The sequence below is a fragment of the Dermacentor silvarum genome, chromosome 1, assembly GCF_013339745.2.
Source record: "Dermacentor silvarum isolate Dsil-2018 chromosome 1, BIME_Dsil_1.4, whole genome shotgun sequence".
Taxonomy (NCBI): Eukaryota; Metazoa; Arthropoda; class Arachnida; order Ixodida; family Ixodidae; genus Dermacentor; species Dermacentor silvarum.
The window spans coordinates 195058993-195596289 of NC_051154.1; the positions used below are offsets into that span (position 1 = coordinate 195058993).

General features: G+C 47.7%; 3 protein-coding genes, 1 non-coding gene and 1 pseudogene across 6 annotated transcripts; 1 reads left to right on the forward strand and 4 right to left on the reverse strand.

The window, feature by feature from the left end:
* Positions 1-28401: 28401 nt before the first annotated feature.
* On the reverse strand, positions 28402-30777 carry LOC119436604 (uncharacterized). Its single transcript, XM_037703506.2, has one exon. The coding sequence runs from the start codon at positions 30589-30591 to the stop codon at positions 29029-29031; it is 1563 nt and encodes a 520-aa protein (XP_037559434.1). The 5' UTR covers positions 30592-30777; the 3' UTR covers positions 28402-29028.
* Positions 30778-187130: 156353 nt separating this feature from the next.
* Positions 187131-441419, forward strand: LOC119436605 (discoidin domain-containing receptor 2-like). 3 transcript variants are annotated; one of them, XM_049658987.1, is made up of 14 exons: positions 187131-187169; positions 320762-320967; positions 384603-384708; positions 402929-403160; positions 418512-418659; positions 425136-425315; positions 425992-426333; positions 430546-430790; positions 431732-431885; positions 432712-432875; positions 433838-433990; positions 435141-435451; positions 436387-436621; positions 437209-441419. In XM_049658987.1, the coding sequence occupies exons 2-14, from the start codon at positions 320856-320858 to the stop codon at positions 437506-437508; spliced, it is 2682 nt and encodes an 893-aa protein (XP_049514944.1). In that variant the 5' UTR covers positions 187131-187169; positions 320762-320855; the 3' UTR covers positions 437509-441419. The 3 variants fall into 3 exon arrangements, with proteins under 3 accessions (XP_049514944.1, XP_037559436.1, XP_037559437.1); XM_037703508.2 differs by lacking the exon at positions 187131-187169 and adding an exon at positions 268371-268674; XM_037703509.2 differs by lacking the exon at positions 187131-187169 and adding an exon at positions 268371-268674 and having other exon boundaries at positions 431798-431885.
* Positions 387156-387338, reverse strand: LOC119437892 (U2 spliceosomal RNA). The gene has a single exon (XR_005189575.1). It is a non-coding gene; the product is annotated as a U2 spliceosomal RNA (small nuclear RNA).
* Positions 396195-396311, reverse strand: LOC119437944 (U2 spliceosomal RNA; annotated as a pseudogene).
* A 30225-nt stretch (positions 441420-471644) lies between the features above and the next one.
* LOC119436269 (O-acyltransferase like protein-like) lies at positions 471645-520931 on the reverse strand. The gene is made up of 15 exons (XM_037703072.2): positions 520568-520931; positions 501292-501518; positions 499339-499450; positions 497192-497282; positions 496787-496881; positions 494996-495166; positions 494352-494448; positions 490492-490569; positions 486355-486520; positions 481323-481402; positions 479405-479524; positions 478089-478209; positions 475085-475268; positions 472256-472398; positions 471645-472097 (listed from the first exon to the last, which is right to left on the reverse strand). Exons 1-15 carry the CDS (start codon positions 520857-520859, stop codon positions 471645-471647), a joined length of 2430 nt encoding a protein of 809 aa, XP_037559000.1. The 5' UTR covers positions 520860-520931.
* Positions 520932-537297: the final 16366 nt, after the last annotated feature.

Consider the following 537297-nt stretch of genomic DNA (forward strand, 5'->3'; position numbering starts at 1 on the left):
TATTTTCCTTCTCAAAAATGTCGGCAAACTGTCGTTAATGCCTTGGGCAGTGCCTGAAGAACGCGCTGCTGTTCATGTATGTTTGTTCTTCTGCAAGTTTCCTTCTTATCATCCGGGTAGCGACGCAGGATATCTTTGTCTCACCGATGAGCGTATACTGCGCCTTGTCACACTATATTACTGTATGCTATAGTCGAATGGTCTGGACCATGTGTGCAATGTTAACCATAACTTCGTCTATACTACTTCCGTGATCTGCATGATCCCAGACGCGGTCACAAGCCCTCTCTATATAAGCCAAACTGCAGCACAGAAATGAGTAAATTACGCTTCTGCATTCGCAAAGAAGTCACACCCTGGCTAGAGTATTCTAGCCCACTCTTCTTTTACAAAAAACAAACGGTGGGTGGCGGTGCCACGTTCTATTGTTTACCGCGCCATATATGCGTGACGTGTGTGTTTTCGCATCGCCTGTCTGGGTCTCGCGTATTTTCGCACTGAATGCTGAACGTTTTGAGAACTTTTCATATGCTAAATACGGCTCAAATTAGGCGAAATACATCGAAATCCCTGAGACCGCGCTGCTGTATACAGGCTGTCGCCGCGAAAAAAAAGAAAGAGAAAAAAGAAAAAAGTCGGAGCACAAGCAAACTTTTTTATTAGTAATAACAGCCGCCATATGAGGGTTATAAAGTTTCGAAACACTATACTTTATCAGTCGCGATTAATTTATCTTTTCTTTTTTCTTTGGTGTCCCTTTAGAGTTTGGGCGTGTGTGACTCCCACTAACGTTAGAGGACTGCGAAGCGAATTCGGCTTGGAAATCGTCTGGCAACACTTACAAGGAACCACACGGTGGTTCCTTGTAAGCAATGAATTACAATATTCAGCGAGCACTTTTTTTTAATGATCTCATAGATAGTTTACCGCCACGGCCTTTTGTTATTAAAGGCGGTGACTTAACGTTCCTAGTTTCGTAGCCATTTTACTTAGCCACCGTCTCCAGCTTCACGCCTTTATTACGCCTAGCCGATAATCCTCTGTTTGGATCCTTTTGCTTTTTTATACTTGTTGAACCCATCGCTCGCGTCCACCTGTTTGAGCCCCTTATATTGCTTTTCGCAGCCTGACTTTGTTTCTGGTCAAGCAAGATGAGTCACGGTATTTTTGTTAATTACTAGTCTCAGTTCAACCCTCTCGCGCTCAGTTATAGTCCTTACCATAATATAATTCCCCTTCACACGCGTGTGTAAATTTGTGCATTTTTTCATATTCATAAAGTAAGCTTTAAAACTGAAAAGCAACAAAGTTTCTGGCCGAACCCCACGAAAGTCGATGATCCAAATTCAGTCAACAGCTTTCATAGCAGGCTCTATTTGGGGACATCAAATTAATCACCATTGTTGTGACGCGGTCTTACTAAAACAAAGACTGCCTTTATAGCTGCTATACTGAAGTACGACAGCGATGATTCGTATACTCTTACCTTTTTGTTTTTGCTTTTAATTTTTTTTTCAATGGTGCGTCGGCTGCGGTGCATCGTTTCGAAAGCCGCAGGAAAGCGGATTGGTTGATCATTTTTTCACTGTGGAGAGGGCTGCGCTCAACAAGAGGGCTTTTTGACTATCCTCAATGCGTGGAAGAAGAATGCACTGTCTCTCTGTCTGTGATTTAACGACATACCCCCCCCCCCCCTAAAAAAAAAAGAAATACAATGTTGCAAGCTGCTCTGACAAGAAAGTAAAACAACAAAATAAAAGAACACATGAAAAAGAAAAGAAAGCAATAAAACTGATGTCCGGGAAAGAAACGTGATGTGAACCCGGTAAAACGAAAAAATAAATAAACGCGGCATGAGAAAACGCAAAGCGAGCAGCGAAAAGTTTATGAAAACACCAGTTACGCCTGATTACTTCTGAGAGCAATCCGGGGTCACATGCTAAATGTGCTGTCGTCCTTAAGCCTATAGCGTTACGACAAATATCACGCTTATTGCGAACTTGCAAATTTGAAAGCGCCATCTACTCTGGTTTGGGCTATCTTAAAATTAGTTGATGAGGCGGGTACATGTAGCTCAAGCACCTGTCTTTCCTTCCAAGCATGATGCATCTTGGGCTTGCGGTCAAATACTTATCTTTATATTTTCGCATAGCTTCCGATTATTATAAGGATACTTCCACGCTCCTGCCAGACGACCAGGTATGGAGAAATGCTCAACATGAAATGTGCTATTTCGCACACATCTTGCCTACCTTCGCCACTCTTCCTCTCGCTGGTGATAGCATAATCGCGTTCTCCTTCATGTATCTCAGATAATGCGCTGTGGCGCGGTGATTCTGCTCAAATACTGAAACGCGAAAAAAAAAAGTAAGGAAAAAAAGGAAACCCTTCTGGATTCACTTTATATATACCAGCGCTGTATGTCACTTTAAGAACAAAAAACAATGCGCGATTGACATGTGTCCTGCAAACGCCGACATTATTAGGAGGGTGTGCTATCAGCGTCCAAACTTTAAGGGACGGGATTTCGTTGTATAACCTCAATTTCTGGTCAATCACGGCATTCGACCTCTAAATGTATAGAACACATGATGCAGACTAACTTTCAATTCATGGTGATGTGCGAAATATTCGGGGTAATTGTGTTGTTTTAGACTTTTCACACCGACTGTACCTTCAGACATCCGAGGCAGATTCTTTGTCAAGTTTTGAAGCCGCTCCGTGAGTGGCAAGAACCGTTTCCACGCCCTTTTTCAGGGGTCCTCTAGTTCTCCAGACGCTCCTCAGCTAGGGAGCGTGGGAAAACCTTATCTATCTGAACATCTGGGCTTTTCGAGTACTCAACGAAAATTCTGTGATACCTGCCCCAACGACAATTCCGTTCATACACGTACAATGGTTTCGAAGCTTTAAAAAAAAATGCGCTTTGAAACGGTGTTTATTTGGTGAGAACTACGCATCATCGCTTGTTTGTTTAAAAAATGGAATTTCAGACCTATCTAAACGTGTCTAGTTTTGTCAAGTACTAGTCTTCTTTTTTTTCCCCTTTTTGCTTTTTTTTTATCGGCTCCGGAAACAAGTAGGTTGCCTTCACTACCGATTACGATAGACGGTATGCAATAACACGAGCACTCCCGACGACAAGTTGCGCTACTGACGTCGCCAACTTTCCCCTCCACAACGTTATCTCGAGATCTGGTTCACGTTGCACTGTTCTCCGCACCAATTACTTACTTACCGCGTCCGTAATTTCCTCTCTACGGTCATCAATGACATACTGCGTTCCCGTTTCGACTAAGTACAGCTTCATCACTTCCTACCATCCTCAGACCAACGGCCTCACGGAGCGCCTAAATCGGACCCTCATTGGAATGCTGTCAAAGTGGGTTGCGGCAGACCACCATGACTGGCATCTTCACTTGTCCTATAAGTAACAATTGTTTATAATTCATCCCCCGGCACAATGCAGCCGCATATTCACCATTATATATTTTGCGCGGCCGAGAACCCGCCTTGCTGTTGTCACAATGTTGCCAGTGAATAGCATGCGCGCGACGCCATCTCCCGCGCTGACTCCGCGTGGCAGTTCGCCTGCGCTCAGCTGCATGCCTCCAAGGAGAATCAGAGACGTCTTTACGATTGCCGACACCGAACGAGCACTTTTCCCCGGGTTCACATTTGGTGACCCACACGCCGCGTAGAGAGAAGCTACTGTTACGTTACAGCGGTCCATACCGCGTGGTGCGACAAGTGAGTCACGTATGAGTTCGTCCCTGCTGATCTCCGCGTCATTGTCAACATCAAGTATAAGTGACGTTGTTCATGTACCCAGGCTAAATTCATAGCACACTCGTTCGACCACCGATGTGTAGATGATACACCGGGACGGTGTTTGTACCACTAGCGGTCATGATATGGAGCAGCCGAGAAGAAAGGTCCACTGAGCATGGCTGCAGTAAAAACGATGAGGAGGACAAAGTGGTGTCAATTGCTAGTCAATCGCCATCTTGGACGCGCTTGGACTAACGCTGTAAAAATATTTTCTAAATAGCTTTGTACCTGAGTAACACGTAACATTATGGAATGAATCGCATGCACAGGTTAAAAGGCTGACGGCTAACGGGGGACCAAAGGCTCGCTAGTTCAAATCGATGTTGCGATGGCTTATGACGTGACTTTTTTTTTCGAATACCTTGTATATCTATGCGGTATTCCCCCGTGATTGTGCAGATAAAGAAAGAACGACGCTGAATGGTTAATTTTTAAAAGGAAACATTTGGCGTTGTCTTTATAAAAATACACATGCACAAAGCAGCAGTCACGTTCGCAGGCCTCTGGCATCAGGATGCGCATAAATTTCGCCGCATTTGGGCCACGCGTCTGTATCAGCAGAATGGCGTCAAGAAGACGTATGCATTTAGCATAACCGTCTCGTCCTTTATTTTAGTGTCTTTCTAGCTCAATCCATTTGCGTAAATTTCGAGCTATAGCTTCGACGAGACAAACGACGGAAAGTGCTTTTCCTCGTTTAAAGCTGCGCAGGGCAAGTAAACAAGTGCGAAATCATGGGCGACTCATGCCTTAAATAGCGCGAAGCTGTGCAAGCAGCCGCTGGGCTGCTTGCACTGAGAGAAACCACAGCCTGATTGTCGCCAGCAGTACCGATGTGGCAGTGCGCATTCAGCTGTCGTTGAAAGCAATTAACATCAGTGGAAAGCACACCGTGCACTCAGGTTATGTAAAGGAACTAATAAGCGTCATTAAGGGCTCCAGGAGGCGTATAACGTTCGATAATAGTTGTCGAGGCAAATAAAGGCCACTGATCAATGACAAGGCGTAACGTCGCAACGATATTTGAGAAATATACTGCTCTTGCAGGCCTCTCGCTCTCGCTGTGCGGAATATATATATATATATATATATATATATATATCCCCCATTTATTGCTGTACATGCTTAACTATCCTCTTACAGTCGATTTGATTGCGGAAGGGTTGCGAAGCTAAAGACCGGCGGTCATTCCATCCTTGCTGCTGTTTTCATTGCCCCCGTTGCCTACTACGGAGAACTTAAGAGTCAAACCTATAGGGACAGAAAAAAGTTGCGTCTTTCGGTCATTGTTATGAACTTCGTCTGTCAGACTACTCCAGCTTAAGCAGCTTATTGCGATTACATATACAGCGTGTTTCCTTTTAGTTCAAACGATTTTTTTTATCGCATCGAGCATATAGCGCAATTGGGCGTGTTGAGGTAGATCACCGGAAGAGGAGGACATTACTTGCTCAACAAATCACAATGTTCGAGTAGCTAATAAAAATAGTCTCGGATTAACATTTCAATTATTTATTTTAGGGCACATGTTCTAATTTCGATATTGAAGCCGATCAGAAGTGAAGTCATGTCTGCTTAACAAGAAATCCTAGCACTGGCACGACTTTGTAGATATACGCCTCCAAAATCTGCTAAAGAAGAGCCTTGTCGTTGCAGTTAAGATGACCCCAAACTGCTTGACGCACGCTTTTGGGAAACTGTTAGCTAGAACGTCCACGTATTTTCTAGCACACTTTAAAGGCGGATATCGGTGGCTGATGCGTCAGTTCGTACCGTCAGCAACGGCAGTGCCGTAGAAACAGCGCGCTCCACCAAACAGAGCGCTTTGTTGCTGCCCACGCAATTTATATTTAGTGTAACTTCTCAGTCGCTGCGTGCACTTGCTCTTCGGCACTTCGTAACAATTTCAACTGCCATTTAGGCCCTTGAGTTGCGAAGCAAACTGCGTCGCTTGTATGCCTGTGCACCACATTCATGAACGTTTATCCTATTCCTTCGGCCAGGTACTGACATCACCGCGTGTAACAATTACAGGTGAGACGAAACTATTGGACACATCTGCTATCTCACTACCCTGGCAGCCAGTACCGTTTTCTCTCTGCTAGCCTAAACCAGTTTGACGACAGGACGTTTGGAGAACAAATTATATTGGGACACTGGCGATGATTTTCGCGCATGTGGAAAGCTGTGAGAGTTCGTGGAGGTCGCCTCTGAATGTGCGGTGAATACTGCTGTAAACGTGCCTCCCTCATTCTCTTCCGGTCGTGTACCTGTCTTTTTTCCCCTTATTATTCACTTCCTGCCTTACTGTAGGGTAGGTGGAGGAATAGCCTCGTTAACATCAACGCCTTTCTTCATCCCCTCTCTCTCTCTCTCTCTCATCGATACATACCAAAGGAAGTGATCATATTTATGGCACTCACAAATAATGAACGCCAGTTTTGTGCCTAATATGGACCTATATAACCTAATTATTCTATTCCGATAGTATTCCTTTTCGTGCTTCGTCAGTGGTCTGAGTGGCACTCCGCCAACCTTCTTACTGGGCTCCACCGGCCGGGAATGGTGGTTCATAAGACAGGAATAGAATCCAGCGAAATGAATCCTTACAACATAACTACCATGATATCTGTTTAAGTGCCCTGTCCTGAACCTCCTGATGGACGTTAATCATTTAAAAAATATTCTTTTTCTTTTTTTTTAACATCAGGTGAAGATAGTGTCCGCTGCTTAAAAGGTGCACATAGAATGCAGTGAAAACTGCCGCATGCTAACTGTAGTTGTCTGAAAGTTGTAGCGGACTTCGAGAATTAGGTATGACCAAATTAATAAATATTATCTTACATCTGAGCACTTCGTGCCTGATCGGTATGCGAGCACTGGATAACCAATATAGTCAGTGAGATTGCAGAGCGAATGAGCGAAATACACTTGGTTTGAGACGCGTACCTATATGACGTGCCCATCTGTTGGTGTTCGGGGGTCTTTCGCGGGAGCCTCGGCTGCCTGACGTTTACGACAGCCAAGGTGAGGCATCTGCGAATTATGGACCGCATTTACGTTTTTCTTCTTATGGGCCAAGATGTACTGAACGCGGTCCGGAGTCCAGAAAGGAAGTGCGCAGGCGCATCAAGTCATGACATGAGGATGTCACGAATTGTGCAGAAGACCTAATGACAAACAGACGATCTACCGGACACGTGCTGAAACTTTTGCGAATCACTCCATCTACGCAAACCATTGCGCCATTACACGTACGGAGGACGGCGCGTCTTCCGTCGACCATGAATGGCAGCTCTTATCCTTGGCTTTCCATCAAGGCCAAGCTGTTTTTTGTGGGGGATGATTTCTGCGCGAATAATGCCGGTGAGGCAGTTATATATATACCGTCAGGGACGCTGTGCTAGCTGCTGCCTTTGTAAAAAGCTGGGGCCTATAACAATGATTACTTACTCTCTTGAGGTAGCAATTGAGGTCTCTGACTGCATGTAGGCGCTCGTCACCGTCCGGCCCTATAGTGGTACGTGCCAATTAAATGCGCTACATTGTTTAGATGCGTCCGCAGTGAGCTTTCAAGCTTAAGTGATCAGTCATGGCTTGAAGGCGTAACTCATTAGTAACGGGATGCAGTCCGTCAACTGTATCGTTGGAATAATAGCATCGAATATCTCTGGTAGTTCTCATGTGTTAAGTTTTATATTAACAGCGGAGCTCATTAAGCCGGCCGCAAGTCCGTGATGCGTTGGAAAAAATTTGGGCCGATCCTGGCGGTAGTGCAGAAACGGTCCAAACGCAATGGCACACTCCCCTGTGAACTAGCAAAGCTGAGCCTTGCTAAGTCTAGCTAAGCATGGTTGGGGCTACTTAAGCTTAGTCAGTCATTGATAGCCAATCAATAGTTAATCGATAATCGATCAATAATCAATAAATTCCGGAAAATGCTGGGGATGACTTGGTAGTGCTTAGCCTAGCCTAAATACGTGATCAATATCTTGCGATAGCCAATCGATAGTCAATCAATAGCTAATCGATAACCGATCAATATTTATAAATTCCGGAAAATGCTGGAGATGACTTGGTAGTGCTTAGCCTAGCCCAAAAACCAAGACTAGCTAGATGCCCATCAGCTCCGCTGTTTCTTTAGCATTGCGCCTCCAGTGTAAGCTACGCAAATTTTTTGTAAGAAATGAAACAGCGGATATGAATGAATTTTTTTAAAGTGCGTGTGTATCATGAGGTTTTACGAACACACATATGGGACCTTAGGAGTAATAGGCGTTTTTGCTTAAAAAAATAATTCAATGACGCCTATTTCAAGTGTCTCGAAGCTTTGAAAATTTCATGTAGCGCACTTCCCTCTTTAACCCTTTACGTATGATTTTTTTCTTAAGCATAGCTGCGAGTCGGCTTAGTTGGAACAGATTCATTATTGAAAACTTTTTGCGCGCAAACAAACGAGCACGAAGAAAAGGAGCAACACAAGGACGACCGCTTTCTAACAACTACTTTTATTTTCGAAGAACCATTTCGTTAAGAACCCACAGATCTGCGCGATCCAGTCAACAGAACACATCAATAGCGCATATAACAACACTTTGTGATAAAAATGCCGCGGATCAGCGCAGCCCGGTCAATATAAAAACAGCAATGCGCATATAACAAGCACTTAAGATGAAAATTCTTTAAATATATGAAGACAGGAGCGAAATCTCTTTATCTACCAATGAAACAGAAGGATGACTGATGCATTTTTTCTTTTAGTTTGGCAATCCAGTGCCGCAATTTCTCTCGCGGTTTGATTTCGATGCATAAACAATATGCAGGTACTTCTAAGACAAGGTGTACTTCCAAGACAAGGTGAGCACGCACTTTCTTGACAATGCATGGCCGAATGCGTACTAGGGCGACCTTTGAGACTAGACAAGTGTTCCCTTAGTTTCGTGTTGATGCATCTCGCAGTCTGCCTTACGTACACATGACCACACGTCATAGGAATCTGATACATGTCATTCTTTGCGCAATCGACAAATTGGTTCTTACGCGGATGTTTAATACTTAATTCTTTCTTTGCATCATCCTTACTTTCGAACTTACTTTTTACCCTAGAACACACACTTCCTATTTTGTTTTTAGCCGAAAACACCACTTTTACTTCGTAACTCCCAGCCACCTTTTTAAGTCTTTGTGAAAGGCCATGCACATACGAAATCACTGAAACCTTGGAAGCTAATTCTTTCTGCCTTTGATTTTTGTGTTCATACTTCTTTATCTTGTTCGAGTTTTTTCATTAGTCTAGCGCATGACGCCAGCATCACACCGAGCGGGTACCCGGCCTCTTGCAACCGATCAACTTCCTCAAGAAACGCGATGTTTACAGTGTGGTAACATGACTTCAACAACGCTGACCGAAAACATAAAATGACTATGCCTTTCTTCACAAGCCTGGAATGGTTTTAGATATAGTTCATTAGCGGTTTTCCTGCTCGGGGCGAGGACCAACACACATGTTCCGGTAGAAATTCTAACTTGACATCAAGAAACTGTAGCTTGTTATCTACCGGTACTTCCGAAGTAAAAGTCAAGCCTTTGCCCAGAGAATTAAATGTTTCTACTACCCTAATCTTGAACGCATCCTTGTCTACATGACAGCCCAAAATCAAGTAATCATCTACGTATCTGTATTCCTTATATACTACACCTTCTAAATCTTTTGCCAGCTCTCTGTCTATGCTTCACAGAAGGAGGAGGAGGAGGAGAAAGAAGAAAGGAAAGGCAGTGAGGTTAAGCAGACGCACGTCCGGTTTGCTACCCTACACGGGGGAAGGGGTTTAAAGGGATGAAAAGAAAGGAGAGAGAGGGAAGAAAGTACTCTCAATATGAACACGGGCGGTTGTCCAACACTTCACAATCGGTCACTGAGGCCAGTCTACTTCATGAACTGCAACAATGCCCGCGTCGCTTTGTAAGCCTGCGACGCGTGGGGTCACGGTCAAAGAATCTTTGTCTCTGAAAATGGTCTGCTGTCTAATCGGTTTAACACACTCCGGAGAATGTCGCGTTCGATTTCATAAAAATGACAAAAACGCAACACGTGTTCCACCGTCTCCTCACAGTTGCACGAGTCACATATTGGTGTGTCGGGCAGGCCCAGAAGGAATGAGTACGCTTTCGTAAAAGCCACCCCTAACCAGAGGCGGCAAAGTAAAGTTGCATCACGGTGGGGGAAGTTCGATGGAATCTGCAGCCTCAGTGTAGGATCCAGCCGGTGGAGACGACAGTTAGAGAAAATCCGGGTGCTCCATGAAGTTTCTGTCTCGGTTTGAGCGAGTAAACGAAGACCCCTCGCAGCGTCTTTCCTTGATAAGGGTATAGGAACTGTCAGGGTTTCCTTATGGGCTGACCGGGCGGCATCATCAGCAAAGTCATTACCGACGATGCCACAGTGCCCCGGCAGCCATTGAAAGATGATGTCATGTCCGTTCATGAGGGCTTGATGGAGAACCTCTCTGGTCTCAAACAGCAGTTGTTCATGTGTCTTGCGTCGTAATGCTGACTGAAGACTTTGAAGGGCTGCCTTGGAGTCACAAAAAATCACCCACTTTCGAGGTGGTGTTTCTACGATGTAATTAACAGCAGCACGTAGGGCGGCAAGTTCTGTTGCCATAGAGGTCGTTATGTGGGACACTTTGAACTTCCTTATGACTTGTAAGGCCGGGATGACAAAAGCGCCTGTGGAGCTATTGGCTGAGACAGATCCATCGGTGTAAACCTGCGTTCTTAGTTCATATGCATCGTTTAGTAATGACAATGTCAATTGTCGTAGAGCCACCGGGAAATGACGGATCTTCTTCGTGATTCCCGGAATCGTGAGGTGTACTTGTGGCTGTCGTAGACACCACGGGGGTGACAGTGGTCTTGCTGTTGGTGTAACGCCTGACGGAAGGCAGCCCCAATGTCCCGCAACACGTTTCGAAAATGTGGCTTGAGGTCTTTGTGCCGGCAAAGCAGCAATGTGGTGACTGGGTACGCGAAACAGGTGTCGGATGTGTGCTCTGAGGTTGCCAACCGTGATGTATGTTGAAACCAAGTAGTCTCTAGCAATCATGATTGTTGCATGAGTCGAGGCGCATCGTGGAAGTCCAAGACATATCCGCAGAGCCTGGCCTTGCAAACTTTGGAGGGTACGAATATTTGTTTTGCATGTGTTCACCAAAACCGGCAAGCTGTACCGTAAAAAGCCCAGAAACAGTGTTCTGTACAGCTGGAGCATGGACCGTACCGACGTTCCCCAAGTTTTTCCCCACAGGCACTTCATTATGTGTACAATAGAAATTAGTCTCCGCTTCAGGTCGATACAGTGGGGGATCCATGAAAGGTTCCTGTCTATAATCACATCTAAGAAGCGGTGAGACTTCTGGTATGTAATAGCCTGGCCATTGAGAGAAACAGGGTATGGTTTCATGGGTTGGCGCGTAAACGCGATGAGCGCACATTTTTCGATGGACATACTAAGGCCTTGTTTTCGGAGATACGAACAAGTTAGGGTGGCTGCCCGCTGAATTCTGTGCGCGCACTTAAAGACGAGTCACCGCAGAAGACCAAAAACAAATATCGTCAGCGTAGATTGACAGGTCTATTGTCTTGGGTAATAGTTCCGCAAGGCCAATCATAGCTAGGTTAAAGAGAATAGGGCTCAATACCCCGCCCTGTGGGACGCCGCCATAGTTAAAATAGTTGGCAGAGGGACCATTTTCGGTGTGCACAAAGAAGGACCTGCTGGTCAAATAGTCTCTGATTCATTGAAACATACGGCCACCGATTCCAACAGCCTCCAATGACTCAAGGATCGCTTCATGTGCGACATTATCGTACACCCCTTTCACATCAAGAAAGAGCGCCACTGATATGCGCTTGAGGCATTTTTGTCGCTGTATGTACATTGTCAGGTAGATAACATTGTCTATTGAAGACCTGCCTCGCCGAAAGCCTGTCATTGAGTCACGGTATATATTGTGGCGTGCAAGGTACCATTCTAGGCGTGTAAGGATCATCTTTTCCATTACTTTCCCTATGCAACTTGCCAGGGTAATAGGGCGATATGATCTCAGGTCTAAAGGTGACTTTCCTGGTTTTAGTAGCGGTACAAGCCGGCTTATTTTCCTTAGCTGGGGAACAATTCCGTCATGCCATGAGCGGTTGAAGTAATTCAACAGTTCTTGCCTGGCCTCTCGTCCAAGATGGGCAAAAGCTGCATAGGTGATGCCGTCAGGCCCTGGTGAAGATAAACGCCGAGAAGCAGCCAAAGATGCGTCAAGTTCTTCCATAGTAAATGGAAGTTCTATTTCTGGGACACGAGACACAGGGACGACACTAACATCTTCGGCGTTGGGGGTGACACACACGCCAGCGATCCGCGCACAAAAATCATTTGCTACCTCAAGTTGCGTCTGGCAGTGATGTAGGGCTAAGGCCATGAAAGGATGTCGCTGTTGCGGAGATGCTTCCCAGAAAAATGCTGCTAAGGATGGGAGCTACGTTTTACCCGATGCACACACCCCCTGCCGGTATATACGTTTCATCACAGAATCCTACGTGTGTGTTTGCTAAATAAGAATGCTGAAGTTCAAGAAAGGATTCAACAGCCATCCCGCACGTGTTGCGGAATGACACCTCGTCGTTCTCCTTTGTGATGCAATCATTAACACTGCACATTATGGGCCCATGCGGCAAGGAATAACAGAGATCTTGAACATCTATGCTGAATCCCCAGCTGCAATTTGTACTATCTGATGCCACAAATTTCACAAGGCCTTCAGAGTTTTCCAATAAGTGCGGATCCTGTACTTCCAAGGAATTCAACATTTTTTGCAGGAACCCTGCGACAAGAACCTGCCAACACCCTCGCTCGGACACAATTGGCCTAAACGGACTTCCTTGCTTGTGTGTTTTTGCAGTCAAAAATATATCCAATATCATGCATTTTGCTTCGGGCATACCGGTAGATAACAAGCTAGAGTTTCTTGATGTCAAGTTAGAATTTCTACCTGAACATGTGTGTTGGTCCTTCTCGCCCCGAGCAGGAGAACCGCTAATGAACTATGCCTCAAACCATTCCAGGCTTGTGAAGAATGGCATAGTCATTTTATGTTTCCAGTCAGCATTGTTGAAGTCATGTTACCACACTGTAAAAATCGCGTTTCTTGAGCAAGTTGATCGGTTGCAAGAGGCCGGGTACCCGCTCGGTGTGATGCTGGCGTCATGCACTAGACTAATGAAAAAACTCGAACAAGATAAAGAATGTATGAACACAAAAATCAAAGGCAGAAAGAATTAGCTTCCAAGGTTTCAGTGATTTCGTATGTGCATGGCCTTTCACACAGACTTAAAAAGGTGGCTGGGAGTTACGAAGTAAAAGTGGTGTTTTCGGCTAAAAACAAAATAGGAAGTGTGTGTTCTAGGGTAAAAAGTAAGTTCGAAAGTAAGGATGATGCAAAGAAAGAATGTAGTATTAAACATCCGCGTAAGAACCAATTTGTCGATTGCTCGAAGAATGATATGTATCAGATTCCTATGATGTGTGGTCATGTGTACGTAAGGCAGACTGTGAGATCCATCAACACGAAACTAAGGGAACAGTTTTGTCTAGTCTCAAAGGTCGCCCTATAGTACGCATTCGGCCATGCATTGTCAAGAAAGTGCGTGCGTGCTCACCTTGTCTTGGAAGTACACCTTGTCTTAAAAGCACCGGCATGTTGTTTATGCGTCGAAATCAAACCGCGAGAGAAATTGCGGCAGTGGATTGCCAAACTAAACGAAAAAATGCATCAGTCATCCTTCTGTTTCATGGCTAGATAAAGAGATTTCGCTCCTGTCTTCATATATTTAAAGAATTTTCATCTTAAGTGCTTGTTATATGCGCATTGCTGTTTTTATATTGACCGGGCTGCGCTGATCCGTGGCATTTTTATCACAAAGTGTTCTTATAAGTGCTATTGATGTGTTCTGTTGAATGGATCGCGCAGATCTGTGGGTTCTTAACCAAATGGTTCTTCGAAAATAAAAGTAGTTGTTAGAAAGCGGTCGTCCTTGTGTTGCTCCTTTTCTTCGTCCTTGTTTGTTTGCGCGCAAAGAGTTTTTAATAATTCTTTCTTGTGTGTTTTTTAGAAAATCACCAAATTTTTCTGAATTGTTTGATGACTGATTCATTTTGAACATATTTCGTTATTACAATATCAGCAGTTCAGTTTTTTTTCTTTTCTTTTCTTTTCGTTTTTCAGGTGCCGATAGGCAAGGCCACAGAAACAGTCTATATGAAGCTTTTTATTTCTTGCAACAGAAGTCTTGCGTGGTTTTGTTGTCCTCAATCAATACGTTATTCCTGGCGCGATGAGGAAAAGAAACCGTAGAGGTGCCAGCGGCAATGCGCTTTCGTCGAGCCACGTCCACGATAGAGAGAGGTCACCAGGGGCTCTATATCATCCTCGCAATTGTCAGTACTAAGTTGAAGCTCCGAACTCGACTCACTAGAGTTTTCTAGATTTAATTGTTTACTTGTTTACTTGAGGTGAAGGAACATCCAAAGACACCACGATATCGGCATTGAAAAAGTCAGCTATTGTCGCAGCCGCATCACTTCGCACCGCCATTTTTTTAAAACAGAGTGGAGCCAGACTTCCGTTGCGTTTTCGTCAAACGCGCCCTTAAAAAATATGTTTTCTGGGAAGTTGGTGCCATTTAATAGAGCAGCGTTCACGTCAAAATGTTCACATGATCGTCACTTGTCTGTGACAATCGGTAGACGAAAAGAAATATCCCTGGATGAGTCAGACTCGTCATTGGCACGGAGTGTGCAAGGAAGTTATAGGAAAGCCTCGGGTGAAATCAGTCATAGCAGTCAAGCAATACAACCCAAAATAATTGTTTAATTCATGATATGAGTGCGAAAATCTTGCTGAAAGGAGTGGCTTGATGTTTTCAAGGAAAGTATAGCGGAGATTAACTATGTCTCATAGTTGAAATGCCGAAGTAGTAAGGAAATGGGAAATGAAAGCGGAAGAACTGTGACTGAGCAAATTTTGTGTGAGTATAGTTACTGGAGCAGTTAGAAATGACAAAGAGCTGTGTATTTACTGGATACGTTTTTAAACGGCCTCTCGTTGATAAAGCCTTTAAGATTATTTCACACGACTCAAGGCTTCACCACGAGTCCTTATCAGACGCTATTACGTTGGCAACCTATGTTCGATTTCTTAATTTCCAATACCTAGGGCAGGAACATCACAGCAACATCATATCTTGGCTCCGCAATAATGCCTCCGACTATCGTCGCATATCGCCTGCTGGCCCGCCCACATATAGGGGAAAGCTCGTCACCTATATATTTTGCATTTAGATGTTTTAATATGCACTTCTGTCGCCCTTAAATAGAGGTTGCGTCTGCGTCTACACATTTGCATCATCACGTTGCACTTGCTTGACCGCGTTACGTTTGGTTAAAAATTAGGTGGCCCTTGCGTCATGAACATCTTATTTGCGTAAACTAACACCTCTTATATGTCATTTTCGGCAAACATTTCGGTCAGTAGCGTTACGTTTGCATAACATTTACTTTACCCTCTGCGAAAACAGCGCATACAGCACCGAAAGCTTCCTTCAACACCATTGCCCACATAAGCGTGATATCGGCCGAGTTTCTTATATATCTATATATATTTGCATGCGGTTTCGGTACACATTATCTTATCTCTCCTGAAATGATTGTTATTGTTCTTTAGCCTTATCAGTGGCTACGTAGAACTACAGAGGACATAAATGCAATGTACAGGTGGCAGCAGTGCAGGCGGCCACGTTCACATTTAATGCAAAGCCAGCGTGTTGGCAGAGTGGCCCCATCATTCTACCTGTCCAAGTCGCTGGCTATCTGGTTGTTCATCTTTGTAATATGGCGACAACCCACTCCGGGGTATCGGCCAAGAATCACGCTAGCAAGGCTCAAGTACATACACATAATGTTGGGGAAAATAGATTGAAGTCAGGGTCGCGTTCTAAGTTCGTGGCTCCCTTTTTCGTACTCCTTGTCAGTTGCCACACTGCTCGCTGAAACAGCACTATACACCTTCTCCTTCCTTGTGAGCTGTGTCACGTATCCGTTCATAATACTGCTATATAGACTGTTACGTTTGCTCCTATCGCTTTGCTGTATGCCTATAGCGCGCGTAATTTATTTTGCGTGTCCTGAACGAGTGTCATAAGCGCGCCGTGAGTAAATATATCAAGGGCGATATACCTGTTGCGCGCATGAAAATGTTCATTCACAACCTCTATCCCCACTTAATCCTGTACTGCACCACACTTCGTTTTGTTTTAGTTTGGTAATGCCCAATTTCCAGTTAATTCCAGTCCCAGTTCCAGTTAATTTTGTGCTTCAATGCATAAAGCGGCGTTTTGTTAAGAAACCAACTGGAACGCCAATGCATTTCTCCGCAAAGTTCTGGAATTAACATCTCGAAACTGGTGTCATCCTGAGAATTTGTTCCAGCCTTGCGAACTCCACGACCACAATTTGTAAATTGCAATATGGGCCATCAGGTAATTAGTTAAAAACTTAATTAGTGAATTATTGTTGATTAGTCGATTATGCATTTCAATTTCTTGTGCAAGTAATGTCCGCCTCTTCGAGTCGACCAGCTCATGAACTAGAATTGTGTTATCCGCCACAGGCAACCTCAAATAAATTTTGAAAGTGTTCGCTGAAACACCCTGTATATTCGCAGGAATTGGGCAGAACGAACAACTAAACATGAAAGCAGGGCGCAAAGCGCATGCTCATGGTGTTCTCTGCCCGGACACTGCTCACGTGTTCTTCACTATGGACTGCGGCCAGCAGTCCACAGGCGCGCTCCCGGCAAAGCGCAAGGCCGCCACGCCCCGCTCACGGAAAACCCCCCTCTCGCGCAACGCCGAAGGCAGCGGCTATACGACGTCAACGAACGCGGCAGCTTCCACGCTAATGCGCGCTCGCGCGCCTCCACCATGCCAGGATGCGTCGCGACAGCACGTGCTGCGTGCCAGAGGCACGTGACGCCGGTGCGCCGGGCACGGGATCAGCACGCCGGCCGGAGTGAGGTCAGCGGCGCGCAGCCGGCGCTTCCGGAGGCGCGATGGCGGCTGGTCTCGCGTCACGCCGTTGCGCGGTTCTTTGTTTCCGCGACGGCTAAAGGGTCGCTGCGAGGGGAAAGCCGAAACGGGGACGGCCGCTCGTGCGCGAGACGAATCCGCTGTTGTGAGTAGTAAACAAACTGCTCGGCGCGAAAGAACGACGCTGCGGCCTCGGCGGTGACGCGACGCGCTGTACTACGGCCGTAGTACGTTGCCGGCTGCTCTAACAATGGACGCGCGCGCGTCCGCTAACGGAGACCGAACGGATAGCCCAAGTCCGAGCTGCTAGAGGCCAGCCTCTGTGCCTCTCCGTGTCTGTCTAACGTTCGTTATTTGAGCGCGAGATGCATGTTTACGGACGGCATTGAATAGTATACCGGGATAATATGTAACGGTTCGATTCCAATGCTCTTCCTTTTCGTGATTCTTCAGTGGAGCGAGCGGCGCTCCACTTTCGTTGTCAGAAGGATCGGCCGCTCTTGAACGGTGGATGGTAAGAAAGGAATGGAATCGAGCGAAAGGAATCCTAACGTTATGACGGCCCAGGTTTCGGACAAGTCCTAGCAGAGTCCCGTGGGGCCGCAGGTAGCCTTGCCGGCACTGTGGTGTATCTTTGAGTCGCGAAGAGCTCCGCTTTGTATGTAAGGGTTCGAACCTTTCACCTTGTCTGTCGAGACCCGGAGAGAGCTCCCGTTACCGGTCATAGAGAACAAAGAAAGCAGAAAATTATTGCAGCCCGCGTCCAAAAAACGATAAATGCACCGGATCCTTCCCGTCCACAGCGGGGAACTTTAGCCATGAAGCAATGACCCCTTTTCTCTCTCACAATTTCTCAAGTCACGTGTTGTCCACAAGCAACAGTTGCAGTTACAGGTGCATTAAAGTGAAGGGCGGTAAATATTTAGCAAAAGAAAATGACGTGAATATGGCTTCTCACCCACCTATACTCCATCCATAGTGTGCGAAGCTCTAGGTGTAATATAACATTTAGGCTATGGATGCCTAAGGTAATAGCGTGATTTGATGACGCAAGCACTAGACTAGTGAGTGCTTGCATGGGTCAGCATGCTAAAAATATGTCTGAATGTGCTTGAAAAAAAAATGCGTGAATCGATGAAACAAATTGAATCGATCTTTCGCTCTTTTCAATAGGGTTCTACATTAACATTGGCTTTTCCCGACGCTGCTCTTTTTCGATTTCGCTCTCTTCAACGAGCTATCAGGGCCAGTGTGTTTGCATAAAGACAACCCCTGCTTGCGAAACGCAGGGCGTGTGTCAGCCAAAAAGGGCATGTGTCAGTGCCTAAGACGAAGTAGAAACTAAAGGGCAACATTTTTTTTTAAGCACGTAAGCAACTATTTGAATATCCTCCTCGAGTTTGGCGAGTTCGTGAGTTACACCTTTATCAGGAAGCCGTTGAATAGTATGCGGTCTTAACTTAACACATCGGTGGTTTAGGGAAACCTAAGAGCCGACTATATTTATACAGATATTGTGCCATGATTTATTGATTGATTACGAATAACAAACACTCGAATACCATGCTATAGACCATTTTATCCGCTTTGTGGCAGCAGTGTGCTTAGGACCCTAGAAAACTTCCTGTCCTGCATTTTTTACTGTCAAGTTAGCGAAGAAAAAAAGTATTTTGTCGCATAGTATACTGTAGACACATATTCTTCACGTGTTCGGATTTTTTTTTTGTATTTAACAATAAAATTAACTTGTCCAACACCTCAACTCTATAGCAGAACTGGTACCAGCTGGAGAGTTCTATAAATTTATAGGCTATTGTAACTTGCGTTGTCCGAGAGGGCTTAACCGGACGTCTTCTGGAAACTCTCTTTGTAAGCACAAAAAGGGCCAGTTTGCAGCACTGCTGCACGAGCGATGCTTGCACGTAGATGTTTTCAGTTCTGTAGGCTGTGTAGTGTGTATTTCATAGTTGCGAAGCGGGCGATACACGTCCTGCCTTACGTGAAGAAGCCGGCAAAAGGCTTGCGCGTGCTCGAACTGGTGGAGCACATCTGGTTGAACTGGCATGGCGGATTATCTCATTTTTTTCTGTCATCCGCTTGCACCACCGTTTTGCCTGTTAGCTAGCAAAGCTGATCTCACCTAGCTGGACGCCGTAAAATCCGATGAAGGATCTTTGATTCTATAATGCCATTTTCCCGAGTATAGGTGGCATCATGGTTGCAAAATGACGGGGTCGGAGCTTTCATGAAAGGAGCGGAATAATATTATTTGTATATCTGTCCTGCATAAGACAGCTGCAGATATAGTTAATTTTTCATGGTGACGTAGCAGTCGGTCGACAGTATTAAATGACTAATTTTGTAAGCGCTTTTTGGCTGCCTTCCGCAAATTTTACCAATCAGGGGAAGACGATTGCAGAAACCACGGGGGGCAGCCAATGACCGATATTCTAGTGCTTCTGCGGAAGAAACACAACGCATATTTCGCTACGTTTGACGCTAGGTACAAACGCTGCAAATAGCTGACAACTACAGACGGTAAGTGTCTGCCCAGTAGATAATGTCGTATTCATGTCGACGGGGCATGTTTATTGAATAAAGGTGTCTGGAACTTTAGAACACCTATGTAAAACGCGCGCAATAAATTAATCTTGTTTCAAAAATGTGTCATTCATTCAGGTACAATAATTAGTCATGCTGAGCCTGCGAATGTGCCCGTCTACATTACATAACCGAAACTACACTGCTATGAAGCCGCCACCAACGTCTATGCCGTGTACTGACGTGGCGCCACCATATATGATCGCTTAGTCATTTGCAGCGAAGCACCCAGAGATGCGGCCGACTCTTGCTAGCTCCTTCGACTATTTCCTCACTTATCGGCCAGTTGATCTTAAGATATGTGTGTTTGTGCGCTTCCAAGGTGAATTCAAGCAACAGCAGCGACCAATGGAGGAGTCGAATGTGGTCTTGCTAGACGTAAGTACATGCCACTGCAGTTCGCGGCCAGCGGCGAGTCCGTTGGAATGCTGCATAGTCAGAAAGTGTAGTACGCAGGCGCCTATGCCATCCACATCGCAACGCGGCCCCCGTGAGCGGTGAAATATCTCCAAACGTTGGGCTTAGCAGTAGAGCATCTCCGCTGAGCCACCGCGGTCGGTTTATATACTGTAATACCTTGTGGTCTTGAGGGTATAATAAATGAAATGAAATGAATGAAATATACTGCTCACGATCAGAAAGTTTATCACACCGCACCGATAACGAGTGCGCTGTATATATAGTACACACCATGAGTGTTCCTTCGAGAAAGGAGGACGTGTGTCGTGTTTGAGGCGAACACTTGACGCGAACACTTCTGTATTAAGAGGTATAATTGAACTTGGGACATGGTAAACGGATCATCGCTTTATGCGTTATCCTCCTTACTTCAAGGCAGCTCAGTTGAACTCTTGTATAATCAATTGTTGCGTTTATGTATGATATGAAGAGACATCGCAATCGCGAGTGCGTCTTTTCTCAAGTGTTCCACCTGACTGTAACATCTGAACGGTAGGTGTGGGGAACATTATGATATGAAGCAATGCAGAGAACGGCGATCATCCATCGTTTATTTCGTCGCGCAGCTGCGCGGAGGGGACCTTTCCCACTACGCAGTAGTGCACATGCCTGTCTCGTGTCTGTCCACATGGACACCACGTGAACCGGATAAAAAAGAGAGCCAACTGCCAACTGCAAAAACGCGGGCTACAGAAACGTTGGTGAAGCAAAATAATTAGCAGCCTGCAGTCGCCTGTACTTCGGCGCTTCAAAGAAAGAAAGAAAGAAAGAAAGAAAGAAAGAAAGAAAGAAAGAAAGAAAGAAAGAAAGACAGGTGCTTTGTGAGAGAAGTGAACTTTGTAAGCAAGAACGGAAATGCAATGTCATTCGAAAAGAGGATAACAATAAAAGAATGATGAATACTAGTGTTCAGGAAGTTATAGGGTTCCAGTACCACCCCTTTTATTTGTGCGTGTTTTCTTTTTTCTTTTTGTTGATTCGCCAAGCATGCATCACAAAATCGCATTGATATTGTTCTTTCAAAATAGTCCAACTACTTATCAGTATGTTTCTAGTGACATATATGTCATCTCCAAGTGCAAGCTATTGTTTTCCTTGGTAGAAAGTACGTGGCGTCTCGAGCCGTGCTCTCAGTGGGGCAAAGGAACGACAACACCGTACTGCCCACAATCACAAGGGAATTTATTGCGCCTTTTATACACCAATCTAGCCAGGCGAATTATTACCCGTAGAACACGCCGATGGACGCGCGACTAATCGAGGGAGTCCGAATCACCGTGACAGGATAATGAGCGAATATGTTCGCCCCCATGCTGGACACCAACGCCTACTCGTTCGCGTGAACAGTTACGCCAACGGTGTCGCGTTCGAACGATCGAGTTCGTTCATCTCGGTGCCCCGCTGCGAAGCCTTTTTTTTTCTCTTTTTTTTTCTTCTTGTATGTTTTTTTTTTTTTGCCAAACAAACGATCTCATTATGAAACACGCCGTAGTGGGGGACACCGGATTAATTTTGACCACCTTGGATTTGTTAACGAGCACTCAATGCAAGGTACACGGGCGTTTCTGCATTTCGACCCTATCGAAATGCGGCATCCGCGGCCGGCATCCCGCGACCTCGTATTTGGCAGCTCAATGCCATAGCCGCTAAGCCACCACGGTGGGTACATGCTTCCGCTCCTCCACCTTCCAGAATCTCTGGGATTCAAAGCAGATTTAGCTGGCCAGCGGTCGAGATAAGCAAGCGATGTTTAGAGTATCGGTGGAAAAAAGCTTGGAAGAGATGGAGCCGGGGTCGTTAGAGGCATAGGTATGTTTATAATATAGAGATGGAGGTTTTAACGAAGGGAGAGAATATATATTGTAGAAATATATAGGCAAAATGCTAATCTACAATAGATGTAAACCTCATTAGCTCAAGCAGGCGAGGTGATTATTTCAAAGAGGATGCCAGTAGAGATGATTGTCATTCTCACTCATTGTTTTGTTTTATTTTTGCTTTGGGCCGTCGATGTTTGTTTGAAATTTCACTCAGACTCTGGCTGGCGTCTGCTGCGTCGTTATCACCACCTCCAACTAGACGAATTTCCTTCAGAGGCTAGACTTCGTATAATACTACATTACTGTGGCAAAAATCATCTATGCCTTATTTGCATATATTTTATGCTCCCGCAGACACGACCGAAAAGTTCAGCCTATAAAGCACTATTCATCGCAAATAACCTCGCTTTCTTACTCCATTGTTTTCGTATGCACGACGCTGACCATATTCATCCTCACCACTTATCTAAATGTCTCCATTGTATAAGTTTTGAAGACCTTCATTGAGCGACTATTCACGAAAAAAGAAATGGCAGAAAGACGCATCGCTTCCCTGATGGCATCGTAACATCCTATAAAGGTGTTACAAGCACTGAATGAATAGAACTCCCCGACGCATTTCTAATGGTGGATGTCTATATGTGACATTCAAGGGACTGAAAAGATATATTCGGGCATTAATGATAACTTAACACGTTAGCCCGACCGTACGCCTAGCATGTGCAAGAGCAGCGAAAAATGGCGCGGCAAACAAGCCGTATACGCACCTAAAATGTGCATAAACATGCCCCTTCTAGAACGTTTCGATAGTCTCATTGAGGTCTGCGTCACGGGGTCTTTTTTATGGCACCAACGCGGCCACATTTCGAGCTTGAAACAGGTCTGCTGCGCCGCAGTATCTGGACGCCTTGGCACACGTGATCAGCACGTGAAATTTGTTTGCGAACGTTGGGAGACACCTGCAACCTCGTGAAAGCCGTCGCTTCGTTGCTTTCATACGAATAAATGAGGCTCTTCCGTGTTCATAGCGGCCATTCTGCTCGCATCCTACTGCTTGCCCCCAATAACGGAAATATTTCCCCACTCCCAGGGGCCCGTATTGTCCGTATTTGAAACGAGGTGCTAGCGTGTGTGGTGCGAGATTATTGCGTTGCCCAGTGGCATTCGTCACCTAAAGATATGCGATTACCTGGAGAAACCGTGCATCTAGTACGTGTCAAGCGAACCACGCCATAACAGGCGCACGTGAAGGCGGTCTGACTTCTTTTTGTCGGCTGACCGGCGCCGGTCGTACGAGGTTTGATCACATGCGAGTCAGCGGTCGTTGCAGACCAGCGCGCCGAGCGGCGCTCACGGGGAAAGCGGCACTGACGCAAGGACTCGAATCACGGCGGGTGCAACATCCTTTTCAGGCGCGCCGCTGGATTGTCATCGGGGTCGGCGGACGGTAGGCGGCACATTGCCGACGGCGTGTCGTGCCGCAGCAGCCGGCGGGGCCCGCATTCAGAAAGTGTGCAGCGTCTCCTACGCGCGTATGGAGAACGAACGAAAAAAAAGAAGATGACGTTGGCGTAGTCAAATTTAATGAGACTGCATTGTAGACCAGCTGCAGACAATGGCAATATCTGCGCGCGAAAGAACCAAAGGAATGTGCAGTAACGTCACGAATACTCTAGGGCAGCGAACTATGTTCGTTTCACATGTGCGTGCATTCAGCCCTGTCTGCCGTAATTACCCACGTTGAAACAGAGAAAGTTATCTTGTGTTAACGTATCGTGTAGATATAAGGTCGATCCCGCCTCGCTACAGAGCGCAAAGAAGGCTCGCTGCAGCTATATACTGCTTCCTAGAATGCGAGGCCAGCGGCACCAAGAGACGACGTTGCCACTGAGTGAAGTCTCTGATGTGAAAATAGGCGAGAATATTTATCTATATGGCAGGACAGCTGTGCGACGAAGCTACATGCTCGTTTTGTAAGTCTGTGTTCCACTATTTGGTAACTAATCTCGCACGCAGCCATCCAAGCAAGATGTGCGCCTGTCTTTCGCTGCTTCAGCGTAGCCACCCCTCCTGTAGCGGTCGCCACTAAGCAACTAAATTACTCATGTATACAAGGGTCCTAGCCGCGGCCCTTGTTCACACTCCACCGAGTATTGCACAACTTTCACGAGCGCGTTCCAGCAGCCAAAAGGCCAAGAGGGTCCAGCAGCAAATCTCCGCAAAGCCCGCTCATGTTCCTCGGCCATGGTGCGTTGCTCCGACGACCATTAACCTCGTTGCCGCGATGTTTACGCGAGCATTCGGGAAGCGCCAGGGCAGAAGTGCAAAATAAAGAGAAGAGCTCCAATAGACCTCACCCTAAGCGTTCGCTCACTGAACGCAAAGCACCCCTCCAATATCCTGATCGGAAAGGGGGCGAGGGTACTGCGTGGCCGGAAGAAGGAGGGGGGGGGGGGGGGTTGAATTGGCTGACCCGGAGGCTTCCCTCCCGCGCATTGGAACTGGCGATAACTAAGGTCTCGTTACCGAACAGGATCAATAAAGCACTCGGCCCCCTCTGACAACGCTGTTGAGGCTCATTTCTCCAGGAGGAGCCTCAAATGTTGACACACGCCCGAGCAGCGGCAACCAGTTTCGTGGCGGCAATAAGAAAGATGGAGAAAAAAGACATCACATCTGAAGTATACGGAGCCGGGGCCGGCTGCGTATAAAACACTGAAAAGAAAAGAAGAAGAAACGAAGAAAGAAAGACTTCGCGCGATTGTTTTATTGGACGTAGCCGCGAATCCGGAGTGTTCCCGCGCTTGAGGTGGCAGTGCATAAGTTATCCTGGTAACGTTGCAGTGTGTAGTGCGCACTTTCTGCCCTGCCAGCACTGCCTCCGTCTCCACTCGCTTTCATTTTCGCCGTCTTGTTTCGAGCACATATCGTCTTGTTAGCCAGTGCGTGACTTGAAATGGAAATTGGAGATTGTCCGAGTATGCGCTGCACCAACCCAGACCGTATACCTAACGCGACCAGAACTGAATTAGTGTATAAATCGCTAATAAGATCAGCTGCAGTTTTTTTTAGTAGCAGCATAGTGAAAACGACCTGCCAGTGCGATGCAAAATGCGGGAGTGTGCAATAATTAATTGTTTTGGTTTTAGTGGTCCAGTGGCCAGCCTTTGCCAGGGTACAAGTTGCGGTCGCTGTCTAGTGAAAGTACATGACCTTGTCGTCTTGTTGACTTGATAAGAATCTCTTTATTTCTGTCAGTTCGTGAATAATGCGCGCAGAAAACTGTCAAGGCCTGTATACGACGTCCGGAAATGCGGATGGAGAATTTCTGTGAAGCGTCTCTCATTTCTATTTTTCTGCATGCGCTGAACTGTGTTCAAGGTGTTCAAGGAGAACGCTCCTTTGTTTTTTTTTTGTAAGAAAACGTAATGAACGGATTAAAGCTATTTGACAGTGAGAGAGTAGAGCTGCCGTGGGTGCAGGAATAGATTTTCGCATTGGTATCGCACGTCAATTTCCACCAACGTCTAGGGATAGAGAAACGAAACAGGAGCCCAATAATACCATTGGCGAAAGTAAAGTCACTGTGAGTATGGAGATTAGAAGTGCCCTGGGTCAGCATTACGACCAGAAACAAGATGAGTAGGTGCCGAAGCAATCATCTAGGCATTTGCAAGCACGCTGCGCACCCCTCGTTGCGTCGAACACCTGCGACGTAAAAGCAATCTTTTCGCGTTCGTTCTCACATTCAAAAATTTATGAGGCGAAGAATATGTTCAGATAGCTTGTTAGCGAGAAAATTCATTCAGGGCAGGCTACACTACCAAAAAAAAAAGATATTAAGAAAGAGGGACAACTACTGCATATGCAATACTGAATTCCTCTTGTTACCATAGCGGCTCTGGTATCCTTTTCGGTCTTGGGCGCTCTAGCGGGCTTATAGCACGCCCGAGAGCTTCAAATACCAGCGCCTGCTCGAAATGTCATGATGGCCCAAACGAAAACCGAGTTGGTGCTGTCGCTTGCGGATAACAGCGCATGAAACATCAGCTCCAGGCGAATCTCGCAGCAGCTGCTCCGCACGTACTTGGGTTTGAAACTCGTATGCATATATTGTACGTCATGTACGTGTATAAATTCCACCTGTTCGTTACGTTCGTGGTAAGCTTAAATAAACGCATGCGTTTCAGATGCATTGCACATTGTACCGAAGCATCCTGCAGTTTTTATTCTCGATTTTTTTTTAACCGTTGCTTTGTTTTCGTGGCCAGATGAAATGTGCTGAGAACATACAGCCGTGTTCACAGCTGCGCTTCCGTTGCTCTGTAATTGTTCAAAAGTTTGTTAATGAAGTTTTCTAATAAGCTTATCGGGGGCCCGATAAGTTTCTTCAACCTTTTATAATTCTTACTGTCGGCATCTGAGCAGAGGCGTTCGATGCGAAGCTCTCATAATACATTTGTGCACCCACACCGTTCCCTGGGTCTGTGTCGTGCGCCTCCTAAAGACGACACGTGGATCCTGTGTGGTCGCTGCTGCCTTGCGGTGATGCGCTTTCGGGAATATATCAAGGTTCTCATCTGCCGAAGAGTCGAGCGGAAGCAGCCCCAATATGAGCAGTCAGCTCCGAGGAACGAATGGGACGGCTCACATTCGAGCGATCAGCCCAAAGAAAGAACAATGAACGTAACCAGTACCCAGGAACACAATTATGGTCTCTTGCTAACTGAACTGTTTTCCTGCTATTACATAAAGGCCTGCTTCGAGATCACGTGAATAACCAAAATTGGTCAATTATGCGGAGTTGGGATTGGGGCCAACTCGTTATCCCGTCCGGAAGTGTGTTAAGAGAAAGTTAAACTGCTTATTGGACGTAGATAGTATCTCAATTATGTGGCTCCTCGGATAGTGACTTGTTCTGTCTGAATATTTCGATGTTGGCTCGGCTGAGCATCTGATGCATCCTCTTTCTAATCACGAAGTTGCAAGTCGGTTCCTCCAGCGACGAAGCCGAATTGCGACAGAAGAGCTCTACGATAATGGGCCCTCCGTAACTGACAGCGTACCCCGCAGCGTGATACGTTCTTAATTCAAACGCGAGTCTGCTCTTCGTTAGCGTGAAAATGCGCTCCAATATCAACGTTAGAGGAATGTGTGAGACGAAATGTGTTTCAGCGCCGAAAAATGTGACGAAACAGTGTCGGCACGAAACCAAGCAAGAGAGAGAAACAAGGATGGGCGTCGTTCCGCTGCGTCGAACAATGCTTGCCGTCCCGCATGGTGGCCTGCGCGGTCGGCTGGGAAGTAGGCCACGCGCATACATGGGCACCGAACGACGTTGCGAAACGCCAGCGGCGGTCGCGGCGCGTTCGCAGCGGTTCACATGCGAGTTCCTTCGATGCGCCGCCTCCACACAAGGAGTCATCGCTAGAGTTTATAGTGCATAAAAATATTTCTATCAGTTCGGAGTTCACTTTACGAGAGCATGTACCTTGAAAGCGAAGCTCTCGGAGCCATTCAACCTAGTACACCAAAATAGGGCCAGTCGTCGCTGATCGCCGCGGGCGTTGACATGAGTCCGAAAACGACTCTATAGTTGTTCTCGACGAATGCCGACGGTTTTAACGAAGCTGCGCTTAAGTCGGAAAAGTGATAGCTGCCGTACCAAATGGCATTGGTTGCTGGAGGCCATAGCTCAGGCGACCCATTGCGCATAAATCACGTGAGTGACCCGTGGGACTGAAACTCGTTCTGACATGTTTACGCTTTGGCAAGCGCGCTCCGATTCCCAGATTTTGTTTTCAGCTAGCGATCTGCGCATTCAAAGCCTCGCTGTAGGCGGCCATCTGCTTGTCAAGCCGTGACTAAAGGAGGCAAAAAAAACTGTGCCGCTTGGATTCCGCACGCGAAGCCGTCTGTCGGTGCCCTCTTGAGTCAAGGACCAGGCACTTGTCGATAACTCAGATATGCGATAAGCCGGTGAGGGTGCCCCGGGATTACGAGATTTCTGTAGTTCTGGCGACACGTGGGCCGATTGTGTTGCGTAGAAACTGAGATAACGGTTAAATAGACCAGCCAGGCACTAATCACTCACAATAGGCGCAGTGTGGGCGCAGATGCGTAATTTGACAACCAGAAAAAAAAAAAAAAAAAAACGAAAGTTGTACATGGCATCGGCATACTCAGGTGTGCGTGTGTGCTCGGTGTGTCTGTGGACACACAGAACATCCACAGCCCGTACAGAATCAAGAGAAATTGTGCAGGCGATGAGGCGTTTTTTTTTTTTTTTTTCATTTTTTCCCCGGCATTTTTCAGCGTTTAACAGCTTCATTCTTCCATGTAATACTCAATCACTCCGAATACGCGATTGAAGTGCTTGAGTAACCGAAGAAAACAGAATGCGCACAATCATCGCACCATATGGCCTTATTACAAATTCGTTCCCCACTTAATGCTTATTCTTTCGAAGAAGAGTACTTGATGCTGCCGAACTGGTATCCGACCACTTTTCGAGAGATTCTAGTCGCAATTCCCAAGAATGGAAACTTTGAAATAAGGTTCAAGCTCATTTATTTTCTCAGGCACGGAACAACACTCACGGTAGTAGATGTATTAGGTTCCCCGCTTGATGCGTCAGTCTGTACACGAAAGCCTTTGGAATGAAAACAGACAAAGTTTGTACATAGAGCGTTAAACAATTTGGCACGAGAAACATGTGGCCTTCATCACGCTGGCACGCTGTGCACCATTCGAAAAAAGACAAGAAAAAGCACAAATACGTGAAGCCGTGAAGCGAACGGCACACCACTGAACGAAGGAAAACAATGTACAACACTGCACGTCGCTTTCATGCTTCAGGTTTTTTGCTGCTTAGCAACAAACCTGAACCAAAGTTCTCTGATAATCGTTAAGATTGGCAGAGACTAGCAACAAAGGTTCATTGGTGAGATACGCCGCAAACTAAAAAAAAAAAAAAATTGACGATAGTGTACAGTTACACAGGACACAATCAATATTTGATCACAAACACATAAAACACGAAATGGATAATCAGACAGCAACACAAATAAAGTTACAAGGCACAAAATTGCATTGAATTTACGGCGTCGGTAGGCCTTATCACGTGGCGTTTACTCCAATGTTCTGTAATTTAAAAGCGGCATTTTATCACAGAAATACGTCACTGATCATCGGCGATGTCACCTCCCGCGTCCACGTCTTCGTCATCGTCGCTAAGAGATGATCTCCGCGTGATCTTGCCTGCATTCCAGAACTTGAGCTTGGACGCTCTGGAAAGAAAGCACTGGAGTCCATTGGCAGTCAGTCCGTGGCCGTGCCGTAGCCGCACAGTCTTGAGACTAGCGAACCCGTTGCGCTTGCACAGGACTGCGGCCAACGAGTCCGTCAGCCCGGTGCAGCTGAAGAGCTCCAAGTGGCGGATGTTTTGGCAGTGCGATAGTAGAAGCTCGCAGGCCGCTCGCGGTACGGCGCGACCAACGCGAGGCCGTAGCCTCAGCTCCCTCAGGTTCTGGAACGGCCTCGTCGCGGCCACCCTTGAGCTCACCGCAGGGCTTGTGCATCCCAGAAGGATGAACCAACGCAGTGACAAAGATTCTAGATCGGGGCACATTATGTCAGTCCTGGCAAGGTCAACAACGTCGAAGTGTTCGAGCCCAAGGCGTAGCAGTCGCTTCCCACACAAAGCCAGCAGTGGTAGCACGTCGTCGGTGTAGGAACATGGTATCGTTTGACTGTTCCTGAGTTCCAGCGAACGGAGACGCTTCAACTTGGCCAATTCCCTCACATTCATGTCCTCCTGTACGTGCAGTACGACTTCTTCCAAACCCGGAAACCATGCGACCAACCTTTCGACGCTTCCTGATCCCATGGACTGGCCACTTTGCAGCGCATGGACACGGCTGACTCTCCGTACCCACCATTCCCGACTGCCCGTGCTGGCCCTAGCATCTAGACTGTCCAGCACTGCCTCGAGGTAGACGCAGCGGATTATTTGCAGGTTAGGAAACGTTTCGATTAGACTGATCACGCCTTCGCCGTTCACGGACGACGGCAAACGCACTTCCATGAGGCTGCGTTGGACCGACAGCCCTTCGCGTTGAACGATTTGGGCCACGGAAGCAATGTCCTCGGCGTTTATCGAATGATGCATTACCTCCAGACGCTGCAGCAACGGACATGACCTCACTAAAACTTCTAAATTGTCTCTGTATATCTCCTGAATGCGCAGCACACGAAGGTTGCGGGCCGACGTGAGGAGTCGTTTGACAATTTCCTCGCTCTCCGGCGAGTACATCCAGAGGCCCGAAACGGTCAGCTGGCAGAGGGAAGAGCCGTTTTGCTGGAGCAGGCCGAGGATGAACTGCAGGTCGGCAGCGCTGCAGTCATCGAGGCAGCTGAGGTCGAATGACTCCACACCACAGACCAACAGCAACTCGGCTACACGTCGCACGGCCGGGCTGCGTGCCTCGTCGTCCAGGATGCACTCGAGCAGGTCTTGCCTGACGTGCAGCGGGCATTCGGCGAACGGGTTGTCGGTTACGGGCGTAACCGGGCTGCGGGGCTCGGACTCCTCGTCCAGGCTCTTGCTCCAGCGCCACACGCTCCGGCCCACCTCGTCCAGGCACTGTTGCCGCAAACTCCAGGGAAGCACGATACGGGGTCGACTAGACGAGGACGCCTCGTCGGCGGCGTCAGCGCCGTTTTTAGGTACCGGCGGTGCCATGGCTGCTGCGTCCGAGCGCTTTCTTTTCGCGTACTGTTTGAGCTACTCGAGGAGTCGGCGGGAGCGCTTGCTTCCATGCGGAGGCTGTTTTTCCTTTTGCGGCGCGCAGGCACCTCGACGGACGATAAAAAGCGGGAACGCGCGCGGCTGCCTCTCGCTCGGATCACGCCGCGTGCACGTGAACAGTCGTGCCGGCGACCTTCTCTTCCAGCGCCGCGCGCGCGCTCGGCGTGCCGGGGAGAGACCAACCAGCTGCTGGGAGAGGGGCGTACGCGGTCGGTTACGTCACGTCCAGAGCGTGCGACTTCCGCCGAGGTCGTCAACAACGCCGCGGCTGCCTTCGCAGAAAGCGTCGCCCGGTGTAGCCCCTTCGCGGGCCCCCGCGTGCGGTGTTGCTAAGCCAGCGGCCATTACGGTTACGAAGATATCCCCCCGCGCTCAAACGGGTTTTCGGGCCGATGTCGGTCGCGCTCGGCCCTTTCTCTGCCGAACGGGGGGTGCCGCGTGGTAGCGATCCGCCCTTGAGAAAGGCCGGAAAACATGCCGGCTCTGCATGCGGCCCACTCCGATTCTGGCACACCGGCAACAAAGGCGCCCGACGCCATGTTCGGCGCGCGCACAATGACGCGCATTTGCTCTAGCGATGACCTCTGCGGCTGATACCGTGCGATAATCGCTGGCAGGCCGACGCTTATCTTGGCTAGGCCAAAACCACCTTTGGCAGTAACTCGGGTTGCGCAGCCTCCATCCGCGCACATATTCAATCACGCTTCTGTTTCGATTAAAGCTGATTTAGGAGATATTGTAGGAGACCTGCTGGAGGGCTCTGGCTAGTCTTCTCTGGTGTGTAGAGAATTCTGCATAGTGAAATTCTCGCGAACTAAAAGAATAAGAGCAAAGGCATGAAAAGAGTTCGTGGCTTTCTTACGCCCTCCTAGGTGCCACGAGGTCATTTAGGCCGTTTGCGATGACTCACGGGCGAAAGTATCCACAATGTTTCATTGGTACTTTGTTTTTATTTTTATGCATGTATAGGTAGCGTCGGTTGGCTTGCAGTTCCCTTTTTTCCCCCCCCTTTTTTTTTTTTGAAGATTATTGGCCAGAGCGGCTAAGCCTCCCCAAGTTGTTTACAATAGCGACACCAACTTTTGCGGGCATACCAGGCAGCCGGTTTCTCTTTTCACAACTCGGCCGCTGCAAGAACGATAGCAATGTGGAAAGTTTCCTGGTGTAGATGATTACGAAAGGCTTGGCACTGATGTCGCTGGTGTTTGCTTTATATTGAACTTCGTAAAATAAAATTAGTGCGCGAATTCTTTTTCAAGAACCATGAATTCGCAAAAAAAAAAAAAAAAAAAAAAAACAGAGCGCGTACATTGAAAACCTGACGGCCATCTCATATATTTCAGCTGTTTTTTTTTTCGTTTCTTTCTTTTTTTTAATACAAAGGGACTTTACGTTTTTTAAGCACACCGTATTACTAGCCTCTGTGGCACTAGGGAACCTTCGGACGTCTGCGAGAGAACGGCGCTACAAGTTTTTGTGCGCATTACTGTGTTGAGAATCTAGGGAAGCCCGTAATAGTGGTGTGTAGACATTTAACGCTTTGACTGCGCGTTGCTTTCTGTCTATCTCGTTTCTTCATCCATGCACAAGGATGTGTTTCCATGTTTGGGCAACGTCAGTTATCGTTTCACCGTTTGCGTTGTAACTAACACTCAGCAAGGCCTGACGCGATACAAGACGCAGCTGCACTTAGCGCTCAGATGGCGCCGTTGAACGTTCACTTTTCAAATACCGAGGAACATATTCGGTGTAGCGCGTCAGCTTTGAATACTCACTTTCATAAGCATTTCTAACACGCTGATTGTCCAAAAGCACGGGCAGCATCATCTAGAGCACGCGGCACACCGCAGACATACACTATTATAGATTTCATTAACTGTGCTGTGCCACCTGTGATCGATTGTGATTGTGTATCTGTGCTCCTTTCTTTCTCTATCTCTACTTTCCTATCACTTCACCTTCCCATCCCCTCTCTCCCCAGCGTAGGGTAGCAAACCGGATCTTCCCATCTGGTTAACCTCCCTGCCTTTCCCCTTTCTTATGTCTCTCTCTCTATTAAAATATGAGGCGCTTTCATGTACTGCAAAAGAAACACAATATAGTGCTCCAAGATTTTGCAGACTTATCGCAGACTTGAGAAACCTCTTAAGCATTTACTACGCTTCATCCCAGTACACACCGTGATAAGGATACTATCATTCAATACTGCGGCCTTTTGCTCTTTTCTGAGCCATGTTAAAAAAAAATTATTTTGCTGCATCAACAATTCTCGTTTTTTCTACCGACTGTAGAAACATGTGCCTGCCTGTTTACCAGAAGTGAAATGGTTGATTGTAATAAAACCTAGAATGCCTTTCCCCATCAAATGGCGCTGAGTCATTGTAACTAGCTAGCTCATTGGAGCTAGGTTACAGCTGCCAATGCTGTTGTTCTCTCCGAGCTCTCGTTTTGACATTCCCCCCTAACCCGACGCCAGAGACACTTAATTTTGACGCAGTCGGATCGCCTGACAGCAACCGTCATGTCATTGTATCCGCGAGAAACAATAGGTAGCTGTCAGCAGTACAACAGGAGATGTCAGTACTTCTGGCGGCTTGCACGCGAGTCGGATTGCCTCTTCAGTCGTGTCTTGCACGCCAGCCACGACAGCGAGAATAGTTTTCTGACAGTCGCAAGTAGTGACGTGGGAACGAAAGCTATGCTTGGTCGGATAGACGTTTAACATTGTTCTAAAAGACCTAGGCGCTTATTCGGTAAAGGGAAGTTATGCACAGGCTTATTTCCGTAGAGGGAGGGATTTCATAAGTATTAGCAGGCGTCTCTTTGCCGAACGACTGTCTGACGGTGATTTTGGCAGCACGTACTAATGAAGCAGCTGTATCCTATTACGTTACCGCCAGGCTTGTAACCTTGACAATATTCTGCTGTATCCTCAGCGCAATTGTTCTGAGTAAGTTCACGATTAGTCAACGTGTATGATGGGAATCCTAAGGCGTTATTGTAATGACGTACCACTTCGTTGATAACGCGGACTTAATTGCCCTGTGGCGATTTCCAAGAAACGTAATTGTAGACAGTCGGTTGGACAACTACAATGCACAGCAATCTGCATATGTGGGAAGCACTTATGCATTCCCTGTTTCAATCAGCGTCCTTTGGATGTCACCTATTAATAGCGATACGGGGCACATGTCATTGTCCCGCGATGTTGCTGTGATGACGTACGACTTGCTCTTCGCGCTCACGCGTGATTGTGTGATCATTTTGTGAACAACTGCAATGTGGGCAAGCACGTAGTATATGTGCTATTGGTTTTACCAAAGTCGATCCCTCTTTATGCAACGAACTTGCCGACCTAGTTATATTAACTAACTTTACCGTTACTATGGCTTGGTATTACTAAGAGCCTAGAGGCTCTACATTGTGCTACTAACTTTATGTCTTAACTGCTTCGGGATATTAATTTTTTTTTAAGGATTTGTCCCTGTCACACTGACGCGGATCGTTTCGCATGCAGTTTCTTTTCTGCATAAAGAAAAAAAAAAAAAGAAATACAAGCATTCCGGCTTTCTGACTAAGGTGTCCGCTTCGTGTTAGGGGTGTGTTTCTTCTTGAGAAAGACACGCACTCGCAAGCTGACTTAGTGGGCACGGCGTCTTGCAAGGCAAACAATGAGCGCGACAGACGGGAGAGACAGCCCCCAGCTTGTCAACGGCATTACGTGGCAGTCGACTGCTGAGCAGCTGAAAGCAACGACAAAACTAGGCAGCTCTTTCTAGCAAGCGTCTGTATCGTCAGCATAAAGTGGCCAGGTAGCAGCTAGCAGTGATCGTTCGACGTAAACGTTAAGCGCTACACAGATAGTTGACGGCGAGGAGTATTAGAACAAGCTGATTGCGACTTCTTTTCTTTAGCAATATTGTCCGCATTGTCGAGGGTTGAGCATAATTCTATAGTACAGCTTTGTGAGCCTCATGTCGAGCTGAAGCACGACCCTTCAGAAACAAGACATCGTTTGGTGCAGTTCGGTCAAGTTTAAGTTGCTGGAACTCACACAGCAGCACACATCGACAACTGTTGAAAGTTGGGTCATTCTAACAAGTGCTCAAGTGTTTCATTGTTGTGTCCACAAACCGGACACGACTGTAGTGCTCGTACTTTGCGTGTGATGTAATGTATTGTTGTGAGCCTTCCTCTTACTTTTCTTTCTTTATCTTCTTCCTTTTTTCTCTTTCGTTCTCTCTCTTTCTCTTGTCTTCAATCGGGTCGGAGTGGTGTCCGATTTAGGAGACAGTTGCAAGCCCACCCGCTTCTACTTTACATTGTGTAGTATTTATCTGTTTGCACAATTACCAATTGTAATCTTTGAGAGATCAGCCGTTAAATCAGTCATTTAGACTAAACGCCACCCATCAGTAAGTGTGGAACATTTTTTTTTATTTCGGACAGATTTTTCAACACGTGATTAAAAATAATAACTAATTATCTTTTTAATGATTCACTTTAGGGTACATGTTGCAATTTAGAAATAGAAGCCGAGAAATAGTGAAATAATGTTTGCTTAGCAGAAGCCACAAGACTAGCTCTATCGTTTTAAATATCCGACCTTAAATTCTGCGACGAAATACATTGGCGTTCCACCGAACAGTTTCCGAAAAATCGCGCGTCGAGCACTTCGGGATCATCTTAACTTGTAACATCAATGCATTACTTTTGCATATTTTTGGGACGGATATCTCGAAAGTGGAGCTAACTTTACGATTTAAGCAAAGCAAAATCAATTAGCGAATCTTCTTATTAGCCATCTCGACATGGAGGAAAGCCGAGGAGGAAAAGGAATGAAAGACAGGGAGGTCAGCCAGGCACGCGTCCGATTTGCTACCCTACGCGAGGGGAAGGCGGATAAGGCATAAAAAAAGGAAAGGAGAGAGCGAGGAATGCACTTATTGCAATGTGAACACGTGCGGTTGTCCATCACGCCTACAATGGGTCACTGAGGCCAGTCGATTTCATAAACCGTCGGTTTGCACGCCCATGTCGCTTTGTGCGTCTGCGACGCGTCGGCCCGTCGTCGGCGCGTCGTCGATGTCATAACGATCACAAAAACACAACACGTGTTCGATCGTCTCTTCCCAGTTGCATGAGCAGGACACAATTGCCTCTTATGCCTCATACAAAAAAAAAAAAGAAGAAGAAGAAGAAGAAGAAGAAGAAATAGTATATGGCAGCTTAACAGGTAGAAGTCAGGCTGCAAAAAAAGAAACATACACCGCTGCACAATGAAGATTTGCGCTGCGAGAATCATTCACTGCGCTGACTCAAATCATCGACGGTATGTCAAAGGGCGACATACCGTATGAGGAGACGGAACAAGCTCGTGACACTGAGAACGTCGTCTGCGGAGCGGTCATTGCCCCTTGAATGAGTGTCGTTTGTAAACAACTGCACTTGTTGCTTCGACGAAACCACTCACGCCGCTTAGTCATGAGTAGCAGAGTGATATTTCTGCGCTCTCCATATGTTGGGGCATTGGTAAAGTGCGCGCTTTTCTTTTGTTTCGTGCCAGGGTAAACAAAAAGCGCTGAGTCAGCCTGAACTGTGGCCAGATCAAGCTCTACAAACACTGACGCTTCTCATTTCAGGTGTAATGTTAACTATCCACGTCTCCCGCGCAATCTTGACACAACAAATCTCGGCAGATAATTAATTTTCACTACAAATTTAGTAATTCAGTTAAAGGGAGCCTAGCAAAAAGCTAAGCGTTTTTTCACCATGAATAAAAGCAGTCCGTTACACACATGCACACGAAAGAAAAGAAAAGGAAATGAGCGCGAAACAGTGTCACTTGGGGAGTTTACGTATTTCTCGCTACTTTCAGCACCACTGATAATTGACAATACGGCCAAATTAACCATGAACATTTATTCATGTTCATTTTTCGATCTATATAAATATAGCAATAACTTTTTTTTGAGGAACGTAGGGCGATGGAGAGTGGCACGGTAGATCACCTCGACAAGCGGTGACACCATCGGGGTACCAGTGCTAATGCAATTCCTCAAATTCAGCAACTGCGGCAAACGAGAAGGAAGACGCCGTAGCACCAAGACTATTCGCACATTTGGAACGTGAACCAGGAGGTGTGTGTGTGTGTGTGGGGGGGGGGGGGGGGGGGGGGGAGAGAGAGGAGCCTTCTTAACACATAGAGTCTCCGACCAAATAAGTAAAAGAGAAAAAAGAAAAATGAATGTTGAAATGCAATGAAATGAAAAACAATTCTTAAAGGGACTCTGGCGGGAGCCCGCAAGCATGGCGGTTTCACCATCATGAGAATGATGGATAGTACTTGGAATTGCCCTCAACTTCATCCTACTGGCTTCGAATGGCTTTGTGAATTTCACATTGATCATTTTCAACAGGCGTTATAAATGTAACAATTCGGGTTGATTGTGCACGTGCGCAGAGACTAATTATCTCGCTGTGCTTAGAAAACTACTATATACGAGTGCTTGGAAATGTTGAAAGATAAAGCTAAATAAACAACGTCATTTGAAGCTGCAAGCACGAAGTTTAGACAAATATATGTATACTAACCACCATTCTCATCGTAGCTGAATGATCGGAGCGTCAAAATTCTCTCTAGTAATTTTTTGTAGGACACCTTATGTCCTAACAGCTATTCGCGGAGACGAATACACAACACCGGACAACTCATCTGTTACTGCATGTTTCGTTGTATTTAACAAGAGTGCAAACAGAGATACCTGCAGTAAACGCGCCCAGTTGACTCTTGTTCACTGAAGAAGGGTTCGATTTAGTGTGGCATCAGTGTACTTATGTGTCTGGACTTTGTGTAATTGTGATTTGGAGTTGACTTTTCGTTTTCATGCGTTGATGCACTGGTGTATTAAGAGAGGAGCTCGTTAGGCAGAGAAACTCGAAAGGTTGCCCGCAGGGCGTAAAGTTCTCAGCATTGAGGTTAGGTAATTTACGGAAGAAAATGAAAGAATGATGAGGTGATAATGATTATATGGCAGCATAATATGAGACCACTGATCCGCCCGTGCAGTTTAACACAACAGTATTGATACGCGGACAGAGAAATCACCTGCGCTTGGCGACCGAAGCTTCCCACCTGGATGTGTTGAAACTGCCACTACCACCGCGCTTAATACAAGCGCTGCCACCAATTAACTACTAAGGACGAATTATGAATTTGTGTCAGGGAGAACGAAGAGCAAACTGCAACGAGTTAGCTGTGAGTGACGGGCCCATGAGAGTGCATACCCACTCGGCTTATGGCAGCTTCTATCGCTCCTGGCGAATCCGAAGCCTCCGCACCTGTCGCATTGTGTAAACATGAGCTCCTGTCAGGAGGCGAACGCTTTAAGAGCTCGTCACGCGCGTCTGTCTATAGGAAGCGCGCCGCTTGCGAAGAATCAACGGTGGATCGCGGGCAAGCAGACGCGAGTTCTGCGAGGCGAAAGACGGGAGATTCACTCCGAAACCGAGCCGAGAAGTACAGACCTTGACGCTCACGTCGCCAGCCAAGGTCGAAAAACAGGCACGATTCTAAAGCGCCGGCCTACTGCCGCGCGTTGATGCGAAGAAGCAGTTTTGCTATCGTATACACTCTCCTTTCCTCATTTTTCTCTCGTTTTTGTTTTATTTTTCAAATAAGGAAATTCTCTTCCGCGCAGCAGGTTATGCGCGTATTGCTTTCTCTTTTAATGCTATCGGGCTAACTCGTGGGTTTAGCACTTAGCGCACAGCTGCCGTGCAAACATTTCATGCTTCTGTTCTTTAAGTTATTTATTTTTTGGTGTTGTACGCCCCTGTACATGACAACTGCTCGCTGCGAAAGAATAATTGAAGAAACGAAAGAAGAAGGAGACAGAGTGAAAGGAAACGGACATGAAATGCGCGACACCCTGACATCCGCCGATATCAGTAAAGCGAAAGGTATGGAAATCAATATCGCGGACGAAAGAAACGACGGAATGTAGCTCGATCCCAGTTTCCTTTGCCCGATATTCTTCTGAACGTCTCGACGCGTGCCACACAATTACAAGAATACGCATCAGTCACTGCGGAGGTGGCAGCGCAAATTTGGACGTGGAAATACTGTTCCGGCTTGGTTCGACGAACATCATGAATCATGAACGGAGACTCAAGCTGAAGGTAAAAAAAGAAGAAGAAGAAGAGGAAGAGTCGAACATCGAGAGCTTTCATTCTCATGAGGTTTCGGCCGGATATCGTTATCTAGAGAGCATAATGTAGACGGAGTAGGTGCGTAAATATCCCTTGCGCCGGCAGAGGGGGAAGCTGAGCTATATATATATATATATATATATATATATATATATATATATATATAGTTGGTTGTGGTTGAAGCTAAAACATTTTTCTACACATCAGAAAAAAAAGGGACAACATGGACTTTGCACGCTTTCGTTCGTACCGTTCGTACCGCTTTCGTTCGTTCGTACCAATGCTTATTGTGTCACTTGCACCGGCCATCCCGCGCGCAAGAACCGCGGGCAAGCACTCGTGAGAGGTATTCATAGAAAATGTAGAGCATGTAACTTTATGTCACAAAGCCAAAATCTGGCTGTGAAACCCTCCGGGGTTGTTTCACGATCATCCAGAAAGGAGTACTGCGATCTCATGCTCAGTAGCAAAATGATAGAGTCACTGAGCCACCGCGGATGTCTAAAAATCTGTTAAATTGTGAGCAATTTGATCTAATTTGATGGCCTTATGAATCTTCGTAAGCGCAAACAAAACAAACCGTTTATATAAAATCAAACCAAATTATGGGGCTTAAGGAGGAGGAGAGAAAAGAGAAGGCAGGGATGTTAACCATAAATGCGTCTGGTTGGCTACCCTACTCTGGGAGACGAAAAAGAGGGAATACGTCTCAAAGCAACACATGGGGGGGGGGGGGGGGGGGGGGAGGGGTCTCCGAAATAATTTAGACCACCTGGTCTTCTTTATTGGGCACTTAAATATAAGTATACGAGCGTTTTCGCTATCGATCTGCCCGTTCGCCCTCATGGGAATGCAAGCGCCGCTGGAGGGAATCGAACTCTCGATCTCGTGCTCAACAGCAAAACGCCGAGGGATCCACCGACGCGGCCGGACCCGTGTGTACAGACAAGGGCAAGAAAAGTGCGTCCCTCCCCTCCATTTAGCCGTGCACCGTGTTTCGTTCGTTGAGCGCGGTTAACGAAGGACGGGCTCTCGTCGGCTTCACGCTGCAAAGCTAACCTCGGCTGCTGTCGTAAATTTTAAGCGATAGAAGGAGAGAGTGAAGGAGAAGCTCGCTTAGTCTTTAACAACTACACTTGTACATCACCACTCGGTCTTTATACCACACACAGAAGAGCCACTTAGTTCACGCGACATAATAAATCTGCATTTTGGCTTGCGGGCTCGGCATTACATACCATCTACGTCACCGCAGAGGGCTGTTAACGCTTTCTCCTGTGGAGCAAATAAGGGCATGACATTTTAGAGCATGTTTTGAGTGACAGGCTTGGTACGATAACAGGCTCTTGAGCACGAGGTATGAAGGTGACAAAGCCAATATCTTATATGCAGAATAGTTCGGCTCGTTTTTAGTACACGTATACTGTTACAGAGTCTGCTCTTTGAAAACAACCACTCTACAAAATCTCGTCGAGTACGCTTACGAGGCTGACATTGCCAGCCTCACCACTATCTAGCCGCGGGCAGGGCGAGCGTCGGGCCGGGAACGGGTCAGGCCGCTTGCACGAGGTAGGTTGACTCAGTGTGACCAGCTTGTAAGGGCGCATGTTGCAAACTGGGTCGGGCCAGCGCTTCCTTGCTGCGAACGAAGAAACAGATACCCATTTTCGCTAGTTCTGCTTTTTCGCCTCCGACTTCATCTTGCGCTTGAATCTCAGCGCAAAAGAAACCATAGTTCATGTTAATGCTGTAGAATCGTGATCTCTATAATAGTGCACGTTGCACTTGCGCCGGATTCATGTAAGGAGGAGGAAGAAGAGAGTGGAAGACAGGGAGGGCTGGCTATACGCTGTGCAAGTGGGAGTCAGCTAGTGCAAGACCGGGGCAATTGGAGATCGTCGGAAGAGGCCTTCGTCCTGCGGTGGACATAAAAATTGGCTGATGATGGTGATGACGATACCCTGTGCTGGGGAAAGGGTGAAAGGAAATAAAAGGTGTTAGAAGGAGAGAAGGGGATAAACAAATAGAGAGAAAACAGATACGCACACTAAGGCGATGCGACTTTCACACAATCCACAAGTTATTAATTATCGGAGTAACGCGCTTAAGTGCTGAACCCGGTCCAGACCAGTGTCCTACAATTCTTTGTTCCATCAAGGGACGATCGTACAGTTCGTCAAGAATAGTTGAGAGCGCTTTTCTAGCCACACTTTAACGGGAACAGTCACTGAGGATCATCTCATCACAGCCACAGTTGCGGTTTCATGTAAGCGAACCTATAGTGGAGAGCCATCCTGATTAGCCAGCGGCATTTTAGCTGATGTATAGCGTGCGTGGTTTACTTTGTTTGTGCTCCTCTCTTTCTCTCGCCTTATGCTTTCTTCCTTTTTCGATACCCCTACCCTCTTCTTCACGAATAGGGCAGCCAACCGGACTACCTCTGGTTGAGATCCCTGCCTTTCTATACGTCTTTTCTCTTTGTCTTCTTCGCCGATGTGTATTCGTTTAGGGATATCCCGGCGATGGCGTTATACTCGCGCGTTCAGAGGAATAGTTATGCTGATAACATGAACACGTCACGTCTCAGTTCATTGAAAGACTGAAAAGCCAGACTTTAGCCCGTCACGTGAATTCAGCCTTTCTTTCCATCATCATCTGCTACGTACTGCGAGTGGAAAATCGCTGGAAATGAAACGACGTCACATATGCAAAAGACTTCCTCATTCAGTCCGTGGCTTAGTCACATGCCGATCGACGACATGGGCACTCCGCTATATGACGTTCGATAACGACGGTAAACCTTGAACGTGGTCTTCTTCGTGCATGAAGCACCTAGTTCCCACTGGCTGTCAGACAAAGTCGCTGTGCTGCTCGTATATAGCAACCGGTTTGCTTGGCGTCAGGGGACCTGGTTGCCAAATCCTTGAAATGAGTCACAGCACGCGCTTATGACGCAGGGAACATACGACACGGGTTACCCGACGCCCGTCCTGGCCAGTCCTTATAATTTAACATCTCAACAGAAGAGGACAGGAAACTCGTTCAGCAACACTGCACCCGCCGTCTGGAAGTTCACCTACTCATCACCGCAGTTCCGCGTTGAATCTCGCAAAGTTGCGCTACGACGGCGTAGTATCGGCGCAAACCTTGCTGCTCGCGTGTAACAAGGCCATTTTGCAACAACATACTGGATTCAGCTGTCTTTTTTTTTCTTCTTTTTTTTTAGTACTGTAAGCACTCTTACGAAATAGAAAATTCAACTCGACATAACATTCGCCGACGCTAAACACGCTCGAGAGCACCAGGTGCGACTTCGCACATTTTTATTCACCCTGCGCAGAACTATAGGTGGCACTAAGCACACCACTTTGGTTTATCAAGTGCTTTGAGCCTATACGCACCTCTAGGTAATCTTTTTCTCCAGACTTTCGCACGTGTAGGTCAGGAAACACGCGCGCACACGTTTGAATACACGTGAGCGCATGTCTTATATTTAATTTGCCTTTTTTCCACAAGAATCACTACTTCGAACATCTATATCAGGATATCAGTGGCAGGGCAACTAACCGATGTGTTTAAAGCTGATTCCAAAGCAGTATACTTCGCCTAATATTTATACCACTTTGCTAGTATAAATGCGACTACGTACATTAAAGACACTTGGGACGTAAGTCGCGGCCCCTTGTTTATCTTTGTCTCATCCTTGATCATTCGAATTTTGCGCAACATTGCAGGTATATAACTACGCCAACCTCTTCAGTTTACATCAAACATTCCTTCTTAGTGCGCTGCTAACTTTAGTGCCCCCGACTTTCCCCTTGTTTTCAGTAGAGTTCCATCGGCACATTCCGCCGCTTTCTTTCGTGTTTCACTGCTCGCGGCTATTGTATGACAACAGAGCGGGCCTTGTTCAAATTGACAGTAGGAAAGCTGAAGTGGATCAGCCGTATCCATTAATCAAGATCACAGCCCCCCCGTCGCGCTATCCTGCCTTGACATCACCCCCTTTCTCTCTATGTATATACCTCTGCGTGGATAAAACGAGCGGATAGAAAAAAAAAATGTATTGCCTCGAAAGCAAGCATAAAGGCCATGAAATACACCCGTAGACGAGAGAACAACGTTTTTATTGTGTGAGATATCGAAAATACAAAAGAGGGACGGCGGAAAAAGAAGAAAGTGGGCTGAGATGGGTGGGAGGGGAGCAGAAAGAGAGTTGCGGCGGGTGAGACGGCTATTGCGCAATGTGCGCGTGTACACACGCTTTTGCTTTCATATTGCGCGGCAGATGCACGCGCTGCTTGCGGCGAGGAACGCGCGAGATGGGAAAACTTTGAAGGCAGTGGAGGGGGAGAAACCACAAAACCGACACCAGGAAAGGGCGGCAATCTGGACCACGGTTTTTCGCGTGCACAGGACGCCCGAGGGGAGAGGTATAGAACGAACGCCCACCCTCGTGTGCGTTCGTTCGTACGCGCGCCCGGTGGCTCCCGGGCGACGAACACGAAACCAGTGCGCAGGTGGGGTTATTGAACTTTCGTTTGCTCAGCTGACCCCCTCCTCGCGGACGGGGAGTGCCTCCGAACCCCGGCTTGTGCCGTGCTGGCTGTTCGCGACCCCGCCTAAGACCCTTCGGCGGCAGCTCCACCAGCAGCACCATCGCTACCACCACCACCGACAGCAGCAGCCCCCGAGCCTAACCCCCGGTCTTCCTCCCTCGCTCATCGTTCGGCGCGCATACCCGCGCACACATAATGCCCATTTCCTATGCGCTGTTTGCAAATAAAGCCGACAGCGCGCTGCGCCTGCTGCCTTTCGTCCTCCTCTCGTGACAGGGCTTTGTGCGCGCGCGCACTCTTCTTGGGGACCCGTACACTCGCGAACGCTGTTCGAGACGATTTTCCGGCGTTAAAGCGAGGATTTCGACGCGGCGAAGGCAGCTGCGCATATATGTGGTGACGAGCTGCGTAGTAGTAGTGTGTGCATACTGCAGAAGTGGCGGACAAACCTTGCGGCGGTTCCCCTTATTTAAAAATAAGAAAATGCATTATTCTGTCCGCCAAAAGCGCTGCGTTTCGGCTCGATTTAGTTTTGGCGACGAGACAAGCTAGAGGGAGCTGAGTCGCTCCCATAATCCTTATGTCAAAGAAATTCTCTATACTTCAGTGTTGAGCGCCCGCTACCACGCTGTACCCTGAAATCCGTGCAACCAAGCTGCATTTCATTTGCGAGAGTTCCAGAACGCTTATGCGTGCCCCAGAACGTGTTCTCACGGTGTCATGCAGACGTGCACGCCGATTTTAAATAGACGATGGAGTGAAATGGATGGATAGGTTTTAAACTAATGTGACATGACTTCCCGTGTCAGGAAAAGGCTGTGGTTGCAACGTGGGGCAGAACATCGGTGCACAGTACGACTGCGTGCCATAACTGCAGCAAAACGTGGTCGTGGAGCAGTGTTGCTAACTTAATTGCCAAACTTTGGATCTTGTTTTGCAAAAACAGAGCTGTACGTCTGCTTCCATCAATATACGTATACCTGTACATTGCCGGGAACGTCATCTGCCTATATTTATGACAGAAGGTCACTTGAAATCTGAGAGCATTGACCTAAGACAAAGCATTATTATATTTAAGTATTACTCACATTGCGTTAACTTCTATATAGGCACATAACTCTGTACCGGCGCTAATAAAGAGCGTAGTCACAGTAAGCACCAGCAAGTGTAAGCGATGCAGAAAGCAGGGCTTGTGGACGAATAGAAGGCGTGCGGACGGTCACTATTTCTCAATTATATACTTAACCAATGTGCACGAGCAATAAACTACTCTTTCAGATTTGCTTAATGTTGAGCTCCTGTTAACTTGGTGTGCTAATGGATCTTATTCAAGAAAGAAAGTACGGGATGAAAACAAATATTCCAGGAACAAAAGTGAAACAATGTAGACTTGACTGAAATAGCCATCCCTTTTTATACCTGTTATCTCGAAACTGGCGCTAGTCTTGAGTTACCTACATAGTGGACATACCTTAGGTAACAGTTAGTAAACAGAGAATACAAGCTTGAAAGCTACCATAAGGTATTCAGTTTTTCTCCCACTCTATACAGGAATTTTAAATGATGATGCGGTATTAAAAAAACAAAAATAAAGAGATATGGCGCGCACCAAACGAACATCATATACGAGCAGATGCTAATGTTCGAAAATGAGTCACGGGTGGCTATAAGGCCTGATCAATTTAATGCGCGTGTCATATATATGACATCAGCGATCGTATACGACATGGTGTACACTTGTGTCGGGCTGGTGCGCGAAAGATACGTAATTGAGACACATAATGCGGAATTTCTCCTGTGATCAAGCACCGCAATATTACATTGAGCCTGAGCAAGTTCCACAGTTTTACAGCTATTGCGGACTGGAATGTGAAATTTATTGTAACGTGTTTTTAGATGGCTTCGACGTGCAGCATGTGAGACCTGTTTGCGTGTTTGCCTATTTAGAATCTTGCTTCGCAAGTATTTATTGCTTTGTTCTTTTTTCTTGTCTTTTTTTTAAGGCGTTGTGTTACTTTGAGTTGGTACGTAGTGGCTGCACATTTATCTCGTCTCCAAATTCGGATTGCACCAGTTGTGAGATACTTCCAGCGACATCCGTACAGTAACGAATGAGGACAGGGTACTCTCCAGTGAGCACACTACCGTGGCCAAAGCTCGTCGAGTTCGGGAATGACGGAGACAGAGCGCCGTCTTTTACGGCATCAGGCAGCGGCAAAAACAAATGACCCCGAGACCACCGCGAGAACGGTGAAGCCACTGGCCTGCACTGACGCAAGCCGCCAGAATGTAATTTAAAAAAAAAGCCAATATATAATATCTACTATTCAATTTCATATCTACAAGGTGGTCATTAAATTAATGGCACCGTCATGATCACTCACTTCTATTGAGAGCAGTGCAGCCAGGAGGGCACCATTGAGGGCGCAAAGCTGTAAAGCTTTATGCCGAATTGCGAACCGAGTATGCGAGTCTCATCGCTGGCATAGCCAACATCGAAAGCTCATCCGTTGTCCGCACATTTCTGGCGATTTGATGGTGACAGTACACACCGTGCCTCCGACCGTTGCAGCGGTGGCGCGCAACTTTTTTTGTTGGTTCTTGGCAGATCATCAACCACTAACCATACTCTTCGATCCAAAGAGAAAATTCGGCTCTGTTGCCACTGTTATAGGGTACACCGTCGGTTTGCATTCATTTCAAACTACAGCTTTAGGATGGGGCAACAGCCTGGGATGGCAGGCCATCCCAGGCATCTAGACTAATATTGGCGGATGTTGAAGAGCAAACGGAAGATGATTTAAATTTTTCTACACATCATAAGCTTTCCTTAACATCAAAAGATATTGAGAGCGAAACAATGCGACGTGCTATTAACGGTCTTCGTAATATGATATGCATGGCTGGCCAAAAGATGAGTCTCCGAAATTTCAACCTTTCTGGGTTCGACTTTTAAAGCTTCCTATTTCACTTCATTTTATTGTTTCCAACACAATACTATTGGAGCGGGTTCCATTGTTTGGGTGAACAGACAAACTTTTCCCAAGTGTTTGCAGGGGCGTTGTGCTGAATTTCCTCCAGGAAAAGCAATCTGGAACCAATTAAAGGCGACAACATCTCCTAAGTAGGACATAATAATAAAAAAAAGCACTTCGGAATCCAAAAGATGCAAATCGATGAAAATGTTTCCGACTTCAGTGGCCAGCTATTGATGAAGCGTGTGGTGTCTCGTGTACTCACATGGGCACCCCGAGTACCGCAGGCTCGGGGCGCGTCTCAGTCCCCACAAGCGCTTGAACAAATTAACACTATGGCAAAGTATAGGACATGTCAAAGTGTTCAACGCTCAACACAACCAATGCCTCCGGCTCTCTGGAAATTGGTTCGATTGTCGCCCGTGGCGGCTTAGTTCACACCTGGGTAGAACGCAGAAAAGTTCGTGTACTTAGATTGATGTCCACCTTAAAAATAGAGGTGGTCAAAATTAATACTAAGCCCTTTGCTTCGACTTGCCTCATAGCCTACTGTACATCTTCGGAACATTGAAGTGTACTACTTATTAATTAATCGAAATGTTTCGCGTTTTTTTTTTTCGTTTTTTCTTTTTCAGTTTCCGCGTGAAGCTACACCTTACGCCCGTGACTGCACAGCGTACCAACACCGTCCAGACCGGTAAGCTCATTTACTGGCGTTCAGTGTTGTGTTCTAACCAAACTTATTGACAAGCAAACTTGGTCAAGTGAAGGTAAACTATCGATGTGATGTAAGAATTTGTCCGTCTTTTGGGAGAGCAAAAGAACAAACGGAGCCAGCGTTATCATTTAATTAATCTCGAGAAGCCCGGAAAGCCGGTCAATATAGCCACGGGATCTATGCATCTGTCCTCGGTTATGTATGCGTCTCTCCTTGACACGTGCATTGGCTGTTCTGCAAAGCACGAGCATAGGTTTCTTATAACGTTAATTCCGAAACTGGTCAGAACCGGCTGAGTTAGATGCTTTCCGGATAGCTGTGCGCTTCAAGTTACGCCCCCCTCCCCTTTCTCGTCTCCCCTTTCCAGCTTCTGTTACGAACGAAATGAACCGTGATTATAGGCGTTGGCAGAGACCCGAACGCCATCAGCCATACGTGCCTAGGGCGCTTCTTTTAGCTGTGCCGATATCAATAATATGTATGGTTGGAGACGCAGGTAAATCGTTATCCTAAATAAATGAGATGCAAAAGGGCCGAATTACTTTATCAAGCAGCAGCGATAAGCGATATTACAGCGTAACTATGCATCGAATCATTATTTTGATTGTACGCCGAAGAGTGTTTTTTGACTCTGTCGCAGTTTGTTTTAGACCATTGCCATCTCTAGGAGTTACCTGGCCCATGGCTGCATGAAGGTATAGGAGCTAATATTGCTACAGCCCTGGGCCTGCAATTTTGGCGATTGGAGAAAGGCGCCTGTTATTCATAGTGCGTTTTTTGAAAGCTCAACACACGAATGCACATATTAAGCGGCAATACTCATCGGTGATGTTGACACAAAATGCGTAATCTACATTTATGAAATTTCTCACAATGCCTGAGTATATGCCGACAGTGCTGCTCGGATAGTAAAAGGAGAGCTTAGCGAGGGAGAAGAAAGGTCCAGCCAAGTAAGCTGCGCTTTAAAAATTGTGCCCGTAAACGTGATGTAGCGCGCGACAACTTCAAATTTTGTCTATCACTCATTTCGCATTTCGCCAGTCTTAACAGCCCCAGCACTTTTCTTCCTTGTCGAATGGAGTTAGAAAAAGCAGCCGGCCGGATTCATTGCATCGTGATATTATCAGGAAGCCGAGTTGTCAGTTAGTGTTATTATAGTTATAGCTTTGCAAGTATTATAAGCAGCCGCTGTTGTCGGAGTCCACTTCTCTGATGGCGAATAGGAATCGCGTCCATGGAAAATAAAACCTGAAGGTATTCGTGGAAGCTCCCTGTCCTGCTGCATCGTCTGTTTCGTTCAAATCAGTGGTAGGACAAACCAATGCAGTGATCAGAGCCATCTCTTGGTTGTTCTGAGCAATGGTGGCATGATGAACGAAAGGCTTCGTGTATATGGACGAAAATTTCCCTTTCTGAAATAAATGACGTTGCGAAGGTAAACAACGTTGCGAAAGCAAAATCTAGGCTAGGCGTGGTTAGCTTTTCATTGCAGGTACAAACTTTCTGATACTGTGCTTTATTTTAATTTATTTGCAAAAGAGAGAGAGAGAGAGAGAGAGAGAGAAAAAGGGGGGGGGGGAGGCTAACGGCGTGAAGCTTGACATAAATGTTAGACAGTTAAAGGCTCTTCACGCGAACGAAGAACCGTGGCGACGTTTGACAGCTGTTTGACGAGTATCTGGCAATACATGACCTGTCAACGGACGGCATACAAGCAACGACGAGTCGTTAGCCAGAAAACGGCCTGAAAATTCCGCATTTGCTCCTAAAAGCATTGTGTGCGATTTATGGGTTTCACTGTTACGCATCTCTCTTGACGGTATTCGCGTCCGCTTTCCGTTGTCGCACACTCATTTCCTCTCTTATCACATCCGCTTATCTCTGTTTGCTCTAGATGCTGTTCTCTTAGAATTTGACTTGTCGTAGTCGCAAAGCACGGAGTTCACCATAACAAGTGTGGAAGTTGTGTAAGCGTGTTTTAGCGTCACACTATGCCGACAAGGTCGTTGAGGCAACAACGTACTATTACCTGTCTCTTACCTTTGCCTTGTGTCCTCGTTTCTTGTGTGCGCGCTGCAGTTTCAAGATGAATGCCATTACCCCACTAACACCAACAAAAACCGACACTAAGCAGCATTCGGGAAAGTATGCATCAAGAGATTAGAGAGTGCGTATTGTCAAAGTGGTACGCACACCAAATTGATATACGCTTATGGAATAGTCTGACACAGTACAACCTGTACACATCACCCTTAGGTTGTTCTCCCAGTTTTGTTCGCGAGTCCAAGGAATGCCGCCATCCCCAAAGCGCTTGACTTGCTTTATTGCCCACAGCTTTTAGAGATACAGTGACCGCTTGTGCTGCTCCTCGCACCGAGTGTCAAAGCGGAACGATGGAATTTCAAGGCGGCCTTCGTAGGCCACAACTGGCCGCAGCCATCCATTGGGGTCACCGCACAGGAGCCGCAGCTGTCTGCTGTTGCGCTGTCGCCGCTTATCGTTCCGCTTAGCCGGCTGCTTATCGGCGCGATGAGAACGACTCGCGCGCGCTGCGGACGCCAGGGCTATGCACCGTACAGAGGATGCAAGATTGCAGATAGACTGCCCTTACGGCGGCTGCAGTATACTTCCCAAATTTCTTAATTATATTGCTGTACCTTGTGTACTGACGCGAACCAGTATAGGCATGCTGGTAATGAGAGAGAAACCATTCCATAGCGCTGCTTAGATCACAGGACCACCTTCACACGATTCATGGCACGATCCTAGGGAAGAGAAAAATCCGAGGGCACCTAAGCACGTCTTGTGAGTTGTGAATGCCGAAGCATTAATGTCCAATTTAACGCCACTGAACGGTCCTTCGAGTTATGAACTCCCCGCGGGCAAGCGAGCTCGTTGAGACGCTTGGCCAACGCCTCCTAGATAGCCCGAGACCGGTGCACTTCGATCCGTGACGTCATGATACCTGGCCTGACTGGCAAAGAATCTAATGGAGATGCTCCCAAGTAAGCCGCGGTGATTCACCGCTTTCGTCACGCCGGGCTTGGCAATGGAAATTTGGGTCCAGGTAGCATGATGTCATAAAGCAGAGTGCACAGACCTGCTATCTATAGGAGGCGATGGTTAAGCCCAGTGGGTAAAACACTCGGCTTCTGAGCATGGGGTTGTAGGTTTGGAACTCACCACTGCCAACGTTTTAATACGAATGCATTATATTCCTCATAACGCGAAAATCCGTCGGTGTGACCAAAAGACGGTAGCAAAAATGGCCGATGCCGCAAACAGTAAAAACACGTCAAAATACTCTGATTTACGTCACATTCATCATGGTGGTTCCTCCAAACAAAGTAAATTAATGACTTTGAAAAGAAAATCAGGTACATTTCGGTCTGGGAGGGAATCGAACCCGGGCCTCCGGGGGGTGAGACGAGCTCGCTTCCCCGACGCCATGGCGGCTCCATGGTTGTGGCTTACTTAAGGGTAGTGCGTGCGTGATTGCACACTTCACGTCGCAGCCATGTGGCTGACAACAGGTGTGGCCTATAGTGCGCGCGCCATTGGGCACGTGACGGCGCAGACAATGGGAGGAGGTGGCGCCACGTCATGAGTGCATAAAATTAACGCGTTCATGACGCTCCGAGGTCTACAAACGATAAATGCTTTCGCATTCCCACACGTAAGCAGTATAAAGTGTCTCTGCCCAATTTTTTCCTTTCAAATTTATTCTGTTTTAATACATTAATTTTTACAGTGATTACTGAGGAAAAGTTAGAACGCAGGTGAGAGCTTGCGTGGACAAGGAACGCGCGGATAACACAGGCTTCCGAGAGCGAGGGTGACGTGGCATTGTGGCGATACCCTCTCCCCTCACGCAACACCTGGCGCGCCAGTGCGGCAGCAGGTGTCCCCTTTCGCCCACTCTGCTCTGTTCTGCCGCGCACGTGGAACGGCGTCGCAGTCAATGGGAATTTAGGTGCCGTTTCGCTGCTACAGACGCCGGCTTTTTCGCTCAATCTCCCATTTGATTCTTTCGCATTAAAAAAATGTTTTCTTGTATGTTGCTTGTAGGCAATACACGCCCATAAAGGGCTAAATATGCGGTAAGATTATTCCCCAGCAGTACGCGACATAGGAAAACCAACGCGGGTGCATCAATATGTAAGCCAATCCTTACGACGTTCTCGTTTTTTTTTTTCCACAGCACTCTATGCATCAGGCAGGTGGATGACAAATCTTGTTTTGAAAGCCCCACTACTTTCAGGATTTCGGGAGAACACGAGGTTACGCTGAAATGCTTGAATATCTGTGGACGCCATATCGTGAGTTTTAACATGCTTAACGCAACCGTCTCATTCAAAGGCATCTTACATAAGTCATCCTCGGGAGAGAAATGTTGCGGACTTGCTGCACATTTTGTTCGTGGACGGACAAATTACTGATGCCTCTCTTCCGAGATTCGTTTTTTTTTTTTTTTGTTGTTTTCCCCTTGGAACGGTTCGCCGTTCCGTTGGCGCTCCATTCCATGCTAAAAGAAAACGGTAGTGTTTCTGTAATCAGTCAAACGCCCCAGTGGTGACTCCAGGGCCCTAGAGGCAACACCCGACCTTCTGGGATCCTTCCGCATTCGCGGCTGGCCAGATCACCGCTCCCGCCCCTCCACAGATTCTCCAAGAGCGACCGTGGCAGATAAACGCCGCGAATGAGAGGGGCGACGCAGGGAGAGAGCACAGCGTCCAACGAGGGAGAGCCACTAGGCAGCGCGAGGCAATGCGGCGTGTCTCTCTTGGATGACGTCCAAGACAAGACTTCACGCGTCTATGCGCGAGACTTGAGCCGTCCATTCACCACGTGTCCAGAAAGCGCTGGACACTGCGCCTACGTGCTCTCGGGCACGTATCCAGTTTTATCAGACTCTCTTTACCTTTCTTTTTTATGGTATATATTTTTTTACGCGCAACAGCTATTAGAGCGAAAAAATACGATAACTTGGCTGCGCATAGCAGCACGCACTTTCTGCTCATGATGACCGCTTCGTATGGGCAATTCTCTCTTACTCTTGCTAATGCGGGCCAGCGAAACAAACTTGTTCTGTGCACTAGGCGACAGTACTTGCACGCGGGCACGGCTAAGAATCGAATCGTCGGTTGCAGCATTCACCTAGATTGTCGTCCACCTGCTGTTGCAAAAACAATTTATTGAGCAACCTTGCACAGGTGGTCGGGAGCTGCTCACCCCGTATTTATTTTATCGCCCTCCATACAAACAAAAACTGCTCATAACACTGTGTTGGAAACACGACGGGAAGTCCGCGGTGCCCAATCGGCTTTCTTTTTTTCTTGCGATTCTCGATTCCGTTACGAGTTACGGTACGTACAGCATTGGTTTTACATCAAGACCAAGTCTAAGCACGGCAGCGGCTCTAAATTTTATTATAACATGCTTTGGAGGCTGTAGCAAACACAGCACGCGAGTGAGTCGATATAGCATCGGCACGATGTCATGCGACTATGCCAGGAAGAAAGGCACAGCGCAACTATCAACGTTGCGGATATTGCACGCGGATTAACTGTGGCCTGTCTGCCAATGAAGCGTCAGGAGTATACATTTAAAGCAGAAGTTCACATCGTTCTCGACCCCCCCTTTTCCCCCTCTTTCTTTTTCCTCGTAAGTTACCTATATAGGAGAAATTTTATCATCCTGCTTTTCTTAATTCTTCAAAAACACCCATACATTCCCAAAATGTAACACATATATAGTGAAGAACAGAGATATTGCTTGCCATACTGGCTATCAAAACTCGCCGTTACACAATCAAAAGATGCAGAGTCCCGGAAACGCTACACATCACAGAAAGCCTGATGTTTTTTCCACCCCAGCCTCCGTAGTCCTTACTATACCCTTTAAAAATGACATTTAGTCACAACAGTACTTCGGGATCACGGCTCCCCATTCGAGTGTTATATAGAGGGTTACGGAAGCTACCGCGCAGCTTCAATGCATGCTTTACATGCCCAAGACAAAACGTAAACTTATAAACAGTTACTGCACTTTGTTTCTGCGTTGAAGATGAATTTTCACTGTCGAAGTAGGTTTTTGCTGTCGCCAAAGGGTCATAGCATTGTTTCAGAGTTTTCCATTGCTCTGCAAAGTTTACTAGCCCCATTCACCTATACTGGAAGCTTGCGAGTTCTTCGTGCTTTGATCCGTACAAAATAAGCTATCCGTATTGAACGCCAAATGCTAGATCCACCGGCGCTGAACAACATGATGATTGATAAGCAGCGTGTCAGGCCTCACGTCTCAAACTGTCGCCTACCGGCACGCCGTCTGCGATGCAGGACACCAGGCTACAATGCTGAAACCAGGCTACAAGCTGCTTACACGATACCTAAACAGGATTCATACTTTCTAAGCACAAAAGTAACTGGGACGCCAATGCATTTCTCCGCGAAGTTCGGGAATTAATATCTCGAAAGTGGTGTCATCCTGAGAATTCGTTCCAAGTGGACCCGCCTTGCGAACTCTACGGCTAGAATTTGTGAATTGCAATATGGGCCATAATGTATTTTTGTTAGAAACTTAATTAGTGAATTTTTGTTAATTGGTAGATTATGCATTTCAAATGTTTGTGCAAGTAATGTCCGCCTCTTTGAGTTTTGGATGGATGGAAACAACTTTATTGAAATCCGGCGAAGTTTAACGACCCGGGCTCAGGTCTCCCATGAGGGGACTTCGAGGCCTTGCCTCGTCGCCGCCTCCCGGGCCCGCTGGACTGCCCACTCTTGTGTCTTGAGGTTGGAGCTGCGCAGAGCGGCGGCCCACTTCGACGCAAGAGCCTCCGGAGCTACTGCCTCTTTGAGTAGACCAGCTCATGAACTATAATTGTGCTATCTGCCACAGGCAACCTTTTGAAAATTTTTGAAAGTGCTCGCTGAAACACCCGGTATGGCATTTTGTTTCGAGGATAACACAACAAAGGAACACGCGGCCAGATCGCAAAGGTTAGACAAGACAATTAAATATAAATGACTCATGTTGGTTGAGTGCATGTGCTTAACAAGTAGATAAATTCGTCTTGCAACACCACCGAGGAGGCTTGGCTAACGCAAGCGTCTGCCAAACTCGTAACTCGAAACGATTGGTTTATATCGTGGGTCGTTTGATCTGTGCGTCTATAGACAGAGCCATGGTCAGACTGTCGGGAAGGTATCTATAAATTATGCATGAAATGACGGGCCGTCGTACTCCGAACGCGGTGGTTTGTCGTCCAAGACTGGGAATATAATAATATAATCGCAGTGGCTATGGCCGTGTCACCACTTGCAAGTTGAGGTGTGAGCTTTCATTGTAGATTAGCGGCTCTCGGTTTACAGGCTTTTAGTTTGGCGTGCCTACCGTTTAGTTTTTCACGTCACGCGTGCACCTTGAGGAGAGAAGTAGCGTTCGCTGTAGGAGCGATGTGCAATTGGCTGTTATCATTTAACGAGTGGCATTCCTGCGGAAAAAAAAAAAAACCGCTCCCACCTGGTACCTGACGGTCGTGCCTCCCTTAAGATTAGGGAAATAAAGAAATCTGAATAGGAGAAAAGAGAAAGCCGAGATAAAGACAAGAGTTGTATAGGATATTGTCGTCACGCATCGTGTAGCGCGAGCACGTGCATTTCTAGAGAACATCAAGCAGCTTCTGGCTGCCGTCCAAGCGCATCAATTTCTAGTGGTAACAGAATCGGAGACTTCTTCCGCCTCGCTGAAAGCTGAGTCCCCCACTGCGTCGCAGAATTAGATCGTGCATACAAATGCCGCATCTGCGTGTGCTGTTTCCAAGCGAAAAGCTGGCCTGTCTCTAAGGCGCCGATGGGATGAGCGCTACGCAATCAGCGTTGTATAGCATGGCCTAACGGAATGCCAAAGCTTACCCCGCCCCCTGACGTCAATTGTGCGTGCGAAAGAGTGAGCCGGGAAAGCAGGTCAACCATCACCGGGTATCCTCGAGCGCCTTGCGACATCTCACCGGTGTAGCGTGCTTTAATGACCGCTCAAAAGAACTAGCGGTCGTAATTAATACGAAAACGGAGGGGTAACTCTTTGTGGCCAAATTACGAGCAATGAAAATGGAACAGGCGCTTCTCGCCCCTTTCGCGCGCTTTCCGTGCGGAGTTGTTGTACACGCACAAACAATTCCTATAGTGTTAATGTAGCCGCACACGACGTCATTTCCTTGTGACCTTATCGCTGCTGTGGACAACGTCGCGGGTTCGATTCCCAGCCGCATTTCGATGGGGGCGAAATGCAAGAGCGCTCATATGGTGGTGATCGGTGGCGAAGATTAAACCGAAGCGCCCTCACTGCGGCACCTCTCATAGTCCCAGAGTTGCTTTAGGACATTGAACTCCGTGAATTAGTCAAGCACATCGATAATATAACCTCGAGTGAAATTTATTTAGCGTTATTGCATTCCGGCATCGGCAGAATGCGGCCGCTGCAGCGGAGTATTGAACCTGTGACGACAATCCTTCGCTTCTAAACCACAGGCTTCGAGATTACCTCGCGAGTGTAAATCACTCGGAAATTCCATTCGAGAATATCGTGATACTAGAAATGGTATGTTGGTTGCAGACGCATATACTACACGGGAGCCGTTCCGTAACCCAAATTTCCCGGCGCCTAACGCACGCGCCTTGGAATTGAAAGGCGTGGTCGGCACTGGTCTGTAGTTGTGTGCGCGGGCAGCAGCAGCGAAGTTCTGAATCCCAAGTTGCGGGCGGAGGCTGCGAAGATATCGAGTTTTCCCGCAGCTTCCGCGTTCCGCAAATATTTCACTCCGAAAACATTTTAAAACTCAGTATAGCGGGGCCCCCCTTTTCGCGCGTGCTACGTTTACCGAGTGCAACTGATCGAAAGTGGAAAGTAAATCTGCTGCTTGTATATGTGGAACGGTTGCTGGGAAACTCCACACGAAGGGGATGACCATGGTGCAGGGTTTAAAAACGAGTAATGGGTACGCGGGCGACGAGGGGCCCAGTCTTCGTATACATCAAGAGTTTTAACATGTGCGCCAAGAAGATATACCCACCAGGAGAGTCCACAGCTCGCAGTCATGGTTAACGATGGTATATGTACAAAAGATACCGTAGTATGTGCTACATTTTATGTTGAATATAGCTGTGCGCCGCACGTTCAGCCTATCCGTGGAGTTTCGTGCAATATTGGTGATAAGCAAAACTTTTTTCCGCACACCTTCCACCTTGTTTCTTTCGCTGAGCGCTTACCTGAAGCGACAATCACGACAGATTTATTCCGACACAACGATGCGCGTGGCTGCATGGTGTCAAGAGGACTAAGGACATAATATTTGTGTTCGTGTCGGCAAGTTTTTGACGGCTAAGCAGTGATTATTCGCCCGACAAGGCGTGATGCTGGGCTGGTTTGTGAGCACTGAAAGTGTAAAGAAGAAGCCACTGTATGTACTATAAATGGATATATGAATTAATTCTTTAGCTGTGCGAAAACGCTGACAGACGGAGGATGCGTGAAAGAAGTGATTATACGGACCGTTTCGGGTAAACTTCATTCATTCTTACATAGTTTGTTCACTATGTCTAATCTCAAGTTTTATATACTTGAAATGCGCTAATCCATTACAATTTCCGTCAATAAAATAGATAAATTCTGCTCGCTTTTTTATACGCGGCGCGTTAAGCGTAAGTGACACGACCGATTTCACCAGTTATGAATGTCATAACGCCCGCTGAAGTTGAGCAGCTCCAAGCCCATAATTTCACGCATGCGTGTACATCGTCTAGGTAGGCTTGGACAACGGCAACACACATTGAAGATTCTAAAGAGACAATGTTGCAAAATGTCTCCCCGTAACGCAAGCATTTTTTTTTCTCTCATGCCTCGCATTTTACTCCCAATTGGCAGATTACAATTTATACCTCGAATATGGGATGTTTATTTAGGCTTGCATGTTACGCTGGTTCCTCCAAAGCTTGAAGCCAAACCCACTGCAAATGATAGACGCAAATTTCGGTCCTGAAAATGTCGTAACTATTCAAGCACATCATTGAGTTGCGGCGAAAACAAATGTTGTAAATGGTGCTTTTTAGTTTTTACTGTGCAGTCATGAGTGCACGCTCTCGCGTACCCGAAAACTGCATATTCGAAGAGGACAAACTATCAACCACCAATGCGTCGAGAAAATGGTATGTAAACCCAGGAATTTTGTACATTGCCCCTGCAACAGTTTGTTTAATTTCGTCGCAAAACACCAGCGTAACTCATAGGGCATAACTTTAAAAAATTACCTTTTTAAATATCGATCTAATTTCCTCAAGTTTTCGTTAGCAATGTTGAGAGGGCACTTCTTTTAAGCAACATACGCATTTATGGCACTTAGCAGGCACATAGTGCTGCGTTATAGCAGTGTCTTGGTCCTGAGCAAAACGCTGGTTTAGCATAGCAGTGAGTGTCGACTAAGTGCCGTAAATGCGTATGTTATTAAATGGAAGTACCCTCTCGACGTTGCTCTTTGAAACTTGTTGAAACTCGGCCGATGTTTTTAAATGTAACTTTTTTTTAAATGTTGCCCATTGTGTTACTCGGGTGTATGGCGGTGAAGTTCAATAAACTGCCGGAGGGGCAATGTCCAAAATACCTGGACAAGAGCGTTGTTATTCTGCGATCTCAGCAGCTGCCATGCAGCTGAAGTGCAGTTGTTTTCACGTATATGTGGTAATAAATATTTTCTGCATCTACATTCACGTTCATTAGTTTCTTTCTACCTCACTTGTAGCATGAGAAAAAGCCGTTTCGAAGAGAATCGACCACGGAGAGATGCTTCCATCTAATCATGCATCTACACTTCGGTTTCATCAACAGGACGCTCCACCTGGCTAATCTCTCTCTCTCTCTCTCTATTATGGGACTATTATGAAAGACGGATAATTCAGAACGGAACGAATAGCAGGCGTAATTGGGAGCTCATTAAAGAATTTCTTAATATTACAGAGTCTAACACGGGCATAACAAATAATTTATAACAATATGGAATGCACAAACGAGGCTGACATATCAAATGCTTTTAGTGATCATTTTGCCGCTTGCCAGAATACGCTATCGCCTAGTGTTCTACGCCATCTCACACGCAGCCCTCAGTCCTTTTTCCTCCGACCAGTTTCTTCCGAAGAAGTCCTAAAGGTAATTTCTTCTCTTAAAGTTACTGGACCTGGCCTAGATTCTATCCAGCCTTCTAGAATAAAACTGGTTGCGGCAGACATATCACTTGTTTTTGCGGATATCGTTAAGAAAATCTTTAGAACAGGTATATTTCCTGATTTGCTGAAACATGGTAAAGTAATCCCTGTGTTCAAAAAGGGTTCTCGTGAAAACATTAATAACTACCGCCCAATTTGCATTTTGCCGTTTTTTAGTAAGGCCATTGAAAAACTTACTTACACTCGTCTAATGCACTATCTAAATAAATTTAACCTTCTTTCTCCATTCCAATTTGGTTTTAGGCAGGGTTATTCGACGGAATTGGCATTAATTAACTTCACGGATAACATTAAACGATTTATTGACGAAGGGTTTGTTGCAGGAGCCATATTCATCAATCTAACAAAGACATTTGACACTCTAGATCAATCTATTCTTCTGTATAAGCTCGAATCTTTCGGTATTACTGGTCCACCTTTAAATCTTATTCGTAGCTACTTGTCTAACAGGCCTCAAGTAGTGTGTCTTAATGGCCAGTTCTCTTCTACTAAATTAATTAACTGTGGCGTTCCCCAAGGCTCTATACTAGGCCCATTGTTGTTCTTATTATTTATAAATGATCTACCTAATGTACTTACCACTTGTAACTGTTTGTTATATGCTGATGACATTACCATTTACTCATCGCATAAATCGCTTACCGAGCTTCAAGACACACTTAACACCGATCTTAACAATGTGTATTCATGGTGCATAGATAATAAACTTCAAATCAATCCTTTAAAAACAACGTTTGTACTATTTCATAACCCACAAACTGCGATTTCTTCTTCCATGACTGTCTCGTTAAATACTTTTGTTATACCGACATCTGATACTGTTAAATTCCTGGGTGTTACTCTCGACAAACATCTTAAGTTCAATAGCCATGCCAACTCGTTAATAAAAAAGGTTTCATTTGGCATCCACATTATCATTAAAACGCGTGCATTCTTCCAACCTCATGTGATTAGCTCGTTGTATCATGCTTATATTAATAGTCATTTATCATACTGTTTATCTTCATGGGTAATACATATGTCATTCATCTCAAACCACTTCAACGTCTTCAAAATCAGGCAATAAAATTAATGACTTTTAGCTCATTCCGTTGCCATTCTTTACCTATCTATCAACACCTTCGCATTTTACCCATTCAGCAGCTGTTCTATCACAAGTTATCACTCATTACATTTCGTCTCTTTCATCGTGAAATATCATTAGACAGCCTTCCTTTTGATAACCTCATGAACAAAAATAATACTAGGTTTTCAGAACGCAATAATCTTCTCTTACCTAAAATCAGATCCAACTATGGAAAATTTACACTTCGCTTCTATGGTATTTCACTTTGGAATCGCATCCCTGTTAATATTAAGTCATCTCTTTCATTGCAATTTTTTAAACACAATATGAAAAGAATACTGTTAGCAGAACCATCTTTTCATTTGTCATAAATCACATTTTTCGTTACATTACTTCTATTATTGTATCGTTAGGCTTCATATTTCTGTAAAAGAATTTGTATTTGGATTGTTCATTGATATGTAGAAGAGCGAAATTTTTAGTTACGCATTACTAGATGTTCCTGCGTTTGATTATTGATTGTGATATTATTGTATAGCGCTGTTTTAATACCTATCTAATTGTTTTCTATTTATTATACCTTGTTCCCTACGAATTGTATTTTTGACGCGTTTTTTTTCCTTTTTTGTTGTGTTTGTTTGTTCGCCCTCTTCTTGCTGCTCTAATACTCTTATGTATCCACTAATGATAGGAGGTCCCCCTGGCAGTTTCTTACTCTGGGACCTCCTGATACTGTATATAATATGTAAGCCCTTTTTTTCTTGTACATGCAATAAACAATATATATATATATATATATATATATATATATATGCAAAACAAGCCAGATGTTACTATATATGTAAACATACAGACATGACGATATATGAATGACCATATACGAGTATGGCTCTATAGGGCCATATCTGAGCAATTCTTTATGTAGCGGTATCTGGATTCTTCTATATAAGGCCATATCTGCCATATTCGATCTCTCTCTCTCCCTCTCTTTTTTTGCATATAGGCCGAGGGGTGTTTGGCTTATGTAGGAGTTGCTGTGTGGATAAAGGTTCCATCATTTCCCTGGTGTGCTGCTTCGAGTGATGAGGCAGGACAACAGCTCTTTCAAATTCTACGTTCGACAATGAGCGGTTAAGTGCGAAGCAATGTTGTTTCTTTTGTTGTTTTTGTGCTCACAGAACACAGTAAAAAGAAACAACGTTAAACAACAAACTTAACGTCCTCATTTGAGTATAAAGTTACTAAAAAAAAAAGAACAATAGTTAGAAGGGGCCTCAAGGCCAGCTATGGGCGATAAATGTATTCATATCTACGACATTACTTCTTATGAAGCCAAGCAAGCTCGCGTACAGACGTTAAGACGAAGTCTTAGCCAAGTTGGTTTTGCATCTTTGAGCATACAGCGCGAACAGGGGACAGTGCAGGGACAGTATAGCACAGACAGTATAACATATACAGTATATAGAGGTTTTTCGTTCGATATCTACCGGTTTGTTATGCATTATCACTCGAATCACGGAGAGCAAGTCCCTGGTGGCCCATCTGCATCTGTTGGGGAGATGGCATAACTCGGCGATCCCTCCATACCATCCCACCTTATGTGTTTTAAATGTGGTGCGGCCTGAAGGGGCACGTCTGATGTTGTCTCGGTAGTGGCGGAATGTCTTGGTCAGCTACACTACCGCCATGTGCTTCACGCTATTCTATACGTAACTGCTGGTGTTATTGCCGAAACTTTTCTGATTTATGGTAAAGAAACTGGAAAGGTAAACGATTAGGTGGTGTTGGAGGCAGCTGTTTCTGTCGTGCCGATCTTACTTATAAGGTACTACTTATAAGATCTTACTGATAAGGTATTCCAGGCAGGCTATACGAAGTACTATACCGTACTATATAGGCGACGCACTTGGGGTGTATGCTTGCTAGAATTTTTTATGCTTCTTTAAGAAGAGAGACAAGAATAACTTACGTTCAACTTACCGAATGGGAGCATGCTATTGCCAGAAAGTAATTAGCCTCTCTTTTTTAATGAAAAAAAAAGCACATGCGCGAAAGGCACATGGCTTTCGTTTCAAGAAGTTTACAGTGCTTTTGACATGCTTATTTAACAGTCAGAAATGTAATTCATCGAGGCGACGTAATTTATTTATTCAGCTTAAGCTCGGCTTCGTCCAGATATCCCCTTCAGCTAGGAATTATGATGATTGCTAAATTACGCTAAATGCGTCGAAGTTGCATAATTTTCTTTCGAGGTGCTGCAGACTTTATTGATAGCTTTCACGTGACGTCACGCACCCACCTTATCACCGTGTCGGTGCACCAACATGGCGACTACGAGCACTGCTGTGCAATCCATCTTATTGAAAGCTTTCACGTGACATTACGGACCGAGCTTGTCACCGTGGCGGTGTACCAACATGGCGGCTACAATGACGTCAGTGCAAGCCATCTATTGAAAGAAAGTCAAGGGGGTAGGAAATGATTACAGAATAACATATATCGATTTAATATACAGTCGGAAAAGTTTTTCATAAAAGTAACTGAATTACCGGCTCAAAGAACAAGCACAATTTAAATATTGGTTACATGTATGACTATCATTTCGCCATTGCCTGACGGAACGCTGCACGTCGCAAATGCCGTCAAACAGGGTATAGTGCATTCAGCAAAGTGGTCGCTTGTAGCAATGCTCAGCATAAGGAAACGAAATGAGGACAGATTGACTAACGCAGGGGGTTCAGTTTATACCCGAAGCTTAGTGTAAGTGGTTTCTGCCTTGCCACTATACTGGTCAAAAATGGCAAAAACCAAGTCACGTATATAAATGTGCACACCGTGACTCAAGGGGGTATTTCCGCGCTTGAAAGACAATCCGCTTCGTTATATATAGTTCGCTTACTAATTTATTGAGTACCTTAATTTGTTCCCAAGACATAGTACGCGTATAATGACAGCCATGCCGTCCAAGTTTGCGCCTCCTTCATCCGCACTCAAGGACGCACCGCCGGTCCCAAGGGACTTCGTATGTGTAGGTGGTCGGGACGATAAACTTTCTGCAGGCTCGCTTCATCCTTGGTCATGTTTTGACCGAGCCGAGAAAAGCAGCTTCCGTTGCACTCGGCGGCACCCAGTTTTTCCTGTCCCCGTGTGTGCCACGTGAGCGCCTTGCCTGGAGCGCCCAAACGGGTTGACTGGATGCGTCTTTCTCGTACCATTTGACATTTATTTTGTTTTAAATTGCGCGCTCCGGTTCTTTGTGCTGGAGCGAGGTTAAAAAAATAGACTGGCGTGGACTCACAGGCTTACACGCTTGCATCATTGGTGGTGGTAAGTCAACGCAAGATCAGGACTAAGAGAAAAAAACGAAGCAGACAACAATGCGCTTGTTTGCCTCTTCTTTCTAGTCCTTCTATCGCTACGTTGAATAATTACCATTTTCGCGGAAAGCGGGCGCCTGCCTTTGGCCCTGAAATGTGCATTGTCATCACGACTTACACACCCTTAATATTTGCCTAAGCTTCTGGTATGTTTACGAGTTGACGACGAGTAAGAAATTTGATATTAAACATGACCCAGTCGGGGCTGTCCTGATGCTATGATGTGTTTACCTCGAAGTCACAAAGTTCGTTACTACCTATCATGTGTGGTACACATTTTCTAAGAGCTCATGACCAGCAGTATTAACGTTTACTGCGAAACCACTGTTTTGAATCGCCCTTGCGGGATGATTTGGGGTGGCAACCTTGTTTATGTCTGCGTGCGTGACTTAGGTGAATGCGCTGCCAGCTTGCATGAACTTCAAGCCGATGCTTACAGACAGTTGTTACACTTATTACCACCAGTTTTTGTTTTCCCACGTAATACGTACAGAAAACCTGTCAAATAACAGATCGGGTTTTACGTGCGAAAGACATATAGCTGTGTCAAGAGGAGAGATACCGTAATGGATGATTCCGGATTTCAACACCACAGGGCACGCACCGAAATTCCTACAAAGGTGTTTAGTATTACTTCTTCATCAGAATCAGAATAGCCGTCCATGCGGGTAAACGATCTCGAGAGTTTAGCGGATTTGGCACAATGCTGACGATCGTGGTTTCCACCAGCGGAGGGCTAGGATTAAGTTTCTCTCAAGAACTAAAAGTTGAATAACTAGCACGACTTCCCTTATTAACATTCATAAGGAAGCGCTACTAAGATTTATTACTTCGGGTACAGTACGCTAAAGACCAGACTAACTGTGTACCACCGAGCCCAAGCATCAGTACTATACTGCTAAAAGCCATCCTACGGCCTCCAAAGCGACTAACAGATGTCGAACAAGAGGCATTTCAAATAGAAAATTCAATGTGTAATCGTTGTTTTCCCCAAACTCAAGACGCAAGAAGAAATCGAACGAGTCACAAGTGCACGCGCTCGTATCTTCCCGGCGTTTCGCAACAGCAAAGTGTAGGGACGCCTAGCAATAACGGCCGTGTCAGCTGCCTCGCGTTACGATGCTGCGCTGTGCGCCGACGTGTTGCTTGCACGTCAGAGCACACGCGCTCGTGGACGGGGGAGACCCTTTCCAGCCGCCAGACGCCTTATCGGCGCCACGTCTGGAGTGTCAGACAGCGCTGTGACGTCACTCGAAATCTCCTGTTGACCTGCGCGCGATCCTACTCAGCAGATGTCTGTCCAGCAGGAAAAAAAAAAAAAAAGAAAGCGCAGTTCCCGCTTTCCTCGCAATCACCGCAGATGTTTGTTGCAAGAGGTTTATGTGAATAACGCTGCTACCACCGCTCTCGTTCGCAGTTGAAGGTGGGCTGACAGCGAAAAAGAGTGGCCCTATAGGCGGACGTCGAGTTTTCGAGGTTGCCGCGAAGGTCGCATGGTTGGTACGCAGCCGCCATAGGAATGCTGCATTCCTTGCTGGTATTTCCTGACCTTGTACTACAAGTGATTCCCATCTCCGCTATCGACATCGTGGATCGTGAAGTCAATGTTTTTCGTCGTTGGAATTACAACTCGCCGCCGGCAACAACTCTCTCTTTCTTTATGAAAAAAAAAAAAAAAAGAACGATGGTTTGTGCATACCGTTGCAGTTAGTATCCTGCGTTTCAGACAAATTTGTCAGTAACAGCGAAAGCGAACGGAGCACGGATGGAGAGAATGCAAAGAAGCACCGATTCGTAATAAATTTTTATTGGAAAAACGTGTGCCACGTAGAGCATTCAACTGAATGTTAAAAGGAAAAGCACGAGTCACTGAAAGCTGCGCACGTGCTACACCGCTGCATTTAAATAATAAAAAATGAAAGTATGCACTTACCTCAGATGTTGTGGATATTACGCAATGTACATGAGGAAGCCTTGCGTGACGACTGCGAAATATTATAAGTACTTGCATTTGTAATAAGACGGAAAAGAGAGAGAGAGAGAGAGGGAGAAACTAAGACAACTTAACGATACGCACGTCCCGTTTGACACCACGCATGGGGGGAAGGGGTCCAGCCAGTGAAAAAAGGTACAAAAAGAGCCAATAAAGAAAAAAAAAAAAACGCGAGCCGGATGCTTAAGCGGGGTATACAGATCACGCATTGAAAACACTAAGAAACGCATTTGTTAGGTCCCAATTTTCCACTTTTACGTGCATCAGGTCAGCACTAATTTTCCGTATTAGTGACGCACAATATATATATATATATATATATATATATATATATATATATATGAAGCGCTGACTTACAGCTCCCTGGTGTTCTTTTCTTCTTTTTTCGATTTCTTTTTATACGTTGGCAATTTTAACTATGAGGAATTACTTGTACGCAGGGACACCACGTTCAGTGAAACGAAACCTTATTGCATATTGATTTGCAAGTTAAGCGGAATGCTCAGGTCGAAAACAGCGGCTGCAGAAGCTCTAAGGCGACTGCGTCTTGAGTTAGCAGAGGTAACACTGCATATATATAGCCTGACGTAGCAGGCTACGTCAGAGCCGGCTGTCCCGAAATCCCAAATTCGTTGCCCAAGCAACAATAGAAAAAGGCAAAGAAAGCAGAAAATATCAAAAAGCACAATGCATGCACGAACTCAAGCGCACAAGGATTGCAGCACCGAAACCTCGGCTATGGCGACAACTTTAGAGCAGACGACCAGCAGATTGCAGCATTCGGCCTGCAAATACTTCAAGCAGTATTATCATCGTCGCCACCGTGGTCATCACCACCGCGGCCGAAGCGATGCGGTTATGCAGCGCTTGAGTCCACGAGATAGGGGGCTCTATTCTATACATCCCGCCATTTTCTTCGAGGCGGGAGGTAGGCGGGACGCATACAAAATGGCGCTGCATGGCCCCGTTTTGCTTTCGTAACGTGACGCAAACTTGACGTTTTACCTAAGGAACTGTAATGTAGGCACTAAACCTAATGTCCTTAATAAAGCAAAACAGTTTTCCTCATCAGTAAAAATAAAGCAGCTAGCTCAAGGCGTACGATTATTCCGTCGAAAACGCTATACTCATTCCCGTCGTCTGCTGCGTACAGGCCATCGCCTGCTTTATTAGCTAGGATGCGTGTCCCCGAGAAACGGAATGGGTCATCGTATATTGGGGCCAACGCGCTTGTTTTCTAAGTTGAGACAGCATACGCGACCAACCATGTGGTGGTGAGCGCACGTTCTAGGCCGCGTTATGAGTATCTCGTGAAACGCAAGTAGCTCAGCCCGACTCGGCTGGCTGAGAAGCGGCCGAATATCACCGATAGCGGTGCGCTCGCCAGAGGTAGTCGCGTGCGCGACGACGCAAGCGCCAGCGCTGCCATCTCTTGTTCACTTCGCTGGTTACTCGCACCGCGTGAGCGCGTGAGGAAACTTCAAAATGCCGACTTGCGTACAAATCTTTTTATAAGCAACAAAGCCGCCGTTGTCATAACCTCTGATGATGCGAAAAGTCATTAATCTTGACTACAATACAAACGCAGCAGTTAAAAGTGCAAAAAGTCATAGATGGTTTGTAATGTTCAACCAATAATATTCCAAATAGACGTGTTTTTTTTCTTTAATGATGACCCAAAACACAAACGACAACACCACCTGAGAGCGATGCGAATGCTATGAGCAAGTGTTATGAACAAAATAATTTTATGACCCTTAACGACAGGGAAAATGCGGCGATACGCATGCCCCTCGGCCGCCATTGCATATGGCAGCTCATTGGCTTGATTCGCGAGGCTCGTCGCTCGCAACCCAAATTATGGCGGAAAGTCCCGGCAATGGCGGCCCAGCGCAACGTCACGCTACGTCAAATTGACGCTTACGAAACAACCCTTCCTGTGACGCTCCTCAAGGCATATTCCTTCAGCCAATCAGCAAGCTGATATGGCAGTTATCTTGGACCGCCACCACATATTCACGAAATTGCAGATGTTTTGCACGGGCTTCTGCACGCTACCGCTTACTTTCTTTTTGAAGCGCTACCGTCGAAATATAGCTGATAAACGACCACAAAAAAGCTTTGGCCAATAAAATTTACAGTTCCACGTCATGTTTTGTGATCTTAATGAAAACGCAAAATTGCATTTTGCAACACTTCCGCTTCTCGGCACCAATTTCAAAACACATGACCTCTCGATAGCCAATCAGAGACTCAACATGGCGGATAATAGCGGCCATGCACGCGCCATGCGTGTCGAGAATAGAGCCCTTGTACTTCGAAGTACACTGCATTTGGGCTTTGCCACAGCGGAAATTAGTTCGTGCAACCCACGTGCCGCCGGTGGCTGCATCATATGTGCAGACGTTTCTCCAGTTACTGCTGAAAACAGCGCGAACTGACGTAAGGAAGCAATAGGCTACAGGGAACGATGCAGGACGTAAACTGAGCAACGTTTTTCGAAGCAGCGATGTTTTGTTTGGTACATGGCTATGTTTAATGCACTGGAGTTGTAAAAGCTTGTACAACGCATGTGACACTTGTGTCATTATAAACAATGTCCCGAAATTCGGTATATACAAGCTCACTGATTGTGATAGGGCGACCCATGCCCGACAGACGTCTTTGCAATGAACTCGAAGCTTTGAAAATGCTTTTGAAAGACAACACAATCATGCGAGGATATTAAGGTCGTCCGGTCCGAGCGCACTGTTATACATGTGTCTCGCAAGCCGAAGTTTTTTACGTGTGATTATGATATGCAGGTGTCTCTTACGCATCGGTTAAATGCAGTGACATACACTAATGAGATTGTGCTAGTGTGTGTCTACGAGAATACGCGTGACCAGTCTGTACCTCAGAAATGATATTTTTACGTACGTTCGTGCCTAATTATTGTTTCGGTTGGGTTATGTGTTAGTGTTGTGCATTGTTTTAACAGCGAAGCTGTTTAAGCCAGCTGTAATTTGTGGTTTCTAGTTCCTATCAAGAAACTATCACGAGATAAAAGAAACTACTTTCTTGCCGAGGTGGGATTCGAACCCGCGTACCCACGGTCTCAAGGTGAGCGTTGCAACCACTAGGCTATATAGCCAGTCTTGCAGAGCATGCATTTGTGCGAACCATATGATTACGTTCGAGCGTCGTCGTCTTCGTCCACAGCTGGCGCGTTCGCACGTGCTCGTGCGAATGCTCTGCGAGATGAAGAAGAGGTTTTGCGCGCTGAGCTCGGGAGAGAGATAAAGGAAATGAGAGCGAGAGAGACCGAGAGAGACGCATTCACGGAGTGGGTCTGCTGGAACGCGTTGTCGGCATTGCAACGCGGTGTCGTTATTGCTAGGTGCTCTATGCAGCGCGCAGTGACGGCCGTAAGTCCGACACGCGCGAAAAGAAATTATCATCATCATGAGCAATAAGATGAAAAGTTCGCGCGCGCACTTACGGAAAACGCTGGGCTATGATCGCCCAGCTTCGCTGTTTCAAGCGTTGCGCGGCCAAGTGCAAGGATTGTTTTTTGTGCTTTCTTTCCCGTACGTTTCTTTTGTGTTCAGGCTGCGACGAAGCGTAACAGGCGCCCACCTAAAGCCTCCAGACACTTTGAAATTCATGCATCTAAACAAAAAAGAAAGAATGAAGTAACATAGTTCGTACAGAAATAACAATGAAAATCACAGTGCAAGTACAATGATTTTGTTACGTTTATTGCTTTTGTGCACCGCGACGTTCTCAGAGAGGCAGCGCAACGCAACACGAAGCGTCGCTTTCTAAAGGTCGTTATCTCCCTAGGAGCTTTTCTTAAATATATATTTGTGTTGATGTCACAGAAGCAGTTAGCATCGTACAGGTGTAGCTTTTGTATCCCTTAAGGAGATGGCACCGATTATGTCCTCACTGTCGCGTCCAAACCTCCCACGCTCTCCTTTGAGTGTCGATCGCGCGAAACCCATGTCGTCTCACCGAGCACGCGATAGGTATAGTGGGGGCAATAACCTTGCGGCACAACTTACAACGCATCTAAGTATCGTGAGCGGCTACGGTTACAACGAAAGTTGTGACAGCTAAAGCAAATGGGCTTCTTGGCGTTCTCCTTCAAGGTGACCGTGGAAAACTTGGTCAGTGACGGAATTCTGTATGCGTCAAGTAACGCAAGCCAGTTGCTAGATTTGGTCCGCCGTGCGTCCCTCGGCGAGGTCTTGGAATGACGTGTCAGAAGGCGTCCTTCCCGCTTTGCGTTTGCGCCGTTTTAGGTCAAGCGAAGATGCACGGCTTATGAGCCTACCGTGCTGCAAGGTTTAATACGTTTACAAAAGCCGCTCGGGTTATTTCGGTATAGGCGGGTGAAACAGTATACGCGCGCTTCACCGTATTAACGCGCTTACAAGAACGTTCGCTATACCGTACTCGTAATCATCACGTGTCTTACTACCGTAGTACCAAGTTAAATGTTTTCGTCGGCGGAAAAAAAAATAAAAAAAGAAGTGCGTGATGTGGGAACAGTGTTTTAAATTACTTATATGCTCCTATAGCAACACACACACACACACGCACGCACGAAAAAAAGTTTATATCGTCCGAAACCTGTACAATGGCTCATGAGAGACGCCGTAGCGAAGGCCTCTGGATTGATTTTTGACCACCCGGATTATTTAACGTCCACCTGAATCTAAGTACAAGACGCACGTTTTTGTACTTTGTTCCCATTCCCATGCTGCCGCCGCGGTCGGAATTCGAACCCGGCCGTAACCTTGCGATCGGCGGCAGAACGCCATAGTCACTGAGACACTGCGGCGGGTTATGGTTATACATGTGGCGCGCTAAGTCAGCGCACGAGCTAAAATAATAATTTTAAAAAATCGAATACAATAAGCGCTTTTTTTTCTCCCGTCCGCCTCATGCACTGCACCGCCGAGCTGCACATAACCTACAATGATCATAAGATATTGGAGGGCACGATAGGATGCGCATATTCACTTGCTACGAAGAAGATGGTTTAACGAGCGCGAATCACAGAGTTCGCATGCATTTAACTTGCAACGTACAATGTGGCGCATGAATAATAACAAGTGAAACGTATACACAACAATTAAAGGAAAGTGAAGTTGGTATAAACTTTGTTAACAATTCAGCTGTTTTGGCACCCATGCAGATTATGTACAAAGAAGGTGTTCCTGCTTAAAGTAGAAATGACAGTTTTCTATTTAAATACCTGGAATAATGAAAGGGATGCGTTAATTGGAGCATCAACAACACGCCAGTAGAAGGCAGATTATTTAAATTCTTACCATAAAGGCCCGGTGAGCGAATTACTTAGGAGGAAACAATAATAAAAAAGGTAACTTGTTGCAGATAACTAAGCAACGGCAAAACATAAAGGCAACGAACGCGAGACATTCCGTCGTGATAACTGCATAATGCAAGAATACAGAGACGCAACGTTGCTGTCTTTCCTTCTAAATCAGCTGTAGTGAGACGGGGCTTTGTTACGAATCACTCGCTAGCCGAAACCTGGAGATTGGATACACATCACTCGGATAGCGCATTTCTAATCTCACCATAACAATTTTTTAACGAATGAACTGTTTTCACCATGCCCAATGCAAATGCAACTGCAATATTCCATTGCAGCCCATTCCACGGTAGCTAATGGTGATCACCAGGAAATTACGGCTCAATGTTTAGTTCCTAGAAACTACGTCATCGAAAGTATTTGCATGAAACCTTGGTGCTAGTCATGATTGAGTAAGCGACTAACACGAATCAGCTAGAGAAACATGCGCTTCTTCTTTGTGACGCTGTAGCGAAAGGCATTTAAAGTAACGAAGGAAACAAGCGCCGAGTCTTCAATGCAGCGGTATTCTTATTTCGCTTTCAGGCTTTGTTTGGCCACCGTCTGCACGGAAAGAAGGAACATAATACCCTTTAAAACGCAAGCGGGAAAAAAGCTGCGGCGTAATTTGATGGAATGCGACGGCTTGTGTTACACGGAACAAATGCCCGCTCGTATCTGCCGAGTACCCTTTGAAGGACCGGAGAAAGTATTTTCTCATCTAGAATCGTCTCGCTCCCTATAGCCCCAGCCGCCTGCCTTTCTTTCGCTCGCAGTCGCAGTGCTGCCTTTGTTTACCTCAAGCCGAAGCATCTGAGCGGAAACGTTTTGTTCGCGAAGGACGGAAAAGAAGGGAAAAAAAAGAAGATACAGAGATACACGAGGAAAGGAGAGGGATAAGCCCAAGAATATGCACGCTCGGCGCCGAGTACGCGTGTGCATACTATGGTATACTACAAGGTGTAGCTGCGCCGTCGGGAAAACGAAGCAACGCGCCACGCGAGAGCCATGAGCGGGAAAAAAACAAGACAGGCCAGGCGTATAGTACACTCAGCAGCCAGGTCATGCCTACACTCGCGAACAGCCAAGTGAGCAGGAGGACGAGAAGGCGGAGCACAGCGTTGGGAAAAGAGAGACCTGGAGGAACAAGATGCGATCGGCGGCCGGCAAACAAGATGCGAGGAAAGAAGTGGAAAGACGAAACGGAGAAGGGGGGAGGGGGGTACAAACGCGGGCGTTTTTCGTAGTGATGGATCGTCCTGGCGGCGAGAAAATCGAGGATCGGAAGAGGAAGAGGAAGCAGCGGAGTCATCCATTTGCGAGCGGCCAGCTACCTTCCCGATTTGGGGCCAGCACCTCGGTGGGTCAGCTGGCGCTCACCTTTGGGTAGTGCGGGGCAGCCCGCTTTTCGCGGCCTCCTCCGCTCACCCCGGGGCTCCTCGTATACCGTACACGGGGGCCCGGGCTCTTGTCTGCGTGGTGTCCCCGCTCTGGCTGCTGTGGACCGGCCCCAGTATGTCCGCGTTGGTCTGAACTCGGTGATGCGGCGTTCCGTGCTTGTCTATTTCAGAACATAATCTCGCTTTTGACGGTGTGCATTCTGGAGGTGCCGGGAAAACATCTCGCACCATTTCATGAGGTAGAAATGACCATTTGGAAACAATGCCGTGGAAAAGTGAGAAAAATAATAATAATAAAGTAAACAAAAAATACTACGCAGATCAGACTCGCATGTTGGAATCTATGCGAAGCAAATTTTTTGCGAAGCGCTTAATTAAAGGCTATAAAACTGTTCAACTTCCGTAACGCGTTTTGCACCATAGCGATTACGTGCTTGCCCGGCATATCGACAAGTCGCGCAAATCCCCACCACGCGACCAACGTGACCCGTACGACGGCGGATTGCGCTGTTTGCAGGATCAACCCAGTCTGCTGCTCTGGCTCCAGAATCAGCCTACTTTACTCGGCAAGAAGTCGTCACCTTTATAGGGTGACTACGTCTTTTCTTTCATTTTTATTTCTCTAAAAAAATAACCATAAGAAAGAAGCCATACCAGCAGACTCTCCTAATACCGGGAAAGAAGGCGCAGGAAGGTTTGCTTTAGTAAGGTAATGATGCACTTGAAGACATCTTTTTGTTGCAGTGAGGATATTTAGGTACCGCTTGTTGTTGTTTCACTGATTAATTCCATAGATACGGGCACCGGCACATCTCTCGGGGCAGTATACACTGCTACATACAAACCTATTTGTTATATAAGTGCTGTCTTGTATGCGCTGTTCAGTGAGACAGATGATCAGCAAAGTCTGGGAGAGTCCGCAAAGAAAACGTTGCTTTAAATAAAGAAAAGCTAATACGACAACGAAACTGCCAATCAACTCCATTGGCAACGTTAAATTAGACCACGTTTTCGCACAACAGGCTTTTGATCGGCAGTGCAAAATAACGTGATTTCCTTGAAATTATTTGTGAACTTCACGCCATTTATGATATTCGTCAATGTATATATAAATATTTAATGGTTACAGGCCCAAATGTATGGGCATTTCAGCCAAGTTCTGACAAAATCTTCTTAGTCCTACTCAATTAATTGTGTATGTTCGTGGCAAGTACATGACAGCATGTAGCAATATAAAAAATAGTCTACTAGGACGTCACGTCGGCACAACACGACTTCCAATAAAGATGCTAATGTGAAATTAAGCTTCTGTCTGTCCCTCATAAGCTACACGACATTATTGACGTTTAAATTTTTCTAACGGTGAGATAAAAAAAAAACAGGTGCCCTTCAGATTTGAGAGTGAAAAAGAGCCAGAGGAGAAAAGAAGGGATATTGTGTGAGAGGGATATATTATAAAGGAAAATCTGAGCGATCAGCCTCAGTGTATCTGATCGAGCCAGTTACTTAGTGTTCGGAAAAAGGGAGCACCAAACAATAGAAAAAGGGAGAAAGTGACGGTGATGACGATTGGGAGAGAAAACCTGATGCCCATCAATAACAAGAAGGAAAGAACAAAGTGAGGAACTGCTTATAGTCGCGTATGAAGTTCGCTGTCTGTCAGAAAAACCATAGTGGCCTTCATGGCCAGTCGAGCAAGGTGTTTCGGCCACTGACCCTGAAGAGCTTTCACGAAGTGGTAGGTTGTTCATACGCACCGAAGACGCAGCCACATATTGTGTATCACGCGGATAGAGCGGAATGAGAGTTAAATTGCTTTAACACCAAATAGAAAAGGCTGATCTAACGGTACTACGAAAAAAAGAAAAGCCAGGCTGGCACTGCAAAAGACTTGACGAAAAAAGAAAAAGCAGTATCTGCTCTACAGAAACCCAGCATAGCCTAATAGCAGCGAAAGAAAACGCGCATGGCATGTGGGAGTTGGAGCGGGTATAGAATACTTTCGGCCTCACACATAAGCACTGAATCCAAATATGCGGTGCGCAGCTGCTCGTGAACTGCAGATGTAGCACGACGAGTGAATGCATTTTTCATTTTACAAATGTTCTGCATAAAAACTGAGAATGAGCCAAATTTAAAGAGTCGATGGCGTGTCCTTGTTCTGTGGGAATCTTTCTCCTTTCAAGCTAACGATGCATGAAATGAACAGCCACAGCAAGACAGCCTTGCCTCGCTGCGGTGGCCTAACGCGCACCCATATTCTATGAGAGGAACAAAATGAAAACGCGCATTAAGAACGAAGGCGACCCAGAAGTTTAGTCAGAACTACACCACACGGCGGAGCCATGTGCCGGCAAGACGGATGGCGCAAAGGCGAAACGGAATGCAACGTGGCGGCGGTGCGCAGCGTTAGGCAACCAGAACCCGCTTAGCGGCGGAGACGCTAATCGGGGCCCGGCAAACGTTTTCTTTTCCTCGTCATCAATTACCCCGTGGCGAGGCCCAGGCTGCGGATAGACAATAACTCAACGTCGATCCCTCGTTGCAACGCGCGCACCACCTCGGTACACGCGCACGGCAAAATGCAGAAAAGATTTCGCGCGCGCGCGCGCTCCGGCTCGCTCGTTGTCGGCGCACACGTTAGGTGCCGAGCACAAAACGTGTGGCCCTGACCGTGCCAGAGAAAAATGGTTCCTCGCGCTCGCGGAAGCACTGGATCTCGCGCCGATCTCGGAGTGCCGGCGCGAGGAGCGCCCCCCTCTCCCCCAGATCGCTCCGTATACGTATATCGCCGAATACAATCGGGAAGGGCCGTCGCTGTGTTTTTCTTTTGGTTAAGAGCGCGCAGCCTTCGGAGCGTATTTTTCTTCCCGAGGATTTCGGCTTCTCGGCTCCATTATTTCGTCCATTTTTATTCTCCACGAAAGCTGCGCGCGTAAGGTATGGGCGAAGGATGTTTTTTTTATTCAACTATACAAACGCACGTTCGTAACGGAAATAAATCCTTTCCTCTCGCTTGATGAACAAATACATACGGTGGGCCGTGCACTCCTTATCCACGTGAATTATGCTCGGATAACTCTGAATCTGACTGCCGTAGTCGACTATTTTTCTTCGTCAACTGCTTCCGTGGTACAGGAAGTGAAAAAAAAAAAAAAATAATCGTTGGTTTCTACCAGATTGGAGCCTCGAGTTCTCCCGCTTCGCTTTCTCTTGTATGTGGGTTCCCAGGTTGTGTGGTTAGCGTTTGTTCTGCGCTGTTGAAGCTTGTAGATTGCGCGACCCACAAAGTAGAGCTTGCGGGGTCAAATGGATGTTGAGCATTGTTACTTGGTAATCAACGAAGCCGTGAGCTTGCGTCTTTTGCTATTTTTTGGGGTCATTATGGTTGTGTAATAAAACACTACGACATTTTTTTTGTATGAGTCTTGTCCCTACGAATTACCATGTAGGCATTTACACCATGGTATATATGCACGTATATTATACAAAACGTTATGTTGCATCAGACAGGCTTCTTCAAGCAGTATTGCAACTTTATGCTAGAAATGGTCGCTATCCATCCCTGAGCGTGGAGCGCTTGTTGAGCGGTGAAATGTGTTCCTCGCACCTCTGCATTTTCGTTCCAGTGGTCCTTTTACCACTCGAAGTGTTGTTTACGCGCTTCCTTTGAAGGCTGTTTGTAGCTTCACCGTGGCGGTAGACCTTATTCATTCTCGGCTTCGAAAGCATCAAGTCTTTCAAAGACGAAGTCCCGTCTGAGAAAGAGAGGGCCTGCTATTTAAGAGTATCATTGTACCTAGTCAGACAACTGTAAATAAGGCGCAGGGGATATAGAGACGCCGTACATCGTAATTCACAGGTGAGGTGCAACCGAGCAGCAGAGAGGTAGAGCAGCGGTGAGTGAGAGCAAGGAGAGGAAAGGCATCGAGTTCAACCTGACGAGAGACTTGTTTGCTACCCTACACGGCGGTTAAAAGCGAAGGGAAATAGCTAGATGAAAAAAAAAAAAGGATTCCGGCAGAACTCATCTACGATGACCAACCAAGTATGCGAACAGCCTAAACGCGTCATGTGTGAGATGTGTATACTGCAGCGGGTTTCTCTCTCGCGCTTTCCTCTGAACACGCTGCGCCTTCCTGCGGCGCCGCCGTGAAGTACACGCATACCCAGTGGCATATACCGAGTGACCAAAGTTGGTTCATTGAAGAGCGGCACATACCCACGTGAACAAGCCCACATTTTAAAGTGAACTACATTTGGGATCGGCCCACATGTTTGGTCGGATAGCTAGATAGCCGGAAAGACAACTGGTCTGAGAATGCCAGAATGATATTGGCATTAATAAGGATAGTGTGTGTACTGCGCGCACGTAAGAGGACGCACGGCAGCACTACAAACGGGACCAACAGTGGTCGAATAAGGAACCTTGCTGGAGCCACCGTTTCGACAAAGGCGATTGTCTTCCCTGAGCAGGGAACTTGGCTTCCCTGGCGAAAACAAGTCCCCTTGACGAAATGTTGGCTCCAGCAAGGCTCCTTGTTCTACCACTGTTGTACACATCAATCATTTAAGCACTTCAAGCCAGAGTCACTCAGGCGGGTACTCGTCAAAAACTGCACTATAGTGCCCGAATAGCTTTTTGCGTCGGCTTTGCCCACGGTATTGATAATTTAGATTAGGAATGCAGCCTGGAGTCCAGCCTGTTTAACGCTGTCTTGAAAGTGATGTGCTGGACGTCGTGTCGAGGAGAGGTATACAGGAGGCGCTCGATGGTTTTCTCAAATCCAGAATAAAAGTCCCACGTCATTCCAATACGAAAATTACAGATATTAGAAACGACCGTAATCTTTGACTTAGGTGCCTGCTAGTGGCACTCGCACCTCGGCGTTTGTGTACCCTGGTGTAGGCCGGGGAACCACACTCGGAGGAGCGAGCGAACGGAACTGACCCTTTTCGCGGAGCAGTTTGCTTTAGAGAAACGAGATGGCGCTTACGGCGGCGCGCCATACGTCTCCTCAGCGACCGTGCACGAATACGAAACCATTACCGCTTTTACCTTGCTTCTGTGCGATCATCTGTCGGAAATGCAACTGAGTTTTCGCTGTGCTCTAATCATGCTAGATTGAATCATGTGGATTGAAGACGTGTGCAGTAGTTGGCTGCAAAAATAGGGACTGGAATGTTGAGGAATGGAATGAATCTGTGTGGCCAAGTTCGCGGACCGCTGCTGCAACTGTCCGAACGTGTTAGCGGCACTTCGAGATGTACGGCTTTTCTCGAGGATACAGAAATTTGCTCATCCGCCAGCCTTGTATCGCTAACCTTCAAAGAAAGGGCTTCATCCCCAGAACGTCGGCAAGAATGAGTACCACCCGTTAAACAACGACAAAGCGAGTAGCGCCGCTTCCTGTCATAGTAAGCTTCGCGCACGTTATTTATACGCATCTGTCCCAAATGGCAGGAAAACTTACGCCCACTCTATCGCCAACGTATCAAGAATAAGTGAATGGGCGCACACTTGAATATATGTGCACTATATACGCACAGTAAATGACGGACTACACCGATGGCGCACGAATGGTCGAAGCTGAATGTTTCATGACGGTTCACAAGAGTTAAGCAAGTTACTAGCGGTAATATATAGTTGCTACAAGGTATTACAATGTACAAAACAGCTAAGTTCCAAGCCTTGCGCGCAGCAAGAACAAGTCCATCGGAACTGAGCACACCCGCGAGCGATTAGGCAGAAAATAATCAGATAGTGGCTGCACCGAGGAACTTCGCTGAGTCAGAAACTGACAAGCCGCTGCTTCAAAATATTTGCCAAATAAAAAACAAAGAGCAAAACACACTAATCCTGATTCAATTCATGAGCGGAATGTTTGGATAGATTGGAATACATATTTAGCCCCGCTTTTAGAACAGGCACCTTATATGCTGCTCGCGCGGTTAGGGAAAAACTTAATGAGCTTCGAAAGCGCTTTTACATGCTCTCTGAAGCTGTGATCAAAGCTTCGTGTCGTCCACGCAGCTACCGTCTACAATATCTCCCAAAACAGATGTTTTCTAAGCCGCGCCGGCGTCATACACTTCCATTGTAAATAAGGAGGCAACGGAGGCAGTTGAGGCAAGCAATGGACGCGTCACCACGTGATCAAACATGGCAACGCCCACGGGATCGCCGCGAAAAGGGTCAATACGGCTAGTGCAGCACCTGTAGCGAAGCCAGGTATCATTTTCTCCAAACTTACAGGAAAAGGACGTTGCCGAACACAGCCATGTGCTTGGCGGCTGTGCCTGATAGTTTATCTAAGTCTCTAAGTTTAGTTGGTTCATGTTCCTGAGTTCCTGAATTAGCCATGAGCGGGCACCTCTAGTTAAAATGTGACGTCACTGATGACGTCACTTCTGGTCTTGGAGCTTCACGGGAACCTTTACTGATGCGGTGGGTATCTAAAGTGTACGATTGTGTGCTTTGGTGTACCGCAAATAGACTTGCCTTAATTGTTTCAAATTATTCATGACACTTATGTAGCTCTTTACGGTACTAACCATGTGCTCTGATGTCATATATATCATCAACCATAAGTAGAACCAACAATATCTACCTGTTTTTATTTTCTTTATAATTATTTTTTTATTTCGTCCCACCTCTGTGACAAACCGGAAGTTGCTGCGCAATAAACAAGAGTGTCACTCAGTGCTCGTGCCACTAATAAGCTTTCGTAAGAGCCACTCCCAGCCATAGATGGTACAGCACTGCTGCTTCCTGCGAGAGAAGCTAGTTGGCCCTTATGGCGGTGAAGTGTCCCGGTTCCGAAGTCGACAGTGGGAGACACTCGAAAAACTCAGCAAAGCTTATGTTTTGCGAGCAATCAAACAATGGTCCCTTGCAGCGTCTGTCTTCGCCAAAGAAATTAGAAGCGTCTGGGTGCCTTCTGAGGTTTCGGACCCGCTGTATCATGGCCCGGCAGACCTAGGGACGTACGTCGCAGCGGGCATCGTCAAAGAGCTTTTTGTTACGGGGGGGGGGGGGGGGGGGGGCGTTAAGAAGAACTGGCAGGGGAGGGAAGAGGTTGGCAGTGCACTCTATCTTGACATGTAAGAGTCATTTAAAGATAGTGAATGGGCGATCCTAGTAAGACGACAGCTTCGTAGTATGTCGACTTACTTATGTCGACCTAGATGCACCTCACCCTTCCAATGGGTGAGGTGCATCTAGATAGCACAGGGCACGTACATGGAGCTTCACCCGGGGCGAATGTTAGTCGTCCATAAAAAGTTATTGATGCGAAAGCATTATATGTTCCATGAGACAGAAAAAGCCGGCGTTGTCCCCCACGAGTGGTACCAAAAATGGCCGCGGGCGCACAGAGTAAAAACACGTCAAAAAATGCTCGGAATTACGTCAAATTTTTCAGGGAGATTCCTGTAAACAAAGTAAATTAATGGCTTTGATAGGAAAACTTGGTACATTCCGGTCTGGGTCGGATTCGTACCCGAGCCTCCGGGGCGCGAGACGAGCACGCTTCCCTGACGCCTTGGCGGCTCCACGGTTCTGGTTGACTAAAGGTGTGCCTAGTGCGTGCGTCATTGCACACGTCACGTCGCAGCCACTCACAAAAGGTGTGGCCTAGTGCGTGCGTCATTGGGAACGCGACGGCGAAGCCATTAGGGAGGAGGTGGCGCACGTCATGAGTGCATATAATGCGTGTATAAAAATTTGGAGGACGCTTAAGCTTCGCCTTCAAGAGTGGAACGCGATAGCACTCAAAGATCCCTGACTGGTTGTCAGGCTTCCCGGCAACTGCAGCTTTCTTTTTTCTGCACCGTCGCCTTGGCACGCTGCTGCCGAGGAGGCGAGCGCGATCTGGATGTCGTTTTTGCAAGGATTACCGACTGGGGCGCGCCGCTGTATCGATGGTAGAAATGCTGGAAAAGCGGTTTGTGTTCGAGTTTCCGCGTGGCAGAATTACGTTTTCTCGCATATTCAAATTACCATCCGACGCGATCACGCCTGTAGGTTGTGATCAAGTCGTACTTTATGATTTTTCTGACGCATTTTATTTTGAGAAATTCAATTAGTTCAGCAGCGCCTGTGCGCCACGTGAAGGGCCTGCGTGGTCGGGTGGTTCGGCATGATTTTCTTGGCCGCGGGCGCCGCACGCCGACACCGACGCCGGATTTTCTGCGACACGGGGCCCTTAAATCTATCGCGTTAAAATACAAAGCATTATTGTCCAATTGGACGCCACTGAGTGGTCCTTCGAGTGATGAACTCCTCGCGGGCAAGCGGGCGCGTTGAGACGCTTGGCGCGTTTTGATTTGCCCTTACCGAGGCACATTTAGAACGCAGGCGAGAGTTGCCGCGGGCAAGGAACGCGCGGAAAGAAACATTTCACCAAAGGGACTATAATGCTTTGGCATTCCCACACGTAATCAGTCTTAAGTGTCTCTTTTCTCATCAATGTGAACGACAACAGCAACAATAACAACAACAACAAGCATGTTACAAAAAGACTAAGAACGCACCCCTTAATTCATGCCTGCTGAAGGGCAGGTCTCTATAGTTACGAGCCCTCTTACCCGAACGACAAAAATCTTGATTTTGCCCCTCGAGTACTTATCTTCCTGGCGCGCGTTTACACTACACTCGATGGGCTTTGGCTAAATTGAGGGCTTTCACTGTAACGAGTGTGCCTCTCTAAGTACGACGAACTCGCATCGCCGTGACATTCTGTTAATGCTGTCGCTTCTTTCTCAAGATTTTTTCCCCTTATCTTTCAAGCCTTTTTTTCCGTTCCCAAAGTACAGGTTATCAAACTGGACCTTACTTTAGTTCATCTCCGTGTCTTTTTTTTTCTTTTTATTTATAGTGGCCTCAGGAGGCTTACATTGGAGCATTATAGAGGGGAGGGGCGAATAGGTACAGATATCTATATAAAAAGGAAAACGAAAAGAAAACACTAATAATAATCAGATAATATTGCATGGTACAATGTAAATATAATGCAAGCTAGAGTGACAAAAAAGCATATCACGGTAGCAAAATATAAATACAGAAAGCTTTAAAAAACATGAAACATGAATAATAATCAAGTACAAATGAAATATAAATGCATGGTATATACGGTGCAAGTTGGAGTGAGACGATAAGCACATAACGAGAGCAAAATAAAGCATAATACAAAGCATACTATTTATGGATTAAGTAGATGGTACAATGGAAATATAACTTAATAAACAGTACTGGGCAGAAGCAAACCTAACTGCTTCGCTATACATGTACGTACATCAAGGTATACTAGATAACGTTAGTAAGCGCCTTACGGAAATCATCGGTGTTATTAATACACACTAGTTGATACGATAGGTGATTCTATTTCCAGATGGCATATTCTTGGAAGAAACGAGTGAGCATATGTAGACGTTTTGTGGAGTGGGTTGCTCAGCTTATGACGATGGTCCAAGCGTGCGGAAGTGAACGAGGCTGCTTCAGTATAACGCGACTTGAGTGTTGGATTTAAATGGTATATTTTATGGAACAAACAAAGGCGAGCGATTTTTCTGCGTTTGGTAAGGAGAGATATGTTGAGGACAAGTTTCATGCTATAGTTACGCTTGCTGTGTGCTGGTAATTCTTAAATATAAATTATTCTCGGCCTGTTTGCAATCAAGTGGAGAGAAAGAAACCTCTGTGACAGGGACTTAACACGTTCTGGGTACCCTCAAGGGCTGAGTTAATGAAGCTCGCTGCTCTTCGCGCTCCGTCGAGTAGAGCGAAGCAAAGCGATTAGCGCTTCCTGCACCAACTGACATGCTTACTCTGAAGGGCTCTAAGATACACCCATGCCCGTCGTTTCCCATTTTTTTCATCTTTCGCAGTTCGTTGTTGCCTCTTCCACGTTGTGATAGCAATTTCTTGCGTCACTGCAAATGAATTGCCACAACCGCCCGGTTTCCTTGAGTCAAGCAGGTTCATGAGCGTATCGGTGAGGAAGAACATAAATGAAGGCGCATAATGGTTAGGCACGACTGATGGTGTATTACAGTTTTTTTTTTTACCTGTTGCACCGAGCTCGCATCTGCGCCATCCAGAGCGCTTATAAATGTGGCAGCATTGGTGGAGCCTGGGAGGCGACGAAAATGCTGCATTGACGTATATATAGGAGGTTTCGGAGCAAGCCAAGGCGGCCTCGACCAGAAATCTCGGACACCTATGAAAGTCTTCGCCATTTCGGTCCGAATTTTGATCGGCGTCACTATATCCCCGTTTGTGAAAGAAACATGTTGGCAAACTTTTCGAACGAACCTCGCTTCGCATTATACAACAGTGTGCCGTAGTTGGCCGCAGTGAGGAATAAAGCAAGGGACCACCTTTAGCTCGCCGTAGCTCCCGCATGAGTTATTAGCCACATTATCACTGATATATCAATTACACGGCCAATTCGCGCCGCCTCAGTAGTCGTGCTGTCACGGTATCGACGGCGCATGCGCGGCCCGCACGTTGAGGTTTAGACAGCCGCCAGGCGACGCGACAGCTAGACGCGCAGTGCATTTGCCCAACCGGCTTCTGCAGCAAAGCCAGGGCGGCATTGCGCCTTCCGCTGCTGGCTTGAGCGTTGTGCGCACAAATAGCGTTGTTGCTGTACGGCTGTGTGCATACAGTAGTCTGAGCGGAACAGATAGTAAACTTCAAGCGACAAACGCCGATGGTTTTCCTTCGCTCTCATCTGGACCACCATCGACGTGCGACCTAACGCTATTGGCAGCGCTCTCAGTCACCTGGTAGCAGCCAGGACGCTATCCCTTCTTCGCATCATGCAGCAGCAGCGTGCACGAGTTGTCCCAATATACTGCCCTCGCGTCATCTTAGAAAAACCGTCTGAAGAGCTTCAACGAAACGCTAACCCTCGCTGTCGCTTTCAATGCTACCCCCTTCGGGCGAAATTTACAATTTTTTTTTTCAGGAACTTCGCCGAGCAGCATCAATATTTTGTCGCACACGTGTTTTTGCGCACGGCACGCACAACTACGTCAAATTACTGCTTCTCTCGCACACTTCTCGCGCACGTATTTCATAAATATCTGCGCCGTGTAACTATACGTCGAGAAATTTCAATCAACTTAAGATCTATACACACGACGCACTTGCCTACCTGCGGGATCTTCCCTGTGTATCTTGTGATACGTAGAGACGTACGGCTGACCAAAAGCTTATCGCCAAGCATTGCCCAAGAAGAAGAAAGCCCGGAAGAAACTCCCGTGTCAAGACGTGGCGCACTGCAACAAAAAAATAAAGATACGGTGTAGCCGAAGTCAATTTGCGAGCAAGAGCAGCAATGAAACACCAAAATAAAACACACAGACAAACATAATTCCAGGCTCGTAAAAGTGCGTCGCAGTTCCGCATAAGGAGCAATAATTTAACATTTGTACCATGGGAACAATAAGGAGCTTCCAAGTGCTGGGACTTTGGGAAGGAAAGATAAAGTGTCCCTAAGGGACAGTAACGGGAGATAATTACACGGACATAAAGTCAGGCAGCGTGATAATAGAAAAGAAGTTGGTGCACACTGCATCGAGGCAGGCCGCCGTTGCTGTTTCTTTTTTTCTCTCTCTCTCTCTTTTTATATATATTTTTTTATTCCGAGCGAACGCTGCAGTGCTATTAACCTGTCCGCAGAATGCAGTTTCTCTTTGGTAACGAGGCGAGCCATCACTGTGTCCTCTTCTCTCCGTCGCCTGCTGCGGTCGCGCGCTTCAGAGTAACGCCTAAGCTTTGCGAACGAAAGCAATTGCTCGTGAGAGCCACCTTGAGAGAATGACTGCTGTCAGGATGGCAGTCGATAGCGGCTAGTACCAATCAAGTCACAGACTTCTCCTTTATTTTGTCATGTCACGTGCATCTTCTGAAGCCGACTAATCTAAACAAAGGAGCAGAAAAAAAAAAGGAAAGAAAAACGTTCGTCCGCGTGTATGTGCACATACTCAATAAATGTTTAAAATAAACGTTCTTTTTTTCGGTGTTTCCAGTGTTTTCGATCTTAGCGCACCTTGCCATGGCACCAGCATTGCCGATATTACTCTTGATAATATGCACAGCTCGCTACAGTCGGTTTTGTTTTGAAGCTGTAGTCTAACACCTTTGAAATCGTGTACACTTCACTTGTAAAAAAACAAAAACAAAAATTGAATAAACGCTTCTTGCGGCGCGCACTGCATTCGTCCTTCCTGCCCAAGCGGCCAAGTTGTATAACTACCACTAGCTAGCGCGAAATTTTGTGACACAGCGCGCCGGTCTTCGATTATACATTGCCTCTTCCTCACTATACGCTACGCGGAGCCAGTTAACAAAGCTCAGCCGTACCTTCGGGGCGATTCAGTCCTGTCGGTGCTCAGAACGCAGCATCATGCACTGCGTATTTTTATGCTCCCCGAAAGGAAACGTGAGCGTTCTTGTATGTACCCATCAATGTCGATAAAAAGAGAGAAGGAGAGAGGGGGGGGGGGGCGGGAAATGCAACTGCGCGAGCGTAAAACGCAGGGTTGACGATATCGACATGCCGTGAAGGAATGGATGCATAGGTAGCGCGAATGTAAAAAAAAAAAAAAAAATAAAATAAAAAGTGCACAACGAGGGATGCTTAATGGAAAACTTTGGATAGGTTGCAGAGGAAGGTTGAAATGGAGGAAAGGAGGCTCGGGAAAAAGAAGAGGATATAAAGCGCATTTCAAAGGTGGTGGTAGTGCGCGCGGGTGCTTTGATAGGAGCGGGGTTGGTCCGGCGGCGAAACTGCGTCGCTACCGCCGATTCTCGGCTGCGCTCTCCCGACGCCCGGTTGGGAGAGAGGGGCTTAATAGAAGCGCTCAGGGCCTCCTCCCTTCCCGCCGAAATGGAAGAGCTAGACGGAGAGCGATTGAAACGCTGTGAGATGTATAAAAAAGACGGGAGAAGACCACCGGATGCCGAAGGAAAAAAGAAATGGGAATAAGAAAGAAAAAAAGACGCCTGATTCTAAACAAGGAACGCTTGGAGAGTAAGTTGAAATAGAAATAAAAATGAGCAGACGAATGCTGCGATACAGCACGTTTTGATGAGGAAGTTGAGAGACGACATAAAGATGTTGGGGGAGATTCCGTTCCCTGCTACTGCTGTTGCTGCTGCTGCTGCTACTACTGCCGTGGTTCCCTGTTGCTTCTTCGGTGCTGTATTTTTGTTTTCTATGCATGCGGGTGATTTGCCGTGGTCTTTGCTCGTGTCTGCGCTACATGAACGCCGTGGAAGGAAAAGTTGGAGCAGCTATGTTATTAACAATAATCTTATGAAAACAAGTGTTTTCTCGTCGTGCCCCGAAACAACGCTTAGCCAAGCTGCTACAGGAATGTGTGCGCCAACTCAAACTACTGTCTGTACGCGTGTCTTTCACGTTGTGCGTTTCACGTTGTTTTCAAGTTGTGCCCCCCCCCCCCCCCCCTGCATTACGAATTCGTGCAAGAAATAGCTCGCAAATGCACAGGTTCTTAGGTTCTTTAGTATCTTGACAATGCCTCGTGCGAGAAGAGAAAGAAACCCAAAAGCAAGAATGACGAATACGGGATGACGTCACATTTCTTGCGTATTTATTCGATTAGGTTTATTAAAGGTAATCGTGAAAATTTTGGAGAAGAATAGAGTCAGCTCCATAAGGGTATATTCACACTGGGCCATAAGTTCAATTCTCGCTGTCATTTCGAAGCTATGCGAATTTCGAAGCTCTGCGAACTGGCGAATTTACGCCAGTGCTGTCGCCAGCAACCCGAGAAATGCAGTGGCAGCCCCCCTGTCACATTGAACGACCAACAAATGCTGGGAAACGTGTTGTCAACGAGCACCGACGACTTGTTGGACAACAGTTGAATAAGAGTATGTCATACGAGTATGTCAAAAAAAAAAAAAAAGAGAGAGAGAGAGAGAACGTCGGACGGGACGCGCAAAAAAAAAATTCTAACGAAACTGCTATGCAAATGCGTAGCATATCACCTGGCGTTGCCTAACGTTCAATACAGCGGTTGTCTTCTCTGCACAGAGGACATTACGACTAGTGGTCGCTTGCCGGTCAGGTACTGCTCGCGAAGAAACCAAATTGTGCCGACCCAGCGACCTCTAGTACATCTAGTACATGGCTTAAGCGGTTCCTGCAGCATACTGCTCTCGCGCTTCAGGCAAGTTTGCAAGGAGATGTGTAATTGTTGGGTTTCTCCCACTGGTGTGAAAGTTTTAGGGGAAGTAAGCGAACGAAGAGGAGTGGTAGTGCTACTTGAGAACGCAAGATCGGCTGCACGTGCGTTCTACAAGTATGTCTCAGCTTAAGGTAGCATAATGTGCGTATGAACGAATATCCGAAGCGCGATTGTAAAAGAATTTATACACGTTAGTAGCCCGGGCGATGACACGCACATTTATACCAAGATTTCTACAGTAAAGTTTCGTGATAAGGTGTCATCAATTAAAGACTAGATGATAGTGTGACGTGTCATTATGCACCAATATCTCGGCTCCAATACTTCCAATCGTTTCTCCACTTGGAGGCCGTAATGCACAGCGGTATTTTGAATAGTCAGCACTCAAGATATTTGTGCTCTGCCAGAATTTTTCCCGGAGCGAAAAGTAGGATCACCATGAGAGACCATGGTCGAATGAAATGACTTTGGAATTGCTTGGAAACGCCAAGCTGCGCCAAATAAATTAATGGTGTTCTAGTGAACAGTGGTGTGTTTTGTTCCTACCAAACGAAGAGGAGACAGGAACGGAACCGAAGATCCCTGACAGAATAAAATGAAAAGCGAATGTGACGTATTTTTATGAGTCACCCAAATGAGTCATCGCTTGTAAAAGACAGCATTTCCAGCCTAGTGTCTTACATGTTAAAGGCACACCTCTGCCACCGTTGATATCAATTGAGAAAAGAAATGAAAGAATATCATGAAAGAAATCAAGACACGAATGTTCTCATTTATGGGGCTCAGGCGGATTTGCAGCATTGAGTCACGCATATGGCGCGAAAGCAAGAAAACCGCCCAGATAATCCCTGAGCGTAATCCGATTTCGACAGGATTGAAGCCAATCCACCAAAAAGCACTCGTGCGATTTCACTTGCGACCCGCAATAACGCCATCGGCCCGTGGGAACTAAAAAGCAGAGCCGCGCTTGACGAAATCGCACGGAGACAACAACTTGCCGTGGAAACAAAAGTAACGCCTTTCAGGAGAGCGGTTCATTCGTGTGTTGTTATCACGCCCGAACGTGCCACTCATAACGCTTGCTTCTGCCCCGCTTGATCCACAGCGCTTTGCGTGGCTGCGTGAACGCGTGACCAGCCACTGCATTGGCACATCGTCACGCGCGGTATAATGACTCATGCGACTTGCGTCAGTCTCATGAATAATACGAGAACGAAGTGAAAATGTCTCCGAGGCTAAGCACAGAGGCGAGGCTATAACGGTGTGGCAGTGGGAGTAATGATCTTTCCATGGCCCAGTTTTTCACCTTGCTTGTTTCTCGAGTATGCGGGAAAAAGAAGAAAATTGCTATCAGCTGCAGGTACCGCGTACATATTTTAGCTATGCCAGGCGTGCCAGAGGTTAGGGTGTGAAGGTCGCTGCCGCTGTCGTTACGTGAGCTTGACCATGCGTGAAAAATGTGCTTCTAGCAGCCAAAGATAAACGTGGTGTTTCACGAGAATTGGTTAGGTTGCAAAACGGCCGTATCGCTCAATAGTTCCCGCTCTCTTTCTCCCTCTCTCTGCGTGCGTGCGTGCGTGTGTGCGTGTGTGTGTGTACGTGTGTGTGTGTGTTGTCAGCTTAATAACAACATTGGGCTACAGCTGTCTATTCATACAAATAAAAACTGGAAATGGATATGCCTGGTTGTAATGTCTTCTCTGTGTCCCTTTGCTCTTCAATATATGTTTGTGTCACTCTATATGCTGCGTAAAAGCTGCCATAGTAGAGGATATGACACGTATTCTTGCAATATAGGTGTACCGTTGCATAGACGACCGAGTGTTCTTTGTTGGAAGCGCGCTGACTTGTCCTTAAACGACTGCTTAATGTCAATTTCATAATTACTGAATAGGCACACACAAGAACAAGCTATCTAAATGCTATTCTTGAGTTCATATCGCTGTATTGTCTTACAACTGCGTTAGAAATACAAAATATACCAGTTAAGATTTTGAATGTTCTGTCTTCAAGTCTCTAAAGGACCTACTTCAGTGTACCGCATGTTTCTGCTACGACTGTCTCAGATTATTAAAAATATAGGATCAGTGACAAAAATATAATTTCCGCTGACACATTTTAATAACACCGGCGGATATCCAAACTTGCGCATAATCGCCAATGCAATTATTAATTAAAAATTCACTGACTTCTTAATTAATGACTGTGAATGGTTTGGTCTTCATTTGGTTTGAGGAGGAGGAGGAGGAAAAAGAAGAAAGGAAATGCAGGGAGGTTAAGCAGACGCACGTCCGGTTTGCTACTCTACACGGGGGAAGGGGTTTAAAGGGATGAAAAGAAAGAAAGAGAGAGAGAGAGAGAGGGTAGAAGGTACTCCCAGTATGAACACGCGCGGTTGTCCAACACTTCACAATCGGTCACTGAGGCCAGTCGACTTCATGAACTGTAACAATGCCCGCGTCGCTTTGTAAGCCTGTGACGCGTGGGGCCATGGTCCAAAAACTTCTAAGGCAGCGGTAGGGCGTTTGCTCGAAATGCTGGTAACAAGGTGCGCCATTTGACACGAGGAGCAGCGTTTTGCTAACATCCTTCGAGCAGACTGCCGTAGAATTGTTCTTTAGCAGAATAAATTGTATAGACATTTGTCGATAATATTCTTTTACTTGCAGACTATTTCTAGGCTGTATCTGCAAACATTACACTGTCGACTTACAGCCTTGCAGTTTTAATGCATCATTGTCTAAAGAATTTTATCAGTCATGTATAGGGGGGTAAAATGAAACATCAGAATGCAGCAAAAAAATTCTCCGTACGATGTATACAGCCTTTTGATAAACTGTTCACGTCTATTTTGAATGCGATTGCTAGTGCAGAGTTTATAACTGCGCTTTCGTCTCCCAGGTTTCATCTAAAAGGTGATGTCGCGTCGTTACTGGTGACCTAAAAAGCAATTACAAAATTTTCCCGCAGTGTTATATGAGCTGCACACGCTAAGAACATCACCAAGGTATTGTAGCGCCAACCAACATTTCTTTCTTAATTCTTTCTGGCGGAGGGTTTCGGGTGCGAGTGCGGGTGATAGAACACACACGACGCAGGCTATAATAACCGAAAGGTGCACTCATGAGCCGCACTTCCTGAGATGGTAATCGCGTGTGGACAATTAACGTTGATGACCATGCTGAGAAAGAGAGAGAGAGAATTTTTAATGATATCTGCAGGGCTTAGCCTAGCGACATGCCTGGCGTGCTACTCCAGGCGAGATGGTGAGGAATAAAAGAAAGGCAGTGAGATAAAAAAAAAGAGCACCCACACAGATGCTAAAACGCAGAATCTTGTAAATGCACTAACAAAAAAGTTATTTACAGAGTCTCATTGGAGGCTTTCATCCCGCAGGAATGCTCTGAGCGCATTAGTGGGACGCAGTCGAGATTCCGGACATTGGCATTCCAGTCCAAGAACTTCCTGCATCTGAAGTCGCGTGTCTTGTCGCATGTTTAAAGCGTTCCTCAAAAGAGTTCGTGAGGTTGTGAAGCGAACACAACTGCAAATTAAATGATTTAAGTCTTAATTGAAGGCACTTTCACTCACGCGTGGCATACGAAAGTTCCACTTGGGTGCTATCGAATTAACCTGCGTCATGGGAAGGCAGTGTTTTCGTTGAGGTGACTCTGCTTAGCCAGAATAAGGTGAAGTCTGTGCAGAGACGGCCACCGATTTCTTTTATCTTGCTTCTAAGAACGCGCATAGTGCGTAAAGGTATATATGCGCTATGCGTTACTAGGACGCAGCTGAAGAGACAAGGAAGCGAGTGTATCGTGAGGAGGTGGAATGAGCGCGCCAGTATTGCAAGCGGAAGCGGAAGCGGTAACAGTGAATAATGTCAATCAGTTGCATTTCGTTTATTTTTAATAATTCGTACTTCCAGTGTTTTCGATTTTTGCCAACTAAACTGCAGTGGGCTCTGTCAGGAACGACTATAATAGGGTCGTCCAAAATCAAGACGAGGGCTACCAGATGGAGTAGCGCACTGTTGTGTTCTATGTTGAATAAATATTGTTTCGTGTTAAACGAAAGAAACTATAATATTTTGCGGGAAGCACAATTTCACAGGTGTTGCGGATTATTACAGCAAAGAGAGAAAAAAAGCCACAAAAATGGTCAGTAAAATAGTAAATTTCTCTTCTCTGTATAGCGAACGCCGGGCCACCGCAATGTCTTGTTCAGACGCATGCAATGACTGTTTTCTTGCTCTCCTTAGTTCTCTCTCTCTCACTCTTTTTAAAATTCAATAACTTCTTTTTCGTTTATACTTATGGATGCATTCTCCTCCTCTATTGGCACGGCTTCGTGTGCTACGGCTTCAGCGCTCTGCGAAACTCCGAAAAGCCGGAGCCAAGTAGCGTCACTCAAGGAATCAGCGATATGACGATTGCCGCATCAAAGCCGGCACTGAGCATGGCCTCCGCGATCACGTGCATCATGGGCAGGTTTCGGAGACCAAGCGCCGAGTGCTCCATTACAGCCGTTTAAGGGGGAGAGGGGGATGCGGGGCTGAAAATGAACTTTTGAACCGCTGCACGGATATTTATAAAAGATGATAGGTTTATGCATCTTCTTGTACATGCATATTCTGAACTTCATTAACACCGATCAAATAAAAAAAAAAAAAGTTATGGCTGTCATAGGGACGAATTAGGCATATGTCACCATACAAAAACTATCACTTTAGAGGTAAAGACGGCACACTGATTGTTTTTTATTGGAGACCTCCTGGGGGGTAATAGTGCAGGATTAGGCCAGTCGTGTGTTTGTCATTACATTTCTGTAACACTGTCATCACTTTGAGGCTAAGCTAAATTTTTTTCGTTGTCATTATATGTCAAATGTGTAATAATGTTTTGCGTTCAGAAAACTATAGAAATATAAGAAGTACCTCATCTTGTTCCTGACCGATTTGCAGCTCAGAAACTACTTTGAAAGCAAGTTTTGGCGAAGCAGTTTGGAAATGATAGTTTTCCTAAAGGTCTTGTTCGGCCGAAAAGTGCAAACTGAGAAAAATGAGCTCAAAGATTAGAGAACACGCTATTTTATTTTAAGAGCAAAAATAATTAATCAAAGTGCCCTACTCGATAAGTTTGACCCTCCTCTTCAATTCGATCTTGCTTTGCGCCAATGTCTTCAAGTGGTCTTCGCTTTTTTTTTTTTTTTCCAGCTTTAGAGCAGTCTAACGCCCTTGTCTGCGCTCGTAGACAAGGACGCCGCAGCCAGAATTATGCCTTTATTTTTTTTTTAATTTGCACTTCGCGGTCTTCTGTACCCTCGATGGAAATTCTGCCATGATTAAAACGTGCGAAAAACAAGCTTTCTAACGTGGGCATTCATTCCGTGTTCGGCTTCTTGCCCGTTCTGCGGCCGTGTCTTGAATACAGCGTTTATGGGTGCTCTCGACGACGAGCGCGTGCAACCATCGCGAGAAGAGAATTCATTTTCTTCTTGTCTACGACGCAGATTGCAACCAAACTTGGTGATGAGCTTATCTATATATCTAGGAATACAAAAAAAAAACAAGTTCGAAAATGCGTTTTTCTAGCGAATATCTCGATTTTAGCCCCACCATTCCCCCTTAATAAGTAACAAACACATTCTGCTGTCCGCGATCGCTGTAATTTCAAACCGGACCTCCATAGCCTTTTATATATCGCAGCTAAGGTTATTAATTACTTACGTAACCCGTCCGCCAGTCCTTGGACGCTCGAGTAAACACCTGCAAGTATGTCTTGCGCTGCAGAGCAAGCACCCTCGCCTGACACCAAGCCGCATATGTTTAAAACGGCTGGACAGTATTTGCGTGCCTAACTCGTCTTGCTGTGGCGTTTGACGATGCTTTATTTTTATGAATTTTTTTGGATTAACAAGATTATGGCGGTGTTTTAAGTTTCACCGGCCGTTCCTTTCTCATTCAGAGGTCGCATATGTAAATAACCAATTCGAGCGACAACGTTGCAGTTTACACTCAGAGACGCACCGTTTCAGAGTTAAGCAAAGAAGAAGTAAATGCTCCTTGGCGATACTATCAGGCACGTCTCAGGTCGCATGTTAAAGACAACAAAATGTATTACTTTGCATTAGCATTCCGTCCTTCTAATGCGAGGGTATAGAAAAGAAATGTACTACTTATAAACTCGCACGTCTGACGCCCTTTACTTGCAAGTTTGTTTCGTTCGCTTGGACAAAATAAATACAAAACGTTGTCATTCATTAGTAAAATAACAGTTCCCGCCACTGGTTAATCTTTGCCTTTCGATAAAAAACTTTCTCTGAAAGAGGTCGTGCCATATACTTTCACACGATATGTAGACGCGCAACTTGTCGAAGGGTTAATGGGAGTGTTGCTGTCATTCAAATTGGCGCGAGATAGAAATTTAGCAACCGAGTAAGCTTAGGACTGATAGCTTCTCGGGGCCCGTGTGCACGAAAAGCTGTTATAGGCTAGAATTGTACACAAGAGCGAATTGCAGCCAAACCTGGCCCGTATTAACAAAGTACACTGACGCTGGAATCGTTCGTAAGAGCGAATTTCAGCTGTTCATGATGCTGGACATTATATTATCGAAGGTGGACGACCAATGGCAAAAAACAGTTACGAACGATAAGCTTTGTGAATTCGGTCCCTGAAGCTTACGCTGTACCTAACTTCACTTTTCTATATAGCAAATGAAGCCAGAAGACAAAAAAAATGAAATTGATTGTTCAGGAAAAGCAGGTAATACTTGCTTTCTTATTTAGTTTGGTGTTACGGTTATATTGGTTAACTGCTAGTGATCAGAAGAGTGATATAGCCACGCATTACCTCTCGACATTCGTCATTCGTTGAGAGACTCGGAGAGAAACGTAAATAGGAATTGAAAAAAAAGACTAATTAGAAGACCACGTGACGTTTGCTGCCTTAAACTCGTTCGAATGATGCAAGCAAGGATAGTTGCTGTTTTTTTTTTACTTTTTTACTTGTAGTGCAAAGGAACGGGGAGACAGATTGTGGCGACAGTGTTTTTTGACTCGGCTATCTACTGTACAATACCTCTGCTCATTGATGTGTGTTCAGAATCATTCACTGAATAATAATAATAACAAAAAAAAACACCTTGGGTTCTTTAATGCGCATCTAAATCTATGGTAGACGAGAATTTTTTGCATTTCGCTCCATCGAAATGCGGCCGCCGAGTACGGCAAATGAACCCGCGACCTCGTGCTCCGCAGCAGAACGCTATATCCGCTGAGTTACCACAGCGGGTAAAAAAAGATAATAATACTAATAATAATAAAGGAAGCAACGAAATAAATAAATGAACAACGCCCACGCACGACGCTGCCCATCGGAGTTCCACCTTCCTGTATAAGGCTGCACGGGAACCGGGCAGCTGTTTGTGCATATCTCGGGGCGGTGGAGGGGAAGCTCAAGTGCGCAACAACGTGTCTCTCTCTCTCCGGTTGTTGTGCTTTTACTCATTGATGCTGCTTTTGTGTATTGTTTTTCATGTGCGCCGTATTTCGAGGAAGACCGTAATAACAGTGCCATGGAAGATTACCAGCGCTGCACAATGGATTAGCCGCGCGCCCGATAACCGTCCGTGAAAAGAGGAGGCGGCCACTGAAACGCACCATCAGCGGCAGTGCGCGAACCGATTGCACGCTCCGCGTGCAAGGCGTTCGAAGCTCGAGCGATGGCGGCAGGATGGATGTGCGCCGTCTATACGGCAAAGAATTACAAGGTGCCAGCACGCGAGCTGGAGTTCTTCAGCCGCAAAAAAAAAAAAAAAAAGAAAGAAAGAAAGAAAGAAGAAGGATCGAGCGGCGGCTGCCTTCGTGCGTGCGTATACACGGAGCCCACACTTCGGCACCGAGCACGAGGCTCCGCCAATGAAGGCGGCCTCAGAGGCGGACCCCGCGTTCCCACGCGCGGATGTCAAGTAAAAAAGGATGACTGAGAGGATTCGGTGCGTGCCGGGCTCGAAGCGGACAGCTATGAGGCGCTGCATCAATCGCGATGACTCGTGCGTGCTTCAGGATCCCGCGCGCAGATTCAAAGACGGCTACGTATGTACGCCACTTCGTGCATACCGTTCTCTCTGGCTGTGCTTTCTTTTGTGTCATGCGCGAGTTAGTATGAGCGAGGTAAATGAGGAGCACGCGCGCAAGGGTGATAAAATAAGCGTTCTCTCATCCATTATTGTCTCGTTTTCGACAACACTCCGTGCTACAAGCTTGACAGCTGGAACGCTGTAGCATTCTCGTGGCTATAGGATGCAATATTCACATTATAGGCTATAGCGCTATGCCGCGTAACGCTCTGTGCCGGTAATAACGGCCTCATCTTTGATGAGAAATAAATAGTGAACCCGGTAAAGGGTTACGCAGTTATTAGGTAATGTTCAATAGTTGCGGGTTCTCGAAGGGTTTAAAACGAACGAGAAAAAAAAAGTGGTCCGAATGTGAACGTCGCGCGCAACCACTATATATGTCATGGACCATTGAAAGAAACACTGATTTCACAAGGGCCAGTTTTGGACGCCGCAGCAGTATACTACGTTTTCAAACTGAGAAGTCGTAATGTCACGGAGAAACTCTTGCCCTTATAAGACGGGCGCTATAACATAAGGACTAGCTACTACTTTCAACTATACAGCTTATTTCAGCGAAAGCTGCAGGTACAATAGGGATAACCAGCTATCGCTAAAACACAAGCACTAGTTGAGAGTTCCGCTTGAGCTCATCCCTTCGTTTTCCTGTTCGCGCCTCACCCAGCTATGGATTCGTACCGACTAGCCCGCTCACATTGACTCTCTGCAATCTGTCCCCTGCTACTACGACCAGCCTCCTTCTATACTTTAGGTCCCGTTAGGTCGTCTAGACTGAACCGCGACCACGTGCGACGCCAGCCATGAAAAGAGGCGCGTGCATTGCTGCAATTACTGAAGTCGACTGACATAAGGCTCCGCCCGTAGTGGGAACTCCGGACGTGCCGCTGTTGTGTGACTGACCATCGTACGAAGATCAGAGGCTTTCCCTACGGACCGCTGTAAGGAAATTAGACAACATTTAAGGAAGTTACATCTTGGGGTCGTGGTTTCGTGCGTCCATGGTTTCGTGAGCCACAACGACGCTGTTGCGTTTCTTGACATGCACCAGCCTATAGTATATGGCTGCTTGTGACGGAGCGAACGGTCAACGCTTCAGCGTGTGTTCATGCATGCTGTGAACTGCTCTCTTCCCCAGCACCGTGTAACCAACCTGACTCAGCTTGTTTAACCGTTATCAGTTCTTCCATTCTTTTTCCGGATGTGCTCACAGCTAGTGTTCTCTCTTGTCTCTTTCTTTTCATTTCATTATCACCTTCTGCTTGCTTAGGGTAGCAAATAGAATGTGATTTCGGTTGCACCTCCCTGCAGGTCTTTCCGTTTCTGTTTAGTTAAAATTTACTCGATTATATTCAAATATTCGCTTTGATGATCTGAATGTCGAACATTTCTTATGTGTGAACGCTAGCCTTCTCTTCGCTAGCATGTAATAACTACATAATACACCATCATTAAGCTGGGTAGCACTGTAGGACAGTTATTACGACCTCATCTTTGACAAGAATCGAATCGGCATTTCGCGACTGAAACGAAAGGCTAGCCCCCTTGCGGCCTCGCGAGAACCAGCAGATCTATATGTTCAACCGTAGGTTCTCACATTACAGCGTGCCCTGCAACCTTGCCTCGTAGTTCCCAAATCGTCGTGATGCTGCCGCGCACAAGCCCGAAAAAGGAAAAAGCGTATGTCGAAAGAATTTCCCTGTGTACCATTATGCGTGTCATCGCGGTGGAGACAGCAATTCATCATTTCATCATTTCCGAAAGTAAGAGACGACGCGCAACGGAGAGCGACATGGATGAGAAGCTTGTGCATTGGGAAGAAGGTGACTGACACTAGGGTGGTTTGTTCTAAACACTTCATTCGGGACGACTTCTTTATTGCGGGCGAGTAGGCCATTGGTTTCTTTGTATATATTTTAAATATGTTGCTGGCGTTTCAAATCGCGGAGTGTAATTTGTTTAGGCAGGCGCTTTAATAAATAATTGATGTACGCTTTAGCTTCATTTGGTGTGGCAAGTTTATTTTCTTTTATTTGCTTGATTATGTTCAACAGCAGCAATATTCTCGCTAATGTATTGTTGTCCGCAGGCACCGGTAGTAGGAACGATAACTAGCTCGGAAGGTCTGAAGTTGATCGGGACACACGTTATGCCGTGAGGCGAGATATCTCTTTGATAGCATGCTTTGGTGTAGCGATGTTAGCAGAAGATTCTGTTATCTAATTTAGCGCGGTGAGTTGTCAAATTATTTGCTCGCACGAAACTTAGAGCAACTGCAAACAGCGCCGTTCCAGATTTGGAGCATTCGACCTGGCCACTGCGCCGCTAATTTGCTTTCCGACACTGTGCACACAGCCAAATTTCATAACGACTGTTTCTATTCGCTGCCAAGTCATGCATTTACACTAATACAAGCGACATTGCTCAAAAGGAAACGATCGCTAAGTTTAGGAAACCTATTGGAAGAAACGCAGTTTAGTCCGATTGGTTGCTATTTACTTCTCACGTTTCTCCGGGCTTTGAGAATTTGTACGAGCGACAGGCGTCTGCTGTGTTCCAAAGACCGGGCCCTACCTCGAACACTGCGTACTGCGAGCACGAACAAGCGCCAATCATCGGACGCAGACGACCTTATCACACGTATCAGCTAACTGCAATAAGAAGATGCACCTCGACTCACAAACAGAACTCTCATTTCGTTCTATCCCAAGACACACTGACTAGGTAACTTAACTGTTTTTAGCCTCGCTCTATCAGTGCACAATATCCGCATTTACTTCCCCAAAGCACGACAGTCGTCACTGCCTATGTGTATATCGTGGGAATGCTATGCCGTATACTGCAACACGAGTCACAGTGCGGAGTTGCCTATGAAGGTCGAAAACAGTCAAGTATCGTACCTGTACCAGTGAAGCAACGCCGCGAACAAGTGCTTGCGCCTTTCGGAGAGGCTCGCTACGCACAGACATTTCCCTTTTTTAACCTCCGGCTCGCTTCAAAGGCTCTTTGTCTTTCAAGCGAGTCGATGCGAGTCGATCTTTCGAGATGAGTCGAGGCGAGACTGATGCGGCTCGCTAGACGGGCCGGACTTTTGCACGCATAGCGCAACGATTTCCGCGGTTTCATCGCTGAAATCCTTGATACCGATCATAATAAGGTAATCGGTAGCAAGGGCCCTTTCGGCTTCGACGAAACACTTTGATTACACGCCACAAACGAGAAACTTAAGCACAGCACTAGGCGAAAGAGCCGCCGTGAACCTAGATGCCGAAAGCCATCTTTGTTTATTTTTACAGTGTTGCCAGCACAAGCAGCGGATTCTGGAGTTGTCAGTACAGTGCCTATTTGTTGAGTAGTTTTACGTCCTGCAAGGTTTGAAGGAAAACTAAGAGTCGGAAAAAAAAAATGTCATCGTGCATCGTCATGAAGTGATCATGCGTCCAAAAGAAGATCAAAAACTGCAGTCTATAACTTTCACCTGAGGACAATCATTATCATCACCATCATCATCATCATGATCTGTGGGTCGCGTTCAACTGTCGAGTGGGTATACACCTAAGAAAATGCAAGGCTACGCACGTTGAGCGTGCCACAGACGTGAAATTTCAATTGTATTTAGACAAATAAATGGTTTTCCTGCTTTAATCAGACACAGAGTCAATCACTGTCACTACGACTCACCGGTGAACCATTTGTTCGTGTGTAAGTTGTGACATAATTGACATAAAAAATTTTCACTAGTTGCGTCATCGCGTCATTTATCACCTGGGGTGCCATGCTAAGCGTGCCGCCAGGCAAACCTCTCCAATTTTCATTAAAGAGCCTCTCTATCGCTCTCTCAACTCACCGCACACTGCCAGATACACACTATATGCACGCTCAGCGATGTGAGCAATACGAATGTAATACGCACTGCTTCATAAATTAATTTACGATGTATTCTACTGCAATACGTACTTATTTACCCGCACTTTGGGCGCTGCTTAACGTCCCAAGGCATACAATGACAGTCCGGAAAAGGGAATATCAACAAATGTCAAAGCTTTTTTGTCACTGAAGTATAGAAAATAATGAAGAGCTAGGCGTTACAGTATTCGTGCATGCTAGCCTGCACAGAAGCGACAGAGGAAAACTTTAGAGCCTGTCAAACTAGTCGCTTTCTCTTCAGTTTTCGCACAACTTCTCGCGGTGTTCTCGCTGCACGCGAGACTCACGCGATGAGCTCACTACGCGATATCGTGCTTTAAAAAAAAAAAAAAAAAAAGAGCACTCCATTGCTTCCCCACGGCCTGGAATATCTCGTCCAAACCCTGAGGACACAAATGTTTAGACCATAGATCAAAGCGTTTTATGAATATTCATTTTATTTAGAGGCGTATTCACGTAGGACGGTTCTGGAAATTTTGGTTACGTGCTCTGTGCGCCCACCATAAAACGGCGCGGGCCGAATGAAGCACCCGCGCCATAGGTTTCTTCAATTAAGCAAGCGTTCAAATACCACACGCTGGTCACGCCCCCTGCGTGCGCATCTGTTACCGTACCGCTTCGCACGAGCCTGTGGGCAACCCTGCATGGCGGCACATTAGCCGCATGTGCGAACGGCCCCGCAAAAACGACGGCAGGTGCAGCAGCTCTCGCGGAGCGCTTCCCTTTCCGTTGTTGCGCGAGCAAGGGTCCGCGCCGCTGTTCGGCAGCAAGCAAGCACTGCGAGCTCACCGGCGACGAACAACAAGAGCCCGCTGCTGTGCAGCCGCGCCGCTTTTATGCCCGAGCGGCGCGATGGGCGCACGCAATGGCGCGCTTTCCGGATGGATTTTGATAATGGGCCCGGGCCTCGGATGTGCGTGACAAGGCTTGCTTTGCTCGGAAAGACGCTTCCTTCTCTCGAGAGGGGCGTGTTTCTATCAGGAGCGCCCGGGCGGCCCGACGGCTCTCCCGCCGCAGCGCCGGTAATTCTAGACTGCGGGATATAAAACGGCGGCGCCGCGAAATTGGTGGCGCTCTCCTTGCAGACGGGCAGTGCGGATATGCGCTTCACGTCAGGCTGCGTTGGTTTTGTTGCTTCTGTGAAGCGGTTAAGCGGCCAGGCTGTTTGCTCTTTCCGCTTGCGTGCTTTTTTTTTTTTTTTTCTTTTTGAGACTGTTTCAAGCTTCGTCATGCGAGCGCATGCATGCATGCGGGAGTGTGTGTTTGTGCATGCAAGAGAGAGGGAATGAGAGAAAGTGATGGAGAATGTATCTGTCAGGGTGTGCTTTGCTAAGGTACGCGCAGTTCTTGCCTCTGTACGTGGAGACAAATGTCCTTTTTATTTGTCTCCACGTACAATGGTCCGTTTACGAGTGCGGGCATTTGCGTTTCCCTTTGGAGAAACGAAGGGAAAATTATGTGGAGCACGGAGTTACTCTGTCTGTGGAATTCGGGCTCTTACAGGGTGCTTTAGCCCGTTGAATAGCGCGAGTAGTAAGTTTTGGCCATTACTGAGGTCATTGGAACGCCAATTCTCTTGTCGACGACGACAGGCTTCACCGTTGATTGTTTTGCGAGACGCCTATGTTCATCCGGCTCGCTAATTAATTCGACGGTGGTATTGTTCCAAAGTTAAGAAACTCAACCAGGTCAAAAACTGACAAAAATAGCGTCATCTGCGCCTGTATTACTTATTCAACTGTGCGCATTATCAAAGTGGAGTACCTTTTCCTAAAAGTATGCGAGAGGAGGAATTACTATCGATATAATTTCATAGCTTAGCTTTAAGAAAGCGGGGCCTGTATTCACAGAAACAATTCTTACGCTCCAACTCCTCAGCCTGTTGTGGTATTGAACATAATATCAACAAAGGTGAGCGGCCAGTCATTTGGAAACAACACTTGTCATTTTCGGTTGGCCCGTGATGCTGTTTCTCATTGGCCGCCTGCCTCCGCTAATAAAATGTCTGACTACGCGATTGGCTAACATTTCCTCTGGCAAACAGTTTTGGCGTAAGAACGTTGCTGCGAATGAGGCCTCACGTTCTCTATCAGCAAAATGTCGTGCTTGAAAAACCACTCCAAGAACCTCAGCGGACACGTATCGAACAAAGATGGTAAATGTATTTCTCTACGTTGCATCCTTGGAGAAGTGCCCGCATGAGTTAAGACAGCCGTTTATTTCCTTACTGATCTTTTCGCTGGGGGAAAGAATAATCGGTGGCATGGATGATAATTACCCATCGCATTTCACAAGCAAGCCGAATCATTTAGACATCTCGCTACCACAAAGAGATAATGACTCTTCAGTGCTACCTACGATGTAAAATGATGAAGAAGAGATAGATAACAGGTAAAAGTAGCGTCCCCGCTCAATAATTGCGATTATAACGTCGCGAACCCAGTGCATATACGACATTAGAAAGGTGGCTCCTTGAAAGTTACGGTGGCTGGGTGTCTTTTGATGGCTACCGTAAATGGCTAGTTTCGGTGGCGCTTCCTGGAAACGATGCGAGAGGAAAGAAACAAGGAAACAACCAACTGCAGGAGGCAGTCAGCGCTGGGTTGCTAAAACCTGCCGCTTTCGCATGACATGCGTCTGCGTAATCGCCCGCACGTCTTTACCGCCAAGGTCAGATTGCCCAAAATCAGTGGTGATACCGGCCCTTTAGACCTTCTGCTTAATGTGCTCGGCTATAGGGCTACAAATACGAGGCTCTAGCAGCTGTAGTCTTTTGTGGCGAAAATCGAGCCTCAGTTTGTTTCAATGCTTCAGATGGCGTCCGCAGCTTCGCAGTTGCGACTGAGTTCAGTGCACCGCTGGTTCTCCTTGACACCAGCGATGCCATGGGCAGTCGTCGGAGTCGATAGGACTTCTTCGTGCGTTCACTGAGCAGTGAAAGAATACACACCAGCACATAAGTAGCGATCGAGGCCGTAGAACTTCGCGTCCACCTTGTCTGGTGTGGCATAGAGGACGGGTGAACGATACGGGGCGATTCAACTGCGGCAACGCGCACAGCTATACACTATATACCGCGATGCGTCGTGTGCTGCAGCCAACCCCGCGTGCGCCCCCGCGGCCCGCTTTCGCGGCCGTTATGGGATGCTGCTCGTATACGTGGCTCATGAGCCGCAGTGACTGTCTGTCATCGTCGAGGTCTCGCTGGACCAAAGCGGTTTCTTGAGCACGTCGCTCTTAACTCGCGCTCATTTTCTTTTCCTCTCCTCGGTGCCCGTCTCCCGCGCGTTCTACCGCGAAGCGGCAGAGAAGCGCGACTAATAGCGGCAGGAGCGCCGCCGTCCAAATGGCCGCGGCGCGAGCCATAATCCACAGGGCTGGAGCGCGGTTATGATAAGGAGCCCGCGCCGTATACAGAATGCGACGCTGCGAACGGCGGCGCAGACACAGTGGTTATTTGAATTCTACGCCTGATGAGCGGGGAGGAAGAAGAGGCGTCTCTTTTTTTTTTTTTTTTTTCCTTTCACTTAGCCGTCCGCCCGCGGACTCATTACGCCTCTCCACTGGGCGCGTATCCCGCATACACGCACGTAAACGTGCGCTGGCGCGTTTCCATGGAAGCATCTGCCGCTGTTGACGCGTCGTTAGCTTTCGTTTGCTTTATCTTCGGCCGCGCCTTTCTACTCGAGCGACTCGATTGCTAAACGACCCGCGCGGGCTTTCGAAATCCGGGTTCCCCGCAAGTCATGACGTGCAGCCAGTTTTGATGGCCGGCGAAAACGGAAGGGCGCTGTTAGGCTCGTCACCGCTCTCATTAGCTCCCCTAACGCGATCGCTGCAGTTTTCTCTCGCTATCTTTTTTTTTTTTTCATTTTTGTCGCTTCAATGCCTTTTACTAGATTTGTTTCTTTCCCCGTCGACTCTGAAACACTGTCATTATGTTTTATAATTAAACCAAGTGTTTGCTCGACCGGGCAACATCCCGGTGATGTTCATGAAGAAACAGAGCGCATTTATTATGAATTTCTGACCCTTTGTTCGATGCTCGCGATAAGTATTCATTTTGTCAAGTCGCCAGTATTCAGCGCTAATAGCTCGATCGAGTGCATGAATTAAAAAGGCAGTGATCATTAAATTATATTTCTAAGTGGTGCGTTGAACATCTTTCTTACAGGTTGATATAAATTGTACATTAGCATTTAGATAAATCTTTTAATTGATGCGATATTACGTTTCTAAGCGATTTCCTAAAAAGATACTCATAAAAACCAGGGCCCGAATTCTCAAAAACGTCTTACGCTAGAATTGTTCGTAAGAAAGAACTTCAGCCAATCTGGATGCAAGACATATTATTACCTAAGGCGGTCATCCAATGCAAAGTGAACTTACCAAAGAAAAGCTTTGTGAATCTGGCCCCAAAGGCTTAATTCACGAAGGTCTTCGTTAGTAAGTGATCTTTGCCATTGGCTGACAGCCTTTGCTAATAATATGCTCAGAACCGTAATTTGCAGGAACTGGCTCTTAGGAACAATTCTTGCATAAGAGATTTTTTGTGGATGCGAGCCCAGGGGCTGAAATCATGCAGGTTTTCGTTCCTAAGTGTTCTTCGCCATTCGCTGGTCGCCTTCCCTAATGATATGTCCAGCATCAGGATTGGCTGGAATTTTGTTCTTACGTACAAATGTAGCATAAGGCTTTTTTGTGAATACGGAGCCAGTACTTGAGCGAGCGAGCCGTGCGAGCTCTCGAAGTTAACTAGTTAGAGCATTTATCCTGAAGTGTACGTGTATCATGTAACAATGCAATAAATGCAATGCCTGTTTTGGTGGATAAACCTGTGGTACGCAGGCTTATCTCTAAAGTTGTAATCTATAGCCCTCAGAGCATTGCGGATATACAGGAAACACAGAAATCAATCTTTCTTATGCTATCAGTAATGCTTTCTTATGCTTGAAATTATACTATCAATAATTGTAATTACTTTTTTCAAGTATTTAGGCTTTGAAATTATCGATGAGGAACAAGTTTTAAACGCTTTATACTACAGTATACGAGGTGGTCATTTTCAAGTTCCCCGGAATTTTTTTAAATCACCTGCCGCAGATAACATAGTTCGAGTCCTTGAACTGGATTATTCACAGAGGTGTACATTACTAACACCAGACTTCGAAACACATATTCAACTAATTAAAAATAAGCACTAGTTAACTTCTTAATTAATTACTTTATGGCACATATTGTAATTTACGAATTGTAGCCGGTGAGTTTGCAAGGTGTATCCACTTGTAATGAATTATCAGAGAGACACCAGTCGGGAGATATGCGCCATAAAACTCACCGTAAAACTGCATTGTTGCTCCACCTACTCTTTTTTTTTAAATCAAAACGCTTTTTTGTGCATTGAAGCACAAATGTAACTGGAACGCCCATGTAATTCGTCCCACACTTTGGAAAATATTATCTCGAAACTGGGGTCATCCTGGAGATCCATTTCAAGTGGATACGTCTTGCAAGTTTACTAACCGGCTACAATTAGTAAATTGCAATATGTGTCATAAAGCAAATAATTACGAAGTTAATTCGGGAATTTTTGATAATTATTTGAATATGTGCTTCGATTTATCGTGTTAGTAATGTCCGTCACTTAGAATAATCTAACTCAATGACAAGAATTACGCTATCTACCACAGGCGATTCTTGAAAATGGCGGAAAAACTTAAAAAACGATCACCCGTAATTAGCAGTAAACGCAAATACTTCGGACATAGTCTAGAGGGAATCACGATTCCGGACTCAAATAGACATAAACCGCACAACGATGTTCACTGCACAGCGTGGCATGCACATCGACCCCACCCCTTTAACTGCTCTGATCGCACCTTAAAGGCGGCGCTCGAGCCCGTCTTTGTGGCAATATTAATCACGGCTGGTGCTGCTACGCCTTCAAAGGCTGTTTCGAGAGTCGCGACGTCCTGTTGTTATAATGCGATTAGCATACTTGGGGGGAACTGCACCCACTTTGCAGTATATATGTATGTAGGGGTATACGGCCGTGGATACCCTCCTTCATGCCGCTCTTCAACAGAGAAAGAAATTCTTTAAAATTTCTCCAGTGCTGGGCGGTATCAAACCCGTGTCACACGGTCGGGTTCCTCGAGGACAGCAGCCCGACGCTTTAGCGCTGCGCCACGAATGAGCGTGGACAGCGAGGGAACGCGGTTATCAGAATTCCCAGGCAAGGGCGTACCGCGCATCTAGGAGCCCACGCACAAGCTTAGCGGCGGCACCGCTAGATGTAGCAGCCTGTCTAGATGGAAGCTCGAGAAAGGATCCCGGCTGAGGTTCTGCCGATGGATAGATGGGCGCTGCCGGAATTTTCTGCGTGTGATATGCCAGCCTGTCTAACCTGATTGACTCTTCCTTTCGCCCTTTCAAACGTCTTCGAGCAACCAGTAGGGTTTGAGTGCCTCGTTATGCTCATTCATTCGTCCTGTTGCATACTGCTTCCATGACAACTCTCAACACGCACTAAAAAAGTACGAATGTCGTCCCTTTGCCTCTTTTCAGGGTTCCAGTCCTCGTTCTCGCCTGCGCGAAGATTTTGAGGCGTATCCACATTATACTGTAAGTGTGGTTATTCTTCTCTGCCTTTGCGCACGCCTGTCTACCTGTAACACAGAATGCAAGCTGATGAAATAGTATGCATTAAAATAAATAAATAAATAAATAAATAAATAAATAAATAAATAAATAAATAAATAAATAAATAAATAAATACGTCGCAGTTTCTACCGAAGGGCGAAGCATTCACAGCCATAGTGAGGTATAGCGTTGCGTTTGGATTTATTCGTTTGCATGGGGTGCTTCTACTCTGGGATTCAGCGACAGTGATGTTTCCTCAGCAGTCGAGGAATTTCTGAGGAGTCCGACCCAACCGAATGCCCTGTTACATCCGTACAATTTCCTTTTTGTGTGTGTGTGTTTGCTTTTCAATGACTGATTATTGATTCTTCCTACTATTATTGCTTTCATTTTAACCCGCAATTTGGCCTTTCAACGTCACTTACTCTATACCAGATCTGAGAGGTTATTTCTTCTTGTAACTTGAAATAATCCACCCATTTGATGGGCGATCCCTCATAGTGGGTATCAACGATGAGCTGGATGGGCAACAACAACAACGACGATGACTTCTCGGACGGTGTTCAAGCTGTAAGCGGGTGCGACATATTGGCGCGACTCAGCAGGCAACGTAACTCTTGTTGGGGGCAAGGAACAGAGCACTGGCCGCTACGAAGCGGCGCTTGCATGCGGGAAATTCCTATACGGTGGTCCATTCCGCCTGCTTGCTGAGGAAAGTGTCCGTGACTTAACAAAATAAATTTAAACAAAAGTCCCTGGCCTAATGGTTAGGCTATTGCGCTAGACGTCGTTTGTTCGAATCGGGCCGCCGGACAATTTCATTTACGTTCATTTATATATATATATATATTTGAAACATCATGGTGGCGGTGGAAACTTGCCTGGAGTGTCCATATAATTGTCATCTCAATAATAAATCTTTAAGGTCAAACTATACGTCCGCTAGCAGTCATGCGAAAGCTCGTGCCGGCGCGCCTATACGCATGCGCACATGGTGCGGGACGGATAGTACGCGTCGAAGCGCGGCGTGCGAGCGGATATCTGCTCCAGACAGATATCGGGCTCGGGCGGCCTCGCATTTCCACGCGCCTGGCTTACAGCTACGGCGTGGTACAATGAACACTCGGTGAGGCAGATTTCTGTCATGCGAGAATGTGCTTTTTCTTTATATTTTGCGCTGATCTTACAGCTCGAAAAATATTTCAGAATTTTGAAGCACTGTCAACAAGAAAGTAAGAGGCGATGCCTGTCAAAATGGCTTTATCAGTGAGGTAAGTGGGCGCGCGTCTCTTATAGATGCACGCCGCCATACCTCGTGAGGCGCGGCAAAGGCAAGGTGCGCCATCGCGAGCTTTCGCGCGCCGGCAAGCGCACGTGTAGTTTTGCCTTCACTTACAAAAGCTGGGAGACAGAAAGCAGAACTTCGATGTTCTGCAACTGTCTCTGGGATAGTACCGGAATAGTGTATACCAAAGTCAAATATCATTCGCAGCCGTGTAAAAAATATTGATGAACTTTCAATTTTTCGTTGGCAGCTGCGGCCAGCGAACTGATCTTCGTGCTGCCTCTCGCTTCAACGCGAACTAAGCGACGAGAACACAGCGCACACGAATCTATCAGCACTCGGCGCACTGTGCCCCCATCGCAGATGGCTTTCAAGATAGGCCCGCGAGGCCGCGCCTTATGCAGCCGCCGCCGGTGTAGGACCCCCCCCCCCCCCCCTTCGTCTCCTTCCCCCGATGCTTTACGCACAACGGAAGACGGCGCGCTTCCTCCGCGCTTTCCTTCCTTGCGTGCGCCAGATTGAGCCACCGTCATCAGCTCACCCTAGCGTGCTTCATCTCGGACATACAGCATACGGTGCGGGGCGACGATGTTATCGCCCTTGGACTTAATACGGAACATCATGGCGACGGCAGAAACGCGCCTGGAGTGTCCATATAATTGCTATCGTATTAAAGAAACAACGTAAATGTGGTCCAAGAGTCCAGTTGAGCAATTCTTCTGCCGGCCGGCTGGGATGAAGACCCACGTGGCGCAGATGAAATGGGCGGATAGTTTGCAGCCCGGTGCATGTCCACAGAAGGTGGTACCGGTCTGCCTCCTGCAGTGGCACAGAATACAACGGTCAGGGTGAAGAGGCATCAGTATATACCCGCTGGCAATGTTCTCTCAGTCACCATTAGTTCTTATTGTATGCTTGGTAAAGGAAACCACAACACACTCTTACACAACACAACCACAACTCTTAGGTCCAACAAACACTTTTAACTCGAACAAGCCCAAAACGGCTGAATTTGCTTTTGTACACTTGAGGCCATCATAATATCAACAATCGAGAAAGTAGTCCAAGTATGGGCGTTGCAAAACAGGCAGATTCGATCAAATTAACTGGTCCATGACCGGCCGAGGTCACTGAGGCGCGACGAGTTCGCGTCCTCGCCGGACCTGTAATAAAAGTTATTTCACTCACTCACTCAACTGGTCCATGACCCGGTCTTTCTTCGGTTGAGCGCTGTACGAGGGAGCCTGTGTTTCTTGAGTCAGCATCGACTGAAGCAAAAACAAAAAAGTTTCTGTTAACCTATTCGTGTTCGATCCACATCCCAGCCTTTTAGCGTTAGTGCTAAAAGATCCCTCGGATGAATCATACTTCAGCGGCCGCTGTAGAAGTGCGCACGTTCACACGCAACAGGAACGTTGCGTCACTGATGACGCGACTCACGTCAGCTATAGAAGTACCGCTACTTGGGTTTTCTTATCCAGCCCTTTATAGTGAATTCTGTGGACCTAAATACATAAAGCTTATATGATTACGCATTCAGTATATTTATAAATCCCGTATAGTCAAAATTTATTTCAGAAGATCTCCAACCCACCCCCACCCCACAACTTCGTTTCTTGCCCTTCATTAAGAACATTACACAGAGACAGAAGATTACTGTGATGTGTAAACCGACATACACTTAATGTTGCTCTATACCGTCAAATGCATAATCGCCCGAGAATGCCTAAAGCGTCAAGCTGTCACTCGCAACTTCTCGCATTTTTTACCACGTGATGAAATGGTAAGGCCGCCAGCGAGTTGTTTCGACATCCAGGATGTCATGCAAACATAGCCCCCCCCCCCTCCCCCTTTCCTTCTTGCCAACTTCCGCCTATAAGACGGTGATAGAAGACAGGATTCAAGGTTGGCATCCGCTTCGTGACGGGAAGCGACAAGCAGGGTGGCCGCGCTTTTCCGCTTTCCTCCGCCGGTGGCCCTTGTCACGATTAAGCGCGCGCAGCTGCGCGACACTCGCGGACAATTTTCAATATGAAGTGTCACAATCTGTTTACCCGTCGCGAATCGCGGCGGGCCGTGATTAACGAGCGCTGCGGAGCCTCGCAGGACCGTGGGCAGCGAGCACTTAGCGACCGAAGAAGTTAACGCTTTTCTAATCACCCCGTGTGGCGCTGGCTGGCAACGGGATTAGAAGTCCTCCCCATTTTTTTTTCTCCTCCTTCTCTCGCGCTCTCTCAATTTCATCTTGTATCTCTCGTTATCTGTCCCGTATTTTTTTTCCTCTCTTCTTTCTTCAGCAATTCTTCTCTCGCAATTCCCGTAACGCCGCGCACCATCCGGGAAAATGGGATAAAAATTACTCGGTAATTGTTCCTAAACGACGAGAGCTTTATTTACGCTTTGTTGAGCATTCGCAGGAACGACTTTTTAAAAGAAAGGCTACCGGCGGCGGAACGTAATTTCAAAACGCCGCACTTAGTTGTTTTTTTATCTCTCTCTCTCGCACGAGAGAGAGAGAGAAAGCACCTCGCGGCCGTTTATTTCTTGCGCGATTTCGCTCCTTCTACAGCGCGCTCGGAGTATACCGTGCCGCACTGCGCACGTAGGGAGCGAGCATCGGGACGTGGCAATGCGATTAAAACGCTTTCACGTCGCACTGGGTCAGGGAAATGAGGAGAGCCGCGACGGGACGGCCGCCCCAGCGAGACCAGAACGACCAGCGTGGGCGAGACAAACAATCCACTTCCCCGTGCCTGCCCGCTGGAAATCCCTCGGTTTTCCGAGAATTCTACGCCGATGTGCACGCGTACAGAGACGAGAAGTGCACGTTCTGTTTCTTGATTTCCTTAGGTCGCTCTCTGTCTCTGCCCTTTTTGCCATTTGCCTTTGCGTTAACTGCATTCATTTCGAATGGACTGTCCGTAGAGAGAGACGCGGACGAAGAACTGGATCAGAAAATAAAAGAGGCCAGCCGCCAGTGCGACTTGTCAGAGTTGAAAGGGACGCGTAGAGATAAGATAAAACAAAAAACAAAAAAGATAAAATATCAAAGAGAGACTTGATCAGATGAAGGAAAGAGAAAAAGACCAAGAAAACTGGAAAAAAAAAATAGGACGAGGAAAGCTCGAGAATCTTGCTTTCCAAGTACTCGCCCTCTGGCGCTCCTAATTTCTTTTTTTTTCGGTATATTTTATGGTGTTCGCCCAGAACGAGCTTTTACGGAGGGCAGTCGTATTAAAGAAATCTCCCCAACTTTCGTACGCATGTTTTCCCATTTTCTGTGCCTGTAGCTGTTGCCTCCCCCTCCTTTTTTTTTCTGCGGTGACATTCAACGGCGCAAGTGCTTTTTAATGTCATGCATGAGTGACTTTCGAGAATGGAGTGGGATTCAGTGGGAGGACATAAAGCCACAGGACGGCAAAAGGTCGTTCTATTTCCATGTCTAAGGGCCCCTTAATTACTCCGTAATTATGTGACAGAACACCAGAGTCAGTTACATCTGCGAGAACACGCAAGCAGACGGTTACAAAGAATGCACAAGTGGAGTGGAGGGGGGGGGGGGTGGAGAAGGGAGTGCGCGCTTGTTCGAGGATGAGCTCGCGGCTGACTGTGCCTCTAAGACAAAAAAGGTACTAATTTGAATTTAGAATCAGGGTTCTTTAAATGATGAAGAAAAAAAAAGCCACATAGGATCTTGTATTCTAATTCCTTTCACTCGCAGAACAATGGTCTTTGAAAAATGAAACGTCGCAATTTCGGGTTTTTGTCTCGTGGGAAAAGGACAATAGAACCCGTCCGATGCTCTTGGCGAGGCATAAAGCACAAATGTATTTATTTTTTTCGTCAGTATAATTAAAAAAAGAATTTTTATTCTTTTTTTGCAGATACGGCACATTAGTGGGACAAATAAATACGGTGAGACGAGCTTTTAGGCACTGTATTCGTACAAAAAGCTTGCGCTTTCTTTATGAAGGAACGAACGAGCCCGTTTTTAACGTTGTCCTCGGCGCATTTGCTTGTGGGCTTTCGGTTGTAAACTGCCAGGCGCCCTGGAAAGAAGAAGGAATGCAACAGAACAAATCGATTGAGATTATGTTTGAGCTGAAAAATACGAGTGATTTGTACACATCAGTTTGGGAAAGAGACGCGCTACGCGACATGTGTCTAAAGAACAATATATATATATATATATATATAGCAGTGTTCGGCGAAAATAACTTAGCTTCTTGGATTTTTTTGGCATGTTTTCATTCACTCAGCTTAGATTGACATCTATATATTTAAAAAAAGAAGAAGAAAACAGACAGACGGTATGACTTTTTACAGCATTGATTCGTTTACCTGGAGTGTGCAGCTAACTCGAACAATTTGTTTTTACTTGCTCCGTTTCTCTCACTACTGCTGCTCATGCTTCCTCTTCACTCTTCCGTGAGATGAGAGCTATCACTCGGTCCCACGTTGATTTGGTCGTGGCGGTCAATTCACACAGCTTTACATCACCCAATATTTGACACTTAATGACGCGAATTAAGAATGTATCACGCTTTTGGGGATTCGCTATTGATATCTGCAGATATTCGGCTCTTTCCATATTAAATGTCATCTTTGTACCACTTGCCACTCGCACGTGAACCCCTACTCAATGTTGACGAAATAAGCCTAACGTTACGTGACGTTATGTATACTACGTCTCTTATTGACAAACCCGGATTCCTAAGATTCAACTGCCAATAGCAGTTAACTCCTTGAACACGCGACTGAATAATATTTACTTCAACAGCTGTTGAAAGCTCGCAGCTGTGTTTGCTGCGTCCGTCCGTCAATTCCCTCGCGCCGACGATCGTCAACGTCGAGTCTTCGTCGTCAGGCCAAGTCTTCGTCTCCGGCTTCACCCTCGCTATTTCGCAAAAAATAAAAACGAAACTTTGTCCACCATCGATGCTCAGGATCGTCGATCCCGCAGCAATATGTCGTCAGGACGGGAACGAGCTAGCTGCTGCGCTGTCGCGCAGTAATTTGTACGGGGTTTTGCGCGCCACAAATACTGAGAGTGGTGTCTACGCACCCGTTTCGGAGCCCACATCACTACAATGAACGAAGACAATTTAGTGTGCATCGCGAAGGAGTCCCCGAGAATATGGCGGCGTCCGCTGTGACAGTCTGCTGGTCTTGGGGAAAATGACCCCACAACCGGGTGAATCGTTCAAGTCTGCCGACTTCTTCAATAACGTTGCCCAAAAAGTGCGTTCTTGAATTCGCATTGGCTAAATTTGACGGAAGCATAAATTGTTGAGTCGGTGTCAGATTCTTACCGTGTTTGTGTGGCTTCTTTTTTAGTTTAATTCAAATGGCAAAGGTTTTGTTGCGGGCCTGACATCGCTTCTCAGGCTCCGAGGTAATGGGAAAGTAAAGATTGCGCCATTCGAATAGTTTTCTTTTTGTAACAATTTCTTTTTTTTTTTTTACGTATGCCGCTTTGGCACTAAATCCTGCATTGTACGTTTCGTTCACAGCCAACCACTCGAGCTGGGATTGTTGATATTAAAAAAAATAAAATAATAATAAATATCGCACGCCTTCATTGTGAGTCGTGCATTTTATCTCAAGATCTACATGAAATTTATGACTGGTAACTTAAACTCGACAATTTTAATAGCTTGCGCGTCATACACACTCTACGTTAAAAGTACGAGGCGGCGAATAATATTTTGGTAGGTGAAGCAGAGCTTTGAAGCGCTGTAACGAGGCTAAGGCACATGCATCAAACGTCATTTTGTTGCGCGAAAATTTGTTCACAAGTCGCAATGTCCGAATGCTGCTAGGTGCTTGTACTTTGAACTGTATGAGGTGCATCAACGACAGCATGAGCTAGATAGCACTGCACAATAGGCATTGTCAGCAAACCAAGGATCAGGACAACGACGCCACGGGAGAATAAAGGACACCTCGGGACACCACATACGGATTGGGCTCAATCTTGTATATCAGTGCTACACTTATAACTTGCAACTCGCGTTTGTAGCTACGGCTATAATGTTACCTGGGTCTCTTTATGGTTCTCGCTATACCGAGTTACGTCGTTAATTTTCACGTTGGCCCATATTTATAGTGTACATCTATGCAGCATTAAAGCGGCAAGTAAGCCACACGTTCATATCTGCATGGCTTCAAATCAATAGACTCATTTTTTTTCGCGATAGCAGTGTTATATTAGTCTGAACTCCTTGGCCATTTCATTGCGATTTGAGAATGCGCAATACCTGCACCACTGTGCCTATGTGGTAGTTGTTTTCTTTGCATGACACGGGAATAACGGGGCAGATGCGCACTTCTGAAACGACGTTGCGACGCTGACAAGCAACGCAGGGATCAAACTCGAGTGGGGCTGACAGGCGAGTTCTTTTGCTCTTAACATATGCGAAAAAAAAAAAAACAACAACTCCCAGCTAGCACGAGAAGCATGCCTATACGCGGTGGGAGAGAGCGCTCTGCACAACCAGTGCGGCCATCAGCCTGGTCGATCTCTCCGTATTCCTAAACCGAGAGAAGCGCGTGTTCAAAGCATGTCATTCGCATCTCACGCTCAGCGGCGGCAACGACGGCGAGCAGAGCGCTCTCGCTGCTGTTCCCAAGCCTCGCGGAAGGGCGGCCGAAGCAGTGACCCTTTCTTCCCGACCGCCTCTCGCTGCCCCTCTTTCCCGATAGCGCTGTGCGTTCAGTGGCGGCGATTATCAGTAGGACTAATGAGATTTAGGGCGGCTTTAATTTCCCGCTCACACTAAAGAAGGGATGCTGCGGGCGGCGCGTCCAGCCGTGCTGCTTCTTCTAAAGCCCCGTCCGGAGGAACACAGCTCCGCGCGAGCGAGAAGATGGGGCGCCCGGAGAGGAGCTGTCAGCCGCAGCGCGCTGCCGCGGTCTCGCTTCCGCTAGAGTTGACGCCGGCTCAAATTCGCGCGCGACGAGTGGAAAATGAGTGGAGCTTCGCCGGTTCACAGCGTGGCTGGCAGCGTGCTTTGGTCGCGACAACCGTCTTCCCGGCCACTGCGTTTTGGTCGGTTCGTGTGCGGCTTTCGTTGAAACCATCTAGTTTGGAATATAGATATACATCGTAAAATTAGACGGCGATAAGACGGTGTCCATTAATAAAAGCATAGTCACTTTGAGGATAGCGTCTACTTCAGAGACAGGTGGGGAAACAGGGAAGGAATTCTTAGATTGCCAATATTCGTTTCGTTTCTTGCTTAATCCTCTGATTCTTTTTTTTTTAAGTGATTCTTTTTGTAGTAGGTTCATTTCATGTCTTGTACGCCCGCATGGAAAGAAAGGGAGGAGGCTAGGATGCTAACCAGAGCAGCATCTGGCTTGCTACACTACACTGGTGGCGGGGAATACGAAAATATAAAATGAGGGATTTTGAGAGAGGGAAGGAGTGAAGAGACGTTGAATACGTGCATGCGAGAGAACAGCATCATGCAATCAAAGGTAATCAGCACAGGCCAGATGTTTTTTTTTTAAAGCACACAAGCACTCTTATATTGCCTATGCACCAACGAGCGGTGAGGTGTTCAGGTAGCGCCTCAACGGACAGCGCGTGATCGTCTAGTGGTTCCGATGCGCTGGAAAGGGATTATTTTCATTAGTCAAATTGTGGCAAAAAAAAGTGGTTGATGCTTGCTCTCTCCACATCCGTAGATGCCGTATACAGCACTGTCAGCCGCTCCAGTCAGATTTGAATAAACTTTCCTGAGTGTGAGCATGCAGAAACAGCGGAGAAGTACAGAACGTAAGGATGGGACAAAAAACGGCGCTGTTTCGTTTTCTGTCCCTTCCTTCCCTTCTTTTCCTTTGCGCTGTTTATGCTCAAGCCTTGAACTAACCAGCCCAAATGTGTAAGCTTCTGAAGATTTCGTGAAGTTGACTCCTAGGTTCACAGCCGTCACAAAAGAGAAATCGGAGCAGTTCAGGTGATGGTCGGAGTTGCAACTAAGGTTTCAGTGTATGCAGTGTAGTGTGCCTAATATTTAGAATAACTCATTAAAGTGAAACTAGAATGGATTGGTTTTCTTTGTGCTATGTTCCAGAAGGCTTTGTCTGCGTAATTATTGCCAGTGCTCTCTTCCTGGCGAAGTACTTTTAATGAACTTTTATAGCTGTCTTCTTTCACGTGGTGGCGACGTTGCGCGATTTTTCACATCGACTAGCCTGTCGAAGGACCGACTGCGCACATTGTAAAGCCGTATTTAAGTCTTAAAAGCGGCCCATTTTCCAGGGTTTTCTTTGTCGATGAACTGAAGAGCACCGCACATATCTGTGAAGTCTGTTGACGTAGACGTCGTTGACATGCGATGTCTTCAACCGTTGCTTTATTCCTCCTTGTCGGTATAACCACAGTGCTGCCCTATCTGGTCGATGTAGTCGAGGCGCCAATTTAAAGTAGCGTTTGATTGCTGTACTTCAAAACCAAGTGGCTTGAACGCGTGACTAAACTGCTTGACATTTTCTGAAGCCGTTGCATTGTCAGGTGCATTAGAGGACGGCTCAAACACCGTGAAAGACAACCGGCCTGTGCGACCGTCTGTGCAGTCGTATACTGTGCACCCTCTTGGACGTGGGGGCAGTGCTGACTGTTTCCCTCTTACTATTTTTCTGTCACTTTTTTCCTGACCTCCTATGTAGGGCATCAGATCAGAAGCTTGTTTGCTTTACCTTTTCATTCCTTCTCTTTTTTGCTGTCTCGCTTTCTATCTCTCGCATGGTCTCGTGCACACCATACCCGGTATATGGTACCTGCACATTTTATATACGACTGTAATGAAGAACCGCCTTCGCTTTTGCCGCGGACAAAACGAGAATTTTATGACCGAACAGCACTTCTCGTCTTTTTGAGGCTGCTTGTAAAATGGCGTTCTTTAAGCGTTGTTTTCATCCTTAATTTCCCCCCTTGCAGTAACGCTTTTTTAATGTGCCTACAAGTTCAAGCAGATGATCATCGCAGTCGCACTGGGTCCGGTTGCAAAACATTACATCATTGCTTCCCGAAAGACTGCCACCTCTCAGATATCTCACGACACAACATTTTTGAAGCCAGGCGTATTTAGTATCAGGATTCCCCGGTCAAAGACACTCCACAAAAGGACTAATTTAGTGGTAGGTCGTGCTTAAGTTTATAAACCACATCATCCTTGACGGTTCTTGTAGCGATAGCTACATTACGCCAGGTTTTCGCCTCTTCGCCGTCGCCGCACTTTGAGCCGTGGCCGCACTGTGACGTCACACCACGGCCCTCGATCCTCCAGCAAATCGGCTCGTCACGGTCGCCGCGTGGCCACCGCTCCTGCCGTTGGAGCCGTTGGGCGCTCGCCGCGCCCTCTGTGTGACGTCACACCATGGCCCTCGATTCTCCGGAAACTCGCCTCGTCGTGGTCGCCGCGCGGCCACCGCTCCTGCCGTTGGGCACTACGCAGTGGGGATGTAGTTTGGACCTGGTTCTTCAGCGGAACTTTGATGAGTCTAACTACGCCATTGACGATGTCGCCACAAAAGCCCATTACTTTAGAGATCATAGAAGCGTATTCATTGGTGCGAAAAATACAGTTTTACCCGCTGGTTGACCACAACTTCTCTCCTTTCTTAGTCTAGTGGGAAACCACTAAGTTTAAACCACTAATTTAAAAATACAGTTTTACCCGCTGGTTGACCACAACTTCTCTCTTTTCTTAGTCTAGTGGGAAACCACTAAGTTTAATAATAACATGCCTAACTACAAGCGAAGCCTAAGCGCAGCCGGGTTTATGTATATATCGCTACTCGACTAAGTTTAACCAAAGCTAAACCACAGCCAATTTTTTATAGTAATGTCAGGGTAGTTACTTCTTTACTTACAGTGAATGCTTAGTTCTCTAGAAATGGGGAAAGGAATGAGTTGCTGGGAGATAACGCAAGTGATTGACTCGCGCATTGGGCAGTTTATGCTGTACGCCCGTCGAAACACTCTTCGAATATGTGAAACACGAATTAGTTGAGCCTATAAATAAACGAACAATGTATTCAATGATTGCTTCGTCTAGAGCCTAACTTCCTATGAAACAAGCAGCGTCCATGGCATCATAAAAATACACTGCCACCACGCACACCGCACTGTACTGCTGTGTACTGCTTATATACAGCTACAAAAAATGTCGCCACTGGTACTGCAGTTCACTCTTACACCTGGGAGCCAATAATACGCAAACGAGATGCGTCTTCCTCAGAACGAAAGTGCTCTTTGTTGCAGACCTGTTTCGTAGGACTTTCGTGTAACGCTATTGCCACTCTGCATCGAGCTGCAGAAGACTGGAGCACGGCTTGAACGATGTTTGAATTTCCGATGAAAAGGTTTGTCAGCTTCTTTATCACCGATCAGAACCAAGAGGAGTGTCAAGGATCTTTTCGGGAAAGAGTACGCGGCGATGCTTACGTTAAGTGCAACATATACTACGAGGCTGCGCGAGACCGCTGGGGGTCGCACTTTCCCGCTCGACTCGTAAACAACGTAGTGAAGGCCACCTGTTGAAGCGGGTGCAATTGTTAATTTGATTGCCAGCAGCGCACATTCACTATTCACGTTTCATGGCGAAGTGCTAGCTGACGGGACGAACTCGAGCTCCAAATGGATAAAGACCAGTGTGGTCGCTATCCGGGCGAAGCCCTTGAGTAGAGCAAGCATGCATGCGAACTGTACGCAATGCGAACTGTACGCAATCTGGCGCCGGGGTGCGCTTGGAACAATGTAGAGGCTTCTAAGGCGCAATGAGGTGCAGCCATAGTGGCACTGTGAAGTATATATCTTCACCCTTATATGATATATGGTGATGGCCGTGCCATAACGGCGCAAGATAGTTGTATACTATACCACTCATACAGCTGCGATAACACTCGAGAACAGCGTGAAACGTCGGGAAAAGGTTACACAACACGAGTGCTTGTGCTTTATAATCTTGTCTCGTATTTCGGCGCTGTTACCAAGTATTCTCGCGAATATCTACCAAAAAGCTCAGTTTTCAACCCTTCTGCCTTCAGTCAAGTAGACTTCGCAGCCCACAACACAGTCCATGGTTAATACTGGCTTTGACTCTGTGAAGCGCAAAAAACTGCTGGATTTCTTTTTGTCTTCCTCTTGTTGTGGTTGATTCTATCACCACCGGAAGTGAGGAGAGGGAGGGAGATATTGTGGACAACTTCGTCATGGTGACTTGGAATTCGCATGGTCTCCAATCTCCCAGGAAAAAAATATTTCACAGTGCCTTGACGTAGCTGCGACAAGCAGCTTATCTCAGTGCGATTAGCGGTTTTTGCACTTTTGCTGCACTCTGCCAGTTTCCGGTTGCAAATAAATATTTTTGTGAGCAACGAAGCAAATTAGTACATTGCTCACAACCTGATTTTTCAATTAGTCTTTGCCATCGTGTGTAATCAAATGGAACGTTTCTAAGGACGCAAAACATCTTTATTTCACAGTACTTATGTAATTGCTCTTCTGTATTTTTTGCGAACATTACCGGATTAGTAATGGAACCTGAGCCCGTCCTGACGATCAAGTGCAGAAAACAACAACAAAAGGACCCGCACAGGCTGCATGAATTAAATCATGAACCATATTACTTTCCAAAGCACTAAGAAATGCATGGCCAAAGAGATCATGCTAGCTTGTTAATGCTTGTAATACTGAATACATGGCTTGCCAATGGATCGGCCAGGTCACCCATAGCTCTTGTAGGCTGTGTTGTGGCGACCTTATAGAAAGGCGGAAAATAGGGGCCTTCTTGCAATGCCTATAGAAAGCAACTCGTCATAGCCATGGCACTTTCTGCCGCAACATAGTAGACGCTATACTTTTTAGACGCCAGTGATTGACGCATTCACAAATGACGTCAAACAGATTCACAACTTTTTAGCGGGCTTCGAGTAGGAAGTTTCGAGGCACAAAAACACATTTTTGGTACATTCTTCCGCACATGGATGGCTGGTTGATGACACGAAATGATTGCCGCACCATTGTCGAATGCATTACGTTTCGTTTTTCTTTACTATTTTTTTTTCTTTTTACTTTTACTTAAGCATGCACGTTTTAGTCTCTCGTTGCTCCAGCCCATGGGAAGGCAAAACTCTCTACCGGAATAACTGCCTCAATGGTCATCAGGATACTGTATCGGGTCAATCATGTCCGATGAACTCCTAGCTACAGCCAAGAAACGATCGTTCGACGGGACAGATCGATGGCGACACGAATGAGCTGTTGTCACGCGAACGCTGCCACTTTGCTCGGGCTACCAGATTCAGCACGCAGTAGGGCACGACTCATGAGAGTCTGCGTCATGATTTCGATGAGTTTTTAGCGACTACTACAGAGGGCTGTGTAGACTTAAAAGCGCCGATGCGTTACCGTTCGACTCCTTGGTCCCTCACATCGAAAGCACACTCGCGACCCGTTGGGCTTCTTTGCACGTGTACAGTGCAGCGGTAATACAAGAGTGGCAATGACACATGTGTGATAGCATACCACTTGCCGAGGCTGGACTCAGCACTGCGTTGAACTGAGGGCTTTGCCTAATGTTTTGCTCTTCTTTAAGTTGGTAATAGTATCAAACACAGCGAGTAGGTATGGGCGTTCAGTTGTGCTCGAAATGTGAAAAAAAATTGAATCGGATTTCTGGGGTTTTAAGTGCCACACCACGACCTGATTATCAAGCCACGACGCAGTCGCCGGTCTTCGGATTAATTTTGACTACTTGAGGTTCTACCTGATGACCCAACTGTCATCTCAGAATCGTCGTAAAGTGGAAGGTACCCGCAGCAGCAAATGACATTGCTAAGAGGCATTCCATGTAGGCCAAATGAGGCGGTTAATTCCTTATTTGCGATCAATGATGCGAGCTTCATGCTCTGAAGAAGTATACTTGAGAATGATACGTTCAAAACATGGGCGTTTGGTGATGCAAGTTGCGACTTCTCGTTAACAACCCATAACAAAAAAAAAATAACCACAAGTTAGCTTGTTTCACGCAGCTTAACCCAGAATTTCCAATCGGCCTTGACAACCTTTACAGTGACGTTGATGTTTATAGGAATAGTCAATGAGTCAATTTAGAGATTGTGTACTTGACACATAATACAAAAGAATGATTATGGGCCTGTATTCACGAGAAACATTCTTACGATAAAACTGTTCGCAAGAGCATATGCCAGCCAATCGCGCTTTATGACATATCATAAGTGATGGCGGCCGGCCAATTGCAAATGGCACTTACGAACGAAAAGAATCGTGCATTGAGCCCCTGATTTCCCCAAGCTTAACATAGCACTTATGCAACCAACTTACGTAAGTATACGGCGTATAACCTTCTTAATTGTTCGTTCCAGTTGCGCTAAACACCTTCTGTTGGGTACATCTCACATTACGTGTTCAGGGATCCATGTGCGCAAGCATGCATGTGCCTACTTGTGTATGTATCGCACCTCTTCAGAAAACTATTTATCTGCTTTAAGGGTCGTTTTATGAGAACACTGATGAGGTTTGCTTCTCCTACCTTTGTGCATCTGCAAACTACCTTTCTTGTGAAATAACCCCTTCTCCTTTACCTAATTTCTACCAACTCCCAACATTTTTTTTCTTCGTTTTTTTTTCGTTTTTTTTTTTCTGTCACAAATAGGTGGTGAGGCGTAACTTACTGGAGCTTCTTTTTGGTCTTCACGTAGAGAAACAGCGGGGACCATAGCAATAAATTTTATTTGTAGCGCAAGAGCAAAAAAAAAAAAGAAAAAAAAGAAAAAAAAACAGACAAAACAGCATACATCTTAGGTAGCACATTAGGAGGTCCCAAAGTAGAACTGTCAGGGGGACCTCCTGTTTTACAATGCATATGATATAGTCACATAAACAGCAGCAGGATGCATCCAACAAGCGATAATGACTTTACACAAATAAGAGTGTTATATAAAAACAAAGTAACAAGATAATACTATAAAAATAAATATCATAAAAAGGTTTTTTCATTATGATAAGCTAACAAAGGCATAAAAACAGATTATGAAGATAGTTAACTTGTGAATTTAAAGCAACGCAACAGGAACGTATTTATTTAAAATCTATACGAAAAATGAGAGTGAAGAAATTTATACGTAGTAGAAATTACCCCACAAATACTAGAAAACACACGTCCGCAGAAAAGACAACAACGTAAAGGAAAATCGGCAAGAAAATAGGCAAGAAAAAAATTTTCAAGAAAATTTGCAAGAAAGGATCCATTTCAGGCTACACAAATGAATCAGGTAACATTCATTGAAAAGTGTGAGTAAATGGAGAAGTCCCGGGCTTGATACATCGCCAAGAACATATGTGGCAGAATTCTCCAAGTTTCGCCATTCATCGTCACCGCTCGTCAGCTCATGACAACTAATCAACCGCATTCAACAACTGCTTTGGGAAGTGTGGTGGATTTGGTCAAATCACCAAATCACAGGGATTAAACGCGACACAGCGAGTGATACTTGAAGCCACGGCTTACGGGATCTGCACAGATGTCATCATTTAATAACAGCAACACAAGTGTCCGTGCGTACACTCAACGTTGAATCCGAAGGCAAAACGTGCTCGGAGCGTATCTTATCGGCTCACTCATTTGTGTCACAACCTTTACTGGCCGCCGTCTGAGAACCCTCTACACAATTCAGAAGATTCCTGCAAAGCCCGTATATTAATAACAGCCGCATCTTGCTCGGTAAATTATGACAGGCATTTAGAAAAATAGTTGCTCAAACGTTTCTCTCTCTAAATAAAAAAATGTTTATTTGTATTTTTATTAGTAACTGCAATCCACGCTAAGTGCACACAAAGCAAAAAAAAAAAAAAAAAAGGCAGCAGCTTGGGCACTCAAACGGAAGTCAGAGAGTTGAAAAAGTTACAACGGTGGAAGGCAGGGTGCGCAAACCTGCCGTTTTCTGCAGTTGCGCCGTGCTAAGAAACGCATTCATGTTGCTGGGCGCCTGTACCAGTATTCGAGGTAGTCTCGCAAAATTACACAAACCATGATTCTTTCGGTTCTTTTTCGGTTCTTGTTCCGAGTGATAGCGAGCCCGAGTTGAGTTTTTAAGGTCTGAAAGGAACGTCTCCATTTCCGGCTCTCAGTGTGCACGGCACTTAAGTATAGTTTTTATTTTTGTTCTCTTCGCTTTAATGCTACTATTCATTTATGCTGGTAGATGTACTACATATCAAATGCATTCAGAAGGTTCTCTCGCGCGCACTTCAGTGCTCGTGTTTGCCGTCATCTTTCTTTTACTATTCAAAAACTTCTCTCTTTATTTCTCTTTCTCTCTCCTTCACTCGCGGGGGGTTATGCGCGCTAAAATGGGAAAGTACGCGGCGCGTTTATACGCGGAACTTTTATTCCTCTCGGGCAAAGTTGTTCCGGCAGAACGCACGCGTTGCCGCCCGGCAGACCGGCTGCAGTAATCTCTCTTCCAACGTACGGAGCGACGACCACCGAGATTTTGAGTACATTGCCGAATGCACGTGTTTCTCAAAAGTCATTCAGTGCGGAGGATCACGAATATTAAAGTAAAAATGGAAACGAAAAGGAACAATAATTATCGTCCTGAATTTTAAAAGGCAAGCAGGAGAGAAAAAAAAGTAACCAATAAAAGGAAGAAAAAAGGAAAAACTTTTGATGGGACTCTCGCAAGAGACGCTTGAGAAATAACTCGTTAAATCGCTGTTCAGTTTCGGTGGTGTAGAGTAAAGGCAGAGATAAAAAAAAGAAAGCAAAGAAAAAAAAAAGAGGAGTGTTCCGAAAGCGTACAGTTTCAGCAGTACATTCTATTTGTGTGTGTGTGTGTGTGTGTGTGTGTGTGTGTGTGTGTGTGTGTGTGTGTGTGTGTGTGTGTGTGTGTGTGCGTGTGCGTGTGTGTGTGTGTGTGTGTGTTCTTTCGTAAGCTATATTTTTTTTCTCGACTGCTGCTGCTTCGTGTCGAGGTCTAAAGTAAAATTTCTTTCGGAAGCTATAACGAGGCCAAATTTAAAGAGTTTTGTTGCTAAATATTTCTGCTGCTTTTTTTCTTCTTTACGGTGAATTACTGAAAACAGCAGTGGCAGAAATAGCCATAAATTCGGAGTTAATCGACAATAGGCAATTCATTTATACTTGTACTAAAAGAATAAACTTGCACTAAGTTCATCGCATCACCCGCATTTTAAATGTAAATAAAATCACGCGATCTCCGATTTTCTATTTGTTAAAAACTTATAACCGAATTTGCCGGAGCATATAGCACTGTATACGGCCTAATGTGACACAATGTACTAACAAAATGTCATAACTTCCGAAACCTAATGTATATATCTTAACATGTGGCAGGGAAGAAATGCAATAACGCCAGCGTGCTTGGATTTTAGGTGCAAGTTAAAGAACCTCACGTGGTCAAAATTACTCCGGAGTCCTCCACAACGGCGTCTCCCACAGCCCCAGTATACGTGTTGCTTTACTACGTGAAAACCCATGACTCAGTCAGTATCTTAGCATACAATGAGCAGTCGTCACAATGCTTCACATAAGAATGAGAAGCAATATGGCAGATAAAAGGGTGCGACACTTTTGTTTTAAAGACTGCAGAGAAAGTATGGACGCGAAGTCACCGCGATTTTACATTTCATATATTCCGGAGAACGCTCACGTTGTATCAGCGATTCGTACTGGTTAGAAGGGCGAGGCCACTGCTTATTATTTTATTATTTCGCCATTTTCAAATCTTGCATACGAAGCTAAGATAGCTGCAAGCCTCATTTACTGCAATAGTGCAACTTAATTACGCCGTGTTTGAAACGAATGAGCGCCGTTCCTTTTGGCTGAAAGCCTTTTATTATTTTAGTATGCTTCCCACATAAAAAAGGATGCCATCATGCCGCACGGGACATGATGTGCTTCAAAGTTTGAGTGGGTAGTAGGCATCCAGCGTCGTTGTCGGTATTAGTGGCGCTGTCGGCGCTAAGTTGTTTTGTGTTTTCATGGCCGCCGTATGGTGGCGACGGTTGGTTGTTCGTCGATTGCTGTGGCTATCATGCGTACTCATTCCCACAACAAATGACAGCAGCTTAGCTTTTCGGCTCATAAGCAGAACGACTGAGGTACTTTCAAAGTATAGGCGCAGTTGTGTGGTACGCAGATGGGGCATAATTGTGCGGAAGCTCGCGTACATTGCTGGACTGGGCATCCGTTGGTAATTGTTCCAAGAGCTCAAGGCGGAATAACGCCGAGCAGAAAGCGAACAGGGAATACGTAAGGTAGTACGTTCATTACGGCAGCATGCATTCTTTGAAGCGTCGAGATGCGGCTTTGATGATTTTCAAATTGACACACTGAAAATCGCTGAAATAGCAAAGAAAAAAAAAACGAAAAAAAAAACGAGAAATGCAGGTTCCATCTTAGTATGAATGGTCCACCTTCTACGAAGTAATAATGTGGGGAAAGCATGCACAGACTAATAGGCACGTTCATTATACCTACAGCGAATTAAGCGCTCTCAGCATTCAATTTCACTCGAGGCACGCGCAAAGCGCGATCAGTGAACATTCTTTCACGTTCCAAGTGTTCGCAATGCAAGAGACTATGTCTGAACGATAACATTAAAAAAAGAAGGAAAAAAAAAAAGAATTGCATTACAAGAAATGAATCGAGACCATCCAGGCAGTTACTGCTTTGTGATGCGCTTGCGGAGAAAAAAAATCGCAAAATGTCGTCAGGGAGAAATGTCATCCAAGCGCGAATATGATCGGTATTCAAAGCGTACATAGGGCGTTAATAATAAGACGGCGGACATCTAGAAATACGAGAAATTCCGATCTCTATTTAGAAAAATCATCCTCGGCGTTCTTATCGGGCTACTTATTCCTTCATTACACTCGGCGCAATATTCCTGATGAGCATTCTTGCGTCTTCATTGCTTTCGCTTCTTCGCCCGCACGGTGCGCACTGCGCCTGGAAGAATCTCATCCCGCTTTATTTTCCAGATGTGTGGGGGTGTATTTTTTTTTTACACGCTTTCCCATTCTCACCTTTCGTCGGAGCTTCCATTTCTTTTCACAGCCGCCGCCCGTGTGTATTTTTTGCTCCGACTTTCTGACGCTAACGACTGCCCGGTGCTCGCGTTCATTGCATGGCGCTGATGATGACGATGGCTTTGGAAATTCCTTTTTGTATTGCGCCGCCGTGCCGCGCCAATACGTCCTGTTATCAGTGCCTTCTTTTCCAGTGTGCGTTATATAGCCGGGACCTGGGCAATTCCTCTGCGGCACCCCCGCTTCCTCCCTTTCCCCTCGCGCGCTTCTTTCGTCTTTCTTTTCAATTTGAGCTCACTCCCACACTCTTTAATGAACGTGGTTGCCCGGGGCGAGGCTAAATGAGCCACGCGCAAAGAAAGAAAAGGAAAATTTTGAGAGAAAACAAGGTGATAGCCTCCCATTCGCCTTTGCTAAGCCTTCATCATCACCCCCCCCCCCCTTCCCTCCCCAGCAATAACGGGAAAATATGCCTAAATCGTTTAGCTTAAAGCAGCTGTTCATACGCGGCGTTCATGAAGGAACAATTTGCGGGCGGATAGGCGGAATTTCTTGGCGCGCAAAATAATGTCTGGATAAGAAACACTATTTCCGTCCGCCGATAAAAAATGGCGACGTTGTGGCGCATGCAAAAGGCGCCCTCGAGCGATCATCACCCAATAGATTCCCGAACCCACCGCTTCATGCGGCGCGCACATTGCTACCGCGGGCGCCCGAACGACGCGAGCGCTCTGCGCGGATCGTTCTGGCGCTCTCATTTGCACTACGGGAAGCACGTGGTTCTGGTGAGCTGAATGCGCAAGTCGTCGGTTCGCTACCGCAAAGGTGAAATGGCCAGTTTTCGTCTCCTTAGCGCCGCACGCCTGTAGCGTCTTCGTCGTATTAATTGCTTACCTGCTCGGTATACGAAAGCCGCTAAGTTCATGTTGGGTAATTATCACGAGTCCAAATTTACCGACATAAATACGGGACTCGTGTCAGACTTCTCGGTACGTGCTGCGCTCGAATGATAAAAGGCGATTGGCGCATCTTAAGGGCGAACGTAAAGGAGAAATTCATTTTATATATACGGAGGTTGATAACAGTCTATTTCTTTATCACCTACAAAGAGCAGTCAGCGTATAGTACGCTTTTCATTCTATATAACCTTGATCTATAATTATAGAAAGAGATGTATGAATTTTTAATGTGCATTGTAGCGTAATAGAAGTTCCACTGTATGGCCCACTTTTCAAAAGCGCTTGTAGCCGTTAATCTTGCTGGGCTTTTCGCTGGAGTGAATGCTACTGTCTCCGTATGCGGATACCGTTGCCACCACCTACAACACAAGGACCTTGGTCAAGTTGGCCTCAACACTGTACCCGCTCCGAGGTAGCATCTGAAGTGCCTGGAAGAGTTCGCGAATTCTTTCTGCGAACCACCAGGGGCTGTTTGTTTCACCGCAAAAACAAGCTTGCCGCGGAGAAACAAGCTTTACAGGAGAGAGGCCTTTTTGCAAGGAAAGCACCTGGAGGTAAAATTCTCACGCCGGACAGAAACATTGGTTGAATAATCACTGAGTGAAGATTCTGTGAATCACAGATTTGGTACAATGAATCGCTGATTCGTTCAAACTGTGAGGGCTATCCATTCTTGTGGCGTCTTTGAAAGTTTGGTGAAACCTATACGACAATATTCTCGCAGTATATGTGTAGCCATTTAAGCACTTCTCCGAAGGGGAGCTCTCCACTATAAGAAATAAAGTAATTGCACTCTTGAGCAGAAAGCACAAGATATCGCAAAACGTGACATTTACTGTGGCATTAAATGCCGATAAAATTATTATCCGATAAGAATAATAATCCGGCGTCTACATTTGAGAAAAGTGGTGTGCAGGAAACAGAAATCGCACATATTGTGTCTTGCTATTGAAAACTAAGTAACGTCACAATAACAGTGTCCGTAATATTCTAGGCTCTCTCTGATTTTAAACTTTATTACTTTCTATACCTTGTCAGTTTCTTATAATTTTTCTCTTGCTGTCATATCTTCATAACATGTCGTCAGTATTCCAACACCACTGTGTATCACTAAATGTGCTTAGGTGTACTTCTTTACTACTCTTAAATTGATGATATTTATTCCGTTTACTACTAATGTTAAAAAATACATGCATTTATACAGTCATCGTGTAAGGAGGTAAGGCGGGCAGACGCGGACACAAGAGAAGAAAACCGGACAGCACAAACGCCGACTATCAACTATCAAAGAAAGTAGACACAAAACTTATCCGCGCATGTTTAGGTATGGTAGCGCCGCCTTTTCCGCCACAGTGCGCCCTTCTGTTGATAGTCAGTGTAATTATGTTGTCTGCTTCTCTTCACTTGTGTCCGTGCGTGCACGCCTTACCTTCTTTCACGATGAATCCCTACCGACTAGGTCAAGTTTTTGTAGTTCTAAACTTATACAGTGTCTAGTTAGCACACGTTTTTTTTTTCTCTATAAGTCCTCCAAACTCAACCAAAGCTCACACAAAAAAAAGAAACAAAAGATAAATAAATCATTTTCTCTTTTATCTGCGGTGCTGCCCCTTCGGCCCATAATTACCTCCGTCGACAGATGCAGAAAATGGCTAAGCGAAAATGCGCTTTGAGACCTGATGAAAGAGTTACACATGGGAGATGTACAGCGTAATTTCGCTGGCAGAAGCGAGGTCGTTCTTCTTGCCCTAGGAGGCAACACTACTCCCTTGTTTCTTTTTTTCTTTCTTTCTCTATTGGCATCGCGGTCGCGCAAACTGTTGCGCAAAGTGTGCAGCGGCGCTATTTCATTAGCCAGTTAGCCAAACCGAGTTCAAGTGAATCCCTCGACAACAGTTCGACGCTCCCTTTGGTGGCAGTGCAGGGCCGCGCTCCCGCCGCCATCCCTATAGCAACCGCATTCGCGCTTTATTACTGCGATAGCGCACTTGCGCCCGCGACCAGGCTAGACGGAAAAAGCATCAGCAACAGCAGCCTTGTCAGCGTTGGCGGCGCAGCCACGGCTGCTGCTGCGCTGTTCTTCCATCCGGGCCCGTCTGCTCGCGGCGACGACGAGTCTTTTCCGCCCAAGCATGAGCGGGGCGAACCGAGCTGCTTCATTCATTTCGCGCATGAGCTTCTCTTTTCTCTTTTAAAGTCTGTAGATAATGGAAAGGCAGAGGCGTGCACAAAAGCGACTGGAGTGTAAACGCAAGCAATGGAATATAAAAGTTTGCAGCCAAAACGGAGCTACTAAGGTAAAACAGAACAAAACACACACACACACAAGGCTCACTGGAGATATAAAAGGAAGAAGCGAGAAAGTAAAGAGGTGGGGGCGGAGCGAGCGAGACCGCGCTGACGCCATTGTTCGCATTGGCATTGAACCGAGGCGCGCGAGTTTGCACTCTGCTTCCGTCGCCCTCCCGCCCCCCTCGGCGACGTTCTCGTTCGGAGCGCTCTCACATCGGCGCGGAAAGGTGGCGTATACAGCAGAGACAGCCTGCCTGGCACACGAAGCAAGTTGCCACGACCACAGGAGCATAAAATGCTAAAACGCGAAAGCAGAAACGACGCTTTTCTCGCCGTCAAGTCCATGAGGCAAACTCGCCGCTCTTGCACCTCGTGCCGTGACGTCACGAAAAGCGCACCTACGTGGCCCACCGCCTCCAGGCAGTCCACTGCCACGCGTTGCTTGCGTTGGTGAAGAACTGTCAAGCCGAAGCAATGCGTGGAAAGCGCAGGAGCAGGCAAAGAGGAGAGCTGGGGGCGGAGTAGGGTGTAGGCGCGGACACGTGTGCACGTAAAAGCGAACCGTGATTAGCGACGCGTGCACGCTCTCTCGACTCTCGCAGAAAAGCCATTCTTCCCGGCTGAGAATCGGGAACCTCGCGCGACGTTCTTTCCTGGCCACTCAGCGCCGAAAATGGTGAGGGCACGCGCACGCTGATGATTCGAGCACTCTATCGAGTATATATATTTCTTTCTGTCATCATTTTTCAGTTCTACCTTGTCCTGGTTCCCCACACTCGGGGTCACCGTTGTTACTATCCTCTCCCCACTCCCACCCCTCGTTTTCTTTTCGAAGGATGCGCAGTGAGCGACTCCTCGTAGTCGCGTGCCTTCGCGTAATGGCTGTGGTGGTAGAAGGCGCGTCATCCACCGGCGTGCACGTTAATACAAATTAAACAAGTCGAACGAGCCCTCGACGGGAGCTCCCGCCGCTACTCCAGACCGGTGTGATAAAGCGCGAGCTTCACCGCCGGGGATCGAACCGGACTGGCTGGGCGACTGCTTCGCACGCGACCGTATACACGCTTCACGCGGCGCGGCGCAATGCCGCCGCTCCTGTTCACTCGTGGACTCGGAGTGACTCACCCGAGGAAGCCACCTATGGTTGCGTTCCGCTCACGGGCTGCCGCCTGCTCTGAAAGCGTATGTATACATCCACTGTTATCTCGACAGGCAGAGGAGTTTCAAACAAGAATGAAAAAAAAAAAAAGACAAATAGATAGAGAAAGAGAGAAACTTACTTGGGGTGTAGAAGCGGGCGGTGATGGGTTCGAGTCGGTTGGTCGGTCCCGGCTTGTCTCTGTCGTTTTTGGCGGCGACGGCCGCAGACAACGTCGCGCACTTCAACCTATATGTACGAGATGAGGAACCAAAAGGGGGCGCAAAATAATTTACAAAATATAAAGTACCGATCAAACGGTACAACAAGCGTGCTTGTTCCCGGCATAGGCATGCAAAGATCGTGCGCGCTGGGAACGCGTGTAGGGGAACCCCGATTATTATGTACTCCTCAAACAAACCAGTAATGGGCACATACGCGAGCTAATCACGAACACGCCGGAATGCGTTGACGTCACTGCCATGTTTGTCAAGTGGTTCGGGGACCGAATCGAGTGTTCCTTTCATCTGTGCACCAAAGAATGAGTCAGGCCATTTATCGTCTGCGTTTCTTCCTTCATTATTTTTTCTTCATAATTGGGGTTGTGAAATGGGACCGGATTACAGTGCATGCTTTCTAGAGATTTACTTTTTTTTTCGTTTATATCGTTCGCCTGTTTTGTGCTCTGTTAGCTTAAGCTAATATTTGGTACGAAGCAGATGGTAGATGTCTTTTGAAACAGGCAACTTGCTCGCCCAGATGCTAGACATCTGAAAACGTAAGCAGAAAAGTGATGTTCTTGAGCTGCTGAATTATTTATATGGCCGGTGAAAGGTTGCGTTGAACTCCATCATGCCTTAAAGGCAAACTGTATACCAGTGGGTCCGCTAAGTACAATGTATGAAGAGCTAAGCTATACGAGTGTTAAGAATCCAAAGCTTCTGGGTTTGTAAAAGCTCCGCGATTGGTTTCCTTTGTTTTAACCCGACAGTTTGTACCGTCATAATTCATAACAAATGATGCTGTACTTTCATAAATATTTTGACTAAGTGATCAGTATTATTTACGGCTTGTTGTAGCCGAACAAGGACGAGAATGTGCTAGCAATTAGACAACATTAATTATCTTCTTTCACTGCCGTTCCAAGGTAGTGGAACAGATCAATGGCGGTTAAGAAGCTGCTGGCAAGACTTTCACCCCGAAGGAGGCTTGGGATAACCATCTTGGTGTTTATCTTTTGAAATCCTCTGGAGTCCGTGCTTTTGTATTCCACAAACAGGCTATATAACAAAAAAAAGAAATAAAGAAAGAAAGAAGGGAGCACATGACCATGTTGGCATCTGTTTGTAATGGACGGTGTTTCCGTATGCGATGAGGTTGCACTTAACGCGGCTCGCGCTCTCAGTAGCGCCTATGCAGTTGACTGGGAAATTGACTATAATGGAAACGCAGGCTAGACTGGTGTCACAATTCGTTCCCCTTTTGACTCCAAGCAAGAAAATTTGGTACACGAATGAAAGGCCAACGTCGCATTTTGGCTTGACACTGTCGTATTGATGGTAATAAGTAGACAGGACGTGGAATCTACAACACGTGCGCAAAACGTTAACACTGTTCGCTCGTCTGCTGTAAAATATATATGCCTGCATATATGGTCTGCCGGCCATGAAGATGGCTGACCGCTCAATTTCATCGCCGCCGCACGCGCAAAGGGCACGGATACCTTACTGGAATAACACACGTTGACACTGGTTCAGAAGACAGTCCAGGAGAGCATTCTATAACCCATTAGCAGGAAAATAATTTCGGAACGCGGCCTATCGCGGGTCAAGAGAGAAAGAAACGAAGAGGGAAAGGTATACAGGGTGGTTAACCAAGGAAGTGCCTGGTTGGCTACCCTACACTTGGGGAGGGGGAAAGGTGAAGAATTGATAAGGAGAGAAAAGGGAAAAAAAAGAGTCCGTCATTGGTAGAGACAGTCACAGAAGAATCTCCGCTATCACAAGCGTTCGTACAACCCAGTACTCTTCACGAACTGCAGAATGGCTTTTGTGGCCTTTTGCATGCAAGAATGCATAGGCCATGGCCCAAGAATCTTTTCTTCCGAGAGCGTTCTGTTATCTAACAGGTTGAGTTTAGCTTGGAGAATGCGTCGTTGAGTGTCAAAAGATGGACAGTGACACAGAAGGTGCTCGAGAGTCTCGTCGCACCCCCACAAATTGCACGCCGCACTGTTGGTCATCCCTATTAGGAACGAATAGGCGTTGGTAAATGCGACACCCAACCACATGCGACACAGTAAAGTTGTTTCACGATGGGAGACTGCGCGGGTCAAATAAGACAGCTTTAGCATAGTACTACCGCTTACGGTTACCGTAATCGCTCCCGACACCTACCTGCCTTCACACGTACTAGTTAATCGGCGCTGCCCATCCACATCACACGGATTGGACAGTGCCACGCTAAAGCCAGGTAGTTGAAGCAGTAATGGCAGAGGCAAGTGGTAGCGCTATGCCTGAAACATTCTATAGTGATGTTTTCTGATTAGCCCCATCCGAGGATATCGCTTGCCATATATGAACACCTTATAGAAGCTGTTTGAACGTGTGTAACCTACTGCATCAGAAGTAATATTCTACTGGTGTCGGTCAATAAGTACGAAGATTCGAATGAATTAGACTGTCACTGCGTATCCGGCCTCTGCTTTGGGGATAATTATAAGCACCACTCCGTTTGCAGAGACGCACGCTCAGGCGTGTCGAAATTACCGCCTTCTGGCCATAAAAGAGGAGAGTGTAGAGACACAGAGATGCAGACGTCGTGTGGTCTCCGTCGGACGAGCGGGTGGCTAGCACTGCCTCTCGCCTAATCGAGCGGAGCAGCTGTGACATAATTCAACGCCGCGGCCCTGGAAAGCCGACGCACAGATGGCATACGAGAGCGTCAGCATCACGACTCCGCTTGACCCTATAAAGTGGCGCCAACCACGCAAGCGAGAGATTTTTTTTTTTTTGTCACATTTATTTGTCCCCGTCGTCAGCGTGTTCTTGCGTCTCCCGGCTTGTCACGGAGAGCGACGGCTCTTTCTTGCGACTCGCGCGGCGACTCGGCCGAGGTGCGGGAGCGGCCTCCGAGTGACGAGCCGCGCTCCCGGAGGCCGGAGGAGGAAGCCGTAGACAGCAGCGCGCGCTCTCCTCTTCCGAGGAGCGACTCTCGGCTGCGCATTAGCATTCAGCGGGCGGCCAGGCGCGTGCAACAAAAGCGGGCCAAACGAACCGCAATCAGCGAAATCAAACGCCCCAACGCCCCGGCGACAAGACGCTGGCTCCCTCGCGGCCTGAGTGGATCACCCACGGCTAACAAACCGGACACGAATATCCCCCGTCCTGCATTAATGCGGCGACCCAGACAAAATCAATCGCTCGAAAACACTCACAGCTGGCGCCCTTGGCGTTCCTCTGCACTATACGTGCGCGTAAATAAACCCACAACAAGGCAAAAGTTTCTCCCGACTTGGCCCGCGGCAAAGTCAAGGCGCGTGCGTGAACGCTGACCGAATCGTTATGCGAGGGAGGGGAAGGGGGACGGAAGTGCCCGGACGAAACCTCGGCCTCAGCACACTTCAATCTGCAGCCAAGTCTTTGCGGCGGCGCCTGTATACGCTGGTAGCGGCGTCTCCGGCTACAATGTCGATTGGCCGTGGGACGTGAGGCGCTGATGGAGCCAAAGTTTGGCTTAATAAAAGTGCAGCGTTGCATAACGCTGGAAGCGCACCTCCCGGACGTTATTCTTGCTAGCTCACTATGCAAGTACGAAGAGAGAGGCGCGCGAATCCTAAATTAACGGGCTACCTACGGGGGAACGATCGAACTTCCGAACTTATTAATATGCCACCTGTATGCATGAAAACATATTGGCACGCTTGGATTTATGCAAATTGAAGCACGTGGTGGTGTGCTCGTCACTCGACGCGAGTTATCGTAGTGTCTACGTGATAACTACCGCATGTCGTGCCCGACTATTATAGATGAGTAGGCGCCACCCAGAACAATGCTTCTTTGCTTTCGACATTATGCTTTGCTTTATGCTGTAAAAAAGTTAATGTTTGTGTAAGTGTCCGTAATCATTTCAATTCGCTCTAAATCACGTATATATTTCTAGTGCGGTTCACTATCGGGAGCTGCCTATCCATCATGCTTGAGTCATCGTTCCCATATAGTAGATGTACACGTACGCTTCAGAAAAATGTGTTCATCGAATTGGGGGAAAGGGGGAATCTTTAACGCAAACGCTGGCTTTGTGTGTGTAGAATCGTGGTTGAGCCCGTAGTGATTGTCTTTGACATCTCGTTAAAGTATAGTAGTTAACTCTTCCCGATTTGCTTACTATTCCTGAAATAAGAAGTAAATAAACGTCAAATGTTCTCCAATAACAGCAATAGATGACTATTGCTCGCGGTAGTTGTCGGCTATCAGGCTATCTTGTAGTTAATCATGTCCAAACAACAGCGTGCAGGCAAATTCTGTGAACAATCTGTGCAGCGTCCAGTGCCTGTGTCGACAGCGCCCGCTGCGTACTGGCGGAAAAAAGGTGTAACCTAGAAAATGAACCAAAAAGACCGCAAGTTTCATTCTCGCCGATTATGCATCGAAATATTAATGAGAATATTAACTTCAGCGAGAAATACATGGTAAAAGAAGGCGTCGCACCAGTTCACGGCTTGCCCGTCAGCTTTAGCTTAGCAGCTCTTGCTCGCGCGCTGGGCTATATTACTTGGCTGGATGGATAAAGAACGTCGCACACCGCAAGCGTAGGTGTACAGAAGCTCCACCAGCAACGCTCCTTTCCTCCCCGGCCGCACGCTCCTCGCCGTTGATCCCTCTCCCCCACCCCTTGCAGGCATCGGCGTCAAAGGCGGTGCTGCCAACACAGACCCCGAGGTAATTCAATCTCGAATTGGCACGAGCCGCTAGCGGCAGCGGTACCTATACAAGAACCCGGAGAGTTGTGGACCCCAGCTTGTAGTTGACGAGGTCCAGTACTGAGCGCGAGGCTAGAAGGTGGAGGGGGGCACATCTATAGGCACCGAATTCAGTCCTGTTCCCGACCTCCCCTTCTTTCTTCTCCATTCCCGTTTCTGCTTTCCGTCCTCGTCCTACTCTTTCCTGTTGCGCGTGGGTGAAGAAAAAGAAAGAAAGAAGGGAGGAAGAAAGAAAGATGGCGGGGGAAGCGGACGCATAACGCCGCCAGGTACGCTTAGCGGCTCTCTATGGCCTCACCCACACGTGCATAGAGATGAAACAGAGGAGGAGGACGCCAAAGACCCGGGCGACGCACAATGCTTTGACGAGGAAACGCGGCCCTGTTTGTCTGAACCCAGGGGATGTTGGGGTGAAGCGGAGGGAGGGGTGGAAACCCACTGCTTGGTTCCGAGCGGCTCAGTCGGTGTGCGCGTTTCCATCCTGTTAGCGCGCCGGCACCGGCGGGCGAATCCTCCTTCGGGTCGGGGAGAAAATTTAATAAGTGCGAATTTCCAACACCCTCCGTATATAACACCGCACCGCCGCATGCTTCGAGATAGACGCACGGTTCACAAACACCGTGAGTTACCCCCTCACACCGCCAGCGACCCCCCCTCCCCCCCTCGTTCGACTTCCTCCTCGTTATTCTTCGTTTTGCTCGTTCAAACCTTGCTCACTTTTTCGTTATCCGTATTATTCGTGCATGTTTTGCGCGCGCACACACACACACACACTTCTCTTTTACTACTCTGAGAGCACTTATCTGCTCTGGAGACATTTATTTTTACTACCAACGGGTGGATATTGGATTGGTGCTCTCTCTTTTTATGCATTACTTTCAAGAACAAGCGCTCGGGGTTGTGTTAAACGCCTTCCGATTTTGGTAAGCCATGTCCATCGAATGATTTATGACACACTTGTGCCGTTTTTCTTTCGGTTTTGCATTCTCACATATCAACATGTTGTTTTTATTACAGTGCTAACACCTGACTTCGAATATAGTTGGCCTTGCACCCGCGGGTTACAAGGAGGAAAGTTTTTTTTTTCTTTTTTTCATGCACTTTTCACATGCGCACGTCCTTTTACGATTTATTATTATTATGTAGGGGGGGGGGGGGGGTTGGACGAAGACGAAGTTTCTGCGAGCCAGAACGCTACTTCTCTAGCTCTCTGTAAATCTCCGGGTAGCCGTCATGGATTGTTGCACGGATGCAAGTTGACGTCCCCGCGCCCCTGCTGGGGATGGCGACTTCAGCGGCGGCTGCGTCTAGGAAACGGACCGGCCTCCAGAGCGAGACCGACAGCGACGATACCAGTGTCTACTCGCTCAGCAGTGAGGACTTCTCCAATGACGACTTTCAGCTTGTGAGGAGCCGCAAGGCGAAACGAACGTGGACTGCAGGACCAACTCGGAATAGCGCAGTCAGTACAATTATATTTATACCAGAACTCGCTACCGACAACCTGAGGCGACTCAACAGACAATCTGTCTCGGTGCTTCTCGAAGCGGTGGCGCCAAATCAAGTCACGGATGTCAGAGTGAAGGCACGAAAAAATGTCTTGGCTATTGACGTCGTAGATGAGACGGCACGGATCACTTTGAGCAAACTTACGGAACTTGGCGGCATGAAGGTCCGCTCGTGCATTCCTCTGGACAGTGATACCACTACTGGTGTCATCAGCGACGTGGACGTCTCCATCTCCAGCGCCGACTTGCCGATTTTAATTAGGCCAGCCTTTGATGGCTGCGCCATCACTCATGTGTCTCGACTCGGCACATACCGCTGTGTGAAGGTGGGTTTCAAGGGCGAATCTCTTCCCTCGCACGTCAAGGTGGGCCACTTTAGACACACCATGCGTCCATTTATCCAAAGACCACTCCAATGCCGCAAGTGCCTGAGGCTGGGACACATGAGCGCTGTGTGCGAGAACACGAGAGTTTGCTCGCGCTGCACACACCCCCATGCTGCAGACTCCTGTGTAGCCACGGTGCTCAAATGCCCCAATTGCATTGGGTCCCATGATGCTATCTCAAAGGACTGCCCTAAAATGAGGAAATAAAGGGCGGTCTTGAAGCAGATGGCAAGAGGCCGTTCGTCTCGTCGGGAAGCTGTTGCGGCCATTAGAAAGCGACGCTCCCGACGCCGTCGGACTTCAAAGAACGAAGATTCCTCTATGAAGAGCGCGGCACATCCGACAACTCCTCCTCCTCTGCCCCCTAGGCCTGGCGGAGTCAAGTCTAACTCTGACAAAGGTCGTGCCGGTAAGCACTAATACTGAAGCCTGGCCCGCGCTACCAAAGCTACGGCCGCCGCCACAGCAGAAGCCACAACCGAAGCCACAACCGAAGCCACAGCTAGGGTGGCCCTTCTAGCCATCCCTACCACAGCGAATACCCCAGCTGAAGCCACAGCCGAAGCCACAGCCGAAGCCACAGCCATGGCCACAGACGACACCACAGCCGATGCCACAGCCGATGCCACAACCGATGCCACAGCCGGCACCACAGTCACATCAAAGGATACAGTGCACCGCGGTAGAGTCCACAATGCCGACTCCCGATAAATTGCCCGAAGAAGACCGGCAAGTGGTTGTGATGCTTCGGTCCCTTGTAAATACCCTTCGTTTACTCTTAAGCAAGCTGCATACTCCGTCAGCGTGAAGTGCAGTGCAAGTACTGGATGCTCTTAATCTAGTGCTTGCAAGTCTCGAGTAAGCCCCATGGCTCACCCGCAGCCTCCTATTCACGCAACGACCACTGGCCCTTGGTTCATGTAAGACGTCTACAACGCACATCACCAGCTATGAGACTTGACTTTGGTGTCATGGTGCTTCGCTGCACACACAATGCCCATTCTTTTCCTCTTTTACTCTTTTTATTCCCCCTTTCCCTTACCCCTTGTGTAGGGTAGCAAACCGGACGTTCGTCTGGTTGACCTCCCTGCCTTTCCTCTCTTCGCTTTCTCTCTCTCTTATTATTATGTAACTTATAAGGTCTTGGAAATCGCAGAAACTGTGTGATATAAACTGATATATATCAGTCTGATTCTTTTTTTTTTTACTTCTAGGCAGTGCTGGTTTTCTTAAGGTTCCTGAAATCACGAGTGATAGAGAGCAATAATTTATTTACAGAAAAGCAGAGAGATAGGCCTGAGCCAGACTACACGGGCTTCTCAATCTTCACTGACAAAAGGTCACGAGGAAGGAAATGAACGATGAGTAATGATTATGAAGAGAAAGTTGTATTTATAAACAAGCTAACCACGTTGCGGCATTTTGCGGCAATCGCGTTGCGGCATTAAGAGGCTAGTGTCTCTTAAAAAAAAAAAAAAACTATAGCTGTCCTTACGATGGATGTTGCGTAGTTTGTGTCGGGCCAATGGCAAAAAGGAATTCTTCTAACAGTGGACGGCTAGCGACGTGTTCAATCAAAGGGGTCAGCTTTAGCCGTTCTCGCCTGTACGTGGGCAAAGTAAAAACACGTGCACAAGCGCCTCAGATGCCAGACAGTGTTCACAATCTGAAACGATGTCACTATGACCAATCACGTGTACATAGCGTCTGGCGAACTTCACAACAGGGTGAATTCGCTGCACCATACTTGTTTGGTTGCGCTTGACCTTAGGAGGCATATAACCGAAGTTCATCTCTTGGTCACACTTATGCAGGTGCCTGTGGCATTGGTGCTGTTTGGTGCAGCGGTCACACGTATAGTTTCTCATGATGCAACACAGCGACGTGTCTTGGCTGGGAGAGCCCACGTTCTATGACGACACCATGGAATGTGCGGTAAATGACAGCAGGAAGCACAGCTCCAACAAAGAGACGTACTACCAAAAATGCGTGTTTAAAATCGTTGCCATTTTGTGAATACAAAAAAGTGAATGCATTCGGTGAAGTGTGTAATGGTCTACTGTAACGATGTCGATATCACCAGGACGAAATCGGCTTATCTTCTCGTCCCTCCCCCCTCCCCCCGGGCCCCTCCCTGACTTTAAACACTGGGCAGTCTCTACTACAAGTTCATCGCGTTGGCGCCCATTGAGTCTACTATAGGGTTACATGGTAAGCTCGTTGGTACTTCATACGTCAGTGCTTAAGCAGGCAAGCAGCACTCTAACATGCGAAGGACACACCACATAGCATGGTGCCCGCTAAAGCACGGGTGCACACGGCGCGGTCGCATAATCAAGAGGTCTGCAGTTCAATCCCGGCAAAGTGCAGCGCAGGTTTTCTTTTTTTTTTTTAACGCCAGCAACCTGCTGCCGATTGGGGTTTCTATACAATACATGAACACCTTGAGCTGAGGAACTCGCCATATTGCAGATAATACAATCGAAAGAGACGCGAGGACAAGTGCGCAACGCGGAAGAGAGGGTAATGACGAGGCGAGCAAGTGCCAATGAAATAAAAGTTGCGGTATTGCGTAGGCCTGACGCGCTCTTCTAGGCAGGAGTTACGAGCGATCATCTCCAAACGAACATGCACACGTTCACGTATACTTGCAGAAAAAAGAAGGAAAAGCAGGATAGCATAGAAATAAATGACAGGAACCTCAGCCAAAGACTACAATGTCGAGCACGTATGCGTATGTGGCCACATAGGAACTATACGAGCGCTCCGAAAAGAGAGGCAAACTTAATGAACAGGCGCCGCGTTCCCCTTTCCCCCTTATAGGCTCCTTTCCTTTTCTATGCGGCGGCTTTTCCCACGCACTCCGTTGTCTATAACGACGGCGAAAGCGCAACCAAACGCCGTTGCACAGCCTTTGCGGGCCGCAACCTCCGAAGCGCGCGGCGCGCTCTCCTCCTCAGCCAGTCTCAAGAAGTGCAGTGGCCGCGTCAGCCCCCCCCCCCCCCCCCTCCCCGCACCGGGGCCGATATGGCATCCATCACGAGCCGTGTCGTCTTCGAGAGAGGTTATTAATTGATAGCGAGGCTAGCGCGCACGCGGGCTGGGCATCGTACATCACCCGGAAAACAATCTGGCCGCGGCCGCCTCACGGCGACGTCGCCACCCACCCCTCCGCGAGTCGCTTCCTCCCCGCCACGGTCCCGGATCGCTGAGTGCCATCCTTGGAAAACAACTAGCAGATGTCCGCGCCGAATTCGGTCTCCTCCTTTCTCCGCGGCTGCGCGCATGGGCGGCTCTCTTTCCCCCGTCGCGATCGCCGGCGACGCGTCTTCGCTTTCCTTTGCGGCCGAGCCCGCTCGTCTTCTTGAGCGCGCGCGCTCTCGGAATGATGGCCCCGGCATGCGGGTGAAAAATGAACGCGCTCCCGCGATCGTCGCACTTTCTCGTCGACTGTCCGCTTCTCCAGCCTCTCAATAGATGGCTCTTCTTTCTTGTGGTCGTTTCGCGCTGCTTCTCTTTCTCGATACCCTTCATTTATTTCTTTCTGGGCAAGACAAAACTTTTTCTCAGAGTCTCGCCGCACGCCTTGACCCTTTCCCCAACAAGGCAGCGGTGGACAACTCGTAATTGCCTCCGGGATGCTGCATGGAGCGCCCATGTATACGCCTGAACAACACACCAAAAGTAGCAAAGAGCGAAAAGAGGGAGAAAGAGAGCGAGAGTATATAAAAAGCTTTTACAGATATCACAAGTATTTTTTTCCAACTGCTGGTGAAGATGCTCTTCTTTGTGTGCTATTTTCTTGTGTGCGCGGGAAAAAGTGGGTGGAGCAGCTACGTGACATAGCGCTTTGCTGTTGGGTGTGTGTCGAAGAAAAAAAGACTCGAAATTATATTATCTTATTATGAGTACTTTCCTATATTTTGTAACAAAACAGGGGTCAAGGCGCGGGCAAGTGGGGTAGTAGCTGCAACTGTATCTATGTCGGGATATATGGCGGGCTTGTACGTCGTTTCCCTTTTCTCTTCTCCTTCGTTTCCGTGCTACGAAGTCCTGAGTAAGTGTTTTGTTTCTGCGACAAAAGCCCTCAGTACGATGGCCACATACCAGAAGACTAGAAAGTGTGGCGTCGTTATCTCAAAGCAGGAAAATCATAGATTTCTACAAAAATTACTATGAGAAGCTTTCGCGCTATCCAGGGTTTCACGTGGGGAGATTCAGCCTGCAGAATGGGAATGATCAGCAGTACACGGATTTTCTTGAACTTCGTCTTAATGGCTTCAAATGCCTTTCTGACATTGCAAATCGATCATTTCCTGCAAAATGCAATCACAACAAATCACAATAATTACGCACCTGCGCTAACAAACTAATCACCTTGAAGGGTTTAGAAAACCTCATTAGCGCCCGGAAAATAAATACCGTCACAAGAACGTCTGAAGCTACAAGCAAGTACATAAGACAAATCCATGCACTATAACAATCATTCCCATATGGCTGCTGAACACAGAGCGGAGTTCCATGTAGTAACGTTGTAGGAGACTCTATACGGAAAATCGCCACGTGCAGGTTGGTCAACCATTTTCAGCGTCGAAATCAACCATGTTCAGCGTCGAAATTCCTGCGCACAACAGTGCGAGGAGCCTGGCGATTTCCAAAACGTTTTTTTTTTTTTTCGATGTCCCTTCTGTTTTCTTTCTTTTTTTTTTCAACGACCCACCTCTCCTAGATTAAAATGCACCCCACGTGCTAGCAGCCACCTCCGTAGACCCAGTTCGAGTGTGCATCTCTGGCACCCTCCGAACATCGCCTAAGCCCGCGGACTGCCTTCGCGTTTGTTCACCGGCCCTTGAGACGTCGCCGGCCTAATGAAGACCGACGGCCGGCTGAGCGCAATATCCGAGCTCCGAGGCTCAGCGGGTCGTTTTTCGCTCTTTCGCTGCATCATTTCAGGTTTTTTTTTTCTTTTTAAACTCTTTTCACTCGCTGTTGAGAACTTGCGAAACTACAGTTCAGAATTTGGCCTTTGAGCCATAGTCATGGAAGCGCACACTGGTTGCCTCATTTCAACGTGTATGCCCCGTATGGCCGCCATGGCTTATACAGACAGAAGGCAACTGCCTACACAAAGCCACTTGTACTTTCCTTACGCATATTTTTTTTCCTCTGTCTGAATCTCTCTCTTGATCTTTTCTGGCGCTTGTCGGTGCATATAATATTGAAGAATGATTGCACAGAATTTCACGCGCCAGAGCAGGGATGCAAGCGCAGCTCGTTTTTTCGCGAAAATTTTGGACGGTGTGAGGCAACGGTGGGAATATATATCGACAAACGGCGCTTTTCTGCTGCTTACACGACTCATCGGAAATTAATCACACCGGCCGGAGTGCATTGATCTACGTTTATGTAGGTTACTTATTTTAGCAATATATATTTTTGCTTTTTAAGATTAAACTTTCTAGTGGAACAGGCACTTTGAGGGATTGTATTTCGCCCTCTTACGCAAGCGTAGACTCGCAAAAGCTTTCAGCCGCACTTGCCTAACGTCTAGCTGTATACCTGAAAGGAAAATACCAGATGAAAGGTCCAGTTGTGATGGTCCACAGAGTAAGCGAGTGACAAGCGATAATACATCTTTGGTACAAGTCATTGTAAAGTGCAAAACAGATAGGTTCGAAACTTTGAGATTCGGCAATACCGCAACTGAGCACACCCGCGAGCGATTAGGCAGAAAAGAAATCATCAGATAGTGACCGCACCAAGAAACGTTACTCAGTCAGAAACATGACAAGCAGCTGCCTCAAAGTGATAAAAAAATAGTAAAGAATGAATAGCAACAGACTCTGCTTTTGATTGAATTCTGAAGCGGAAAGTTCGGACAGCTTGAAATACAGTTCTAGCCCCGCTTCTAGTACAAGCACCGTATACGCTGCTCACACCGTTTGGACAAGGCTTAATGAGGTCCGAAAGCGCTTACATTTCCACTGAAGCTGTGGGCAAAGCTTCGTGTCGTCCACCCAGTCACCATCTACGATATCCACCGAAACAGAGGTTTGAGGAGCCGCACCGGGCGTCATGAACATCCATTGTAAATACAGAGGCAACGGATGTAGCTGAGACAAGCAATGAACGCGTCACCACCTGCTCAAACATGGCGGCGCCCAAGGCATCACCGTGAAAAGGGTCTATATAAGTGAAAAGCAGTAGCAGGCATAGAACACACAACGAGGGAGCGCTAAAAAACACGGACGAAGAACGGGTACACAAGACGCAGGACGGGTACATTTCTTTCATGGTAGGTGCTTTTTTTAGCGCTGCCTCGTTACGTGTTCTAGAATGCACCAACTAGCCCAAACTAGCCCAAACGCTGCTACAGCTTTACTGTAGCAGCGGGCACGTGTTCTCAACCTCCCCAACTTATTCCCTAGCTAAATATACCTCGACCACACGTGACAGTGGGCTGTGTCATAACATAAACCAAAGCTGTGGGCTCGTTTCGTCTCTGGGATACCGTGAATGAATAACGATATTTATTGAAGCTGCAAAATGAGGTATGACCTTCTTTGTAACAACCTGTGACAGCACCGATGACCAAGTTTTTTTTATTTCTTTTTTCTTTTTTTCTAATGCATGATGGTATATAAACACCTCCCCATTTTGCACGACCTGTCTAGATGTGTAGAAACTTGGTTGGACAACCACTTTTCCGGGTGTTGCTTTGGCCGCCGTGTTCCACATTACTGGTCGCCACGCAGTTCCACTTTGACGCCATGTAGTTTTGTCTCCTTGGGGGATGGGTGAAGCACGAAGTGTATCGCACAAGCACTGTAATCTGGAAGACCTCGGAAGCGAATCGTATTGACGCCCTCACGTAAGCTTCGTCCGAGGTTCTGCGTAAATCAGCAAATGCAGTGACAACGTTTGCGTAAACTTACTGATGTAAAATATTACTAATGTCCTTTTTGTTGTTTGTTTTGTAAGCATGCAGAATTCGGTTCTTGTAAAATCGGCCTCTTCTTTGCAAACTATGTACGAAATTCTCAGCATTGACTTTCCTTGCACGATATGTAGGAATTAACTTTTGTTTTTTTTATTTGAGCACGTATAGCCGACAAAAGTATTGTTCTTTGCACTCCTTTGCACATTTCGAAGTAAAGGCTTCACAGTTCTGCCATGAAATGTATCAATGCGTGGAGCAGGAAAGTCAAATAGACAGCTTGTGGTTTAAGACGTGGCTGCCGGGAGCAGTGAGCTAGAGAAATTACCGTGTGTTCTCCTCCCTGCCATCGTCATACAGCAAAAGAACTGCCCTTATGCATCTGATACTGAGCCTTGCTTCAAGGTATACACAGTCCATAAAAATCTTGTTTGTTGCCCGTATGCGTCGGACCCATGCAGCGAATGCGGTAATCGCGTGGTTGCACGCTTCAGAGAATCCTGAATACTTTGAGGCAAGACAGAAAGAGGGATTGAGGCCCGGGAGCGGTTGCCCGCGCGGGCAGTGACTCATCCATGCCATTCTGGAACAAAGTGGATGGCGAAGAACCGGTGCGCTAACCTTATTACCGGCGCCATCGAGTCCGCCATTTCACTAAGCCGTGGCGGCGCTTTATGCACGATGGCGTTATTCTTTCGGCGGCGAACACTTGCGCCCCTTTTCTCTTTGCCTTGCTTGCTTTGGAGACCAATTAGGGCCCGCACACCGCGCCGTATTTTTTTGTTTGTTTCTGCTTTGGAGACGACGCTCACGTGATTGAGCGTTTGTTTTCTCAGATTAACGACATTAACGTACGGTGTAGCCTCAAGATTCCGGATCCGTGGCTGTGAGTGAACTAATAATACGAGATCTTGGTTGTGGCTGGCCGCTTGCACTCATTATCGACACTGCGAGCAGCGCTATGATAACGCGAATATCAATAACGTCAAACTTTGATAGTTCCCGTTTTCGATGAGATTGAGCTTTGAGTGGCCCGCTGTGGTATAGTAGCTAAGAAAACACCGCGCGCGTATTTGTGTCATTGACCACTGCTAATTTACGAATGTAGACGTCTGTATGCGCCAGGGCAATGGCCGATAGAAAAGGAGTTGTATGCAGGCGCGCGTGGATGCAGTAGGCTCCTTGCTTACTTGAAACAATGTTTAGGTTTTTTGTTTGCCTTTTATGCATCATCCTTGCGCAGTCACCGACATTGTTTGAAAATGCCATGTTTGATTGGTTTTTCAAGTTCCGTTATTCATCTTCGCGTAATTAAGGAAGTTAGAATTTGGTTGATGAAGGAATTTTTGCGTTCGAATACAACAAGTGACATAGCATTTTTATCACAACACAAGATCCGTTTTACTATAAAAAGCTTTATAATCAGCCAGAGGTGTTCCTTCTTTTGTTGAACATGTATACGATTGTTTGCCATGCATACACCGGGAGCTATACAGGGAATTGTTTATACCATGCGTTACACTCAGCTGTAAGCGGTTGTGTTATGCAGCATTTCTGTTTTTGAGTTTTGTGAAATGAACTATTTCTTTCTGCTGTTTTTATTTCCTCGTGGTGATTGTCTGACGATGTTATATCATAGCATTCCTCAGGCGTTTTGCATCCTTCATAGCATCCTTCAGGCGTTTACTTGGCTGGATAGACACAGGTCATACAAAAAACGTGATGTCCAATCTGTTTCGGATGTAGCATTTACACTATTAGAGCGCCTTGCCCCATGTTGATGTCGAAGTAAGCGGTTTTCTTTATTGCCACGTGCACGCACCCAATCTGCTCATTGTTGTCCTATAATGTCACGCACACCACGTTCTTAATCATGTGCATGCAAAGAACTCTGCAATCGTGACTGTAAACAGCGCTTGACAATTTAACATTACGTACGCCATTCAATTGTATACGTCAGCGCCGAAGTAAAGGCGATTAAGCCAGAAACTGCGTTTTTTTGGTACCTCAATTATAGGAGACTTTCAAACTCGCTCAGTCGTGTATACTGGGGTGTAACTGAGCGCTTAACAACAAACATCTACTTGTGTTGGTTTCATTCTGTCTCAGCTAAAGCGAATATTTACTGGACTGGTTGCTTGAAATGCATATGTCTACGCCGGCGCGCACATCGTGATTCGGAAGCATCGAAAGTTTTCATTAGTGTATGAGTCACGTACAGACTTCGCTGACTTTAGTCACTTCTTCGAACCATATACAGTTTCCTTATAGGGAAAGTATTTTTTTCTTGCCCCAGTACCTTCGCGGATTCCGCGAAAATTTTCTCTTCGCAGTATGCAGTACGCTAAATTACTGTAAACGAAGCGTCACGTGCCGTGTACATGTGTAATCTCTTTTTGTCGAGCAACGTGAAAACGGACCTCCACTCGCGAGCGATGTCTTCCTGCGCCCCCTCTTGAAATCACGGCAAATCTCTGTTGTTTCAGCTGGCCGTCCCCTTAAACGGTTCGCGTGCAATAAGTGCTTCTCACATAACCCACAGCCCATCCAGATCTATTTCTTTTAAGTCGACGAACGCACCGGCAAAAAAAGAAAAAAAAGTGGAAGGGAGAGACAAAAAAAAAAAAAAAAAAACAATGTTCCCAAGACAGAGAAGCACAGCTCACAGACACGCATGAACACAAAAGAAGAAGAAAAGGAGAGAGAGAGAGAGAAAAAGACAAAAGGCCAGCGCGCGCGCGCACGAGACAAATTCCGGCGTTTGCCGACGGGGGGCTCTTTTGTTGACTTTTCATTAAAAAGTTGGCCAGGACCCGGAAAGTGGTTGCCTGCACAGGCACATCGAAGGGGGGGGGGGGGGGGGGGCGCTTCTGCTGCCCCGCCCATTTCTGACACTGTCAACACGGGGATTAAGTCAAAAGGGATTTGGGCGACACGCACGCCCCACTCGGGCACGCAGCGGTTGGGACCGTCGAGGCTTAGAGACGAACGGGGTGGGGTGCCTTTGTTTTGGTAACGCGCGAGGGGACAGTGCTTCGACTTCAAACCACTGTGCTGCTCTTCTTTCTTTTTTTTTTCTTTCTTTTTTGTTCCGACTATTATTATGCTTATTTCACGGACATCACTGCATGTTTCGGGAGCGTTTTCAATCGTTCGTTCTTTCGTCCTCACACGAGTACTCCACCGGGAACCAGCGTGCGGGGCACTTACACGTTTTCCGGGTGCAACCCTCGCATATTCATGAAGTGTTCCATCACTGTTGCTGGCTACACGTTGCTATAGTATATTGATATATACAGGCAGGGCGGAATAGACAGGGGGGTGGAGGGTTGGGGGGGGGGGGAAGGGGGGGAGTTAAGAAACACTTGTGTGTGTTTGACGGCAACTGGACCTATAGTATCCGATGCTCGGTTCTATATATAAGTTCTATGCGAGGCGTTAGTGTAATGGAGGAGTAGGAGTTACTATGAAATCTGTACTTCCCTGCCGCTCCGCCTCATATACCCTAACCGAACCTCCCCCCCCCCCCCCCCCCTCTCACGTCTTTCGCGCTCGTTCAAAAGTGCGGCACAGCTGGCTTCCCGTTTCGGTTCTGAAGGCGGATTGAACCTCGGAGAAATTAAAGGGAAACCACTGTAATCCCTACTGCTTTCACAATTTTTTTTTCGCAATGGGCGCTCCCAATAATAATGAACCTTTGCGATTTAAGGAAGGCTGCGTGCTGCTGTACTAGCTGTGTTGCACTAATCCAGATAGCGGAAAGGCAGCGCTCGTCCTATATGCTATCTTGCCCCTGTCCCTGCGAGCTGTTTTTGTAAGACAGTACGAAGCAACTGTACCAGCTTTACAGCTTATTGTAATAATAAAACTAACCACCAAGAGCGGCAAAGCACCTGCGACAAGCACCCACACACACACACAACACACACACATATATATATATATATAATATATATATATATATATATATATATATATATACTGTGTGTAAGAGAGAGCGAAAATCTGAAATGCTTACACGTATGAGCAATGATGTTAGACAGTGCGAATTTCAAAGAAGGGTCGGGATAACTGACTCATCTCTTGCCTGTTAATTGGCACACTTGGTCATCTGACGCCGGCCCATTTCACAAAATGTCCAGGGCCCGTATTCACAAAGAGCTCTTACGCTAGAATTGATTGTAGGAAAGAATATCAGACAATCCGGACGCAGGACATATTATTAGCGAAGGTTACCGGCCAATGGCGAACTGCACTCACGAACGAGCATCTTTGTGAATTCGCCCACGGATTACTTAGTGTGGTTGTTTTATGTGGTGAATTCGTCTAGAACGGATATGTGCTGCCGTTTTCGCTCCGGTGTGTGTGTGTGTGTTTTTTTTTTTCTCCGCTGTTCTTTCCATCTTTGATTTCCCGTTACCCTTCCCCGAGTACAGGGTAGCAAACCAGAATCGTTGTCCGGTTAACCTTCCCTTCCTTTCTCCTCCCGTTTATATACATATATATATATATATATATATATATATATATCTGCATGGCGATGACAGAAACTGTTGGGAACTAAATTAGTAACGTTTCCAGCTTTCACAGTATCCCTTTGCTTTCTTTGGTTGACAAGCGCTCAGCCGCCGCCGGATTGGTTTTGCCTGTCAGATGAGAACAAGCGGAAAGCGGGCCTGTACTGCCAACGTGTGTTTTAGTAGCCCTAGTGGATGCGACACCGGAGAGCAACGTCCGCGGCGTTAAGAAATCACGTCCGGCCCAAATATAGCCCACGTGCCACGCGTCCGAGAACCCTGTACACGGGAGCGCCCAGTATTGCCCCTCTCGCAAGGCGTGCGTGCTGGTATCGGCGTACATGCGCGCGCGGTGGTGCTCGCGCCGGTGACAATGACATTAGGGGCCGCGCCGCATGCCAGATAAAACTGCCGAGCCCGTCTCGTCATAATTACGAACTCGGCCGGAAATAGAATTCCCTGCATGAGCCTGCGAAGCGCCTAACGGAGCGCCGACGCTACAGCGGGCCCCTTCCTCCCCGGACGTCAATTCTTGCGCCACCACCCCGAACCGCGGACGTGGGCGAACCGTCGGTGTTGCTTTGCCGGTGACGACGTCACACCAGGGCTGCGCCGACTTCCGTCGCCACTTCCTGTGGGGACACCCATAGCCCTCAGCGTCTTAAGCGTTCGATTCGCTTCGGCCCTTTCGTTAGTTCTTCTTTTGCGATTTTGTTAACTGATTTTTTTCTTCATCACTTCCCCCCACAACCTCTCTCCCTCATATCGTTACTCCTTATCGCCGCTAGATTATTTCTTGGGCAATTGCACTCTCCCTTGCATGTCTATGCATGACTGTGCAATGTTCAAATTTATTTCTTGCGTTTTCTTTCTCTCTCGTTATGTTGTTCGTTTCTTTTTCGGTCTGTCGGTCTCTCTTTCTGCCTATCTGTTTTGAAACTTTTATTTGGTTGGTTCTTGTATATGTTTTGTTCCCTTCAGCAATGTACAGAAAACACCCGTTCGACGGTGTCGCAAGACATCTCAGGCTTTCCCTACCGTATTGACGGCTCTATCGAGAAAAGATCAGGTTTGATATGCGCTGTGTAATGCTCGTGGCTACTTGTCCTTCCCTTCTTGGGCAGCGCACATAAAAACGAAACACGAGAAAGAATACAGAACAAGAAGATTTTCTTTCTCGGGTGTCGTTTTTATGTGCGCTGCCCAAGAATGGCTAGGTTCCAATTCGCCCGCTTTTCCACCCTTTTACTTGTCCTTGTCTCGCTAAATCGCATATTAAAGAATGATCAATGCAAAAATCAATTCATGTGGGAGAGGGATAGCGTTCCCATAAACTCAGCGATAACGACCCCCCTCACACCACCTTTAAAACAGGTGTAGTCATGCTGGCTTTATTGCGCGTTTATTGTCAAATTGTGCTTTTACAATATCACGCGTGTATAGCAGTAGTTATGGTAGCAATAACGATAGTTTCGCTAGTGATAACGGTAGTTACGGTATGACTGTTGTTATAACGGTATAGCTGTGCGCGAACAGCGCGTAACTATGTCGTTACAAACTGCGTGCGGTTTTGTGTTTGCGTGTTTTTCAGCAACAACCTGTTCGTTGATAGGCGCGACAAAGAATTAATTATTTCCCTAAAATGGTAATTTGGTATGGAGAGTCAGAGGCGACTTTATCCCATCGTTTGTTTAATTCTATCTCTCTCATTTTACCATTATTAATTTTTTATTCTTGCATGAATAAATCAGGGCCCAAATTCACAAAAACTTCTTACGCTTGAATTTTTTGTATAAGAAAGAGTTTTAGCCAATCCGGATGCCAGACATATCATTAGCGAAGGTAGCCAGCCAATGACAAAGCGAACTTACGACAGAAAAGCTTTACGAGTCTGGCCCCATGTCTTATGAAGAGACCGAAAGCACCGTAATCTGGCTTCTGCGCACAACCTGAACGCTGCCACTAAAATGACGTCGCTCTTGCTCCCAGTGGGTACAAAGCACGGAATGCGTTCGCAGACGCCCTACTCCGCCGCCCTCGTTCTCAGTGCGCGAGCTCCAACTTGCTCCTTGATTCGAGGGCAACAGGGACTTCTTAGTGGCGGCGTGCGTATACGAGCCTGCTTGCGAACTTCTTCATATTTAATTCATCGCAATGAAGCCTCTTTCATTTATCATTTCTGATTTCGAGATTTAATGCGATGCAGAATAATAGAGAAAAGCGCAGTAGAACCTTGCCTTACGCAAGTAAATTCTACACGTGAGTGCTTTATTATAATTCGCTATAATTAATTTGTCGCAAGTCTGCTTCCTGGGCTGCCCCTGGGATTGCTTGTCTGGCACACGAAAGTATCATATGAGGACAACCCCGTCGAGAAAGGAGTAGACGCGGCAGAGAGGCACAGATATAGGATAAAACAACTGTGGTGTCTTAGTTTCAATGGAGAGCGATTGCGATAGAACCATCGACGTTATGTCCATACCGCTGACGGTACTGCGAAAGGAATTTCTGCAGCAAGTTTCTACCTCTCGAATACAGATGAGCGTCGCATCCACATTTCTTGTTTTTACGTTATCAAGAATGAGGGCGTGGTCGTACGTGTGTTGTTTCGTTTTATATTATTTTTTCTTGCAATAGCAGTTCACAACCGGTGCTCTTTAAACACTAGCCGCCGAGTATTGCGACGAGAACAATACGTATGCCAGCTTGGACACACAAGAGGAAGCATTGAACAGGCTTCATAATCCGAGTTGTCCACGAGGCAGTGGTTGGGACTGTAACTTACGTTTCGAGGCAATCATTTGCCGTGGTAGAGCAATACTGCAATTTTTACGAGGCAATATATGTGTGATTTAGCCCGTTGTGATTGATTAATCAGTCGTCCTCACATCACGCCTCAACCCGACATCCCAAAGCAGCGTTTGACTAAAATCTCTCATACGTTCAAACGGTTTGCCTACATCGGGAGACGAAATAGCCACATACGAGCGTCTACGGCGCTACAAAAACAACAGTATGTGCGGGACATCTCAAATTGACAGCTTCGTGTGCCTCGATCTTCAGTCAAGCGTGCGCATCCTTCCACCGAGCATTTCGTCGGGTCGGACGTCGCGATCATGCAGCTGCCGTTCTATACCATAACCGGGCCCACGAAGCCGCGTAATCAGGCTAGTGCCATACCGCGGACGAGGAGCATGGCGCAAAAGGAAGGGCGTCCAACACTCCAAAACAGAGGCGTGAGAGACACGACGCGGCACAGACCCGGTTCCATATCTCCATGCGTACACGGGCTGGAACACGCTCGCACGCCGGAAATCCCTCGCCCATCGGTTCCAAAACGACTAGGGGGTTATCCCCAGGAGACAGCATAGGGCGGTGGTGGCAGCTCAGAAAGTGCCGCGGTGAGCTCGCGGCTTCTTCATGCAGCGGCGCGTCGATGCCGGAGCCCGACTCCGAAGGGAGCGACTTTCGATGCCGCGGATGAACTCATCGGCGGCGGCGTGCCAGCACCGATGTGCGTGTTCCCGGAGCCCGCCTTAAGCCCCCGGCCCGAGCCGACACATTACGCGCCTGTGCCCCGCGCCTCTTCTTCTTATCTGCTTCTTCTTCTTCTTCTTACGACGGCGCCGGAATTGTCGCACGGCGTCGGCGGCAGCAGAGATCCATAGCTCCATGGCCTTTAGCTCTCCGGTGCGAAAGTCAATCTCCTACTGCCGCCGTTTCCCGCCCCCGCGCCGCTGCAACATTGGGTCTCGATTTCTTTCTTCCTTCGTGTTTTTTTGTTTGGCGTTTGCTTCTCTCTGGAGCAATTCGGCCCCCCGTACACCGCGCTGCCCTCCTACTGCCCCCTCCCACCTTCAGCACCACCTCTTCGTACGTTCTTACTCTCGGATTACATTTGTACGAGGCGCAAATCAGTCGGTCCGCCTCTTGGCTCCCAATCTCAACACTGTATTACGCTGAAGCACCACTCAATAGCGCGTCTTCTCTTTACTCTCCGGGTGAGAGAAGCTGAGACGCGGAAATACTGCCCGGAAATATAGCATTCGGTTCCCTCGTCTATACGTGTTGTTGTTGCCGCCACCTTGGTCGTTCTTTCTATTGCTTAGTTCTTTTTTTCTTTTGTTTCATTTTCCTTTGTTGAGTTACTCATTACTTTTTCTTTCACTAAGTCCTTTCGACAAAAGGCTACTCCGATGCCACCTAGAGAGTAAGAAGTGCGCGGACCAGGGTGAATGCCTCCACTGCCGGACTGGCCTCTCGCTAGCGTCTCCCACCCGAGAGCCTTCAGAAGCCGCTGTGCGTGTTTCATGCGCATGTCACTTCTTCTATAATAGGGAGTAACCCTTACGTTCTTACATCGGTCTAACATTGCTGCAGTTTTCAGATGCGTATGCAGGCTTGGAGTCCTTCAGAATTGTAGCAATGCCTTCATCGCCTACTGCTGCGATGGCTCATAAATCAGCATTCTGAAATTCTTTGTTGTGACAATGGTCTGTGATCGACGCGAGCTAGTGAAATTGCGAGCAGTGTCCTCTGTACACTGTATCGAGGACAGTCGCACAAAAAGTGGTCAAAGGTCTCCCAGCAGACACAGTAATCGCACGTAGCAAACGGCTTTAGCCTTAATTACTGCTCATTGTGTGGATATATGCCTGTGCTCTCTCTCACTCTCTATTTTCTTTACTGCTCCTCCGCCCCCCCCCCCCCCCTCCCCGCACCACGTCCCAATGTAGAGTAGGAAACCGGACTTTATGCTTTGGTTAACCCAACTAAACCTTTCTCATTTTGCTCATCTCTCACTCTCTTCGTGTGCCTGTATGTGTCACGCCCAGCGTAATGTAGTGGCAATACGACAACGGGTGAAACAAAGAAAATTCTCGTTGAAAAGAAAGGGACCGCGAGAGAGGTATTCTGTGAATGCTATTTCCGGAGTCGTTCGGTGTTGGCGCTGAAGGGTGATGCACACTACAAGTTCTCTGATAGCCCATGCCAGCAAAGGCCTGTTCCTGTCGTCACCCTAGAAACTCATCACTTCGTTAGTGTCTGTCCAGTCAAACAGTCTTAGTCATTTTCGCTTTTCGTTTTCATATTGTCATGGTGAAGGGAAAGAAGAAGGGTACGCTAACGAGAGGAAGACGAAGACTCTGGCGGTTGGCATGGACTGCTGAGGCGTTGTCGGTTGTGTCGGTTGATCTGCCATTGTGGCGGCAGGTAGATGACATCCCCTGCGAAGTTCCGTGATTGTACCCCGCACCTTCCACCAAAATGTTGCAGGAAGGAAGCAGGCCCACGAGTGTAGAAGAACGTATATTTATAAGCGAAGTATATGGCGTTCAGGCAACGGCCAGGGTCTTCGTCTTCCTCTCGCTAGTGTCCCCTTATTCTTCTTTCCCTTAACCGTAACAATATCATACATCCTGCTGGCAAAAAAACTGCAATAGTGCCATGCAGAAAACGGCTATTCATTGCCCTGCTTTCTATGCCGTGTTGTTACATTCTTTTTTCTTAATTTACTGTTAGCGCGCCCTCAACTGCTCTTGTGCCGGCTCGAAGAGGCTGCCTGCGGTAGTGTGCGCGTTCAGCGTGATACCTCTGAGCTGGGATAGACGCGAGGGAAAAAGTAGATTTCTTAAAGTAGTGCCACAGCACACACGCACGAAAAAAAAAGGAAAAATAAAAGAGAGAGTAAATAAATGAAGAGACGTCGCCATAGGGTCTGGGTATAGAAAGAGAAGCCCTGCTGTGCGCACGCGGTTCTTGCACGGCTCGCCGAGCCTGGAGACTCAACCAGTTCTGGAAATGTTCTGCTTGGACGAGCTCGCGTTATAGCGCACGTCGCGTAGCGGGTACTTCTCAGAGTAAATTTTTTTATCGCTACTTTGCTCAGCAGCGACCTACATAAGAGTCAAACTGTGTGGTTCCATCCGTTTACTTTAGCGTTATTTGCCGTATGAGGCGTTGTTCGGCTTCACGAAGAGGCATGGCTGTCACTCCGTCACTATATAATAGCTGTATGGCAGCCTGTCTTGTTCTATAACAAGACAAACGAACAAACAAACAAACAAACAAATAAATAAATAAATAAATAAATAAATAAATAAATAAATAAATAAATAAATAAATAAATAAATAAATAAATAAATAGAGAACGAGAGATGAGAAGATGAGAGAAAGATTAATTGATAAATATACTGGATTCTTCCCGCATATGTCCGCTCACGATCTAGAGTGGGAAGTAATACGGCGTACAGTGCTTTTAAAGTTTTATGTCATCAAGGGTCAGTTTCAAACACACCTATAATCATAACCTCGTCTTTACCGTAATTTCATTTGGTGTTACGCATAGAGCACGTTATTAGGTAATTGTACAGAATAGCCTGACAGAAACTTAAATAAAAGGAAATGTCTATATATCGATCCAAAGTGTTCTTTTTTATGTAGAACCGTCTTTGCTATAAAAAAAGAAAAAAAACAAGTATGAGCACCGCATTAATGGTGGAGACTGAAATATATCACCAGCGTGTGATGTTCTATGCTCAAACAACTGAGCTAAGTTTTGTTCTGTCTTTTGTTGCCTTTGTATATATGGGGTACTTGTGTGTATGAATATAAATCACCTTCAGTCACCATTTAAATATGACTGTTAAAAAGTAATATTGCGTCTTCAGTATAATTAAAAACGTACAGCAGCAAGACATATGAATGACCTGCAATTTGTCAGTGAATTTAGCTGGATCCGCAAATATGGACTCCATGCCTTAATTGTAAAGGTACTGGTGCTGCAGGAATAACAGTTATTTCCCTTGCATTTGGCTTAGAAAACAGCGAAGCATTTGAGAAATTCATCTAGTGCACGTCGATTTCTCTGCAAAACAACAAAAGAATAGAGTCCGCTGCCGTGAGAAGAACTGGCGTTTCTGCTGGACGAAAGAAGGCAAAATCTTTGCAAGGAAAAATGAGTCGTCACGTGTGCTTCGCGTCACGAAGCTCAGTGACCTAGATAAGATAGAGTAAGCAAGCACGTGCAAATCATTTCAATAAGTGAACATAGAAAACCGCCGGTTGTCAGTTTCAGAAATTCGCAGGTTATCACGTAACAAATATTCATCCTCTGTACTGCATATTAACACCCAGTCCGCTAGAAATAAAGAGCAAGAAATACAATGCTTATTATTGCGCATGGATTTTCAATTTGATATTCTGATGTTTACCGAGACATGGTACCGTGATGCTGCAGAAGTGCTGAAAATTCCAGGATATACTTCTTTCTTTCTAAACCGTACCTTAAGAAAAGGAGGCGGTGTCATGCTGTTAGTAAAAATAGTTCTAGTTGTGTTATTGTGGAAGAATTTTCCAAAATCACTTCAGATTATGAAGTGCTCACCGTCAGAAATGACGTTAAAGTGTACACCGTGATGTATCGTCCGCCTCATGCGAGTGTTTCGAAGTTCTTTACATTTTTAGAGAGGTACCTTAGCTATTTCAATGATGATGGTGTCACTGTCATTCTGGGAGGTGACATAAACATTGACTGCTTGCAACAATCATCAAATAATCAAGAATTTTGTAGAATCTTAGATGCGAACAATTACATTAACGCAATAAGTCTACCGACACGAGTACAACCAACTTCTTCGACACTACTAGACGTCTTGATTACCAATATTCCCTCCGAGCATCTCAGTGCTGGTGTTATCAGTTCTCACGTGAGCGATCACTTACCGATTTATCTTCTATCGGAATATATGAAGCCCTCCAACACGTTACAGCACCCGTCTACCAAAACTTACAGGCAGATAAATTCTTACACTCTGGAACGTTTTCGCTCTCATTTGCGTCTCACTGACTGGAGCAAAGTATTAGAAACTGTTGAACCAGAGAAAGCCTATATTGAGTTCATAAAAGTTTTCAAGGTGGTATATGACCAATGTTTTCCACGTAAATTACGAAAGCGAGCTCGGAAAGCCCGTAAACCATGGGTCACGTGGGAACACCTAAAGAGTATGAAAGAAAAAGACAAACTGTACCAAACTTTTATGAAAACAAGAGCTCTGACAGACCTGCTTGCCTTTAAGCGTTTCCGGAATAAACTCAACAAACAGCTCCGTGGAGCAAAACAGACCTACCTCAGTAATCTTTTTTCTCCCGAGGTACTTAAAAGGCCACACCTTGTGTGGAAGCGTTTGAACAACGTGCTCCACGGTGACCCCCAAGAAAAATCCACTTTATCAATTAACATTAAAGGCGACACATTAACAGATACACGATTAGCGAACTCTTTCAACGACTATTTCACATCATTAGTAAAAGTAAGCACGATCCCAAATGCATCCAGTACTTAAGAACACCAATACAGGAAAGTGCATTCTTGTTTCCCACAACCGTGCATGAAATTGTAAGTTCTGTCATGTCACTGAGAAACAGTATGTGTACCGACGTTGATGACTTACAGATACAACCTGTAAAATATGTTATCGATACTATCGCGCCAATTCTAGAGCATGTGATTAACCTAATGTTTGTTGTTGGTATTTTCCCTAAACAACTTCAGATGTCAAAAGTAACCGTAATATACAAGGGTGGTGATATCAATAATTTATCTAACTATAGGCCTATTTCAATAATTCCCGTTTTCTCGAAATGCATTGAAAAATTGATATATAAACGCATGTCCAGTTTTACTACGAAGCATAACATTATTACGCCTTGCCAGTATGGCTTCCGGAAGGGTTCTTCAACTGAAACGGCTCTTCTGAGGCAAAAGGAATTTATCTTGCAGTCATTTGAAGATCATCTATGTACACTAGGCATTTTCATTGACTACTCAAAGCATTTGACTCAATTAATCACCATTCCTTGTTTGAGAAATTGCAACATTATGGCTTTAGGGGTACTTTCCTAAAACTTATCACTTCTTACTTTCATCACCGTCGGCAGCAAGTCACTGTTAACGACTTTGTATCCGAATTCAAGCCAGTTACTGCTGGTGTGCCTCAAGGCAGTATTTTGGGCCCTTTACTCTTCAACTTGTACATAAATGACATCGTAAATACTTGTGCTAACACTAAGTTTATCATTTACGCGGACGACACAAGTATTTTTATTACAGGCCATGACCCTTCAAAACTCGTTGAAAAAGGCAACGCAGTACTAAGAAAAATCCACACATGGAGTGTTGCCAATTCATTGAGCTTAAATGCGGCAAAGACAAATGCAGTATTATTTCGCCCTCAGAACAAAAGGCTGAATATCACCGACAACTTAAAATTAGGGTCATCAACTATAGAGCTTTCACGCGTAGCTAGAAGCCTTGGCGTCATTTTTGAAGAGCACATGACGTGGACAGATCAATTAAATGCAACCTTAAATAAACTTTCAAAAACTGTAGGCATCTTATGCAAATTTCGCTACATCCTGCCTCAGAACATAAAGTTGTTAATTTACAAATCGCTATTTTTGTCCAACCTATCATACTGTTACTTAGTTTGGGGCACGACCACCAAAACTAACACTGAAAAACTACACAAACTTCAAAAGAAAGCACTTCGAAATATCGTTAATGCTGCATACGACGCACACACGGAACCAATTTTCAAGGCTCTCAATCTATTACCAGTGAATGAGGTTTACCGTTCAATGTTACATAAACGCTATAGATTGGCTACGAAAAACAACGACACGTTTTTTACAGAATTGTCTGGGTTAAGACAGGCTGAGCATGTGCGCACCCTGAGGGTACGCGAAGTCTGGAGGGTGCCTAGAATACGAACAAATTACGGCACACAAATGTTAAAATACCAGTTGCCTGTGCTACTTAATAATTCAGACCTTCACATGTAACATGCTCGCGTGTCTTGTTTGTATTTGTATAAAGATGGCATTATCAGTTCCTTTAACATTTCCGACCTTACTAGCGCATTTATGACTATTCAGTGAAAAACCTATCTTCCTTATAATATACAGATTGGTTCCTTTGTACTTCTGTATTGTATAATCATGTGCCCTGTTTGCCAAGCCCGGGGGTACAGACCCTGTCAAGCCTGATTAATGGCTTTTTGTCTGTGCCCACCAAGTGTCATTGATTTTCATTGATGCTGAAATAAAATGATTGATTGATTGATTGATTGATGACATGCTAGATTCTCAGCAAATAACTGACTAGCTTGCAACTATTTTCTCTGTCACTTTTGTCGCATATAATTTTTGGAGTGCAGGCCCAATTAGGAGTGTGTCCAAATAAATGCGTCTTAAACAAAATTATTTTCATTTTATTGCGATAGCAATTATATGGACACCTCCACCGGATTTCTGCCGTCGGCGTCGCCGTCGTCGTCGTCGTCGCCGTCGCCGTGAGGTTCCGTATAGATAAAATCTTCGCCGCGCGCCGTATGCCCGAGCGGAACGGAGAGCTGTTCCGCTCGGGCACGGAGAGCGCTGTCACGGAGAGCGAACGCACTCAATCTTCCACACGCAAGCAAGGAAGCGGGAAGCGAGCGCCGGAGGGAGCGGGGGGGGGGGGGGGGGGAGGGGCCGCACTTTTACTCTGCCAACAACCGCGCTCGTCGCTCGCTCGCACCGTCTCCTATCTCCACACGGCTCTGACCTTTACGCGCTGTGCATTCGCCGCTCAGTTTCCGTTGAAGCGATAGACCACACGTACCTTCGCCCGCTGCTTACTGCCAGCGTTTTGACAGTCGTTTTCTGCAGTCATTCAGTGTGATCTATTCATGTTTGTTTGTGCGCGCTCACACCACAGTTAGTAATAGTCGGGCCACATTTTCCAACTCACGCTACACATGCAATGCTGCCCGGATCGGCAGTGCAGCGCTACAGGTGTGTCCCTTCGCACGCGCTGCCCACGGGCAGCGCTTCTCATCAACACCACCGTTTCACACGCGCCTTCTCGTGGTCATCGAGTCTCTCTTCATGTCGGTCTACTTACGCCGCAGCACACCTGCTTACTTAATCAGCTCATGTTTACTACAATTCATATTGCTACCAAAGCCGCTCACCTTACTTCGTATGACATTGCTGTGTTGCTATCGCATTCATTGCTTCGCCCTTAAGCGAAACTGTGACATTTTTCTGACTACGAGGCGTTCTTCATTTGGCGTGTTCAACTAACTGTACAAGCAGTACGTGCCTAGAAGGGCTATCATAGTCTTCCAGAGTATTTGGCAGCACCGCCCCTGGTTATAACGCCGGGTGTTGAACTGGCCGTGTGTGTGTGTGTGTGTGTGTGTGTGTGTGTGTGTGTGTGTGTGTGTGTGTGTGTGTGTGTGTGTGCGTGCGTGCGTGTGTGTGTGTGTGTGTGTGTGTGTGTGTGTGTGTGCGTGCGTGTGTGTGTGTGTGTGTGTGTGTGCGTGTGTGTGCGTGCGCGCGCGCGCGCGCGTGTGTGTGTGTGTGTTTGTGTGTGTGCGCGCGCGCGCGCGCGCGCGTGTGTGTGTGTGTGTGTGTGTGTGTGTGTGTGTGTTTTAATATCTTGAAGGTTTCAAACCATAGAGGGTACCGGCCACTACGTCTGCGCCTAGTTCACTGTGAGCCCTCTCGAACGTTTGCCTTTAACTATATGGCATACGTGGCTGCAATGGGCTCCTCATAGTATACTTGTAAGTATTGGCGCCATTCGACCTCAACAAAATGAGCCACCAATTTATTAAAAGAATGAATTTTTCGAAAGCCCCTCTCGGAAATTGAACCGAGGTTCGCCGTGCGTGAAACCCGAGTGCTTTACCTCAGAACCGCGCCCGCTGCAGCTGGTCCGTAGAATGCTTCATTTCGCCGTTTCTTCGATGTGCAGGTGTTCGCACTGGTTCCCTGGTAACGCGCCGGTCTTTGTACCAATGTGCAATTGAATAGTCAGAAATTACCAGAAAAGAAAAGTCATTCATTATACTTTGCCTTCTTGGATATCAGATGTGCGTACCACGATCATTTTGTGTTACATTCTTAGAGATGAAGGTAAGACGACATAAAATTTACTGAAAGACATACACTAGATATTATAGTACAGAAGAGCATCGTGAGGCCTTACTACAGCTGCAAAATGGTAGATATTTAGATAGGCTTGCGCCATAGTTGCGTGTTAACACATTTGCTCTTTGCGATGTACATGATAGGCATGAAAAGGCGACCAGAGGCAAATAAGTCAGGTTATAATGTCTCATACAACATATTCGGTTTGGTGGTGAAGCCGCGTTTTCTGCATGTAGTGAACGCAGATGACATTTCTCTCTAGCGGATAGGGGGAGAGATATTTGTCTTGAGGCGGTAATTTGGTGGAGAAATTAAAAAGAAAAGGAAGGCAAGGAAGGAAATTACTGTGGTCAGCAGCAATTCCTGTCCATTCCTTTGATTTATCTTATTTACTTTCATAAACGGCTAATTAATACTACAAGTTCAACGAGAAGAAATCAGACTTCATGCTGTATATATAATGACAGCACCGATCAGGTGTTCACAATACAGGGAAACGAACCAACAGGTGCTAGAAAGCTACAAATATATGTGGATTATAGAATGGATTAAAGAGGCAAGGAAATACATGACAACATAAACAGGTAATCAAAGCTAAAGGCGAGACAAACGCGGCCTTAATGGAACACAGATGGATAAGCCGCCGAGGCAGAGCCAGGCGACTGGAAAGAAGTCATGGATTCCGGACATACGTTTGAATACTCGGTATTGTACTTTAAATGTGAAGTTAAATCGGGAATACAGAGAAATCCAAAGGGTCTTGGAAGAGTAGTCTTACGTGCGCGCAGAGAAACTATAAAAAAAGCATCACAGGGAGACACAGCCTGGACGATCTTCGAAGTGCGGAAGGCTCAGAGCAAAATCTGCTTCGAAAAAACGACTGGAGCGCAAAGCACTGTACACGTGAGTTTCGCTTTGCGCTCGCTATGCGCCATATGCGCATCTGCCTCAGTCTTCGGATTCATCTGTTTGGACTAAACAAGTTGGAATGCAGCGATTTTTTGTAGTTTACGTTCTGTGAAATTCTCCCATTCACTTATCATGCATGTCTTGCGTATCGTTCGGAAGGCTGTCGCAATGACGCAGGCAAGCAAGCTGTCAGCATCACTGCGTTGGACATGGTGCGAACTTTTCTCTATACTTCCTTTAAATTTGTCTACGAAATTGACTGCAAAATGAGAACTCGCCCCCCCCCCCCCCCCCCAAATCTCTTTTTTTTTTCAACACACAGCTATGTATGCCCTTGGTCTTTCCCCGACTTCGATCACTATTCGCTTCATTAGTACACACAACATATTGAGATGCGTTGTGACGTGGCATCTTTCAAATTTTTATTTTCTTTTATTTTATTTCGCTCTTTGTGACATGGAGGGGGCGGAACCGCTAGATACCTCGTCCCAACCTGTGCAGGGAAACTGAGTAAATAAAATGCGTGAACAAGAATATAGCCCTGGCCCTTCTTGAATACTTTATTTTACCATGATCGTTCGTGCTAAAATGATGTTATTACCACAAATACGGACAGACAGGCTCATAAACCAGTCAGCGCGAAACGATGAGATATGTGCTGGTCACGCCCAGGAGCAGCTCGGGCCGCTGCCTGGTCGTAAATGTTCGAAAAACCCTAGGCTTGCTTCGACGGGCTCGGAAGTGCCCCCCGAGACTCGTGATGCACTTCGGACAATGGGCTCGCCATGCCTGGCGGCGAATTTTGAGTTGCGCTGGAACCTGGATTCTTTGTACGTTGCCTCGAAAAACCCACCGGCCACTCAGTTTATTGGCTTATAATATACGTTTTACTATATTTGCTTTGTGGCTGGCGAAACATGCTTTAGCATATTGAATTCAAGCAAACAAATGACGAACTGCGACGTGCACAAAGCAAGTTAGCGCCAGAAACGGTATGGTTACTGCGTTATCAACGTTACCAATTAACGGGAATATTTTTGCGCCATATGTCAATACAACACAAGCATCGACGTATGGAAGACGACCTTCATAATAACGCGGTGGTACTTTGAACTAGGCGCAACACTAAAAAAATCTCAGCACTTTACTTTGCTCCTGAGAGCACATACATTGACGATATGGACGCGTATGTTTTCACGATCTCTCGCCTACGTTATCACCTGGTCCCTTATTTGAAGGTCTCTCTTCGGCCTATATATGCTTGCTTCGATCATCGGCGAACTCGGGTTACGCGACTTTCGATAGCTTACGTCCGCACCTTACAAGAGGTTGTGTGCGAGTTAGAATGCGACCGGGACAGGAATAACGTCAAACAAGTCAGAATTTTCACGAAAGAAAAAAAAAAGAAAGAAAAGTAAAAGAGAGCACTCTCCGCCTGAGTCGCTCGAGCTGCCCCGCGGCCCTGGCAGGCCCCAAACACTCCGAAGGCATGCGGCATATTTCTTGCTTCCCTCGTTGTTCCCAAGCAGTCAAGTGTCACCCCGGGGATAAGCAGCGGGGCGAGGCAGCGTGCTCTCATAGCGCATGAGCGGGCGGCAGAAACGGAGCGCGCTCGTGGCTTTATTTACGTCCTTGGGAGGAGGGATGGAAACAGCCGAGCGCCGGCGCACGTCGACGTGCGCGGCGATGAACGGTCAGCCGGGCGCGCTGGGGTCGCTGCGGGGGCCTGCCAGGTCTCAGTGGTGGGTCCCGGCGGGCTGCGCGCTTGCCGACGACCAGGATGTGTGTGTGCGTGCGCGCGCCTCGTGTGTTTGTGGATACCTCGCCCGCTGCTGACATCGAAGCAGCGAGTGCGTGTGTGCGCCGTGGGCCTCCTTGATTTGTTGAGAAGAATGGCACGGGGCCGGCCCGTGTCGTGACTGCGCGGCCGCGCCGTTCATGAATATCGCAGCTGATGCGCGGGGACATCGGTGGCGAGCGCCTAAATCATGGCGGCGGAACTTGTTAAACATTCATCGCGCCATTCTGCCACATCGCCGTTGCCCGGTTGAGTCGTAACGATGCCTCCACCGCGTGCATGCCGCGCAGCGGACACCGTTGCGTATGTGGAGTGACGGGGACAGCGGAAAAGAAAATAGATAAGCAGGCAGAAAGGGGCTATAGAAGAAAGTGGTCATGAGTTACGCACTGCCATAAAGCAGGTTGCATGCTACGTGGGAAATCATACTTTACGTGGAACGCGTTCGGCGGTCTTCGCCGCAGACCCACATCGCGAATGCGCGTGGCCAACGACCATCTGGAACTTGCTCAAGTGGTTCCCTATGTCTGATGGGTATAGCATATATGTATATGATGCGTGCCGAAGGCAAATACCGCGCAACCGTTTGAACTTCCTGAGATGAGAACAAGAATACATGGACCGTCTCGCTGGGCGCTATGCATGATTTAGGCCGCAGAACACCGCTGGCACTGCGCGAATCACTGTGCAACTTGTTTCGATATCTCAGGAGTCATAGGGTGGGTACTCATAGCGTGATGTACCGAGAAAACCTGGCTTGCTCGCTGAATAGAAAGGACGACTGATACGACACGTGAAGTCAAATTCGAGCGCAGGTGTTATGACAGCATCCCTCAGGTGCTTTTCCTTTCGTACAATGTAGATAGAGAGGTAGGTTGGGCATACATCTGAGCGAGAAGTACGTCTGGTGTCAATTTTAGAAGGAGAATAAGGAAAATAAGAACATTATTCTGATTATTATTAATCATCTAAACAACCCAAGGAGAGAAAGAGAAGCGGGTTAGCTTTTTTTTTATTATATGTAGAAGCATGGGGGTTAGCTATTGTCCCCCAAATGTTACCTCTCCCACCAGGTCGAAAAGGAGGGAAAGAAAATTAAGAAAAAGGGACAGGACCAGCAGCCACTACCCATCGCTTCACACGCTGAGTACGAGCATTACAGACGAAACTATGGTCCCGTGGTTGACAAGAATTCGTGCAGAGTTTTGTGAGCCTATATAGTATCTAGCTCAAGCACGACCTTTCGGAAACAAGAAATCATTAAGCAAAGTTCAAGCTGGATTAAGTTTATGGAACTTGCTCAGCAGCACACAGCGATAATTGTGGAAAGTTGGGCATTCCAACTGCAAGTGATCAAGCGTTCGGCTTTAGTGTCCTCAAGCCGAGCACGAAGGGCTCGGCGAGAGTCGTTATTGGTGCGGGTGATGTGCTACATTAGCGCCATCGTCGCGTAACTTGCCGCCTTGGAAAATTATACTTCGTGGTCAATAGTCACTTTCGTGCCTGCAAGGTTCAAGAGCAAGAGAAATACACCTGGTCCAGCGGTGACATAATTTGCTCCAGAGCATGTCCACACCAGCTACAGGGCTCACCGTCATATTTACACTCCTGGCTTTGTTACGCCTACATCATCTGCCATTATTCCGTCTGCGAGTGTTACCATCTCTGCCACCCTCATCACCGCACTTCAGCTACAGCCACTGAACTAGCTGCACTGCGGGCAGCTTTTAATTGCATCATAGACCAGACAGCTCAGTCTTGGCCCATCTTCACCGACTCAAGAGTGGCCCTGCAGTCCCTGAAGTCGCCACGCACGCAAGAACAACCCGTAATAGACATCAGACGCCTATGCAACAAAGCCTGCGAACTGCATCACAGCGTTGTGCTGCAGTGGTTGCCAGCCCACTGCGGAGTACAAGGCAACGTCCAGGCTGGCCGTGCTGACAAAGCTGGACACGACACTTCGAGAGAAATGGTCCAGATACCTTTCTCGAGAAAAGACGCGGCGACACTGGTATCTGCACACGCTTGGCGTCTCCAGCGATCCCTCTGGACAGATGCAAGCCACCAGTACGGACCCCTATACGAAATTGATCCATCGTGTGACTTCTACATGCCGCGAGGCCTCAATAGACGAGACCAATCATGCCTACACCGAATCAGGCTCAACGTAGCCTACACGAACTCCTTCAAGTGCAAGATGCAACTGACGGACTGCGACGCCCCTGGTGACCTGCAACACGTGCTGTGCGACTGCTGCCGCTATGTGTCAGGAGACATTCTTTGAAGGCGGCACTACACCTTGAATGTGTCTCGAGCTTTGAAGTGCGGCACATTCTCGACCCATGGCGAAGCACGTGCTACCTGTGCGTTACGTGCCACTAAAGCGCTGCTGACGTTCTGCGGACCAAGAGTGTTAATGAAACTTTGTAAATATTTCTACAATATATATATATATATATATATATATATATATATATATATATATATATATATATTATAAAGGGGAATGTTCAAGCCTGTAGGAAAAGGAAACTCTCTGCAAAAAAGAAACACCAACTGAAAATTACTTTGCTATGGCTTGTTCAGCATGTAACGAGAAAAAAAAATCACTTAGAATGAAAGCTCTCATAGCATGCACAGTCGGAAGAAGCATTTTCCCCTCGACTTCTCAGCACATTGCTAAGGTCATATGCGTCTCTGATTTATTTTTGTTGATTGAATAATTCGGGTTGAGGATATTGGGCGAGATCTAGTGCCAGTCATCTTGTTATGATGACTTTACTAACCATTACTTCGCGCGTCTAAGACCGCCTCATCAATCATTTTAGCAGCATAGCAACTATTCCGCTCTGCCGGTTAGCGACAAGCGCCTTGCCACAATTATATTTTCCTACCTTCTATTGATTTATTTTTGCCCTTCGCTCCCTCAGGCATTCTCGCTATCCACCTTTCCATTATTTGCATGGGATGACCGGATCACGTGCCGCTGGTGCGCGCTATATAGCCACCGTCATTGCCCATGACAAAAGCAGGCGTAGCCTGACTGTGGCCAAAGCAAGCAATATTTTGACGAGATAGGACAGGGGTGCCCGTTCTGTTCTAATAAGATGTCCTGTGGCTTCACTTGCCCAAGCGCGGGTCTTAGCGTCACGATGGAGGACGGGTCCGTTGCTCGGTCGGCTGATCTGTGACATCACCGAGAGCACTTCCGAGCGGTTTGTCGCACTGGGGACTATAAGAACGTTCGCAAGTGAACAACGCACGCACTGCGCGACCCTTCGCTCTCTCCCTACCTCCTGCTTCCCTCCTCGTACGCTGTCGAGTGAAAGTTTGCGTGACACCCACCTCTTGCCTCCCACTCATCCTTCAATTACATTCTCTGAGATGGCTAAATTTATCCTCGTGCGCGACGACGCCAAGTTTTCACGACATGGAGATGTCATGTATTGACGCGTACCTGCAATGCTTTGTAATTTATTAAGAGTGCGCCGCTGGTGATCTTTCCGCAAATAGGGGCAACTTCGTAACCGCAAGCAGGCGCTCAGGGCTACAGACAGGCGTGGAAAAAAAGCGCGTCAAAAGTAAAACGACCGACGGACGCAACGAGCAGAGCGAGCTGAAGAACGACCGCGTCACAGCTGGGAGTTTTCCAGCCTGCCACAGCGGCTAGTCGCCGCGCTATGCGGGCATTGCCGTCTTCGCCCTCCTCCCGTGAGCACACACGAGACACCTGGTGCAAAGAGGAAAATATGAGTGGCCGCGGTGACTTCGTGAGCTTGAACTATGGCCGCAATTCGTCCTCCTTAGCGGGGAAACCGACGACCATGGTGCCCGCACCTTGCTGCCTCTTCTTTACTTCCTTTTTTACTTTTTTTTCTTTTTTTTGCTTGTTCTTTTTTTTTTTGTCTCGTCTCTGAACGGATACTTTGTGTGTTGACCCTGATGAGTGATGGCGAAGAGAGGCCCTATCGGCGTCCGCTTGGCCGGATCAGAGTTTAAGCGAGAAGCGCTGGCGTGTCCGGGTGAACCAGCTAAGAAAATGTAGGTTTGGTATTCCTTGTGTATTATGGATGTCGTTTTACTTACTTTTGGTGGCGCCTAACTGGAAAGGACGACACAGTTGACATTTCCTTCCGAGAGCATGCGCTTGGCTCGGCTACGTAATTGGGATTGACGATGGATGTGTCGCTCAGCGTGCTCGTTGCGGGAATTTCTGGAAACTCATTCAAACTCATTCTGTAGTTTGATTGCGTCAATATTGCAACATTAGAATTCGCACTAATGTCAGGTAAAACTTCGCTGATTGGCCATATATTTCCACGCAGAGAATACTAGAAACATGTTGTTTAGGAAACATATGCATCTGTGACTTGGCAAAGTATTCTGTCCAAGTGGAACTTTTTTTTTTTAGTCACCATTGTACTCGTAAGAAAACCACACATACATAAACTGTCTTGCTTTTTAATCGTCATGCAGGTAGTCACAGCTGCCTTTTCGCTTTCTTGCTACCTATTAACGAAGGTAGGGTCAGATGACTGCTGGAATGAAGCCGTCAATGCTGCGAAACGGGAAGTGCCCTGCAGCTGCAAGATGAAGTAAGAGTTAGGGGAAAAAGCTATCCTTTAGTTAAGCGGGAGAAAAGAAATGCGGCCGCTGAGGGCTCACTCTCGGGCTTGCGCGCAGAGCTCTCTTCTCCCCGTCCATCACGAGAGCAAGCGATAGAGAAAGCAGCAGAACTGGCATCCCAAAGAAAAAGAAAAATAATAGCAACGACAGAGGCGCGTGCCACTCGTCCAGCCGGGCGCCGAGGCCACACGAGACGTAAGTGAGAAGGGCAACAAAACGAACAAACTCGGGAGGAGGTTCTTGTCGACGCGACGACTTCTCGCTGAGAGAGGCCTTGCCTTCCCGGCGTGGCTGATGCCGTGCGCGCTAGACGTCCGGGTGCGGAGCGGCAGAGGCAGCTGTGTTTGCTTGCGTCGCTGTCCGCCGACGTCGCTGTTAGAGAGGACGACCCTGACACCCGCCGCCTTCGAGAACGGCTCTCTCTCTTCCCCTATCCGACAGCGGCTGCGTGAGCCAGCGGGAGCTGCAGGTCGCTCACTAATTCTCCCATTCGTCCTCCGCACGGTTGCGAGCCGCGACCCTTCTACAAAACCCTCGCTCCTATCGAGCCACACACGCGACGCCGCAGTTTCGCGCGTGGGAGGAATGCGGCGGAATCGACGAGCAGTCTTGCGAGCGCTCAGCACCTGTCTGCGCGTTTCAAGGAGGGTGTCAGCCGCTCTCGCTCGTCATGTTGACTGCTCTGCTGGACGCGTGAGGAAGAACGTGGCGTAGAACGCTTCATTTCATGGTGCTGTGCTGGGTACGTTCTCTGCGCGCAGAGGAAGCTTGCCACGCGCGAGCACGCATGGCATGCCCGTGGCTTGCGCCTATGACCAGAAAATCGTAGATTGGCGAGGACGGATGCGTTGAGGTCGAGAGTCGTCACCCTCCTGGCCGACGTCGGAGCGCTTTTCCTAAGGAAATTTTTTCGTTGCGGCTGCGGAAAAGGAGTAAGAAGAAACTTTATTGCCGTTTATGGGTCCAAGTCTGGACAGGCCGGCGCCATAAGCGAGCCAACGACCCCACTAGTTCTGCACGAAACATAGTGAAAAATGCGGCAAAGAGATGGTGCCGGAAAGTTTGTGGTATAAGCACGTCCTTACAATCAGCTAGCCCACACTCACGAAAATAGGACACTTTGACCTGGTTTTGCATGCGTTAAAGGCTGTATTTTTTATCTTTTTTCTTGTCCAGCAGGAACGAATTTACCTTCCCTGGTTCTACTCGCCAGTCGACTGCATGCCAAACCCAGGCGACGTTCTACAGTTTTCTGCCTCGAACGTAGAGAAGAGATTACATATTGTATTGACAGTGGGCGAAAAAAAAATACCCGAATTGAACATTTCACCGTTTTATTTTTCCGAGACACATTTTTACGATTCTCGGTCATTTCTTCTGCGTTTCAGTAAAACCGAGAGCCGACCCACAAAACAATAAAATAAACGAAAAATATGCAGCAAAGGAGACGACTAGAACGCTTGACCGCTTCAGCGTTGGCCCGCGGGCGTTAATGACTAGTGTGCTCGAGCAATAGGGTAACGAGAAAATTGAGATTGGAAATCATTCGCGCCCTCGCCAAACGTGATTAACGAAAAGGACGGCAATATTTCGCCTGAAGTCACACATCCAAACGGATGCGTGCACAATAGAACTTGACAGTAGCAGACAGAAAAAAAAAAAGAAAGACAACTCGTTCCTGTATTCGCACGAAGCTCAAGCCCGACAAAAGCGCCGCGCCGTGAGACGTCAGAAAAACGCGCCTCGGTGACCGTGCGCCGGCGGCTGGGCCAAAGGCGCCTCCGTCCGGCCGCCCGCACTTCTCACGGCTTTTGGAATAACGGAGCCTCGCGATTCTCGAACCGCTGTTCAGAAACAGACGGCGGCGCATTTGATGCCGGCGCTTTCCATTCAGGGCCCCAAGGAGCGTGCCGCCTTTTACGTCGCGCGTACTGCAGGGCGTCTGCCTGCTCTTACAACGGCCGCGTTATACGACGGCTACAAGCAGCGGCCGCCCTCCTCTCCTCTCCGTGTTTGTCCGCCTTGCCTCGCAGGTCGCTATTTCAAGCACTTATTCAGAGCCGGAGTTTACAGGTGAAGCCATTAGGTGCAGGAAGGGCTGGTCTCTCTCTCTCTCTCTCTCTGTGTGTGTGTGTGTGTGTGTGTGTGCGTGCGTGCGCGTGCGTGTGTGTGTGAAAGAAAGAAAGAAAAAAAATAAAGAAAGAAAGAAAAGACACTGCGTACCTTAGAACGCACGCGCCTTGAAAATGGGCTACATTTGAACGCGAACTCTACCTTTATGCCATCGGAAGATGTATGGTAGCTTCAATGGAGGATAGAATGAGATGTGGTATAGTACTCGGAAGCAGGTTTCATTTTGCCGAGCCATGTGGTTCAGCAAAAAGTTAGTTCAGCGTTTTCGTTTCTTTCTTTCTTTCTTTTTCATGAGAACTTGACCGGCCATGGTTGAGACAAGGTTGTTGCTGTACCCAAGCTTATATACTCTGTACTCTACCGACAAGCATGGGAACGCGTTTAGCGGGGGAAAACAAAAACGTTACTTTTGTTATGATGGCCGAAAGTAAACTAGCAACACTGTGGTAGTGATGATTATGATGATGACAATATTAATAATAAGAGCAAGTCACCAAACACCGCATTTGTCAAACAACCTCTGCAGGTCACTTACTGCAGGCACTTCGGGAAGAAGTCTATCCCAGAGCATGCGACATTCGGTCCCCCATCTGTGTTACAACCACACGCCTCAACGATAGAGTGAGCGGGGGGGGGGGGGGGGGGGGGGGGCTGTATAGCGGCACTCAGGTGCAAGCGATGAGCGGCCCCCTCTTCCTCAACCATCGCCGTCCACCTCGCCGGCTCACTGTTTCTCATTTGCGAGCGCTTTCATACTCGGCCACTGCGCCGCGCCAGGTAAAAGACACCCAAAAAAAAACGCGCGCCCGCGTCGTCGCTCGGGGACACATGGGCGACGGGGAAGAAAAAGTCGAGCTGCAATAAAGAGTGAACAGACGGCGAGCCCCAGTGCATGCGTTGCAGCTCTCATACTATACACTGCACGCGTCGCGTGCACGGCGCGGAACGAGTGCGGAAAAAAGGGGGAGCCAGAATGCAAGGGCGAGAACGCCGTGGCGCAGGCAAATGATAACTGGAAGGAGACGAGGAGAAGGGGAAGAAAAGAAGCGCGCAGCGATGCCCTCTGGAAGTGACACTTTAATTAAAAGTTGAAATATCAGGTTGGGCAAGGAAAGAAGAATAAAAAGGTATGAGAGACAAGAGAGAGAAAAATGTTTGGGAGGGTGGGAAGAAAAAAAAAATCTCTGGGCATACGTGAGGTGGAGCCTGCGAAAGGTGGAGGGGGGTACAGACAGTGCTGGCTATGCCTCGGGGGCCTACGCGCCTGGCGCCCGACCCAGCGCGGATTTGTAGCGGCTCTGTCAGAACCATTCTGCGGGACCCCGCTCAGTTGGCCGCGCATATGCGCCGCCTTCGAGGCTGCATTTTGCTTTCTTTATTTTTTTTTCTTTTCATTGCGGCTCGAGTTACGCGCTGTGCCTGTGGGACCCCCCCTTTCTTCCCCTGTGATTCTTCGCCACCTTCTCCGCATCGGCTCGTGGTATACTCTTTATTCTCTTACCTCTGCGATACGGCCCGCTTTCTGTTTTGCCCCGACTCTCTCTCTTTTCTTTCTTCGCGACGTCACAGTGGTGCCGGCGCCCTTTCCGCATTGCCTGAGTGCACCTTCGTTAGTTTTCTTAGATCTCATTCATGCGTGCACTCGAAAGGCTGCCGGAGCGTATCGTTGCACGAACAGCCTCGGTGCACGCCACCCGACGCCAAAGGCACAACTAACGTTTTCTTCCTTCCTCTACATCCTTTAGCGCGCTCCTGCAGTTTCCAGACCACCTCCTTGGGCCCCGATAAAATGATATTAAAAGCACAAAGGAATACGTCGCTCGGTGTTTTCCTTGTTAAGGATTCGGGGATTCAGCCAAACGCACACTGCTGCCGGACTGGTGTGGCTGTGTTCTCGTTTGGGTTTCGCGCAGCCGTTGAGAGAAGCGAGAATATTTTTTCACTTGTGCCTCGCTCAGTGCCGGGAGTTAGTCAAAATATGTCGTACCATGTCACGTTCTCTGTTTCCGCTATACCGAGGCGTAGCCGGGAACGCTAGCACTTAGGTGGCGCTTGGGGAAGGAGTGCAGAATTATTATTGCATTGCGACCATTGCGTAGTGTCACCTGTACCTCTCGTCGCCGAATGTGCGTGAGACACCATTGAGCCGCGCTGCGGCCGAGTGACGCGAAGCGCCTCGACAGCGACGAGGAGATGCATAGACCTTGATGCTTGCCTCTTCGCCGCAGCGGCAAAGGCGCAAACGTGTGTTGGCACGTTTGCTCGCCACGTATAATGCCGACCATCGCGATTCGTGGATTCGCATCTTGTACAACACACATGGCACACAGTGGACTTCGCCTGGGGCATTTTCTGAACTCGTATCATCCCGTACTCCTACCAACCCATATAGTAACAACAATTTCTTTTTGGTATCTATCTATCTATCTATCTATCTATCTATCTATCTATCTATCTATCTATCTATCTATCTATCTATCTATCTATCTATCTATCTATCTATCTATCTATCTATCTATCTATCTATCTACCTAAATATCTATCTATGTATCTATCTATCTATCTATCTATCTATCTGTCTATCTATCTATCTGTCATATATACGGCTCATGGATTGGTTCGTGCGGACGGAGTAGTCACATAAACGAAGGAGAGCATACGGGAACGTGTTTTGTTTTTTTTCCTCCTATTTTACAGCCTTGTGTACATAAATATATTTCGTGCAGAATGCGGCATTGACAACTATTCGCTGGTTCAATGAGTAAAAATTAAGCCCCCGAGTTGTAGTCGTCGTACTCGTGGCGTGATGGGTCTCACTGCAGCAGCCATGGTCAATTGCGTGATGACACTCGGGAAGTCGGTGCAACGTCCTTGACTTGACCAGAGTTTGGTTGCTGCACGCATCCGTCTATAGTGGGCACATGTCATTTTGCTGAATCCGCGCCATTTTTATAGCGGCTACAGAATTGTGGAGTGATTTGCATCTTTCTCTTTTTCTTTTTACGTAACCAGCGGAAAGGCGCTACGCAAGAACACATGCACAAGGTTCAAGGCTGGCATGTGTCTCGTGCCTGTATTCTTCTTCTGTTGCGTCTTTTGTGGGCTACGCCACAGTTGCACTGCGCTTCCAACTCCCAGCACGCGACTCTATAAGAACTTAAAAACTTATTGACTGTCCGCTGCTGCCGCGGCTTCCTTGCGTTTCTCTATGTCGGCACGCGTATAGCTGTGAGAACACTTGACGGGAAGTTCATCGTCGGATGGTAGCGGAAGAAAAAAAAATGGACACCATATTTACTCTTGCAACTGCTCCGGAGCCTACATATATTCTTTATGGAACGTGGCAAAAAGCACTTCTAAACTGAAAGCAATGAGTTTGCGCTTAATGTAACCAATTTCAAGAGCTCGTAACACAACAGCTTGAAACAGGACGGAAACGGAGATGATGAGCTCTGATATATAGGCCAATTCTCTATCGTAATTTAAAGTATGCATAGGAAACCGAAGTTTCAGGGGCACACATTAAGAGTTCCACCTCAGTGAACGGAGCGAATGCAGAAACTACTCACCGAGAACCTTCGCAGCATCGCGAAAAGCTATCACATAAGTCGTCAGAAAATCTGCGCTTACTTGAGATTGTACCGTAGCCCGTAGGGCATAGCGGTTTTATGTTTTCTTCCCGAAACTTCCGATGACGTAAAATAAAAGAAAAAAGATATTGGAGGGTCGTCATAATGCTTTACTTTGTGAAGAGGCTTTGAGAGCTGGAACCACACCTGAGGCCATTACCTGAACGGCGCGTTTAATTAAGAAAAGGATGTGAGCGTGTAAAGGTGATTGACCCGCAGGATACTAGGGCCGACAGCGTGGGCTAACTTCGTTTTCTCTTCTTTCAGGTTAGAGAGGGGAAGAGCCCGGTGGCTTTCGATGTGTTATCGTTCGTATGAAAAGCGAGACATTGATCCAAGCGTTGTACACTTGGATTCAGTGCTGCTTTATGTCCCTGTATTTGCTTCAGTTTTTTAATGACTTCCACTCCTGTGAGCATATATATGTTCGGGCGAGCTTTCTTTTTCATACCATTTTATTGATTTCTGTCACCAGGAATTTAAGCGAGCGAAGCTGCATAATGTTGGGGGTAATTTGAAAGTGCGTCCTTTTGAACGAAATCTTGTTAAGGACAAATTTTTATTGACTTACGCCTCAGGATAACATCTTTTCTTTTCTGGATCACCCAGGTGAGTCAACAGCTGGAAACGGTGCTACTACAGCTTTACCGGTTAAAGCTGCTGATGGATGTTTTCAATTAGTTGCTGTTATGCGAGGTTTTTCAGGATATATAAGAAACCGTTTGCACGAGTTCACTTTGTATGGGTGGTAGATATATTGCGTTAAGCACTTAAAGACTCAGATATGTGTTATCATTCTTTTCTAAAGACGGTGGGTGTGCCTTGTATACAAGATTTATTAAACTCTTATTATCATGAAGGTATCGTCACATAGGTCAAATTCAACTCTGACGCGTTGTTATTCTGTGTGATTTGATTATTGCTTGGATAAGGTCAATGGGGCGTTTGCAATAACTTACGCCATCTCTCTTTTGTTTGTTTTTTCGCCCTGTGTAGCAAAGTTTGCTTGTATGTTTTGTGGTCTGCTACGGTCACATAAAAGAAAGTCTATTTACATTGTGTATGCTGATTACTGCTGCTACTGCGCTCAGCTACAGCAATGCCCTATTAAAAACAAACAGATAAGCAAATAACTAAATTAATATATCAATAAACAAACAGAGCGACTAAGGTTTCTCTCGTACGAAAGATGTCGCGGTCATAGTCTTGTCTACCAGAGTTGCTATAGTTATTATACTTCTCACATGGTAACATGCCAAATTTTATATTTTAAGCTCACTGTTCCCCATTTTCTATCCCGTTCTTTTGGCGATTGCTGTTTCTTTTAAATGGCTTTCTTTCCCGTTATATATTATGCGTACATAAAAAAATTGCTTCCTTTTAAATAATATAATAGAACATTACTATAATAATGTCAATTATTATAATATGATAATGAGCATTCATTTATTAATTCATTCATAGCGACGCTTACTCCTGCAATGATAATGTTCGAATTTAAAATGGCACATAAATACTATCAGTAATCACTTGTAATAAGAAGAACTACACGATGGGGTCGCTCTCAATATGGCTGCTTATTTCGAAAACCACTTTCAGTGAACAATTTTTAGAGGGTACCATGCACGCAGGCACTTTGAAGATTGCGTTGGAATTCGCATATACAGGCTAAATAATATTCTTCGAGTCTCATGAACCGTGTCCATCACTGTGGTCGCAGGGAAGAGCTTTCAGGGTTGCGTCTGCATCATGTCAGCATTGTACGTGGGCGCCTGCATTGAACTCTGTACAAAATATAGCGAAATAAAAGGGTATTATTAGGGGCAATATCCTGTCGAATACTTTTGTTTCCTCTTTGGATTTTTTTTTTTTTTGCAGTTACTTTCGAATGTCTCTAATAACCACATTTACAATCCGCGTTTACGTTCCACGTTTACGTTCGTTTTGCGAAAAATAATCACGAATTTGTTCGCTTTTCATTTCGTTTCGTTTTTCATAGCCTGCAGGTGCTCGCTTGCGCCTAAGGCAGATATGTATGTCGTATCGCCAAAGCGTATTGCGAAGGTCAACTGCGCGCGCCGCACAGACAAAGAAAGACATTGCAATAAATGTTAAGTGGAACTAAGGTTTGGATGCGAGCTAGTTGGCAAGCCAACATCTTTGATGAGAACGGGGCAAAAGACGGTACAGGCGAGTATAGTGGCAAACACACACACAGAGAGAGAAGAGAGCGCTGTGTGTGTCACTATACTCGCTTGCCCCGTCTTTCGCACCCTTGCCTTCGAAGATGTTGCCTCAATGGAAAGCAACGAGAGCGCGGCTTCCTCTCGCAGCGGAGACGAGCACAACGAGGTGCATTCTGCACTGTCCGCTCACCACCTACATACTAGACAGGAAAGGGAGCGAGCCTCGCCTTCGGAGCGCGAACACGGTAGCCAAAACAGGCGCCGCGGCCACCGGGAAGTGTCGCCGCGGCTCGGAGAATTAAGACTCGTAGTCGTCCAGATGGCGGCCGCTCGCGCGCGCTCTGAAGGCGGGGAAGCGAGAGAGAAGAGCTGCGCACGGCGGCGAGGAATTTGCAATTGGTGTGAGCGGGGAAGACGGAGTGCTCTGAGTTATGGCGGCAGGCGCCAAGTGGCGACAAAAATAGCGGTGTAATTTTCAACTCATGAACACGGCCGCGATGCTCGCCAGACATAAATCTCGCGCTCGAGCCAGACAGTGATGGGCGGCCGTCACGTGGCTGCGGGCGCGCGCGCGCGCGCGCCCCTTTGCGCTTCTGCGGGCTCTATGCACCCCTCCTCATTTTCCTCCGGTCTCCTTGGGAGGCGCGAGAGTTGCGCGATGCGATACCGGCGGTGCGCCGCGCTACTGTGATCTGCGCTTCATACACCTGGCAACGTATCAAAAGGTCGCGGGAGGCCGTTAACTTCTGCTCGGGAGCGAGGCGCCTCCTCATTTGGATTGACTCTTGCCCGTCCTCATGAGCAGTGCTGTGGGAACGGTGTGAGATATGCCACGTATCTCGCGTATACTGCGCCTTTCAAGTTGCCCGCATGCGAGCGGGAGAGCGAGGGCTCTATTTCTGTGACTCATCAAACGATGCAGCGCTGGATCGCTAAATAACCGGGCTGCTTGGAAATGCTCCGTCTTCCCCTCTTCTTGAGAGTCGAATACGCAGCCTTGCAACGTGCTTTGGTCAATGTACTGAGAAACGCGCGCACGTTGTGTCTAAAGCTTTTAAACGTGAGACGTGGTAAAGATGCAAGAGTAGGGCCATAATTGTGCTCGGCATTGACCTCCTTGCCGTCGCTTGTGCGACCTTAATAGAAGAGCGAAGCGGGCATCTTACGGTGTCGTTGAGCGTATAAAATGTTGTCAACTATAACGCCCAGGTGGTGAATTTTATATTCCTGAGTGCTCTGTGCCTCTTATTCACACGATCATTCGAACGTAGTTTCAGACGGGGCAAACGAAAGGACTGTTTATGCGTGCGCGCACGCACACAATCGCACATGAGCAAACACACGCGCAAACTGACTCACGCACGAGGCAAACTCGCGTGAGAAAGGAGTGCGTTGTGCAAAATGCGCACGCCAAGAAACATATAGGAAATGGAGATACAGTACATTCCTTCGAAAGTGCGGTAAAGAGAAGAACACTCGCGAGTTTATCGCATCGAGTGAATGATGCGAGAAAACGATCGAGTGAACCCATCGAAAAAAACGCATCGAGTGAACGATGCGTTCACTCCGTCTATCAGCGGAGTGAACTAACTCCTTCGCAAGGAAAGGAAATAAAGAGAGAGAAAATACGTCTTCCTCGCCACGAGGAGTAATCAAAGTGCACGCAATTGCAGCGCATTGCACGCAATCGAACGCGCGCAGTGCAGCGGCTCACACATCACCTTCTTCTCACTTATGCGCGCACTCTGTATTAATGAACCTGGCACGGGTTACTTTAGTCCACCCAAGACTGTACTCTGCACAAAGTATATATGCATTCATGTATCCGCGACACCCAAGTCTGCGTAAGGTTTCGCCGCAGCGATATAGACGACGTCGATGCTGCATCGAAGGGAGGAGGCCCCCGCGCCACCTGTCGTATCGCTTTCTCTCGTTCGACAAGGCACGACGAGCTAGAAACTGCCGGCGCCGTATCCTATACAGCGGCGGCAGCCGTATATTATAGCGTGTCCCGATTTTTTCGCACGCGAACACGGAATGACGAACCACGGCCAAAAAATACTCGCGGCGCCCCCATAGACGTATGTATACGCCCGCATACGTATCGCGGCTCCCGTCTTGGAAGAAAAGAAAAATCGCGCGCCAACACTCCACGGTCGCTGTCACGCACGTCACTCTCGAGGAACGATGGTGCCCGAATGAGTCCCTTATCTTGGGGAGAATTTCTTCTTCTTCTTCTTCATGCCGCAGAGGAGTGAATTCGTCGTCGTCGGTGTTCGAACCGGAGGGAGAATTCCGACGTCGCTTTCATTTCCGTTGGTGCCGCCGTTTTTTAGCGAAACGGGAACGTTAATCTGGGCGGTTTCCGCGAAATTCTGCAGCATGAACTCGCGATGTCTGCGAACCACAGTGTGTCAAGAAAAGATGAAAAAAAAATAATAATGTGAGAAGAGGAAAAGCTTTTTGGAACAGAAACTCCCTGCCAGGTAGAAATTGATGCCAGAAAAAGTTTAACTGCATTAGCGAATGTGCCTGTGTGGCGTAACGGTTTCGAAACTTTCTTTCAGTGCGTTATAGATGTCATAATTGTATGCGGAAGAAAGAGAAAAAAAATGAGCAAGAGGATTATTTCTGGGACATCCGCTCCTGTTACTCGTGTCAGCTGTCTCGCGTGCTCCTGGTTGTGCGCTTTATCTTTTCAAGGAAAACCGAATTTAGCGACTATAATAAGTTTGGAGGCACTGAAACAGCACAGCTGGCCTGGTTTTGGGAATCTGCGAAAGTTACTTTTAAAATAGGAAAAAAAAATCAAGGCTTTAAAGAGCCCTTCACCAGGCCACGTAGGCAATTTTGGTTATTGGTTGGAAATTGTTACATGCCCTCTATGGGGAGCGTTCTACCGCAAGAATTTTTCAGATTGGTTGATTATTAGCAGAGTTATGAGTATGTGAAGTGTCACGAACCCATGATTTCAGGAGGCGAACGTCACCGCCGACATAGACTCTCTCTCCACTTGCCCCCGTCTAGCCTCCGCAAGCGAAATTCCTTCCCTGCGTTCTCCCTATACCGGAGCCAGAGGGTCACGTCACGTCCACGTCATCGTCCCCGCCTTCATTTTTTTTTTTTTTTTTTTTTTTCACGTGTTGTTGCTGCGCGGCGCACTTCCGGTGACGGTCTCGCGTGAGTCCGGGAGCCGTTGCGTTTGTTTCGGGCACAGAACGAATTCTGTGCGAGATTTCGCAGTGCACGCACGTTTGGAGAGGGTGGCCGCTCATAGATCCTTACCGCGATACAGCGCGTCTTTGTACCGCTGGCAGTGGTATGATAAGTCAGTGCCACATGAACACTGAGGTAGACGCGAGAGGATCAAAGAGCATGATCGCGCGCTGGAACATGGTAGAAAATGACAGTTTCGTACTCTGCGTGCGCGACTGCACGATGTGGGAACAAGCAGACGAAATGGAAGTACATATCTCTTGCTACGGTATGAAGTAGACACGCAGACATTTGGTTTGTATATTTTATTGTTTCTCTAAACTTTAATTTCTCTAGTGAAGCAACATTTCAAACAAATAACTGCTGTTGCCTTAAATACTTCTCCGTCACATGTCACTATCGGTGACGTCAGAGCACTGCGAACTACGTAGGCGCACTTCTGGGAACGCGGCGCCCGCGAGGAGAAGGGCGCACGACGTATGGTTAGGAATTTCAACTGTTTTCGCGGCGCGTAGAGATGTAATACTTTGCAGACGCGATCATTAGCGTGCATTGTTTGCACTACGCTTGTCAGCTCAAAATGGCCAGACTTTGTGAGGGGCCCTTTAAACAACCGGATAGGTTCATGTTCGCAAGCCTCTACTGTCCTGACAAGTGATTTCTTTCTTTCTTTCTCATCTGTATAAAGTATATCTCCATTAAATGAAATTAATATGTATTTACTTCATATGAGGCCTTCCCCCGCTCCTTAATTTTTGCTTCAACATAAAATGAAAGAAACGGAACGATTTAATCCAATGTTTTTAATTCCGCGTCAAAGAAGCATGAGTAAGGCACTAACTCACGGTTTCACTGTGTCATAAAGCACTCGCCTTGTAGACGTTAGCATAAATAATAAAGCCCTAATTGACACGTTAGCGTGCTTTGGAAAGAAAACTCCGCGTAAATGGACATAAGAAGTCACGGACACATCATTAAAGCTTATGACGATTTGTACTCCCACGGGCATTTATTTCGTCCAGGTGCCGTATTCTCGGTTGATCACTTTCGAGTATGCAATCACACTCCCGAGATTTAGCTCGACTCGGCATCGGACGCATCGGCATCTACGAGCAACAGCACTCCTGGCACTGTAACAAGACTGCGTGCTCGGCTGTATGCTAAGCTGTGCCCCGTAGACGCCGATGCGTCCGGTCGCGAGTGATGTGAAATCTCGAGCGAAAGTGGTCGCATCTTCGAAAGTGATTGACCCAGAACACCTCTCCAAGGCAACAGACTTGCTCTTGGCAATGACGGTTTAAACTGCACGTATTGTGTAAGGCCGCAGGTGCAACGTGAAAAGTAGTCCATGTCGATGGCATTACGCCGCCTATTGACAACAATATTTTTCGCATTCGAGCGCCACACTGTTCAATGAGCTAAACGTAAATGAGGATATTTAAAGGTCGTTTAGTAAAGTGAGCCACGTATGACAGCAGTGGTTGAGAACGGCGCAGGCGCCAGAAATTTTTACTGCGGCGCCATGTCAAGTTAAGGGCATTGCGTTTTAATTGAAATATACGTTGAAAACTAGCAGAAAAAAAAACAATGTACCACCAAGAAAATCCCTAACTCCTCCCGTCGCTTGTAGCAGTTTAGTAGCCAGTGTCGCCGTCCACTCCGTAGAACACTAAACATGGCATTCTGCGGCAGCGCATTTAGCTCCCACCGATGCGGTGCTATCATCACTCCTAATTTTTCTAAATTTACCTCTTGACAAAAATATAGGTCTATTGGCTTCAAGTTTGAACATCGCAACTCGCTGGCGCTTTCCTAATATTGATCACTATGCTGCCCTCTACGTTAATTAATTTGACTACTCGTTATTACCAAGATTCTTGTCTGCCGACTTATTGCCTGAACTTGAGAATTCGATAGTTCCCGTTATAGTAGTTCGAACAGTCGCTGGCCTTGGTCCCAATTGTAGATGGCCAACACACCGAAAGAAGTGTACTTGAGACTCGCGCATTGGCCCTGTCAACGCTCGGCCCATTAAAGCTGTAAGATAAACCAATGAACAATCAGCGCAGGCGGCGGCCGTGTGTATTTAAGCCGAATCATTCCACGTGGCCCCGGCATCCGACGCCGAATCATTCCATTGGGCACGTGAGTGAAAAAGGGCTCTCCGAGACCATGGCTTGTGCGGAGCGCAAACTGAGCCCCCAACTCCCGCCTGCAGAAGCAAAAAAATAGGGTAGATTAGCTACAGGACTATCAGGAAAAGTTGCAGCCCTGTAAGTTCGCCTCTGGTAGTTTGAACAGATCACCGTCTTCCGAGAGGCACCACTGTTTTCATTCCTTAATTATGTACGCGAGCGTAAGAACAATAAAAAAAGAGGCAGGTACTCCGCAATTAACAATGGAAGAGGGTAGCTTAAGAGAACGTCATCAAGCAAGCTGTCATGCAATTTTGTACGGACAAACTTACAACCTTGCAATCTACCAATGGTTGCCCAGAATAGCTAATCGGAAAGCGTGCCTATGGCCTCCGTATAGCAAGAATACCAACAAGCGGGAAGGTAGTTCTGCGAACGGTGGACGCGTGCGTCTAATGTATGATTTAGAAGTGGCGGAAAGCGCGTGGAGAAAGGGGTTCGGGGGTGATTGGTAACCACATCGAAACGAAAGTGAGCTCTTGTTCTGGAAACGAACGGAATCACAGAAACGATGAGTGCAGTACGTAACGGTGGCGCACCCGCAGTGCTGCCAGGGCTGCAGCAGAGCGCCACGAAAGCGGCTTGCGTACGCAAAGGATTATCGGGACGAAAAAACAAAAACAAAAACAAAACGCCAGGTAATTCGGGGAGAGCACCGGCCGTCCCGCAGCAGCGCCGCGGAGCGACTTGCATAATGGAGGAAGCCAAGGTATTACGCGCCGCAAGAAAGCTAATTACGGCGAACCGCGACTCCGCGAGTCTCGCGCGATTCTTGGGGAATCAGGAATTCCGAGCGTCCGCGGGCGCCGGCTTCATGAATCTACCACAGTGTAATTTCGCATGCTGCTATACGGTGGTACCGGCGGCTCCCGCCGCATACCCGAGCCTGCAGCTGTCCGCACACTGCCGCGGGTGCCCGATTCTATTGAGTTTTGATGACGCGAAGCCCCCGCTTCGACTGCGCCTCTCGCGGGCGCGCGCTTTTGTCGGCAGCGTCGCGAGAATTGTGCGCGCTCGCTTTATCCCGCCTTCTCCTCTTGCCAATGTTACCGTGAGCTTTCAGAGTTTGGCGTCCGGCGGATTAAAAATAAGAAAATAAACTTCGGCAAAGCTGAGAAAAAAAAAAACTTTTTTAATTAAACTTTCGGTCCCTATGTAACATAGCAGAGATTGAATCTGGTTTCTTGCCGAAGTAATACAGCTTTCTTCTTCCTTTTTTTTTTTACTGTTGGTATGTGGCACTGTTTTAAGGTGAATACTGAGCGGACTTCAGCAATTGGTTTTAATGGTATGTGGTTATTGGAAGCTTTGAAAACGTTGCAGCTACCTTAGATGGAAGCCGTGCCTTTTAATCGACACAGACGAGTGCTTTGAAGTCTAACTACAACAGTAACACCCAACCCTTCGCGACCATATGTTGCATCTGCGGTTTCTCTCTTCTCTCTCTCTCTCTTTTAATTTTTTGTCGCACGCTGTACAATGCTATCTCGATCAGCAGTGGACCTTCTTTTCTTCATCTTTTCTTCAACCACTGCCTTATATTATTTCCTTCATTTTTTTCTTGCCCATTGTCTGCCTTCTTTCTCGACTTTGGTTGCGACTGCCCGGGTCACTTAACTGGCGAATGGCAGTCGGTTTTTCATGAATGGTGTTCGCCTGCTTCTCGCCTAATGCGGTGAGATGCGTGCCCCAGTCGTTGTGTCAGCGAAAATGTGCAGACTGCACATTTCGCTTCTGCAGCGAATACAGATAGGACGAAGTGGAGACAGCAACTCGTAGTTGAGTATATTGCAGTTACTCTACATTCGTTTCTTCTATGGTACCGCCGAATTTTAAAGATCTTCTTCGCTGTCTACTTCTCAACTTCCACTGTACATGGAGGGATCTGAAACATTTGTGTAATAGAAGTTTCTGCGGGCGCGTTATTCTTATGTTGCAGCGGGAATTCGAAAGTGTTGGGGATGAAACGTAGATTTGTGTTCGCACTAACAGTGCTCGTCTGGAGTCGTTGTTCATGCAGAGTAACCATTTCTTGTGAAGTTCAACGCTGGTAAGATGGGCGTCGACTTTTCTCACCGCAGTATGGGGCGTAGCGCAACTGAGATACCACACGACCATAAGTGTGTGTAGAATTGTTTTTCTCTATTTCGTCTTATATATTACTAGGGGAAGCCAGTAAATTGGATCAAGTTCGCCGACGGGCCGCTTCGAATTTGTCGACGGCAGCTAAACGTCGAGAAGCTTCGCAAAGGCACATGAAGGCAGGAGGAGGTTGAATTTTGTCCAATCGCTTGTGAGTTAGTGCGAAGTGGAATTCCTCGCCCTGCGTATTGTTCCTAATTTTATTACTCGAAGACCTCCGAAGCAATTAGTCATATTTTGTGACAAGAAATCAATCTCGCAGTATCTACAGTTGTGACTATCAAAACAGTTGACAGTTGAAATCAGTTGACTTCATCGCCATGTGAAACAAAGAAGCCACGAAATTATCTTTTCGTGATCTGTTATTGGTTTTAGTGATTATAGCTCAATTGGTAATTATCATGCATATCGAGCTGCTCGAAAATCAGACGAAGGCAATTAGACAACTTCGTTGGCTTGTCCTTCGTTGTCATCAAAGAGGTGAAATCGTTTACGTTTCACACGCACCAGACTTCACACTCTGAGCCCGTCCCTACAATTCTAATCTCCAGCCAGTCCCTCGTCGTGATTCAACGCTTTGGCTGTGACTCGTAGTTGGGCTTACAATAGCCAACTCCACCCTCGTCGGAATGGCTGGAAGGGTGTATGCGCTCTCCGCGGTTGCGTCGAGACCATCGATCACCAATTCTGTGAATGTCCTGTGTGTGGGTTTGGGGGTACAGGGACAACCGTTCTCTATATCACTGGCACGGCTGGACGACCGGTATTCGTCTACGGTCTCGCCATCCATCGGCGTACAAGGCTCGAAGCCGTTATTACGTGTTTTTTTTTTCCTTCTCTCTGTCTTGTTTAGAGATCGATTGGCCTATGCGAACGCCATAGACCACTTGATATTTTTCTTTGCGTGCATGTATTGAGGGAACTTTCTCTTCCCCTTTCCCTATCAACTTTATATATGCTCCTTTCTCTTCCCCTGTAAATGGTATACAACCGGATGCTTTACAGGTTACAGGTGTCTCTCTCTCTCTCTCTCTCTGTGTGTGTGTGTGTGTGTGTGTGTGTGCGTGTGCGTGTGCGTGTGCGTGTGCGTGTGTGTGTGTGTGTGTGTGTGTGTGTGTGTGTGTGTGTGTGTGTGTGTGTGTGTGTGTGTGTGTGCGTGCGTGTGCGTGTGTGTATGTGTGTGTGTGTGTGTGAGAGAGAGAGAGAAAATGTCTCTAGTGATCTAGTGATCATTCGCTTCTGCGTCTGTTTTTTCCATCCATCTCGTAAAGCTAGCTTCACAAACCGCAGCAGTGTTATGCAACAAAGCCAACACTATGGGGGTGCAGAGGAGTGAAGTGGTTGACTTTACCTTTTATGCAGAAAGCGTAAAAGCGCAATAACGAGGAAAGATGAAGGACAGCCAATCAAAGAGATATGATAGAAAGCTACCCGTCTTCTTTGCGAAACAAAGCCGGACCATGTCAAGGGTAGATGGGGAAATAAGAAGCAGAGGTAACATGATCGGCCTCAAGCAATGCGAACCTACGAAGAGAAAGGTATCCCATATGATACGTTCGTAGACGCGCTGACATTTTAAGTGAACGTTTCGAGTTAACAAACAAGAGAGGCACCAACGTTTATTGGCAAGAGGGCTTACAGTGTGTCCTGTCGTCCCTCGAGCAACCTCGAGTCCTCTTGTTATCGCTGAGGCTCGTCATCCATCTTTTCCAGTTACACGACCAGTTGAAATTTGTAGACACGCGTACCACTTCCTAACACAACATAAAGGCACCCAGTAAGAAACTCCCTTAAGAAAAGAAACAAAAGCAAGAGAAAGAGAGAGAGAAACGAAGAGGGAAAGGTAGGGAGGTTAACCAAGGGCTTGCCCGGTTGGCTACCCTACACTTGGGGAGGGGGAAAGGGGAAGAATAGATAACGAGAGAAAAGGAAAAAAAATAGAGTCAGTCATTCGCAGAGACAGTCACAGAAGAATCTCCGCTGTCACAAGCGTTCGTACAATCCAATACAATCAGTGCAACAAAAGCAAAATTTGCAAAGTTTTTAAGGATCATGTAGCTTTATTACCGAGGTTTGAAATACGCAGGATGTATCGCAGTTACCTTGGATGCTGACAACACCCAAGATAGAATTATCAGTCGATGGTATCATGCGCAAGAGAAATATGTTTACGATAGCTGTGCCAGCAACTGGCACTATACCCATAAATACTCATCCACAATATATTCGTTTGTATACGGACGGGTCGCGCCAGAATAATTCGTCTACATCCGCATTCATCCTACCAGACCTGAAGCAATACCAAACGTTTAACTTATTCCGGGTGACATCATCTACCGTCACCGAACTGTTTGCCATTCCGACAGCCTTGGGCTTTATTGCGTAGTATAGATAGCACAGAAACTGGTTATTTTTAGTGATTCTCAAGCGATCCTTACGGAACTGTGTGCGTCTCATAAGTGGCAACCACATGAAGCGTATTTCCGACGTCTGCATGACGTGGTGTCGCTCAGCGACGATCTCGACGTGCACTTCACGCTAAGAGATAACCTCCGTGTTATCAAGGTCGTAATGTCTGTCTTAATTTACCCTTTTTAGCCAGTAACCACGTGACGCACACTGAGACCGTCACTACAGCGCAGTCATCGCGCAGAAGGAAACAGACGCGTCAGCGAAGGAACACGACACACCAAAAATACGTCTGAAATACGTTGCTTGTGGCTGCTGCTTTAGTAGTCGCAGCGGAATCCCAGTGGCTTTGGCGTTGCGCTGCTGAGGTCGAGGTTGCGGGTTCGACCCTGGCCGTGGCGGCTGCATCCCTATAGGAGCGGAAAGGGAAATCCCCCGTGTACCGTGCATTGAGTGCATGTTAAAGAACCTCGGGTGGGACGGGAGCCCCCCCCCCCCCCCACACACACACACACTATGACGTGCCTCATCATCAGATCGTGATTTTGGCACGTAAAACCCCAGATTCTAATTATAAGTAATTAAATATTTATGTCTTGTTACTCTCATCTGTGCCTTCCTTCACTCTTTCGTGCAACTTCGCCAACGTTCGTGTTATGTTGCTGTCTTTCCAGTGCAGTGCTTTTAGTTATGTCTTCCGGGCGAATATATAGAAGCAGCCGGCACCAATAAAGGCGCGGCCCTCTCCTCTAATTACATTTTTTTTAAACTTTGGGGGGGATATAAACTACACCTACCAGCATACACATCCAAATCTATCCCAAGTTGCAAGAGCGTCCAGTTAGGGAATGCACATTGAACTAGTCATGTTTAGAGGGCTGTCGCAAAGCAAAAGTTTAGAAAATACGAATTGTAATGGTCCCTATTTTTGTTCCATTATAAATTCCTGTCAATTTGTCATACGGCCATTGTTTTCCTTTTATTTAACATTATTTATTCAACATATTTTTGGTAAATTCGGGGCCAGGGAGAAAGAGAACATGTCAAGTTAAAAAGGGAGGAAGGTTAATCGGAAATAGTCCGGTTGGCCACCCTACAAATAAGAAAGGACGACAAAGAGAGAAGTTTCCATTAATATATACGAATGTAAAAAAAATCATGATATGATCTAAGGCAATAGCACAAACCAATCGACCGTAAAGAAAAAGAGAAAAAAAGGAAAGAAAAAAAAACGCCGCAGCACTTTTAGCGTCTTGTGAGCCATTGAACGGTGAGGATAGCAGTGCCTCTATCTTGCCTGTAGTCTGAGGCCAGTCGCCCAATCGCTCTAATGCAATGAGGAGTGGTTGTTCACGTGCACCAAACGGAGGACAGTGTCACACAACTGTAATCATACAAAGACCTAACATCCCCGCACCTCTCCTCCCCCGCGCCGATATATACATATCCTTCCCATCTCCCAGACTGTCCAATAGCCGTGAAAAAGCCTGGTGCTGGAAGACAAATGACAAGCGGGAATTGTATTATTGTCCGCAGTGGTACTATTTGCTAGCCTCCACGATCGTGCCTTTGATTGCTTCACGCCTTATTATCATGACTACAAAGGCACTGTTCCTTGGTTGTACTGAAACAAAGATATCACTGCTGTTGCGACAATAACTCGCATGTAAGACACCTCTACATAGGCCTGTAACTGAAAGCCATAGAATATCAATTAGAACTCGCCTGTCGCGGCCGCCCCTGGAGCACAAGACTTCTTTACTAATTCTGGGTGCCTATCCAATACGTTTACAGCGATCACGACGAAAACTAAATATGAACAAAAAGGAGCATGTCCCGTGAGCTTTCCTGCGCTAACTTTGATTGGAAGTGAACTAATACTGACGCCGATGGTGTCGTCGTTCAAGGACCTCCTCCTTGTCTTCGTTCTATGGTATATAGTAGAAAAAAGTTAACGCACTGTTTTCCTTTCTTCCGTCTCCTACAGCTTGAAAACTATCGCCTCCGAGACGGCGCTTTTATCTTTGATTAAAGAAGCACGGCGCTGATGCAGGGAGGGCATTCAGTTTCCAGGAGCCGTGACCCCGGTGGTGCGGCCGGGGCCGTCTTTATGGTTTCCAAACAATCGCAGACGAGTCGGCCGCGTTCGCGCATTACCACCTGTTAGACGCGCGCAACGAGCAGAAACCCGCAGGGGGGCGAGAAAGGGAGGGGCCGGGAAGGATAAATGGGAAGGAAGCAACGAAGAAAGTGTGGCGGAGCCGCACGCAAGCAAGGCGGCGCGCGGCCAGCGCGAGAATTTACGACCGGCTGCCTGGCGTGGCGCACTTCGGTGTATGCTGGCCCAGAAGGTCGCGCTGTACAAACGCGGAATAAAAGCGAACACACGGCGCAAGAAATCTTGCTGCGAAACGACGAGCGTTCCCTCGCTGGTTTTAGTTAGACGTATACGTACACGCTCGCGGGAGCACGTACTTTGTAGCCGTGGCGAGGTGGCGTGTAGGCCGCAGCCCGCTTCGCCGTCTTGCCTGAAGCCGCCGTCACCGCCGCCGCTTCGCGAACAGGCCTCGTGGCTCAGAAAATCAAAGAGCTCTTCCGTACGTACACGTAGTTAGGGCGAACAAAGAGCACGTTCTGCCGGGGGCTCGCGTATATACCTCGTAAAAACCAAGGTCATGACAAGCGTGTAAGCATGTGCCTCCCTTCCACTGAAAGTCGTCACTCTCAGCCTCCTATTTAGAAGCAAGAGAAACAAGCAGGAAGCCAGAGAAAAGGCTCGCCGCTGGCGCGTTATACGAAAACGCTCCGCGTGTTATGGGCCAAACTTTGTGGAAGAGTCGGCGCGTGTAAGAAACGCGCTGCTCCCTGCAGCTATGCTTAGTTTAGAGGCTGCGCTTTCTGCGAGGATGCGAGTGTTTACTGTCGTGTTGAGAAAAAAGAAAAAAAGAATGCAATGAAGCCGGAAGGCTCATAATATCTTTTGTTTATCTATTTCCCTCAAAAAGTTACGTGGCCCGCACGAATGCATCCGTAGGGAGCAGACGCCGACGTTTTTCTGCTGTTCCCACCGCTTTGCGAAAGGCGGCAGGCGACGGTAGTAAAATAATGCGAACTTACTGGCAATCACCTAATTCCAGCCAGGCAGGCAAAAGTAAAACTTTCCGGCTTGGCTTGTATTCTCGTCTTGAGGCTGTGCTGATACGCTTACTTGCGTATGTCCGAGAAACCGTATATCTTGCTTCTGTCACAAATCTGAAAATAATATTTAATTTACTTTGTTCCAGGTTCCCGGAAAGACCGCAGAAAGCAACTTCCCGTACGTGGTAAGTCTTTCCTTTCTTATTCTATCATTGAACTTGCTCACATCTTGCGATATTCATGGTTGGATACGACAATCAAAACGAATAACGAAATGAATAATATTGGTGTCTTGGAATTGTACCATAATGGACATCCTAAAGGAACTTGAAAAAAATTGATAACAGTTTAAAATGAGCAGTAAAAGCACGTCATTATTGACTTGCACGGGCACTTAACCGTTCAAATATTCGCGTTAACGTGCAGTTGGCTGTGTTATTTTGGTGAATAAAGGATGCATGCAGCATTTGAGAACAATTCATCAGCCTCTTTCAACCCTGGACGCAGCACGAAAACTGCATAATAGGCTTTTTTCTTCTTCTTTTTTTAAAGAAACGTGGCGTTTGAGGGCAGCCGGACGTAGATACAATCAGCACGTTCCATTTCTCAGACGTCGCGTACACATGTGCATTTTTGTGACTGAAAGCTTCGTACCAGTCATTGCGGCAGTTGTCAGCTCCCAGATATCGGTTCTTCGGCTATATTTATGGGTCTTTGAAATGTTCTGATCAAAATAAAGACGCCAGTGGTGCACATAATCGGGCTGGACACATGAAAATAACTAACTGGAAGTTCGTTGCTTGACGTTTCGGCCGAGAGGCGGCTCTTATAACGTCGCTGTATAGATGGAGGCGACAGTCTCCCTCTCAATGCGTCTGACGAAAAGCCATCGGCTCACCGGAACGGCACGGCACTAACTCCCAGTTTTCATCCTTGTACTGTTGCCGGACTGCACAATTGCTGCGTACGATTAAAGCAACAGTTCCATGGACGCTGAGACGGGTCTTATATATATATATATATATATATATATATATATATATATATATAATGTGTGTGTGTGTGTGTGTCTGTACCAGTTTAACAACAAAAAAAGATGCCTCACGGTGAGGGATTACTTCAAATTGGCGTAGTACGGTCGGTCACTACTGCGTGAGTAACGTGCGGACGGACATAGCCGCGGCTCTCCTTGCAAGAGAGACCTCGCGGCCACCTCCAAGCGCAGAGTCCAGCGCGCCGTGCCGGCAGGCAGGAAGCACCAGGCTCCAACAGATAGGAAGGAGCGCGCCGAGCACCGTGAAATATGGCGGCCCTCGCGTATCAGCCAGGTATGCCACCTGTGCTCTTCAACAGACCCGGGCGCCCCGCCGGGCGACTGATTTACGGCCCGCAAGTCCACGGCGGCAGCTCGCGCTGGCCTCCGCCGTGCTCTTAAACAAAGGCGATTCGCGAGCAGAGCAACGGCGTCCAACTGCAGTATATACGACGATGAAGAGGGAGCCAGATAAGCAGGAATGTCGCCGCCGCTGCGGGAGCCGCGACTCGAAGCAAGCGGCGACCTCCCCGCCAGGAGGTCCCGGTGGCCCCGCTCGACTTGTTTGCGGACGGCTTATGAGAAGAAGATACGCGCCGCCCTCTCTGTTCCGAGTTGCGTGCGGGCCGCTGCTGTCGCGGCGCGGCGCGTGCACGCTCGAATTGACGCTATGTGCGCGCGCGCGTCCCACCGAGAGCGCGGCTGCGCGGCCGCGGAAGAGTGATGCGCCGGCGCAGTGCCGCCGCAGCTGCGGGCGCGATGAGCGCTGCCGGAAACGCAGTCACGCGCGAGATCTCGATGCAGAGTGAGGGCCCGATTCTGCGCGAGACATCCCTTACTCTCTGCTTCCGTGGTGCTTTCTTATTGCTTCTCTCGAGATTGGGATGGGGGGAACAGCAAATTGCTGCTACTCGTCGTTTATTGATTGTACAACAAAGAAACGAAAATAAAAAAATAAAGCAAGACAGACTGCGCGTTTGGACGCAGCAAAATGAAAGAAAGAATGCCGCGGCGAGCGTGATTCCTGATGTTCCTGTTACCTTTCTGTTTTTGCTCTTTAATTTAGCGCGAAACAGGTTTTGCGACTAGAGCGAATGTTGTTTACCCGATAACTTCAGCTTGTTTGTTTTATTAAGCACATTACTGTCAAGCTTATCAAAGCACACACAGACTAGCTTAACCGGTAGCTAGCCGAAGCAATGCCTTCTTACTGTTTTACTTCTTTCTGTAACATCTCTTTCTGCTTCTTTTGGCTTACTAGCCGTGACGCTCACTTAAGGCAAAAGAAATGCTATGCTGGGGACATTTCGTGGGGAGAATTCTTTTCGCCTCTGATGGAACAGCCGAACACTGTTGCGTTTCATTGAGAACGATGGCTCCCTTCTTTGTTTAGATTTTACAGAATTAAAGAAAAAATTGCCTGTAGCAGATAGCACAATTCTAATCCGTGCACTCGATTGCTCAAGATGCGCCGCCAAAGTTGCGGTAAAATGCACAATTATAACTAGAACGCCAGTGTATTTCGTCGCACACCTTTGGAATAAATATCTCGAAATTGATGTCATCTTATTAGTTAAATATTGTTAATCAGTCGCTTATACATTTCAATTTCTTGTGCAAGTAATGCCTGTCGTTTCGAGCAATCCAGCTCAGGACCTAGAATTGTGTTATGTGCCCCAGGTGATTTCTTAAAAGTTCTGTACAGGAGTTTAAAACCAGCAACATCAATAATAAGAAACGCCCGATCTAGGGCATGTCACAGTATACCTTCAGGTGTGTCATTCTACTTATTGAACATGTGGACTGCTGAGGGACAGAGATGGACGTTATGTTCGTTTTTGCACGTAGTGCTTACACTTGAGTTTTGCTTATAATTAAGCTGTTAGAGCACCATGATAACACGATCACTGAACCTCGTTACAACAGTGTGAAATGCAGCTTATGTCAACGCATCGTTAACGAAGTGCATCAAAAGTGGTGCCATAACTTTCGTACGGGGCCTCACCAAACTGGATAAATATCTTTCTGTCAGCGTTCGCGCATTTCTCCGCGCATGGAGAAATCATGTTGATTGAAATCAATGTACTACTCAGCAGATGACAGCGCAGAAGAACCGCCTCCTGCAATTCAATCAACACTTTATTTCATTGTTTCTGCTACTGCAACTGCTTTCAAATCTAAGCTGTTGGATAATGAAACACTACTTAAAACTCGCTTTTCTTTTTCAATTATACTTCACGGAAGCGGTTAGCCACTCCAATAACTGCCTGTATAAAGCAAGGAGATTATTTTTTCCACTTCCATTGCCCGCTGCTTTCGCTCACATCCGTAAGGTAGGTAAACGATGACGACAGCAACAAAATAATAGCACAAAACAAACACATATGTGAAGCAACACGCATGAAGAGAGAGAGAGAAAGCAGACAAGAAGAGGAAGACAGCCAGATATGCCGTGGAGCAGATGAGAGAAAACAAGCAGGGAAGCCACAAAGAGGACGGACACGCCGCCAGCGGAATGTCAGCGCCGAGGACGGGGCGTGCGCGTGGCCTGGTCGCCGTCGTCTGGGAGATGAAATCGACCGCGACTCGACATGTCAGTTATCGCCCCGAAGAAAGTATCCGCCTTCCGGTCACAGTTCCCGGAGCGCACTACGAGGTGCCATCGATTGCTGCGCTCATACACGAACAGCTATCGGCTGTGGAGGGAATCGGGCTCTCCGCAGCCGAACCTCGGGCCTGATTAGCTTCCTCTCACGGCGTGCATCCTGCCCGCCCCACGGAGCTAGGCAACCGATGTAGCGGCGGTTGTTGCCCGACTGTATGTGTGCGGACCCGAAGTTTGTGTAGCTGAAACGCACGAGTTCAATTCGAACGTGCGACGACATGCTGTTTGCATCGTCACTTTCTTTCTTTCTAATTTTATTTATTTATTTATTTATTTATTTATTTATTTATTTATTTATTTATTTATTTATTTATTTATTTATTTATTTATTTATTTATTTATTTATTCCATCAGTTCCCTCGCCAGTTGCCGTAATGAAACACCGGTACAGACAAATTTGTGTACTCTTGGATGCGCGCTGTTTTTGCGACCCATGAACCTGTGTCTAGTTCTCCTCCCGCCCCCCCCCCCCCCTTTTTTTTTTCTTCCTTTTGTGAAATTTGTTCATTGTTCGATTTCAAAATAGGAAAGAAAAGAAGAAAACAAAATAAATATGGATTACTGGCACAATTGGATACAGTACGCCTCTGCTGGACATGGCCGACTGAATTCGAGACATGTGCACATGTGTATGTCCGGATCAAGTGCATCTGCAGTCGTATCAATTCTCCTCGAATATGTATAATCCAGTGCATCCCGTCCATCGCAAGTGGTTTGATTGATGCGAATGTATGCGGGGCTCTACTGTGTGTTTGGCGTGTCCGCTAAGAAAGCTTTATTTGTCCTGTGCGCCATAAGTGGAGCGTGACCAGATAGTTCTGCTGACTGCAGTGAGTGAGTGAGTGAGTGAGTGAGTGAGTGAGTGAGTGAGTGAGTGAGTGAGTGAGTGAGTGAGTGAGTGAGTGAGTGAGTGAGTGAGTGAGTGAGTGAGTGAGTGAGTGAGTGAGTGAGTGAGTGAGTGAGTGAGTGAGTGAGTGAGTGAGTGAGTGAGTGAGTGAGTGAGTACTTCTTCAATAAGCCTCATATACGTGACGGTTAAATATTGCATTCACTTACACCCCAATAAATAATTTGAGGTCCTTCAGGCGAAAGATGATGTCGCATACCTCTGGAAAGAGCACGGGAGGGCCCGTACGCACTCATTATAAAGAATGCAAGTCCACATCAATTAGGAACTTCAGCGTGACACCCTATAAGTGACCGGTGGTGCCTTCTGTGCGTGCAATAGGTTCGAGATGACATCTGTGAATATGAGTTATGAGACGGCTTGCTCCTCGCTTCTATAACAAGTGAACATCAGCAGTTACCGAACTGCAAAGTCGGCTGTCTTCGTTGACTAGCGGTAGCATTCCAGTCAGGAAGCGCAAGTAGACTGTCTCAACACAGCGCCATCCGAAATTTGATGGCGCGAAGTCACTGTGCTGCATGCTGTTTTCGCGCTCGAGACCAGTGTTTCAAGAGCTGCAAATAATCGAACTTCCTAAGTCATGGTTTTCAAGACATAGCCACAGGATCTAGCAAAACTGCTATAGAAGCAGCCACATAAATGGTGCCCGAGCGATTTGCATTACCACAGACGCAGTTTCTGGATTAAGCTAATGTGATTTCTTTACTTAGCTTTGCGGCAGTGGCGTATAAATTTTCTTCAACATCGCTGAATGTTTAGAAATCGGTTGCACGTGGTGTGACACATCGCTCGCTGTTCCAACGCCATGTGTCCTAGATTAGTGGTTATTTTGTTGTCCTTGGTGAGGTGGTATGTGTAAGCAAAGTTAACGTGATGTCCAGAACTTTATGATATGGAAGGAGCCGCTTCAATTAATGAGAAGCTAACTATTCGGCATTGATTTCGTTGGAAAATCACGCTACACTGCTTCGCTTTTGTGTAATCGGGACAATGCGATGTAAATGCGCTGTCAGAGACAAACGGGCCATTAGGACAACAACCAAAGTTGCTAAGAGTGCGCTCTCTCGCGTAGGTCGCACTGCGGGAATGTGTCACGTAATCATTGCGGGTATAGCCCGTCTTGGCTCCGGGCATGTGCCGCCGTCTTGCAAAACTCCGAACGCGCTGAGCACCCTGCGTGTGAGAGGTGTACAGCGTCACAGAGAATATGGACCTCCTCGGAGCCAGTTTCAGGGTCGCGAGTTCAAAATCTCTAACGAGCCGCACTTTCCTGGCGGGCGCGACTAATGCGAAACAGCTTTTGCCTCGACTAATGAGGACATGCTGCAGCGCAGACTTCCGTGTGCCTCGCTCGGGTGCTATAACCGCTGTTACCACGCGCTCTCACTTGCGCACAAAAGAAGCACTCACGCCTTCCTTCTCCTCTCTATCTCCGCTTTAGCGCTACTCCTGCCAAGTGCCATTCCACAAAATTAAACAAAACGACAGGAAGATCATATGATGACTCGCCCGGCATTTCTAAGAAGCGTGCATAGATAGTCTCGTCCGAGCAGGAGCCTTTAGACCAGCGCCGCATGCAGACCTCCGAATCAGAAATAAACGCACGCTCTTAATTCCGAGAGACAGTTATTTTGGTTACGCTAAGGACACACACACACACACGCACACACGCACACATGCACGCACGCACCCTTTATCAGAAGGAAGTAGCCTATCGCGCGCGTTGCGCAGCACCTTCTTTCATACTGTCGGCTCTTATCGATTGTTATAGCGAATATGATACAGAGCCAACTCGGCGCATTATATACATACCTCACTTCCATCGGCAGACACGCACATGTAATGCAAAGCAATGAGTGCAGTTGGACGCGCCACGCAAAAGCCTGCACGAGAACTTCGGGCTTTGCGAGTGCAAGCAGGGCGGGCGTTGCGCAGCGCCACTCTTCCCGCCGGCCGCCCTAAACCAGATAACGTAATGGCCGGTGGTTGAAAGGGACACCACATCCTCGCCCCCACGGACCTTTTCCCGAACTGTAGGTCCGTCGTCGTCCGTCCTGCCCTGCTTCCTGGGAAGTCCTCGAGGCCGGATATTGCCGAGATGCGTCGCACGCTCGTAACGAGTTTAGGCGCACGCGCGAGCACGCTCGCCCGGCCCAAAGATACGCTGCGCCACTCCTCCCCCCCCCCCCTCCCCCATTCTTCACCGTTTTTGTGGCGCCCGTCCTGGCTCGGCGAGCAGGAAGCATTGTTTATAAGATGACGGCCAATCCTGTTAGGCGGTCCCGGCTCGGGCTCAGCGCATTCATGAGATTGCGGGCTCACCGCGACCGAGGTGCGCTGCTCCGGAATTAGGAGCTACGAGTACACGCGTTGCCCGCTGCGTGCTTCGTAGGCTGGAGCGAGAGAGAGGGAGTGGGGCGAAGGCTGCGCTGCGCGGCTCGTCCGACACCGCCGAATCAGGAACGAGAAGCCTTATATTTCCTTCCGGGAGGAATGCCGAATCCTTAGCTTTTACGCCCCTAGCACGAAGGTCGCCGGTGCAAGGAAGGCCCGGTCTTCGTGCTTCTGCAGTCGCGTGGTAAACAATCTCAAGTCTTTGTTCTTTCTTTCTTATTTTGTACTTTTCATTATTATTTGTTGAATGAAAACTAAGTTTGTGCGACGTCGGATAAGTGCTGTGCTTACTCGTATTTCGCGCAAACGACATCAGCGCAAGAAAGACGCTGCGCTTCTGTGGAATCAGTAGAGCGAAGAACGAAGCTGGTAGAGCATCGTGATGTTTACTGCTGACTTGACAAAAAAATGATACCTCCTTAGTTTTGTAGTGCTTAGGGGACAGCGTGGGACGGTTCATGTCGGTACTTTTTTTTTTTTTATTTCTCCAGCACATATTTCGGAGTATAAACCATCTGATTATTCCGACTCTTCAGCTGAGGAAAAGATTGTAGAACATGCCGCTCACCATACTCAAGCACCGGAGTAGAGCTGACAAAAGACAAAGTGATGATCAGAAGCTGCACGAACTCGGTGGATAATATCCAGCACGTCTTAGACACATGCCGAAGAGAGGTTGTTCTTCGTAGATGCCGGGGAAACTATATTTTAAATAAGGATAACACGAGCTTCATTATTTTGTCATGTTGCGTGGGAGTTCTGCGCAGGCTGCAGGGAGCAAAAGTGTCACGAAGGCAAATGGAGTATGTTTCCTAACCAATTTCCGTGCAGCACATTGTTCGAGCATCCTGTCCCGCTGGACATGGAAACAAAACATGACACAGGAAGGGACGCACACAAGTGCAAGCGTGTGTCCCTTCCTGTGTCCACGTGAAAAAGTTTCCGCGCTACAACACTATATCAAAGATGTCGCACCAACAAGGCCAGAAGCCAAAGTGGGCCACCGCACTGGTTTAGCAAGCTACTAAAATCTCGTAGCTCTATAGCAGTGACACGAAGCACGGAATGGCCTAAAGACAACAGAGAAACATCCCGAGGAATGAAGAGCAGCGGATCGAAAACGAGGACCGATACGTAAGGTATAGGGGAAACACTATGGGCTTCCTCGCAGATCCTATGATGATCCGCCGGAAACAGGCTTTTCTCTTTCCTTTCTTCTCCACCTCCCCTCACCCTCAAACGAAAGAAGACGAACTGCCTCTGGTATTCTCCCTCTGCTCTCTTTGCCGAAGATCCTCCAAAGCTTCCCATTCGTCAGGTAGACGCACCAGCCAGTTGCCGATGTTCAATCACTCGGGGGCTTCCCGCCTCTCGGCGTGCTCACGGCCCGCACATCGGGGCGAAAACAACAAACGGCACCGAAGAGGCCAGGGGATCAATACAGCCATCTCACCAGACCACTTGGTCCCCTGATAGATCCATAAAACAAACTCCCAAATGCGTATGTGGTCGCCCCCTATACCTCTTCTTTCCTTCCCGCCTTCCTTCCCGGACCGACAGTGCTTCTTCTTTGCCTTCGGCTCTCGGCCGCCCGGAATCGGCAGCACACACGCACCTTGCCGAGCGCGCACTCCGTTTCCAGGAATGTTTGCAGTGCACGTACCGAAAGACTTGAGGCTGTAAAGCTACCGCGCGAGCCGAAAGCTCGCCCCCACAAACAAAAGCCCTCGTCGGCATCCCCTCCCCACCACTTCGAAGCCGTACTTTCAAAAATTCATGAAGCCCGCCGGCGCGGCCGCAGCTAGCTATCACCCTCGCCTCATACACTTTCTATTTTCCTTGGGAAACTACCCTCTTGGACCGGGCCACGTACCCCCTGATGCTCGGAGGACCCGCAGTCCAGACATTCAACACCGCACACTTACCTTCCAGATGGTGCCATCGAAAAAAAAAATGCTGGGGGGAAAGAATGCCAAAAAAATAAGTGTGCGTGGCCGGGGAGGGAGGGGGGGGGGGGGGGGGGGGCGGGGGTGTAGTTTGAATATAGAGATTTAGAGGAACGAGACACTTGCTCTGCGCACTGACGAGTGCGTGTAGACAGATATAGCTGCCATGACAGGCACAAACTTTCTAGGGTGGAAAGACGCAGCAGCCCTCTTGAATTAACCAACTAAAATTATATCTCTCCCACACGCTCCCCTATCACAAGCTCATGTTTTCAGCCCTCGGGCAAACTGTCCGCCCGACGCCTGCATATCGCGCACGCATCGGGGAGCCAGGTACAATTCTCGCCCGTTTTCTCTGACGTAGCTGCCGCTGGCTGAACGGGCCCCGACGCGCAGATGAAAACGCAGACACACACACACGCAAAGCTGAAAATAGCTAGTCCAAAGCGACCGATGCTGTATGCGAGGAATAAACAGCAGGCGCGACGCGTACAAATCATCGGGCTTTGTTGACACTGAGATCTGCATATCATTACGCCAGAATGGATCCCTTCCGCCGGAACGGTGCGAGTTGGCGCGTTTTGTACGACGACACCGGCAGGAAGGGAGGGATTCGATGAGAAGGTGGGGGGCAGGGAAAGCCGGCGGAACTGTTTGTCTATAGAGAGATCGTTCGGATGCCTGCCTGCGCATGTATTGGTGACTGGCGAGCTGTATTTGCCTCCCTCCTGACAGATGGTGCCCGACGATCCTCGATGCAGAGAGGCTGCGGAGAGCGAGGCCCGCAAGGCGCTCTTCACTCGCGCCAGTATTTATACGCGTTTACTGCCTCCCTTCCCCGCGCGAGTTTTCACGGGGCATTGGCGGCAGTGCCTGCGGCTGTAGAGCGCTTGAATACGCGCGCCTAACTGGAAACATGGCTTCCACAAAGAAAAATACAATAAACAAAAGCAAACTGCATGCAAGCGAGATGCTCGCTCGCTCTTTAACTGGCTCCGTTGTATATTCACCTGCACGAAAACGCACCTATACGGTATCCTTTGCGATGTATGTCTCTTCCTTCCGCTCCCCTACACTGAAAACACAGAGAACCTTAGTTGCGACAACTATCACGAACACACGATACATTCTGTGGGTCTACAGTGCGTGATAAATGACTTTCATGAGCGCGAGATAGCTGACATACACATAGACAGAGAAATTCGTGTCGAAAGCAGGCATTCCGCAACGCAGTCGTATAAATGGAAAGTTTTCCGACACAAGGCTTAACACGCTTAACATCTTTACTTCTCTTTCCACTAAGCCAGATCTCTTCATTGTGAGAATTGTCGCCACTTAGAGGACTAATATATCGTGTAAAGCAATGCACATTTCGCGTGCTTTCCTCCGGGCCCGGAGAAATGCGCCGCTTGTTTTTCGGCTCTCAGAGTTTCACAAGCAGCGCTCTTAAATGGTCCTCCTTATAGCTGTGGTCGAAACATTGCCAAATACAATCAACTGTCGAAATCGTGGGGCAGCTGTTTGCTTTTCTGACAGGGAAAATCGCATATTCCTCTACGGCCACGCCGTTCGAGGAGCCACCGTTATAAGCGGAGTTGGCATTAACGACGCAGACCGCCTTTCCCGCCCCTTTGCGTGCCGGAGAAACGAAAGTGGCGAACGACCACCGAGGCCACGAGGCAGGGAATCAAGAGAGCGGAAATGCAAGGAAACGAGCTCCGCGGGAGGAATCGGTGGGACGAAGCACCGACGCCAGGAAGAGGGAGGGGAAACAAGCGGGAAGTCTTTGTAATCAGTTTACGTCCCCCAGCAGCCAGTTTTAAGAGTTCCCTCGGCCTCGCTCCCCCCCTTTTTTTTCGCGTGTTTCGTATTTTCTTTCTGTACTTGCTTCTGAGGCCACCCGTGTGTACTCTACGCTGACCGTATGGCCCGCAATGGAATAAGGATCGACCGCACACCCCTCTTTTCGTCCCTGCCCGCCAGGGGATTTCTCTCTCTTTGTTTGCTTGCCATCGAGTTTTCTTCCCGGACGAAGTGGAGTGCAGATTAAAAAACAAACACAGAGGGAAGAAAAAGGACCCGATAGAGAAGAGGGATCGATCTCGGCGAAAACTGGTAAATAAAAACACCCGGTAACCGCTAGGAGACGGCTCACTTGGAGCGTATATGTAAGAATACCACGGTGCACTGTGCAGACGCGCGTCTGCTGCCCTGTGTAAGACGCTTTGTTGCCGGCCCATTATGCCGAACGGAGGCGTGCGATCAGCCTAAGAAGACGGCGTACGAGACTAAAACGGCGTAGGGAAAACTTGAGTGAAATGACAGCGCGCTTTGTGTATCCCGTCGCTCCAAGTTACGGCGCTGACTTGTTTTTGCGCGCAGTGCGACACTTCCTGCAGCGAAGCATCGCGACAAACGCGTTATACGTGTCGCCATAGTCAACTTCTCTTTTACCGCCCATCCTTATCTCGCTTCCTTTTTCTCTGTCGTCTTCTCCGGTACACAGAACCGGGCTAGTTTCAAAGCCTTCGCCGTTCTTTATTTCATTCTTATTGTCTTTCCTCCCTTTTTCTGGCTATTCTCGGCTAACTTTCTCCATTTTGTTTAGACATCGCTGAATGAAGGCTACGCGTCCTTGTTTTCTTCGTGAGAGACAGGCATCTCCTGTATTCTAGGTTAATTAAAATAGACAGACAGGCTGCAACTTCTATCAGCACACTGTCGCGAACTTCGATTAGAAAGAAATGACAGAAAAGAAAAGGAGGGGGGAGAGAGACCGAGCCTGAGCAAACAGGTTTGCGTGGCAAGTAAACTTAATCTTCGCTGCAGACTCAGCTAGTGCCACCATTCTTTGGACTACGTGGCTCATAGCATCGGCCCGTGTTCTGTATAACTTGAACATTGGTTGGCGTTTAAGTGAGATCCCATCCTAATTAATTAAATTCTCGGATTTGTCGTGCCTGAGCCACGATATGATTATGAGGCACGCCGCAGTGGAGGACATTGCGGTGGAGAACTTGTAGTGGGGAATTTTGACCAGCTGGGGTTCTTTAACGTGCGCCTAAATGCACTAAACGCGCGCGCGCACGCGCGCGCGCGCGTGTGTGTGTGTGCTGCCGCGCCGATTGTTATCCCAACCTCGTGCACAGAAATAATTGTGGACGGTAGGGCGTCAACTGCTTGTCTCCGGGAGCTTGCAACGGCGTGCACGGCGCGAAAATAAATAAACAACGTAACTGAAAGAAGGCAAAAACGGTGGCGCATCCCAAAAAACGTTGACGGGACAAGAAGAACAAGAAGCGGGAGATGCAGGAATGGCGCACTAACATCTGTTCCCCGGTGGATGAAGACACCCAGAGCAGCAGTGGCGGCATCGCCGAGAAGCCCGAGCGTCGCGAACGAGATTTCTCGCCCACGCACCCCAACGTGGGCCTTATAGACAAGGACAAAAGAGCGCCACTGCCTCCTTTGATGCGCCGTCGCGTGTTTCTGGGCAGATGCATCATGCGGCGGCGGCCCCTGCGCGGGCTCAGTCACGCGTGTGGGCCCGCCGACACCGAGCGCCTAATGCTGGCTCTTCGGGGAAGCCGGCTTCCTTTTTAGGCGGACTCGCGCTACAACCAAGTCAAGGCCCGCTGTTCACCTGCGCCCCTCTATGCATGCCTTTGTCGCTCGGCCGGGGTTGAGAAACGAGACGCGACAACAGAAATGACAAAGTTACCGTTATTCGGGAGCACGTTACAGACAACAGAGTAAAGTGGGCCGCGGCCAACTTGTTAATGTCATATGGGCTCTCCGAGAGGCGGCGCGCATTATCCCTTTAGGGAGTGTCCGCGCAAGCTATGCGGGACGAGCCGGTATATTTTGTGAGCGCTTGCCGAAAGGTGTCATTCGCGAAATTTGTGCTGTTATTGAACCCATCTCTTTATGACTTATATGATAGGGAACAAAAGTCGTTAGACTGTTAGTAAGCGTTTGGTGCTGCATAGTGATAATACGAATGGAATCTTTTTATTTCTTATTTTAACTTTGTGTTCGCGCTTTTTTGGTTGCTTTTTGTTGAAAATGCCGTGACTGTTTTGCGTAGCATCTCTTCGTCGCTTTATCTGTGCTCGAAATCTACATCTGGTAGCCACGCAATAAAACTGCACAGCTTACGTAAACGTATACTGACCAGACCGGTTGCACCGTTTTTCCATTCTCCTCCTTCCTTTTTACTTATTTATTTTTCAATAGAAGAACTAGTGTGTTCAAAACTAAAACTTCAAATCAAACACCTTGTTAGCAGACCAAGGCAGCTGCGTCAGACTGCATATATATGTAAGTATCAAAACATTTTCCCCCGTTATGAAATCACTCCCTACTATTACAAATTGTATCACATTGCCACTACGACCATGGGAGCAAATGGATTGATTATGCTGCGAACAAAAGCCGCAGATAGGCCTCTCGTAAACGAGTTCTATTTTCCATAGCGCACAACAAGTTAAGGCTACATGCATGAGCCCTGTAACGCAAAAATATTCAAATCTGTTTTTGTTCCAATCTCCTGACGTCAAAGTTACGTAACCGCCGACGCAAGCATCGGGCGGGGACCCGCAGCGTTGTTTGAAGAGGCCAATGAAACGCTCTCTTCATTTAGAGGAGGTCACTTTTGTTTGCTTCCAAAGCGAATAGCATTGCCTACGTTGACACCTTTTTTTAAAATCTAATTTGCTGACCAGAGACAAGGAGCACGTAGAAGTGGAACGCGTTTCAGTGGGGCCGAGCTAGTGCAGTGGAAGTATTTAACCGGATGAGGAGGGCGGTGCCGGCATCGGCGATTCGTCCTCTTCCCCGTGCTTAGTTTGCGGTGGCTGGTAGAAAATCGAGGCGGCGTGCAACGTAAGGGTAAAGGTGCTGCTAAAATGGATCCTCAGCAAAGAAGAGTTGGCATATTGATGGTGTGTACTTGCCAAAAGGGTTTGACAACGTTATCTGCCACGCAATTCTTTTTTTTTTTTGGTTATACGTAAGTAAATCCATTCTCCCCTGCAGCTCCGAGCAGCCAGTGCCACAGTGATCGGTGGGCCACCATCATCGATTCATTTCGGAACGAGGCAGTCTCCGGCTATTCGGGAAAAAAAATCAGTATTGTTCGGCATATTAATGCAGTTTTAATGCGTAATCGTGATTTTGAAGTGGAGAGCTCTCGCGGTTTTGTGATGTCGCGTGACGGGCAGGCGAAGTGAGCGCAGCCCGAAATCTTTTGACCAATAGCGGACGGCTGATATGGCGAAAAATGTGTAGAATCAGAAATGATTATTTTTCTTTTGTTACTCATGCATTATTAGTGTGTATACATCATATCAGATGAAGAGTTTTCGCGGTTTTTCTGAAGTCGTGTGACAGACAAGCGAAGGGGGGGGGGGGGGGGGCGAAAAATGTTTGACCAATCGTGGAGGGCTGATTGCAGAAATGGAATAGGAAAGTTCGGTATAGTTTTGCGTTATAGCGCACGAGCTTTTGACCGAGTGTTCAACACTTCGGCGAAGAGGCCTCATATCACTTTTCTCTTTTTCTTTCTCTTCTTCCTTTTTTAAATTCTTGTTTTATACCTTATTCGCGCAGCGTAATGCTGCCTGAGTCCGGCGTAAAGGTTTTGTTGCTCAATCTTTCTGGCACTGTGTCCTTGTTTGCCGGTATACGTCCCTTTGGGGATTCACTTTATCACGTATCGTGCTGAACAGCGCCGGCACGAGATGATCTCCGCGCCGTCGCAAATGGCCGATGTCGCACCAAGTCTTGACATTGCAGTGTCTCCGGTGAGCGGGTGAATGATCTCTAGCTGAAGCAACAAAACAAGCAGCCGCATATTTGAACGACGATACCCCGAAGCGCCAAGCTCTCTCCGTAATTGGTCGCGCTCGAAGAGAACGCCTGTACTCGGAGGTCTTTAAAAAAATAATAACTAAAGAGGAACAGCTGAATAAGGCGCGAGGCAATGAAGGAGCTTGACGCTTCGAGACGAGCAGTCGCGCGCCACCAGTTACCAGCTGAGCGCGTGTCTAAAAATATATTTTAGAGACGGCGACAAAAGAAGGCGGCTGCTGTTGCTACTAGGATGGGGAAGATGTGAAAATTGAAGCAAGCACTTTCAAAGGCAAAATAATGACGACGCTGCAGAGGCTACGCCCCTGTTGACGGCGAAGATGCCTGGGTCAAACTTGAAACGGAGTGGCCGATATCTCATAGTGAAATAGGGCGCAGCTTCTCCAAGCGTATACATGTTTCGTGCAGGTTGTTTCTGTCATACTTTCTTCCTGTATTTTATTTTCTTCCTATTTCTTATAATTTTCTAAGGAAATTAGACCACCCAAGTCGCGGGCTGATTCGTAGTATAGTTTCGTTTAAGGTTGACTGAAACCATTCTTTCACATTTTTTTTTTTTTTTTTGAAGAAAGTGCAAAGAGAACTTCTTGAAAGTTCGATGAGCTTCAAAAAATAATAATGCAAGAAGACGATCACCTTATCCTTAGTACGTTTGTTTGCGGTTACGACGAAGAAGCATATATATGTAGTTACTATTTATTTTTAATTACTTTGCGGTATGTTTGTTTATAAGACAGGCAATTATCTTATTGATTGAATAATTTATTGATTGAGAGGATGATGCTGTGCCAGGTTTGATAGAGAAACATAGCATAGAGAAACGGGTAGCCCGTGCCCACAGTAACCGACATGCGAGTGATTCAAGATAAGATTGTCAAAATACATTATAGGCTCATTTAGCTATGCATGTTGAAGGGACATTGAAGAAAATTATTCACTATATGTTGTTTGGCAGATTAAACTTCTGCAGTGCCAAATAAGCAAAACTTTATGGAGGCGGAGGCTTGGTAAGCTGGTAGTGAACACAACATTGTTTTTATTGGCGCCACAGTTTTCGTGCGAAATTTCAAATTTCAAACAGCAAAGTTTCATCTCCCTTTCTCGCCAATAATCAAACTTTTCCCAATAAAGATACGACAACAGGGACTCAACTGGGTGCTCTCTTGTTCTAATTTTTCTTTGTATGCTTCGCTTAGTGGACAGTGCTCTTTTTTTCCCCTCCAAACACGAGTCGAGCTGCTAGAAGAATGTCGGGATCGAACCCTGCCAATAAAATGTGGCAGAATGGGCAGTTAGGCTGAGAACAGGGCCTCAGCTTCGCCAACAGCTGCCAACGAGAGAAAGAGAGATAGTGCGTGCGTGTGTTTCTTGCTTTTTGTGAGAATGATAATGAGTTCCATATATAACGCACTCGTATGGAAAGGATCCGAAATTTTTTATGACGCTTTGAGGACGTTAAGCCTGGCTGAAGAGGCGATATTTTCGGGTTTTACAAAGGCTTCCGCACGCAATAGTGATTTTTTATAGAACCCAAAGTTTGGCAAGGCAATACCTGGATCCGAGAAGCAGCAGGCGTCACCGTGCAAAATAGGATAGTGGCGGTATTATTAAAATCTGCGTAGCTGGTAGATAACAGTGTGAACAGCTTCACTTACACAAGTGAGCATTTTATCAGGGATAGCACGGCCGCACCTGAAGTCCTAATCACGGTTTTTAGTCTCTTTAGCTCAGACTGCATTACAGAGCAGGAATTTGGCTCGCGGCAGGCGGAAATGGAGTGACTGAAAAGAAGACATGAATATGCAGCTAAAAAAAAAAAAAAAGACCCGCGACCCGCATGGGGCCTCTTTCACTAGTGAAGGTGTTGTGTCTAATGACAATCAAAAACAGTGCATCGTAAACTGTGAACAGTCTTCGAAGCTTCTTTGTAATCACTGGCCAAAGGGATGATTATTGACTGCACAAAAGCAGACGAGGCCAAGCTTCACCAAACCGGGATTCCGCCGCTCCACGTGCATCGTGCCCCGACGCACTGCATACACCGGCGCATCTCCGCTGCGCGCTTCTTCGGTTACTCCTCTCGGGGTTCGGGCACGCCGAAGAGTGTTGGAGCGTTCGCGAGCAGCTGACGGGCGATTTCGGAAAGCGTGAACTTGAGTCGCGGCGGGAAACGCGCAAAATAAAGAAGGCGACGGCGGGGGTTTGGCAAAATGAAGGCGACGCGAAAGGCGCTGGGGGGACGGCGTCGTATCCGAGAGAGGCTTCCCTGCGGCTTCCGACGAGACCCTCCGGCATCTGGGACGCATTCGTTCGCCCGCGCGGGCTTTTCCTGCCTTTGACGGCGGCGCGGATGGGATAAGATGCGGCGGCGTCACTTGCCTCTTTATATCAACGCGCGGCGAGCGGACGCTCACTGGGGCTGCCAAAGCGCGGCCCCGTTTATAAATACGGACGCTCGAGAGGTCCGCTCGACCTTTCCCGCCGTCTCTCGCGAACGCACGCGGCTGCTCTTGTTTATGCGATTACGCGCCCAGTGCGTGAACGCGCGGTGTGTGCTTGTGTGTGGCGAAAAGACGATGCTATAGAGAGAGAGGGATACCCGAGGCGGTGCAAGGATTCGCATGTATTTTTAGACGAAAGTTTTCCGTCCAATCATTCGTTGCGCGGTGCTCTTCCTCTCTTGGTATGTTCTACACCCCCCCCCCCCCTCCCGATCCTATTTCCCCCTCTTTTTCTTCGCGCTTATGTTTATTTATCACTTTCGCATCGGATTAGCAGCGGCGACGTTCCAAAGAATTGCGGCGTGGGTATGAAGTGGCGCTGCCAAAATGCGTCGGCTGGCGCTAGATGACGAAGGAGCTGGCGACCAAGCACGTGAAAGATTAGTAAGTATATAAAGGGTAAAAAGAACGAGAGAGACAGAGAAAAAAGCAAGGCCTCGGCGATGTCTCCCGCTAGTGCTTTCATCTTTCTTTTCATAAGCTATATCACTCAGCCGTCTTGAAGTCTCACTGGCCTGCGTGTTTTCCTAGTCGGTCAGTTAGCATAAGGCCGGAATTGGGGAAGGGGGGAGCGGGAGGGGTTGGCAGGCGTTAGGAGGAAAGAAAACTTTATTTCATAATGGGTGTTATTTTGGTCAGGCCGAAAGCGCCGTATTATTTTGCGGCAAATAATAAGAAAATGCGATACGCGCGGACGTGCCTCCTTCCCAACCGCCTTTCTTTACCTTTAAACAGCCTTTAAGATTTTTCACAGATATACACCCTCGCCCACCTCCGAACCGCGCACACATTAACACACATGTACGTACGTACGCAGGTGCACTGTACTTATTATACATATATAAGCTGAACCGCAATATGAAAGGCAGACATAGTGCTCTGATAGTTATTGGAGGGTAACATAAAGTACTTGGAGTCTAATATACTATGCTGCGTGAAATCCGACGTTGCGTAGGGGTGGTTGACCGAGAAAGACGTGGCAGAATGTGTGTCCGAACTGTAGTCAAGAGAAAGGTCAGCGTCAAGTCGTTGCCCTCTGGCGCTTTCACCCGTTCATTGCTCTCATTGTCCCGTGACGTGTGAGGTCTTGCCGAACTTCAGTCACTGGCTATGTGCCTGAATAGGCGGCTTGGGCCACTGGGTATATGTACATGTGGCACTCGGCAATGTGAAAATTCTTGGCCAACCCCCCCCCCCCCCCCCCCCCCCCAGAATGTGTATGTGTCACTGGTAGGTGCCACCGAATAGACAAGGAGAATAAGTAGAACGGTAGAAGTCGACTACAAATAGTGATTAGGTCGGGACCAAAAAACAAAAACGCTTAACCTTGCACTCGTCCGGGCAAGGCTTGAAACAGTGAAGCTGGGCGATCGTAGCCCAAGCATTTTCCGGAAGTGCGTGCGTACTTTTCATCTGATAACTCATGATGATGATAATGTCTTTTCGCGCGTCTCGGACTTACGGACGTCCCTGCGCGTTGCTTAGCGCAGCTTGCAACACCGACACCGGGTTCCAATGCCGACACCGCGTTCCACCGCGTTGCAATGCCGACAACGCGTTCCAGCAGACCCGATCCGTGAATGCGTCTCTCTCTCTCGAACTTGCGGCCATCACTGCGCGTTGCATAGCGCAGCTTGCAACACCGACACCACGTTCCAATGCCGACAACGGGTTCCAGCAGACCCGCTCAATGAATGCGTCTCTCTCTCTCTCGCTCTCATTTTCTTTATCTCTATCCCCAAACTTGGCGCGCAAAACCTCTTCTGCACCTCGCAGAGTATTGGCATGAGCGCGTGCGAACGCGCCAGCTGTGGACGAAGACGACGACGCTCAAACGCAGTCATATGGTTCGCATAAATGCATGCTCTGCAAGCGTGGCTGTATAGCCTATAGTGGTTACGACACTCGCCTTGGGACCCGTGGGTACGCGGGCTCGAATCCCGCCTCGGCAAGAAAGTTTATTTTCTTCTTGATTCATTGCTAATGATGATAGTTTCTTGATACGAACCACAAATTACGTACTGTGTAAACGAGCAGCATTAAGCTGAAACGCTTTGTTTTTTTTCTTCTATTATTTGAGTTGTCACCTAAATTGCTCTCTAAATTATATATTTTCACCTGTCACCTAAATTGTAAATACATGGTCAACGCTGTGCAGAGGCCGGACGAAAGACACAAAGGGTTTTAAGCGGGATCGGTGCTCTGTGGATAAGCGCGGATTTCATTTGGAGCTATATAGCTCTGCAGCAGCAGTACTGAACGCCGATCCAAACAAAATTGCTCCTCCACAGCAGGGGCGATCTATCATATAGGATGGCATTTCATTCGCACGATAGTCGGCGTGTCAGCCGCGAGAAAAAACGGATAGGAGAACCCGTCCCTGCAGAGGTAAAACGGAACAACGCCCGCCGTGGTGCTTGCGTGAGCGTCATTGTTGAGGTCTTCGAATGCTCGCCGCTACTGCCGACCGACCAAGGCACTTCGAGGTTAAAAACGTGCCGAAAATAAAGTTTCCAGCGGAACGCACAAAATAGATTTACTTATCAGTATTTATTCTTTAGCTGTATATACCCCATAGAAGGACCTTTCCGCAATACGCCTCTGCCAGAATAAAAATAACGGTCGCCTCAATTTTCCGTCCCCGTTTTGATCGCGCGTTGCCTTTACTGCTTTCATTTCCTGAAATTTCCACCAACGAAACATACCAGCTCTTTCTCTGAAAGAATAAATCCAGTAATGAAAAAAATACGAAGAAACAGTGCTCGTCTACTCTTAAATTATTCATTTACTTAAAAAGGCACCTTCTGGAAGACAGAAACGCAGGCACTTCTGGCTCCTGCGAACAATTTTCGGCGGTGACCTTTCTTCGCCGGTGGTTCCTTCTTTTCTCTCGAATCTCTCTCGGATTCCTGTATCTCCGCAGTTCTAGACAGCTGCCGGTGTCGCCACCATTACTACCTGCTGCTGAAGCTGCTGCTACTTTTGATACCCGGACATCCTACGGCGCGTGACCACATCCGGGACGGCTCCTCTATATATATACCCTCGCCCAACGCGGGGCGAGCGGTCGTCGACGAGAGCCATGCGGGCGGACCGGCAGAGGCGATGCCCAAAGTAACCCCTCTCCTATATCTGTCCGGCACGGGATGGATGCATGCGCTCGCCCGAGTCCGGAGAAAGGACGCTGCTGCGCACAAGAGGACGCGCGCGCGCGGGACTGCCAAAAAAGATGATGGGCCTGGCGCGTCGCAACAAGGAGACAGATGACACTGGAGCAAGTCGGCCGTGTAATGTATTCGGGCGCTTATGTACTCACCGACGAATGAACTCGGCGAAGGCGACTCACGAGAGAATGCGGAGATAGGAAAAAAAAAAGAGGGGGGGGGGGGGGACATGAGGTGGAGGGTTGGGGGGTACACGCGTGCGAATCCATCTTCTTCGGGCGGACAGCGCGCAGGTCGATTATGCCGCGCACGCGGACCACGGTTCTCCGTCGGGGCGGCCGGCCGAGGTTGGCCTCCGTCGCCGCGGTGCGTAACACGCTCACGCGAGCTGCGAGTCGATTATGCGGCATCGGCAGGCCACCGCCTATATAAACAGCCTTGTCCGCTCAGTCTGGCTATGTATACTGTTCCGCGAACTGTTTGGTCTTATCTGGCTCTATCAGCATAACAAGTTTATAACGAGCTCATTCATTTTTTTTAAAGGTCAAGAACTCTACTTTTTTTATTGACATTATATCTTGATCTTTCCCACTATACGTCGCTCAACTTCTTTTTTTTTTCTGTATATTGGTGTGTGCGGGTTTTGTGTACGTATGTATATATATACGAACGCGTGTATGTACGTACTACGTATATACATCAATTATGTATGTTCATATATACGTTTTTAAAGCGAATTTTTTTTGGGAACCCTCTCGTAATTCTCTGACCATGGCAACTGGGTATACTGGTGCTGTCTTGTCGAATAGGTCATACTTTCAAAAAGAAAAACGAAAGAAAGAAGAGAAAAAACGTGCTCGATGAGGGGGTTGAACCGTGGTTCCTCAGCATAGCACCTCGATTCTCTAAACATAAAAAAAAAAAATAGGCCCCAATCGCAGGTATAATTGTTTCGTGCCTACGCGAACTAGCTCATTCAGATGATCGCCACGTGCGCGCATGCGTGCGTGCCAGTTTCCCTTACCTTAAAATCTTAGGAATGCAATTGGCACATTCACATAGCATTAGATTAACCTCTTCACGAAAGTTTCGCTTCACATTGATTCCAAGATGTGCCTTGGAGCTGCATAACCTGTCTGTCTGTGTGGGCTTGTATGACGGTGGTCGCGAACATATAACAAGGCGTTACCGTAAGAATTTCATCAGGGTCTGAAAAACTGTCGCGTCTGCAAAAATTTATGATACACGATATTGCCATCGTTAGACCTATACATTCCTCAACGAGTACAACATTGGTATTTAGAACAAAGTTCACGCATCACACCACACTAAACTGAATAGCGCGCATATATTGAGCTCGTTGAATTTTTTACAGTCAACTACACGCATACAAACTCAATATGTATATTAAGAACAGCTATTTCATAGAAAATAATTGTGATACCTTGTCAGTTACGTTTATTCGCACAAAAATGTGTTTTAACGGGTTCTACCTGGTAAAATAAAATGGGAGCTAACAGTAAGCAAATCATCACGTATCCATGCTAGAAAAACCGACCGTGGTTGCTTAGTGGCTATGGTGTTAGGCTGCTAAGCGCAAGGTCGCGGGATCGAATGCCGGCCTCGGCGGCCGCCTTTCGATGGGGGCGAAATGCGAAAACGCCCCTGTACTTAGATTTAAGTGCACGTTAAAGAACCCCAGGTGGTCCAAATTCTTCCGGAATCCGCCACTACGGCGTGCCTCATAATCAGATCGTGGTTTTGGCACGTGAAACCCTATAATTCAATTCATTCCATGTTAGAAAACCATACTCTAAAATACCAAAACGTTACAATGTTGTTCATATCGCAGATATTTTTTGGAACCTACGCAACCCACTGCGCAAGTCTATTGTGTGTGTGCGCGTGCGAGCACGAATAAGCCAATGAGTATACATAATCGCTTGCGCGCATTACACAGCACGTATTCACAGTATTACCGTGGTCAAAGCGAAGCCCAACCTTCGTATGCCTTATAGCCGCCGCTCCTAAAAATAATAGGTATGCTTGCAGTTTTTTAACCTTCGCTCTGAGCACCACTCCGACTACTTTTATGGCCAATCACAGAAGATACTTAGGCGAGATAAGGTATGAATATACTGGCCGTGGTTAACACTGCTTGTATTCATTTCATACTTTTTACACGTGTAGCGGAGGGAAGAACAAACTCTCACTTCATTTGCCGAGTACAAAAAGTGAGGCGTTCAAGTAGCGCGCGTTTGGTCACCACGGGTGGCGCATTGTTTTCTACTTTCTTTTATCTAAGATTTCAATGAGAAATCTTTCCTTTGCCTAAAAAATTTAATTTTTCATATGGTTTCATCTACTGCAGATCGCTTCGCTGGCTGTAATCCAGGAACTCGTCATTTTTACCCCCGTGCTTTAAACTTATATTCCCCCTCATACGTGAATATTTGCGTGCAATCATAATAGGCACTCGTCACGCTATAGCTGCCGCAGTAGAACGAGCAGGTTAACGTGTAACTCTTCTTTTTCTTGGATGTAATTTAACCTTGTTAAAAACTTCATGTCGTGAATATCTTTTAGCTAAGATGCAGTAATCAGTGTACGCTGCCCCCGAGCTAACTACTTAGCTTGGCTGCGATCGTCCCGGAGGCTTTTCCGGTCCAGGAAGGTGTTACATTTGTTTACATCTCCTTGGAACATCTCCTTGGAACATCTCCTTGGGAACACTCCTTGGAACATATCCTTGGAACATCTTTCTTACATCTGTACCATTTGATATGAATTACGTTCTCACGTAATCCTTCGTCGGGGCAATTCGCTGACAAAGTCCCCCATCCCGCGCCGCCGTAATTGAACAACTTGCTCCCTGGCTGAAGACGGGCTTGGGTTCCCTCACTCCTCAAGAATATTTTGTTTTTTTTTTTTGTCCAGGGAAGAAGAACATTCATTTCCGGCTTGTAAGCCCTGGCTAAAAGCTAGGATGCTACGTTCGGAAAATTGATTTCGAGCGGCCCCAACTTTCCCGTCAATTTTTTAAAAATGTTTTTATGAGCTCCACTCCTAAACCTCACGAAATTCCAATATCTCTCATTTCCTCTTGCCCCCCTCCCCACATGTTTTTTATTCTTTTAATTCGTCCGGCAACATATTGAAAAATCTGGCTGACCTGAACAAGACACCGACGCCACAGCTCAAGCCACGTTGGGGAAGCTTGTACCGCACAAAGAGTTCGCGACAAAAGAAGGATCGAGGAAAAGAGCAATGCTGCTTCTCGGGACCACCGGTGAGTTTCGCGACAGCCTGACATGCCATGCCGTATCTAATTCCTCGCATCCCTCCCTACTCGCATCTCTAGCGCTTCTTTATCCGTTTTCTGCGCAGTATTTTCCTTCGCCATCTTGGGAGATGTCGCGCGCGACGAGGGTGCCGGGTATGCAGCGCAGCAAACAGGAAAGACAAATCTCCCCCGAGACCCGAGGCGCCTGTCTGAAAAGACCCGCACACAGTGGCGTCTTTATTTTGTCCAACCTTAGTGACTCAGCAACTCCGAACTACGACACGCAACGCCCTGGCCCCCGCTGGCCCCGGCATCGCCAACACAGCTGACCCCTCCACCTTCCCCCCTTCACCGTCGAGACCGCGGTCAGACTCGCGCAGCGCAGCCGCCAGTCAAGCTGCTCAGGTTGTTCAAAACGGGCGGAGAGAGAAACGCTGCGGGCAGGGCCTTCCGCAATCACGGGCGAAACGGCAAACTTTGGTCGCGCCGGGGTCGGGCCCCGGCAGTTCTCCCTCCCGACTTCGTGGACGGCGTGGGGCCCGGCGGCAGCAGTCGGGGCACCCTCTGCCTGGCGGGCCACTGCGTGCGTGCGTGTGTGGAGGGAGGAATGACGCGTGCCGTTTCCTAGGACTGCTCAGTCGCCGCCTGCCTTGGCCTCTCTTCATACACACTCGCGCGCGGGCGCGCTAAGGAAGGTACACAAACAGAAACCCTCTCCACCTTCGCCCTTCCGCCGCGCGCGCCCAGGCCCCGGGGCTGCGAACAAATGAAATCTCGCGTGGCCATCCCGCCTTTCTTCTGCTTACAGCCCCTCCCCTCCTCAACAACAATTCGGGAAGAGCCGCCTGAAACAAGAGGCACGACTGAGCGCTGTTCGTAAAGTGCCGACAAGCTTCTGTCCCAGCTTTGGTAACGCGGTCCGCTTTGGTACCGCTTGCTCAGGCGAAATTAGGCGGCTAAAAGTCGACACGTTTTCTCTCACTCCCTCTGACTCTAGCATTGCGTGTGTGTGTGTGTGTGTGTGTGTGTGTGCTGTGCCCACCGATATGAACTTTTCACCATCGCTTCACTTTGCAAAACGGATGAGCCACTTCGTTGTCTCTATACAGCGTGTTAGAAATCCAATCGATTTGGATTCAAATCCACATCGAATGCCGAGTCGTAATTTGCTTTCCCCTTTCGTTCTTTACCCGAGGCTGAAAAGAGGGGGAGAAACGGCTATAGGAAAGAAATAGATCTTCACAAAGAGCTTAGGCTCTACCCTTGCATGTTTTCTTGTCATCTAGCTGGAGCAGTGAAATTACAAGCCTGTTTAGTATGCGCGAAACTGTTAGCCTTTTTTTTTTCACAACAGTTACTCATTGCCATTAGATACAAACGCCCGTGGTTTTCTGCTACTGAGTGACTGCGCTGCAATCATGCTTCTCTCAGAATGTCCTGCCTTCACAAAACTAAATGCTCTGCCTTATGACAAGTAAGCGTAACAGTGAAGCCAAAACAATTTGGGAGCCTGTTAGTAATTAGGCTGTTTGCATTTACTTTTACTCACTAGTACTGTTGTAAATAATGGTTTATAAGCGATAAACCAAATATTATAATCTACAAAATGACAAAATCAGTTTAAGTCATCCGTATCTACCATCAAATAACAATCTTCCTATGATAAGCTCTTCTCTGCGCTTCATTAAGAAATATTTTTGTATGTCGGAAGGAAATATTTTGCCTGGTACAACTTGTTCCTTTTCTGAGCAAGATTATTGCGCCAAGTAACCATATTCTTGAGCTTGATAGTATTTCGTTCCGAAGCTTCAATTATGCTTTTATTTGTTTATGCAGAACATTCCTGCCCCGTTCAGTAATGCTACCTGCCGTTATAGCTCTTCTGCGTTGTTTTATTTTTTTGTTTCGAGGGGGAAAAAAAAGAAAGACAACAAGGGGGCCAAATGGCTTGCAGAAATGACGCAAAGAGAGCGACGTAAATGGGGAGTAAATGGCCACTTCAATCGAGGTAATTAAATAGGCCATACGATCAATTCCGGAGACGGCAAGTGGCGCCGCAGTCAGAGCACCCTTCAATGACACACCGAGAAGAAGCGAGAAAGCGTGCGCACAAAAAAAGCGTAAGGCCTAAGAGGGGGTGAGCAGATGAGGTAGACACGGCACGGCGGGTTTTGTGACGCCAGTGCTGGACGGACGTGAAAGCAGCGGCCAGAGCACGCGTCCGCCTCGAACGCACCGGCGGCGACTGCTCGTCTCGAAGCGGTTCACGGGCACCGACGGCGAGGAGTGTACGCGGCCGACCACACTTGTTTCAGGCGAGGAACACAGCGGCGACGCGGCGACGTTGGCGCGCAGCAGCACCAGTGTAAGCTGCAGTCGCGTCCCCCTGGCCGGCGCCCGATAAGGCTAATGGCCCCTCTCGCCTCCGCGCGATGAGCGAGCGCACGCGTAAGGCGCCGACGCCCCGAGGAGAAGCCAGCCAGCGGAACGGACACGATAAATGAGCGTCGTCGTCGTCGTGGGCTCGCACCCGCCGCCGTTGACGCCGCATGGCTGGCCGCTCGTTCCATCGGAACGACAAGGAAGGGGAGGGCACGCTTGATGACAACAGTATGGCACCAAACGACAACTTTCGCTGGCGGAGGCACCGCTGTTGTCACGGCTTCGGGCCGCTTTTTCTCTCAGGATTCAAAGAGTCACGAAGAGTCGAAATTGCACGAGGAATACTATTTGAAGGTTCGAAGGGGTCACATTTGTCGCCAGAATGAGATACTCTAGAATTTAATGAACCGAGCCCACTGTTGCAGTTATGATATAGTCAAGCTGGGGAGCCGCGTGACATTGTGCTTTCTCGCCTCTCAACGCCCACAGTGCAACTGATGAATTTAGCATTTTGGTCACCGCGCGTCACCACGTATTCAGTTTGTGAAAACCTTACATAGAGGTTGCCGCGTAGCTATGGATTTTTTGTTTATGTTTATGGCCAATATGCGTGGGAATCTGACAAGGAAAGCTTGAAATACACTAGCGCATTGTGTGGAGTTTTGTCTCCCGCCCCAGGTCTGCTGGGTTGTTTCTTAGCAAAGTCAGGATAACTCGCGATTGAATTTCACTCTTATAACATCTTGGCATGACAACTGGTGCCACTGTGCAAGTACAACCATTTTAGTGCACTGACAACACTCACAGGGGTTCCAGGTCAAGACGACCCTTAACTGAAGTCACGCTGAAATTTCTGTCTTAATTAGAAGATATAAATCGCACAGCCCGATCTTGAATACGGTAATTTGTCGATGTCAGTGACCAACCAAAGATCCTACACACGGAAACTCTGTTCTAGTACGGTTGCTACATACTACAGACAAGCTGTGCATTCAGATACATTTGTTAGTCACAGATCCGGCAAACTCTCATTGCGGGCCGTGCATGTCGCACCGCCTCTGCAAGGCACATGTGCATAGTAAATCTCTGAAGAAGTTCCCGACGCTTCCATCTTGATGTGTATAGTACTTCTGACATGGACTGCATAGATTTGAAGCATTAAATTTGTTTTGATACCATTAGGAGCTGTTTATTAGTCCATGGCGTTGGCCGTTTCTCCCATAACAGCAATGGGAGAAACGGTGCGAACCATCTTGATGCGCACCGGCGCTGCGTAACCATCATGCCGGAAGAGACGTCAATTAAGGTGCGCATTTTTAGACCGATCAAATAAGGAATTATTTCGTGCATACACCAACTTCCCAAGGTGGGATGTACCTACTTTTTTTTCGGCACTTAAGCACCTTGCTTTTCGTCGCTATATTTGCAGACGCTGTGACTTGTCGTGCACTTAGCCTCTGCCAGCATATGTCAGTCATACTTGGGACGCGGCTGGAGGAATAGCCTATACCGAGGTAGCCCGATATGTTATCTTCCGCGCTTTCCTAGACACGCTGTGGCGTCCCTGCAATGCGTGAAGTTCGTAGGTCAGAGTCAGCAGCCGAGGTGAAACTCTGGCACACGACGCGTGCTCGCTCAATATACCTCTAACTGTACGCACCCGTCTTCTTCCATCGACGTGCACGAACTATTCATCGCGCAAAAGTCACACTCATCTCCTCCAGTGAAACTTTTGCACGCCCTTGAAGACACCACTGTGGAAGAGTCATTCGGCGTACGAATAGGCGCTGGCGGCGCGTGGCATTCCGTCGCATGCAGCCCTGCTTCCCGCCGTTGCAGAGCGCCGGGCTGGATATGGATGCGGCAGCTCATACGAACCATAAAGAGCCGCACTTGCTTGCTCGACCTCGCAACCTCGTCCGATTTGCGCACTTCCTGTTTGGAAGACGGTGGCACGAACGCGTCGTCGTGCTCGCGGTTGCAGCCGCAGCCAGCCACCGTAGCGAATCAAGACAAAGCTGCTCGCCGCGGCTCAGGAGGCCCAAGAAACTCCCGAAACAGAAACACAAGGGGCGAGACATCACTAGGAGCAGAAGCGCACGCCTTTCGGGCGCCCGCGCGCGCGCGCTCGCGGTCCAGCTCAGCCGGGCATCCCTGATGAATGCTTCCGCCAAGGCGGCAGCAGCGGCAGCTTCACCTCTGACGCCCGCCGCCACCGCGCCGCGCCACTCTTAATTGAGCTGGCGTCCCAAGAATGCCCGCAACGCCGGGTGCTTCGTGGTCTTTTTGTTTTCACTTCTGTTTGGATCGTCTCTTCTCCTTGGCCTGGGTTTTACTGGCGCTTTCTTTTTCTTTTCCTCTGTGCGTAGGCGCGCACTCTCGCCGTTCTATTGGGCCATTTCCTTCCACTATCGGCCGCCGGTCTCCGGCCCAATTTTTCTTCGACGGCGCTGGCCTCCCGCTGTTTTCGTCGGTTTCGCGTCTGTTTCTTGGCTCCTTTTCTTTTTTTCTTTCCATCTGCCTCTCTCTCTTCTTGTTCTCTCCTCTTTTTCTTGTGATATATGCCGCATCTGCAAGGGTAGCGAAGGGAACTACTTCAAGGACCGCGGTGTTTGATCGCGCCAACTCCGGTGCGTCGCTACCGAGTGCAAAGGCGCCCCGCAAAAGTCGCAATGGTAAGGCCCTGCCGCAGTTCGTTCGTCTCCCGAGGCATCCGAACTTGGCCCGCCGCTGCTTCTCCAGTTCAAGACGTGTTTTGGAACGGCGGGAGGCTGGGGAAAAAAACGAGATAGAAAATATGGTACCAGCAACCGCGCAGTGTCCCGGCCGACTGCGTTCGGCGTTCATCGCGAAACGCCGTGGCGTCCTTCACTCACACAAAAGGCACCGAACTGCGCTACAATCTGCTGTGCCAACAAGAATGAAATACAGCGTAAAAGTTGAGCGTTGTATACGAAAGTCACGCCGAGGAAAGCAGGGCAGAAATGATTGCCTCAACTGTCCAACCGCTGAAGGTTTTTACGTGTTTCATCAACCGAATGACGAATGCAATCTAAAAAACAAAAAAACAAGTGTATGTAGAAAAAAAATTTAATGAAAAAAAATGAAGTTCTAAGTTTGTCGAGAGGAAGGCTTGTTAAAATATGAGTGGCGAATTGCAATGAGAAGACTCAGGAGGCTTTCTATAACCGCGTCCCATAGCGCGTCCTGAAATTGCGTCGGAAATCAACTTTGAAGGAGGATATACAGAGTGAAAAACAAACAAAAAATAATGAAGGGAGACAGGGCCATAGTGGAAATGACCACGGCGAACAGCATGTATGATGTTGCGATTGCTAAATATATCCCTAGACTGTTATATTAGCTGTGCCTTCGCATTAACGAACTTAGTCAATTGTAACATGCTGTGCGAAACGCCAAGCAAAGCAACTGAACAAGACTAGAGAAATATGAGTGGGTCAGTGTCGATTTTTACTCTCTATCAAAGTTGCTTCCATATCTCCCTCAACAATCATGAACAGCAGCTAACTTGTTTGGTACACGTCACACGTGGCTGTATCAGGGTGGTGGACTTGAAATGATCAGGAGTACATCACAGATAAAGCAGGCACGCTATTCCAACCTTTTAACAGAACTCAGTAAACAAAATGCGCAGGACTGGACTTCAGACGAGTATAGTACAGTGACTTGCGTTTTTTTTTTTTTTTTCATTAAAACAATCTTGAAAAATATCTTGCGCTTACTTCTGCTTTGCTTTTGATCAAGTATCGCAGTAATATCGCATTTAATGGTCCGTATCGTTCAATACCACACTTTTCACTGTTATTTGCATGGTTTGTGAAGATCAAATGCGAATTTGTTTTTGTCTGCGCCTTTGTTGGTGTCCACATAGCACCCCTCAGTGATCATCTCGAAGGCCCTGCCCTACCGTACTACTGACGCCAGAATTGACAGGATAACGTCATAGCCGCCATGTTTGAAACATCACTTCCTGTCAGGGGCGCAGACGAAGGCAACATTGCATTTCTTTTTTGACAAACCATGCAAGCAAGTAACACTATGAAGTCTTACCTTGAACGAGCCGGACCATATATTGAGATTTGGCCGAGAAATTTCAGCAAGAACAAAGCAGCGGTAAGCGCAAGACATTTAAAATAGTTTTCAAAAGAAAAACATAAGTCGCTGCGCAAAGGCCTTTCTGATGGCTGGTGCAGAGCGAAAGGCATTTGGTTATTTATTAAATGATAATACCGTGAGAAAACGTACCACCGAAGGGCCGGATATTGCAAAAATCAAAAATAAATTTCAACGACTAAGGAATGTATGAAAAAACAAGACAAACGAAATAAATGGTGAAGAAAACAGTAAGGAAAAATAGCGGAGGAATAGAGTATCACTTAACTTTGTTGTGTCGTCACCTTTACAATACGTATAGAGCGCACTGTATTAGCGGCGTGTGAACGTTCAGCCACAGCGAGCGTTACTCAAACAGCTTCTTCTATACAGCCACGAATTTATTATTCACTGCTAGAGACAGGCATTTGTTTCTTATGGCAACGGCACGATTAAGTGGTGAGCGATGGGACTTGTGAAAATGAACCAGTGCTTGTACATTCGCGTGAAACATTGCACACATGCGTTCATGTGGGTTATCTTCCGCAAAAGTTAACAGAACATGGAATGATTTCCCTTATATTCCACACTGAGCGTGCAGTTTCGATTCTTAAAGAAAGAGTGTGCACTTGGTGCGCTCCATCACCAAACTGCAGATGTCTGAGGCAATTACATACTGCGCGGATGGGACGACTGGGCGGGAAGAAAGACCTTAGAGTGTTTCAGCATAACACGATGGGCGCGGTGCTAAAACACCCTAACTGAGCAGATGCTAAGTTGAGCATACCAGAGGCAGTCGCTGTCAAAATCGATGACGTCACTGGTAGCTTCTGCATGAACTTCAAGGTATAATGTTGCGTATACCCGTCTTTCGTTCTTAATTGTTTCGATTTTCTCGATTTTTTTTTCTTGCTAACCAAGCCTGGTGCTCTCGATGATTGTCCTTTTGGGTATTCGAGAAGTGTAATTTACCGATCAATGTTCAACTTAGTATTCCCCCATTAGTGACCCAAAGTCGTGCGGAAGCGCATTCAAGCTCTGCCATGTATAGTGGGCTGTGTCAATGCGAAGCAGCGAAACACGGTGGCTTCTCAGTTATATTTCTTTGGCGCATAGAGTCAACGCTTGTCAATGTGAGCATTGCTAAATGATGGGAATAAATAAACATTTTGACAGCAAACCACAAGCTTGAATATACGTATATTCTTTCGCAAAACAGGTTGCAATAAACGTAAGAGCCGCCACATGGCAACTACGTTTTGGCCAGAAAAAAAAAGAAAAAAAGGAACTATTAGAGCTGAGCACAAGTTCCACTGCCTGTTCAACAAATTCTTCTATCGTAGGGTTGGTAACATTGAACGTCTTAAACAACTCCACTCATCGCAGGTTGCAAACTTCCTCTCGGCTGTGTTTTAGATTATGTTTACTCGGCGACGACAACGTGAAAAGCTTCTTTCTCTCTCTCTCTCTCTTTTCGCGGAGTAGCTGCAGCGGAACGGCAGCGCAGTATGTATGTGGTACAACAGCTGGTCGCTGATACTCAAGTAAGGCAGTATATACCACCGACACCGCCCCAGGAACGCGCTCAAGTTTAACACGGGCGAAAGCGAACTTAATACGGTGCTCATATGCACATGCCCATGGAGAGGGAGAAACTTGGAACAGAGCGATGGAAAGGAATCAGGCGCAGGGCTCGTGAGTAATACAAGGAGTTTCTCGACGAGACAGTTCTGGGAAGCCGCTGGCGCTGCAGAATCGTCACGCCGTCCGCGCCAGAAGAGCCGGCCCGCGCTGACGGGCGCTGAAGGGAGGCGCCGGCGTGCTATATAACGCTGCTGCCCCGTGAGAGATTTATGCACGCTCCAAAGGCGCACCGCGCGAGGAGCTGCGCGTGCACTGAGTGGAAACAATGCAGCAGAAAGAAGCGCCGCCGCGCGTGGGTCTATTTCGGGCCGCGGGCTCTTGGAGGGGCCCCCGCCAGGATTGTTGCGGCCGGCCGCTCGCGGCTACACGCGTTGTCTAGTTACTCTTAATGAGCTACTGTTCCCTGAAGTCGGTATGTGCAGTCAGCGGGCGTCTTGCCGCCTGCGCGGATACGTTTATTCTTTCTAGAGAGCCGGACGCGCTTTGCGTAACGCACACAGGCGACGGGGAGAACGTGATGCGCATGCCTTTCTTCCTCTTTCTTTCTTTTTGATCATCATCTTGCCTTCGCGGGGAAAAACAATAACGAGTACAACGAGACCACTTTGTTGCTTGCCGGTGGTGCTTGGAATTGCTTGCAAAGGCACCGTGCGATGTAGACACGCCCAATCACCCGCCGAGGTTGTCGAGTCTGACGCTTCGTTTTCGTCATCCAAGTATCGAAAATATGTTATATATTAGGATTAATAAAGTGCGAGGTATATCGCATTTAGGACGTTAATATAGAATGGATATACCGCCATGGAATGGTCATCCATTCCTGAACTACATACACGCATGCCACCGTATACTACTTCACAGACGAATGCCGACGAAAACGCAGCATATTACGAAAATTATTTTGCATATGCGTATTTATGATTACATGATGATCTACTTGCATGGAAGAACGCTAATTATAACACGGATTACGATCGAATGGACGTTAAACAGTCGATCAAGCAGAAAACGGCGAAAACTAGAGAGAGAGAGAGAGAGAGAGAGATAAAGCTCTGTATTAAAATACAGAGAATTCTGCCGGCGTATAAGTATATAGGCGCCTACATGCTACTCTGCATAGGGAAGGGGATCGAGGACAGAAAGACCCTAGGCACGAAGTAATAGGTAATGCACACGGTTATGTAACTTGCAGTAAGGCTTTTAGACGAACTGCCGAAAGGACTACTCCGAGTTGGCAGGTAGTCGCGGCATGGATAATGTGTCTGATTCTACTCCAATTCCGCCCTTTTAGGCGCGTCATCAGGGGTCCGAGTGGCGGGCTCCCACTGTACGTCACCAGGATCATCCACTCATGAGCGGTGGTTGATAGAAGACTATAATCGAGCAAGATGGATGCTGCGCCATTGCACCTTTCATGCACTGCCTAAAGTTCTCTACGGCCTGCTGGGTTACTACATCGTACTGCATGGTTGGCATCTCTTAACAATCCTTGCCGAATACAAGGTGCTCGCGGTGCTGCTCTTTAAGAAAGAAAACTTTAACAAAGAGAATAAAGGAAGAAGGAAATCTATAACAGCTGATGAATATTCCTTTCGGCCATTTTTATTGTTCTGTTTTAATACACCATACGTCAAAGCTTGCGGTTTATCCGCGTGGTTTAGTAATGATGCGCGCAGTCATGCTGAGGCGGCATCACGTACCCATCGACGCTGTATCGCCGTGGTTGCGATGAAATGTTCGGATGACTTTCGAATGTAAGACTTGAATAGCGTTGGTAATTAAAACAAGGAGACCACAGTCTCCTTGTTTCGGTGACAAGGAGACTGTGGTCTCCTTGTCATTCCTTGTCATTGAACTATATATGCGGTGACACATTGGCCGATGTGAGGCGGCGCATACGTTTCAGGAGACATTTGGTACAGCCCGCTGCCATTTCTCTTTCGGGCTTTGTGCGCGTTGTCTGCGTGTTTTTAACCTTCAGAAGAGCATTGTAATTGGAGAAATTAAAATGAAATGGCCAAAGGGCGAAAGATAGTGGTGAGCTCGGGCCCCTGACAGGCTACCGGCCCGTTTCGATCACGCGTGCTGCGGAGACGCCGACGATGGCGGCGGACAGCGCTCGCAAAAGAGCCCGGCGGTGCATGGTGCTCCTCAGAGAGGTGCGCAGCCGGGAAGACAATTTCCCGAGCGGCGCTCCACTGCGTTCGCCCGCGTATCGGCCGCGTGTGGCATGCCGCGGAAATTTCTAGGAGCGGGAGGGCCCCCCGACACGGGCGTGTGGGCGATGTTATCGGCCCGGCGTCGGCGGGCCGCCGCTCGCTCTCCCGCAGAGCGCGTGAAAGCAAAAATTACGCCGTAATGCGCGAGGCAGCGTAACTAGGAACACTAAAAACGTTCAGTATATAGAAACGCTCGTTGGGACGAAACATGTGAAAAAAGAAAATGTAAATAAGAATGAGAAAAGAATATGTATATAAGGAGACGGGGCAGGAAAACCTCATGATGACGATGAGGGCGTCCTGACGCGCACGTTCCGCCATCTCTTTTTCTCGGCCTCTCTTCTAGTTTTCGGAGAAAGCTTAACGGAAAGGTGGTTCATCAGGGCGTCTCTGCCTGTCAATCAAGAGTGCGCGCGTTCCGAAACGAGCGTGAAGAACCTGTCCTCCGAGGGCTAAAGCGCAGGACACGCCCGACGGCGGCGGCGGCGGCGGCGAGAAGCCGCCGGTGAAGTTGCGCGGCGCTGCGCACGAACTCACCAAAAAAAAAAAAAAAAAAAAAAAAAAAAACGAAATTGTTCGCGCTCCGGCTGTGGGACTTGGTCGGTGTCGAAAAGCATGACCTGTAAAAGGAGGCGGCGGCCGCTTGCACCCCTGACTCGCTCTTTGTTTCGCGAATCGAGACCTCGAATGCCCCCTCCCTGCTTCTGCCTTCCAACGTCCCTGTATACGGGATTTTTCGAACGCCGCCTGTTGCCCTCACCCGCAAAGCGGGTGTGAGGCCGAAGCGCGGCTAGGTAACGAGAAAAAAAGGTCGAGTCAAGGTCGCGCCGTCGGTCAACCGCGTGTTGGCAACGTCTCGTCAGCGGGAGACAGGCGCGCCGAAAGTTGATCCCGTAGGCACCTCCCCTGCATCGGAGTCGACCGGAGGGCTGTTAGCGGAGCGTTTCAAAATTGGCGCGAGATACCGCTGGGAAAGGGAAACAATGGCAGTGTTCTCTATCGGCTAAAGGTTTATAGTATGGTGAGGGACTTAGGAGAAGGTTCACTTGAGGATAATCTTGTGTACATCTTGCGAAGAAAGTGATTTCCAACGTATAAGGCAGGAAAGGTTGCCTGTTTTCCAAAGTCATCGTGACTTCATTGGCATTTATTCTACAGGCACTTTCAAGCAACTATAATTGCTTGAAAATTTACTTGAATATTGGTTAGGGCTATAGTGAAACCAGTATGTTTGAGCATGAATTTCGGCCAATTAGAGATTTCCTCGACCGACTTTGCAGTGGTTCTCATGCTTCTAAATGATCTACTTACTTGTGCAGCTGTTCTTTCGTCGTCTGAAAACCACGTGAGACCAAGTATATGTAAATATGTAAATCTGATTGATTACATTCTTCCTTGCAGCTTGCGATCAATATAAGGTAGCGCTATCTTCTCGCTGTGACTGCCTTATCCCTGGCCTGATGTGCTACATGTATGGAGACGTTGCTGGTTAATAATAATAATAATAATAATAATAATAATAATAATAATAATAATAATAATAATAATAATAATAATAATAATAATAATAATAATAATAATAATAATAATAATAATCAAACGTTTATTATAGTTCCAAGGAACAGCTACGGAGCCTTCGTAAGGGTGCACTTAGTAATTCGCTAGACAAAATGTACACAGAAGACAAAAGGGGTAGACAAAACAATGTGAGATAGGGATCGAAAGAGAAACAAATAGGCAAACAGAATACGAGGAGGTGGTCGTAAAAGGGAATTAATCATGCAACATTATTATCTACATATACACCAAACACAGGAAATGAACTCGGAAATATGTCAATACAAGCAGAATACTATACATGTTTTTTTGGAGTCGAGCCATGGGACAGTCTATAATGCAACACGGCCGCGCAGGAAACGCGGAATGTTGCCTGGTATACCCACGAAAAATGGCGCATGATCAAGAAGCTTTGGACAATATAATGTCATGGACCACGTTATAGAGGAACAGAAGGTCTGATTTCATACGTCTTTATTTTAGAGGTGCGAGAAGAGGTATACTTGAGCGGGCTGGACTATGGTCGCCATAACGTCAAAAGCGGGGCTCGGAAATCGATATTAATATATTCTGGACACGTTCAATGAGGTCACAATTAGATTTGCACGTTCCGCCCCAAACTACACATTCGTATTCCAGTAGTGGAAGGCACACAGTAGAATACAACTTCAGCACGGTAACAGGGAAGTGGAAGTCATGGAATATATGACAAACAATATCAAGAACGCGAAGGGCGCGTTGTTTCACATATTAAGCGTGTGACGAGAAACTTGAAGCTTTGTCGAAGTTCACACCAAGATCTTTCATTTCATCGACCCTGGGCAGTGGAGAGAGAGAGAAAGGATGCATAGAAAGGCAGGGAGGTTAACCAGAGGTAGTTCCGGTTGGCTATCCTGCTCGGGGGGAAGGAGTAGGGGGACAAAAAGAGGAAGAGAGTGGAAGGGCGGGGGGGGGGAGAGAGAGAGAGAAAGAGAGACGAGCACAAGCAAACCGCGTAGACTATAGAGCGGTAGGGGGGGGGGGGGCGGCGTTCTTAAAGTCTATCGTGAAGCGTTCCGAGGGGTGTATGGAGATCGCACAGGGTGTGTTTTCCGCGTATAACTTAATATGTTGGTTTTGGAAGCATTTAAAAGTACATTATTGTATCTGCCCCAGTTTGAGAGTGCAAAAATGTCTTTTTGGAGGTCAATGCAGTCCCGAACACTGTTGACAGTCTTAATCAGCTTTAAGTCGTCAACGTATAGAAGGAATGAAGCGTGTTGAATTGCTGAAGAAATGTCATTTATGAACAGTGGGAAGGGGGCCAAGAACAGATGCTCGAGGGACTCCGCTAGTGACTTCATAGCTGACAGAACTCTGTCCATTAATGCCGACGACGCACAATCTATTGCTTATTTTAGGTGATTCGATACCAGGGCAGTGAGGGAAGAAGGTATGTCCATTTGCGTGAGCTTTGTAATAAGAAGTTCATGGCACACTACATCAAATGCTCTAATTGGCCCCTACTACGAGTATGTACCACACTGGAAGCATGGGCCATAAATTTGACCAAATTCGTTGTTGTGGAGCGCGCCGCTACAAAGGCATGCTCTTCATCTATGAAAATGTTCTTAGCACAAACAGAAAGCAGGGAATGCAGTACAGATTCGAACGCTTTTGACACAGCTCAGAGAATAGATATAGGCCGGTAGTTAGCAACTATACACTTCCAGCAGCCGATTTGTGTACGGGCACTACCCGTGCTACCTTCCAAGCGCTAGGAAACGTAGTAGACTTTGGGTAACTGTTGAAGATGCTTGCGAGAACAGGGACAGTGTGGGAGGGATACCACTAGCGCCACAAGGCAGGATAGGTTTGAGGCGCTTCACACAATTGAAAACAAGGTCTTCACTGAGTAATAGCGTACACACCGTATCGGACTGAGAACGAAGGTTACTTGAGGTAGAAGCATATTTTGCACCAAATACCGAACAGAAATTTTCTGCAAAGACATCAGCAATGCTCGAGACAACAACGCCATTTTCATCAACAAGACATACACCTTCAGCGCTCTTTCTAGAAGAGTGAAAGCGTACGTAGCTACAGGAGTATTTTGAATTATATGTGTCATGCTGGCTTCCACACGTTCAATTTAGTTGTAGTGATCAATGTTATAATAAAATTTGCAAATACAACAACAACAACAACAACAACAATAATAATAATAATAATAATAATAATAATAATAATAATAATAATAATAATAATAATAATAATAATAATAATAATTTGTCAGTGTACCTAAGTGATGCCCCGCCCCTGCTGTTGCCGCGTAACCCGCTCACATTCCTGCATATAAATTCGAGGTGTATGGACTAATATAATAACTGAGTCTGATGTCATAACTTGGACCGAGTACTTCGATGTGTCGACAACGCGTGGCGAATAATCTTCCGTCTGACGTATTTCTGCTCCCATTAAAGTCAGCGGTCGTTCTTGAAGAAAGGTCTCAAAGAAGCTCTCGCCTACATAGCGAAAGCTTACCTTTTCGAAAGTGACGTTTGCGCGCAGTAGTATTTAGCTCATTATGTGCCAAGAAGGTCTGAGCCATCAGAAACAAAGAGCAAAAGAATAGAAGTACATCGGAATGACAACTCCACCGTGGGTAGCAGCAACCTGTAGTGCAATATTTCTGGAGCTCGTTATTTCTGCTCACCCGAAACCGCGCAACTTGCTCGCATTTAATGTTTGACTGCGTGCACAAATTACTGCGTGCTATTATTTGAAGAGCTGCGCGCTGCGACCTTTGTGCGTCGACTGGAGACAGGCTGTTATTACCGCACGACCCATGGGTCCCGGCATTGTTACGCGAGATGCGCGCGCACGCGCTGCGGGCATGCATGCAGGCGAAAACAGAAGAGCGAACCACGCGGACTTTTGTGCCTCGCACGTGATGACGCGCGGCTGACCATAATCGTCCGAGCCGTAATTGTACTCTCCGCAGCAGCTTTCATTTATTTTTCTTTTCTTGTTCCGCGGAGCTCGTCTTGCTTCTCGTGCAAACACAGGCACCCACACACGTGCGCTGCGCCAGCTGCGGCTTCTCAGGTAACCCTTGTTGCGGCGCCCTTTTCCGTGTGCGCAGAGCAACACGAGCCCACCACGTCCTAGTCATATTTCGAACAAGAATTGAAAGCGTGCGTGCGTGCGCGCGCGCGCGCGCGCGTTTGGTTTCGGTTGATTGCGCTGCACGAGGACTTCGCGTTTCTAAACGCAGTAATCGACAGAAATCATCGAGTCCTCGCTTTCAGTTCTCGCCCGTTCTAGGCGAGTGCCTTTGACGTTCCCCGGTACCGCATTCCATTGCTCGCCAGCTGGAGGAATCCGGTGCCGGGGAACGTCAAAGGCCCTCGCCTGCAACGGGAAGAACTGAAAGCAAGGACTCGATGATTACTGTCGACTGTAGTTCACCTTTCACTCAGTTCAGCTCAGCTCTGTATTATTATGATATACTCTGTCACTTAGCATGCTCTTTCAGTCTCGTGTCGTCCGACTTGGGCAAATCAACGCAGTGAACGTTGAGACATACTCTCTGCGCCTTACCACTGCTTTGGGCTTCCTCCCAACACATATCTATTTTGCGTATTTTACCGCCTTTCAACGAAGGTTGCCGAAAACGGGAGCTTGTCGCATTCATGACCCTCCCCATTCTCTGTATCGTTGTGGTTTCGTCGCTTTAAAGTGTGCTACTGCGACCGAGGAGCAGGACCACATTGACGCATGATTTCATCAATTTGGTCTCGAGCATCACATACGCTCAGAATACTTTGTTTTATACGAGAAATACGCTGCTTACGTATGTAAGGAATGAAAAGGGAGAAAAAGCCGACTGATTTGAGCTTTGAGTGCTCTTTAAAAGCATCCACCCTTACGCCGCGGGTGCTTTTGAAATGAGTATCACCACTTTACGTCGCACTATTATTATTTCTTTATTTCGTTCGGGGGCGGTGCAGCTCTCGCCTAGACGCGTATTCCAGACCAACCGCTTTCGTTTTGATACGTTCTTCTTTTCTCCGTACAGCGTGGCCTCCTGTATCGTAGCGCCCTAAGGGAGTGGGAGTAAAAATTTCGGCGACAGTCCACAGTAAAAGGTTTCGTTCGGGATGCCTAATGAGATCACGCGTCGGCCGGCGATAAAATAATGGAAGCCAGGGATTCGACTCACCATGGCCAAGCTCGACGCGCGAGGGAACAAGTCGCAAGGCAATGAACAAAAAAAAAAAAAAGAAAAAAGAAAGAAAGAAAGAAAGGTAACAAGGCAGACAGAAAACAAAGTGCGCACATTCTCCAAAGTGAGGGTCCTGCGAGAGAAGCTTCTGAAGCTAACCACAAACGCCGCTGCAGGAGACAAGTGCGCGCAGTTTGTGGAAACTGGGGTATCGCGTTATGCTTGCCTTACTCCCCTCTGATTGTTTGTGTTTCGTAGTATTACTTTTTTTTTCGATCTTGTTTCTTCTTCCTTGTTTTCTTTCCTTTTCTTTTTTTTTTTCGAGGCCCAGAAATTGCATTTAAGCACAATGAAATATTCACACCAATCCGCACATAGCCCGTGTGGCCACCGCGACATCGAAAATGCGGCTCTCGCGAGAAATGCTCTCACTCTCTCCCTTGTCTGCCAAGCGCGCTACGCTGGATTGCAGATGCCGGGGTCGTGTACGAGGCGAACTGTGCTCAGAAATTTCGCTGAACTGTTCTGGATCCTTTCACTGGACGCGCTTATAGATACGCTTATCTTCTCTTTCTTTCGCTGCCTCTCTCTCTCTACTCGGTTACTGTATCTCTTTTACGCTGCCTTATCAGCCTCTAGCGTCGCGTTGTTTTTGCTTTCTGTTTTTACCACATTTATAAGCTAATTCTCAAATGGGCCTTACGGTGGAGTGAGCGAGGAAGATCACCCTGTGTTGTCGGCAGAAAACGTGGCCGCCAAGGTGGTCATTCTGACTCAGAACCCACTCAGCATTTCGTACAGTATAGAGGGGTCCGTACGAAGAGGCACTGGTCAATCGCGATAGCATAACATGTTATTAGCGAACACTGCCGGCCATACAAAAAAAAATGTTCTTAGGAACGAAAAGATCCACCCTGCAGAAAGATGGCGATGCGGGCTAATCGGTCGATGTTTACGCTGAATTTGCCTGAAACGCGAACAACAGAAACAATTAGGTTAAAACGAGGACCTGTCGCCTCGTTTTAACCAACTTGTCTCTCTTGTCGTGCTTTAAACAAAATTCCGCACGACGCCGTAGGTCCATGTTGGTCACAAAAAACGCTGTCGCTCGTCCCTGGCCTAGCAGAACGAGCGCGAAATCTGTGTTCGAATCCGTCATTTCAGCTACGTCAATGCGTCACACACAGATATACGCCCGCTATGCGTAGGCGACTCGCCAGCAAGGGCGCACGAAAGGTGTTGCGCGCGCGCAACCGTAGCTCGAAACACGAATGATCCAAAGCATTAATATATATCTCGCCCTCCCAAGCGACAGCCGAACAAGTTGTAACTGGCCTTCACTATTCTTCTCAACCTCAGCGTCCTATATTTGCAGTCGGGACACAGCCCGTGGACAATGTGCGTGACAGAGAGAGAGAGAGAAGTCATAAGGGAAAGGCAGGGAGGTTAACCAGGCTGAGCCCGGTAGGCTACCCTGCTCTGGGGAAGGGGGAGAAGGGATTCAAAGAGGAGAAGGAAGAGAGAAGTTCACAGTTCACACCTTGCACATTTACAGTCAAGCGTTCATCGCTAAGTTTCGTCACAGGCGGTCATGCAGGCTTGTGCACTTCAAAAAGCGCAGCAGCGCCTTTGTAGTCCTGTACATAGAAGATGCACGAGGCCACGGGCCCAAGATCTTCTCCTCCGTAAAATGTCTGTCGTCTAAGTGCCTCAAAGCAGTCCGAAGGGCAATCCTCTCTTCTTCGTATCTAGGGCAGTCACATAAGAGATATCTGGTGGTTTCCTCAACACCACGTGTGCTGCAGTTGGCACTGTCCGCCATTCCAATAAGGAATGAATAGGAGTTCGTAAAAGAAACTCCTAATCGCAGGCGGCACAGTAAGGTTTCTTCATGTCGTTTAAAACCGGGTAAAAGTCGTAATTGCATCTGTGGGTCCATGGCATATAGGCGCCGGTTGGTAAACTCTGGTGTATGCCATTTTTTTAGAGTTATAGTATGGGCAAGACTGCTGTGCCGCGCTGCATCCGTTCTTGACAATGGTATTGGGATTCTTTCATATTCGTCATGTGCTTCACGGGCAGCTTTGTCGGCACATTCATTGCCAGTGATGTTGCAGTGCCCAGGTAGCCACTGAAATGCAATGTCGATCGTGGCCTCTGACCACCGCTTGATGGTAGCGTACTCGTATCTCTGCTACCAATTGTACCAATTGCTACCAAAGAAAGGCAAAGGAAAGACAGGGAGGTTAACCAGAGAATATCTCAATCCCGGTTGGCTACCTTGTAGCGGGGGAAGGGGAAAGGTATGCGATAAATGAGAGAAAAAAAAATTACGAGAAGAAAAAAAAAACGGTAGGTGACCCTAATCTTTGACTTGGGTGTCTCTTAGTGGCACTCGCACCTCGGCGTTTGTGTTCTGCGCATTGGTGCGCGGTAATCAGTCATTTCTAATTAATTCTAATTATTCCAAACACTTCAGTAACTTAACTTGTAACTAAAATTATGCTCTGATATCATATCTATAATGAAACTTATGAATTTTGTACTGTACTATTTAAAACATTTTTGTTTCTGGAATTTCGTCCCCGGTCGTCTCAGGAGGTGAACCAATGGTCTAAGTGCTGCGCAAGAAACAAGAGTGCCACTCGATGCTCGTGCCACTAAAAAAAAAAAAAAAAAGCACGCGCACGCACACACGCAATATATATACAGAACTATTTCTGTGGGCGCTGTCACACAGTCTGCGAAGTTGTTACATAGTGTTAAAAAGTGTCAACGTCCCACTAATACATTCTAGTGCGCAATGTGATTACTTAAAGGCGTTTACTAGCTGAAGCACACATACCGATTCCCTGTTACGAGCTTTCGTTGCGTTACTAATGGTCTCAGCCACCAGTCGTCGATTCCTCTGTATACGAATTAATAATTAGAACGTGGTCACCAGTCGCATAAAACAATAAGCGCACATGGAACAGTATAGTATCGCAAAACTGGCCAATCACGGCGACGGTTGAATGCCAACTGCCGGGCCCTTCTTCGACAAAGCTGGCATGATGGCTCCGCTGCTCTGGCCTGCGAAGTTGAGCACGATGTCATGGTTTTGACTGCGGCAGCATATGAGTCATAACGGAATGAGCACGCGCCCGCGTGCTCAGATTTGGGTGCAGGGAAAGCCGTGTGGCGGAAATTAATTCGCAGCCCTTCAATGTCGTCTTGATGGGACTCCCCGAAAAACTAAATCACATAAAGTCCCTCAATCACACAATATATGCGGATGATGTTACTATCTGGGTCTGTGATGGTAGCGACGGATCAATAGAACAACGACTCCAGACCGCAATAAACACAGTAGAGGAACACCTCTTAGGAACAGGCCTTACACGCTGCTGAGCTCAGAACTCCAAGACCTACATTGGACCGTCCAGCGAGCCATGGATGCCGTGCGGGAGCAACAGCTCCCAGTGGCCATCTAGGCGGCCCCAGGCCCGGGCCTCCCAATCGCCGGATTTCAAATAAAGTTATGTCGCTCGCTCAACTATACCGTGCGCCATGAGTGGTCACCATTGGACGAGAGAAACCGCAGTTTATTTTAAAAAATGTTTCGCGGCCTCTTCAACTTGTGTCTTGCAAATGTATCACGCTGTAACATGAATTTATTTATTTTCACGTAAGAATTACCTTGAATTGTGCTTTAGCGCTTAGTAAGGGTATACGTCAGCTGAGATATAACTAAGCGGAACCGCCGAAGACTGCCCTCCTGTGCCGGAAAGAGAGGAAGAGAGAAAGGATGCGTAGAACGGCAGGGAGATTAACCATGGGTAGCTTCGGTTGGCTACCCTGCACGGGTAAGGGAATAAAGAACGAATAGAGTGGAAGGAGAGAGAATGTTAGAGACGAAACGTAAATATCTACGAATGGGAATTTTGGCAATAACTTATGGCGCGAAAGCCGGCCAGTGTGGAAAGACGCGTACATAAAGAATGTTTCGTGAATACAGGCCCAGATGTTTTAGGCTATAAATCATCAATAGCGCGGATTTACTGACTAAAACTGCCACACATAGCGGGAACGTTACAGGAACAACTTAAAATCTAAGGTCAAATTGACAAAGCAGCTCGTATACGTATCCTCCGGTAACTTCCCTGTCTTTCCTTTGCTTTTAGCACTCTCTATTGACTAGCTGGTATCTTCAAGAACGTCCTGTTGGGCATGGGAATAAGGCTGAGCAATCAAAAGCCAGTGCTTTGGACGACTGCTTTTTCTCCCTTGAGCTGAAGGGAAATTGATCGTTAAATCTTTGGGCCTCCGTTTATCACTTCTGTGTTGTCATTCACCTGGCTGCGACAAAGTGCACTGATCGAAGTAGCTGTACCAAAGCGCTCTGGGATGGTAGCTCCGCAACGACGAGTTTCTGCCTAGCCGTTCCTATATAATAATATGCCGAACAAATGTACCATTCGCGTCGTCTGTGATATTGGTTATAAATATAACAGCATTCGGGAACCTGGCGTGGCATAAGGTAAACGAACCGTCAGCTTTATGTACACAGTATTGAGACGTATGTTTGTCGACTCTCCACGAAGCCGATCCGCCAGCACCGGCTTTCTATGTGTCGGTGTGAACATCATCCAGGTATACAAGCTGAGAGACCGTCGCCTTCATCCTGCACGGTACAAAATTTCATCTTCCCTCGAAATATCGTGCAATGTCTCGAGTAAGGAGGAAGGGGGTCTGTTCGCGCTGTTTACGTCGAAGCTTCTCTTTTTCTTTTCTCCTACTTTGTTTGTTTTATAAATTCTGAGGGCTAATTCCGAAAGCATAGCTCTTTACGACCTCCACCCATGCCTTCCAGCGACACATTCTTTCAGTTTACTTTGGCATTTTGCTTTCTGCTTATAAAAGACGGAAAAGAGAACAGTCTGCCGCGGATCTTGCGCCTATTTTGGCATACAGCTTGGCACCGAATGAAATTTGCGACATACTAACTGCGCTGAGATTCACTCAATTACCCGCCAACCTCACAGACTTGTACGACGAAATAATTTTTGGCGCGTTTTTACGCCTTCGCTCTCTTTTCGTAAGCAACTCCGAAGTTTATAAACTTCTGATACGAAGAATCATCATACTTCTGATACGAAGGCTTCTCATCAGCGCGGCTTTTCTCTTGCTTCATTATCCCACAACAGTTTCTTTTTTTTTTTCTTACATTCGCTCGTTCGCTCGTTGCCCGTTGGTTCTTCGCGGGTCCATAGCTTGTTATTTCGTTTTACCTGCGCGCATTATCGACTTCTCCGGCGGCAGCCAAAGTGAGCCCCGGAGCCACCAGAAGAATCCGCATCGATTTAACCTCGCTACTTAGATAATTAATTTCGTTTGAGGAGCGAGGTACGAAGGCAAGAGAAGCAGGCGGCTGTACATGTGGACGGACCAAAGGTTGAGGGGGTGGGGGTTATCGAGCAGCGAGGGAGCAAAGAAGAGAGCAACGGCGAGGAAATGGATTCGATTAAGGACTGCAGCCTCATTCTTCGCGCAGCCTTTCGCCCTTCACACAGAGCTGAGAGCTGCTTTGGGCCGCTCAAGACGGTAGTGGGGGGAGGGGGGGGGGGATAACCCTTACCCACCACCGCCCCCGCACTATATACCTTCTTTCCAGCTTGTGCAGATGCGCTCCTCGTACGCTGCGGAGAACTTTCCGGAGAAGGACGCACTTCCCGTGCGGCCCCTCGTATACACGGAATACCCCCCCCCCTGAATGAACGCTCTCCCCGCTATACCGTACAGAGAGGGGGCGGAGAAGACGAAAGAAAATACCCCCTTCCGTATGCCGGCCCTGTAATCGACAATGTGCTTCCCTTTGTGTGTACGGCGACGAAGGAGCTTCTTCGTACTCACGCTTAACTTCTCGCTGATTAAGCGCCGCCTGGCGAGTTTGGAAGAAAGATGCTGACATTAAGGCTAATTGTGAAGCGTTTCCGTGCGCTTCCTTTGACGTCATCTTAACTGTTTTATCTTCGTTTTCTTTTTTTTTTCTTTTTGCTTATTTTGACGCCGATTAGTGCATGGATCGATTGACCAGTTTTAGGAGTAGTCTTGGGGTGTTGAAGGAAAACAGTGAAATACGCGGAATGTCGCGCAGAGAAGGGAGTCTGGACGTCATGCTGGGCTTCTTTTAGTTCTGCCATAAAATTCAGCTTGCCACAGTTGGCCAGGCACAACAAAAGGAAGCGTATAGTTACATAGTCCGTTGGCTTCGAAATTGAAAACAGTGTTGTGTAGTATACACTAGAGCACTGCACGAGCTCGGGCTTACCCGAAAGCCCGGGCCCGGCCCGCCCCGTGGGCCGGGCCGGGCCGGGTAGAGGAGTTTTTTCACGGGCTCGGGCCGGGCTCGGGCACGGTGTGTGCTTTTTGACCCGGGTCCGGGCCGGGCTCGGGTTTTTTGACGTGGGCCCGGGCGGGGCTCGGGCTGTCTGCGAGTTATTCTCGGGCTTCTCAACTCTGAAAAACATGTATTTTTCGGTCTCGGGCTGGGTTCGGGCCGGTTTCGAGTCGGGCTCGGGCCGGGCTCGGGCTTAAGGTAAAGGGGTGGCGGGCCGGGCCGGGTGGGTAACGCATATTATTTACGGGCCCGGGCCGGGCCCGGGTCTCGCCATAAAAGTTTTGATCGGGCTCGGGCGGGCCGCCCAATGTAAAAACGGGCCCGGGCCGGGCCCGGGCCGCAAAAATCGGCCCGTGCAGTGCTCTAGTATACACTTCAGATGAGTACACGTTGTTTCGTGTATGTTTACCGAGTGCATTATTTTATTTTATTTTCCTTGTAAGACCCAGCAAATTTGATCACATGCTTTTCTTTCAAGTTTTGTGCCTCTCAGAGCCCCGAAAGATTTCGGGCTCTAAAGAAGTACGTTTCAAAAAGATAGTCATACATTGCCTTATGCACTGTCCATGTGAACTGCGGCGGTTTTTGACATAAGTATTTGTTTTACACGCACCTGTAAAAGGCAATTGCGGTATAGACGTCCACTGAAAGTGAAATAGTTACAATGCCCGCGGCCTTTCATTTTGTTCCCATTTTTATTCTTTTCTGTAAAAAATCTAAACAACAGCAACAACTGCTACTACTACTACTACTACTAATAATAATAATAATAATAATAATAATAATAATACGCCGCCGCCGACGACGACAATTAGAAAAAAATCGTAAAACAAACAAAAGCAATAAAAAGAATAAAAAATTACGGCGTGGTCACGTCTTGAGCTTTTAATATATTTCTAAGCAGATTAAAAAAATGCAGTAAACTGCCGGCACTGGCAACGCGTTAAACCACTATACAGAAGAAAGGAAACGACTGAGAGATTAATTTAACGACGCGTTGATCAATTGCACTGATTTTTTCAGACTTCTTTTTCTTCTCATTTTGCAAGGCGTTCCCTGGCGGATACATCAACAGCAGTGGACTTTTAGGTTTGTTTTATTTTTATCTCCTGTTCCACCAGCGCCCTCGGTCGTAGGATTTAGGCCGGTCTGATGTCGACAGCTTCAGCTATGCCGCAGTCACGCTTCCCAATCAGCATTATGGAGTGTCTATCAAGGCACTAGCTTGTTTACCGGCGTAACGGCAATAAAAAAAACAATTAACTGCCGTAACTTAATCTGCAGTAAATCTAATCTAAGGGTATGCGTGATGCACGTACTATTCCGGCACTCCCTACAGACACTGCAGATAAAAGGAAGCGACAAGATTGACATTTTTTTGGTACCGGGGTGGGTTTTGTATCGCACCAGCGATAGGTACGTGATGAGAGGGCAAACATGCGCTGATACGTGCACAAAAATAGCAATTATAGACGCGTTATCGAAGACGACGCTCCAGAATGTACTGCGGCTCCCTTTCTTCCTGTTTTTATTGCGATAGCCATTCTACGGACACTCGAGGCACATTTGCGCCGTCGGTGTTGTCGTGCTGTCCTGTGATCGACGGCGCATGCGCGGCCCACGCGTGAATGATTAGAAGGCCGGCCTCCAGAGACGCGTAGTGTGCTTAACTCACTACGTCATAGTCATGTCTATAGTCAGTCATAGTCAGTCTATAGTCATGCTGTGCGCTCGGCTCTGCCGGAGGTAGTACAGCGTTCTGCAGTTTCTGCTGCTGGCGTGAGCGTCGTGCGCACACAAACTATAGCGTTCCTGTTGTGTAGCTGGGTGCATACCACACCGTTGTGCATACACTGGTCTCAACAGAACCGACTGTAAAGACAGAGAGAGAGAGAAGCAGAGGAAAGACAGGGAGGTTAAACCAGAGAATATCTCCGGTTGGCTACCCTGTACTGAGGGAGGGGGAAATGAATACGATAGATGAGAGAAGAAAACGAAAAGAAAAAAAACACACACACACACACACATACAGAACTGTTTCTCTGGGCCCTGTCACACCGTCTGCGAAGGCGTTACATAGTGTTACACGCTGTCAACGTCCCACTAATACAATCTACGTCACACAGTGCACAGTCACAGCCTGTCCCAACTTGTCACATAATCCGGTGTCCTTTAAATAACGCAACAGTGCTTTTATCGTGGCTCGCGTTGATGTTCGTGTAGGCCAGTTTTCGAGAATGTTGTTTTCCGTGAGTGGGCGCTTGTCCAGTTGGTCTAGTGTGGCTTAGAGGGCTGCTCATTGCGGGCAGAATAGAGAGCGCTCACAAAGAATGTGCGCGATCGTTTCGATGTCCCCGCCGAAGTCACAAAGTGATCTATTGGCTATTCCGGTCAGAAAGAAGTACGCATTTGAAAATGCTACTCCTAGCCATATACCCAATACAAGGGTGCAGTCACGTCGTGGAAGGTCGGACGGAATACGGAGCTGTAAATTAGGGTACAGGGTGAATTTGGGTGAATTCCACTGAACCAATGTTAAGTTACGCGCAAGCGCGGAAAGTTTTTTCGCGGCGTCGGCTCTTCAATGAAGAATGGCAACGCAGTCGGCAACGCAGTCATAAATAGATCGGGCGGCAACGCCCGCTTGATCACTGCCATGTTTGCCAAAGTGACTAGGCAACCATTGATATATTATATCGTCTCCTTTGTTACCTACTTGATGGTGGACTTGTCTAATCTCTGCGACGAGCTGCTCATGTGATCCATGACGCAGTGCTGAGAGTAAACTCTGGAGGGCTGCCTTGGAATCACAGAAGATTCACCATGGATGGGGTGGCTCCTCCTGAATGAAGTAAGAGCCGCACGGAGGGCTGTCAGTAGCTGTCGTTGATGATACATCTGATGTTTTTAGCTGTATTTCTACGGATCTTGCTGGAATCTCCTCCGCGGCAGCTGAACTTGTAGGTGTGACTGAGCCATCGATGTAAACATGTACGCGGCCACTGTGCACCTCATGTTAAAGTCCTAATGTGGCCTGTTTCAGGGCAAATGACGGCATGTTAGCTTTCTTGTGATTCCTGGGATGGCGAGACGTATTTCATGTTTGTGCAGGCACCATAAAGGTAAAGATTATCTTACTGCAGGCACGTGGTTCGATGGCACCGAGGTACGATTGGCAGTAATTATACGATTGAAAGCTGTGTGTGGCCTTTCTGCTTGTAAAGAAGCAAGATGGGAAGAAGGTAGTCAGGCAACGCGCCGAATATGCACCCTGAGAACGTCGGTGGCTATGTACGTTGATATTGGGTGATCTCGCGCAATGACAATCGTTGCCGCTGTAGACGCACACTTCGGAAGACCCAGACTCGTTCTCAGGGCTTGAGCTTGTAGTTCCTGAAGTGCGCGCAGGTTTGTTTTGCGGGTTTTGCCTAACACATGAGGGCTGTACCTTGCGAAACCGAGGAACAAGGCATTATAAAGCTGCAGCATTGACCACCACCGATGTGCCCAATGACTTTCCTCCGAGAAAATTCAGGTGTGTTATTGTCGTTAACCTCTTCTTTGGGTATGAAACGTGCGGGCTCCGTCATAGGTTGCTGGTCGATACAGGTTGGTGGTCGATACACAACGATAAACCTTTCTATCGCTTTCAATGCTTCGCCTTCGTACGAAACACACGCTTTTTTTCTTCGTCAATAAAACAAAAAGTCAGAGTATGTTTCAGTACTGTTGAGTACCGACGAAGATCCCTCATTAGACGCTGCAGCGCAACAAGTTCTCCCAGAGTAAACCATGCTTACTGTAATGCAAAATGCAAGTCGGGCTTTCTTACAGATCCTTGCGTTGCTTCAGTCTAGAAGCTGCATAATTTCATGAACTGAGACGAACCGCGGGAAGTCTTATTATATGCATAATAAGACTTCGGCCTCACAGCCAGAACCGATGCATATATTCATAAATGCGTCCTGCTACTATAGAGCGCATGCACCGCAACTGTCGTCGTGCGAGTCGGGCTTGAAAAATGCAGGGCACGTGGCGAGCTAGACTATACTTCGAGCGTGGCCAAGAACTTTGCATATTGATGATTGAGGCCGCAGCTACTGCCGGATAATCACGCTATAGAACCACCCGCCTCGTGTATAGCGTGAACATGGTGGATACGACGGATGGCCCGGAAATAGTGTAGGTGAGTTCTTGAAGTGCACAGAGCTTATGTTCGTGTAAGTTTTCTCGCGTTCAGCCGCGATCGAAGCACCGACGTTGAGGCAAGGAAGTCTGTGTCGTCAGCGGGTCGACAATCATTTATTCCATTTATCCAATGCATGCTGTGTTATCTATGGCCAAATAGCGTTCACCAAACTTATATGTTATCTATGGCGGTCTATACCTATGGCCCATCTAGGCGATTTGTCCAAACATATGTCCGGGCGTCTGTGTTGGAGCCGCCTTTCTAACACGTGCATCTCCAAGTTTTGTCACACAAGGGTTTCTCTCCGCTGCGTGTGACCTTCGGTTAATTGCCTTATTTGCACGCTTACCTCGCTTGTCGCAACTCGATTCCCGCCCGCGTCCGTGAAATGTCAATGACCAGCGTCGTTTCCTTCTTCGCGTCTCGCTCCGACCGTGGCACATTTAATTTTCACTTTCTGACAAGCCGATACACGTCTCAAACTGGAGAGTCTATTAAAGTCTGTCCCTGCAACCGCATTCTCCGTTGTTCTTTTCTCTCTCACCATTCCTGCGCCGGCAGTATCGCGATTCGGCACACACGCCGCGTTTGACAGAAATAAATTATTGGCTCGCTTTGAACGCGTAAAATAAAAGATACGTACAATAAATAACCGCGCTTGGAAGGGGGAGGGGGGGGGAGGTGAAAAATAAATAAGGCGAATTCATGGGTCGTTCCGTGCTCGCGTCTCGAGTGTGCGCGCGAGGACGTATCGGAAGTACTCCGCTTAATAGGCACCCTTCTCGTCTCCGCTTATATGCGGATCGATAAGGGCCCGCGAGATAAAACGATCGATTTGGCGACCAATTAATGAGGTCGCCGTGGCAGCTGGGGCCCGTCCCGCGGCGCCGTGGGGTGTGCGCCGCACCGGGCGGAGCCATTTATGCGCACGTGAGGAGATGGGTGGACCGCAATTACGCGGCCCCGCGGAATCGAACGCGGCCCCGGGTGCGTGTCACGATCTGCGCTGCCGCCGCCGCTGTCGCCCCCCCCCCCCCTCCCCCCTCCACTACCAATCACGGCCGCGCCAAGGTATGTACTACACACGCACGCACACACACACATACTGCCTTCCCACCGAACGCGTTCTCTGTGCTGCGTTTTGAATTTACGCGGTGTCACATTTGTGACGAGCGGAAGAAGCAAGGCGGTGACGCAATTGTGTCCTTGCGCGCGTGTGTTGGGCGGCTATAGGTTGAACTCGGGGCTACTCGCATGGAAGTTGGAAGGAACACGCTTCATGCATGCTCCACCGTTCCATTCCTCACGGAGAAAAAAGCATTATACTGACACCGAGAGATTCGAAAGCCAGTATAGAGGTTTCTTGAATAATTAAATAAATAATGAAGCATTACTTATTAATTAATAATAATCCATACTATGCAACAACATACGTTGAACACTGTCGTTTCACTATCCTAAATGCTTATATGCGCGCCTGTACGGAGTTTCTTTTTTTTTTCAGTTATTGTTTACGGCACAGTATATATAGTATTGCGCGATACCTGAAAATCGTGAATCGCGCTTTGCTACTAGGTATCAGCTGTGCGAAATGACACGATCGTCGTCATTGCCGGGGTCACCGGTTTGCCACCCGCTATCGAGAAAGCATGAAAGGAGAGCCGCGTTGTTGCGCGATGGCCGAGAGGCCACGTTTGCGAAATGTTTCGCCTGTAGACGAAGCTTAACTGTCGAGAGCTGCATTCGCTGCTCCTTATTATGTGTCGGTTAACGGTACGCTATTGTCTATAGATCTCCGTCGTCACTTCATCAGCTCTTAACCTTAATGCAAGCCGGACGTGCATCTGGTTAACCTCCCTGCCTTTCCTTTCTTCTTTTCACTCCTCCTCCTATGCGATTCTCGTATATCAGAGCTGACATCTGTAATGGGCACACGTGTCATGCCCTGTAAGGAAAAAAAGCAAAAACAACAGCATTGTTTTTATTTTTACCGCACTTCGTCCGCTGTACTCGTATTACCAACCGTACTGACGTACAAAGCGAGAATGTTACGATCAGGGATCTACAGATAAAGGGAGGCGTGGAAGTTTCATTTAGCGAAAAGAACGAACGGGAAAAAAGCCAACGCTAACGTCGCGCTGCCCTCAATGTCTCATATATAAATCTCCCTCGCAAAGCTATCTAGCCGAGAAACGAAATTACTTGCGTTCTTGTTCTTCCTAACCATGCCGTCGTCTCTCCTTTTAACTCGTTCTCTTTAACCCAAGAGCTGGCCGAGCGGTTGGAGGATGGGCGCCTATACACCGCCGCGTGACTCCTCCCAGTCACGCTCCGAGGGCCGATTTAATGGCCCTAATCGCGCGCGCGCGCGCGGGAGGCTCTGTTTGCTTTTCGAGGCCTCCCAGCGCTGAGCTCGTTGAAATTGATACACCGAAGGATGGCGAGCGAGATTACGCGAGAACGGGATCTTACAGAGGAGAGGAGCTTCACGCGCCGCGGAGCTCGGCATAGCTCGTTGTCTCCACACGACGCGAGATGAGGATGATACGTGGGCCGTCGATATCGGAATCGTTCGGAGAGGAGATCACTATAATAGAGCCAAGCTTTTCACGAGTGCGCACCGGAGTGGACACGCTCACGCAACCGAGCGAATGTGCAAACAGACGCAGCGCCGCGTGTATATACACACGCGTGGCCGAGCCTCTATACATATACGAGTCTGCGTGAGAGCCTATACAGAATGTAGAGTTTGTCTGTCTGCTGCTTCCCGTCCGCGCAAGCGATTCTCCGGGCGTGTTTCTGAAGCATACACTCACTACTCCTGATGCGCGCGAACTGTTTGGCCATGTGAGCTCAGCGCGCGAGATGGCGAGATGTTTATCGGGGGCCTATTTATATCCGGCCAGAGGGACCGCGGAGGCATCGCTGAATACCGAAATGAAAATAACCGATACTATGCGGAGTTTGGAGCAGACAGCATCGTGACGGCAGGCTCGAGCGGTTTCATATCTGATACTGGCTCTTTTACGCTCCGTGGACCGTGATGAAGCAACCCGACAGAGTTAATAGTCGGGCTGGCAGCGGTTCGATGATATAGGAAACCGGAAAGCGTGCGTTTGCTAACCGAGTTTATTACAAGATTTAACCAGCTCGTGATTATGAAGCAGGTTCATAACTCAAAGGCCCACGGCAGTGCACTAAGGCGAAGCAAGATAGATAACGTAGTTAATATGCGCATTTTAGATTCAATTAGAACTGGGAGTGCTGATGGCAATGCCCAACGATGAAGCGATATCAGAGATGAAAATATATGCAGAGTGAGCTAAAAATGTCAAAGCCAAAGTTGACCAGCTGAACTATAAGGAAGAGCCGGCTGAAAGACGAGAAGCTAAAGATAGTATAGATCATATATGAGAAAGAGCAAACATGAAAAGGATGGCTTCAGATACTGCGTATAGTCTAGGAGGTCTAGCCACCTTAAACGTGCGCTGTGCAATACCTCGCTGCCCTAGTCTCACTTCTCACCAGCGTCTGATAAATTTTGATTTTGATTAAGTAAAGACATGCAGTCACAAAGGAGACGTTTGAGTGTATCGTCGCGTTCGCAGAATCTGCTGACAGAGCATACTCAGGAATTAAGGACATTAGGAGGCGCTTGTTCGCTAAACCAGCACACGTTAGAGTGGGGCTTTATGTTTGCGTTTAGGTCGTCCACTCAGACCCAAATATCCTAACAAATTTAGCAGAGCCGCTCAGTGGAAACGCTAGAGCGCGTGCACATTAATACTTATTGCAGCAGCCGGCAAAAGTGAAATTTAGGCCTCGCTGTGCTGCCGAGTCGATTGAGCCTTGGCTTATTTGTCGTTTTGCAATAAACCGACTGGACTCGAAACCGTTCTCAGGCTAAGGCAAGGACATGGCCTCAGGCTAAGGCTCTGGCTGGGACCATATGACCATGGCCCCATGCAAAGATACTGGGTCACACCCGTCACTGGCACAAAAAGCGTTTCGTGCACTGGTTGCAGTACTTTAGGCGCACCGGCCTGAGAAACAACTTATAGTGCTCCTGTGCATACTCCCACGTGCACTCAGTGCTCACTCTCTTCCTCTTTCTATTCCCCCTTTCCCTTAACCCCAGTGTAGAACAGCAAGCCGGGCGCTCGTCTGGTTGACCTCGCTGCCTTTCCTCTCCTTGCGGAACGAAGTTGACCACGCGTCACTCGCGTCTCTGGAACAAGCGCTTATCGTAAAAGCGAAATTAACGCAGTTCTCTGCAGCGTCAGAGCTAGGTTTGCCAACCGTCCCGAATTTTGCGGAACAGGCCGGACTTTTGAGTCCCGCCTTGACCCAATCGGGACCACGAAATGTCCGGACTTTAGTTTTTTTTTTTCTTCCACTGAATGACAATCAATAAACCATACTTCCTTTTCATCATGCCTCAGAGCTCGGTTGCACATTCTTCTCTTTTGTACTTTGTTGCTTTGTCACAAACATAAAGGAGGTTTCGTTTTTGCCTTGGTTCCAGTTACTGCACCTTTCTTGTTGTAAATTGCGACATAGCAGGGGTGGGGGGGGGGGGGGGGGCACCATTGGGCTATTTTGTTGCGCGTGCACACTGGCGGCTCCTGACAATGGTTGTACGTCATTGCCAGCCGACGGCGAATATGCTTCGTTTGAAAAACGTGACGGTAGAAGAACGTGAAGGTCTTCGTCTTGATAGGCAGAGGCTAAGAGGGTCCGTGCGAGACCCGGAGCTGCACAACGGTATAGGCTTGAAGCGTTGCAGGCCGCGAGGACGCAGCGAAATCAAATGGCAAAAAATGACCTTCCGTATGACCCGTTTGCTTCTGATACAAATGAATTCAATCGTCGCTTCAACTTGTCAACACTCAAAAGGTTGCTAAATTAAAGCCTATTGATGGCAGAGTTAGGGTACCTACTGTGTAAGCTATACTCTCTTTCACTGTTATTATTTCTTTTCTTTTTTTGTTTATTAGGCGCTTTGCTTGAGAGCACAAATGACATCTGTCATACCTTTGTGGGCGAACCAGAGTGTGCGGTTAGTCTCCACATTTCTTGATACCAAAGCGGTGTCTCAGAACACAAGAATGTTTATAACTTCGAAGGATTTGCTCTTAATTACCAATGACAGCCTACACAGGGTGTAGGGATTCGCCTGTTTCTGATAGCAATTACTTTTCTTTTCTCTTTCGCACGCACTCTCTCTCTCTCTTTTACCAGAATATATATCCATCGACATCGATTGTGATTATCCGCGTTCTGTTCAAGCAACGCGCACCGAAAAATACCAGGGCGACGGGAGCACTCCCACTTTGCGACTTGCCACCGCCGGAGGCAGCTTCTCGCACACGGCCACAGCTGCGCACATTTGCGCGGGCGCCGCCTCAGACCGTATACTCTTCTCAAGACAACGAGTACGCTTCAAAGTGAGTGGCGGCGAGCACCCGGCGCTTCGTCGCCCACAATTGCGACAAAGGCGGCGGAAAATTACAATGCCCGCAACTTTTCGCGCCGGGCGTGGCCTCTAATTTCCAAGGCGCGCGCATTACGTCGCCTCCCTCGATGCCTCCCTGAAGCCAAGATGCCGAGACCTACTGGCCGAATTTTGGTTGGGACCGCACCGGCCCGTATGCATACTGTCCCGGGGAGGAAGGGGAGGAGTGCCTCGTGTTCCCCGTCTCCGCAGCCATATACGAGCCGGCACACTCTGGTCGCTTCTCCAGTGCAGGTAGTGGTTTGGCTGTCAGGTGTGAGGTGATAAACCATTCCGGCAGCCGAGGGTTGCTCCTGTTCCTAATGCGGCGTGCGCGGCGGCTCTCGGCGCTCCCACCTCTCCGTACATTTCCAGACCTTGCAAGCCGCCTCGTTTTAGAGTTGTCCAAATCGAGAGAGAGGAATGCAGTCCCCTATACCTGCAGCTTGGCCGGCCACTTAAGATGCCGCCGGGCACCATTCCGCAGGGGTCTGCCCGAACAAGCGTGTCCCAAGCGCGATATGATTGCCGCGCTAATTGCTGACGTCACAGCGCTTTCTATCTATACACGCAGTCTATCGCAGACGCACATATCCCCCACATTCTCCGCTGGGGCTATCCGCTCATATTAGAATAGTAGCATTATTGCCGTATTCATGTTAACTCTTTTATGAGAAGAGGGCTGGGCTTTTCTATGAACTATGGCTCGTGCAGAAAACTTAAAAACAAGGGATTGTTCTTTAAGAAAAAATACCCCCATTTTATTTTCTTGCGCACGTACGGTTTGGTCATTCCGTCCTGCGCAGTAACTAAAGCGTCATCTGCCTGGGCGCATAAATTTTACAGAAACTCAAAACTCCAGGTACTAACTACGGTAAGTGCCTCGACCACGAGAGAGAGAAACAACTTTATTTTAGAAACAACTTTATTTGCCTCGACCACGAGAACGGGGCACTAATGTGATTTTTTTTTTCTTGTTCAAGAAACGAAGATGCAGAATTCCATCGCCTTGGTCAGCGTGGAAAGCCTTTTATAAATTCCGAGCGGCACCGGAGAAACCTTACGCACTGGTGAGCCCGTTATGAAGAGAAATCTGCGGGCACTGCGAGTGAAAAGTTGTGATACGTGAAGAGTTTCTTGTGGCAAAGAGATGCGCAGCCATGCAAGCAAGCGTGTCGCTTTAAAAAAGGGTGCAGCCTGTGTGGTATAGGCTCATCTGCAGAACCATATTTCTTTACTTTCGCTTATCTTAATTTAGTTGTGTACTGCAAAAAGAACCTTTTGGCTTCCCCATAAATCTTGCCTGGCTTCCAACATACCGGGACTGCAAAGAACGTGCGTAAAAGAGGGGTGCTTCATTTTGCTTTTCTTTTTTCCTCTCCCTTACTTGTTACGTCATCAGGGATAGAAATTAAATACGAGTCATTCAAGAGCCAAATCCTGAATTAAGTGTATACAGCTAGCCGCTGTGGACCGATTACGATTTTAAGCTACCATGTTTGCCATGTTCATATCGGGCGCTGAACCAAAAAAAGAAATAGAATGAAAGAAAAAGAAGAAAATACCAGTGCTCTTCTGCGCAGTATAGCACTAATGCTAAATGTTTATTGCTTATGCTGAAATTTCATGTTGTTTATGCCTAAATGTTATTGCTTATGTGCAATAATAAATCCGACTCATATTGGTTAACGCGGGGTAATAATTCAGAGTGGGGGGTCTCATAACGAGAGATCGGAACTTTAGGCAAAATACCTCATTTTTCTTTACTTCCTTATCGTGTCTATTTAACATAGTATATAAGCACTACCTATGGGTCTAGAAACATTTTAGTGGCGCATTTATCGTGCCTATAAATTCCTATTTCGACGTTGGTGCCTGTATTGAATTCTCAGGGCCCAAAAACGCCCTTTTCATGTTTTGCCCTAGCCTCTTGTTTAAAAATGTCATAACCCGCTGGAGAACTTGGACGAAGGCAACCGATCGTTACCGCAAACATTTTACCCGTATAAAGGCTGTTCGTTATTAAAAGCCAACGGCAACAAAAAATTTCAGTTTGTCTAGATTTGTTATGAATGAGTATAGTATTTACCACCGAACCAACCTTGGCAAAACTGCAAGGGTGATAATTTCATAGTTTTCTTCTCGGTAGCCTTTGAACGCCACTTAAGCGTACGATGCCTGACCTGGTGGCGCATGTCGTAAGCCCCAGCACTCCGCGCCTGAGATTTTTCAGCCGCGGGTGCCGGGTGTACGGGGCTGGCCACGCGCCTGAAACTACGTCGCCCACAAAGACCAATTGGAGCACGCGATTGGCCGGGCGTCCCGACTGCCTGAGGGCTCGTCGCGGCACCCCGCGGCGGCGGCGGTATCTACGCTACGCAGCAGACACAGCTACGCGCGCATGTTACGCGCAACTGGTGGAGTACGTGCTTGCGCTCGTATGCTCCGGTCTGGACGCGTGCTACGTGGTGCGGACCGGCTTTGTCCAGCACGAGCTTAACCGACGGCTGGTAGCCAAATCGAGATCTTGAAGCGCTATCAATTGCAAGCGGACGTGTATTCTGGGCTTATCTCGGAGGTCATACCGAGTCGTGCGCGTTCCAGGTCATGCGTCAGTTCCGTCCCGGCAAGCCGTAATGTCAACGTTTTTTTTTTTTTTTCGTGTTTTTTTTTTTTGCAGTTATGGTGTCGAAAACGGCTCTTTTTGCGAGCTTGACGGCGAGCACCCGCCGTCACCATGGCCGTCACAGAGGTGGTGGCAACAATAGAAGTTGCAGAAGCCACGTGGCAGGAACGCTGCTAGATCTCAGTCGCACATCCCCGCTAGTAAAGATTTACCCGGTCGAATGATGAAAGGGGGGGCACCTCCGAGCGGCATTGCGCTGGAGCACGGCACTCTGAAAGAACCAGTCGAAGGTGTTCTGAGCGCTCGATTTTGACCAGCCAAATGTAAAATGCGTCGCCAGAGCGACAGAAAAAGCTCGAAGACGACCAGCCGAATGTACCCTATCAGTTTTTATCACAATTGGAGATGAAGAGAGAGAGAGAAAGAAAAGGAGTAAGAAAAGCACACAGGTCAGCCAGACGCACGTCCGGTTTGCTTCCCTACGCAGAAGCAAGGGGGTTAAAGGGACACTAAAGAAAAACAGGAAGTTCAGCTGTAATAAAAGAGGGACCTTCAGGAATGCATGCCGTTTTTGTTGGGCGCAAAAATATGAGTTATTAGCGGAGAAATTCGTAAACAAAGACCAACTATCTCTTCCTCAATTTCTCTCACCCCAGATTTGGCGCTGAAGCAGTGTCGTCACAGATTTCATTGCTCTCAGCGAATCAGAATGCGCCATGATACGTCACCGCTTGCGTAAACGGCCGAGGCGCTGGATGCATCATGGCTGCATGCATGGTCGCTGCGTTTGCGTTCGCTGCGATGGATACCGTTGCTGCCGCTGAACCTTGCAACGAAGAGCTCGCCAGGGAAGCAGGACTGCAATTTGCATTTCAGCGATATTCAGTGAAACGGAGCGCGAAATGATCCTCCGTGCTCGAGCGGTAGGTGTTTCCGCGTACGATGGTGGTGAGCCGCCAGCCGCGCCAAGCAGAGCTTCGTTTTCGTCGACGGAAGGCGAAGCATCCGGTCCGCCAGGCGACGATGTCCCCGACAGTACAAGCGTAGAAAGTTGCACACGTACTCGGTATGGTTATTTCGTGGCTTTATTTAATGACATTCAGCACTCACCGAGCCGCCAGTTTGCTGCTGCAGGGGCACCGGTAGGGGGTTTGATGAAGGCCGCATTGAGGGAACAGCTGCTCGAGAAAGGACTGGCCTCTGGGGCACGCCAAGATACTTTCCGAGGGCAAGATTATACAAATAATCCGAGGGCGAGAAATGCAGAGAGCACACCATCGGTGTTTCTGGCTCTTTTGCCGTTTTATCATCGGCAGAGCATTGAGCCATTGCGAACGCCGGAGAGCCGTGGCTCTCCGCGCGACACCACATCAAAGGACACAATCGAGTGAACACTGACACTGTCCCTGAGCAAGCGCCTTGGGCCATTTATACAGCCCTCAACACTACACACACGAGGCATTTTCTGGCTGTTTGCCGCGAAGTCAACGTTTTTCGAGCCACGCAACACGCAACCAAACACCGTAGAGCGGAACAGGCGCGCGCAACGATGCATTGACCAAAAACGAAACTACGAAACTATCATGGCCACATGTATCACCATGCCATTTTTTCCTACTTATTTAATTTTGTGCTAAACTTGTACTTACTCGCTTGAAACGGTTTAAAAAGTTGGCAAATGCTGTTTATGTACGTTTAAGGTGTATTTCATTTTGCGTTTTATTAAGAGCGATGAATCGCTCTCGACCAATCGCGACCGGCCTGCATTTGTATCTCCGACGTCACGAACGTGTAGTGCGGGAATTTCGAAGGGGCGTCAGCACCTATCCTTCAGTTTTTCGCTATTTTCTCGCTTATTAAACATCTGTTTGCAGTAAGAATGGTATGGATGTGATCGCGAAAGGATAATCTACCATTTAAGCTCCACTTCCGGTTTCTCTTTAGTGTCCCTTTAAGGGATGAGAAAGCACAAGAGAAGGAAAACTTTGTGGCTGTCGCTTCGTCCGGAAGTGCACATCATAACTACAGTCGCTCACTGAGGTCTCTCTGTTGACTTCAGGAACTGCAGTAATGCACGTATCACTTCATGGCTTTGTGGAGCGGGTGGCCACAGTCCGAGTACTTTTGTCAACAAGAATGATATTGAATCTGGGTGATTAAATGTGGGGCGGAATAGTAGGCGCTGGTCGTCACAGCGGGGAGAGACGCGGAGGAGATGTTCGATAGACTCCTGACACTATAGCAACGGCCGCGCGAAGGTGTGTCACCCATACCAATGAGGAACGAATAGGTCTTCGTGAATGCCACACGACACAATACTGTTGCATCACAGCGGGAGAGATATTGTGGAGATGGAGCTTCATTGAAGGGTCGGGAATTTTCAGGTGACAGTTCGAGAGACGGGGTGCAGTTCAGTTACCTATAGAGTCGCACTGCGAGCTAGTGATCCGAGTTTTCTCACAGTGTACGTTTTAGACAGAGGTCAGTGTAGTGACAGACGGCGGTGTTGTGTGCAGACCGAGTGGCACCGTCAGTGAGGTCATGGCAAACGATGCCGCAATGACCCAGCGGCCACTGAAAAGCGATGTCCCTTTTCAAGAGCATGGTGGTGAACTTCCCGGATATCGGACACTAACTGGTCGTAGGTATCGAGGGCGTCAGGCGCTCATGGGCTGGCTTGTAATCATAAAACACTGTCCATTTTCTTGGTGGTTCTTCAATGACATAATTAATTACGGCACGGAGAGAGGCAAGCTCAGTCGCTGTTGATGTCGCTTGTAATGTGGGGCACCAGAAACTTGATATTTATTAATTTAACTGTGAGTATAACAGTGCCACAGCAGCTCGCGGACGGAACGGTTTCGTCGGTGTAAATGTTCGTGTAGTCACCATAGTCAAGCCATGGCGGACATATCGGCATTGTTTGAGATGCCTCGAACGGCCAAGAGTACATCAGGCTGTGCGAGCCACCACAAGGAGACAATGGTCTTGCTGCTGGCCAATAGCTTTTCAGAAGGGAATCGTGGTGATCTGTAATTAAATGGCGAAAATGGTACGTGTCGTACCTGCCCTGGTAAGGAAGCCAAATGATGGTTTGATACTGCAAAGGTAATGAACATGCACCTCAGAGAGTTGGTGGTGATATGCCTCGTGACTGGGAGTGACATTCGCATAGCAGCCGTTGACGCGCCACCAAAGGTCTGAGCCTGCATGTTTACTCTCAATCATCTTAATAGGCTATCTGAAAAGCTATACTGCACTAAAATTTCGAGGCGCTTTATCGGGTTAAACTTGCCTGTGAAACACGCTCGTGTCACCATCCCAAGTTTGCGAAACATTCCTTTCACAAACTCCTTTCGCGTGCCTTCTCATACCACTGCCACGGCCACAAAGGCATGTCGCCCATATGTGCACACTTTTCCCGCTTCCTGCCGTCACCGAAGGGGCTCGCCATTTACCAACACAAAAATTAAGAAACAAAATAAACAGCAGAGACATAAAATAAAATGGTGTATGCAAGTGCAGTAGCATGTCGCGTGCTGGAGAACGGACATCAACGTCACGCAGCCTGCAACGCCCGCAACAAAAGCAAGCGTTGCATCGATGGCGGCAGCCTCGCGGTGGCATTCATCGATAACGCTTTCGGGTGGGTGCGGCGCGGTCGTCCGTGGCCCTCCGTAGGCGACCGGTTTGTTGAACTGCCTTACCGCGTGCGACCATGGAGTCCTAGCTGGCGAGAAAATGGTTTCGCCGTCAGGCTGTACCTGCGCCATGCCTGCAGCTTGTCTTATCTCGGGCGTCATGTCAAGCACGTTGTTCCTGTCCGTCTCTCTGGCACGCTGGTGTCATCCGCGCGCTGCCACTACGTCCCTTGGCACGCTCCACTCCTGACGGCCGCGGTCGCTGCGAACGGGCCATTGAGTGGCTGCATCGCGCCTCTCTTGATGTCATGCATCCACGCGATGCGTTCCTCGAGAGAGTGTTTCGCATCGTTCCGTATATATACTTGCGCGACTCGCGGGATGGCGTTCGTGAATGCAAGCGACATGCGCAGACCTCTGAGGTTCCCATCTGCCTCGCCGCTACTGCAACTTGAACAGCTGCAGTCCGAGCACTGAGGGAACAAAAAAACAACCGCTCCGGGCCCAAAATAACCATTAGTACATGCAGTTTAGCCGGAAAAGTTCCTTTACCCAATGTCATGGCAGAATTTTTGGCGTTTTCCGGACGTACACAATCACATTGAAGCGAACTAACCATGCTCTCATGGTGAGACGGTATTTATCAAAGGTGTTTATCAACAACGTCGTCGTTGTTGTTGTTGTTTCAAATCTTGGTTACAACAACAGCATTAGCTCTTATGAAATCACGTAACAGTTTATGTTCAAACCTTTTTAGAAGACCATGTTTCTTCTTCTTCTTCTTCTTCTTCTTCTTCTTCTTGACCTGCATGCAAGTAGAGCAAAGAGCATCATCGTGCCGACAATGGTATTCTGTAAACAAAAAGGCAGTGCTTCACTGAAACGCAGATTTTCCTTTCAGCCAGTGAACTAGCTATGCTACATTAAAGGCTAGTTAAAGCAAAGGTGAAGGGGGAGCCAGAATTACTTCATTGTATCCATTATTTCATATACTGCACTATGCAGCTTTATGGATATTTCAAGGAGAATTTCACTTACTTCGTTATATCCATTACTTTGTCATATACCGTTTTGTTAAAACGAAATTTGATCACCGTATAAGCATGTATCATGGACCGCGAAAGCTTAAATTGATGCATTAGAAAGCTGGTCTTCCTTTCCGATGTAGTAGCCCTATACGTGCACTGTAAACCACTTTACACACTTAAGGAGGTTTGGAGCACTGACACAGGGCGAAAGAGGCAGAGACGCAACTACAGCAGCCTATAGGTAACAACAGCTGCAGCCGGTAGCAAATAACTACGCGTATTTTTATTTATTCTTTTTTATTCTTTCGTGTTTGTTGCTTTCAAGCTCTTGGTGTCTGATTTTTTATTTTTTTCACTTTTCCAGTTTATTAAGTACAAGTCATATATGTAAAGTACAGATAAAGAGGCCTTAATGAAGAAAACGTGGCTTTTCGCCAACATTCGCGACGCGATGAGATTGAATTGTCGCAACGAATACGTCGAAAATCTGGTAGCCAGTCGACACGCGGCACTTGTGGAAATCACTCGTCTCAGGAGCGTTCTCGAGCTGCTTTTAATTGAAGCGCATTCTCGTGGCTTGAGGGTGTGCGCCAGGGAGGAGCGATGTACGTAGCACACAAAGAGGCCTTCTTCCCATTAGGCAGTGCGTAATCAGCGCTCCATTGGACCAGCAAAGCACGGGCGAGCCGCTGTGGCCAGGAGGGAGCGAGAGGTTGACAGTCACCCTCCTGCCGCGCAATCATGCCCTATTGTTTGAATAGCCCATTGTTAACCTGTCCAAACAGTGTCGCGCAAGGATTTCTTTCACTTTCATTTAGTGTTTTCAGCAGCGCCCTGAAGCCAAGCTGCGCTGTACACTAAAGTTACGCCGTGGCACAATGGAATCTGCTTTTGGTTCGCGTATTTTTCGTAGGTCTCTCTTTTCTTAGCTCCTTTGGATTGGGTTTGGCACTTGCGGGGCTCAACCAACCGTGCACTGCAGCTTCCATGTATGTCTGTCACCATGGTGGCTGCGGTATATATGCAACTTCATGTTAAGCAATTTGTGTAATTATGTGCCATCCGCGCTAAGGAGCAGACCCGCAGGCATCGTCTCGTAAAAAGCACCTGAAATGTTACTTTCGGTGCTAATGCTTTCAGGGTCGTTATCATCTCTCGTAACGTATCTATTTTATTATTATTTTTTTTTTCATTTGACCAGTCATACTTTCTTCTGCAAAACATTTGGAGGCATTCTGGCGCCTCCCTGCCTCCCTCTCTCTTTCCATTTATTTCTAAAGACCTAAATCACGTAAATAGTATTTTGTGAGAACGACTAGTCCACTCAGGAGCGTCCGTATGTCCTCGTCCATTTTGCAGCAACTTTGCGGAATACCCAGGCCTAAGCCACAACGTGGTTCTAATCAGTCCCTCGGGAGATTCACAGCTGTAGTTAAGCGCTGTAGTTAAACTCGAACGTGGTCCGCGGCATGTTCCTGTAGCCATGTATATTACTATAGTTTATCCTGCCTTACTTTCCAAGCACACACACACATACACATACGCGCACACACGCACAAAGAAAATATTATATGAAGAAACGAAAGTTGGTGTTCTTCAGGAGAATTAGGCACATCATGACGCCATGTGACCGACTAGAGAGCGCGCGATTATGTTAAAATTAACGAGGATAGTGCTTTGCTAAGAAAACTGAGCTCTAGCTGGCTCCAAAGTGGGAATTCATGGAAACACCATTCGAGCGCCTCGTCTGTCTAATGGTAACTGCTGCGACATAAATCTTACGGCTCTTGAATTAAAGACAGAAGCAAAACTAAACACTTTGAGTCTCTTACAGTGATAATACCGGTAAGCCAAAAAAAAAATTATGGTGGCTATGAAGAGTGCGCACTGAGGGTCCGCAAAGTCTCGCGAAGGCTTACGACAGTCAACATCCAATTACGTTTCGCGTGCACAGGTGTTGTTTTCAAGCCCGCTTTGTGCCAGACGCAGCAGACCATAAAAGAACGGGTTGACGCGTCGAGACGCAATATTTCTTCCTGCGAGGGGAAACACCGTGCATACGTTTTAATATACCAAATCCCACTGCCAAGTCAAAACTTTTAAGACTGCCATAATAATTTCATGACAACGGCAGAAACGAAAAAAAAATACATAAAAAGGGACCAGAAATTAATTATAGCTGGGCGCCTCGTTGAGATGCGGAGACTCATGATGCGCTCGCCTTTTCTACGCCTCCTCTTCCCTTTTACCGCTGCGGAAACGCCGCTGCCTCGGGTGACATTTCTGGGCAGCGGAAAGCGCGGAGACAATTCGAGAAGAAAGATATTTAATCAAGCCTCCTCGAAGGCGGCTAGAAACGGCGGGAGAGAGAGAGAAAAAAAATTTCTTCCGCTTGGCAAGAGCGAAGCGATTTGTCATTCGGGGAACGTATACGTAGCAGCACTTCGCACGCCCGGCCCAGGAGCTGCAGCGAGCGCTCGCGCTCGAGAGAGAGAAAGAGACAGCTCGCGCTGTTTTGCTGCCGCCTCCAGGTGAAGATTGCATGCGGGCCAAAACGTTTTAACGCGCTTTTCGCGGTTAATTACAAGCGCTCGCAAATGGAGCAATCTTGTCTTGCTTCGAGCTGCTGGTCCATCTTTTTTTTTTTCGTTTCCTACTTTCTTTCCTTCTCGTCTTCTCTGCTTTCGTTCGCTCCTCCCTCTGTACTCAGCATCCCACTCGCTCAGCCACGTCTGTCGCTCTTTTTTGGTCGTTTTTTTTTTTTTTTTTTTCGTGCTTCCTCTCGCACGAACGGCAGGCGTCCTTTACAGCGTGTCACCGATGCTCGACACGGCCACCTATCTGGACCCGTGCCCCGCACGGCCACCTATACAGGACTGGAAGGCCGGACACGCCCGCCGACACCTACACACTGGGCGCGCGCAGGCGGGTGTCTGGCGAGCTTATCGGGCCTCGCGGAGTCACACCCGGTAGCCGGCGTCCAGAAAACAAAAGCGCGCGAGACCGCGCAACTGCGTACCCCCTCCCCACGCCGTCCTCGCTATAGAGCGTTTACCTTCGTCCATTTTTCTGAATCTTTATTTCTCTCGCTGCCTTTTCTCACATTCCTCCGGAGCTGTACACTGTGACGAATAGCGCAAATACGAGCTGGTGGAGGATAAGGGCTTCGCCGTATACGTATCCCAGGCTCATGCTGACCAAGATTAGATAAATGGCGACACTTCCTATATATAGGAGCACGAGACGTGGTGGCGGCTTGCTCCGATTCGTCACGTCGGAATTCGAATGTCTGCGTGCGTGTGTGTGCGCGTGCGTGCGTGCAGCGCAACGCTGACTGCGTTTTGTCACGCACGGGGCTGGTTTCTCTTTCAGCTCGAATGAAGCTGTCTGCCGAAGGCTTGGCACAATGAGCGCGCCCAACTTACCCTTTTTTTTTTTTTCCACGCACATGGTGGCCAAAACAGCACCTGTTTCTTGGATCTAAAAACGTTTATTATAAAGTATCTCCATAAGAGTAACAGTTGATAGAACTTTACGGTCAAAAGCTACGCCTGAGCTATCAGAGGCGCCGTTGTAGAGAGTTCTGTGGATTATCTTTGACTCTACCTGACGCTCACTATATAGTCTGCGTCGACATGCGTACGTGAGCATCTTTTTTTGCTGAAGAAGAGAGGAAATTGGAGCACACTTGGCATGGATTCATGGTATAATGCTAACAGCGCGGTGAAGACTATGGCGAGGGACACAACACAAATGCTGAACTATCAACTCAAGATTTATTCCCGATAAGGATTTCATGTATGCGTACGTAGTACTGCACATCCAACTGCAAGGCAGCGGCATGAACATGATATTATTGAATGCAGTTAGAACCAGTTTTATAAAACAAGTAAAGGGCTTATTTTTTTTTAATGAAAGGAACGAAACCTGCGAGGCACGTAACTATAACTCAATGGCGTAATCTAAACATGTTACCTCTGTCTCTGTTGATGGCTGATTGACTCAACATCGGCAAAATTATTGTGCGGGTGAATTCAGCAGTGTGTCCACAGTGGCCGCGATGTGCATGCCAAATGCATTGAACAGACTGGACCTTTCGATGTGTTTTTGTGTTCATTAAGGAGCAAGTCCAGACTGCAGCGCCCTCTTTATACCGCGTACACATGACTGCACTTAAGAGAGGTATGTTGTAGATAAAGGCAGAGGCGCAGGGTACGTACTAACTTGCAGGCGTGCTTTATAGAGCAGGCATATTTTGCCTGCAGCGCCTTGTTCAATGCTCTTGTCCACTGCCGCGTTTTAATGATTGCTGCGCAGCTCTAGAAAGAGTGCCCTTCATAATTTAGAAGGCAGTATGACTGGCGCAAACGGTAGTTCCGCGACTTACGATTCATTAATTTCACCACCAGCTTCCCGCTCTATAACAGCACGTCAAGCGTTCGCATATACTTTTCTTTAAGTCATTTTCCGCTGGAGGTGCTCAATCATGTTATAGGACGCAACACTTGTAATTTTCTTGAGCCTCTGTTCTTGCTGCTCTTATTTTTCGTCAAGGCCTGCATGGTACAGGAAACACAGAATCTATTCGTTCATCTCGGTTCCGTGCCGGCGTCATTATTGGCCGATTTCAGTCACCAGTCTACAGGCGCAGCTCTACACTTGCCAACGCGTATTATGAACAGAATTGGTTTGGAGTGAGCCTTGAGTAAAGCGTTGTACAATTTGTACTTAAATTATTAGTCCTCATCACAAGCTTCTCTTGTACGTTCAAGAGAGTAGATTCAAGACACGTTCAAGTACGTTCAAGACACGCCTCGGATAGGGAACTTCGACCTTCGCTAAAGGCGGTGGTCTTTACTTATTGGCGCGTATACCTTTCGCGAATTCGGTGTCACTTACCTCACGGAAAGAGCGTGCAGCGCCACGCGAGCGCAGGTAGAGCAGAAGAAGACCATGCCTCCGTCCGCGTGCAATAACGCTGCAGACATCATGTCTATATGCATCAACGTCTGCACTGCCGGAACCTCTTGTATGCATGCATGGTACACAAGATGAGCCAGATGGATATATGTCGTTGTTTGTCAGCGCCCAATGCAATTTGCTTGCTTGCGCAATGCGGCAGTGGTATGTCGTATTCCGATTAGACTGTTCGGTTTAAAGCCGCGTCGTCGTTTGTTCGATCCCAGGTCAGCACGTCGCGCCGTGCCTCACCCGAAGCGCGACGAACGAAGGCACGAACACACTGAGCCCATTTTCTATGTCATAAATGCTGTTTCCAGTAAAGGCTTTCTCATATGTTCCTCTCGAGTTATCATTGTGGTCATATATCGAATATTACAGCTCACGAGGCGCCGCGTCGTTCTGGACTAGTCAAACTTCACTCCTAATTTCCCCAGCTCCGTGGTTATATAGTTGACTTTTATCGCGTACATACGCAGTGTAACGTTCGGATGCTTTGGCACGCAAGACGCTGCATTCTGCTTCTTTTTTTTAATTTGTTTGCGCACCGCAGTCTTGCGCACCGCTTGTCCATACGCGTAAGAATACGACCGGTCTCAAAGTCAGGTTTCAAAGAAACATCCTCACTGAACACGACAGCCACTTTGTTTCGATTGCTCTTTCTTTTTTTCCTCCGCCAGCGGCATTTTTCTACCCGTTGCGCGTCCTTCGCTTCGGTCCGGGCAAGAGCGATCGGTCTCAACTGACCGGAAGCATGGGAACCACGGGAGTGTTTCCAGGTGGCCTATGCATCTCCATTTCGGCCTGTTTTTGAATCGAGCAAGACAGAAAGGCGGAAAGAAGAGAGAGAGAGAAAAAAGCAACAGCGCAAGCTGGTGAGACGAAGGCTGGATGGCGTTTTCGCGTTAGTGGTCCCCGACAAGTGAACTGAACGCTAATATTTGCCCCCGAGATAAAACCTCTGGCGCTCGCTTTCAGGTTTCGCTCGCTTATACGTGACTGCCGTTCGGTTCACTGAATTTGCCTCTTGCGCGGCGACTTCTCTAATATATCCGCGGAGCCTCGAAGACGGTGGCGTAAAAGCCTGTTTTGCGTTCTTTTTTTCTTTTTTTGTCTTCCTGTCGTATTAGTTATTTTCGTATCCCACTTGCGCATGCATAGATACGTACACCCGCGGCGCCTTTAAGCTCGTCAAAAATGGAGCAACTCTGCGGACATCTCGTTTTAGTTCGCCGCCGGTAAAACCGAGGTTGCGTGGCCGCCAGAGAAGTGCGGTAGGAGGGAGTAGAGCCGGGCATCTTGCGGAGAAAAAAAGGGAGCCAAAAGAAAGAAAGAAAGAAACAAGTGAAGAGGCAAACCAGAAGAGAAAGATAAATAGGAGGACTCAACGCCTGCGGTGCATCTTATCGGCTCAACATCAATTTGCTGCCTACGCGTCCGCACGACCGACTATATGCAGGCGCGGCGGCAGTCGGGCTGCGGCCGGCCAGGAGCGATTGCAATTTTGCCCCTCGTGCTGGGCACGATCTTGCATGGAGTGCTTCGCAAAACTTTGCGCGGGGATCTGCGCGCGCCGGCTTCACGCGGAGCGGAAGCTCCACCTTTTGTCTGTCGGCGGAGACGAAGCGCCGCGTGTGCTTCGATTGGTCCTCGTCCGTTTTGTAAGCCTGGCGTCAACATTTATCCGAGGGTGGCCAAATTCCGCAGAATAAGTTGTCGTATGGGTGTCGCGTTGACGCTTTGATCGCGCATATAGTTTGTGAAGTACGACTACTTTTTTTTTTCTTTTTTTTTTTTTACTTGAGTGCAGGATGTGCTGGCACACGTTAGTGACGATGGCTATCTGACTGTCTCACGAAATAAATAAATTACAAATATGCCACGACCACAGTACAAAGTTCGCGGGTCACGGAGGGTGCGTAAAATTAGTGTGGCTTTGAGCACGCCAGCGATATACGACTTACACTGCGTGAGCAAGCCTGGCGGCGTGTCTTGGTTCGAGTAGCTCACCCTTACCGTATAATTACTGAATTTTTCACATAAGTGCTCACAGAAGCTTTCAGAGCGTGGACACGCATAAAGAGCTTAATACGAGCAGCGAGTAATTAAGAGGTGCACTCGGTTTTAGCACGTGGAACTACGCATAGTATACGTATGTTATCGGCTCGACGCTTAGGCCGCGGGAAAATGCATAATCTTCACGCCTTGCGGAAACGTTTGCGACGAACTGCATGATCTATTGCGTAGCATATGATCATATCACCTCGCTTACTGTAAGTGCTGTCTTGTGCCCTCACAAGAATACGTGAGGCCCTCAGCTAGAGGAATTCATCGTTTCCTTCATAAATGCAAGGCCCCTTTTCAAGGCGCTAAGCTGCACATTTAGGCAATATGCTTACCTGTGCCGCGTCCTACTTGAGCCTTCTGAGATTTGAGCATCTCTGACGACGTTATGCTATCGGTTTGTTATAAATAGTTCGACTCCCGAAAAACAATCAATTGTAGTCACTGCAATAACAGTGCCATCGGGGTGTGTGACTAAATTGACGAGACATGAAAAGCGTATACGTACTATATAGCCTGGCGCTTTTAAAAATAGTTATCCATGCATTCCTAGCATTTTTTCTTCTTCTATTACAAGTGTCATTTTATTACGAAAATGACGAGCATACTTCAGCACCCCAAATATGTACGAGAAATGTGCGATAAATTATAGCGTACGCATAATGATCTGGTGATATCATACCCCTGCACATTCGATGTAAGCTGTACACTGCACCATCATTCAGTACAGGAGCTTTCCGAGGATGAGGAATGAATTGTCGCAAAAATAAAAATGGGAGGGGGGTGTCATTGTAGAAATACGCACTTTTTACTTTAAGCCGTTGAATACACTCACTTAAGCATGATCTTAACTGAGAAACGTGCTTAGCTCCAATAGGCGTTAATTGAATTGGCATCATCGTCTTTCTTAACTTCAGTAAGGCCCTCTTATTACTGCATTATTATTATTATTATTATTATTATTATTATTATTATTATTATTATTATTATTATTATTATTATTATTATTATTATTATTATTATTATTATTATTATTATTATTATTATTATTATTATCATCATCATCGTCGTCGTCGTCGTCGTCATTGTTGTTTTCGTGTGTAAGACAACAACAACAAACATTTAGGAAATCTGGTACTGAAATAAAAATAACGAAAAAGCAGCGTCTGCAATAAATTCGCCGAGTGATAACCTTAAACAAGCCGCCCATGCAGCCGTGACTCCACGTGCAATTTATGTTTTGCTTTACCAAGCTGGTAATCTGCCTTTCTCACTAGCTTTGGCCGTTTCTCCTTCCGCCATCCAACCTACCGTCTTCAACGACTTCTGAGAACACACCGGAGTGCAAAGAACACGAGGAGGTCGCCACCACTGCTCACAGTCCTTACTGCGTTTTCTTGTCCCCAGTATGCATTCAACCGTTTAACACATTGGATTGCCACTTTCACTTGTGGCAGGACAGTAGAATCTTGCTTTCAGTTTACTGCCTAAGGCGGAAGGTAGTCGCACGTTTGGGTATGTGGAAGTGGAGCGACGTCCCCTTCAGTCTTGGGGTGCGCAAAGCGCGCTGTGCCTAGATGGGAAATTGTGTTTGTTTGCCCTACGCGGAAAGCGGAGTGCTGAATTTTGAACTTGTCCGCTGGCAGCGCTGTGTCGATGAGCTTTCTGCCCCTGATGAGAGCGCGTCCCCTGGCGCGTAGCGGCGGCTATAGCGCGCCAACGAAAGCATGCTTTTGCTGAGGCTCATATTGAGTGAGGGTGAGAGAGAGAACCGAGCGCATGCGCGTAGAGCATAATCACGTCGCGGAGATTGAACTGCCGCTCTTGCGCAACCGGGTGAGCAGCGGCATGGGCGACTCCTGGGCGCCGCGTCCATCACCTCACGCGGGAAGTCACCGTTTAGGGCTCAATTATGCTTCGCTGTTATCGCTCTTTCAGTGGACCCGCTCTGTAGTCGCTGTGTTTACCATCTGGATGTTGCGGAACTTTCCCGGCGCGGAGATCACGCCCATTGTGCTGTAATGCGCGCGCGCACTCAGCGCGGAGGCTTGTAGGCGCTATAGACGTTTTGAGGTTGAGCGTCAGTTCGCGCGTGCGCACAACCGCGTTCATGGGGCGGTTGCATGCCCCAAAGTGGCCCATGTAAATAAAGTTGAGTTCGGGAGGTCGTGCAATGCGTGTAGCAGGCAACAGGGGGTCCATTAGAGTACCAGACTGTGTTCCAAGGGAAGGAAAACGCAACCGAGCAGGGGATTAGTTGGTAAGACGAGATTAGGAAATTTGCAGGGATCGAATGGTCTCGGTCCACACAAGAGAGCGATAAACAGAGATCGCTTGGGAAGGTCTTCGTCCTGCAGCTGACCTAAATAGGCTGAAGAGGGTGATGGTGAAATGAAGCCTACGTTTGCTCGGTATATAATATGCAACCAATGCTCACCTGATGGCGCAAATATATTTAATAGGGTGTCTCCCACTTCTGCGGCATCCTTAGCCATTGCAAGGTTGAGCTCTGGGACGTTATAAATTCAATCAATGAAACAATCGTATACGTACGTGAGCCCGCGTGCGTACAGTCACTAGAATAACGAATGAACCGTCAACCTGGGCGTTCCTGTATACACCAGCGCATGTCATAACGGCATACACAATATATGACTGATCGGTACGTGTATGTGCACTTCTCTTGTGATTTTTTTGCCTTTGTACCAAACGAATCCCATTACTTTAACGAAACCTCGTCACTAAAGTTTAACATCTCCAGTATCCAATAAAGGATGTCTCTCTTTCTGTCACTAAAGTTTGTACGCGTTCGGGAACATGTTATCTGAACAACTCGAACGAAGTAAAACTTTGTATCATGAGCGCGAAAAGATTTGCCGGTGCGCTCCGCACCCCACGTTGCAGGCCTCTTCAGCGCTTCGACTTCAGTCGCGAACAATGAGTGCTCGATAAATCAAGCGTCGTTTTTGTTGCGCACGCAATTACACGTCTCGTGCGGTTGACGCGCGGGCGCTTATCGCGCCCGAACAGCCGACGGACCATTATTTTGGCTGGACAATCACTACGCGTAAAATCGGCACCAGTGCCGACAGATAATCGCGCTCTGTGCCAACCTTACAATTACGCCCTGGAAACATGATCGTGCGGGACCGGCGGTATCAACTCGAGAGAGTCGCGATGTGCTCTCATGAAAGGCAAATTACTAGTCAGTGGGGTGGGTGCCGTCCCCGCGACGCCGCGATTGCATCTCGCGATCAGGGCGGTAGATATCGCACACACGCACCGCATCCGCTGCAGCTCGGACTACCACTATTCCCAAATGTGTACGGGCTCGTATTGGTGCGCGTGCATGGCGGCCCGCTAATATGTGCGCACGTGCACGCCTGGCTAATGTCTGCGCGCGCTCCTTTGCGGGCGCAGAATCAAGAGATATATATATCTGTGACTATTACCAGACGCAAATGTACAGTTGTTGGATCTGTTACTGGGACTTGGTTAGCGTGACAACGGCGTCTCGCCGTCCTGTTAACTACTTAAACATGTAATCACACAACCGAGGGTTTAGAGAATCTGGTTTTTCTTCAATGTTTGAGTCGATCGACAGTCATGTCATATTGCATTTGTTTGTTTGTTTGTTTGTTTGTTTGTTTGTTTGTTTGTTTGTTTCTAGCAAAGCGCAGGTGCTACTTAGGAGTTTCGCAGAGACGAAATACAATTGCGGTTCTTACAAGTTAAGTTGAAGATTCCGAGCATTGCTGCAAACATGATAAAGATCTCCGCCCCAAGCTTATATGCTGTCTTGACATAATTAATGAGCACTAAAAATAGTACACAAACACAAAGCTTCTATGCTGTTTTCTAATCATGCACGTACCAATGTGAGGCCACCCTTGGCTCTGTCCTCCCTTGGCACTCCGGAAGCCAGGATCGGAAACCGAAACTTTGATGACGTCATTTGAAGATACCTACCTTTGAGCGTCTGCTTTACCGCGACGTGTATTGACCCTGAAGTAACGTCCTTGCCATGCAAGACACATTAATATCTCCCTCGAAGAAGTGTTGGATGGCTCCGTGAAAAAAAGAAAAGAAAAGAAAAAAACATCCTCAACAATTTTTTCGCTAAAAAAAAAAAGGAAAGCCTACTTGAGTGAGGTATTGTTCAGAGGAAGCACGAGCACAAATACATTGCTCAATATGCACGCACCTTCCCGAAGCTATCGAATGGCCCCTTTCGCCGTGTATAATGGAGGCGCTTTCTCGTATACGCTCGGTGCACTAAGCCGCATTTCCCACTATTTGTTTAGCGCCGCTTTACAGCGTCGAGCGATATCTCTTTCGAGTGCATGTCGAGCACCGCCCCAGCAGCGCACCTGTAACGCCTCAGGAATAAACAGCAGGGAGAGCGCGAGGGAACAACTCGGACGATCGCGAGAGACCGGGGATGGGCGCATTCAAAACCAGACGGCGGAAAAACGCCGCACACTGCCCTCCCGGCGCGATCGCGAAAGAGGTGTGTGCGCGCGAGCTATTTTCTCCGGCAGCGCTCGGGACCAAAGCCGGGTAGCCTGTTGACCGAAGCTCCTGGGCAATCGTTCATCGCGGCTCGATGCGCCCATTCTCTGGCGCGGAGCAGAGTGGCCCGTAACGCAGCGGCGTGATGCAAGCGCCGCTTGCGCAGAATGGGAAGCGGGGGGGATGCCCCCGCCGAAGGAGAGTGGCCCCGGCGCGTATACACGCTTCGCTCCCGGCAGCGCGGATGAGAAGCGGCCGGCCAGGGAGGCCCCATACTCGCTACCGCTGATGCGACCGTAGAACTTTGGTGTGGGGAGGGGAGGCGGGGGTTTGTCTCTCCCACACGATCGCCCACCACACCCCGGACCAACGGCACAGCGGGGGAGCAGCTAGCACTGCTCGCGTCCGCCACCAGTGCTGCTGAAACAACTGCAGGACGGTGCGGCCCAGCCTTGCTACACCGCGGCGCATGCAAAACTCGTTCGAATTGCGCATCTCGAACCGTCCCACGCGCTTTGTGTCCGGCGTCGCTCGTGCGCGCGCTGCAAGGGGACGGAAGCCCGCGCTTCCGACCGATCGCTCCTCCGTTTGCTACATTTATAGCCCGACGTCCTTCCCATTCACGCAGACAGTATTTGCGACTGCTGCTCAGTGCTCTATATAGGGCTGCGTGGTGCAAGACGCTGGGGATACGGCTCCTTTAGGCCAAAAACAGTGAGATCGTAGTGACAGATGATCCCTCTTTTATAGAAAACGAGAGCAAGTAGTGAGTAGTGTTACATCATTGTTGGGGCGAGACGGCTTTCCTCTTCTGACAGGCGGATTGGCGTAAACGCTTCAATTTATTTTGGACGCTTTGCCTTGTCGCTCTGCGTAGCTTTCATCCGCCCAGCGGCTGCAGCGTAACTATAGCTTAGACAGTCGAACAAGTTGTTATTGAAATCAGGCAGAATGAATAAGTGCATTATCATCATTGTCATCATCATCATCATCATCATCAGCAGCAGCAGCAGCAGCAGCAGCAGCAGCAGCAGCAGCAGCAGCAGCAGCAGCAGCAGCAGCAGCAGCAGCAGCAGCAGCAGCAGCAGCCTATCTTTACGTCCACTGCAGGACGAAGGTCCCTCCCTCCCAGCGATCTTCATTTACCCCTGTCTTGCGCTATAGCTGATTCGAACTTGCGCCTGCAAATTTCCCAATTTCAACACCTCACCTAATTTTCCCGGCTGTGCTTTCCTTCCCCTGATGCCCATTCTGTAACTCTAATGGTCCGCCGTTTATCTACCCTACGCATAACATGGCCTGGTCAGCCCCATTTATTTTTCTCTTAATGTCAACTATAATATCGGCTATCCCCGTTGGCTCTCTGATTCACACCGCTCTCTTCCTGTCTCTTAACGTTACGTATAGCATTTATCGTTCAATCGCTGTTTACGCGGTCCTTACAACTTGTTCTCGAGCTTCGTTGTTAACCTTTATGTTTCTGCACCATATGTTAGCACCTTTAGAATCCAATGATTGCACACTTTTCAATGACAGTGTTAAGCTACTAGTCAGGATTTTGTAATGACTGCCGTTTGCACTCCAACCCATTATATTCTTCTGTAAATCTCCTTCTCTTGATCAGGGTCCCCTGCGAGCAATTGAGCTAGATAAACGTACTCGTGTACAGATTCCAGAGGCTGACTGGCGATCCTTAATTCTTGTTCCCTTGCCAGGCTATTGAGCATTACCTTTGTCTTCTGCACATTAATCTTCAACCAAACTCTTACACTTTCTCGGCTACGATCCTCAATAATTTGTTGTAATTCGTCCCCAGTGTTACTGAACAGGACAATGTCATCTGCAAACCGAAGGTTGCTGAGGTATCCGCCGTTGATCCTCACTCCTAAGCCTTCCCAATCAATAACATTTGAGAGATTCTGTCTCCTTACTACACGCGATCGCTACACTTATAATTTCAATTTGCGCGATGACTGGGCGATATATGCGTGATCATGCGCTTTGTGGCTTCAAGAGCCGCTCTAAAATGAGTGCTCAATTTACGGGTCGTATTTTAGCCACGTACACAACTACACGTACGGAGGGTTCCAACAGCTCTATACGGGAGCAGTGGTTGTTCCATCGCACGCCATCTCTGTGATGTTTAAATTTCCTCTCATTACGACGTCGACAGCAGCACAACCTGCAGCTCTTCAAAGTGCCATAAATTACGTGCTCCAGCAGCCACTGTAATTGTTCGACCATTTTCTGAGTTTTGCAGGCAACCCTATACAAACCTTGCAGTTTATCGCACACGTCATGGTTTACACGAGCAGCGCTAGCGTACTAAATAAGGCACGCTCCCCCCAAGCGCTTGAGAAGGGACTAGTAAATATACTATTTCAATGGCGACCGAGCCATTGCGGAGTTATCAGAAGCGACAATGCAGATGAAGCTGTTCATTCGACTCAACAACATCTGCGGGTGCCCATACCGCTCTCGAGAACGGTTGTTGAGCGGCAACTTCATCACTTTCTCGTCACATCACACTTCTAGAATGAAATTCACCAAGTTTCAACAACTTCTGTTTGTATTCTTGGACCCTTACTTCTGACTTCGTCTGCCACGCGGTATCTCCAGTCGCGAAACAACTTCATAGTGTCGCATGTGGTTGAGCGTCGCATTTACGAAAGCCTCTTCATTTTTAATAAGAATGGCCAGCAGTGACATGTGCAATGCTTGCGCGTGTGACGAGATAATAGAGCACCTTCTTTGCCACTGCTCCTCCTTCGAGGCTCAACGTTGTGCTCTACGAGCTATGGTCTCATCCGCTTCGATGACAGACCGCTTTCAGAGGAAAAGATCCTGGAACCTTAACCTGGCGCTCTTGCACACACAACGACACAAAAGCCATCTTGTGCTTATTGAAGGCGAAAGGACTGCATATACGAACCCTCGTAACTGTTATCGAACATTCATCGGCGGGAGCGTTCACACTAATTGCGTTTTTCATTAACTTCTACTTTTCTTATCACTCTTTCTCTCTTTCCCTCCTCATCTGTAGGGTAGCCAATCGGGCTGGCCCTTGATTAACCTGCCTACATTTGCCTCTTCGTTTCTCTCTCTCCTGAGGTACATTATGTACTTGCACGGAGCAGCCCTGGTAGTAGGCGTCATTAGTGTTCATGCTTGACACGGGGCTGGGGATTCTGAACTGACACACTGTAATTACCTGTCATTGTTTGGGCTTGTATACTTATGCTGTATTAAATGGGTTATTTGATGTATCACATTTGTCATCTGGAATAGCATGCTTCGTTGTATGGCCACACGGACATCTCCAGTATCCGTTAAAGAATCTCTCTATCTCTTTCCTTTATGTATCTAACAGGAAAAAATGCGCTTTTCTTTCCTTCCTCTTTTCTTAGAAACGAATGAGAAAAAGGGATAGGAGAAAAGAAAGGGAGAGGACAAGGAGGCTGACCAGAAAAATGACTGCTTGGCTTCACTACGCCGGGGGAAGGGAAACAAAAAAGAAAGAAGAAAGGCAGGGAGGTCAAACTAAACAGAAAATTTGGGTGTTGCCCTACACTAGGGCACGGAGTAGGAGAACGTCGAAACACAAGAACGAAATAGGTACAAAGACAGTGCATGCTGATTGCCCTTATAGGAAATGCAACTCTGCCTTTGTCACCCTCTGCTGCGGTGGCTGGCGACGTCGGCGTTCCAAAGTGGTCAGTTCCGAAAGTTTCCTGTGATGAACACCGGAAGTCTCCAATGTCTCCAAAACCCAAAATCTTCAAAAGAAAGTGAGCGTGTTCTTTTGATGACGGAAAATATTGGAGACATCCGCGGCGTTCCCCAGGTTCCACCTTTAGTGAGGAGCACCAAGTCGGCCTTCTGCGTAACTTGCATTCTGAATGCGTTTTATGCATCTGTAAAGGTACACTACTGTCAATATTCGAGTGCGGCCTCAGTCAAAGCGCGGGGTAGAGCAGAGACCGCTAGCGGAATGCTGGTTCCTCAGTATATCATTCTGGATCGGAGAGTCGTTCTGAGCTCATTTGGGCTCTTGAAAACTATAGCAAGTGAAAAAAAAAATACCCGCAACTACACTTGGCGACCACAAAGAAAGCCCGGCAATACGCATTCGTCGTGCTCCATCCAGAGGCTGCGGGTCGCACTGTTTCCTTTGCTCGTTTTAACCACGTGATCGCACATCGAGGAGCCCCATTAAGCAGTACCTTCTCTCCAAAGACAGAGGCCATACGCTGTTCTTATAGGAGGCTGCTCTAAAATGTTTGTGTCTCTCGCACGAGTGGGCATTTAATAACGAGAACGTCCAACGTTCAGAAGGCGCAGTGTATACCGTCTTCCCCGCGTGAAACTTCGTGTCACAAGTTCGTGTTTCGAGCTAAAGTTCGTATTTCGCAGTTAAAGAAAGAGAAGTAGACGAAATAGGCGCGCTCAAAAATGCCCGCTCTACTGGCCAAGACTCCCTCTTGCTTTCACTTCCACACAGACTCTTTCCTTACTTTTTATGCAACAGAAACGAAGAATGTTATTGAAGATCCCCACTTCCAGTTTGCAGTGTTACGACCCAGTGGGATGATGTTTTGTCTACGCGTCCTGCACGCCGCGTTCAATTTAGAGTCCCCGTTATATGCAGAGTCAAACGTCAAGTAAACTGCGCTTTTGCTGTGTTTGGTGACCTAACGACGTGACAGATGGCGGACTCAGCAGGGGAAAATGTTGATGCGCATGGCAAGGTAATGGTGTAAGGTCTCGTGTATTTCTTCTTTTTTTTATTTCTTTTGAACACAGAAAGACGAGGTGAATTCGGTGAAGAAAAAAATAATGATAAAGATATTCACTGATATGTACCTATAGCGACTGCAAATATGTCGTGCTGCTGAATTCCGCGTGTTCTCTGTCAACGCAGCCGAAGCGCAGTGCAATACGGTAAGGTAGAAAATGTTTCGTGCGAAGGCTTCTCGGAAAGCTAGAGTGACGTTTCGTTCGATCGCTTTCCATTTCGTGTTCCCGGCTAAGAAGCACAAGACAGCCGGTCGACTTTGGAAGAAAACACAGGCCTAAGAAGATCCGTGACTTGGATGGGATTTGGCACCTGGTGAAAGACGTCAGGTTGTATCGAGGGCACGCGTAGTAGAACCGTGGCTGCTTCGCTTTGTCAAAGCTCGCCGAGAGCGCACGTCACCTAATATTTAAGCGCAAAAGCCGGGCGCGAAAGGGGAACAAGCTACCGCGCTTGACGCGAAATTTCTATCGCGATTTCTGTTGCTGTATAGGCATGCTCGCAGACGAAGGCGCACATCTCGTGAGGCTTGTACGTGTATTGCGAATGCGACATCCCACCAGGCGATATACTGGCATTGATTCGAGGTGTATCTGTCAGCCCGACGTATAGGATACGTTAAAACGCGAATGGTTGTGGAACATGAGTAACCTTCGAGGGTAAAATGCATGCATTTCCACCCGCTCGATCACAAGTGCTTCCGATTTCGGATATTTCTACGCGCCGGACGTGAAATAAAAGGGAAAACATGAAACTGCTTTGTAACATGTGGCATTTCCTTGCTATGCACCGTAAGATCGTTCGGGACAAATTTAACTCCGTCGGCATGTGTCAGGAGGCTATGACATGCACGCACTCTCCCTTAGTATGTTTCGGCAAGCTTCAAGTTGTGTGAATGCAATAGGCGTATCCTTATAGGTCGCGAGACCGTGCATGCCGCTAAATGCGTAAAACAATAAACGTGAAGCCATTAAAGAGAAGGAAAAACTCCAACCAAGTCTCTGGGCGCCTGTCATAGCGACAAAAACGCATATATTTACCGCGCATTTCTGAAATTGTGAATTCTTATCAGCTACCGCACTGTCGATTTTGCAAACAATCAAAATCGCGCCAATAAGGTAAGCGACAAATAAAGCATCGACAAGTAAGAAAGCTTGCAAATGAGACGTTTATTCGTGTTACATAACATAAATTGATACACACAATGTTTGTATCACTTGGCTGGAAAAAAAAAGAAAGCAAGTATATAAAACCTTAGCAAGACGCAGACAAGGAAGAGATGAAACAAAACTGCAATACCAGGACTTACCACAAGCAGCAATAAAAGCAACGAGTCCTTCGACTGCGAATTGTCCTCTTTTTTCTTTCTGCTTCGGCTTCTAGCAATATTTCGCAACTGTCTACACTGAACCGTGGTTGGTTAGCCCAGATCGCTATTTCACTACCGTTCACCGTTCTATTCGCCGAATCTTCGCGCGCCCGCTCGCAGCTCGCGCAGCGGCCCGAAATGAATTGGTGAGCCGCTGCCCACCCACCGTCCTCGATTCGTGGGGGCCCCCCAAGTTTGCCGAAGCCGCGTACAGGCGGCGTACCATCCCGCGCTCGCTTTCCTCCTCTCCCTCGAAACGTTTACGCTCTCCCCTATTCAAACAGGAAAAAGGCGAGAAGAGACACAGCGCCCGGGCCCGTCTCTCTCCTCCAAACGCCTCCTCTCCCGCGCTTACGCCCGTCCCCCTCGCACCGGCCAAGGGGGAGCGCCTGGCGCGCGCCGGCGCTCGAGGTGGGCTTTCGGGCAGAACGCGCGTGGCCGAGACGGGAGTCGGGACCCCGAGCTCGCACTGTTCGCCTTGTGCCCTGCGGAGAAGGCTTCACCGCGCGACGACCGTGTTTGGCGGCGGCGGCAGCATGTGAGCGCATCTCGGCGTTGGGACGGACGCCCGGTTTGGAGCGTGCGCTTTCCGTCGCTCGGAAGGGCCGCCTGTTGTACTCGTCCCCCGCGTCGTGTGGATACCGGGCGGCGTGCCACAACCTGCTTCGACGTCGCTTGTGTCCGTCCGAGTTGTGTGGTCGCGGGTGCGGCTGGCGCCTCGGCACTGGCCTCGCTGCTGTTCTTGCCGGTGAGTCTTTGCGGTTGACAACCGCTTTGGTTTGTATCCGCGCGGTACATTTGGCGAGATGGGTCGTGCTTTTCGAGTCGCTGAACGGTGACCAGAGTCAGAAAAAAAAAAAGAAGTCTAGGAGTAGTTGTGTCAGACGTTTCAACATTTAAAAAAACATATATATTTAAAAAATAGGAGAATGCACATTTAAGTGCGGTGCATGGAGCGACGGTTTTTCTTGGCGGAAGTCGTGCTTCGGGGAAACTACAGTGAACAGTAAGCTTTAAAACCATTCATTTGATTTGTGATGACGAGCGAATATAAGTGCGGTCGTTGCCTCGATGAGCACTTTATTCGAGTGATCACTTTTTCGATATTATATGTATTTGTGGATGAATGTAAATGGCCGAAAAAAACTCCGAAAGTTAAGGTCCCTGTGAGATCGACCAGTAGAAAACGAAATAGTGAGATTGATTTTCTCTGGTCACTTTTCCCTGATTCTTAATAAGACTATAGCAGCATACAGGAACGCACCCAACAAGCGTACTTGTCGGGTGCGTTTCTCGATGCTAGCTTAGTCTATATATACCGCGTTCTTCTTATTTGTCCTCGCCTTAACAAACTTTATTCCCAAATGAGAAAAAAAAAAAGACAAGAAAGAAAGGCATGTCGCACTGCCGCTGTTCTTTGTTCGCCAATTTAGACTGAAGGCGCTTCGTCGCCTTTCAAAGGCGGTTTATTTACACTGAAGAGTAGTCACTCCAGGCAGCGCGATGTATCCTAACTTCAGCGGCAATCTTGCGTGAAGCGTTGACGCTGCTGCAGTTCTTAGTGCTCGTCAACGTCATCAAACATTTAAAGAAAATGCGGTGCCCTAGAAGGAAACCCGATCACTGGCAACGCATTTCCGAATGACCCAAGACACAAACTGGCAGTGGTGGGAAGGGGGCTGTCGGAACTCGGTTCCCTTTGATTACCGCCACCGCCTGCCAGCACTGGCAAAGGGCCACTGCTGCCGTCGGTGCACAGAGCGGGCGTTGAATAATGGCTGCAGGAAGCAATAATAATGCAAGAGAAGACCACCCCGGGCGTTCCTCACCTGATTACTAAACAAGATGGCAATCGTTACCGTTGCGCTGCCAGCTACGCGCGCACGGCAAACGCGCGATGGTGGCGATATTTGCACTGCGCGAGGCGTTAATTGCGCCATTAGCGCAATTTTCCTGGCGGAATTCCTTTCACCTGCAGTGACGGTGCTTGCGAGGGGCCCCGAGAGCGGAGAAAAAACGCACACACGCGTGTACGCACTCTATCTGACTTTTGACACGCCGTCCCTTCGCCGGCAATTTGACGGTGGACGTAATCGGGGGAACAGCCGAAGCGTCCCATTACTGCGAAAGAACGACAGAATCACGGAGACTGCCGCTGGACTCGAAACAGCGACACGGTCTGCGTGGGTTCTATAGCTGCATCAAAACAAGCATATAGGCTGATTTACTACGGATGTAGCTTCGGGGACAGCATAGATCTGGTTTGTATCTTTGCTACTAAAACACATTGACACGGTAATACTAATCTCTCGAAGTTTTTTGCTTCTGTATAGTCCTGTGCCAAGCTCCGTTAACCAACTTCTTCAAGCCGTACACTAGACATATTGTCACCGATTTATCCAAAAAAAAAAGATTTCATTCCCTGGGTTCGGTTGCTCGTATTTGCACGTTGGAAGTGCCGAGACTCCCCCTCCCCACCAAACACCCACCGGTTTATGTGAAACTTTATTCTGTTCTTAGTTATGTGTAACTGCCACTTTAGTGGTTACTCGTGCTCACACAACCATATATAGAAGTGATTTCAGTGATCTCGACTGCGAAGTGTCAGTCCTTGCGGAAGCGTGAGATTCACGCAAGAAACGCGGGCCTCGGCGCGTATATAGCGCACTTGAACGCCGAGTGGCAACACAGCGTGAGCCTGCGGAAACGTGTCGCCGGAGCTCTTGAAAAGCGCTATATAGCCGCACAGTTTGCACGAGCCGCGGCGCGCGATGAGAAAGTACACTCGACTCTTTGTCTTGTCGTCCTGTCGGGCAGCAACGCCGCGGCAATCTTATCGGCAAGCGACACGGCCCGCTCTCGATTGGGCCCCGCGAGCAGCGCGCGGTGCCCTTCGACGGGCGGCAATATTTCTTTCCAGCGCGGGGAATTTTGTCGTTTGTCAGCAACCAGAGATGAGAGGAGCCGAGCGTGCGTGTTATGCTCTGCATGAGCTCCCTTCACTCCTCCGGCATGGCGCTGAGGTCTCAGAGGTCGTGGTGGTTCGCCCCGGCTGAGTGCGCGGCCCGCAGCAAAGAAGTCGGGTTGCTCTCTATAGCGCGACCCAGGAAGCGCCTCAACAAACTACTCCATCGAAGCCGCGCCGCCGGCTCCAAGCCACGCAAACATCGACACGCACGTGCACAGACGTGCCATATACACGCATACACAACACCTCGCCCAGCCCGTATCCTTTCCTGCCGACTCTCTCATTCTCGTGCAACTAGAGAGGAATCGTCCTTTGCCCCGGAGATGTGCGGCCCACACTCATCTTACATAAAGTGCCCACCGTTTGAGCGTTGCTCGTGTATACTCTGTGAGCGGGGTATGCGGCTGTTTCCTTTTCCGTCATCTTTCATTCCTGTCATCCGGGTTATACCATTTACGCCACGCCAAGCGAGTGGCTAGGCAAACTTGTGCAGCTCTCTTAAAGCATTGTGCTCTCATTCGTATCGTATATGTCAGGCTTACATTCTGGCTATATATAGGACGTGCGGCAATTTTCGTGGTAGCCACGTCTGCCCGTTACAAAGGGTAGCCTTCGCCACCATCACGGGTGGCGCACACCGTCTATATAGCCACCGTCTTTCCGAACTTATACTTACTGACTACACCGCTGAATGTCAATTATTTCTAGCCACCAATACTTAACATTGCTCGGAATTATGACTTCAGACATTCGACTTCTGAGCAAACATCCCGGCTGTATCACAGAGTAGAGGCCCCAAACGATTGAGTCCACTCGCAACGCTAAATATTGTTATCGCTCTCAATGATTCGGTTATGTCCGCAATTTGGCGCGTAAACAAAGGTGTTGCTTCACACCCTACTAACGAAAGGTCTAACGGGAGCTATGAAGATGTAGTGTTCTCTGAAGGGCCCACAGTAATCAAGTAGGGAGTTCTACGACTCTTGGTTGCCTTTCTTCGCGGCACGGAATTGGTCAACGTTTGGTGACACACCCTTTCTAAAAGCTTATGAAATGCCCAGGCGGAATAATTGCTGACTAAGCATGCGAGGCTACGCCGCCTGCAACACCACCACCACCACCTACCTGTACGTTGCCGCATGCGGTAAGCAGCTTCATGGAAAGAAGACGTCAAATTGGGCTAGTTGATCATAGTCTTGAACGACGACGTGATTAGCGCCAGTTCATCTCAATGTGTTCAACCATTGCATGCACGCCCGCCGTTCATGCAAGTGTCTGCTCATATCTAATGGAACCCGATGATTATCCGGCGTGCCTCGCCAGACTACTAAAAACTACTTTCAATCTACACGTGCCGCTCTAAGCACCCTAATACACTGAAGTAATAACAAATAAATACAGAGTGACGTGCTTTGGGCTCTGTCTGTCCTTTGACCAACTCGTGAGCAACTCTCGACAGAAAAGCCTGAACACACTAACCGTACAGGCGATCATGTAGCAGTGTTCCAAGGCAATGCTGAGATGAAAAAAAAAAGTTAAAGAAGGGAAAAAGGTTACTTCTGACATATTTATTATTTAAGTAAGTTCGCGTATACGGGATTACACCTGACATCTCCCCATATAGGTCAGCTTATATGAAAACTTGAGTTATGATGTGCATCTGCCTGCTATGAAGGCTCGGACACAGTATTCCTGCAGTGACGAAACTGCGAAATCTTCTTTTTTATGTATGCCTTCCATAAGCGTTGATTATTCGTCGTCACCACGAATAATTAAAGCATAATTGTGCGCACGCATACGCGCAAACATACGCAACGGGCCATAGATGAGCGACAGTGACGCAGTCCGTAATAGGCTCGGTCCCCGATGACATCAGAGAATAATAATTCATATATAACGATTGCGACATGCATTTTATCTATATTGACGCTTGCGTCATGAATGATGCATGCATGAAAGCGACTTGCAGTGAGGATTGTAGAACTTGCCTTCTCTGAAGGCTATATATACGGCGCAAGCAAAGTGATCGAATCCTATCCAACGCGACTGCCGTATATAAGGTTTCTGCTCAACTTCAATGCACAAAGCAAGCGCAGGTTCAGAGAAAAAGAAAAGAAAGGGGTGGTGAATGAGGTCCATAACACACTGAACGTGCATTTCTGTGTCTTGCAAAACACTTCTATCTCCCTTTTTTTAGTGCGAACTCCGACGTCTATTAGACGAGTGAATCCTTCGGTGTGGATGAGTCAGCATTTTAATTTCTCGGGCGTATCACACCAAGTGTGTTTTCTTTTCTTTTTTATCTTTCTTTTTTTTATTTGAGAGAGAGAGGTATCGAAATGGCGGCTTACATTGGGTTAAAAATAAAAGGCGATCAAAACTGTGGGTGGCCAGTCGCACCACGGCCACCTGATATCGCTGTAGAAATGGCTCTTTTATAGGAGCCGATGTCGCGTTGCGCAGTTGCGTAGTGACGTGCGCTCTGCCAGTTGCCTCCATGCCATTTTCGAAGACCACGCATTCAGTAATGCATGTGCCGTTAAGACCTTGCGTGTGTCTTGTCCGTATGTTAACTCGCATCGGCGCAGGCCGGTGAGCGCCGACTCGAGCGCGCCCAGTTGTCCGAGCACCGATGACGCCGACGGCGCGTTGCGCGCCTCGTCGTGCAGACAGGCTGGCCCGCCCTGGCGGGGCTACCATCCCAGGGCGGTGCGGAGGGCGTCGTTTAGGGCCCGGCTGCGTAGGTGCGCAAACCTGACGCTCGTGTATTTGCCGCCGACGCCGCTGCTGTTGGGTGGGGTTGCGGAGCATGGGAAACCGCTGGTGCTCGCGCCGGGGTAGGAATGACATCAGGCGCACTCGGGGGCAGCCTGCGTGCCTGCCTTGGGGCCGTCACAGGCAGAGGGGAATAAGTGCGGAGAGACGAGCGCGGAAGAGGGGGTCGGGCGGTGGTCGGCGGTGAAAACAGGCGTGCGCCCCCCGCGGCAGCAGACACGCAGAGGGGCCAGCTGAAATGAACCTGGCCGGCTTAAAGAGCCGCGCGGCGCCGGGCGTGTCATCGGTGGCAGGGAGGAGAAGGCGGGGCGCTGTGCTGCCGCTGAGATATGGAATCGGTTTCCAGGTCGTCAGCTTCTGCACCTGGGGGTCTCGCGCGCAGCATGAGAGAACGCGCGGCCGTCGCCTCTTCGCGCGCTCCCGTTGATCACGCGGGGCGCGTGGGCCGCGTTCGCCCGTCAGCGACCGTTACGCTTCCCCTCCTGCTGGCAAATCTCGGCCTCGAGATTTTGCTTCTTCGTTTATCTTCAACTTGCTCTCTCTTCGCTCCTTTTCGCATTGGTAAACGAGAACACTTTCGGCCGTTACATGGGTGGTGAAGAATATTCCCCGTTCCATATATTTCGTGTGCCCCGCATCGTTCTTGTTGTTCATTTTTTTAACCTAAACGTCAAGGAATTCAACCCCTACTTCCCTCCCACGTTTCTGTTTTCTTTTTTTCTTACAAAATATTATTCTTCGCTTTTCTATCCCAGCAGTCTTTCGAACAAGCCTGTGGTGACTAAAGTAGCCAGACCGTAATGCATCATACACCCTTGAGCTCACTGCTCCAGAGGATGCAGTAATAAGAATGTAATATAACGAGTAATTATTCCCCTCACGCAGTGCACTGAACGTAATCAACTCATCCGTCACGCTTTGCCGCTGCGCCAATTTTCGCATTAGATCTCTCTCTCGAGACGGCGCCAGGTGAGGCCGCCGCGCAACTTCACTCTAGAAGGCGCGGGATGGTGCTTTTAGTTCAACTGATCGCTGTTCTGACGCGGTACCCCGTGGTCAGTGCACACCTGGCCGTCCGAATGACAAACCTACGTTAGCAATAATCGTATCACGTCTTGCCAAGTACGTGCTCCCCGTTCTGCTAGCGTTCGTCAAGGAGGAGAGAAATATTGGAAGGATCAAAAATAAAGAAGAAAACTGCAGATAAAGCGAATAGCCAAGCGGCGCGCCGCGCGTGAGGGCCGCTAACGACGGCCGATCGGCGGTAATCACCGCTCGCGCCACGACAACCGCGCCTCGTTTCCTTCTTGTCGGCAGCCGCGGAGCTGGGATTCGCCCGATGGCAGCCGACCACAGATTGAGCGGAACCACCGACGGAGCAAGAAAAATAAAATACTCGCCGTGGCGAGCGAAATGGCCTCCCAGACGCGAGCGCAAGCAGGCAGGCGCTCCACAGACAGGACGCGTATTTCAGCAGGTCGTCGTCAGACGCGGGACCGAAGATGACGCTGGTGCGGCTGCGGCCCCGTTACACGCGCGCTGGAGCGCCGAGAGAAAGACGTGGAGGGGACGCGAGTCATCGCCGCGCCTGTTTGTTTTACACGCTGCACCCGCCTGTGCACTGCTCGGAAAACATCTATTTTCTCGCGTTTCAACATCGCAGTTCATCGTGCGGGACTTGTGCTCGCTCCGCGCGCCTATCGCTCTTCGGGCTTCCCTTTTTTTTTTTTTTTTTAATCTTTTGAGGGGGGGGGGGGGGGGGGGCGCCTCTATTTTTTTTTTTTTTTTGGTCAACCTCCATGTCTTTCCTCTCCAATTTCTGTTTCCCTCTCTCTTTCTTGGTTCGTTTCTGTGATGGCATGGCTTCATTGCCTGTCTTCTGGCTGTTTTGCTTGTACCCCCGATGATTGGTATTCGAAATTATTTCTTCTTTCGCTGAGACTTGACAAATAGAGGCGCCTAGCTAACTCGCTGCAGCGATGATGTCACGAACCTTGCGAGGCTATACGCCGCTTGAAACGTGTTAGACCCGGCGACAAGTGGTTAAGATAAAAACATAAATTCAGAGCGAGGGGAAGAGGCAGCAAACGACGCTACCGCCTCGACTTCATCGGAAGGATGAAATGCAGCATGCATTCTGGTTGGCCGTTGTCTATAAAAGAGGCATGGGACATTAGAAATTCAGAGTCGGTTGTTTCAAACATTGGTCCGACAGACCTTAAAAAAAATGAAAGGCGAGGACTGACCCTACTCAGGTACATTGCCTTCGCCCGCCAGAACATTAGCACAATCCACTGTTGTGTGTCAGTGTGTGTGTGTGCCCACAAACTTGCTGCGCTACTGCGATGGCACATACTGTGGACATATACCGGTGCCAGGGAACAAGTATAATGTGCTGTGCGCCTGCTGTCAATTCGAAGCCCTTCTCCAGCATATAGTAAGCGTCAGCGCAAAACTCGATAGAGGCTGGAATATTCTCGTCTAGACGAAAACCCCCTGCGGTGAAGAAAGCCGGCAATATGCATCTCCACAGCCTGCTTGCCTATACCATGCACCCCGCGATGAGCACAGAAACTAAACTCTGCGCGCCCGCGCGCTCTTGGCGCTATATTTGCGCTTGCGTTTCCCGCTTCGCTGGGACTCATCATGTGCGAGCTACAAGCGCCGTTCGCATCCGTCGTTTGCGAAATCCAAGCCTTTTTCGCGCGGACGCTGATTACCTAGGCGGAAAAGAAGTAATAATGCTGCAGGAAGCGAAACCTTATTGTTTCGGAGCTTAAGCCATCGCGACGGCGGGGATTTCGAGGGATTTGGCTCGTTGCATCTCGCAGTGATTGCCCGCTTTGCAAGTTTGTTGCCCGTGTTCTTTATTCCTCGCAGCTTCGACCCCCCCCCCCCCCCCTTCTCCCGTCCCTTCCCCGCTTCTCCTTTTTTCGGATGCTTCGGTGGCAGACTTTGTTTCAAGCAGTCACGCTGCAAAAATTCTCCGCCTTCTGACGTTTCTTTATTTATTTGCTTAATGTTATGTTATCTTTTTTGTGTGCGAACTGAAGCCGTGGCTGAGATCGGCAAAAGAGGCGGCTTACGTTTTATTTCTCGCAATTTAATCGTGTTGCACCTTCTGCGTTCGTTCAAAGCTGCTTCTAAACTTTTCAGACAAAGACCCTTCCAAATGTGGGTGTTCATTATGACTTGTTATATCGTCGTCCGTGTTAGCTGAGGAGACTGAGATGATTTATTTGACAATGTAGTAAACGTTCTTTCATGTTTTGAAACTAAAGTGGCAGCAAAACCGTCTCATTAATCTTGTAAAAACCAGAATCGTGGCCGTGCAAGAAAACTTTGCTTGACGGAACAAAGGCATCTAATTATGGAGCGCGACATGATTGAGCCCCCTGGGTCAGGCAACGTTAAGAATGTTGCCTAACGATTGCACAAGAATGTTCATTTGCCGCGAGCTTGCCTCTTAATTGGTTTGCATATTGAACAGTGCACAGCCCTTGACGATAGCATACTTTTGCCCACCATCAAACAGGGAAATTCATTTGCCACATTCCCTTTTTTTTTTTTTGACACACCTACGAGTCTATATTATGATACAAAGCTTCGTCAGTGCGCCTAAAAAAATCGTTTAACGAACTTATGACGCAAGCTGCGCCAGTTAGATTTTCATAATTGGTGCATTTTCAGTACTTCATAAGAAACAGAAAAATTCAGAGAGCAAAAGAGCGCATTCTAGAATACCATATGAAACCGGTTCTATCAAGAACGTTTTTTTTTTTTTCTTTCTACAGCGTCCTTGAAGCAGACCGCATGCTAAATAGGCAACGTATTAGTTCTGAAAATCCCTTAGTCTAGGATTATTACTTAACGCCTATATTCGCACTATGTATAACAAGTTGGCTAACACTCTCTGGAACCACACCAGAAAAGTGATGTCGGAGGTCGAGCAACGCCCGAATATAAGAACAATTCTTTGGAAACAATCTGCTCATGGCCTATCAGTTGGGCAACAATAAATACGTCACAGTGACAAACACGTTCAAAACATGGCGGCTGCTTAGAGTCTAAATAGAAGCCACTTTGTTGCTTTGCTGGGTTTCACTGTCTTTTTCAAATCCGTTTAAACTCGCAGAGCATGAATGGCGCCAGTGGTTTCCTTTGTCTTAATTAACTGCACCACGAATTTTGGGCGACAAAATGTACTATTAATTATATTATGACTTTGTCGGGACTTTATGCGTTCCTAAGTCTCGTTGCGCTCGCCAGGGGGACGCCTCGCCATGGATATGCGGGACATACTTATAAGTACTCGTTGCTGATGGCAGAAGATGGTAATGTGTAGAGCAGGCACGGCACAATGTGGCGTGATGTGGTAATTGTCCCTTGACTAAAGCATGCCGAAAGCTCCCTAGTAAACGGGAATATTTCTAGGAAAGAAAAAAAAAAGAAAGTAGCGGCAGTTTTGATGCATGAACCGAGTTCGAGCCTTTCGCAAATAAAATAAAATAAAATAACGAGAAAAAAAACCGGTGTACAGCTTCACAGCACATGGCGCAATGTGTGCACGTAAAACAGAAAATCTGGGCAGAAAAATGCGGCTGCTGTATGTCAACATTTTGTGGCCCCGTTTTGTTCCCGAAAGCTGTCACAACAACGCACAAATTGGCCATCATCTCGACCAGCACGATAGGAAGCATGTTGATCAATTCTTGGGAGACATGTTCCCTATAGTGTTAATATACCCTTATAAGGCCCGATCAGCGACAGGCGAGCGCGCGCCCATCTGTCGCAAGTGTCAGTTTATTCTTTCTTGATTATTCTGGCATAGTTCTTTTAGTAATGCCAACTTTTTATAACGATGTAAGCGAGACATGATTCTTCACTCGTGTCGGTTTGATTCCTTCACACTGATTATCATCATCGTAACTATATATGTATACGCTTTCGTCGCCCCGACGTACACTGAACTCCGCGAAGCTGTCGCGTTTATGTACTGACACTGCTCGGAGGAGCGTCCGGCAAAGCCAGAGATGACGGGGTGCGCCCGCAATCCGAGAGCCGAGGCCGCGTGGCACCACATCCGGCACGGATGCAATGCCCGCGGGTACAGCGCCCCGTGCCAATCAGGGCGCCGCTCAGACAGCGCCGCAGCGCAGACCGGGCGATTCGAGCAAACAACGCGTCATGCTTGTGCGGTACATATACCTTATAGTCAAGCCCGCTCGCTCACCAGCGATTTTACCCGCTCGCACGGACGTCCGCCGCGAACCCGTTCGTGTATGAGCGCTGCAGCGCGGCCACACACACGCCCATGTGTGTGTGTGTGTGCCGGGCGTGCACACCACCGCGGAGTCATGCGTCTCCATTGCTCTTCTTTGGCGTCGCCCCTTCGGAAGCCTGCCATCGCCCTCCCGCTGACAGTTCTGCATCACACCGATGCTCGTTTTCCATCTCGCTCATAGGGGCGTTCGCGCGCGGGAGAGCGCGGACCGCCTCGTCGTCCATCGTCTCCCGACACGCTCGGGAGTCCCCGGGGGCGAGCGCCGGCCCACGCGCCGCGGGCTGGCCGCGGACCGCTACGCGGTGCCATAAACGCCGCGAGCGCGGGACGACGAGACGACGCCAGTTTGCCCAGTCGCCATGGGTACACCATGCAGCGCGCCCGCTTGCGTGTGCGGCCCTTGACAACAGCCCTGCGCATTTTCTCTCGTGTTGTAAAAGCGGAGAAGCCTTTTAGCGCCCTGCATCATGGTGTCGTCACCCCCATGCAACCCCCCCCCCCCCCACTCTCTATATATATTTTTGTTATCGTTTTGTCGTTATTGCCTGGCGGGTTGGGGAATTGGGGATGCGCTCCGCTCGCTGTTTTCCTATGGCGCCTTTGACCTTGCACTCCCCCACTATATACGCCTGACACATCAACACAAGTCCGTTGTTCTGCGCAGGATAAAGAAGACAAAGAAGATAAAAGCCGGGCTATTTAAAAAGCACCGAACGGAAGAGGCGCAACGTGTTCTTTGGGATTAATGCGCAGAGAGGGTGCTGGGGGGCGTGCGCGGTCGCAACGCGCATGCGATCTAGGGGCTATTTCTTTTTCTTTCTTTAATAGTTTTGTCAACAGCATCTGTACTATGTACGCGACACAGTATAGAAAGTGATCACATAGCATTCGAAGGCTCCTTAACAGAACATTCGGAAACGATAACAATGCCATGCAGTCAAAACACGACATAATCAAGAACCGAAAGGTTTGCCGTGGAAATGAGTAGTCCAATACAATAGTACGGCGTAAACATGGTGCCCGTTGCAGGATATATAGTAATCGAGAAGACAAAATTTAGTTTGTGTCATTTCTTGGCTGGCGGATTCAAACCACCGACGTGACAACCTCCGGCCCCGGTGGCTGCATTTCGACGTGATGAACTGGAAAAAAAAAAAAAAGAAGAAAAAAAAAAACGCTCGTGGACCGAATCGTGGCCAACGCGTGAAAGAGCCCCGGGTTTAGTCAAGTTTAACACGGAGCTCTGCATTATATACGGCGTCTCTCGTAGTCCCTGTATTGCTTTGAAGCACGAAAGTTCTATCAATCAAATCAATTGACGGTCTTTCTTTTGTCATCGGGTGTGTAAACCTGCGGCACTACATTCTCAGACCGCTAACAAAAAGAAGGAAAGATAGTCAGTCCCCGAAAAGGTATTGCAGGGCCCTTTTACGGCATATGGGTCGATTTAAGTGCACGCTCTTGCCAGCTGCTTTCCAGTGCGATAGGTGGTAATCATTAGGGCAGACAAAACGGATGCGCGTATACAAATTTGCGGAGCCGTTAAAAACCCACCAATATCGTCAGGCGTCGTTCAAAAGCTCCAACGCTACCCTTACTGCTATCGCTGGTAAGCTCCACAGCACTGTGAAAACGGTATACAGTCATTGAAGTGAAGGATACTGTTAAAGAGAACAAGAATGTTGGAGAAAGAGCGAGAGAAAAATAAGCTTTATTTTATAATGATGGAACTTAAAATAGAAGACACAACTGGGCCTTTTTTCTGTCCTCAGGTCCAATATCTCGCGCTGTCTTCCGAATTCTGGTTAAATTATTGAAGAAAATTTTCGAAGCAGGTGCGTTCGAAGCCAAACAAATTTACATTTGCGTCCGCTCATATATACAAATCCGCCAGTATACGTTAAACCACTGTTTGAACGCGCGGACTGTTGCGCCACGTTTTCGTTTTATGTAGTGATCAGTTGCGTAATTAAGAAAACCAAGATACTGGGCCACGTGCGCTTAATTCCTTCTTAATTAAGCTGCTCTTTAGCTCAAGTGCGCTTGCTCGTTTTAATTTTATTAGCTAGCGCTATTCCTTTCCGGAACGTATAGAATCAAAATCCGCAGACGCAGGAAGGCATAGACTTAAGTTCTTGCGAGCGACGAGACCGGTTCACTGACATCCAAACAAACACAGTCGCAAAAGAAAAAAAGTGAAGAGCAAAATGGAAGCACTGCTGCACTCGCTGCATCATAAGCTGTAGTCTTGAACGAGGCGAGAAAACTTAGTGCGCAATTAATTATTCCTGTCCATATTCCGTTCGTAAGAACACTACAAAAAAAAATGTAGGAGGAAAAAGTTGAAAACGCCTAAAATCTGCATGGAGGATTTGTTCCTCTCACTTTGGTGTTTCTCGCTCCAGTCTCGCTGTTTTCCTTCCTTCTTTTTTTCTTGCCGCCTTTATGCAGACTTTTCTGCGGGACATGCCGCTTCATTAGTTTTTCTATCGTCTCCGGCTCGTTTATTCCAGCAGTTCGCGGCTGCACAGCGCTGCCGGCGGCCGGCAGGCGTTGTTTCGTTTTGCTTTCTTTGTTTTAGAGCTCGAGCGAGCCCCGTAAAAGTTCCCCGTTATTATTTTCCTTAGTTCTCACGTTCACTTCCTTTTTCTTTTCTTTTTCTCCGTTTCTCGCGAGAAGTACGCGTACGCAGGAACTCGGAACTCGCACACACCCATGCATTCATGCACATATACATGATCGAGACTCGTCGACTGGCTGCGATCTCTTGAGACCGCGCCGGCCTTCGCCGCAGCATCACCAGCACCACGTGCGCGGGGGCTTTCTCGCGTCGCAGTGCCGTGTGCCCAGGCGGCGGAGTGTTTCGTTGCCACGGGCTATCGGCTGCGTTGTCGTCGTCGGCTTGCGGCGTGTGTCGGGGACGAGGAGCCGCCATAAATCAAGCGCCGCTGTAGTGCAAAAACCGGGACGCGCGCGCCGCGGAATTTCGCCCGTTTCCTTCCTCGATAGGCGAAGCCGTAATTTGTCTCGTAAAGAAGTCAAGCCGAGGAAAAAGAGTCGCCGCCGCCGCCGCCAATAATTGCAGGCGCGAGCCGCACTTCGCGCCGATTCGTCCATCGACAATCGCCATGTGTTCGGCGCGCCGCTTTCCTGGGAGGAGAAAGCTGGAGAGGGGAGGGGGGTCCGAGAAGGTGGTAGGAGGGCCGGAGGGGTAGTATTTGGAGGCTCAGAGCTCTGTGTACACGTTCGCACTGACAATTGGTTGCCTCTGTGCGAAATGCACGAGACGCTTCTTCATCGCCAGCATCCATCTGAGGCCGAAAACATTCTCACGCGGTGCGCTAAACCTAACTTCTGGGTTCTCTGTTCTTTGACCGCGAACACTAGTGTAATCTATCTCTCTCTCTCAGTGTGTGTGTGTGTGTGTGTGTGTGTGTGTGTGTGTGTGTGTGTGTGTGTGTGTGTGTGTGTGTGTGTGTGTGTGTGTGTGCGTGTGCGCGTGTGTGCGCGCGTGTGTGTGTGTGTGTGTGTGTGTGTGCGTGTGTGTGCGTGTGTGTGCGTGCGTGAGTGCGTGCGTGCGTGCGTGCGTGCGTGCGTGTGCGTGCGTGCGTGCGTGCGTGTGTGTGTGTGTCTGTGTGTGTGCGCGCGCGCGCGTGTGATAGAGAGAGAGAGCGAGAGAGTGATGCCTCTAGCCAGCGCCACCTACGGCTCAGCAGTGTATATATGTATATATAGGTGAGCACCTTGTATACGTATAAGGCTTCACATATGCGTGCAATCTAATGGTGCTTGCTTTGCTTCCTAAGCGCTTGCTATTTCCTCCGATATTGCATTGTGGCCGCGGTGTTGATCTCACGGTGCGCTCACCCTGCCATTTCTACTAAACTCTCTTCTGTTTAAAAAAGGGTGCGTAGCAAAGCTGTATGAGTGAAATGCCGAGCCGTAATTTGAGGCTGGAGCTTCCGTTGGCTGCCGGCGCTGAAGAAAAGCTAATAATAGCGCAGCATATATAATCTCAACGTTATCCGAACTTGTAGTGGGTAATGAGAATGAATGAAACGTAATATGGAGCAACGCATGGAGCCTTCCCACGGTGCATGCGTTGCTCTCTGGTGAATTGTTTGTGAGACCAGCGATGGTGTATAATGCATCCTTGTCACGTGTTTTCTTAAAATTTTCTGCGATATTAAGTATACGCGCTGTAGATTTGCGGCGCCCATTTTCATAACAGCCTGTCTTACTTTGATCGCGTTTCACGTTCTGGTGCCGCAGCGTGCATGTTAGCGAAATGAGACTTTTTTTTATTTTTTTCGGCGTTTCGGTCGCAGAGGAGACCTGCGAGGTGAAGCGTTATCATGAATTCATTATAGGAAGACATTTCTGCTAGAGAAAATGCACAGCAGTTCACGCGGAAGAAAGACCGAGACGATGCCTTTCCTAAATAAGCGCTCATTTCCTTGATTAGAAAAAAATTGAGCGTGTCCTTAGGCGGTGGTATTTGGATCCATTATAACCCGCTCTGCAGCATCAGCTCCTGCTGCTCGCAAGAAAATGAGGCGACATGCGTTTCGCTGTTCTGAAACGCGTATAGACAGTCGCCTTCTTGCGTGTCGCGCAGCTTGCCTGCGGGCGCACCGCGCGCTTCTGGCGAATTCGCTGCAAGTCGTGTTCATTATATGGGGAGTATAATGGCTACGGCGCTCTTGGTCCTTAAAAACGCATACGCGCCTTAAATTGGTGTCTGCAACGGCTCTCGAGAGCTTCCATTTTAGAGAGGGACATGCGGTGTCCCTTGACATCAGCAGCGCCGCGGACAAACTTTGTTGCGGGGACGCGGAGCACCATTGGTTGCAACGTCCGGTGGAGCACTGTCGACGGAAATGGCTGTTCACTTTGGAAGACAAATTTTACAAGGGCTGTTCCTTTGCTGTGCTTTTCTGGCCACTAATTTTTGAAGTCTCGCAGAAATAGAGACAGAAGTAAAATAGATAGACAGTGGGGCGAAAAAGGTAGTGTTCTGAGTTTTGTAACACGCCATTATCAGTAGATTCAGGGCATCTGTTTCCATAGAGCACGTAAAATTTCGACTATTGTGAACGAGACGTGTACGTCATGTTTCTTATCACTGTGACGTGGGAATATCCTTGTGATAGGAATACCGAGCACAAAGACGTCACGCGCAATTATGCGTAATCAGCATGAGAATGTTCAGTTATGGAACAACCCGTTTAGATCACATGTGCGAATTCTTTTGTTTTATTTATTTATTTCTTCCTTCTCCTTTTGTTCTTTTTTTTTGCGAAATTGAAGTGACCGAAACAGAATTCATTACGGCACTACTAATGAGCGGGAACTCAAGGTCCAATGCGCCGCACACAACTGCGTCTGACAAAAAATAAGTTCCGCCAACGGCGTCGTAATGAATTACTGTAACCGCTGTTTGATTCAACTGGTGAACGGGAATTAATATCTCCAACTTGGCGCTCTCGTAGATCCCCACGGGTACTTCATTCCCGGATGCTATATTTTATTGCATTCAACGCATTTACTTTCCAAATGAGAATTGATCAAATTAATAATAAGGAAATTCGAAATTTGACAGTAGATAGGACTTATATATGACTTGCAGCTGAGATATATGTGTACATTAGCTTCGCTGCGCCGCCTACAGGCTACTGCAGGCAAACTGAACAAGTTAGGAACCAAGCGGCAGCCAGATTATTATTATTTTTTTTTTTTTTGCCTGATCTGCTCGAGGCGACTCTTGGACTTGCACGAGAAACACACACTTCAGGAGGGCGCCCCTGGCCAGTCGCGTCACTGAACAAGTCCAGAGCTTAGGGGCGGACACGGGTGCTTAAGGAGGGGGGTGATCTAGCTGTCCCGCGAAGAGCAACGGAAGCGGCAGGAGCCCGCGTTCCGGCGATTTTTTTTCTGCGCCCACAGCCCCTCCCCAGGAATGCAGCGTCGTCGGAACCCCCTGTCGTCGTAATGGCGGCTGTCACTCGTCCCCGGTACTTCTGTGACACTACTCTCGGTCTCTCGCGGGCTAGGGCACGAGGAACCCCGCCATAAGCCTCTGGCGACCGAATACGCGCCCAAGGTCTACACACCTCTCTTGCAGCCTGTCGCCAAGTGACCGTCGCCCTGGCTTCTTTTGCCTTCTGCGCCGTTTGTTTCCGAGAGCAGATGCGCGGCGCCCGGCTTATAGGACGACAGTCGGACGAGAAGCTGCGGGGGCGTGGATACCGATTCTCAGGGCTCGCGTTTCGTCTCCGAACCGCGCGGAACTGGGTGGGATGCGACCGAGCGCGCCCTTGTCACGGGCTTGACGAGCGAGAACGAGGCTTCCTCGAGACGGAAGTGAAACGCGGGAAGAGGCCGTTGTTTCCTCCATCGGGGCGCGAAAGCTTTCTCACGTTCCGCTTCCTTTCATGCCTCACGCAGATCTCGCGCGGCTCGAGCCTAATGACGAGTTCGTGTCGTGCAGCCGTCACAGATGAAGCCGGTCGCCGATTAACGTATATAGAAGCCACTAGTGATGAACAGGCGTGCCTGTGATTAAGTGCGCGTTCGCACGTCCCTCTGCTTACTTCGCCAAATAGTAGATATACTTCGGATTGTTGGTATGTCATAATCCACTGCGCAACACAGAAAGGACACTACGAAGGCCGAGAGGACGACGCGCAGGGCTGTGTGTCATAACATCTGCCTTCGCGCTGCCTTTTCCGCGCTGTACAGGAAATTACCTTACGAGGCTCTGACAGACAGTCATGAAAGTTCGCATGAATGCGCAACTACTCGGATGTTTCTTCATACTGCACTGCACAGTCCTCATGATCTCTGCGGCGGCTGCCACAACATTTACTGCCGGAGTCGCAATCGCGTGTCCCCTGCTTCTGCGTGCGCGTAAACAATAGTATATACACATTGAGTGACAACCTGCTGTTTGTATTCGCTTTCTCTCTCTCTCTCTCTCTCTTCATTGAAACCTACGGGGCACTCAGTAAAAGAAGCAGCATGAAGTGTTTGCGTTTCTCTGTGTCATCGCTCACATCCTCAATAAAATGATTTCTACGACAGCAGCGTGCTTGACGTGTATTCCCGGAGAATGGCCGCAGGAAACGAAACGTAACGTGACGGCCATCCACCAGCAGGTAGTGGGAGGACAGAGACTCAACTGGGCACGATATACACCCGCGCTGTCCTTACCGTCACGTTTCAGTGCATCGCGTCATGCATGGCAGAGGATATCGCAACTCGCCGTCAGCGTCGCACTTGGAGCCTCTTTTTGAGGTTCATCGATTGTAGTAGTCTCAAGCACAGCCGCTGGGCTGACAAAAACAAGAGTGGCGTGACGGCTCGCAATTTCTGCTGTATGCCCAACACTATGCGCCGGCGAAGATATAGAGCTACACACTTTATTTTCCGGAGCCACACTTTTTTTTTTCTTTTCCACATCGGTGGCAGCATATCTGCTATCGGACATAGCACTAGCTGCCCCAATGCAGTCGTGGCGAAACGTCACGCTATAAACAGCTAGCCTGATTTACGGCTCAACTGTATTCCAAGGCGACCTCGTTTCGAAGGAAGCACAATGTATAATATCGACGAGGCCAGGTAGGCCTGTGACCGCTAACATAACGTCGGTATTCTGCAGCCTGTATCTTCACTCCGAGCGACGAGGGGCACCGTGGGAGTGAATAGGTATACACAACATGCAGAAAGCTGACGATGTCCTGCGCCACGCCGCTCGTGTTTGTGCAGCATGTGCTTTCCGCACATAAAGTATACAGGAGGAAATTAGACGAAACTGGCTTGAGAATCAGGAGACGCAAGACAGCGCCCCAACACGGGAAGTCACATGTACGCAAACACGTCATATCATGGACGAAGTAGCCACGATGACAGCGTGGTTAAAATACTTCAAAACACTGCTGCATGAAAAAAAAAATGAAAAAAAAAGTAACGCAGTAAAAGAAGTCACTAGCTGGCAGAATACAGGCGGCAGGCGAAAGAAACGTTTCAGGAATTCGGTGAGATGAGAAGACGGCGTTCTCCCTCGGAACCCTTGTTATGCCGAATGACCACATTGCAATAGCAAATGTTGAGTTTGTGGAGCAAATGTGTACGCCCAGCAGTGCAATATGGGACCGAAATGCATACTATGAGGAAGTCAGCCACATATGAGTTGTGAGTTGCTGAAATTAAGTTGCTGAAATGGGTATGTTGCGGGGCGATAAAGGATACCGTGTGGAGTGTGTCAACGGATAATGAATGCAACACAAAGGACGGCTAATCGCCATTTCGCTATTCTTGATGACAACGATTGAAGCTGGAAGAGGAATCAAAGGTGGTCAAACACAACGTGGCTGCACACAGTCTAGCGTTATACCTCAAAGATACGAGTGCATCAAATGATTGTTTGTGCAAATTAATGAAGAAAAAAAAAAAGGGGGGGGGGGGGTTAGAGGAAAACGCACAAACGTACGCAGATGTAACCGAAATCGGCTGCTACCGTAAACTTAAACGTATCCTTTGCAAGACAAAAATTAATGCGATATATGCGCCCCTACACAGAGAAAGATCAAATCAGATCTTGATCCGCCGATTCATTAGTCTAGACAATATAATTCCGGGCCTCTGCCTGTGTGGATACGGTATGCCGCAAGCATAACAAAAAGCGTCAGCATTATTATCACATGGCCCCGCAGTAGCAATATTTCGAGATCTCCCGACAGGACGTGTCGCGAGTCCACGCGAAACGTTACGGGCGGTATTTACACACGACCGCGCCGCAGCGATGGTATGCGCGCGCCCGATTATTTTAATGCAACGCGCCGGGACTTCGCGCGCCCCCGGCGGGTGGCGCCATATCGCGTCGCTCGGGGGCGAAGCCCCTTCCAGGTGCCCCGGCGTCGCCTCCTCCCGAGACGGGGCCGCCCCACTGCAGCGCGACCTGCGAGCACAGGAAACGACGCGCGCGCTCGCGATCGCTTTCCGCGCCAGTGTTTGCACCCATTGTGTGCTGGCCCGAGCGGGGCAGCGCCCGGTGCTGCGGCGCCCTGCTGCAGCAGCAGCGGAACCAGCCCAATCTCTTCATAAAGAAATGAGCGGGTGGTTCCTTTCGTTCTTTTTTTTTTACCACCCCGCTCGCGCCGACTGTGCTTGGCGGGGCCGTTACTTTTTTATGTCGCGCGGACAGATAGGGCAGAAATGAATAAAATAAGTTACAACGCAGAACGCGGGGCGCACCTAAAATAAGCGCCGAAACACAACTCGAGGGAAACGAACAAAACGAAAACGCTAAGGGGCGCTGCGCGTCGGATATGGGGTTCACACCTGTCCTTTGTCCCGTACGTCGCCGCCCTCGGATCGCGGATAGCGCGACCCTTGCGCACACATACGCCGAAGGCGGGCGGGCGAACGGTCGACAGAAAGGCTCGCGGACCCGGCGACCGGTCGGTACACGATAAGGACGCGTTGGTTCCGCGCCGAGGCATAATGTGCTTGCCCGCGCACACTTTCTGGCTGTATGTGTGTGTATATACGCGCGCCAGGCGCCTTCGTGGAAACGTATGGCGCCGCCTAAAGCGCTGATCGTAAAGTGCGCCGCTGCATAGCTCTCTCTCTCTGTTGCCGCGCAAAAAAGAAAGAACGGGCGCGCATGTCGCGTGTATCAGCGCGACGGAACCTGCAAAGACGCGTCCCAGCGGCCTGGGCGGCATCATCCAAGGAGGCCGTGATGCCATAGAATAAGGAACCAGTCTGTGATGCTTTCCCGGTTATACCTCGTATGCGTGGCGAATTTACTGCCAACGCCGTTCGCTGTACGTTAGTTGAGCGAGAAGCAACCACGTACGAGAAAAAAAAAATTAGACTGTCATATCGTTGTCTGTGTATAACGCCCGTTTATATACGTTCCCTGCTGGAGCAAAATTATGAGAATCCGGAGGGCTACGTTTCATCACACTATATGGTCGGCATGGCATGTCTTGTGGGCGGAGTTTACCTAAACCCGGTCATGTGCGTTTATTATTTTAGACACTTGCCAGCTCGTGATTGCCACAAGTTCCCGCAAGCAAGCGCATACTCGTCGTAAAGACTTATGCAGCCCAGGGATAAAAAGAAAAAAAAAAAAAAAAAAGGAGGCATGCGTCTATATGCTGTACATTTATTGTGCGCTTTGCACAGCTCTCGCCGTTGACTGCAAGCATATATCGCTGTATAAATGGCAGCCGGCGCAAACCTAGGATTCAAGCGCTCACGTTTAAAGCTTGCTGCCATAATAATGTGTTCCTTGCGAGTATGTTGTGCAAGAACGATGTCAAGAATGTTGAACAAGAGCAACAAGATCTTGTTCTAGTTCTTTAGACAGACATATCTTAGGTATTTTTCTATGATGTAAAAAGAAAGAATAAATTAAAATTGAATTGAACTCGCGAATGAGCTTTTTTGTTTGGACGCGTACACGTCCAAGGCGTCTTCGGTTAACCTCGACACGCGTCAAGCAGCCGGGCGCATGGGTATACTGCGCCCTCTATATATTTAGTCCATGGAATGGCGACACGTTCGAACGCCCATTCCTTCTCTGAATCCCAATGTTGTGGACGTGTTTGTTTTGGCTGAGTGTAACAGTGTGCCGTTATTTTCAAAGTTCACAGTGGCGCAAGGACGTCGCGCCACGCATGCTGAAGTAAGCCGCTGGATGGAGCGGTCTGGACCACCTACATTAACAAAAAATTAAATAAGGACTGACAAAAAAAAAAAAAACCGTAAACACCACCGTAAGGTTACAAAATTGGTCCGTAAGAAACTGGGACTGAAAAACCGAGGGTCCCCTGCAGATTAATTGCAGTTTCCTAGGCCCATTTCGGCGTATTTGCCTTGCCGCAGACCACCACGAACGTCTCGCGCACGTGAAGCGACCGTTATGTTAAGTGGCGTCGACTCACAGGCGCTAATGTTAGTGGCTTGGTCAACGCCGCGGCATCGTGAACGCTAATGGAGTTCGAAGGAGGCCGGCTCAAATGCAGGCGCGCTCTTCAGTTGCCACAGCTGCCACTTTTGGCTTTCACGGCATAGAAATTATACAGTGCTGACGCCGCTGGTCGGGGCATGCGTCCTGCAGCCGAAACGTCTCTCGCTGATAAACGGGAACCACGTGTAGCCCAAAACGTCTCATCTCGAGCGCTATAGTTTAGAAGGTACGGATCTGCGCGGGAATCGTTAAGTAGAAAGAAGCGTACAATTATAGGCCGTTACCATTTGCTCCGGTCCAATCATATATATGTATAAGGCGCCTCGCGTCTTTTCTTGGTTCTTTTTTTTTGGCGGAAGCAACCGCACAGAAGTGGCAGCAGCTTCCAAAACGTGCCATGTTCCAGTTAGTTTTCCGTTCGGATTCCGACACGCTGGAAAAACGGGCAGGCATGCGCGCTACAGTGTCGCTGCATGCATAATGATGTCGGGGCGCTAATACTTCTCATACGGAATACCTAACCACCTGGCGACGCGATTTCGGTCCGGTTTTCAAGTTGCGACGTTTGCGTGCGCGACCGGTATAGGCTGCAGAATCCCCGCGGGACATCGAACGGCTTCCAGTTCTGTCCATCTGTGTAAACGCTTGCCGAGCTTGGGGAACGTGCTTGCGCGTCTATGCAGTGTGGGCCGTTGGGATGTTTACACAGTATATATAGAGGGGGTCATGTGGTATCGCTTACAATCGATAAAACCGTAGCCGAAGGGCTTCCGCATTTAAAGATCAACCTGATGCCGCACTTGCTTCGTTTTTGAGAATACCGCGGAAGGAAGCAAACACCTTTACGGCGGACATGGCCCACTCCTCTATCTTCTCTGTCGGTGCACTCTAGGTATGAAAAAAATGTTTTTGTTTTGCAGAGAAGCATAGTAGTACACCGCACTGCAGTTACCGCGTTTCCAAGAACAGGTTACAGAAGGCGGCCAGTTGCTTGCGGCTGACTCCACGCCCTTGTCTACGCCATCACTGATGTTGGGTTCCTCCGTAAGAGCTCGCGCGATTGACGGATTACATGGCCGCGTGATCTGGGAGACCTGCCGCAGGCTCCTTTGCATTTGTCGGTGGTACTCTTTTCTTTTTGGGCCCTTTATTGCTGAGAGAAGTGCATCGATGAAAAACGAGATGTCGCTTCTGTCTAGCATCTGATTGGTATTAGTCTATGTCGTGTCGTAATTATCTCTGCATTATCATGCCCCTATAATCATCATATTAAATGTTTGTGAACGCAGCGCTGTGAACCGGACGCTTGTCTGGTTGACCTCCCTGTCTTTCCTCTCTTGGCTTTCTCTCTCTTTCTCTCTCTCTGCGCTTATCAGCAGCCTTGTATGCATTGAGCTTTCTCAGTGCACATCGAGTGGACAGCTGGGAAAGCCTATGCCTTTGATAACCGCCGCCGTGATAGGTAAGAACTGTATTTAGATCAAGAGCGTATCGGTACGCAAACCACACTTTTCGCCCACTTCTTAGACTGTTGAGAAAGATTTTCCAATATGTCTTGAAAAATCGAGCTCTGGAATGCAGCTATAGCTCAGTCACTGAAGGACGAAGGATTCGAATATGAAAATGACGCGACTAATTCGGGAACGCGTGGCAGTGACCCGAGTTAATTTATCACATGTCACCGCAATCAATAGGACAACGTAGAAGAAGCAAAAAGTACTTAACTCCTAAGACCGTATTTACAAAAAAGTTCTTACGCCAGAACTGTTAAATACATCAGTTGCCAGCCAATGGTGAAAAGTTCTTACCAGCGAAAATATTTGTGAATTCAGCTCCTAATTACTGGCTGTAAGCGCGATAGTTAGCTTTAGTATTCCGATACGTACGTAGACTTCACGCTGTATTAGCAAGTAGTGAATTACACATAACTACAAAGAGACAGCCCGCTTTTTTTTTTCTCTCCTATTTTTTTTTTTTTTTTTTCACTCCTCCAGGGACGAAAAAATGCGGCAAGTGACAAAACGCCACTTGGGTGGATGACTTGCATCTTGCACCATAAACTGAGAGCCTCGAGTGAAAATGTTTAATTGCAGAGACTAGCAGCACCATACACGGGCTTCAACATATTTCATTGATTTTTTTTAATTTTTTTAGCAAAATGGCTTACGTTTCGTTGAGCGTCCACCTTTTATGGTAAACACTGTGGTGTTTTCTTTGTTGGTTTTTATTGACACGTTAAGGATTAATATCGCTGTGCATTCTCTAACGGCCACTCTAAAATGGCTTCTTCATTTTTCGGGCGTGTAAAGAGAGGTACGCTCCATTACATGACCAGATCTTGGCAGACGGTGAATAGCGAAGACACCTATACGCTTTCTATATTTTTTCTTTTTTTTTCAATTCACAGCTTGCAGTACGTAATAATTTTGCGTGTCCTATTGTATATTGTGTTGTTTGTGCTCTTTCTCTTACAATTGTTTCTAAGAAGGTCCTGTTTTGAGGAACGAGTGTCTGCTTTTCCCATTTTTTTCGTGCAATTTAGCAAATGAAAAAGAAGATAAAAAAGTTATATTTGGTAAAACTACCGTTCATTAAGTTTTCGCCGCCAAACTTAACGAAGAAAAACTTCAGAACACAGTCAGAAGAAATGAGAAAACGTACGTACGTAGGTTACCTAATTAACTGCTGGACAGACACGGACGTCACACTTTTTGTTCAGCGGATCGGCCGTGCAGTAGGATTTCTACCAAATTGCACTGAATGTTGCCATAAGGCACCACTAATCAGTCACCACTAATCAGTCAACCTGATTTCTGCGACGTGATTCTGCATGCAGGGTCAAGGAGGTGAAGAAACAAACTTAAAAAGAAGCTTGCAGGGAGCCAGACACGTTGATAAAAGGGACTCCATGGTTCTGGCATGCCGCACGCGTGACAGAGGCCTGGGCGGCGGATACGCTTAAACCACGACGTTGTGTCTGTATTAAGGCCCGCAGGCAAGGAGTCGGCATACCTGAGCACGACGTTTCAGAATTTGCAGACAGCCCACCGCTTTCGCATACGAAAAATTACAAATCGATAGATGTAGTTTGGGATACCCATAACTCGAAATCACGAGAGTCTGGACTGTGTTTCGCGTCGCAAACTCGTTTTCTGATTGTAGTTTGTAGGCCCGGGGGCGTGCCCAGGTGCGCTGATGTTGCTGGTGCTACTGTGCCTGGCAAGCTTGCAGCTCACGCTTTACTCGCCGCACCGGCAACTGCATACTGTCAGGCTCGTGCTCCAGAGTTGCGCTGCGGTGCGAACGCACCTTATTTATGTGCGGAGCGGTGAAAGCTTAGCGAGGCGGGCCAGTGTTGTTGGGCGGGCGCTGCAGACGCCTTCCCTAGACGACGAGCTTTCCGGGAACTCGCGTAAAAAAAGAGACTGAAGCGAAAACTGCCGAACGGCTTCCAGTTGCCTCTGTTCCCATTTCACTTTCTTCTTGAACCGCCGGCCAGCGGGCGGCCGCGTAAAATGCGTGTGGGTATACCCTTACTCTCTCCTTTGGAGCGGCTACTGATACAGCCTGCAGTCGCTGCAGCTCGCGACGCCACCGGAGAGCGGCATCGTCGCGATGCCGCTGCTACTTCTCTTCCTAGCTGTTTTTCTTTTATTTTTTTTTCCTTTATTTTTTCAGGGGGGCTTTCTGGCTCATCTTGTTTCCCCATGTCTAAGAACTCCGCGCCTTCTGTGCGTCCCAATGACGAGGAGGGAAGGAAGCGCGTGAAAGCAGCGGTCAACCAAGTCATTCCGTTTTCCTTCCGCACGTCTAACGAGCAGCCGAGTCTCCTCGCGCAGTTCCGCGAAGCGGACGCACAGACCGAGCCAAAAGGGCCGGTGTAGGCATGTTTTACTAGTTTATTTTGTTATTCTTCCGCGTGTATACTCGGCTACCGTTCTGGCAAAGAGAAAAGCTAACTAAGGAAGTGGGAAATGGAAAGAAAGCAAGTGCGTGGCCACCGGGCTGAGTAAGCTTAGCGGGAGATGCAGGACGAGCGACGCTTCTTCGGTCGGTCTGAGTGGTGCAGGGCCAGAACGATAACCCCCCTTCCTGCGCCCGACTGCGCCACTTGCCACTCCCACTCAGCGCCTTCTTTTTTTCCTTCGTGAACTCTCCTCTCCGCCTGCGGTCTTGCGTGCGACTGCTCGCGTGTGTATTCCGGCCCCAACTAACACTACTGCCTTGCTCCAGCCCCGCTGTTCAAACGCAGGTGATTTACTCGCTGGCAGGCCGCCTGTCCGTCCTTCCCGAACTTCATTTTTGAGCCCCCCAAAAAAACATCGTCAGACGTCGCTCACGCGGCGCGGTGACTAGCAGGGCTTCGTCGTGCTCGCGTTTGACCAACTTTTCGCGCTGTTTGCTTCGTCCCGCGGCCGGCCTTGCCTCCTCCCGCGCGGAGGCCCCCGCGTTTCCCGGGTCGGTCGTGGGGCGAGCCTGCAGCTCGGAACATCATTCGTGCTCAGGACACTCCCTCCATTCTCTGGCGGCTTATTTTCCTGCGTTTTGAGGGAAAGTGCCCTTTGTCGACGCTTTCCGCGGGAGGTCGGCATGCGTGGCGGAAGCGCCTCGCGGCGTGCACAAGATGCGGCCAAAGAAAGCGAAACAAACTTTAAGGAGGCGTGGAGGGAAAGCCACGGCATGCATGTGGGAAGAGGAAGAGAAGGGGGAGGCACGCCGCTAAAGCTTATCTGGGGACCAGCGACGTAGGCAGATCAGGGCTGTTAAACGGTTCCGCTGAACGAGAAGAGGGGCGAGCTCGGACTTTCCCCTCTTGACATGTCCGTGTGCGCGGATGGTGTGTTTGTCGTTCATGCATTCGGTTCTTGTTTTACGATCGCGTTTCTCCGTTCCTCCTTTTGCTTTGTTTTTGTGCTTGCCCCTATCGCTTCGCTCTGCACTTTGAATGGACAAGGCTATCCCTCGGGACAAGTGGGTGGGGCTGCTACCTCATTAAAGATAATAAGGGATGAGCCGGTTCTTGCGCGAACCCACGTCTCGAGTTTTGTGTTTTTCGCCAGCTTCGCGCCCGTTTAGAATATCTTCATGTACTGGTGCGCAAGATGCCGTCGCGAGGTCGGAAAGAGAGAGAGAAAAAAAAATGAAATTCGAGGAAAACATGTCGGGACAGACAGCCCTCGTGGCAGACAACGCTGGTTGGCGTTGCGGGTTTGCCTCTCTGTGGTGGTCCGGACGCTTCCATCTCTCCCTCGCTTACTGTGTGACTGTTCAATTTTTTTTTCCTCGCTCGATTGTGCAACGGCTGACATGGGAGGGCATCCAGTCCGGGGCTTTTCTCTCCTTGTAAAAGCTACACTGCTGAATTCACTGTTCTGCGAATCGCGCCGACTTGTTTATGCGTCGATTATGACCTCCACTGCGGGCGCGCTGTGCCGGCGCTCCCCACCTACCTTCTGGTTTAGTGTATTAATGAGACCACCACTATAGCCAGTTTGAAACCGGAGGCGCGCGCTTTCTGTATAGCTGGTGCAAGGGGACGATTCCGAAGGGCTCAGGAAAGAAAAATGGACCCCAATGTGCTCATGAATACTGCTAGTGACTTTCTAGGTGGTTCTACTTCTCGCGTCCTCTGCAAGAAGATGTCCTTGACGTATGTTTTACGGTGCAAAATAACTTATGTAATGAACACGGTAAGGATATGGGTAACTTGTTAAATAATAACTGAACTCGCAATATCGCGCTTAGCACGTTACAGTAGCACAATGGACTTAGTATGTGCGTGTTGTTTTTGCTCTTGTTTCGACCTAAGCGTGTAAATTCATGTGAGCTTTTGTGATGACGCTAGCTCGAGCGTCTGCGAAAAAAAAAATCGTGATGCTCAATTTATTTGCTGGTTCTGTTTTAAACTATTCGTGTATGGGTGGAATCAATGACCACATTGATTTATTTATCCTATAAAGGGGGTCGTCAAGTAGACGTCTTACGTCGGCATTTATCACAAGAACACCGCCAAATTGTAACAAGACGAAAGAAAAGAAAAAGAAATTACAACAGAATCAGGGTGCTGCTAAAATCTATAATGTGCTATAACACAGACGTCAGCCAACGCTTTAGTGTACCGCATTCATTCACATAGTCACCTACACTTCATATATAACTAACTCATAGTCTGTTCACTCTTGGTCGTTAACATTTGCAAGAGTAAGCAGTGCGCTATAATTACCTGCGCGACGAGAGTATCATCTTTTAGTCCTATTTTTGTAGAACTGAATAATTAGCCTCTTTCTTGTGTACATTTATGCAACGCTTGTTTTTTTTTTTCTTTGTTGTTTCTTGTTGTCTTTGTTTTTCTTGTTGTTTCTTTGTTCATTGCTTAATTATAACCGATATTTTTCAGACTTCCACGATATCAAACGCGAATCGATTTCGCTTTTTTGTTGCAGTAATAATCTTAACCTCGCAAAAGTAAATACGCAGTTACGCGATACTGGGCCTTCTTCTTGCTTCCATGTCTTTGTAGAATTCTCTTACACTTTACACCCAAACTTAATAGAAAAGTGTTTGTTCATGTAATTAAGCGAGATAAATATATTTTTATTTTAAAGATATGCATGGTGTTCCCGTAATTTCTTTAACTGTTGTGTACTGTGTATTCTCTTTAATGCTTCTTATTCAAACTGTTTTTTTTTATATATCTTATGCAGCTTTTATCTTTTCACACTCTTACTTTCACAGTGTTACACACTGTTAACTGTTACTTCTTTCTTATACACAGCAGGAGGTCAACTTTGGGGATTCTTACTTGATTATAAGTTCTGAATGAATGGATGAACACACACGCACGCACAGACGCACACACGTATACAAGTATGTTGCGTGACATATCCTGAAGACTTGGGCGCCAGTGTACAATCGTAGTGATAATTTTACACTGCAGAGGAGTTGATTCTTGCTAACAAGGCTTGGAGCGATAGAACAACTATAGACAACTGGCAGCGACAAACAGAGCACACCGCAACTCGAGGAACGCTCATCTTTTCGATTACTTTTGAAGCTTTTCCCCATCAACCGGACACCGTTGAGACACACTTTCATCCGCTTCCACGTTGAATGCGGCAATTTGTCGAGGGGCAACAGTTCTTTTCCTACTCTTGGAATGATCGACTCGGCCGCCCTGCCGATGGCGCCTGAGGGACGGGAAACAAAGTAATAAGAGCGCGAGCTCGAGCCACAGGACCTAAATGAGGAGGAATTGCCCTGCATTCGCTCTCCTCCCTTTCCTCCCGCGGCGCGCGCAGCGGTCGGCCGGCCGGGGTTCCCCGCGTTGTCTGAGCAAGGCGCGGGGACTCAAGGCGCGAACGGGGCAGCCGCTGAAGCGAGCCACTGGCGGGCGAAGCGCCTCGCACGCATCGACGCGCTTTGCTGCTGTATAGCACTGCGCGTGTTTCGGCACCACCACTTGCCATCGCGAGCACGTGGTCAACACATGGCGCCACCCCCTCCGCCCACCTCGCGCGGCCTAGCGGGAGGGCGGGACGCGTACACGCATATATGCTATATACACGCGGTCGTGGCCCAGTGGGGAAGCGCCGCGGTCCCCCCGCCGGTCCTCCGGGGTCGCACAGTGGCCCAGAAGAGCGACTAAGACTTCGCGAGTACCGCCGGGAAGCACCGGCAAGTTCCCCATCTCCTCGATTAGTGGCGGGTGCGTGTGTAAGACCGCGCCGCGTGTTGCCCGTAAGATAGAGCACTCCTGCGCGCGCGTCCACGGCGCACATCGCTCAATTCCCGGCTCCGTCACCCGACGCCCGCGAGACAAGGCGACCCCGCGACCGGGTCCGTCCTCCGCGCTTGCAGACATGCAGCGATGCGGAGACGCTTTTTCATCCGCCCAGCGCGGCGGCGGCGCAGGAGAAAAATATAAAGAGCGAAAAAAAAAAAAAAAAAATCCCACCGGACGGCTCAGTGGCAGCTGAGACCGTATAGCGCGTCCTCCCCCACTTCACACTGAGCGTGTAGCATATGCTGACAGGGCGTGCGCGAGCTCTGCTTGGCGGATAGGTCCAAGGTGCCGCGCCGAAGACACCCGAGAGCGAGAAACGAACCTCGGCTCGTTGCTGCGTGCGCGCATGGAAACCTCGGAAACGGCGAGACGGGCGAAGAGCGCGCACACGACCCCCCCCCCCCCCCCTCCCCCTCCAGGCAGGCGCACTAGACCAGAGTCAAGTTTCGTTCCGCGTTGACTGGAGCGGCGTACTTGAACTCTAGCTTCTTATTCTTCTTATTCACCGCTTATAGTATATATAGTCACCGCGGCGTGGCGTGTGTAGGTCAGTGATTCGAAGACGAAAGATGTATGAAGCGCCGCAAATAAATAACACGCGCCTCGAGCTTCCCTCTTTTGTTTTGTATTTCGCACTTGTTCCCTTCCACCGTGCCAGACAGCACGTTCGATGAGACCGCGGGGCGCTTTCCACGTGGAGCGCGGCTTCGCAAAGCTCGGCAGCGCGTACAGGAAACGACGCCCCGAGCACCAGCGGCGTGGAAAAGCGCGCAGTGCGAGCTGGAGTGCGCGCTCAGCTCGAGGCAGCCGCGAAAGCCGCTAATGAAAGCACTCGTTAAGCGCGCGAAACATCGCTCTCCGCGCTATTGACACGCCATCGATTCGGGCGCGGCCGAAACAACGAAGAGATCCTTGCAAAGCGAGCACACTGCACTCGTGTGTTCCACATGCGCAGCTGAAACCAGCCGCGCTCGAGGGCGAAGGAGAGCATCGAAATGGAAACTGGACGGATCGATAGAGAGTTTCTGCAGCTTCTTATTCTCATAGTCACACGTACTATACGTGCTGCAGCGCGGGCGATAGTGTTTTCCATTTCTTCACCCGTAGCCACCTTTTGTGCGTCCCGCACTCTGCGGCGCGGCGCTTGGAAACGGCGGCGCGGTACTCCCGAAAATATGCTCGCTCTTGTTACTTACTTTGCGCCGTTTCTCGTCTTCCTTATTTTTCTCAGTTCACAGTCTTATTCCTTTACTTCACCTTCTGTAAGGACGTTCCAGCGAATGCGTTCCACGGGCCTCTTGGTGAAACGAAACTGTCGACGAGGCGGTCGCGTAAGGCGCGACGAAAAAAGGCCCGGCCCTGCGCGGACGAGCGACGTCATCAGAATACTGTCTTGCGAACTCAAGGACCCAATTCTTTAAAAGGAGACGCGCCGCCGTATCGCTCCTCCGTTTAATTTTCCTTTCCATTTTCTTTCACTCTGAAGCAGGGCGCGCGCCCCTGCACTCCTTGTTTTTGGCAACGCCGAGCTTCCGAGTTTCTTTCTGCACGGAGTGTTCCATGCGCTCTCTGCGCGAGTCAGCTGTTCCTTATTTGCCACAGAATTTTAAGTTCGTTTCTTTCTTTTGCTTTTTTTTTAGAACAACGTGTCTCTTGTGGTCGCCTTCGCGTTTCTTCTTTTTTGTTTTCAAAAATAATGTTTCAGAAATAATTTTTTGCCTGCTTGGAGAGCTAATGAATCATAGCTAGGAGCTGAACGAAGACAAAAAAGACTGACTCGTGTCGTGTGCACATCGAAGCCGAATAGAATACCCGCACGTTCGGTACGTGAACCGAAATTTTTGTGTCGTTTCATTGCTATGTGGTCTTCTTTTAGAGCCGCTACCAAAGTACGGAAGAAAAGGAGCTACTTGGAACATTTGTTTGTTGTCTGTCGATAAGCCTTGTGACGCAAACGGAGAAAGGCAGAGAGAAAAAAAGTGAAAAGTCGGTGAGACCGCAGTTAGTGGGAAAGAAAGAAGACGAAGGGGCGAAAACGGAAAGAAAGAAAGAACACGCGCACTCACTCCGGTTGGCAGTTTGGTCGGTGTGCGCTCATCCCCCTCCTAATGAGTTGTCGAGAGCGCGAGAGAATGAGCTTCTATATCTTCAACACCCAGCTCTTTGCTCTGTTCCGTACTCCGGGCCACCGAATGTGTATTCGCTTTGAGCCTTGGCATCCGAGGACGCTATTTATTCTTTTTTATCTCCTCTTAATTTCTTTTTCGTTTTACTTTTTGCCACTTTAAATCTCTTTTCGTGTGATGGAGTCCTTTAATAGAGGCGGGGAATCGAAAACATATTTCTGGTTCGGGGCTAGCGTGTGTCGGCGCGTCTGTGGTGGCGGTGCGTCAAGAAGAGAACCGTGATGATCGTCGCGCTTCCGAGTGTCTGCCTGAAAAATACGAGAGTATCAAGAAGAAGAAAAAAGAAAAAGAAATGAACGCCGAAAGTTTCTGTACAGATGCTGCGGCTACGCGGTGCTTGCAGTTGCGAGTTTATCCAATGAAGAATCGATACGGGTTCTTTGTAAGAACAGTGTTTCATGTTTGCTTGTTTGTTTTGCTGAAGCTATACAGGATATAAAAAGCGACACAAACAGTGACGCCGTTATTTGCACCGTATATATATATATATGCTCTCATGTTGGCGGCTGTGTTGATAGTTTGCTACTGCAGTCGCGAGTTATCCGAGGGGCGATGAACGGTCTCTGGGAACGGGGTTCCGCGAGGCCACAGCTTAACTATTCCTATAGGCGATGTTCCATGCCCCTATGTACAGCGGAGCTGCATATGAAACGCCGCCGCGGCGAGGAAATGCGGATTGATTTAGACCACACACAGAGGAACGGTCTTCTTTAACGTATTCCGGTCTGTTACAAAACAAAGGCCTCTTCGGGATGCATTGGCCAGGCATCATCAAGCGCGTGATGGGACGACATACACGCGAAGATAATCTGCTCGATGTATATAGAACGCCTCCTTCTGGAGCCACGGTACATGTATAATCGTGTATCGGTCTGTATAGCCCTCCTGTAGTATATGTAGTACAAAATTCTATAATACAATTCTGTAGTCACATCCAGGGGTATACATGCACACAGTGCACGCACGCGAACTCCAGGATCGCGTGCTCCGTGTATATAGCCTGCTCCGTGCGCAGCCTTCTCGATACTGGGCCGGCGCGCGGTGATGGAATCCGCGAACAGTTAAAGGCACCGCATGGCGGCGGCGACCGAAGTGTTCATAAGGTATTCAGCGTTCGTCTGCGACGAGTGTGCTGCCCTCTTCTCCGGAGGGTACGAATGGACGCTACGCCGCGGCTCTCTCCGTCTTCCTCAAGGCGCGATGACCCGCTTTGGCGCCTCCATGGTTTCAAGCCACCTTCCCCTCCCGCGAGCGGTGCTCCGCTTTCTGTTGGCGACGCGCGTGGACCGAAGAGCTCATGTAAATTATTAGCATTTCTCCGACCTCGCTTCGCGAACGCTCACCGATTGCGTTCTGCCTCTCTGCGTCCTCTTTTCTATATTTCCCAATACCTGCTGGAGTTCCAAATAGACCCTCGGCTCCGTGCCCTCTCTCTCTCCGTTTCTCTTCCTTTTTTTAGGCCCTGGCTTCGCTCTCTTCATTCTGTCGTTCGTTTTTCTTTTTTCCCTTTTTCTGTTTCGCGACGACCCCTGCCTGCACACCTCGCTTGATCCCTGCCCTTCTTGCCCGCGCTACCGTACAAATGGGAAGCATCGCGCCCTCTGAATTTTAACAGTGTCTCGGAGCGTGTCTCGAATGCTGTATATGAAAAGCACGCTCGCCGAAATGGACACCCGACATGGTCGTAACGGTGTATCAGTAGCGTCCAACTTTGACCCCGCGGCGTGTGAATTTTGATACGGGCTGCGTGTTTTGGCCAGGATGGAAGGGTTGCATGCGCCCCGCTGAGAAGACCCCTTTCGTGCGGCCTCGCAATGTTTCGTGCCCCCCGCGGCCTTGCTTGCCACCTTCGTTCGCTCTCTTTTCTTTATTGCCTGTTCTGGGCAGATATAATTCTTCCCTTGTTACAAGCGCACGTATAACGCGTATTAGGAAGAAAACGCACGCAAAGCTATGACGTGGGATTTCGCGAAACCGGACGAAATATCCGAAGCACACTGTGCACTTCAAAGTTCTTTCATAGCCGCTGCAATCAGTCACTGCATTATAGTATCATTATTTTTTCCTGTTACTTTTTTGTTCCTGTTCTTTTTCTTTTTCTTTCAGAATAGAATATGCATGACGCCGACACTATATGTACTATATAGATGTCGAATATCCTAATCCTCCAAATAGCTCGCGTGAGCTATAAAAGCGCGTCTGCTTTTATCTAACTGCGTAGCAAAATTTTCTCATTTATGGCTTCAACCTTACCGGACATACGGCAGCTTTCCTTGCAAAAGGCTTATAAACGGCAGTATCGCGGGACCTTTGGCTAGACTACGTTTATACGAAGCGCTATATGCTGCGGCTTCATATCTTAGATTTTGAGATGAGGTTGGACCTCGCGAAGCAAATCTGCAGTGTCTACTACTCCAAAGGCAGAATTTCATGGGTGTTCCTGAGTACCCGTGAATTTGTTGTGCACATAAACGCAGCACGAAGGCCGAAAAAAATTTGAAACACAAGAAGAAACTTACGGGAGCTTCGTTTTCACAATAAAATAATAATAAAGCTGCTTAACAGTATATTTTACAGATATTTCAGCTTGTTACACGGATCATTCAGGTTGGGAAAACAGCCATTAGGACAATCCTGCCTACGTATTAAAAACAAACACAGAAAAAAATTTTTTTTTTCAACATTTGCCGCGGTGACCCCTACACTGTCCTAGAGTTCTTCTACAGCGTCTGCTCCCGTAGTGAACGCCGTCCTCACTTTGGCAGACGGCCAGCAGTGTAGGAACTTTGTCCGTGACCGTGAACCCGGACACTGGCATGGCTGTGCGTCTTCGCTGCTGTCGGTTTTATTGATCTGTTTCAGTTTTCCTCATCACTCGCGGCGAGTGGCATCGAACGAGAAGGCGAAACAACAAAAAACACGATTCCACCGCGATAGCCGCCCTGTGGAGGAGTCGGAAGAGAGGAGCGCGGATACACGCAGCAAGCGAACAAAGCGCATCAGCGTCAGCGCAAGCGGTCGTCCCATTGCTGATGATCTGCTCTGCGGCGCGCGGGGTTCCCGGAAAAGCAGCGCACATTTCTCTTCTTCGGGCCGCGATACGGCGGCGGGCCGATTCAAACGCGGTGCCGAATTCTGAGACGCGTCGTGTACGAGAGGAACGTTCGTCCTCTTTCCTTCTCCACTGCCGCGGCCGCGCGTTCTCGGTATTCCGTGGGAGCCGGCGATCGGCCCCGGCGCGTTTACGACCTCTTCTCCTTCCCGCGGTCCGGGCGCGCGCGTCCCTATATAGAGATGTTGGCGGCGGCAAAAGTAATGCGCTCACCCTTGACCGTGACGTTCAATGCGCGTTCCATCCCCCGGCAGTGGCGGCGGCGGCGGCGACCGGTACGCGAGCGGCCGCCTCATAAAATAGGAACCTCGCGGAGCAGCCACCGCAAATACGCTCTGGCTGCTCAAGCAAGGAGAGAGAACCAGCCACAGAGCGCGTGAGCCGTCGATATATAGAGCTGGTGGCTGCTGCGCCTCGCGTCTTTTTTTTTTTTATTTGTGTATTCTTTTCACTGATTTGTTTTCTTTTCCGCTCTATAGCCCCGTTTATTTCGAACCATGTTCACCCCCTCCCCCTCCTATGGTCTTTTTTTTTTCTTTGCCCCTTTCATTTAGGGTCGTCTCGGGGGCTCATTCGGTTGACCCGTAATTTCTCCGCACCGTTGTCAGGACATGACGGAGACACGTGTTCGAGCCACTCGTTGTCGATCGCCCCGTAGTTCCAACGAAGCAACCTGCTTGTAGACGAATTTTTTTTTTTTTTTTTTGTTCAAAGGAAAGAGAAACGAGGCGAGGAACTAACAAAAAAAAAAAAAAGAACGCGTGTTTCTGACGTGTTTATTGACTTACTCTGCGAGCGCAGTGTGCCACTGGCATGGCCGGCATTTGATGCTGGCCACCGGTGGCGGACGCACCGTGTTCCGCCGCCCTCTTCGTCGTTGTTGAGATTCCAGCCGTCTTCGCAGGTTGTGATGGACGAGTGGCCCCGTTTCTTCCGCGGGAGGAGGGATGTGCTCGAGGCGAGACTTTGGCGTGGTGGTTCGCATCTCGGAGCCTGTCAGTGCGTAATAGTCCTTCGTCGATGTTACGTTACGGCGGAGAGTGGTCCGACCGACAACTGCGCTTTATGTAGAAAGAAATCGTCATAGATTATCTTCGTCTCTGTTTTGTTCATTTCGCTTCTTGGTAATAATTCCGACGGTCGAGATTCTTGGAGATACAATTTTATCAAGTGCTCAGAGAGAGCTGTCGCACGCAGTGACGTCGAGAAACGCGCCTATTCGTTCTCTCTCTTCTTGTCGAGCAGCAGCTTTGTGAACGTAGTGTCTACGCAGACGCTAGCTGTACTGTGCGTTAATTCCCGCTCCCAGCTCCTCCGATATTTCTTTCTTTTTTTTCGCTTTTTTTTTTCTTTACGCTTATGGTCCCCCTTGCACTCTCTTTGCGCCTAACAGTGCACGTTACCACTGGCCAACGATATACATCCCTGTACAAACAACTTCGCAAGCTTGATTATGATCATTGCCGTTCGTCACGATTTAGTTAATGTTTCGCGTTCTCTCTCTCTCTCTCTGTCGTCAAACAAGACTGGCTGTTGGTCGAGTTACGAGGATACAGTGTGCGCGAGGCGCATATTCGCTACACGCATGCACCGAGCGTGCGTTCCCGGCAGCAGACAGACACCACTGGCGCAAGTCGTGATTTGCGCCAGGTTTGTTCTCCGCTGTAAATCGCCGAGCGCTCGCGGAAACCGTCGTCCATCCCTGTACACACCCCCCGCGTAAAAGGCGAAGAAAAAAAAAAAACGAAAAGCACGAAAGCCCCGCGTTTCCGCGAGAGCCGTGGTGCTACGAGGGCTGGGCGAAGCGGAAGCTTAAACGTAAAAGGAGGCAAAAGAAAGAGAATGACAAAATTAGGCGCTCTATACGGCGGGAGGAAAACTGCTGGATGTAATGGCCAAGACATAAACAAAGAGGCATACATACGCGCCGGCGGCGTCGCTTCCACATTTCACGTGATTTACGCGGATTTCGGCTTCGCTCGAGGTGCACGACCGCGCGCGTATGACGGCTTAATTGCAGTCACGCCCAGTCCCGTCGCGCGCACGCGGATCCACATTTAATGTTCGAGGCCGAGCGCACAGGAGGACGACGCGCGGCCTGGCGTCTCTGCGCGGCTGCCACTATACCCATCTCTCTCTCTCTCTCTCTCTCTCATATATACATGGCATTTCACTCGCGGTAATTATCAGCGGAAACGAAGCCATCCCACGTTTGACCGCAAGGGGAAGCGAGCTTTGCCGCTTTCATTTTGTGTCACCGCGCGCACTGTATGGAGCTATCCGTGTGGAGGACGAAAAAGCGAACGGCGCGGTGGCCGCAAAGAAAGGGAGAGAGATACGTTGTTATTGCGGTGCGTCTACGCGAACTTCTAGTAGGTGTATAACTGGGCACTACTCGCGCACTTGTTTCTCTCATCAAAAACGTTCTGAGCTAAGTGTTCGCACGCGCCTGGAGAACCCTGCACACCCACGCATCGGTCGCAATGCGAACGCTCAGAGCGGCAGACTTAATTTTTCTTTTGGAAGCGTGGGGGAAGGCACTCCAAAACCTAGTAGATAACATGGGATATCAAGAACCCTGTGGAAACGTTCCGTATGCATTCCACTAATTACGCATATTTCTTATGGAAATGTTGAGGAATTTTTACGGAATCCATGTAGATTCCGTAAGAATTATACGGAAACATACGGAATTATTGGAATGACATACGGCACGTTTCAGTAGAAAATTCACTAATCAAGCGTACAAATGCTCCCTTGATAAGAGAGCCGCAATTCACGAGGAAACATTTACTTCGTGCGCACACGTTTATTCTCCGAAAGGATGTCGGTAAGATTTGATCAAACTGCATGCATATTGCCCTATAACCTTACAAATCATGAAGCACTCCCGCGAATTCGGGCTTTAACAGCGCTGCTGTTTATAATATAGCTGCAGCCCCACGGCCGCGACCACAAGCTAGCGCCTGACACATATACATATAAATAATCGAAAATCGTGCTGGCTGGGTGACAAGCCAGCATTAAAACCACACGCGGTTCGCGCCTCTTCGTAAAGGCCGACGACGCGACAGGTCGTGTCAAACGCGCGTCGCGTGTCGGATTCTAGCGCGGGTGGGGGAAGTACACAGTGAAGTGAAAGCGACAAACGGGGTTCCCACCAGTCCCATGGTCGCCTCTACTTTTCGCCCTCTTCCTCTCGAACTTTTTTTCTCGCCAGTTCATGGATTCTATAGCTGCGAAGGACAGTAACGAGAAAGAGAGTCTCTGGACTCTGCTATTTCGTTTCAGAGAAAGCCCGAATTTCTTACACTGTTTTTTTTTTTTCATGAACTGGTGGCTGTGCACAAACCAGAAGGGATGTGCCGGCATCCTTTCTTGAGAGATGCTGCAAGCCGATAAGCAGACGCCATTGATGGGAGCCCCCCCCCCCCCCCCCCCCCCACTGGGGAAAGTGATCGTTAGTCGCCCGCCGAGGCGCCCTTTATCTGCCATTCGACCCGGACATCAATCTGGCGACGGGACAGTGAGCGCTTATGAAGACGCAGACCGGACACTGCGAAAGAGCACCGACCCTCAATAGGCTGCGGCTCGGACAATGAGAACCACCGCGGCTCTGCCACCGCTGGGCGACGACACGAAACTCAAAACGACCCATATGGGGGGGGGGGGGGGGGGGAAGGGGGGGCAAGACGCCGCTTAAGCACGCACACGCGCGCGTGCGCGCGCGCCTGGGTTCGCGCACGAAAAAGTTCCGAGCCGCTGCTCGTCATTGTGCGGGGAAAGAGTGAGCGGTTGTCCTGGTTGAAAAAAAAAAAAAAGTACTACACAACGGGAGTAGCGACAGTCTGTGTAAAGCTCACTCCCCCCAAGAGCCTGCGGGGGTCCTGTTTACGAACCTCGCGTAGGACCGGGTATTGAATTTTCAAAAGAGGACAAACGAGTGAAGGAAACGTTTGAAGTGATATACGCGACAAGTCGAGAAAGAAACATGTATGTAATGAACTGGCGCCAGTCCATGGTCTGTTGTGTCCTGCCGGATCTCCGGCCTTACACGGGTCTGTATAGATCGCCTCGTGCACATCGATGACCAACCACACCAGCCGCAAGTTGTCGTTGCAAAAATAAGAGTGGCCTTATTGGAAATACACGGTTCGGTTAGCATACTTGTTAACGTCCAGCCCATTATCGGTATGTGTTGCCTAAACTAGAATGTTTAGTTGAAGTTATTCCGTGTATTTCGGCCATGGCGTACTCTTCCGCGCTATGTGGAAGCCCTGTTTCTCCGTCTTATCACGTACAATATAAGTTCCCTCGCTGTGGCATCTATTTGTTAATTTATATATTAGGCTGTCATTAAGTGCGTTTCTTTTAGAAAAGACAGATTAACTATGATATGAGTGATTATTATTACGTTGCTGAAATTACCACACGCATTTGAACTAATTGTTATAGAAATTAATACGGACATTGTGCCGGCACCCATGGCAAAATGTTCAGTTCTCTATTTATAGCGTGTGCACTTCCTCATGTTTTTTTTTTTCCACTTGAAGTGGGGAGGAGCAGTTGTTGGCGCTCAAAAAAGGGGCGGCTGCCCTTTGTCATACGGACCGCAAGTGCTACGCACTTAGACACATATACCCCTGTATATGGACAGTGGATAAGCTATTGCACTTAATGCGCACACAGTGATGTTACAGCGTAGTAGTGCAAACAACACATCAGCATTACAAAATAATACTAAGGCTAACAGAGCGAACAAACACATTGACACAATGTGTAAAAGCACTGCCACACAACATACAAAGAAAGAGTACAAATAAAGAGCGCTGCATGGCGTGCTAGCGGATCTGCTGTGCTGTTGCATAGTGTCCCTGTATCCACCGAAAAAAAATTGTGTGTTCTGTTCTTAGTTGGCTTTTCTGAGCTTTTGTAGTACTATTCTACCACAGTTAGCAATCTGATTGATGTGACCGAGCGCTATAACCATTATAAACGGGTTTGCATATTTCGCTCATTTAGGATCGACGGGCATCGATTCCGGTCGGAGTGTAGTGTTTGAGGAAGACAAATAGCAGAGAGTATTTCGCAGTAAAAAAGTTATCCAATCTTTTTTGTTGCGAGCTCCTGGGCTTTGTAAGATGACTGAGACAGGTATCAAGATAACGGGCAGTATTTAAACGCCTCACGTCATATATCTTGGCAGCTGCATTCATCGATGAAATTTGCATGTTCAATTTGCGTACCGAGCTTTTCGGCGTTCGCCAAACTTCTATTTCTTCCGGGTGTTTGGAAGAACGGATGGGGGCGGGGGGCAAACCATGTTATGGGCGAACCGTTGGAAACCGCCACTTGCACTGGCCTTTGCCTGTAGACGTCGCCTGTAGTTCCGTTAAGCGAATTTTGGCGTGAGATAGGCACGAGGGGCAGTGCTAGTCGTGCACTCTTGAGACATTTTGTACATTTTTTCTCATATACTTTAGCAACATGTCACCGCTATAGTATTATTGCTTTACACATTATACTAATTTAGCTTACTTTTATACAAGTTAAATATTCGCTGGTTTGTTACCACGAACCGCAGCGCCCAATGTTAACGAGAAAGTGCAGCAGCAAGGCAAAAAGAACGGTTTTGGTGGCACTTGCCAGTACACCCCGTATCGAAGGAGATGATACCAGTATGATCGATGCAGCTGTTGACCGATACATTGTTCCGAACTGCGCTAAACATCCCCAACACTGGCGTGCGTGGTCGAGCACTTCTCTCTCCCACGGCGTCAGTGATGACTATACGTACGCGCCGGTTTCCTTCGGGCCTCCGTTGAACGTGAGCCACCGCGGCCGGCGCCTCCGCATGACGACGAGAGCGCGCTTAGCCCGAGGCGCGACTCGAATAAAAAGCTCTCGGCTTTACCTGGACAGGAGCAGCGCGCTGAGAGCACAAAGTCAATCAGGCGTTCGGCCGCCAGGTTAAGCGCGCGGCATGGCCGGAGCTTGTGTGATTGATTTGCAATCAGAGGAGCTCTGATGTGGGCGAAAATGGGCCCGGCATCAGCGTCACATCGAATCACGGACGCGTCAGAGCAGCAGCGTCTCTATTGGATTACCGGAGCACCGGGCAGATTAGCGCCTCGGTCCGCGGGCGCGTCCGATCCCCCGGTGAGATATCGCAGGTGCCAACCGCGCCTTCTCTCTTCTCTCTCGCTCAGCCGCCCATCCGGACAATGAAAGGCGGCGAACAAAGGAAGAAAAAGAGAAGCACCGCCAGCCGCGACGGCACGTGCATGCGCGCGGGGCTGCGTGTTTGCACTCTCGACAGGACCCGGCGTTGCGTCGCCATTGGACTCTTCTCGTTCGCTTTAGCGTCGGCGTCGTTCAATCATTCACCGATAAACGTGCAGTACGCCACCCGCTGTTGTTGTCCGGGAGACTATAATCACTGACATTTCAGAGAGGAAGGTTCAAGAGAGTGTTCTTTCAGGTAGGGCGCGGACCCACCTATACGAGTACAGCAAAAAGAGCGCTGCTTCTTAAAAGGCATCACCATGCCGAAGTTCTTTTCGCTTCACGGGCGTTCGTGCAATAATATTATTACGGCAAGAGGCCAGCTAGGTGCTGTGAAGTTTTTGAAGTATTGGTAAGTTGCGCAAGACATGCGTCCGAGTATAGTTACTGCTACTAGTATACCACACATCCTTTCCAAAGATAATGCCGGGCTGCCTAGCGTGGTTGATGAAGTGGGTTATTTGTCACGGGCTGGCACTTGCGCTGCATAGAAGCTGTATTCTGCCTAGACTGCTTCCGATTGGTTACGTACTTACGGAACTCTTTAACGTATACAGAAATCGGCACCGTACATCAGAACAAGATCATATTGCTCTTTTTTTTTCTTTTTTTTGCGTTCCGCTCACGTACACGAACTTGTCTGTTGCGGACGGAAGTCGTACTTTGTTCTCAACAGCAGACCACTTAAATCGTTTTCTTCAGTGACAATTAATCTGACTCTCAGTGGTTACGTGAGGTTCATCATGCTCCGCACAGAAAAAGATCAGCTCCGTGAAAGCGTTTTGTGTCGTAGTACTTCCGATACGATCAAGTGAAAACATATACATTACATACCTTCTGACAGCTGAACATAAGTCTGCCAAGAAATCAAGCGAGCAACTAACGACAAATACATGGAACAGCACTCGCGCATTCAACAGTATCGATATAAATAGCGGGGCTTATAATGCGTGCCTTACAGACCTTTATTAAATTTCAAAGCGTACGTAGGGCGTATTTTTGCCAAAAGCTTTCTCTGAAATGACTGACCCTTGTCGCTTAGTGCTCAGCGTCGGCACAGTGTAATATAGAAAGCCCCGGTAACGGTTCAGTCCGACGGGCGGTACTCTTTGAAACAAAAGCGCGGGGGCAGCGTCATTGCCCGTGACTTAGCCTGCCACTTTCATCGAGCCTGTCCGAATGGCAGTCACCATGGCGACCGGTGCAACTGGCAACGCGTGGTCGAGGCACCATAAGTATAAGGCCGAGGGGCTGGGCCTCTCGCGCAAACGGAAATGGGCCTTCCGTGGAGCGCACCCTTCCGCCGCCACGAGCTCGACGTGGTCGTGTGCTGCGTTTTCCCAGCTACAACTGGCTCGGGCCGAGAGTGCTACATTGATAGACTTCGGTTGCTTTCCATTTTTTAAGGCGTGTGTTGCGGACGAGGAAAAAGGAAGCGTTGAATATGGTTTCAAACTTGTCATTTCAGAGAAGCCCATATATAGATATGATATGCGTTGATTGAAATACAGTGGTAAGGCACCGATTCATTGAGGATTCTGGAGCAGGGTTAGCCTTCAGATCGCAGCAAATGCCTTATCTGTAATAAACGCGAATTTCGCGAAACTATAATAATAATAAACATAATAATAAAAAGTGATTAGATGATTATACTGTCATGGCTATGCTGCATTCCATGGCATGTAGCAATTCTTCAACTGCAATAGACATAATGATGTTTTTAATCATTATTTTATCATTAAACCACGGCTATGTCAGTCGCGTGGTTAATCAATCAATAAATAAATCAGTCGAACGTTCCGATGAGAATAAACAAAAACACACTCGAGGCGTTAAGTAACGATCGAGTCGCCTTATTTCACACCTGTATATGCCTTGCGAACGTCTTCGCTTTTGCCATCGTCTTAAATAAGCGATTACGAAAAGCTTTCAATAGGCAAGCATGTTCATGTTACGGTCCAGGTCATGTATCGCGCGTGATCCGATCAGGTCCAAATTTAAGATGGTCACGAAACAATCAACCCTAATCAATTAACCGAAGATATATCAAGAATTTCAACAAGTTCATGAAACAAAGTCAAGTATATATTGGATGTAACTGGCGCGTTGCGAGCGTTTATTGTATTGATAGCCACGATATCCATTCCTTAGAGAGAAAAAGATGAAGAGCAAGGAAAGGGCAGGTAAGTTAACGAAGGATGTGCCGGGTTGGCTATACCTTACACTTGGGGAAGAGGAAAAATAGATGAAAGAAAGTAAAGATAAGAAAAATCATAAAGACGCAGTCAGTGTGAACACACTTGCAGAGGAATGTTAGCCGACAGTCACGAGCGTTCGTGTACACTCCAGTCGACTTCAAGAAGCGCAGTAGGGCTTCTGTCGCCTAGGAATGAACATAGCTCTCCTGACATCATGTAATGATGTTGAATAAACTGAATTGAATTGAATTGAATTGAATTGAATAACGGTTTTGATATACCTTTAGACGCACAGTTGAACATGCGCAGGTGCTTTGTATTTCACGAAATCACCTGCGAGCGTGCACAATTTTCCCCATGGAATCTCGCAGTGGCACACGGGTGAACCCAGCGGCTGAAACGATTCCTATTCAGTGTCACTGTATAGTGGCACGAACGTCGCGGTTTCGCTTTCCCGCGTTAGCCCACTAAAGGGCGGCAAATGCGGTAAGTACGCGTGCAGCCGCAGACGAATGAGATCACTCCTCGCTTCCCGACCCGATTTCCATAAGGTTGCCTCGGCATGCAGGAAGGCGCTGCGAAGCGGACGCGAGCTGAAGGGGCCGCGCGGCGCGGGAATCCGAAACCAAACCCACTTTAGAGGAGAGAGAGACCCACGGACAAGCGACAGATGGCCGTGGCAGATTGGTCCGGCGCATGGTTCGCGCCAAAGTTCGGGCTCCGCGCTCTGTAGCTGATGAGGCGCGTCGTTCGGAGCGCACTGACTTAACGGAGAGAGAGAACACCGCCCGGCGCGGCATCTGCTCGGCTTTAACCCAGCGCTTGGCTGCGTCTTCGAAATGAATGGATACACTTGGAAAGAAATAAAGAAAACTTGCAGGCCCACTGACTGACAGGATTAAGTTCAGAAGTAGCGTGCTCTGCAGCTAAGTATGCCGCATTACTTGAGCTAACTATAGGTTCTGCCTCGTGTAAAGGGACACAGTTTGATTGCCGGTCAATAGCAGCGGCATTTATGCAAACGGGCGGGGAAATACAGTGGCAGAGATGTCATGAAGTTTCGTCGCAGCCGTTAGCAATGCTAATACGCTGCGGGCGCACAAAACTGCGGGCGCAGTTTTGTGTGTCAAGCACCGAGCCTATAGCTTCGCACATCTTGCCGGACGTCTATGTGACAGCATATTACGTAGAAGCGTATACTGTGCAGGAAGTGCAAATCGAATGCACCAAGCAATGGGTTCCGTGCATTTATGCGCCTCACTAATAGGTTATTCTTTTGAATTTGGCCAAATCACTGTGGCCAAATCAGGTGTTTTCGTTGGAGCTCTCTACTTAGCTGGTCTGACGTACGCGCGAATTTGTGTTCTTTTTGCGACAGCCTCACGCAGCATGCTCTTCTTTATTGCCGCGAAAAATCACTGCCATGGCGCCACAGCAATTAACAGCACGCTGCACCGGCGGATTCCACTTTGCTCGCAACCACCTGCTGGCGACCGACATTGCATTAAAGAAGCTGTCTTCTCGCTACTCTTTTCTGGCGTCATGGCGTGCTTCGCAAACTATATAGATAAGTTATGTCGAGAGAGTTTGGGTTCCTCGGGCTGAAGTCAACTGCACCGAGTGCCGAAGCCTTCGACAGATTTTCTTAACGACGTTTCGAAAGTCATTCCAGACGCCACATGCACGATCCCTGTCGCCGCAGCAGCCCTGTTTATGAGTATCCTTCACTTTTGTGACAGCCACCTGCAGGCATTCTGAAGCTATATCGTATTCCCCCGGCAGACAGCTTATCATGAGCGTTTGTATATAGCTCTCTCTTTCGAGTCTATTCACCCTCTCGTTTCTTTCTCCCTCTCTCCTCCTTCCATTCGTCCTGTTCTATATTTTTTTTTTTGAATTTTTTTTCTGCGTCTCTTTTCTTTCCCGCTGCCCCCTTCTGCCAACATGACGTCCCGCGCTTGAGCAGTAGGTATGCCGCGCGCTGGAGTCGCGGGCCTCGTATCTCTCCCGACGGTCGTGGCCGATTTATGTCGGCGTGTTTTATTCGCCTTTCACGTCTCCCTCGACTCGGTTCCCGACGACGACGACGACGAGCGATGCCATATTTCAGCGGGGCTGTGCTCTGCGGCGCAGCTATCAAATGTCACCGGGGCTTAAAAACTCCCCCCCCCCCCCCCCCCCCCCCCCCATGCGCGCTGGCTAGACACGCGGACTCGCTGGCTTCAGCTTCTAACCGCCCCTCTCACTCTCCTTCTGCCCCCCCCCCCCCCACCTCGTGTGCCCCCTTTCTTTTGGAGGGGCGTGGTGGGGGCGGATGGGGGTCTGCGAGAGAAGCCTGCCGAAGCTGGTAACTCAATGCCGCGCGTGCTGGAGCCGGTGGCGGCAGCGCCACCCGTCCTCCCACGCGCCTCTTCTCTTTGATCTTCTTCCTACGTCGAGCGCGAGCGAGTCCGAATCACGATCGAACGTGTATCACCGGCGACTTTTCAAGTCCAGAGAAGCGAACTCGCGAGGCTCTCGTTGCGTCGCGGTGGTTTTGTAGACGCGCTGCCGCCGCTTCTTCCTGCTATACACCCGCGCTCCGAGGTCATCACCGTCTTCTGGCTGTCGTGGTTCTTTTTAGTTTTTCTTTATTATCTGCAATATCATTATTCTTAGATCACGAATCTCCTAGTCGGAACCGGTACCCGCTGCTCCGTGTATCATTCCGACCAAGCGGCGCTTACTAAAACGTTCTTTCCGGCGTATGGCGGGCGTAGTGAGTAAGTGGGGATCGGGGCCTGCGGCTCCTTGCGGTCTGCATTTCGCGTATCCCGACACGTGTTCGCGGCGGCCGTCATGGCACAAACATCGTCTCGTTTTAACACGCCATGGCCATGCCGCATCATCTCACGGTGGCGCATGCGCAACTATATTCCCTCCTCCCTCGTCTTAGCCCGGGTGCGTAACTGAAACAAAAAAGAACCAAATGAAAATGAAAGAAAGAACCTGCACGCCGTTTATTAAAAAAATATACGTACGTGACATCAGGTGCGAGCCAGGCGAAGCATCGTAGCGAATTGGGCACCAGGTTCTCCCACCCCCGAACCTCGCCCCTCCATCACCAATACCTCGGAAGCCATCTGCAGATTGCCCGGGGTGAAGCACGACCATGCCGTGTCCTAAACGGCCGGGCCGTCGGCGGCGCGGCGCGCACTGCCCACTTCTTATAACGTTGCATTCCCCAGCTTTCTGGCACCAAAAGAAATAAAAAGAAAGAAAGGTTTAAGGAACGAAAGATAAAAGACGCGAGAGAGCTACCGCGGGACGCTGCGCGGTGGCGCGAACCTTGCGTTTGTTGCGGTCGCGGCCGGGGCCGTCTAATTGTCGGCCGACCGGTCGGCTTCGGAAGCCGCTCGGGACGAATCGTTCTTCTCGGCGACGCTTCTCACGTACCGACCTCCCCGGTGGCCGCCGCTCGAGCCCCCGTCGTCGCCGTCAGTGATCCTGTCGGCGCGCGACATTTCAGCAGGGGTCTCACGTCGCTCGCTGCTGTCCGATCCAGTTAGTGGCTTCAAGTTTCGACAGATGGGCCCATCCTCCGCTATTGCGGCTTTTATTTTTCTCAAGGAGCGACTGTAGGTCGACCTTCCTATTTTTACGTACATTTTGAACGGTCGACGACTTCTTTTGCCTTATATAGCCTCGCTCGTCCGCCGTCCGTTCATTGTTTTTCTTCTTTTTTGTGCTCCGCGGTGTATATATACAGCGTTTCTACTCTACCGCGCTGCAGGGTAGTTTTCTTTAAAGCGCAGACGACGGGCAAGGGAACGAGGTGCTCATTAAGTGCGACCCGATCGTTCGAGAGCGTAGGACGGGAACGTGCGTTCTCAGGCCCCTTGAAAACACCCATACACACGTGCATACACGTCTGCGAATCTTTCTGTCGCACAGCTATAGGTGAAGCAACGTGGCTTCGCGGTTACGATGTTCTGTTCTGCTCGTTTACTCCAAAGTTAGCTGGCACGCTTTACAATGCAGCTCCGGCTTTTAATATCGGTCATTTAAGGGTATCTCAACAAATATTTAGCTGGCGAGTAAGCCAGCACGTGGTTGCTACTTAACGGACGCTATTGACGTTTCGTTCTGACATGTCCAGCCCTCCTCCCGCCGCGGACCATCATCGGTGGTTCCTATATATGGCCCGCATCCTAGAAACTTGCGGCACTTTATTAAAGAAAGCCAGATGATATGCACACTATAGTATGAGGCGCACAGCCTGTTTTGTGCTTCGAACAGGCCAAACTGTCGAAATATAAAAAGGATGGTATACGCTGGGCTAGGGGCATGAAACGAATACCGCGGTGTATATGATCGCCCACATGACCTCTTTCGGCGCAGCGTGGTTTAAGTGTCATTTTTTGGCCTTCATAATTTCCACTCTGTAAGGGGACACTCTCGCCTCATGCACACTTCTATTGTTGAGTTCTTGTTCTTTAATCACATGACATTTACAGAAAGACGCCACGATGATTACATACACAGTGTGGCATTAGTGAACCGTGGGCCATAATTAGCGTCCATCTGTAGTCATGTCTTACGTGAAAGTGATATCGCTTGAATGAGGCTTATATATGCTTAGCAATATATTTAACAATTCGGAGTGCAATGCCCACGAAAAACCGCAGTATCAAAACTTAAAAGCGGCATTAGCGATACACTTGAATATTGTAAAATTATGATGACTGCATCTATACTACGCTACATGCAGTTCTCGTGCATATTTGTGTTGGAATGATTTCAGGGAGCCCATGTTTTCCCCCCTTTTTTATCGTTTAAGATTAAGACGTTAGATCACTGTATGGTCTGCTTGAATGGTGCCGATAACCTTCGACGCGAACAGTCACACATTAATATAGGCAGCCAAATTTGCAGGGATCTCGAGTTCACGATTCTTAGAATCAATAAATGACCAGTCGTGTAACTGTTCAGCCTTGTCATTAGTGTGAATTTGATTGCGTTCTTAAGCAGATTATTCTTTGCGTATGCGCTGTGTTTCTGAAACCGATGTGACGTATTTGTTCATGGCTCTGCAGTGTCAATGAATTACCTTTTCCTCGCGCTGAACGAGCGCGCGTTAGTATATAGAGCGTTGCGAGCACACGTGACACGGAGGTGAATCGCCGTATACGCCATTGGCAACAATGAACTGAAGTGTCAGCTCATGCGAGTTCCCATAGACGGTGCGCAGGTGCAGAAAATAATAATAATAAAAAGGAGCCTCCACATTACGGCCATCTTCCTCTGTTACTCCAGGTATACGGTGTATGCCGTCAGAAAAGCACCGCGCGAGACCGTGATATGGAAGGCGGTGGAGAGCGCTCGAACCCCTCGCTCCGTCTTCGTCGTGCACGGTCTGCGTGTCTATCACTCTGCGGCGCGGGGTGAGGAAGTCATTCACAGCAGCCCCGTCGGAGCTCGCGATCTCTGCGGAGAGACGGGTGGCGCTCGGATATTTTCATAAGCGCGCCGCCGGGTATTGACACTCGAGATATCCGTGCGCGCCGCCGTGGATATATGGGTGCGCCGAAGGAGACGCCGAGGGCGAGCCAATGTTTATAGGCGAGCCACGAAAAAAAAAAAAAGAAAGAAAGAAGAAATAATAATACGAAACGGCTAGAGAAAGAAGTGAAACTTCTGAGAGACTCCCGAAGGTCCGTCGCACCCATATACAGACAGCAGCGGCGGCGGCGACGCTCATGGCGACAGTGCCGGGCGAATGTACAGCGCGATGCGCGAGCCCTTCTTTTCGAGTTCTATATTTAGGAGGATCGCCGGGACCACAGATCGCAGGACGTCCCGTCGCAGACGCCTTCGGCGGCTGTCCTACGACGGGGCCTTAAGTCGCCGCCGGCTCCGGTGGCGCGACTCAGTTTGCCGATGTCGAAGCGCCCTCCTGCTCTCGCAGGGAACCCCCCCCCCCCTTTCTGCCTTTCGGCTTCGTGGTGAATGCAGCACCCTGCGAGCGGGCGCGTAGCCGGGACCCACACGTCGGATTCCAGTCGGGCCCGCATTTCTCAAGCCGCGTAATAAACGACCGCCGGCGCCCCGCCTCGTGTTATCCGCGGATAAGACAGGGGCGCGACGAGTGAACGCTGCTTTCCCCTGCTGAGAACGCGAAGCGTGGCACAGCGGAAAGAAAGAGATTATGCAGAGAAAATAAAATACGATCGCTGGCTTGAGTTAGAAATAAAGAAGACTATAGAAGTCGTCGCATTATATAACTCCATACCAGCGTTCTATGAAAGTTGCTTGCCGGCGAAAGGAAAAACAAAAAGGGGTACAACACGGAGATCGCCCACGACGACCATGTCGGATCGATGCGCGGTGATCTTGTCACAAGTGCGGACCGCTCGCGGTTCGGTGATTAGCTCGTAAATTGTGCGAAACCCGCGGGCCGCCCTGCGGGAGTTTTCTTAACATGCTAATCGAAAGCGATAACGCTCGTTACACGCGAAAGAAATGTCGACGTACAGGACGAGCGGCTCACGCGGGTGGCGGTTTCTTTACTATGTATCAGCATGCATGCGGAGCAATGATCTTCGCCTGCGTGGCGAGCCCTTCCTTGATATTAAAACTGACAACGCCGCGTTTATATGCTCTGTTTCAGAGAAACGGGTGCACCACAACCACCATCTTTGGCTGGCTGGATAAATTTTCACTGGAAGTTGCAATTCTTTCGGCGCTGTATATATGCTCTCTCATGAGAACGTGACTGAAGGGTGCCTGATCATGCAATTTAATCATTGTGTTTTGGTTGACCCGGCGGTGCTTTATCGTCTTTGCATATGTCTTGTTGTGCATACTTTTTTTTTTTTAATGTGCCCTGTTTTGAGCTTTTCTCTATACTGCTCGAGAAATAAAGGGGCGGCCTTTCGATAGCAGAAACGTTTCGGGGGGAAACGGAAACGAAGAAAAATATTATCAAATTTAGGGGTTTTACGTGCAAAACCAAAGATCTGATTATGACGCACGCCGTAGTGGCGAGTTCGGGAATAATTTTGACCACCTGGGGTTCTTTAACGCGCTACCAATGCATGGTACGCGAACGTTTTTCAATTTCACCCCCATCGGAATGCGGTCACCACGGCAGGAATTGAACCCGCGGGGACCTCGAGCTCAGCAGAGCAACGCTATAGCCACTGGGCTACCACGGTGGGTCAACGAAAACAACTGTACACAGCAAAAAAAAAAAAAAAAAAAAAATCTAGAGTTGTGGTTTCTTTTCTCTTGTAATTGCTTATTTGAATCGGCAACAAACTATTGTCTCAGTATCCAGGCTGGCACGCAATAAAATTTTTTGATGGAGAAGGCAGCCTATTCGTTTTTTTTAAATTCTTATTCGCTGATGGATTGTGAAGTGTTCGACAACCGCACGTGTTCATACTGAGAGTATTTTCTTCCCTCTCTCTCTCCTTTCTTTCTTTTCATACCTCTAAACCCCCTTCCCCGTGTAGGAGGAGGAGAAAGAGAAAAAGCAGAAGGCAGGGAGGTTAACCAGAATAACGACCGGTTGGCTACCCTACACCGGGGGAATGGGAAAGGGGAACCCAAAGATGACAGGGAGAGAGAGGAGGGAAGGAAAGAAGGGAAATTAGCGGTCAGTTCGCTGACGCGTGTGTTATTGCACTCATGTCACAGACGTTCACACAAGCCCGTCTCACTCAAGGAGCACAACAGTGCCTTCACCACTTTATGGGCCGACAAGCGATTGGGGGCGGTGTTCCAGCAGCACCTGCGTGTAGGGTAGCAAACCGGACGTGCGTCTGGTTGACCTTCCTGCCTTTCGTTTCTTCTTTTTCCTCCTCCTCGTTCTTATTCTCTGAAGTAAACTGGATAATTGTCACCACGGATTTCTGCTGTAAATTCATTTACTTTCATTTTTATTGCTAAGGAGGTAGGCGTAGCTGCCACCATACGGTGACAAGTTTTTCTATATTTTTGTTCATTTTATAATCACCATAGTTATTAACAACAACAGTCCAGAAATATTTTCTGTGAGGCTTGACAAATGAAACTCCTTAGCGGCATTGCGTTCACGATCGCTCGAAGAGCCCAGCGACGCTGCAGCTGTTCCAATTGGCGCAAATTGAAGTGCGAATGAGCAAGCACTCGTTACTTCGACTGCTCGACTACTTTGTTTTGGACACCATAGAAATCATGATTGATAGGTTTGCGAATCTGTTCAGTGAGATCGGTAGGCGAGTGATACCTCATTTCTGAACAACGGAAGTGTGCTGACATGAATATCAATGCAGATGGGTAAAAATTGCGCAATGCAGAGAAATAGAGCCGGCTTACTTAATTTAGTCTCCTGTGACTCCACCGCACGATAACGCTTCTCCGCATGCACCAACTGTTTTTCAAGATGCACCAGCCCAGAAAATTTTAAATGCTTCGCGTCATTCTCCTTGCATGATGCATTTGTCCCCATGTGACTTCCATACGTCTGGAATTCTAATGAACGCCTCAAACTGGCAACAATTTCAATGCGATCTGGACGTCGTAGCTGCGATAGTCAAATTATTCAAGAAGAAAGCGGCGTCATCTTCAATAAGGTTATCCACCATCAATTCAAGCACCACAACACACTTCTGAATGTCCTTGCGTACTTCCTTCAAGGAATTCTTGACTATTACTGCTTTCTTACTGTGTATATTATATTAACTAAAGTAACACAACAGAGGGAAACAAAGCATGACTGGGATGCGGAAACGTTAGTTTTCCGCAACTATCTCACCACTTGTTCAGCATAAATACTTGGCTTATTAGCGGAGAAAACGAAGAGTTAAGTTTCCTTCGTAAATTTTACGCTATATAACATGCCAGGCCATCAGCCAGGCTAACTTCTCGAGTTCCTCATTATAGTCAACATCTCTCTCTCTCCCCGCTCCGTGTAAATACCACCTACGTGACATTCCATAAACTTAGTTATAAGACACGTTAGCTGAAATACATACTTTCCTTTAATGTCCCTGCCTACTGATGCATGTTTTCACCCTCATTAACGTAGACACACGAACGAGTTTTTTTTACTTGATTGATTCTCGTACGTGTGGACATCTTTCCGTTAGTGTAATTGCCATTGTACGAACTATATGAGGAGAACTCTCTCTCGTTCTCCGTTTATCCTTTCTTAATCAACTGAGCAAACTGGGTCGGACATTTCCTCGCGTGGAGCAAATACTGAAACCTGTTCTCGACCTTTCTTCTTCTTCCTCCAGGAGGCCTCACACGATGGACTGTCGCTGCCCGTCATGCGGCCACCGATGACGTGAGGAGACCGCGACGAGCCTGACGCGTGCGTACGGTTCAGCGATGGCGTCGTCGCCGCCACTGCGGCAACCACGGTGGCCACTGCTGTGGCTGCTCTCTCTCTTCGTCGGCGCCCTGCTGCTACCGGCCCGACCGAGCAGGGCTTTCGACTGGGGTAAGCCTGGCCCCCGAAAGGAGCGCCCAGTATTTCCAAGCGTGGCCTATAGGAGACGCGTGGCAGAAACATGCGAGTGCGCTGGGCAGCGCAGGTTTCTCCACGGTTCTCCCGCGTAACGCGCTCATTCGCGAATTTCCTTCGCGCTTTCAACGTATACCCCTCAAATGGTTCATGCACACAAATTTTTCGAGGCCATTTGTTTCCAGGCCATTTGCTAGCACATAGTTATTCCCTTCCTCTTACATACCATACCCTCAATCCTCTTCCACAAAGTATGTACGTATAGTTATGATGTGATCTTGCTGTATCCCTCTTGCGTTACTCCGCCTTTCCAATGGCGGTTCGATACTCAGGCCCTCGACAGGCCAAAGAGGATAAGACGCTCTTTTAGCTAAGTTTATTATGAGTGCAATTTTCATTGTAAGTGACGCTGGCGAACAACACCATGCGCAAACTATTCGCGTTACTTATGATATCAACGTATCAGTAAGTTGTACTTAAAGGCCCGGCATCACTACCACTGTTTTGTAGGATAATGTGGCCAGAGCCTTTGACATAATAGACTATATGTGCCGCTCATTCGCTTGCTACTTCTGATGAAGTGAGCGAGCAGGTACTTGCAACATGCATGCATTCTTCCTTTCATTTGCTTCTTGCTTACTTGGCAAGGCAGTGATAGTTTCTTGCCTTACGCGGGATATAACTTCGCACTTATTAGAATCAAGCACATATTTAGCGGAAATATGAGCAATTCCGGTACCGCATGGATACAGACAGGAAAAAGTTTCACGCGGTCCACTGCTAAATTTGGTCATTTTTTTTTTCTCTAGAAAGCGTTGGGAAGCTTGGTTGAGCGTAACCAAGGTCGTTATCTACACTACCGGTCTAGCGGCGAAATGTCCCCGACGTCGTCAACTGTCTCGCAGTCGTGCATGGAGGGGGTTTAAAATTTCATCCCGTGACAGCCCCTTTTTTTTCGCATGCGCCGCTGTGGAAGAAGCCGCGCAGGCCGCGCGTCTTAGTCACAGCGGAGATTACAACAATATGCATGCAACTGCAGCAGGCTCCGGAAACTTGATCGCAGCTAATTGTATAAGCAGCCCTCCTCTTCTGCCGTCTGAGCCGTCGCTCGCGAGGTTGCCCCAGCGCCCTCCCTCTCGCTCTGTCAGTGCGTCATTTTGTTATCGTCCGTTAGCATCGAGAAGCGATCATCAGCCGCGGCTGCGGAGCGGCAGCAGTTGGCTGATGTTTGCGCCGTTTCTGCCGTCATACAAGACGGTGCGACGCCTAGCTTCTCGGAAGGCTCCACGATAGGATCGCTACGGGTTGGGGGTATGCCACCAGGACACATGGGCTGAGTCTTTTTGGACATCGGGCCCACGGCTGAGGACGCCCCTTACCGTGAGAACAGAACGCTGGTGGAGCGCTGCCCACCCTCTACCGAGAAGCAACCCGCACCAGAGGCTTGCAAAATGAAGAAAGCCGCCTGAGCGCGACAGCGCTGAATAGTACATATGCACTATATCGCCGCTGCCAGTATATAGTGGGTTTAAATACAGAGCGATATCACGTGCCCTGGGGGATTCAACATTAAACAATCCTCTGTAGGTGTATCCGTTTCAGTGCATACGTGTGTGCGTATATACATATACACTATGTGGATGCGTGTGTTGGCACCGACCTACAACAACATAAATTGATTTTCTATGAAAGCCCGCATGCGCGTTGCGATTTCCTCAAAGCGAGATGAGAACGATGTTTCAGCCGGTGCTTGCGGGCCAAGGCTTATTCGAAGTGTTTCCTTTTCGGCCGCAACCTAACGTTGGTTTATGGTAGTAGCTTCCACTCGGCCTGCTAGATTCTTGCTGATAGTTTCATGACCTGGGGACGCAACGACGTTACGAATTTGTTATGAGCGAGGTATACGGCATATGTAAGAGCTGCATGCCAGCGCGCTTTTTTCGAAAGGCAGCGTCAACTTGTTCTTTTACTGATACTATAACAATAGTAACTATAGAAATCAGTTCTACGTCCAAAAACTACAAAAAAGCGATAAGCGATGTCATAATTAAAGGTGCTGGACTAGTTTATATCACCTGAAGTTCTTTAAGCTTCAGCTTTACGCAAAGACACGGACATCTTTGCATTCTGCCTTCCATGTGGGACGAAGCAGCTACGGTCAGGAATTGAGCTCTTGACCTCGCCGTCAGTATAGCAGTCGCTTAGGCACGAAAGCAGGTAACTTCAACTTCTTAATTCTAATCATGCTCAACTCTCAGGCCATACCAATACGGTGATCTCCCTGCGTTTCTATGGATCTAAATACAAAGTTAGTACAGAAATTACAGCAACGACAAAGTAATCCGCTGCGCCGACTGGTTTGTCCCGGTGGTTCCCAGGCACTGTGATGTTTTGGACGAATGACAAAATGCGAAGCTGAATGGACTAGAGGTAATGTTTTTTACTGTGTCCGAACTAGAGCCCCTACACTGAAAACATGTTTCGTATGCAAGAGTTTGGTTGTATGGACAATTTAGCGCTGGCTATTCGAATTGCAAACCTATATAGTATTGTTTGCGATGGCAGCTTGCCGATCACCAACAGTTCTTCAATTATGGCGTTTTACGGGCCAAAACCACGATCTGATTATGAGGCACGCCGTAGTGAGGGACTCCGGAATAATTTGGGCCACCTGGGGTTCTTTAATGTGCACCTAAATCTAAGTACACGGGTGTTTTAGCATTTCTCCCCCATCGAAATGCAGCCGCCGTGGCCGGGATTTGATCCCGTGACCTCGTGCTTAGCAGTCCAACATCATAGACACTAAGCAACCACGGCGGGTCACCAAAACTTCTTATATAAAAACTAAATGCTCTGTGAATTCTGTGACAAGGCCCGTATTCACAATAATTAACTTACATTTCTTCTCTGACCAGCGTTCGAGCACCCGGCGCTCGTGATAGCGACGTACGGGGTAATAAGATGATGATTTACTTAAGATAATTTATTTAATTAGCGGGCCACGTTCTACAGCTTTAAATGATGGGTAGGTTTACAGCTGTAAACGCAATGTTAGGAGGACTTATATCATCTCTTGTATTTGTGATTGGAGCGAGAAATTACTACTAAGTGGCTGCTGGCTGCACGCTTGTCTTGCATTAATATGGTTGCATGAGAGGAAAGCATCATCACTTTTCGGATGAACAGGCCGTACAATTCTTTTTTTTTCTTTTTTTAAATCTCTTTTTTTATCTTCGACTGATTCCTAAGAGTCAGATGTTGGCTATCGTTAAAGACGGGTCATGCATGTAAACATGTCTGCACCTGCCGTCAGTTATGGGTAGCATGTAGAAAAAGCAATCATTTCGGAAAAAGCTCGTTCAGTGACCGCAGAGACACCATCTGACGTGTTGTTCGAGTATTTATGTGTTTCTTGAATTTCATCTATAATGACGCCGATGAACTTGCCGTTATTAGGAAACTTCTGCCACACGCTATTTATATATAGCGCGCACACGTCTTTCACGTGAGTGCAAGCACCCCTACGCGATACATACCTCTTACCTCACGAGTGCGTATTCGTTAGAACTCCACATCCCACAAGGTCGCCAACGGCTTCGATATATAAATATATATAATAAAGAAATCGCGCGAGTTCTCTTCGGTATCCCATTAATGGCGCACTTGCCCTATTCCCGTACCCATCTGGGCGTCAATAGTGCGGGTTTCGCACTCGTAACGACTTGGACTGCCCCGGCTACCAGCCACAAATCATTCGGTTCAGCGCGGAGACTCCTAAGAGAAAGTTAAATAACAAATGCGAGCCGCGCCTCGGACCGGAAACCGCGATTTTGATCAGCCGACTGTGCCACCAGGCTCTCTGTGGTGACGAGAGCGTTTTAATGACGCGGAGTGCGTGGCTGTCTGGCACTGGCACCGGATCGGCGTCCTTTACCGGGAGGGGGTGAGCGGCGGCCTCTAGCTTCTTCATCTGCATAGTGTGCGGGACGTTCACCCCCCCCCCCCCCTCTCACCCCACAGCGTTCGCTTCGATCGAAAAGAACAGGCAAACATACAGAAGGGAGTAGGTTTGGTCTGGGAAGACCGTACTCGCCAAGCCTAGTGCGATTCTCGAGCTCAATGAGACGTCAGGATGTGAGTAAGCGTGTGCGCGCTCGTGTGCGCGTCCAAACAGACATGCGAGTATTGCCGCACGGCGCGCCTTTTGCGGAGACGCGCCCCTCCCCCCGCCTCCTCTTTGACGGCCCGGGAGGAGCCGCCGCCAAGCGCTGGAGCGAGAGAGAGCCGACGCAGGCAGCGGAAGCGTCCCTCCGGATGTTCGTGATCAGCACGGCCCGTATCGCCCCGCGCCGCCGACTACGACGAAAAGGAGACGACGACAGGCGCCAACACAGGAGCGCCGTGCTCGCGAAAGCGGTGTCCGCATGGCTCGCGCCGGCCCGCCGCCCGATGGAGAACGGCCCTCGGCAAGCACCGTACGGCGCTTGCACTTCGTTCGTATCGTGGCCGACCAGGCTAAGGATCATGCCGACCATGCCATCGTAACCGAACGGCGAGGAAAATAATTCGTTGGAACTCGCCATACAGCGAATTATTTTTCAAGCGAAGCTTGTATTGGCTGACTTGTGTCGGGGTCGGTGTACGCGGAAAACGATCATCATCAGCATTGCCTCGAGCGTCGTCGTCTTCTTCCGCAGCTGGGTCGTTGGCGCTCCTCGGTTTGCGCTCGTGCTCGGCACGCGCTCGTGCCACTGCTGCCGTGTTCGTCGTCGTCGTCTTCTTCCACAGCTGGATTCCTTGCCTCTCATCATTCCAGCGTAGAATTTCACTTCTCTTCTGTCGTCGTAATGGGGAAGCCGCATTTACGGGGGCATGAGCCATTCATTGTCTTACGTAACATACAGATTTAATTTTGAAGAAATTTAATTTCGAAGAATCGCAAGTGGCAGCGGGCGAATGCAGCTAACCACGCCGCTGAGCAAGCTCGAGACATGGAACGCAAGCGACAACGGTGGACGAACGAAGTCCACCGTTGTCGACATACCCATAGACGTGCCGACCCGACCGTGAGGGCTTCCCTAGCCAAGGCTCGAAAGTTGCACGAAAGGGAAGGAAAAGTACGGTTAAAGTAAGTAAAAGTGTACCTTCGGTCAGGTACACACACGACTCGCTTACCCCTATTTTCTCTGATTTTTTTTTCCTATACATTTTCACCGGGAGCAAGGTGACAGGCGCGGCGAGAGGAAGCTTCTCGTGCGGATTTGCTGTAGCGAAATTAGGGACAACGTGAGCGCCTGAAAGGAAGGGACAAACTTCTGAATCGATGCCCTATCTTTATAAAAAAGTGTGTATTTTGCTTGGTTCCGGCGACGGTAACCCGACGTCAGCGTCTGCCGCCGAAGGCGAACGTAGACGCGGTATCCCGACGCCCTATGACACCGTACACTGGGCCGCCTATATACATCCTGTTTGCTACCCTATACAACTTTAAGATAAATTAAGGACACAGGAAGTTATAGAGAGGAAGACAAGGGTGCTTGCGCGCGCAGGGAACCACACTGTGCAGTTAGAGACAGACGTTCACGCAAAGGTTTACTCGGGCCATGGTCCTACTCAACAGTCTTAGATGCGCTCAAGGACTCTCACTACTTGCTTTTCCCTGCGAGTCGACAGACTGTTCATATATATTGTTAGGCGGCACAAGGAAGATCGGCATCCTTTATACTCATATACCGTATAATTGCGATGACCTTGTGATCGGCAGTACATGGGTGCTATACGTCAGGTGTCTCTGATGTCTATGGGAAGAAGCGCCCGGGCCGCGGCGGAAGCGAAGCGGTTCGTGTGTTCGGTAGCCCACTTCACGCCGAGGTTGCTGCTAGCCGCAATATAGGCTCGTTGCTCGTCGTGATCCTCCGCGATATTGAAATTGGTTTTAACTCATTTGCGGTCGGGAATCTAAGCGCACGACGGCTGCGTGCTGCTAGAGCGTGGGTCGCCCGTTCGCAAAACGAAGCGCGCGCTTTCTTTCCCACGGATTCGCGCTTCGAGGCGTCTCGCTTCCCCAAACAAACTTGCACCAGTTCCTGCGGGTTTTCCCCAGGTTCGGTGCGAGGAAACCTTCTTGTTGCCGCTTCTCCATTGCGCGTCTCACAAAGAAGACGTTCGAAACCGCCGCGGTGGCGAGTGGCGGCGCAAGAGAGGCGGCGCACAAGAAAGGCCTCATTTTCTTTCTTCTTCAGCCCGCGCGGCCCTTTTTTCAAGGAAAGGCGGCGCTTCTCGTGCGGCAGATGTGATTCAGGAGCGCCCGCCGGTGCAAAATATCCCCTCCGAGAAAGAAGCTCAGTGTGCCCGGCCACGGAGAGAGAGACTTTCTGCGGTTCGCGTTGGGGCGCGAAGCCGACGTCCAATTAGACACGCTCCGCGGGGGTCTATTTTGAGGAAGCCCCCGCCAGACAAATGCCGCCTCGGGGTCCGAGCCGCCCGCGTCCCTTCCCGCGGTGTCTCGCCGCCTTCGAATGATGGGAGAGGGGGGGGGGGACCGAGGAGAAAAGGATAGCGGCGAGCGAGACTCCGTGCTCGCGATTTTAATTGGAGCAACAGGGAAGTGGCAACATTGCGGATCCCATTTCTCGAAGGAGAAAGACGGCTGCCTCCGCGCGGCTGTCAACTCACGAGAGCTTCCTTCCTTATGAAACCACAGGCGCCTATCCCATGGTATCCAGACAAACAAAAACACAAACAAGCAAACTAACAAACAAATACAGAAACAAACAAGCAAACAAACAAATTTCGTTTTACATCGGCTCTTCGTATAGTGGTGCCAGGCGTGTGGTTGACGTTGTGCGACAAGTAACGTTTCAAAGACATGTTCCATTTAATAATAGTATACTCCCGACGCCCATTAAGCAGAAGCATCCTGCAGCAGACATAAACACGCGCAGATTTGCTGAAACAATTAAATGCACGCCAATCCTTGAGACAACCAAAGCGAGACCACCAGTGCGTCCGTTGCTTGTGTATGTGTCCGCATTCCACCGCATGCTAGATACTCGAGGGAGCCTATACGGGTTTTGTAATCACCTCCTCGAAGTGCGCATGTAGAAAGGCCAAATAGAGAGTATACAGGGGGGGTGCACCGTCAGGTACATCAAATGCACACCAACGAAACTAGACTGCATTTCGAGGAGTAAATTGCGCCCGTACCGGGTCACAGAGCACTGGCGGTGCAGAAAACGCTGGTCCATGCACAGCCCATGCACCCAACGAACCGACGAGTGCGCGAACGTTCGCACCGCGCTGTAACGCGCGCTGCTTAGTGCGGCTGAACGCAATATGCATAACTCGTCCAGCGGAGTATGTGCCGCTTCCAACCCCCTCTTCTCGTCCAGAAGCTCAGCGACCAGCGCTGCTTGCGCATTATGGCATTCGAGGAGGCGCGCGGCGGGGGCAAAACGGCAGCGGACGCCGCCACAGCAGCGAGAGCGCCCACTCCGCGGAAGGCGCAGCCGCGCCGGCGGCGGCTCGATGTAATGCATTTCCGCACATCTGCCGATTCTAGCCCCCCCTCCCCTCGACAATTAGCTCGAGCTGGCACGGGGCTCCTCGAAGCCGCCGCGTCCGCCAAAAGCGTCGCTAAGCGCCGGGCGGTCGCGATCCGTTAATTTTCAGACGCGCGAGCATGCCGACAGAGAAAGAGAGGGGCGTCGCCCAAGCGACGACGACCCCCGGTGTTATGCCGCCTGGTGGGGAGCACAGCGGGGACAGGGAGGGGACGACGAGCCCATTCCACAACTGGGAACGCCGCGCAATATCGGGGAGTGCCGCCTCCTTCGCGAATCGCTGTTGACCGTGTGCAGGCCGCAAGTCGTCTTCCACTTTTCCCTCGAGTACATTGTCGCGCTAGCATCGCTTAGTGCGCTCCTAACTGCGCTTGTCGCACTAAGTGCGCCATGCCGCTACAATTGCACTTTAGCGTTCGCGTGCATTGCGTCCTTTCTTGCGGTCTAGAGCAGAAGGCCCAGCATGGCCCGCTCTACACAAGAGGCCTCGCACTGTCAGGATTCACGGTACCCGTTTTCCCTCGCGCACCGTTTTCCTCAAAGTGTCCGTCCTTAAAGTGATTAAAACTTCGCGCTCGGTAAAAGATGGGGCTATAGATTACGAGAGCTGCGGGGTCAGTGGTGGTACTAAGCGAACGGCTGCGTTTCACCACCGTCGGACTCGTACAGTGGCGTTAACAAAAAAAAAAAAAAAAAAAAAAAATGGCAGCTATAATGTATAAATGACATTATGAAGGGCAGGAATATTGACTGCGTTCAAAATGGAAACGTTCGTCTGTTGACCAACTGCTTTGTACATTATCACATCTCAAATTAGATATTATGGGTGGCCAGTAATCGGTTGTTGCATAATTCATATTGCACCCGAGGTTACACGTGAACAGCCAGTTACGGTGTCGTGAGTCTTCTGCAGCATGCTTAACCTACAAACTGCGCAAAAGTATCATGAATCTTAATTATAGTTAAGCGGCTCTGTATCAGTGGTTCACAAGCCACTCTTTGCCTACTCTTCGAAGCCAGTGGGGATTGTATCCGTGCGCGCTTCCTTTGTGATGTATCGGAGGGATCCCTCCAGTATATCACTTCTTTTCCAAAGGATATTATGGTGCCGTATCTAGAAGAAACATTTAAAGGCAATATCATTTTTCCTGTGCTATAGATTGAAAGAAATAAAGCTTTCTCTTTCCTAGCAAGAGAAATGGCGCTTATAGGAAAATGGGGGATTCGTAACGAAATAAGAAATAAATAAAAAATATATGACAAGTTAAAATGACGGAGCACACTGTAGGTGGCAAATAAACTTGGGGAGTTCTGAGACCTGCTCAAAGGAATACCTTTTGTACTTTGAGAGAGGTTGAGAGAAAAGTAAAGGCAGGGATGTTATAATATGCGGAATGTAAGGTGTACACGGACTATACACCTCACCGACTTTAAAGCACCGTCTGAGCAACTCGGGGCCGCACACCATTTCGTATAGGCTCTCCATTTCTAAATGACCTTGTCTGATTGTCTGCTGCCGAATCAGCACATGCCGTCGGTCGACGCTGCTACAATGTAACTCAAGAGCGCTAGAAGGGCTTCGCGTATGGGACGAGGTCGAGGGTGTGGTTAAGCGCCGTCGCATGTCCGCTACTTGCCTGCCCAGTGCCTCTCCAGTGTGTGCATTCCTGCAGGCGGTAAGGGTTAGCAGTATGCCAACCATTCAAAACTTACGCCTCGTAAGCTTTAAATGAGAAACATTTTAACGGATACCGGGATATGGAGGGCGCTTTGTCCTGACCAGTTCACTCGGCAATAGAGCTATCTAGCAGTTCAGGCCTTGCAGTTGTAGCGTTGACGGAGAAAAAAAAAATCACATCATCTCACCCTACGGGCAACCATGGTGGGTTGCGAAAGCATCGCGGGGGGTGCGCATCGAGTTTCCGTTTCGTTTCACTTGGCAACACAACCCAATGAAAGTTAGAGTGAGAGAATGTATTGAGAAGAGAGGAGATGTTTGTACGGGGTTGTTGCGTCTTTAAATATTTAGAGATCGTACGTGATTCCTAGCGTCGGTGCGCGCGGTATCTTGAAGACGATGGCTTTGTGGTCGGTGAAGTGTAGCGTCAATGGGTCTTGCTGCAGAGGGTCGAGTTTGAAATTTGCGAAGAAGAGGTCTATGCACGTTCGCCTGATGGTGGTGGGTTGCTTGTTATCTTGGGAAATGCATCGCAAAGAGTATACGTCCTTCATGTGCTGCACCAGCCAATCGGTTGTCAGTATGTCTACGTTGAAGTCCCCTGCGAGTATGAAGGGCGCGTGTCTGTAGGTCTTGGTATACTCTACCATGCTCCTTAGGAGGTAAAGTTCGACGCTTTCTCTTGAGATGTTGGGTTTGAGATACAGCCCGAAGTTCGGGGTCCGCTTGCCGACGCTGACGTTTACGTTCGGCTTCCCGAGCATTCCTCTGATCCGCGGCGGTGGCGCTGCCGCTGCAACTAGCGCCGAAGTTGACGTTGCTCATGGCGTTTCGCACATCGTTGCACAGAGAGAATGACGGAAGCACAGCGAACGCGCGCTTTATACTGCGCCGCGACACTTGCGCCGCCTACCGGCGTACCCTTAGAGAGAGAGGAAGAGATAGAGAGAGTTATATGCAATGATTTGCTGCGCCGCACCTGTAGCGGAGAGGGGGAGGGGAGGAGGAGAGCGCACACCTGCGTAAGAGAGGAGAGTGAGGGAGAGTTGCGCATGCGCAGTATGGGTGCGGACGCCGCAGAACGGACACTGCCCCGAGCATAAGATGCTCTCGCATCTAAAACATCAAAAGCCGTCTTCGTGTGCGTATTATGCGCCTAAACGCAGATGCTGGTACATATTTTTCTTTTTAAAAGAAAGGGGGAAAGAAATATTATTCGTGCTCGTATGGGTAGCTGAAAACACACGCACTGTTTGGGAAGACCGGGATAATCTGCTTTCCTCGTGACTAAAAAAAAAAAAATGTGTGTGCCGCACACCGCAACCATCGCGGCGCCGCGCCAGCGCTGGCGTTCCGACATATCGCCGCTGCATGGCTACCACCGCAGGCTTCCATTAGGCTGGCGGTGTATACATCGGCAGCGCCAGACTGAGACGCCAGTTAGCCCGGCGGGGCAATTTCTGCAAACGCTAGGTTGCGATTCGGCCGATCGATTTTATACCGCCGGTGCGCGCCTGCCCTCCCTCCCCTCGTATTAAACCTTTTCCTAATGGATCTTGGGCGGCGGGAACGTCGTTCTCCATAAGGGCTCCACTCTGAACGCTCTCTCCGTCTTTTTTGTTTTTTCCTTCTCTTTTGGTTTTCGGTTGTGTATATTTTGCTTAAACAGCCCTACTCTACTCGATTTGATGGAAGGTTGTCGGTGCGGTTGTTTAGTATCCATTTGACGTGCGTGTGAACATGTGTAGATTTTTTTTTTTTGCCATTTGTTTCCTGTTCCTGATCCATATTTTTGCACTTTACTTTCGATTTTCTTTTATCCTAGACATCTCGTTCGCCTCTTCAAAGTCTTGTCATGTGGCGCGGTGCTTCTATAACGACTGTTCTAGAAATACTTTTTTTTTATTCATATGAAGAAAACGTAGGATAATAGGCAAGGGGCTGTCAGGTTGACAGTTGACCTGTCGTGAAGAGTCTTTGCGTAACAGCTTGTGCAGACACACGGTATTTATCACTGCCCTATGAAGAGTCCAATGAGCGATTTATGATGTGCTTTTTTAATTATATGAATTTAAAGGAGAGTCTTTAGCCTTTGGAAAGCACCGACTATACTACTTCCATCCCAGGGCATGTAAGAAATAAAGAAACTCACGACCAATCAGAAACATTGAATACTGTCCGCTTAGAAATTACAGAATATAATCCATTTTGATGCATTCCTTACTGAACCTATGCAGCGCAACGCAGAGAGAATAGCAGAAAGGTTGGCTGTGGTAGAAGATGTCATTCGGGATCCTTTAAATGATCGCTCTGCAGCTTCGAGTCAGATATAATAAATGCAGAAGCTGATGAATTATTTTATCCATATTTATGCACCTGAATATACAGAAGATATAAAATGCATATATGATATAGTGCCTATTGCTGCAGCATATCTCTCTGACCTATGATACGGTCGACTGGTAATTCTATTTTGTGAGTTGACAACTCACAAAATAGAATTATAGTTGACCTATATATAGGTAGGTAGCAACTATAACATCCGGTCTGCAAATTCAAAGCTCAGTAATAAATCTGTGTGATCTAGAACAACCTCATAAAATTCGCTTTTATCTCTTTCTTTAAAGGGCATGATTTATTGGATCGACGCTTCTCATGTTGCGTTAAAATGCGGTAAGCGTGTTGACAAGTTTCAACCGTTCAGATGCCTGGGCGAGCGACGACCCTCAGCGACATCCACAAAAGTCGAGGTTGCTCGGGGCGTGCCAAGATTCACTGGAAGCCCTTTTGCTTGGAAAACAGTCGTTCGCGACGGAGCATGCAGAACGGATGCCGCGGAAGCGAATTTTGCTATTGAGTGAATTAGGATCGTGTAGTATAGTGATGAGACTGCTCCACCCACTCCATCCCCATGTTCTGTTTTTTTTTTTTTTTCTGGCTAGTCCGTGAAGGTATAACAGAGTTGACTTTCAAGTTCTTCGTGGCGCGAACCATTTCCATCAACGTTGGTCTTGTGCCAACAACTTGCACCACTATGAGGAAGCGGCGACATATTGAGAAGGAAGCAGCGATCGTCCGGAAGTGGAAAAATGCATGCGTCTCCATGACTCAGGCATATGTAGGGCCAGAAAGGTTCCGATACTCTGTAATCTTTTCTGAAGTTCCTTTTCGTTTTTTTCTGTCGTTCAGAATGGCAGTGGAGAAAATAGCGGAGCAACGACAACGGAAAGGGAGGTAGTGCGGTGGCGCCATCGCACCCCCCCCCCCCCCCCCTTTCTTGCATTCGTCTTATGATTTCCATTCGTCCCCTCCGCGGGAACCCCTCCGACGCACGCTATAATAGTCTGCCAACAGCACACACACAAATGACGATCGGTCCCGTTCTGCCCTTTCCCGGCTCGGTCGTTGAAAAAGAGACAAGCAAGCAATAAACAGCAAGCGATACGTCAAAGCACAAGGAGAAAATAAATGACGCGGCAACAAGGGTGAAAAAAAAAAAGGAAGAAAATCAAAATGACCGTCACAGACGAGGCCCTTCCATCGCGACTCTGAGCTATTCCACCCTGTCTTCTTTTTCTTCCTCCCTCCGTTTTCCTCCTTCTTTTCTGTCCTTGCGCGACGGAGGCTTCCAGTCTTGGAACATCTCCTCGGTAATATCTCTGTGCTCGCGCGGCGGTAACCATTGTCTGCACGGGAACCCCGGGTTGTCCCCGCTGTCTGGCGCGTTGAACGTGCTGAGCGCGCGCGGGCGCGCGCCCGAGCTCGGTTGGTGGTGGTGGAGGGTCGGGTCTGTGCGTTCGAAGAGGGAGGGGTAGTGATCCGAGCCAGGCGTTCCTGTGGCAGCCCGAAAGATCCTCGTCCCCTGGAGCTGCGAGTTTCGGCAGCCGAATTGACCGAGAGGCTTCGCGCTTGGCTGGCAACGAGACAAGTTCCTCTGCCGATCGTCCACGGAGGAGGGTCTGCCAAAGCCACGAGCAAGAAGTGATGAGCCGACGCCATCTTCGCCCGCGCCGGCCTCAGAAGGCGAGCTATTGGAGGAAGCAGACAGCGTGAGATTTGACGCACCACCGGCAACAGCAGGATCAGAAGTACGTAGGAGGAGGATGAGCAGCGGCCCTTGGTGAAGAGATATGGCATCATCCCTCCTGCCGGGGAGCCGCCACCTTGGTGACGACGGCGCCGCAATGACCGCCGTGATGAATGGAGGTCCTCGAGTGCCTTTGGGCGTCCTCTGATGCGTTCTTGCGGCGAGTGGCACGGTTAGCCGCAGCGGCCGTGTCGGGTGCTGCGTAGATAACACGATTGTCTCCGGTGGCTGCAGCCAGCGGGGCCGCATCCGTCTTCAAGGGCCGCGGCGGCGACGTTTGATACATTCCGCCTATGCCGGGAGTGATGCGCAGGCGTGCATTATAGATTCTGAATAAATCGCTGCGCACCCGTCCGCATGTCCGGTATCGCTGCTATGTATACGCCATTGGAATCCTGTAAGTTCAAATTGAAGCTCCGCTCGGTGCTGGGCGAAAATCATGGGGAATTATACAAATGCTCTGAATATAGTCGGGGACTCATAATCGCTGTTGGCAGCAATTGAGCTAAGGAATTTTGAGTTCTTATAGTATCTAAATCTCTCTCTTTCTCTCTCTATTTTCCGGAAAGCATCCGACAGTGTGCGACGCGAACCCCACGCGCCTGCGGCGCCTTAGATGATGCTGCTGCTGCTTCCGCTCCTGCGCCTGCGACCTCTTTCCCTTCTCTTTCCTTTCACTCCCCATCCCCCTGTGCAGCGCGGTTGAGGTGTCCTCTATTGAGAGAAAGTTATCGCGCTGCACTTTAACCCAATCTTTCACCCTTTCCAACAATAATCTCTCTCCACTGCCATGAGAGTTCGGATCTGACGAAACTAATCATGTTTTTAACCTCAGGAGAACAACCAGTATAACATCCGCCAGGTATCCACCTCTGTATACCGTTTCTGCGAGATGACCATTTTTTTGCGGCCGACCCTCATGGGCCGCCTTTCAAATGACGCGTTGACCTTCACGATACAAATTACGTCGGCAAGGCTGACACGAAGGGCGACCCGGGGCTCAGAGTGTCGCGCCTCGCTCCTCCTTTCATATCGGGCGCATTGCTCCCGAAGCGGCCTTTTCCATAAAAAGGACATTGCCGGGGGAAGAGGGGACAGTCCGGGGTGCTGGTGATGCGTGGAAAATGGGTGTTGCAGCTTTGCGGGCTCTGCACTCGACGGCCGGTCGCCGCAGGCGGCGGAGGGCGAACATGCGCGTCTTGAGCCGGCCGGCCCTTGAGCAGCGCCGCGCACAACACAGACCCCATGCTGCGCAAATAGGAAACAGCGGGACCTGGGGGCGACAAAGGAACTCCCGCTTTGCGCGTGGCTCGCCGACGCTCTTGCTCTCCCGAAGAGGCCCGAAAGCTAGCGGCGCAGGAATCTTAAAACGCGTGCGTCCGGTCGCTGCGCGAGATCAGACTGGCACGGCGCTGTGCCGTGGCTATATTGGGGCCCACTTCACGCGTCCCGGGAACGCTGTTTTTCGGGGCCTGGTATATGATGGATGGTCGGCGCAGCCTTACCGCCGTCGGTGCAGCGGCAGGCCTGGCCGCTTCGCACCGTGGTTTGCGCTACGAGACCGCGAATTGTCGCAATTACTGCTACAAAGGAACGCTACTGGTCTAGACGGATCGCCGCTGACCGGCAAGGCGCAGGGGGGGGGGGGGGGGGAGTGCCTGTGACGTCGAGTGAGTTGCAAACGGCATGTGGATGAACCACAAGCGTGGGGAGCGTCTATGCGCATCTGTCATACCCGGACCCGCTCGCTGTCTTTATTTCACTTGTGTTCTTGGAGCAGATGGGATTCGAATACCTGTCCTTCGAGGTCAGTAAACACCAGCTCGAAAAAACCGCTTCCTGGATATGTGTTCCGTGCGGAGATAATGCGGCAGATGTTGTAAAGGAATACTTAAGAGAAAGAAAGCAACGCACAAATTACAACCTGACACCGGGATTCGAACTAGCACTGTTCGCGCATGACGTCAGTACTATAAATGCTGAGTTGCGTCTCTCGCGGTACTAAGTTATGAATGAATGGATATTGAGTTGGCCTTCCGAGAACAGAGTAAACATTTGCGTGACAGTATATGTGCCTGCATGGTCACAGCTTCGACATATTTGCCTGCGTTGTCATGATGTATTCAGAACTTGTAAGCAGTTTATGCTAACAAACTTTATTGCATTATTTCGCAATGTTCTCCGTGCTTGGTTTCCATTCTTCGTGATTCCGAATGTCCATACGTACATCAACAGCTGATTTCCTGCACAAAATACTGCTCGATAGCCCATTTCTGAGTCTCTAGAGAGTCTGTAGTTAGTTTCTTATACATTCCATTCGGGTTATTCAACTTATCCATTCTATTAATGGAAAACTTTCGCTGGTTCTAGCAAACAATAAAATAAAAGAAGATGAAAAGCAAGCAAAGCGATTAAAACTTGCCACGTCTGCCGACTTCAGGTATCATTTGCACTGTTTCAATGTACGTAACGTCGTGCACACGCGGAACTCGTTAATTAATTAAAACATTTTCGGCGTCATTAATTCGACCTCGTATTAGTGCTCTGTAGAATTGCGTTTGTGCTACCGCTACCTGTTATAGTATAGTAAGCACAAATTGAAATTCTGCGATTAAAGAAATAAGAAAAATCTTCCATGCTCACACTCTTTGACCGACGAAACTACCACATCACTTCTAAAACGCTTCCCGGCAATTTCACGGCAATTTCTTCAACCACAAGAGACTCTCCACCACGCCATGCGAGATCCCATTGTGCTGTGTCGTTGAAACCTTTCAATCAGCTCAACCCGTCAGGAGAAGGTTGTGTCGCTCAGGTTTCGTGGGAGGGAGCGAGGGAGGGCGATTTTACTCGTGCGCTCACGTACTACGTTTTGCCGACCATTCATGAGCCATCTGATGGAAGTTCTCCATACTGCTTAGCTCCTGCATCGGAGTGCCACCGCTGAAATTCTGTCTTAACATCAGACGTGTTTGGCGTTGCGAGCTGACCGCAGTAGACCTGCATGCCGTAAGGCCAGCGGACTATGACTGTTAGCTTCGTGCATGGTAACTATATACCATCGCAATGTGTATCGCAGAAACAAGCCTGCTGATGTGCATATAAACATTCATAATGCTGGAAAACGACGGATGTGGAAACACGTTCGGTTACTTACTGTCCGACGTTGAAGCTGGTGGACCAGCCTTCGCACAAGTGACAGTCGGACGAAGGCTGGCCTACCAGCTGAAGCGTTGGGCAGTAAAGAATGGGTTTGTAGATCGTTTCCTCCTTTTTTGAATCTCTCTCTCTCTCCTCCCCCCCCTATCTCTCTCTCTCTCTCTCTCTCTCTCTATATATATATATATATATATATATATATATATGGTCACGCTATTTTCTTTCTTAATTCCGTGTCACCTGACATCAGTTCTTAGGATCATAGGAAAACTCTATTCACTTGTAATCCGAAGAGGCAATGAACTGAACCCGGCTTAGCACGATGTATTAGATTTGAAAGCTACTGTTGGGCCGGCACAGCGGAAGCAGGGGGTTGGCCTCCTACGGAGGCAAAGCCCTCGTGGCAGCCTATTTTTTCGACCCCACAGCGGGCCGAGTTTGGGGTCGGGGCCAAGAAAGTCGGTAGAAAAATGAAAGCCGCGGAGAAAGGGATGGGGATCGAATAAGGGAGCGCGTGCAAGATAAGGCGACGGCGGAGGATACGCGCGGCGCGTGGCGTTGGCGCGCGTTGCCGCGGCGGAAGTGCTCGGTGAGGAGCGATGGCGAGATTGGCAGGAGCAGCGACGCGGCCGGCAGACGCGCACCACGCGTACGATGTGGGAAATCTGGCCGTTCTGCGCCGTGGGGGCCAGCTGCCAGCACTCAGGTCCTGCGGCAGGGCTCGCATTGAACGCGCAGCACGCCGGGGCCCCAGGGCGGCGCCTAATCGGCCTCGGCGCACCCGTTCGGCCCGCATTGCCGCTTATGTTACCAAAGAGCGCGATGCACCAAAGCAGCAGCCGCAACACGCGTGCGCGGCCTTCTGTTCCATCAGCGAGATAGCACCCGCGCACGGGGGCGCGTGTCTGGAGGCGAGCAAATTTAGCGCCCCTTCGGTATTGGGCGTCCAAAGGACGATAAGGCGAAGACGTGCCTCGGAGGTGCGCCCGTGGTCCTTCTCGGGCCTCGGGAAGGAGATTCCAGCCCCTTGCGCGCGCTCTGATGCTTGCTCTGGTGCGCGCACACGCCGCGCGCGAGAACTTCTCCTCCCTCTTTAGTGTTCTTTCCGCGAACATTAAAGAAACAAAAAAGGGGGGAGGAAGGTGCCGGGAGAAGACACGCAGCACTTTCTTTGGTGGAACTACTTCCCCATCGCCTTTACTACCAAAGAGCTTCGGAGTCGACCTCCCCCATTATCCCTCTCTCCGCCCCATCTTCTAGCCCCTCACCGTGCTTCTCGGGCCCTTTCTTTTCCGCCTTCGCCCTTTCTTTTATATTTTTCTTACTATTCGGGAGCTATGTATCTCGGCCGCCTCTATCTTTTCTTCTGCCACTGCCTCTCATCTGCACCGTTCTGCCATAAAGGCGCGCGCGCGCGATAGCGCTGCCCCGAAACCTATACGCGAGTGGCGCCTTCGTGAGCGACGTTATGAGCGCGGATGCCATAAAGCGGTCCCGAAATGCGCTCGTCTGTAACCGCGCGAACACCAGCCGCGACGGCACCCTAGGCTGGGTGCGCGTGTTTGCGTGCGAGCCCCGGCGGCGGCCTGCTCCGCCGCGCCCAGTCGTCGTATCGCGCGCGCGTGCGCTGGCATCGCGCGCACGAGATGCGAGCTAGTGGCCCGGACGAGCGCTTTCGAGACGCCCAGGCCGGGGAGCGACGGTCGTGCGCGGCCGCGTGCATTGCGAGAGCGTCGGACGGGTCCTCCAAGCGACACGTCGTCCGCCCGCGCCCTCGATCTGTTTGCGTTGCGAATTGGCGGTAGTCGCGCTCGATTGACAGGATGTCTGCGGCCGCTGCGCGTGACCGTGAGCGGCTGTTCTAGGGGGCTCTCTAAGACTCCTGGGGATGCCAAGATTGGTTGCCGTGTTGCCCGAGCGGCCGCACTCTCTCTCTCTTTTTCTCTCGGGAGCTCTTTGTATAATTGTGCCCTGAATAGAGCAGCGCCACGAGGCGTGCAAGGTAAACAAAGCCTCGAGTGAGCAAGCACCAAGTGGGGCTCGTCGACACGCTGGCGCTCATTGCTCTCGACAGACCGCAAGGACTGAGCAAGGAGATTGAGGACGTGCTGCAGCGGCGACGCTGTATGAGCGCGTGCGTCCTAAGGACGGCGAAAGTGCTGCGAAAGCGACGCCGGCATGGCGCCGAACAGTGCGCTGATGAAATTACGGGTCCTCTTCTCTTTAGGCCCCGGCGCGTGCCCTAGATCGGAGGTCGTAAGTGTCGCGTTCTTGCACCATGGCTTCGTGCGGTGCTCTCGTTGAAATGTGCCGTGCAGGAGCTCTCGATGGTATAGAAGTGCGCTGTTAGAAGCCTGAAAGAAAGAAAAGTACCCATAAAAAGAAGGCGTGCGCGCACACACGCGGTACACGTACAGTCTATGGTCGTAGCGTATATACGTCTCTGGGATCTTATCTAACGCCTTGTCTGGCGCTCGGGGCAACAGCGCGTGAACCGGTCAGGTCTTTTATGCGCTGCTATCAAGAACGGATACACTTCGCTGGTTTTGCAGCGGCTCGTGCGCTATGCTTACGACATCCGCCCGGAGTGGGGACGGGGCACGATGCGAGGGTGACGATGGCACGGGTGCCCCCGCCGTACGTGTGGACAATTCCGAGCTTAAGAGAATATCTCCGACAGTAAAGGTGGAAATTGCTTTATGGGCCACCGGAGAACGGAAGCACGGCGGCGGCGAACATGGTGCAGTAACTTGTGGCTCGTCGTTACGACAGTCAACTGAGCGACAGCCAGGTCTTTAGCCTTGCGGTCCTCGCTTAAATTGCGAGAGCCCGGCTATAAGAGGTGGGTAAGCGATGGCGTAGGGTGTTCGAAAGCTATATATAGGTTATACTTCGTGGTGTGCTGTCTATTATAAAGTATACCACATGCCACCGTAAACTTCCCGGTAAAGTTCAGAAATTCGGAACTTTTGAAGCAAGAAAATTTATAGGTATAGGGATATAGGGTGATGCCCAACTGGAGAGGTGAAGCAGCACGCTTTCTCTACACTCTTTCACTTGTGGGGAATATGGGAGTGCGCGTTAAAAAAATCACGCGAACAGAATTATTTAAATGTCTCTTGGACATATCAGGTGGCATCATATATCCGGTGTTGGGGAATTTCTGCTGCAGGCTGAGTACATAAGTGACCCTAACTAAGAATATTTTCAATATAGGTAATGTCCTCTTTAAAACGCTCAGTCGTCACTAGAGACCGCATGTTTAGGCACTGAAAAAACGCTGTTTTAGGTGCCTATGAGATGCAATAAAGCTGTCGTTTGAGGCATATATAGGCGCAAAATACTGTTCATTAGGCCCCCATGTATAGGCTCAATTAATAAGAACTTCCACTGTGCATATGAAGATAAATTATAATTTGCAAAGGAACACAGCCCACTAAACCACACTTTGGTGAAATTAATCAATTTTACTTTGGTGATGAAATGGAGTGAGGCAAGTTGCATAGGTTACAAAAGATTTATCTGAAAGCTAGTTTTACTAGACGCCATGAGAAAAGGTTTGAACACAATGACAAACAAGCACCATCTCAGGATTTCCGGGTTCATGTTTCCGGGTTCACTGAGTATTATTTTTTATGCACAAAAGTAACGCTCAATGATCTACTGAAGTCAGTGGCACGTACTTTAGTCCGTAACGTTCGAAGATCCAGTGCCTTCTGGAATTGCAGAATGTTCACCGGGCAGAACCTTTGACAGTTCTTTCGGTACCTAAAACCTGGGATTTTGACCAAGACGGACTGAAGTTTTGAGTTTTATCCGCAAAAAAATCAATTGATAGCCTTTCCTGATCGACCAAAATTACCCCCACATTCCGGGAACGAATTTCGCCCGAGCATTGAAGTTTCTCGATGACATGACATAAACGCGCATGTACATTGTGGCCTTCAAATGTATCCTCGCGTACAGCAGTTCGAGCCTTTCTCACAGCGATGCTCTCGTCTGCCTGTGGATGTTTGTGGCAATAATCGGCTGCTCTCAGCCAAGTTCTTCAGCGCGTTTTATTATTATAAATAAAGTGATCGAGGCTAGGACAAAATACCAAAAAAAGGCATTTTTAGGCATGAAAATCCAATATACGTCCCAACATCGAAATAGGCATCTATAGGAACGATTAAGGCGTCCCTAATATGTTCCTAGACCCATAGTTCATGCTTATATGTTAAATAGGCACAATAAGGACGTAAGAGGAACATAGGCATTTTGCCTAAAGTTCCGGTCTCCAATTATTACCGATGGAAAGAAAAACAAAACTTTAGAAGTTAGAACCAGCGCTCCTCAACCATTTTTCAAATGGGGCTTGCCTAATTAATGCTGTTGCACCGTAAGCGCACTGCTGCGCCAAGAGGCTCCGAGGAGCTGACTGTGCGGACGATGCAATATATCGGCGTGGGTTGAAGAAGACGGCAAAGACAACCGAGGTCATTGATTGTTTCTTTTTTTATTTAAAGAGATTTCTTCCTTTCTTCTTGAAGCAAACGTTTGACGCAGAAAGCGCATCTTGATTTGCTGCAGAATACTAAATAAATACAGAGGCTCCTTCTATAACTAGCGATGAAGTTAGAAGGGCCTTGAAAGACATGACCAGGGGATAAGCTGCCGGGGAAGATGCAATAACAGTCGATTTAATCAAATATGAAGGAGATATCATGCTTGAAAAGCTTGCGGCCCTTCATACGCAATGCCTCACGACTTCAAGTGTACCAGAAAGCTGGAAGAACGCCAACATTATACTCATCCATAAGAAGGGAGACGTTAAAGAATTGAAGAATTATAGATCCATTAGCTTGCTTTCGGTATTGTACAAAATATTCACCACGATAACTTCCAATAGAATCAGGGCAACACTTGACTTCAGCCAACCAAGAGAACAGGCTGGCTTCAGGAAGGGATATTCTACGATGGACATATCCATGTCATCAATCAGGTAATATAGGAATCTGCGGAGTACAATCAACCTCTCTATATGGCTTTCATAGATTATGACAAAGCATTTGATTCAGTAGAGATACCGGCAGTCATAGAGGCACTGCGAAATTAAGGAGTACAGGAGGCATACGTGAATATCTTGGCAAATATCTACAAAGATTCCACAGCTCCCTTGGTTCTCCACAAGAAAAGCAGAAAGTTACCTAGCAAGAAAGGGGTCAGGCAAGGAGACACAATCTCTCCAATGCTATTCACTGCATGCTTAGAAGAAGTATTCAAGCTATTAGACTGGGAAGGCTTAGGAGTGAGGATCAACGACGATTATCTCAACAACCTTCGGTTTGCTGATGACATTTTCCTATTCAGCAACAATGGGGATGAATTGCAACAAATTATTGAGGGCCTTAACCTAAAAAGTGTAAGAGTGGGGTTGAAGAATAATATGCAGAAGACAAAGGTAATGATCAATAGCCTTGCAAGAGAACAAGAATTCAGGATCGCCAGTCAGCCTCTAGAGTCTGTAAAGGAGTACGTTTATCTAGGTCAACTACTCACAGGGGACCTTGATCATGAGAAATAAATTAACAGAAGAAGAAAATTGTGTTGGGGTGCATACGGCAGGCACTGTCAAATCCTGATTGGGAGCTTACCATTGTCGTTGAAAAGAAAAGTGTACAATCATTGCATTCTACCGGTGCTAACATATGGAGCAGAAACTTGGAGCTTAACAAAGAAGCTCGAGAACAAGTTGAGGACCGCACAAAGAGCGATGGAACGAAAAATGTTGGGCCTAACGTTAAGAGACAGGAAGAGAGTGGTGTGGATCAGAGAACAAACGGGGATAACCGATATTCTAGTTTACATTAAACGGGGAAAAATCGAGCTGGGCCGGCCATGCAGTGCGTAGGATGGATAACCGGTGGGCCATCAGAGTTACAGAATTGGTACCAAGAGAAGGGAATTTAAGCGCAGTCGAGGACGGCAGAAAACTAGGTGGGGTGATGAAGTTGAGAAATTTTCAAGCGCAAGCTGGAATCAGCTAGCGCAAGACAGGCGTAATTGGAGATCACAGGGAGAGGCCTTCGTCCTGCAGTGGACATAAATATAGGCTGATGATGATGATGATGATGATGATGGGGATGATGATGATGATGATGATGATGATGACTAAATAAATTAAAAGTATGTGCTTCGCGAAAAAGGTGCGTGCACACCATTTTATAGATGGTCGATACTTCGGAGAAAATCCAGGCACAGGAAGCTATACGGTTTTACCTATACGCTAGACTAAAGATGGAATGAATTCGTGATTGTTGTTTGAAATAAGTATATTGCGTCCGGTGAACACTATTATAATAAACAAGACTGTTTTAATGCTTCATAGCACGATGCACTTACGCAGATAATATGCTTTAGAAGGTAAAGATGTGGCTTTGAAAGTGTGGGACGTGTCTAAGTACGGACGACCCACACATTTGTTCCTCTCCCATGTCGCCTTTTTCACTATTACATTTGACGAAGCAAAAGTGTAATAAACATTAAAAAAAGCGTTCGTCAAAAAAAAAAAAAGGTTGAAAAATAAATAGAAAGGCGGAGAAGGGCAGGGGGTACAGAGGCAGAGGCGTGAACGGGGTACGTTTTGTCGACGACGTTGAAGGCGAGTACAGGGCGTTTCCTCGCTGTCACGACGCGGTGGAGAGGGACACTCGTGCTTCAAGCCACGGGCGACGATCCCCGCGGAAGAACTAGCCTGCGTGTCCGAAGACGACGAGGCGTTCTCAATGAAGGAATCACGGATTCGGAAGAGGAACCGGCGGCAGGAAACAGCAGCAGCAGCAGACCGCGGACACGGCGTAAACGAAAGTCGGTCCCGCGGCAGCAAGAGGGCGAGCCAGATTCCAGACACCGTGTGGTCGAGGGCGGCGCTGACACCTTTTGGATAGGCTAGAGCAAGAAGAGACAAAATAAATACATATATAAAAGAACGCAGAACAAGCGAGAAAGAAAGAAAAGAAAAAGACAGAAACTACTACGCCCGAGGCAGCAATCTTCCGCCTTGAATCGTTTTCAAACGGAGGGAAAATGAGATAAACGTGGCCGGAAAATGGGATCTCTCCTGCTCCGCGCTGCCCTTCTTCCAACAGCGGCAACGGTCAAACGAAGATGTCGGCCATCGTACGCGCGAGCGCCTTTTATTGGGCTGCTGCAGCACCTTTCCTTTTCCAGGTTTATACCCGTCTGACTTTTTTCCATTGTTTACCTTCTCTCTCTGCCATCCTTTATCTTGCTGTAGGCGCGTGATTTGGTCCGCCGTTGTTTCTGTTCACCAAATCGGATTATTCGCGAACGTTTCGCGATCAGTGAACGTTCCCGGGTCGTTTCTGGGGTTCATAACTAATGCAGTTCCTACTCACTTGCACTTGATCGCTAGTTGTGAAATCATATAGTATAGGAGAGTATATACGGCAATGGGCAGACATGAAAAGGCGCTAGGGCGCGTACGCGTACGACAAGCAATAGAGGGCCGTGTGCGAATGCGTGATCGTGTGTCTATGAATTTAGTGTGCGTGCATGTTTTGTTATATGCTAGTGATAACGCAAGCCTGATAAAGGCGCGTGTGTTAAAACTTGACAAAGTATTTACGAGACGTTTTTTTATTTCTTTTTTGTTTTCGTTTCATATTCTTTCTTTCTTTCTTTTTTTTTAATCTGAGGGTATATGCTTAGCGGTCACCAAGAGAAATATGAAGGTCCCGAAAATGCTCGCACAGGAAATGCTAGGCCCCGTTTATACATAACTATTTTCCAAATACAAAATAAAATGTAGCTATACGCAAACGGCAACTGTTTGACGTTCGCACTGTTTTTTTTTATTATTGTTATGCCCGTTACTATAAGTATTCCGTCTGGTAGGAAGTGTTCTTAATGCATTCTGGGGGCCATAAATAGCAGGTCTCACCGTTTCGAGGAAACAATCGCCGAGGAGTCTGTATTGTGCGTTTTCGCCCGCAGTACGAACTGTGCGGGCTCCGTGCACTCACGAGGAAAATTTACTTAAGTGTTTATCAAGTCCGAACCATTAGGGAGACGAATATCAAGAGAAGCTAGAAGCACTCAGAGAATGAATGGCGAAAATCAGGGAAGGGGGCGAAGTCTTATATAGTTATCACTTACGCGCTGCATGCAGACATTCTATAGGTATATAGGCGGCCACTTACGGAGCCGTTTAAACGTTATATAACCTGAGCGAGATAGGAGTGGCTCGCAGCCCCGAAGGAACCTCATCACACAGAGGGCCTTCTACGAACCCTTCTCGTAAATGTGCGTGCACGCGCCTGCGGAGCGTCGAACAAGGGGACAACGAATGCGGCGCGGCGGCGAGGATCACAAAGGGCTGTAGGGGGGGCTGAACTGTTTCGTCTTGAATGGGCCGCACATCCGCGGTTCTTCAGCCAGTGCCTCTTTTACGGTGTGGCGGCGGCGGCGTCGCATGTTTTCTTTGGCGAACCCCTCGGCGCGTGCGGACGCGAGCTAACGCTTGCAAATGAGCCGAGCTCGCGCGCCTGCCCGCTCCTGGCGGCACGCGGAAAGCTGCACCCGGCGGCGTAGGCGGAGCATTTGGAGGATGATCATAACGGTCTCTGTCGCCCGCCCTGGCCATTTCATCTTCCAGGAATACGCGCCACGACGGAGCACCATCTGTCTCTCAGGTTCTTGCTTGCCAAGACGAAAAAAAAAAAAAAAAGACCGCGTGGGCTCCGGCTGCCACCGGCCGCCAGTTTCCACCGCAAGAGAAAGGCAGCTAGGGCACAGCCTGTGCCAAACAGCAGAAAGCAGAAGGAGAAATAAAGAAGCACAGCAAAAATGCCCGAGGTTCCTGTAGTATCTAGCCGCAGGCAGCACGCGACTTATTTTATGGCACTCCTCAGGGCAGCCGTCACCGAGCCGCGGCCTTTTGACAGAAGATCCCCGGGCGAAGCGACGCAGCCCGGATTCGATTCGGTTGATCGGGCGGCGCCTCTACGTCTAGAAACCAAAACAGAGGAGCGACGGCGCGTCTCGTGGCGCCTTCGAGTGCTCACGACCCTGTGTCGAGTGACGAAATGGGGCCCAGGGCTCGACCCTGTCTTCATTGGTGCACCGACGCCGCCTGCGTTGAGCGAAATCCTGGCATTCCGTGCAAGCTCGCTGCTACTCGAAACGTTTGCCTAGTACTGTGGTGAGAATGGCACCTACGTATCTATGTAGAAAAGAACAAAGAAGACACTCATTTGGAATTCAGCACTTCGACGAAATGTAATGGGAAGAAGTGCCGATTATTTAGGCTCAGAGGAAAGGACATTCGAGCGTCTTTAGCGCTTTGCGCTATAATACCGTTATAGTCAACCGAAGCTTGGCAGCACGCGCGCGCTCGTATAGCCGCGGCGTCTCTCGGTTTAGGGCACGGGTTGACAAGGCGCCGACTGTTGCGTAGCGAGAGATCGCCGAGTATCATTGCCGCCGACTCCTTTTCTCTTCGACGTGCTTCCGGCCTCGCGTTAGGAAGGAGGAACGATGCAGTCAGGACAGCGCATAGGGAGGCCCCGTGGGCAGAAGGCGCGCCCCACCGGCTGCACGCAGCGTTGCTTTTTCGTGGTGCCACGTCGGCTCAGCTGTCGCCGTCACCCAATACCCGGTGCAGGCCGCGTCGGCGGTTTCCACTTGTCCACTTCCGGAGTGCCTCGCGGCACCACTGGCGTCCTCACAGCCAGCGCCTTCTGCCCCGAAGCACTGGTGCGTTGCAGGGAGTGCGCGCCTGCTGTACGGGCGCGAAGAACGGACAAGAGCAGCCGCTCTCACTTCTTGCCGATTCCTGCTCCCCCCCCCCCCCCCCCCCCCGGCCCCTTCGCCTGGTGGCGTAACCCGAGCCACTGCCTGCACGCTGCGGACCAAAAGAAACGCTCGGCGAGTCCTCCTTCCGGCGCGCTCTCGCTTCCTTCGCTCGTGTTCTCCTCTCAGCTGCCGATAGAATCATTCGCACCACGCTAGTTTTTGTTCGTCTCGCTGTCACTTTTTTTGGTCTTTGCTTTACGTGGACCGAGGGGCCAGTCACTTTGAATTTTCCGTATGTGCAATGTGGCAGCTGGTAGACGTAATGTTTTGTGGCAGAATGCGGTAAAATTATTTTTCTTCGAGAATGGCTGCTGTGATCAGCAACATGACGTGTCCCTATATAGTTTTGCCTTCAGTATTCCAAAACGTTGAGTTCCATAGGTTGTATTTGTTTATTTTGTTTGTTTGTTTCTTTCTTTTTTTCTTTCTTTGTGTGAGTGTGCGTGCGCGCGCGCGAAACTAATTACTTGTGAGTGAATGACTTCAGAGTATGAGGGTCGTAACGAAGATAACGATTAATGATAGACGATCTTCTGCATGCATGTCACGACCAGCATAATTTATATTGAGGCCTCGGTCGTACACGTTGCCGCCTTGTGAAATTGCTGGCTGTCACTTACTTGGTATTAATAGGTTACATCACACCTACACTATAGTACTCTACACATCTAGTCAAAGCAGCCCAAAATGTGTCATTTTGTTAATCGTGATTACAACCGATGTTTTTCCTTTTAGGAAGAAATTACAACCACCAAGATTTACAGCAGGCCTAATATAATAATGCGTGTTTGGCTTAAAGCAGCATCAGACGTTGAGTAAAATTTTATAAGCTATGATACATTTGAAGACAAGCCTCGCATGGGACAATTTGCCGAGTTTATCGACGCAGTCTTATGGGATACGGTGGGTCTGATTTTTACCGACACCATGGAACCTGGAACGACGAGAAACAAGGCTCCTTATAACTAGACACTGCACAAGCTGCGTAATGCACGACGCAGTAAACAACCTGGGAAAGAGGTCGCATGGTTATCGTTAATATCAAGATGGTTATCGTTAATACTTTCGCTTAATCTTGCGGAAAAGAGACAGAGGTAGCGTGGGAAGCAGACCAACACTCGCCCTATATTCGTTCTGATATGGCGGCTTTGAACTTCAGCCGGTATGGTCTTGTTACGCTTAAAACGCTACGTGATGCATTAAAGGCCATTCAAGGCAACAGTGCATCCCATTGCCTTCAGAAGGATGAAAGGGGGTTATATATGAATTACGTTTGGCAGCTTCCAGAACCCTACGAAATCTGCGCAAAGAAACTTAAAAAAAGGAAACTGTAGTATAAAATGACGCAGTTACGTTTTAATGAGTCATGATATTATTACGCTTAAGACATATTATTAGGTGGTGATCCACACGATACAAAGACCTAAACAATGCATTCCTCACCAAGGAACGCTTGGTATCATCCACATATTCAATTAATTTGTTTGCCCTATTAGATGGGGTTTTTTTTCATGTACATGTCTTCACTTTGAAATACCTGAAGTCTGGCGTTTCAAGCTACACCTAGGGGAATTTGTATACGCTCTAGCTATGCATGATCAAATTTCTATGATTAAAACCACGTAAAACGATATTAACGCGATAGAGTTAAGGGCCCCGTGTCGCAGAAAATCTGGCGTCGGCAACCGGCGTGTGATGCGGGTGGCGCAGAAAATCAACCACCCCGACCGCGCAGGCCCTCCACGTGGTGCAAGGTTTTGGTGAACAAAAATTGAATTTCTCACAGTGAAATTCGTCAGGAAAAGGGTATAGTACGACTTTACCATTCGGCGTCGGATTCGCCGTCGGATTGTTTACCAATCGGCGTGGGATTGTAATTTGAATGTACGAGAAAACATAATTCTGCTACGAGGAAACTTAAACACAAACCCCTTTTCCAACATTTCTACCAGACCTACAGCCGCGCGTTGCGATGCGAACGGGTGGTTTTGTCTCCCACGTGCCAGCGTTGTCCCATGTGATTTTCCTCAATAAATATTCTAAATGCACACGTGGCTTCGTTCACAGCCTGTGTGTACCGTCTCGCGTGACATTGTCACGGCAGGCTGATGATCAACTGCATTACGTGGAACAGGTCCACGAAGCGTTATTATTCTTATTTTGTTTCTCCGAATCGGAACTGATCTGTGATGAAATCGAACCTCTTCAAACCCGAAACCAAGTGAAATGGAGTAGCATGAAGCACATGCTTCCAATCTCTTCACCTGATCCCCCAGCTAAATATTTCTCAAATATTTTTTTCGTTTTCCTATCTACAGCCTGATCGTACGATTATGCCGTTGCTATTTACCATTTATTATCCCCAGCCTGTTTTCAAGCATAGTCCCATGAGCTTGCCTTGCGGCTGCAGGGGTTAGGAATACTATAATGAAGCACTCAGCCCGCTGTACTCACTGTAAACTGGATTCATCACCCGTAATGCGAAGTGTTCTGTCGTTCTTTAATATTTTGTCAATGCAATTTGGCGGCCTCCCCACTCCGAAAAAAAAAAAGAGAATAAAAATGAAACAAGAGAAGAAAAAGACACTAGTACCTTTTAAGTGCATGATACGTGTATCTAAAGGAGGGACTTAGGAAGAGCAATTGCCGGCCCAGAATGCGAGGTTAAACTCACGGTAGCAATATGGCCAGCCCTAAAACAAAGAAAAAATATTCCGCCTCTCATAAAGCCCAAGGCACTCTGTGCAGCGCTGTGCAGCGCGTCGCATCCAAGGAATTGCGCTGCGTTTTTCGTCATTCTCCCGCACGTGTCTGTGTCCAGCGAAGAAGATAATCGCGGAGCGCGCCTGAGAGGCTCTCCATCAATTAGAAACGGCAGAACAAGCTCTTTGGAGAAATTAGCCACCCACGAGACCAGGGGCGAGCGGCCCACTTCTCCGATTTCTGAGAGCACTCCGATAAGCGAAAGCCGACTGCTGAAGGGGGGATAAAAAAGGTTTCGTGTAAGCTTGCGCGTTTGCTTATCGGTAGCTCGGAACAGTGGCCTGAAATTGTTCGACGAGGGTAAATGACCGTTCTGTACATTCCGTTGGCCGCATATGTTGTCTCTCTATATATAGTCTCTTCGCTAAAATACCTTTGTAGTTTGTTGCTTCGTGAAATGCGTATGCGATCGAAGCTCACGTCCACACCGTCATCAAAACGTAGGTGCGCGCCACAAATTTTATTGCGATAGCAATTATATGGACACTTCCACCGGATTTCTGCCGTCGGCGTCGCCGTCGCCGTGAGGTTCCGTATAGATAAAATCTTCGCCGCGCGCCGTATGCCCGAGCGGAAGCGTGCGGGGACGCACGCTGTCACGGTGAGCGAACGCACTCAATCTTCCACGCGCAAGCAAGGAAGCGGGAAGCGAGCGCCGGAGGAAGCGGGGGGGGGGGGGGGGGGGGGGGCGCATTTCTACTCTGCCAACAACCGCGCTCGTCGCTCGCTCGCACCGTCTCTTATCTCCACACGGCTCTGACCTGTGCATTCGCCGCTCAGTTCCCGTTGAAGCGATAGACCGCACGTACCTTCGCCGCCGCCGCTTGCTGCCAGCGTTTTGACAGTCGTTGTCTGCAGTCATTCAGTGTGATCTATTCATGTTTGTTTGTGCGCGCTCACACCACAGTTAGTAATAGTCGGGCCACATTTTCCAACGCACGCTACACATGCAATGCTGCCCGGATCGGCAGTGCAGCGCTACAGGTGTGTCCCTTCGCACGCGCTGCCCACGGGCAGCGCTTCTCATCAACACCACCGTTTCACACGCGCCTACTCGTGGTCATCGAGTCTCTCTTCATGTCGGTCTACTTACGCCGCAGCACACCTGCTTACTTAATCAGCTCATGTTTACTACAATTCATATTGCTACCAAAGCCGCTCACCTTACTTCGTATGACATTGCTGTGTTGCTATCGCATTCATTGCTTCACCCTTAGGGCGAAACTGTGACATTTTTTTTCTTATTATTTCGATCGAGGTGCGCACCACCGAAGTGCGCACCGGTGACGCTCATCGCGCCAGCGTTGTGAGTCGCCTGGTAGTTGCCAGGGCACTGTAATTCCTCCTGCCCAGCAGCAGTTTCCTTGCGTGCTGCGTCGCGCCAACCTGTCGCATTCGCGTGTAGTTATACAACACCGTCCGAGGACGTTCAAGCGAAACGCTAAACCTAAAGCTCACGCGAAACAGACAATTTGTTTTTATTTTCTCCGATTCGCGAAAAACAAGACATGCAAGGGTTCCTTTCTTTGTTGGAGTAGCTACTAGTAAAACAACAACAGAATGTGAATTAGAGATCTTTGCGCTAAACGAGGGAAATGGGGATTGAATCGATGCATTTTGTGTTGCCCACGACACGGGGGCTGCTTTATGCAATGCACGGCTGATTTATACTGCTATAAAAGCGCTGATTGTATGCCGACGTTGCAACGGAAGCTATTTTCACCCTCATTGTCAGCCAACGTGGATATTGTCCCTCGCAATAGAGACCCTGCCTTTGTTACGCCCGAACTGCGAACTGGCTAGCATGCCTCATTCGCAACTGTACGCGGTGCACAAGGTTAATTGCGTCTACGGCATCGATTATTGACGGTGCTTAATCTCATCGTGCGTGTATGTCGCCGCTAAATTCTTCCAAATTCACTTCAACTCACCCATGAACTGCTCAGGCAGCGTTGACCAAAGGCCTAGAGTACGATGTCTAGACAGTTAATTGACTTTCAGTAAGCGTCTTTGAACGTCTGACTATACCGACATTTGTGCACATATGCGCAGTGAATCAAAGGAGTGCCAGTGATATTGTTCCTAAAAGCTTGTTCACGGCATATGGGCTCTCTTCTTTTGCGCTATAGCTATACTATACGAAAGCATAAGTTGATAAATGTTCCCAGATCCGGGCCCTATACGATCTTTCTGCTGTGTGAGAGACCACCTGGGTGTACGCATGCTCCACTCAGGACTATATAGCGCAGCCACCGCGGGAACAGCCTTCCTGGGAAAGGTAATTAGGAAATGGCGGGCACCGTTTGTCTCGGGAGGTGTAAATGAGGATGCGCTCCGCACTCACTGCGTGCGAAAGGAGAGACAATAGAATAAGAAAACTAAAAGGCGGGGTGGAGGGAAAGGAAGCGACACAAGTGTGAGGAAACCGCCCCAGTCACGGAAACGAGGCCGCAACTCAATCCCCGAGCCAGGTCCGAAGTGTGCGTGTGTGTGTAGCACAGGCAGCGTGCGTTGGAAGGAGCCGCCAGGGGAACGCCTCTGCGGTCGCCTCGGCCACGCGCTTCAGTAGCGCTCCACAAGCGGGCTCCTTTCTCTGCGGAGCTCGTTACGCGGCCGAGTTATACACGGGACCCAGAGCGATACATCACGGCGGCATTCTTTTGGGGAGGGCGCCTCCGCACGCGCGCGCGCTCGTGCACGTCCATGCAGCGCGCACACGTGGACGCAGAGCGGCCGGGTCACGGAGGTTCTGACCCGTTGCCCCCTCGGCATCCGGGTGCAGCGCGAGGGGAGGAGTCCGGGAAGACACCGGCGCTGCGCCGCGAGCTTGGCGCGCCGGTTCTGCGGCGCTGGCCTTCTCCGAGTCAAGCGTCGCCCTTGTTCTATACAGATCCTCCCTGGGCATCACCGTTCATTTTTTCTTCCCCACCCTCTAACTTTTTGTTTCGACAGAGATGCCGCTGGCATTTCTTACTGTCCACCTTCAAAGAAGCGTCGCTGTTGTCGCCGCTAAAACGTTAGCTCCCTTTTCTTGCGGCTTGTGTCGCGCCGTTTCTGTCACAGCCGCTGTCGAGTTTCAGCCGTCGACCGCTTGCCCTCTCGCTCTTGCCTCTCTTCCCGCCTCGCGAAGTGGCATTGGCTCTTCTAAATGTCGCGTGAAGCGAGCCTTAATGCGTTCGCACCTCGAGACATAGCCTCGAGGTTCCCAGACGCTGCGGCTCCTTTGTCTGGCGCTTCCTTACCGCCACCTCCTCGTTTGCGACCGCGTGTGGGAAGATCCTATATCCTCGAGGTCGCTTGGAAGGAGGCACTGAACGACCACGCGTGGGTTGAAGTTCAAGTGCTGCACTATCGATGTCTGTATATATATATATATATATATATGTTGTGTCGGCATAGGCTGCGCCTAGATCATGATATTAATAGGTGCTATACAGTGAATTATGCTTGGGTAGGTGATTCATCAATTTTGTTTTCTATCGGTGATTTTGTTTCTAGCTTGGCAACGTGAGCTTTGCTGCCACAAGGTCTGCGCGGTGCACCAATCGTCGAAGGTCACACTCGAACTTCTGGCTGTATGCGTTGCTAACAGCGTAGCAGTAGAAAAGCCAAAAAATTTTGCTCGCACTTTGCTAGAAACGTTAATAACCCATGGGAGCTAATGAGGATTTTGGTCTTTCGCTACATTCATTTTCCCTACTGACAGCCACACTGTTAGCGTTTCATGAAGGCCGATGTTCCCTGCGTAGACACACTATATCTTATATGTAAACTGATGACGTTGCCACGTCACTCGAGTGTCATCCATTACTGCTGCATGAAATGCATGAGATGAGCAGAGAGATCCTAGCAGCCTATTTCTTCCACACTCTCTCTTTAGAACTTTGTTGGCGGCGTGATATGAACCAGTGCCACCAGCCGTCTGTGTGGACAGTGTCATCGCAGTTACGTAATCCTCGAAAGACGCCAACACTAAAAAAGCCGTGTGAAACGTCGCACTGGACGCGTGAGGTTGCACTTGAGCTGCGCCTGTACTTGCGTGTGAGCGAACCACCCTCTGGCAGAGCCGTATACGACTGCTCCTTGTCACGACCGACACTAATTACTGTGACGATGTGTGACAGTGTCGTTCAGACACTGGCTCAACTTATGAGAGGCACAAAATTAGAAGAAAATCTCAACACTTGAAGGAAGCGAGGCCATTTTTTTCTGCGTCTGCAAGTGTCAGTAGCCTCTGCAGTGCGTGATTTTGGGATCCTATCAGCCTGGAACGAAGTAAGAATCGAGCGAACTATAAATTTTCGCGCGTGCGCCAGGCACAATCCACGTCAGACGGCTACTTGCTATAGGGCATGCAATATCAGTCCCAGCCCATCGAAACATTCATAGCCCACGAATTTTTTTTCTCGGGTTTCCACAGTTTCCTTTACACTAGCTAGCTCACCAGAAAGTGTGATCTCTATGATATATATATATATATATATATATATATATATATATATATATATATATATATGTGTGTGTGTGTGTGTGTGTGTGTGTGTGTGTTATAAATCGGTTGCTGTCGAGATATTGAGATAGAAAATACCTCGGCTACCCCATTTCTATGCGTTCTACAGCAAAGCATAAGGAAATACACAAATAATAAATGACAAATAAAGAAATGGAAGAAAGAAATGACAACGATGATAATCATAATGATGACAACGATGCTGCAATAGAGAGTTCACTCGAGATGAATCACCGTCTGCCACTTCTCTCTCGCCTGACTTTTTTTTTTTTATCGCCGTTGTGCCGTTGTGGAGTGTCGCTGAGCCATACACATCTTCGTAACACACATTTTTCGGCACCGCCACGTCGATCGACGCCGCCCGAGTCGCTCGAGACCAGAAGCCTCGCGGATTCCGCGTCAAGCTTCTGCGAGACAGGCCTATTCCGGCAAAAATGCGTCTGCAGCGTCAGCGGGGGATTCCTCGATGGCGAAAGACGGAAAGGTCCCGTCGCCGAGTGAGAGAGGAGAGCAGAGAGAGAGAGGACGGGTCCCGCACGACGAGCTGGGGGCGAACAAGGCAACCCGTTGTCGAGCGCGCGATAAATGGCCAGCTCGCGCACCTAAGGGGCTCGACCCCGGCAGCTCCTTATCGCGGACGGATTCCGTGACTGCCGTTCCGGGCGCCCGTCGCCGGTGGAAGTGGGGGTCGTCGTATAGACGGGCATAGAGCTCGGGCGCCGCCCCGTCGATTCTGTTGTTGCCGTTTTCCCCGCTGCTGCTGCTGCAGCCGCGCGACTCTTTTGGAGGCTCCACTAGATTGGGCAACTGCTGCTCGTCGCCCTCTCTTTTGTCTTTGCTCAAAGGAGCCCTTTTCGACGCGTTTTCGGGGCCGTGCCCTCAGCCGGGGAATCGGGTCAGTCGAAGTGAGCAAAGCTCGCCTGAACGCCTCGCATGTGTCTCCGCGCTGTTAGGTGGGAGACGGATTTCGAGAGCCGCAGCGAAGGAGGCTCGTCCGCGAAAACCCTGCTCTTTTGCGGAGTGCAGTGAGGCGCTGTGCGGGCCGATCCTCCAAGCATTTCGACGGTCCGCGCGAATCAGACCGATGCTTTGTTTCGCACTCTTGCTGATGAATGGCGCCAATGCGCTGGATTGAACGCGCGAGTCCAGACCTTGTTTAGAGGCAGAGGGAAATAGAGAGAACTGATAGTGCTACGCGCTTAGAATAACGAAAGAAAGAAAAGAATTTCAGAAGTGGAAGTTAGTAAGACAATCCCATATCTTGATTGGAGCGACCGGATGATATTGGGACGTTTAAACAATTTTAATAGTGCCACGAAAGAATGCGGCATGCTGTTCGACTGGTCGTAGCCTATTGAGAAATACCTAAAGAGGGGGTTGAAGAACATTTTTGCACAACTTTTGGTAGCATTCCACTTTTTCTCGTGTGCTCGTCGTATTGGTGGAGCGCATTGCTAGCCTGGGTAATTTTTTTTTTTTCAGTGTACGGTGCTCTAAAGTTCAACTCATCCCCAGCTGTAGCGGTCATTTTTACTTTTTCTAGCTTTGCTTGACAACCAGTCCAACGTCAAAAGAGCGTCAAGGAATAAAATATTGTTTTACCCTTCGTAATAGGCTGTTCATTTCATTGAGAGAGAATAGTGTTTCTGTGAAGCAGAATGCTCTTACCGTAGGAAACTGTCGACTCTAGAAGATTGGCCCTGTGTAGTTATCGTGCCTTCTAACGTAGACAAAATTCCGTATCCTTATCGTGCTAGTTTTATGAGGAGCATCTGATGCAGAGAGCAGGGGAATCGTACTGCCAGGGCTACGCCAGAAATCGGACTCTTTCTCTGGTTGCACATCATGAGTTCAGAACTACAAAACGATCACTGCATGGTATACTACAATTTCACGCTATCGTTACAGGTTAAATCGCTATCGTGGCCGATTAAAGAGGATTAAATCCTCTAAATATATAGATGCACAATGCTTTATGGCCACAGTGGACGCCGGACTGTTATAAGTGCATCTTGGCAGACATGAAGCAAGTTCCAGCGCAAGTCTTCTTTTTTTTATTATTAACCGTATGCAAGGAGGTGTTGGTGCCTCTAAGACGACGTCGGCTATTCCTCTTTTGATAGATGAGCTCAAAAAAAAAAAAAAAATTCAGACAAAGAAGAGAGAAAGGACTATTGTAGCAGTAGGTAGTTCTAAAGTTTGCATACACACAACAAACGCAATTATTTCTAGAACACATTTTACAATTGCTTGCAGACTCGGGAATATCTAAACGTTATTACATTTTATTATTGTAACTTTGATCACGACGCTGTATTTGTGGAAGTGATTCGTTTTTTTTTAACATTTTCACATATACGTGTTTCGCGTATTCGCTCATATTATCGTGTTTCCCCTGGGTATTCTGTGTGCGCTGTGTTTTCCACCAAGGAGGACCGTCGTGCGTACGTCAACATGAACACTCGAACGCTTTTGAGCTGATCAGCGCAAGTCTTGCTCTCGCGAAAAAAAGAAAAAAAAAAAGCACGTCTCTCCTCTGTCCTATGGAAGAAGCACAAAGATGCACAGGTGTGTAAATTTGGTTCCTGCACCCATTCTAATCGTTCAAGACACACCCACACGCACCATATAATAACGACAGCCAACGGTATCAGTCTATTTTCTTCGGACGCTTTTAACATAGCCGCTGCCTTCGCCGCCTTGTGCCGCCGCCTTGTAGAGCCATCTTTCGGCGGGCGCAAAAAACGACGCGGTGCAGGCGTAGATTTTCTCGCGGGCGGAGCTTGGGGCCACATGATGTTCTTTCCTATTTTCGTTTGTTTGTTTATTTGTGTCTCCCCCCTCCGCTCCGCGTCGCGTCGCCCGACTCAGCGTGCCCTCGCGTTACTTTGCCGCTGATAGGATTTCCCGCTATCACGATTCCTCGAGCTGAGCACCGACCTATAGAAAATTCCTTTTGGCGATGGAAGGAAGGGGCTATTAGAGGCGGAGCTTTCTTTTGTTTTACCTCGGGCGCAGTCGGCGAGATAACTTGGGGCCAAAAGTGTCGTATTCATTGCTCCGCTGCGTCATCAATTTCCCGGGCGCCGTTTCGCCGCAATCTGATCGAGTTAAATGAGTTCTTCCGGGTTTTCTCGCGTCGACTTTATTTTTCACCGTCCATCTTGGCCCCATACTGCGGACAGCTCCGTTATCGGCGCTTCATTGCCCTCTTCCAGCCTGGGTGAGGATATGCACCGAGCAATCTATCTTCGGCAAGACGCGCTCGCTCGGCTGTGCCTTATTTAGTTGCTTTCGATATGTCACAGAACGAGATCCTTATAGGTTGGCGCGCATGCTCCAATACTCGTGTTGTTGAAAATGTTAAAGAAAAAGTAATCTGTGATGCAACATTTTCCACTTGGCAAGGGACTAGTACTCTGTGGAAGAGCATTGTAAAAGGGAGAATGCTATAGATAAGGACGCAATATTGAAGAACGAAGTTCGAATGCGCGACAGGGAGCTGATTACTTCTGTATATAGAAAGCGATTAAGGAAAGAAACGATGGAGCTGGTCGCAACATCACGATCGTTGGGGACCGCTCATTGATGCAGATCAGGTGACTTCTTGTATTGGCCTAGAAATCTCAGTTTACCACCACGGTTTTCACATTTCGGGGCACTGTAAGCTCACCTCCCCCTCCCCCAGCACACACACACACACGCCCGCCGTGCGGTTGCTCAGTGCCTATGGTGTTTGGCTGCTGCGCACGAGGTCGCGGGATCGAATCTCGGCCGCCGCGGCCGCATTTCGATGGGGGCGAAATGCGAAAACACCTGTGTACTTAGATTTAGGTGCACGTTAAAGAAACCCAGGTGGCCCAAATTTCCGGAGTCCCCCACTACGGCGTGCCTCATAAACAGTTCGTGGTTTTGGCACATAAAACCCCATAACTTAACCCTAACACACATACACTCCTCGCCATCCACCAACCCTTCCCCTAAGTGCCGTAACTATAGTTCCCTCATGCCACACGCCGACCGTACACTAGCAACATTGAAATGAAACGATAGAACGCCGGGACAATATCTGGCACTGCTGCTGAACTTGCTCTCTCCGAGCCACGTACTACTAACTCCCGGCATATATGAAAGCTGGGTTCGTTGGACTAGTTATGCTCAAGCAACAAGTGTTGTTCGCTGAACCACCATTGGTTAGCGCATGCCCATGCATTCTTAATCGAGAACGGGCGCACGTGTATGATTGCAAACTTTTCGGGCGTGCTTTGCTCGCACCTTCGTTCCAAGCATCCGGTCGCCCGTGGCCATACCAACTATATACTTCCTCCCACCACCCTGCAGTCGCTTCCTGCTATATACTCGAGCCACAAAAGGCGGACAGCTTCACTGCTCGCAGTGTTTTTTTTTTTTCGTGCACCACAGCGGCGCAGTAAGGATTAAAGTTTCAGCTCGCACAATCCCAGCGCCGTCTCCTACTTGAGCAACTTAGGTGATAATGCCCATAATATATGTATCAGGCCGCTCCTCGGGCTCGGGTGAGCGTTGCAGAGCGTGTTCGGAAGACATTCTGCGCCACATCTCCGGCGCGCCGCCTGCGTCTCGAACAACACTGTGAACAGGCACCGCAGCTGAGGCGGACCGCGCAGCTATACTGCCTTGCGCGCTGAATTATAGAGAAGGAGCCCTCCACAAATTAATCTTTTAGCGGTACAACGACGTTCAACCGGCGAACAAGTTCGCGTGCGAGAGCCCGCTGAAGGGCCCCCAGCGAATACTTGGGGTGGCGAGGAAAGGCGGCCCGTGAATGTGTGGCCCCGACGAAAGAAGGCACAGAGGATGTCCCATTGTAGATTCACGTTTACGAGGCCATAGGACGGCTCACATGCGCCGCTGGGGCCTAATTGATTATTTACTCGGCCCAGAGTGCGGTGCTCATTTGATGTTATCACGTGGCGTGGAAGGCATAGCGCGCCTGCTGGCTTATCGCTCTACAGTGGTGGGCCTTTCTCGTTCTGTTTCGCTGCAGTCCACCGAAGGCGCAAAGATGAACGCTCTTACGCCGTCGCCGCGATATTTCAAGTCGCGATGGCCCCCCGCTATATGGTTCTTCGAGCAATGTAGATCAAAACGAGCAGTATCGAACTTCTATATAGCATATTTGAGCGGATGCACGACGCACGAACGTCCACAAATATGCCGGAATATCACTTTCTTTCGCTGTTCGTTCAATGGTCTCATAGCACAATGCCGCCTTGATTTTCAATGTTAGGTGCGTAACCTTCAAAGTTAACGCTGTAGTTTTCAAAATGGGGGTTCTTAAATGAGCGTGATGTCATCTTGCCGATTAGATCATTCGAGTGAGTTTCTCTTTATGACTCCAAACAAATACGACGATTACTGACGCATTTCTTGACCTGCTTGGTGACAAGTAAAGATGTTGAAAATTTTGGTAATTTTCTTTTCTTCCGTGTACCGAGATAGCCGTGCGCGTATACTGACTGTATACCGATGTGCGGCGGATTTATTATTTATTTATTGTTAAGTGAACAATCTGCGCTAATTCTACGATTGGACGTTCATGCTCTACAGATGTAAATATCGTTATCTCTGTGACTATAGGGATATAGAGTAGGAACAGGCTATGCTTGACTTACATAATTCTGTATTTCTTGAATACTTTTTCTTTCTGCCTTCGAATTTTTTTCTTTATTTTTTTTAAGTGCAGCAGCAGCTAAGAGTTCTACGCTTGGTTCGCTGGGTCCATTCGACTTCTCGGTAATGCCGTTGGCGCCTTAAAACCGTATAGTCGTTACCGTGTCGGTCGACGTTGTCGTTGCGGCAGGCGACCTCCTCGCTCTAAACTTCACCCTCACCGTATGGCGAAGAAATACGAAACATTGCTTATACCATAGTCACTATACAGATCGAACTCGCGCCCCCTCTGCAGTGCGCACTTGGGAGCCGGAAGCGCGATTATAATCCGCGCAGCTATCGCGCGACGTTCGCGCTTGCGAGTGTGCGCCGGCTCTTGTGCAATTACGCATGCCTCTTCAGAATGATGGCGTTTGTGGATGCATCTCTGGGAGGCCGCACCTGGCAGTACTGCGTAGCGTACGAAGCCAACGTTGTGCCGCATCTAAAAAAAAACAAAACAAAACAAAAGTAGTTCTTCCTAAAAAAAAAAAATGGCAGTTTTGCAGTTTCCCCTGTCAGAGCCGGCGGCTTTCACAGTAAACGTGTTCGGAGTCTCAGGAATCTCCAAAGTCTCCCGATTTTCAAGGCAAAGTGTTCGTTTGCTTATGTGGCCCTTCAAATATTTGGCTCTTCTCATTTAACTAAATAACCGGTGTCGTTATGTGGTGGATTCCACTTTCTTCTGCAGTTCGCGCGATCTCGCTTCGTGCATTTCAGTTTCAGTTTGTAGTTCTTTAAGTACAGTGAATAGGCTAGAAATAAAATACAGACGAAGCTACCAAAGCTATAGACTGCAACGGGACCATCGAGTAATAATAACAATGTAGAGACGTATGAAATACGAGCAAGCTAGGTAAAACAAACAAACACAATCGCGTAAAATACAACATAGAAAAATTAGACAAATGAAATTCTATAGCTAGTATACATTCCTATAGTACATCAAAATACTGTGAATACATTCAAATGACAAAGGTATTAAAATGAGCGACGTGAACTTAGTTATTCAGGCAAAAATGCTTAAGGGCATATTTAAATGCATGAAAGGATGACGAAGATTTAATGGCGTTGTGTACACCATTCCATTTGCTTAGTTACGCTTTCTCTCCATCTATAAAATGACCGAATGGTGCGCTCTGTACTGCCTAAATTAGAACGACGCATTGATTTGAGAGCCACGGACTGCGTTCATCTGCGCGGTCATTGTTTGGCCGCATTCGTCTCTCGGTTTCACGGCCCCGAAAACTATAATACAGTTGCGCTAGGTTCAGCGGTGGTGTAATCCGCCTCGTGCAATGCAGCCGAAAACGATGCCTGAGCTGCGTGATATACGTGTCGTCGAATACGAAGCCTTCTTTGGGCAAGCAGAAACGCGCGTTTCAGAGGTTTCTCGGACAATGTGACCGTGGAATGCGATATAGTATATATACACGATGCGCAAGAAAGAAAAAGCAATAGCGCGTACCTTACCCTAAACGTGCTAGCAAGTTGGCAAGACGAATTCCGTTGGCTGCACTGTTTGTACAGGACACGCAGATGGACTGAGATGCGACGATATCAGACGATCGCACCTGTTTCGTTATTGTTTTGCGAGCGAGAAATCTAGTTTCATAAGAAACGTGAGAGAGTGAACCTGTTCAATTGAAACTGGAGAGGTTTGCCTGTCGGCGCGCTTAATATATAGAGCTTGCTAATCCAGATGGGAACGATGTGACGGGCACCGCACTTACGTCACAGCGGACAGTGCACATGCCCCGGCATGTGCAGCACTGGAGACATGTGATTACAAACAACTAGACAGTGGTGAATGAGCTCATGCCTCTCGTTCAGTCTTCACGAACTAACTGTTTGCACTTCGCAGGTGGATGTATACCCATTCTAATTTGCCTTCCGTCCCGCTTATGTCAACGAACGAAATTTGAACACGTATAGTATATAGAAAATCTGAAAAGTGATTCGTCATCATCTCCCTCGGCCGTTATCCCTCTATAGTAATAAAGTTAGGGCACTCGCTTTGCCGTAATGTTTCATGCGACAAACAGGCTTTCGCTCTGCTCTAATACCTCCAACACCTTTTCAGCTAAATCAATGCATCAGATGGTAGCAATTTCTTTTTAAAGTGTCTTATCCGCCGCGGTGGTTAAGTAGCCCCGCGATGGCGATCTACTGCTGCAGCACGAGCTTGCAGTGTTGATTACTGCATGGGTCGCGATTTTGTAGCTATGTCTTTTCTGATGCTATTCCTTTTTGCGCTTTTCGCGCTTCTTCGGTGGCCAGAGTGATACTCCGCCCGCGTTATCAATGGGATCAGCCGACCGGGAACAGTGGATGATAACAGTGGCATAGAATCGAGCGGAAGGCATCGCTACGAAATCGGAATGCAGCCCTGGCCACGGCGGCCGCATTCCTATGGGAGCGAAATGAAAAAGCGCTCGTATGCTTTGATTTAAGCGCATATTAAGGAACGCCAGATGGGCGAAATTATTCCAGAGCCTCCCACTGCGGCGCCTCTCATTGTCGACAGCCTTTGGAACGTAAAACCCCGCAAGTTCGGTAATGTATTTAGTCAGTGCACAAGCAGTAAGCAATATTTGCAGACCACTGCGGAAAGTCCGCAGGGTTTCCGTTCTCGCTAGTCATTTGGGGCGAGCGTCATGGCGACCGATGCGTAGCACCAGCAGCATCGCTTCGTATTTCATTTCACTTTCTGTCGCGGAAGCGCTCGTCGTCCGAGAGAGAGACATTATACACTACCGCTTCGACCGTTGTCACGCACGCACACGCCGCAATCTCTTTGTTTTCCGCTGTTTCCCGGAATCGATTAGGAACGCAATAATAGATGGATCGTCCTTGCGGTTCGGCTGTTGCCAGTCGGCGGGGAAAAACACTCTAAGCGAAACGTCATCCACCGCCTAATGCGAGCTTCGCGGTAACTGCATCAGTCTAGGAGAGCTGATGAGTGCCGTAAAAAGCGTGGCCAGCTCCACGGAAATGCCGAGCTTTCGAGGAAAGCACATGATGCATGCGATTGTACCCCTGTGTACTATGCATTAGAGTAGCAGTGATTTGCCGCGGAATTTGCAATAGGTTTAAGGCTATTGCAAATTCCTGACGCGTGAACAGGCCGTTCAAGTCTCAGTATTTCTGTGAACAAGGCACTGTTTCTCGCTGTTTCCCGCTCTGTTTATATCTCCTCCCTCCTTCCTAAGTCTTTCGTTCCATGTATCACTATAATATGTATTCCTTAGAACAAGAAATATCTCGAGAATGTGATGATGTGATATCGTTTACTATGGAGTCCTCTCTTTTCCCACAGAGCAAAAGGTTTGGTGAAATTATATCAACTTAGAGTAATTAACCCTCTTTTTTCTTTTTTTATACTGTTTTTCTCCCGTTGAACTGGTTGCTGCGGTTATATAGGTATGTACCCCCAAACACCAGTGTCGGGCCGCTATATATATCTGAGCGTCGGACAAGAACCCTGAGGGATTCGTGAGTGTGCGTTCATTTGGACGTGTATTCTCCTGAATGAGAAATTAATGGATACGCGATGTACGTAATGAAAAAAAGAGAAAAAAAATCCTGCGCTTGTGTAGTTGAAACCCTGCTGAAGTCCTGCGCTTAATGTAGCTCCAATCCTGCTCAAATTCTGCTCTTGTGTAGTTCAAATCCAGCGCTAATGCAGCTCCACTAACGTGAAACTTGGGGAAGTGCGAAGCAATGATGCGCCGGTGTTTCCCTTAATTATGTTAACTCACCGTTGGTTTGAACTGCACAAGCGCAGGATTGGAGCAGGATTGGAGCTACATTAAGCGCTGGATTCAAATTATGCGCTTGTGTAGTTTAAATCCAGCGCTAATGCAGCTCCACTAACGTGGAACTTGGGGAAGTGCGAAGCAATGATGCGCCGGTGTTTCCCTTAATTATGTTAACTCACCGTTGGTTTGAACTGCACAAGCGCAGGATTGGAGCAGGATTGGAGCTACATTAAGCGCTGGATTCAAATTATGCGCTTGTGTAGTTTAAATCCAGCGCTAATGCAGCTCCACTAACGTGAAACTTGGGGAAATGCGAAGCAATGATGCGCCGGTGTTTCCCTTAATTATGTTAACTCACCGTTGGTTTGAACTGCACAAGCGCAGGATTGGAGCAGGATTGGAGCTACATTAAGCGCTGGATTCAAATTATGCGCTTGTGTAGTTTAAATCCAGCGCTAATGCAGCTCCACTAACGTGGAACTTGGGGAAGTGCGCAGTAGTGATGCACCAGTGTTTCCCTTATGTTATTCTTGGGCTATTCTTGCACAAGTGAGGAGGAATCGAGCGCTTGTGTGGTGGTGGCACCCTCTCTTGCGCTGCGCTGGTACCAGACTGGCGTTTCGGAAACGATTTTTACGAGTTTCTGCTAAATCCCGCATATCCCTGGCTCATACCCGCATATCCCATGCGGGTATGCGCCACACGTGATTTTATTATCGTTAATCGTGAGGTAAACTGACGAGCATGTGATGTTATTGATGTCATGACCTATCAGTCATGTTAGTCAAACATTCGTACCCTTCCATGCCAATTTTGGTATATACCAAGTGAACGAGACGTGAGTTTTCGGCAGATCTTGTTTTTACGCGTGACCATGACGACATGACATCACATTAGACGCCGACAGCCCGGGCCCCTAAAGTGCTTCGCACTTAAAAAACCCTCTGACAAGCATATGCGTAGCGCTTTACGAATATATTAAACGAGAGACCAAATTAAACACACTCACCGTTGTTCTCATTAGGCTCTATTTAATATAACCAAATGCCACAGCGGGGCTTAACGCTGTGTTCACTCTTGCCCATAAAGGCATCATATGACAGCCTGCGTGCTCTTGTAAGCACCACTCGTTAAAGCTTGGGCGAGTTGGTAAATCATGGCAAAACAAGCACAGTGCGCAAGACGGGGACACATTGACGGGTTTGAGTCTTTCTTTCTTTGTCCCCCGTCTTCCATGCTGCGCTCGTTATTCGTCTGTGCAGGTTACATAAATTACGCCGAGAAACACGCCCACTCCATATAGTCATGCAGTGATAATCGTCTACATTCGATCCTGCAGTTCTTTGCATTGGTTAAGTTTTTTCTAAGTTAACCACGCCCACGTTGCTTGGCTGAAGGACCCACGGATGGAACTATTGAAAGCTTTAGCGGTGACAAAAATGCACACTTGCAATGTATGGTGCCTTTTTTGTTTTATTAATATATATATTAGAGAAAACACTATATATATATATATATATATATATATATATATATAGTTCTTTTTTCGTTTTCGTACAGTGTTACAGTTCCCCCGAAAGAGAGCTTGCGAAGATCCATTTACCCTCATAATGTTCTATGACACATTATAGAACAGCATTTTTCATTACTCATTTCAGTCACCCAAGCGTGCTGCCGCACACTTGCTCGTGTATGTTCACCGTCTCCTTCCCTTTTATTTATTCTTTTTTCCTTTTAGTCTGTCGCGAGAATCTGGCAAAAGTGTTACGTTTCCTACTAATTCCGTTTTAATGACGTCGTTAACAAGAAAGGCAAGAACCGCAGCGAACCGAACAGCTGGCCAGTGCGAATAAATTCTACTTTGAACGTCTGCGGCTGTCACAACCAGCGTAATGCTTTTGCAGGTGCGCCTATATGGAAGATTACCCGGGCTGTTTATATTGACTTATTTTTTCTGCGACAAGTTACATATTCGGGCTTTCCTAGATTTTTGCTGTTCTCGGATTATTCTGCTATATCTTGATATTTTATGCACTGTAAGCCCGCTTTTACTTCACGGGCTTTTTTAATGTTATTTTTGTCAAACCGTTCTTATATCTGTTCTCGTACTTTGTAAAGCTATACCTCTTCACAGCTTTGACAAACTGCCCGGCCGCCCCTCCCTCTCCATCTGTGATAGTTGAAAATTAATCTGAAGTTTGATTTGATCTAATGTGGTTAAATACATTAACCCGCGTCACTTTAAGCGTTTTAAGTTTATGCTCCGGCAGCTTGCATTTACCAACGACGTGAAAAACGGAGACAAGAAGGAAGGTGCGAATGAAGCCGGTCATTTTGTCGTCGTTTATACGAACACACTTGCTTCTGTAGCACCAGATTCTGCGATTGAATTCATGCCATTTCAGCCCCCCCCCCCCCCCCCCCACACACACACACACACTGCTCCATCAACTTTCTTTTCTTTCTTTCTCTTTATTTTTTGTTTCTTTTATCGGGCAACTTAACGCCTCAAGCGTCTCACAAGGGCCGCGATTGCGGGCTTGCTGAGAATCGAGCTCCGACGTGTACGCAACCAAATCTCTCTTACCGAATACGTGGCGGTGGTTTTTTCGAAACTTCTTATTTATTTCTTGCCTTTTTTCCCTTGCTGCTTCTGGCACCATTCCGTGTCGACCTCTGCGCCCTATCGTCCGCGGCTTCCAAAAGAAAACGTATTCATCTATAAAGAAGAATGAAGATGTGCGGCCTATGGATGCCGGGGGTCAATGCCTATAACAAAGCCCCCGCGTCTACATATCAATATCCCCTGCTTCTAAAGAAACTCATAAACTGTCAGCGCTAATACGGCCCATAAATAACAGCTTTAAATAAGGCGCGTTCTCCTGCGCGCCGACGCATCTATAGACGCATTTAAGCCACGCCGTCGCTCGGAGCTCGGCATAGAATGGCGGAGCTGCGCCGTGTTTTCTTTTTTTTTTTCATTTCTTCGTTGCTGCTCCCTGTCCGCTTTCTTTTCTTTACTTACGTAGCGATCTCTAAGCAGAAAGGTTAGGGTGGCCAAAGGAAATAACTACGATGCAAGGGTAGGTGGGATCGTGAGACGAGATTTGGTCCTTTATTTCTGGCGGTCAGCACTCTTAACTTGCCGTTCGTTCCCGCTCACTCAGTCTATTATGCAAACGCACGTTATGGAGGACACACACCTTACGTTAAAAATCATATAAATTTGCTCCTACCAACGACGAGCTTCCCCCAACGCGCATACTTTGTCAAGCCTGTTGAAATGCACTTTTTCGACTGAGTGATTGAAACACAAGGGGTATAAGCGACGCCGTTCGAGGAGGGGTGGGGTCTCTTGATTCACTTTGACCACCTGGGGTTCTTTAAGGTGCACTCAAAGCTGAGTACAAGGGCGTTTATTGGCTTCCGTGGGAATGTTTCATTCCTATAGGTCGAATGGCAGTGGCCTGTGCTTGGCATAAGTTATTGTGGGTATAACCGCGGTAACAAGCATGCTGGAATGAAGGCTGAGTGGCATGAACGGCAAATAATAAGCAAAAGAGTCGCATGAGTGTTCCGCAAGAAGCAAACAGGTGCGAATTCACAAAAATTTACGTTCGTAAGTGCTGTTTGGCATTGGCCGGCTGCCCTCAGTAATCATACTATGTCCGACATCCCGATTGGCTGACGTACGTCTGCTCTTACAAACATTTCTAGCGTAAGAACTTGCCTATGAATATGGGCCCAGGTGTCACAGCCGACTGTTTGTTGTTTACGCCCGCGTCAGATTTGTTTCTGCACATTCGAATTCTTATTACCAGGTGCGCGGTGCTACAGTAGAGCAGTACCAGCACGGTCTGTTGTAATCCGGTTTCTTACTCAAGCTGACCAACTAATTCGTACGGCCGAGATGCTTAAGGGAAGAGTAAAAGAAAAGAATGGAAAAATCGAAAGGAAAAAAAATGGCTCGATTGCTTCCAAAGAATTTTACTCCAGTCTGCGGAGTGAAATGATCGAGTCTTCTCTTTCAACGTGTTTATGCAGTCAACATTTTTCTGGCGATGCTTATGGCCCAGAAATTATTTCGTTATTTTAGTTGCCATGTCAGTAAAGCATTCAGGCCTCACATGCCCGGTCGGTGGCCTCAACTCTCGCGGAGACAAGGTATATTTGTCCAATCTGCCTGCAACTACAGTACTGCTTAGTGCCCAGCTTGTGGGCACTACAGCGAAATGCTTGGGCACTCGCTGTTAGAATGACCTACTTTCGACAGTGGACGCTGTGTGCGGCTGAGCAAGTTCCGGTAACTTAACCTTGCTCGAATTTCGCTTAATGATTTCTTGTTTGCGAAAGGTCGTGCTTCAACTTGATATGAGGTTCACAAAGCTGTGCTAGAATTCTTGTCAACCCCGGGATAGACTCTCGTTCGTAATGCTCGCACTCTGTGCGTTGCTGTGTGATGTGTGGGGGTGAGTCTTCCTGTTCTTTTTTTCTTTCTTTGTCTGAATCCTATTCTTTTTAACTTTTTTTCTTTTCTCTTTCTTCAAGCGGGCGGGCGTGGTGTCTCTTTTAGGAGCCATCTTCTATCCCGCTTCTCTCTCTCTCTCTCTTCGTGATGCTTATATATGCTTGCGTGATTAATAACAAGAATAGTGCCGTAGCAAGGAAAAGATTACTGTGACAGACGACATCGAACTTTACAAGGGTCTTTCTTTGACCGACAATGGCGGAGGCCCCTTGCGTCCAGTACTCTATATGTACAGCCCATGGACCGAGCTGTTCCTTGGCCGATTGAGATTGAGATTGAGAAATCTGTGCCACGCCCTGCTCTCCGTAGCATTGGAGGGCGAGCACTATAGTATACCGTCCTCGGAGCACTATGCGAGTTACAGATGCCCCATGGTGCTGCCCTGCGACTGTCGGGTCCCGCTTGCACTTGTGCAGGAAAGCGTGACGTCTATTATTTCGCTGCACCATCACTGCTTACTCAAGGAAAATTGGACGGCCGTCCCCAAAGCGTGATTTTTCTGGCCGGATTTGCGTTAACCACCTGGAGTGAGTTTCATCGAAAGATTATACTCGCGGTCTAAGTGCAAATGTCCTGCCTATGAATGTCGATCAAAGTAATGGATATCGATTAAGGAGGGAGTCATGTCTGCTCTTGTTACCTACATCCATGCTACGCCCTAGTTATATATACGCTTTTTGTGACTATGCATTGCAGGGTTCCTCTTGAAGGAAAATACGCAGATTGTCTGTATACGTACATTTGAGACTGAGCTGCGCCTTCGCTCATCTTTACTCTTTCGTGCTCCACTCAGGAACGAGATGTGGGCATGGAGAATATAATTCGTCAAAGCGCAATGGTATTGCTGCAAGTATCATTTATCAAAATTTATCTTAAAAAGAATTAGATGCTGGTAGGTGTCATATTAACCAGCTAAAAACTAACCTGTCGTGCTAATTCAGTGACTATACCAGTCCCGGCACCAAGTGCGAGGCCACAGGTTCGGTTCTGTGCCGCGGCCGTTTAATTTTGATGTATAGTCGGAGTGCGAAAACTCCCTCATACATAGACTCTGACGCACGTAAAACGACGCCGAGTCGTCAAAATTAATGCAGAGCGCTCCACTGCAGCATCTCCCAGCCCCTGTGTTGTTTTGGGACGCCACACTAAACCAACTCAATCGATCGATCAAGCGATCATTTAGTCATTCAAACAGTCAATCAATCGATCAATAAATCAACGTTTCCATTGATAACCCTGTTATATATCGGTTGCTGTGGACAGGTGACCTAGAGAGTACCTAGGCTGTTCCTTTTTTCGGTTCTATACAGAAAAAAGAAAAGTGTCCCAACAATGAAAACTCGACGTCTAACGTCCTCCCACATCGCTAACTTATTTATCTATACATGTTGTAGCCTTTATCGCAGAATCTCAGCTATCAGAGCGTCACTGATTGCACGGTTCTCGCAAATTCTCGCCAATGAGTGCTCGGCACGTGTCACCAGGTAAAAACTGGAGGCACAGCAAAGTGGAGCCACGATAATTTTACAATGCACCGCAGCTGGCTCCTGTTTCGCTACATTCTCCAGAGATGGTCGCTGGCGATGTAAAAAAAAAAGTAATGATAAGAAAAGCTATCGTGTAAAGCTGTTAACGCATGAGCTGGAATGCGTGGGCGCGAAATGAAAACAAGGCGTGAACCACGTCCAGCATGCGTGACGGGGGCGTCGGTTGCCGGTGTCCGTGCGCGAGACACGACACGGGACATTCAGGAGTTCGTCGCTTCCTCGCGCTTCGTCGCCGTCTCTCCGGACGAATGTCACGTTTACGGCTCTGCTCGAGGCGCGAGTTCGTTTTGTCTGAGGCACGGCCGCCGTCATAAAGTGTGGACTAGGGGAGGAAGGTGGCAGCGAAGGGGGGGGGGGGGGGGTGTCACAGTGGCGGGAAAGGGAGTTTCAGTCGCTCGGTGCGAATATTCGATTAACGAGTGTCGCATTAACGGGTGTCGACTATACCCTTCGCTGGGAAGCGTGTCCGCAAACAGCCGGCATTTTACGACCGCAGGCCGACCCCCGCCGCCGCCGCCGTGGAGCGGCGCTGGATGCAAAGAAAAGAGCGGCCCAGCCCCCTAAGCCCCTGCAGGGGCCAAGTCGACAAAAGAAGCCTATTTCACGCCACCTGGCCGAAAGAAAGCGGCTATAAGTCCCGACCAAGGTCGATGCTTGTAAAAGTGATTTGTTTCGATCCCTCTCACCCCCTTGTTTGTTTGTTCTTTGTTTGGCCTCAAGCGCTCCTCTTTTCTTCACGCTCGCCTCGTGTGTGACGCGCCAACTGAAATATTCGCCGGCCTCCTATATATGCGAGTCGTAAATGCACGAATTATGGCCACCGTGTTTTCATCTGGCGCGGAAGCTCGCTTCGGCGCAATAATCCGTCACATTTACGACAGAGACTGTAAAAGAGACACGCTCGTTTCCCATAGGGGCCCTTGTGCTTGCAGTTTTGTTTTTCTTCTTCTTATTGAGTTCGATTAATTAATATGGGCCAGCCGTAATGGTGGAAATTGCGCGCTTGATGTTATCGACTCCTCCGAATGAAGACTACCTTAAACAAGAATGACGGAGTGATTTTTAGCAAAGATATTTTAAAACATGCGTGGCCCATTGGGGTTTGTGTTTCAATCAAACCATCACAATATGGATTTCAGTTTACAGTCAACTGCATAATAAAGAGCCAGACAGAATTGTGAAGTGCCTGTAGCGGAACCTCCCTGAAAATAAGGAAGAAGACGACCGAGACTGGGGCAGCGGGCAGAGAAGTTTGTTAAAATGGCGGATAAACTGACCGTCTCATTATTATTTCTTTACAAGAATATTCATTAATGCAGAACTTCATGCCACATGATATGTCTACTATAGTCATTGATACTTTCCAAAGGAATTCAACCTGCATAGCGTGACGCATTCTAGGTCCACACGGAACCTGGGCCGGTGTAATGCAAGGATTCCTTTTGCTCCATTTTATATTATTTTCGTACCAGCCACTGTTTACGGCCGGTCGAACGTGGCCTCAGCGCCGCTCGCATCAGTGACGGAAGTGGGGAAGGAATTAGCGTGGAATAGAATCCTTACAGTGTCCCTGCTCTGGTTCTGAATTACCGCGTGCTTGTCCATACTTTACGTGCCTTTCATTTCCCGGGCATTTCGTAAAATATATCTACAAGCATACCGTGAATATTGACTCTTTTTTTTTTTCGTCTTGCTTCAGACCCTTGACCGCGAGGTTCGCTTCAATCCTGGCTTTCTGTAGAAACAACTATAGAACTGGAGCGGAATTCACAAAGCTTTTAGTCCGTAAGAGACGTTTGCCATATAGGTCAGCCGCCTCCTCCGCTACTAGTATGTCGGACATCGCGATTGGCTGGCACTTTTCCTTACGAACAGTTTTAGTGTAAAAAGATTTTTTTCTGAATATGGTTCCTGAAGGGCCAAATCCACTAAGCTTTTCATTCGTAAGTGGCCTTTTCCATTGACCAGCCGTCTTCGATAATTATTTCTCCAGCATCATGATTGGTTGGAATTTGCTCTTACGAGCTATGCTATAGCGTAAGAGGTTTTTGTAAGTAAGGGCCCTATAGTGTCTTACGCACCTAAACGGTATCCTGTACGTGATCGCGTTCGTTCCACACCGAAGGAATGCACCGCCGGTATGATGTCTTTGTTTATTAAACCCCACTATCATACTCGCATTTCATAAGTGAAGAAATATAATTGAACCACGTAGGGGCGTAGCCGGTGAAGCATGTTTTGGTATAAGATTCTTTCTTTTATGTTTTTATATTTGGGTTACAAACGTCGCCATTTTACCAAAACAGTGCTTAACCACTGTTCCCTCTCGCCTGCCTGCAGGTAAGAAAGAAAAGAAAAATTGATTGATATGCTATATACGTTTCCACTCAATGCACGCAAGTAGCAGAAGAGCGATGCTCTTTCCATGCGCCAGCGGCATACGAGGCGCCAGCGGCATTTCATCTTTGCTTGACGCGACATCATTAAAACGTGTTATTCGGGCTCCCTGAATTCCGAGCTCCACCCGACCGCCGCGCATTCTCAATGAGTCAGAAAATAAGAGATCGAGACACGTTTCGGCATCGGAAATCCGGAGCAACTGCCAGGCAAAATGGCAGAGCCGCCCACCGCGGTAGTAAGAAGGTGGGGTGTAAAAAAAAGAAAAATAAAAAAAGCAAGAAAGGGAGACGGTGCGTTGGGCAAATATCGCTCGCACAGTTTGCAGTCTGCTCCTAGAAGGGAACTGGGTAACAAGCGGCGCGAAAGGTGAATTGAATAAAGATACTTCCGTTCGTGACTCTGGGGCAACATGCCGCGTCGTCGTGCTCAGACAGCGACGCACGCAAGGGCACAGAGAGAGAGAAAAAAAAATGAAGAAAGCTGGCACGCTGACTTCTTTTCTTATACATTTTTTTAAAGTTCGGGCTCCGCTTCTTTTTCCGGCCCTCATAAATAGCAATTATGCGCGGCCTAGAAATGCTTCTATCAGGCTGCGCACGAGTTTTGGCATTTTTCATCTCTCCCTTTCTCTCTTTTCGCAAATCCTCAAAGAGTTTACGGTAAGGAAACGCGCATAAGCAGAGACGCATTCCTGTTCGTTGCTTGTGCCGCATGCATACAGCGTAGGTGGAAATTCTCGAAATTCCGTCTGGATCGGTGCTCGCGGTGTAAAAAGACGCAAGGCAGAGGCAGGGAATTTCACGATGGTAGGCCACGAAAGGCAACTTTTACAGGATTTGGTGTCAAGCAAGTTTGTCTTAAAGCAACACTTCTTTATTAGCAGTAGTAGAACTGAGTCTTCTATTACTTTACTACTACTACTACTACTACTACTACTACTACTACTACTACTACTACTCCTACTACTACTACTACTACTACTACTACTACTACTACTACTACTACTACTACTACTACTACTAATAATGATAATAATAATAATAATAATAATAATAATAATAATAATAATAATAATAATAATAATAATAATAATAAAATAATAATAATAATAATAATAACAAAATCCTGTGACCACGTGCCCGACTTCTGAATACCGTAGCCATCGAGGCACGGTGGTGAATTTCTGGTTGAGGCCAACATTAATGTAGGTTCTTAAATCCTATGCATATTTTCTTTTTTATCTCAGTGTATGCTGCGAAAGTATGAATGTCCAATCGAAGAGCCGTGAGCAATGAAGAACTTTCAACGTCAAGTACCTAACTTTTTCCCCTTTTTTTTTTTCGTTGATCGTGGCGAAAAAGGCAAAAAAGACCAAGAAAAAAAAAAGTAGAGCAAGTGAAAATTTCGCCACGCAGAACAATAGACGCAGGCCAACCTAAGGTGAGAGTTCTCCCCTGGTGCTCGTTTTTCAATCGAAGGACTGCAATGGAGAGCGCCCTAATAACAACAGCAACCAGCGGCAGAAACAAGTAGAAAAAGCCGCCAACACGAGCATTCTTATATGCACATACTATCACCCATCGCGTGGCTTGAAGACGTTTACAGCGAAAAACAGTGCCGAAGAAAAACAGAAAAAAACAACAACACCGTAAGCAATAAATAAGCGAAAAGCAAATACACGAAGGCACGCACGGATCCGGGCAGTCAGCACCGAGGTGAGGATAGTCGAGTGAGCCGAGAAATGGGCGGCCTGGCTCTAAGGAGCTGCTGCTGCTGCTGCTAGTTTACCTCTTTTAGGGAAGCGGCGGATGCCTCCGGGCCGCTACGGCGGGCCGCTCATAAATCCCTGCGCGAGCTTGCGAGTCTTCCGCCATGCGCGCCTTGCCAGGGAGCTCTCCATTTTATTCTTCTCTCTTCGCGAGGGTATAGCGAGGGCAGGATGTAAAAAGAAACCCTCTCTTTGGCGAGAGGCCGATGCGGAAGGGGCCGATTGACTTCCCCAAAGTCTCTCTCACCGAGCAGTGCGTATATACACGACGACGACGGACTGACGGAGGCGGGCGCGCGCGCTCCTTATACGCGGCGCCGACGCCGCTGTATGGTTGCGCCTCCGACGCGCTGGAAAAGGGGAAAAGGGAGGGGGGGGGGGGGCACAGTGTTTGCTCGGGGATTTATAAGGAAAAGCGGCGCCCTCGGGAGGGATTTGGGCGTTCCGAGAGGCGCCTCTCGAACGAATGCCGTATGCCCGACGCCACGAGCGAGGTCTCTGCGGCCGCAGCGCTGTAGCGTGTAGTTCCCGCTATCCATGCACGGGCATCGTACTGCACACCCCCATCCAGCGTAGACGGCCCCGAGCTAAGCGCCAAAAACGAAGAAATATGCATTTTTTTTCTTTTTTTTTCTTTTTCCCTGCCTCTCTCTGCACTCGAACGTACGAAGTTTCAAACGCTCCCTTTCCCCCTGGATCGCCGCTGCTGCATTGCCGCTGTGTCGCTCATGCACACGCTCTGGTTCGCGAGGAAGCGCTGACCTCCGCCACTCGGTGTATAACGGCACGCTCCCTATATATTCCGTGTGCCCCTCCGCATTCTCTATGTTGGCCATCGTAGCCGCAGTATAACGCGATCCTCACCGGAAGGAAGCACGCGCATAAACGCACGTATATCGCAGACGCAGAGTGTACGCCAAACGCGAAGATAAAAGAAGTGAAGAAACGTGGAAAAAGAAAAAAGAAAAAAAAAGGGGGGGGGGGGAGATGGAGGGGGTTGCAGATTGTTTAAATTGGTTGTTTGTATCTGTGAGCATGGAGAAGAAGGAAGAGGGAGAGAGAGAGAGCGTGATAAAGAAAAAAGAAAGAGAGGCGGCTCTGATTTTCTGGCGCAGTTTCGCGAGTATTTGCGCGTCGAATCCGCCAAGGAGCCGGAAGATAACGTGGTACGTGTATACCAGAGCAGCCTCGCGGCTGGCGGCGTGTCGGGTGAATAGCGGCTCCCGCGCCAAGTCCTCGCAGCCGCCGCTCGCTTTCACTCCCTTGGGGAGCGTCTTCTTGGATGAGGCCGCCGACTTTGGAACGAGGCAGCAGCAGTGGTGCGCTTCCATCTCTTGATGCTGCTGCTGCTTCTGTTGTTGTTATGGTCGTTGTTGTTGTTGTGAGCAGCGCTTGTTGCGGCGGAGCTGTTCTGCCTCCCGCGGGAGGCTGATTTCTTTGTCTAGCGCGATTTGGGCGCGTCATCGCTGCCTGCCAGCCGAGGCTTCAACCCTGTCATTTCGCAGCTTAGTCGCCTGTCTTGGTGCAAAATGGGAGGAAGAAAGGAGAGAGGAATGCAAAAAAAAAGATAGGAAAGGGATATTGGCGACCCCGGCGTAGGCGAAAAGAGGATCTATCGCTAACGGCGTAAACTTCTCGCCTGTGCGCTCAATTCGCCTTGTTAGGATAACGCCTCATTTCCGCCTGGGTGCGTGGCGCGCGTTTGTGGGAAGCTACAGCAAAAACGATGGCGACGTTTTTGTCTGACGCTCAACTACACTGTTCACGGGATTCGGAAGGTTGTACTTTGACTATGTTCTTTTTTCTTTTTTGATCAGTCCCCATCGCTCGAAGCTGACAAGACTACAACGTGAAACAAATGCACGTGAACATTATGATTTGAATTTCGCTTTGAGTTTCTTGAGACTGTGCAAGGTGGAACTCTTGTTGCGCTATGCCTGCCCGCACTTTTGCCAAGAAGCGCTTGTGCGCTTCTTATCTTCTCACGTGTCAGATCTTGCCTGTTTTTTATGAACTGTCTTTCTTGCTCGTGTGGCACCGCGAAGCATTGAGTAGCGTGTGGGCAAGGGACACTTCCAACAGTTTGAGATAATATAGACACTATCCAACAGCCCCTTGAAATATTTTGTGTCGTATATTTTGTCGGTTAGAGGGCTTTTTTGCATCACAATGTCGCGTGTGGACAAACCAAACTGCTGAGCAGGGACTCTTTGGGGTTTATGAGCAGCCAGAAATGAAGCAATTCTCTCACTGCTTCTCGCCCTTGAGCCCGACATATATTAGCTGTATTTTGAGACCACTTGTCATTTAGAGAGCCACCACTCCTTAGAATAGTGTATATGCAAATAAAGCAAGTTATTCTGAGACCTAAATATTAAAAAAAAAACATTTACGAGATGCTTTGAGTGCAGGGGCCGATAATGCCGACTGTTTCCTTTGGGACTGTTCAGGTCTACACGGTCTACGGATAGCGTTAATCAATTTATTTTGCATTCAATTCCATAGTAAGTGCTTTTATAACTGATTAAGCAATTTCAACATTGTTCAGCAAATTACTATCGCATTCATATTGTAGGGTTGTTTACTGCAGCGCAGAACAAAATATTGACGTCACTGGTTGCTTCATAGTCATTGTATGCTTACGAGATCTACCCCGGCCCATTCGGACCATTTTGCCGTGTGAGAAAAGAAAAAAAAAATAGAAAGAACGGGTCTCAGTGCTCACTTGTTTTGGCTTGTTCCAACGTGCTCGCGCACGCTGATAGGCAAATCCTCTCGGCACTACCTCGGTGACTGTCTCTGGAAGCGTCGCGATGAGGTTAGCGTCAGAAAAAGATGTGAAATAGAAGTAAGAAAAAAAAAGAGACAGACAAAGAACATGGGCGTCCCGACTGAACGAGCGCTACTGTTTACGAGATTTGTTAGTAGCATATAGCTCGGCTCGTAGCGTGCAGGCTCGTCATATTCGAGTCGACTTTGGTTTTGCGAGGCGCTGAAAGCCTTGCCAATTTCCTTCGTTCATGCGGTCGCCGCAGCCAACGTCGGGTGCCCCATCAAAGTTATTTCTTTGCATACAGAGCCGAGTTCCTTTCTTTCTCTCTTTCTTTTATTTTCATTATTATTTTTTTTTTGCGCAAGGAGCTATATCACCGAGGACGAAGGAAAACTTGCGGCGTAAACCAAATTGCCACTCAAGGAAGGAGATTTCATAGATGGGCGAGTTACAAGACGCACGTCGTGTGTATTGCTGTGACTGGCTTGCACCTTCGGCATCTTTCTACAAAGCGCTGCTGATCGTGAAGCACTGTAGTGTGCCAAAAAGTGATCGTGCGCCTACCCTCATCTATATATTTTTTTTACGGACAGCGTTATACGTTAAACTGTCTTTCTGGTTTTTGTCCTGACCTCTCCGGAGAATTGCTTAAAAGGTTCAGTTGCCCTGCAATTTACGAAACTTCTTTTTTGGAAGTGCTTTCTGGGATTGGCCATCGCTACAATGACTATCTTGTAATCGCTCTAATCGCTGTCACCCGTGAGTGGCTGCCTGAATAACGGCCAATTGAAGAAACATTTAATGCATAAACAAATTCTTCTGAATGCGGGTCGAGAAGGGTTTTTTTTTTTCAAATAATTTTTTTACAGTGAAGCTGTTTATGGCTAGGCTTCCGTGCATTTTTGTTGTGCGTGTGGAAGAATGTGGGCCGATCCTGGTGATAGTGCAGAAAGGGTCCAAGCGCAATGGCACATACCCCTGTGGATTCCAGGTGGTGGGCTCCGGGACCTGTAACGCGCCCTTGAACAACCCTTGTCGCATCTGTGACCCAAAGAGCTCCCAGGAACAAGATGGATGGATGGAAATTAAACTTTATTTGGTCCTGCAAGGCTATGGGGTGACCCATAGAAGGGCGAATCCCACGTCGGGACCGGAGTAACCACAGATACTACGATCGTATCTTAGCCCAAAAGGCCGACCCGCGTCGGCCATGTCTACGTTCGCACCGCCCTCTCTAGCGGCGTTCCGGCCGCGTCTGTATCACAATGACGGCAGGTTACCAGCAGCAGTGAACTTTGTGCACTTACGTCATCGGTGGCCGCCATGTTCGGGCACTATGACGGTGACAAACTGCGTCCGCGAAGTCAAGGGAAAACTACCTATTATACAAGAGAGACGAAAGAAATGAGTAACGCAGGGAGGTAAACCAGTAACAGAAAATTTGGTTTCCTACCCCTCACTGGGCTGAAGGGAAGCTAGAAATATACATAGACCTGAAGGAAAGACACCGCAGTGGATTGTCGACTCAAATTAACACAATTTTAGCCGTTTGTACAAGTTATTTTGCAAGGCAGTGTTACGTTGCATTAAGTCTTGTCAGCCGGGATTACGAAGTGCTTCTGCCAGATGTTTGCTGAGCACTATACGTATATGTATGTATACAGTTTCGTGAGTGGCGCGAGTTCTTCGAGAACGCGTGAGACATCAATCCTTCTTTCCATTCCTGATTTTGTTTTTCTTCGCGCACTTCGAGTTCGCGGGACATAAAAGTGATACAGAAAAATACTGATTTTTTTTTTATAAAGTCACGCAATATTCATTCCAGCTGCCGCAAAAGATGTGTCTCTCACAGGTTTCCTCTTCGCAGTTATGTTTCTCTTCTTTTCTCTTCTTAGTTCTGTTGGCCACGAGCGTGCCGAGGTAAAACCCATCATTTTGAGCATCGCTTCCATCAAGAAGTATTTCATTTCTTGTCCCGATGGGGCACACACGCCTTGCCCAGCACCTGAAGATCCAAGTTTCCTTTCTTTCCTGTCATCCAAAAATTTATTTATGGTCTGTCCTTGGCACAAAACGGACTCGTTGCACGAGATCGCTTCGCAATAAAATCAAAAGTGCAATTTCTAAGCTCAGAAAGAACCTTAAAAAATACGAGAAGTACAGCGATGGGTCTCGAGTGAAATAAAGTAAGCACAACGTAATGGAAGCTGAGAACGATGCGTGCGGGGAGCTCCGGCCCCAAGACGCGCAACCCGCTCGCAGCGCGGAAATGCACGGGGGAAGATCAGGCAGATAAAAAAAATAAGAAAAAGAAAAACAGAGACGCGTAATATCGCGTGAAAAGAAGCGGTGCGAAGCGAGGCGTCGAAGAATCAGTAACCGAAAAACCAAAAAAAAAAAAAAAGAAGTACAGGCAGTTGGATTGCGTTTCTTCTTTCCTTCATCGAAGCCCGGCCGATTCCTTCTGGCGGGTCTCCCCGCCCCCGTTCGTCGCGCACGCGCTCCACCGCGGTCCGTGTGGTGCCATTCACGCGTCGGCCACGGAAAACCTTCTGTTGCGATTCTCACCGCATGATTTATGGGCATCACCCGAACCGTGCTCTTCTCCCGCGCACAAACTTTTTCCGGCGGCACAAATCAGCAGAAATAGATTGATGGGCGAGGGCATGCAACTCCCCAATTACCTGGCGGTTGGTGCCGCGCACTGGTCCCCTTTTTCCTTTGTTCTTGCGGGGCGCGAGGCGGGGCGCCATTCGTTTACCCCCGCGTTGTTTCCCTCGCCACCCTGTTGAAGCGGCTTCCTCCATTGTCTCCGAAGCTCCCGCCGACCGATTCTGCTCCTTGGATGCGGAGGAGCCCGCTCCACCTCTGCGGTCTCGGCGTCTTTTTCTCGCTTCCCCCACCCTCCATTCCTGCTGTCCTCGGCCCATCTCGGCGCGGAGGAGCCGCATCAGCAGCGGCGCGGCTCTTCGCTTTCCCTCGCGTATGCGCAATCCGCGCACAACGCCAGAGAGAGAGAGAGAGAGAGTGAGTGAGAAAACCCGTGGGCCCGCGGCAGCGGTCCGACTGATCTCGCTTCCAAAGCCCGCCGTGTGTACGCCAACATCTGGCGATGTCCCGCAGATAAGGCGAAAACGGGAGCGCGCGCACGCGCGCGGGCATGCCTGCGCACTTTGCTATCCCAACCTGCTCCTCCTTCTACCCTCCTGCATTTCTGCGTCGCCGCTGCGCTGCCGCGTTCGTTTGCTGAGCCGCACTATGGGCGTCTCGGAGCTACGCTGTTGTTCTCTGCCGCAGCGTCTTTGCGGCAATAGCGAGGGACTGGTAGAAATCGCCTATCACCGCCGCGAGGAACGACGAAATGATGGGGGGTTAGAGGGGGGGGGGGGGGGGGGAGAACGCCACGCAAGCGCCGAGCTGCGTGGGTGGGAAGCGATGACTATACATGTAGGAGACGAGAGAGCAGCCGAACCTTTTTGTATCCAGCGATTCGTTAGGGTTTGTTTGGTCGTGTCTGTGTGGCCAAGCAGAGCGGATCTGCGGAGAGGAAGCTCGTTAGTATCTGTCCGGGACGTTGTTTCATTACCTTACTGAAGGCTCCAGCAGCCTGGGCTGTCGAGGGTGGGTCTTCGAGTTGCTCGAACCTAATCTTTCTCGGACGGCTCCTTTGTGTCCGAGCTGGGAAAGTGAGCAGATTCACAACATTGCAGACTAGGATTGGAGTGAACGTCTACGGTAAATAAAGGGAACCGGGCAAATAAAGGGAACAGATGGGGGTGCTTTGTGAGTAAGAGTTCTTAAGATTTAGGCACGGAAATTTACATAACAGCGCGTGGCCTCTTTGAGAAGGCGATCGAGGTATGATCTGTGAGGTAAATTATAGCGCAAAAGCATTTACAGGACTTCAGGTGAATACTAGTAGCCTAGTAGCCTTGTTCTTCAGGTGCAGGCTCCAGCAGCACCCACCACAATGCAGCCCTTCCTTTTCTTATGACGTTGTCCATTTTTAAACAATAATGATGTCAAAGAAATCTGGAGAACGGAAAGGATCGGTAGTTCATCAAGTCCTCACTAATCCAAACGACAGTGAAATATCAAGTATAATTATAGGGAAGTTTTGGTCAAACTTGATATTTTTTAAAGGAAATAGGGTGACATTGTGAAAAAGACAAGTTGCCACCGGTGGGAGCCGAAAGAAAAATCTCCGCATAAAACGCGCCCTGCTACACACCATTTGAACTACGCTGGGCCCCACAGCCTCCTTTTCTGGGTACTAAAGTTACCATTTATGGGCAGATGAAATGCGAACGGGAACATATGAGGTAGAACAGCTGCTGCGAGTGATCACACCAGAGTGTGATTTAGCCCCGCTACCTATCTGCTCGCCAAAGGTGGCGTAGGCACGGAATTAAGCGTGCATGCCGTCATGAATAGCCCGTTACCACACAGAGTGGCGGAAAACAAAGAACGCATTATAGGTAGCAGCTGCTGATTGAGCTTTATTTGTACCCGATACAGTACATGTAGGTGTAACCTAGCCAACGCCTCTCGCTTCCGAAGTGGAGCATAGAGACACTCATTAGACCGTATAGGCGCCAGGTAGAAAGCGTCGTTAGAAGCCGACAGGCAGCCTGTAAACCTCCGTGTAGCGCTTAGTTGAGTTAAAGGCGTCGAACAACAGTGCCGTCCTTTGCGAAGGCATTTAACGCGTATTTGCCGTGCCTCGATGACTCTTCAACAGAGATGGCCTGCAGTCAACATGCACATCCGTAGCGCTTAGTCATCGGGATGCACGAATAAAGAACCGCGCGTCTTTCTGCACGATGTCGGTGTACGTATCAGAAGATCACAATCGTTAGTACCAATTTATCATACCAGTGACTGTGTAGATTTTTGTCAAACGTGGTTAAAGCTTGCAGCGATTTATTCATTCTCTGACGCAACACTTCTCAGTCACCTTATCTATTTATATTTATTACGTATTACTCGATATTCTACGATAATTCTAAGCGCGGCTTTGGAAAAGTATCATTTTCAAACTGTTCTATCAGCGCAATTTCAAACGCGTACAAGTCGAAAAACGACTCGAATGCGTTGTTGCGCTGCCAACTTCACCTGTATTTGTAACAACGGCTTAAGTGAAACTCTGAAAGCTGCACTTGTGACTTATCCATGCTGAGAAACCGGCTGCAGAGCGATTGCACGTCTCATTTCCATCTAATTACGCGGAAGACGCAGCCTCATCAGTTATTTTTTGTTCGCAGTTTGGATTTATGCTGATGGTATAAGTACTAGTCAGCGTAAAATGTTTACGGACCGCCCAATCTGAGAAAAAAAAACTGAATATTTCCGCAGAGGTCCCGCAGCGCGGTATATATAGTTGGATTTCAAGTGTGTGCTACAGCACGTGCCAACAACATAGCGTTGTACGGCTTTGTTTGCCGCGGTCACAACCTGCTCGGAAATTGAACGTTTTCTCAAATCTTGAGGTCCATAAACTCTAGACGCAGACTGTACTTGCTGGGCGAAAGGTGCAGTTGCGCGCCAGAAAAGGGAGCCAGGGACCTTGACTACTGTCCCTAGAAGAATAATTACGATTATCTTCACTCCACTTCCCGGCACAACGCGTAGGGCAAACAATACGAAAACCGACTCCCTCACCTACGGCTCTCATCGTGCTGTTTGGCGTCTCCGAACGAACGCGCAAAAGAACAATCTTCGGGGAGGAACATCTCACGTACTTCTGTGTAAGCGCTGGCGGGAAGCGGGGAGAGCGAAAGGACGCGATGAGCATCGCGGAGAGAAAGGCAGAGAGAGCAGCAGGAGTCCCGTCCTTCTGCCCGGGGCCGGAATCCGACTCGGGCGAACAATGCGCCCGCACGGAGATGACGCGTGCGCGACGCGCCCGGGAGTTGAACTCGCCGACAAATGACGCGCTCGCATCGCGCTGCTACTGCTGCCGCCCCGGAAGAGAAGAGTACGGTAGTGAAGAAACAAGCACGCGAAAAAAGGACAGGCAAGAGAGCTGCACGGCCGAATCGGCGAGCAGAACTCGGCGGCTGCTCAAATTCCTCGAGCGGCGGCTTCCAAAAATGTTTTGGGCACGTTTTGCTGATAGAGTCCGCTGGCATGCTGGGAATGTCCGCGTCGCCCAGCTGCGCTCCCTCCGTCTGTCCGTCCATCCACCGGGCAACGGTTTGCGCCTCTGTGGCAGGCTACGGCTGCCCCAAAGCAGCAGCAGCAGTCTTTTGAAGCCGCGGCGGCGGCGGTGGCAGCAACGGCAGGCGGTCTTGCGCCGGCACAGACGAAACTCGGCGGCACTCCGACACTTGCTTCTCCATAAAGCACGGAATGTGCGACATTAGTGCGCCACCGGCCATCGTTGCTGCTCGTGGGACAGTGCGCCATCACCCCCCCCCCCCCCTCCCCGCCTGTGAGTTTGTTCCCTGTTTTTCTTCTTAGCGCTGGCTGCGCAGTGTCTTTTCGGAAGTGCGGCTGCGAGTGCGGCGGCTTCTCTGCAAGACGCGCGGGCGCGTACGGGAGTATAACGTCGGGAGCCTTGGGAGCGTTTTGTGCTTATCACAGACCGCTGGAGCGCCTCCGCGAAGGCTTATAATAAGCGTAAACAAAGAGTGGCGTCGCGTATTTGATTCGGAAGGTTTGTGGATGGGGTTTCCCTTCGATATGGAGCAGATGAACGTGTTCAGTTTTTACAGATCCGTCGTTTTTGGGCTACACTGCCTCTCCTTTGTGTGGATGCTCGCGAAATATTTAATTACGTAGCTGCTGTACCTGCTCAAGGCTTATGCCCATTTGTGTTCATCAGACAGGATTCTGACGCTCGCATTATTTATGTCATCACACCTTATTGTTCTATACCGTTGCGCTCTAACTCTTTTTCTCTTTGGCTAAAATGTTAAAAAAAAAAGAACTTTTGAGGAAATGACCAGTGTAGTGCACTCTCCCTCAATCAAGGCAACAGCACTGTTATAAATTAGAGATCTTTCAAATGATTCAAAATAAACCGCTTCGTTCGCATGGAAAGAGCAGAAAGAAAAAGGGCAGAAAAATTAAAAGAAAGGTAAACCAGACAAGTATTTAGCTTGCTACTGTTACTTTGGAAAGGGCATAATGGGTATGAAAGAACAAAAGAGGCTTGGTTACAAAAGCACCAGCGGTTGCAGAACACACGCCCACAAATAGGACAAAGGGAAAGGAACTAAGCATAAAGGAAAGCTTTGTAGCTGCGCGAATGGCAGTGCTAAGTTATGGTAGCCAATGAGTCATAATAGACGTACAGTAAACGATACAATGTTCAAGTTAACAGATGTAAGGTTAAAAAAAAGCCAAGAATAAATGAAAAAAAAAGATCGTTAAGATCGTTTTAATGCTGAGCCCTCTTAGAGCACTATGATTTAATTAGCATGCTATTTTCGTTGGTGTGTAGAAGTTACTTTGGTGTAATTTTCACCTGAGAGTTTTTACTCGAACTTCAAGCAGGTATTTCTCGCCTTTCGTCTGCGCAGGTTCATGCAACCAAACGCTGGGCATGACCAGCGGCGAAATCAAGGACGAAGATATTTCGGCCAGCTCTACTCACAATGCCGCCAGTGTTGGACCACAGTTTGCCAGGTAAGCCAGCATCCTGTTGTCTTCTGTTGAGCTGAAATGTGATCCGAACGCCGCATTCCAGAAGCGAAAAAAGCAATAAAAATGGTGTAGTCAAATATTGTAGTCGATGGAAGATGAACGTCACTCCATGCCGTTTACCATCCTTCGGCTATACAAAATCCTTATTGTAGACGGCACGTCTGGTAAACGGCATGGAGTGCTTCGATAGTACTGGTGACATTCGAGGACCATTGTTTAACTTTTAACAGCGGAGCTGTTTAAGCTTGTCGTTTCCCCGCGTAGCGTTCGCAAAAACTCGTCTAGAGATGACCTCACTGCGCACAGCTGCGCCTCGCTTCACCTTGCGATAGCCAATCGATAGCCAATCAATAGCTAACGATCAGTAATCAAGAAATTCTGGCAAATGCTGTGGCACTCACCCGGCTACGCTTCCGCATATGATGTGGGAGTGCCCAGCACAGTACACACAAATTAACACCACGACCCTCTCGTCGAGGTTGCGTGAGGCTCTGCGGATCTCCGCCCTCGACGGCCAAACCTGGGCGACCCAGCACGCCCGTGAGGCGGCGGCGAGGCAAGCCCTCGATGTCCCCTCATGAGATTCTTAAGCCCGGCCATCATAAAGTGCTGGTTCCACAATAAAAGTATATTCAATCTCCTCCTGCAGGGGACGACTTGGTAGTGCTTAGCCTAGCCCAAATACGTGGCCAATACCTTGCGATAGCCAATCGATAGCCAAATCAATAGCTAATCAATCAATAATCAAGGAATTCCGCAAAATGCTGGGGACGACTTGGTAGTGCTTAGCCTAGCCCAAATACGTGGCCAATACCTTGCGATAGCCAATCGATAGCCAATCAATAGGTAATCGACAATCGATCAATAATCAATAAATTCCGAAAATGCATAAACCGTTAGGCCAGGACCAGCTAGGGGCCGATCAGCTCCACTGTTTCTTTAGCCTAGCGCCACTAGTGTATAGCTACGCTAATGTCTTTCTTTTTTTTTTTTACTTTAAATGTTTCTGAACAAGATTTATGTAATTCACCTTTTTACGTTCGTAATGAAGTTTCGCCCTCGCGTCCCGTGTCCCCACAAAGCAGGAATAACGACTGACAGCGCTGCCAGCTATGCAGTATTTCCTCATTTCATATGTGCAGTACTCGTTCTTCAAAGCACGCATGTAAGTACATGAACACACATACGCGCGCAAAACGGAGCCGGAAATGCAGGTTCCATTTGTTGGTAGAATTCGTCTGTGTACATTTTTTTTCCCACTACTGCGGCACGCTGGATGCGTGTACGTAATAAAACACCATGGTTGCCATCATAATCGAAGTTCACGAATTATAAGGCCGTGAACACCCAGCGCTCAAGCGGATGCAAGCTAGAAACAGGCGCGATTTCTATGGGAAAGAGCCGGTATTCGCGAGCACAGGTAACTATTAAAAAAAAACAAAAAAAAAAAGAAAGAAGAAGAAAGCTGTCCGGTGGAAATAGATCTTACCCGCCCAGCTTGACGTCCCACACGATCGGTACACTGTATGTCTTTCACGGCCGCAACGCCGTTCCGAATTGCTTGCGAAGTTTGAAGTACAAGATTATATAAAGTCTCTAAATTTGGAGGCAGCGCTGCACGGACAAAAACTTAATTTGCGTTTTCATAACTTTATACAATTTTTAGCTCGTTGCGACAGCGTGTGTCGAAACGGCCAAGTAGTTGATCCGTAATTGCTGTCTTGCTGCCACAAAATGAAACTCAATATGACGTATAAGGTGTTCCACGTAACTTGAGGCAAACTTTAAAAATATTGCAAAAATGCCACGTGCACGTAGCTGGACAGAACCAAGGTACTGTTGTTTGTCGTCGCTTGGAGATACTCATATTATTTTTTTGCATTCTGACTATATGCATAATCAGTCCTAATTAGTTAATCAACTTCTCAAGTATTATAATTAGATTAAAAGTGTCAAGGAGAAAATTGTAGAGCAACACGAATACCTCCCGACACAGATTTCTGTTGCTCAATACGTACTACATAAAGTGTTTTCCCAAGCATGAAATAAGCCCGCGAATACACGCAAAATGCCTCGAGCAGGCAGTTGCGGGGCAATTTTTCATGTTGCTCTACAATTTTCCCATTGACACATTTCATCTAATTATAATATTTGAGAATTCTGTAGTTGGGCGGAATGCAAAAATTAATCTGAATATCTGCAAGCGACGGCAAACAACATTACCTTGATTCTGTCCAGCTACGTGGCATTTGCATGTTTTGAAAGTTTGGCCTCAAATTACGTGGGACACCCGGTAGATAAAGGTCTGCTACGAAAGTGGCGTATTAAAGCGAAGCTATTTACCTCTAGCGCCCGTATGTATACCCCGCACGCGTTCCTAGAGGGGGTACCCTGGCCGGCTTACGTCCGTATCACAGCGCGGGGACAGGAATGCGTGGGCCGATCCCGGAGATTGTGCAATACCGGGCCGACCCGCGGCGGAGGTGAAGCAGACTTGAAGCACTCCGCCCACTTCCAAAAATAAGTTTTATATCTTGGGTCCAAATAGAGCCACATAAATTCGGCGTTGTAAGAGAAACACTATATATATATATATATATATATATATATATATATATATATATATATATATAATTTTGTACCCGCCGTGGTTGCTCAGTGGCTATGGTGTTGAGCTGCTGAGCACGAGGTCGCGGGATCGAATCCCGGCCACGGCGGCCGCATTTCGATGGGGGCGAAATGCGAAAACACCCGTGTACTTAGATTTAGGTGCACGTTAAAGAACTCCAGGTGGTCCAAATTTCCGGAGTCCCCCACTACGGCGTGCCTCATAATCAGAACTGGTTTTGGCACGTAAAACCCCATAATCTAATCTAATATCTAATTTTGTGCTTCAATGCATAAAACGACGTTTTGTTAAGAAACTAACTGGAACACCAATGCATTTCTCCACAAAGTTCGGGAATTAATATCTCGAAACTGGTGTCATCCCGAGAATTCGTTCCAAGTGAATCCGCCTTGCAAACTCCGCGGCTACAATTTGTAAATTGCAATATGGGCCATCAGGTAATTAGTTAAACACTTAATTAGTGAATTTTTGTTGATTAGTCGATTATGCATTGCACTTTTTGTGCAAGTAATGTCCGCCTCTTCGAGTAAACCAACTCATTAACTAGAATTTGGCTGTATGCCACAGGCAAATTTCAATAAATTTTGAAAGTGTTCGCTGAAACACCCTGTATATATATATAGTAGACAGTGCACTTGGTGTAGCAAGTTGGCCATCATGTGCTTTATTTGCTTTAAATCCCGTTTCACGAATAATGAGAGGGGGAAAGAGTGTGGCCGACGGCGCCTGTGCACGTGGCCTGCGCTTCTGTGGTCATAAAGGCACGCGCGTAGGAGGTGCAGGTGCGGCTACAGCAGCTGGTTGCGGTAGATGCATGGGAGGTGGCGGCGCCTGTGTCGGCGTAGTGTGGTGTCGTATGAAAAAAAAATGTATGATTTCATAATGTATGCAGCCGATGTATGCAGCCTAAACAGCTTCGTTGGTAATCCGTCCTAATATGAACGTTGCGGCCCCACGAATTTGGTTGAAGCACGCGCGTACACTTGCCGAGTGAACACACTAATTTGCTGATGTTAGTGAATGTAGTGGCGTGGTCGCGATGTTATTCTTTGGGGCCGTTGCCCAGCAGTTATATAACGACCGGCACTCAGACTCGGCGATAAGACGAGCGTCAGTTCGCTGGTTCGATGGCGGCGTTCGCGAATTGCCTTTTCACCGTAACTTCGGCTCAGTCAGCTTACTGGCCGCGCATGCTGTTTTGTGTCACCGGTTGCGTCACCGTGGAAATTTCCAATCAGTCCACCACGTGGTGCTAGATTAGCATATATGCCACTCTTATTATACCTAATTCCTGAGTATGCAGCCTAATTAAGTCCAGTGCGGGCCGCTTCTCAAGTGAAGCGAAGGCTTACTTCTGACAGTACTTTACGAAGAACAGTTTTGAGAGCGTTGGGAAGTTTGTTGAGACGCGACTCCAATTATCCGCCTAGACCAACCGTATACCTCCGCATTTCATGTCTCGCATCTAAAGCCGGTTGTAAGTAGGTCTGTGTTTGCCGCGTGTGTTTTCGCACACACGCATGTGCGTGCGAGCGTGCCAAAGAAAGTATAATCATTTTCAAAGGAAGGCATCGAAGAAATCTTGTGGACGAGACATGTTGTCGAGACATGTTGACTTTTCCATTGGCTTCAACTGCTTGCAAAGCGTGTCAAGGCAACCCGCCGCAAGCTGCTGCAAACAACTTAAAATGTTCACAGGATGTACGATTCTTAAACAATTTATTGCGACATTTCGTGCACAAGTTATTAGATTTTGTCCTTTCCCTATACATGATAGTGCCTTGGTGATTGAGCACCTTTTCTTCCTTCAGGAGTAAAAAGCGGCTTCTCGCGAATAACGTCGGAAACGTCGCTATTTATTCTTGCAAGCGTCTCACGTAAGAGAAGGTGCATTTTCAATCTGCCGTATGAAGATTGAAAGCGTTATCAATAACACCGAATGCGTCGAGGACGCTCTCCAATCCGTGCTGGAGAACTGCGGTAGTTGCTTTCGTTGTGCGTTGAGATTGTTCAACTTCCAAGGCATATTGCAAAGTATACGCATGGAGCGAGATGGGCCAATTCTGTCAAAGAATGTCGCACTTTATTCTATCTTATTGTTTCTTTTTTGAACACTTCGAAATAACTTTGCGAACATTTCGACACCAAGTTAGGTTCCACTAGGTCACATAAAGCTGTTCCTTCATCGTGTCTATTGTTTCTTTTAATTTTTGTTGTATTGTGTAGCGGTTTATACGCCGGATCTTTGGAGTGAAGACTAAGAGTGATTATAAATCGCAGAGTAATAAAGAATTTTGGACAATTGTCCTTTTTTTTTTTGCAAGACGTTAACCGCGGCGGCGAGCGTTTTCATATATGCGACAATGAATAACTTACGAAGTTATAACAAAAATGATCTAAATAAAAGTTTAACTAACAAGTTTAGAGGTCACGTTGCAATTGCAAAATTGAAGCTATATATATATATATATATATATATATATATATATATATATATATAGCCAGACATTCTCTGCCAAGTGTCTCTCAAAATATGGTACTGAATACATGGCCGTTCCAGTTAACGCTTTACAGCTTCGCGAAATATTCAGTGCTAAGTGTACCACACATAACAGCAATGCGCTTTGGCGCGGGTTTTTAAGACGCATTTATTTAAATTGGTGCTATAGACTCACAACGTCTAACAAATTGGCTTGCTTTATTGTCTCACTAGCCCCAATTTCGCGCGTACAACGTCTCCCCTGAGAATTGTTAATGAACAATTTAATATTAGTTAGGTAATTATTATATATATCCAACACCTGCCCCCGTAAATGCCGTGTTGCTGTATATATATATATTGCGGAGCCCGCGAAAGCATAGGAGAAAGTATTTATTGTTTTTATTGACGTATTGAAATGATTATGTAAAGAGAACTGAAAGTGGACGAAAGGACAACTTGACGCCGTTGGGAGCTCCAACCAGCACCCTACGCATTATCTCTGTTGGCTTCATATGGTTGTGAGTAAAAAAATATTGGGCCCCTGGGTTACTTTTCTTCTCGAGGAACACCTCTGTAACGATATTAGAAAAAAAAAAGCACTCAATAACATTTGTGCTTGCGTTAACGACAGTATAGGGACAGTCAAAACAGCCGCAGTTTCAGATGTCGCAAGCACAAATGTAATTGTCGGCTATTTTTGATGTCCTTACAGATTTCCGTAAGTTCACGTTGAAAAGCGCAGCAAACTTATTTGGACGTTTCGGCCGGGAACCGGCATTTATCAAAGAGTATACACGTCTTGATCTATATAGGCTGGTTCCCGGCCGAAACGTGGCAATAAGTTTGTTCTTTTTCAAGGTGAAAGTTCGCACTGCGTCTCGGGGTTCGAAGTGTTTCCGTATGCGCTGATGTCCCGCAGGAGAAGAGGCAGCGCGCATACCACCCGATGAGCGCTCCTCCGTGCTTGGCGGCCTTTATCTCAGCACGCACACGCGCGGTCCCGGGGCATATGCTATATACCTTGACGACACATGTTCTCCAGTCGCCGTTCGCCGACGAGGGCGCACGTCATTAATTTCTGAAGATGCGAGCGCCAGCTCCTCTGCAATCACCGGGGAGGCACAGAGTCGCCCTTCTCACGCGCGGACGACGTGTATGAGCCGCCTTCAAACTCAAATCCTCTCTCCTCGATGGCGCGCGAGGAGTGATGCACGAAACAAAAAGAGAGACAGAGAGAAAGAAAAAAAAAGAGGGGAGAAGGCACGGTGAAGTGGATTCGAGGAGAACGTTCCACCCGCGTGCGCGTTATACAGATCCGCGGCTCTCGCTTTCCGTGCCCTATTGAGAAGAGCGGGGCAGGCGAAAGCCCTCTCGAACTTTTCAAAACTTTAACAACCGCCGCCCGAGGGGCGGCACTTTCCGGACGATGCTGCCCTCTCGTTTATGGCCCCTGCAGCCCATTCAAGAGCGCGCGCGTTATAACGACAGGTTTAGGGCACTCCAACTCATTAGCGCCACCCACCCTTCTACCCGGGAGGCCCAACATGTAGTACATACACGCACATACACACACATACACATCACCACTACCAACATTGCCGCCGGACGCAAAGCTGCTGTCGTTCGCGTGCATGCGCATCGCCATACGGACGCCTGCCGCAGCCACTGTGGTCGGCACCGAAGCGCAGCAACGCCCTTTCCCTACGGCCGTTCTCTGCCTGACCCCCTTTACGACCCAAATTTTCGTGCGGAATCGCGAGAATTTACGCGCGCACCCGCAGTTTCATTTCCGCGCGTTCTCCCATCCCGCCACGGACTTGCTGCGCGCTTGCGCGCTTTTCCAATCTCTCGCTCTCCTGGTATAGCACATCGTGTATGGCTTTCGTGGAACGTAGCCATTTCCAATTTTTTTTTCTCGCCGCTCCTGTCGCACCTTTCAGCTCGCGTTAGGATGCGTCGCTGCAAGAGAAACCCTGTACGACGCCGTTTCGAGATCCGGGTCATACCATGAGGTGATCCCTTTGCGCGCAAACTCGTTCGTTTTAGGCAAATGTTCGCACTTGTGCAGTTCCCGGACACACAGTGGTCGGATGGACACGCGCATGGCAGTGCACAGGGTGTCTTAAATTTTTTTTAGGAACAACTCGACCCAGTGGCATATTCGCTCCTCTCTAAGAAATATTTTCTTTTTTGTTTTTTGTATCTTAGGCGTCTGGCCCGATGTGTATGATCAGAGCTTATGCGCTGAAGGTGACAGTGCTTCCAAAGTTTCGCAACCACCCTGTGCAATATAAGAGGAAATGCTCGGTCGTTTATGCCGTCTGAAATACATAAAGTTGTGTGCTTGTTCGGAATCGTCCTTCATCAAGAGCGCTTCTGTCCTGACGAGTTCATGTTGACAAGCCGCGTAATTCTGGCAGGTCGTAAATGACGAAAATTTCAAATTTTGTACTTTTTATGAATTTGTGACATCATGCGAATTCTCCCGCAAAAAAAAAAAAGAAGAAAAGAACCTTGCTCAACACAAGGTCTCTGTCAAGGATGCGAATGAAGTGCTCCCACGCCGCAACGACAGTCAGTGCCTATCAAGGGGCCGCCAGCCGTCTCATTAAAGTGGTGGCGGGGTCGTTGGGAAACCAATCCCGGCTTCCAGGGATTAGCGAATGGATGAGATGGCTGCATTATGAAGCGAGCTGCATGATGCCTACAACAGCCGCCAGGTCGTTACTTTTTGGCGTACGCGGTGAAGAAACTCTGTGCTCCCAGGTAATTCGCAGGGTCCTTTATGGCACGGAGATGATCGCGTAGGTTCTTCTAGCGCCGAGGCCAGTATTTTATGCCTCCTCCAAGGAACACTCGGACCATTCTCGATTCGTAGGGGACACATAATCTCCATATTCTGGAAAGTAATCTTGCGTATGGTTGTTGGTGACTGCGTCCAAAGGCTGCGCGCGCATCAGTATGGTGAAATTTCATTTCAAATGTTAATCTGTGGAGACATTATTATTCACGTTGGCACGCACGTAGGAAAAAAAATATTGCATCATTATTCCACACTAGAAGAGAAGAGAGAGGGAAAAGTGCTGCAGAGGGCGGCGGCGGTAGAGAAAATAATCAACTGCGTCAGCTCGCGCGGACCCGTCTGGTAATGCACGCAGCGAAACGAGCCACTAACGTGGGGCACCTGCTCATTCTTAAATGTTGAAGCCCATTCCGAGCGTGGGAGCGGCTCGGTCACTACACTCGGAGTGCCTGAATTACTGCGAACGCTGTCTAAAGCCTATATAATAACAAACGCAATATAAGCGTCTTCCTTCGGTACTTTCATTTCCGTTTGTTTTCCTTCTCAGAAAAGAAAGTGCGTGGCCGCAGCAATGCCCCCAAAACTGAGTGTTTTCGGCCCCTGAACGCGCTCACTCTATAGCTCATTAAAAAATATCCATAGCGCCAGAGGTAACGACGCCCGGCTTACACGGTACGTGACTAAGCCTTGGTTTCAGCGCGCGTCGCAACAAGCGCCATGCCTTGTACGCCGCAACGAGCACTCCATTCCATATACGTACCACTCTTGACTGCGAACTCGGGCGAACGCTCACAATATCCCTCGTGAAATCATTGAAAAATTGAAGGGGAAAAAAAAATCAGAACTAAAGGGAGAGAGAAGGCGCCAGTTGGTTCCGATGGTATAACGAGCCGCCGTTTTTCGTCTTTATTTCTTCGCTCCCCGCCTTTGCTTTCTTGGCAGCCAGCTTGCACGGCGAAATATTAGCTCTTTCGCAAGCACGCACCACTGCAGAGCTTGTTGTACCACGGCCTACCATCGCGGCGGCGGCGGCGGCGGCGGCGGCGGCGGCGACGAAACAGGACGCTGAAAAAGAACGTGCTCGGGCATTGTTCTGGCGGCAACTCCTGACACACGTCTTTGGTGGTTCGTGTTCTAGTGCCTACGGCCGAGTCAGGGTCGACGTGCTCTCCGAGTCGGGGTCGCTTCGAGAGGGTGCTCGGCGCGAGACCCCTCTCGGTAGGGTTCTCCGTGGCGCAGGGTGAACCAGGCGAAACGTTAGCCCCGGATTGTCATGGGAAGCAGTTGCCTCCTTGAAGAAGCGAAGCGAACGGCTGGGCAGAGGGGTGACGACACGAAGGAGAGCCCAAGACCGTGCCCTTCTGTGAAGTGGGCTCCTCGTGTCATCAACGTCGCCACTTGGATACGGCTGAAATGCCGCCAGCATCAATATACAGCTCCTTCTCTATACATGTAGGCGGGGGCGCCGTGACTTGTTAGAGGAACTTTGCTCTATTTCGTGCTGTCGCTTTCTTGATGTTCGAAGCAGTGGGCACACATCTTGACACTCAGCTTATATATATATATATATATTTTCATTCTTTCTTGGTCTTGAGATGCAGGGAAAAAAACAACAATTCTCAAAAGCTGAAAATCCGCCCGTGGAGGTCGGCTGCCAGATGTTTCGCTGTATACGTCCTCACATTTTTCAAACAGTGTTTGGGCCTCATTGGATATAGTTGGCATTTGCATAGTAACACCCCGCGCATCATGATATCATCATAATCACCATAATAATCAATTTATTCATCCGCATGCAAGTATAGTACCCATAAGCACATGCATCAGGGATAAGCAACCGTTCAGCAAAGCTTTGTACGTGTAGTTGGGAGTAAACGCCCTCTGGCTGGAAAAGGTTTGTCTGAATGAATTGTGTACAGGGATAACCTCTTTTTATTCACTCTGGCAACACGTCGGTGACTACACCATGTTAGAGAAGAAGAAGAATGGTTGTGTGGGCCAGCCGCCTTTAAGGTCATCATTATCAACAAGCCGCAGTTCACATTGTGTTTTTATGTCAGAACAGCGGTTTATTTAGTCATTATCAATTCGATATATGTGACAGCTGGAAGTATCCTTTCGGTATGAAAAAAGAAATCTAATCCCTTGACTGCATAGCAATGAAAGTTGAGCTAGTCGGTCTGTCTTGTCTTTTCCCCTCTTGCCCATGTTCGTGTTTCCTTGCGCTGTTTCAGCCGCAAGGAACAGGCGACGGCTCTATTACAGATGGTAAAAAGCATACTGAAAGACGATATTGCAGTTATACATTCATGCGTCTATGACAGCATAACAGCCTCCACGAAAAGTCCTGAAAAGTCCACAGCGGAAGAAGAGCTTTATGCAACTCCTGACTCGCGCCGGGTGTTGTTTCTATCCTTCGTTGGCCAAACAACGTTCCCCGGCCACTGCTGATTATCATTAGCTTTCCTTACAACGTTCACGTAACGTGAAACACTTGACAGCCTAACGCGATATACTGGGTCCGCGAGAGATACCCTGGCGCAGGACGGCTAGATCGGGCTTTCTTCAACCGTTGCCTGTTTTTTAACCCTCACGAAAACGCGTAGTTGCTTTTGCGCTCCGCTCACGCTCAGCGCCGGTATCCGTAAGGCAGGAGGAAAACCGTATACGTGAGAGTTCTTTGTCTTCGTCAAAGCACGAGATCGTAGCTAGTCGATGCACTGTATAGAAGGAACGACGTGAGCATTCACTGAGTAAAATTTTGGTGCATTTCAGAGGACTTTATGTGGTCTGCATTAAGCTAGAGGCGCTTTCTCTTGAAATTGAGCTGAACGCGCTCATCTCACTCTCTCGTTGTCTCAATGGTCTCATTGGGATGACTATCCCTCTTCCGAGCGTTGCCAATTGACCACGATAATTCTTCTTTCATACTAATAAGCGACGGCGACCGAGCGTCACGGGAGCTAGCGCGTGCGCACAGGCGACGTATACAGAGCGCGTCGACGGACAAGACGTGCCTGGCTTTCGCTCGTGCGAGCGAGTGAGCGGCAAAGGACTCGCTATTCCGCCGCCGCCGCCGCCGCCGCCGCCACGCTGTCGAGCGCTGCTCGCGCAGCACGCGTGCCCTGTCGGCGACCTCGTCCATCACCGCGCGGCGGCCAATCCGTCACGACACAATACCCGTTCCATCCTAATGAGCCCGAACACGCCGGGCGGTGAATCGCAAATACGAGGTCCCGTCCTGGGTGCTGACCCGCCGATAGACATCGGGGAAAACGAGGGGGGCGGGCCTATCTAGCGACGCGAGACCGCTGCACGGCCCGCGGTCGTCCTGCTATTCGCGCACCCCATATCGTATACACTTCACTATATACTCGAGCACTTGCGCTCAAGGCGCGCTCGATTATAGAAAGGAAAATGTGTGCCTTGCGGCAGGACAAATATTATCTGAAACAAGTTTTTTTTCTCTTTTCTTTTTTTTTTTCTTAGAGCGAAGCTGTATATGGCTAGGGTTCCATGTATTTTACGTGTTCGTCCGTCAACAATAGAAATGGTGAGCGTGGGCCGATCCCGGAAATAGTGCAACACCGGGCCGACCTGCGGCCGAGGTGAAGCAGGCTTCAAGCACTCCGCCTCTAATAATAATAACAATAAATAATAATAAATGAAATAAATAAATCCAGATGCATTGTTTCAAGTCGATGGGTACACTGCATGGTATCGTTTGTAAACAACACATGGGGTCATGAGCAGGAGGCTTTGCGATATTCGCAAAGGAAAAATGTATGTACAACCTTACCCCGTTGACATACGAAAGGACAATGCCACTGACTGTGGGGATGGCCACTGTGTATATATCGCCAGGCACACCCATGTGTGGTATCGAGAAGTTCATGACCACGCACTTTGCATTGTTTAACCGTGATGACACTACCCCTGTGATCATGACTGGAGACTTCAATGTGGACATCTCAAAACCAGACAAGAAATGGTTCACTCAGTTTGTGCTAGAAGAGTTTTGTCTGAAGTGCCACACCAATACAAGTCACTCAACTACTCAACAATGGTCGTGTATAGATTTAACTTTGGCCAAGAATCTGTCTAAGGTTGTAACCGAACCAATTAGTGTATATCACAGTAATCACAACGCTATCGTCACTGCCATTACCACATTATGGAAATAAATACATGTACCCTTGTTTAACACTGTGTGGTGTGCTACAGTTTCGCTGGTCATCCACCTTCGCAGAGTGGAATGGCTTCTCAATTTTTTTCTTTTTTTTTCTCAGATGAAGCGATCCTGACGGAGCAGTAAACGGTAATAACTTTACCATAATGGGACGCGAGGGTAATTTGGCTGCGTTAGTTGTGGTTAGGAAGAATGCCAGGTCACTGGAAGGTCAATGCTATTAGTTTTTATTTACATACACTGCTCATTCCGACGTTTATCTGGCATTTTTGACTTTTTTTCAACCACTGAAGTAACTGCGCTCTTTGAACACTTCGCACACACCACTCACGTGTAGCTTTCTCGTCTCGGGAATTTTCTGTTCGTACTTACTTGTTTATTTAAAATAATAATAATAATAATAATAATAATAATAATAATAATAATAATAATAATAATAATAATAATAATAATAATAATAATAATAATAATAATGATATGATGATGTCAATAAACAGGTCTTACGATTTTCAGTTCACTCTTTTCACTCACGAGAATCAGCGAAATCATTCGGAGATTTGAAAATGCGCTCCACTTTTCTTCAAGTCTTCAGGTCGTCAAATGTTTGGCGCGGAAGTTTTAGGTTCTTTAACCGGAATGAATGACAAGGTATCATAGGTATTTCTTAACGGGATTTAAGATGTTCTGCCATGTTAAAAAACACGAATAGAGCTCGATTTTCATTTATTTGGTTTGCTGATTTTCAGGAATGTAGGACGTTAATTTTTTCTGGCGATGTATTTCTTGCCTTTTTCAGTCTGTACACATGTCTTGTGTTACGTATCTAGTGAAACATTGATCAGACTTTCGTGCTTGGTTAAGGTTATCATTCCGAAGACTTCTGTGGACCTGCATAATGGTTGCTAGCCTGGCTTGGTTTAATAAACTCTGGAGACGTGACGGCGGCGGCGAAAAATCTCTACACATCCGATAGACTGACAAAGGATAAGATTTCTACAATTAAACAGAGTAAAAAAAAATGTCACCACAAATGGCGAACTCGAGTACCACAATAATTTTTATATGAGTGGGATGCCATTTTTATCTGGTACCTAATAGAGACCACTGCAGTCTATGCTCAGTAAGGCAGAATGACGAAATAATGTACTCACCGCCAGCTTATGTTGTAATGCAACCTGATAGGCTATAGCATACTGAGTGAACAGTGTAAGTGGTCGATGGTTGTTTCATTAGGACATTTCTTACTTTCCTTTTGCTTCTTGGTTGGTCAAATTTACGGAAAGTTGCTCTTAGTTATTAATTTTTTTATCGCATAATCGAATCATTAAACATGAATTTTTGCTTAAGTGATCTTTTATGTCATGGTACTTATCTGCTGAAACTAATGGAATGCATGGTGACGTTTCGAAGCCACACAAGGACGTAATATTTGCGTATGAAAAGGTCTCGCCACGTGCGTATATCGAAGATTTGTGTCTATTTTTATCTATCAGGGTAGAAACTTGGGCTTCGTTGGCATGACAGTCCGGGCTGCGTGTCGTTCACCCTGCCTCTTTGTCTTGCGTCCATCTTCGTCCGTGGCGCTCTCTTGTTTAGGCTGAATAACAGCGAACGAACGTGGCGACAAAAGAACCGTTATTCGGCGGGTGCTTCTTTTACCGCGCCTTCACGGTGGCAGAGAAATACGCAGCAGCTTTCGCCGCCTGGTTGTTCCAGTTGAATCACAAATGCCGAGAACGGCTGCGGTGGCCAAGAGAGTGTGTAGAGAGTGTAAGAGTGGGTGAGTCGCTCCGAAGAACGAAGCGGGGGCATCGCTATACGGGGCCCACGGGGAACAGGCATTCAGTGTGTGGACGCTGAGTAGTGGCACTCGCTCGACTCGAAACGCACAACAGCCAATTTTGCGTATACAGCAAAACCCATAAAGCGCCGCTTTCTGTGCACCGCTGCGGAGACACTCTATTGATCTGGCCGCCTATGCGCCCTCGGTGGACATGAGCACGTGAGATCGTGTGTGTGTGTGTGCGTGTGTGTCAGTGTGTGCGCCCGCGCGAGCGAGCGTCTGCGCGTGGTTTCATTGCGGTACCGTCGCCCCTTACTTTTTTTTTCCCCCTCTTGTCTTGCTTTTCTTTTTTCCCCCTCTCCGCCACCAGACCTCCTTTGCGTGCTCTGCCGCCGAGTTACATCTGTCGTGGTGATTCATATCTCCGCCGGGCCGCGTTATTGCCGCCCTTTCCCAGCGGGCCTCCCGTGTGGACGCATGCGGCGCGGCGCCGGTTCGCGCGGCCTGCAGGGTTCATTTCCAGTGCGAGGAACCGTACCCGTGTGTGCGAGCGTGTACTGCGCAGGAATATACTGTACGGGTCTCGGCGGCGGGTCCCCGCGCCGTGTGGCTGTACTGCAGCGTAGGACACATAAGGTCGCGCATGGCATTGGAAGCGAGGGGGGTTGCTTCGGTGTGGTCAGCTTCTGCGTGGGCGGGCTCATAAAGACAGGAGAATAAAAAAATATATATATTCGCAGTTTAGCGAAGAACTAAACAATCTTGCAATGAAAGCAGATGGGTACAGCGTGTAAAGACCAGCCTCGTCGTGTGAGAGAGACAGAAGGATCGTGGTTGAAAACTCAGACGTAGAAAACACAGCGACACGAGGAACGAAAAGCGCAACGCAGACGAAATACAGACAAAAAGATGGAGGGAAATCGCGCACGTTCTAGCGCTATGTCAGGCTCTGCGAGCTCTTTTGGCAAACTTGTTTTTTTTTTTCCTAAATGCTTTTTGTCCTTCCTGTCCTTGAATTTGACAAGGCTCAGCACTAAAGTTTTCGAAGGCAGTTGTCGTTCCATCTCGAAAAAATACCTATTGGCTACAAGCATATAGGACACACCTAAAGTATCATCCTTTGATTGTGGATGCAGCGATAAGCTAGAGTGTCAGAAGGTTTACACTTTGACCTTAGCTCAAAAGGCCGAGAAGCGATTGTTAAAAGGGTTGAAACGGTGACCGGCCAACCAAACGAATGATCAGGATCTAACCGATGAGCACCTAAATATTTTTGTTTTAAGTTTGATGCGTGTTGATGCGTAATTTAAGTAGCTAAATATTGCTCAGTGTGTTCTGACATTTACTTCAAGAACAGAGCACTGAGAAGCGAATTTTAAAGGAACTAATCACTGTCCCGTGATTTCGGTATAGACAACAATATTATGCTTTCAAACAAGCGTTTGAGGAAAGCGGAAAGACGAACGTTTGTAACATACTTTTGTCTACATTATGGAATAAATCAATAAAATAAAACCTGAAGAAAATCTAAAGCAAATGATAGTAGAGAGGGGTGCGCACTGGCATATATCACTGTACGCGTGCAGCTTCATCGTGCGCTAAAATTTTGAAGAAACCATATCGTGCACAAGGTTTGCAGCACCAAGCGACTTGTTCGCCTGCTCAGTTTTAAGTAGTGCACGCAGCGGAAAGATATCACCGTTATGCAGCTGAGACTCGCAAACAGGGCTCTCACACTAGAAATCACGTTGTGAGACTTGCATCGAACAGTGAATCAAAGAACGAAACAACTTCCTAGCCCCGTCAGGTCTCCTAGCAACAGCTGTTGCCATGCCACACTCAGGCTCCCGCACTAACGCACGCAATAAAATATCGCTAGTTTGGAGACAAAAGTCTCCGTCTTGATTGCTTCCACCAACGTCGAGATTGGAGCCGCCGAATCAGGTTTCGAAATGACACGGATAGTGCGAAGCCCACGCGAACGCGGCTAAAGAAAAAAAAAAAAAAAAAAACTTTACGGCCGTCGCAACAGCGCCAGGCAGCGACGGCAGTCGCGTAACTTTTATCCGCCGATGCGCAGCAAGGCGACCGCGGCTGCTGCGCGGCGCAGTCTCTGGGAGCCGCATTTATAGCAGCTTCGCGGTGACGCTGGGCCTAAGTCAAATAACTGGCGATCTTCGCTGCAGGCGCACTCCTCTCGGGCCTAGAGAGGTGCGCGCGCGCCCGCACTTCTCCGTGGCCGTGCAGTCTGAACCTAATGAATTCCATCTTGGGTCGCGCGGCGTGGTTTAATTAAAACCCGATTGTCTGTAGCCGAGGCAAGCTCGCCGGGGCCGAACGCTGGCCGCCAGATATGGCCCAGTCGAGCGGCCGCCGCTGCCGCCGTTCTAATGGGGTTTCCCCGGAAACACGAAATCCGGGAACAAGGGGCCGCTTTCCCGCAGTGCACGAGAAAGACGCGCTTAGTAAAAGGGGAGCGGGCTCGAGGAGGGGGTGGTGGCAAGGCGCGCATTCCGGTGCGCTGTGTTGTGTGCTGGAGGAAGGAAGTGAGCCAGGTGCAACGTCTGCGAAACGCCTGGACAGACGCGATAGCGTTCCCTCGCACGCTCTGGGCGCGCACCTAATGATGGAGTGCGAAGCATACGCGCGCGCACGCTCCGAGCGCCGATGCCATATTCCATAGGGGCAGCAGCTCCCAAAACTCGCCGCGGTTACTGGGGGAAACGGAAAACTTCCTTTGCGCCCCTCCTCCGTCACTTTCTTTTCTTTCTTTTCTTTAAAATACTTTTATAGGAAGCAGTGAGACGGCAAGGAAAGGCTCATCCGCGGAATAATCTAAGGCACCACGCTGGAAAACTCGCCGCTGCAGCGCAGTTAATCCTCACTCTCTAAGGAGCCTTCTCGCTGAGCGCTAAGAAAACCTAGCTGAATTTCGTGTGCGAGTAAACTGTATCCGAAACTTCCAGCGCTTCGCGCTCTTGCATACCTGCGGTATAGCACCACGCTTTACCTCTGGGGAGAAGGACGTCAGTATTTTAATTCTTTCGCGCTTCCACTACTGTCACATGATCGCAGATGCAGGAATAAAATCCGTTCAGCCTCCGAGTAAGAGAATCCCTGAGCATCGGCAAACTACCGCGCAACATGCATCCCGAGCATCATCGGGGACGCCGGCTCGCTCGAGTCGACGCCATCCGAAGACGCCACAAGCACGATCCAGATGCTCGCTACGTAGATGCGTCCAAATACCCGGGAAAAACCGCTTACGCCCTGAGTGTGGTTGACTCGAGAGGCAAAGAACTGGCATCCGCCACAGTCAGGGTGCGGAACTCGGAGACAGCGGAAGAAGCGGCGATCGCCCTCGCCACCACCACGAGCACGAACGCGGTCGCAGTCTTCACGGACTCCCAATCCGCAGTACGCAATTACACGAGAGGCCGAATATCGGTGGAAGCAGTCAAAATTCTGCAGAAAAGAAGCACTTCGCTCCCTTACACCTGCGTCACGTGGGTACCAGGGCACGAGGGGCTCGAGGGAAACGAAGCGGCACACGCCGCGGCCCGCGACCACGTCAACCGGGCCTCTTTCGACGCCTCGCGAGACCCCCGAGCGCCTGGTGACGCAACGGAAACGGAGACAATACCCCCCACGTATAACGCCATCCTCCAACACTACCGATTGGGACGCAGGGTGTACCCGCCACCTCATCCAAAACTGACGAAAGAGGAAAGCACCGCATTCCGAAGACTGCAGAGCAATACGTACACCCATGGGATCCTCATGCATCGCATCCACCCGACACTACACACATACAACTGCCCGATCTGCGCCGTGCCAGACACTCTGGCGCATTTGCTACTAGAGTGCCCGTGGCACCCCGAAGACGCCGTTACCAAACATACAACGTCCGAAGACGTGAACCTCCTCGCCGAGACGTGGGAGGCCAAGATCTCCACCCCGGCCCTGGACGAACAACGACGTCTTGTCGCCAGAGCCCGGGATGCTATCGCGGCCAGAGGATTCCTGGAATGAGGGACCCTCCCACCTAGAGTGATCCACAGCTCAAACGCTCGGGAACACCGTCTCGAAAATTAAAGTTTATATCATCATCATCATCAGCCTCCGAGTAAAAAAAAAAAGAAATTAACATTGTGGACGCAATCGAAGGAGTAGGCAACTCGGTGTGAGTGCACGCCTCGCCTTCCCTTCGCGAATGTGCTGCGACTTGCGTGTGTCTGTGCGCGTGCGTGCGTGCGTGCACTTTCGAGACGTGATTTGTGTTGTGTGTGCATCACGACGTGTACTTCTCCACGCAGGCTTCTTCGGGAACTGAATGGCGGCGCCTGGTGTCCGGCGCCGCAGATCTCTCCGCAGACGCACGAGTACCTGGAGGTGAACCTCCGGTCGGTGCACGTGCTCACCTCGCTGGCGACGCAGGGCCGCTTCGGCAACGGCCAGGGCCGCGAGTTCGCCGAGGAGTTCATGGTGGAGTACTGGAGGCCCGGGCTGCACAAGTGGCTGCGCTACCGAAACAGGACGCACCACGAGGTGCGTTCGCACGATACACGATGTCTTTCTTCCTTTTTTCCCCGTGAAAGAACTCACTCTTTGAGACACCCGTTGTTTTGTTTATAGAGTAGAGGTAACGCTTCCCCTATACTATCGGTGGTAGCTGGAAGGGCGCGGCTTGCACACAGTTCTCGCCAAAAGATATGCACGTTACTGTTGGGGCCACCATATAGCTGTGACATGTCATTATAACTGAGATCCTGCGGCTCTCCTGTCACCGCTTCAAGGCCCTGGAGGTTGGGGTCGACAGTTTTGTTCGCTTGTAAAGTAGCTTTGCTATTCTTAATGTAATAGCAGCCGCTGCTATATATACATTATAGGCAACCCGAAATCAGTCCCCTACATTCGCGGCGCGGGTGATACGCGCTTATGTCGATACGCTCAGTTCGCGTATCGCAAACAAGTGGGATAGCGTGTCCGCCTGTTCAATCCGCTGGTGCTAATGTGGGGCTGGGCGCCACTCGACATTTACTCAACCGCGATAAAAGTTTTGTTGTCGTTTTATTTCGCATGGATTTACGCGTGACATAACGAGCGGGTGAATTCAAACAAAAAAATTAAGGCAGCCACTCCCTAGCGGGACTTCTCAGATAGTGCGGAAGCATTCTTTCCAGTTGCTCATATATATATATATATATATATATATATATATATATATATCAGTGAAGTAAAGAGTAACCGGAGCCGGCACAGAAGTAGTTCAAAAAATAGAAGCACGTAGGAAAAACATAAGACTTTACTGACGTTTCGGCCGGGGTCCGGCCTTCATCAAAGTGCCATATATATATATATATATATATATATATATATATATATATGCTATAAAAACATGTGGACCCGTTTTATGCAAACGCTGTAGGAGTGGCTTATGGAATGTGTTCCCCATTAGTCATCGCTCGGAGAAGTTCGCTCATTTTGTATTTTGCAGAGGAACATTGACTCATCGCTCATCACTCATATCGCGATTCGACTTGCAGGTTGCTGTCTATTGGAACGGCGCTGTCCTTTAGCCAGCAATCTTAAGCCCAGCACAAGTACTAGCAACAGGCATGTCTCGGTGTCTGCTGAAAAATAAATCGAAAAAAAAAATAATTGAAGCCTGTTATTTATACGTCACTAGCAAAGTTTCGTTTATACTATGAACTTGAAACGCGAAAGATACTGTGCCGTGAATCAAAGGTTCCGTGATGGACGTGTGAAATTATTTATTTTTCGGTTTTTTGAAAGCTTCAAAAGGGGAGGCACTTTCTCAGTTATGTTTGATATTATATAGTTCGTGCTTGTTCCTCCTTCTAGCGTTACTTCTAAGTCGACCACAAACAAGGGAAGACAAAAATTGGACGTCGATACCACCCGTTTTCGATGAATGTGTTTTTTTTTTCTTTCTTTTTTTCTTATTCATAATAGTTTGATTCTTGCATGTCATGCTTTGTTTTAGCTAAGATGCCAATTATCCCCATTAGAACAAGGCAGTGGCAGTTGTAAGGTACTTTAAGCGGCAGTGTTTGGTAAGTTTATTAAATTGAGGTACATAGAGCTCTTGTTGGTGGTTGCGCCTTTCTATACCGATCCACACGTGCTTATCTTTATCTGCACCTCTTAGCTCTCGCTTCACAGATAATAAAGCTTATACAAAAACCAATCTGCACTTACGTTGGTTCGTAGCTTGACGATAAGAAGAAAATGAGAGCGAGATTCCTAGAGCTCACTAAAGTAGCTTCCTTGAGCTTACAAAGTTTTGCCGAGGCTGCAGGTTTACTTGGCGCGAGTCATGCCAACGGCAAAGCGCATTTCCTCCTATTGTTTCTGCTTCTTCTTCTTTTTCTTGTCCGTGGAAGAGGCCGCATTCTTTAGCGCCAAGGCGCGTTCCAGTATCCCACCGGACGACTGTCCAATGCGAGAGTTCCTCGCGTTCTTGTCGGAGTGACTGTGCGCGGAATGCTCAGAACGCAAGAAAAGGCCTTCGCTATATGGCAAGTCCATGTGGCTGCGCGAACACGCAGTCTTCGTAATTGCCGCACAAAGTGACTACCTGCGCCATGCTGGTACTGCAACTACTATATGGAGTGGCTGTTTTCGCGCGTCGCTTCCTCCCTCAACTCTTGCGTCCGTCCTGCGTCTCGAGCGCATCTTCAGCGCAGGCTCTCCACGCGGATTCCTCCCAGGGTTAACGGCTCTCTCGCACTTACTTCTGGCTTCCTTTTCTCTTTCTTTTTTTGCAGCGTAACAGCCCAGCTCGCAAAGCGACACTGTTTCTGTCAGCCTTGTGTAGACTAGCGGTTTTCGAGTAGTTTGGCCCTTGGCGAACTCGCAGTGCTGGTGCAGTACGGCATAACTTGAGTTCTTATACTTGCCAGATGGCATAGCAGACAAACATATGTGTCTGTGCGTGCGCACCAACGCCCAGCGCCTGTTCTACCGCAAATTCCTTCTGTTTTATTGTTGTTTCGTGCGTGTCTGCGCTAAAACACTACAAGCATGCTTTTCGTTGATTCCCGACAAGCTTCTGGCAACTCACGCAGTGTCTGGGACGTAGCACAGCTGGTAGAGCGTACTAATGTTCCGTTACTTCGGATACAGTTGATTCGATCTTCCGCTTGACTCGATCTCAATTGAAATCTTAAGGCCGGATTTTGTTCCCTTGTGCTGGTTGGTACAGTCAACCACAAACGTTCACGGACCACGGGATCTCAGAAAACGTTCAAATTCCGAGCAGCCTGCAACTGTATAGTCAGTAAAACCGAACATCACAATGTTGTTCGCGTATACTGGTAGAGACTGTAAATGCGAATACTAGGCTGCATTGGGTGAGGCTGCGCAGATGTTCAGCTTTTTCTAAGACCTTGTGTTCCGTAAAATTTTGTGGTTGACTGTACATGACGTAATGTCAAAAACAGCGCGAAGGCTGGACACAGAGGACCAGAAACAGACATTATTCAGCGCTTCGTTGTGTCCGTTTCCTGCCCTCTTTCAGCACTGGCCCTTTGCTCTGTTTTTCCCAAGAAGAAATCTCAAGGTGTCAGGGATATGTTTTTCTTCCTTTCCGTCTTTTTTGTTGCACTGTTGTCCGTATTGCTGTTGCCGTGGCAGCCACATTGCATGTCACGTAATATACGCCCTCGCTGGTGGGTTTGCGTATACTCACAAACTGGTCAATATCACGTGTCATTCGCTTCTCATTGCAAGTAACGTTAACGCCGACGCAACTGAGAATACTCGTGACGGGCAGCCACGAAATAGTTTAGCGCACTTGGTTCCTGAACAGCCGGCCAAAATCCCAAAATCTTGACACACGTTTCACATTTTAGCATTTTTCCGCCTCTGGTATATCTTGATCCCATTAGGATATAGCACCCGTGGGTACAGCATAGAACAAGCAACGAGAACGAGAAGCAAGAGCCACTGTTGTGCGATGGCACGCATGTCACGACAGGTTAGAGTCTTGAACAACGCTCCTCACTGTTCAGTGCCTGTGAAGGAAAAATATAATAATCAAAAGGAGAGAGAGAGAGAGAGAGAATGTAAGACGCGTAGAGACACCGGGCCCTGACGGCGCGCCCGTCTCGCATGATGCGACACCCCGGAGGGCTGCAGCACAGCAGGGGGACTACGACCTGAGGTTCGCAGGGAGCGAGTTCGCGCGCGGTCCCACCGTCGCCGGCTTGCCGTTTTCAGCCGCGAATTAGCGCGGCACAAGCGCTGGCTGAGTCGCGCGTTCGTCGCACACGGTGCAATGTCTCGAAAAGAAACGCCACCACCACCACCATGGCTATATACCGCGGGGAGAGAACAGAAGAAAAAAAGCAAAGTAAACCTTCATGGGGCTGGTAAGGATGACTTTGAGGACGGGGAACGCGAGCACAAGGCGCCATCCTTGTTGGTTGGCTTGGCATCGCCATCGCCGCCTGTAATCAGACGCCGGAGTTCAGTACTGCGCCTCTTTTCGACTCTCGGAGCGCGATGCATGATCCACCGTACTGCGATGGTCTGAGCGGTCGCCTCGGGAACGTTTCGGGGTGAATATACACCCACATCGCGCAGCTCAGACGTCAGGCGGCGGCGGCGGCCAACGTACTGCGCGCATTCGTCGCGCTCCAGCAGGTACCGCGTCTGGCTAAGCAGACGCCCGGACCAAGACTGCTGGGACGCCTGCCGCTACGCGCCTTCGTAGAAACGTTATTTTACCACAGGGAGTGGGGATCGTCGTTGCTTGGTGGGGGAAAAAATGTTGATAGTTTCGACTTGTAAGTACGAAGATGTAACGGTGAATTGCGAGCAAACTGTTGAAACAGCCGTTCGCGATTCCTCTCTTTTCTTTTGGCCACAATACCGAGCCACATTGCTCTTGCTTGGATTGTTTATTTTCGTTTGTTTTTTCTTTGTCAAAAATTTTTCCATTTTTCCGTCTTCATTTTCACTCGGTGCCTCGATGGTTGCCGATGAAACGGAACAGCGGGCCAGTTTTTCGTCCTCTTCCCGTGTATACATTTCCACCGCTGCGGTCTTGTACTTTACTGTAGTTCCTTGTTGACGCGAAAAAAATTTCCACATGGCCTGCTGATTGCGTATTTCATTATTATTATTATTATTATTATTATTATTATTATTATTATTAGTATTAGTATTAGTAGTAGTAGTAGTAGTAGTAGTAGTAGTAGTAGTAGTAGTAGTAGTAGTAGTAGTAGTAGTAGTAGTAGTAATGATAACAATATTCAAACAGATCCGTGAGATTTCATGTAGAGGCCCAGCAGCTACTTTTGTTCTATTCACGTGGTGTTTCTGGTGTGAATCATCTCGGTAACCTGGGCCCGCTTTTAAAAAAAGCTCTTACGATAGAACTGTTCGGATTAGAAAATTTCAGCCAATCCTGATGCTCGACGTATAATTAGCGAAGGCGACCGGACAATGTGCGTGCGTGTGTGCGCGTGCGTCTGTGCGTACGCGCGCGTGTGCGCATGTGCATGTGCGTGTGCGTGCGTGTGTGTGTGCGTGTGAGTGTGTGCTTGCGTGCGTGTGCATGTGCGTGTGTGCATTGTGTGCGCGTGCGCGTGCGTGTGTGTGCGTCTGTGTGCCTGAGTGCGTGTGCGCGGGCGTGTGTGCGTGCGTGCGTATGTGTGCATGTGCGTGCGTGTGTGTGTGTGTGTGTGTGCGTGCGTGTGCATGTGCGTGTGTGCATGTGTGTGTGCGTGTGTGTGCGTGTGTATGTGTGTGTGCGCGCGCGCACGTACGTGCGTGTCTGTGTGCAAGTCACATGGAGCAATCGTTGTTCAACTGAGGCCTTTGTAAACGTCAGCAGCAAACCCCTGATCGAATCTGAGAGTGCCTATGTAACATCTGGTTTGGGTAACATTCAAGTACGTGTGTGTTGTACACGAGAAACGTCTGGAGTGAAGACCTGCTTTCAATTCATGGAACCAGGAACAGAAGGGCGCCGAAGCTTTTTGGAAATCACTAAAGGAACACCAAATAGGAATGTTATAATCTATGCTGGAATTCACAAATTACTCGTCTAGAAAACCAGAAAAATGCCTTACTGTTAACGGGGGTGTTGGCAAACCAGAAAAGACACAAAACAGAAAGACGGGCTTTATGTTCCCATGCTGTCTCCTCAGGATGTCATGACATGTGGACACCATATTCTTTGAACTCTAGTGAAAAGTTTATTGATGGACAATCAGTGATTACTGATAACCTTATTTTTTTTTGGGGGGGGGGGGACATAAACAACCATAAGATGCGAAATAACTCCGCGGCGGCATAGTAACGTACCGGAAATGTGGTTCGGGCGCAATATTCAAGTTGGTAAACTTCGCCCTTAAGCTTTCTCGCTAATAACCAATACCCACAAGGATGGATTTATGATTCGTGGTATTTACGACATTTGTTATTGTCGTAAATCACATTTGTGTTTGTCGCTTCTAGTCGAGTGCTCATACCAAGTTTGGTCTCGCCGTACTACAGTGCAGAATTCATACTGTACTACAGTGTAGAATTTGGCGTTCCGTCATTTTTCTAATTGTATTTAAAATATTAAAATAAAAGACATGCGGTGCCAATGAAGATCCGTATTATGGCTATATGAATGTTAAAATTTCGCATTATGTTAAATATATCTAGACAAATAAAGTGCACAAATACCCAGGAAAAGTAATGAGGACTTCTATGGAGGGAATTACGTACCTGTTTTACTTTTTATTCGTCTCCGCTAGAAACCCTCTGTTGGCTTAAGACCTCCTCTTCATTAAACCGAAGAATGTTCGAAACACTGAATTCATGAATAATACGAAATCGTAAAAAAAAAATACCGATTTCCCAGTTCCAGACACGTGTATAGATATAATTTTATTAAGCCTCATTTAGAAGAAGCAGGTAGCTACCATAATCATGCACCATATTCATAATAACATGCAAAGTAATCAGAATTAAACGCCTTCAGGCCGCCGTGCCGTCCTCAGGGCAGCTCCACATTCGTCCGCGCGTAATGTAATGCTTCTTCGAAGGTATCACTCTTGTCCATTTCTCGTGTGGGCAGAGGAAAGCAGCGAAAGAAAAAGAAGTGGAAGAAACGCTGTCAGCAGCGTCACATATACATTACCGAGAAAGGCGCGCCTGAGTTACATCCCGGCTTCTATTTTACGCACACCATTGAATTTTCAAAAGAAACGTATATAAGATACCGACCGCATTGAAGAAGCTTTGGCCGTAAACGGGGGAACATTCATGCGGCGGCGCGCGAGCGTTCGTTTCGCACGCTGATCCGGACGCCGCCAACGGGTAAGAGCCGCGCCGGCCTGAAAGGCCGAGCGCTGATGCGAATGCTGCGGCCCCCACCCCCTGCGTCTTATCTCACCGAACGCATCTCTAAACCCGAAATATTCGCGTCCCGAGAATCCGCCCGCGTGCGCCACCCGCGTGATGGCGAAGAAGGGCGACGGCGACGGCTCATACAGAGATCGCGCGGCACAGGAGCGAGCGCCGGCTGCACGCAGTGCGCACGGTTCGCGAGGCGCCCGCTTTTAGCAACATATTCGGCCATGCGCGCGCTATTCCGCACCGCGTAAAAATGGAGCGCGATGACAAAATGCGCTTGACGCCGCCGCCGCCGGGCGTGCGTACAGCACGTGCGCGGGTGCGCGGCCAGGGGCCGCCGGCGGCGAGCGCCGGAGCGAGACGGTATTCTATCTCGCGTCGACATCGCCTTATCCGATGTTGCAACTGCCGTGCGCCAGCCGCCGCCGCTCGGGGTGAAAGCGCGCAGGTGTATGCAGGCTCTCTTCAGCGCCCGTGCGCTGACGCAATCGCGCAATATAGCTTCGCTCGTGGCGGACGAGACTTCGTGTATGTACGAAGGTATACACTATATGCGGGGTGCAACCCACTGTGAAACATGGTTCGCCGACGAGAATAACTGCTGCGACGCGGCCGCGCTATAGAAACGCAGGAACCCGAAACTTTCACCGAGTCGAGGGCCCTACTATAATTTCAGTCTCGTAATACGACGCGACAGGAATGTGGAGGAATGTTTCACTCCGTGAATCCGCGAGCAGGAGCGTATATAGGCCGAAAGGAGCCTGGCACGACTGCAATACTTGAGAAACTCGGAGACGAAAGTATACCGTCATCCTTTTTTTTTTTTTTTTGTCCCGTTCGGTAGACGTAACTGGTTGCTTTCTATTTGCAGGCTGCAACTCTCCCGATATGTAATCCTCGCCGTCATCGTGCCATGGGGTTTCAGAACATCGTTGGCATGTCGTTGGCTGCTGGCAGCAGCCAACGACACTATATGTGCGATCGCGCAACTTTTTTTTGCTGAAATCGTATGAGTTATTGTTTACCGAAGAGGTATACCCAGCTTATCGGAAAGAGATTGGCTGTCATACGCAAACCCAACCTGGCCGTATTCGAATCCCCACCCTTCTTTTCTACGTGTATTCTTATACAGGCAAACGGGTTTTAATTTGACTCTGGGAGCCTGACAACAGACAGTTGCGCATGCAGTGCTATTGCCGACATTAAAGCATTCCATTTTTACGAATGGAAACATTTTTGAAAGCTGTGTGTAATATGAACTATCATTAGCCTAAATTTAACGACGGCATGCACTGCCACTCGCGTTACTGGCTCATACGGCGTCGACGAGATTTGGCTTCATATGCCTCTTGTAAAATCATTTACAACACACTCGCGACGTGGCGGGAGTCGCGAGACCACATGCGGCCATTTGTTTGCGCATTTCACCCGCTGGCTCAGCACGAAGTCCACGTGCTGGCAACGTGCGACTCCGCAGCCTTCGAGACAAAGCGTTCGCGAGTCGGCGCCAAAGTCTGTCGGCGTCGTATACTGCCTCTGCGGGGTGCGCCCGCAGTTTCGTGCCAGCGCAAACGCACAGTCACGACAGAACCACTCCTACCGTACGCTCCACCCCCCTACCCCCCCCCCCCCCCCCCCCCACCCTCCCTTCCTCCGCTGCCCGTCCGTCCCCGCCAGGTGGCCTCAGGGTGCGAATCCGACCGGCGGGAAAATAAACACCGGCGCGTGGACCCCGTCCGAAATCGTAAAGCGGCCGCGCTTACGAACATAAACGCTCACGCGCCGCCTTGCCCGGGCCCGTAGCCTCACCCAATTGTTTTACTGCTGGCGCGCATCGCTTTCTTAGCTGCAGAGCTAATTACGTGCAGCATCACGGAAAGTGACCTTTGCGTTAGGCAAGAAGAAAGCGAGGACGCGACGATAATATGTAATGTTTTAGCCATTCCGTGTTTCTCGTATCAGCGGTACCTCGAATCTGCTCCCTTTTGCCAAACGGACAGATTTACCATATGCTCTAACCCGGCAACATCTGTAAAGCGGTGCGCGTTTCCGCATTTCTGTAGTCAATCGGCAGGCTTTGCTGTATATTTACTAAATAAATGCTAATATGCTCTAAATGACAGAAATTCTCCAGCAATAAGGCTATAATATGTGGCCTAAACTAACGTGCAGCCTCTAGTTTAGACAAAACGGAGTACCATTTGTAGCAACCATCAGTATGCAACTGCGGCGCCCGATGTCACGTTACATCGCGTATATAACATGACGTGTGGCGCTGAAGTTAAGCGCATATTTCCTAAGAATTCGCTAAGAATTTACTTGCTCAATATTTCCTCTTTGAACGTGGAGGCTCATTCTGATGCACAATAACTTCGCCATGGAAGAAACAAAAAACACCATTCTGCTGGAGGAAGAACTTCAACAATGTGACCAAGACAGCGAAATATGCTTCCACAGCGTCGTCTTTCCACGGAGCTGAATTCGCGAGCCTTGACAAATGGACATGCATTCGGGATCACCGAGTGCTCTCCGACACTATTTTTGTAAGCTGGCGCTGACACTGCGCTGCACGCAACTGCGCTCAACATGCGTATAATTTAGCTTGGCACGCTGAGGCAACGCTGGCTTTCTGCTGGAGCGACCCGTCACTGTTTCGCCGGCACGATTTGTGGAGCAAAGTTTTTCGTTTCGAGACGAACGCCTCTGTTTATTCTTGGCCGCGCCGGATTCGAGATGAACGCCGCCCGGCCGTCGCTGGATGTTGCCTCGCGGAAAGGCGGGGATAAACGGCAGCGAGTGGAGGAGATTAGGAGAGGGCAAGAGGGATGTGTACGGGAAGCCGGTGGTCGTAAAACGTTCTGTGCGGTGCCGACGATGAGTTGACGGATGCCAAAAATCTGGTGTTTCGATGGTCCGCTCGCCAGTCTTGCTTCTTTCAAAGGAGAAAGAGACAGACTCAAAAACAAGGAGAAAGACAGTGCGCTCGTTGATAGGCGGAGACGGTGAGGCTCTCCTCGAGAAAAGTCGATAAAAGTCTTCGGAGACCACAGCGGCTCGTAAATAACAGATAATTGCCTTCTGCGTTCCGACGAAGTTGGCCCCAGGCGCCACCGGGTTAATATTATTTGCAGCTGCTAGTGGTCGCTACACTATGCCGTGCCGTTCGCATAAAACGGAGAACAGAAGAGCGACAAAAGAAAAAAAGTAAAAGAAGCTACTACAGGCAAAGCATTTCAACCGTGAACTAAGACTCGCGCCTTCATTCGCTCTGACCGTATTCGCGCTACCGTTTGCCTGCATGAGCAGATCAACGCGTTCTTTACATCCCTGAACGCGGATGCAGTTAAAACAAGCTGGTCGTCGACGACTACGAAACGAGAACGCAGCGTTAAACGTATGCACACCTCGCCTGGTTCCGAACCATATGATTTAGCCGCTGTGCACGTCCATCCAGAGACAGTGCCTATAGCAACGCAGTGCCATAAAAAAAAAAGAAAAAAAAAAAACGGCGCTAAGCGTCTCGCTTGCGCCTACTAGCAGCAGGACCCCGATACATTAGCGTCCCCGACGCACCTAAGTTTGTCCACGGCGCTTGCCACATACAACGCGTACATTCGCGTGTGTATATAGCAAAGCACGCACGCACTGACACCATGGACTGACACGGCGCGCACTGACAAGCGCCGCAGGAAAGTGGTTCGCAGTGGCTGTTTATGGCGGGCAGGCGCCGGAGCATCTGTATAATGACCCCGGCGGATAGCTCCATCTGCGGCCCCTCCACTCCCCGCGTTCGATTAATCCTAAATCCAGGGCTATCCCCGCGGCTCTCACTCCCATGCCGCGGCGGCCTCTCGCGATCTCTTTGGTTCTTCTTTTCCTTTTTTTTTCTTTTATATATCACCTCCTCCCATCTCTCCCCCCTTTTCTTTTTCTTGCTTGGCAAACGCTGACGTAAAACGAGACTGGTTTCACCTCTTCGCCTCTTCGGGATCAAAGTAGCCTCGTAGTGCCCACCGAGTGCCGAGTTTTTCGTGCCATACTTCCGTCGCTTGTCCTTGCTTTCCTGGCGTCTCGTCATTTTAGTGAGCGAGCGTTGTCGGGGATCTTAGATGGGTCGTAACAAAATTTTTGCATACGAGAACTGTGTGCTTCGAAAGAGTGGGTACAGGGGGGGGGGGTACAACGAGACAGACAGACAGACAGACAGACAGATATATATATATATATATATATATATATATATATATATATATATGTGTGTGTGTGTGTGTGTGTGTGTGTGTGTGTGTGTGTGTGTGTGTGTGTGTGTGTGTGTGTGTGTGTGTGTGTATGGATATTGCGTCGTGCGATGATGTATGGTGGAACACAATTGGGAAGCGGCCAAAATGTTGTTCATGCAATGTCTTCGCTTAAGGTGTGTGGCACAAACGGTGACCAACAAGACGCTAACTATTCGCACACATGCGATACCTCAAACGAGCAACGAACAAAGATAGCGGGCCACTTGTGACTTCCTTAGTATGCTGTTTATTTATTTTTAATAACCTCTCGTGAGGGACGCGATGGTTAAAATTGCACTGCGTAAGAAGTGGAAGTGAGAGAAAATATGAATGCTGCATTTCAGAAAAAGTGCCAGCAGGAGAGAACGGGTGATTCTTCCACTGAGTTTGCATCAGAATATGCGCTACCGTTTGGCCCAGAAGGCTGCTTTCACGATGCGTAAATATTTCAACACACATGAGTCGACGTAGCCTTCTATACCACGGCTGTTTCCGAGCCAATTTATAGTTCCGTCATATTGGTACTGCTTCCGGAGACTGCATAACGACTGCGATCACCTTCAGAACGTAGAAACGTAGGCGGAGCAATAGGACCACACACAAATGAGGCGTGTTTGCATTCGCTAAAGGCTGGGCAAGTGTATGCCAGCTGACTTACATCTAGGTTCTCTGTAGCTCTTCTTCGGAGCGTGCGAGCGAACCGCATCTTCTACGCCGGTAAACGTGGCACCTCGGACTGAGGCGGTGACGAAGAGCCCAAGTGCGCTGGGGAGGGACCTAATTGGGACCTCGGGAGTTGGGGAGAACCGGACCGGTGCCGCACAGCTGAACCCCACCCGGAGATTCAACCTCTCGCCGTGCGCCGCCTCGTTCGCAGCGGCCTCATTTCTCTGGCCGGACGGAATGCCAGAATGATCGGAAAGGACGAACTGCCGTGCGCGACTGGCGCATGCGCGAGGCAAGGCACGGTGTCTGCAGTGAAGACGGGAGATAGAACGCATCTGTTGTTCAGGTGCACCTTTCAGTCTGAGGATACATACACACACACACCTATATATATAGACACTTGCGTTTCAATCTCGCTTCCGATGAGATTGGTCTGTCTCGAAATAATGACGTGGTTGTCTCTCGCGGTTCGTATGACCAAGTTCTGCCGTAGGTCCGTTCAGCGCTCAAGTGTTGACGCGAAGCTTCGAGTGCAGAATCGCCGAGAAGAGACGAAACTTCGCTCCAAATCGATCAGGAAGCGGCATTCTCTGTGGACCACTTTCGTCGATATCGCTTTCTGTTTGCATCAAATGGCGTAACCAGCGGAGGCGGCTGCGACAAAAGTGACTTGCCCGCGGGCACGCTTCACGTCTGTGCTATAGATACTTTCGTAGCGCAAATTTCCAGTGTGGAGACACGGTGCATGGGCAGCGTCGGGAAATATAACGATTGCCTTTCAGTATGCTAGTAACGCATCGGCCTGGGCATTGTGTCATGCACGGCTGAGTGTATCGCACAGAGTATCTGGCTGATATTACGCATGGTTCGTGTTCAACTTCTCGCTGTGCTTCACGCGTTCAGGTTCGTCGTACATTCGTTTGCGCATTATCACAAACATACAAAAAAAAAAGAGGAAAGAGAAAGCATATACAAAATTTTCACTTCAAAGCATCGATTTCGTGAAACTGTATTGGTGACAGCATGGAAGACTTTGGTATTGCCGAGTTACTAAAAAGGCTGGGATAATGCTCCCACTTTAAGTTCCGACCACGGCACCCACCTACCAGACTCAGACTGTGCGACTCCTTAGCCACTACTCTCCGCCACGGGTAACATGAAAGGCGTGAAGGACAAAGAGCTCCTGAATTTAATGCTGGAACCACTAAAATAACTAGTTTATGCACACTACCTGCCCGAACTATGGTGGATGAAATAAATGACTGCAACTGTTGCATTGTCGGTACCAATCAACTCGGCTGATGCAATGAAGGGATGTAATTTCTTTTGTTTATTCAGTCGCAATAAAAATGCATGGCTTTTTCGTCTCCTCCTCTCCTGCCATAAATTGTATTGAAAAAGCACATTAAGAGCAGCAAGAGAAACATATACCTTTGCCGCGCAGCAGTGACTTATGCCGCCCTGTTTAAAAGCACGAGGAGGTTGCGCGTGAGAGGAGGACGGCAAACAAAAGAACGGTCGTCCGACATTTTGCTGACGAGGAAGCGCACAATAAAAAAGCTACTGCGTGTATGAAGTTGTACAGCCTTGTCAAGCAACGCAGAACAAGGAGAAGGCGCAGGGGATGTCGTGCTGCGCGAAGGCGAGATTCCTAGTGACAGTTTTCCATTATTTATGTCCCCCAGCAGGTTCAAATCAATGCCGAAAGAAGCAAGAAGTAAAACGAAGACAGAATGAAAACGAGAGGTTCGCTCTGCGCTATGAGTGGGGAAACATTGATCACTCGCCAAAAGCGAAGCAAACATTCGCAAGAAACAGGGAAAAAAAATGAGAATGTCAAAACATTCTCGCTTTGGCTCTGTCAATGCTCTTCATCTGCAAAAGAAACCCACCAACCATGGTGTTGTATTCTATATGAACTGAGCAAAAGTCAAAGTAGTTGAAACAATTCACGTTATTTATTCTGACACATTGTAGTCCATACATAGCTGGCATCTCGGGAGCGTGTCGTTAAGGCACATCAGTAGATGTACAGCAGCGCACCTTAGAAGACTTGTTGATTAGCTCGAACAGGATTTTCTTCCTCTACGTTTTAGCTGTATATGATAAGGCCGGACTAATAGATGAAACCGAATGAGAAAGAATATTATGTATATACGCGGTGATCATTTTTAAGTTTTACAGAGTTTTTAAAAATCACCTTGTCCTTGAGCTGGATTATTCAATGAGGCGGACATTACTTGGACGAGAAATCAAAACACGTAATCAACTAATTATTGAAAATTCACTAATGAACTTTTTAGTTAATAACTTTACGGTACATATTGCAATTTACGAATTCTAGTGAATGCTATTGCAAGGCATATTCATTTGGAACAAATTTAAGGATGGCACGGGTTCCCAGATGTGCGCCATCAAACTGGTGGTAAAGAGGCACTATTGCTCCACGTACTTTTTCAATAAAGCGCTATTTTGTGCATTGAAGCACAAAAGTAACTGGAACGCTCATCTGTTTCATCGCACACTTTGGCAATGAATATCTCGAAACTAGTGTGATCCTATAAATTAATTCTAAGTGAATACGCCTTGCAAGCTCGCCAGCTACGATTCGTAAATTGCAATATGTGCCGTAAAATAATTAAGATGTTCATTAATTAATTTTTGCTAACTGGTTAAATATGTGTTTCGGTTTCTCGTACAAGTAATGTCCGCCTCTGAATATTCCAGCTCAAGGACAATAATTATGCTGTCTGCCACAGATGATTTTAAAAAAATTGTGAAACACTTAAAAATGGTCATCTGGTATAGTGTTGACTTGACCGCAAACGTTTTCAGAAGGGGAGGTGTCTGAAAGCAAAAATTCCGCGCAGATACGTTTGGTGGCCTATAAATAGGAGGCATAGGCTCGCAGAGATTGACTGATCTTTTAAGTTATCTGGTGGACTCACTGGCTCCGAAGGAGTTTTCGTTTTGTCTCGTCTCCCACACTTCGAAAGCTTTCGCGGATGTGTGTGTACATTAGCTTCTTTATGGTGTTTTTTTTCCCTTGTCTTTCTTGTTGTTTTTATTTGTCGTTTCTTACAACACATGCTTAAAGGTACTCCGTTCGCACCTTTTCGAAAATTCACCTCTCGTGGAGGCCCTCAGCAGTTCTCGACGACGCAATGTAGCTGGACGGGGACGACGGTTTTGACCGGCGATTCAAAACGCTCGCAGTTTTTTTTTTTCCCCCCTTCCGAGCAGAAGGGTTAGTGCCAAAAGTAAGAGAAGTTCATTCACTCGATGTTGCTTGCGTAGTATCTCGTCACCCACGCATTCACACGCCGTTTCCTCGCGCCCCACGTCCGCTAACTCCGCGTCGCGGATCGGCGGTGGGCGCCGGCGCGCGCGCTCGCTAAGAGACGTCCGAGTGTAAGTGGCGGAGAGGGGGTTCGCATTGAACTTGCAAAAAGTGGCGGCGCATAATGAGCGCCACGAGTGGGCCATAAACGTCACGCGCTACGGGCCCCCCCCCACTGCCGTCAGTGTGAGTAAGTGCTTCCTGGCGCCTCGTCGCGCCGCCTCTGGCTCGCAGATCTTCGAGGGCAACACCAACACGTACACGGAGGTGCGGCGCACCCTGGACCCGCCCGTGATCGCCTCCAAGGTGCGCGTGGTGCCCTACAGCAGCATCCTGCGCACGGTCTGCATGCGCATCGAGCTCTACGGCTGCCCCTGGACGCGTGAGTACACGCCTCACTGCGTCTGTATACCTGGCGGGCTGGGAAAAAAAACTCGCGGAACGTATTTCGAGGAAAATATTTCATCCTGTACGATGTGTCACCGAAAGGACGGAAAACGAAATATAGAAACTATCGGTTTTGAAAAGTGTCTAAACGCAAATATATATATATATATATATATATATATATATATATATATATATATATTTAAAAAACCCTAGGCATTCTTTGCCGTTGTTTCGGTGGTTAAGAAATTGATGTGTCTATAGCTTGTGTTTATTTATTTATTTATTTATTTATTTATAGTACCCTCAGGGCTTACAATGAAGCATTACAGAGGGGAGGGGCTAAAAATACAGATAACTATACAAAAAGGAGAGAAAACAAGAATACTAATCAGATGACAATGCATGTTCTAATCTTCACGGACACAAACCTGATGTCCTGAGCTATTATTATTTCAATCATCATCTATTCGAGGCAACTGAGCCGCCAGCAGGCCGCTGTTTGGAGTTTCGCAGTATATCTGTAAAGTCGGGCGCAAATGCCACGGAGTCTTTTCCCCAGCACATGTCTTGCGGTAACGAGGTCTAGGAAGTGAGCCGCCTGTCCCGTCAAGCCACGGCGGGCAATCTCGTTTGGTATACTCGTATCTTTCTTTAGTTACGCCAACCACCACCGTTGCGACGACCTCGAAGGTGTCACTGCAATTGTACTGAGAGTGGGAGTCTCGCTCGGCAGGAAAGAAAAACGTCTTGGGAAGAGAATCGCGCGCAGCTTAGATCTACTTCATTTTGCTGCTCCCGGCCGCACAGTATTGTAGGAAGGGCAAATATACAAGTAGATTGCCGCTCTTGTTAGGGTGCCTAGCTCCGACCTGCAGCGCAGGATTAGCGCACTGCGAACACCGCCCCCTTATGGGCTCCCCCCCCCCCCCCTTTTTTTTTTTTTTCGACCCTTCCCGTCGTCGTCGTATTGCTAATCCGGGGGATTGTTCAAATTAAATTTCCCACGCATTCGGCACCCGGTCTCGCTTTCTTCTGGGCTTCCATGTCTGCTCCAGAGGGAGAACAAAATTAATTTGGCATCGTATCGCGGGAATGCGAGTGCGTAATGTAGCCGGAGCGTATAGCGTACTGCTCGCCGGCTTCTTTCTTCATGGGCGCCTTATAAGTGCGCCGGCACGCCCGATTTCGTGCCTCTTCATTGCCACGCTTCGGCTATGGTTCGCAGTAAGCTTTATGTATTTTATCTTCCCATTAAGAATGCTAACTCGTGGTGTGTGTACTTATCTTGTTTGCACCTTATTGCTCATGAGTTCGCCATTACTAAAATGTTTTTCTTTTTTAAAATTTTATTGGGCTTTCTCAATTGTCTAATTTGCAACCATGGTGTTAGATTTTATACACACGAAAGATTTAATAGACGTAAAATTGCTGCGCGACTGGCCGCTCGAGGCACTTCGCGTGTGTTCGCAGGCTTCTTTCACGCTTGGAAAAAACACTTTTATGTAGCACGTATTAGCTGTATCGGGAGTTTTGCATATTGCTCTGCAATTGTTTTCATTGAAACTTCATCTAGTTACAATATTAGAGAAGTCGATTAATTAATTGTGACTAGTTATGTAATTAAGCAGAATGCAAAGTATAATCTGAGTATCTCCAAGCGACGCAAAACAACATTACCTCGATTCTGTCCAGTTACCTGGCATTTGCAATTTTTTTTTTAAGTTTGGCTCAAACTACGTGGGACACCCTATATAGGTCACCCTCGAGGTCACATAAACGGCCAGACAGAAACATACATACAAACTGCAAAGTGGGGGAAAGAGCTAAAGAAAGTTATCGCTTTGAAAAGGCAAGTCATACATAACCGACAGGTGAACATATTGAAAGTGGTAATCTAAGCACCGCGTTCTAACGACTGCGTTCCACGCGTATGCTTGCTATAAACGGGCCAGCGTTAACATCACCACCCAGAAAAAAAAAAAAAGAAACAAAGGACAAAAAAAAAAAAGGAAGAGCGGGAGGGGAATACAAACAGCGAAGCAGAGATCAGACTTTTATAAGCAAGTCGAAGTCGACGAAGGTTCTGGACTCGCAAGAGCTAGGCAAGTCTGCGTGATTGACCACAGCCTCCGCATGAACTGGGGGCCTCGTATAATTTGCTCCGCTCAGGCCCAAGTAACGTGTTCATTAATGCAACCCGCCGCGAGATATAAGTAAGCAAAGAAAAGAGCCTTACACGCGCGCTGCTTCGAATGTACATCTACAGGACGCGTATACGGCAAAAGTCATCGATTCGTGAAAGCCTCGACGAGGGACCTTCCACACGCGCGCGCGCGCCACACACGGCGATGTTTTTGCCTGCATGCGCCGGGTATACCTCGCACCGCGGTCGCTCTCGCGCTATACGCTTCCCCACCACGGGTGGAACGGTGCGAAGCGTAATAAATCTGCGAGCTAGGGCGCGAGGTAAAAAAAGGAAAAGAAAAGAAGAGTAAAAAGCCGCGCTTGCCGAGTGCTGCGTGCTCATTTTGGCGACGACGTTAGGCCTATGAGCGCGCGATAGAGATGCATGGCGTAATGACTCGATAAGAATGTTACGGCGTCCGGCAATTAAGTCGACGGAGGAGCGGGGAACGCCCCGAAAAAGGCGCTTTGATTAGCGGCGACCTCCCCGTGGCACCGCGAAGGAAAAGGTCGTTTCTGTTCTTCTCGTGAATGTTTGCCCCCTTTTACGCTCACTCGCCGCTATGTGGCAGTGCTGTAGCTCGTGCAGCGTGTTGAGCGCGAAGGGCGCCGCGCTTCGCGGCTGCGATGGCGCTTACCGCGAATTCCCGTAGAATGAGGCACCTTACAGAAGGCGCGGACTAATGCAGACAAACCGGACTTTGTTTCTGGTTAACCTCTGTGCCTTTCACCTGACATGCTATATACTAGTGACTGAGGACGGCATACTCGGAGCGTTTTTTCCCCACGTGGTTTCACTGACATGCGCAGGAGAAAGGTAAATTGCGCTTAGGCATCAAGCCGAAAGACCAATAGTTTGCATGCCGGAACTGGTGCTCTTTGGTACTTTTATTGCGATAGCAATTATATGGACACTCAAAAGCAGATTTCTGCCGTCGGCGTCGCCGTCGCCGTCGCCGTCGCCGTGAGGTTCCGTATGACGTCAATCGAGATGAAATCGTCGCCGCGCGCCGCCGAACGCTGTATGTGCGAGTGAAAGGGAGCGAGGGACGCGCTCTTTCACGGCGAGTGAACGCACGGCGGAGAACAAACGCGCGTTCTGCGCCGTGCTTCCTTAAGGGCTGCAGAAGTAGGCGTCTCTTTCCTCCTTTACAATCATCATATATGTAGAGCAAACGCGCCTTCTTTCGACGCGCGAGAGGCCGTGGGGGAGGGGGAGGGAAGGGAGACGACGTTTAGCTGCGGCACCAAATGCCTATTTATATCAGAGGCTCCGGCAACAGTCACCAACGCCGCACGCATTTTGCGCGAACGCGGGCAAAACGCCGATGGCGTCGACAACAGTTCTGCGTGTTGTTGCTACCAAAGCCGCTCACCTTACTTCGTATGACATTGCTGTGTTGCTATCGCATTCATTGCTTCGCCCTTAGGGCGAAACTGTGACATTTTTTTGTTTGTTATCAGTTACATGCTTGTAATCTGTTCTATTTTACATCGGCCCTCTCATGCGCACCTTATTAAAATGCGCTCTGAGTTCCTGACATCCTCTATGGGTGGTGTCTAGGCCGAAAACGTTTGTCTGTGTTACTTGCGCCCCTGTGAATAAACAGTGCTACACTGTAGAGTATTTGGTCGAAAGCAAGTTTCAGACTGTTGTGTTTACCAGCATCTTCAGAGCGCGGCGGAGTTTGGTCGCTGTTAAGCCATCAAATTAAAGCACGAGAAACTCACGGATTGTCGTGGGTGAATCAAAGCTGAGGCGATAGCGCTGTAGTGTGGTTTCTAAAATTTGTAAGTTTCGGCTTATGAAGGTAGAAATTATGTAACGGTTGAAGCTTGCCATATATGAAGAGCGGTAATGGTTTTACGTAAATTAAAACAAGTCATAATATTGCCGCAAGTCTGCTCCTAAGCATGTATTCTACAACGGTAGCCAGCGAGCCACTCTGTCAAAAGCGCGTCTGCTACGTCTCGCGCGCCTGCTTGGTTTCGTGGGGTGGCGCAATGTATGCCGCTCGTGCACGCGCACGAGACAGTGGCGCGGACCATCACGGGGAGAAGAGGAAGAAGTGCGTTCGGCGCAGAGACGCTCGTGTGGAACGTTCTTGAAAACTCTTCGTGTATACATAATTAGTTTCAGGGCACAAGTTCGCCCTTAATAAAACAGTTATTGTATTTCACTCCTCGAAATACCGTTACAATATTATTCAACTGCCGAATACCAAGAGCTCTTACATTTGTTGCCTTAATATTTAATGCACGTGTTCTCGCGACCAAATTAGACATGATCACATAGCACGTTTATACGCAACCTTAATTACGAGGGGCACCCAAATTCCATAAAACAGGTATTTCTCTTTGAAAGTAAATAAATAAATAGATAAATAAAAGTAATCAGAGGGGCTGTTTTGTTTGCTTCTTGGCAGGTGTCACACGGTTGTCACGACGGCCAATTCCGCCAGGTGTCACTTTGCGGCCGCCACTGCGTTCTTGCTTTCCAATTCTCGACGATCCTGCGCGACGCTGGCCACTGCTAACGGTTCACCCGGCAGCTTTCGTCGCTGCAGCCGGGCGCGTATCGTTCTTGCAACCTCCCCTCGTCTTCTCGGCGACCGCGACGGAGAAATTGAGGGCTGTCGCCGCGAGCGCTGTCTCGAATCAACAAAGCTCGCGCGACGCCGGCGCTCTCACGGCGGCCGGCCTGGTCCAGGAAAGCGCTCTAGCGCGCGCGAGCGAGCGTCGCCGAGATCTGTCGTGCCGTGGCCCCGCGACGCAGGCAGCAGTCACCGCCACCGCTCGCTGCTGCGTCGCCGGCTGCTTCCGGGGTTTGTGTTTGCTCACGTGAGGCTCGCCATAGGTCCCCGCACTTCGTGAGAATCTCGGCTGCCGCGGGCTTTCATCCCAGCCTTGATGAACCACGGCGCGCACGCTTGAAATAGTTGGCGCCCGCTCACTCGCGCTGCTGGGGGGGACCCTGTGGCAGCGTAAACAAGAAAGCTCTCAACCCCTTGGGCAACGGTTTGGCTGCTGCTGCTGCCGCCAGGAGCCACTTCCGCCGCTCAGCGACGTCTGCGACCGCTTTGCGCGAAGCCCTTGTTGCTGCGAGTTCGGTGGTTCACTATATACAGTGTGGGAGGGGTGACAGACAGCCCAAAGAAGTGGCGGCATTTACGTCGATCGACAATAAAACGCCTTTTCCGCAGGGGGTTCGACGACCGATCGGAGATAAGTTCGCACGGCGCGCGCCTCTCCGACCAACTGATACGGTGGCCCACCACCCCGGCACCGACAAGTACATCGCGCGGACTAGCCTGGCGTGAAGAGGGCGGCTAGCGCCGCGCAAGAATAACACGATGCGTCATATATCGGCCTCCGCGCGCATGAAACGTGCTTTCTCTCTCCGTTGTACATTGGAAGCTTCACGATACGATGAGCTTGCTATCACATAGTGCCTTTATATAGAACGCTCATTTCCATGCCCCTGCTTCCAATTCTACATGAAATCGTGCACGGCCTTTGTGCCGCTGTGTTCTGTTTGCGTCCTTCAGCACTCTTGGAACTCATGGTGCTATAGAAATCTGTGGAGGTGTTGCCGAAAATTCGCCCTAACGTGTAGTGACTTCAAACATCGCTGCGGATGAAACAATAAGTTAACAAGGCGTCCCGGAGCCAGCTGCCAACATGCGCGCAGGGTTTCCGTTTCTTTTCACAAACACTGAACCATTGCGAGCAAGGCTGCAAAGCGTGCCTCTCTGCTGATTCCTATCTCAAGCCATTGTGAGGACTTGCGAGCCTTTCATGTTTCAAAAAAAAAAAAAAAAAAGTGAAGTCATCAGCACTTCGGCGTTTTGCCCCCTCTCTATAGCTATACGTGGCGGAGGTGCACTTTTCCTTAACCTACCAAGAAAAGAGCCCTGTAAATCAAGTCTTGCCACTTCAACTTTTATTTATTTAACAGATACCTGCTACCGCTGTTCTATCGCCGGAAAAAATAAGGAATTTCTGAATTATCGTGATCAGTTGGTGAACCTGGGAAAGTTGTCGCATGTTTCACAGATAAGTAATGCTCAGGAGATAAATGAGCATGCTCGTTCAATTTCATCGGACGTTTTATGAGGGACCAGGCGTCTTAAAACGAAATGTGAAGTGCTGTAACTGCGGGAATCTTTGCTGGTCACTTCGCTGGCGCGATAGTGAAGCCGGTCACGCATGCTTTTGCCATACTTATTGCATGCAAAAGCCATACTTATTACGATTTATTGGGTCTGGATTTTACGTTTGCAGAGGGAATCCTGTCCTACTCAATACCACAAGGTGAGCGCCGTGGAACGGACGTCGACCTGTCCGACGCCACTTACGACGGCATCAAGGACGACAGCTACTTGCACGGCGGCCTCGGACAGCTCACCGACGGCGTCGCGGGCAGCGAGAACTTCAAGCTCGATGTTTCGGGATACGGCAAAGGTACACAAAATTAGTCCTTTAATGAGTGAACGGGAACCTCCCGTATGTGTCATTTGTAGAGAGATAGACTATGTGTCCGGCATGTAGTCAATGAACGTGAGCACAATTAATTGAGTACAGACTGTGTAACATCCGTTGTTCCTAAAACTTTTATTTGAGGATGTTTATAATTTTCTGACGCTTCCTCTCTAGCAAAATAAATAAATAAAGTGGCCAAGTCATGTTGCCGTGGAGACTTCAGCGACTGAATAGTTTGGCGAAAAACTTGTCCGCCACAACTAAAGTGTGCCTAACTTACTTCGCTGTTTTCAGTAAAGTCTGACATACACTGGCGGAGACCGGCCCTAATATCCATATCGAAGGGTGCGGTAGCTATTTAGAGAACGATGTGCTGAAGGTAACATTACATTACCATATGTTACGTGTATCGATTTCTAGCTGTGGTACGTGTAATTAGTTGTCTATTTAAGTAAATAAAATAAAGAAGGAAAAAAGAAAGAAAAGGAACTTACTGTTGACCGCGTCGCATCTGTCTAGCGCACTCTGCTGTCACCCGAACGGCGGTCAGCAGTGGTAGTCAGCTGCGCTCGTGGGTTCCCTTTGTACCTTTGTGCTACTTTCTGGTGAGCGAAAATTTCCCCCTTTCGTGCACTTGACGTTGTTTTCCTTTGCGCAGGGTACGAGTGGGTCGGCTGGCGCAACGACTCGCTGCACTCTCAGCCGCTCGAGCTGGTCTTCGAGTTCGACACGGTGCGAAACTTCTCGGCCGTGTTCCTGCACTGCAACAACATGCACACCCGCGACGTTCAGCCGTTTCGCGCGGCGCGACTGTCGTTCAGCGTGGGTGGAAAGCACTACCTGGGCGAACCGCAGCACTTCAACCTGATGCCGGGCCTGTTCAACGAGAAGACGCGCAACGTCACCATCCGGCTGCACAACCACGTGGGCCGCTTCGTCAAGCTGCAGCTGGAGTTCGCTGCCAAGTGGCTGCTCCTCAGCGAGGTCTCCTTTACCTCCGGTAAGAAACCTCCTTTACCTCCCGCCCTTAGGGGCGAAGCTGCCTGACCACGCGCTCATTCGTCGATATTATCGGCTAGCTTAAGAAGCACATATGGTGGACACCCCATAGTCACCTTGAAAGGCATGACTTGGTGTACAGGCTAAGGTCGCAGGCTCTCGAGTAGACAAACTGCTCGCTAGCGAGTCGCGAAGATTCGCAGCGCGCGAACGGGCACGTGATGATGAAGGATGCTGAAATCGAAAGGCGAGCAAAATAAATAGGCCTAGAAGCATCCGGTAGCAGTTGCCAACGCACGCAGAACCACGCTGCTTCCACGCTTTAGACATCCGTGACGGGGTCTGTGCGTCATGCTCAAATTGTGTCAGTGCTCACGCTGCGGTAGTTTTCGGTGCATACTACAGCGCCTCAGCAACTATCTGGTTGAACGGTGGGAAGTGCCCTACTCTGGTGCGTGCCATGCTATCCCAGCTCTCTCTACCATCGTACAGCTGGAGGCGTATTCTCAATGGTTGGGGACCAGCGAAGAGCGTGTTCGTTAAAAAATACAGGTACAGGTACCTCTGCAACGACTCGCGCTGACGAACGGTTGGCATGGCCTTTTCTTTCACTCAACTCTTTACTCTTCAAGTGCGTGAAATTGGTCAGGTTCGGGGCAGCAATACTTGGTCATTCATGTGCAGTCATCTAGTGCCTACTTTGTTTTCATCCATGCATGCACGAATGTGCTCTGGTCTTTAACCGAAGAAGGTCCGTTGCTTAGTAGCCTTTTAAAAGTCACTGCGCCGTTCCATGTATCCTTGTTATCATACATCAGATAAAAAAAAGTTTCATCACACGTCATCCAGGTGGACATGCACATTGACTAAATACATTTTTTTGCAATGTCATAATATTTTAAGGAGGGCACGTGGGCTGCGCGCTTCATACATGCAGATAATTACGTGAAAGAGCATTCGCGTTTGAAACGCACTCGATTGCGCACGAGGCGTCCAAGTGTCCCCTCCGTCGGTCTGTAGCCTTCACACGAGCACGTTCCGGCTATGCGATGCTACAACATTATGGCTAATGCTGAAGAACAAAAGTCTTAATTTTTATTTGCAAATGTTCTCAAGCAAGTTTGGAATATTTTATCGTAAAATAAACATTTCTGCCAGTGCGACTAAACTGCGACATTTCGTAGGCTTTACCTTATAGTTGTCCCCTAGATCGCCCTAATTGAAGGTGAGAAGTCCAAGTGACACACATGAAGAAAGTGAAGGTCTCGCACGTAATTGTGCAATTTCTTGCCGAGCCTTGTCTTTACTATACAAATAAACTCTTACTTAATTCACTTACTCAAAAGCAGTTGCGGTGTCACGCGGCTTTCTTGTGATTTACATGATGCCTACCATGGCCTTCGCTTTCTCATTTTCGAATAGAGAGTTCACAAGAGCCACATCGCATATTCGCATGGTTTTTTTTTTTACTACCCCTGAAAAGGAGCTCGAACTGTAAACTAAGAATCAGGTGCTGTTCATTTTCGTTATATTTTGTACGAACCGGTGATGCCTTTGATGATTGTCCTTGACTGAAATTGCATGTAAGATCGATCAAAATAAAACTTGGTAACAAAGCTGTCTTCGACCTGGAAAGCAGATACCAGTCATTCGAAGTATTTAGAAAAAAAGAAAACAAGAAACACCAAGGAGTCAGTATAACATTGGCGGTTGGAAAGAGACGCAAATAAACTATATTGTATGTTCGTGGTATATATATACATGCTGAGTTTTTCACTGTTACCTTGCTTGCCATCCTTAAAAAAAAAAAGAAAAAGAAAAAGAAAATAAAGTTTGCCAGAATGTTGGTTCGCTCCCGTAACCACGTTTTTCTTCTTTCTTTTTTTTTTTCTTTTTTAACCCTTTTCGCACATCGCACATTGCGATGCTAAAAACTTTCCGTTAGCAGACGTGAAGCTTATACAAGAAAACAACCTTCAGTGTGTGGAGCACGCATGTTGTTCGAGCGGGCCCGCTCGAAAGCCAAGCTCTTCTCTATCGATTCGAAAAAAAAAAGAGGAAACGTTTACCCCGGAACGCCAGATGGATGCTTTTGTAACTTTTCGCCTCGCACGCCGATCGGTGCGAGCGGAAGAGTTTAATCGAAGTTTTCCTCGGCGATTCCACTGCGCGCGCAGCGCCATCAACCCTAGCTCAGGCCTCGGCTCAGCGATTTGCGAAAAGCTGCTGTCGATCTGCAAGGAACCGAGAGGGCGCCATGAGTAATCGAGCGTTGCGACGGCATCTCTGACGCCTCGGCGTAAACTTTGAGCAAAAATTTCAACGCATCCGCATGTCGCGTCACGACGTCATTTTTTCTTTCTTTCTTTAATTTTTCGTTCGTCACTTCGCTTTCTCTCCCCATCGGTTTCTAGCTGTGCGCGCAACTCCACACAGGAACTAAGTATACAAAAAAAAAGACTGCTAGGATACACAGACGTTTTTTTTTTGTATATTTTTTTACCTCAATCACTTCTTAATCACGCTGCCTATTTTGTTCTCAAAATTAGGGTGTTTTTATAATTATAGTTTAAGTACAACGTTCGCAACTACATAGCGCCAGAAGATAAGTAAATGGTGCGAGTCGCGCGTATTCTATTCGCTATTCTCTAATTTAATGCGGCGTTACGAAAATACGCCATATAGGACGAGAAAAAAGGGCATGATGTATTCTCGCGAGAAAGTGGCTCGCGATTTTCAGCAGTAATAAGTACTTTTGCAAAGCAGCTTGCGTTACTTCAGCATATCTATATTGAGCGTATCTAAGTCAGCTTTCGTTACTTCAATGTATCGCAGCCCGCGCGGTTCGACACACCTGCGCCGTTAACACATGTTCTTCTTTCTGGGGTTTTACGTGCCAAAACCAGTTCTGATTATGAGGCACGCTGTAGTGGAGGGCTCCGGAATAATTTCGACCACCTGGGGTTCTTTAACGTGCACTACAACGCAAGCACACGGGCGTTTTTGCATTTCGCCTCCATCGAAATGCGGCCGCCGGGGCCGGGATTCGATCCCGCGACCTCGGGCTCAGCAGCGCAACGCCTTAGCTGACTGAGCCACCCCGGCGGGTCCGTTAACACATGTTAACAATCCGCATGATTTCTGATTTCCTGTTAAATTTATGTACCGTATGTTCTTTACACATGCTTTGAGTTATACTGCCATGATAGAAAAACATCAGATCGTATCTGACGTCAAAAAATTATTGCTCCGTTAATGACACGGCAGTAGTTCTTTTTTACCTATATGTATACGTTGCTGCGAACGCTAGCCAACCGGACGCTTTTCTGGTTAACATCCCCACTTTCTTCCTTTCTTTTCCTCTCCTTGTCAGAGAAGGACGACAGTTCCCCCTTCTTATCCTTCCCTGTAGCCAGCAGGACTCTGTCCTGGTGAACTTCCTTCCTTTTACTCTCTAGTCAAGGAAAATCGTTGCCGAGAAAAGACCAGGACTGCGCATTTGCTCTGCGCGTCCAAAAAGTTGGCCGCAGACGTGACGCAGGCAGCGTCGTCTCACAGAAGATCGATCCCTATAAGCGCATCTTGGGCTCCTAGTCCATTCGACGGACCTACGCGTTGGATTTTCTTTAGGAACTACGTCTGTGGCTACAGGAAAGAAAATTAATCTGAGCGCGCGCTGCGCAGTAATTAAATTGGGGCGCTTTCAAACTCTATTCAGCCGGGGTGGTGTGAGACGTATAGAAACGGGCACGAGCAATCGAAGCCAGCAAAGAACAAACCTATAATACGGGCGCGTTCTCCGTGCACCCACGATTCAGGATTTGCACTCTTCAGGTAAAAGCAAGTCCATCCCCGGGCCACCAACATTCATTGATCCAGCCGAGCGAGGCCTGGCGGTTAGGCTACGCGACCTTTAAAGCTGCACCACTTTTGAAGCGTGCCCTTTGCTTGTCGTGATGGAAAACCGCGACCTACCGCATAATAAAAAGTTATCAAAGGGAAAGTTTCATCATGGTTTTGAGCCAACTATATTACTTGCGATTGACATTTAGTGCCTGTCAGACGCATTTGCGCGACCTGCCTTGCAGCAAAATTGACCTTCTAAAGGTTTGCTTACGACGAGCCCGAGCTTGCTGTTCGGTCGGGTGGGTGGGTTGATGATGGAAGCAGGGGGCTCGCGAAATAATCCCATCATGCCTCGGCGTTCTCGCAGTACCTGCCGTGGGCAACTTCAGCGAGGAGGAGGCCCCCGCGGCGCCCCCGATCGTGAGCACAGCCATGAGCGAGGACCCCATGTCCAAGCAGTACGTGGGTCTGGTCATCGGTGTGCTGGCCGCCGTCATCCTGCTCCTCGTGCTGGTCATATTCGTCATCGTGGCCCGCAACAGGCGCCGGAAGCACAGCACGCCACATGCCATCCTCAAGCCGCTCGACAGCCGCGTCACCATCAACATGAAGGTGAGCAATGGGAAACAAACCCTACACGTAAATATAGTATCGCGCTAAGCGCCAGCTCCCGCTGTAGTCTGCTTCGGATGCGTTGGGAAGATAAAGTAATACGTTACGTATTCTCACCGTTCGGGGCTTGAGCAAAACAAAACGATTTCAGCTGCTGCTGTTTCATTGCGCGCGACATGCTACACCACAATCACGCGCCACGGCAACGCCAGTGCCAGTGTTTTTCGCCGGTCTTTGCATTGCCAGCGCTATGGCAGGAGGAAAGGTCGTGCGAAAACTGGAACTAGCGATTGAACTCACCACAGCGCAAGACGAGAAACGCTGCTTCTTTACGGTGTAATAGGGGACAAAGCACTGTGGCGTAACCGGCAACGTCAGAGTTCACTGTGCTGCCGGAACTTCACACAATGAGCCATCCCTCAACCAACCTGATCCTGATACCGCATTCGGGAAGTGACGTAGTGGCGCTTGTGTCGGCTGTTGCGCTGCGCTCGCAGCGAAGCCCGTGGTGGGAAGCGAATCGGCAACACTGGTTCCACAAATGTTTTGATCCAAAATGTGACTTTCACATTTCAGGCGGTTTCTGGAGGCGTGACTGGGGTTATTTACAATGCATTCGACCTCTGCTTTGTAGCTGTATGCTGCATTATACACATGCTTCATCAAGGCCTCCAACGCGAACCCTTTCACATGGCCTTTAAGGCATTCAGAGCCTGTTGGCTAGTGCAGGTTTAGCAATTCAGCAATAAAATTACTTACAGAAATACCAAATTCGTGGGACCACTAACGCATTTTTTTTTACTGTTTCTTCGTCACATACTCTCGTTGAGTTTTTGCCTATTGAATGCTAATATGTGACGAGAAGATAGTGCGAGTCAATGTTGAATTTCGCTCCAGTGGTCTAGCCTGACTTGAGTGCATGGCCCGGCTGTCTTTTGCAGGATCTTGCGTTAGCCTATTCCCCCCAGTACGTGGCACGGGAAGCTAATGGGAATCTTTATGGCCAGGTCGCCCTTGAAGACCCAGACCCTGACAAGCTGCTGTACCACGAACCTCAAGATTTTAAGCCCATCTACCCAGGAACCTACAGTAACGGTAAGAACTTCAGTCACCGTATTTTCTGCATTGTTTAAGCTTACACAGTTGAAAACGACCAAAAATTATGAAGTAAATTCAATTATATTTCTTTGATATATTTTTTACACCCCGTGCTGCATTCACAATGCATTTCAGTACAGTCCTTTTCTTTGACGTAACAAACAGGACGAAAAATCTGAAAATAAAACTTATGAAACACTTATGTCGAATGTTCAAAGTTAGAAATTCTGACAGACACGTACCAGCATGACAAAAAGCTGTTGTGAGTTGGCAGCACACGCGGGAAGCGACTGGGATGATACATTATTTTCTAGCTCGAATATTTTTCTTTCAATGTTCGGTAAATATCTAGACACTTGAAATGTTTGACATTGCCGTTTCACCTGACTGCATGTATGCCGAGCACCTAATAACCAAACGTCAGCTGGAAGTTGGCGCCAATCTTCGTCTTGTCTATGTCCTTGTCCGAATTTGGCGCTGGTCACTAGCTATGCTCTCATGACATCCAGTTGTTGCCGTAAGAAGAATGGTAAATCCAGATCACAACTTAGTTCGTAGCCCACTATGGGTAATTTGAAACTTGCCTAGTGTGTTAGAAACCTTTGCTTTTAGAGCAACTTTGTCTTCTGATACAGATGAAGCTATGCGCAGTAGCTCTGGGACGAACATGTCTTCTGTCTTGCCACTGACGCTTTACCCAAAACTGGTCCAATTGTACAAGCCTACTCTGCCATCCACACACAGGTGGCGCTGACCCTTGATTAACAAAGACGTGTTTCCGACTGCACTCGTTTAACGTTCTTTGTTTGTTCCTTTTCTCCAGAATCGACAACGTCCCGCGAGTATGCGGTGCCTGACATGAACAAGAGCCCCGTGCTGGGCTCGCACAAGTCGTCGCCGTTTCCCCAGACGAAGCCGCCGCCCCCGCCTGCCACTGAACAGTATTACGCCGCCACAGACGTCGTCGTAAGCTTGCCCAACATACAGGTAACTGGAATTTCTCGCCTGAATTTTCTAGCCTGCTTTTAGGCACAATGCAAACATTTCTGCTTCCAGGTAAATTGAAGTAAGCTTTGTACACACCATTGCCCCTATTTTTTCTTCTTAACGGGACTTCCGCTTTCTTAGGATGTTCGCGTTTATCCTTAGGTTTGGTAACCTTTATGCGCACTCACAGTCACGATTTATTCATTGCCAGCCCCAACTCCAGTACAAAAGCGTCATGCTCTGCCCTAGCCCGCACGCTTGTAGCTTCACCACATTGTGATCTTTTATGTGGAAAAGCACGCTTCACAGGGTGACGTTATAAATTGCGAGCGAAGACGAGAAATTTAATCACAGACGACATTTATAGAACTGTGAGATAATACAAGCAATTGGAACAAATCTGTATGGCTTTAAGAATAAAAAAAATAAACAAGCAAAAGCTAAACAAAAGAGCATAAAAATCACCCTTGGCCGCGTCTAACAGTGGAAGGCAATATATAAACGAAAACGGTAGGGCTGGTTAGACCTTGTCATCTTGGCGCCTGGTATGTGACCAAACATGGCCTTGCATTCTCAGCAATTAACTCAGAGAGAGATGAGAGTAAGCCGTGCTCAAATAACCGTGCACAAATAACGGCGCCACAAAAAAGAAAAAAAAGTTACCAGCTGTGTCCCTATCTACATAAAGAAACCATAGTAGGGTACATTGCTTCATTACGTTCCACTGGTGCAAACTCAATATCAGTTGTGCTTTTATGGCGAATATATATGTAATAATGTTTCACAAACTACATTTATGCGTATGTTTCGTCAACCAACAAATGCGCTCTTTGTACTTGTGCTGACGTTGTTATGTTATCGATGGGGTAGCCGTAAGAAAGCTTTGCGTGAACCGTTATTGCGTGGGAATTCTGCGTCGCAGGTGCTTGAGAAGGCTGATAACTTCCCGTTGTCGCTTTCAGGGTGTGAGCGGCAACACCGTTTACTCTGTGCCGACGCTGGACCTGTCATCGGCCGACGAGAATTCTGGAGGCGCAACACTACCGCCCGTGCGGGAAGTGCCCCGGCACAGAATCCGCTTCATTGAGAAACTCGGCGAGGGGCAGTTCGGAGAGGTGCGTTGCGGCATGGTCTTCAGACGCATTAATTATCGACTCACATGAACGTTTTTATTTTTATCGACTCACATGAACGTTGTTATTCTCATTAAAGAATAATAAAGTGGTCAATTGTGCATGGGAATTTGCAACGATTGAAATGTGCAGCATGCCACGTTTTATCTTCGCGCGGCAGCATCAAGTCCAGGACCTTGCGTTTGGCCGTGTACGCAAAATGTAAACTCCAGTTGTTCGACCTTTTACAATAGGCATAGCTCTCGAACAAGAGTAGAGGCGCATTATACCTGCAGTTACTGTGCACTGAAATCGTGGACATTGCTTTCTGCTCCATCTAGCAGCGGAGGTGTGCGTGCCGTGCTGCTCTTGACGCTATTAACTAAACACTAGCCTGAACCAAATAAAAGGGCTTACTTGTTGATGCGAGGTACCTCACAACGTAAACGCCACAATATGCGACGTACAAGAGGGTTAAAGAAATCATTGGCTTTTTATGCTGTCTTTTATACCTGCTCTCACCAAAGGCGCGCAAAAGCAGCTTCTGAACATGACGCTGACGTGTCTCCAGATGGGACTGTCTTACTCAGGGCAACAGCAGTTATTTTTGGGAAGGCTTATACGGGAACTGCTTCCCGGCGGAAAGGGCGTCCGAGTGCGCTCCGATTCACTCCAGGAAGCACGACTGTTTTACCCAAAAAGGACAATTACTGGAAAACTCTCGTTCAAGAGCCACATGTTTCAAATTTTCTGACTTTTTACATTAAAGATGCTGCATGATACAAGGAAGCAATGAGCTCATACTGATCGCACCCACTGGCGTAGTGCTTGCGACTGCCAGTAGCGAGCATGGAGCTTGCACGTGACTGAGGAAAAGGCTGGTCATCGGTGACGATAGCTTGAGTTATTATTTCAAAATTACGGCACTCGTTCCGCGCAACCTTTCCTAAGCTTATAGCTCATTAATAATTTTTTAGAACCGTGAAGCCGAACCCTCGGATTCCTTAAAACACATTGCGGGCTTCCGCAGTGATTAGCTCTAGTGCGACGTTCAGTGCTAACTTGCTGCGCACTCAAATACGCGCGACGCTCCCGTTTAGTCGTGGCGGGGAACCAGTAAGCGAAATGTGAAGGGACGGGTCTTTGCACGCAGGTGCACCTGTGCGAGGCCGAGGGCATTCCCGAGCTCGTGGACGTGCCGGTCAGTTTTGGCACCAAGACGCTGGTCGCGGTGAAGACGCTACGCAAGAATGCCACCGAGCACGCGCGCGCCGATTTCCTGAAGGAGGTGAAGATATTGTCCCGGCTTCGTGACACCAACATCGTGCACGTATTGGGTGTGTGCACAAGGGACGAGCCGCTCACCATGGTGGTCGAGTACATGGAAAACGGAGACCTGCACCAGTTCCTGCAACACCACCTGCCCGACACGTTCGCACCACCTATCGCCAACAACGTGCTCAGGTGCGGCGGCGCTCTTGATTTGTTAGTACAGTCGCCTCACCGATTACAAGATTGGCTAAGCGGAAACAGCATTTTCATGCTGAGATTAGGGAAGCTAACTTGATTCCAAGTAACTTTGCAGTGTGCACGTCTACTACGCGATGGCAACGGGATTGAAAAGCAGTTGTGCGGGAATTTCGGTACGAGCCAAAGAACCGCAGATGATGACCCTCTTCACGGCTTAGTGCTTGTTAATGGTGTCGGGAGGAAGACGTCGTCTGCCGCGCACAGCGCAACGTTTTCATACGAGGCTTATGTCTGAACTATTTCCCAGCACCAGGGAAGCCATCAGTATTCGGCATTCTAAGGCAGACTGCTTCCCAAGCAATGATCGAGCTTAGTGCTACATAGCTTCGGGGATCTGACGAGAACAGATGTATTTGACATCACATAGCCAGTGAGCCTACCGCGTCCGTAACAGCCTAGTGGTAGCCAGGGGATATTTCGCTCAGTCATTATCAATCAATTTGGGCGCACGTCCCTTCACTCTTTAATACTCAATACTGCAGGATGGCGTGGAAATAAAAATACGTGTGTGGTGCGGATCCTCATCTAAGAAATCGGCTAACGGCAAGGCAACATATTTAAGTGTAAAGAAAAAAAAGCGCAGTTTTATTTGTTCGCTTTGTTTCCTGTGCTTTCGTCGGGCAAATAATTGGTATTGACACAAGCGTTACTGGTAGCATATTCGGACACATCGAAGCAATACGACATAAGATTTCGTCCTCTATGACGGTCTCTCCAGAAACGGCTGGTATTGTTCGCCTCTCTTCTTGTCCGTTCAGGCTAATACGTCCTGCTTGCTGCATGTGCCTATGGATAATTTTAAAATTTCCGTGGATGGTCTTGCTGCTCCTAACATGCTTAAGAGGCCTTTAAAATTTTCTTTCTTACAGCTACGGAAGCCTCATCTACATGGCGACGCAGATAGCATCAGGAATGAAGTACTTGGAGTCACTCAACTTCGTTCATCGGGACCTGGCGACGCGCAACTGTCTGGTCGGCAACGCGTTCACCATAAAGATAGCCGATTTCGGCATGAGTCGGCAGCTGTACGCCTGTGACTACTATCGCATCGAAGGCCGTGCTATGCTGCCCATTCGATGGATGGCCTGGGAAAGCGTACTCATGGTGCGTACTGCTGTTTTATTTTTCTTAAATGGTATGATTATGGCAGCGGAGCGACTGCTGTTCTGGGTGTGGTGCTGAATATCAGTGATCCCTACTTTACTGCTTTGACTTTGCTTGCCTATAACACGTGAGATTACTCAGTGACCTTGCCTCAATTCCCGTCAATCTGCTTTTATTTTTCTTCCCACTGTCAACCCCTCGCACTACGTATAACATGCCGAGTAGCAGTCCAAAGCATAATGCCTATAGGGCCAACCTCTCTACTTTATTCTGAATAAACTCTCTCTCTCTCTCTCTGTATTACTTCCAGGAGCTGAATGTACTATGCTTTAAAGGACGCTTCTTATGGCCGCTTATGCAACGGAAGAAAAACATTAACCTTATTTAAGGCTTTTGTAGTCCGAGATTTAGTAAGAACCCCACGATGACAGAGGCTTTGGTTTGGCGGTAATTAACGTTTGAGTCGGTCACCCGGATCATTATCGTTTTATATGCTAGGGGAGTCTCAGCTGATGCAAGCTTTTTGACCAGTTGTCTCCAATAAGCGTGCATTTAAGCCTGTTCTGCACCGTGCTCTTTATGCGCAGGGCACCTTCACGACTAAGAGCGACGTATGGGCATTCGCCGTCACCCTGTGGGAGATTCTGACGTTTGCACGCCAGCAGCCGTTCGCCTCCCTGAGCGATGAGCAGGTTATCGAGAACGTGAGCCATTTCTACCACAACGACGGCCTGCAGACGCACTTGCCACAGCCGCCAAATTGCCCCCGTGAGATCTACGACCTGATGCGTGAGTGCTGGCAGCGCAACGACTCGGAGAGGCCAAACTTTAGGGAAATCCACCTCTTCCTCCAGAGGAAGAACCTCGGATACACCCCAGAGTCGTGAACGGCCGCCCGATTACGTGGCCTCGCCCCGTCGCGCGCCGCTGGCACCGTCATCGCGTGACAGCGCCAATGGGCTACTTCGTACCCCAAGAAACCCTTCCTTCGTGGCCCGTTTGTCTCCGACTCCCTGCAGATATCGCGGTTCTCGCGAGCAATCGCCATCTTCACCGTGATTGTGTGACGTCGCAAATGTGTACTTTCTCACGAGACGCCGCGCGCAAGTCACACTGGCACGAATCCGAGAACCGAAAAGCGCGAAGATTTGGCGCCGGAAACATTGTCACTAAGGAAGTTTTTGTGTCGCCAGATCTTTGCGGATATTCGTCACTGGCGGTCGAAAAAGGGTGACCATGCCCGTGGACTCCATGAATTGAGGAGGATAATGCTAGGCAAGATCGAGTGTCCGCGGAGGCTGCTGAGCTAAAATTCAGGCTCAGCCGCATGCGGGCTCGATAACTTGCCTACTACACGGATTTGCAAAATGCCAGAATACCCGAATTCCCGGAAGGCAAGTGTGCTCTGCTGAACTTTTCGATGTGAATTCTCGAGGCAGAAAGAACAAGAAAGCACCACCTCGCCATCTTGGAATTTAGCGCCGTGCCTGCACTGAGCCATAGGCGACTTGGTGCCAGTGTGTTGACACGAAGCCCCACTTGTGCCATGAGACTTCTCCCCCTCCCTACTCCCCTTGTGACTCTACTGGGCACGTGGACTGCTTACCTTCCTTTGTACATACGACCAACCAAAGTATAATAATGCCTACGTGAAGCACTCCAGAAGAGGACGCGCATTGCGTCGTATAAATACACTCTGCCCAGGCTGTAATATTTTAGTGGATTTTTGATGTGCACGTACTTATAGACACACCATGCTTTTGTGTTATTTGTAAACACTTTGTCAAGTGCAACTAGTGTCGCTTAAAACTAGTTCCTTTATTCTGCGATGGAATTGTTGTGTGAGTTGCCATACACATCTAGCCTTGGAATGCATCTTGTCTATGTTCGATCAAGGCACAATGCATGTTAAAAAATGAAACTGTCTCTATCCAGTAATCTGCTTGTCTTGTTATTCTCTTGTACCTATGTCTGTGAGAGAAACATGGTAAAGGTTGAGCAACTCATTGTCATGCCATTTGTTGGCCTGCTTTGGACAACAATTGAGGTCACATTTACATTCTTTTTTGCCCATCTTCCATGTGATAACGTGCTCAACCCCTGTACAGATTTTTCCTCGAGACCATGGCAATATTTCAGACTTGGCTAATCTGCCCTTATTTATGTACATGATTGTGAAAGTCTGACGATATATCTAGCGAGGACAAATGGCTTCATGTTTGAAAAAACCGAGCAATGCAGAACTGAGGAGACTTCAAGTTTTATGAAATAAAGTGTTGTAGGTTGACCTGTAGACAACATAATTCCTGGTAAAGCTATGTGCGAGAAAGCAATACGAGTTTCAATTATTATTTGTAATTTTGCTTCAACTTTCAATATCGATGACTTTATGATAAAAGCGGCCATCTAAGGAGTCATTCTTCTTACTGAAAACAAACGTAGATTTAAAGCTAGCCAATCCATCCTGTTTACTGTTTTTTTTTATGTTTCCCTTCCACATCAAACTTTAATATTACTGTTTCAGGTGTTTTAATGATTATGACTCGAGCCACAAAAAGTTAATTTTTTCCCCCTGCTCTCCTGGCTCCAATACTATTCTGCATAAGCGCAATTGTCCTTCGTTCAAATTATGTAACAAGACCAGAAGTAGAGAAAAAAAGCTATGTCTCCATGAGGTCTGTGTGCAATGAGTCAGTCATGATCGTATTCAACGCAATATTGCAGGACTCCAATTCTCCTCCTGCACTACTCCAAATCATGGAAATCTCATTATAGTGTTCCAGGCAGTGCTGTCATGCTCCCTTCTAGAATTTTCTGGTTGTTTCGTCATAACATCTTGATAACATCTTTGCAGAGCTTGAAAACATGGCAGGGACCACGCCACTTCAGACACTAGTGCCCAGTCAGTTGCCCGAAGTTCCTACTGACACAGTGCGCAAAACGCATCTCCATATTGTTTTTCTATTCGTGTGTGTCTCTGTTCTGCATTCATGCTGGTGCCCTCTACTGGCAGAAACAGTCAACACAGCCCTGAGAGAAAGAAGCACCCTGTGATAAGCTGTTGCTTTCCTTTAAATATCGACCTGAATCAGAAAAGCCTGAATTAAGGAGGCACACTCAGGTGTAGTTACTTTAGTCAAACGTAAGTTGTAAAAGCGTAATCGCCACAAAGTTAATAAGGATGTAGCTTTCTGTAGCAATTACCGATGTATACATGTCGGGTCTGATAACCATGGGTTTTTCGATTGGTTGGCTCATTTACCAAATGTTACATCGTATTTGCAATCTTGGAGAGAAATGAGAATCAAGGAATTGTACCATTTGAGGCGAATATCAAGAACAAACTTAGACGGGCTATTAAAATATCCAATTTTGTCACTGTGCTTAAAACTGAAGCTTTTGCAATTTCTCTGCCATGTGTACGTTTTGTTTTTATTTTTTGACAAGTGATGAGTACATAGTTACAATCAATGCGACACACCAAGTGCGCATCATCCCTGTAGTGTCATCGCCTTACATTGAAAATTCTAAAAAAGATATACTCAGAGACAGGTGTAGTCATTTCTTTGGATACATTCCTTAACAGGTATCTAATGACAACATAGTGACGCCAGTGACGCCAGTGCAACCCAAAACTAGCGTTTAAGCTCATGGAAAGGGAAGTATTGGCTATTTGTGGCGATAGAAGTCTAACACTCTATACTTTATTTCGTGCTAGACATTGGGATGCATTGTCATGTTGGAATTTGGAGTGAAAGTGATGGAATAGTCATGACTTCTTCGAGACAATATTGTCACTGAATTCAGTGGTAGTCAGCCACTGGGTCTTCGTCAATGAAAGAAAATAGAATACCCGGATTGCGATGTCTCTTTCATTCAGCTGGTCAGCGCAGATCAGGTGGAGTTCATGTTCTGGTACAGCAATTTCCTCCGGCCTACAGTTACAAATTTTCTTGCGGGGACCTTTTCACGTCCCTAGAAAGGTGCGCCTGAAGTTCAAATTCTCCTCAATGCGTACCCTGCATTCATACTGCACTATATCTTATCCTCTAGTTTGAAAGAAAGAACGATCAGTGAACAAGATTGTGGCTACTGTATGCCCTCTTCATATGTGTACCACTACATGTCGTGTAAAGCAACACATGTTATGTCCAATTAACTATCAAATACTCAGAAAACAGCAGCAGTTTTTTTTTTTCGCAAGCCATCTGCCCGTTTCACTTGTTAAATATGTAAGCGTTACCCAGTTGCCATCCCGAGCTCTTTCATCATCTAAATGAAGCGTTCTGAAAAACCGGCACCGGGGAGAAGTCCAGCAAATACCAGGACGTCAATAAAACCATCGCTAATTTCTCTTTCGCTCTCTTTATCTGAGCTGTCACTATTTGTTTCGCACGCCTCGCCCAGGCGATCATGCCGCGTCAGTCTACAGGGAGTAAGGCAGCCACTGCCTTGTCACTAGAACCTTTTTTTGTGTCTTTGTACCCGCGGTTCTTTCTTTATTTCTTTTTTTTCTATGGCCGCACAGAGCAAGAGACGAAGCCTGTTTCCATAAGCGCGCCCGCGAAATGTGGTACCCATGTGTGTGTGTGTGTGTGCATATGTGCGTGCGCGTGTGATGTGTACGTGAGCGCGAAGACGATGACGCGGGACTGCCGACGCCCAGCTGCACTGCACCTTGGTTCCCCTGGTCACCGTTTGTGCACACTTCTCGTCGCAAGCTCTTAGGAAAATAACGGACAATCTACTGCCAATAAAGCACACGGATGAAATAAAAATGAAGCCCTACAGCACAGAGCCTTGCACCTCCTCCTGTTCTATTTTCTTTTTTTTTTCTTTTTGCGTTCAATGCTTGCATTGTTTTAATTGCTATGTACGTGGTGCGGTGCTTCTGAGAGAGGCATGACGTCGGTCTCAAAGAAAGCAAAGGAGTGCTACTTGGCCTACTGTACTCCAAAGTGGGTGGGATGCGTTTCGTCCACAAGAGGAAAAGATAGTCAACTAGCCACCGGATCGTGCACTTCGCCGATGAAACGTTGAGAGAGTGACGTGTGGCTCTGCAAATACCCGACCACTGTCACATTACTCATATAGTTCAGGCTGCATGTACGCGGTCTTGAATGTCAGCGACGAAAGTATCAGCATGACGTTTGATGGGGGTACAGGCTGCCGCTCGTGTCATACACACGGGAATGCCATAGCCCCTTAGTTATCGGTTGTTTATATTAACCTGTCCATGAAGTCCATGTAGACTTCGTTATGTGCAAAGGTAAGTTCCTTCTAGCCCGTGCCACTGTTTGATCGGGCTGATGTCGAACATACAGAATATTGGCTTCGGGCCTTGCCTATTTGCACTTCTGGAAGAACATTTCTTGGAGTTATTTGCGCAACGAATCAAATGAATTCTAGAGCGAATCCTAATCCGAGCCAATGTATCGGGTTAGGATCCGGCCTATAAATATTTATGGTGATAAACGTAAGCCAAATGCGGCCTAGTGTTGGTCAAGATAGTGAGGGAAGTGCACCGTGGAAACACGGCAGAATTGTTTCTGCTCTTGCATGTTCTTTGCTGTATTACCAAAAAAGACCCGGTAAATCCACTTGTTTGTCTATGCTTTGTACAAATTTCAGCCACAGAGAACACAAAGGCAGGAAAGGCGACAGGACAGAAAGCAATAGAAGCAGCTGTGCTGTCACTCTTCTTGTGCGAGTCCAATCTGCACCTTAATATAATATAGTACGTGAACACACCACCTCGTGTGAAGTTTCGCCGTGAGTGATCACAACCTCTTTTTTCTGAAGAGACGTTGTTAGACTGTGCAAAAGATCGAAGTATCGTGTTTCGTTTAATTACTGTACGCATAATGAATGCGCAGCGCTACTCACCGCGTTACTCAGTGCCTATGACAAAGAAAGATTAGCACTAAAATATACAACGCGATCATCACAAAACTACGAAACGGACTCAAATAAAAGCTAGGGACAAAATGACTTAATTCATTAAGTTTTTATGAGACGGTAAAATGACTGATGGATGTCGTTTAGCCATGGAAGAAGGAAAGAGACTAGGAGGGAGCGTCACGTGACAACCTTGAAGTCTTGTCATAACAAATATAAAGGGTCAAGGTAAATAGGCCCTCACCATGTGATACGCAAGCGGTAATTTCTAGCCGCCGAGTAGAGAGTAGAGCGGAGAGCGGGTGGCGAGGACCGTTCGCGATGATGGCGTCACTAAAAGCTACCACGAACCAAACAATGTCTTGAAAGGTCCGGCAACCATGGAGGTTATAATTCGCAAGATTCAATGGGCAGATTTGGTCCCGGAGAAAAAAGAAGAGTGACGTCAGAGGAGGCTGCCTTGCCGAGGCTAGCTGCCTGGCATAATGGTCCCTCCTAGTTTTTTATTCTTGTGTGAGTAGTGTGTGTTCTTCCAGGGTGGGTTTAACGTGCCAAAGCAACACATGGGTCGTAGAGACGCCGCTATGAATGATTGTGGATTCATTTTCACCCACTGCGGTTCTTTAACGTGCACTTAATTGCACCCGAGCGTTTATGCATTTCGCCACCATCCAAATGCGGGAGTCGAACTCGCGACCCTGTTCTCAGCAGCAGCACGCCACAGTCACATAGCCACCACGGCGTGTGGTGAACAACTGTGACATATGATATCATGCAGAAACAGAGGCGCAACACTATCACGACACGAAGATACCAGCATGGACTGTAAAATACACTCTAAAATTCGCTCAAAAAGGGTCCACGTGTTCTCCTCGCCCTTCACAATTTTTTTCCTGAAGTTTGTTTATTACTGCGCTCGAGTACTGCGTCTTTTTCAGTTTGTAAACTACAATACGCAGTATTAGATGGCGAAAATAACTGCTAAAGCTGGGATAACCTCGTCTGCTCTCCCATGAATATTCATTTCATTTCATTTCATTTATTTTCTCTCAAGGCCGAGGCATTACAGAGAGGAGTGGGTAGTGTAAACACACACAAAAAAACACATTTTAGCAGCGTAGTGAGGTTACAAAAAGTGGTTAACAAGGGCTTGTTTGAATTCAGTGCATATTTACGAGTGAAACAATGGAAGCGGGAAGGCGGTTCCAGTCGTTGCTTGTTGTGGGAATGAATGAATTGAAGTTCGTAAGTTCGTGCGGCAACATGGCACGTCAACTTTGAACTGATGATCGTTTCTGGAAGAAATGTACAATGGTGGTGACAAAAGAGAGTCTCTTAAAGTAGGATTACAATGATAGATCTTATGAAATAGACATAGACGCGCGAATTTTACGACGAAGTGATAGTTTAGGCAAATCGAGATTGTACTTCATGGAAGTGACACTTGCTGTACGCGAGTAGTTACATAAAATAAAGCGTGCTGCCCGGTTCTGAATTGCTTCTATGCTGAGATCAAGTGAACTGACATGGGGATCCCAAATGGAAGATGCATATTCTAGCTTGGGCCTAACTAATGTTTTAAAAAGCAAAAGTTTTAAGTTGGTGGGAGCTAGACTAAAATTACGTTTTATATAACCAAGAGTACGGCTAGCATTACTTGTTATATGGTTCAGGGGAGTTTGCCAGGAGAGGTTCTCAGAAATATAAATGCCAAGATATTTGTAAGTGAAAACCTGAGTTAGGGGAACGCTATTAAGAGAATATGTACATGATGTGTCGTGAGAAGTACGTCGAGTAACTCTCATTGCCTTACATTTATTAGTATTCAGTTTCATTAACCAGGTCTCACACCATGCATCTACATTACTGAGGTCCGATTGAAGCGTTAGATGGTCGGCAACAGTTAATATTTCACGATATATAACACAATCATCCGCGAACAGCTTTATAGACTAACAAATCTTGTTAGGCAGGTCATTAATGTATGCAAGGAAGAGCAAGGGTCCTAGTACTGACCCCTGTGGTACGCCGGATGTCACAGGACAAGGGGCAGAGTTATGGTCATTAACTGTAACGAATTGCGTGCGTCCTGACAAGAAACACTCTATTCATTTAAGTACGTTAGGGTCTAAATTCAGCGCGCGTAGTTTAAGTAGTAGCAATTTATGACATACCGAATCGAAAGCTTGCGCAAAATCTATGAAGATGCAGTCTATGAAGGAGGAACGATCCAGAGCGGAGAATAAGTCGTTAGTGAAAGACAACAGTTGTGTCTCGCAGGAATAGTTTTTCCTAAACCCGTGTTGCTGTGCACTGAAGAAAGAGTTTGTTTCCAAGAATTCTACGAGGTGACAATAAATGACATGCTCCATGAGTTTGCAAGGTATACTTGTCAATGAAATGGGTCTATAATTATCAGGATCATGTTTGCTACCAGTTTTGTGCAGAGGAACCACCTTCCCAATCTTCCAGTCGTTCGGGAGCACACCATGTTCGAGGGACTGCAAAAAAATTATAGATAGTATGATGGATGAGTAGGTTTCAGTATTTTTGAGAAACTTTGGGTTTAGACTGTCTGCACCAGGGGAAGAAAGCTTTATGTTATGGATTAAGTGGCGTATTCCATCAAAATATATAATGAGAGGGTCCATAGGGAAGAAATTATGTGTAGTAATTTCAGGAAAGGTAATTCGTTCAGTATCAACAAATGACATCGAGAATACAGCGTTAAGTACAGAGCAACACTCATCCCTGGAGACAGCAACATCGCTGGCAGTGGTTAATTCGACTGTTTGTTTTGCATCACTGTTTACCACTTGCCAGAATTTTCGTGGATTTGATATTAACAAAGACGGAAGCGTTGTTTGAAAAAAGTTAAGCTTGGCATGTGACAGAGCATGCGTATACTCGCTCTCTGTGGCATGATATGCTGTCCAGCGTGCGCGCGCAGCTGATAACCTGGCTTTTCTGAAGAGACACTGCTTTTTATTGCGCAAACGTTTCAGCGATGGTGTGAACCAAGGTGCGCGATTGTTTGCCTTGATTCTGCGAAGCGGTATGTAGTGGTTAGTAAGCTCGAATACTTTTGATTTGTAAAGAAGCCAGTTCTCGTGTACAGACCTATCTGGAAAGCATGATACGAATTCATGCAGAAAAATTTCAAGCTCAGTATTTATCGAACTGAAGTTTCCTCTCGCATAATCTCTGATAGATTTTACAGCTTTTTGCCCACTTGGTGAAGTATTCAATAAATCGAACTGTATGGCAGCATGATCGCTTACACCTGGCAAAAGTGACACTGATTGCACCATTGACGGGTGAGAAGCTAATAATAAATCTAGGATAGTTGCACTTGAAGATATTCGTGTCGGAAACGGTCAAGCTGACGGCGACTGCACGTATTGCGTGGTGCCAGCCATTCGACAGCGAAGCAGATGGAGCGATGATTCACACTCGGCAACAATTATTACTGAGCTATCGAGGCATATCGAACGCACCGAGTTGGTCAGGAGAGGTGGGGGAGTTAACAGCATCGGGGTGCAGTAGACCGACCGCTTTCAGAATAACTGCCGATGCAACTACTGTAGCCGGAGAGTGCAGTGGCGAACAAGTAACACTAGCAGCACATTTCCTCATTTCCTTCCCTCTTCACTTAAGCCCTTCCAACTCTCCTGCTACAAGCCGTGTCCCTGCTTTCTGCTCTCCTACAGTACGCATGTTCCAGAGCCCAATTTTCAGCGTGATCAGGACCCAAAATAGGCGTTGTAAAACTGACCGAAGCCATTTGGCGACGCTCGAAACCTGTCAGCATCACGCGTACGGCATTATATGCCTCACTTGCGCTGTGATCTGAACAGAGCAACGCTAATACCGACAGTACAATTCTAGCGGCACTCCGAGGCTGTGGTGCATATGACAGTTTGGGAAATTTTCCTTCGAGCAGGATGAGTGGCTAACGAAACGTAGCTTGCAGTTCTAGTTATCGGTTGCTCTGTTTGTGTTTACTAATTTTTCAGACGTGTCTTGATTCCCGAAAATTTCATACTTGACGAACGCGCGGAACAATTTATACACTAGTTTGTTGACTTCACTGCTTTATTTGTATTCGCACCATGGACTCGACCATCATCCACGCTGCAGGCCACAAGAGCACTGCGACACTTTTTGAAGGCTTCTGAGCTTCCCTTCCCTTCCCTTCCTCCAGTGTAGGGTAGCAAACTAGCTGCAATGTGGTTAGCCTCATTGCCTTTATTTTTTTCCCTCTCTATCTCTCTTTAAAGGTTTCATGGTAAACTACTCTCTCAATAACGCTCCAGAATTTAAGTTTGTCTGTAATTTGAGTGTAATTTTGTCTCGAAACTATGATCCCAATTCTTGGAGCGTTCTTCTTTTTTCTTTCTTCTAACGTTGTACCCCTCGCAATAATGCCAATAGCGCTGCGAGTTTTGTTTGAATAAAAAGGAATAAAGATACGTTCATATACAACTGACATTGACGCTTTGTAGCCTTCCCCACAGAATAATGTCCGGAACGCAGTGTGGAGCAACGCGTTAATATAGTGATAATAAATAATAGTGTGTAACATAGTGTTAAGTAAGTATAATCACGCGAATGAAAACGAGCCCCCCCCCCCCCCTTCCCCACTTTACTTATGGGCGGGGGGGGGGGGGGGATCCCAACATGTGTTGCTTTTCTCATATTGAAATCTGCTAGATTGTTCTCCGCTGCGTTGATAGCACGAGCGATTAACACATTTACCTAACACTAATACTTTCGAGACAGAAAAACAATCGAAAGTATCTCCTTAAAGTATACCCCCAGGAAATTCAGCAATTGCCACACGAGCCGTTTTAATTATCGAATGCGCCACCCGGTAAGGAAACTAGCGCCATCTGGTGGAATGTCCGTTAGGTTGTCTTGTTTGGCCAGCTGCAGCGTTGCTTTTTCATAGTGGAGAACGGCCAGGTAAAATAGTTATTACTAGTATCTCTTCAACAGCTAGGGTATGCACCTTGTGCTACAGCTTGCCTGTCAACATGCATGTTGAGTGCATTCCAAGATACAATATATATATATATATATATATATATATATATATATATATATATATATATATATATATATACGAGAAGAAAGGGAACCGAGGGGCCCGATTTTTATTATTCATATCATATGAAGCCAACAGACAGTGACACCAAGGACAACATAGGGGTAATTACTTGTACTTACTAATTGAATTAAAGAAATCATAAATTATTGAAAATGAAAATGGATGAAAAAACAACTGGCCGCAGGTGGGGAACGAACCCACGTCTTCGCATTACGCGTGCTCTGTTCTCACCATTGAGCTACGCGCATTTCAGAGCGGCACAGCAGTGGAAGTATGGGCGTGACATTTATTCAATACTTCTGTGGCATTTTTTTTTACTCTTGTAGAAAGTCCTTTACGGCGCTAACAATAGAACTTCAAGATGTGCCTTTGCGTAGCTCACCTCGGGATATTAGGGGATGATGATAGTGAGGATTTATTGGCATCCCCTTTGAGACTCGGCGGTGACAAATAGGCACTTAGCCTGCGGAGAGAATTTGTTGCGGCGCCCTCTCGCGAGTGACGTCATGACGAGAGAAGACGCCACTCGCTCCAGTCCACTCGGATGCCACCCGCGCTCCTTCTTCTTTCTTGGGTTTTACGTGCGAAAACCAATTCTGATTATGAGGCACGCCATAGTCGAGGGCTCCTGATTAATTTTTACCACCTGGGGTAGCTTAACGTGCCCTACAACGGAAGCGCACGGGCGTTTTTGCATTCCGCCTCCATCGAAATGCGGTCGCCGCGGCCGGGATTCGATCCCGTGCTCTCGTGCTCAGCAGCGCAACGCCTTAGCTGACTGAGCCGCCGCAGCGGGTCACGCGCGCTCTGTTGCTTCGTGAATGCTCGGTGTATTGAGCGTGCCAGCCGTACTTCGTGAAGGACGTTTTGGCTGCTTTTTGATTTGACGCCGAAACAGCAGTTTGGTTTTCGCAACCGCGTGGCTCGTGAAAATTAGTAGCTTGAATATTGTAAGCTATACAGTGTTGAAGGGGTCTACTGCTCTTGCAATGCTTAGGTGCCTCATGTATCCATAAATTTTCTAGAAAAAGATGCCTGCAAAGTTGATCATGTAAAATTTTGTGTGATTTCTCACTCTAAATATAAACATTCTCTTATTACTTTAGTTATGGTAGACGATGCACTTTGTACAGAACAAGTGATGCCAACAGTCTAAATCTGTGTGTAGGCATTGTTTGCGAAGCTTTCATCAAGCCTCTTATTGCTCTGGTATAAACTTGGACACATTCGCTTACTAACTGAATGAACAAGTATGGTGTGAGCGCGCACAAGCAAGCATCAATAGATCACACTCAATGACCGCAAAAAAAAAAAAAAACACTGTCAAAACGCTCGCGGAGCAAGCGCGGCAGTAGCAGCGACCGAAGGTTCGCGCGGCCGATCGCTTCAACGGAAGCTGGGCAGCGAAAGCACAGCGCATACAAAGGTAGGAGCCGTGTGCACATCGCATTTCAAGATACGGTGCGCGCGACCGCCAGCAGCTGCAAAGTACAAGTACGCAGTCGCTTGCAGAGTAGAAGGCGCACCCCTCCCTCCCACGCTGCCTTCCCACTTTCCTCCTTTCGTGTGCGAGATTGAGTCGCCAGTAGAGTGTACTAGAATACGGTTGAGTGGGACGAGCGGCTGGGGCGGCGCATGCTTTGCAGTGAGGCGCCTGACGTGGAAAAGTACTGTGGCGGCGCTGTGATCGAAGTGGATTGGGCCGCATCAAGGTCGCGTCGTTGGAAACTGCTGGCGACACTGCTCGGCAGGGTCATTCGTACTACTTCGCGCGCTGGTATCTGCGTTCAGACCGCTCAAATGGTGTTCATAATAGGATATGACATGTATTTATTATTTAAAATAAATTCGTTTCATTCTCTTCATTATCTTATTTTCTGCCGCTCGGTGACTGCGCGTGCATTGCGGCCGCAGTGTCGGCTTTCATTCCACTATGTTATTGTACGGTTCCCTTTGGAGAACAAATATTTTTCTAGTTCTTCAAGCAGCATGTATCTCTCGTGTGTATTGTTGCGCATGCAGTTTTCCATCAGTAGGTCTTGCGAAACGCAGACGAAGAAACATATGAAACCTTCCGGCTTGCCGCTTCAAACATGTAATGCATATCTGCCCCTTCCGGCGCCTTGAACTCAGATTTACGGGAAGCATTGTCATAGATAAGAAAAGTAAACTGCAGCGCAACATTCCATTCCAGTTTCCGCCTTTCTCGCGTAACAGAATGCGGAGTAATTGGTACGGGGTCATTTATTGCGGTCGGACCTCGAGCGCCCAAAACCGTTTTAGTTAGTCATTCTATATGCTGTAAGCTGTACGAGGAATTTTTTTCCAGTCGATAATTCAAAAAAAAAAAGAAAAGAAAGAAAGCCTGTGCGGTAGCCTAATTAGTGGCTATACAGTGGATGCGGCGATACGCTGCTAAACTGGAGCTCGCGGGTTCAATCCAGGTGACGAAATTAGATAGGAACGAAATGGAAAAAAAGACTCGTGTACTTCTATTTAGGTGCACGTCAAAGAACCCCAGGTGGTGAAAACTAAGCCGGGTGCCTCATAATCATATCGTGGTTTTGCCAAGTAAAACCGAAGAATTTGTTTAAATAAAAAAAATCAGGTGGTTGTGTTCTTCGGCTTTATTCTAGGGGTGTAAACAAAATAAATAATTCTCGAGTCTGATTTCCGAGAAAAAACATGTTACTCTTATCCTATATTTCATACATAAATGTAATGCCGTTCCCAAACGTATGACCGCTCAACTCAGCAGCTTGTATCTTATAAACGGTTGCTTTCAGTTATCCGGCACTGCACTATCATAACGACCATAATGAAGCAATTAAAGGAACGGTATATGTCACAAACACGTAGAGATATGTGCAGATCAGTTCCGTTCGTTGAAGATAAGTGTGGTACCACACGGGGAACCCAGTTTTAATGGGTTGCAAACAAGGTGAGACTGTCAAAAAAAGTTTTGCTTGCCTGAATCAAGTTAGCAGATTTACAGGCGGCCCTCAAACGGGGGCGTTTATATTGAATGACAGCTATAGGAAACTGTTAAGCAGGACTTATATTAACACCCATGCGTTAATTATCTCAGGAACTGCGCCTCTGCGCAACAGCCACGACTCTCCGGCAGCACAATCATTCGGAATAACAGTCCTCACTTGCATACATACATACATACATACATACATACATACATACATACATACATACATACATACATACATACATACATCCATCCATCCATCCATGCATATATATATATATATATATATATATATATATATATATATATATATATAAGATGGTTTTGCCTGCTATGCATATTCTGCGAATAAGAGTTTTATGTGCAGTATTCATTAATAAGTGTGGTGGTTACTGCGAACACGTGCGCTCATTCTAGTCGGGAGTTCTCACTTTTTCAATTAGTGCATTTAGAATATTTGTGATTTTTCCCCTTACATATATATGTCTATGTACCCTTTGATTTAATTAACTAGAAATACATTGGTCATTCTACGCGCCACGTAGTTAATAAACCTGGCTTATTTCACTCTAATATTGTTTCCTTCGAGCATTGTTCCTGATCAATATCCACCAACAAGAAGCGCGCGTAAAATGACACGATAACAATAAAACTTTCTTACGTACGTAGCTTCCTGTTGCAGATATGAGGCTTATTACTAGTTACTTTGAGAAGACATGTTAAAAACAGCAGTTCACCAGGCTAAAACTACATTTAGTACGAGCCGTCCAGAGTCATGGGCGCACCAAAGCAACTAAAACATGAGAAAAATGTACTGCACAGACGTTCTGCGAGAAAAACTGGGCGTTCGCCAGCGTCCGCATAGCGAACGCGCGCTCGCTAGCAGACGACGCGCATACAAAGACTAGCAGAATTGAAGACGTCGCGTTGTATAATCCATGCCTCAAATATATGTTTGGCAAAATATTGTAAACATAAATTTGCAGTTGAAATAAATCATTATTTTAAGAGCGTACTATGCGCAATCGGCCTCGGCGCCCGCAGCGAAAGTACACGTTGAATATGCCGCGGAGCGCGTCTCCGCCCCAATCCAGTTCTCTCGCAGCGCCCTCGCACAATTTTTCCACACGCGGCGCGTCAGCGGGAGAGCGCCGTTCGGCCCACTCGACCATTGTCTAGTACACTCGAGTCGCCCGTTCCCCTTGCGCCCGGTCCCTAGATACGCAGTTGGTGCAGCAGCACAACGTCGCCCCCCTTCCCTTCCCTCCCTCCCTCCATCCCTCCCATCGCCCCGCGGCCTTTCGCGCGGCGTAAGACATCGCGTTTGCTCTCCCCCGCGTGTTCTCTCTCTGTGAAAGCGCGCATCCCTCGCGTGCTTTCACTCGCAGATGCAGCATACGGCGTGCGGCGACGATTTTATCGCCCTTACTTTATACGGAACCTCACGGCGACGGCGACGCCGGCGGCAGAAATCCGCTTGGAATGTCCATATAAGTGCTTTCGCAATAAAAGAAAGCCGCGTATTTTGTATAGATGAATTTGCTACTGCTTTCACCATTCTCCGGAATCGGCACTGAGAAAAAGCATTGTTCATGGCTATTAGCGCGGCTACTTGTCGTATATAATATACTTCACGAGTACCCAAAGAAACATCGCCTGAAAGCAGACTTGTACGTAACGAATGACATGTACTTAATTACTTGTAATGTATTGCATGTCTTGGTAATATTTTAATTTAACGATTACATGTCTAACTCGGTAGCACTCAGTGTAAGTGAATTACTTTTTTCTGTAACCATTTACATGTAATTCGTTACATTATCGACAAGACGAGCTGTAACAGGTGACGCAGCTTTGGTAAACCGAATTTGGGGTGAACCAGACTAGGAACGCCCGAGATAGGACAAAACTGCTGTCTCGTGGATAGACATATTCAGACAGGCAAACACGGGAGCTCAATATTTCTTTGCTAATGTCAACGCTCCACCAGATGTTGACTGAAGAATTGAACAAGTATTGGTATGTCTCGATTACGACGGCCACTAAGAATGTTAATGCCAAAAAATCACCTACACACAATATAGAACAGCTGTACATTGGCCCAGCCGGGAGCGTCTTTTTTCATCAGCAATGAAGCGCTGCGCTTCACAGAGGACCCAGATGTTGAGTAACGGCAGTCTTGTGCGCAAGACGTCCGGATGTTAGAACGCTGCCCTACGCCTCACGTCTACACGTCTACACGACAAACTCATGTCATGACTGCGCCCACTCGCAACATACGCAGTTGGTCTACACGTCTACACGCGAAAAAGGAAAGTGGGAAGGTAGCGCGGGAGGGAGGGGGTGCGGCTTCCAAACTGCCAGCAACTGCGGACTTGTACTTTGCGCAGCTGCGGGCGGTCACACGCACCAGGTCTTGAAAGCCATCTGCACATGGCTCCTACCTTTGTATGCGCTGTGCTTTCGCCGCTCAATTTCCGTTGAAGCGATAGACCACACGAACCTTCGCTCACTGCTGCGACCGCGCTTGCTCACGCCAGCGTTTTGACAGCGGTTGCCTGTGGCCATCGAGTTTGATCTATTTATGCTTGCTTGTGCGCGCTGATAAAATGCTTGTTAATTCAGTTAGTAAGCAAATGTGTCCAAGTTTATACAGCCGACAAAACTGCTATCCTTACTCCGCATAGCTCTTTACTAATTTGGTATCGCATTTGATGCTTCGCCTTTCGGGCGAAATTGCGACTTTTTTCTTAAACGTGTAAAAGTCTCCCTGATAGCAAAGCAAAGTTTCTTAATTAAAACCTAGAGCCAAGCCATTAAAGCGGCCGAATGCTTCATAGGGACCTGCAACAGCCTTCATTCGACAATATGGCACACTCCTCCCACAACGAAACCAACCAACAGTGGTTATGGCGAGGCACAAATTGCTCACGAAAATCATCCGTTGACGACAACTTCTAATTGAAACCACGAAGCAGTCCTGTACGGTGCCACAATGGAGTGTCTAGAGTATACTCGAGGCACCAGAGCACAGCTTATGCTGCCTTCAAGAGGAAAACTGAAGTAGCCATGTGCAGCAACCTTGTGCTCCACGAAGTACCGCCTCGTATACCCGCTGCATAAAGACACCACAAGCCTCCTACGATTTCACTTGATTTCTAGCTGTTTCAGTGAATGATGATACCTTCAATGTCTTCAAGACTACTAATGAATGATGCTTAGACTTCTTGCTGGCTGCAGCCATACGGTCTCCAAATGCATACCTAGCTTTAAAAATTACACCGCGCATGTCAGTCACTTCTTTGTAACAGACCCGTCATAACTGATCCTCAAGAAGCAAACTGTAAAGCACTGAACTGAGTTGAACTTATAACACTGAATGATGGATAAATGCTGGTCATTGCCATTTCGTGCGCTGCAAACAGCTCTAAGCCTCAACTATTTGAAATCGCTTGAATTTACTGTCGTTTAAAACAGGCAACGAATGGCCTAATTTTGGGAAGGAGTTCAAAGAGCAAACGGTGCCGGCCGAATTTCAACTGTAGTGTTAGTTCAGTCCCCGTGCTGCTGCTGAACGTTTCTGTGAATAAATGCGGAAATACAATAATTTACCACCAACTACAAGTCGTGAGCCTCCTGCCTTGCATCTAGCGCAACCTTAGGCACTTCTGTGTTTTCTTAGAGACTCTTCGAATGCTCACCCGTGATATATTTTCCATGTGGAACACACGAAGTTTTCAAAGCAACCGACTGCACCAACTAGACTCTTCTCTTCGCCTTCACATCCCAGCTGATCTCTACCGACGCGAAGCTACCCTGCTTTATCGAATACGGCTAGGAGTAGCCTTTACGAAGTCTTTTGCTTTCGTAACCGGATATGCCGACGACGCCTTGTGTGATGACTGTGGCAGCCAGGACCCTTTTCAACTTTTTCTCTGTGACTGTCCTCGCTACAATTTACAGAGACGATCGCTCGCAATCGCGATAGCGCTCTTGGACCAAACAGCCTTAACAGAGAAAACCATTTTAGAATGCCGACATCACAAGACATCGCAGTGGAGGACGACGAGAGCTCTGCTGCAGTTTTTAAAGACTACAGGATTGGACAAGTGGCTGTAGCCTGAACTGATGATTACACTGCTACAAGTGCTGCTGTGCTGTGCATTGCTTGTATACGGTGACAGTGACCGACTGTAATTGTGTATCTGTGCTCCCGTTCCTTCTCTATCTCTACGTTCCTGTCCCTTTACCTCCCCCTTTCCCCCTTTCCCCGGCGTTAGGTAGCAAACAGGACTTCCCCCCTTGGTTAACCTCCCTGCCTTTCCCTTTCTTCTTTCTCTCGTTGAGTATGAAGCACTGAGTTTTGTGTATGTTGTATATATATATATATATATATATATATATATATATATATATATCATCTGCCTATATTTATGTCCACTGCAGGACGAAGGCCGCTCCCTCGCCTTCGTATTATGCCACTCCATGTACACGATTTCTATGCACAACTGGCTCAGAGCGGAGCGAGACAAGCTCAACGCTCTCATGCACAAAGTAGTCAAAAGGGCTCTCCGGCTATCCATTAGGACCCATACCGAAGATCTCCTCAAGCTTGGGGTAAACAACACCACCGAGGAGATTGCCGAAGCCCAAGAACGCGCGCAAATCGCTCGCCGGACCACCACAGCGGCAGGCAAACGCATCCTCGAAGAGCTGGGTTACCCTCCTGCGGGATCCTCGAGGGTCAGTGCCCCATCCCTAGGTGCATTAGAGACAAGTTAGAAGTGGTCCCCGTGCCTCGAAACGTCCATCCCGTCCACAACGAGGATAGACGGAAGGAGAGAGCAGTAGCGATTCTTAAACAGATCAAGCAACAAGGCATCAGAGCATGCTTCGTCGACGCCGCGAAGTTCAGCGATGGGAAGACCTTTGCCGTCGTCGTGGTCGACTGCAGCGGCAAGATTTCCAATAGCGCTTCGATTCGCACTTCAGACCCCGAAGTCGCCGAGCAAGCCGCCATCGCCCTCACCCTGCTGGAGGGTCGTGGGTCTGAGATGTACGGCGATTCCAAAACGGCAGTTAGGGCTTTTCAGAAGGGTCGCATCGCCGAGCAAGCTGCTCGTCCTAGCGTCTCCAGTCCGGATGGTCTCACGCATCATTTGATTCACTGGTCTCCCGCTCCGGTATGGTTGGTCGAGGGTGCTCCCCCGAATTTCAATGAGTCTGCTCACGAGGCTGCGCGCGACCTCACCGACCGCGCTTCCTCTGTAAGGAGCGCCGACGTACTCCCCTCCCCCCTACGGCCACAGGGATGCTCCCGCTACTCACAACGATGTTACGAAATTCTTCTACGTGTCTAGAAGGGTCAATCCACCCCCTCACCCCAAATTGAATAGGGCGCAAGCCGTTTCTCTTAGACTTTTAAAGACCGGCACATATCCGTGTCTGGCCGTTCTACACGAAGTTTACCCCGACGTATATCGCGACGATGCCTGCCCGTCCTGCGGGAAGAGCTCCACTCTAGCACACATGCTCTGGCAGTGCGGGTCGAGATACCAAAAGTTCATCAAGGAGGAGTGGGACTCGCTTCTGCGTAGCCACCGCTCTAGACGAGCAAATCCTGGCGGTACGGCGTTCCCGTGACCGGGCCGTGGGCTAGGCCTGCCGTTCCCGACGTGGGACTAGCCGGGTGCGCGACGAGTTGGCATCGTCGCCTGACCTACAATAAAGTTATTTCACGCACTCACTTACTCCCTCCTGCGATCTCCAATTACCCCTGTATATATATATATATATATATATATATATATATATATATATATATATATATATATATATATATTGTGAGACGACGCCCGGGACGAAGGCAGAGCTCTTCTATTGTCACACAGCGCGAGACAGCCTACGAACACCAACCTGACAAAATGATGATGATTATGAGGATGGGTATATACACATGACGACGATGTTGAACTGCACAGTTAGCGCTCACAATATATATATATATATATATATATATATATATATATATATGTGTGTGTGTGTGTGTGTGTGTTAGTCGTGAGCAAAACAGTTTCAGGGGGTTAACATCAAGGTCAATGTAGAAGTCATATATAGACCGTGTTTGTTACCCGCTTGTTGCAACCTAGCAATAGTTACTCGGGTCTCGGGTCTATGCTTTTTTTTTTTTTGCTTTTAGCATCCATGTCAGCTAACGCTGCCTAGTGTAGAACCTCGCATGAAAAGCCCGCACCCTGTTGGACTGAGCGCTGTCGGCCGGCACTGTAACGTTGCCATTGAGAAATATGTTGTGTAGGAAATAGCCCTTTAAATTACAATTTTGACAGATGAAAACCAAAATATATTTGAAATGACCATCATAACTTTGTTAGACCACGAAAGTGAATAAACGAAAAACCCCTCAGGAAGCGCACGAACGCCGCGCAAACTTCAAAGACGGCAGGCGCAAGTCTTCTCTCTGACGTCACGCGCGCTGCGCTCGCGGCGCCCTTGTAGTTAGCACTCGGTACTTATAAGATGCGGTCATCACGCAATCTGCGAGCGCTTGCCAATGCCCATTGCACATTCGAAGGATGGATGGAGGAAGAATTTTCAAAGCACGTATTTAATAACACGTAAACTAGCACGTTATTACTATAACGTAGTTACTAGCACGTAAACGCTTGCACGTGTAAGCGTTTACTGCACGCCGGAAACCGCAGAGAGTCGTGGGTCTTTATGGACCCGTGGTATGAGTATGGCAGTGTTCACCAGTGGACAAAGGTCGTGGCTTTCCCTGCCACGACTTCACTGCCCATCAGCCAAACACTCACAAATGCCAATAGTCTAAACGCGTTCAAAAATACTGGTAAGTGTTCCGACCACTCGAAAAACACAGGCCGTGCAGCAGAGAGGCGACAGTGGTGCTTTCGCTGATCACGCCTCGAGGAGTGCCTCACTGATTGGGGCTGTTTTGGGGCTGGCGGAACCTGGTTGCAAGCTGTTGCTGGCCCCTATTGGACAGGAGGAAAGTGGTCCGGGAAGTAGGAGTCACGGCTGAGATCGGCCGGGGGAGGCTCGATGTGCTCAGGCTCTTTCGCGGCGTCGACGTCACACATTCGACGTGGATGGCTGCAGAGATAATATCGGGTCAAAGACTCGCAGCCTTGGAGTGTCGCCTTCGAAGGTCTAATTTGTTGCGCTCGACCGCATCGGGCTCCAGGATGGTGCCATGGGCGTTGCAGACGCGGCGACCATGTCCGCACTCCCACTGCGCCTGTGCTGGTGCGGATGCGGATGCGGGCACCAGTTGGGGAATCGGATGAAGACTCCGTTGGTTGTGAAGCCTTCAAACGAATCTCCCAGGTTGCCTGATAGTAAAACAGCCGACTTTCGCCGCACCGTGGTGGCCAGCCGCCAGTCAGGAGCGTGCAGCAGACTCGCCAGCTCCAACGGACCATCCACCATCTCCTCCTGCTCGCCAGCCCATGTGACACCAGGACCGTTTTCTTTTTTGGAAATGGCTGAGTTGGCATGGTGGTGGTTTGTACGGCAGCAGTAGCGCAGCTCCGGAATGACGTAAAGGCAGCCTGAGTGAGGAATGGCGACGCTGTTGAGGCCCTCGCATTGGTCACACTTCTGGCCCAGAAGCTCGTCAAGCTTGGCGAACATGTGCTGCCCACCTTTTGTGCCGGCCTGCTCTACTAGAGGCTCCATCAGAGCTACAACTATTTCCACGGCCTCCAAGCAACCAGCCGCTGAGGCCCCTGCAAAAAGATCTTTGCTGCACCCACAGTTGCGCCGCCGCTCATTGTGCAGAGCCTCTAGCTTTTCCTTGGCCGTGAGGTGCCTGGCTGCTTTCGACTTTGCAATGGCCTCACTGCAGGCTGTCAGCACTTTGAGGGTCTTGACAACCTGCTGTTTCCAGTTCTCCTTGTCCATGCTGGTGCTGAACACGGTCTCGTTGTTCCATATCTGGCCGGTGATTTTTGCGCTGGACGGCAGGACGCTGCATCGACGTAGTACAGTGTCCTGCCGTCGTTGTCGGCTGGGCACATCTCGGCTCTGAGCGATAGGACAGGAGTTGTGGACAGGGCGTTGTTGCATCTTCCTTGACCGCTGTCACCACCGCCGGTCTCCTGAGCTCGACGCAAGGCGTTTCGGCTGACTGTCATCAATGCCAGACCATCCTTGAGCTCTCCCACCTCAGTCTCGGGTGCAGTGTTCTCCGTTTTCGCCTTCTCGCACTTAAGCTGAAGGCCTTCCATCTCCTCCTTGTACTCCTCAATGAGATCGCTGTACACGGAAATGTGCCCGTTCGTATTGAGCACATTCTTGTTTGCCTGAGGCTTCATCTGCACGGCCCGCTCAGCATAGTTCAGGGTATTGCACGTTTCTAGGTAGCTGACCTTTGACGGCGTCACTGCCGCGATCGTGAAACCGTGGCGGGAGTCACCCAGCGAGTCCTTGAAGTTGTGGGTCAGCTTGCTGCCCCCGTACGACACTGGCCGAGTCCCGTTCGTCGAGAGGGCGTCGATGCACTTGCCGGGGCCCAGGAGGGACAGGTCGACCTTGGCACACTCGCGCATCCGGTCCTTCAAGTGCCTGTAGGAAGGCGCGACGTGCAGAACAGCGAACTGGCGAGCGGAGCAACGAATGCGGCGTTCAGTGCGGTCGGTGAACGAGAGCGCGTTCTGTTCGCTCGTGGCTCGAACCACATGCGCATGCTCGGCGCTGATGATGATGATGATGATGATGATGATGATGATCCTTTATCATGGCTCGCACCCACTGAGGGGGATAGGCCAAGTGATGATCGTGGATGAGAACTCGCCGTGATGAAGATGTCGCTTCAGACGGGGCTTCATGGCTGTTCTTTACCGCGAGTCTTCATCGGCCTCGTAATAATAATAATAATAATAATAATAATAATAATAATAATAATAATAATAATAATAATAATAATAATAATAATAATAATGTACAACAAATTATGTTTATTTAACGTGCCCAGGAACAACTATATGTGGTATGAGGGCTGGCTGGCATACAAAAAAAAAAAAAAAAACTTGAGAGGACTATAATTTAAAAAAATCAGTAACCCCTCCCCTGTCGAGGAAATGGGGGTGCGCGAAGCTTGTCATGTGTTTCTTTGGTGTTCCTCCAAACGAATTCAACTGTCGAGTACCACGTTGTGCACTGGTCACACGCACTGCAGCTGGCTCTGAAGTTCCGGTTGAGAAACTCGCATTGAAACTTGGCTGTCAAGCCGGAGAAATTGGCGCTAGTGTTAACGAGGCGTGCAGCACCGTTGCTGGGCTCCTGGAGGGTAAGACGACGCGGACGTTTGGCCTCAACATCGCGCTCCCGCAATTCGGGGTCCGCGGCTCTTCACTGACGTTTCGCCTGGGCTTCGGAAGCCCTCATGCTAGAATCGGCACGTCGATGACGAGCCCTTTTCCGAACGCGTTCATTCAGGATGAATTTTCATGAAATTGCTTCAAAGCAATGGCTCATACCCCCGTTAACGCAGCCTCCCCATTACGACGACAGAAGAGAAGGTCAGTGACGTCGTTTTCTCCGTCGCAGCCGAACGTGTGTGTAACCTCATTAAGAAACAACAGACGTAACCAATAATCGAGAAAGACTTTAATGTACCGTCGGGATTAACCCAGTGATAAACACCGGGGCCGCCGTTTCATCTTCGCTGGTTAACCATCTGTACGGAGTACATTTCAATTTCAACCTCAGCTAATTTTCCCGATGCTTTCCCTGGCATCATTGTCCGTTGGCTTTATATGGTCCTGATTAACAAAAATCGAGACCCTCGGTCTCTCTTCTTCTCTCGTTCACACACACACACACACACACACACACACACACACACACACACACACACACACACACACACACACACACACACACACACACACACACACACACACACACACACACACACACACACACACACACACACACGCACACACGCACACACACACACGCACACGCACACGCACACGCACACGCACACACACACACACACACACACACACGCACATACACACACGCACGCACACGCATATATATATCACGAACACCTCTTCTAACACAGTACGCTGCCGCTGAGCCGCTTCATCAGTCCGCTTAACGCTATTATGAACTAACTACCGCGCCCGTTTCTTTCGGTTAATTTCACAGCCAAAGTCTTCCTACTACCACTCTCCTGGCGGCTGCGTAAGGTTAAAGGTAGTATTCGTTAATGTGTGGCACGTTTGAAGCACTGTGACAGCGACACGCAAGTGGGTAGGCGTGTGTATATTTTGTTTCATGTTTCGTGGGCTTTCTTAATGACACGGAACAAATTATTGCGTGATAAGTAAAATGCCAAGTAGTCCTGCATCAGACGTTTCCGATAGAACGCTCTGCAACTTAATTATTGCAGACTTGCGAAGTTGATTATTTGGTCTTGACTTGTTATGACATGAAATAAACACAATAAAATAGTACGACTTGCTTCATGCAGTGGTCAAGAACCTGCTTTTAGTCGCGTGCTCCTTTAGGGAACCGGCTTATTTGCCTTGGTTGATGTTAGCTGGCCCGCCCTGTATAATTGCTAAACTAAAGAAAGTTTTGTCCAAGCGTCGGCGAATAATCGTTTCTTGGTCAAGGTTTCATCAATCACTTTTGAGGCCACCAACGCTGTTACAGTTAAGTACGGTGGACAAGGTCCGCCACCAAAATACTGTTGATTAACTACCGTAATATTATTACCTGCAAGGCTTTTCTGTTTCATCATGCGGGCGTTGTGCCCGACGAGTCTCTTCTACTTAGAACTCTCATTTACTGATTCGCTCACGCTGCCTATCGGTCTTAGCACTCCCTCAATACTATGTTGCCACCTTTCCTCTCACATAAACCTCGTTTCCGCTTTCCACTTCATTACCGCTTTCGTAATTAATGTATTGCTGGTCTAATTACGTGTCGGAACCTTCACAGAGGCATAATCAAGAAAACAATCCGTAGAAGCCACTGGAAATATGTGCATTATAGTTTTCCTGCTGCAGTCTTGAACGTTGCACCAATGTTTTATTGTGTGTTTCTTCTTTCTTTTGTCTCCTTCCTTCCTTCGCTCCTTCCTCTTTTTTTCTTTCTAATCATTTTTTTCATCTCTTTAATAGACTTTATGATGGAGATGCCACGTGGAACAGCTATTGGTAGATTTGTCTTGACTGCACTAATTAATACTTTCAAAAAGCAGATTTCAGTGTTTACTCTCGCGCTGAACTCATTTACTGCTACGGCTGCATGCTCTCGCAGAGGCGCCGTTTTAAAGAACTCCTCCGCGATGCGCACAACACCGTCATAGTCCACTACAGTATTGCCTGTGGTGGCCCCGAAATACATGCAGAGACACTGCCTAGCTCACAGTCTGTACGGTGTCCCGAAACCTTGAGCAGATTGCCAAGCAGGAGCGTTACGGTGTAACCGGTGCATGGTTATCGCGTCCGGCTCCGTATGCACATTGCAGCAAGATGGGCATGAGTTCCAATTGTTGCGTAGCTCCTTTCTTTTAAGCGCTTATCTGGCTTTCCGCGAAGCAGGCACGACAAGCTCTACCGCCAGTGCTGGATAGCCAATTGCCAGCAATGACTGCCAGGCTAACACAGCATGCAACAACAACGCAGCGTTACCACGTTACCGCCACCGCTGGCACAAAATATCATGCAACGTTGAACTTCGATAAGCATGCAAGTCAGCACTACGTCCTCCCCACGCAAGCACGGCTGACATACCCGGGAAACTTCACTTTGCATAGCAGCGAAGTCGAACGGGCCAAGTCGAATAACAGGCGGGGCACCGCGAGTTTTTTCTCGGCGCCGTGAATCAAAATGCTGGCCGCCGATCGCTCGGCCACTTGAACCCTTTTTCAGCACGCGTACGTGAAAACATTCTAATCTGCTCTGTAAGTAATCAGTAAACCATTCCCAAGTTATCTGATCCGCGCTGGCGACAAGAGTCACCCGGTCGGAACCACCGAGGTTGATGCAGGTACTAAGGAAGCGTTTTCCACGCTTGCACATACGTCTATTCCCGAACAAAGTTATCGCACGAGCAATTAACGAAAACACCCAGCGGAAAACCATAACAGCCTTACAAATCTGACGCTGGTAAAGAGTGCAATATAAAGTGTAAAAGATGACATCGGGCTGCTGCATTCGTCGCTTTATTTCAGCTGGTAAGCTTGCACAGTATTAAGTTCATAGTGCACACAGAACGGATAAGTGGGCGCCATACTTCCACTGCTTCTGCAGCTTTGGCCAGTCTTTTGTCGTCTACCAACTCACTACATATCGTGGGGGCCAAATTAGCAGCTGTGAGAGCCGTGCTTGCGGCCATCGTGGCCATTGTAAACAAGCGAACAAACGACGATCAGAAGGCGCTCAGCGAATGGCGGGCGCTGTCACGTGACCAAATACGGTGACGCCCATGGGTATGATGCTATACATGGTCTATACATGGCTGATTCTGATATACTGGGGCGAAGGCAGGATACTGAGGGGAAAAAGAAAATTCGCCAGCCATTCCACTCGGTTAAGGTGGTTGACCAGCGATGCTGTACAAGATCACCGTAGGTTATATTTAGAGAGACACTTTTACGAGAACACATTATATATATATATATATATATATATATATATATATATATATATCATACTTGTCTCTTTAGACGTCGCATCTATTTTGTAACGCACGTGACGATGGCTTTATGGTCACTGTGATAGACGGCCATGGGCTCCGCGCCGACACTAGAAAGATGACACTAGACAAGTCACTAGACACTTGAAATGACACTGGTGAGGTCGTTATTGAACCACAGTCTGCCGCACACGTTGTAGCTCAAGCCGAAATGACGATCGAGAAAGTCTCTTTGGAACCTGGAACCTGGCGTACGCACCCTTGAAATCTTCCAAGTTTGCACTTTTGCACCGAAGGCGCTTTGCGGCATTCTCTGACTCACGATATGCGTCGTCGATTCTCGCTCGTCGCTTACGTGCTGCTTAAGGCTCATTCACGCTAGGCCGACACGACACCGGTTTTGGTCTGCCGACTGTTGGCGACAGCGTTTTTCTTCCTTTGAACCGTTGACCACAGCGTTTTCCGTCCTGTAAACTGCTGTCGCCAACAGTCGGCAAACCAAAATCGGTGTCATGTCGGCCTCGCGTGAATGAGCCTTTACGTGAGCAGCGGCACGAGCGCGTTCGAGCGGTTACGCCGAGGGGCGCCAACCCTTTCCCCTTCGTCGCCTTATCAAGCGCACACTACGTCACGCACTACGTCATACATTCACAGAGACACATCGTTTTAGACACAGCTGGCCGCTCAACCGAGCTCTGACGCGAGCGGCGAGGTGAGTTTGCTTTTGTTGTTGGCTGTTTCCTCTCACGTTTTAGGGGATAGTTTTAGAGGAGAGTATTTCCGCGTGGTCCTTTACTTTTTCTACGCGGAGGCCATAAAATCCCGGATCCGAGCCATTGAGAGCTCAACTGTAAAACAGACACGATTTGATAAGAAACACGAAACAGACACAATGAATTAGCGATGAGGACGACGGTTTTCGCGGTCCTTTAAGCGTAAGGGCGAGCAAGGACAAAGCAAACCCAGTTTCGAGCGTTTAAAAGCTGTCGCCAGTAGCATCTTGACTTTACGAATGATGCATCAATGTTTGACGCTTGTATACACCTTTTTTCAACCATATGACCATGAACACTACAGTAACGCTGCTGTTGTCTAAGAAATTGCGCAAATAGAGAGAGTGCAGTGGTAATAACCATTAGTTGATTTCCCAATGGGATGCTATGCATTAGCTTGAATTCGTTGGTAAATACAGCGTAGGCCTTACAATGGAAGGCGCTGGCCAGGAACTTTCTTTGCGTGTAACTTTCAAAGCGCGAAAAAATGTGGAAGTTTTGGACAAAGTGTTGCTTCCACAAAGCTCTATCATTTTTTCAAGTGCAGAGGAAAATACGTAATCGAGGTAACATTCCCTCATGATGTTTCAAATAATCTGCTTATTATTACCATTTGTGCAGGTTATCAACATGAATTATGTCTTAGCACACCTGCACTTTCGATTGTAGGCGTAGAGCTTCGGAAAGCTGGTCGCTCAAGATTCACATAAAAAGGGATTCGTGCTTGTTTGGTTTATTGGCTAAAATAGAAGCTAGTGAAGTGATCGTCGGGACTCGGGGAACGTTTAGGCCGGTGATCCTTCAGCCATAGGGATGAGCACGTCCGGGAGTAAGAGCGAGAGAAAAAGGGTTTATTCCACATATTTACAGTGGCTCCAAATATGGAAGCCCACTCCATGGGGGAGCACTTTGAAATTCAGCTCACTACATGTCTGAGTACATATGAGAAGACGTCAGGACACACCACTGCACCCAAGGTGTCCGCTTATAAAACAGTCGTCTTCCGTGGTTGACCCGACTAGGGAATCTGATGACCTTGATGGCCAATCAAAGGGCTCATATTGTTCACAGAACTCCGTCTTTAATGTTGCACCCTCGCCCTCGCATTTGCCGCAACTGAGTGGCCATCTCCCACGTTAGTAATTCCACGAAGTTGATGGCTGTGGTCGCTTCTAAGTGAGCTTCTTTGTCGTCCCGTCTCAGCCGGTGTTGGGCCACGTCACCAGGTAGGCGTAAAGTCCCCATATAAGAAAAGTACCGCCATCTACTCTTTCCTTCGCCGTCTCCTCTCCTAAAGCGCTTGTTTTTTTCTTTACTTTTTGCTTGCGAAAGCAAGTCGATGGTGGCGCACCTAGAAAGTCCACGTTGAAGCTTTCAGGCCGGGCGCGCGCCGCCGCCGCCGCCGGCGACTGCGGCTGCGCAGAGGACTTTCAACATGGCTCTGAGGCGAAAAAAAATATAAAGAAGTGAAAGCGCGCGCTATCATCGTCCAATCGGAGATACAGGAGAGAGAAAAGCGGCGTTGATCAAAGGATGGCGCTACTTTTCTTATATATAGGGACTTTAGGTAGACGGCCGCTGATGAAGGGGTGGCGTCGGGGGAAGCACCCAAAGGATGCGCACTGCATGCCGATTTGAGACGCTTGTTTGCCCGACACCGTCGGTGTCGGGCACTGTCGCCGTCTAGGCGACGCTGATGAAAGGACTGCCTCGATGGAAACAACCAAAGAATGCGCCCTGCTGATTCTGGACGCAACATGATTGATACGGCAGGCACTTCCTTGGTATTATAACTGAACCTCATGACCAACTGGCGTCCGCTAAAGATTGCCTAACCAAAACCGCGAGAAAACAAAGAAAGTCATTACTGTTCAAAGATCTTGAAAGCAAGGCTGAAAAAAACTGTGGCTCCAATCCACGCTGTGAAGGTGGTTGGACAGTGAAGCTGTAAACGACACCCACAACGATTACCCATTGTGACGTCACTTGAATTCACACACGTGGCTCTAAAAAGAGTGAAACCAGAGACAAGTGAAATGTACTTGACCACACCCTTTATTACTTCACAACGATATTATATTCACGCTGTTCTTCTGGCGTCCTCACTTTCCGTGGTCTATCCATGGTAGCCTGGAATGAACTGAATGAGTTGCTAGACCGTGGTGACGTTACTACGTGATTTCTATGCTGTTGGGTACTTTTCCACTCGCAGTAGCTTACGCAACCGTAATCTTTACCTGGAAACACACGCGGGAAAAGGAACGTGCTTCGCATTATTCGCTGACGTCATTAGCATACATTATACGGTTTGCACTTCACACGAGGGTGTTGAACGACGTCAATCCCTTTCGAAGCAGCTGCAAACCTAATCTTTACCGGAACGCGTCGGAGGTTGTTCCCATTATTCACACGCGCCTTATCATCCATCATGTGGTTTTGATGCTTGTTTTGTTGTTTTAAAGCGAAGCTTTGTACCTCTACCAGCCAAGGGTTCTGTCGTGTCCGTCGTTGTAAGCAAAAAACGATCCCGACGAACCGCTAACAATTGCAGGTATAGCAGTATAGCTTACTTGAATTCAGGCATTCAGCGTACAACTAAGCACTCGTTTTCGCAAGAAAAACCACAAAAAGAAGCTTCAAAGTGATGAGCCAACATGATGGATGATAAGGGCTGCGGGCAAACAACGGAAACAGGCTCGGCGCGGTCCGTAAGATTAGATTGCAGTTGTTGCAAAGCTTATGCAGCTGCTTGAAAGAGGGTTGACGTCATTCGAAACCCTTCCAGCCTAGTAACTGCTTCGGTTCATTTTCTAGACTACCCCACTATGGGTAGACCACGGAAAATAAAGACGGCAGAACGTGCATTCGCGGAACGTGCATTCATTTAACCTTGGCAAAGAATGTAACTACAGTGAAAACTGAAAACTTGAGTGTATATCACACCGATCATAAAGCAGTAGTGAACATTGTTGTGAAGTAAATAATAATAAAGGCCGTGGTTAAAGTTACGTTGTAGTGTGTGAAATATCAAGTGTGCCGCAGTCACCGTGAGGGTGGCGTAAAAAGCTTCGCTTTCCAACCACCTTCACAGGGTGGATTGGCGGGCAATTTTTTCTTTTGAAAACGAGTGCTGAGCTCTATGCTGTATGCCTGATTTCAAAGGAGATATGCTGTTTGTATTCAATTTGTAGCCTGGCGTTTTTGGCTTACTCCTTTCCTTGGTTTGGTAATTTCCTTGGCTGGTAGAGGTATACAGCTTCGCTGTAAAAAAGGAAACAACAACCTAAAACTATCACGTAAACATTTACGGCAAATCAGTTCTGCGGGAGCCCGCAAGGTGGAGGAAAGTTCATGACATGAAAAAATTACATCCACCCGTTTTGTCGCACGGAGCAACAAAGGAAACCCATGCGGGTTTCTCAGAAAGAAAGCCTTGCAGTTGTAGAAAAATTCGTCCTGGTCGGGGATAAATCTTTACTTGCTGAGGCCGCACGTGGAATGAGTCTTCTGAGGGTTGCATGCGTCTCGGTGCTTGATGTATCTCGTTGTGTCCTTTTGCCATTGTCAACACTTCTCGTACTAGAGGGTCAGCGTAAGCAATGTTAGGCGCAGATATTGCTTAAAAGCTGTATTCGAACATGTGTTCTTGCTTGGTATATTACGATAGTCCAGGCTACGAAAATGTGTTTTTCACAACGTTTTGTCGCATTTTGGGAAATAGCTGTAGTTTAGAATATGCTTTATTTCCCTATTCCCCATGTTGAAGGCTCCGAATAGCAGCGCCAAGTTAAATAACATATGGTATATCTTACGCAATGAAGCATTACTCCTAGGCCTTTCACTTTTAAACGTTTCGTAAGTAGAATTAGATGACATTCAGGGGGAGCCTGGTATCCCATGTTTCGTTTTTTTTTCGACGCTAATTGGATGAAACAATCATGCGCCTATTTTACACGTGAAATCCGTATCATATCTCGAACGATTGATTACCTCGTATGCTACTTTTTCCGATTTCATGTCCGTGGTGTAAGGATGATTTGATTACTTGGCACCATTCATTAATATGACACTGTAACATGGAGCTCACGGTTCGTCGGCCCACAAAACTTTGAAGGCTAACTTTTTAAAGGTTGATAGGCCTCTTTGCGAGCGCCTTTGATGGCGCAGCATTGTTCTTGCATGGGTGTGTGTTTACGTACCACCCACGGCGGCCGCATTTCGATGGGGGCGAAATGCGAAAACACCCGTGTACTTAGATTTAGGTGCACGTTAAAGAACCCCAGGTGGTCCAAATTTCCGGAGTCCCCCACTACGGCGTGCCTCATAATCAGAACTGGTTTTGGCACGTAAAACCCCATAATTTTTTTTTTACGTACCACGCCTTCACTATTTACGTACCACGTATTCACCTTATTGAAAGCTAAAGCACGTGACATCTTATAAGGACCTAATTTCACTTAGATGTTCACAATTGACCAAGCATGGTGACTGGCTTAACAAAACGTAGCGCAAAAGGCCGCGGACACAAAGCATGGGACAGGCGCTATCCTGCATTTGTCGCACTTGCGGTACGTTTTATTAAGCTATGCACCAACTATTCAAGCAGCATGTTTTACCTACTGACTTACTGATACCGTTTTCCTGGCCATCGATGATTGCCGGCTATATGTACATATTGTGCTGGCCAGTCTGTATGGCTATTCGTTGTCGAAAGCTTCGTAAATCCAGGCGCAGCCGACCAGCAGGCAGCGGCAGCGCGAATTGGAATCATTAACGACGTTTGCATTCCCGAAGGGCAAATAAACAATACTGAGGAACAATATGTTTCAGACAAACACGTTTATTTACAGAATGTTTCCAGAACGATGAAGATATAAGCTCCATAAAAAGCTATGTACACTATCATACAACTTCGATGTAAAAAAACCTATATGTGGTTTTGCTGTGGTTGGCTGTGATTAGGCTCCAAAAAAGAGAAGAGCTTAGTTCCACTGAAGCAAAAAGCGAAAGATGACACAATATGAATCAGCTAAATAAATCGTTCCCATGTCACACACGTGTCGTGAAGTCGACAACATGTAACGAAATAAGTCCACGTCAACAGCGTGATTGTATGGTTGGCATTAAGGTTTACGACACCATGAGACCCTGACAAGGAGCGGCAAACGTGGAGATAATAAGCTATGCCGTACAAAAAAAGAAAAAGGATGAGGGAGGGAGGTGGCTCTTCAGATAGATAAAAGCAAAATCCCAAAGTAACAACAATTTTAATTCTCTGTTTATTTATCGCAAATAATGTTTGAATAGCTCTTTAGTTTGTTGGGAGTAGTAACAATAGTCTTTGAGGGAATGACGTCCACAAGACTTGTTTCAGAAAGCACTGACTTTTTTTTTAAACTTCAGAACCAACGTAACACGACATTGATATACCAATTCTGTTCCACTCCTGTTCTTTTCGAATTTACTCAACTGGCAGCTGAAGGGGAGGGAGGGGGGGGGGGGGAGCGCTTGTCCAGGGCCGAACGTTCAGCGGTGCAGATAATGAGTGCAATATAGTCGACAAAGGGGAATCTCTGTCTCATGCAGGCGTATGTTTGTATCGCTTGTACCCACTGCGGAAAACCGCCGAATTCAGTATACTGCTAAGTTAAGGCTGGCGGCATTTGCGTAGTTGTTGTAACAAAACGGTTGCTCTAAGGACTCTAGATGAGTATTCTTCTAGAGAAAAATGGCTTGGCCTTCATAAATGTTGCCTATCTTTGCGAACAGTTCTTCTTCAGCTAAAAGGCGTGGACACCGCTAAGGCACCGTTAAGGCACTAAGGTGCTTGTGTGACCTTGCATACAACAACTTTCTCAATATTAATTAGACGGAAGAATCATTAGTGTAGGCACTACTTTCCCTCGACAATGACGCTCACAGAGCAAATCAAGAGCGTGGTGCTCTACCGTCGCCTTCAGCGGATAGCATATTTGTAAAGGTACTGGTAAAAAATGATTTAGTAAGTTTAGGCTTCGAGTTAGGCATGTATCATGACCAACAGCTGATGCTCAGCATGGTGACGGCATCATCATCAATTGGCTACGCTAGAAGTGACCAAATGTGGCGCTATTATTTCGCATTAAATATACTTGCTGCAGCATTAATGTTACCAGGTATTGATAAAAAAGCGGAGTTATAAAAAAATGTGAGTAGGGTACATTCTCTAAGGTATGTTTGGAAAATGTTTTAGTTGTAAAAACGAGAACACGACAGTACAACAAGGAAAAGTAAATACGTTCTTAAACTCACGTGTATCACAAGTTTCTTTTGTTGCTAACGCGCATCGTATGCATCGCATTTAAGGCCCTAAGAAGAGCTGAAACACCATCAGCCAATGACATCAGCCGACAGGCATCAGACTCAAACAGGTCTGATGCCTGTGCACCAACGGGTGAATGTACCCCTGAGCTTTCCAATAGCCATCACGAGTTAGATTCAGTGCAATCCACGAGCTGTAAAATAAAAGCGCCCAGGTTCAGATGGAGGTAGCACTGAACCTATGAGAAAATAGTTCAACGGGGAATAGATTCAACGTAACCACTCGCATGCCACAATTTCCACATTCATATGCCATTATTCCGATATGCAGTTCACTGAATACGACTCCTGTAAGCAAATTCCAAAAGGACAGCGGGCAGAAAAAAAAAAGAAAGAAAAAAGCTTGTAAGGCACAAATTACGAAATGAATATTTCCTGCTTGCTTCACACCCCCAAGTTCATTTCCTTGGTTTGAAGTAGTAAATAGGAATGCGGGCAACGTGAGTGGTACTTTAATAGACAGTCAAGTCGAGTCGCGGGATAATTACGGTGATCAAAGAACAGAGACTAAAGAAATGAACACTGTTAAAGCATCCGAGTGTCTTATTGGCTCTTTCAATTGGTCATGACATTTTAAAGTATGATGGGGCAGAACACGTGTACCACTCGCCTTATTTATCACGAAGAATGAGGATGAATGGCCTGACACCACGTGCACGTGAATTGAAGCATTGCGGGGATTTTATTTAGTTGGAAACTTAGTAAGCTCATTCGAAAGCTTCTAGGATCACGCCAGCAAACTGCTGAAGACTATCGATATTACTTCCAATTCGTGCACTTTTCAAGGGGGGACCACAGAACTCAGGAAGTGAATTGATTTGTGGGAAATTTCATCTACCTGAAGGATTTGTCGCCTTCGTTCTTCTACCTTCATGCACTTATGGCTTACAGTACACTACTCGGGTTGCTGTAGTTGGTGAACATCATGCGACGTCAGATATCTAGAACTGGGAATTCCCTGCCCGTCGCACAGCGCACTGCAACACGCGACGTGGAACACTCAGAATAAAGAATAACAACGAGACCCTTCTCCGAGTACCGAGTCTGATTAAGGGGCCCAGTTCCGCCAAATAATCGCCCGTGCAAAGGGTGTGCCATGTCACTGACAGTAGCACAAGTCGCCCCTTCAAGCACCGTTCGAGCGTGTTCATAGTCCATAAAAAACGACAGCGACCTCATGCAGCCAACATGAGTGCACCAGCTGTCTCACACGGCGGCTTCCGGGCTGCCAATGGAATCCCTGCGACCGTCCCTCACGACGTGGGACGTGTCCCTGCCATTCTCCTTGATTACGGCCACTTCAGTGCCGTTCTCTAGCTGGTGGCCGACGTCCACGTCGATGGCGACATCAGTGTGGTGATTGTCCAGTTGCTGCTGCTGTTGCGACTGCTGCTGGGCCTTCTTACCACCATCGGGTGCCTCTTTCCTGATTGGCGCAGCCTGCTGTTGCTGCTGTTGCTGCTGCTGCCTCTCACGGCGACGCATGTGGGTGGCCACGCCGGCATAAAGGTTCTGTGTAAGCTGCTTGAGCCTGGGCGGGCACGTGATTTCACACGACCCGAGAAGCTCGCCTAACTGAGCGAACGGCTCCTCGACGCCCAGGTGCACGAAGAATGACAGCACTAAGGTGACGGCGTAGTGGCCAAAGAAGAGGTGCATCTGCGAATAAAATAAAAGCTCTGGTTGGCCTAAACACCCCTAAATTATATGATGAAGCGCTTCTTGAAGTTTCTGCTGACTCACGAGCTGCAGCTTACGAATAGCAAGCGAGGCACTGCAAAAACTAATTATGTGTAGACAGTCAGCCCACTACGCACCATGTCGAAGTGCGAGAAGAAGGTGATGTGCCGGTTCTGCGACTTTTGCGACACGATGACTAGCGGGTGGACCAAGAGCATGCAGTAGCTCAGTCGGCCAACCACCTTCAGGGGTCCCCACGAGAGCCACTCGTTCAACAAGCCTGCAAACATTTGAACTGTTATATAAGTGCCTGTGTATCTGCGAACGGTTAAAGGTTACACTGACATCGATGCTGGCAACATCGCCAAAATGGAGACATTCAATTTCACCGCGACACTTCAACGGTAGACGATCTGTTGAATTATAATGCGTATTGTATTTCGATTGTCGTCAAAAACGCTATATGACTGCATAAACAAATTATTTTCTTCAATCACGTAATGACGTTTGCAGTCGTATTCTTTAATTGAAAAAGTACAAACTTTGCATTAAGCATTAAGCAACGCTTGCATTAAGTAAGCAATACAAACTGTTTACTCAGATTTTTTGGCATCGATGGTTTAAAGAGAGAGAAAGCAAAGAGAGGAAAGACAGGGAAGTCAACCAGATGAACGTCCGCTTTGCTACCCTACACTGGGGGTAAGAGAAAGGGGGAATAAAAAAGAGGAAAAGCAGAAGAGAGTGAGCACTGTGTGTGCAGCGAAGCACCATGACACCAAGTTTAATGTAGACATAAAAGTCATGCAGAAATAAGCACTGGATGCAAGGTAACGATGTGTCAAAACGTTCTTAGGCCCTGGTCATGCCATGGTCATGCTATGGTCATGCCAAGGCCATGGCGCAGCATAGCCTAAGTCGCTGTTGCGTCAATAAACCCGATTTAACTAACTAACCTGGTCATGCCTAAACAACAGATATTGTCTCTTAACGCTCTATGGGAGTTTCTCGTGGACCATGACGTGGCCGATCCTCTGTGGACAGTGACATAATATGTGCGTCTTAAAGCTAAACTTTCTTGGCCACAATGATCTATGGACTAGCTTTTCAAAGGGTATCTTTTTTTCGACATAGGCATGTTTGGACCACGTTTTGTAAAGTTGATTACCTTTGTTTCTTTTTATTGCTTTTCGCAGCTAAGATTTTTTTGATAGCCAGCCTTTCAGTGGCCAAGCTCTCAATAATCGACAGCTAATAAAGTTAAGAAGAATAACGTGTCAGTGGGCTTTCACCAATATAAAAAGTGTCCTAATAAATTTGAAAGCTTGTGAATTTAAAGACACAGCATTTTAGCTGGTGTTACAGAAACCTCTGTAGTGTTAACGTCCCGTGTTTTGTTGCTGCATAGCCATATAGTCTATAACTAATAAAAAAAAACTTGATTCTGATGCGAGAATATTTTAAGATATATGAACGCGTCTATAGCGTGCCGATCACATAAACGTACCACTTGACACGTCACCTGGTGCTCGACAAATGTAAAATAGTCTGGAATGTGCTGGATACCTCCGATGCGAAAGGGAACGCTCCGAGAAAATCAAATAAAGACGCTCTCGCTGTTTCCAAGAAACCATATTTGAAGGTAATTTTCAATTACAGCTAGACACGGTTTTGCAAGTAAACTCTTACGTAAACACTGCAACAAGTGGTGCACACATGTGATCGATATATGAAGTATCTTTTTTTCTTATCTACGAACACGCAGAAACAAGAAGACATACATACCTGCGTGAACAAAAACTACAATTTGTCCAGCAGCTTTGATATACGACGGGCGGTTACATGGGGTCACAGGAACGTCGCTATCGCGCTTACGAAGATGTCTATCTATAGGTTAGCGCCAAGGACAACCAACGAAGCTAACCGGAGTTAGTTCAGTTTGCTGTTTCTCGCACGAACAGAAAGATGCTAAAAAGATAAAAACGTCGAGGAGTAATAGAAACAGGCTATGCGTGGGATGTTCAGTCCTATGCGAACACAGAGGCTGTACTTTTGTAAAAGCCGGCCGCAAAGGACTGGCGACCTCGGGATGCTGAGCAACTAACTGCAAGCTGGTTCAACTTATTTAAAAATAACTAGGCCAGAACTTAGCACCACTAAGTATGCGACAGGAAACTTAGCTTGTGCCGTCTCGACAGTTGCGCGCGCGTGCGTCTCTAGCGAACTTGCGCATTCTCATTTACCAAAGTGACATTTTTATACATTGTATCTCTTACAAACTTGCGATTTAGTGCACACTGTGACACGCTCACGTAACGTCATCTCAAGTTTTCTGTCAGATACCTCTAATTTGAATCAAGTCCGTCTGTGATTCTATGAAGAAATGCGTCATCGATGGAGGGATCGAACCTCTGTCTTCCAAGAGCAGCCCAATGCTCTAACCATTAGGGCCACGATGTCGCTCTTTGAAACTTCACGTGCCAGTTTCTCGCATTCTTGCCATGTGACAGGTAGCGCTTTGAGACGGCACTGCCTCAGGGCTTGACTCATACTTCCTGTTAGATACCTCCAAACGGGGTAAAGTTCACCCATAATGCTATCGCATTAAAATATTAGACTGCTTGCTTGGAATGGTGCAGCTTTGAACGCGAAAGCCAGGCTTTTTGTTGATGAACGTAGCCTCAGTTTTATCATTGCTCTTGGTTAATGATTGGTACCGGTACGTACCTAAGCTTATGGGCTGCTCAGTCTTCTATCTTAAAATCAGCTGCTAATTAAGCATGAACTAAGCGAAAGCGTAAGCGCCAATCTTCTTTTTTCCTCTTTACTAAGAAATCGGTTCAATACATATTTTAATATATAAGCTGATGAAGTCGTAAGCATGGTTAAAATGAAGGTCGCGAAATAGTTTTTTTTTTCGTATTTTGATGTAAAAAAAAGCCACAATGCACGGTATCAACTGCACTGACGTGCGTGTAAGGTGCAACAGGCGTAGAGGACCCAGGCGACGGCCAGCGCCCACAGAGTCCGGTGCAACGCCGCGTACAACGAGGCTCCCGCTGGACTGGCTGGCTCAAGACTCCAGCCGAAGCCGCAGTGGAAGAGCACGCTGGTCGTCGTCAGGCTTGCCACCCAACCCATGGCGTACGCCAACTGCAACGACAGCAGCAAGGTTGTTTAATTTCTTTTTTATTTTTATTTTTTTATTTTTCGCTTCTCAAGGCGCAACGTTTACACGCACTAGAGCTGAAATAAAGCAGCGTGTGAGACGTGGTTCCTTAAACCATTGCTTCCCACCCGTCGAGGAACTCTATTAACCGAGTCTTGGTTTATCTGACATCGACCGCGACTGAGGCAGATCCAGAAGCCTCCGAGAGCGAAAGTTTGAAACTTCGGTTAGTCACTTATCTATTTCAAGGGGGCTGGTGTTCGGGTGCCCGTTCGCCGAATACGTGTAACAGTGGAAACATGTCGCGAAGCGGAGTCTGCTCTGAGCAACGGGGCTCCAGAGAAAGGAAGGCTGGGTTCAGACGGGGACGTTGCACTCTTTATCCGATTAAAGGCAGCGGCATGACCAGCACCCGAAGCCTTCCTGCTGACATAGCATTACCGCGAGTCCTTATAAGAGCGTGTAACAAGAACAGCGTTACAGAGGCTTCTCCTTGCACTTGCTTAATACTTGTTCTTAAAGATAAATGTGAAATATTTATTTTTAAAGATCAATGCCGAATTTGGTACATTACACGCTCTCTCACGAAGTCTGTACAGCACTTCAAACGCTGTCAGATAATCGGGAGTCGGAGGTTAAACTTGCAAAGCTTTTCGTTTTTAAAAAATATTTTGCCATTGGCCAAGGACCTTCTTTAATTATAGGTTGGCTATCACGAGTGACCGTGGCCTGTTCTCAGGAAATCCACTGGAGTATTAACTGCTTGGTTAACACGGCCCAGGATCCGTGTTGGCAGATCATTTATGAGCTTTGACGTCCCAAAGTCACAAATGGGACTTGAGGAGAACTCCGAAATTATTTAGACCACTCGAGGTTCTTTAACGTGGGCCGAATGTCGGTACACTAGTGGTTGGGCATTACTAGCACATCGGATTCAAGTTACCGCAGACAATTTTTTTTAGGCTAGAGTGGGTCTGTTCGCACCAGAATTGGATCATTCTAGAAATTTCAATGACACCCAAAATTTACCCAGAAAACACAGATTATTTTCTAATGTATTGTGTGTGACATCTCAGTAATGTGCTACTATAGTTAAGAAAAAGCTTTAGCTAAATGAAAAAAAAAATTCTGGGGTTTTACGTGCCATAACCACGATATTATTATGAGGTACATCAGAGTAAGGGGATCCGGATTAATTTTGACCACCTGGTGTTCTTTAACGAGCACTCAATGCATGGGAGCTTTTGTATTTCGCCTCCATATAAACGCGGTCACTGCGGCCGGGATTCGATGTCGCGACCTAGAGCTTAGCACCGCAACGCCAAAGCCACTACAACACCACGGCGGGTGGGTAAGCGATAGCTCAGAGCCAACTTTGACTTCTCCATTAAAATACAAGAAAAACGTACAATTGCTCTTAATACACAACGCCGAACCTATTTTAAGAAAATTTGTTGTATTCAATGGAGAAAGTTAGGTTCTACCGATTGCATGAAGCAGAATTTTGAGCAAAATCACAGTCTTTTTTGAAAAACTAGGAAAATGAGCAAATTACAAAAAAAAAGATCAAGCACAAAGCTTAACAGGTCGTAACACTGGGCCAAAAGCAGAGATCACAATTTTGTAGACGGTACAACTGTTAGATCGTGTAAACAGGATAAATAAGATGTATAAGTCTGGAGCTTATAGCAAATCGTCACACCAAATACTTGGGGTTTACAAAGGTCATATTCACAAATTATTCGTTCGATTCAGATCCGAGCATACTTCAATTTTGTCCGCAATATCGTAAGATGCAGCTTACAGAATTTTGGTATCGTCATTCTTTTTTTTTTCTCTTTTTTCTTTTCTTTCATTTTGCTCAGTTGCAGAGTTTGCCTCGGGTCCTTTCGTTTTGTTTTCGTTTTCACTCTTGGCATTTTCTGTAAAAATAGGATTGACCACCTAAAAGAAAATCTGCTCCCTGCCATCGGTGTATTTCAGCTTTTTCTTTTAAGTCCAAAAAACGTCATCCAAATCACCAAAGAATAGCGCTCAACACAATAGGGCAGCACAAGAAAGACGACAATGCAGGCGCTCGCTCGCAAATGAGTTTACTCACGGAACGTTTGCGCACAGACAGACTCCGTTAAATGAGCTCGCATCTCTTACCTTATTTGTGCACGCAAATTTGACGGAAACTGTTCGTGTGCATGTGTTCCGTAAATAATCTCATTTGCATGCGCGCGCTCTTATTGTCGCCTTTCTTGTGCTGTCCTCTATAGTTGCGCTCTATCCTTAGGCGACCACGAGCCCAACTCGCCGAGCATGAATGACATCTTATCAAATCTGCATGACGCAGTGAGTGCCTAGAAAAACAATTGATCTCTTCTAATTTATTTTGATATGAACTCCGGAGGTAAAACTTCCTCCTAATACTCAGGGCCCGTATACACAAAGCTTTTCGTTCCTAAGTACTCTTTACCATTGGCGGTAAGCTTCCTTTTAATACTCAGGGTCTGTATACACAAAAATTATGTGGAAAAGTACTCTTCAACATTGGCCGGTAACAACACGATTAGCTGGCAGCTGCACTTACCAGCCGTTCTAGCGTAAGGTATTTTACGCGAATACGGGCCCAGACTTGTGACTAGTGCTGTTAGACAGTCTGGTTGGCTGCTATAATTGTGGACTATGTTAGCGTCGCAATTCAACGGGACACAAGTAGACATAGAGACCACGAATGCTGGTTGCGCGCAGAGTATTTGAAACATGCAACTGTGAAGCGGAACAAAGTAACAGGTAAAGGAGGGGTGGTTGGGTACCTTGGAAAGCCGGTTTTTGTCGAAGTGACTAAGAAGACATCCCAGGCCAAGGCCAACGCAAAATGAGCCCAAGTGCGTGTACGGTTTGTGGTATATCCACGTGGACAGGCGCTCGACTTCCCTGAAAGCGGACGAACATCAACATATTGAAGGCCCTTCGCTGCAAGCGCAGTGGGAAGTGATGATACCGTCAGCGTATTACCTTCATTGCAGGAGTACATGCAATGCGTGAAGAGAGAGATAGAAGTCATAAGGGAAAGGCAGAGAGGTTAACCAGGCTGAACCCGGTAGGCTACCCTGTACTGAGGAAGGGGGAAAGGGATTGAAAGAGGAGAAGGAAGAGAGACGTTCACACTTTGCACTGGAACAAACACAATCAACTATTCATCGCTGAGTCAATCACAAGCGGTCTTATAGGCTGGTGCATTTCAAGAGACGCAGAAGCGCTTTTGTGGCTTTGTACATAGCAGACTCACGAGGGCATGGCGCGAAGATCGTCTGTTCTGTGAAAGGCCTGTCACCTAAGTGCGCTAAAGCTGTCCGAAGGCTAATCTCATCTTCGTATGTTGGGCAGTCACACAGGAGATGTTTGGTCATTTCTTCAGCACCACATGTGCTGCAATTGGTACCGTCTACCATTTCAATTAGGAATGAGGAGGACGTTTGTGAAGGAAACTCCTAGTCGTTGTTACATGAGGAAGCTCGTACACACGTATACATGCAACAATAATGCAGACATACATTATAGAAACAACTGTCATACCACTCGTCAGTTAATGAAAGCGCTCAATATGACATAACGAGTGTAGTTACATCAGAAAAGCTAAATAGCGGAATTCATTAGCGAAAGAACGGTGTGGGGCTGTTGTGCTACCTCCGGTGTCAGTTTCTAGCACGTCATGTAGGCCCGTAAATTACTGGTGGGCTGAATCTGATAGCATATATATTTCCCCAAGAAAGTAAGGTAATGTGACGAAATGAGTAAAGGGGGCTTGAGGCAACGTACTTGGGATAGTGTGTGGAGCAATTTGTGCCGCGAAATTATAGACACTACCGGAGGTACTCGTTGCGATTATGTGGAAATGTAGTCACTATACATGCCTCAAATTTTACATCTTAAAATAGTTTTCTCCTTCCAGTATACCTTCCTCACTCTCTCATATTTGATCAAATACAGTTCACGTCAGTTAATAAGTGCAATAATTCTAACGAAAATGCACTTTTAACAGTACAATAACGGAATGATTTCTGCTATAAGGCATCAAAGGTGTACTGCAAGTGGAGACACTTGGGTCATGCGACATCAGGCTGTGTACCTGTAATTCGGCTCGAAGATGCTTCCTGGAGGCAAATCCTTGGCAAATGTGATGGCTCCAGTGACCACGCACCCAGCGAGGGCAAAGCCGAGAACGCTCGAATAGCCAAGCTTTGCGTTTCTGCGAGGTTTTGTGGGGTTAAAGAAAAAAAATCTACACATCAGCGTTTATTTCCTTAAACTCTGTTCCCTATTACGCACAAATGATGTTATAACTTCTTAATGTGAAAGCAAACATTAATGAACGTATTAACAATGGTGAAGGGCTCTCCCCCTCCCTCCCCCCTTCTTCCTCTATGCATTTCTGTTAGGTGACAAGGTTGTTTCTTGTTCCCGGTGCTGCTTCAAAAAATTTATTTAAAACATGGGCGCACACACGCACGCATGCAGGCATCCACGGCCACTCATGCAAACCTGCACCACGATGAAAACGGCAGCAGGAGAACCATCAAAGCAAATTTGATTTCATGTCTAGGATATCTTAAACTAACACAACGATGTCGGTCTTCAAGTCATTATCGACTTGTTATTATGCAAATGCTGGCCTGGCGCTGGGAACCCTGTCGCCTTTATAAACTCAATTGCGTTTTTCGATAATTCGCTTTAGACAATACAATTTTAAAACGTCCGAGGGCACCTAAGCGTTTCTTTTGAATTGTGAATGCGAAAGCATTAATGTCCAATTGAACGCCGTTGAGCGGTCCTTCGAGTTTTGCGATTACATTGCTGCGGGTTATTATTATTATTATTATTATTATTATTATTATTATTATTATTATTATTATTATTATTATTATTATTATTATTATTATTATTATTATTATTATTATTATTTTACAGTTTCTACGTTAGCATGTTGGCTGTAGACTGCGGACCATTTGGACGATATTGCTGAGAAATCAAGTGCAGTTGTTTTCACGCAGTGCGTTCGCTAATGTCTATGGGGAGAGTCAGGCTGACGATGTCTTCTTCGGTGGCCACGATGTCTTCATCGCCCGACAGGTAGAGGTCGGGTGTGCAGTTTTCGCGTCGCAACGGCCTCGGTGGTGGGCTGGGGTCGATTGCAGCGAGCATAGCGTCCTTCCGCTCCCTTACTCCGTCTGCCGTGTACTGGCGTGGACGGCCATGTTTCGCTACTGCCGAGGTAGATGTAGATGCTTCATACTCCATAGCGGTACGTGCTGCCCGAGCCAGCAAGCAGTAGCAGCCTGCGGTGCCAACGCCGCATGCCAACGACGTTCTGCGTGACGAGAGACCGAGGAAGCAGCAGCGGCCACCAAGGCCAGCCGGCGCGCGCATCAGCTAAGTCCAGTGGGGGTGAGAGAGAGAGCGAGATACAGCGCGCTACTGACGTAGGCGTCGCGGTGATGCCCTCTCTCCTCACGCAACACCTGGCGCGCTATCGTGGCAGCAGGTGTTCCGTTCACCCCCGCTCTGCTCCGTTGAGCACAGCGGGGGCCCGCATTCAGGCGCGCTCGTGACGTGGCGTACTCGTGACGTGGTGTCGCAGCCAATGGCAATTTACGTGGCGTTTCGCTGCTACAGACGGTGGCTCTTTTGCTCAATCGGCCATTTATAATATAATAAATGTTGTACGCGAACTCAGAAGCTCTAAGTCCATCTAAGGCCAACAGTATACGCTCATAATTTATTCACGCATCGAGCCAAGAATCACGAAATAAGAGAACTACGCGCAACACCCCGTATCATTTAAAACATGATTAGCGCGTCCTTAACATGGGATAAATAATTGGTCGACAAGGAAACAAGCACCAAAGCTACGGCGCAAACCTTGTTGCATGCAAATTCGAGCATGTTGTTATTCCAGTCTTCATTATGCAGTCATGCAAAGGATGGCGTGCCAAAAGGATTACAAAATATAAGAGCCCGTCAATAAATCTGAACAAAACTGGTATTACCTTTTTATGACAATAAGAAAGATGAGCCCTATGATGGTGAATTGAATAACCGTAGCTGGGTACCATGTCACGAACAGGCACTGAAATAGAAAATACGTATTAGAAGAAGAAAAGAGAAGTAATAAGTATAAGTCATGAAATACTGCTTTTTTTCTTTTTGGAAACACACATATCTCACTAAATGTTGAATGTTCTCGAGCACTTTTGACGCACCATACTCTACAGTCGAAACGGAAATCAAGTTTCCAGCCCATCCATTAGAAGCAGGGTATGCTTTTTTCAGCGCACTTGACCAATTGTTCATTCTGGATGCTTGTGTTGCGCTTCCGATATTGACGAGAGGATGAATAAAACTACAAAAAGTTTTCAGCGTATGTCCTACGTAGCGTGCTAATCTTCAGCATGACTTTGCAAGAACTCTACGCATCCTGCGGACCTATGGTGATGACCCAGCAGCTCTTGTCTTCAACTGTATGCCCGAGGACGCTAGTTCAATTTGATGCCCTGGCGTTCGCGTTCTCAAGCGGAATGAAGATTTAAAAAGAATTGAGAGATGTCGTGATCTTGGCTCCTCTTACAGCACATGCTAGAGAACTCCTGGAAGTTGAGAGCTGCTCAGAGCCCTCGGCAATGGTCCACCTCAAAACCTACAAAGCTTGATATTACTGCCTGGCGGTCACAAAGAAATGTTAAACAGATGTTTTTAGCAGTCATTGCCGTGAACCACACTAATGAAGCTTGCGATTTCCATCTGCCACTCGGGTCAAATGTTCGACTATAACAGCCTGTTTTCAAGAACTTCCATCACAGTGTCCGTGAACGTGCATGGGTGCAGGTCGTCCGCTTGTGCCTTTGTTCACCTAGGCTCCTCTTCGTTTTCGACGGCATGAACCGTTTAGGGATCGGCGACAATGTCCGACACGCTCAGTGGCTCGGATGTCCCGATGCCATAATCGAAAAACACATTAATCACGACAGGTGACATTGTCTTCCATTCATGCCACAGTATCATCAAGATTTCTGCACCGCTTCGGCAGGCGGATCGACAGCTTTTTTTTTTTTTTTTTGAAAAGTCAGTAAACTTTATTTTCAAATACAAGCATTGGGTACATATACAGAAGTAGGTCCCATACAACATGGCTGAAAGGGGACCTCCTGTTAGGAATTGAGGGGAAATAAATACAAAAAAAAATGGCAAATTCATTGCACATCCTCGGCATTTCCGTCAGCGTTGTACTTGCAACGGGTTTCTGTTAGCATTTCAAAACAGCTTTCAACGCGCCCTTGCCCTTCCAAATATTGAAACCCGCACTTTCATAAGTAACGCTGAATAGTCACTCTAGAAGCAGTGTTCCACTATGGAGCTAGTGAACTTATGGCGTCGTTGGTGGCTAGCCTTTGCATTTTTTGAAGGAAACATGTGGGAAGGGAAGTGTAACGATCGGGAAGCTGATACGCATGGACCCCAAGGGAACTAAGCAAGACCAACGTTTCAGAGCACGAGCTGCCGAGAAAACGTAACAAATAAGAATACATTACCGAGGTTTTATGGCATATCGAATTAGAAACAGACAGAATAGCGTGTTTTGTTATGTCATGCGCAAAATGGCGGTTGCTGTAATTCAGCCTGCATATTAATTGCAAATGATACGAGAGCTAATTAAAACACGTATTAGCCCCGTTTTCAAGAATAAATCCATAAAATTATAAAGTTTTACGTCCATAGGGAACGCCTTGGCTACGAGAGACGCCGCAGTGGGGTGTCCGTATTCATTTTGACCGCATGTGGTACTTTAGAGTGAAACACACGCGTTTGTATATATTCCACTTCTACCGGAATGTGGCCGCTGCTTGAAAATCCAACCCACCACTTCGTGTTCAGTAGCGGGGCGCCATAGGGCACTGAGCCGCCACGCCGGGTTAAAAATAAACGCATTATTTGGAACGTTTTGTAGGTTTATAACTGCTGCATAAGAGCCCCGACATGATTTCAAATGTTTGCAACTGTCAAGGCCGTATCAGTAAAGCTGGCTTCTCCACATAAAGAGGTTATGTGAGGAGAAGGTCGCTTCTGTAATTCCTCTCGCTTTAGACGCAATCGCCGGCATACGTACGTATATTGAAGGTATTTCTGTGTATGCATAACGGCAGAAGGTTGCGATAGAAATGGCAACAGTTGTTATCATGAAAATGAGTAACAAAACTATATCAGCTGGAATTAAACTTGGGTCCTTTCGGTTCTGAGCCTGGCGTCAGTCCCTAACTGCACCAACAAGACACTGCTCGCATGCTGCTCATCTCAACGCGTCGTGGGAGAAAGCAAACGCCCCAGGCAGAATATTGACAGGGATTGCAGTGTACCGTAGCAGAAAAATAGGGTGCCAAGTATGAGCGCATCGAAGACAACGCAAAAGAAGCAAAGATACTTATGTGAGGCAATATTCGGCGAGTCTAACAATTGTCTGAACTATCTCAAGCGTATATCAAATGCAATCAGGTAATTGTCAGAGTTGACCCAAAGGCTTTTCGAGGGTAGTAGAAAGTAATCGAATGCATTGGAAAGGAGCGTCGTCGCGGACTGCGAGAAGTTCAGAAACGGTTCCGGCCATCGCCTGTCTTTTCTGGCGCATTGTATTGCCAAGAAGCCGAAAATGTTCCTGCTGAATACTGGATGATTAACATGAAAATCATTTTGCAATGCGAGTTTCGCTATTGTGAATCAGAAGTCAGCTGCTATTGCTGACATGGCACTGCCGACTGTGAGCATAATCCGTCGCGCAGAGTGCATGCGACCATCCACGTTGTGTTATTCCTCCAGTGCAGTGTGTGTTTTATACGATCGTGGAGAAATATTTAAAATCGCACGTGTGTTTAAGGCGTTTTTAATGTCCATCGTTCAAGTCCACGTCCTACAGCTACCGGCTTGAAAAGTTTCGCGCAACTTGGTTGAACCGTTGATAACGATAGTTTTTGCCACTTATTCGTTACAAACACATTTAGCTTTACTTACACTAAATGACTTTGACACCAGGCTATTCTTTTCTGCTATGAAAAAGCCTCGAGAAATACGCCGTTAAAATGCCTGCCAAGTCAGCAGCGCAGCCATTGGGAAACATTGAAAGCCAATCTAGGCATGCGAATGGAAGGTGCACGTGAACCAGGCCCTCTTCAAAAACCACCAGGCATTGTAAAGGCTAGGGCTATTGTCAGCAAACTAACGCGAGAAAAAAAAAAGGAGAGCGAGAGAGAGATAAACACTTTACGCGTTCTTTATTAAAGTAATGTATGTAGTTTATACGACAGCTACAGACATCTTACGCACTATCTTTCCTCGTCATAACTTTTTTTCTTCCTTTGCCTACACAAGGCGCTTCAGCGAAGGCTTCAAGTAATTAAAAGGCAGAGTAGTGGAACTATATAGCTCATTTGTTTGGAAATGCGTATTATTCGGCCATGTGGTTATTAGAAACAGCCACTACGCCACTCTTAAACTCAACTAATATTGAATACATAACTTTTAATTACTGACTTCACAAAAAATGCTGCAATTATGGTATTGAAGCTTCTAATTGCTCAGCGCATCACCGCTTGGAATGAACCCACAGATTAGCGCCAGTTTCGAGATATTCGTAAAATAATTCGGCGCGAAATGCAGTGGCGTTTCACACACCCTTTCTGTTTCACTGCGAGCATATTTTTGAAGAGTTTTAGGACAGATATGCCGAAGGGGGTGCCACTCTTAGGATTCCTAATAAGTGCGCATAGCGCATACAGTTATCATGAATAATCTATGATTTATTGATGGCGTATAAGAATTGTTAATGATGACTCTTTAGAGTCTGTTGGCAAATGACCGCGGAGTTTCTTATAAATCATGGACACAATATTTTAAGGATTAGAAACAGTTCCTGGTTGGCCGGCGCTTTCCGCTACAGCAGTGTTGATTACTGTGATAGGCCAGAGCGCGGGCCCTGGCAAGTTACAAACCGTTCATGACTGCAACCGACAAAGCTTGTGGCTTCATGAGGCAGTTCCAACTGTAGATATGTAGCACTGTCTTTGCGTCGTTTATGTTACTTGGTGTGGCAACGAGTGCTGTCGAGTCAGAGGCACGCCTCTGGCTACGCATCGTGACATACGCTGGAGTACTGTGGGCAGAACTTTTTCTCGTCGGTGTGAAAAGTTCATGCCGGATGCCAAAGCACACGGTCAGACGCCAGGCATCACGGGCCACGTTTAGCTTTTCACCAATTTAGTAATTAGGTCTGACAATGCTGCGTTAACTTCGAGAAAACGCACAAGCCTACGGCGTTGTGCTGTATTCCACGATATGAGCCGGGAAATCTTAACGATATGATTACTCTGTCCTTTCTTCAAGGCATCCCGTCAACAAGGACGTTTTTTGCTGCTGCTGCTACTGCTACAGACGCATCCGCGTAGTTTTCAGGCAGTGTTTTGCAGCATGTCCCGGAATGCCTACTCACTCCTGCTTCCCCACTAATTAAATTCACACCCCTGTAAGCTTCGACGAAGCCTATATTGCAAGCCGACAATAAGCCAAAAACAGTAAAGACTTGTCCCCAGTCGTGTGCGGGACACTTTGCAAAAAGACGACCGAACTAAAGCCTCATGTCGTAACGCTCATGTCACAGTTCATCTTTATATCCCGAGAAAAACATATTTACAGTGAAAAACCAGTGACAAATGAACTTGTAAAAAGCGATATTGCATTGACAATACTGTATAAAAGATGTGTAGGAGAAACGGGGTTGGGTAGCAACGCCGGCGAAGGGTGACTAACCGAGATACAAATCGTGGCAGTTTATTCACTCACATTTTTTAAGTGGCCCATCGCCGATGTTAATTGCAAAGGGATACTTAACAATTACCTCCAGAAGGGCTCATTCAGCATTGCAAATGGTGCCCGACATCTTTCGCGTATTTTCCTGTCGCGTATTTTCCTGACGTATTTTCCTGACGCGTATTTTCCATTTCGCGTTTTTTTCCTGACTTACAAGAAGTCGTCACTCACCATGCTTTCTGCGTTCCAAAAGTTGCTTATGTAGAAGAGGTTGGTCCACCACACCGCCGAGCAACGTTCGATCTCAGCGCCAGCATAATCCTGCCAGAATGGCCCGTCGTTGGTCAGCGGCAGCAGCAGGAGCACGCTCAGCACGGCCAGGAACGGCGGCGTCATTCTGTGCCCCGACGCCCCCCACAAGCCATTAGCAAACACTCTTTCCCAATTACATCACTTGATACCCTTTCTTTTTTCCACACTGGCAAAGTTTCACCACGGTATCTGGAGCCATGTTCGCGAACATTGCTTACAAACGAAAACTTCGAGGTTGCTTTTGTGTGCCCAGATGCAAGCCGACATAATAGCGACTGCGTACCCCGCCTCATTTCTTCAAGAATTTTTGAGCTGGTCTTAAGAACGAAATTATAACTTCATTTAATGAACTTCGAAAGTGCATGTGAGGTGCAAGATTGGTAAATCAGTGCAGCGTTATTCAATAACTACGCCGTAGGTTAGGGCTCGGAAAGTAGGTTGAAATTTTAGGAGGAGAAAAGCTTGATTTTTTTTCTTATTTTACTTCGTCCTAAAAAAAAGAAAAAAAAAGAGGAAAGAAAAGTGTCACTATGCCAGTGAAATGAAGCCCGTAAATTGTGTACCACATAAGTTATCACTTTTGGAGTATACAGATTCATGCTAGTCATTATCTTGCGTATCATTTCTTTGAACTGGTGTGCAATAGTTTCAAAGTTCCCCAGTTTGTTATTTAATTACTTTCCACAAAACATAAAATGGGCGGTGCATCTTTTAGATGCATATATATCTTGTTCTATTCAATAATTCCCAATAGGATCTATAGCGTAGGTCACAAATCTATAATGTTCGTCCAGTAGGCGCCCTCTGAGCAGCAAGCCCAACATTCATTGTCGCGGTACATATGATCCGACTGTTAGGGATGAAAAACAACAGCAAGGACAGTTTCGGCAATGGTCTCATTCACTGAGATTCAGCAAAAGCTGGCTTGTAAAGCTGTGTTGATGTTGGAAATAAGCATCACTAAAACGTTAACGCTTGAATCAGACACCCCGCCTCATTTCTTCAAGAATTTTTGAGCTGGTCTTAAGAACGAAATTATAACTTCATTTAATGAACTTCGAAAGTGCATGTGAGGTGCAAGATTGGTAAATCAGTGCAGCGTTATTCAATAACTACGCCGTAAGTCTGACTCTCGGCGTCAAGAGAGAGAGAGTGAGAGAGGAAAGGCAGGGAGGTTAACTAGAAGCGAGTTTCCGGTTTGCTACCCTACACTGGGGTGGGGAATATAGGGGTTGGAAAGAGTGTAAATAGAGAGAGCGAAAAAAAAACACAGGCATAGATAACAGAAAAGGTGTTCCGATTACAGACGTTCACACAGGCCAGTCAATTTCAGGAAGCGCAGGAGCGCTTACACGGCCTTCTGATGCGATGTTGAGTCGCGTTGATGTTGCAGAATTCTTTCTTCCGATAAAGGCTGGTCGTGCAACTGATTCAGCACGACGGAAAGAGACTCGGTGTCAAAATAAGTGTGCTATCATATAGCTTTAGTTTAGCTGTCATCAGCGGTGGCACAAAAGCGGTGCAGAGTAACTAGAATTAACATCGACAGTAGCTGTTCTCTGTAACTGACAAAGGTGTAACGCTAACATAGATCGTTCTTGTTAAGGCCTTATCGACTGTCGCTTGGCTTTTTGTTTCCTTCTGTCAAGGAAAGGCTCCATAAGATGTTCCTTTGCTGTAAATTTCTACAGATGTCTTCGTGCTGTCGTTTTCCGATGCTGCGCTTTCTGGTTGCACGACCTGAACCACTACCAGAGCAAATTTTTCAAGATTATGCTTTCATACAAAAACTTTCATTTACAATACTTGGCGTCTGGTAAACCGGACACTTTGGACATCTTACAAAGAATAACCGTAATCGAGTGGCTGAATGAAATATCCGTATGACTAGACCATTGTACCCGTTTGACAAGCCTAAATTCAACCAGATGTTTCCCGTCTGCCTCACTAGCGCATGCGCTCCGACATGAAAACAGCAACAAGCAGTTTTCCTATTACCCACAACAAAATTCTGAGTGGATTAACATGATGAGAAAATAACCTCCCACCCCCCCACAAAAGAAAAAAAAAACACATTCCACATAGGTATAGCATAAAATGCTGCCTCAACTCCTCGCCCAAACCTTTTTGTCCCTGTAAAGACGAAGGTGTTCAAAACTTGCGTATCACGATTCTTTTCGTTGCGTCCGCGTCAAAATTACGAGAGAGAGCTGCGACAGAAGCAAATAACTTTTTATGGACTCGTTAGTCAATAGCATCGTCGTAATTGGTTCAGTCAGGTAATGACACTAACGTATCAACTATTCCCCGCATCGTGACTGCGAATGTTAAATATGTCGCAGAAAAAAAGAACACTCGACTCTGTTTAGAGCCAACTCTTAAGGTTGAGTTATAGTGTTCTCATCCCTCCCTCCTACAGCTCCTCAAATGATCCGTCCAGTTGAGCTTTCAATATTTCTTGTAGCGCATGTAACAAACAACTTCATGCAAACGCTGTACAGATTGTGCAGAACTACGTGCACCTGTTACCCTCTCTCTATTGTTTTTGTTTTCCTTTCTTGGATAGTTCGGGCTGCGAGACGTATAGATTTGATGTACAATAGGTAATGAGAAGGTAAATAACATAAAGTTGGTACAGGATAAAATTAATACATTAATTGTATAAGTTGTGCCTACAAAATGCGGCGAACTCATAAAGAAATTGAGGAAGGTGGTTCTCGTGCGTCTTTTTGTACACCATGGTTTTCTTTCATTTCCCCACCAAGAGAACGAAAACATGACCAGATTGCGTTTTGCCAAACTTGCAAGACATGTACCAACATACTAAATAACGTAAGAAGAAAAGTTGAAAAGCTATCAACACACTCCGTTGCGATGTTGTTATCTTTACTTGTTTCATTAAATTCTAATTTATTTGTCTCTCTTACCATTATCATTTATTCATTTATTTCTTGCAGCATAACATAGAGAAATGGAGCAGCCGAGGTACTCTTCACCTCAATCTCTCCACAGTAGCTCATGTATAGCAGAACAGAACTATTAGGATCAAAGTTAAGGTAATATGCAACCTATGTATTAATAGATGTGCCCCCAAACGTTCATGATGTAAGTACCTGAAACGTAAATTGAATGTATAAAAAATTGCGCCTTCTGTATGTTCGTTTTTCCATGGTCATGCTGGTATATTATACGCATTCTTTATCCTTCCTTCCTACCTCTTATATATCTCGAAATTCACATTCACAATTTCAATTCACTTTCATTCCCAATGTTTCACAGTTCACATTCAGTAAGTCATATATTTCACTGTATCTTAGTTGTGCTCCGGTGGTGCAGGAGATGCATTTTAATTTTGCCATTTGATATCTTACTATCATTTATCATCCATGGCACAACGACAAAGGAATCAAGCTACTCTGACTGGTTCATAGTAACAATGAAATTTAACCTTTCTACGAAAAATTGACCTGCACACAAACGGGAAATCAGACGCACGTTAAGAGACCCTCTTCTACGAGCCAATCCGTGGTTTACTGCGACTCGTTAAAAAAAGCTTCGCTGCCTGTTCCTTTAGTTCACTTTCCGATAACATGATTGCATATGCAAAGCTGAAACACGCTCCACAAATGTTACCATTAGGCATGTTGAATATGCCGCCTGAGCACACCTTCCGCATCCAGACCGACGGCACAGAGCGTGGGGTGTCACGCCGGCAGTCTCGGAGGCGATGCATCGGTGTTTGTGTTACCCTCGCTGCTTATCAGGCAGCGCTACCAGTCTGCTTTAGAAACCAAGGGGTGTGTTTCCGCGGTATTTTCATTTCCATTCAGAATCGGCTGTCCCTAAATGGTTTGAGATAAGGGCTGCAGATCAGGTGCCCAATGTTAGAGTAGCTGTGGTAAACTAGGTAATTCATGCTAGCAAATAAGCTATCAGCTAGGGCGATCAATCTACGCGAGTGAATGATACAGAAGAGCTGTTTGCCAACCGTGAGAGGCACAGCAATGTATAGCCGCGAATAGACAAAACGGGGCTGTAGTGTTGTGATGCACTTACCGGAAGTATTTCTGCAGGAGAATGCTAAAGACCGACTTGTAAGAGTACAGCTCGCACTTGTAGGCCAGGAATAGGCCGCTGCAAATAGATAAAATCAAGTAAGTTAACTTTATTTTTGACAGCAAGCACCAGAACGCCTTAGAGTACAGACTATGCCTCGACTGCTACGAACGCATAGGCAGTACGGGAGCAGACAGAAACATACAAATGCATGGGAGTGACCGGAAAAAAAAAAAACGTTGAGCGCAGAGTATAACATTTAAGATGTTGCAAGAAACTGAATGATAAAACAGTACGAGGAAAAACAATAAATAAACTTTATCTGGTTTTACTATGACCCCTCTGCCGTGAAGCTGCACGGCAATAATGGAACGTTTGAGCTAACTTTTACCACCCACTGTCACCGTCATACCAACGCCACGAAGCAGTTCGTTACGAGAGAAGTAAATGACGACGTAATTAAGAGGCCGCTATCATGAAACGAACAAGAGAAATAGAAATAAGAAGTGCTGGGACGAACATTATTTTAGAACCATTGCTGCAAGAAAAACGCGTAACATTGCCGCTTGAATTAAGGTTTGCACACGTCTACGAGATACCTTCTACAAACCGTTGAAAGTACCTCTCTAAGTTCATAGGTATGAATTCGCGAGTGTTAATTGTAAGTGGTGGCACGTTCAACGCCGCTGATGCATGCGCAACGGCTGTCTCTCGGTGAGGTTTGAGGAGGCGGCGAGGTGCCCCCCCCCCTCCCCCTCCCGCAGGAACGCCTAGAAAAAAGTTCCCTATGAACTCCGTTTGCCGGCAAAACGTTAGGAGGCTACCGCCACGTTTTTGGAGCTTTACGTCGCTGGAACTGGGGCTTGTGTTTCTGCAAGGTCACACAGGTCTGCCGGCTTTTTTCGACCTCATTGCTCGTCTAATATCGCGTGCCACCGCCGATAGACGCATAGGCGCGTATATGCGCGGTGACGTGTGATTGCCGCGTATGTGGGGTTATCATTTAAAAAACAAAGCGAAGCAAAACAAAACACGAGCACATAAATGAATCATAATGACCCTTTGCTCGTAACAAATTAAGAAATACTGTTTTTAGCGCAGCCTTCTAATGCGTCAGTTCTTCGGCAATCACTCAACACTGTGATGAGCCATCGGTTGCCAATATACGAGGTCGACGCTATGTTACAACAGCCAACCAGTGCCTTGAGTGATTGCCGAAAGCATCAGGTGATAAGTGATTAGGTGAGGCGCTTCGTGTACACTGAATCCCGCAAACAGATGCATTCTTACTGACAAACGATATGCAAAGATATATATATATATATATATATATATATATATATATATATATATATATATATATAAAAGAAAGAACGGGGATCTGTGCTGCTGCCAGTTATCTGACGTCCACGCCTGTAATTTTTTTAACGGTTCGCCATTGGTCGTTCTGTTCCTTCTACTTTTATTCCACAAATACTACCACGGCGTTATCATACTGATGTACCAGCGCCTAGTCACGCTGACATGTATCCTATGTTAACAGGGCCGATGGAATGCAGCAATGATTTTCGCACGTTTCAACTTAAATTCCCTTCTTATCGTTTCCCGCTACGCAGCGCTAGATTCTGGATATAACGTAGGCAGGGCGCTGGTCGGGCCATGACAAAGTATGAAAGGAATCTCTCCCTTATTGTTGTCCAACTCATTCTTTGCCTATATACTGACGTGATACAATCAAAAATGCGAACAGTTCATATGTACGCAGGGACCAAATTCACAAAGCTTTTTTTTTTCTTTTTTTTAAGCACTGCTTATTATGAGTTGGACATTATCGCTGTCATTATTTGGTGACACCAAAAGTGTTTTGCCCTGTAGGAGAAACAGGCGGCCGCCTAGGGCAGCACTTCGGCAAAGGCGCAGGGCCCCTCTTCGCCTCTCAGCGTGCATCATAGTGAGGAGTTGACTTGATTTACACTTCAAAGTTAATAAACTCGCTCACCTTTCATCAACTGATTACTGATTGATGATAAATGACGAAATTAAGCAAAACAGCAAATAGAGTGTTCGCATTTTGTTCCATCTATCCGCATTTTATTCAGGCCGCTTGGTAGTGCTAAATGATTCGAGGCGAATAAGAAAACCAGCTCAGAACTCCAAGACCAACTTTGGGCCGTCTAGCGAGCCATGGATGCCATGCGGGAGCAACAGCTCCCAATGGCCATCTAGGCGGCCCCAGGCCCGGGCCTCCCAATCGCCAGATTTCAAATAAAGTTATGTCGCTCGCTCGAATAAGAAAACCAAGGGTTGAATTCACTAAGCGTTTTGTTTGTATGAACTTTCGTCGCTGACTGACCGTCTTCACTGATAATATGTTCGCTGTCATAATTGGCCGGCGCCAGGACTTAGGAATCGCTGAAGCGTAGGAAGTGCTTTGTGAATGCGGGTCAACTTTGTGCCTCCAAAATGCAGAATAATATTCTTTGTGCGTGGTTTCCTGTGCGAGCTTGCAGATGCAGGATGTCTTTCAAAATTTTCTTTAATGCTTCTACAAATTTATGCATCGATGTCTCGCCATTTTGAGTGATGGCAACTGGTCAATAAACCCACATATGCTACCTGAAGGCATCAATGTTGCCGGATTCGAGCCCTCGTTATGTAATGAACGAGAAGAAAGGGAACCGAGGGGCCCAATTTTTATTAATCATATCATAAGAAGCCAACAAACAATGACACCAGGAACAACATAGGGGAAATCATTTGTACTTACTAATTGAATTAAAGAAAATGATAAATTAACAGAAATTAAAGTGGATGAAAAAACAACTGTCCGCACGTGGTGTCATTGTTTGCTGGTGTCATTGTTTGTTGCCTTCTTATGATCCTGCATGCAACGTATCTCTATAACAATCAGCCCATAAGCGAAGAGTGCGATATATTTAGTATGCGCAAAATATCCGCCGCAAGATCTGCAGCAGGTTAGAACTCCAACAGACGGCACGAGCAGAGACGGGCTTAGCGAAGCACGTTTCTAGGCCAAGGTGACTAGTCACCAAAACTCGCGAGGAGATTTATGGGTCGGGTTTTATAAGCTCCGTAATGCGACCATGCTTCCAGACGTCAGATGCAGAAGGTAGCGTTGTACGCGGAAAGAAGGATCTGACGTATTTCTCTCGCGATATGAAACGGCGCGGAGCATGGAATCTCTTCTGGACTAGCAGCTCAGCGCATTGAGTCCGATTATTGCAGCATCCATCTCTTGTAACAGGAGCGGCGTGTCAAGACAGTTCGTTTTATATTGATGGTGGCGTGCAACGTCCAGATGACACACTTGCACAAAGCGTGCTTTTACCAGCGTTGTGTAGCATTTCTCAACAGAATAGCTCTCGGATATCACATATACGTGGAGCTTATTTATTTATTTATTTATTTATTTATTTATTTATTTATTTATTTATTTATTTATTTATTTATTTATTTATTTATTTATTTATCTTTATGTGTTCATGATCATACTTTATCAAAATTACCTGGAGGGGAGGGTGAAGCTTTGTGAATGCAACCCGTATCTGTTACGCCTGAATAATTTGTCGCATGATCTGCTATAATGGCCCGTGCAGACTAAGTTTCACTTTCCAGGCATCTAATTATTCATCAACAGAACACCATTGAATCTCCGCCTGACACTAATTGACTGGAGATGAATGGCACGGGGAATGTAAATAGTGATTCTCAGCCTCTCGACAGGTAAAAATGACTTCAGGCCACAGGCAGCGTTGATTGCCTCGCAGGTTGTTTTCTGATGCCCTTGACAAGATTCTCCCCACTAAGATCGACCAGAAGTGATATTTTGTCTTACGCACGTGGCAAGGAAAAAGGTGTTGGCAGCCAGGGTGTAGTTCACAAAAGGCGAGAAGAGGATGTCACTCGAGATGTTGTCGTAGGCCCTCAGCAATCCACCTGAGCAAAACAGAAACCAGCGTGTTGGGCCCCTTTGCAGTGCTCGTCATACACTGCAAAGGTAACTTGAAAAATCAGGACCCCCCGTATTCACACACATAAAAAATGTTCTTTTGCTAGAACTGTTCGTAGAAGTACATGCCAGTCAATCGCGATATAGAATACATTATCGGCGAACGCGGCCAGCCATTGGCAAGGAGCATTTACGAACGAAAAGCTCTGTGAATTCGATGCCAGGGTCCATATTCACAAAGAAGTACTTAAGCATTGTTCGCAACAGCAGATGTGAGCCAACCGTGACGTTGGACGTATTATTGAAAGCGGCTGGCCAATAGTATACGGCATTTGCGAAGAAAAATCTTTGTGAATTCATCCCCGAATAGCCGAATTCACGAAGGCATGGATAAAAACTAGCCAGCGGTTAAGGATATTAGACGGTGAGGGTCCTGTCCATGTGTTTACCTAGAATTAGCTATAAAGCACAAACAGAAACAAAAGCACAGACAAGGAAATGTGTGGAAAGGAAGGAAACGAACTGTTCGCTTACTGAACATGTGCGTGTTCTCAGTGAGGAAGTAGGTGTGTCCGCATATGAGCCAAGCCATGCTAATCGCCTGCACGCCCTGCGCTGCACCCAACTCCGGAGGCTCCACGGGGTCCGTGAGACGGCGCAGGTTGCGAGCGAATGAGAACGACAGCAGACAGTTGGTCAGGCAACCTGTGCAGCGGTAGTCACAAAAGCTCAAATAAAGTGAGAGTCTGGCGTTAATAGAAAAAAAAAACAGTTTCCGATGATACTTTTCGAATTATTCGATACATACAAAAGCGTATGCTTAAAGAAATCACACGATGACTATTGTAAAACAAAGAAAAAGAAACGCTTCATCATATTTTTGGTCAAGTATACTTTGTTACTCGTGTTTAGTTTTGTATGCACCCGTTATTCGTTATCGGCTGATGTATTCGCTGACTCGTTAGTGCGATTGTCTCGGGCCTGTATTTAGCAAACTTTCTTGGGACTTAGCAAGACTTATTACACAATCTCGGTCCTGATATTATGATGAAATGTTTTTAAGGGATGACAAAATGTCTGCTAGGTCCCTTTGCCCTACAAACTAGTGCTGAAAATCAGAAATCATTCCTAATTTCAACCCAAACTTTGGCACAGGCAGCTGTTTTTATGTATATTTTATTGGCGTCATGATATCACAGGCGAGTAGAGTACGTTGCATCCAGTGATTGATCCTCAGAAATTACTGCTGATAAAGCAGCAATATGCCCAAATGAATTAAAATGAGAAACCCATAGGAGAATAAAAAAACTAAAGCTGTACACATGCAAACGCTCTTGTCATGATTGTCACAATGTGTGCGTACAATAAGCATTTATATAGGTGTGCGCACTAAAACTGTCACCCAGAACATACAAAAACCACGATTAAAACTAACATATCAGGAAAAGCGTGAACATTCCCACCTCGACCAGGAACCAAGTTTAGTCGCGCAAAAACATTAAGTACACACACGAAAAAAATAGGCACAAGCTTGCACTAGGCCGCGCAAAGCTCAAGACACAGTGAAGCTGGCCGATTGATTGCGTCTCTTGGTCGTAGGTAGGTTATCTCTCTCGCTTTCTTTCTTTCTTTCTCTATTTCTTTCTTTCTCTCTCTCGCTCTCATTTTCTTTTTCTCGCTCCCAAAGGAAGTTGTGTTGAAATCGTCAGTACAATGCAACCATATGGTCCCCATAAATGCGCGTTCTGCAAGCGTGGGTGTATAGCGCAGTGGTTATGAAACTCGCCTTCAGACCGAGGGTACCCGGGTTTGAATCCTGCCTTGCCAAGAACGTTAATTCTGTTTTATTTATTTATTTCTCTCGGGCGGCGAGCGCAGATGCGCCAAGATGACGTCACGGCGCATGCGCAGTAGCGCGCAGCTGGGGGGAGCTCGGCAGAGCCGTGTCTGTGTGGCGTCGCCTGGTTACCATGGCTACGGCGCCGCAGTTTCGTGCCGCACGGACATATTACGGCTGGCTTAAACTGCGGAAGAAGACGGCGACGCTCGAGCCATTGCTGATGATGATAATTTCGTGGCACACGCACAAATTACGGCTGGCTTAAACAGCTTCACTGTTAAAAAAAATGCAAAGGCGGTATGGAGATGACAAAACAGCTCGAAATCACAACAAAAAATAGAAACGTTATGCAAGCACCACACAGAGCCAATAATGAGGCTACTCCCTGCTAGAAAATCTCGAACATATTTAAGTACGCGCCTGTGCTCAGCAGCCTAACTTCACGGTCCGGCCACTGTTTTTAAAGGAATACATAAATATTGTACCTGCACCAGGCAGAGCTTTCTGGGCGTTGTCCTCCACTCGCATGTCCAGAATGGTGGCTACAAGTATGACGCTAACAAGCACGCACAGAGTGATTCTAAAAAAAGAAAAGAAAATAGAACAATCAAACAGTTACCGAACAAAGAAGCCTGGCCGTTCACATGCATGAACACTATTTCATAGAATCTTTAAAAAAAGAGAGGGAAAGCCTCATGGCTCTCAATCTACTACTTGCCTTGTCCATAAAGTAAATTAGTTAGTACCACATCAGACTGTCAGTAAATGCAGCGTAGATGTACGTAATTTAAGTTTGATACATTTTTTTTCTTGAGCACGAACGATATGCATTTGACAAGTGCTGACATTTCGAACTCAGACATGCAACTGTAGCTGTTTGGGCGACTTACATGAGGAAAACCTGCAGTCCGCTAATCGACACGTCTTCTTTGACTACACAGCGGCTAACTTGTGTCTTCGCACCAATCGACTTCGAAGATGCTGCGAGGATAAACAAAAGGGCAGAAAGTGTGTTAGATGGCTCACTCATTCACCACCAGCTTTAAACATAGTATGTTATTAGCTCGTGTTCAGAGTTACTTCAACGCTATAGAATGTCCACGCAACTCAACAACATTCCCAAGACCGCAAGCGGCGATTTGCATTGCAGTGTGCATCCCGCCCATTACTGCTCTTTACAGCAATCAAATTCCTCCGCAAAACTCAAGTCACTTATAGCAGGTTGTCCAGCAGAGTCATACATAGAACTTTAAGCTTCACAATCCTGATACAAACGCTATAAGTTCGTCGACCACACAATTTTCTCGAAATGAGTGTACTACAGAGCGGTAGAAAACATAATGAGTGCCAGATGACGAAAGCGAGAGCGAGGGCTGTAAGCTTTGCCTTTCCTGTAAGCATTACCTGTAGCCTAGCTAAGCACATAGCGTGCTAGCATGTCAGCGCGCGCGAGTTTAAGTGCACGGGTACGATGGACACCCTGGGCGATTTTTTTATGCAAGGGTAATTTAAAGAGAAAATTTGTCAGGATTGGCGTGTTGTGCTTCTCAAGTGTTTTTTTCACCATCCACAGAAGTGGCTGCGCTGCACCGCAGCGCAGAATGCAGCTAAGACCACGAGTTATGTCTGTTGTGTTTCATCTGCAGCGGACAGCACCGAGTGCCTCTTATTATGCTTAGTCTTTAACTCGGCTTAGAGATAGGCAGCCTATTCGTTTACATGAAGCGGTTATGCACAGCGCCCACAAACACCTACTTACGTTACAAGCCTGCACTTCACGTGATACATAGTAACGCCATGCTACCAAGGCCGAAGTGCCATTGCAAACTGTGCTTTGCAAAAAGGGTTTGTACGCGCCAACTTTTACCAGTGTCTGGCTTTCGAAGTACGGTCCGCCGGCATTCACAGATTTTGACACGTCACATGACTTGCAGGCCCGGAAGTTATCTTAGGTAGTCTTGCGCTTATGAGTATCTAGGAAAGCTCGCGAACCATCTCACATAGTCTCGCTAAACCTCTGGTAGACCCGGGAATCGCTATTTGAACTGCTCGATTGCGGGCCCGACGCTATGCCGGTAAAGCCACGTGCTCACCAGCGCAAGCGTTTCCTCAGGGAACATAGCAATGCGTGCAAACCGAGAGGTGCACGCCGACATGCCGGAGCTAAGAGCGCCGTTACAGCCATGAACGACACTTTTTATGCTTTGTACTTCACTTAAATGCTACGAGAAGCATAGCGAGAGTGCATCTTGAAACGCGTGTGGTCTAACGATGAGAGCGTTCGTCATCTACTCCTCGATTACCCAGGGCAATTGGAGAAAAGAACTACATGTAATTGATCCCCACCAACCTTTCACACTCGTAAATTTGCTCGGCCTTTGGTCATCGAAAACAGCACAGAGAAAAGCATCGAACGAACTTGCATATTTCATTGAAGAAACAGGAATAATAAACGTGTACTATAGGTGCCGCATCGGGTGATGTTATGTAAGCGCAATCCACTTTCATCATTTGTATGTATGCGCTCTAGTTGTTTAATATGTGTATCATAATCAGCTGGTGTGATGAAGCCCAATTTTTACTGTTGTGTGTCTGTGCGTGTATTATGTGATCTGTGTATTTTCTTCATCTGCATGCCTATTCATCTTGGACCGCGCCATGGTCTCGTGCACGTGTTCCCGTTTTTAATTTTATCTTTGTGTGTGTCTGTGCCTTTCATCTTTCCACTCTGTCTAGGACAATCTGTGTACTTCATTTTCCCTATATAACTCTGCCCTAGATTTTCCTAAGATGTGCCGTTATTTCTTATTTTCCAATATTTTTCTTATTTATTTTGATAATACGGGAAAACAATTAGCGGTAACCACTATAGCTGACTAAATATCTTTCTTTTATTTTTATTTCGATAAAAAATAAGGAGCGCGCGTATGTTTGCACAAAACTGAAGGTGTGCGTATGTGACCATTCACTCTCATATTCACCGTCACCCCTAGAAATATGACGCGAATATGAACCTGCACGTGAACGTGATACTTACTGTGAGCGACCACATTTTGCACGTCGTCGAGAGTGCAAACAGAGGGCACGCAGACACCCAGTCGAAATTTGCGGCTCTCCGGAGAGACACGATACACGATCCGAGTCATCCGCTGTGGGGAGCACAAATGAAGTAGCATGTAAAATGAAAGTCAACGCGCAAGGCATGGATGCTTCTTGCAATGCATGTGCTTGTTAACCACCCTAACGCTAAAAAAGAGCCATGCCAATCAGTATACTAACTCAAGAAAGCACTGACTCCAGTGTGCCTCTTGTCATACATACTATGCGATTTTTGTTTGTTCATTTAGACGCATATAGAAAGCATGAAGTTGATATTTTTCTCAAATATTAATAATATTATGATATCTAGAGAAAGCTAAGGAACGAATGTAAAGTTATCGCGCAATGTATATCCTAGTTCACTCGGATATTTATTGTGGTGAGTGCGGTAATCAGTGAACTGCGTAGCAAGCTCCGTAGAACGGCAGGAAACTAGAGACTGCTGCGCCTCTTTCTAATTCTCTTGACCATGTGTCATTCGCTGATTACCAAGGAACAACTTTAACAATAGATTTGCTTCATATGCCTGTCTCAGTTTCGTGAACTACCGCAAATGCATCATCGCATTATTCATCGTTTGTTTTGTACAATGCCTCAGAGTGTGTTACTAAGTATCTTTCTATCCTATTCCTATTCTAAGTATGGTTCCACGTTCTGCATCCCGCATCAATCATAACCTCAGCTCAAAAGCCCACATTGCTGGTTTAAGAATTTATTAACCTGCCTGACGCACTCTCACATGGCAGCGGTACTAAACTTTTCAACCTTACACGGAGCTGGGAATGAATAGCCAATTCAGGTATATTTTCTTTCGCAGTAACTCACTGGCCGGTCCCCATCGCTTAGAATATTTTGTTTGTACCGATTGCATGCTACCTGCTCCTACGAACCTACCGTAACAAGTGCTTTGTGAATGATGATCAGCAATACGCCACCACAGAGAGAGAGCGAGAGAGGGAAGGCAGGGAGGTTAACCAGAAGCGAGTTTCCGGTTTGCTACCCTGCACTGGGGTGGCAGATATAGGGGTTGGAAAGAGAACAGAGAGAAAGAGGGAACCAATGCCGCTATATAAATACCGGAATCGCTCTAGAGTATGCGAACTGCTTTGTGAACAATCATCGCTCCAGTGTGCGAAATACTTTGTGACTATTTATGAACCACCACGACTCCCGCCATCAATGCGGGCCTTGAGCCTGTGTTGATTATGATTTGGGTAGCGTATTGCTGATGATTATTACCAAAGCAGTTCGCTAGCTATAGAGTGACTCTCAAATACAGGCGCCGGCCAGTCGGGACAGTGCATACCGATTAGGAAATGAAGGTGGCTAGTTAATGACAGAGTCCTCACAAACAAAAAAATGTCTTGTAAATTTGGCTCACACCCTAAAGCCACGAAAATTTTTGTCTTTACGGAGTGTTTTCGCCTTCGCTCTCATCTTGTTCCTACTATTAATGACGGGCCGCCATGCATTCTCAAGAATCCCGCTTTGGTAAAAAAGGATCCGGAATTACGGACCGAATTCACAAAGCATTTCGTTTGCGAGATTTGTTTGTCAATGACCACCGAAAACATTGGTCATTGACCTCTCATGTACCTTTCATTTTCTGTCATTATTGGCAATATCGAACAGTTATCAGAGATGTCAACTTTTTAAATCGAGGCATGGTCCGCGCACATGCCAAGGACCGCAATCACAAATTTTTCCGTTCGTAAGCTTCGTTTGTCATTGTCCGGCCGTCTTCGCTAATTATATGACCGACATCACGATTGGCTGACATTTGTTCAAAGTCATAGTGTAAGACTTTTTCTTTCAATACGGGCCCGGCAGCCGCTTAGCAACGGCGCGATCGTTGAAACACTGCTTGCGGTTCCGCGATCACCGTACTTGCCTTAGGGTGCCTGAGCAGCGTCGACAGGTGCGCCGAGGCATCAGTCTCGTTGTTGAACATCTCCTGGACATTGTGGCCCGACGAGAGGAAGACGGTGCAGTACTTGCCACGGTACAGCTCTTGCGTCTTGTACTCCGCGATCAGGTCGAGACACTCGTCGTAGGAGCCGATGGACGCCATACGCCCTTCCAGAAGGCCCTCGGGTAGCTTGCCCGATGCATCCATCACTGCGCAATAAACCGGAGGTTATGACTCAGATTGCTCTGAGCTTGTTCGCGATTTGAGAAACCAGTTGTACAGCCACAGTCCACAGACGTACCCTTTAGAAATAGCCGCGTGCAGTTGTGAGGGCAGTTTTGAGAATCTGCAATTTTTGTATTTCTGCTATTTGTTTTGAGAAATCAGCTATTCCCCGTGTAAAAATGGACTGAACACACCGTAAATTCTTTGGGACGTCTAGCACAGCTTTTCTTTTTTGAAATAAGAAAAGGACATAATAATGAAGTCACTGACCATTCAGAAACTCGCGTGCAATTTGCGATCACACGGATCGTGCAACTTTACCACTGATTTGGAGCCGTATAGAACCTTCAAATTTGCCGACATACAAGCTTGTGAAGGGCATGCAAAAATAGCATTATTTGATACTATTCTACCGCCTTTGGCAGCGATTTGTCTTTCCAAGCATGACGGAATCCCGCGAATACACACAAAGTGCCTCGAGCGGCCAGTCGCGCGGCAATTTTTAGTTTATTCGCGGGCTCCTTTCAGGCTTGGAGAAACACTTTTATGTAGCACGTATTAAGCAACAGAAAGCTGTATCGGGAGTTTTTCATGGTGCTGTACAATATTCTCATTGGCACTTTTCATCTGATTATAATGTTTGAGAAGTTGATTTATTAATTAAAACTAATGATGTAATTAGGCAGAATGCAACAAATAATCTGAGTATCTCCAAGCGACAGCAAACAACATTACCTTGGTTCTGACCATCCACATGGCGTTTGCATATTTTTAAGGTTCGGCTAAAGTTACGTGGGATACCCTATATACTAATTTCACATTGGATTCTGGGCCCGATGCATCCGCATTCACAAACCTAGATATTCCAGGAAACCAGCGAGCTCGCGAGGCCGCGCGGGAGAAACCATTAGACAACTCCGCACAAGGCCCGCACAAGGCCCCGCGAAAACTGTACAGGAATAGCGCCACACGAAGAGTATGACCATGAAGGACACAGCTGAAGAGGCGAAAACCCGCCGCGGTGGCTATGTTGTTGGGCTGCTAAGCATGAGGTCGCGGGATCAAATCCCGGCCGCGGCGGCCGCATTTCGATGGGGGCGAAATGCAAAAACGTCCGTGTCCCGTGCATTGGGGGCACGTTAAAGAACCCCTGGTGGTCAAAATTAATGAGTTCCCCGCTGCGGCGTGCCTCATAATCAAATCGTGGTTTTGGCACGTAAAACCCCAGAATTCAATTCGAAAAGGCGAAAGCACAGCGCAAGACTGCGTTTAAAAGCCTGCTGCCGGAAGAACCTGACCCCATCTAGCAAGGATAGGGACGAGTGGACAAAGCCTGCCTGCGCAGAGTGAGAACTGCAGCACGGCCCTGTGAGGTTAGAGCTCTTTGACAAGAGGAGAAGCTCCAGTGCAGCTGACTATTAGGGACGGCTGTTTAAGATGCAGCAGTGGAGCACGCGCAGACACATTTCACCTAATGTGGGATTGCCCAGGGCCCATGATTATTATTATTATTATTTGGTTTCCACACATATAACACAAGGACCCGAAGGAACTAGGGAGGGAGCAAGCTGACAACTGCCACCGAGAGGGGCACAACGCCTGCCTACTCTTTCAGGAGGAGTAAATAGAGGAAACGAAAATAGGAGAAAAGAAAAGAGTAAATAAAGAAATGACGGAGACACACACAGAACAAAACAAAATACAAATAATGTCTATAAACGGGGGGCCAAGTCAGTGCCCTTCAGAAAAGTTAGCAGGGCTCGATGGGCCTGGTCACGTCGGGAAGCGCACCCCCTTGGAAATAGGCAATCGTCAAGGGTCGCACATTGCAGCCCAATAAGTATATATCGAGGCATGGACGGAAAGCATCCAGAAGCTTCTACCCCAATGCTACCGCTGTAAAGTTGGTGGATAAGGCCAAGCGGGCAACCAGAGCACAGAAAACGCATCTTGGACTCCCGCTTGGATTACTCAAAGTAAATATGGTTGTTAATGTACTTTTAACCACAACTCTTCAAAAGAAACCCGTCCCCTTTTCCTTTCCCTTCCTCCCAAGATGGTAACTACCAAGATGGAAGGTCGTACCCGTGTACAGGAAATAAAACACTGTTTCCACCATCACCTCCCATTTCTGACATAAAATAGTGGTATTAGACACCGCGCTATGCACCTGCTTCATTTCTCCTTTCTCCGGTAGTAGTATACATGTATATGAATAAGGAGAAAGAAATCCGGTGTCTCGGTGCTGTCGCAATTGATTTCTTTCTGTTTGTGCAACGCCAACAGGACTTTCAAATAAGGACGGAACGCTTCCACCTTCCTCGACACATACGCACCGTCTAGCGAAGATATCATCGCGCATACGCTTCAGTTTTCGCACATTTGTTAGGCACACAAAGTTGCTCCGGGTTTCTCTCGCTTCCTTGGTATATTTTAGTTTTCATTTCTGTTTCTGTTGCGAATCTCTCTTTCGGAAAATCATGTAACCCACATTTGGCTCGCACTGCGCTGGCTCCGTTTCCAAACCGGTCGCCGCCAGGATCTCCTCGTACGAGCCGAATCTTCCTCGAGCGTCTCGTTCCGCCTTGTACCTCGATCGAAGACGCACGCTAAGCGGTCGGCAGAAAACGCGCGCAAAATGTTCTCCGGTGTGGAGCGCCACAAACATTCCAGGTCGCGAGTTCGCACAGCACGGTCACTGCCAGTGGCGTAGCCAGGAATTTTTTCGCGCCGGAGGGGCGTGAGGGGGACGGGAGTTAGGCGAATGTTGTCGCACATCTTTTTAGTCAGCGTTCCTGGTACGAAAAAAATTAGGGGGGGGGGGGGGGGGGGCGGAGGGCACGTGTCTGATGATGTGCCCCCCTTCCCTGGCTACACCCGGGGTTCCTGCCCAAGGTGCGAGCTGCTCCACCACAGGGCTTAAGTAAAACCGTACATGTATACACACGTCTTGGTAACTGTCACGTTGTTTCAGTGATCGCTTCCCGACCATTCAAATATAAGAGTGGCATAGCTAGAGGACTCCGCTGTACCATCTTCCTCGAGACCTCGCTGAAATGTGGCTTCTTGACTATACGGAAGAATGCTCTGTTCATAGCGGCTTGACAAGTACAGAACTAGAGAAAAGAATGGAAATGTGTTATTTGGCTGCAGTCTCCCTAGTTTCTTTTGGCTTCAAATCGTGTAGTTGCGTCGACGCTTGGCTTTCGAGGGTGAAAACTTCGAAGTATGTCGGGTTCCGGATGGATAATTGGTTATATTTGTCAACGGGTTAGTTGTCGGCGGTGGGATGAATTCCGCATGAATGTGAAAGCAGCGGCGTGAAAACACTTCGTATAGTCTGGTATCAGCAGGGAGCTTAGCTACAATCACACGACCTATCAGAGCTTGCCTTGCAGTTAGACCCATTGTAAAAAAACTAATCATACGGGAGGGCTCTCTCTCTCTCTTCTTTTTTATGTCTTACCGCCTCCTCTCCTCAGTGTAGGGTCGCAACCCGGGTTTTCCATTTTGGGTAACCTCCCTGCCTTTCTCTCTTTTTGTTCGTATCTGTCTCTCTCCCTTTCTTTGCAAGAACATTTTAGGGAAATTGATTTGTTTCTCGTGTTGCTTGCTATGACAAATATTGGGCTGCAGCTTCAATTCTCCTTTTCAACTTGAAAGGAGCAGCTGATGTCGAATGAAGCCTCCAGAATTACCATTTCACACACATTTAAAATAAATAAATAAATAAATAAATAAATAAATAAATAAATAAATAAATAAATAAATAAATAAATATTACATCAGTCGAAGAAGTTAGCAGCATGAACAGACATTTCCTCCGAAGTTTACAAAATATCGAGCAATCCTTTCAGACAAAATGTGAAAGGAAAACATTACACATTCCTTTGTCTTCGACAACCGATGCAAACATCCACACATTGATGTGGCCTGCGCACTATTATTGTTGCGCCCAGCAAGCCCGACAACGTATTTTTAATTATAACAATAGCAAGGACACCTGGCCCCAGCAGGTTCGAAATTCGCAGGCAGCTGGTAGAAACTTTTCTCTACCCTTTAAGGCAGAAGCACAACACCGAAAAATAAAATGGCTGCATGTAAAATATGCGAGTCTGCAAAACTACCGCATCGGGGCACGGACGGTGGTGAATTATACATTTGTAAGCGCATTCTACGTTCACATACGTAAAAGAGCTGTCGAGTGAAACATGTGCTTTTGTATCGCGCGCGTGCTTCGAGTAGCGACGACCGTTTGCGTTCTCAACTTTGTACGATGGTGGGGAGAGCCACCGTCGAGTCAATGACCTGCGACCTGCTAACTCTCAACCGGCTGTCGCGTATCATTTGGTGCATCTTCGCACGTTACCATCGGCAGCGAAGCTAAAATAGCGGTGTGGACTATAAAAGCTAACACAACTCACTTCTGACCACCGAAGTTCGCGACTTTTTCCCTGAAATGGCACCGATAACGTAAAGTGCCATTGCGTGTATACGATAGAGCGCTCTCGACGTCAGCTAACGGTCGTTTTTCGTAGAACCCTGGCGTGCGCACGCTATCATCGACGCCTTGACAATAGTGGGGCGACGGTGCGGAATCGCCTTTCCCTCTCGATCCATTACCCGCTAGACACATGACCCCAGATCGATTGTGAAACCCTTGAATCGTTTTGCCTCCTTGTTGCCCTCTTCTTGCATCTCTAATGCGTTCGTGCAGCTAGGTGCAGCCAACTTGCGGTGCACGCGTCTTCTTAATGAGGCTGCACTGTTCTTTATTATTATTATTATTATTATTATTATTATTATTATTATTATTATTATTATTATTATTATTATTATTATTATTATTATTATTATTATTATTATTATTATTATTATTATTATTCGGTGGACTTGCCGCAAGACATATTTACAAAAAAAAAAGAAACGCAAACGGCGGCAAATAAATGCATGCAGCCCTGTTTGATGCAGGTATTACAGCAAAGAATTAGCGCACTTGTCGTACGGGACATTCGGCTTTAGTGTGGGCACCCTATAAGCATCTTGTGCCTAATAGGCTTTGTACCAGAACAACGGCCACAAGAGCTGACGACTGTCCGTGGTAGACACAGGGGCAGGGCACTTGGCACACGTTGTAGGGTTGTCACTTGAAGATTCCCAGCCAAAGCAATACTTCTGCCAACTTATTTTCATCTTCCCAGCCGCATTTACAAAAACCCATTGTACCTGCGTACTCGTCACAAGCTCGCTATATGAGCACAAGCACACAGAGCCGTTGACGGCTGAGCGCGTTGTCGCGAACTCTATCGCGCGTTACCAGTGGGCAGGTTCTGCTCCATTTCATGTTCTGTATTGTTGCACCTTAGCATAAAAGTGCTGCAGGCTTTAGTTATTATTTTTTCAGCGTTATAGCGACGTGCACGCGTAAAAGATAAAAAAAAAGAAATGAAACACGACGATACAAACGTTATATAACTATACGTTTGTCATGGCGTCCATACCCTTCGAATTTTATGTCATCATGTTTCCAAAAGAATTTGCTTCAGGGATAGTTGTAAATACGGCCATTTAGAAGGAAAACAGCAAGAACTAGCGGGAAAACAGAAGAAGACAACCGTCTCTCTCCTTCGTCCCTTTAGAGGGCACTGTTTTCTTTCTAAATATTTATAGCTTCCACTATCTCTAATTTCAGTTATCTGGTGATAACGGATGACTGTTATACACTGACACGTAAATAAATTTCCTCAGGTCTGGGGGACTTAATGAAGGAATAAAAAGAGGTCATCTACGACACGGAGAATTTTCAGAAAAGTGAAAAAAAAAGAAACTTTAAACTGTTCTTTACAAACAACTTCTATCGTCTTGCGACCAACACAATGCCCCGCAGCAGGCCTACAAAGGTACAAAGAAAGCTGTACCATGCTCTCGCTCACGGCACGTGATGCAAGCGCGAAGCTCGAAGGCAGCGTGCGTAGCTTCAATCGAATACGCAGAGTCTGTGGCCTCTGGCCTTTACTTAAAGCTCGTCTGACCCGGAAATGAAAGCGAAGCCGCCAGTCACTCACTGCGAATGCGGTATTCGAACTAAGCCCCCGTAGACTGTCCTATTACCTTAGATCCATAGGTTGCACATTGATGTTCCTACAGTTTATAGGGGTGACTTCTGTAGTGGAGAGATTTGTAGTGGGGACTGTAGTGAGGCCTCACTGTACTGAGGCCTCACATTTGGTTTAAGGTGATCAGTTTCTCTGTCATTATTCTCCTTAGTTTTTTTTTTTTTTTTTTGGCAGCGTCGCAGCGTTTCTGCACTCACGCGTGAGCTTATCCGCAGTGGGCTTTTGTTTTTGTGTTCCCGAGTGGTCGTTCTCTTGGTATCCACTCACACTCTTTTAGAAGACAGCGTAAAGAGACTGTATATTTGTTGTTGTATTTGTTGTTTACATCCAAGCACACCATAATTATAGATACTATAGCTCCACCTTCTGACGATCATATTCAGTAATTCATTCACCATATGCACCCTTTCTGTGTCTTTTGAACAGTAAAGAGAAGAGAAAGAGAGAAGTCATAAGGGAAAGGCAGAGAGTTTAACCAGGCTGAGCCCGGTAGGTTACCCTGCACTGGGAAAAGTGGGAGGGGGATTGAAATATCTTTAAAGGGCCCTATGGTAAGGCGTTTTTGTACATTAGGTCACTTCCGACGCACACATGTCCCCGTAGTGTCTTATTTCTGAATGAACTAGCTAACGTTGGACTTCTTGAGATGCGACGTTTATTACTTGGATATACAACTTTCCCGGTGAAGGGAGTACGCAAGCTACCATTAACTTCTCTTTTGGGCGCATGACACGAATACCCGACTTCATTCTGGTCGTTAGCCCCGTTCGCAACTGCACTCACGACCGACACGCCTTCACTCAGTCTTTCTACTCAGCGGCTCCTTCTCTTGTTGCTGTATGCTTTCTTCTTCCCAGTGGTTGGCGCGCTCTCTCTCACACACACACACAAAAAAGGATTCTGCGCAGAAGAACTTGAATCACAGTATCTGATCCGTCAAGCATGTCTCAAAAAATAAATAAATAAAGCAATGAAACCAACTTGTATTTAAACAACAACAATTACTAATTCGACGACAGCGTACTATTATTGCGTGATAACGATTATTCACTGTCATTATCTAGCAAATTTAAGGGACTTTACAAACGTTTCTTGTTTACAGCCTTGGCTTGAGACACGTTTCATATCTGTCGTATCCACGTAAGTCTAGACATTGACAGAGTACCCACGTGTCAACTGCTATTGTGTCAGTGAGAAGATTCGTCGCTCACAAGGGTTTAGACCTGTGCACTCACGAGCCTTGGGCTTTTGTTGCAGTCGATGGCAGCTGTCTTTTCTGATATTACAGGCACCGTAGCAACTCTAGAGGGCAATATATCCTAAAATTAGGTCAGTGCCTGCAAACAAAGTAACTTCATGAGCCCGTAGGGGCGGAATGCAAAAACGCTCGTGTACTTAGATTTAGGTGCACGTTAAAGAACCCCAGGTGGTCCAAATTATTCCGGAGTCCCCCACTACGGCGTGCCTCTTAATCATATTGTGGTTGCCGCGCTTACAACCCAAGATTTTAATTTTTTCTAACTTCTTGAGCCAAAACACTCAGTCAGGCCACGACCCCAGTATAGACTCTAAGATTTTTTTGGGAACAGGTGTTACACGCAGTATGATCCACTCTGAATAATGGGTTCACACGATGGACCGGATCGCTGAATGAATCTGAAGACGAGCGTGTCGTGGGTTAGCTGCAATGAATCGATCCGCTAGCAGCTCATCTGCGGCATCGTTGCGTGCGGCGTGCTTTGGCGGCGCTGAGCCAGGTCATGCTCGTCTGCGGAATTCGATTCACTGTCTGAATTCAGTTTACGCGAAAATAAAGCCACCGTAACTGGACAACATCCGTTCAGCTTTATCAGAAAACAACTTTTAAAAAAGTGGCCGAAAAGGACTTGTTAGGCAGGCACGTCTACGTAATAAAAAAGAAAATACCTATACAGGTCTTTATGCCCTAACTCAGCTGTAATCGATGGCATAACACTGTTTATACCGGGTGTTAATTAAGCTTTACGGAATTTTTAAAAATCACCTGTGGCAGGTAGCACAATTCTTATCGTTGAGCTGGGTTATTCGAAAAGGCGGACATTAGCAGCGCGAGAAATCGAAAGACATATTCAACTAATTCACAAAAATGAACTTCTTAGTTAATTACTTTACGACCCATGCATATTGCAATTTACCAATTGTAGCCGGTGAGTTTGCAAGACGCATCCACTTGAAATGAATTTCCAGGATGGTACCAGTTTCGAGATATTACTTCCCAAAGGGTGGGGGACGAAATACATGGGCGTTCCAGTTACTTTTGTGCTTCAATGTATAAAACAGCATTTTGGTAAAAACGTAAGTGGAACAACCGTGCATTTTTACGGTGATATTGATGGCGCGTATCTCCAAACTGGTGTAATTCTGTAAATTCATTCCAAGTGCATACGCCTGACAAGCTCACCGGCTACAATTGGTAAATTGCAATATGCATGGGTCGTAAAGTAATTCAGTTCATTAGTGAATTTTTGTTAATTAGTTGAACATGTGTTTCGATTCCTCGTGCTACTAATGTCCACCTCTTCGAGTAACCCAGCTAAATGATGAGAATTATGCTACCAGCCACAAACGATTTTTAAAAATTCCGTAAAGCTTAAAAATGAACACACTGTATATACTGTGTGAGTATCAGCGATGTATAATTGACGACTATCTTAAATATGAGAAATCATGAAAATATGAGAAATCACGATGGCGCATTCGTGCCTGCGTGTGCGCGCGCCTGCCCATTTCCGGTTTTTGTCTACTGCTTTCCGTGTTCGTCGCATGCTCCGTTTAAGAATATCCACAATTTCAGGCTTTGCCGCCACCCACTTCACGGAATACGCATAAGACTTATGGAACACAATAAGTGCAACGAAGCCAAGTGAAATCGCTTAATAAAGCTGCTGCTACTGTCTAGCGCCAGCTGGTTCGGTCGGCATCTCAGTGGATATACGTACTTGTGGATAACATACGAAGGTTATATCTGCGCCGAATGCTAGAATCAGCAAAATGGCTTATATAGCCCCTGTAAGCTGACCGGCAAACTAGTGTCAGCATAAGCGCAGCTCTGTTCTGCATAATAATAAAAAAGATACTATGTACAATCTGAGCACATAATGTCGGCTCATAAGTATCTCTAAAGCACAATGACCTTTTAACAGAGCAGTGCATTGCATTCAACAAATTATTGGATTTACTTGATTTTCTTTGATTTCGTCATTCGGTATGTGTCACTGAGTGTGTGACCATTCTTGGGCAATCCTCCTGAATGGATATGCGCCACTGTAAAACAGTATAGTATATAAAATCCGTAAATATAGCGATAGGTATGTGTCGTACTTTTCTGTGCATACAAATGTCATCACTATTCCACCCTCGACAACCATCATACATGGCCTTCGCGCTCGAGGCATTGTTGCTTATCGCAATGTGCATCCGCCTGGTTTGGTGCTTGAGTTTCGGCATAGCTTGTGAGCGACGAAGTGCATAAACGTAAATGTGCAGGAGGTTAACGCTGCTGTAGGAGACCTTTGGGGGGGGGACTAACATAAAGATTGCACGAGGTTGCACGCAGTATAGGATGAGAGTAACCACAGTTGTATGCAAAGCCGGTTAGTTGCAGAGAACTTAATGCACGCCGTGCTTGACTAAAGCTTCCCTCCAGCGATTCCAGGATGTGCGTTGGATTTAAATACTCTTTTTTTTATGTATGACAGTTTCATACCAGAAGCCAAGCAAAACAGATTGATTGCGGAAACTTGTTGTTGGACAACATTAAACAAAGTTTTCGCATTAGCACGAATGTGTGCGCGTGCGTAAAAGCCCACGCCTTGGTGCTTACTGAATATTTGCTTATGTTGTAGTCGGAGATGTCGGCTTGTGCATGCACGTGGTTCTGTGCGTGAGCGCGCGGTCGCGTGAGTTGGCCACATATATGTCGTGACTGCTGTGTGTGCGCATCCTTGAAGGAAAAGGAAGCAGGAAGAGCGCACAGATTGGGAACGCCTCTCGGGGAGGACATACAGGACGACCGTTCGCAGACAGGTGCCCTTTGGCGGCGCCCACAGCAGCTGACAGTCGTCCTCGCGGTGCGTAGTTCGAGAACCGCACATCTGGGTGGCCATTCGCCGGCAGGTGAACGCACCTGGACGCCGTAACATCTCGAGCCAGCACACGGACCCGAGCAAGCATCTTCTCCCCAATGTACTATACTGGGGAGAAACTATGCGATGTATAGCGCCGTGCGAGCGACACCTCCTTTGCCTCTCCTCCCTGAGCTTCGACAAAACTCTTTAAAAATGCGCACGCCTAAACTAAACGTAAGGAAACTATCCAATCGGGCTGCAGAGATCCCGTGCCCCGCTTGCCATTTCCTCCCTGCCGCTTTCCTTGTGGTAGCTCTGCTGCACCGCGCAGTCGGCATGGTTGCACCATTACGATCAACGTTGAATCGTAGGAAGCCTGTGCGTCAATTTTGGAGAAGACGTTTCGAGATTTAGAAGGGATGATTCAAATCGATTGGTGTTGTCAAGGTGTCCGCGTCTTGCAAGGAAGCTGTATTAAAACAGCTTGAAGGAAAATATTCTTGCTTACAAATAACAGTTGCAGAAGTGCGCCAGTTCTGCTGTTTTGCTTTATTTTCTTTTTCTATCTTTAGTGCTACGAAAGCGGTGCTGACGTTTCTAAGGTCTACCGGCCCTAACAAAACTTTGTGAACAGCTTTATTGGGTATGTGCATGGTTGCGAGCATGTGTGATCAATGTGTATGCCGTAACTATCACCCAGTACCCGGAGTAGCATCCCTGGTGAACAGGCAGGTTAACATCTACAGATTTCCCTTAAAGTCGGCCACTCTCTTTCTCTCTCTCTCTTTCTTGCTCTTTATTTTCGGTTGTTACTGAACATTTTGCTGTTGGAATCGGAATGGGCGATGAGAACCGAAACGGCGTGATGTAATCCGCTAAAAAGCCAAGAAAGAAAACTTTTTTTGCCACATCCGTGGTTATTATTTTATGTCAGACGTACAGCTCCTGCCTAGAGCGACAACATCCCGTGCAACTACAAGAATAAGTCGCTGGGGCATGCGTTGGGGATTCCTGTTTACTTCTGACGGCTCTGAAGGGGTAAGGCCGAATCGTTGATGGAGACAAATTGAAGTTGTTTTTCTTTCTTTGTTAGTTTCTTTTTCTTTTCCTGGGCGGAAGTTTGTGGCATATAAACATGCCGATAGCTGCGACAGACAAGACACCAACTGCGTGAAATGTCAGGTATTTCGGTGCGCACCAGGTGGTCACAATTATTACGTAATTTTTAACTACGTTTAATAAATACGCAAGTCGCTATTGTAAACAAAGGAAAAACCTTAGCCTACACCAATAGCTTTCACCTGTCGTAGTTAGAGCGTGTGCGTCTCGTACAAACCCTTAAGCATCAAAAAAAAAAAACTAAAACGAAAGAAATCAACGTGATGCTAAAAGAGGGGATGGGAATACCACACAGTGTGATGCTCGGTGTCTCGTGGAAGAAAAAATAAGGTTGAAGTGCGAGTTAGTGAACCGAGTGCCGTATGCCAAAGCGGGTGTCTTCGACATTTCAGCCGTATAGTCCATCGTTGGTCGCCATGCAGGTCTTTCATGAGCTGTTTGTTATTTGTTACTACGCGGCAACTAAATTTATCGTAAACGAATAGCGTTCACTGCCTTAAGAGGCAAATGGGCGAAACGCGAGAGACTGCTTCTAGCCTGGTGCCGGAGGGCATTACAACCGGGCAGCAGACCGTGTCGCAGTTAACCCAGTTTTCGGCGCGAGCGGTGTACGAAAGCGGCAGCCACTGCAGCGGACTTATCCAAGACGTATTGCGCGACTTGGCGGTCTCAGGGCTATGACTGAGTTTCGACATTCCAAAAGCGATGTCATTGTCCTTCTCGAAGTTCAAAGAAAGGCAAAATATAAGAATGAAAAGAGCGCACCGGCGTAAACAAACGAAAGACTTAATCGATAGGTCGAAGAAACAGGTTTTAAACACAAATGAAATTACTGTCCCGAAAAAGTGTGCGATGAACCATTCTGCTGTCGGAATGTACGTGGCTCCCGTACCAAGCACCGCGTACTTATTTTGTGCCGTAGCGTCGCCTAACTCTGGGAAAGTTGTTCGGAGGCTGAATTTACACAGCATTTCGACATATATTGAAACTTTTCGGCACTGGCTAAAGGTCGCCGTCATGATTTATTGGTGTCCGTTCTTTCGAGGCTCACTGCTTTGTGAATACAGGCTCGGAATCTGAAACGTTAAGCTGAAGTGATCTAAATTTGAGCTTTCCTTAGAGAACGTCAGTTACGCTCACGTTGCACTTTTCTTCTTTTTCCAGACGGCTATAGTAGCGGGTGCAGAACTATACATCTATAGCTGCCGAACAACGCAGCGCTCTTTCTTGGCGAGTGTTTGTTTGTGCTCGTCATAAAAAGGCAAGCTCCCGGGTCTGTTGTGACTATGAGCCGTAACGATTCGTTAGCACTTTTTTTTATATCTGACAAAGATAGTACGTATTAGTACTTTTACATAAATTAACGTATCGTTCCGCAACGTAATGTTGCGTAACGAATCGTTACGTCAACGCACGTTGAGTAAATTATGTGGGCGTATCGTAAACACATATTTGTCATCGGAGCCCATCAGACATGAATGCCAACTTTTCTTCAGATATCGTAAATGCGGATTTTAAAGTGGGAAAACTATAAAAAGGGCAATAAAATGAGTTGAGCAAATACTTTTCAGTGAGTGCTTCGGGGCTGGCTAGTGTTACATATCGCAGGGACTTCAAGAAGATACCTTGGCCATTACACAATGCCTTTTTATCTGTTGGATGTATATACTGACGACGGAGATCCGTAGGCTTGTACAGGACAAGCATCCGCCAAACCGTTCACGTTGGGACAGAAAACGTACGAATAAAAATACGGGTGTAACGTTTGGTTGACGTTTTCAGCGTTGCTATTCCCTCTGCGACTTGTTAGTGAAAAACCAGCACACAAAGGACCAACTGTAGACGTTAAAAAAAAAAAAAAACTGAGAGAATAACGAAAACCTCATGTTGCCGGCATATTAGATAATCATATGCAGGAAAGACAATGCGTGTAAGACGCCTATGAAAACGCATGTGCGATGACATATGTAGTAATAGCTGCGCGGAATACATGATAGCATCACTACAGAACCGCCCTGCGAAGTGACAAGCAAACAAACAAACAAACAAACAAACTAACAGGCAGGTAGGCAGGTAAGCAAGCAAGCAAGAAATGCCTGTCCAGTGTAAAGAATAGCCTGTTCGTCTTTTGCCCTAGCGCCGACCTCTAGTTGGCCGCTACGGGAAACAGGATCGTAATGGAGACGCCCCATGCATACGAGGCGGCCACCGCTCCCGACGTCGCCTTGTGATTACGGGGTCCCCGCGAGAGCTTCTAGCAAACGCAGACAAGGCACGCGCAGGTGGACGCGCCTTAGGAGTTCTCCTTTCTGTTTATTCCTTAAAAGCTACGAGTGTCCTACATCTTACTCACCTGCTTGCAACGAGTATGTTTTTATTACAGTATAAACACGCAGCTCACGAACTCACGCACACACGCACACACAGGACGTTTCGGTTGGACCGTCTCGTTGAGGTTCCTCCTGCGTAATTTTTGTGGGCTCACGTGACCGACCGAACAGGTCGGTCAAGCGATCGTGGCACCTTCTGTGCCTGTATTGCGGCCTCCTCGCGTGCTGGCGTGCGGTAAGCGCTTAAGCGGCGGTATGCTTCGTGGTGTGCCCTCTGCATTTCGTGGCAGTTTTGAGAGCCATGCAAGCGTTCCTCATCCACCTTCTACTACGTGAAGTGCTGGGCGTTGGTACAGTGCGTACACGTTGTGACGGGGAGAGCGGCCTATTGAATTTGTTGTCGCGTGGGTTGCGTCACTCGAGTTTTGCCCTTCAGGCACGACATCGGCTTTTAAAGACAGTGTATTTCTTAGCGAGTTATATCAAATTTTCCGAATAGGGTATCTGGATACCTAGCTTTTCTCGTGGACCAATGTCGAAGATAGCACAGTCTAAAATTGTGGGCCGATCCTGAAGATAATGCAGTCAAAATATTGATGCACTCCGACGCTCCTCTTACTCCACTCGGGCGAGCGGTGACGCGATAGATCGAGTGCCGTACGCAGTCACTCCGCTCCATTTTCACCCCCAACTTGCTCAGGAAGACATTGTCTTTGTTACGTTTTCAACTGGAGGTTGAATCGCCTTGCAATTAAAAAAAATCATTTTCGTGAAGCTCCCTGACGATTCGTTTATACTGTAGATTACAGGTTCATCTCTGCGTGCAGTTAGCGTCATCTCTGCCGACCTTTCTTTCTCTCTTTTCATCGTTTAACTCATTTCCACATCGTAGCGTAGCAAACTGGACTTGCGTGTATAGTACGATCTCCCTGCGTTTCTTTGTCTTCGCTTCCTTTCTCTCACTGTCAGGTAATAGGGGGGGGGTAAATTTCACGAAGTGGTCCCAGTGATACATGATGAACCCTACAGTAACAACGCGGAACGTTATTTGTATCTGTCTTTGTGTTGTTAAGCGCAGAAGAGAAATCAGGGCGCGAAGAAATAAGGGCCCGAAGGCTCAGCTGGAATACTTTTGCGACAACGGCTTTGTATAAGCGTGACTCTCCAGATTAGGTCAGACTTTTAACACCATAAATCCAATTCTGGCTTACAGCGTAGGGACGAGTTACCCAAGCTTTTGTACTTTTTGCTGAAAACTCGATGACTTCGGGTACTAAACTTTTCTTAAATTTTGAACCACATAACACTATCAGAAATGCCAAGCATAAGTGCGGGAACTGTTACCTTGGAGGTGTAACAACTGGTCCTGTTTGCATTGAAGCCTTCGACAGCGACTGGTGCACAGAACATTGTGGTTACTCGTACGCATGAATCGTTGACTCACGTTCGAGATAATAAGGAGCATTCAGAGACGCGTCAAATTAGGGTAAGAAATGCATCTTAATGCTAGAGAAACGCCTATTTCTAGTCCTCATATTTATAGCGATTCTTCTAACGGTCTTTTTTGTTAATCCTATTAGTGAATGTTAAGTGCAGACGCATTGTATGGCTCCTAAACGTCATTTTACTCGAACGAGAAGACCTGTAGGACTCGAAATATTTTATTACACGCTTTCATGTGTGCGTATTTGTCCGCAGTGACTTCAACTAATGCCAGCACGACCATTTTCAATGAGATCTTACGGGCGTACGGCGCTGAGACAATTGCAGTAACATTTAAGCAGCGGACCATCGCACTGCGAAGAGCCTATGGTGATAAAACGTTCAGACTGGACTTCCCCCCTTCCAGAATGTGAACGACGTTTGCTGCTGGCATGTTACATTGTGACTATTTGTGTCCCTCATTCCGATGACTCAAGTACGTTGCAAAATTTAGTATTTGGTCCCTACGTTCAACTGGCTGAGCTGTGAATTATCGTTCGGAACATCAAATTCAAGTTTTTGCGTTATGTTGCCGTCTTTGTAAAGGTGTATTTTTTGAACTTTGAGAAGAAATCATTAAAATATACCGCGCCAGTGTCGATTTGTACTTGTACAAGAGTCTGGCAGCAGTGCTCCGAAATCCACTGCAACGAACCAGCTCGTTTCACAAAAGGCTGTTCCGCTAGAATTGAGCGTAAGAGAAAATTGCAGCCAATCCAGATGCTGGACATATTATTAGCTAAGGGTGCCAAACAATTGCAAAAAAAAAATACACTTACGAACGAGAAGCTTTGTTAAATGATATGCAATGCTGTATCTCTTGTCTCTGGTCATGTTTTTGTGCTCTGCACAATGACTGAATACCGTCGACCATGCAGTTTTGTAGTAATATTAATACAGCAAAACCTGGCGTTGCTCGTTCTACCACTCGGAGGATCACGGGTAGCATGCACATTTTGGGCATTATTTGTCTCGGCTTTGTAGGCAATGCACACTGCGGCTTCTTTATTGCTCTCTGTGGTTCAATCGGGTTGTGCGCTGCCCTGGCAAAATTTCTGTGGAGAAGCTCCGTGCTTCACGTTTGGATTAATTCACTTTATTGGTTCCCTGATTAAATAAAGCAAGTCGCCTTGATACATATGCGTCGCTAAATTTAGACGATACTTGAACAGTGACGCTAACTATGAGAAAATTAATATTTAGCTATTCTAATTCCTTACTTTCGTATGCCAAGTTCTGAAAAGAATTGAATGGTAGTATTGATGCCTTCATGGGGTCCATCATTGCTATTAATGTAATTTGCGATGACAAACTAACTTCAAGAAGGACAATGCGATCCACAAATACATTAGAAGAGAGAATGACAAAGTTTAAACACCAATCGTCGCTATGTCCATCCTTCCTCTGTCGACTTAACTGCCGTGCCGTGCTGGTGGCTTGCACAGATGTTAGCGCCAGCTTTTCCTGTCTCTCTCTCTCGATGTGTTTTAGCATAAGGCTGTAAGTCAGTGACCAGCACTGACACGCACCGTTAGATTCCCACACAAATCACAAAATGCAAATTATTGCTGGGTGCCGGTTACAGGGAGAGACAGAAAGATAAAAGTAAATGAAACATAGGTAATTTAACCAGAGAATATCTCCGGTTGGCGGCCCTGTATTCGAAAGAGAGAAATGGTGTGAGAGATGAAAGGAAAGAAAGAAAATTAGGTAAAGAACACTGACTACAGCTTGCGCTGACATATACGTAGATGTTATCCCAATCGGTAGCAGCGTGGGTGGTTTTGACCTGCAATACCACGCTGGAGGCGGTGATTGACCAATGAAGAGGTTACCATGATAACTGACGCCCTATCGCTTCTATGGGAGTAAAGATCGAGTCTGGCCAAAAGTATAGTGTCAGCTCTTTCTCAGCGTGTTTAACGGCAGAGCTCAGAACAAGCGAATCGCTGTCGCATACGGACGCTTTATCTTCAACGCAGTAAAAAATTAAGACTTCGCGAGAGCTAACGTGGTGCAAAGAAATATCTTTGATGTCTTTAATGGCGGTTTGCAAATTTCTGACATAATTATAGGCCAAAAGTCAATATTTAAGGTATTTATTGAGGAATGAGGAAACGTATTAGGTTCAAAAGAAATATTATACCATGCCTTATGGAAGGCTCCTGGTATGAATACTGCAGTAGTTCCGCCGGAACAAATTTTCTTGACATCTTTTAAATGGCTGCACTTGATCACTGTGTATATGTTCTTTTCTGGGTTAATTCCTTCCCAGTTTCTGTTTTCTTTCTAAAGTTGCACATCCGATAATTATACACCAATTATATGTCCACTGGGCGCAATCTGCTACCACGTACCACCTAAGAGATTCCTGTACTGTAACGTGCATAATTTCACGGCAAAAAATAAAAGAAAACAAAAGAAAGGAAGGAAGAAATAGAAAGAAAAGAGGATGGAGGAGGAGGGGAGGGGAGAAATTAGCCGATAAATCAAGCACAAAGACATTTCAAAACAAAATTTAAATTGTTGAAGGAGTGCAATAGAGTCGTGCATGGCACGTGCAGAGCACGAATCACTTTCCAAAATCCGATAAGTGCAGTTGAGCGAGCTTTCCTCTGCCACCACTTTTTTTCCGTTCTGAGGAACATCTAGTCCAACGTAATACGACATCCGCATTGAAACAGTTTCTTACGAAGTATTTATGTGCACTTATAAACACAGGTAAGAAAAATAACCAGCAGTTTTGTGGAAGCAGAGTGGCGCTAAGGAGGCACCTACACTGATGAGCCAACCTGTAGACTGCAGCCTGATCAATATCCTGATACAGTAGCCTGAGCTGAACATGAAAGCATACGTAAGTAGTGTTTACTATGGATCTGTTTTAGTGAATACTAAATGTGCTTTTGCGGTCATAAATGTGCCAACATTTCACTCCGAACCATGGTACCTAACGACACTGCTTGGACACAGTCTGAGCTCTGTATATAACAATACATTTGTAAACAATGCTTTTTACACCCATAGTTGTGTTGCGGCCGTATTTACGAGTTGCCTATCTCTTTGCTCGCTTCTATAAATGCAATGACACATAGCCCCTGGGCTTCCCTTAGCGTGACGGCAGCCCAGTATTACCGTGCAGGCATAAACATCGGCCGCAAAGGCAGTTTCCTTGAGAATGTGGGAGCTCGACGGCTGGTTTTTTTAAGCCTGCGCTCCACTCACCGGCGTTTCGGATTGCAGAGAAAAGCACGGAGTTTAATGTCTCTGCAATTTAGCCATATAGTTTTAGCCAATTTAGCCGTATAAGAAGCACTGGTCTATGTTGTTTGCTTCCAGTATCCGAGAGCATTCATACTTTACCAGGCATTTCTGAGCATGAACGACATGACATAGCTTTGAGGGGAATAAAATCATCGGAACATGTGAGGTAACACCAGGCCCTCTAAAAATCAACGATACTAACTGTTCAGGATCCCAGTTATAGATAAAAGCGATCGGCGCGTGCATTTCAGCAAACATCAATGCTTTCATCAGACTGCTAATATGCCCAGCGAAAGCACTGATCAAAACTGACACTCGCGCATGCTCGCATTCCGTTCGACGGCATGTCAAATTTTGCAAAATGGTCCAACTACAAGTGTTGTTACAACCCGCCAGTCTCTGTTATTTTACGAAGTGCCAAGGGCGCACGGGGACTACAATAACAAAGCCCATGACATGGCAGCTTTCCACTTTAAGTTGGAATGAAATATAAGGACATTTTACAAACAGAATGCACTAAATTCGATAGATGATATGCGCAAGTACAGCAGCGGTTAGTTCCTTCTCAACAGCTGCGTACTAGGCGCAAAAGCACGTGCACACAGCGGAAACTACTCACGTCTCACGGCCCATCCCCTGAGGTCCCGGAAGGCCTTGAAGGTCTTGAGCAACGCCGTCATGCAGTCAACCGAGACGTCGAGTTCCGACGAGCCCTCCACGACGTAGGGGAAGATCTCGTTGGCGACGGCGTCGATGTTGACCTTGGACTTGTTAACTTGATCTTCCCACGAGGTGTTGGTCATCGCGTCTTGGAGGCCCTGAAACGGGCCTTGAGCATGGCCGCCATGACAGACAGCGACGCACAGGAAGAAGAGGACAAGGACCGCGCAGACGATGTAGCGCCACTCCATGGCACCTCGGATAGGGGACCACCTGCCCGAAGAACTTCGCTAAGCGTTTTAGCTGCCGAGCTGGCGAGGGCGATCTCGAAGCGCTCCGCGGTCGTCCGGAGCTGCCTCTGGCAGGGCGCAGAGGAGCCGCTGCATCTGGGCTGCGTGGCCCCAATTATTGACCTGGTTCGCCGCGCGCACTCCGCGCGCAGGTACTTTCTCTGTGAGGCCCACCGCCGCCGCGCTCTCTCGCCCCGCTATCCCGACCGCCGCCGCGCTGGTTCGAAGAGTGTTCCTTTTCCTTCTCCAAGCCGAACAAGACGCGAGAAGGTTCCTCCTTTTTCGTGCCCCAAAGTTTTTATTTTTCTCTCTCTGTTAACTTTTGTTCATCTCCTTGTTGCCGGTCTCTGGCCCTGCATCACGGCGCCTGCTCACTCTCTGGTTTTGTATTCTATTTCGCTTCTTTCCGTCGGCATTTTTTCGCTGCACGAGGCCGGGCATGGAGCTCTGCGGCTCAGAGATGATCTTCATCTAATGGTGTTTTAGATGAAGGTTCTTATACGGCTCGTGATGCCACTTTCCTCCCTGTGGTCAGACGGGCGCGAGTCACTGGATACCCGGAGTATGAGCGCTGAGCGCGTGTGTGCTGGCCGGTTGCCGTCGTTTTTGGAATACGGGGCCGTCGTCGTCTGGTACGAGCGTGACTGTATGTTTCGTTGGTCTCCCTTTCCTGTATTTCGACCGCCGTAGCGCGCTATGGCGTGGAAGCTGCGGAGACGGGTGTGATGGTTGTGACCCTGTATAGGTTTTGTACGGGCGGCTCTGCTTTCCCTTCTCGGTCTATGCAAAAATAAAAGCCAAAAGAAATTGCTTCACACTGAAAGCTTAGAAGCGGTCCGGCCGTGTCGCTTGAAACTTTTCCCGATGCATCTTAACGCGGGGAAGGAGAGAGAGAGAAGAGTCGCGCGTGCTTGTTATGGCAACAATGACGACTCTACTTGAGCTATTTATTGGACACTGGTGAAGCTACTGGTTCTTTATTGCCGGCTAGATTTAATGCCCTTCCCACAGTGCAGCGCGTAGAGGAAAGAGCATTTGATACCCGCAAAGTTTAATGAACCGTCACTACTTGGTTGGGAAGCGCAGGCCTTACTATTTCCCAGGGACAATGGAGCTGTCTACTGCTGCGAACAATCGGGTGTCCAAAGTAGCATGGAGGAGTACTAGCAGCTGATTCGATATAACCCGAAATTTTGTATAGACTTCGAGAAGGACGCCTCTCAGCAGCCGCCCATGACAATGTCACATTATAAATCAAGGTGGCTCTTGCGAGGGCCTCTAATTTTTTTAAAAAGCTAGAGCTGCCGGTACAGTTCGACTTGTCGACCTCTACATATAAGAGCAACGGAGTGTAGCCAACTCCTTTGTCTAGTTGTAACTGCGTGCCTCCCATTTCTCTCCTTTTTCCACAGCTTTTTCACTCCAAAATGGAGTACGTTTACTTTGTTTGCACCCAGTAACAGTGAACGTATTTCATAGGGAAGTACAACAATCATAAAAAAATGGAGCTATCTATTAGAAAAGCACACACTCTTACGAAGAAGTTAGCAGCTCCTTTGGTCTAGTACGTGAACTCGCGCACTCTAGGACTGGAGTTTTGAAAGCTTGAATTCAGCAGCTTAGAATGCATAGTGTCAGGAGAAAAAAGAAAGGAGAGCCCCGAGGCTTAAGGGCCCCGAAATAGTACGTGGATTTACCATCAAAGTCTGCGCCACGTTCTCATGCGTCAAAAGCACACCGTGCCTTCAGCTCTCCTTTTAACGGTTTGGGTTTCAATCCCACAAAACCATGACTGGGTCTGTCAGCCTGCCCATATTAGTATTTTGCTGACATCTCCGTCCGTAAAACATGAGAAGTGCGAAAAAGGCACCTCCACTGTTTGCATCTGGATATCGAACCCGGAGCCTCATGATTTGCAAAGTCGCCGCTTGGCTGACAGAGCCAGTAAATTTTTGAAGAGCTTGCTCACAGTCACCACGTTGTTGGATGTGGAGTACATGACGCAGTTCTCATGACGAAGACGAGCAAGGCTACACATGCAGATTCAGGAAAGCTCTAAATACGCGTAGCAGGCATGTAATTTGCGCAGCAACGTCGTGGCGCCGTCGTTGGCCTATCACTTCGGACAGTACTTCTTCCGCCGGTGCAATATGCCGGCAATGCTAGTATGTTCAAATGTTATCATATACGCCTTAACGTTTCAAGTTTACCTATACCTTTGGTGTTCAGATAGGTCCTTAATTTCCTATATACATTCCCGTTAGCAAGCGAAAATTGTGAAAAAGATTACAAGACGACCTACATAAGAAGGCTTCCATAACTGCCTTGCAAATGTTCTCACACTACGTCATTCACCCGTCGCTGTTTTTCTCGTCATTTATGGTCTGACATGGTATTCAACCCGCAGCTAATACAGTTAGTTTACTGGTATTTATATTTTACGCATCTTTGTTCCACTTGGCTAACAGAAATATTGCCTTTCAATTGACGGAAACCAAGACGTACGAAGAACTTTTTTGGGAAACCCCCCATTTATCTTTACTTCGCCATCTGCTCCATACCTTCTTTTCTTTCTTCGCATTTAGAATATCTCCTTCATCTGGAAAAGTTTTGTTTGCAGTGAAACGGAGTCTGAGCTCTCTCTCCCTCTTCCTTTAACAACACCGTCTTAATGTACACGTCTGCTCTCAAGTCTCAATGCTCTTTTTCTCGTGAGTTGCAGCCCCGTTGGCGTTTCACTTTAACGGTCATGCTTTCACGTGACTGTCCTGCTTACAGCGCAGACGAACCAAGGAGAAAGAGAACGGCAAATAAAAAAAGCGCTGCCCTCCAACCTTGTGAAACATGCGGCGGCCTGATGGCCGCTCCGCACGGCGCCACCATTCACTCCTTGTCGCTGCTGCACGCACTTGGGCCGCGAAATTTCTCGGTGCTATTGTCCTAGCCGTGCAAGTGTTTTAGAGAAGAGAGGCCACAGGGTCTGAAGGGGGGGGGGGGGGGGGGACGAAAAAAAAAAGAAAAACGGGGGGACGTGGGGGAGGCGTCGGGGCTGAGGTTTGGTTTGTGCTTGTGCCAACGCTGGCTCGTGCTTAGGGGGTCGAGGGAGGGTTTCGCGGCGCAATAGTGACCTCCCAACCCCTGCGGGAAAATGAAGAGGGCGTGCAACGCGTAACGGTCGGCCCCGAATCACCGCACGAGACGAGCCACGGCAACGTGTGTTCAGTGGCCATGTAGCCATGGTGCGACTCCATGTCGGCTCGGCCCGCTGCAAGAAAGGCGCCGAAATGTAAATAAATACCCAGGTGCGAGTCGACGACCGCTTTGTGTCACACTTGAACAACCGCTGTCCTGCGAAAACATTGGTGCTCCTAGACGACGAACTACGTGTACCTGTACGGAACCCGACGCCTAAACGTGGTTTCGGTATAGGCATTCCATTTTTGGTTTATTACCATGAGCGTGCGCGCGTGCTTGCGTATGTGGGTTTCTATTACAAGCACAATAGGAGAAATAAAGAGAGAAGCGACGTCAAGGAACTTTCACCTGCTTTACTATCCTATGAGATGTGAAAGCGAGAACATAAAGGCGAAGCTAAATGAGAATGGCGTTTAGTAGTACCGACACGCGGAACTGTTTACCCAGGAGTTAGATGCGGACGTTCAGTCCCAATGTTGTTAGGAACGGCAGCGCTATAGTCATTTCATGCAGAACTGAGACCTCAGATCATTGTAACAGAACATTTTGGGCAGTGCACGGCCGATTGCCTAACCAGCATGGGCTACCAGGAAGTTTACTTTGGCGCCGTCGGGCGCCAAAGAAAAGCCACTCACAGATAGCGTTCCCTGCAGGCGAGCCGCGGATCACTCCGCCCTAACGGAGCCCCCCACACCCGGCACGCTCCGAGAAATACTGGAGCTGCAAAGACTCGGCCGAAGAACAAAGGCTCCTCCCCATCCCAAGCTCAACAGGGGGCAGGCAAGGGACTGGCGCCGACTACAGACGAACACCTTTCCTCACTTGCACAGGCTACACAAGATATACCCCGACTGACACAAAGACAAATGTCTCTGGTGTGAAGACACCCCGACACTCCAGCACATCACATACGAATGCCCGAGACGCCCGGCACACGCCGTCTCGACGCTAGTCAGGAACTCACTCGTTAACTGGTCGTGGGAGGCGCGACTCACCGAACTGGACTTGGGAAGCCAGCTGGCGACCCTCGACCAGGACCGGCGAGCCGCGGAAGACAGTGGGGCCCTGGAATAGGGGCTCCACCCATAGACATCAATAAGTTTTTTGTTTCAATAAAGTTGTTCGTCTTCTTCCCTGCAACTCTGTCGCGACCGCAGGTGCTCTGTGTAGCACTGTCAGCAGCTCGGATAAGGAGTGAATAAGCATCAAAGCTACGCCCAGTCAAATGTGACGCAGTATCCAGGCTTCGCAGCTTGGGTGTCCGGGTGATATTTGAGGTCCTAGCAAGTGTCGAGTGAGTGCAAATGGGGTATTGGAAACTTTTGCTTAATTTCATAGTTGCAATGTGGTGTGTATGGTGGGCACACCACAATGCATTATTCGCACTCTAGTTGTCAACCATGCTGCACAGCCTAATGAATATGATGTCATGTCAACAGCATAGTAGCGCATTTTTCCAATTTCGAAAACTGGCTCCTCAAAAAATTCTATTTCTTTTTTTTTTTTTTTGCGCGGGGCTGTTTGCAGATATTAATAAAACCACCGTAGAATCGCAAAATGTAACCCATCGTCTAGTTATCTGTTCGCTGAAAATCTACAGAAAAACAAGTTCTGAACCCGTCGATGCCATGGCCCTAAGAACATTAAAGTTAACAAAAACAAGACTGACGAAGTGACTACCGCACCGCGGGAGGCAGCCGCTGCACCCCAGAACCATTGATGTAATTATGAACGGGGTCAGAATACAACTCGTAGAGAAAGAACAAGGTAACTTGAAACAATCTCAAGAAGGCACGAACGCGGATTTGATGAGGCTGAATAAAACATGTATTCCGAGTGAAGGTGTCAAGATGTTGAATGTGGTGAGCAGCGACAACCCTGCATCGCGCTGTCTGTAATCTCCGCGCTGGAGGACAAGCCAGAGGGTGAGATCGGATTCAGGCGGTACCAAATGTGAACACAAAGTCTGCCAGCTGTTCCACGGGATTAACAGCGTACGAACAAAGGCGGGAGCCAAAATATCGACACGGGTGACAAAAAGGTGGTTGTTGCCTTGACAGAGACAGGTCACTCACCTTGCCGAAACCCCGTTAGCTCCGGCCGGAGGCTTTCCTTGTTCGCCCATTGTTGATTACTTAAAGTCTCCGCCTTCCTGTGAAACACTTCATCTTGCTTGAACAGTATACTTTTTGCTTGCCGCATCGGACTGGCTGACAGTGCTGCCTGTGACGACTGCGGAAGCGAGGAAACCATCGAACATCTCCTGCGTCATTGTGCTCGCTACAGCTCCTAAGACAGTTGCTCGCGACAGCGCTGGCGCGACTCGATGACCGTCCGTTTTCTGAGCAGACGATCTTGGAATGCTGGCTAATGTACGGCCCTCCCATAAGAAAGCGACGAAGGTGCTAATGAAGTTCCTCCGTTCAAGCGACCAAGTTGAACGACTTTGGCACTCCAGCGTTCTTATTTATGTTTGTGCGGGTGTACGGGTTATCTCTCTTTCTCTCTCTCTCTTTCTCTGCGTGTTATTTTCCTTTTCATCTTTCAGTCTCCCTTTGCCCCTTCCACAATGCAGGGTAGCAAACTGGATGTTCGTCTTCCGGTTCACCTACCCGCCTTTTGCATCTCATCTCTCTCTCGCTCTCTCTCCGTTACATGGTATACACTGGTTGACCCTGCCCAATAGCAGTTGTAAGGGCATTTGATACTCATAGCAGAAAACCGTGTGATGGCCCTAAATCTAGGAATTGTACTCTTTGCATACTAAGCAGCTTGGTATTGCATGAGCGTCACAGCAAGGTTGTAGCCTAGAAATCTAGAAAGAGTACTGTGTGCAGCGGCAATATAAAGCGTCTAGATGGCCAAGGATGCATTTTAGCCGTTGGACAATGGAAGTGAGCGCATTTTCGAAGGAACCAGCATAAGGGCCACACGAAAGTTGACATGTGATGAGCGCTAAAAAATTTGTTATTTTTCTGTAAAGCACAGCTGAACCATTGATGGATACGGTGATGGCTTCTTCAATTTACGAGTAATTGCTTCCAGCAAACATTTTTTTTTTCGTACAAATTCGTTCCTTGTCTTCGATGGCGGACACACGTAACTATAGCCGACTTTTGCAGCCGACTTCTGCAGCCTTGTACACGCGTGCATTCCTGAAACGCATTGCTAAAAGGGCACTCGAGCATCGACCCAAGATCACCTGGTTACTATGACTATAAAAAGAAAAGTTCAGCTTAGCTACAGGTGTGGATAAGTTTACACCATTCAGCTTAGTCACAAGTGTCCGCTAGCGTAGGTAGCTCACTGAGCAGCAAGCAGAGACAGAGGTGCGCCAAGACCCAGCAAACTGGAACGTGACGTAAAACTGACTCTTTTTTTTTATTTGTCTTGCAATCTTGTGCCCACAAATATACGTGCGTGATAAAAAAATTGACACTCGTCCCAGATTTTCCTTCCCTCAAAACTCCCACCTGAAAGACGTTACCCACCATATAGTGAACCTACAGCGGCGTGCATATCCAGCCAGTAACGCGGCTTTTCCATTTCCGTTGCACTCGAGAATTAACACGCGCCTGTCGGGGGAAAAGCATAAGCTGAGGAGGCAGACAATAAAAGAACATCTTTCAACATGCCCAGAGTACAGCTGTTTATGTCGATCAGTATTATGTATAATTAAAACCACCAATTCAAAGAAAAGGCAATTTAGACAACTTCATCCTATTCCCTTCAATGAATTTGGAGCGCCATCCTCGACGGCCAACATGCACCATGAGTGTTCCTTCATATGTTTTATCGTTTGGGTCAACCTTCCCGATTCCATGTTGCCATTCAGCTCACGCATTCTGCCAATCCTTTTTTTAGGACATTTTATTGGTTAGGTGCATCTTGGTGCAACTCCCAGGTTTCTTTAAAGTGTCTAGAATAAACATAACAGAAGGTACACTTGCATGAGACAGATAATTTCTCCTTTTCTCGCGCGACGTTTCAGTGCGCTTCCTTGCTGCTGAGTTCCCACTTATGTTCTCTTTCTTGCTGCACGAGTTCTTTGAACTGCTCCTATTGCACGAGGTCATCTGTGCGAGCGCACGCGCGCACGTACATTTAGATACGGAGACAGGTCACTACCCTGGGATGGTGGGGCCAAGCCTACTGTAACGAGGCTCCAGGAGTTGAGTGGGAAATTGAAATGAGATGCTGCTGTGAATAGAATGATGTTGCAGTTCGCTCATTCGGTTCCCGTCTAGCCGCAAGCGCACATGTTCAGACTGACGGACATTGGTTAAGGAAGGCTGTACGAAAACTGTTCTCTCTACTGCCTCTAAAAAAATAAAAAAAAAAAACACGCACGCAGACACAGTAGGATCGTATCCGTTGATCAACCAACCTAAGTTTTTATTGAGTGCTTGTGCTGCAGATGACGAGGACGAGTCAGTCGATGTTCTTAAGCAGCAATAATGGACAACCTTAAGAGGACTTTAAAAACTGGAAATATACCTCTACGGCTCGGCAATTTCTAGAATCAGGATTTATTCTCAAAACAGTCACCACGTTGTCAAAACCTGACGTCGTCAAGTTTCGGCACAGTTTCCGTTAATTAAGGGTTCATTAAGGGATGTCACTGACGCGTCCTGTTCATAATGATGTCTTTGGTAAGCCTAAATCAAGGAAAGATTCATAGGCAACCGCCGCATTGTTGAAATAAATTTCGGAAAAAGAAAAATCAAAACCTGGAAGTCTTTTTTTTTTGCCTTTTTTTTAACTAGACATATCTTAACAGACGTTCACGTGTATGCCTTTAGAAAATTAAACCGCCGTATGTATTCGTATCGGCTAATATGGATGAAAATTTTTCTACCATCTAAGTGAAATGGAGTAGCCGGAAGCCTACTGCTTCCAACTTCTTGAGATGAACCCTCTAACCCTATACCTGGATACCAGTGTGGACGCTGGATAATCATTGCGGATGCTGCTGCATTCGGCCATGTTGTCGAGTCTTGCCATCCTGTCTTCCCGGATTGGCACTAACGGGTATTACATCGTCTAGCGATTGGCTCGAAGGAGGAAGCAGGGCGGAATTCGAAAGCAGTGAAACGACTCGAAGCGCACAGCGAAATATGCAAAACACACAGCCCACTGCTGTGACTAGGGCACGAAGCGGGGAAAATCCTCCTATAGTCGCTTGGTTTGCTGAGTGAAAAATGCATACAGGCAACTTACAGAATTACTTTTTAAGTATGCGTGCAGCTACTTGGAGTAGGAACGGTATTGAGATCTGGTTCAGAATATAGTTCTTGTAAATACTCGATCGCTGGATGTATAATCAGAATTATTGACAGTTATTCTAATTTTCCTGTAAGACATTCCATAGTCTAAATTTAGTGAGGCATGGAAATAATACGTATGATTCTCGATTTAAAGCTCTGCCTATAGAAAGTTAACGTTTTTCCCGCCCGAAGTAAAATACAAGACAAACAGTCGTCAAACAGTGTCCGTAAAATTGATTCCAACAATGCATAACGCCTCGGAACTTTTCTTTTTTTTTTCTCTCTCTTACACCTCGTCTTTCATAATATTGCGACCAAAAGTGCTCGCCGTCGCTACAGACGCACGCGCAATTTGTTTTTCCTACGCAACGGTCGCGAGCGAAGCGTCGAGTCAGGGCCCGGCGGAACAGTCCGCATGTTTACTCTGCCGCACCGCCCGCGCGCTAACGGAAAGGAAAGACCGCTTGCCCTCGCGGCCGTCTAATCTGGGTCCCTTGAACTTGGACTCGTTCGGCGCGGCGCGCATTCACGGCCAAGGCGGCTCACGGCCGCCGGTGTGAAACGGGACCCCGAGGAGCGAACCGGTCGACTCCGCCGGCGATGCACCACTTCGCGCCAGCGGATCTGGCCTCTTCTCCCCTCGAGCGCGGATTCTCTCTCTCACGGCAACCCACGCGCGCGCTGCTTGTGTAATCGGCGGCCATCTTTCGCTGCGACGCGCCCTGGAGATGCCAGACGACGGCCAGAAATCGCGTGGCGCCCGGAGGAGGATGCTGCACGCACGCACGCACGCACGCACGCAGCCCAGGGACCACGGCGATCGCTCCGAATCAGCCCGACCGGCGGGAAAGAAGAGCACCAGCCTGTCTGGCCTTTTTTTACTAGGCTAACGAGGAAACTACGCGCTAGAAACGCCGCTCAACTACCCCCCTCTTCCCTGCCAGAAACTCGCCCCGTGCTTCTTGAATCTCCTCCGCTTCTGCGGGCCGGATGCCGCTAGCGCCCCCGAGTTGCTTCGGCTGCAGTGGTCCGACAGACTGAGTTCGACGTTTTTTTGGCAGAGAAACAGGGTCACACGTGGTCCGCCTCTCTCGAGTGCCCCCCCCCCCCCCCCCGAGGCAGAGCTCTCTGCCGCCGCCGGCGAGAATTGCATTAAATGTGTGTACGCGCCTCGTGTCCGTCGGTCCGCCCCCTGCGCTGCGTTATGGTGCAACGGACGCGACGTGTTGCGGCGCGATGCACTCTTGCGTCGAGCCGCGGACGTTATCGATGCCGGCTAAACGAGGCCCGATTCCATGGAATGCCGATGGTTTTCCTCTGAATGTGTGCTGGGAGAAGGTTTCTTCCTGGGGCGAGGACGCGGGGGTTTGGGTACGAGGGGGTTGGGGGTCGCAATAGAGAGGACGGCGCGTGCCACTGAACCACTGTTTCGAGAGCGTTGTCTAAAGCGTGCTTGGTTTACTTCATGACCAATAATGGTGTTTTCAGTGGTGTGGGCCAGAGCAATTGGAGCATGCAGAAAATAGCGAGAAGAATTGAAGCTGCGTAGAAACGCAAACATTACGAGACTGATGTCTTGAATTCACTGATTTGCGCTGCCGCAAATTACTTTATGGGACTTATATTTTCGAAGCCCAGAAAAGCAAAATTGAGCAGCTCCTAAGGGCGTTACGGTAAGGTCTTAAAGAGCACGTCTTAACGACAATACAGGTCCTAAGCGCATTGCTGCAGCCGGGTTTGCAGCCTGGACAAGCCGCTTTGAGGATACGGCGGGAACAACCAAAGAAACTTCAGATGGCCGAGCGGCCAGTCCCGCGGCAATTTTGCCTTTATTCGCGGGCTTCTTTCACGCTCGGAAAAACACTTTTATGTAGCACGTATTGAGCAACAGAAAGCTGTATCAGGAGTTTTTCATGTTGCTCTACGGTTTTCTCATTGACACTTTTCAACTATTTATAATATTTGAGAAGTTTATGCATTAATTAAGACTAACTATGTAATTAGGCTGAATGCAAAAATACTAGTATCTCCAAGCGACGGCAAACAACATTACGTTGGCTCTGTCCAGCTGCGTGGCATTAGCATATTTTTAAATGCTGGTGCATGATACTTGGGACACCCTGTCTATATATATATCCAAAGCCTGTACTTGCGCTAGGTCGGCAAAGTCGCACGTCACGACCCGAGTACAAGATCGTCGCAAGTAGCCGCGGCAGCGAGATGCAGACACCTTGACCTTAAAAGCACTGGTGTTCTCTCGCCCTTGGCCTGCATCCGTTGGAATACACCGCAGGCAGGACAAGGGAAGCAACTGCAGTTCGACCTCCTGTAATCTCGATCGATGGCGGCTGTGGCTGCACTATACGCCAGGCGCATATTTTCGGCGCCAGAGAGCGCATTTCTTTCTTTCTTTCTTTTTTCTTTCTTACGCCTTGATTGCAACTTGGCGCGCTGTCCATCACATCAAGGCCGGTAGTTTATCTGTCACGAGCTTCTAGCTCCTCACCGTGTTTACTCTTACGCCTGACGCATCCGAGAAGTTGCGGGGTCAGGGTAGCGCGGGGCACGCAAGCTTCGGCACACCCGCGGACTGCCCCCATATCTCGCTACAATCGACGGGCAAAACGCCGCCGCGTGTTCCCTCCGCAAAGCAGTTCATTTTCCTTCCCCTTCCCACGGAGACCTGGTTTCCAGTCGCGGGACCAGAGTCGCGCACTTGTTGCATGGAGCTGGTCACGACGCTACTACACACCGGCGGGTTGTCCACGCGATTAACCCGAGAGGACGCGTTCGCTGATTGCACTCAGCGGCCTTTGCCTTTTATCTGTTATAGCTCGATGAGCTGCAGCCTGTTTTCTATTAGCGTTATGCAATAACGGGAATTGTTTATGTGCCTGCCCAATGACGCTCATATAAGCAGCCTCGCCCGGCGTTCTCTTTGCGTGTAGGTCAGGATGCTGATGAGAATGAGGGTGTAATCTGGTGACGACTCAGCGGCTACGCAGCGAATAGTTCTTTCGGCTGTTGAGATTGCCGCAAAACCCTTCCACCGGTAGATGTGTATCTGTAGGAACTCGCGCATCAGGGGTGCCCTGTCTAAGCATGATGGCAAGCGCGCCATGGGAAATCGTAATGGGGCTTCACACGTGTTAGCCATGCATATATGCATAGGGGTAAAACGATACTTTTACGTGGACAGTGCCTATTAACAATTACTCACGAGGTAATAAATAAATGTCGTGTGATCCGTTCACAACCACGCTGGCCGATTACGTACCCTCTAATTACTCCCGCTACGCCAGCGTTTATTCAATGAAAACTAATTTAGGTCTGCCGACACTTAAGTCACGCCGCAAGTGCGTCCGCTTAGACCTCTGTGTCAAAAATTTATTACATGAACCCGACACTTAACAATGATCGTTTTGTTCCCCCCCCAATTACATGTCCTCGAGGATCGATCATAAACTCAAGGTTAAAATTTCGTTATGCCGCACTATCACTTGTCATGCCTCTTTTTTGCCGCAAACAAGGATTGACTGAAACCATCTTCCCGCCTCCGTCGCTGCAACCGTAGACCCTGCCACCTTCAAAGTTGCGATTAATAATTTACTGTTAGGCCACTCCTCTCCAATGTCCTCGGGTCCTGAGAGTATGAAAATAATAAATAAATAAATAAATAAATAAATAAATAAATAAATAAATAAATAAATAAATAAATAAAATTGTCCATAAATCACATTTTGTGTCCACCAAACACCCTGCGAAGAGGAGCAGTGAATATTTACCTCGATGTAAGGACACTTTGGCCCTTTATTAGGGGCTACAGAAAGATATCTTTTCAGCGGTAAGTAGGCAATTTCCCAGATATACATTCCTAAAAGATATTCCTTAATTAGTTTTCCATTCATATACCAGCCGCGGTGGCTTAGCGGGTATGGCGTTGCGCTGCTATATATAGCACGAAGTGGCAGGATCAAATCCCGCCCGCGGCGGCCACATTTCGATAAAGGCGAAATGCAAATGTCCTGTGCATCGGGGCACGTGAAAGATCCCCTGGTGGTCAAAATTATTCCGGAGTCCCCCACTACGGTATGCCTCATAATCAAATCGTGGTTTTGCAACGTAAGACCCCAGAATTTATATACGTAACATGGGAGTAAATACGTAACAGCATGGGAGTAAATCTGTTGTCCATTTGTGAATTTACATTTGAAGTTAAAAACAAGCTCCTTCAACCATCAGTACAAAATTACTCCCCGTGTTGAATTACTGAAGAGGGAAATAATAGCTCAATGGTTTTATCCTGTAAGGAAATCGGGTTTTTACTCAGAACAACGGAAGTGCTTCACTATTTTTATAATGGAAGTTTTGCGGCGACGTTATGGGTTTAGGTGCATGCCGTGCCATGCACATCGCCAGTGCTTGGCGTAACGGACTGTAAAAAATCTTCACATTTCTTAAAGCAGTGAATTAATAAAAAAAACTCATAATACCTTTGCACTCACTTGTTTTAGAGTAATAATCAAGGATGCACCAAACACATTTCCATGGGTTGTTCGAGGGCAGCGGAACGATACGCTTGTAGACCATGCTCCTTGGATAGGTGCGAGAGTGCTTTTGCATTTTCACCGAGGCAACGAAAACTTAGGTTGAACTCGTGTTTACAAGATAATTATCAAATTGAACAAACTAACGTCCCCATATCCTCATAGGTCAATCTTTTACGGCGTAGCCATGGGCAACTGTTCGCAGAAATACTTGTAATAAAACAGCCATGAGAAAGCATTGAGATGTCAACTGTCATGAAAAAGCACATTGAGGTTTGAACTGTCGCGTTATACCGCGGGAGTAAAACGCTGCTCATATACGTCCTTATTTTGCGAGAAACTCAAGCTCTCTCCCGCGGCTCATGTTGTGCAAACTTTAACGGTGATAAAGTGAGCCGATAAGCGGTAATGTACGCGCCGTGGTGGCTTAGCGTCATCTTCTTTCTGGGGTTTTACGTGCCAAAACCAGTTCTGATTATGAGGCACGCCGTAGTGGAGGGCTCCGGATTAATTTTGACCACCTGGGGTTCTTTAACGTGCACTGCAACGCAAGCGCACGGGCGTTTTTGCATTTTGCCTCCATCGAAATGCGGCTGCCGCGGCCGGGATTCGATCCCGCGACCTCGCGCTCAGCAGCGGGTGGCTTAGCGGCTATGGTGTTGCGCTGCTAAGCACGAGGTCGTGGGATCAAATCCCGGCCGCGGCGGCCGCATTTCGGTGGAGGCAAAATGCAAAAAAACGGCCGTGGCCCGTGTTTGGGGGCACGTTAAAGATATCGCCTGGTGATGAAAATTAATCCGGTGTCCCCACTGTGCCGTGCCTCATAATTAAATCGTGGTTTTGGCACGTAAAACCTCAGAATTAATTTTTTTAATAAACGGTAATGTGCAGTGTCAGCGCATAGAATTGTTTGTCTGGGTGACGCTGTTTTGATAAATTCAAGTGGTCATTGCTGAAAAGCTCGCATTAGAAAATATAAACAAGAAAACTAAGGCCTGAAAAACTTCAGAAATGGCTTGCGTAGTTCTTGATGCTGGGTCACGGAAGAAGAAAGAAAAAAAATTTTTTCCAAGTACTTGCTGACTCAGTGCAGCAATTAATGAAAATAAGAAGGCTGCAAATTTTACTAATCTTCCGTTGCCCTTCAGCTGAACTGACAACTGTTCTGAGTGCCAGTTCAGTAACTAACCGAGACATGCAGACGAGCTACGAAAAACGTCTCTCTACGTTTAAGTATACTAAGTATACTAAGTGGTGGGGTGGATCAGAGGTAGAACACCGGGCTTCTAATCTGTAGGTCGTAAGTTCGAATCCCAGTAAGTCCACTACGTTTTTCAGGCTTGAAGTGTCGCCTGACACTGGCAAAAAAAAATATGACGAGAGCCAGTGGGGCTATACTAGTTCAGGTGCAACCAAACTAGGAAGGCCCACTAAGCTTCAACAAAAACACCTCCTCACCAGAACAGGAATTGACCTTCCTGGTGCAGTATTCGGCCACTACCTCCCTCACGACTCTTGCAGTCAGGCCGGCTGATGATGACGATACGAGAACTAATTCTGCTGACTCACCGCGGCTGTTATGATGGCCTGAGCCTCCTTCACGTCTAACGCTTCAAGCTCGTCAAGAGAGATTGACAAAAGAAAATGCTCATAATGTAAGCTTCCCCGCAATCATGACGAACTGCGAGCAGGGCGACCACCTTGTGGGGAACCTTGAAAATTCAGCTTCTTGGCCAAATAAAGAAGAACAATAGAGAGCGATTTCATCTTGTCCCCCGAAGATAAATTGTGATGCGAGAACAAATTGCGATTTACCGCGTTTCCGTGTGGAAGAAAGCTCTAACAGTGTGGCTGACCATAGTAGTTACGATCCAGTGCAAACGTTTGTTCTTGAAAAAGATTTTTGCCTACTTTTACAGAGGTTGCCCATGACTGTAGGTACAGCACGAAGTAGACAGGACGGACAGGACATTACATTGGATCGTTGAAATCAACATATGCTCAATAATTTCCAGTGTTTCGTGTCACGTGACATTATCTTCAAGGTAAGCTGGCGTTCCCACTACAAACCACATCTCGTAAAGAGAAAGAGTAAATAAAGAAAGAAGCAGAAAAGACAGCAGCATTTAGCTGTTTCGACGGCTCTGAACTCATTTACTGCAGCCTCCTCCTGCACTGAAGACCACCGTCTTGTTTTTGAATCCCTGCTTTCTTTCTCTAATAATTCGCTCACATTCTGCCCGAGCATCGTCAGCGCCTTCCCCTTTTAATGTATGGTTTGCCGGCCCACGCAAACAGTGCTGGCTTTGTACTACATCTCGGCGGTGTTGTGGGAACACACAGCAGAACTTAGCCGCCGCTTGATCAATTGGTATAATTCCACTACATCTACCAACTGAGCTCTTACGATGCGATACAAAGCTACCTCATCAGCAGTGACTGGGAATTTCCTTCACAAGTATTCATCTGTCATTGCCGTTATTAACTCAAGCTCGATCTTTCATTTATATTTTCTCATATGTACGGATAAGGCGAGATAGAGAGGGTAACTTGAAGAAGCTAGGAGTGTTAACGGGAAGAGCATCCTGTTGGCGGCTGCCCTATACCGGTGTAGGGGAAGAGAGGAATATAATAGAATTCTCAAGACTATGAACCGCCTTCAGTGCGTTATTGACCCTCGAGGGAAGAACTGCTCTCCAGTGATCAAGTATCTACTGAACGAACAGTGTTGGCTCGCCTAGTCTTCCTAATGCGTAGGAGATGAAGTGTTTGTGCAAGCAAAACGGGGAACAGTAATATACTATAGATGGTATATGCTTCTTCCGCAGCCGCGGAGATCGACCATGACGACCATTTCGAGAAGTAGTGAATATGCTTCGATGAAGGCAACTCCTAGCCACAGTTGTGGTAGAAGGATTGCCCACTGCAACGCATCCTTGGTTAAGCTCGTTCTCCTTTCCTACGTCTATCTATCTCTCTCTCACACACAAATAGCAGCAGCCCAAAGAATACAAGGCTCGATATATTTCTAAGGAAACATGAGCTGACGTGAACCTGGCGAGGAAAGGATGCTACGCTTTTCAGTTATAGTTTTGATTTTGTTTTGTCGGGGTTTTTAATTGTACTCAGAGCGTGGTGGTTCCATCGTAACTGTCGCATGGCATACAAGGAAAGACGACAGAAAAATACCGTATCTTCGCGTGCTTCCAATTTCTTATTTTTTCTCGATAATGCATGGTGAAGGTTGCGCAAGATTGGCGTGAACAAAAAAAAAAAGAAAAAGAAAAAACTGGGAAGAAAAGATATGTGTTCTGTTAAGGGGCAGGGAGAGGGGGAGAGGGGTTGACGTGTGGTGGCCGAAAGCAACAAACAGCTTTTCCTCAGCCGTGT

Coding starts and splice junctions, on each gene's coding strand:
- LOC119436269 (XM_037703072.2), bottom strand. CDS start 520,859: ATGGAGTGGCGCTACATCGTCTGCGCGGTCCTTGTCCTCTTCTTCCTG. Junction 494,449..494,995: donor TGAGAACACGCACATGTTCA/GTAAGCGAACAG, acceptor TGTTTTGCTCAG/GTGGATTGCTGAGGGCCTAC. Junction 479,525..481,322: donor TTTCTTATTGTCATAAAAAG/GTAATACCAGTT, acceptor AAAACCTCGCAG/AAACGCAAAGCTTGGCTATT.
- LOC119436604 (XM_037703506.2), bottom strand. CDS start 30,591: ATGGCACCGCCGGTACCTAAAAACGGCGCTGACGCCGCCGACGAGGCG.
- LOC119436605 (XM_049658987.1), top strand. CDS start 320,856: ATGGCGTCGTCGCCGCCACTGCGGCAACCACGGTGGCCACTGCTGTGG. Junction 403,161..418,511: donor GAAACAGGACGCACCACGAG/GTGCGTTCGCAC, acceptor TCTGGCTCGCAG/ATCTTCGAGGGCAACACCAA. Junction 433,991..435,140: donor GCGAGGGGCAGTTCGGAGAG/GTGCGTTGCGGC, acceptor CTTTGCACGCAG/GTGCACCTGTGCGAGGCCGA.